Source organism: Tachyglossus aculeatus, chromosome 16 (genome assembly GCF_015852505.1).
Source record: "Tachyglossus aculeatus isolate mTacAcu1 chromosome 16, mTacAcu1.pri, whole genome shotgun sequence".
NCBI classification, from domain to species: Eukaryota; Metazoa; Chordata; class Mammalia; order Monotremata; family Tachyglossidae; genus Tachyglossus; species Tachyglossus aculeatus.
The window spans coordinates 29,807,593-30,384,308 of NC_052081.1; the positions used below are offsets into that span (position 1 = coordinate 29,807,593).

At 41.2% G+C, this 576,716-nt stretch overlaps 6 protein-coding genes and 1 pseudogene across 18 annotated transcripts; 3 read left to right on the forward strand and 4 right to left on the reverse strand.

Moving 5' to 3' along the window:
- Positions 1 to 44,212: 44,212 nt before the first annotated feature.
- Positions 44,213 to 93,503, reverse strand: NHLRC2 (NHL repeat containing 2). Its single transcript, XM_038758616.1, has 11 exons — positions 93,317 to 93,503; positions 87,734 to 87,886; positions 75,963 to 76,418; positions 71,406 to 71,527; positions 69,132 to 69,261; positions 53,240 to 53,333; positions 51,914 to 52,145; positions 50,818 to 50,940; positions 49,238 to 49,447; positions 47,582 to 47,798; positions 44,213 to 46,104 (listed from the first exon to the last, which is right to left on the reverse strand). The coding sequence occupies exons 1-11, from the start codon at positions 93,501 to 93,503 to the stop codon at positions 45,848 to 45,850; spliced, it is 2,181 nt and encodes a 726-aa protein (XP_038614544.1). The 3' UTR covers positions 44,213 to 45,847.
- Positions 93,504 to 93,690: 187 nt separating this feature from the next.
- Positions 93,691 to 125,136, forward strand: DCLRE1A (DNA cross-link repair 1A). 4 transcript variants are annotated; one of them, XM_038758457.1, is made up of 11 exons: positions 93,691 to 93,916; positions 96,584 to 97,745; positions 99,489 to 101,027; positions 104,628 to 104,761; positions 105,200 to 105,318; positions 105,991 to 106,134; positions 108,818 to 108,963; positions 110,048 to 110,202; positions 111,209 to 111,350; positions 111,987 to 112,182; positions 125,077 to 125,136. In XM_038758457.1, the coding sequence occupies exons 2-10, from the start codon at positions 97,241 to 97,243 to the stop codon at positions 112,145 to 112,147; spliced, it is 3,045 nt and encodes a 1,014-aa protein (XP_038614385.1). In that variant the 5' UTR covers positions 93,691 to 93,916; positions 96,584 to 97,240; the 3' UTR covers positions 112,148 to 112,182; positions 125,077 to 125,136. The 4 variants fall into 4 exon arrangements, with proteins under 4 accessions (XP_038614385.1, XP_038614383.1, XP_038614384.1 ...); XM_038758455.1 differs by lacking the exon at positions 125,077 to 125,136 and adding an exon at positions 94,932 to 95,129 and having other exon boundaries at positions 111,987 to 112,794; XM_038758456.1 differs by lacking the exon at positions 125,077 to 125,136 and adding an exon at positions 112,341 to 112,794.
- Positions 125,137 to 142,058: 16,922 nt separating this feature from the next.
- PLEKHS1 (pleckstrin homology domain containing S1) lies at positions 142,059 to 181,037 on the reverse strand. Its single transcript, XM_038758617.1, has 18 exons — positions 181,025 to 181,037; positions 179,854 to 179,943; positions 178,343 to 178,473; positions 177,634 to 177,780; positions 173,659 to 173,704; positions 169,441 to 169,529; positions 168,943 to 169,049; positions 168,236 to 168,370; positions 164,136 to 164,208; positions 163,592 to 163,705; positions 160,460 to 160,567; positions 156,974 to 157,099; positions 154,315 to 154,424; positions 153,486 to 153,692; positions 151,152 to 151,253; positions 149,150 to 149,285; positions 146,081 to 146,165; positions 142,059 to 143,062 (listed from the first exon to the last, which is right to left on the reverse strand). Exons 1-17 carry the CDS (start codon positions 181,035 to 181,037, stop codon positions 146,097 to 146,099), a joined length of 1,803 nt encoding a protein of 600 aa, XP_038614545.1. The 3' UTR covers positions 142,059 to 143,062; positions 146,081 to 146,096.
- A 6,800-nt stretch (positions 181,038 to 187,837) lies between these two features.
- Positions 187,838 to 289,058, reverse strand: CASP7 (caspase 7). Of its 5 annotated transcripts, XM_038758145.1 has the most exons (12): positions 289,039 to 289,057; positions 281,383 to 281,422; positions 279,943 to 280,015; positions 278,364 to 278,455; positions 273,647 to 273,885; positions 226,624 to 226,725; positions 208,633 to 208,733; positions 194,357 to 194,505; positions 193,738 to 193,866; positions 191,843 to 192,018; positions 191,462 to 191,591; positions 187,838 to 188,453 (listed from the first exon to the last, which is right to left on the reverse strand). In XM_038758145.1, exons 7-12 carry the CDS (start codon positions 208,731 to 208,733, stop codon positions 188,230 to 188,232), a joined length of 909 nt encoding a protein of 302 aa, XP_038614073.1. In that variant the 5' UTR covers positions 226,624 to 226,725; positions 273,647 to 273,885; positions 278,364 to 278,455; positions 279,943 to 280,015; positions 281,383 to 281,422; positions 289,039 to 289,057; the 3' UTR covers positions 187,838 to 188,229. The 5 variants fall into 5 exon arrangements, with proteins under 5 accessions (XP_038614073.1, XP_038614071.1, XP_038614074.1 ...); XM_038758143.1 differs by lacking the exon at positions 226,624 to 226,725 and having other exon boundaries at positions 289,039 to 289,058; XM_038758146.1 differs by lacking the exons at positions 273,647 to 273,885; positions 278,364 to 278,455; positions 279,943 to 280,015; positions 281,383 to 281,422; positions 289,039 to 289,057 and adding an exon at positions 232,381 to 232,464.
- Positions 226,103 to 292,435, forward strand: LOC119938341 (nebulin related anchoring protein). Of its 2 annotated transcripts, XM_038758136.1 has the most exons (42): positions 226,103 to 226,305; positions 226,574 to 226,668; positions 227,206 to 227,293; positions 230,611 to 230,715; positions 230,998 to 231,102; positions 232,018 to 232,125; positions 232,464 to 232,568; positions 234,042 to 234,149; positions 234,712 to 234,801; positions 236,312 to 236,416; positions 238,606 to 238,722; positions 241,609 to 241,713; positions 242,809 to 242,916; positions 244,349 to 244,453; positions 246,798 to 246,896; positions 247,347 to 247,451; positions 248,194 to 248,301; positions 248,557 to 248,658; positions 250,028 to 250,225; positions 251,171 to 251,275; positions 253,893 to 253,991; positions 255,607 to 255,711; positions 256,291 to 256,398; positions 257,197 to 257,508; positions 258,664 to 258,768; positions 261,128 to 261,226; positions 262,627 to 262,731; positions 263,299 to 263,406; positions 266,806 to 266,919; positions 268,317 to 268,514; positions 269,635 to 269,739; positions 272,916 to 273,014; positions 275,196 to 275,300; positions 275,642 to 275,749; positions 276,873 to 277,184; positions 280,175 to 280,279; positions 281,123 to 281,221; positions 282,297 to 282,401; positions 288,417 to 288,524; positions 289,321 to 289,632; positions 290,228 to 290,359; positions 292,144 to 292,435. In XM_038758136.1, exons 1-42 carry the CDS (start codon positions 226,234 to 226,236, stop codon positions 292,237 to 292,239), a joined length of 5,172 nt encoding a protein of 1,723 aa, XP_038614064.1. In that variant the 5' UTR covers positions 226,103 to 226,233; the 3' UTR covers positions 292,240 to 292,435. The 2 variants fall into 2 exon arrangements, with proteins under 2 accessions (XP_038614064.1, XP_038614065.1); XM_038758137.1 differs by lacking the exon at positions 256,291 to 256,398.
- HABP2 (hyaluronan binding protein 2) lies at positions 292,428 to 461,553 on the reverse strand. 5 transcript variants are annotated; one of them, XM_038758138.1, is made up of 21 exons: positions 461,373 to 461,553; positions 440,489 to 440,651; positions 436,068 to 436,160; positions 389,261 to 389,413; positions 383,223 to 383,339; positions 344,988 to 345,161; positions 334,629 to 334,723; positions 333,497 to 333,582; positions 322,863 to 322,982; positions 315,375 to 315,399; positions 307,440 to 307,559; positions 305,621 to 305,728; positions 303,389 to 303,505; positions 302,685 to 302,804; positions 300,687 to 300,858; positions 297,913 to 298,010; positions 296,517 to 296,769; positions 295,653 to 295,795; positions 294,694 to 294,828; positions 293,874 to 294,019; positions 292,428 to 293,098 (listed from the first exon to the last, which is right to left on the reverse strand). In XM_038758138.1, the coding sequence occupies exons 9-21, from the start codon at positions 322,959 to 322,961 to the stop codon at positions 292,922 to 292,924; spliced, it is 1,713 nt and encodes a 570-aa protein (XP_038614066.1). In that variant the 5' UTR covers positions 322,962 to 322,982; positions 333,497 to 333,582; positions 334,629 to 334,723; positions 344,988 to 345,161; positions 383,223 to 383,339; positions 389,261 to 389,413; positions 436,068 to 436,160; positions 440,489 to 440,651; positions 461,373 to 461,553; the 3' UTR covers positions 292,428 to 292,921. The 5 variants fall into 5 exon arrangements, with proteins under 5 accessions (XP_038614066.1, XP_038614067.1, XP_038614068.1 ...); XM_038758139.1 differs by lacking the exons at positions 333,497 to 333,582; positions 334,629 to 334,723; positions 344,988 to 345,161; ... (3 more) ...; positions 440,489 to 440,651; positions 461,373 to 461,553 and adding an exon at positions 323,964 to 323,978; XM_038758140.1 differs by lacking the exons at positions 307,440 to 307,559; positions 334,629 to 334,723; positions 344,988 to 345,161; ... (3 more) ...; positions 440,489 to 440,651; positions 461,373 to 461,553 and having other exon boundaries at positions 333,497 to 333,687.
- LOC119938885 lies at positions 337,854 to 338,072 on the forward strand (annotated as a pseudogene).
- Positions 461,554 to 576,716: the final 115,163 nt, after the last annotated feature.

Here is a 576,716-nt window from a genome sequence, read left to right on the forward strand (position 1 = left end):
TTTGCCTTTTGAAACAGTGGCTTTGGGAAGATCCCACCTACCCCTTCCTCACCTATTGTGTGTGTCCCCCTACTTGAAATCCTTAAACTTGTTCCACATTATTTTATTACAAACAAACAAAAATACTTGCCCTGCTCTCCTCACCCCAAAGCTTATTCCTCTCACTCAATCCCCTCCCAGACCTCCCCACCGGGATTTTCCAAACCCACAGTGGTGGGGATGGAACCCTGCAGAGAAAAGGAAGAAGGAAGGTAATGATCACCCCTATGTCTGCTAGTCTTCTTACTGCCCCAGTCTCCTAAAGTGGTGTGAGAGGCCCAAGTATGGCTCCAATCCTCTCCACCTCCCTATTCCCTCTCCCAACTCCAGGTGGCTTTGGGGATCCCAGAAGTTGAGAATTGAGACAGGACCAGTGTGACAGGGACAGGGTGGAGCAAACTTTTTCCCAATGACTGGTTTTGGGATTGTGGAATGAGTTGGTAGGGGTAGGTAGGGACTTTCCAAAACCTGGGGTCCATATTAAAGGGAGGATAAGTGGTGGGCAGGAAAGACCACTGTGAGGGTAAAATGGATTCATTCATTCATTTGTATGTATTGAGCACTTACTGTGTGCAGAGCACTGTACTAAGTGTTTGGGAAGTATAAGTTGGCAACATATAGAGACAGTCCCTACCCACCAATGGGCTCACAATCTAGAAGTCAAGAAAAGAGAAGAAATGGTGGTTTTTAATAGTTTACCTGGGGACACAAGGAGACAGCAAATCCAGTCCTCCGATATGTAAATCAGAGAAGCAGCATGGCTCAGTGGAAAAGAGCTCGGGCTTTGGAGTCAGAAGTCATGGGTTCAAATTCCGGCTCCACCAATTATCAGCTGTGTGACTTTGGGCAAATCACTTCTTCTCTGTGCCTCAGTTACCTCATCTGTAAAATGGGGATTAAGACTGTGAGCCCCCTGTGGGACAACCTGATCACCTTGTAACCTCTCCAGCACTTAGAACAGTGCTCTGCACATAGTAAGGGCTTAATAAATGCCATTATTATTATTATTATTATTATTAAATTTTATGTAAAATTCCAGGCTAGAGGGAGGATGTGGGCAAAGGGTCACCACTGACTCCTTGCCCACAACCTCTCCCTAGCCTGGAATTCCTTCCCTGTCCAAATCAATCAATCATATTTGAGTACTTACTGTGCAGAGCTTTGTACTAAGCATTTGGAATAGTTCAACATAAAAACTTGTATACAAGTTCCAAGCCCACAATGAGCTTACAATCCAGAGGGAGATACATATTAATATACATGAATGAATTACAGATATATACATAAATGTGGTGGGGTTCAAAGAGGGCTGAATAAAGGATGCAAATCCAAAGGCAACTCAGAAGGAAGTGGGAGAAGAGGAAATGAGGGTTTGGTTGGGAAAGGCCTCTTGGAGGAGATGAGATTTTAATAAGGCTTTGAAGTGATTGTCGGATATGGCGTGGCATTCCAGGCCAGAGGCAGGATGTGGACGAGGTATAGTGGCAACAAAGGAGTGAAATCTGCTGGTTGGGTTGTAATAGTAAATCATGGAGATAAAGTGGTGGGGCAACGTGACTGAGTACTTTAAAACCTATGGTAAGGAGTTTCTGTTTGGTGCAGAGGTGGATGGGCAACCACTGGAGGTTCTTGAGGGATGGGGAAACATGGGCTGAACGGTTTTGTAGAAAAATGATCTGGGCAGTAGAGTGAAACATGGACTGGAGTAGGGTGATCAAGGAGGCAGGGAGGTCAGCTAGGAGGGTGAACAAGGAGAGATAGGATAAGTGCTTGGATTAATGTGGTAGCAGTTTAGATGAAGAAGAAAGGGTATATTTTAGTGATGTTGTGAAGGTTGAACTAACAGGATTTGGTGACAGATTGAATATGTGGGTTGATGCCAGACCATCATTCTTCCTGCCTTCAAATCCTTATTAAGGTCACATCTCCTCCAGAAGGCCTTCCCTGATTAAGCCCTCTCCTCCCCAGGTCTCTCTCCCTCTGCATTGTCCCTGCATTTGGATTTGTGACCATTGGGCATTTGATAGTTGCTCTACCTTCAGACCCACAGCACTCATGTACATATCTGTAAATTATATAATCATAAACTATATATATATTAATGTCTGTCTCCTCTAAACTGTAAGTTCATGGTGGGCAGAGAATGTGTCTACCAACTCTATTGTATTCTCCTAAGCGCTTATTGCAGTGCACTGCACATAGTAAACTCTCAATAAATACCATTGGTGATGATGATTTAAGTGTTTTCGTTAGGCATTAACTCCAGAAATTGTGGTTTGCATTAGTGCCTTTGATAGAATGTATATACTGTCCCTAAGCAATACTAATACTAGGTTTGACTAATAATCCAATCAAACAAAAACACCAACTCAGATGATGGCACTAAAAATGTTTGGAGCCACCAGGTGTTGGTTCCCCTCCTTGACATCTATCCTAATCACTAGAAATATTTAAAAGTTCATCCCTAACTCTCCTCGTAGGAACCAGCTGTGAACATCTTGATCATGAATTTGTCCAAACCTCTCTTGACCATCCTGATAATGTTAACCTGTATTGCTTTCTGGGCTATAGATTCCATATTCCTATCATCTACTTATTATAACTAATAAACAGTTAAATTAATGATATTGGATGCCTACTATGTGCAGAGCACTGAACTAAGTGCTTGGGAGAGTACAGTGCAACAGAGTTGGCAGACAGGTTCCCTGCCCACAACAAACACCACAGCTATGTGCTATGTGGAAGGAGAGCCAAATGAAATTCCAGGCAGCTGGAGCTCGTAGTACTGGAGAGGAGGGCCAGTAGGAGACAGGCTAAGTAAACCTGTTAGAATCAGAAGACTTTCAAATGCTATGGTGACGGGGAAGATTACAATTTCAGTAAGGTTTTATTTTAAGTTTTTCCAGCCTAATCCTGATGCTGTTAGATTGACGAAGGTCACACTTGTTAAAAAAAGTATCTGCCTCATTTTCCATTTATATAATTTTCAAACTACTTGTAGTTTTTAGTAAAATATGCATGTCATTAAAGCAAAACTAAATATGTGTGTAATGTGTGGCAAATCCACATCCCTGTTTCTAACCACATTGCCCAGAGAGGGAAGAGTAAAGTACTGAAGCCACAGGCCTCAGCCAGACAACTGGACTACATGTGATTTCAGGGCCAACTCAATCAGTTTTTCAAGTCCCCACTTTCAGTTTCTGTATCATGTTCGATTAAAGGTGAGGTCATCTCAAGTCACACAGTTCAAAATACAATCTGCATTGGGAAAGACCTAAATTATTAACCAGGTGCTGTTAAGAACTGGATAGGAATCAATCAATCATATCTGAGTGCTTACTGTGTGCAGAGAACAATATGACGGAGTTGGTAGACAGTGTAGGGGGGGAGATGGATATTAGCATAAATTATGGACCTGCACGTAGGTGTTGTGGGGCTTAGGGAGGGGTGAATAAAGGGTGCAAATCCAAGTGCAAGGGTGATACAGAAGGGATGGATAAGAGTAAATGAGGGCTTAATCAACCAAATAGGAAATAATAATGATGGTATTTGTTAAGCACTTACTATGTGCCAAGCACTGTTCTAAGCATTAGAGTAGGTACAAGGTTATCAGGTTGTACACAGTCTTAATCCCCACTACAGATGAGGTAACTGTGGCACAGAGAAGTGAAGTGACTTGCCCAGGATCATACAGCAGACAAGTGGCAGAGCCAGGTTTAGAACTGAGGTTCTTCTGACTCCCAGACCCATGCTCTATCATCCATGTCACGCTGCTTCTCAAGAAGCAAGATTACCCATTTCTCAGTTGGGCCAGATAATCACTGAGATGTTGGAGCAGCTGTTCCTGACTCTCCATCCCCAATAACTCTTCTAGAAAAGAACCATGCCTTTCTTGATTGCAGATCTACCTTGTGGCCAAGTGACCTCCAGTTTTCAGCTGAAATGCAACCTTATCCAAGGCTATAGTTTACTGTATCTTGAAAATGTTTCCTCTGTCTTTTTGTTTTTTAGCCTGCCATTTTCAACTCACCATACAACAGTTGTTTGGCTGTCCTACCATCACCCATTCTCCTTCACATCCTACCCCGTGCAGCTGTGTTGAGGTAAGTGAAGCTCCAGTTCTAAGGAGCCTGACTTTGTCATTTGTAACCCTTTCTTACTATTTGGAACTGCTCAAGGGGTCTACGTTAGCAAATTATCCAAATAATACAAGTAATTTGTCTGTTTTCTGGATATTTCAGGTGAAGGTTGACTTATTTTTCCTAAGGCTAAAACATCTTCTGGATAGTGTTAACGTGTAGATTTAGCCCAAGGAAGTTTTAATAGCACTGTTGTAATACCATGTGTTGGTATCAATAGCCTGCCAAATTTCCAGATAATGGATAACTGATATGCAGCCCAAGATGCATATTTAGGGTTCTAGTGCCTAGTCATTTTCTATATTTTGGCCTGCCGTGTTAGGATTGGAGGGAACCTTGTCAGATCCTTTCCATTACCAATAAAAGGAATGAAACAAAGCTGTATTCCAGATCCAGAACTGACCAACCTAATCTCACACAGCCAGGCTTGAATGCAAAATGGTATGCAGAAGATCCAGAAGTTGCTGTGAGAATATGATTTTGATCTTCTGGGAGACTGTTTCAAACCAGTAAGCTTAGGAGTATAATCAGGTATCCTTGAATCACTCATGCCAAAGCTCCAGTGTGCTGATTCTTTTGGAAGCATATGATTATGAACAGCTAGAATCCTCAAAATACTATAGATCAGCAATTGGTCTAAAGAAGATGGAGATCATGTATCAGTTTGACCCTGGCAAAGAGTACATACAATCAAGGATCTGCATCAGAGTTGGATTCTTTTATCTGAGTAACTAATAATACAAGGAAGTAGAAAAACAAATCAAGAAAGCTGGTGTGTTCTTAGTGAATCGCAGGGACAGTGTGTGTGACATTAATAGTCAGTCGAAACTGAAGGTATATAGGGTAACTGTAATGCCTTATGTTCTTTATAACTTTAACATTTGGACTTATCCCAAGAATTAGTGGAATTAGTGGAAAGCACAATGGCCTGGGAATCCAAAGATGTGTGTTCTAATCTTGGCTCTACCAGTTGACAACTCTGTGACTTGGAGCAAATCACCTAACTTCTCTGTGCCTCACTTTCCTCATATGTGAAAGTGGAGATGATACCTGTTCTGTCTTCCCAATGTGGCTCAGTGGAAAGAGCACCAGCTTGGGAGTCAGAGGTCATGGGTTCGATTCCCAGCTCTGCCACTTGTCAGCTGTGTGACCTTGGGCAAGCCACTTAACTTCTCTGTGCCTCAGTTACCTCTCTGTAAAATGGGGATTTAGACTGTGAGCCCCACATGGGACAACCGGATCACCTTGTATTCCCCACCCCCAGCGCTTAGAACAGTGCTTTGCACATAGTAAGCGCTTAACAAATACCATTATTATTATTATTATTATTCCCCATAGACTGTGAGCTCCATGTGGTCAGGGACCACGTCTGATATGCTTATGGTGTCTTTACCCCAGAGCTTAGTACAATGTTTTACACATAGAAAGTACTCAGTAAATGCTATTATTATTATTATGACAAAACAATCACAAACTATTAAATCCTAGGAAAAGGTCAAACCACCAGAGTCAAAGTTATACTCCTCAGCATCACATCCTCCTGGACAGGGTACATGAGGAGAATGGACAGCTGCTCCATGGTGAGATGAAATGTGATAATCATCAGCAGCAAACAGAAATGGGGTGACAGGCTTTAGAAAATTGATGAAGTATCACCAGGCTAGTCCAAGGACATGTCATGTATCACTGGGACTACTGCCTCCAGCCTCTTCCCTCTCCAGTCCATACTGGAGAGGCCCATATCATTTTACTAAGACATTTTGAGGGCATGTCTCCCCAGCCCTCAAAAGCCTCCAGTAGTTGCCCATCCATCTCTGTATTAATCAGGTACTCAATCATTTCTCTATCCCCTTACTTTTCCTCACTCCTCTCTCTCTACATTCCAGCCTGCACACTTGGCTTTTCTAATGCCAACCTACTCACTGCATCTCACTCTCCTCTCTCTCACCATCAACTTGGAGCCACTTCCCACCTCCCTTGATCACTTCCCTCCCTTCTTTCTGGAAATTTCTCCCCTTAACATCAATCAATCAAAGGTATTTATTGGGCACTTACTATATACTGAGTACTGCACTGAGCACTTAGTAGAGTACAATACAACAAAATTCCCACGCTGCTACTACTCTTCCCGTCTTCAAAACCTTAACAGAATCACATTTCTTCCAGAAAGTCTTCCTTTATGAATCTCATTTCCTTGCCCTATTTCCTTCACCTAAGCACTTGAATCATTGCCTCTTAAACACTTAAGTACGAGCCCACACTCTCCCCACCAAAGCACATAAGTACTTATTTTTAAATTTTGCTGCCTCCCCTACCTGTAATTTATTTCCGTGTCTGTCCCATTAGGTTTTTAAGCTCTTTGAAGGTATGGATCATGCCTACCAACTCTTTTATAGTCTCCCAAGTGTTTAGAACAGTGCTCTGCACAGAGTAAGTGCTCAATAAATACTACTGATTGATCATGACTCCTTTAGATTGCAGGGACCTTTTGGATAGGGCTCATGTTTTTTAACCTATATTGAACTCTCCCAAACTCTTAGAACAGTTCAGGCATTGGAGGTAAAAACTACAACAGGGCAGCAAAGAGCTTTCTTTACATGCACAGGATGTGGAAGGGAGTGTCATGTGAACTGATAACATCTCACTGCTCTGTCATTGTTGAGTATGAAGGACAGATGTGTGTGTGTGTGTGTGTGTGTGTTTTGAGGGGGCAGACAGTGCAAGTTTCCAATATGTTTTTGGTATTTTGCTCAAGGAAAAAAAATTGTGCAATTTACTGGCTGACTGATTTTTATTAAACTGGATAGTGCAGCTGTAAAACATCCATACATTTAGAAGGATTGCCTATGGCTAAGTTTTATGGAAACTGAAGCATTAGCAATAGTTGAGAATGCCAACCCAGAAGCTGCTAGACCACACAGATCTGTACAGACCTGTAAATAGCTGTGTTCCTTGTGAAGTTCTACCAAATTTCACATGTACAATATTCTTTGGCATAGCTTTCAGGGGCATAATACAGAAGTTTCCACTTTTTTTTTTTTTGGAAAGACATTGCTGAGTGAAGAAATTAGAATCCAGTAAACTGCTGCTAACTCATTAAAGATTTGATTTGAAAGCAGCTCTTAAGAATACACTGTTGTTTCCCAGTTGATTCTTCTCCAGCCGAGTTGGGACACGAGATGACTCAAGATGTCCTCAACCCAACCTTTGTGCAGCTACTGAAAGTTCCCGCTCAAGTCTACAATCTTCTGCCCTACATAGGAAAGCAGAAAAGAAATCTACAGCTGAGCCCTTTTTCTATTCTCATTTCAATCCCTGGTTTCCAATTTAGATATGCAGAAGAAAGTATGAGCAGCCACATCAATTAGTAGAATTGAGCACTTTGTGCAAAGCACTGTACAATGCACTTGGAAGAGTACAGTAGAGCAAATAGAAATAATCCTTGCCCTCAAAGAGCTTATAGTCTAGTTGGGGAAACAGACATTAAAATGAGTTATAGGTAGGGGAACCATCACGAAAAAAGGTGTAATAATAATGGCATTTATTAAGCGCTTACTATGTGCAAAGCATTGTTCTAAGCACTGGGGAGGTTACAAGGTGATCAGGTTGTCCCACAGGGGGTTCACAGTCTTCATCTCCATTTTACAGATGAGGTAGCTGAGGCACAGAGAAGTTAAGTGACTTGCCCAGAGTCACACAGCTGACAATTGGCAGAGCTGGAATTTGAACCCATGACCTCCGTCTCCAAAGCCTGTGCTCTTTCCACTGAGCCACGCTGCTTCTCTAAATCTATAGGTATTCACCAGAGCACTCAAATATGTGGGGGTATTTATAAATCTATTTTTATTAGACTCCCATGAGGCTTCTTTTTCCCCCAGGAAATCAAAGTTGGGGCCGCAATAGGACCAAAATTAGTCATTCGGTATCTAAGGCTACTCAAGAAAATTATGGAATTAGGAACTCCATCCAAAATCCAGTTGTCAGTAACCATGCACTCTCTCAAGTACTTAGTACAGTGCTCTGTCCACTATAAACACTCAATAAATGCCATTGATTCATTCCCAAACAAGACAAGATCAAATTTGGGATTTAATTAGTACCACAAATTGGAGATCATAACAGAAAATCTAAAATCAATATTTCTCAGATAGTATTTAAAGCCTCTGATGTTCAGGACTGGCAGGGCCAAGCAGATGATCTGGCTGCTAGGAGTCAGCATGTCATTTGGCCATTCGGCTGGAGGGTTTGTTTGGGAGAGGAAACAGGGAAATGGGGTTGAATTTGAAATAACCCCCAGATTTGGATAACGACTGAATTAACTTCTTTTTATGCCAGATACATTTTAGGCAGAGAGAAATATTTTACTGCATGAAGATCTCTTCTGGCTGGTTCTAGGGGACAGGCAGGTAGACAGACACCACATCACAGCAGAGCCAGAATGAAACCCTCTGTCTCTTCTTAGCTCCTCCCCCTGGAGAACTCAGCCCAACCCCCAAGAGGTGGGTAGTGCATCAGTGAGACTTTCCCACTATTGACAGCGGTCAGCCTCTTTCCAGAATGTTCCAAACAATTCGGCGGGAGGTGAGGGGTGTGGGGGGTGGCGGTTGATGATGGAGTGGAATTTGTCTATCTTCCAGGTTTGGGCCTGTGCTGTCTCTCAGTTTTTAGGATCTTGAATTTGGATAAAGCCTTTGTTTTTATATTAAACACTTACTATGTGCCAGGCACTACTAAGCACTGGAATACAATATAATCAGGTTGGTCACAATCCATGGTCTGCATGGAGCTCACAGTCTTAATCCCCATTTTATAGAGAGGAGACTGAGGCACAGAGAAGTTAAGTGACTTGCCCAAGGTCACACAGCAGTTGGGTGACAAAGCAGGGATTAGGACCCAGGTCCTCTGACACCCAGGCCTATGTTCTTTCCACCTGGGCATGCTGCCTTAACCTTGACATTTAAAGATCCATACAGATCTTCTAGACTGTGAGCCCGTTGTTGGGTAGGGATCGTCTCTGTTGACGAATTGTACTTTCCAATTGCTTAGTACTGTGCTCTGCACACAGTAAGCACTCAGTAAATGAGATTGAGTAGTCGTACTCCTTGTGGAAGTTCTACTGAATCCTATAAACTCAGTCAACAGTACACCCTAAAGGAAGCTGACTTTATTCTTGTAATGCTTTCTTTTGGATTTTTTTTTTCTTTTTTTAGTGGGATACTTGGCAAGACCAAAGATACACATGGCAGAGACACCTATGACTCCCCCCAAAATTAATACATTTTATATAGACAAAACCTTTAGTGCTAGCAACCATTTCCTTCCAGATGATTGGATGACTTTTTTTTTTCTATTAGGAGAACAAAGACTAGACTTAATAACCAAAGTCAATTGCTGTTTTAATGTCACCACAAATCTGTAATTCATTTCATTGAGGTGAAAGCAGATGGAGTCTGAAGAGGGCAACTGTGATGTCTAGTTGAAACATTTTTTTTCAGAATGTGTTTCTTAATGGTCCCATCGGGTAATAAAGTTGTCAGCCAGTCATTGTTATGAGGATTTAGCAGGACCACGTAATCTTATGTAGGATCTTTTCCCCATCAGTTATGATGAATTTTTAGTTGGAAAGCCATTTTCAGTGTTTGTATTGAGTATTAACAAGGTTATTGAAATGGAGGATTCAAATTTTGTGAGACAACTGGCGAAAGATGAACCCTTTTCCAATGTCAGGACTGGAATTTTGGGATCCTAATATTTCTTTATTAGGGACCAAGTGGTGATTTGGAATAAAAATTCAGGATGAACAAGATTAAAAAAAATAACTGGATGAGCTGGATTTAGAGAAAACAATTAAAACATCAAGCAGTGAAACTGAGTGAAACCAGTGGTAGATAAGGTTATTTGGGAAAGGATAACTAAACTTTGAGGTTGTTCAAATGGAAAAAAAAATATAGCAATGCAGCTAAATATTTCCTGGGGTCTAGTCTGTTGCAGGGAGGCCCATCTGTTGACCCTCTTTTCTTTTTCTTTTTCATTTTTTTTGTATTTGAGTGCTTGCTATGCATCAAACACAGCTCTAAGCGCTGAGGTATACACAGGTTAATTAGGTTGGACACAGTCCCTGTCCTGCATGGGGCTCACAGTCCAAGTAGGAGGGAGAAAAGGAGAACTGCTTCCCAGAGAAGTTGAGCGACTTGGCCAAGGTTACACACCAAGTATTTGGCAGAACTGGGATTAGAACCCAGGTCCTCCGACACCCAGGTCCCTGATCTTTTTATTAGGGCTTGCTGCTTCTCATGTGAACTACACGCCAACCTAGGTTTGTTGGGTTTGTATCATATGTTTTTGACTCTGTATGCTTTCTGATTTCTTGGCTTGGAATGTTGGCAGTGAGACTTGACATATGTACTTTAATTGGGCTTACTGTAGTGCTTTGCAAAGCAAATTGTAAGCGCTTAACAAATGTTAACAATAATAATGTATCACTCCATTGCTCTTTAGGTTCATTCATTCATTCAATCGTATTTATTGGGCGCTTACTGTGTGCAGAGCACTGTACTAAGCGCTTGGGAAGTACAAGTTGGCAACATATAGAGACGATCCCTACCCAACAACGGGCTCACAGTCTAGACAATGTCTGTCTTCTCCCCAGGGCATGTTGTCGGCCAACAATTTGACCCATGTATTGCTGATAATGAAATAAGGCTGAAAGAATTATTTTCTTCATTGACAGTGCATTGGCCATGGTTACATTTTGATTTAATTGAAGCACATCTGTGTTACCTTCTTTTCTTTGGCAATTATCATTGAATACATTGACCTAATTTATTTCCTGGCCAAAGATATTTGTGTGGATATGCTTTTTCAGTTGAATCAAAATATATATGCATAGATCATTACTCTGGTTCTTGTCCACTTGGACTTTGAAAGATTTATCCCTAGTCCAACTTTGTGGATACACCTTTCATTTTCCTTTCCAATTCTCCTTCATCCATTGCAAATGTAGTCCTCAGCAGAGACTCTAGAATGGCTCTAAAAAATGATGGTGTCTCCCATCAGAAATGACAAAGGAGCCCCAGTCTTGAGGACCCAGGACAGAGAACTGCTGTAGGTGCTAGTGGCAATCACCCCTCTCTGCTCATGTTCACACTAGACCTTGGGCTACAACAACTAGATGGGGAGGAATCTCTCAAATCAATGGTATTTATTGAGCACTTACTGTGTGCAGAGCACCGTACTAAGCACTTGGGAGAGTACAGTACACTAGAATTGGTAGACTCATTCCTTGCCCACAGCAGGGAATACAGGACATTGAACATGCAGTCTTTTAGGCAGAACAGGAACTAGAATGCAGATCTCCTGATTCATTCATTCAGTTGTATTTATTGAGCACTTACTGTGTGCAGAGCACTGAACTAAGTGCTTGATTGCTCAGGGCAGTGCTCATTCCACTGAACCAACAGCAGGGCATGGTTCTAAATACTGTTGGTGAGATTATCTCTTACTGGATGACTTTTTTTTTTTGTATCTCTTCAGTATGCCTGGCTAAATATCATGTTTCCTTCATGAAACTACAATCATTTCCCTCAAAGTCTATACACAGAATACTAATTGTAGCTTTTTTAAAATGTAGTGAATGCATGAAATCAAACATTGTCTTAGTGCTGATGAATAGGTAACTTGGAATTTCATATCTGGGTTACAGAACAGCAAAAGGGTGGATCACATAGATTGTGTTTGAATCCCCCCCCCCCCCAAATTGAGTGGCTATATTAAAGGGAACATTTTCATCCCTAGAAAGGATGAAATTTTTGGTCAAGGCAGGACCAAAATATTTTTGCCTTCAGTTTCAGGCATCTAGCAAGTTCCATTGGAAGAATCTACTGTGGCATTCAATCCATCTTTTGGAAGATATGTCTTCCAAGGTTCACATTTTCCTTTAAAAAATGGTGACAGAATGTAACAGATATTGGTTAAAATAAGGAAAGCAAGCATGAAACTAGAAGTAAATGTAAATTTAGATTGAAGGAAATGTAACATTTAGAGGGAAAATTGCTGAAATGATCTCCAACAGCATTTTTGAACATCTACTGTAAACAGAACACTCTGTCATTGCATATGTACAATAGAAATAAAAGATAATGTCTCCCTCAAGGAGTTTATAATCTATTGGGCAGGCAAATTGCAAGCATACAATTTATACAAGAATAAGAATTTAGAGATAAATGTTAAGCAAAGGAGTAAATAGATATATGCATAAGTTCTAAGGTGGCTGAGATATGACTAAGAAGGTGGTGGATGTCAGGAAAGGCCTCTTGATGAAGACATGCATTTAGGAGGGCTTTTTTTTTTCAGGAAGACAGTTCCATATGAGGCGTTATGAAGGCAGAAGCAATGGGTTTGAAGTATCAAAGGTGGAGTACTGTTAGAAGATCATCATCATCAATCGTATTTATTGAGCGCTTACTATGTTCAGAGCACTGTACTAAGTGCTTGGGAAGTAGAAGATCAATTTGAAGGGTAAAAGAATGTGAATCAGAATGTAGTAAGGGAAGGCAGAGAGCAGTAAATAAGAAGGAGAAAGTAGGGGCAAGTGTACAATACAGCGATTGGTAGTTTTTATTTGGGTAGCTATTGAAGATGGGAATGATCAATCAATCAATGATATTTATTGAACATTTACTGTGTGAAGAGCACTTCTAAATGCTTGGAAGTGTACTATACCACTGAGATTGTAGACACGTTCCTTACCCATAATGAGCTTACGGTCTTTAAGCTCTTGATATTCACCCACCCTCCCAGCATTTATGTACATATCTGTAATTTGTTGTAATGTCTGTTTCCCCCTCTAGACTGTAAGCTCCTTGTGAACGGGGAATTTGTCTACCAACTCTGTTGTATTGTTCTCTCCCAAGTGCTTAGTACAGTGCTCTGCACATAGTGCTAAATAAATGCCACTGATTGATTAAAGCCAATGGTAAGATGTTTCTGTTGCAGAGGTGGTGATGTAGGAGCTACTGGAATCTTGTAAATGATGAAAAATATCAATAATTGTGGATTAATAAGTACTGAGACCTTGTACAAAAATAGGCATTTTATTTCAAATGTGAGAATTTGCTGTGTTTCTATCATTCTTACCCAAACTTGCCAGAAATTGCAATACCAATAGCATAATAGACTACTATTTAGTAGCACTGACCGTAAGAAGCTTGCACTTGAATACCACTTCTTGCATGTCACTTTCAGTTCCTCAGAACTGAAACTAAATGTTTAAATCTAGTTAAATGGAGTTAAAATAATTAAAAACAAAAGCAGAACTTTCAGGAGCAGATCACCACTTGGTGATATTAAATTTATTAGTTACACCTTTGGCATTCAGAAGATCGCTGGTGGAGTTATTTCTAACAAATTTGATTCCTGACAAACCTGAAAGTGAAACTGATGTTGGAGGACCCTTACTAGAGAGGTCAGATTGCAAGAAAATGAAAAATGACTATTGCATGACAGGCATTCTCACAGAGTGGTGGAACTGAAGGAAGAGGTAGGGTTAAAAAATGGAGATTATTGAAAGGATATTGGGCAGTAAGTGTTGCCCAGGTTATATGAGGTTAGATCAGAAATAGGTTAGGTCTCCAGAAGGAATGGAAAACACTTACAGTCTCTACCAGCTGAAGAGAGTAAAGCGACAGGTAGTAATGATAGCATTGTGCAAAATCCTAAACTAAACACCTGGAAAAATACAAAGCACAAGACATGTCCCTAGCCTATGCCCATAAAGAGCATACCTTTTAATGGTGTGGATAACGAAGTTTTGCTGGAGGATAACTCTAGATAGCGTATATGGATGTTGAAGCAACAGTGAAATTGTGAGGAATAACAATGTCAAGGATGGGGGAAAAAAACAGGGACAGATTAGATATTTTAAGGTAAACTCAAATGAGATTACCTACTTAATAGGTAATTGAGGCTCTAAATGATTTTAAGGTATAGGCTAATAGAATACCATATGTCCTAACATTTTGCATATTACATCAAATAATGGGTAGGAAATGCTTTGGGAGACAGCTAAAATCACAAAACAATTCACTGTGCGAGTGGCTTGCTTGTGCAGTTTTAAACCCATGAACAGACAAGTTGTTTGTTGTTTAATATAATACAACATGCAGTGACCACATGGGTTATAAATAAAGAAGTATGACAGTTTCCTTGTAGGGGCAGTGCTGGAAAGCAATTTGTCAATTCAGCAAATGTGCCACTGTCAGAAATGGCCTCTGAGTGTCCAGAATTATTAGTCCTGTCTGCATGGGGAGCGCTTAATGTGAGCTCGTCCCTGGACTGATTTCAAAGAGGAATTTTCCATAGAAAATTGACTTCAAAAAATATGCCTGACCCTGTGCAGATGCACACACAGCTTAAAGTGTGTTGATTCGGTCTGGAGGTGTTTTCTCTTCAAGAAATAGAAATTGGCTTTCCTTTTAATCTCTGACTTGTGTTCAGTGAACACTCGCACTTGGAAGTCCTAGGTTTTCAGTCCAACAAATCCTCATTTCAGAGATAGGAAAATGTTAAATTTTTGAAAACTGTGCTGGAAGTTTGATGAAAGGCAGAGAAAAGGAAGTTTCAGAAACGGTGCTTAAATTACACTGGAAAGTGGGTTCATATCTTAAGACTTAAATATGTCAGGATAGAGACTTGGTATTAACATTAAGCCTGATCCTAAGGTGTGTCAGAAGGTGACGTAAATAGCTCATCCAAATGAGGGAAGTAGGGTTGGAAGAGAGTAATTTCCTTGAGAAGTTCTTTTTTGGGTGGGAAGGGGAAGGAAGTGGGAGGAGCACACTCTTTATAACCTGAAGGCCCTTTCCTGTGGGATCCATCCGGACCTTTCTTTGAACACTGACCCAGGAGAATCAACTCTCTTAGGTATATAATCAACTGTCCCAGGAGGGTTATTTCACTTCATGTAGTTGTTCTTAATCAAGAGCTGGAGAAGTTAGAGGATTGGCAGTAAACTATAAAGACATCCACTTTCTGCTCTGCTACTACTATACAATATTGATTTTTTTGTTTTTTGGTATCACACCAGTGCAAATGGTGTCTTGAGCCAATACCCTTCCGTAAATCTTTAAATTCACCAAATAAGATATCCTTCCTCGGTAAAGCTTCTATTACTGCTTTTCAGTGCTGCTTTATTGTGTGCATTAGAGAAAAATATATAGTGAAATTAGAAACATGTAGCTTTTAAATTAGCTGGTTCCTGACCAATCTAACCATACTTCAAGATTGAAGTCTTTGTAAAATCCAGTGTTCTGCACCCAGTTCTCAAAGTGTCTGACAGCTGGTTCCTTGCCATAGTTTCTTGACCTGTTGGAAGTTTAGCAACTGTTTTAAAGTTGGAATTGAATTTCTTTTTCAGCTTCAGTCACATACATTCTGTTCTTTGGGATATCCAAGAAGCTCACACCTTCCTTCACAGCACATGTTGGAGATTAGAATTGGCTAAATCAGGAAATCTTTGAGCCAATGCTGAACATCTTTGGTTTGGCCTCTTCATTGTCACAAGATTTGGGGAAGCTGTGAAAATGTCAGGGAGTAATTATGGGAAGACTTCAGTTATTATCAGAGTGGCTCTTTAACTCATCAGGACCAAATAATAATAATAATAATAATGATGGTATTTAAGTGCTTACTATGTGCCAAGCACTGTTCTAAGCACTGGGGTAGATTCAAGGTAATTAGGTTGTCCCACGTGGGACTCACAGTCTTGCTTCCCATTTTATAATAATAATAGTTATGGAATCTTTCCACTTTTCACTTCTCTGGGGAATAAGACTGTGAACCCCATGTGGGCTATGGACTGTGCCCAAGCTGATGAGCTTGTATCTACCCCAGTGTTTATTGTACAGTCTGGCACATAGTAAGTGTTTAACAAATACCGTCAAAAAGATTCAGTTGAAATTGATGACTTGTAGAACAATTGTAGCATCTCTCTTTGTGACTTTGAGTAATGATGATGATGATGGCATTTAAGTGCATGCTATGTGCCAAGCACTGTTCTAAGTGCTGGGGTAGAAGGCAATCAGGTTGTCCCACGTGGGGCTCACAGTCTTAATCCCCATTTTACAAATGAGAGAACTGAGGCACAGAGAACTCTGTTAAGTGACTTGCCCAAGGTCACACAGCAGAGTATTGGACCCACCACTGCTATCACCTCCTACATTTTGACCTCTGGGCCTTAAATAGTATTGAATGGTGGTTCAGAATTGTAAGGCATAAAATTATGGAGTGTGATCAGTAAGTACTTCTTTATTATAGCAGTGCTGCCCCATCACACCATAGCTGGGTAGGATAGGAGGAAAGAATGGGTGACAGCAAGACATCCATACAAATGCTCTACGGTGAGCTGTAGTGGCAAGACTAAAATATTTCTTCTGTAAATCCTCTTTTCAAAGACCAATCAATAGTGTTTATAAAGGGCCAGGTAGGTGCAAGACACTGTAGTAAGTCCTGGGGAGAGTACAGGAAAGGGTCTCCCCCTCTAGACTGTAAGCTTGTTGTGGGGAGGGAATATGTCTGCTTATTGTTGTAATGTGCTCTCCCATGCTCTTACTACAGTGCTCCGCACACAGTAGACACTCTATAAATACGACTGACTGAATGAATGAATACAATAGAACTAAAGGCCCCTAGTAGCTTACAGTTTTAAGGAGGTAGATGCAATTTTGTATTTTTGGGAGAGGAGGAATGAAAAGGTGAATAATTGAAACATAAATGTACAAAAGTGCTATTGGTGACCAAGTATGCACAAGGACTGAAAACCTCCACATACAGCTGTGGAAAGCTTGGGACTAAGCAGAAGACAGCTCAGCCTTGTGTACAGCAATTTGATGGTCTTAGAGTCCAAGATGGAGAAGATTGCAACACAAAAACGAGGAAATGAAATTTATGGCAGGATTTGAGGGTAGCAAATTCAGTAGTGATCTTTATATTCACATAATGTGGTAGGGATTATTAATCATAATAATACTAATGATGATTGTGGCATTTGGGAGCACTTAGTATGTGCCAAGTGCTGCGTTAGAAGCAAGATGATCAGACACAGTCTCTGTCCCATGTGGGGCACACAGTCTATAGGGAATGGAGAGCAGGTATTTAATCCCCATCTCACAGATGAAGAAACAGAGGCACAGAGAAGTTCAGGGACTTGCACAAGGCCACAAGGCAAGTGAGGGAAGCAGAATTAAAACCCAGGTCTCCTGACTTCCAGTCCTTTGGTTTTTTTTCATTGTCACGTGTTTTATCTGCTATATTTCTGCACACTGAAGAAATTCACTGCCATCTCTGACCCTGAAGGCTATATTTTTTTTCCCTCCAAATTGCTTTCAAATCAGTTATTTCATTTTATTCTCTTCACAACCCTGTGAGGTATGTAGAAACAGGTATTGTTATCTCCATTTTACAGATAGGTTAACTGAGGCCCAAAATTATCCAGCAGGCTAATGGCAGAGCTGGGAATCTGAGTTCTCCTGCCTCTTCGTATGGAGCACTGGCCTCTTACTCTTTCCACTAGGATGTGCAGAAGTATGACATTCATTAACTCAAAGTTGTGCAGGAAGAAATATGAGTAGGTCCAAAAGTGGTTTGGGAAAATGCATGAGCAAAAGATCCATAATACGTAAGTTAGGGATGGCAGGGAAAGTTAGGAATGTTGAAGGCTACATGGCCCTATACATTATAGCAAAGTGCAGGGGCATCTTGTTTCTTTTCTGCCTGCATATAGAATCCTGGGCTGGATGGATCATTGATCTAATCCAATACTGGAATTTATTAGGTTCTTATTTCACAATGAAGTATAGGTCTGGTCAAACATCCTAACGTTGCCCCTCGAAAAAAAAAAGTTCCCAAATCCTTCCCATCCCCAACTCTAAAGCGAATGAACTGTTTTCAAGTAAACTAGCCAATTAATTATTTCATGGGTTTAGAATATTACATAGCTAGGTAAATAAGGGTAGCCTAGTATAAGAGAACAAAAACAATTTTATATGAGAGCTGAAGAAAAAGACAAGCAGTTGAATTTCAGTAATATAAATGAGATTTGACACTAGCTATACCATCTTTTCCCTAGATGTGAGAGAAGTGATGACTTCTGTATTTAGAACGGGCTTCTAGATGTTTGTCCCAGTAACACTTGATATCAGAGCAGAAGTAAAGAATGTTTATTTTATTTCAATTGCTTCATGGCTAATGCAGTTGTATAGACCGTTTTCACAATGGGCCGGAAATGGGATGATTGAGAATAAGCGGACAAAAGAGCTTGTTTGTTCCAAGTATAGCTTGGGAAAACCCAATAGGAATACAGCCACAGTGGCTATTCTCTTCTGATTTGTTCTAGGGCAAGAGACCCAGCCCTAAGAATGTTCTCTGTGGAAGATTGTTTCCACATACTTTGTTGGGTTTTTTTTTCCTTATTAAGCATACCTCGCATTTCAAAGCCAGTTCCCAATTGTTATTGTCACGTCTGTCATTCAATTCTGTTTATATTTTTCCCTCATTTTCTCCATGCCCAGATTGCCTTGTTCCAGGAAAGTGATCTGTAGAAAGAGAGATACTGAAACAAATATGGCCAAACTAAGATTCTTCTTCTTTTTTGAGGACTAATTCAGCAGCCCACTTATTATCTGAATTAAATTGATTATTTCCTGACTATTTTTTTTACCGGAAAATGTCTAATTCAATTTCGAGATTTTCGTTTTCTTGCACCTAAAGAAATTTAAATAGTCTAGCCCAGTTCTTCTGGATGAAATATCTCCAAAATAATATTTTTTTCTCCAACGTGAAATCTCTAGCATAATTTCAAATAAGCTGTTTGTGCTTCAACTGCCAACTCTGCATTTTAACCGGGCATGTCAGTGTTTCTCCAAGAAGATAACAGATGGTAGAAGAGCTGAAATTGACCACTAGCAAGTGACTTGGGAGTCAGAGGACTTGGCTTCTAATTCTGGCTCCACTACTTGCCTGCTGTGTGACCTTGGGCAAGTTGCTTCAAGTCTCTGTGCCTCAGTTCCCTCATCTGTAAAATGGGGTTTGAGTGTGAGCCCCATTTGGGACATGGACTGTGTCCAACCTGATTACCTTGTATATCTCTCTACTCTAGTGCTTAGAACAGTGTTTGGCACATAAAAAGTGCTTAATATGTATCCTAATTATTATTATTAACAGTGACTGGCACATAGTAAGCGCCTAACAAATACCATAAAATAAAATAAAAAGTGGCAGAACCAGAATTAGAACCCAGGTGCCTCTAACTCCTAGGCTCATATTCTATCCATTAAACAGCACTGCTTCTCTGATTAAACTGTAGAATAGCAGAAATTGTGAAGACCAGGCACACGAATTAAGGGATTATCAATTAAACAATGGTATTTATTGAGCATTTACAGTGTGCAGAACACTGTACTAAACACTTGGGAGAGTTCAGTGGAGTTGGTATATACATTCCCTTTCCTTGAGGAGCTTACAGTCTAGTGGATTATCCATGCATTAATCAGAAAATACTACAAATAGGAAAATTCATATCAAAGAATAGGGTTGAATTTCTGGCATAAGAACAATTGCAAGGGGGAGAGGATTTAGACAGATGGGCAGCCGCTGTAACATACTTGTGTAGTTTCAAGTGAGATTTCTTTGTTTTCTTTAAGCCACACACAGTTGTGGCAAGAAATCCCACTTTTCAAAGACCCAACTTCCTCAAATTCTGACCTGGATAGAGTGGTTTGTGGTGATCGCCCAGAGCCAGCTACAGCGCGGCCCTGGAGCCAAAAGAGACTCTCATGCTGCTGACTCCCCTGCTGCTTCCCTCTTGGGGACTCGGGGCAGCTGTACTCTTCCACTTGTCTGCTGTGTGACCTTGGACAAGTCACTTAACTTCTCTGTGCCTCAGTTTCCTCATCTGTAAAATGGAGATTAAGATTTTGAGCCCTGTGTGGGACAGGAACTGTGTCTAACCTGATTAACTTGTAGCTACCCCAACACTTAGAACAGTGACTGGCACATAGTAAGCACTTAACAAATACCAAAATAATGATTATTCCTGCATCCCTGCTCAAGCCAGAGTAGTTGGCGAGGCTGGCAGTGTAGAGCTGGTGGGAGTGCCACTATGGGACCAGAGTCACCCCAGACACTTCATGCCCCAAAGGATTGTGGGGACTACTCTCTCCTTCACTTATCACGACTCAGGTCTTTCATTCCTCTCAAAATGACCTTCTAAACCTTCAAGATGACCCTCTCATCTCTCCTGCGCTAACATTGCGCCTGATCTGGGAAGTCCCTCCCTCTCAATCAATCAATCAGTCAGTGGTATTTGAGTGGTTACTGTGTGCAGAGCACTGCACTTTCATTCGTTCAGTTATATTTGTTGAGCACTTCCTGTGTGCAAAGTACTGTATGAAGTGCTTGGTAGAGTACAATACAACAACAGACACTATCCCTGCCCACCATGAACTTATGGTCTAGAGTGGGGAAGACAGATATCAATACAAATAAATAAATTACAGATATGTACTTCAGTGCTGTGGGGCTGGTAGGGGGGAAGAACATGCTTTATCCACCAAGCCATGTGCTTCTCTAAAGCTTGTCCACACTGCCAAAAATTTGGAATTCCAAACAAACAAGTCCAAAGTCATAGCCAGTCAGATGGATCCCCAAAGACAAGAAGGTTTTTGCTGGTTAGGCCCTTTGGTAGCAGGTTGGTTTTTGTGTGTGGGAGAGAAGAGTTTTCAGTGGTATGTTAACACTTCAATATGAACAATGTTCTCGTTGATGTGTTACTGAACACTGTAACTGCCTTAAACCATGAAATAGCACAAATAAAAATAACTCCAAGACTATTTTCTTCAGTTTAATACCTAAGTATGGTGCAACACCCCATGCGGATCCAACTAAATGTTGCTAATGATGAGGTCATTCAAAATACAATTGATGAAAGCTATTTCAGGTAGAAGGCCTTCATAAAAATGGTTTTAATAATAATGATGGCATTTATTAAGTGCTTACTATGTGCAAAGCATTGTTCTAAGCGCGGCTTTAGGCCCTGAAATTTTTCTGTTGCTGTTAGATAATCCAGAAAAAAAATAACTCAAAATTCCTCCTTAAGAAGAAAGGCTCATGACCTCAGCGGTCCATTTGGAATCTTGGAAGGAGGCAACCTCTTCACTTTTCTTGCCATTGACAACAGAGAGCTGATCCACATTTGTACAGGGAGGGTAATAAAGAATGATTGTTGGACACTTATTCTCCCTCAGCTGTGTGGCTCATTGCCTACTTGCAGGTAGAAACCCAAGTGGAAATGCAAATATTTTAATAGATAGTCCATCATGAATACAAAAACTCCAAGAAGGAATTAATGCCAAATTCAATACTCCACTGGCAAAAGCTGCAGGAAAGCAGAAAACTTTGACTACATCTGCTTTATTTGGGGCCTCTGGGTAGAAGTTCTGAAGGAATATTGGACATCGTATTAAGTTTTCCAAAGTATGTTAGGGTCCAAACAGAAAAAGGGCCCCTTGGAGCAATTGACTCCATCACATTGAGTGAGGTATTTTTATTTTCCTTTTTAGAAGAAGTTGAAATTGAAGTCACTGCAAGAAAAATGTTGTCTAAGCAAGCATTCGAGAGCCAATGAAGACTTTCTGTCTTAAACATAGAAGTGCTGTCCAGTGGAAAGAGAGAGGGGAGGAATGCAGATTTGGGCCCTAGTATTGGTTTAGACACTGACCTATTTTGTCACTTAACCTCTCTGGGTCTGTTTCTCCATCAGCAAGCTAGGGACGATGAGAGAATACAAATGATAAATGAATGAGGAAAACATTTAGAAAACAAAAGTGAAATATAAAATTAAGGTATCAAGTACAAAGTTGGGTCCTTGACATTTCTAAGAGTTCAGTGGTGCTATGGTCTGGCACAACCCTCACCGAGGACTCTAGGAAACACCTTGCTCACCCAGACATCCCCATTCCTTCTAGTGCCCCCTCCCCACAAACCCACAAGCCCCCAAGGTGGGCATGGGCAGGAGAGAGATACCTGAAGGCTGCCCTGGTTGGCGGCACCTTTCCGTTGATACTTCTGAAGTGGTGTTTAGGAACACCAGAGAAGCAGCCTGGCCTAGTGGATAGAGCCCAGACCTGGGAGTCAGAAGGACCTGAGTTCTAATCCTGGCTCTGCCACATATCTGCTATGTGACTTTGGGCAAGTGGCTTAACTTCTCTGCCTGTTACCTCATCTGTTGAAAATGGGAATTAAGATTGTGAACCCTATGTGGGACAGGGACTGTGTCCAACCTGATTAGCTTGTACCTCCCCCAGTGTTTAGAACAGTGCTTCACACATAATAAGCACTTAACAAATACCATCATTATTAACATGAATGCTGGGACAGACCAAGGGTCTGTCAGCCTGGTATTCTGTCACCTGCAGGAGGCCTTGAGGAGCCCAAACAGTCAATCATATTTATTGAGCACTTACTGTGTAAGCATTGTACCAAGCACTAGGGTGAGCACAGTATAACAGAGTTGGTAGATAGCTTTCCTGCCGACAATGAACTTACAGTCTAGCCCAGAAATGGGTGCTCCTCTAAGCATCCAAGTTTATGGGTTGACTTCCAGGCCCAAAGCATTATGAGATCCCTAGGACCAGCATCCCTTTTGATAGCTTGTCACTCCTTCAGGGGGACAAGTATTATTGACATAGGCAAACCCAGTGCTATCTCCATTACTGCTCCTAGCTATTTAAGGAGGTCATATGGGCAGAGGAGAGAGTTGCAGGTTGTCTGCGTCGGTAGCTCCACTTCTTGGTCCTTTTTCTGTTTAGCTGAACTGACATAATAATAATTGTGATATTTAAGTGCTTACTATGTTCCAGGAACTGTATTAGGCACTGGGGTGGCTATAAACAACTCAGTTTAGACACAGTCCCTTTCCCAGATGGGGCTCACACTCGTAATCCCCATATTACAGATGAGGTAACTGAGGCAAAAAGAAGTGAAGCAACTTGTCCAAGGTCGCAGAGCAGACAAGTGACAAGTAACCACAATGTGTCTGGGCATAGAGGAGGAAAGCATTTTGTCTTCCCACACATCAATGAAGATACACAGTATTTTATCATTAATAATCATAAGTGGCTCCAATGCTCCCAGAGCCACAGTTTCTTCCCTGTTAAGAAGGCACGCTTGGAGAAACAGAGATTCTCCTCCCCCCGGGGATCTCCTAGCACAGTGCAGCAGGAGAGACACGGGTAAGCTGAGATGCATTAAGATAGAGGTTCCAAAAGTGCAGCCTGAAAACCAGTGGGGTCTACAATAGCCCTTCGGGCCCACAAACGAAGAAGAATCATCCTAGTTGATTTTCTTGGAACTTTGTTTCTTCTTCAGAGTAGGTGCCTGGAAATATGACACTTACTGGGTGTTACATTGTCTCTAGATACACTGCCTTGCTACTATGTAAACACTCCAACCAGGAAATTTTTTTTGATCTGGAATATTTGCAGACAGGAACTCTTCAATTAATCTACTTTACTAGTCTGGGCTCCTGTTCCAAGCGATGGTGAGTTCTACACCCAGGGCCATCTGTGCAGCCTAAAGAGTCCACTGTTTCTCAAAATGAAAACTTCCCAAATCAAAGAGCCCAAAAAAGAAAAAGGAACAACACGGTGTCAATTCTTTATTTCCTTTTTTAAATCTCTTCCTGTCTCGCTTCTTTCCCCTCCATGACCTCCTTGCAACCACTTCTGCTTCTGAGGAGACCATTTCCTTTCCTCTTGGGATTTTGTATTTGTAGCAGTTTTCTCCCATTAGAATCCATATACTTGTAATCCTTCTCTTGTAGAAGAGAGGAACCCATGGATCTGAGACACGAAAAATCATGAGTTGAATTTTCAGCAGGTGACTCTTTAAATGACCATCCGAGATATTGTGCTAGGGATTTTTGACACCGGGCTGTTGTTTGCAGAGAAAGAAAAAAATCTGAAGCTTCAAACTGATTAGCCCGAAACATCCCTCATTTCCCTAGTACCTTGATTCCTTTCACTCAATAATTATGTTCCTTAAAATATTTACAGATATTGTAGCTATCAGCAGAAAAGTTTTGTTGTGAGTATATAGGGACATGGATTATATTTATTGCTGATCTATGATCGGGAAATTTCAATGTGTTCTGTCAAATAGCCCCAGCTATTAAATAGCCCTCCTTGATGGTGATGCTAGGAACTCTTACACTGACTGTTTTCTACTGACATGAAAGTGGTCCTGTTCCTCCCAAAATGTCTAATTTATAGCAGGAAGTAAATTTAGGTACTAGAAAATTTTATTATTAGTATTCATTCATTCATTCAATCAATCGTATTTATTGAGCACTTACTGTGTGCAGAGCACTGTACTAAGCGCTTGGGAAGTACAAGTTGGCAACATAGTATTCATTACTGTTACCAAACCTCCTCTCTTGGATTTCAAGCTCTGCTAAAGCGAACTCCATGAAAGTACAGTACTGTCCAGGCAGATGATGATAATAATAATAATAATAATAATAATAATAATGGTATTTATTAAGCGCTTACTATGTGCAAAGCACTGTTCCAAGCACTGGGGAGGTTACAAGGTGATTAGGTTGTCCCACGGGAGGCTCACAGTCTTAATCCTCATTTTACAGATGAGGTAACTGAGGCACAGAGAAGTTAAGTGATTTGTCTAAAGTCACACAGCTGACAATTGGCAGAGCTGGGATTTGAACCCCTGATCTCTGACTCCAAAGCCCGTGCTCTTTCCACTGAGCCACGGTGCTGAGCCAGATATGTTTGCCTTGCCTTAGGTTATGCAGTTAGACACCTTTCCTTTTGCTGGTGCTGCTTCTCGCACAAATGTTGCTCCAAGTGTGCCTTGGGCATTCCTTATCCATTTAGGTCAGATACAGTGTAGCTTCTGTGGGGGGTTCACAGGGTGGAGAATCAATCAATCAATGCTATTTATTGTGCACTTACTATGTGCAGAGCACTCTACTAAGCAATTGGGAGAATACAGTACAACAGAATTAGTGGATGTGTTCCCTGCCCATAATAAGCTTACAGCTTAGAGGACGAGTTTACAGTCTTGTAGGAGACTGGAGGGAGTGAAGAACCACCATTCTCTCAAGGATACCACGAATGACCATGTAATAGGACTGTACCTAATCAGAGGTAGCAGGCTAAAGGTTAAAAACCCCTAAATCCAGAAGTTTAACAGTCTTCACTTTTTCTGAGCCCAAAGCGGTTTGGTCAGCAGTAATTGACTAAAGCAGGGTAGTGCAGGGTATTTTGTTTTGTCCATTGACTCTTCTTAGGAGCTGGATTTGGAATGAGGTCAAGTTTCAGCTGGAAAGAGGAGGTGGAGTCTGCAGGACACACTGTTCTGCTGGCAGATTCACAGAGGAAATGTCGAAACAGCATTAAAGGGTCAGTGAGGGCCAACAGGATGTTCTTCGGAGTCAATGGTTGAGGGAGCGGGCTACCTGTTCTCAGAGTTTTTGTGCTGTATTCATTATGCTCTCTTCAGTAATAAGCAGATATAGTCATAATAATCACACGGAAATGGGGCCTTCCAAGGGGCTGATAACTTGAAACGGTTCCACAGGTCCTGCGTTTTAGGGGGCTTAGCCCCATTCCCAGAACCAACTGGCACGCAATCAACTTGGCCTCCTGAAGTCATGGCTTGTGGACTTGGTCCAGGTGGGAGGTTTAAAGAGTGAGAATCCTTCACTGGTAGACATTTCCACTGTTTAGAAAAGAAGCATCATTTAGGGGAAAGAGCTTGAGCCTGGGAGTGAGGGGACCGAAGTTCTAATTCCAGCTTTGCCACTTGTCTGCTGGGTGACCTCGGGCAAGTCACTTACCTTCTCTGTGCCTCATTTACCTCATCTGTAAAATGGGGATTCCTGTTCTCCCTCCTGCTCAAGTGTGACAGGGAAGTTTCCTACTTAATTATATTGTCCTTACCCCAGCTCCTAGTACAGTGCTTGTCATATAGTGGACACTTAATAAATACCACTATCATAATAATAATTACTATTATTATTATTATTAAAACTCTGTTATCATGAATTGAGCATGGAGGCAACAGCCTGTAGCAGACACTTCGTTCTGCTCCCTGCACTACTCAAGGAAGATCTCAGGCAGCAGAATCTTAAAAAGTTTGTTCTGATGCCTGCAACCATTCAACTGGGTTCTCGATGCATAAAGTTAGTGCTTCTTTTCCTAGTCTAAATGAAGATTATTCTGGGCTTTCTTTTCTTTGAGGGATATTTAATGTGCTTGCTTCTAACTTCCCCCATTAATGGGCATCAAGAAAGGAACCATAAATTGTTTTTTTAAAAAATCTAGACAAATTCAATTGCTGAATTGAGTGGAGGGTCTCACTAATAGCCTCTTTTGATATTTTATATAAAAAACGTGAAGACCCGTGGTGGAGCTGTGTGGCCTTGTAGCTGGTTTCTTCGTTTATACAACAGGGATACCGCTTGTTTATCTACCACACCCTTCATAAATTGAATGGCTTCTACAAAATCTTTGTTGTTCAGGTTCCTCCAGTTCTAACATTGGTTTACAAGTCTCCCTTCCTTCCCGCTCCTCTGATAGGTTCCCCTAGCCAGGATCTGACTGGTGGGCAAATCTGCCATTATGGTTTGATTGGTGGGAAAAATCTGCCCAAGGGCTCTATGTCGGTGATGCAGTCTTTTCCATTTTAGGATATGGGAGCGTGGGAACAATGGGCAGTCATCATCCACTGTGTCTGTGCTTTTTCCATAGCAAAAGCAGGAATTGCGGTAGGTGGTTAAGGGGGCAGAGGAGGCGATCTGGATGTGATCTCTGGTATCTAAGCCGAAACACACTCACTTGAGTCCCATCTGAATCTGGGAGGATGGGTAGGGCAGACATTCTGGGACCCTCTGTTTCCCAGGCGTCTTGACTACCTACCAATTGCGATAGCTGAAGTTTGGGGTAGAAGGGAGAGAGGTGTTTTTCCCTCCTTACAAGCCTTGTGGAGTGTCAGTACCTTTTGAAGTCCAATAATGAACTGCAAGCAAGAGGGAAAGAAAGTAGAGCATACTCTTTTCTTCTTCATTTTTACTCCTGTTACTTTGTGGAAAAACCCACAGCTTTTTTCCTCGCTTGGAATAGGTTTAGGAATGGGGAAAGACACTGGGAGGCAAGCAGAGAATAAACAACTAGGAGGGAATACTGAAAATATTTTCTTCTGCTTCTCTCTATATCTCTGTGAAAAACTCAGAACTTTGTTCCACGGCACCTCCCTCTCTCTTCCCCCTCTCATTAGCAATGCCAAAACTGTCTTATTTCCCTTGAGAAAGGGAATGGTTGTTTTGATAAGCCAGCCACCTCCAAAATGGTAAACTTTGAGGAACTTGCCAAATAATATGTATTGTTGATCACAAAGTCAGGCTGGCTTCTTGGTGCCGTTTCTTGGTGTCCTGACTTCAAGGAAATCTTTCTGAGGGGTGTAGACAAAGACAAGGCACCCAAGATTGCTGTGGCCATGACTGCCTGCAAAGCAAAGTGGAGATTTGGCAACATCCGGTTGATTCATACCAAAAAATAAATAAATCAATCCAAATCACTTAAGTGGTAACCAGAATGGCTGGCTACATTGATAATTGATAAATCTCCATTGGACTTTGTGTTGGGTAGCCATAGTCAATTATTCTTTCTCCTTCTGGTTTTTTTTGTTATTGGTTTGTTTGTTATGGTATTTGCTAAGCACTTACCATGTGCCAAGCACTGTTAAGCGCTAGGGTAGATAATCAGGTTGGACACCGGTCTATGTCCCAGGTAAGACTGTGAGCCCATTTTGTAGATGAGATAACTGAAGCAAGGGAATTGAAGTCTGTTACTCTATTATTGCCCAAGGTCACACAACAGACAAGTGGCAGAGCTGGGGTTAGAACCCAGGTCCTCTAATTCCCAGGCCCCTGGTCTTTCCACTAGGCCTCGCTGCATCTTTTAAAGAAGTATAATAATATTAGAGTTTTCTCCTTTGTTGGACATTGAGAATATAAACTGGATAATAGGTTAAAAACGCTTGTTTAAACTGCTGAGGGAAAAGCATGGCATTAATACTGCCACAGCATAATTGGATGGATTTCCAATTTGGGGAGAAAAAGAAAACATGAGAGGCAAGAGCAATCCCTCTTTCAATCTTTTGGGTAAAGGCAAAACATTGCAGCTACTTTCCACTTAGGAAAGTAGCACCACTCTATAGCAGTGACTTGGTGCAGACTCACACCATCTTGGATTCTGGTCCACTCTGGACTCCCAGTGGGATTGGGAGGGTTCAGAGTCCCAGCATCCTGGTAAGATGGATTGTTTTCCTTTATTTTGTTGCAAGCTGCCCACTCACTCACCGTGAGGGCCCAGGAACAGCCTGGCCTTTCCTGGGTCTCCCTTAGCTGGGTGGTGTGTGACCCCTCAACCGTAAGTTGGGTGGGCTGTAACTACCCTCCTACAAGGAATGGATTTTTACCCAGCTGGCTCTTGGGAAGCTCCTTTGGTTATAGGCCAAAGGGAGGAGAAACTGTAATTAGCCTTGAATCCATGGGCCCTTTCCAAGTTTCCCAGGAGGAAGCAGCATGTCTAGTATCTTAATTTCTGCCAAATTTTCATGATGAATTATTCTCCTCATTACATATAGAAAAGATTTAATCTTTCTTTAATCTGCCATTTTCCTTCCACAAAGATAGAACAGGAAGGGCAGTAGCCAGGGAAAGTTTCTTTGAAAGAATAATTTAAGGGGACAGAAGGGCAGAATGTTCCTAATCCAGCTGGGTGGATTTCATTTTTAAAAATAAACTCTTAACTTGGACACAGAATGATCTCCACCGTAACAGCCAGCATCATCATTATTATCATCATCTTCAACAGTAGCAGCACTGCCATTATAATGATATTTATTAAGTGTTTATCATGTGCTAAGTACATGGAGATCATCAAGTTGGAATAGTCCCGGTCCCACACAGGTCTCACGGTCTAAAAGGTAAAGGTGAGTGGGTTTCTTATGCCTGTTTGACAGATGAGGAAAACATGGCCCAGAGAGGTTAAGAGATTTGCCCAAGGTAATACAACGGGTCAGTAATAGAGGTGGGATTAGACCCTAATTTTTCTAACTTCGGACGTGTGCTCTTTCCACTTGATCACGCTGCCTATCCAGGTCAACTTTGTAATACTTCTGTGCTTTTAGCTGCCAAGGTCAAAATTCTCAGCAGACATAGATTCTTGATTTCCATGGCCTCTTGAGACATTTTACGAACAGGAAAACTGCAGTCCAAAAAGATTACATGACCTTGATCCCATCCCTCAGCAAGTCAAGAGACTTGGGTTCAAGCCCCAGCTTCACATTAACAAGTCATGTGAGCTCAGCAAATTATTTAACCTCTCTGTGCCTCAGTTTCCTCTAGAGGTTTCTCAGGAACAGAATGATTTCTCTGAGCCTGGAATATTCTTGTTAGTTTATTTGGTTTTTATTTATCAATGATAACAATCATCTTCTATAAGCACAACTGAGGCTTTCTTTTCTGAACTCCAGAAGGCTTTCATTAAGTCTTCACAAAGTTCAGGGCACACTTGGAAATTAGGGCAATAAAAATACTCCTGATAAGGCTGTTTGAAAACAGTAATTTGTCGGTAGGTTCGAAAAGGGGTTGTCAGATCATCTGGAGTGGAGGTGGACTGCAAAAAATCCAATTTTTATTTAGTGAGAACAGAACAACTATAGATAACTGTGGAATTTGAGAAGCAAAACAGAGCTACCATTTGAAGGCCAAACTCATTGCTGTCTGACCACTATTGGGGAATAGTTTCTTAATAGTTAATTGGATGATGTAAAGTTGATATTGCTAAATAACAATAAGCAGGATGTAAAGCCAAATATAGAGCTCTCAGCTTTGTATGTAATTGGACTAGAAATTTACACTCATTGTCCCCCCTGAGTGTGAATTGCTTTTGTTCCCTTATTTTACACTAAATTTAGAGAAAATGTTGTGCAGTTGCAATTATCCAGATTTAAATCCACTTGCTGAAGACCTGACTTTTCCCATGATGGGGCAGAACCTCCAACAGCTGTAAGTCCCAAGAGAAAATGAATAATAAAGGTAGGAAATAGAGGCAGTGATTGTCATTAGAGGGCAATTTATCCTCTTTGCCTATGGCCATTAGTAAACCACCCTGCCATCCTCCATCTGTCAGAAACAACACTTGGGTTAACAGGGATCTGAGAATGGAAAGCAGTGGCTCTGAAGCAAGTGGGGAGAGGTCCAGCGTCTCCTTAGAGCAACCCTCTAGGATCTGGGGTTTGTCTTCCTTTTTGTTGCTGCCTGCCATAAGACAATGATGTCATATGGGTGTTTGTAGAATCGAGGAGGGCATCATGCTCTTGTCTCCTCTGCAGGCTTATGTCTTGCTCCCATTCTCCCTCCAAATCACAGACCACAGTTCTCTCCTCTTCAAAGCCCTTCTGAAATCAGCCTTAATCACTAATCTCCACACCTGCCACTTTAGCTCTTGGGTGCTTTTACATACTTGGCTACTTACAGCCTCCTGTAGTACTTATGTACATAACTTGCATAACCCATTACTCTAGCTTTAACTCTTTCATTCTGAGCCACTTTTCCTTCTACCGCCCTGTAACTTATTTTAGTGTCTGTTCCCCCCCACCCCCCACCCCCACCGATTAGATTGTAGACTCCTTGAAGGCAAGGATCCTGTCTACTAATCCTGGTGTACTCTCCAAAGGTTTAGTACAGTGCTCTGCTCTTATTTGATTGGGAATGATGTGCTCCGTCTAGCATTTTCAAAAGACCATTTGTGCTGCTGTATGTAAAATAGACCAGGAAGAGATTAGAGATTGGGAGACCAGTCAGGAAGTTGTTAAAATTATCCAGAAATGGAATATTGTTCCAGGGCAGTGGTCATAAAAGAAGGGGGTACTCTCTGAAGTATTAAAGAGGAAAAGCCAGGAGATTGTGAGAGATAAATGAGGGATAAGAATTAAAGGGGACTCCAAGGATATAAACTAGTGGGACAGGGAGGATAATGATATTTACAACCATAATGGAGAATTTAGGAAAAAAGGGTTAGGAGGGAAGATGATGAGTTGAGGAGCCTGTATTATGTTAAACTGCTGGATGGGGCACCAGGGTGGAGATGCCTTGAAAGCAGAAGGAATTTTTGAGGTTGAGAGTAGGTGAGAAATCATGGCTGGAAATGTAGATTTCAGAGCTGACAAAACATGAATGGATTATCTCCTGCAGAAGGGAGTGTAAAGTGAGAGGAATATAAATCCCAGAACTGATCCTTGTTGGACACTTGCCCATGTGGGAGGAGAGTAAAAGTTAGGAAAGGAAACTTTAAAGAAGCAGTTAGAGAAATTGTCTGAAAAAAGAAGGATACTGTATCTTCAAAATCAAGGCTGGAGAGAATTTCTAGGTGAGGTTAAGAGCACCAGAAAGGCTAAGAGATTGGAGGGTTTGTAGACACAATTCTCTTCAAAACTTGCTTGATGCCAGTAATTCACATGATGCTGCTGAAAGGAGTGAAGTTAATCATTCATACTAAATAAGCCTTAAACCTGCTTTGCTTTAATCTGATTCATTCTGGACAGGTTTCCTTCCTCATCCTCTCTCAAGTTGGCATGAATTCCATACAAACATAGGTTAAGTCCATAAAGAAGCACCCTTAAGGGCAAGCTGATGTGAATGAGTTATATCACCCCAGATCACTAGGACAGAAGTAATCATCAGACATAGTCTCTAGACTCTGGGCTACTCACTGTCTTAAAATCTCTATTTTGTCATCAGGGCATCCGACTCCAGATGGGATTGTCATAATGAGGCTCTTTCTCTTCAGGTAGCTTATTTTGCTGGTAACATCAGGCTCCACAGAACCATTTCCTCCATCTAAAAGCAAAAGAGGTCAAGTTTTGACCTCCAGTGCTTTTATGGGAGAAGGCTGACTTTCTCTGTTCAACCACCAAATTGGCTTCCCATATTTAACTGTTAACTACTCTCTATTGAATTTGAGAATTTTTTAAAAGCAACTGTAATCGACTCCCTTATAAGAGAACATTTGCTACAAGTATCTATTTTTCTATCTAAGGATCTTATGTTGGCTGCATTTTGTTTCCTTTCGGCACAAGGTCCATTTAAATGGGAATAAGAGCCTTGTGGCAACCACAGCTTTTGAGAAAACATGACCTTTCCTTCCCAAACTTACAACCTTTTCCAAGCTCATTAATACTCTTGCTGTTCATTTAATTGTTCTGGTATTCAATCCCCTCGCAATCTTTGGCCCCAAAGGAGAAGCTCCTCTTAATCCTCTGCTCTTTAAAGCATATTGAGGTCAAGTGTTGTAACAGAATTAAAGATTAGAAGGGACAAGTGTGTGGTCTGAGGGAAATGCTTCAGTGAGGAAGCCCTAAATATTTAGGAGACCCCTCAGGGAACAGTGAGGCTCCTGCAACCCATACTTTATAAAACTGGTCAAATACCTTGGCCCCTATCCACCCAAACTAAGTCGTCTTAGATGGTGATGTAACACTGGGACATCAGCTCTATGCCACTCTAGCCTTTTCTGCATGAACTGACCTTAGAGCAATGCTTTGCACATAGAAGCGCTTAACAAATACCGTTATTATTATTATGATTAAATGGCAGATATCTTGTGGATTCTGTTCTGAGACTGGTGGGTGAAGGCATCCAGCTGTTTAGTTGATACTAAAGGGATTTGCTAAGATTATATTTTTTTTCTCACAATTCAGTACAGAAAGCTCAAAGGAATTGGTTGAATTTATGCTAATGACATTTTTAGCCTGAGGTTGTATCCTTGTCTATGATTCCAGGTGGATCTGTTTTCCCAAACTGACAGTTGTTGTTCAGAAGGGTCTGAGGATTATGCACACTTCACTCACTAAAACCCAAAGCAAAAAAGCACTGTACTAAGTGGATGGGTAGAGTTGGTTGGCACAATTCCTGCCATTGAGTGGCTAACAATCAAGTGGAGACTTTACTGGACCACAGGTGAACATAACTCAGGAACTAAGTGTTGCTGGCCTAAAGGGTAAAGGAGATACTAAGATGCATAAAGAAGAATCTTTTATGTAGTAACAAGATTATCTGCCATTTTATACTGTGTGGTCACATTGCTTGCTTCATTTCTTGGCTTCCCAAGCTAAAGGTATGTGGGATTTGTAGAAGATTCAGCAGAACACAAAAGCTAGCAATTGGCATTTGGGGAAAGGGTTAAAGGGATTGAGGCAGGCTGAAGGATTACATCAATCTTTCAGTATTAAGAATTACTGGACAGAGAAAAATGACCAGATGTTTTCTATCTCTGTAAAAATAGAAAAATGGAAATGGGTTTAACTTGCAAGACAGTATAAGTAGTTTTTTGACAGGTTTGTTAAAGCATTGGCTTGTGTTATTGGGGAATTTCCCCCCTCTGGAGATATTTAGAAATAAGCTAGAATCTTCTTTAGGCTGTTCGGTCTTATAAATACAACAAATGAAAAAGCCAGGTCACACAGTAGCTCTCTGCCAGCCTCCTCCTCTCCTTTCAGGCAGAGGCAGTAAAATGAGTACTTGACTGGAACCAACTGTTTCTGCCTTTTGACCTCCTTGCCTCTTGTCTCTCCCCACTCTAATCCAAACTTCACTCTACTGCCTATATCATTTTTCTTAAAAAAAAAAAAACAAAACCAAAAGTCTTTCAGTCTGTTTTTTCCCCACTCCTTAAGAACTATCCACCTCTGTATCAAACCTCTTACCACTGGCTTTAAAGCACCTTCCCCCCATCCTACCTTACTTTATTAATTTTCTATCCCAACCCTGCCCACACACTTTAAAAAAATTGTATTAAGCGCTATGTGCCAGGTACTGTTCTAAGTGCTGAACTTCACTCCTCTAACACCAACCTACTCACTGTACCCCAATTTTGTCTCACTGCCCACTCTTTGCCCATGTCTGCCCTTTGTCCAGAATCTGCCCCATTTCATCTCTGAGATTTGATCACGGTCTCCACCTTCAAAGTCTTAGTAATATCACATCTTTTCCAAGGAACCTTCTTCAATTAAGCCTTAATTTCTCCTACTTCCTCTCCCTCCTGGGTCACCCTTGCACATGGATTTGTGCAGCATGGCTCAGTAGAAAGAGCTCGGGCTTTGGAGTCAGAGGTCATGGGTTCAAATCCCAACTCCACCACTTAGCTGTGTGACTTTGGGCAAGTTGCTTAACCTCTCTGGGCCTCAGCTACCTCATCTGTAAAATGGGGATGAAGACTGTGAGCCCCTCGTGGGACAACCTGATCATCTTGTATCCCCTCCAGCACTTAGAACAGTGCTTTGCACATAGTAAGCGTTTAATAAATGCCATTATTATTTGTGCCCTTCATTCACCAAGTCCTCAGCCCCACAGCACTTATACACTGATCCATAGCTTATTTTAATGTCTGTCAATCAATCAACCTTACTGAGTGCTTATTGTGTGCAGAGCACTGAACTAAAGACTTGGGAGAGTACAGTATAATAGAGTTGGTAGAAAGGATTCCTGCCCACAAGGAGCTAGCCGTCTAAAGACTTGTTTCTGTCTCCCTCTCTCAGCTGTAAATTCCTGGTGGGCGGGGAACATTTTTATCAACTCTGGCACTTAGTAGTTCTGCCCACAGTAAGTGCTCAAATATGATTGATTGATAGTGACCCTTTGCCATGGTATTACATACATTTTTAGACTGTGAGCCCATTTTTGGGTAGGGACCGTCTCTATATGTTTCCGACTTGTACTTCCCAAGTGCTTAGTACAGTTCTCTGCACACAGTAAGCGCTTAATAAATACGATTGAATGAATGAATGCATTTCTGCCTGAAGTCAGAGGTATGAACTAAGTGATCTTTTAAGATTCCTCCCAGCCTAATTATTCTTGCTTGGACACAAATTGGAGAACTGCTTTTTTGTTTTAAGGGTGGTCAAATATTGATAATCTACTGACTGTGGAACTACTGAATGTAATTTCAAAAGCATAAAAAACTATATTACCGGACTGGCATAATGTTGCGTCCATCTCAGTACTGTGTATGTGATCACAGCAACAGGATATTTGGAGGAACTGGGTGGCGGTTCACCTTTCGTAATGATCTTCCATGCCAAAGTTTTTTCCAGTAACCTAGTGTGACCCTTTGTCCATGAATTTATGCAAACGTCTCTTTAAACTTCTGGTAATTTCAGGTTACTCAACTTCCTGTGGTATCATATATTATATCCTCATCAGCTGCTATGTTCAGTTCAAAACAGAAAACACTATCTTCAAGCAGTTGTAGAATTTGGTGAACAATTTTCCCTAACCTTTGAATATTTAAAGTTTATAATCAGTAACAATTTGCATGTATTGTCAATACAAAGTGACAAAGTTGCTATCATACTACCATCAGAAAGTGATAGGATCAGAGTGCAAGGTGTTGGTAGTCCTGAAAAGCACACAGAAGAGGGTTTTTTAAGACTAATTACTAGAATGCCTAACAAATCTCAAAATGTGATAGACAAGGCAAATCTCAGAGGCCAAACATCACGTCTTACAAGACACTCCCTTTAAAATATCACCTTAAGATTTAAAAGTCTTATTTACAGGACATTCCAAGCATTTCAAAGTAAAGGTTTTACTAGGTATGCTAGGACTGCAAATGAGTAAAACATCTCTGCCTTCTTTAAATCAGGTTTAGCTAATCAAAAGCCTCTCTCCTGAGACACTGATTAACCTAACCGGTCAGAAAAATAAATGCACACACTCCACAACTAGTTAAAGGAAGTCAGGCAAAACAATATCAGCCAATGGACTGTCATTGGCAGTTCACTGAATTTCAATAAAGGCGTTTTCTTGGATCTGTTTAATAACGGATAGAATTTCTACTCTGCTGATATTCTGTTCTGTAGATAGCAAAACTGGGTGATATTGGCCAGGTTGTTTGCTATGAATAGCATCTGGCCTTGTTCCGGAAGACTAAACTTGGGGCGGTTAGCTGTGTAACCCTAAAGTAGCACCAAATTTAGCCACCTAGTATTCAGTGAGCCAAAGAAAATATGGGATTAGAAACTCTAGCCAGGATTCAGTTGTTTTGTGAAGGCCCCAGTTACCATGGTTGAAAGGGGTTTCCAAACGAGAGAATGACCAAAGTAAGGACTTAATCATATTGAATAGGATAAACTACCAAAGTCAAGGCTTACAGGGTAATATTTAAAACCATTGAGGATCAGAACTCCAAGGACGATCTTGCTAGGAATTAGGCACAATGTGGCTGCCTGTGAGTTTGGGGAAATAGCTGGGAAACATGTTTAGTGTAAGGGCTTCCAAATAAACATAGTAAAAACTGTGGCACATTAAGCACTTACTATGTGCCAAACACTGGAGTAAGCTCTGGGGTAGATACAAGATATCAGGCCCCACATGGGGCTCAAAATCTAAGATATCCATGCTTCCTTTTTACCCTCAATACAGCTTCTCTCTAGATTACATACTCATGGGCAGGTAACATGTCTACCCACTCTGCTGCACTGTGCTCACTCAAGGGGTTAGTACAGTGCTCTGTGCACAATAATTGCTCAAATATCATTGATTTCAGCTGAGAGACTTCACCTTGTGGAAATCTCCTTATTGTGGTCTTAATTTGGGACCGATCTCAAGTACCATGTACAGCAGAGCAGGGCAACTCCACCTGACTGTCTTCTTCCCTACTCAGGAAAATCTGGCCCTTGGACTTTCTCACCCTTAGCAGTAGAGCGAATCTCTCCCCAACTGTCTAAATTTGTTCTGGGAAGTGTTGGTGAAATCAGCCTTCCTGCACTATGGAGTTAGTAGCCCATGCTCTCTTTCCTACGATCTTCCTGCTAGCCATTGTGAAAGGACCCTAAAGCACTCTCACTGCAGTCATGGTACCAAACACCTGCTTTCTCATTCACTGCACCCTAGGCCCCAGCAGGAACAAGGCTGCCAGGATTGAGAGAGTGAGAGTCCTGTACAAACCACCATCACTGCAACCACTCAATCTCTTGTGTGCCGGTTCCTGCGGCTAAGGTCTTTGTGATGGGACGAAAGCTCATCAGTTTTTTTTGATGAGATTCCATCATTTTCCTTGGAGTTGTTTTATTCACTCTACATTAAAATAGGCCCTTTTATTGCAAAAGAGTCAGTTTATACCCATGACTTCCAACGAGGGTTGGGAAAAAGGCTTCAGTGTCTGGAATTCAAGGAGGACAATAAGGGGGAGACAAGGGAGTGAGTTTCATGGTGTGTAATGATTAACCTTTTAGGAAATCCCCAAAGAAAACAATCATAATACTGAAAGTTTGAGAGAATATATTTAATCTGTTATGAAAAAAGTGTACAAAACTTTGGAAAAAGGCATTACAGGGTCACACTTCTACAAGCCCAAATATTTACTCCCTTCTTATGGCAGTGTTCGATTTTATTAATGTTACTATGGTAAAAGCTTTATGAACCAGCATTTTAAGGCAATGGGAAGGGCTGTTTAATAAAAAAAAATCCAGGTACCAGGGTAAGGTTTAAATATCATAATGAAGGTTTCCTAGGGAACCACTCCAAAGGAGAGCTATTGCATAATTGATCTAGAATGACTATTTGTTTTTCAAATTGTTGCCTACCCTATGTTATTAATAATAATAACTACTGTACTTGCTAAACACTTATTATGTACCAAACACTGTTCTAACTGCTGGGGTAGATATCAGTTAAGCAAGTTGGACACAGTCCCTGACTCACACTGAGGTCACACTCTTAATCCCCATTTTACAGATGAAGTAACTGAAGCACAGAGAAGTGATTTGCCAAGGTCACCCAGCAGACAAGTGGCAGAGTGGGATTAGAACCCAGGTCCTACTGACTCCCAGGCCTGTGCTCTGTCCACTAAACCATGCTATGCTACTCAACACTGCCTTATGTGGAAGCTTCTATAGGAGCTTGACTTTCAGTTCCTTCCCTTCCTCTAAGAAAGGACTCAAACATTTTCTGACTTCCTTAAATTCCTCATGCTGTGTGGAAATAGTTCTCACAAGGGATTAATCGAATACTGCTAATAGTGTGGGAGATAATACAAATGCTGCTTCCTAAAGGCTGGATAGCAAAGCTTTTTACTGTACGCTGCTTTAACTGTATATTGTATATTAGGGAGTACAATCCTGGAAATGTTAGAATTCCAATTTAAGTATGATATAAAAATATATTAATCTGGCTCCTTGCATCAATTCTACAAAAACAGTGATTTTTTTTTAGCACTACAGCATGCTGAGATAACAATATATACAACTATAATTGTCATGTCTTATTCGAAAGGGAGTTGCTTGCATTTAATCTTTGCAGAGCCAAGTATAATCAAACATTTTAATCACACCTTTGGAATGAAAAATATGAAAAGACAGTACAGTAATTAAATGTCCAAACCTAACAAACTGAACTTCTCCAGAACAAGTAAATAGGAATGAACTAAGGCCCTCAAATGTGACCAATTTTAGCAATGATAGGTATCCATATGGAGTTATTTAAAATGCATCAAGCTGAACTCATCTTTGGTGTTTGTGAAATCCTAGTTACTGTACCCAAATACTTAAAACAATCTAGAAAGCAATGTGTAGTTCACTACTAAAATGTGAATAAATATACCAGTAACACACATTAAAAGCTGATTCTGAACCAAGTACATTTCAACAGCAGTTAAAACAAAATATTCCTATTTCCCAGTAAAACATAACTAAAATCAGTAGGACACTAAAAACAAGTTTTACATTAAAGTTATGTGTGAGGATCATTTTAAATATTTTAAGAAAGTCCTGTTTACTTTGTCAGTCCATATCACCAGTTACATTTTTCAAGTCGAGCACAATTGAAATAGTATATTTGCTGATAAATACCCCAGTCAAAAATATTTTTATTACAACTGGACAGCCTTAAGCAAAAATCAAAATAATCTCAAGAAAGAGAACCCTCTGCCCTCTTCTTGGCATTATCAATTTGTTATGTGTTAAATATTCTTTGAATAATATTCCAAGGTCAGTATTTGTCCAATACAGTAGTTTGTTTTATGTTACTACAATGGCATATAGTTTCAAGCTCTGTTAAGATTCAACACAATTTTGTGTAACACTAAATTTCTCGATCTAGAGAAATGTGTTGAAGGTGAGAATCTATATTGTATTCCATCACAACTGCGAAACGAGATAGAATTTAAGAGGGGGTACATTTACTTTAAGGGTGTTAGTTTACAGGTAATGCAGAAATATTTGTAATTCTTTCCCCTATTGCTGGGAATGGTAGTAGAACAAAATGTCCTTCAGTATGCTTGAGAGCAGCATGCCAATGAAGAAGAGGTCCACGGCAAACAACGAATAACTATAGCTAGGTAAACATTCCACAACTAGCATCTAGGGCTGGACCTTTTTAACTCTGACCTGACAGTGTCGACCTTAGAAAATAATTAAACAAATCAACACATTTTAGAGCTGAAGGAGATGAATTTTGTAAATCTCAATCAGAGCTACCATCCATTTCACTTTGCTAAGGTTCTCTGGGTTATCCAGAACTGACAACCTGCTTGTCTTAATAGAGCACATTAAAAGCCCAAAGTCAGCTTCCCTGCCAACGAATGCTGTGTTCCAAATCAAGTTAATTATACAATTGGACAGAACATTTGCCTAAGATCTTTGACTCTAAGAGCACTCTTTTTCGAAACTCTCGCAGCCAAGAAACACTAGAACAGCTTTAGATCAGCTCTCCGTAACTCAGCATTTTATGGTTTCCCTGTGTTCTGCTCAAATCACAGAATACAAGTTTCTCAGGGGAAGGGAATCCCACAAAATGGCTCCAAGATGATATTTGAATAACACAGGATGAAAAACCTAGTTAGCAGTGGGTTTTAATTTAGAAATCCATTGCTTTTCATAGATCGATTCAGGCTTAATTCTAAAATTATTTCTAGAAAGGAGTTTTTTCACTTGGAAAAAGCATACGTTCAATCACTATGTACAGCTGCCAGCCACAAACTAGACAGAGAACAAAGGTATTAGGTTTCCCATTCCAGTTTATCTCAACTTCCAAGTTCCTTCCTTCCTGTTTGGGAGTGTTGTGCTTTTCCACTATACTGCCTAATGTAAATGTCCAAACAAGCTGTCATTTTTGAAAGGAAACATTTTTGCAGGGAGGTCTATGGCAAAGGCAGGAGATCGTGAGCCCCAGGAGGGACAGGGACTGTGTTTACTTCCTACTTGTCTATTCTCTCCCCATGCTCAGTATAGTGCTGTGCCCACAGTGCTTTTTTTTTATAATGGTATTTACGTGACTTCTCTGTACCAAGCACTGTACTAAGCACTTGGGTAGGTACAAGCCAACCCGGTTAGTCAGAGTCCGTGTCTCACATGGGCCTCACAATGTTAATCCCCTTTTTACAAATGAGGTAACTGAGGCACAGAGAAGTTGTGACTTGCCCAAAGTCACACAGCTGACAAGTGGCAGAGCTGGGATTCGAACCTAGGTCCTCTAACTCCCAGACCCGTGCTTTAACCACTAGCCCACTCTGCTTAAGAAATACTTATTATTGCTACTACTTCTTGGGTTCTAGAATTTACCTTATATGTCTGCTGTGTTGCATTTGGGCAAGTCACTACTTTTCTGGGGTGGTTTCCTCAGCTATGCAATGGGGATAATTATCCCTTCTAATTCAGAGATGTTGATACTGTAAGGGAAAGCCCTTAAATTCTTGGTATTACTTTTGAATCTGATTTTCATAATACAGTTACTCCCTGGAATTACATTTTAGCATTTCAGAAGCAGCATAATTATCTTGGAGCATTGGGGGCTTTTTAGTCTATGGCCCTCTTGTGCATATCCATTTATGTACTCCACTATTTAAGCACTTTTCTCTTCACCTATCTACCCATTCTTTTTCTTCCTATTTTGCCGGTAACCACATTAGGTTAAAAAATCTTCTGAGGACACAATCCCAAACATTTAGAACAATACTCTGCACACAGTAAGCACTTAAGTACTGGTGAGTGCTTTCCCGTGATACAATAAATTGTCCCCTAGATGTCTGAAAGAGTTCCCTACCAACTTGCCTAAATTCAGTCAGTTATACTTGAGTGTCTACTGTGTGCAGAGCACTGACCTACACATTTGGGAGAGTGCAAGAGTTAGAAAAAAAAATCCCTGTCCTTAAGGAACTTTCCGTTTAGCAGGGTGCACAAACACAAAGATAATTAGTGACTGCAAAGTACAATGGATTTGCGGGTGAGTAGGTGCTTAAATACAAGGGTTTATAAGTAGATATGTACAAAAATGATAGGTATAAGTACATAAATGCATAGCTGGAGTGGAATTTGGATGGACAGAAGTTAGAAGAAAAATGAATTGGAAAAGGTCTCCTGGAGAAGATATCATGTGATGAAAATGTGAAGAGCTGTTGTCTGGCAAATTTGAAAGGGGAAGGAGTTTTAAGTGTTAGAAAATTGTGACAGATTAGTGGCAGGAGAGATGAGATGGAGGCACAGCGAAATTACTTCTGAGGAGGATTGAATTTACTAGTATAATTGTAAACAGTGGGGGAAGGAGAGGAAGGGTGAGAATAAAACACAGGGAAAAATGGGTTGACATCAAAACTGCCACAGTAGGAGCGGGAGGGTGGGAACTCAATAAAGCAGGGGTGCGGAAGGATGGAGGTTGAGTGCCTAGTGCACGCAGCATTTGGGAGAGCAAGAAAAGGCACAGCTTCAAGTACCCTCTTACTTTCCTCTTTCTTCTCTCCTGCTCTTCTTTTTACTCAGTTATTGCTAATCTTAATTCTTATATGACCCACATAAGCGCCTACCTCTTTTAATGTTACAAAAATTATGCAAAAAGGGGTAATTGTTAGCAAATATGGTAATTTATACATTGGAATAAATGTATTCATCTTCCCCCCAGAAATTTTAGTTACAGTGTGTGCCCACTCTTTTTTCAAGTAGTTCACACAAGACTGAACCTACAATGAATATATAAATAATGTACTTGGCCAACTATTTTATTGATTTCTAGATCTTTATAAAAATGTATTTTAATATTTGTGATCTCAAATGCCTTAAGTTTGATATAGTCCTTTATATCTGAAGTCCAGTTGTAATGGTGTCTTTCTAGGGCAAGCTGCTGATTGTGTTATGGAAGTATAATTACAGTAACAGTACTAAAAGTGTTACTATTTGTAAGCTATACAATGCCATTATGAATAATTTAGAATATTAGAATGCATTCATAGGAAAACTTCATATTTTGTTCTACCCATTTTATTCAGATATAAACACATCAAGGGACCCAACATAACCTATAAATGAAAGGGATATCAACTTTTTAGTTTCTAGGAAACAGGAACTTTTTAGATATCTTAATTTGAATATATTGATTACAATGAACACTTGAACCAAATCAAATTTTCTAACTTGCTACAGGTTTGCTACTTCAAACACCCAAATATTATTTTATAGTAAGTTTGGAGAACTTTTGCCAGTAAGGTTAACTAAAACTCACCCTTTTTTTTTCCAAGTTTTCCTCTTTTGAAGACATTTAAACATTTTAGGCAGTAGTATAATATATCTTAATCCTCAAATGATCTACTTTAGCATTAGCCACCTTCATACTTAGAGAAGGCAAACTGAAACAAAGATATTTTTACAAATGGTCAGTACTGAGCTGGAAAGAGTAGAAATGTGTACATTTGTACATAAAATTTGGAGAATTTAGATCTGCCTCAAACTGGAGGAAGAGGCTGAGGGGAGCTTGTATGTACTCAAAATACACTGGTGATGGATTATCAGTATTCAAGTAAATTTCATTTCCTTGAAACTTGGATTGATGAAAAGAGGTGGGTAAGCCCTGAATTCTGGCTGACGTGAAGACTACGTTGAGGATAAGACTTTAAAAACTGGAAGAAATTAGCGTAGATACTTTTCTTTTAAAACTAAGGGAAAGATGTGTGGTTCAGGCTCATACAATTTTAAAATAGTTCTGCTCTTCCTCAAGGTCTCTATTTACATGGTGCTTTGTGACAACCTACTAATCATTTAAAAAGCACTGAAAAAATAGATCCTAATCCTAGTTGCATGGGTAAGAAGGAAAAGTAGAGCACCAAAGATCAAGAAATGACAATTAAATATTTACCTCAGCAAGCAGACAAAAAAAAAATTCCAGGGAATCTAAAAATAGCCTGACTTAATAGGTGGAAACATACGCATCTACTTTACAAAGAAAAATGACTATTGGAAAATAATTCTGAAGGAATAAAAAGTGTCTACATGATTTTATAGAGATTGAAGGTGTCCATATTATTTTGGAGTAAGAAATGCTCTGTTCACATTTCTCATTCAGTTAAAAAAAAAAGACAAAATCAGGCAAAAATTCAAAGTCCTTTAATCTAGCCAAATGGTATACTAAAGGCAAATAGTTAAATTTTTGTCCCTAAAGTTATTCCTGGGAATTTACTAAAACTGATGAACTACTGTAATTAGAAATGGAATTTACAGTTCCTTACAAAGCCACTTTTACTTTTTTTAAAAGCACACAAATCCAAAAGGTTAAAATAGATCATGAGATCAATTTCTTTTCTCAGCAATGAATAAAACTTTAGGAAAAAGATAACAGCTGATAATTTTGCCTCTTTCAAATGACCTGCCTACCTATATTTATCTCTAATTTTTAAAAAAGGGCAGAAAGACTGCTTAAGTCCATTTCAAGTTTCAAAACTGTTAAGTGGTGCAAATATGCTTGTTTTCAACCCAAAGAAAGGAAAAGCCTTATTCCCAGGTGAGCAGCATTTTAGGCAGTAGATTGTTGTGAAGATTTGTAGCATGCCTTGACTATTTCAAAATCTTAACAGGTGACTAGAACTGCTAGAAACATTTTAGGGAATATATGAAGAAAGAAAAACACACCTCATCCCAAATTCACTGAAACATATTTAACAGTTCCCTCAACAGCATACAGAAGTTCATTTTTCAAAATTTCAAAATTTACAGAAAAGACCTCCAGATTTCTCTGTTCTTACTGATGACCACAGAGGACTGCCATCACATCTTGAATGTTGGAAGGTGGTCATTTTAAAGAACAATTTGCTTAAAGACAATGTTACATCAATGTAGTGTTTTTACACTAAATTCTTGTCACAATATTTAGGCTTTTAAAAATTCCCCTCAAAAGGCTAATAAATAATAACAAACAGTTAGAACTTGAAAAGACCAAATTATTAGAGATTTACTCTGAATGGCTTTTAATAATGGACAAATATAAATATAAGGATTTATCAATATAAACTCTTCACTGATTATTAAAACCTGTCTGGCCTATCATAGTAAATATTCTAGTAGTTGAATATTATTATGCATAATAGCAGCTGACCAGATCCTTCAACAATAATGTACACATTTTTCTATCACTGTGCAAATATTTCAGCAAAAGTTTAGGAGGATATGCATCTGTGTTCAAGGATTAACTTTGCCTTTTCAGAATAAGGCAGTACTCATATAAGGAATATTGTATTAAAGCAATAGAACCATTTTTGATTAGAAAACAATACCTATTTTGAATTGATTTTAAAATACACATTTCTTTTAAGTGCTATCATGGAAACATGAAACAGCTGATAACTGTAATATAAGTTCTCTGAGAGCATCTATGCACATCAAAATGTGGAATGATCCTTGAATCAAACTAAGCTTTGGTGTGAAAGGGTATTCAGGTGCCATCACCTTTGTAGGTATTTGGAAATATGGTATAAAATAACACAGTTAAAAATGTAGATAGCTAGCATGGTGCCAATGGGAAAGCTCTACTAACCAGCACTTTGTTACAGCAATCTCCAAGTAAAGACAAGCTGAACTGGCTACTCCTCCTTAGGAAAAGAGGTTCCAGTGTGTACATGCTCCCCATGGGCATAAAGTCCCAGTTACCCTAATTAACAGATAGTTTCAAGTCAACCAGTCGGTGCTTTCTTTACCCTGATGACTTTTACCTGGAAGTTTAAGGTGTTTTATATAAATGTTTCCCACATTCCTAAGGAGCAAGAGAGGGTGAAGGAGGATGATAAGCACAGTTCTCTGACTATAAACACCAACCTTGCCAATCAGGGCTTACAGGGCTATATGCTGGTTTCTGGAGCTTCAGCAGAATTTACTTTGTCATCTGAAAGTTTATGCAAATTATTCAGCAGACCCTTAGCTCTGAATTTTGGACTAACCAGTACCTTCCATTTTCATGTTGAAAAACATCTTTTTTCAGTAGCTACAATAAAAGATTACCCTTAGACTTCAAAACCATTCTACTCAAACTATAGCTTCTATTGTGAAACCATCAATGTTCAAATGATAGCAGATTACTTAATTGGTCCTAATAAGGCAATGAAATTTGTATTTCTAATGATAAAGATGTAGACACTGTGGTGATTTCATTTTAACAACAGATGCAGCATCAAAGTAATGAGTTGGGTATTAAACACTAAGAACAAGAGACTGAAGGAAAGCTTTTGTTTGAAAATATTCATCAATAAATTATAGCATATGGATGTATTTGAAAGGTTAGTTGGTTAAAATACATATGTCAGCTCCACTGGCGCTAGGCTACCTTGGTGTGTATTAGCTATTTGTAAAGGCTGACTGAATAAGATTCCTTTCATCATACAGGCACTGTTGTCTACGCTACAGTAATAGAGAAATACATTGATAGATAGTATAACTTGAAATGACCCACAGCTGCAAGGAATCAGCAGTGATATTTCAGATGGATTAGAAATATCCTTTATTTCCCCCAATGGAGTCTGTCCTTGAAGCAGCCATTCATTGCCTAGAAAATAAAAAGTGACATTAATTGATATTAAATGATTATTTTGAGAAGGAGAATCAATTTTTAGACTGAGCCCCCTCCACCCACACCAAGGGTCAGGGAACCGTGTCAAACTGTCACCTGGGTATTTGTTTCCCAGCACTTGGTTTAGTGCTCTACAAACAGTAAGCACTTTATTTTTAAATTTTAAATTTATTTTAAAACTAAAATTTTAGTTACCTAATATCTGTATTTTCAGGAGTGACATATGAAATGAAGATTTTTGCACTGTTCATTAACTGTGTAACCCTAAAAAAGTGGAATTTATTAACATATGCTTAATCTACATTTTGACTCAAAATCATGGTATATATTTAATAGTCCTCTATTCTTGTGTGCAAATTCAGTTAGAAACAAATGTTCCACTCCCCAATGCAGCAGAAATTCATTCATTCAATCATTTATTGAGCGTTTACTGTGTGCAGAGCACTGTACTAAGCACTTGATGAGAACTATCTTTAATCACAGGTATATAAATATAACTTTAGTGAAGTTTACCAAATCAGATTCTTCTGCCCTTAATACATCTTTATAATTAAAACACTTGTTAAAAGCTAGTTTGGGTATCTTAATAGAAATGTTTGGTATGCTTGTCCATGTGTTTTGTGCAAAATAAGAGAAATATTTCCTTGGTATGAGTCCTGACAATGGTCTTTTCAATCATGCACGCAAGTGAATTTCACAGTCATATCTCTTTCTTTCTTGAGTACAGTGTTTCCCAGGTTACTTGAAATAAATTTATCTATCTGGAAGTTGGACCTTACACAATGCCAGTACATAACTAAGAATGCACTTTGTCCTTGAGTTTTTATACATACAGAAAAAAATACACATATGATCTATATTAACCTGTGGCATTTAATAATTTCTGTGTAGTGCTTAACTTTAGTTCCTATAGCTAAGTTTAAGGTACTAATCTTACAGAAATTAAATGATTACATGCCATAGGTTGTATAGCACATTTTATGGGTATGTGTGTATGTATGTACATATACATGTGTATGTATGTGTGTGTGTGTGTACACACACACACACACACATGCCCCCACACATATATGAAATTCAGAGACTAAGTATAATCTGAGTCTTGTACTGACACTGAATAGCCCAGCTTCCTTGAAGATATTTCTTTCAGACAACCTGGGAAACCCTATACCAAAGCAAGCAAGATCCTCTTCAATCAGTAGGAGGCAGAAAGCTAACTACATTCTACACTTAGTACACTAATGAAATCTGTTATCAGCTCATAATTAAAAACAATTTTGGATACTTTACAGAAAAGTAACATCCATGATCGAATAGTGCATGTCTTGTGTGGGTTGAGCCCCACATGGGACAACCTGATCACCTTGTATCCCCCCCAATGCTTAGAACAGTGCTTTGCACATAGTAAGCACTTAGCAAATACCATCATCATTATTATATACTGCACTCATACCTTCAGCAGTGAGATACCAGAAACTGGCTGCTTCTTCCGTCAGCTTTGCTTTTGCAGGAAGAACCAATCTTAATCCAAATTGAAGAGTCTGGCCAGGGCAGACAGTCAATGGGGAAAGTTCAATTTTTGGAGCAGATCTAGGGAGTTTTGGTAGTTTTGCCACCTTCCTTTCTAGGGTTGGACCATCAACTGCAGAGTAAGAATTCAGGATAGGGAACTACAAAATAAGAAGCACAGAATTATTTGATGGCCAGGTGTAAAGAGCCACAACTTGGACATAGGAAAACTTCACAGAATTTCTATGGAAAAAGCTTAGTTTCACTTCAAAGCCTCCACATCTGGGAAGTTTTAGGCAACAGTGTGACTTCTGCCTGTGCCCAGAGAGCAAAGATATAATCACCAATAAATAGACTATAACAAGAGAAATGACCTGGTCTGTACTTATAAAGGATGTATCGAAGAATGATAAAATCAATGTTAAAAATTTGAAAATTGATAAACTATGATTGGCTTGGATTACTGAGCATTTAATGCAACTTTTTACAATTAATTTAAAAACAGCTCATGGGCAATCAGGGAACGGACAGAGGAGAGATTGGATACTCGAAGTTCAATAATGGATTACATAAAATAGGTGACAATCAAAAAGACTTTCACAGTGGCTGTCAATTGAACAACATTTTTCCATGCATTTTAGTTGTAATGCCCAATATTTTCAATTTGTATTTTAGAGTCCGTGAGGCAAAACTGTAGGTGAATGTATATACAATTTAAAAATTTAACAGTTTAGATTTCACACTTCTGCAAGCTAAAAATAACTGCTTGAGCACAGCTGAGGCCCATAAGCTTCATATTGTAGTTTTCTTTTTTTTATAGCAATGAGATCAGAAACACAGCAATTTTAAAAAGATGGCACTGAAATCGGGACACACTTATCCCAATCTGCCCTGCTTTAATGAATGGAAGTCTTTCAAATACCATCTTTGAAGAGCATATTCAAAAGGACTATGACACCTGCTTTGTTTCAAAAAATTAAGATTATAAGAATGAAAACACAAATTTAGACACTAAAATTTAGACAATAACCAGAGGAAATATTTTTTCTTTGCCTGGATCAGCTGTTCTGATTCCATCTTAGTCTTGTTCCCTTTTCATCTGATTTTTCAGTTGTTCCCATCATACCAGTTTATCTAATTTTCAAAATCTTAAGCAGAGAGAATCCTTACTTTAGAAGACTAATTAGCAATAAATATATCTTAGAAATAAGAATATGAATTTCTTTAAGAGCAATTTAATTTAGTATAATCATGCGTACATACTTTTAATCCTTGTTTTTGCAAACTTTCTTTTTGAGTTCAAAAATCCTTTGAAAATGCAATACAAATACTTATTTAAAAATTTTTTCCCCTAAGGTACTTCTGCTGGTCAAATATTCCGGTGTACCCCCTGTAGACAATAAGTGTTATGTTGAAATTCCCTGTATGTAAACACAAATACGTTTCTAATTTACTTTTTACAACATTAGTTGAGTATTATTATTAAGTATTTTATGTTAAGAGTAGAGCTGCTAAGGTCACTGGGGTCACCTTACATATCAAGTCACATATGTAATTTTCAACGTTACAACTTTGATGTTAAAAATGAGTTTTTACTTACAACAGAAACAGTTTTTGCTTCTAAATCCAGCACTTTAATTTGATGATTATTTGTATCAGCAATATATAGCAAACGCCCATCCTCTCCAATACACAAACCGCCTGGTTCATTAAAAGTGCTTAGAGTAAGACTGGAACCGATAACATTACTTGCTTCTCCCGTTCCTGCTAAAGTAGCACAGTTTTTGGTTTTGGGATCCACAACTTTAATCTGAAAAGATGACAATTTTTACAAATTTATGCAGATGTAGCAGGACAGTAAGAGGTCAATTTATCTTCACCCCAGCCCTAAGGATGACTCTGTATTAAATTAAATCGGTCTGAAGTCTACTTAGGATGCACTCTAAATGGAAAGTCTATTAGCCATTAGGAAGTTTTCCTTCCCAAGGCAACTCAATCGATGCCCTTTTAAAATGTATTCACTACTTTAAAAAGTAAAAACATTTAGGTTCACATTTCTATATTTACTAGGTATTTTTAAAAAATGATGCATACCTTTAATAAGAAACCTACATCAGTACAGCAATTAAGGGAGTAACCTATATGATTTTTTTCATTTCTGAATATTTGATTAGTGAATGCTTAAGAAAATGACTATGATGTATATTTTTGGAAAAAACTGGAGAAGTTTACTCTCAGCAGCGATCTTTATCTTTGGAGGGCACTAGTAAATGTATTCTACCATATTTAATAACAATGATTTTGTTTTATGTCTTGATTAAAGGCAAGATATAACTATGCAGAATATTTTTAAAGATTCTTTTCTTTTAGACTTGAGTTGGATGCTACAGCTCTTCTCATATTGAAGAGTTTTCTACAGCAAACGCTGCTCCACGGCCACACTCTAGTTTCATCAGTTTGAAATCTTCCTTCATTAAAACATTAAAACAAATGCTATAAAATGACATATATTCCAAACAAAAATGGAACGAAGGCAGGAGACCAACTGCCTGTCTTCCCCCATTAGATTGTAAGATCCTTCTGGGCAAGGATTATATGATCCTGTCCCTCACAGGGCTCAAAGTCTACAAGGGAGTATGAGGAAACAAAGGCACAAAGTTAAGTGACTTGACAAAGGTCACACATCATGCAAAGTGGTAGAGCTGGGATTAGAACTCAGGTATCCCAACTCCCAAGCCTTTTGCTCTTTCAGCTAGATCATACTGCTTTCATTCTATTCTTCCAAGTCATAATATAGTGTTCTGCATCTAATAAATACCATTAATTGATTGATGGCACAGGGGTACTTGGCTGAGGAGATAGATTGAAAAAGAGGAGAGGTGAGCAATCAGTGGCATTATATTAAGCACTTACTGTGCACACAGCACTGTACAAAGTACAATACAATAGAGTAGATAGATGTAATCCCTGCCCATAAGCAGCATACAGTCCAGATGGCTAAGGGACAGGAAAAGGGTAAGAGGAAAAAGAGTTAGATAAGATTAGGTAAGGGATAAGGCAAGGAGGAATGCAGGATAGAGTATGGAAATAGCAAGGCAGCAATGACAATGGACAGAGAAGTGAAAACTATCCATGAATATTCTGCAGTATCAGAGTTGTTTAAATACTAGTGGAACTCACCTTGTGGTTATAAGAATCTGCCACATAAAGCAAATTCCCTTTCTCATCCCAAGTTACTCCAAGTGGGTGCTGCAGCTTTGCATTTATCCCTGCTCCATCAATATCACCAAAGGCAAATAAATTCTATATCAAAAACATAACAAAAATCATTCATTCATTCAGTTGTATTTATTGAGCGCTTACTGTGTGCACAGCACTGTACTACACACTTGGGAAGTACAAATCAGCAACAAACATTAAGGTCCCATGGAGAGTTGGACTCGGATTGCTGGATTCAGAGTCCAGAGTGCTAACCATTACACCATGGGGCCTCCACTGTTCTGTAGGCATATGTGTCACTTGCTTTATATTACATATGTAAGCTTATTCCATCATTAGATTATAAACTTCAAAATGGTAAGAACTGTGCCTTGTACATTTTTAGAAATCCAGACATCAGGCTGACCTCATCCATCTAAAACTCATCCTCACCTGATATAACTGCAACAAATTTCACCACTTATACTGACTTCCATCCTCACTGTCTGCATGAGTTGTTTCAGACTTAACTGCCTCCTTTCACCCGCTGTCCCCGTCTCCCTCATTCATTCATTCGTATTTATTTATTATTCGTATTTACTGTGTGTACAGCACTATCATCTCTTGCTCCTAATGACCAATGCTTAATACAGTGTTTGTACCTATTAAGCACGTAACCTATTACTATTGCAAATATATATTTAGCATAATATTTTGTATTGTATTTTCAAAGCAGTTCCCAATCATTAATTCATCTGCTCTGAACTATGATCATGATTACCATTATATAACAGAAAAGTAATGCCCAAATAATTGAAGCAATTTCCCCAAGGATAAATGAAATGTCAATGGTTTGTATTTTTGTATTATGAATAGTAATACTACTAATAATGAGCCCAAACCTCATTGGCTGTGGGCTGGATTAAGTAAACTGGCTAGGCTAGAACCGAAATCTTTCATAGTCAGAGGGTCTCTGCTACATAGGACCCTGTATAAAGAAGATTCTCAATAAACACTGTGGGCTGATTATTTATCTAAAGGCTATATTTAATTACAGCTGCAAAAGGATTTTCATTACCATGGGATCTCTCTCTCCTCCAACAAGATGTTTCACCGCTCCATCTTTCAGCGAGATGGTTCTCACAGTACTGCTTTCACTGTCTGCTACGAACAGGCAATTCCACGGTTCTCCGGAGGCCAAAGAAAGACCTGAAGGCTGGGCAAATCCTGCTTTGTGGGGATACGCATTATTACGGTTCTCTTCATTTCCACTCCCCGCAAACCGAAGACAGGTTCCTTTTTTTAACTCACTAAGGGAAAACAAGTTTGAAGATTTGAAGTCAAGGTGGCAAAAATTAAACAACTCAGGTACTAAATAAAATACATAGATTATGAAGTCGGTAACAACTCAAAACCATTTGAACTTTCTGGGTCAAAATGTATACAAAACTCTTTGGGAGACTTCACACTGATTTCAGCAATGTATTTCCAATGCATTGCCCAATCACTAGTTAATCTGTTCTAAACTACGAACACCCTTACCATTATATAATAAAAAACTATTGTCCAAAGAATTGCAGGAATTTCCCAAAGGATATACAGCATGTCAACAGCTTGCATTTTCAGTTTTCATTTTTAATGACAATTTGCTTGTTATTCACATTGACAATTATGCAGCACACAGAGTCAGCACTTCACAATACGCATGATAATACATGGTCATATGAAGCAGGGTAGCCTAATGGAAAGAGCAGTGTGGGGAGTCAGGGGACCTGGGTTTAATCTGGACTATCCCACTTGTCTGCTGTATGGTCTTTGGGCAAGGTACTAAACTTCTGTGTGTCAGTTATGTCTAAAATGGGAATAAAATATCTGTTCTTCCTTCTTATACTGTGTGGGGCAGGAACTATCTCTAATCTGTGTATACTGTATTTCTTCCAGGGCTTAGCATATGTTAAGCACTGAAAAAATGCCATTAAAAATACCTGTTTTACTGGGGATAAAAGAAGCTTTTTGGAAGATGTGCAAAATTATGATAGTATTTACCTTTTGCATACATTTTTGTTTTAAAAAACAAAGTAAATACAGAAAAACAATGGGAAAAAAAGTTGGAGGTGAAAATACTTTTTCTGTTGTTATCTGAACTAAGGATGAATGCTTCTGGTCTTGGACTTTGTGAGTGGATGCATTCTCCCCCTTTTGCAAATTTTAAGGGTGCAAAATGGGTACAATTTTCAAATATGCATGAAAATTTAATAATGACCATAAAATTCATTTTGTGACTTTATATTCCACACATTTGAGAGCCTTATCTAATGGAACTCTACTGCTTCTGACTAGAAAAACCCCAGAAAAAGCACTTCTGGAGCTGAGTTATTAATTGCCAAACTATCCTAATGCTTACCTTCTTTTTGGCAGTGCTCCGCTATCCAAGAGCAGTGCCCAGATTTGATGTGTCCCCGCCATTGCTATCCACAGAATATAATCTCTGTTGTCCTCTGAAATTTTATGGAAACAAAATTAATCAATGAGGATTATTTCCAGTTTAAACTAAATGAAAGGATTTATCAGTTAATAGTTCTTCACTTGGTACAAAAAAACAAAACCAAATTTGACAAGTTGTCAGAAGTCCAATTTTTTTTTCTGCTTTCATTATAAGTCCCTTTTGGAATCTTTTATTACACAGTGTCATACATATGGTACAGATCTACCACATCCACAGCCTTAAACTTCCATAGCACGTATGTAAAAATCCTCAGATTTGGCTGCTTTCCCTATTGGTAATTATTTTAATGTCAGTCTCCTCCCACCCACCACCCCATACACTGTAAATTATTTGAGAGCAGAGATCATGTCTACCAACTATAGTGAATTCTCCCAAGTGCTTAGTATAATACTCTGCACACAGTAAGCACTCAATGAATATCATTCACTGATCAACTTAAGTAGATTATCATGAAAGTCTGTTTCTGTGTTTTGTGTGGAAGAGGAAATGGTTTCTTTACCACCTCTTTTTGTGAAATTATCTGTGCTTTCAATCAACATCTAAGTCATAAGCTTCAAGGTCACTAAATTACTTTGAATGCAAATTTTTTGTCATTTAATTCAACTGTGATTAGGCACACACAGTTCTATATTTAACTGCTCAAGTAATTTGTACTTCCACCGAGGTACTGCATTTTAGACCTGAATACAATGTCAAACCTTTTTATCTGAAATGCAGTTTCTAAGAACAGGAAAATACAAGTTAAACTATTTTTGAAATAAATCAGTTACTACCAGATCTGATAAAATATAACCAAGACAATGACATCGCTTATCTGATCTAAGTTACCACAAGTCAAATTTCCTGGTATCTTTTTTCATTTAGCAGTAATATTGTCTCATTGCTCAAGACAAAAAAAATCTGATGGCAGTCATGGATTAAACATAGAAAAAAGTTACTTGTCTCAGCATTCGACTGAATTCACTCATTCATTCAATCGTATTTATTGAGCGCTTACTGTGTGCAGAGCACTGTACTAAGTGCTTGAGAAGTACAAGTTGGCAACATATAGAGACGGTCCCTACCCAACAACGGGCTCACAGTCTAGAAGCGGGGGGACAGATAACAAAACAAAACATGTGGACAGAATTTCATACTCACACACTATCATTTTTTTTTGGTCATTTTTCTCATACAAGTCCGTTCATATCTATATCTCGTTGATTTCAATGGGAGCAGTTTTTATAGAACAGAAATCAAGCCTCATTTACACTTGTGGGGAAGTATTTCTGTGGAATCTAATTTTTCAGTTCCTAGTCAGCATTTGTGCATCTACGACTTCTATGTTTATAGTTATTGTGTCCCTTTTGATAGTAGTGTGCTCCATTTTGTCTTGTCTGTCTCTGATCCATTTTACATAAGAGGAATCAGAGAAATGGAGGATATTAAACCTTAAATCTCTGCCTTGAACAGGAATAATGTCTGCACCAAATGTCAGGAGTTCTAAACTCTAACCTATTGCTGAACCTACTTGATTAGTACCTTTGGACTGTAGTCTTCCCACGTTCCTACTATTAAAATTTGGGGCTCAAATGAAAGCTGGGCATGTTTGGGAATGGAGGGGCTACCATATTCCCATACCCCTCAAGGTGATGAAAATAGTAGTGACAGCATTAAGGGCTTATGTGCAAAGCACTGTCCTAAATGCTGGGAGAGAATACACAGGTGGGAATAATTAGATATGGTCCTTGCCCCTCATGGAGCTCACTGGGAACGAACACATTCAGAATAATGAAACATTAAAACACAGTACAAACAGACAATAGAGGCTTCAAATCTCCGAGGTGATGGAGGAGTGCGAGAGAGTGTGGGAAGGAAAGAAGCTTTTGCTGCTAGAAAAGTGGAACACAAACTGAAAAGGTTGTACAGTGGGGATCTAGTAGTAGCATGGAGCTAGTTTTTGTGACTACAGTAAGCGCTCAATAAATACGACAATGAATGAACAATGACAGAAACAATATCTGAGGCTAAGGACACACAATGAAATGTATAAACTTGATTATTTTAATTATCTGTACTAGCTCTCATGAATCAATCATGAGACCAATTAATCTACTAGTAACCTGAAAACAAATAAGATGGAACAGATTACACTCTACAAGGTCACCAATGACTTCCTCCTGGCCAAATCTAATGAACTTTACTCTGTCCTAATCCTCCTTGGTTTTACTGACACAGTTCTCTCATGATTCTCCCCCTAGCTCTCTGGCTGTTCCATCTCAGTCTCTTTCCTTGGCTCTTGTTCCTTCTCTTGCCCCCTAATCTCATGATTCTTCTGGGTTCCCTTCTCTTCTCCCTTTACACTCACTCCCCTGGATAGCAACTGCCTGCAGGGGTTCAGCTACTACCTCTATGTGGAAGACCCCCAAATTTATCTTGGTCAGCCATAATTCTACCTCCCTCTCCTCTGCAGTCTCACATTTCCTTTTGCATCTAGGACATCTTCACAAGGACGTCCCACAAGTAATTCAAGCTCAGTATCTGTAAAACTGAATTTTTTATCCACCCTCTGTACTTCTCTCTTCCACCAACTATCCATCACAGCTGACCACACCATCATCCCTTCTGTTTCTGACACCCACAGACCTTGGTATTATCCTTGACTCCTCGCTCTCAACTTTCACATTCAGTCTGTTGCTAAATCCTGCTTCTCCTCCACAACATTTCCCGGTTCAGGTCCTACCTCTCTTTCTGAAAGGTCAACACCCTCGTCCAATTGCTTGACATATCCTGTCTAGACTGCTGTGTCAGCCTCCTTACTAGTTGCTCTGTCCACAATCTCTCCTCTCTTCAGCCGCTGCTGTTCTCTGCTGCCTGGAACATTTTTCTGAAATGTCATTCTGCCCACGTCTTTCCACAACTCAAAAACCTACAATGGGTACCCATTCCTTTCTGCCTCAAACACCTGATCAGAGACTATGAGCCCCATGTGGGCCAGGGACTGTGTGTCTGGCCTAACTTATATCTACCCCAGTTCTTAGAATAATACTTGACACATAGTAAGGACTTAACAAATGCAATAATAATAATAGGCATTGATGTTCTCCATAAGCTCTCCCTCCTTCATGCTCTTCTCCCACTACACCTCAGCACATACTCTGTTCCTCTCGAGCCAACCTACTCACTGTGCTTCATTCTTGTGTCTTTCACCTCTGACCCTTTGCTCATAGCCCCCTTCTTCCCTAGAACTGCCTCCCCCTTCATATCTTCCAGAACTGATCTCTCCCCAATATTCAAAACCCTTCTGAACGATTATTTGTAGAAAAAAACTTTACAGACTCCGTATTGTGTTTAAAAAGGGTATGTCAGAGACAAGTTTAGTACAGCGTGGCTCAGTGAAAAGAGCACGGGCTTGGGAGTCAGAGGTCATGGGTTCTAATCCCGGCTCTGCCACTTGTGAGCTGTGTGACTTTGGGCAAGTCACTTAGCTTCTCATGCCTCTGTTATCTCATCTGTAAACTGGGGATTAAGACTGTGAGCCCCACGTGGGACAACCTGATCACCTTGTATCCCCCCCAGTGCTTAGAACACTGCTTCTCACATAGTAAGCGCTTAACAGATCTAATTATTATTATTACTAGCACTTCATCCAGCACTAGTAGGGAAAGGCATTGAGCAGCAGAGATTCCTCCTGCTAGTCAAGGCCAGCTCAACTTCAAGCAATACAGAGTTTCTTTATATACCATTAGTACAGCATTCATAACGATCAGAAGAATACAATAAGAGAAATACTTTAGGATAGAAAGCAGTGAGCCCTGGGGCGTTTTTTGTTTAGCCCTGGACCTGCTTTGATAAGGTGATTAACAGGCCCAGGGGCTTGATTAGTTCAAGGGAGTGGTTTTTACCATGTGGTAATGTGCTTGACTCAGCTTGAACTTGGCTACTCGATTTGAGTCAATCATGAAACCAAGTTGAATCAATCAAATGACTGGCCTTGACTTTGAGTAAATCAAGTAACCAGTTTGAATTCATCAAACTACTGGGCTTGACTCAACTGAGTCAAGTAACCATGCCTGGAGTCAATCAACCCATCAGGCACACAAAGTGGTCAAAGGGGCTTAGGCAGAAGGAAAGGTCAGAGAGAGAAAGGTGGACAAATGCAGGACCTTGACCATTGTTCTTCCAGTCTTGACTGATTAATTCTTCCAAGGGCAGAGCCCACCATCACCTCAGTACTTGGAAAAGTAGGTAACTTTTTCCCTACTTCTACACACAAAGACTTATGTACCAATTTACAAACCTTCCTATGTAAGCATAGACAGGTACCCATCTTTCCATTCTCTTTTCCGTCTATCTGTAAATTATTTTGTGACTGTCTCAAATTGTATCTCTTCGAGGGCAGGGATTGTGTCTTCAAATGCTTTTGTGCACTCCTTTCTCTATGCAGAGAACTGTACTAAGCTCATGGGACAGTATAGTTGAGTTAGTAGACACCATCCCTGCCCACAAAGCTCATTCAATCCAGTAGTGGGGACTGATATTACATCAATCACAGAGAGGGAAGCAGCAGAGTTTAAGGATGTGGAGATAAATGCTGAGGGGGTGGCAGAGGATGTTACCAAGGGACTCTAATGGGATGTGGGGCAAAATCTTATCACCTATGGCCTCATCCCAGCTGCTTAGGATCCCTTGGCCTCCCCTGCAGCACTCTATGGGGCCTTCCTGAGGGACCCCAGCCCAACTGCTGGGCAGGAAACTTGGGGCCAGACTCACTAATGACGGACAACTCAAATGGGATATGTCCAACAGTAGGTTAAAAAACAAAAGGCAACTCGATATTTTTCTCTGTCACCACAGAACCAATAAAATAATTAAATTCTGCATATTACTACCAAGGACCTACACACATGTTGTTAGAAATGCCACTAAATAACCTCGATCATATTGTGAATGGTTATTTTCCCACTTCCGGTAAATTACGTCTATTTCATAACTGAAAACAATGGCAGGATCTGAAGTTGTACCTTTGTCAACAGAAAATTATGTCTTCAACTATACCAGTATTCCCAAACACTGAGGAAAAAGGCAAAATGTATAATATTAAAGCAATATACCTTATCAGTCCATGAAAGGCTATGACAAAAATACATTCTTTCATTTTTAAGTGTTGAGAAATGTTTAAGTGAAAACAGAAAGCAAGGTGATAATGGAGTATTGTAAAAAATCATGATTTGTAAAATGGCTAAGAAAGAAGTTTATTTTCCTATGGCTAGATATTTTGGAAAATCCAAACTGTATTAAGCGGACTTAGTCACAAGGAGTTTAAAAATTCATTAAAGAACTGTTACCATATTTACTTGTATAACTGTCCCATATTTGGGGAGAATCTTTGCAATTCCAAAATAGGGAAAGGGCTATGAGGTGTAAATTAGGTCTAGCAATAAAGGCAGCATGCGAAAAAGAAGGAAAAACGGTAGCGAGAAGGAGGGGAGAAGAAAGAGAAAAAGAGGGTACTTACCTCTATTGCATCCTCCAAATTTTGTATACAACAGGCACTCAAAGAATTATGAAAACTCCCCCTTCTCCTCTTTCTACTCTGGTAAGCCCAGGCACAAAAACAGAAACTTTTGCCAGCGAGCCTGTATCCTAGGCATTCTGACCCTATGCCCCTTCCTATCCTGGGTTGCCTGTCACTGCTTATAAATGTAATCATTTATTCCCTGAAAAATCAGGAGGGGGTTGGACGTTCTGCAGTGGAAGCAATTATGCAAGCAATTATGGTATTTTAAAATTTCCCCAGAATAAATACTACATTCCAATCTAAATAAGGAATTCCTTTAGTCTATTACAATTTATCCTCATTTGGATAAGTTTACACTTAGCTGTGCGATGCTGCCTGGAGTATTAACAAAATATGTTTGGTCTTAAAAATGTGATACACACATGAATATAAACATGGGCTCAAAACAAACTATAGCTTTTGATGTGCTGCCCAATTTTTACACTATATCAAAGGAAATTCTTCTTTGGGGTTCCCCTACCATCTTAGAACTTAAAGTATTACCATTTATCGATCAATCCATTGTTCTTAATGAACGCTTACTGTGTGCAAGGCACTGTACTAATCGCTTGGAGGAGTGCAATATAACAAAGTTGGAAGGCACAATCCCTGCCCACAATGAGCTTACAGTCTAGTCCTTAAAAGACTCATGACACAACTCAAATATAAGGGATTCACTTTGGAATTTACCAATACTTCCCAGAGAGTTAGAAGGATTTTTTCTGGATAACATGAATAACATGAATTTTCACATTTAATTCACCATACTTTCATTATCCACTCCAGAGTTGCCATACTGCTAATCAAGTCATGAATAACATAACTATGTCTATTACATGGCAGATTTGAATAATTTCAAACTAGTGTCAAAAAACCCCCAACAAACTAGTCTAAGGCCTCCATCATCTGGGAAAGGCCAGGAAGGCCAGACAAGATTGGAGGACACTCCCTTAAAAAAAAGGGGTGAGAAGAAAGTGAAAATGACAGAGGAACCAGCTAGGGAACTTTGGAGAGGAAGGGTAAGAAAACTCAGTTACGGCTAGCTGAAGCTAGCTTCATTAAAATATGAAGTTAGTAAAAGACCTTCCCTGACTAAATCCTTCTTTCCTCTTCTCCCTCTCCCTTCTGTGTCATCCTTACTTTCTCCCTTTGTTCATCCCCCACTCCAGCCCTACAGCACTTATGTACATAACGGCTTAGTGGATAGAGCATGGCCCTGGGAGTCAGAAGGACTGGGTAATAATCCTGGCTCTGCCACATGTCTGCTGCATGACCTTGGGCAAGAAACTTAACTTCTCGGGGCCTCAGAGAAATAGGGATTAAGACACTGAGCCCCATGTGGGAAAAGCACTGTGTCCAACCTGATTACCTTGTATGTACCCCAGTGCTTAGAATAGTGCTTGGCACATAGTAAGCACTTAGCAAGTACCACTTATTTCTAGTAATGTCTGTCTCCCCCTCTGGACTGTCAGCTCATTGTGAGCAGGGAACATGTCTGTTATATTGTTCTTTTCAAAGTGCTCAGTACAGTGCTCTGCACGCAGCAAGCACTCAAAATGATTGGCTGACCTAAGGATACTGGGTTCTTGAGCCCCTTGCCTATGGAGAGATAAGGTTTGGTTGAATGAGGATTTAAATTAGGCTTCAGAAATCTGGTCATGAATACTGGCAGGACCTTATTCCTGAAAGGTTGGTTGTAAGCAGATAAGCAGCATGGTTTAGTGGTTACAGCCCATGCCTGGGAGTCAGAAGGGAGTAGGTTCTAATCCCGGCTCCGCCACTTGTCTGTTGTGGCACTCTGGCTAAGTCACTTCACTTCTCTGTGCCTCAGTTACCTCATCTGTAAAATGGGGATTAGGATTGTGAGCCCTATGTAGGACACAGGTTGTGTCCAACCTGAGTATCTTGGATGTACCCTAGTGCTTAGAACAGTGCCTGGCACGTAGTAAGCACTTAACTAATGCCGTAAAAAAGTAAGGCCTTAGTTTTATGATTTCAACTAAAATAATTCCCATTCCCAACCCACAGTAATCTATACAAAACCAAATGTGTTTATATTGAAAGGATAAAGGGCTTGACGATGCACCCTGGTTTTAAATCTATGGTTCCAGGAAGTCTAGTATCACAAAAGAAAAGCTTAAATCACTAAGCCAGTCCCGTGGTAGGTTGAAGTTTGAAACAATTTCAACCAAATACTGTCTTTCGAACTTTTCAAACTTAGATTCTTTTCCCTGGAAATGCTAAACTTAATACAACTGCTTTTCACTTTGCATGGTTTCAAAGTATAGAATGCCTTAGAAAAATGACTCAGAATTGCTGGGACTAGGATCAGCCCTGCTTTAAACCATAGTAGTAAAAAGGCTTAAAAGCATTTATTTATGTAGTTCCCTCTACAAGTAGCCACTTAACTTTGTAATCATTTGTAACGAAACATATGCGGTTAAGAAGCACAAAAAAGAATCAATAACCTGGAGTTCTGGCCAAGTGTTCCTATTCAATTTGGAAAAATAACATCAGATATGTCAGCGAAAGAAATATGGAATTTTAAATAACACTTAGATTTGATCATTTTTATGATCAAATTAAACACAGCTTCCTACCTGGAAATTTCGACACAGGGACAAATAAAACTAAAGAGCAATAATCCACACTTCAGCAACACATGTGATGCTAATGCTTGCAACCTGTTTGTGCCTTTCTCCCTAGCCTGCCACCCCTGGGGTGAAAACCCCTGCTGCTGGAGTGGGCTGGCAAGAGCTGCGGTTGCGGCCACTTCTGTCCGGGCCCAGGGATCTGTCAATCAGTGGGGTGGCTGACTTCTACCCCCAAGCACCACTGATGGGTGAAGCCTTGTGCTGCTGGAATGGACAGAAATCTGCCTGCCCAACTATATTTGGAGCCATCTGAAGATTATTCCCTCCCAACAGTTATATGCTGCTGATTTTGTTACTGTTGCTGAATTGTTTTTGTTAAGTGTTTTATTATTTCTTTCCCTCTGGGTCTGTTGTCAATTTTCCCCTCCCCCTTTTAGATTAGGAGCCCTCATGGACCACAAACAGTATCTGAATCATAACCGGGTGCCTTCCTCTAGTGCTCTGTACAAAGTGAACACTTAACAAATGTCTTACTCCACGGTGGGTGGGAACTGTAAGTTTGCAAAGCACCTTTGGGACGGACTCACACATAGTTAAACTGCACCATTAGTGACATCACCTTGGAATAGGGAGATAATTTCTTGAGAAAAACACAAAAGGATAACTTCTTCTAAGAAGATAACATGTCCACCAACTCTGTTATTTTGTACACCCCCAAGCACTTAGCACAATGCTCTACCCACAGTAAGTGCTCAATAAATACTACTGATAATTTTGTAAGCCAAAGCATACTAGATGTTCCTGCATGAGGCAAGGGTGGTGCTTTAAAATTCCACTTTTGAGAAATTTCTTGTTGGTCCCAGATTAGGAGGAAGCAAGTCTTATATTAAGTGTGACTAGGGACGGAACCATGTGGACAAAACTGTTGGTTTGGGAGCCGAAATTACCTTAGATGCTGGAATTCTGTCAGCACATCACCTGAGATACAAATAGCATTTCCACCTTTTTCACATCCCAGATTGGGATTACTCGACCTCTTCTATCCTTCCCGTTCCTACCATCGGAGGACCAGAGTTCAGACAGGATGGTGAGAGTACATTACATTTTAACAGGCTGATCAGAAGGCACACCTGAAAATACGGTCTCAGGACAAATCTGTCCTGCTCGCGTGAACAGAGCATGTTTTTGGATCGAGTTGTGCTAAATTGTCACAAACAATACTAGCAGCCAATCCACATCTTGTTAGGTGGGCAAGTAGCCAGGCCATGTTTAGATCATTAAGAAACACTTCCATAAACTCTTTTTAATCTGGAATTGGGCTCCCTCACAGACACAAATGTTATAAATTTACCTTCTGTTTCCTTGGGTGCCTGTTCAATTCAAAAAAAGTTGTATAATTAGAATTTTGGTGAGTCAAAACTATTAGCTTCTCTGTCAAGTGAAGGGAGTATAGTCAGTTCTCATAACACAGAAGTTACATTCTTGAAGAATCATGTATTAAAGACAGCTTGTTCTGTGGTATATGTGTCTTGCTGACATGCATATGCAGAACCACTGAATTCCATCCAGGCAGACACATGTTGTTGGGAATATGTTCCCTACTTTCCCAAGACTTAATAATAATAATAATAATAATGATGATGGTATTTGTTAAGCGCTTACTATGTGCAAAGCACTGTTCTAAGCACTAAGGGGATACAAGGAGATCAGGTTGTCCCATGTGGGGTTCACAATCTTAATCCCCATTTTACAGATGAGGTAACTGAGGCACAGAGAAGTTAAGTGACTTGCCCAAAGTCATACAGCTGACAATTGGCAGAGCCGGAATTTGAGCCCCTGACCTCTGACTCCAAAGCCCGTGCTTTTTCCACTGAGCCAAGCTGCTTCTCTATCCAAGACTTCTATCCAAGCCTACTGAAAACATCCATTACAAAAGAACTGACTGTACTTTATCACTTCAAATTTCTTATTTACCATTATTACTGAAGATGTTAACCAAAAAACCAGGATCTCCAATTAATGTCAGGGATTAAAAATGCTGGTCCAGAATATGGATAAATTACTGCTTCCTGAGTTAAACTGGTGCTTGGGAATGTTCCATGAAGGCAGTTCTTAAATACTATTTGAATATCATACACTGTCATTTTGATCACTGGAGTTTAAGGGCTGCCATTTCATTGGTTGGGAAGAGCTAATAATATACAAAGTGCCTGCTTACACCTTCCCAGAGATAGTCCTTGAGATCGAAGGAATCCTAGGCTGTATGTTTTCAACTTGCCCTGAAATTATTTAGTGCTGTCTTGAAATTATTCTAATAACTGTAAATATCTGAATTTTCTTTAGCATCATGTCAAGAAAATAAAGGAAATTAAATGAAAATGCTTACACAAAACATGGTAATTAGTGCCAACTATTTCTTTTCAGCATGGGAACAAACTTAGGGAGGGAATGTCAGGAGTGGTAAGGGCTGGAAAAAAGGAGAGGAAGGAGAGTCCTCAGTGGACTCTAAGGCCAAACCCATTGGACCCCAACACCTAAAGAGGATGAGTCATCACTTGCTTCACCCATACCTGGTCTGTCCAGGCAGCCTGGGGATTGAGGCGGTGACCACATTCTGCAACCCAAAGGTCTGGACAGTCTCCGTAGCTGCAGCCCATGAACAACAACGAAGAATACTTTTATAAAAGCAAACTATGCTATTCAAAACTGGATTTTGGAACCTAGAGCACAAAGTTGTATCACTTTGCAAGAGTTAGGGTTCTTGTTCCTTCCAGCAAGAATGCTGTTATCAAGAACATTTCACACTTAGATCAGCAATGCACTTGAGTGCTTGCTTTCAACAGCTTTCAATTAAAAATAGAAAAGGACAATTTAGAAGGCTGAAAAATAGTGGCAGGGGACATTTTAAAGCTACAAGACCCTTTAATTAGAACAAAGAATTATTCATTCATTCAATCGTATTTATTGAGCGCTTACTGTGTGCAGAGCACTGTACTAAGTGCTTGGGAAGTACAAGTAGACTATGTACTTAGAAACCCTGACTATGTAAAATTAACTAATAAAAATTATGAAGATTCAGCCAAATTTTGTAACATATACGCAAAAGAGCTCTCAATTCAGACACTAAATGCTCTAGATTAAAATGAGTCCTTTTACTACAATGCTCAAATATAAATGAAGGTTAAGACTGCCTTCTCTGATCTGGCAATAAAATGGATACCTTATACCATACCACTATATGGACTTTGTTTCTCCAAACAAAAAAACTACATGTAACACAAAAATAAGATACACATCTCAGTTAGCTCATACAGATACATGTTATTAAATAATCTGGATCAAAGGATATAACTTTTCTTGAAGAATTACAAAACGAACTGGAAATAGAAGGCAAATTTAAGATGCAACCTTTGACGTCAAGACTTCTGAAAGGTCATTAAAAAGCTAATATTCTAAGGCTCAACTATGAGCCAAACTGACTTCAACTATGAGCAGAGGTATGAATTCCACTACCTGGGTTTGTCTCCAAGGCTTCCCACTCCTCCTCCTCCTCCCTTGTTAACTCCATCTGCCCGTATCTAATAATAATAATAATGATGGCATTTGTTAAGCACTTACTATGTGCAAAGCACTGTTCTAAGTGCTGGGGGGGATACAAGGTGATCAGGTTGTCCCTCGTGGGGCTCACAGTCTTAATCCCCATTATACAGATGAGGTAACAGGCTCAGAGAAGTTGTGACTTGTCCAAGGTCACACAGCAGATGTGGTGGAGTCGGCATTCGAACCCATGACCTCTGACTCCAAAGCCCGTGCTCTTTCCACTCAGCCATGCTGCTCTATTGTCTCTAAAATTTGAACACATTTAAGTGGAACTCAGTAATGATGACTGTGGCATTTGTTAAGCACTTACTATGTGCCAAGCACTCTACTAATCACTGGAGTAGATATCAATCAAATTTGACACAATCCTTGTCCCATATGAGACTCACAACCTAAGGAAAAGGTATTAAATTTCCATTTTTATAGATGAAGGTGTTGAGGAAATCAGAAGTGAAATGACTGGCCCAAGGTCACAAAACTGGCAACGGTGGAGGTGGGATTAGGACCCAGGTTCTTTCCCATGCCACCGTAGTATTTTATGGTATTTTCATGGAAATGAAATTGCAACATGTATTTCCGAAGCAGACAACCAGTCTACTCTATTATGAATTATTAGAATAATATATGAAATTTAAATACTCAGATCTTATACTTTTAGATTTGAGGTCATATAAATATTGTCAACCTTTCATCTAGGTAGAATATGGATTAAAAGGCCAAAGAAGGTTAATGGGCTATGAGACTGTTATCCACTCAATCCACAGTTCAAATTCAATCCAAACTGGCAATGACTCCAATGACATTGTAGATTGGCACTCATTACTGACCTATAGGACATGAATCTCCCAAATTAGAGAATTGTAGATAAGAGGCAGACAAGTGGAGTCAGCACGGTCTTGAAGAAGTACATTAGACTAAAATATAATAAGCACTAAAAAAAATGCATTTTTAAAATGGCAAAAAAGCAAAGAAGGTACTATGCTTGAGGTAAAAAAACAAACAGTATTACACTAAATGAATGGGCAACTGGTAACTAATGCACATTTTAGTTTGCTGTGAAGTTTTGATCATATTTACAAAGGTACATTAAAACCAGAATGGGGCACCTGCATCATGGCAACCTTAAATCACCAATGTTGAGTTCCCACTGTTCAACTGTCACCTAGTTTTTTCACGTTTGATAGTTCAAGTATAAAGTCATTAAAAATGAATATACACAGGCAAAATATAAAATTAGACAACTTGGAAGTGTAAAATTGATGTTTCAATTAAAAAACCCCACAGCATAATAGAAGTTTTCCTTCAATATCACTGATTGACAAAAAGAAACATTTCACTAGAAGTTTTCCCCCATATTAACTGTGCCAGTGACAGAAATGCCAAATTACTCAAAATTATTTGGGAAAAAGAATGCCACAATTGGAATGCTCAAAAAATACTTACTTGAAATATCTAATGAGCTAAACACAATCACTATGAGAAATGCCAGACGTTCTACAGTAAACTGTAAACTTATGAGCAGGAACTGTGTCTGCTAATTCTGAAGTATTGTACTTTCCCAAGCTCTGCACATAGAAAGTGCTCGATAAGTACCATTAATTGATTGAGTGATAATTAACACAGTATTCAAAATAAAATAAAATCAAGTTTTGGTATCGCACCCATTTCAGCACCATTCATTTGCAAGCAAAATGACTGAAAATAATCTCAAGCATTAAGTAAGTACACTGCCTTGTTGTTTACGGATTCATTCCTCTATCAAGTTGTGCCTAGATAAAGAATCTTAACATTTCAATCTGTTTGCCTTCTAAGAATACAATGTGTGCTGCACATAAACTATACTAAAATATACTATATACTAAAAAAATGCATTTTTAAAACAGCAAAAAAAGCAGCATGGCTCATTGAGAAGCAGTGTGGCTCAGAGGAAAGAGCACGGGCTTTGGAGTCAGAGGTCACGGGTTCAAACCCCGGCTCTGCCAATTGTCAGCTGTGTGACTTTGGGCAAGGCACTTAACTTTTCTGTGCCTCAGTTACCACATCTGTAAAATGTGGATTAAGACTGTGGGACAACCTGATCACCTTGTAACCTCCCCAGTGCTTAAAACAGTGCTTTGCACATAGTAAGCGCTTAATAAATGCCATTACTATTATTATTATCATCATCATTATAAACTGAATTTTAGCAACCTGGCTGGATCAAGGAATTATGTGGGACAAATTGAGTAGAACAGTATAATTTTGTTATAGAGAGAGGGACACCTTTAGAAAAAAACTTCTCATTTATACAAATTGGATCTAGATCCCGCAAATAGTCTCTTTAGTATAAAAAAAATTTATTACAAAATTAGGTCTATTTTTATTAAAAGGCAATGTTTTCACACATGGAGAACAGAGTCACCTGTCGGTGAAAACAGTACAAAATGACCTCAAAGTTTTATCGACTCCGGCCCTGTGGCTTCTTGTGTATCTTGTTCATGCTGCTGCCACTTGAAGACTGAGTGCAGACCACCTGGCTCAATGAGGGCTGTCATGTAGAGACATGTCTCACTGTGGGCTGGCCAGCCAGGGTTCCTTAATGGCCCCCACTACAACGCCTGAGCTCATTCATTCACTCTATCGGATTTATTTGAGCGCTCACTGTGTGCAGAGCACTGTATTAAGCGCTAGGGAAAGGACAATCCAACAATAAACAGACATATTTCCTGCCCATAACAAGCACAAAATCTAGAGGGGGAGACAGAGGCGCATGGGCTGGTTGGCTAAACCGGGGTGGGAGAAGGGAGCTTGCTTATCTGCGTGGCTGTAGATTATATACAGAACCCAAATGAGAGAGTTGAGGGGGCAGCAAGGGCAGAGAGACTAGTCAAGGCAAACAACTCCTCTTTGCAGTCCGCCATCCGGAAGGATGCTGCCCATCCCAAGGCCTACAGCTGAATTGCTACTGATCCCCCTTGGGAGCAGAACTGGGTGAAGGTTGGAGGGCTGCACTATTTTTGCTGGCGTTTAGAAACGAGTGGCGACTCCATTTCCTCTGCTGGGAAACCTGCCCCTGACTGCCCAGCACCAAGACCCAGAAGGAAATTAAGAACACCACTTCCACTAGGTGCAAGACCCCGAGACATAAGGAAGTCAACTTATAGCTACACCCCCTTTTTGCATGTAATCAACAGGGTTGGTAAAACTGTATTTCCAAGTATACAGTTTTACTTCTCGGCTTCATATTTCCAAAATTACAGTTTCTGTCCAGTTTTTTTTTCTTTAAGCATTGTAGTTGTTAAATGCTTACTATGCTCCAAGCCCTGTACTAAGCATTGGTGTAAGTACATGTTAATTAGGATGAACACTGTCCCTGTCCCTCCTGGGGCTCACCTTCTAAGCAGGAGGGAGAACGGATATTCAACCCCCATATTACAGTTAAGGGAACTAACTGAGGCATGGAGAAGTTAAATGACTTGCTCAAGATCACCCAGCAGGCAATTGGCAGAGCTATAATTAGAACCCAGGACCTCTGACCTCCAGGCCCATGCCCTTGCCACTAGACCATGCTGCTTTTCATAAGTTTCCGACTTATTCAGGGTAGAGTGTCCAGAGAAGAAAGGCAGCCAGCTTTGAACTCCAAGGGGTTGGGGCGGCCGTGGCCACTGCTGTTTAGAGGGATGCTCAGCAGGCAACTTCCTTGGGCCGGAAACTCTGGAGAGCAACAGCAGCAGCCCATCAGTCCATCAGCCCAGAGCAGGGTACCTTGACTGACTTTCACCTATCACAATGCTTGGGTGCACACCTGTCCCTCAAACTTCAAGTGAACTCTAAAGGGGGATGGTACAGACTCCAGAGAGGGCTGTGCAGAAGCCAGAGTAAATGCAGACTGTAAATTCGTTGTGGGCAGGGATTGTGTCTGTTATATTGTACTCTCCCAAACCTTAATACAGTGCTCTGCACACAGTAAGTGCTCAATAAATGCCACTGACTGACAAAAAATAACTTCTGTACTCAAAGAACAATGCCAAGTACAGTGATGTATTTTCCAATTAAAATGAACAAAAGTTGACTATACCTGAAGTTCCAAAAACAACATCCCAAGGTGAACTGATCGGCTGGGCCTCTCCCTTGGCTCCACCTTCTTTGTCTGTACCTTGGACTCCGATGCCGGCCACCGTGCTTACCTGCTCAACTTCCAAGTCAATCTACAGAAAATTCAGTACAAAACAGTCGCATCAGAGAAGGCCCAATGGAACACAGACCCAATACTGATTTTGGCATCACATAATACTAAAGAAAAAACTGATACACCCAGGGATACTGTGTGAACGAGTAAGATCAAGACCTGAATTCCTAACTAGTTTTCCCCCTAATTAACTGGAAACCAACAGTACCTTAGAAATATTATTATCACTACATTTACTTTTATTTTCACCTTCCGATATAACTTCTAAACTAATTATCACTGTAGGCCTGCCAATACTTTGGAAGAAAGTGAGATGCAAAGTTATTTTTAAAATGTTATAGAAGACCGATTACAATTAAATGTATGGAATTCATCTTAGGAAGCAGCAAATACTTTCTTTACACTTTAAGTGGAAACAAAAACAAAAAAATCTATTACAGAAAAAAGTGAGATGAACGACACTACTTTTCTCTTTTTATTTTCACCCTTTAAAATCATGATAATTGTAACTAAGACATTTTCTAAGTGCTAACTATGTGCTAAATGCTGCGGTGAATGCAAGGTTTTGAGATGGGACCCAGTCCCTGCCCCTTTTGGGGGCTCACAATTTAGCTCACCCCTATTTTCAAGACGAGGAAATTGAGGCCCAGAGCAGTTAGAGGCCTTCTCAGGGTCACACAGCAGCCTAGAGACGGAGCCGGGACTTGAACTAGGCCTTCTAGCTCCCAGTTCTGGGCTCTTGATATTTTGGGTAATGTTTCCTGTAACCATTCATTGGTAATGTAATGTAATGGTTCTTCATGTCCTACATCACTTCTATTCAACACCCTCCCCTTGTTTCTCTTTCAAAGAGAAAAGTAGCAGGGATTCCAGGCTGTTAAGGATGGAATGACAGTGACGATTCCTTTCTTTCACATTCCCACGACTGGTTCTGGTATTTGAGTGCCAATTGTGCCCACAGTATTTTACTTGCTGCATGTAAAAAAGACAGTTGCTGCCCTGGAGAAGTTTATAATCTATGGAAGGGAACTTATTAGAGAGAATGGGGACTGAGATAACAATGATTCATTTTTTTTTAATGATATTTGTTAAGCACTTACTATGTGTTAAGCTCTGCTCTAAGTGCTGGGGTAGATAGAAGTTAATCAGGTTGGACAGAGTCCCTATCCCACAAGGGGCTCACAATCTAAGTAGAAGGGAAAACAGGTACTAAACCCACATTTTGCAGTTGAGGAAACTGAGGCACAGAGAAGTTAAGTGACTTGCCCAAGGTCACACAGCAAGCAGGTGACAGAGCTGGGATTAGAACCCAGGTCCTCTGACTCCCAGGCCCACTAGGCCATGCTTCTTCAGCATGATAATAATCAAACATACCACATTATGGCAATAGGAGGTCTGAGATCATCTATTCACAGAACCCTGCACCAAAGGGTTCTTCAACAGAGATGTTGATAAAGTAGAAAGGGTGGACAAGGAACAGGCATGATCCATTAAGACCAGTGATTTTGCCACAGAGTCAGATTCTACACTTAGGCTTCCCAACACCCTTTCAGGATTTGCCTGCAATGTTCCACAAAGTGGTCATCTCCATTTTTGGGAAATGCTGCTTTAAGAACCAACTACTCTTAGGCTCTATCATGATAACTGAAATTAACAGTATTCCTGCTGGTGGTACCTGTATTTCTCCTCCAGGAGTCAGCGTCTTAAGGAAAATTTTTGTATACTGAATTCCCTGACTAGCATGTTTTGGTAACACCACAGTGATCTTCAAAGCATGATAGAAAGCACCTTTAAAGTGACTTTCCAGAATAAGTGACATTTTAGGCTGTGAACTGTAGTCTCCAAAATGTTGGGTTATACTGCAATATTAACTGCTATTTGGCCATTTAAAAATGACCTTACTGGTCTACTAGTTATACCCTCAGGCACTTCCAAACAGAACACAACTGAAAAAAATCCAATGAATTCCTGAATGTTATATTTTTGTACCCCATTCTACAGTTGAGAAATAGAATTTTCTGAAGAAGTCTTAAATTAAACTTCCACAATGATGTAATTTACAAGGACATTAAAAATTCAACATCCCCTCATAAAACTGCAAATAACCACAACTACAATAAAAAAATAAAATTGGTTAAAATTGATTTAAGCATGGCATATTACCTTTCTAATTAGATGATTCTCTGTATCTGCTACATAAATTATATTATTTTTAATAGCAACACCTTGTGGTGAGTTGAAAGCTGACTCTGAAAATGTTCCATCTTTTTTTCCACTGTTGGGTCCTAAACAGAAAGCAAATCGTCAGGGAAATATATTTTTCCTTTTCTAAAATTAACAGAGCTAAAAGGGGAAAAATTATATTTCACTTATTTTCCAAGTACATGACATTTTGGGGCCCATGGTGTGCATCCTATTTAACTAGCCAAAAAATTATTAAGTGAAACATCTTTTATGAAAAGCAGTTTAAAAATCTGTTCTTTTCTCCAATCAGACCCATAAAAGCCAAGCTTCTAGACTGTCTACTTATACTCATTACTCATTTAAAACATTGGCGCTTCATTATCCTGTCCATTTAATCATTGCCCTGATTCTTCACACTTCCAACGTTTCTCCAAAGAGAGATCAGGTGTCCGCAGAATGTTTCAATTCAAAAGTATAAGGCCATTTCTCCAGAGTTACCCAGTATTCCTAAAGGCCAGTGCAAAATACATCAATGGGCAGGGCTGGGAGTGGAAATGAGATGCTGAGCTCCTAATTATTCTGTTGGAGTGAAATGGCTGCTGAACTGCTCTTCTGGCATCCTTTCTGAGCATCTAAGACACCAGGAACATTTCTGCTGCCAGAGGCTGTTCAAGCTGATGGCCTGAGGGAAGCCTTTCTTTTTGAGTTAGAATACACTTGGTTTGAGAGGAAAAATCAAGAGGAGGAAGGAGGGAGGTTTTTTTTGGTCTTCAGGGTTCTGAAAGGAATCATCTGGAGCCACAAGGAAAGAATTAATGTTATTAACATATAAACCAGAGAGAAATATGAAGACACCATTCAATTCAAGCAGCACAGCCTAGTGGCAAGAGCCTGGGCTTGGGAGTCAGAGGACTTGGGTTCTAATTCCGGCTCTGACACTTATCTGTTGTGTGACTTTGGGCACGTCACTAAATTTCACTGTGCCTCAATTCCCTTATCTGCAAAACGAGGATTAAGACTGTGAGCCCCATGGGGGAGAGGGACTGTGCCCAACCTGATTACCTTGTACCTACCCTAGTGCTTAGAACAGTGCTTGGCCCATAGTAAGCACCTAACAAATACCATAATTAAGTCAATTGGTTTTATCTGTATTTCTCACTACCCTTTCCTTCTCATCCAGTTAAAAAAACAGCAAAAAAACAATTAAATCCACTGCTTTTTTTTTTAGAAAAACATGGTAAATTTTCTTTCAAAGGAATCTCTAAAACAAAAATCTTGACGGATATTCGTGTTCTTATCACTGTCTTGTATTTAAGCACGTATGTTTTAAAAGGAGTGATCTATCTTAGTTCTGACTTTGAAAATCAGTCAGTCCAAGATGACCATTTTCCATTGCTAAATATGAAGAAAGATATTTTTCTTTTCTAAATGCATAAAGCTAATTTAGAAAAAAAAGAGGTATTATTTGGAAGAGATTGGAGTACATGTGTAGGCATCAGAAGTTCTATCCTTTGTCTTTTCTGCCTGCTGAGCACTAAAAAAAAATTAAAACAAACTTTTTTTACTTATGGGTATTAATGGGTAAATACTCAGAGTGCTTTGAAATCACTGGAAGAAAGTTGCTACAGCAGGCACTGTTTTGAAAAGCAGTTTCCACAAAGCAGCACATGGGGAGCATCATGAATCATGAAAATAATTAGAAAAGAAATGTCTAAAAAGGAATCACACTGGAAAAGCTGGGAGGGAGAGGGCTACGCTTCAAAATACTCAAAGCAGCACAAGGAGCAAGCATAAAGAATGATGATTAACTACAGTTAATGTAATGTGCAACTGAAAAACAGGCTGTTATTTTAAGACTACATATTTCTGAAATTCATTTGCACATATGTTGCTGAATTGGATTCTCAAATTAATTTGTTTGCTTGTAGAACAAATTTCTCGGTGACAGTACGGTATTTACATGGAAGGATCAGCCAACAAGATCATCATGTAACAGAATTAAGTAGGATTCACAAAACACAAAGTTTAAGAAATATTTAATGTGATGGCAAAGAGCTTTTAATGATACCTGTTTGGCTTAACCAGTAATGAAAAAGGGTTTGCCATTTTGTTGTTGTAATTCTTTTGGTGGAATTTCAGAGTAAGACTGTAGAAGTTTCTCCCTTTCAAAGAATGACTACTATTTTTTCATATTTTACATCCAACACTGGAGATTGCTAGTGCCTGGGTTACCAAGGACATGGAAGCATTATGATAGTGAATAAAATAATCCTTACATAAAATATTGTTATGATACTAAGGCCTATAATATTTTTGAGAACCACATTATTACGGCTTTTTATCTAGAACCAATGAGGGGATGCCTAACTTATAAAGTTTGTTTTTTTTAATGGAATTTGTTGAGTGCTTTCTATGTGCCTGGCACTGTACTAAGCACTGGGGTAGACACAAGCTAATTAGGTTGTGCACAGTTCATGCTCCACATGGGGCTCACATTCTTAATCCCCAATTTACAGATGAGGTCATGGAGGAACAGAAAAGTTAAGTGACTTGTTCAAGGTCACAAAACAGACAAGTGGTGGAGCCAGGATTAGAATCTAGGTACTTCTGACTCCCAGGCCTGTGCTCTATCCACTAGGCCATGTTGCTTCTCAAGTTTTCTTTGTTGTTGTTTTTTTTAAATAATGATATTTGTTAAATGCTTACTATGTGCCAGACACTGTACTAAGTGGTGGGATAGATACAAGCTAATCATATTGGACATCTTCCATATCCCACAGAGGGCTCACAGAGCAACAAAGGAGAAGTTCAACATCAATTTACTCTGTCTTTATTTCATTTACGAGAAGCAGTGTGGCTCAGTGGAAAGAGCCCGGGCTTGGGAGTCAGAGGTTGTGGGTTCTAATCCCGGCTCTGCCATTTGTCAGCTGGGTGACTTTGGGCAAGTCACTTAATTTCTCTGGGCCTCAGTTACCTCACCTGTAAAATGGGGATTAAGACTGTGAGCCCCATGTGGGACAACCTGATTACCTTGGTATCTATCCCAGTGCTTAGAACAGTGCTTGGCACATAGTAAGCGCTTAACAAATACCATCATCATTATTATTATTGTGTACTATATAAACCGTCTCAGTATAATCCACATTTTAGTATATCATGAGCACTTACACTTGCAGTTACACTAACCTTTGTATACACAGATCAATTTGTGCTTTTATCTAGGAATGCAAAGTTATAATATACCTTCAAGTGAGAGTGCTCAAAATTTAAGATATTCTTCTTGTTAAACCTAGGATGGGCAAAATGAAAATCATGGATTGAACACAGCTCCCATTTTTTGCCTTTGCAGGCTCCTACTTGGCCACCATCTGTTATACTCTGCAACTTGGCATGCTGCAATTCCAAGAACCATGCTGGGAGTTTGAAAATGTAATCATGACCAGGTCCAAGGTCCAGAAGTTGACATGGGTAATAATGCTTAGGCCCATACCACCTCCAGGGGTCTTCCCTGTTAGCCTATAGGCACTTCCAAAAAGGGACTCATTCAACAAAATCATCACCCACCCGTGGTGGACTGACAGTGAATTACAGGGGTGGACCCAATTCTTAACAGCCACAATATATAAAATCCGGAGATATACCATGTGCTTATTGCAGCCAACGACCCCAAAACCCCATCTGACATTATATCCAATCACTGCGGGAAATTCAATTCCTTTTCTCACCTTGCCCTGTTCAGTTCTCTCTCTCTCAGCCCTGTCCTTCTCCTCCAGACTCCTAACTTGGCCTCTCCCTTGCCTGTCCCCCCCCGAAATCCAGATTCATTAAAGACAAAAACAAACGAACAGTGAGGCACTGCCTTTATGGGCAGGGAATGTGTCCGCTTATTGTTATAGCGTACTCTCCGAAGCGCTTAGTACAGTGCTCTGCACACAGTAAGCACTCAAAGAAATACACCAATGAATTATTCAAGATTTGCTAATAAACTCATCTTGCTTTCAGCTCCTGCTGGTTGGTAGCAGCAGTGTGAGCATATTCAGAGGCAGGGAGAGGCATGGGAAGGTCGGCAGCTGCAGAGTTCATCAAGTCCTGGCCCTAGGAAATAGAGATCGGAGCCAGACAGAAAGAAGTAAGAAAGCTGGGCCAAATGGAACTAAGGGCTGGGATCCAGGTTTCCAACCACCGAGAGCAAAGTGAGAGGAGCTGAGGTGTTGGGAATGAAGGAGATGAAATTGGGGTGCTGAGGGTAAGAGAAGCCCCTATGAATTGTGGAGGGAAGGGGAAGAGGGGTAGGGACCTGCAGTCCAATTTTCTGTTACGTGCTCAGCTCAGTCAAATCAGAAATGGGAAAGTAACACATTACATCTAAGTCTTTGCAACCCACAATATGATGGTTCCCAACACATCCACATTTTTGAGGAGCATATATTAATTATGAATCCTGGAAAACATCCATACAAGTTAACACTTTTTTCAGCAGTCTCATTATTTTTAAGCTACAAAAACGAACACAAAATTGGAGTGAACACACCTTACCTCCAATGCTGTACTGGATTTGTCCATTCTTCTTGACCACCAAAATTCTGTGATGTCCAGTGTCGGCTATCACTAGCCTACCAGTTGCCCTGTCTATTGCCACTTTGCCAGGAAATAGCAAGGGAGAGGGTGGCAAAAAGTCTCTATAGAGTTTTATTCCAATTTTATTATCTTTGATCTGTCCTTTATCTTTGTAGTACCTTAGAGCAATTGAAGTAAACAAAAATAATTTCTCTTTGTGTCCCTCTCCAGCCAGAGAAAAAAGCATGTTCCCACGGGGACCAAGAATGACCAAGGTTGGCCAGCAGGACACTTCGAGTGCTTGCCAAAGGCTTGCATCAGCATCGTTGACCACAGGATGGGTGATATTATAGCGAAGAACTGCACTTTTAATATTATCCAGAACTTTTTCATTTGGAAACTTAGCCGAATGGATTCCAACAACAAGAAGGCCATCTGAAAAGGTAAAAATTAACAGTCAAAACACAAGTATGAACCTAATCTCTAAACCCAATCTCTATCATCTTCTTAACAATATAAATTAATAATACTGATTTACAAGTGGTAAATTTTGCTCATTTCTTTTCCTTTTTTTGCTCATATGAAAGCCCTCAATAGTGGCTTTCCTTTTGACAGCAGGGTTGCTGATAAAACTAAGGAATACAAATTGCTATTACCTAATCAGTTCAACATGCCAGCAAGTCAATAGCAGAAACAACTGGATTATTTAAAAGAAAGATACTTGGGCCATTGTGCATGGTTATCTTTTGATTCTCAGCTAGAATTATTAAATAGATAATAATAAATGTATACCATACAATTGGGGGATGTATTTATTTTAGGTTATAATACTTGAGAATATCTATCACCATTAAAGATTTAACTCCAGAAACTTATTTTTTTAAGGATTTCCCCTCTGTAGAAACACATGATGAAGCTCCACTTAAAATGTGTTTTTATAACAACAAAGTGTACCATCAATCTTGGTTATTGTTAATATTTCCATTCCACATTCTGCCCTACTGACTTTATTTGGAACTTCATCTATCCATAGATCAATAGTAGGATTGGGCTGTTTCTCTAAATATGAAAAACCACTTTTTAAAAATAATTAAAATCATAAGACAAACCACTTGTGACATTCGTCAACTAGAAATCTTCAGCTTTTACAAATAGTGATTACATTTATTTTTCCTATCTCCTAACCCAGGGGATTTGCTACCTTTTTCATTTCTGGGGAGACCAAACTCTAACATCAACTAGTTCAATCCATCACTAAATCCTGTCGATTCAACCTTCACAACGGTGCTAAAGTTCACCCTTTTCTCTCCATCCAAACTGTTACCACATTAATCCAAGCATTTATCTTATCCTGCCCTGAGTACTACATTAGCCTCCTTGCTGACCTCCCAGCCTGCTGTCTCTCCCCACTCCAGTCCATACTTCGCTCTGCTGCCTGCGTCATGTTTCCCACTTCTCAAGAACTGCCAGTGGTTGCCCATCCACCTCTACATCAAATAAAAACTCCTCACCATTGGCTTTAAAGCATTCAAATGCTTTGTCCCCTCCTACCCTACTTCACTACTCTCCTACAACAACCCAGGCCACACACTGCACCCCTCTAATGTTCACCTTCTCACTGTACCTTGCTCTTGTTTACCTCACCACCAACCTCTCACCCACATCCTGCCTCTGGCCTGGAAAGCCCTCCCTTCTCATATCCGACAATTACTCTCCCCTTTTTTTCAAAGCCTTAATGAAGGCACATCTCCTCCAAGAGGCCTTCCCTGACTCAGCCTTCTTTCCCTTTTCTTCTGCTTCCTTCTGAGTCACCCTGACTTGCTCTCTTTATTCATCACCTGGGGTAGATAACTTCTCTGAGCCTCAGTTATTTCAGCACTTGGTACAGTGTTTGGCACAGAGTAAGCACTTATAACTACTGCAACAGCCTCCTCACTGACCTTTCTGCCTTCTTTCTCTCCCATCTTCAGTCCATGCTTCATTCTGCTGTCCACATCATTTTTCTAAAAAAAAGAGTACTTAGTCCACACCTCCCCTCGCCTCAAAAACCTGCAGCAGTTGCCCACCCAAACTCAGCATAAAACAGAAATTTCACCATTGGCTTTAAAGCACTCAATCAGTTCTGCCTCTACTTTGTTTCCCTCATCTTTTACTACAACCCAACTCGCACACTTCGCTCCTCTAACACCGACCTATGTACCTCCACCTCATCTTTCTTGTCGCTGAAACCTTGGCTCACATCCTCCCTTTGGCATGGAATCCCCCAATCATATCGGACAGAACACCACTTTCACTTACCTTCAGAGCCCTACTAAAATCACATCTTCTCCAAGAGGTCTTCCCTGACTAAGTCTTCCCTTCTGCATCACCTCTGAACTTCAGTTTAAACTCTTTAAGTACTTTGATATTTACCCCTCCCTCAATCCAACAGTACGTATATATAGCCATCTATAATTTATTTGAATGTCAGTCCATAGTCCGTAAGCTCCTTGTGAGCAGAGATTGCGTCTACCTACTTCACTGTATTGTACACTCCCTGGTGCTTAGAACAATATGCTGCACACAGTTAAGACACAATAAATACTTTTGACTGTTTAAAATCCTTCAAAGTACCCCAGCAGCAGGTTGATAGGAAAGATTTTTCTGTTACAGAAACCAGACTATGTTTTGTGCTTGTCTAGTTCTCAATGATCCTCACCTTAAGTTTCATAAATTTCCAGGTAGACGTGAGACTTGCCAGTCTATTATTTTCAGGGAGTTTGTTGGTGACCTGCCAATCTTCTAGTACTGTCTACCTGTAAGAACAGTTCTTCTCATCTACCTTGCCACTAAACTAACCTGCTGAGTCCTTTCAATTCCTCAGACTGATGGTGGATATAGAGCACTGGGAGTCAGAAAGTCATGGGTTCTCATCCTGGCTCCACCACCTGTCTGCTGTGTGACCTTAGGTAAGTCACTTCACTTCTCTGGGCCTCAGTTACTTCATCTGTAAAACGGAGATTGAGACTGTGAGCCCCACGTGGGACAGGGACTATGCCTAACTCAATTTGCTTGTATCCACCTCAGTGGTTAGTACAGTGCCTGGCACATAGTAAGCACTTTACAAATACCACAATTATTACCATTAGTCATTTTGTTTACCAGTTTGGTCTAAAGCATCCTGAGTGGTTACTATAATTTGATCTAGTGCCTTGAAACTGTCTACTATAGAAAACAAATTCAGTGTTGGAATTTACTTGTTCCCTTTTAAAGACCTCATTAAAGAACATATTGCATTTCTCAGCCAACTCCTCTTTATGCCTGACTGCACTATGGTCCTAAGCGGCCCAACTAATTCCACTATCTTCTTCCTACTTTGGTATACATGGAATTATTTCTTTTCATTATGCATTTGGGAAAGAACACTGTTTGGGAATTAGCAGGTAGTAGTTTTCCACTAATACATGTTAATCTGGCAGGACTGCAACACTTGGAAGAATCGGTTGTACCCAGACCTGCAATGTTGAATTGGGTGACTACTACAAGTTTTTCTTAACACACAATTCATCATTAAGGCAATCATGTTGCAGGAGAACAAAGCTTATTTGAAGAGTCACTGTTAGTTCTACGATCCTTTGCAGAGTGCTCTTCAAACCCCCTTGTTCTACCAAACACAACTTACCCCTGACTTTCCTCTTTTTAGTAGGTTTTTCTGGCCTCCTCTTTTTAGTAAAACAAAGTAGCATGCAGAGAAGAAGCTACACTGTTCATCTGCTTTTTCTTTTATAATGCCATGGTGGGTGAAAAATCTCAGGGGTCCTGATCTGTAAGCCCTTGCTCCTGGTATGCATTTATCTATCTGGCCTTTTCATTAAAGGACCCTGAAGCACAACTGTAATCTTTATCCTTTGAAGGGTCACAGATAAAGAAAGTTCCTTTCATTTGTGTTCGGTATTTATCTGTTGGAAAATCAACTACACCATAACAGGATTTACTGAAGTTACCATGGAATAAACCAAACTTTTAAAAAATAAGGTGCAAATAAGACTACATATGTTTGAGCACCAGTTTCCACTACCCAACAGAACACGGTCCAAAAAAAATGGCCAAGCCCAGAGAACTGGACTTTTCAACACATGAGTTCAAGTCCAGTGAAGCCATTGAGCATTAAATCAATATTTTGGGGGAAAAACACATTTGATTTATGCTTTATAATAGCAATTTAAACATTTTATTTTCAACAGTTACATCAGTCTCTCACCATCACTGATGGAAACTTTGTCATTAGAAATGTTTGGTTTTCCTTCTGCTCCAGCATCCTAACACCATGGATACCTAGAAAGTGGAATCCAAACAGCACTTAAACACCTAACATTTCTTGGAATTGAAAGTAAATGCCTGGTTCTTTTTCCTTTCAATACACTTTCTTCAGAAATACCCTTAATGGTTTTTTAGTTCTCAGACAATAATTTACATGACTAAAAATCACATTTTAAAAAATTCGAACAATTAAAGGACTTCCAGTAAACTCAAATACTCTCTAAAAAGACTTACATTTTAAAACATAACAACAGGCAGGAGTAATGAAATGGAGAGTGAATTGCAAATAGCAAACCAACCCCATTATCACTTTAACGAGAGGACACATTTAAATAGCTTTCATTAATTACAGTCTTCCATTTTGAATGGTTACTATAATGCTATTTTATAGGGAAATAATTACAAATGTATTTCACAGTATGTAGCAGTAACTTCCTAGAAAATAAGGCCACACAGATTATCCAACTACATCCTCCCAACACTCTCATAACAGTGTAAAAACATACATTTGCCTAGCTGTTAGCTGCCTTCTATGCCTCATCAACCAAGAAAACAGGTGTCGGTATAAAAGAGAACGGAGAAGTGACGATTTTAAGATTCTTAAGGGTGGGGCCTATGCCTTTTACTTCTTTTATACCAATCAATAGTATTTATTGAGTGTTTACTTTGTGCAGAGTACTAAGCATTTAGGAGATTACAATACAACTGAGTTGGCTGACATGTTCCCAGAGCACAGGTTTACAGTCCAAAGGGATGTAACTGAGTATCTAGTACATAGCTTACAGTAGGCACTAAATAACCGCTGTTGATAATGATGGTGTTAAACAGTTTAGTATAATAATAGTAATGTTGGTATTTTTTAAGCACTTACTATGTGCCAAGCACTGTGCTACGCACTGGGGTAGATACAAGGTAATCAGGTTGTCCCACGAGGGGCTCACAGTCTTAACCCCCATTTGACAGATGAGGTAACTGAGTCCCAGAGAAGTTGTGTGACTTGCCCAAGATTACACAGCTGACAAGGGGCAGAGCTGGGATTAGAACCCATGATGTCTGACTCCCAAGCCCATGCTCTTTCCACCAAGCCATGCTGCTTCTCTACTATATACTAATATATACTCTTCTCTACTAATATATATATATATCTGAGCACCTAGAACAGTTATAGATATGCATTCTGTGGGCACTGATAAATTCTTCAGTGTTTTACACCATTTATTCTACTGCAGGGATTAGGCAGTTAAAAAACTGAGCATTTTAAGGATTTAGGTAGCCAACGTACGTATTGACAGATAAAGAAAAAAATCAACCATTACATCTGTTTGTTTTAGCACATTCTGCATTGGCTATGTTTTTGGCAACCTCACTCTTCCCTTTTCTACAACTCCTATAAATCTGCAAAAGTTCAAATGGCATATTTTCAAATAGTGGTTGACTAAGGGCCTAAATGGTGGGTATCATTGAGCCAGATACTTGAAATCATTATTTTAAATGAAAGGATTCCTAGTTTTGAACATAAATTCTATTTAGGTATGTAGTGTGAAATCTTGAAAAAAAATCATTTAGCAAATGCCACCAAAACGTTCAATGAATTCTTTGCAGTTCTGTTGGAAAACGCAAGATGAGATCTGGATACTACTACCACCCAGTCCACACGTTTCTTTCCTCCAATGCCAACCTACTCACTGTACCTTCATCAGTCTGGCTGCTGACCCCCTACCTATATCTTCCCTCTGGCCTGGAACTCTCTCCCTCTTCAAATATAACAGACTCTTCCCATCTTCAAAGCCTTATTAAAAATTACTTCTCTTCCAAGAGGCCTTCCCTGACTAACTCCTCATTTTCCCTACTCCCTCCTCCTTCTCACTGCCTATGCATTTGGATCTGTACCCTTTACACACTTGATATTCAATTACTCAACCGAAGTTATTGAGCGCTTACTGTGTGCAGAGCATTGTACTAAGTGCTTGGGAGAGTAAAACAGAGTTGCATACTTTTTGCAACCCAAAACTGTAGAGGGGCTGTAGAGGGGGAATTAAATTTAGCAATAAGGGAGCAGGAGAACACAAGAGAAGACAAGGGAGGTGAGGAGACTAAGTGGTCACTTAAGACTGGCTCTCTCACTTCTATTGCACTCTCCCAAATAGGGTACAACAGACTGATGAATTAACAATCCCAATTCCTTCTGTACTGCCCTGACCTGCGGGGTCATCATGAATTAAATTTTTCACACATACTTTGTCCCACTCATACCCTTTGGTTTCTCCTCCTACTCTGGCTTGGCGTTATCACTGCTTACAATTATGTGGTATAAAAAATAATCTTTTATTTGTTCCTCAAGATTGGGGTGATGTGATTATTAGTATTACTACCAATAAGAGTATTTGTTAAGTGTTTACTTAGCATTAAGCGCTGGAGTAGATTCGAGATAACCTGACTGGACACAGGCCTTATCCCCCAAGGCTCATGGTTAAAGGGGGAAGGAGAACAAGTATTTAATCCCCATTTTCTAGGTGAAGAAAATGAAGACCACAGAGGTTAACTGACTTATCTGGGGTCACACAGCAAGTACACAATTAGAGCACAGGTCCCCTGACTTCCAGGCCTGTGCTCTCTCCACTAGCTCACACCTTTCCTACTAGGCCACACTGTAATTTCATAAAATGTTTCTATTTAGACCTTATATTGCTTTATTTCATACTAACTTCAAAAAAGTTTCCATTTTTATGCTATTTCACGAGTGAATAGAATTCATAAATTACATCAAAAGCAATCCTTAAATATATTTTATTCTTTTAAAAATCTGCCAAATTATTTCATTGACAGTTCATTTGTAGTTATAATACCCTTAAAACCATTTGGTAATTACAATTTTTAAAATCTTATTTTTAAACTAATATTGCATATGTAAGCATTGTCTTACGGGAGTCAAGAGTATAGAGTTGGGCCTCCTTAGGACTATTTTTAAATATTAATAAGTACTTCCTCACCACAGGACAACAGCAGAACATTTTTGGCCTACTGATAACATGAACTGAATATCCACTGGAATTTAAAATAGCCTGTTGGATGCCACTCTAAGAACCAAAATAGCTCTATCACAGATTAAGAACACAAACATATCAGATAGAGATATGAGAAAGCATCTAAATCCAGGCAAAGAAAATTTCACTTGCAGCTTTTAAGTTGCACATGGTAAACTTCGGGTGGATCTGTTTCTAGGAATATGAATGACAGCTCTTTTCATTACTTATAAAATATTTCTTAAATTCAAAACTTTGAGAATCACTAGATTCAGTATATAAATATTACCTACATACCCTCACTTTGATACTTTGTACTTACACTATACAAATATGAACCAAATGTTCTAATTTCAAAGCATTTTCACTGCTTGTGACAGTAAACTATGTAAAGCAAGCTTAAAAAATAAATAAAACTACAGGTGAATTTGAAGATAACATTTTTATAAGCCTTGATCATATTGTTCAATCATCACTATATTCCATTTAAATTAATTCAATTCTGCCATTACAAACGTTTCCATTATGCGTTTTGGCCAGAATGTTGCTAGGGAATTTTCTTTAAACAACACAAGGCTTCTCTGGCTACAGCATGATAATGTCAGAAGAAGTGGCTGTGGGTGGGCAGACAAAGCCTTAAAGAGGAAATACTACAAAGCAAATTTTCCTCAACATGGGGTTTGGAGAGAATGTAACTCACATTGTAGAATTGGGTCTAGTTGTTCACTATTACCATTTCCCTACTTAATTATGGCAGGAGCCCTAGACCTTCATTTTTGTGGATTCCTCTTCATTTTTGCCAATCCCTAAAGCATGAATCAAAGCACTACAAAAACTTGAGCATTTCATTGCTACTACTTGAAATATTTTCATCTTATGAACAATTCATAATGAGTACCAGAAGTTCAAAAGAAAGAAAACCAACTGTACCCTTTCTGGAACTCTCGATTAAAAATCAGAGTGTAAGCCTAAAATTAGACTGAAAGCCCCCCTCTAAACTGTAAGCTCGCTGTGGGCAGGGAATGTGCTTCAAATTGTGTGCCCTGCACACAGTAAGCATTCAATAAATACGACTGAATGAATATTGTGTTGTACTCTCCTAAGCGTTTAGTACAGTGCCCTACACAAAGTGCTCAATAAATATGATTGATTGAAAATAGAATTTTAAATTTCATTTTTTATTGTTCTTCAAATTATTTTGCATTCTTGCTTCTGATCCATTTTCATGAAAGATGAGTGACTGCAATCAGCTGATTGGTTAAATTACTCTAACCTCCCTGTCTAAAAATTGAGGGCTGCCTTCTTGTAAAACAACTCGATAAGGAAAACACAATTTAGCCCTCAACCGTTCTGATGCCACATGCAAAAGCACAATCAGTTTTACTGCAAACTGTGGCATGCTGAGCCCAAATGGACTTCAGCTGTCAGACAAACTTTCTCTAATTTCTTGATAAAGGGGGAATGAAAACACACATTATACCAGAATTGTATATTCAGTTTTTCTATAACGTTTTAAACACATTTCACTTTGAATCAAAAATAGCTTTGACTATCAGAGTTCTTTTAAATATGGAAAAATATGGTTGGGAAAGTTATTAAAATGAAAAAATAGAATGCATATTTCCTTGATTTACACTGTATTTAACCTGCATCTCATGACCCTTGAATTTCTAGATTCTTGACAAGCTGAGATTTGGAACATTAATCAAATGCTGAATTAACTAGATAGTGCAATATTAATTAAAAATGGACTGAACCCCTCTTCAGTCATATTTATTGGCTGCTTACTCTGTGCAGAGGACTATACTATGCACTTGGCAGAGTAAGCAGACATGTTCCCTGACCATAATGAGCTTACAGTCCTGAGAGGGAGACAGGACATTAATATGAATAAGTCATTTATGACTCCAGGTTATCCATGGAAAAGCATCTAAAGAATGAAAGGTTAGACTTGGTGAATGAATGTTTATGAAGCTTTGAATTGCCTAAGAAAAAATATATTCTCAAAGTTTTTGTTCCTTTTATTTCCTTCCCATAAAATTATGTATGAACATCTTAAATTAAAATTAATAACATGTAGATGATATTTTGACAGAATACAGAATGAATTTCCAGTGGGCAAGGAACATGTCAACCAGCTCTGTTGTACTGTATTCTCCCAAGTGCTTAGTACAGTGCTCTGTGCACAGTAAGTGTTCAATAAATACCAATGATTTATTCATTTTTACACAGCCAAAAGAGCACCTAGCATGTACTGAGCAATTAAACACACTAATGGTTACAGTTTCCCTGTATTTAGCTAGCACTGCAAATAACTAGTTAAGAACAGGACAAATGATCTGTCCAGTTTTACAGAATACTACTACACCTCCCTCAAAAATGAACAGTGTTTCAAGTTGCAAATGACTTCAAAAACATTTCTTGGCATTTCCACTGCACTGAACATAAACAAAGTATACTGTATAAACGGTTTAGGATGGAGTGCTTCTGTTTTGGGAAAAAAAACTGCTTCAAAAATGGAAGCACTTACATAGTCAAATGAAGCTTTGACTTTTATATTAACTGAAGAACTATGAGGTTATAAAGTTTACATGCTTCATCCACCCTGATCTACATAAGAACCATCATCTTTTGGGACCTCATTTTGGCAGTGAATCCAGGGCATATACAAAGACATACACAAAGTAATTTCTGATAGAATTTGCAACTGCTTATCAGAATTATTTTATTTACCAAAGTTCCTTGAGACTTCACAGCTGTTAATTTCTTATCTCAACATCACCAGGTGTTTCCTCTTCCCCCCTTTACTCTTATACAAATATATACCAACTTCTGTGCCTTGTCTCCTGGACTGTTTTTCCATCTTCTGAGCTACTAGTTTACTCCACTTTTTTCAAACAGCATGTCTTAGGCTTTTGTCTCCATGGAGCCATGGCAGGCTTCCTTTGTTGGAAACAATATAACATATAGTCATTGATTTATGGCTATACGCCCCCACCCCCCACAACTGTCATATTTTAAGTTTTTGCATTTTGAGCTCTTCCCTATTTTGTATGCTTTCTGAGTGGCAGAAGTTGTTTGTAACCAGACCACCTGCAGCCTACAGGAGTGCAAAGACCCTCCTTTCCAGAACTGTTTTAGACACTTGGATTGTTGATTCTGTATTTGTTTTGTTTCTGATTGTAATTGTGAAAGCTGTCTGTTTAATAATAATGATGATGGTATTTGTTAAGTGCTTACTATATGCCAAGCACTGTTCTAAGCCCTGGGAAAATTATAAGGTAAACAGGTTGTCCCATGTGAGGCTCACAGTCTTAATCCCCATTTTACAGATGAGGTAACTGAGGCACAGAGAAGTTCAGTGACTTGCCCAGAGTCACACAGCTGACAAGTGGCGGAGCTGGAATTAGAACCCAGGACCTCTGACTCCCAAGCCCATGCTGTTTCCACTAAACCATGCTGCTTCAAAGATTGAGTCCCCACCTGGCGTAATGGGCCTAAGCTGTTACCTTCCAGGGTTCTTCACATATAGGTGTTTAATAAATACCATTCCTACAACTACTACTCTGTCAAACTGTTGCATAAAATGAGCAGATAGTACATAATGAAACAGGGCTCAATAAATATTCCAAAAGCTAAAACCTATGTCCTCCTACCCTCTCCAGCTTAATATGACCATACTGAACTCATCTCCCCTTTAAACCAGAGGTGTCCAACATGTAGCCTACTTGACTACCAAGGGTAGTATGCCTGAGATTTTTTGCTCACAAGTACATATGCACACATCCATAATTAATTTATATCTATCTCCCCCTCTGAACAGTAAACTCCTTGCGGGCAAGGAACATATCTACTAATTCTGTTGTACTGTACTCTCTAAAGTAAAGGAGCAGCCTAGTTGTTAGAGTATGGGCCTAGGAGTCAGGAGGACCTAGGTCCTAGACTGGGCTTGGGTAAGTCACAACATCTCTGTGCTTCAGTTACCTCATCTGTAAAATGGGAATTAAGACTGTGAGCCCTATGTGGGACATGGACTATATCCAACCTGATTACCTTGAATCTACCCTAGTGCTCAGAACAGTGCCTGGCATATAGCAAGCGCTTAACGAATACCATAAAGTAAGCACCCAATAAATACCTCTGATTGATATAATATCCTTTGTATTCCCCTTCAGTGCGTAAGTACTTAATACTGCTGCCAATGGCATTTGTATCACAGAGAGCTAAGCATACAATTAAGTTGGACATTTTTTCATAACCTTTACTGAAATGAGCCTGGAAATATATTTTAGAAGGAAGTAATACCAAAAATTCATCAGCTAGGCAGAGAAAATAACTAGTCAAATGTTTATTCGCTCATTAACAAGTGACTCAACCCTTCTTCTGTGATAACAGGAAATTCTGCTAAAGCCATTGAAGAGTGATTACCTTTATCAGTAAACTTTTGTTCTAGTGCATGGAGATCAGGCAGCAGGTGAATGCAGTTAATGCAGCAGTAGGTGAAGAAATCCAGTACCACCACTTTCCCAGAGAGGTCTTTGTACATATAAATTGGGCTTTCTGTGTTCAGCCATTCTAATCCTGCAATACATACATAAGAAATTGCAATTACTAGAAGAGAGGACAAACAGACATTGAATTAACTCAGCAAAAATTCTTATAAAAAATGTGCAGTTTAAGTGTGTGTGTGGGGAGGAAGAGACAGATGTCTCCAGCTTCCCAGTTTGTTTGGGTTGGGAATGGGGGGCCAGCATTGGACATAGGCTAGCAAGGGGCCCAATGGCAAGTCTGGTGGAGCAATGGTACCTGGTAAAAAAAAACAGAACAAAAACTTCTGTCACCCTCTTCTATCTGAAAGGCAAAGCCGAGAAGGAATACAAAGGGGATTAGGGAGGTTAAAGTGGAACCAGGATAAAGAGGAACCTATCAAAAAAACCCATAACCTAAAGAGTTCATACCACAGGAAACTGTGCAAATTGAAAACATCAGAACATTCAAGAGGGATTAGATAAATGTACAAACAAAAGATACATAAAATTTGATAGTAGAGGGATAGATTGAATTCTGCAGTGAAAAGGTTAAGGATTATGAATCCTTAACTTTTAGGAGACGTGTCATATTGTATCTGTCGGTATACCAGGCTGAATGGACTATGGGTCTGACCTCTTCATGGTATTTCATATGTTCTGCTAATTTCAACAGCTTATAATATCCACTTTGGACTGAAATATAGCTTATTGTGGTGTGGGCTGGTGGGTAAAATGATTTGTAGCCTAATTTGCCCATTAAACAATAATTAAGGACAGGTATTTTTAAATCTCTCCCAAATATAAACCTATGTATATCAATCGCAAACATCTCTTGTACATATGCATGTATTTATCTATTAGCTCCACTGTTTGTCCGGTGGGAGTATGGCCCTAGAATTTGGGTGACCTGAGTCCTAGTCCTGGCTCCATGGAGAAGTGAAGTGACTTGCCCAAGGTCACACAGCAGACATGTAGTGGAGCTGGGATTAAAACTCAGGTCCTTCTGACTCCCAGGCCCATGCTCTATCCACTAGGCCATGCTGCTTCCCAAACAGACCAATCAATCAATCAATCAATCAATCGTATTTATTGAGCGCTTACTGTGTGCAGAGCACTGTACTAAGCGCTTGGGAAGTACAAGTTGGCAACATAGAGAGACAGTCCCTACCCAACAGTGGGCTCACAGTCTAAAAGAACTGTGAACAAGGAGACCAAAATGAACAAGGAGCCACTGAAGATGTCTTGGGGAGTGGACAGACTCAGCAGAAATCCTGAAAACGGACAGCTATTGTAAGTGGGAAATACTCCAGTTCCGAGGTGGCTACTCCAGAAACTGGCTGCTGGTCCTCCTTTGGCCAGCACTCCTCACAGCACTGGCTTTGAGCTGGGATCACTCTGGCCATAAATGGGTTTTGCCCATAAAATTCTTACATGCACTCTGCAACGTGCTCTCCCTGCCTGCCTTGCTGCTCCTTGCACCTTGCCTCAGCAGGGACGAGCCTTGCCAGGGGTGGGTCAGTGCCAGTGGAGCCCGGTAAAGCACTTGCTCTACAATCAAGTTTCTTCTTGAGGGTGATTGGCCTTGATGTCTCTGCACCAGAATCGAGGTTTGTCTTTCACTTACAATCAGAAATGCCAGAGTCATCATCACTATCCCCATTATAAGTATCGACAGAGTGAACTTATTTCCATTAAATCCCATCTAGTAAGGTTCCCAATCTCGACTCTATAGTAATAGCCAACTCTCAATTATTCATACTAAAAGCGATAATAAATGATAACTAGCCTGGATAAATAAAATCCACATATCATTTTAGTTCGAGTCTGCCTTTCCTCCAAATCAACCTTCAAGGAATATACCCTATTAGAAAGACATAAATTATTAGTCTGACTTGTGGCTCCTTAAAATTTCCTCTTCTTAGGGTGGACAATTAGGGTAAGAGGACCAAAAGGAAATCAGAAGGATAAGGAGAATACACTGAATAATTCATTCTTTGAACAATTATGGTGTGAGGACATATTTGACTAAATCTTGACCATTTCTTAGAAGTGATCCTTCCACACTCCCCGACAACCCATCACCACACTTAGTCTGGCTTAATAAGCTTTTCTTTCCCCTGCCAGCATACAAAAGTTATTGAAAAAATGCTAGTTCATGGGAAAGGTCAATGGAAGCTGCAGGCAGGCAGCCCAACAAGAGAAAAGATTCACTCTATGGGTAAATGGAGAGAGAGGAGCCACCTGCCATGGCAACATTTAGAACCTTCCTGGATATTCCCCACCTTCCATCTTAGCACTCACGGGTACATCTATTTATTACCTAATCTTTACTTTTAACTTCTTTGTATTTATTATTTTGCTTCCTTAACCTATTTTATGTTAGCAATTACAACATTGTATGTCTTGTGAGCACTAGGCTGTACTTACGCACTTTGTTCAGTTTCTGCACACAGTAAGTGCTCAACAAATACCACTGATTGATTGAGGGCAGTCATAATGCTTTTTGCTTCTGTTTGACACCCTCAAACAACCATGACAGTGCTCTGCATACAATAGGTGGTGAATAACTACTATAGAATTTGATGATGATGATTGGGAAAGTTGGAGTCCTTTTGAACCAAGAAAGGCCTGCCTGGGAACAGTTCATTTCCCAGCAGTAAAGTTCTGTGGTTATTGTTCAATTGTTTTGTTTTATCCTGCCATTCTTTTAGTGTGCTGGCCCTCTCCCTTGAAGTGTGAGCCTCCAGTGGTCCAAGGCCACCCACTGAACCTACATCCTTGTACCTCTCTTTGGACCATCAATCAATAGGTGGTAGTAGGATGGAAAGCAGCATGGCCTAGTGGATAGAGCACAAGCCTGGGAGTCAGAAGGTCATGGGTTCTAATATCATGGGTTCTAATACTGGCCCTGCCACTTGTCTTCTGTGTGACCTTAGGCAAGTCACTTCAATTCTCTGAAGGAGATGGGATTTCAATAAGACTTTGAAGCGGGGGGAGAGTTGCAATATGTCATACATTAAGAGGAAGCTCCAGGCCAGAGGGAGAATGTGGGCAAGGGGTTGGTGCTGTGAGAGATGAGATTGAGGAACAGTGAGTGGTTCAGCATTAAAGGAACTGTAAGTAGAGTGCAGGCATTAAAAGTGCTTATTTTTTTATCACTGTCATCACCACTGCTGTCGTCATTACCAGTACTACAACTTCTGGTGATTGTGGGAAGATGGGCAAAAATTTGAAAACCAGTAAGAGGGCCCAACACAGCTGATGCCCATAGGGCAGGGCCCTCTAGTTACTCTTTCAGTTGCTCAACAAATACTGTCAAAAGGCAGCTGGAACAGTTTCTTGCTAAAACCAGCTATACCAGGAGAGGCTGGGTTGCAGTCTGAAATCCACATCTCACCTGTTAAATTATTTGAAGCCTACTTAGGTGCAGCTGAGAAGCAGTATGGCCTAGTGGAAAGAACATGGGCCTAGGAGCCAGGGGACCTGGGTCCTACTCCCGGTTCTGCCAACTGCTTGCTGTGGACTTGGGCAAGTCACTTAACTTCTTTGTGCCTCAGTTTTCTCAACTGTATAATGAGGATTCATTATCTGTTCTCCCTCTTAGTTTCATTCATTCATTATATTTATTTAGTCCTTACTGTGTGCAGAGCACTATACTAAGCACTTGCAAAGTACAATTCGGCAACATATGGAGACAGTCCCTACCCAACAACAGGCTCACAATCTAGAAGAGGAGGACAGACAGCAAAACAGAACAAGTAGACACGTGACATACTGTGGACCCAATGTGGGATGGGGACTGTATCCCCCCTGATTGATCTGAATCGACCCCAGTGCTTAGACCAGTGCTAGACACACAGGAAGCACATACCAATAATAATAATAATAATAATGGTATTTAAGTGCTTCCTGCATGCCAAGCACTGTCTAAGCTCTGGGATAGATACAACGTAATCAGATTGCCCCACGGGGGGCTCACAGTCTTAATTCCCATTTTATAGATGAGGTAACTAAGGCACAGAGAATATAATAGCATTTAAAGTGCTTACTATGTGCAAAGCACTGTTCTAAGCGCTGGGGAGATTACAAGGTGATCAGGTTGCCCCATGGGGGGTTCACAGTCTTAATCCCCATTTTACAGATTTGGTAATTGAGGCCTAGTGAAGTGACTTGCCCCAAGTCACACAGCTAACAGTTGGCAGCGCTGGGATTCGAACCCATGACCTCTGACTCCAAGGCCTGGGCTCTTTCCACTGAGCCACGTTGCTTCTCAACCAATACCATGACCACCAGAAGGTCATGGGTTCCAATCCCTGTCCCACCACTTGTCTGGTGTGTGACCTTGGTTGAGTCATTTCACTTCTCTGTGCCTCAGTTCCTTCCTCTGGAAGATGGGAACTGCGAGCCCCACGTGGGTCAGGGACTGTGTCCAACTCGATTTGCTCGTCTCCACCCCAGCGCTTAGTACCATGCCAGGCACGTAGTAAGCACCCTAAGAAATACTGTCATCATCATAATAAGAATGATGGCATTTGTTAAGCACTTATTATGTGCAAAGCACTGTTCTAATCATCATCAGCATTCCTCAGGGGCGTTTGCTGGACGCCGCAAAAAGCGTGAGATAGAACGACAAGCACAAAGTCCGATTCATTTCAGGATGAAAGCATTGCATCCTCTGGCGTGGGGGAACCATAGGTGAAAAGCAGCGGGGCTCACTGGAAAGAGCCCGGGCTTGGGAGCCAGAAGTCATGAGTTCTAATCCCGGCTCCCCCACAAGTCTGCTGTGTGACTTTGGGCAAGTCACCTAACTTCTCTGTGCTTGTTACCTCATCTGTAAAATGGGGATTAAGACTGAGCGCCATGTGGGACAACCTGATAATAATAATAAAAATAATGGCATTTATTAAGTACTTACTATGTGCAAAGCACTGTTCTAAGCGCTGGGGAGGTTACAAGGTGATCAGGTTGTCCCTGGTGGGGCTCACACCTGATCACCTTGTAACCTCCGCACATAGTAAGCGCTTAATAAATACCATTATTATTATGTCTGCTGCCGTGTGACTTTGGGCAACTCATTTAACTTCTCTGGACCTCAGTTCCCTCATCTGGAAAATGGGGATGAACTCTGTGAGCCCCACGTGGGACATCCTGATCCCCTTGTATACCCCCCAGCGCTTAGTAATAGTAAGGGAATTAACAAATTACTATTCTAGTAATAGAATAGTAAGGGATTAACAAATGCCATCATTACTATTATTATTACGCCCCGTCTGCCGGCCAACTGTTTCACCTGTCTTACATGTCTTGATACCTGTCTACGTGTTTTGTTGTGTCTCCCCCTTCTAGACTACGAGCCCGTTGTTGGGTAGGGACCGTGTCTGTTGCCGACTTGTACTTGGTCCAAAGGTTAGCACAGTGTCCTGCACACTGTAAGCACTCAATAAATGCGATTGAATGAATGACCCCGCGCCAAACCTCTCACCTTCCGCAAACTCGGGGACTTTTAAGTCCCTCTCCCGACTGTCCACCTTCTGGAGATACTGGTAGACCAAATGGTCTTTCTCCTGGAGGGTGACGGCGTCGAGCAGGGCGTATTCCAGCGAGGTTTGGGCGGGATACAGGCTCGACAGGCTGCAGGCCTCAGGCCCAACCGCCACCACCGCCGCCATCTTGGCTCCCTCCCTCCCCTCGCCGCCTCTGCGCCCCATCCTTTCGTTTCAACGCAGCACATTCAACAACAGACCCCCGAATTAAAAAAAAAAAAAACCAAATCCCCGTGTCAAAACAATTCAATTTCCATTTTATTATCATTTTCACCCACGCTTCGTCTCTCCTCATTATCATCGAACTTCCCCCGCGGAGGAGCTGTGCGTTCAAATCACCGGATTCGCTACATTTCGTCCCGGTGGAAAAACCGGACGGTTTGGCTTTCGGAAAAACGGCGTGCTATGGCGATTTTTTTTTCCAAATTCTTATGAATGGGAAATGATGATTTTTAAAAATCATTTTAAAAACGGATAGCAGCCGGTTCGGCAAGAGGGGGGGCTGGTCTCGGTGACGCTTTCCCGCCAGGAAGCGAAAGGTGAGGGCGGAGGAGAGGGAAATTTGGGATGGGGATGCATTATTTGGGCTATTGGAGAGAGAATAATAATAATAACAATAATAGCATTTATTAATCGCTTACTATATGCAAAGCACTGTTCTAAGCGCTGGGGAGGTTAACAAGGTGATCAGGTTGTCCCACGGGGGGCTCACAGTCTTCATCCCCATTTTACAGATGAGGTAACTGAGGCCCAGAGAAGTTAAGTGACTTGCCCAAAGTCACACAGCTGATAAGTGGCGGAGCTGGGATTTGAACCCATGACCTCTGACTCCAAAGCCCGGGCTTTTCCCACCGAGCCACGCTGCTTCTCAACGTGGCTGAGAAGGGCCTAAATTTCTCCCCGACGTTAGGGGGATTTTGAAAGAGCCGGTAGGAATGAACTGTCAGTCAAGCGAGAGGGGAGTTTGCAGCTGGAGGGCTCAGGGCCCAGGTGCACTTTCCTGGTTGTGTGCCAGGATCTGGGGTCCCCAAAGGCTTTGATCTCGGGCCATCAGACACAACACTTCCTCAAGCTGTCCCTGTGGTGGCACAGAGAGGAATGGATTTAGACATGCGGTCCAGTTACCCTCTTGCCCACCCACAATACTGGGGGGAAAGGGCAAACGTTTAGGACAGTGCTTCGCACGCAGCAAGCACCCAATAAGTACGACTGAATGGACAACGTGGTTGGGAAAGGACGTAGCCCGTGTAACATGAAGCAGCGTGGCTCCATGGAAAGAGCACGGGCTTGGGAGTCAGAGGTCATGGGTTCAAATCCCAATTGTGCCAACTGTCAGCTGTGTGACTTTGGGCAAATCACTTCACTTTCCTGTGCCTGTTACTTCATCAGTAAAATGGGGAGTGAAGACTGTGAGCCCCACGTGGGACAATCTGATCACCCGTATCTGCCCCGATGCTTAGAACAGTGCTTTGCACATAGTAAGCGCTTAACAAATGCCATTATTATTATTATTTGGGAAAGGACGTAGCCCATGTAACATGTCCTTTGCCATAGTTCAGTCTCTCTAGGTGTCCATTCTGCAGAGATATTGAAGGTGAAGGATGGACGAGCACCCCCATTGGCAGTGCAACTGAAAAAAATCACCTTGCCACATCAGAATTGGTGGGGTTCCCTTGAATTCTAACTGGAAGCCAATAATGCTGGCCCTGAGGAATCCAGTGTGGGTGACCGACAGCAGCTACAGATAAATGTGTAATTAATAATCATTATGGTATTTATTAAGCACTTACTTTGTGCCAAGCACTGTTTTAAGCTCTGGGGTAAATACAAGGTAATCAGGTTGTCCCACATGGGGCTCACAGTCTCAATCCCTATTTTACAGATGAGGTAACTGAGGCAAAGTGAAGTGACTTGCCGAGGTCACACAGCAGACAAGTGGCAGAGCTGGGATTAGAACCCATGACCTTCTGACTCCCAAGCCCATGCTCTTGCCACTAGGCCATGCTGCTCCTGCAGAAAGGGAGCTGAGGTTGTCTGTCTACACGTGGCTCAGAGGAAAGAGCACACGCTTGGGAGTCAAAGGTCATGGGTTCTAATCCCAGCTCTGCCACTTGTCAGCTGTGTGACTTTAGGCAAGTAACTTAACTTCTCTGTGCCTCAGTTCCCTCATCTGGAAAATGGGGATTAAGACTGTGAGCCCCATGTGGGACAACCTGATTACCTTGTATCCCCCAGTGCTTAGAATAGTGCCTGGCACATAGTAAGCACTTATCAAATGACATTATTATTATTATTATTATTACCACCTTCACGATCATCCGATCCATGCCAAAGTGTCCACTTCTGCCAGTGCCCTCTTTTGCTCCTCGAAGGCTTTCACTATGCCAAGACCAGCACCCAAGTTTGTCAGGATGGAATTAGGGATGCCATCAGTGTGGTTTTCACTGCAGTCTGGCACTGTGTGTCTGAAGGGGTAAAGGGGGTTAGCAAGGGGTGCCTGATATTCTTAATTTAGTCGGAATCCTCCATAGCTGCCTGTAACAACACAATAGCAGCAGAAATGGAACTTGCCTTGGTGGTATGGGAAGAGCAGCATTAGCCTCCTTTTAGTTGAACCACTTCTGTGTGCAGAGCACTTAGGCACTTGGGAGCATGCAGGAAAAGTAAAAGGGATGGTACCCATTAGCTCCTTTTTCTCTACCTGCTGTTTCTGCTAGTCCCTTGTCAACATCATGATCCTGACAATGCCTTTCTTTGTCAGCCTGTCTCCCTTCTCTGCCTTTGTCTCATTTTTTGCCAATACCCCCATAAAACCCTGAAGCAACATGGCATAATGAATAGAGCAAGGGCTTGGAAGTCAGAAGTGGTGGGTTATAATTCTGGCTCCGCCACTTGTCAGCTGTATGACTTTAAGCAAGTCACTTCACTTCTCTGTGCCTCAGTTACCTCATCTGTCAAATGGGGATTAAGACTGTGAGCCCCACGTGGGACAACCTTGTATCTAGCCTAGTGCTTAGAACAGTGCTTGGCACATAGCAAACAAATACCACATTAGTATTATTTTTATTCTCTTACGTTCCAGTAAACATAAGCACTTTTTCTTATTCCACTACAGGAAGGGGCACATGATCTGTGGCTAGAGAGGGTTGATGTCCCCTTTCAAGTGATTGCTTTCATAAATTTTGATTCTTATCCATTTGTTTCAGGGACGTTGATGTTCATGGAACATGTTGGATTGCTCACCTGGGAAATGGCAGTCGATAAATGCCTGCGTACTCAAATATGGGAAGAGCCGGACAATTCCTGCTAACATTCTTCACCTTGGTTATAAAAAGAATAGTATTACCAGTCAACAAGTCAGGATCAGTTAGATCTCTGAAATGTGTTGTCAGTGAACTTGGAGGAGTTTCGTGTTTCCATTTACTTTGGTTCTATCAACTGAAAGGCAGTATTTAAAATAGCTCACAGAGTGAATTTCTTTTCCTGCACTTCCATTTACAACTTTGAAGCTTCTAATTTGTATTCTCAGTTTTGGTAAATTAATTTTGTCCAATAAAAAACAGAAATTTAGTATAGCATTAAAGGAAATAGCTAATGCAGCTAAAAGCCTCCCTCAGCTAATGCACTCAAGCCAAGCCTCTTTTTAAGTTTTCAGTAGGATGAAATAAACACAGAGATGTCCACTCAAAATCTTGCTGTTACCTTCATTTCTATCAATGGAGTTAAAGTATTTTTACTACTTGACTATTTCTCAAGTACATTGTAAGTAAGCACCTATTACAGTGCACTGCACTCACTAAGTGCTCAGTAAATACCATTGATTGGTATAAGAATGGTTGACATCAAAGAATTCTAGTTTGCTTATGATTGGTGGAATTTCTTTAGAATTACTATTTGCCATGTCAGAAGATTCCATGTTGGAAGAGGCTATTTGGGAATATAAGTCAAAAAGGAAACTAAAAAGTTACTCTGAAAATCATTCAGATAATACTTCTAAGTCTGTTCAAAAGGCAACAGATGGGAAATACAAAACAAGACAGAATCGAAGGAAAAATAAAAAAGAGACTGTTGAAAATAAGGAAAGCTCTAAGGACAAGGAGCAGGAACAGGGAGAATATGGTTCTCAGACAAGCGTAGTCTCAGATGGGGATTTAAATTATCAGGACGATATTCAGCTGTCCCAGGATAAGGCAAGCACGCCAGTAAAGCAAAGCAAAAGTTGTAACAAAAAACAAGTCACGCCAAAGAAACGGCCCATTTATGATGGCTACTGCCCAAACTGTCAGATGCCCTTTTCTTTATTGCTAAATCAGACACCTCGGTGGCACATTTCTGAATGCCTGGACATTCCAGTATCTTCTGGAAAAGGTAAGATTACAAGAAGGAGCAAAGTAATTTTTTATCTGTTTTGTGATTGTTGAGTTAAGCATAGAAACAGAAAGTGTTCAGGATGGGGTATAACTAAATGCTGGAGATTGCTGGTGGGTTTATATGAATTAGGGTGTGGAGAACTAGGCCTAAATTTAAAGAAAGCTACCCAGAGGAAGTATGTAAAGTATATGACTGTTTTTAATAATCTCTTAATTAGTAACTTTATGTTTCTGATTCCTCTCTGAGGTCAAAAGAAAGATGCCAGTATTCTAGGCCTCCAAACCAGTGCTATAGTCAAGGAGTAACTAGAGTCGATGATAATAAATCTATAGCTTAATGTCCTCATGCAAAGTGACATTAAATTTACAATGTGCTATCAATAATGCTAAGTTAAAATGTTGATGAGATTGATCTTTTTAAATGACCACCATTCTTTTTTTAATCACTTCCATGTTTTGGAAAGTGGGGAAGCAAAATCTAACTTATCCCTGTCTCTATAGTTCCTTAAAAGTTTAATAATGTTCCAAGCAAATGTTCATTTCCACCTTCAGTATTGGTCTTCCTTGCAGTCCAGAAATATACCATACACAGGCGAATTATAAGTGGAACTAATTCATGAACTTCCTCTGTTGTTTCAAGTGCTTAGTATAATGCTCTGCACATAGTAAGCACTCAGTAAACACCATTTGACTGATTACAGGATTCTAGAGTAGGGTTCTGTGTGGGCTGAGCCGCCTGGAGGTTCCCAGGAGACCATAATCAGTTGAGGCAGAGCAGAAATAAAGCAGTTGGATCAGGCTGACCCCTTCCTCGTAGCATTTTCAGGTAGCGGGAGCCCATTAGTTACAGCAGAAAATAATAATGGGATTTATTAGGCACTTACAATTTGCTAAATACTGCTAGTAAAATGGGACAGAACATTTAAGGGTGCACTGTCCTTCCCAGTGAAGGCCACCCAAACCTAAGCTGAATTAGGAGCACACAGGGAAATGTGTTCACGTACTGTGTGTGTTAGTCCCTGTGGTCAGTGGCCAGGTAAGTGGAGAAAAAGAGTTTAGGTTTGGGTAGGTTGGGTCTCTAATTGTTCACTGTTCATTGGGTCTGGGAAAACTGGGTGAGGGTTGATCCCCTTGTATAGTCTAGTAGCGATACCTCCCGTAGTACTTATTTCTGTGGTTTTCTTTTATCCAGTTTGTTGAAAATTGGCAAATCTGACCTGAATTTCGAACTGCCTTGAAAGATACCAGTTGCCTTTACTTTTCAGGCAGCTGGAGCGTGGGTGCCGTGTACAGTGCTTTGCACACAGAAAGCACTCAGTACATGGGACTGAATGAATGAATGAATTGGGTTGGATGGTGAAATTGATGAATTGGGTGTTACTTTCTTGGTCCTATTAAAGGAGCCCTAGGTACAGAGGTAACATAGATATTACAAATCTTCAAAATTGTTGGAGTTGCTTGCAAAAGTGGAAAACTGTTGTGTTATTTTTATCGTGATTTTTCCAGCAAAACGTTTTGGTCACTAATTGTGGATCATTTTACTGAAGGCATTGTTCCATAAAAGCCACACATTTAGTGGTTAAAGTGTGAAATTTTAAGTTCAGTGAGATTTACACTAATATTTTAAATTGTGAAAAAGAAGATACATTTTTCAGACCCTTATTTTATGGTGCTATGCTAAAAACCACATCGTCTATTGGGGTACATTTAGTTTTCAAATATTGTTTTTTGTCTTTTTTAGAGTGTCCTGATGGTCTGCTGTGTACTTCTACCATTCCTTCTCACTATAAGCGATATTCACACTTCCTGCTTGCTCAGAGTAGAGCAGAGGATGGTCATTCCGGCTCTCCGGCAAACAGCTCGGAGACTACATTCGTTTGTAGAGCATCAAGTCACCTCTGTAACCTTGAGAAAGAACGGTCACCAAATCAGAAACAAATTGAGGAGGAAAGAAAGGTTCCAAACAATTCCTCGTTGATAAAGTCAGGTCCAAGAAAAGCACACTTTCCACCCGAAACCAATAAAAAGACTTCCTTTTCCACAAACACTCCAGGGTCTCAAAAGACTCTGCAATTCCCTGAGCCAATTGGTAATGACAGATTTGAGTGTTCTGGTTTGCCTCGGGCTAGTGGAGACTCAGACAGTCAGAACAACCCCAAACCGTTCAATCTGCTGCTGCCAGAAACAGACCTTAGTGACTATGAAATCTCTTATTCACCACTTAAAAGTGATGAAGACACTTATGATATAGATGGAGATCTGGAAAATTCACAAAATAAACTGTCCCTAACTGGAAACTCAGAATACAACAGCACAAATTATAATGATGAGAATGAGCACAGTGTAGGATTTATGGAACCCTATACTTTGAGTGCTTTGTCTGTATCTACTTCCCAAAGTAGTGAGAGTACCAAGTTTAGTGATTTATCATGTGCTACTAATTTTTTACAATTCCATTCAGGTGCGTCATTTGGGGAGCTGACTTTTCCTAGTAATTATACTAAAGCGCCTGAAGAAGACCTTGATGGGCCTAAATTGTTTGTCTCTCAGTCAAATATGGGTGATGAGCCCACTAAAGATTCAGCTGTGGGCAATTGTCCTTCTCCAAACAAAGCTCACAGAGCAAGGTCAAAATCCTTGAAGTGCAGGAAAGAAAGCTCTCTGCTTCTCAAGTCACCCAAAAGGGAAGTTTTAGAGCTGTCAAGTAGTCACCTAAGTGACAAAAGCAGTAGTGCAATTGAGATTAAGGGAACAATGGACAATAGCCAGACATCTCAGTCAGCTATAGAATGCTTTTCTAGTTCACAAAAATGTGATGTAAAATCCACTCCCTCCAAAACTCTGAAGCAAATGGACATAGGTGTATTTTTTGGGTTACCAGCCAAAGTGAAAGAAGAGAAAGTAGGAAAAGGTATTTCAAAAGGTATGAAGAGCATAAGTCCAATCATAAGTCCTAAAAAGCAGCATTCCAGGAAGAGGAAGAGGAAAGCAGATTCTATAAGTGACACAGAACCACTGACTGTCAAAACTGAAGAGAGATCACAAAGGCAGAGAAAGAGACTTAGAGAATCAGATGCTTTGGAGGAAGAAGTTCAAAAGACAAAAGCTGTTATGTCCATGAATGATTTAAAACCTTTCACTGGCAATTTATGTGAAACTAAAGTGTCTACAGAACCAGCCAGAGGTGGGTTACGAAGGTGGAGAAAGAGATTCAAAGAGTCGGCCCATACAGAGGAAGGCTCAAGAAAAAAGATATGTCCCTTTTACAAGAAAATACCAGGTAAGTCAAAATGATAGTGGTTGAAAAAGAGCATTCAAATTCCAACAGATTCACTGAATATGAACATATCTTTTAAGTTTTTGAATCTATTTTATGGCTTTGTTTTTATAGTGGGTTTTAGTCAACATATCAGTAATGTTTATTGGACACTTACTGTGTGCAGAGCACTGGACAAAGCCCTGGGAGAGTACAGGAGAGTGAATAGACTGGGGGAGACAGAAATCAGTATAAATTATAGGTATGAGAAGGAAGGGATGAGAAGTGTGTATGGATGTATATGTGTGTATATATATCCTTATACTTCAGGGTTGTGGGAGTTGAATAAGTACCTATGTGCTTAGTGGGGAGTGGACTCAAGTGCATGTGTGTGTGTAGTAATATAGAAAACAAGATGGAGAGATGAGAGATTAGTCAGGGAAGGCTTCCTGAAGAGGATGGGATTTTAGTAGGGCTTGGAAGATAGGGAAAGTAATGGTCTGTCGATGTAATGAGCAGGGAGTTCTAGGTAGGAGGAAGGGTGTAAGAGGTTGGCAGTGAGGCATAGTGAGTAGGTTGGAACAGAGGAGTGAAGTATGCAGCATGGGTTGTGGTGGCAGAGGAGTGAGGATGGGGGAGGAGATAGAGAGTGGATTTAGTGCTCTAAACCTGATGGTGAGAAGTTTATGGTTGATGTGGACATGGATGGACAACAAGCGAAGGCTTTTGTGAAGTAGAGAGATGGGTGCAGAATGATGTTTTTGAAAAATGATCTGGACAGCAGAGTGAAGTATGGATTGGAAAAGGAAGAGGTAAGAGGCAGGGAGGTCAGCGAAGAGGCTGATGCATTTGATAAGTTCTTAGACATGTGTGATGGCAGCTAGAATGGAGAGGAATGTGTGGATTCTGGAGATGTGGTGAAGAAAGAACTGACAGGTTTTGGTGACTGACTAAATATGCAGTTTGGAGGATAAAGAGGAGTCCAAGGAAAATATCAATGTTTTGAGCTTTTGAGCCAGGAAGGATAATGGTGGTGTCAGCAGTGATGCAAACTGCTATCCTGCTGGTTCAATCTCTCATCCTATCCCGACTGGATTACTGCATCAGCCTCCTCTCTGATCTCCCATCCTCCTGTCTCTCCCCACTTCAATCTATACTTCACGCTGCTGCCCAGATCATCTTTGTGCAGAAACGCTATGGGCATGTTACTCCCCTCCTCAAAAATCTCCAGTGGCTACCAGTCAACCTATGCATCAGGCAAAAACTCCTCACTCTCAGCTTCAAGGCTCTCCATCACCTCGCCCCCTCCTACCTCACCTCCCTTCTTTCCTTCTCCAGCCCAGCCTGCACCCTCTGCTCCTCTGCCGCTAACCTCCTCACTGTGCCTCGTTCTCGCCCGTCCCACTGTTGACCCCCGGCCCACGTCCTCCCCCTGGCCTGGAATGCCCTCCCTCCGCACATCCGCCAGGCTAGCTCTCTTCCTCCCTTCAGATCCCTATTGAGAGCTCACCTCCTCCAGGAGGCCTTCCCAGACTAAGCCCCCTTTTTCCTCTCCTCCTCCCCATCCCTCCCACTATACCTCCTTCCCCTCCCCACAGCACCTGTAGATATGCTTGTACAGATTTATTACTCTATTTATTTTACTTGTACATATTTCCTATTCTATTTTATTTTGTTAATATGTGTTGTTTTGTTGTCTGTCTCCCCCTTCTAGACTGTGAGCCCGCTATTGGGTAGGGACCGTCTCTATATTTTACCAACTTGTACTTCCCAAGCGCTTAGTACAGTGCTCTGCACACAGTAAGCGCTCAATAAATACAATTGAATGAATGAATGGGAAAATTGCAGGGAGGAAAGGATTTGGGAGGTAAGCTAAGGAGTTCAGTTTTAGACCTGCTGAGTTTGAGGTGTCATCAGGGTGCCCTTGAAGGCAAGAAGAAATGCACCATTGTAGAGAAGTAGAGAGGTTGGGGCTGGAGATGTAGATCTGGGAGTCATCTACATAGAGATGGTAGTGGAAGGTCATGGGAGTAGATGAAGAATGGAAAGGGACTCAGTCAGAGCTTTGGGGTACACCACATTTAGGGGCTGGGAGGCAGAGGAGGAGCAGACAGACAGGAGCAGAACCCGGAGAGGACAGTATCAGAGAAACCAAGGTTTGATATGATTCCTGGAGATTGGGGTGGCCCATGATGTCAAGGCTGCTGAGAGATCAAGGAGGGAATGAGTTTGTTAGACAATCTCTTATTCTGTGTTTCTTACCCCTTACTATGTCAATCTGTGTGCAGCAAAGGGTATGAAGCTAGTAGAGATTTGGTAAATGTATCACTACCCCAGAAGCAGCTTGGCCTAGTGGATAAAGTACAGGCCTGGGAATCAGAAAGACCTGGGTTCTCATCCCCGCTCTAGCACTTGTCTGCTGGATGCCCTTGGGCTAGTCACTTAACTTCTCTGTGCCTCAGTTCTGGCATCTGTAAAATGGGGATTAAGACCGTAAACCCTATGGGGGACAGGGACTGTGTCCAACCTGCTTACCTTGTATCTACCCCAGTGCGTAGAACAGCGCTTGACACATAGTAAGCACTTAACAAATGTTATCATTATTATTATTATTGACAGTTCTTTGGAAAGGATGGATTTTGGGTCAGAAAAGAGAATAATGGGTTTCAAAATATTTTAAGCCTAATTTTAATTAGCTGCTTGAGACTGCTCATTAGAAACTAAAATTGACCCAGTTTTTCATAGAACTAATTTGTCTCCAAAACATTGGTTATGTTGCAAAATATAATTTAATTTAGATGGAAACTGTGAGTTTCTTATAAATAGGATATGTGTAAAAAATAAAAAGTACAAGTGATTTAGTGGAAAAATGTTCAGTCTAATTTTGTAGCTTTGAAGAAAACTGAGTAATTTCCTGTGTCAGCATATAAAGTCATGAAAAATAAATGGTTTCAGCTAAGTTAAAATATGCTTTATTGATAGTCTGTGGCCAAAATTTAACTTTGAAATGTATTTCTTCATGAAACCCTATTTATGTATGTCATAGAAACTTGGTTTGGAACTATGATATGATTGATTCCTAGTTCAGGGTGAGCCCAGAGTTGGAATATTCATTGTTGATATTGAGAAATATTGGTAAAATTATGAAGGGATTCTTGCATAGCATCTGCCCAAAGTGTGTTTACTTCCAAGTAGCCTTACTTAAGCCCCATTTTGTTCATGAATACCACATGTTTTTGGAAAAAATAGCACTTTGAATTGAGAGATAACATTCTTCTTTAGCTATTGATTTCAAACATAGAGACTTGCAAGTGTCCAATAAGTATTATACCTTCCTTAAATATTACATGTAAATATGTCTCAAGATTTGGCTTTATTTAAGTGCAGTTATTCTCAGAGAAGGCTCTGCATGGGAATTCTCAGTAGATGCTTACTAAGCTTATTGTCCTAAAACCTCCTTTCATAGAATTTCATCGAGTTTTTAGAAGCTGTGATGTAAACACTGAACTTGGTTAGAAATTAAGGGGAAAAAAAACAGAGGGTTTTGAAAGCAATTAAGTTTAATTCCTTTTTTTGAACTCATTAGTTCCCTTATAATCTATCCTGCGTGGGTTTTCTTTATAGGAACTGGCTTTACGGTTGATGCCTTTCAGTATGGAGCAATAGATGATTGCACAGCGTATTTCCTCACACATTTTCATTCTGATCATTATGGTGGCCTGTCAAAAAAATTCACATATCCAATCTATTGCAATAAGGTATGTTTTTTAAATATATAATCTATAAAGATGCATGTGCCCCTAGATCAACAACATTTTGATGACTTTTTACAATGCCTCATTTAACATGGTAGGGATTAAAATAGGGGCTTGTCCCCCAAAGAGAAGCTGGACTCACTGGCTGGGCAGATTTCAGGAATTGTAGGATAGAGTTCAGTTACCGTATCACTTCAGAATTCTGTTTAGGAGATTAGAGAAAAATCACAATTTGGGATTACCATCGATTCCCAGTGGGTACGTCACTGACTTATTTCTGAAGGGTCTTAGGACATCTAAACTATTCAGAAATACACGTCTTCTCATGCTGCCTCTAAATATATATTACTATCAAAGTTAAAATGAGAACTTAATAAAGCATCTGTTTATTGACATCTCATTTGACTTGCTGTTGTTTGAGTAATAATTTTCTCTTTCCAGATAACTGGGAATTTGGTAAAGAGCAAACTTAATGTGCAAGAACAGTACATCCATGTATTGCCAATGGATACTGTGTGCATAGTGAATGGGATCAAAGTTGTGTTGCTTGATGCCAATCAGTAAGTAGCAGAGTTGTTTTAAAAATACCATATTGTAGAAGTCTTAAAAAACTGATTCTTTTTGTTGATCCAGAGGTTAATTTCCTGCAGCCACTTGCTTTATGATTGTTTATTATAAGTTTTATTACTAATGGAAAGTTTCCTCTTGAAAGCTAAGAGTTGGACCAAATGACTATAGAATCATGCACCAGTAGGACTGGAAGATCTCTATTGCTCATCTCCTGGCAGAGTTTACATATACAGTTATTTCTCAGTGAAAATTTTATAGTGGTTCCATATGTTGACATTACACTGGTAATCTTTTAAAAATTAGACAGTGATGAAAAACTAACATTGACTTTTGTGATGTTATTTTCTTGCTATCTGTTTAGAGTTCAGATCGTTCACTCTTTCACCTGACCAGTTTCTCAGCAAAAGAGATAAAGAAATGAAGAAAGGGGACTTCCTCCCCTTTAGTCCTCCTCCCCTTTCATGATGGTCCCTCTGAAACTTTTATCATAAACTGCTAAGAATTGAAATTTTACTTGTACCCTATTTAAAGTACAGTACTTTGTCATCATAAAGTTTGAGTATTCTATTTTTAATTAGAATATTTGAAAGCCCTAAAGCACATTCTGCTTATGAGATTCAATACGTATGTGGTCACATTGTAATCTGTGCGTATGTATTCAGTTGCCCAGGTGCTGTCATGTTGCTTTTTTATCTTCCTAACGGGAATGTTATACTACATACTGGAGATTTCAGAGCAGACCCTTCCATGAAGCGTTATCCTAAACTGATTGGTCAGAAAATTCACACGCTGTACTTGGATACTACGTAAGAAGCATTTGTGTGTTCTTACCTTTCCCAATGCTACTGGTGAAATCAACGGGCTTTCCTTCTTGACTTCTTTACTTTTGGGGGTCTTTGCTTAAAAATATTAAATTCCAGTAATCATTTCATTTTTGAAAATACAAAATGTTTCAATCTTTTAGTGACCCCTGAGATTAATATTTAATCAGTCAATCTTATTTATTGAGCACTTAATTTGAGCAGAGCACTGTGCTTAGCTCTTGGGAGATCACAATACAAACATCACAAACAGGCTTAATTAATCTTCTACTATGTCAAGGGCTTCAAAAACTATCTGAAGAGTTTCCATTCTATGTAGAATATCGCAATACTTTTCTAACCCAAGCGAAATGGACCCAAGCAATTATCCAGTTGATTTTGCCCAATTTAGGATGCCCAAACTGATAATTGAGAATTATTTTGGCAAGCTGAATTATCCATTACAGCAATATATATGGATCAGTCACAGATATTAGGCAGGAGATACCATTTCATAAATAGAACATATTGGATAAAAGGTTGTCATTTATTTTTGAATTGCGATCATGAGGGGTTTTTTTAGATAATTTGAAAACAAGTTGTATATTTTCTGAGTTGAGTGAAGGAAAAATGTCATTACTAAAAGAAAAATATGTTTTTGTTAAGATGTTGGAGAACATTTTCTGACAGGCTTTCCAGGAAAACGCTTTCTAGCTAAATCCCCAAAGTGGTTTGGAATCAGTGTAATTTTGAAAATATGGAGAAGGGAGATTAGGAAGAAAATCTTTTCAGTCCCTCTGGAACAGGAATCAGGAAGTGAAGAGGGGCAGGCTAAAAACTTTGTAGGAAACGGAGAAAATATAATTCAGTTTTAAAACAGTAGGACTAAAGATATGCCATTCATTGAATGAAAACATGAAAAATGAATTGATACTCAGAAGAATAGAGTGCACATTAAAGATTTATCAGAGATAGAAAATTCAAATATAATATGCTTTTTAACTCTAGTTGACCACAGGCCCTGTCGGTGGTCCAGGGCCATAGTGCTGTGTCTTCTTCTTGGGGCTATGCACCCGTGGTGAGTGTTTCTGACTGAAGGGCCACCTAAGATATTCTAGGAGGTGTATGGGTCCAGCAGGAATTCTAAACTGTAACTGAACAATGAATTCAGCAAAGACTGGCAGTGTCTACCAAAGCAGTAGCTTCCAGGTCATGGCACCATGATGCTGGGAAGACCTGGGCCATAAATCATGACTTGGACTGTAAATGGGTTCTGCTCTTAACTTAGAACTTAATGTAGAATCTCACTTAAAATGAGCATTTTATTCTTTATAGTTATGGAAAAGCTAGAATATTCAGCTTTGGTTCAGAACCAATTTCCCATTTGTAATGTTTTGCTTTAAGTTGTGGCTTTCAGGAAACAATTATATTGTAAGCCTGAAGACTGCCTTTATTCCAAATGAAATGGAAAAGATCCAAGGAAGAGAAATGGAAGAATGCTACAAATCAAATGTGAAACAGAAAATGAAGCAAGCTTGCTCTGTAATTGATGGATGATGTGGTATATTATGGTATCTATTCAGTGTGTAAAGAAGAAAGGCAGGCCACCAGATTATAGGTGGCATATGGAAGGAAAAGTGAAAAATTATACTGGTGAAACTGTAGTTTTCTCAATCCATCAATCAGTGGTTTTTATTGAGTGTTTACTGTGTGCTGAGCACTCTACTAAGCACTTGGGAGAGTTGGTAGACATAGTTCCTGCCCAAAAGAAGCTTACAGTCAATTGGGGGAGACAGACATTAGGTTAGGGATAGGGGAGATATAATTTAAGACTATTTACATAAGCACTGTGGGGTTGGGATGAGTATCAAAGTGCTTAAGGGATACGTAGCCAAGTTTGTAGTCAACACAGAGCAGAGGGCGAATAAGGGAAATAAAAGACTTAGCCTGGGAAGCATTTTGGAGGAGAGTGATTCTGACAGGGTTTTGAAGTTGGAGATTGTGATGGACTGTTGGTTGTGAAGGTGGAGGGAGTTCTCCACCGGAGGCAGAATGTTGGTAAGGGGTTCGTGGTGGGATAGATGAGCTCGAGATACAGAGAGTAAGTGGAGAAACCCTAGGTGGAAATAAGATCCATCAAACCATAATTTTTTAAAATTTTTCCTTCAATGATTTTAAATTTCTATCAACTACAGTATATAATAGGTCATTATGTTTACACTCAGTGATCAGAGAAGAGTCTGCAGTATTCGAGCCAGGCTATGTAGTCCTTACTGTTTCATTTTCATTGGTTCACTGTCACAAGTAGCATTTTGATTGTTTGAGACTAATACTTCAATAAAATAACATTTTACATGGATATGAACAGGAGCAATTTTGAATTATTTCATAATAGAAATGTTTCTTAAAGTACTTGAATAGTCACTTTTTCTGCCAGTGGAATGCAAACTGACAAGATATGTATACTGAAAGTGTGGGAAAGCTTAGAATTGTATTTTAAATTATTTCATAACTTATAACAAATGGATTCACAAGTAAAAGGAATTGCAGTAACATTAGTATACAGTATGAGGTGTGCCCCTGTGTCATTTCATGTTTAACTGACAAATCTTGTTTGTGAAAATAGAATCCCACTTATGCCTGGCTTTCTTATTGTTCTGTTAACACATACCTTATTTCTATATCACAGATATTGCAGTCCTGAGTACACTTTTCCATCTCAGCAGGAGGTTATCCAATTTGCTGCCAACATTGCATTTGAATCTGTAAATGTAAATCCACGTACTCTTGTTATCTGTGGCACTTATTCTATTGGAAAAGAAAAAGTCTTCATAGGTATGGGATGGCATATTTATATTTTATGCTCACGTGTGAAGGTCTGATTCATTTTGTATGGTACCTGTCTTTCATAAATCCCTACTTTTGTTATTAGCATTTGTTCCTTTAATAGTTTCATACTTCATGCTCCAAATGGAGATTGGAATTGCAAATTTTAAAAATATTAAGACCTTTGTAAACAACTTTTCTCCCCCCTCTTTTGAAACTTTAAAAATTTTGGCATAATTGAAACATTTGATATATATATATGTACACACACATTTTCTAGTAGTCTTGCTATTTTGACTATCACTGGCTTCATGACAGCTTTTCTAGAGTAGACAGCAATATCCCATTAATCTTCTTTAAGGTCCATCAATCAAAGGTGTTTCCACATTTTGATAATAGGCTGTAGTTTTGTTGCAACTAACCCTATTAAAGTGATAGTTACAACTTGCTTCTTGCTTGCCCCTGCGTTTATTTCATATTTCAGCCTGTGTCTCTTGAAGTTGTTCACAACTTTCTCTTCATCTCATGCTCCTACACTCTATCCCACCCCTTTTCCTCACCCTGTAATTCATTTGCTCTCTCTCGCTCTCTATTTCTCTTCCTCCCACTCTGATTTTAGCTTGCTTGCTGTCACCTAATTCCGCTTTAACCACTTGTCTTCTGTGTGACCTTGGGCAAGCCACTTCACTGCATCAGTCGCCTCATCTGTAAAATGGGATATAAGACTTTGAGCCCCAGATAGGTCAGGGACTGTGTCCAATCTTATTTGCTTGTATCCACCGCAGTGCTTAGTACAGTGCCTGGCACATAGTAAGCACTTAACAAATGCCACAATTATTATTATTATTGTTATTATTATTGTCTTGATTTCACCTTCTTAAACTGTTCTTCAACCTCCTCACTTGAGTACTCTTGTTTTCATATGTGCTTTTTTATCTGGAGGATTTTTATCTTTCACAACATGCTTCCCCCAGCAAACCCTCATGCTGAAGATATTTTATGCTTGAGATGATCTCTCTGAAACAGTATAAGATATCCTTTGCATCTAGCAAGTTAGACACCACTTTTTTTTCTCATTTCTTTTTGCCAATAGCAATTGCTGAAGTTTTGGGTTCTAAAGTGAGTATGTCACAAGAAAAATACAAGACATTGCAGTGCTTAGAACTGGAAGAAGTTAATTCCCTCATCACCACAGACTGGAGCAGTACAAAAGTTCATCTTCTCCCTATGATGCAAATTACTTTTAAGGTAAGTCTTCTAAGTAGTTGCTACTATAACTTTTTTGGTCACATTGGATAGGATGATCCAGGAGTTATCTTAGATTTAGTCACTTGTCACTTTGCATTTTTTAGTGATGTTTTGACAAGTAGCAACACAGTGAAAATTAAATTCAATTAAATAGCAATAACTGGCTCAAATATGATGCACAGAAAGTATAATTTAAATTTAATATAGTCATCATGAAACAAGATAGTTGTTCAAAAATATGTGCTGTTTATGAAGCTTTTTGAAGTGGTTTAAATGTTCTATTGACTATATCTAGTCTGTTAACAATTTAATATATTGTGACACACTACCTGTTTATATTTCCATCATTTATGAAGTGTATAAAAGGTTCAAAAAGACTTTCTTTCATTCCTGAAAGGTAATTATCTTTGACAGGAATATTTAATTTCCTGTGATTTTATAATAGCCTTTTCATCTGTTCTTCATTAGTTTATGCTGCATAAAATTTATAATGAATTCTGTTCTAAGTCTTTGCTAGCAGGAATTGAAACAGCCATGCAGATAAGTACTAATGATTTTTTTGAATCTGCCAAAAATTTTGATGGCTTCCAAACTTGCATCTCTCTTCCAATACCAGTGTTAACAGAGAAATGTCTGTTAGTATTAAGTATCATTTACCTCAAATGGTATGCTATCAATGTCATGGATCACTTTCAAACTCTGTTAAGATCCACACTTGTCCATAACCTTGATTCTTCTATGTGTGTATGTGTGTGTTATCATTCTTCCTACCTTTGCAAACTTTTTCCAGTTTGATATTTGTAATCAATTAAGAAGAGATTTTTAAGGTTTTAAGGTTCAGGTTTTGAAGTCTATTTACTAAATTGCTGGGAGCCTGAGTTTTACCAGTGAAACATTTCAAATTTTTCCATCTATATATGTGCTGTGGAAATATGGTATAACTTTTGATCTGTGTTTTTAGTTCCAAATATTTCTTTGACCACTGGAATATGTTTTTCTTCAACAGGGATTACAAGGCCACTTGAGCAAATTTGGTGGAAAATATAATCAAGTCTTGGCATTCAAACCTACGGGGTGGACGCATTCAGAGAAATTTAGTTCTATAGCAGATATTAAGCCTGAAACGAGAGGAAACATTACAATATATGGTATGTTGGAAAACTCCTTCCTTGATTATTTTAACATGGAAGTCTTTTGCATTTCAAAATTTATTGATTCTTTGTTCTTCAAAAACCCACTAAATGGAATTTAGAAAACAATTAATGCATTTCTTTTTGCTGCTCATTGACAAAGAAATCGTTTTGCTAGACTTTCCTAATAACTGCGTGCCTTGTTTAGGTCTATGTGGATACTTTTCAGCCAGAAATTAAACTCAGAATTTGGGAACTGAGTATCTTTTCCCTTTCTAAATACTATAGTCTGTTCTTTTATTATTCCTATTCCCCAATATTTACTTTATACTTCTGCTAAGTCTCTGAAAATGCTTTAAGCATTTGCAAATTGACTCAAGCGAAAGGACTGATTGAGTGCCTGCTACATGCAGAACACTGAACTAAATGCTTGGGAGACTACACTCAAATTAGTAGATGTGATCAATCCCTGTCTTCAAGGATTTACAAGGTAGTGGAAGAGGCAGGCACTATAGGGAACTACACAAAGTGGTATACGTTAAAATTAGAATGAGAATGAAGGATTAAGTCGATTGATTGATATCATTTTTTGATATATTACACTTCTTGAAACTCTACAATTTAGCTGACCAAACGTATCTTCTTGTGTTGCAGGAATTCCTTACAGTGAACACAGCAGTTACCTAGAAATGAAACACTTTGTCCAGTGGCTAAAACCACAGAAAATTATACCCACAGTAAATATTGGTTGCTGGAAAACCAGGAATGCCATGGAGAAACATTTTATTGCCTGGAAGATGGAGGTTAAATATTGATAGAATTGAAGATGATGTTCTTAAAAATCATAGAGGTAATTGAGCAGTCCCTGAGGGTCTCTTCCCCCCCACCACCCCTTCAGTGTCTTTCTTTTCTATAGCATTTGTCTGGACACTTTTATATGACAAATCAAGAATATATGATATATCTTTTACCGTATTCTACTTTTCTTTTGTGACTACACAATTCTAGGTGTCCTCAGTGCCCACTACCAACCTCATCTTCAGAGAACAAAAAGGATGCACCCTTTATCCCTTGCATCGTTCCGGCTGAGGTTCACCATGCTCAGGATCCTCTCAGAGTTAATTGCCTGTCATTCTACCTCTCTTTGCAACTTTTTTTTTAGGATCTGTCCCTCATCTGAATTTTGGTTTCCAGCCTAGAGAGATGTAGTATAAGGAATTCCAGTATTCCTTTTTTCCAGAAAGCCCCACATCATGAGCCAATGGCAGAGTGGACCCATTAAGGCTGCAGGACTGTACTCCCCTATGCAACATGTCACTTGTGTATATTTTTTTAAAACTTAAATTCCACTGTTATGCCAGGCCTTTAAAAATAGTATAATAAATGAAAAGAGCTGTAAGAATATGTCTGAGTGAGAGTTTGATTTAGTGATGAATACTTGGTGCAGACAACTAGTTCTAGTACACCAGCAGAGGCTTGACTATCCAATGAATAGGTATTTGACTAATTAGAGCCCTTTCATGTATTTTATGGAATGACTTTTCAAAGACAGCATAATATTTTGCCACATCCTAGAAGCACTTGAAGTATAAAGTGATTTACAGAAGGGGTGTTTGTTTACACGAACTCTGATATGGAAGTGCTTGAGGTATTAAGAGGAAGACCTATGCTCTTTGTTTTAAAACTGAGAATAAAATGTTTGTGGACTCAAGCATCTTAAGTTTCGAGGCATCTAAAGTGCATTGGTCAGAAAAAATTACTCTTATAAATTTTCTTTTCTCATCCTAAAAATCAGCAAAAAACACACTCATTGCATTTGACTGAATTTGACTTCTAGACTGTGAGCCCACTGTTGGGTAGGGACCGTCTCTATATGTTGCCAACTTGTACTTCCCAAGCGCTTAGTACAGTGCTCTGCACACAGTAAGCGCTCAATAAATACGATTGATTGATTTGTGCATTATCCTCAATTTGTATTTTCAATTATCTAGCCTTTTAGATTTGTCCTCTTCATAAAAAAATTCATGTAGTTGGACTGTTTTAGCAATTCTCAGTAATATAGGAGCCAGGCAGATAATTGAGAACTAGTATTTTTACTGTAAAGTATTGAATTAATTTCTCATGGGAGTTTGCAACTAAGTTATCCTAACAGTTCTGTATGTTTCTGGTAAAAATCATTGAAAATATAGAAAAAAAGTTGGCAAATACATTTAAGTTTTTGCAAGAACAATTTCACCCTAGGCAAAAATTTCTTTCTAAAGCAGTATCCCCATTTATGATGCCTTAGAATAGCAATTTTTTTGCTGCTCTTGCTTCAGTGTACAAAAAAAAAACTGGGAGTTATATAAAATGGTTTTTAAAATGTCACATTTTATAAGTTCCATCAAAAGCTAATATTCTAAATCTTCTTGGTACCATTTACCCATTTGTAGATATGCACAGTAAATTTGTGGTTTAATCTTTTCTTCACTTCTCCCCTAAACCCAGTAACAGACGACCATGGGGCACTGGAACTAAATTTTTTTTAAGATGGAAGATTGTAACTTTGCACTTTCTAGAAGGCATTTATATTGTTCGGTTCTTCAGAACTGGGCTAAAAAAGGCATAATTCACAGGTACAGTGTTACCAGGTCACCTTTATTTAGTTTGTGTGGTTCAGGATTACTGGAACTTTATTCCTGCTTGATGTCAGAACCTTTTAAATTGTACCTGCTAGTTTTTTACTCCATCATTAATGTTCTTAACTAAACAAGAAAACAGCTTTTGGTGCAGCTAACTTAATTTTAACGGTGATGCTTGATGTAGTCATTCAGGCACACTGTTTAATGTATTGGGGACTGTCAGAATTTCCTCTTTGGTACTGATGAGCTAGTACTGGCCAGAACAAGGGAATTCAGAAAGGAATTTTCTTTTGAAACCAACCACAAAAATGATCTATCTTGGAAAAGTTAAGGACATTGGCTTTAATTGGCCCAGCTCACTAGCAGCTTTTCAGCAAGTTCATTTTGTACTGATCTACAACAGATGCTGATGTAGAAGTCACTTTAGCATTAGAAAAGTTGAGTGGTTTATGGAGAATAGAAGAATAGTTTAGGTACAAGAGCCATCTCTTGACTTATACTGTCATATTGTTTGAACTTCTTGCTAATCATTATAATTTGCCAACTCCTTTATGTTGCTAGTTGAACATTCTTAACTAGTTTATTATTTTCTTCATGTTTTTCGCCTTCTTAAGTCCCTTGACTCTTTGGGACTCATTTTTCTCTGATTGTGATTCCACTTTTATAAACAATGAGTAGTTGATTAGTAGTGCTATTATGGAAAGTGGCAGCTTTGACCCCAGATTACGGGTCTACAGTGATTGTGGGAAACCCAAACCATTTGTTGGTTTAATCTCAAATTTTTTGAATGCATAAACAGCCTAATTCTGTTGTTTTGTATGTTCATCTTCTTTCTGAAATGGCTTTCCACTAATCTGTAGTTGCAACTTTATTTTTAGCCAATGACTGAAATAATTAGCTTTCATACATTCCAGGTTTCTTAAAAGGGCAGTTCATTTTAATCTGTCCTTAGAGTCCAGCAGATTTATAAAGAAATAGAAGAAATAGTAGTGCCAACTGCCATATATAGCTAATAACCAAATCTCTTAGGGATCTCATTTGAAGTTGAAAGTATGTCCATGTTTTAAGAACCGGTTCCCATAATTATCAGACATTTTACTGTGTTATGTGAAATTCTTGTAAGTATTGTTCATATGTATATTTTTTCTGTTGGGAGTTGGACTACCTCTAAACTGAACACTTTTATTACATGACTAGGAATTTTCTCCTTATCTGAACAGTAAACATTTATCTGTTCTTTAGAACATGTCCAAGTTATTTCTTAACATCCGGTTTTTACAAGGCCCATATTTTGAATTTGAAATACCCCTTACTAGTGCTGATGTCACAAAAGAGGTCATTTTGTTTTAAAATATGTATTTCCAACATTATTTTAATTACTTGACTGGAGGAAAAATTCTATTTGCTTTAGACTAAATAGGAAATTCATAAAATGTGGGAATTTTAGTAAAATTATGTGATCTGTAGAAACTCAGTATTATAAAGAGGGAAGTATGAATTTAAATAGACAAAGATGGTACCAAAGCAGTGGTTTAGAATGCTTTGATCATGCTGTTAGACTGTTATTTAGTTCATTTGAAAGAATTCCTATGAATTTCCTGTTGGGTCCTGAGCTCTGATTTCTTATCACTTGACTAAGATAAAATTGTAAATGAACTAAGAGCAACTGTCTGGAAAGGGAAAAGAGGCAGAATAATCTCTTAAAAAATTAGCCAAGTCTTTCTAGTATAGATGTCTTTGATCCATGGAATATCTCAGTCCTCTGTTTCCTGAGCCCTGTTCTGTTAACTCTTGAACAGCAGCCTTACGTAAGACCAGTTGTAGAGAAAACTTATTGAAGAGTTCATCTTAAATGTATTAAAATCCAAGCAAAGCAGTAAGTCTTATAATGAAAGGGCATTGACTTCATCAATAAGCCTAAGCATTTTTTTTATTAGTTTAAATTGGTCTCTGGCAACATTAGTGAGTCGGTCCAGCAAAATGAAATTGAATTAATCCTTAGTGCATGCCTGCTGGTATGTGAGAACTGAAGGAACTGTCAGGTAGAGAACTATGCAGTGTGACGATGACATGTCTGTCCCAGGTCCCCATGGAGTAACAAAATAGGAGATTTCAAAAGCAGTGAGGCCTAGAGGTGAGAGTACAGGCCTGGGAGTCAGAGGACCTGGGTACTGCCACTTGTTTGCTGTGTGACCTCGGCCAAGTTACTTAATTTCTCTGTGCCTGTTTTCTCATCTATAAAATAGGGATTAAATCTTACTCCCTCTACTTTGACTCTGAGCCCCTTGCGGGACAGGGACTGTTTCCAACTAAATTGTGGGTGGGAAACTTGTACAGTGGTCGGCACAGAGTAAGCACTTAATAAATACGATTGATCTACCCTAGTGCTTAGTACAAGGCTTGGCACATAGTGTTTATCAAGTACTATTATCATTAATAGTAGCAGTGTGGCTTAGAGGCAAGAGCACGGGCTTGGGAGTCAGAAGTCATGGGTTCTAATCCTGGTTCCACCATTTGTCAGCTGTGTGACATTGGGCAAGTCACTTAATTTCTCTGTTCTTCAGTTACCTCATCTATAAAATGAGGATGAAGACTGAGCCCCATGTGGGACAACCTGATTACCTTGTATCTACCCCAGTGCTTAGAACAGTGCTTGGAACATAGTAAGCACTTAATAATAATAATAATAATGGTATTTGTTAAGTGCTTACTATGTGCAAAGCACTGTTCTAAGCGCTGGGGGGGGATACAAGGTGATCAAGTTGTCCCACTTGGGGCTCACAGTCTTAATCTCCATTTTACAGATGAGGGAACTGAGGCACAGAGAAGTTAAGTGACTTGCCCAAAGTCACACAACTGACAATTGGCAGAGCCAGGATTTGAACCCATGACCTCTCACTCCAAAGCCCATGCTCTTTCCATTGAGCCAAGCTGCTTCTCTGCGCCACGCTGCTTCTCTGCATTTCATGATTTCTGAAACATTATTATTATTAACAGTATTATTATTAGGAAGAAAAACCATTGCATAAATATGATAGGAAGGTCTGCCAGTCATTTTAGAGCTGACAAAGCATTCTTCAGCCATTTGAAGCTGTTCTCTATTTCCACTGAGGATGGAAGAGGAACAGGAGGGATTTAGATTAGTATTATGGATTTTCTTGAAAAAGTTGCTGAACATAGAAAAATGTTACCAAAAAAGGTTGCATAGCTTACTTCTCCCAAGTTCCTTTAGAAATAGGACAGATGAGAATCTATCCTACCTGAACGCAGAAGAATAAACTAGATGTCCTCTGAAAGGTCCCTTCCAACATTATAATTCTGTGTTCCCTGGTTAATATCAATCTTATGAAAGCTCATCTATAAAAACATAGTGTTTTAAACAACTCAACTATTCAGCTGTCACTGGGGAAGACCTTGGGCCAAAAAGCTCTCTTGTGTTTCTTCAAGGCTATTTACTTTTATATGAATCCTGAACTTTGCCAAGTAGAGAAGCAGCATGGCTCTGGAGTCAGAGGTCATGCATTCAAATCCCAGCTCTGCCAACTGTCAGCTGTGTGACTTTGGGCAAGTCACTTAACTTCTCTGTGCCTCAGTTACCTCATCTGTAAAATGGGGATTAAGACTGTGAGCCCCCCGTGGGACAACCTGATCACCTTGTAACCTCCCCAGTACTTAGAACAGTGCTTTGCACATAGTAAGTGTTCAATAAATGCCATAATTATTATTATTATTGCCTTGGCATATTTATTTGCATGTATTGATTAATTTTTAGCAACACACTTTGACAAATAACAGGTGAGAGATAAGACAGAAGTTCAGCACAAAGCTTTCTTGTCACCATTTGAAATTCCGGGACAAGAGGAAACAGATGGCTTCTATTACACACACTTGCTATATCAAAATAAATAGACTGTTGTGGAAAAAATCCCTTCAATGCATTACTTGACATAGGGATGTGGTGCTTGCTGGTGACAGTGCTAGTTTATACCTTGTTCAATTGACCAGCAATTTAAAAAAAGTTCATCATTAAATAACAAAACAAAACAGTGTGGCCTATTGAATAGAGCATGGACCTGGGAATCAGAAGACCTGGGTTCTACTTCTGGTTCCACCACTTGTCTGCTGTATGACTTTGGGCCAGTGCCTCACTTTCCTCATCTTCAAAATGGGGATTCAATACCTGCTCTCCCTCCTGCTTAGACTGTGAGCCCCAGGTGGGACCTGATTATTTTATATCTACCCCAGTGCTTAGTACAGTGCTTGACACATAGTGAGCACTTAACAAATACCACAACACCATCAGAAACAATACACACATATAATATGGAAATGTAAGGGGATTGAAGCTAATCAAGCCTACTTTTTAGAAAAGAAAAATTGTTCTGAAATTTCTTCCACTGAACCTTAGATTGTGAGCCTCAAGTGGAATAGAAACTGTGTTTGACCTGATGAACTTGTATCTACCCCAGAGCTTCAGGGCATGACACACAGCAAGAGTTTAACAAATGCCATTAGAAAAAAACGATTTAGTCTTACAGTACAAGATTCTGGTAAATTCTCATTTGAAATGTACAAGTGAATTAGGACTTCAGAGGAAAAAAGGTTTCTAAAGATGGATGACAAGAACTAAAGATGACTAAGTTGTATCTAAGTATAGAAATACAACCTTTTGGCAACGTTTGGAGGGAGAGTGATTACCGAAATAACCCCAAGCAAACAAAGAAGGTACAATGGCTGAATTGGAGGGATAATGGTGAAGATTTTCTTCATATGTGCTTTCTTTCCAAAAAAAAGTGACCATAACTTGGGGTATTCTGAAATAATTAAAAAAGGGTTATGTGGGGAGGGAATTTGTGGTGGGGAAACAGCCTGGATTTTATAACATCTTTTCCATCTCTAATTTCAGGGGTTCTCTGAACTTTTACCTACTGGTAAATGGTGGCACCGTCTTATCGTGGTTCTGACAAATATTTGGCAGCCAAGAGGCTTTTCCCTTGGCCTCATTTGCAATTATTGTACTATCTACAAGCTGACAGTCTTGTTTACACCAGTTCCGAATAAATGCTCCCATAAGGAAAATCTTCAGATACTGACCTTAATCTGCATTACATTTATAATGCAGTGGTCCATATCTTGACTTAATAAAGTGGGGCTGTTAAAGAAGGATCCCCTATCTGTAATGTATTTTAATGTCTGCCTCTCCCTGTTGGCTGTAAACTCCTATAGGCAGGGATTGTTTCTACCAACTCTGTTGTATTGTACTTTTTTCCCAAGTGCTGAGGTCAGTGCTTTGCACACAATAAGCGCTCAATAAATACTATTGATTGATTGAAATGAGTGAAGCAGTGTAAGTGCATGATTTGAAATATAAAAATCTTCTAGCCTTGATGTGCCTGGCTCCTAATGAATAATGAGTAAATCAAAGGATTTGTGGCTTTCCAACCATTTTTTAGCTATCAATTTCTTCTTTTGCCATTTCCTGAGCCTACCATCATTTATTTAAATAAGGTTAAGCTATTTTTCTACATTGTTATTTTTCTACATTATTTTTGCATTATTTTTCTACATTTAACACAGAGAAGCAGCATGGCTTACTGGCAAGAGCACGGACTTGGGAGTCAGAGGAAGTGGGTTCTAATCCCAGCTCTGCCACTTGTCTGCTGTGTGACCATGGGCAAGCCACTTAACTTCTCTGTTCCTCAGTTACCACATCCGTAAAATGGGGATAAAGACTGTGAGCCACCCTCTGTGGGACAGACAACCTGATTACCTTGTATCTATCCCAGTGCTTAGAACGGTGCTTGGCACATAGTAAACGTTTAACAATTATTGTAATTATTATTAATTATCGTTATTTCCATACTCTCTCATACCTTCTCTCAATCCAGTAGCTATTGCTCTCCTTTGCTTTCAAAATATTACTCTGTTTTGACTTCTTTTAGTATATTCTTTCCCACTTAGCATCTTAGCACTGTGGCCATCCCTGCCACTGTGATATGTGTGTTTTATATATACATCAACAATTAATATAAAGACATGTATATCATTCATTCACAGATTTGTTTCTTGTCCATTGTTCTTTACTCTTGCTCTTCCAGTCATAACTTCATTCTTCCTCCAGCTCCACTCACTGGAGGTACTTATTGGACACTTACTGTTTGCAGCACTCTGTACTAAGCTCCTGAGATTGAATACTCCTGGAAGGCAGAGACTATATCTTCCCACAGGATTACTATATGTTCAGCACAGGGATACTCAGTTGCTATTGACTGATTGAATCCCTCTCAGTATGTTAGAAGAGCAAAAGATAGTACAAGTACTGGTGATCTGGAGAGATGCTTTCACAGAGTCTGCTAACGGGTGCTCTTCTACAGGATGGTGGAACTTGAGTAGCTGCTCCTTTTCTTAATCCACTGTCCTAGTGTTTGATGTAGACATCTTGCTAAAATGCAAAGAGAGAGAAATAGGCCTTCTTCAAACCAGGCATTCAAAATGAATAAAAGAGGGGTACAGTTTGGCCAAAATCCAGAAGGAACTTCTGCCTATGTACTTTGAAGGAATATAATGTTCTGATGAATTATGTCTAATAGCCAATATTTAATTGAAGATAATTGAAAAGCCTGTAGGAAAATAAATTGAAACAGATTTAAAACCACAAACTAAGATTTACTCCAGAAAAACTCCAAGGGAGCTGATCATCCCCATCTCCCATGGTCTGCCTTCCATTAATTTAATTCAGGGGATAAGGCTTATCCATGAGACTGGAACTTCCCTCCCCACCTACAATCCCTCTTCCCTAGCTAAACCTTCATTTCCCCTTCTACTGTCTACTTCTTCCTACACTACATTCAAAATAAATTTCATGCATATTACAGCAGACACGTTGTCACATTAGATTATTCCCTCAACCAAATTCCCCAAGATTACAGTGTTTAGCTTTTCCTATCGAGTAGCATTTCCCATCAGAAAACCCACTCTCCCTTCATGCCCCTTTCTGCTTTTCCTAAGACACTGGCCCTCGCTCCTTGAAACAGGATCCAGTCAGGAGATGCATTCCTTTCATCCCACGGGAGGAAGTGTTATTTGTTTTTTAGGGCATCATTTTTTGGTATATATCTGTGAAGGCTTCTTAGTTGAGAATGAGGAACGATCAAACCTGGAATGTTGGGGAGCTCTGGAAAATAAGTTGTGATGGGATTCCACAAGGAAGCTGTTAATAACTGTACTGCAGTAACTTTGACACAAGCAGATAAAATGACAGATGACAGCTCTGGAGTATCTTTTCAGATAAGCCCTCCAACATGGCCCAAGATGGCAAAAGCACAGTTTAATGATACCCAAACCCCTAAGGAAAACGAGCATAGATATTTTCAAATACAATTCCTTTTCAGGTGATGGTCTTCATAATGAGTTAATGCAGAGCAGTTCAGTAGGTGAATCTAACATCAGGTCTGCTGATGTCATCACCACCCTCCTCACCCTAAAAATTCTTTATTGTGGGGCAGGGGTTGCAAATGTATTATAATAATAATGGAATTTGTTAAGTGTTTACTATGTTCCAGGCACTGTACTAACTGCCAGGCTGGATTCAAGCAAATTGGGTTGGACGCAATCCTTGTTCCACATGGGATTTACGATCTTAATCCCCATTTTGCAGATGCGGTAACTGAGGCACAAAGAAATGACTTGCCCAAGGTCACACAGCAAGCATGTGGAGGAGTTAGAATTAGAACCCAGGTTATCATTATTATTATTATTATTATGGTATTTATTAAGCACTTACTATGTGCCAGGCACTGTATTAAGCACTGGGGTGGATACAAACACATTGGGTTGGACACAGTCCCTGTCCCTGTGGGACTCACAGTCTCAATCCCTATTTTACAGATGAGGTAACCGAGGCATAGAGAAGTGAAGTGACAGGCCCAAGGTCACACAGCAGACAAATGGCAGGGCTGGAATTCTGACTCTCAGGCCTGGGCTCTATCCACTAGGCAATGCTGCTTCTCTGATAGCAAGGAGTGCTATGCACACATGAGTGGAGGACAGCTTCATTATGTTATTTTTAGTAAGCTAGATTAAAAAAACCCATGATGGGATGTTTTGAGTGACTTTACTTTCTCCTTTTAATTTCAGACCAAAATGAGAGTTTTAAGTAAGCACTTAACAAATACCATCATTATTACTATTATTTAGAGCATTCAGTGGTTCTGGAGAACATTATGAAAACCAGAAGCTTCTCCACCTTTGCAAAGGCAATTGATGATATTCAAAACTCTCTTCAACAATAAAACTAGAAAATATTTGTAAGAAAATCTCGGGGATCAGCATACCTTTATCAATTTCCCTCTTTGTTTTCAGTGTAAAGAATCCAACATGAAATTAGTTCACTAAGAAAATAAAATGTCAGTAACATTTTGAAGGTTAGTGAAACTGAAGAGTAGGTTTTACTTGGAAGAGCAGCATTTTTCATAGTGAAGATTTTTATCATAGAGTATTTATTCCAAAATATGCCCTTCTGAGGGTCTTTCGAATGGGAAAGGGAGACTAAATCAACCTGTGTCCTAAGACAGTAATGATCATATTACACCCTTGGCTCTATGAAGAACTTTTCTCCCTAAGATCACAAAGTTAGCAGGGACAAGGGCAGGTATCATCATGCCTATTTTTTAGCTGGGGAAACTGAGTCACAAAGGCAAAAAATGGCTTGCTTTTTATAGTGCCTCAGCAAAAGAAGTAGGCCATGAACCTTTGCCTCCAGATTAATCAGTCAACAGTATTTATTGATGGCAATGAAGTAAATACAGTAGAATAACAACAGAGGAAAAAGACCTCTGTGGATGTTCTTGCAACACTTGGCATTAAGGAAAACTTGAGTTTTAATACTGACCTGTTCCAAACACACCTTTGACGTAGTTGGCATGCTGCATTGGACAGGATTGCTTCATAGGAAGAGCATTCCCTAACTCCCTAATGGTTGACTAGCCAAAGCGTGTATTGAAAACAAGCATGACAATGAATTTAGACCATGATTTATCATTTAATTGGACAAAATGTTATCATTCAGTTCCACCACTCAGGTTACAGCATCAAGCCAAACAAACCAGCTGGTTTGTTTTCACAGGTAGAAGAACAGAGGACTTTGTTGCAGTGAGGCCTACTGGAAAGACCTTGGGCCAGAGCGTCAGAGGACCTAGGTTTCCACCTCTGCCACTTGCCTGCTAAGTCAATTAACTTAGTGCCTCTGTTTCCTCAGCTGTAAATTGGGAATTAAATACCTGTTCTCCCTCTTCCTTAGGCTGTGATCCCTTTTTGGGGCAGAGACTGTGTCCAATGTGATTATCAAGTATTACCCTGGCACGTAGTGGAGTATGTGGCACACAGTAAGCGCTTAACAAATACCACGATGATTAATATTGTCTGCGTAAGCAGGATCATAAATTATTCTTTGTTACTCTCACATTTTCAAGTTATTTCAAGCTAAAACTCCTTCTCCACCAGTACGTACCCTACTCTGCAACCTCAATATTATTGATAGCATTTATTAAGTGCTCACTTACGTGGGGGTCACAGTCTATCTTATCCCCATTTTATAGATAACTGAGGCCCAGATCACTGAAATGCCTTGCCTAAGATCACAGAGCTGTGACTTGAATCCCTGTTTTCTGACTGCCAATCCGTGTATTTTTCATTAGGCCACACTGCCTTCCCCAGGCAACTCTGATTTCTAAATTTCTAATAGACCCGGGTTTATATACTTACATGCAGGAGTTACATTCTTGCAAAAACCTCATGTTAATAAAAAATTCACACCGTAGTACTAACCTGTTTTGGTGCTGTCCGAAAGTGCCCAACTATTGCCATGGCGTGCTGTATCCAAACAGGCTCAGGGTGTGTATGAACGATCCTTAATTCCCCAACAGTGCTCTAGCAAAGACATATGGTGAAAACCTGCCTGGTAGGAGAACTGAGTGTACCCATGCCTTGAAGTAGTAGCAGCTAGGGATATGTCCTGTTGTTGGGTAGGGACCGTCTTTAGATGTTGCTGACTTGTACTTCCCAAGTGCTTAGTACAGTGGTATGCACACAGTAAGCGCTCAATAAATACGATTGAATAAATATGTCTAACCAGTAAAATGAACACATAAAAAGGAGGGAGTACTTCATCTCTGAAGGAACTATATTTAAATATAGAACACAGAATTCTAATGTTGGAAGGGACCTTTCAGAGGACATCTAGTTTATTCTTCTGCCTTCAGTTAGGATAGATTCTCATCTGTCCTATTTCTAAAGAAACTTGGGAGAAGTAAGCTTGCAACCTTTTTTGGTAACATTTTTCTGTGTTCAGCAACTTTTTCAAGAAAATCCATAATACTAATCTAAATAAACTACCTTTATTACAGTATTTAGCACAGTGCTTAGCACAGAGTAGGCACTTAATAAAATATCTTTACTGAGGAGAAAATAAGACCTGCTCCTACAAACCTTCCAAGGATTGTGTAAAGATAAACATAACATTGTTCATGAAAGTGTTTGGAACACTTGAGCAGAAGGAACTTTATAAGGCCAAGATATGAATATTAATAGGATTTACATTTAAAAACATTAAGACCTTGCCTTGAGTCCCTAGTGATAGTAATTGGTGACCTCATACCTATGTGTAATTGAAATTTCAGTAATTTGCTCAAAGGTGTCAGATCTCTTCTTCTTGACAGTTGAGAATACAACAACTTTGGTTGTATCCTTGAGGAAAATCCCATCTAAAATTTTTTAAAAAGATCTCTCTCTGAAATCTGTCTGTTTTAGGCCCACTGTGGATTGCTTCTGAGAGTTCTGTTTCGGCCTAGGTAAATCTTGAACAATCAATCACTGGGTGCTACTATGTGCAAAACACTGTACTATGTACTCAGGAGGGTACGATGCAACAGAGTTAGCAGAAACGTTCCCTGCCCATACTGAGCTTCCAGTCTAGTTTAAACACAAACTTCTTTCTTGCAGTAGGGCTTAAAACAGTCATTAATGAACTGGAAGGTATGTTGTCATTACTAATGGTGTGTGGGTTTGAATGTTGTGGGTCTGTGAACTATAGCTGCCTGTTTTTCACAGGAGTGTGATCTCAACAGGGAGAACATTTGGATCCAGTATCCAGCCAGTTGGAGAGGTCCATCCCTTTTACCGAAGATCCACACTGTTGAATTCAACTGAGCAGAACGTATTTCACTTCTGTTAGAAGACCAACATGTGGCACTGTAAGATATGAATAGCTGAACCACAAAGAGGGGTGAAATCAGGTCACTGGTCAGAGAACCATTCTACTGACAGCATAATGAATGATAAAGCAATCTAGTGCATCGGAAAACTTGACATCTCAATTACCAAGTGAGACAAAAACACAGTCCAGTTCCTTGTATTCAATGTACTACCCATCTTTTCTTTCTAATTTTTTTTATGGGCATGAAAGGAGCTAAGAAATCATTACATTTGTGAAACACTGTACAAAACTGTCTATCCGGGGAGTTAAGTAGCAATTGGGAAATGGGGATAAACATTCAAAGAACAAAACAAACTTCACATTTATCAAGTTGTCACTTTTCAATGCTGAAGGAAATAATGAAAATAGGCATAGACATAGTCTGAATTTTAAAACAAGAATTAAATATTTCCATTTTCCCAGTTCTGGAATTCTAGCATACTGGCCAGTTCTGATTACTTATCTTTTTTAAGTGTTATTTGCACCTGAGAAAAGACCAAAGATAAGGACATTTTAACCATACTTTTTCAAGGCTACTTACCTTATTTTTTCTCACTAGGAAAAAACATTCAGAGAAATTAGCTTTTCATTTACCCTTTCTAGATTCATCAGAACTGATCCAAAAATATGAAAACCTGGACAAATCTACTGTTATACTGGAACCCTAAAATTCTGTGTGGGATCAATTCTAGGGATGTCTTAGTCCTGATCCCCTCACCCTAACCCAACCTAATCTTAACTCTAGCTCTATATATCAGTGCTTAACTTGGATGTCGTTCCAAGGTCAATCTCTGTTGCTACTGACTTTAGGGGGGCTGCCAAATGTGACAAGCTAGCTTTCTGAAAGGTGGTGCTTTGTTGGGCTTTGCCTGTGGGCAGAATGAGATGGAAGACACGAAACAGCTACCAATCTACCTTTTGTTCCTACCCCATCAACTCCAGAAAAAATTGTTTCCTCACTTCCATTCTTCACACACCATTCCTCTGTCCAAAGTGTAACCCAATGACCCTATTACTGCCACTACACCTCCCCCCGCCCATACTTCATTACCTTTTACCCATTATATAGATTTTGGCAGTTCAACATTCAAGTCCTTCCAAAAGGCTGAGGCCCAAAGTTGTGATTGCACCATTCACATAGTGCTTGATGTCCACCCCACCCACATGATCCTAACCTGTTCTGTTTTTTTCCTAATTCTGCTTCTTCTTCTTCAAGGTCCTGGGAGGAACAAGTTGTTAATGGGATTTTTTTTACATTATTTTGTAACGCATGGAACTTTCCTAATGGTCACTGAGGTACAAATTGCCAATTTTAGGAGGCTTCCAGTTTGATTGCAAAAGCTCAAAAATAACACTGAATGCAGTTTGTAAACAAATCTCTGAGCTTTTTGGAAGTCAAATATCATGAATATGTCTCTGTTTATTAGATTAGCATCAGGGGACGCATGCCACAGAGGAAATGCCACATTATACGGAAAAGAACCGAGTCACATTGGAAAATGGAATGTCCCAGCACCATGTTATGAATTTTCTGACATTTCTAATATTTTAAAACTGGGATTCTCTCCAAAAGTCAACAGTGTAGAAGGCAGACAGCTCTCCGTTTAGCTGATGACAAAAGTAAAATGGCTCACAACAAAGCTCCAATTTTGCAAGCTCTAAAGGTAGGAAAGGGAAAATCATTCTCGGATGCTTTAAGCTATTTATATTTCCTTCTGGGATTCCAGTTTATGAAGCCCCATTGAGCTGATGTCCAAGCGGGTCGAGAGTGATGAGCAAATTCGTTATTAACTTGTGGTTGTTTTCTTTTTTTTTAATGGAATTTGTTAAGCTCTTTGTGCCAAGCACTGTACTAAGTACTGGGGTAGATATGCAATAATCAGGTTGGACACAGCACTTGTTCCCCCCTCAGACTCACAATTTAGGTATGAGGGAGTAGGACTTAATCCCCATTTTACAGGTGACAAAACTGAGGCACAGAGAAGTAAAGTGACTTGCCCAGCAGATCTGGGATTAGAAATCAGGTCCTCTGACCCCCAGATCTGTGCTCTTTCACTAGGCCATGCTGTTTCACCCTCTGTACAAATCTTAATGTCCTGGGCAATTCCAAACCTGAGGAAGCATGACCTTTCCCCTCAAAATGGCCCAGAACTGCCAGAATCCTCAGGTTCCGGAGGGCTAGGACTAGCTTAGACTCAATGTCCTTCCTGCCCATGACTACAGATCTGTAAAGAAGTATTAGAATAACTGAATTCAATGTTTTGTTTTACTCCTGCCCCCAACAGAACAGAAAATAGCAGTAAGTTATTTCTGGTACCCACCTTAGAGTAAACTTAGTAAGACTAAATACTACTTAGTAAGACTAAGCAGTAACAGTGGGGAAACCAAATTCTGTAATCCATGGACAAGTAATGGAAGCAGCCAAGTAACAGAGCTTTGTAGTTTTCAAAGGCATTAGGCTTGCAAAAATTATATTTGGTTTCCTATATTTGCATTGTCCCTGCCCTTATCCATCAGTGCCATTTATCTTGGTTTATTTTTATTCACTCAGTCGTATTTATTGAGTTCTTACTGTGTAGTCTTTCTAGACTCTTTACCCTCTAGATTGCTTTAATTAAGGATATTGCATCGACAAGTACAATATTAAATGCATCTGCAGGAAATACTCTCTAAATTTCCCCACAGATTCTTGCAATACAGGGAATAGGAAGGACAGCAAAAGTTAATACATTTCTGCCTTATTTTCTTTGGGCTGTCCCTGATTAATTTCAGTTCCTGGGCAAGTGGACTCATGTTTATTGTCATGACTAAAGAAGTGAGTTAGGAAATCCAGAAGATCTGCTCTTGAAGCAGTTTGAAAAGACAGCATATTGAATTATGATATTTAACCTCTACTATTTGGCTCTTAAATCCAACATTTCATTCTTTATTTCTCTTCTGTTGCTGCTTAAGTCCTACAATAATATCAGGATGTAGATATAACTTTCACAGTATTCCAGCTCTGGAATTAGCCAAGGTTGTGATTCAGATAGTTCAAAACAAGAAAGGAAGGTTGATATGCTTTTTACTTTTGTTTTGATTGATTAAAAAATAAATATTTGAGCAATGGAAGTCATTTCTGCCTTCTCTCCTGAAAAGTTAATTGCACACAATAAGCGCTCAATAAATACGATTGAATGAATGAATTGTCAATATCAATAAAACCATCATAATTAAAATGGATTGCTCCATCTGTCTACCTTGCTAGTTAAACTTGAAAGGAAATAGTTACTGACCTTAACATTGAAATTCAGTTGTGTTTGACCAAAACATCACTTGATTGCTGAGATGACCAGAGTTTTTCAGAGTCTAATGTAGTTTCAACCTTAGAAGTTTAGCTGTTACAGCTGTTAAAGCATAATAGGGCAGTGAATAGGAATTCATTACAAATCAGCCAATGTCCTTTTTATTTCTTTTGACATCTACTTTGTCAGCATCATATATTTGCTAAGTGCATAGTACAGAAGGAGAACATTAAAATTTCAGCTTCTTTGTAGGCCAGAGCTGTTGCTAGGATTTGTCTTAGTAGCTCCAATTTCCATGCAAGATTACAGCCAAAGTAATGTAGTTAAGGAGAACTTGGGTCTTTTACAAGGATGCACATGTGGGATTTCTATTTTCCAAGACAATAACAAGTCTTTAAGAAGCCTACATTTTTCAAATTAGGAGAGTCAAAAAAATATTCTGACTTCAGATGCCATAACCCAACGTGACTGATGACTGTAGAAAAAAAGGAGGCAGGAAAAGTTGAAGAATTTGGAAAAAGAAATTTACTTCTAAGGATGTTTTTAGCTACTGGGAATTTATTACTCAAAATGCATATATGGTAAATTATTAATAATTTACTTAAAAATTGGGATTGCAAGAAGGTAATAATCAATAAAATTAGATCTTAAAAGAAACTGGAAGGCAGAATAGTGCCTCCTCTAGGGAGAAAAGATGGACTATTTTTTTTCCTGCAACCAATGCTGTAGCTTTCTGCTGATAAGATACTGGTAGGGAGGAAACAGAATGTAGGCAAGGATGGAATTTAATGAAGGTAAGAAGGGAAGCAGTGTGGCCTAGTGGATAAAGCAGAGTCTGGGGATCCAGAGAACCTGGGTTCCAATCCTGACTCTGCCACTTGCCTGCTGTGCCTTAGTCTTCTCCACTGCAAAATGGAGTTTCAATACCTGTTCTAATTAATCCTATTTATCAAGTGCTTACTGGATGCAGACCACTGTGCTAAGTGCTTGGGAAAGTACAACAGAGCTGATAAACACATTTCCTGCCCACAGAGAGTTCATAGTCTACAGAACTCTTCTCCTGCCTACTTAGTCTGCATGTCCCACATAGGGCAGAGACTGTATCCGGCCCAATTAGCTTATATCTACTCTCGTGCTTAGAACAGTACTTGACACATAGCAAGCACTTAAAAAATATTATTAAAAATAAAAGGCACGTGGTGCTTCTTGCGGTTTATATTTATACTCTCAAAATGACCATCAGCAAAGCTAGAATACAGTTCTTGTCTTCCGTTATGGGGATTTTATTTCCCATATTTCCACGACATCACGAAGAACTGCTTCACCCTCCATAAAGATCTGAACTTCCTAGACAATTCAGAACCTCAGGAAGCATGACCCTTCCCCAGAATCTTCAGGTCTTGAATGGGAAAAGCCTACATATAAACAAATTCCTGAAACAATAGTACATAAAGGCAAAGAATTAGGGGAAAAGCATTCTTTGGGCTTCAATTCTTTCTAGTTTTTTTATTAGCAAATACTTATTCGGGAAAGAATTTGAAGTATGAGGGATTGAGTCATTAGAGTGTTTAGCTATTTGCCCAGACTGCATGAAGTGTATCCTACAATTTGCTCTTATTGTACAGCCTTTAAAGTGGACAAGTAGAATCAGTCACCGTTTAGTCACCAAATATATACCAGTATCTTATCAGCAAAAAGCTACAGCACTGGTTGAAGGAAATGAATGTCAATCTTTTCTCCCTAGAGGAGGCATATTTTCTGCCTTCTGGTTTTTTTTAAGATCTAGTTTTACTGATTAGTCACCTTTTTGCCACCCCAATTTTTATATCAAATATTAATCATTTAATAATAATAATTATGGTATTTGTTAAGTGCTTACTATGTGCCAAGCACTATTCTAAGCGCTGGAGTAAATACAAAGTAATCAGGTTGTCCCATGTAGGGCTCACAGTCTTAATCCCCATTTTAAAGGCAAGGGAACTGAGGCACAGAAAAGTTAAGTGACTTGCCCAAGGTCACACAGCTGATAAATGGCAGAGCAGGGATTAGAACACATGACCTCTGACTCCGAAGCCTGTGCTCTTTCCACTAAGCCACGCTGCAATCTTTTATCCTAAATTTCACTGTTTCAAGAACAGTGAAAAAGTAAATCTGGGCTACAAATTTGTCAAAGGCTGATTGTATAGTTCCAGGCTATTAATTCTGTGCACCCAGCAGAATTTGTGCTATTTCAGAGAAGTAACAAACAACAATCACATTAAAGTTTGGAAAAATGTTGCTTAAATACCCAGGCCATTTCAGTTCTTATAATATCATCTGTATATTTTCAATTGTGAGACTATTTGAAAAGATGCGTCCTTACTAGCAAATCATTCTGAAAATTCAGCTCATAGTGGCCAATTGATTTCTTAGCCTGAAATACCTTGGTAATTAGGTGAGTGCATGTTTTAGGCCTAAATCATTTGGATAATTTGCTGGTGTGAACCTGATTTAAAGGTTAGGTAGGATTCAAGCTGTCTCCAAAATATACTAGCTTCTTCCAGATTCCAAGCTATACACAGAAGAAAGCCACTGGGGATGCAGGGGATAAAGTCCATGATTGTAATTTGTACTCCAGGGCACAAGAGGGAATTGGAAGAGAGGAGGATGGCAGTCACTCCGCCACTTGTCTGCTGTGTGACCTTGGGTAAGTAACTTAATCAATCGTATTTATTGAGCGCTTACTGTGTGCAGAGCACTGTACTAAGCGCTTGGGAAGTACAAGTTGGCAACATATAGAGACAGTCCCTACCCAACAGTGGGCTCACAGTCTAGAAGGGAGACACAGACAACAAAACCAAACATCTTAACAAAATAAAACAAATAGAATAGATATGTACAAGTAAAACAAATAAATAAATAAATAGAGGAATAAATATGTACAAACATATATACATATATACAGGTGCTGTGGGGAAGGAAGGAGGTAAGATGGGGGATGGAGAGGGGGACGAGGGGGAGAGGAAGGAGGGGGCTCTGTGCCTCAGTTACTTCATCTGTAAAATGGGGATTAAAAGGGTGAGCCCCATGTGGGACAACCTGATTACCCTGTATCTACCCCAGTACTTAGAACAGTGTTTGACACAGAGTTAAGCACTTAACAAATACTATAATAAATATTATTATTATCATTATTATGTCTGTTTAGAGAAACAGAGCATGGTTTTGGAGTTTTCCTAGGGCTTACAAGCTTACTTAAGGTAAAGGACAACCTGCACTCCAATCCTTACCTAACAGTCTCCTTGCTAATTAACTTTTCACTCCTTTTCCCCCACCCACCTTTCCAAATAATTGGCAAATTTTGTGGAAATTATTATGTTAATATTGTTTATATTTAAAGTTAGGTTTCTGGTTGTGTACACGTTCTGCCCTACATTTGAGAGTGGTGAGAGATAATGTTGACCCTATATATAAACACTGTAGCTCTGCCACTTACCTGCTGTGGGATTTTAGGAAAGACACCTAAATGCCAAGCACCTGTTTCCTCATCTGTAAAATGAGGATTCAGTACCTATTCTCCCTCCTACTTAGAGCCCCATGTGGGACAGGGATACGTCCGACCTGGTGATGACCTGATTTCTTGTCTTTCTCTCAACGCTCAGTACGGTGCTTAGCACATAGTAAGAATTTGTCAGATGCCACAGAGATTATTATTATCATTATTACTGTCCTTCTTTGTGGGCCTCGTACACTGAGATAGCAAAGTTCATCGATGTTCAAAAACAAAGGACACATTTCTACTTGGATCTAAATTCTTAGGAATTTTCATTTGTGAATTCTGTATCCCTTATTTTCCTGAAAGCTATTTGAAGGCAAGTTCCTTCCTCAGTATAGTAAATACCATTGCCTGGTTGCTTGCAAGTTTTTCTTGGTCTGTCACCCAATTTACTACGCCATTATGTGGAGCCAAATGAGAACTTGATTGAGAAAAGAGACTGACCCAACTAAAATAATTCATTTTTTAAACCTCTTTTCCCATAGCCTCCTTCAGGCCTGGAACTCCCTCCCCCTTCCTATATGACAGATTCCACCTTCAAAGCCCCATTAAAATCACATCTCCTTCAAGAAACCTTCCCTTAGCCCTCATATCCCCTACTCCCTCTCCCTTCTGTGTCACCTATGCACTTGGATTTCTCTAAACACTTTATATTCACCCCCAACCTCAGTCCTACAGAACATATGTACACACCTACAACTTATTTTGATGTATGTCTTCCCTCACCCCGCCTAGACTGGAAGCTCCTTGTGGGCAGGGAACGTTTCTATCACCTCTGCTGTATTGTACTCTCCCAAGTGCTTGGAAGCACTCAATAAATACTGCTAATTGATTGAAATTGACATCAGTAGTGCTTTAATTGTGCCAAAAAATGTAGGATAAAATGCCAGCGGTGGGAACCTCTTGTGGCTAGTGCAATGCTGCTGTTTTTGCTCTTCATTCCATGTGTGTTTCACTAGAGGGAGCCAGTTTGGAGAGCTCAGGAATCCCAGGGAGAATCAGGATCTAGCGAGCTTGGTACACCACACACTTCTGCCCTCATGCCTCCACAGAGAGGAAAAGAGGGAAGTAGGAAGTTGTCTTGGGCTTGCATCAAAGATGGCTGAAGAGGAACACAGAGGCTGGTGCAGCCCTGATCCCAGGTCCCGAACCAAGCCTCCTGGCTTCTACTACCATGTTGAAGTGACTCTGAAGTGCCCTATGGTGATAATGGTACATCAGTTGAGAGAAGAAGTGAGTGCTGAGAACTGGGGCTGTGCAGGCTAAAAGCCCCTAGAACACTGCCAGGCTGAGGGGCTTTCCTTGTGCTTTTTTTGTGGCGGGGGGAGACGGGAAGAGGTGTGGGAAGAGTACCTTCCTATTCTCAGTGGCCTTTCATTTTTGCTACAGACCTGGGGAGGGTGAGGGAGTGATAAATATATGTGTGTGTATATGTATACGTGTGTGTGTGTGTGTGTGTGTGTGAGAGAGAGAGAGAGAGAGAGAGAGAGAGATAAAGAGAGAGACTGACAAAAAGCACTGTGGGATGTAGGGGAAAGAAAGAAGGAGAAAAGGCATGTGTTTAAGCAAGTAGGGCCAAGAATAAATGGGGATGGTCAAGAAATCAAAGAGAATCCTAAAGTGATACTAAACTGATTCTTGCCAAGCCAAATGAGATGGGGGATTTAGAAGATTAAGAGAGAATGAGGGCTTCACAGAAATTGCCTGTTAAATCATAAGCACAAGAATCCTTGGAAATTGTGACTATATGAAGTGTTAGTGTGGGTGACCTTTTTCAGATGGAATTAGGGAAATAGCCTTCCCTACAAGCCTCCCACCTAGATCTTTTAACAAACACAATGATAATCTTCTAAATAATACCGAATAATAGAGAAGTAGTGTGACCTAGTGGATAGAGCCTGGGCCTGGGAGTCAGAAGGACATGGGTCCTAATCCTGGCCCCTCTGCTTGTCTGCTGTGTGAACTTGGGCAAATCACTTAACTCCCCTGTTTCTCAGTTATCTCATCTGTAAATTGAGGATTAATACTGTGAGCCCCATCTGGAACAGGACTGTGTCAGGGATTAGTTTGTATCTACTCCAGTGCTTAGTACAGTGCGTGGTACATAGTAAGCTCTTAACAAATAATATAAAAAAAAAAACCTGGGGACTTACCAGGAGAAAAGCAAAAAGTATGTAAGACTCCAACCTGTGGGAAAAGGAAGCACGATTACAATGGAAAGGGAAGAGTAGCACATGCTGGAAATTACCTTTAGATCATTTTTGACTGCAGGTGAGGCTAAAGAGAATAGACACGATTGATTCAAATTTATATAGATTAAGGGGCAAAGGGGAAGCAATTTAGCAAGAACAAATTAAACCAGGCTTATCTGATCCCAAATCCACCAAAACAGGCTTAGCTAGTGGGTGAAAGAGCATAGAGACTGCACTTCTCAGTGGTTTTAGGGAAGGGTATTGTGTTTCTGGGCTCCACAAAATCAAATGTAAATTGTTCACTTGAATATTCCAGTTTTCATCTTATGCTTTTTTCTTCTTGTACCTTCTTTTCCATGCCATTTCTCAACTGCTTACTTCTGTCTCCAATGTCCTCTCTGATCTGTCCCTCTCTCCCTCTAGTTGGACTCTTTCTATAACCCTTATTCAATGACACTGTTTCTTTTTCTCTCCCATTTGCTCACCCTTTCTCTCTTGCCCTATCTTTTTTATCTATCTTATCTTACTTCTTCTCTGCTATCCAGTTCCCCTGCTTGTCAGACCAGCTCCTCTTCCTTTGGCTCCTGAACTAGATACTTACACGGACCTCAAATGTCCGACTCAGCCCCACACTGGCTCATCCCCTGATTCCAGCCTATATCCATCCTTATGTGGTCCAGAACCAGATGAAACTGGATCATAGGATGCCGGGAGTCTAGCTGAGCTGGGCCTGAATCTGATTGGGTTCAGCTTTGTGCTTTATCAATTGGCCCTTGGCAAGAGCCCTGTTGGGTCCAGGGACTTTCCTCAGCCGAAGTAGGATAATACCCCTAGCCTGCTCCTCAGTCCTGTTTCCTCCTCCCCATTTCTCAGGCTTGGCCTCTTGAACAGAGAGGTGGTGTGTGGTACACATTCCCTCTGTAGTTACAAGGCATAACTCCAGCGCACATACTTTCTAACTGAGGGAGCCTGAAAGCAAGAATCCTAATATGATCTTACGTATTTAGATTTATAACTTCCCTACTGCCTAGTCCAGGGCTCTGTAATAGGCACTTAATAAATAATCAAAGATGAACGTGATGATGGATGCCAAAATACTGTTGGCATCCTGGAGTAACAAATGGCTACCAATTCCATGAATTAGAGAAGTGATTCACGGGGTCGGAGAGGAGGATGTTTCGGGGGTTTCAGATATAGTTTCTCTTCTTTTATTAATGATCTAGAAGACACAGTGAAGTCCACTTTAATAAATTCTATAGCTGTCTCCAAAGTCTCGTCTCCAGAGCCAAAAGGAGTGTTGAGCAATTGCTTCCTGAACTGGAACAATGCAGACAGGTAACCTGGGTAAATCAGACAACTATTTCAGACTTAAAAGTGTAGAAGTAGTCGGTCAGTCAATTGTATTTAAAGAGCACTTACTTTATGCAGAGCATTGTACTAAATGCTTGGGAGAGTACAACATAACAATAAACAGTCACATTCCCTGCCCACAATGAGCTTGCAGTATAGAGGGAGAGACAGACATTAAATAAAGAAATAGTAAAATAAATAATAAATAGTAGTTGTTGGCACTGTGGTTTCTTTCAACTTGTGCTTTCCTTAGCTGTCCCACGGCAGATGTCCAAGGTAGCTCATTTGGGCTAGAAAAAGTTCCCTGAATTTACTCAGCTAGGATTTCAGCCCTGCCTGTGTTCCCATGCTAATGGCTTCAACTTGCACTTCATTTAGCCGAGTTGGCTGCTGAATGTAGGCACCAAGTAGCCTCATCCTGTTCTATTTTGAAAGAGGGGCACGGCAAGCAGCCAGCCTAAAAAGCTTTGAGTGTGAAGGTATAGCCTCATCCCCACAACCTGCGCTTGTTGTGAGGGTGGTTGCCATAGCCTCCACAGAGTTAGTGTTTCGGTTTTTAGGAGATAAAAGATAATAAATGCTGTGCAAATGCTTAATGGCCGACATAAGAATACTTGGAAAGAGGCATCTTCTCCGAGAAGACTGGGACATTCGTCTTATAGTCTATTTATAAAACACAGTAAATAAATTTGGGAATAAAGATGTATACAACACTACCCAATTAATCAAAATACCCAGCTACAGTTTAAAACTTACATCAGCAGGGAAGAATCTTGGCAGAGTTCCCTCCGATCACACGCACTTTGTTTGGAAGTATCAGAAATTGTTTTTTAAAAGAAGGGAGCCCGGGCTATTGTCCTGTCTGGGGTCTGTCGCCAGTTAAAATCAAACCCTTTTCACCATTTCTCCGCTCTGGAGGCTTTAAAAGCTAGGCTCTGAGACCCGAGGTCACCCTGCTTCTGACTTTCTGTGGCTGGAGACATATGGAGCCGATGTTGGGCTGTGGGATCCATAAATGAGCCCCAGGTGAGAGTCGCTTCATTTCTCTGTGCCTCAGTTACCTCATCTGTAAAAGGGAATGTCATGGATTCTAATCCCAGCTCTGCCACTTGTCTGCTGTATGACCCTGGGCAAGTCACTTCACTTCTCTGTGCCTCAGTTACCTCATCTGTAAAATGGGGATTGATACTGTGAGCCCCACAGGGGACAGGGACTGTGTCCAACTGGATTTGCTTTTATCCACTATGTGCCTGGCACATAGTAAGCACTTAACAAATAATAACCATCATTATTATTAATTGAAAGTGGGGAATCTGAGGGATATGGGTAAGGTCCCAAGCTGAGTGGCTCTAGCCTCACTTACAGCTTTTAAATCTGTACCACCAAAACAGCCACCACAGTACTCCTGATATCTGAGTGGAGCCATGAAGATAGGAACAGGGAGAGTGGGTGTTTCTAGGTCCTCAGAAACACCATTCTGAATAGGAAGTGGCCCTAGTGTCCCGGAATTGAGCGTTCTGTGTCAGAGGTCAGAGGACCAGCAGGAAAGGCTTTGCCAAGGTATCTGCTGGAGGTTGCTGACCCCTAGAGGAGATGAAGACTTTGTTGGAGAGCTCTCTGCATTAGACCAGCAAAACAGACCCCACCATAGGCAGAGCTGGATGGGGACAAAGCACAAGACCCGATTCACCCATGAGGATACTCACTGAGAGGAACAGAAAGCAGGGATACAGGCTCCTCCATGCAGAGGAGCTGTTCTGGTTATTGCCTGAAAGTAGGTACAAAGAGCCATACTTTGGAACAGGGCCCTTGGCTCTCTACATATGGATGGGCTCCCACACTAGAGTGAAGCTTCAGGCCTCTGTGGCCATGGTTTCTCTTCAGTGACATAGCTGATGTTTTCAAGGGAAAATTTATGGCAATAAGATGCCCCACTTCACTGTGCGTCCGCATTGCAAAATGGGCCATGGCAGCAAAGACCCAAAGCTCAGTTTTCACACTGTGGTAACCTCTGAGGTAGTTCTCTTCTCAATGATATTCACTTGATAATAATAATAATAGTATTTGTTAAGCACTTACTACGTGCCAAGCACTGTTCTAAGCACTGGGGGAGATACAAGGTAATCAAGTTGTCCCACCTGGGCTCACAGTCTTAATCCCTATTTTACAGATGAGGTAACTGAGGCACAGAGAAATTAAGTGTCTTGTCCAAAGTCACACAGCTGACGACAGAGCCAGGATTAGAACCCATAACCTCTGACTCCCAAGCCCGTGCTCTTTCCACTGAGCCATACTGCATATTCACCCATCTTCAGCACCAAAGCACTTATCAATCCTCAGCCCTGATCTCTCTCCCTCTTTGCAGTCTTGCATTTCCTGCTGCCTTCAAGACATCTCTTTTTGGATGTCCTCCTATCGCCTCACACTTAACACGTTTAAAACATAATTTCTTATCTTCCCACCCCAATCCTGTCCTTCTTCTGACTTTCCCATCACCATAGACAGCATCCTTCATGTCTCACAAGCCCATAAGCTTGGTGTTATCCTTGATTCCTCTCTCATTCAACCTGTGTATTCAATCTATTACTAAACTCTGTCAGTTCAAACTTCACAACTTCACTAAAATCTGCCCTTTCCTCTCCATAATAATAATAGTAATGATAATAATGGCATTTATTAAGCACTTACTATGTGCAAAGCACTGTTCTAAGCGCTGGGGAGGTTACAAGGTGGTCAGGTTGTCCCACGGGGGCTCACAGTCTTAATCCTCATTTTACAGATGAGGGAACTGAGTCCCAGAGAAGTTAAGTAACTTGCCCAAAGTCACACAGCTGACAAGTGGCAGAGCCGGGATTTGAACCTATGACCACTGACTCCAAAGCCCGGGCTCTTCCGACTGAGCCATGCTGCTTCAAACTGCTTCAAACTCCATCCAAACTGCTACCATGTTAATCCAAGTACTTATCCTATCCCACTTTGATTACTCTACCAGCTTCCTGGCGGATCTTCTTGCCTCCTTTCTCTCATTCATTCATTCAGTCATATTTATTGACTACTTACAATGTGCAGAGCACTGTACTAAGCACTTGGAAAGTATACTTCACTCCACTACCTGGATCATTTTTCTACAAAAACGTTCAGTCCATGTTTTTCCACTCCTCAAGGACCTCCAGTGGTTGCCCATCCACCTCCGCATCAAAGAGAAACTCCTTACCATTGGCTTTAAAGCACTCAACTTGCCCCCTCCTATTTCATCTTGCTATTCTCCTACTACAAACCAGCCTGCACATTTTACTCCTCTAATGCCAACTGACTCCTGTACCTCCATCTCGTCTATCTCACCACTGACCTCTTGCCCATATCCAGCCTCTGGCTTGGAACGCCATTCCTTTTCATACCCGTCAATCACTCTTCCCACCTTTGAAGGCTTGCTGAAGGCTGATCTCCTCCAAGAGTCCTTCCCTAAGCCCTCATCTCCTCTTTTCCCACTCCCTTCTGCATCACCCTGACTTGCTCCCTTTACTCATACCTCCCCACAGCCCTACAGCATTTATGTATACATTCAAAATTTGTTTATTTGTATTATTATCTGTCTCCCCCTCTTGACTGTAAGCTCATGGGCAGGGAATGTGTCTGTTATTCTGTGTTGTACTCTCCCAAGCACTTAATACAGTGCTCTACATAAAGTGTTCTCAAAAAATACGATTGATTGATTGATTAGAATACTCCTAGAGATATCTCCTTTCAGAAGACATTATTAAGACTACAAGCACATAGACAAGCAGTGTGGCTTAGAGGATAGAGGACAGACCAGGGAGTCAGAATGTCGTGGGTTCTAATCATGGCTCTGCCACATGTCTGCTGTATAACCTTGGGCAAGTCACTTAACTTCTCTGTGCCTCACTTACCTCATCTGTAAACAATAGGGTTAAGATCCCCATGTGTATATATGTTTGTATGTATTTATTACTCTATTTTATTTGTACATATTTATTCTATTTATTTTATTTTGTTAATATGTTTTGTTTTGTTGTCTGTCTCCCCCTTCTAGACTGTGAGCCCGCTGTTGGGTAGGGACCGTCCCTATATGTTGCCAACTTGTGCCTCCCAAGCGCTTAGTACAGTGCTCTGCACACAGTAAGCTCTCAATAAATATGATTGAATGAATGAATGAATGTGGGACAGGGACTGTGTCCAACCTGATTAACTTATATCTACCCCAGCGCTTAGAACAGTGATTAGCACATAGTAAGCACTTAACAAGTACCGTAATTACCACTATTGTTATTATAGAAGTCCTCTCCTCACATCCCTGGTTCACATGCTGGACCAGACTCCATACCCTTGGAAAGGGATTGACATTGTTGGAAGGGGCTGGTAACTGGGGTCAGGATGGTACAGACTGGGGCAATCAGGAGGTTTTTTTTTAATAGTATTTGTTAAGTGCTTACTATGTGCCAGGCACTGTACTAAGCACTGGTCTAGCTACAAATTAATCAGGTTGGACACAGTCCCTGTTCCATGTGGAGCTCACAGTCTCAATCCCCATTTTACAGATGAGGTAACTGAGGCACAGAGAAGTTAAGTGATTTGCCCAAGGTCACACAGCAGACAGGTGGCGGAGCTAGGATAAGAACCCAGTTCTTTTTTTTTTCATATTTATTGAGCACTTACTGTGTGCAGAGCACTGTACTAAGTGCTTGGGAAGTACAAGTTGGCAACATATAGAGACAGTCCCTACCCAACAGTGGGCTCACAGTCTAAAGTTCCTTCTGACTCCCAGGCAGGCTTTATCCACTAGGCCAAGCTCGAGTCAATTTATCAATCAGTGAGGCCAGTGTGTAGTAAACTCACTCTTATCATTATAGATTTGCTTATCTTAGCCTGCTTGATTTTTTCTCTAGCTGGGTTTCTATGTGTCTGCCCGTCCTCACTTTCAATTTGGGGCCAGAAACTGTCTGAATTTAAATCCACGCATTTTCCCCAGAGCTTGGTATAGTGCTTTGCTCGTTGTCAGCATTTAAAAATTGGTGTTATAACTGATTGATTATTGACTGCCATGCTCCTGGACTTTTGCCAGCAGAAGAGGATACCCTCTTGCTTAATTGCTTGGTTACTCTCATAGCTCAAAGCCATTTTAAACTGCCATTAGCCTTGAAATCTGGGACCAGGGCCACCCCTGGGCAGCAAGCCCCAGAACTAGGGCCTGGATGAGACCTATGAGGGATGAGTTGGAAAGGCAGAGAGCCTCAAAAGAGGCGGGTGCATAAGGAAATTGAGGGAGTAGGAGAGAGGGGAGAGAAAAGGAAAGAGAGAAGCAGGAGAAGGAGGTAAGCAGAAGGGGAGAGAGAAAACTGGAAGACTAATAATAATGGTATTTTTAAGTGCTTACTATATGCCAAGCACTGTGTTAGGAGATAATCAGATTGGACACAGTCCCTATCCCACGTAGAGATTACAGTCTTAGGAGAGAGAACGGTTATTCTATCCCCATTTTACAGATGAGGAAACTAAAGTATGGAAAAGTTATGTGACTTGCCCAAGGTCCCATAGCAGATAGCAGGGCCAGAATTAGAACCCAGGTCTACTGACTCCCAAGACTGCAAGCTTTCCATTAGACCACACTGCTTCTCAGGGGAGTCAGTGGATGGAAGAAAGCAAAAGAACAGAGTGGGAAAGGGCAGGGAAAAAAGAAGTGAGAGAGATAAGAAAAAAAGAAGGAGAAAATTAGTGGTGGGCAAGACTTACCACAGTTCACTGCCACAACCCTCCACCCACCATCTTCCCTTGTTTGTGGCCACTCGGACTTGACACTTTGGCTGGGCCTGGAAAACTGCTACTGCCACTGCCTTTGCCAGCAGTTCAGTTTGAGCGGGAAGACAGCGGTGAGAGGGGCTGGGGGACGAGTGGTGGGCAGCAGGAGGCCGGGAGCAATTGTAGTTAGTCAGTCGGTCAAAGGTATCTATTGAACACTTACTGTGAGCAGAGCACTGTACTAAGCGCTTGGGAGAGTACAGTATGATACCATTGTAGCCTTCTGTACTGTGAATAGGCATTTTAAGCTTGGTTGGAAATATATCACCACCCCACCAGAAGTTCCATATTGGCCAGTTCCTCACTGTGGACATGGTGATGGTGTGTGACTAACTGCTGGCCCCAATGGGGCAGCAGCTTAGTCCTCTGTCCCTGACCTCTGACTGAAGAAACTTATAATGGGAGGCTCGGGGACTATCAAAAAGAAAACTAGCAGGTCCTCACAGGCCCTAGGGCTGTATTTAATAATAAAAATTGTAGCATGTGGAAAATAACAAGCACTGGGGTAGATACAAAATAATCAGGTCAGAGACATTTCCTGCCCTATATAGGATTTATACAATCTAAAAGCAGTGTGTTTGGGGGAGAACAGATAGTTAATCCTCATTTGGCAGATGAGGAGACTGAGGTGCAGAGAAGTTAAGTGCCTTGCCCAAGATCACACAGCAGACAAGTGGTGGAGCCGGGATTAGAACCCAGGTAACCTCTGACTCCCAGGCCCATCCTCTTTCCACTAGGCCAGGCTGCTTCTTGAACCATGTTGCTGTACAGAACTCATTTAAAAACCAGAAAGGGAACTAAAGCCACAGAGCAAACATTAGAGGAATGAGAGAAAGCACACAGTCCAACAGGTATGCTCAAATGAGTCATCATCATCATAATTAATTCTGTGGGGAATTTTGCACTTTAAAAAACATTCTTATATTCTGATTTTGTTTATGGATATTGGCTCACTCTATATTTCCATACCATAGAATACAAATCCTGGAATCTACTCCTTGTGGCATCAGTCTAAATTACAATAGAATTATATGGAATTGAGCATTTTCCCCTACATACTACTGAAGCCTGTGGTGATGAGCTGGTTGTGGGCAGGGAATGCATCTACCAGCTCTGTTATATTGTACGCTCCCAAATGCTTAGGACAGTGCTCTCTGCACACAATTAGTGTTCAATAACTACGATTGATATACTTCTCTTCACAGGGAAGCCCAGGATCAGAGCAAAATGAGAGCTTTCTGCCCCGCAATAAGAATTTTGACTTAAGCCAGCAACACTTCGATGCATTAACTCTAATGGGGACAAAGCCTTTTCTGACAGCTGCAGCAATCTTAACGTCAACTCTCTGGTCCCCTTTCCAGATATTTGGAATGAAATTTGGCTAATAACCTTTAGGTTTATTTTTTTTCTTTGTCTTCTGGCCAGTAAAATTTATCGGCCACATGTTCGTTTGGATATCAGGCCTGTCCTGAATGTGACATACACTCTTGGTCCTAGGAAAGTCTTATCTTAGTAGTAAAGATCTCAGAGAAGATAAAGTGCACAGAGATTAAGTCAGGGCTACCAGGAACGGTAGGAAAAACCCTTCCTTGCTGGGAAATTGATACTGCTTTATCCATTTTATTCCCAGTGCTCACGACTCTTATTCAGCACACAATGTTTCTTCTGTTTCCTCATCAGGCACTGCAAATAGAAGGGAAAGTGCTACAATGTTATCACAATCAATCAATTGCATTTATAGAATGCTTACTGTGTACAGAGCACTGTACAAAGCATTTAGGAGAGTACAGTATGGTAGAGTTGGTAGACATGATCCCTGCCCACCAGGAGCTTACAGTTTAGAGGGGGAGATAGACTTTAAAATACATTAAAGATAGGGAAATAGTAGTGTGTAAGGGCATGTACATAAGTGCTATGGGGCTGGGGGAGGGGTATCAAAGTGCTTAAGAAGTTCAATCCAAGCACACAGGTGATGGAGAAGGAAGAGTGAATGAAGTATGGCAAATGAGATTTAGGAATCCGGACTTCATTCAACTTCCACCATCAATTTCTATCAGTGGTATTTATTGAGCACTTGTTGTGTGCATAGCACTATACTAAGCACTTGGGAAAGTACAACAGAGATGGTAGATACGTTCCCCTCTCACATGGTGGTTACAAGGTCCTTGTCGAATTGTTACTCCTGTTGAATTACTGTTTAACTGTTGCTCATCAAATTGACCCTGTTATTTTTTCCCTATGTGTCTGTCCTTCCCTCATCCATCTAGGTTGAGAATCCTTGGGGACCATGTCTGATTTATTCCTAGCTTTTGGTATGCCGTGCTGTTCCTTGCATATGTGTAAGCACGCTGTCTTTTGAAGGCTAGGTCGTTAATTTGTCACCCCATCTCCACATAGGCATCCCCCTTTGAGAAAAACGGTGTAAGAATGGATATTTTGATGAGAAAGCTATTGCTAGACAGCTAAAAGTTGGGTGGCTATGCAAGTGCGTGTCACTTGTATCCTTCCAGGATGAAAAATTATTTCTACTTCCTACTGGCATAGCTACATATTTACCCATATCAACAAATCAAAAGAGTCTGAAATAGGACTCAGGACAGCAGATATTGGAGTTTTAATAGTCACAGTGCTGGTTTGAAACTCATCACTTAATTAGCCTTAATTCCTCTAAGAAATGGAAATTTTCCCTTAAATACTTCTATGAAGACTGTTAGAATTAATTAGTTAACGCACATATAGGGAATTACAGATTAGAAGTACTAAGTATTTCTTTCATTACTTATATAGCTAACTAATCCTTACTGGCTCGGGCCTAAACTACTCTGATGTCCACAGGGTTTTTGAGATAGTAATCTCATCTAAAATTCTGCCCTTGAATGAAGAGTATCAATGGCAGTTGGGCAGGGTGACACAGTATAGGATATAAACCATGGATATCTCTGGGATTTTCTTCTTCTTAGGTCAATCTTTTAAGTCAGGCCACCTGTGGATTACTCTTTATCATAACAGGGAGGGTCACAGGAAGAGCTATCTGTTTCTTTGGTGTTTGTTGTTCTGGCTAGAACACATGTGAGAAGCAAGGATAAAGTGAGTCACAATGCTTTTTCAGTCTTTCAGAAGGAGGCTGTCCCTCGAATTGTGTGCCTGGCAGCAACCCGTTGACACCTTGATATTGGGCATCCATCAAACAAAGGTATTTATTGAGCACTTACTGTGTACAGAGCACAGTACAAGAGTTGGTAGACCCACTTTTGGTAGCTTTTGCCTACTTCCTGCCCACAAGGAGTTTGCAGTATAGTTGAGGAGACAGACACTAGAATAAATTAGGGATCATTAAAAGGGTACAGAAAACACAGTTGATCAGGACAATGACAATTTTGCCATTCTGATACCACGGTACATCTACATCTGAAATACTGCACTGACAACGGTTTGGATTGACACATTTTAGGGAAGACATAAAAGAGCTAAAAAAAATGACAACTGAGATTATCACAGGGATAAGAGAAGATATTAAAGAGACTAGAATTTTTCAGGCCAGAAATATGAAGGGTGAGGGGGGCCAGACTGAAGGAAGCAACATGACCTAGTGGATAAAACCATTGGTCTGGGAGTCAGAAGGACCTGGGTTCTAATCCTGACTCTGATACTTCTCTGCTGTGTGACCATGGGAAAGTCAATTTACTTCTCTGTGCCTCAGTTTCCTCATCTGTAAAATGGGGATTAAGTCTGTGAGCCCCATGAGGGACACGGACTGTGTCCAACCTGGTTTATCTTATATCTTACCCCAGCACTTAGTACGGCACGTGGCACAGAGTAAGCACTTAACAAATGCCATTAAAAAAAAAAGAATGTGGACAGCATAAACAAAGGATTATTGTTCAATAAATAGGACCTTGAAGAAGGTGAGTCCAACAAAAACAAAAGGAAAAACTTTCTCATCCAGTGGGTGCCAAGGTTAAGGAGTGCAGTGCCACAGAAAGTTATGTGAGGCAAAAATCAGCAGGTCTAGTAGTTCAGGCGCCTCTCAGGATCAAACCTGGAGAGTTTCCAGTACTCTTCCAGTCTCAGATACGAGAGAGAGTCAAGCAGAGGCATACCCATTCCACTCCTAGCTTAAGCAATGGCTTTGGAGTGGAAGGCAATCTGCTCCAAGTCAGAACTCACCTGTGCTGGGTAGCAGCAGAGTGAGAGAGAGTCCAGGGCAGAGATTCAAGTTTACTACACAGAAGAAGGCAATGGTAAACCACTTCTGTATTTTTACCAAGCAAACTCTATGGATGCACTATCAGAACGTTTGCAGATGGAGGTGGGACATTCTGGGAGAGATGTGTCCACGGAGTCGCTATGGATTGGAGATGACTCAACAGCCTAAGACGAGACAACTAGTTCAAGAGAGGTTTAGATAAATTCCTGGATGAAGACAGAAGGTTAGGGATGTAGAGAGAAAAGATTGGAATGCTATCTGGGTCATCCATAACCATTAGGGTCACTCCTTGTGGGCAAGGATCACATCTACTACTCTTTTACTGTACTTTCCCAAGTGTTTAGTATAGTGCTGTGCACACTGTAAGCACTCAATACATACCACTGATTGACTAATGCTACAGAAGGAAACAATCATACTTTTTCTCCAGCTTACTGGTTGAATGGATATTGTTAAGATCCAGTAATCACATTCCTATTATCATAAGTACTTACCCAAAAGTAGTGCATTTCATGAACAGGTGCAGGCTTTAATATGGAATTTATCTGAATTTGGGATCCGATGGATAGACAATTTCACCTTTTAAAACACACAAAAAATACATTTTAAATCAAAAGAGAGCATTTGGAGGAGGAACAGGAAAACCCCTATTATTTAAATCATCTGTTTACCTTGCTGTACAATAGAAGTTTATTTCAAGACCTTCAAAAATACAACCAAACTCTTGAAATGAGATAAAAGAGAGAATTCATATCAGTCATAAATTAATCTAAGGAGAGAATCTGGATTGTATGTTCCAGATTCTGCTGCAAAACTGAGGAACAAATCACCACATACACACAGAACCATACAGCCTCTGGAAGAGGACCAAGAGCTCATCTGATATCCCCTCAATTGAGATAATAAATGTTGGTTGAATTTGTCACATAATAAAATCCTTATGCTAAATTGCTGAATTGTAAGCTCCTTGAGGGCAGGCACTTTTGAACATATTTTTATACCCTATTGCTTCTTCCTATCTATTAATTCTATCCATTGTGCTCTCCCAAGCAGTTAGTATAGTACTCAACACAGAGTAAGCACTCAATAAATACTATTGATTGACTTCTAATCGCTATGACTTTGGCCTCTGCTTCTCTTCATATCTGTTAGAATGGGTTTTGTGTAAGGAACAGGAGACTGGATTTTCCACTTTTCAGATTTTACTGGCATCCAGTAGTCTGAATATCTGGCCTCATCACCTATTTTGGGCTTATGAGTGATAGAAAAGGTGCTTATTAGCCTGGGTTGAACAAAGGGAGAGGATTTCAAGTGATTGCTATCAGATGCTGAGGGGATATCGGATGAGCTCTTGGTCCTCTTCCAGAAGCTGTATGGTTTTGTATGTGGTGATTTTTTTTTCCTCAAGGTTTGCAGCAGAATCTGGAATATACAATCCAGATTCTCTCCTTAGACTAATTCATGACTGATATGAATTCTCTCTCATCTCATTTCAAATTTTACTCCTCCAGAAAGTGGGAGAGTTTGGTCATATTTTTGAAGTTCTTGAAATAAAGTTCCATTGTACACCAAGATAACAGATGATTAAAATAAAAGGCAGAAGAGGTCAATAGGGGTTTTCCTGTTCCTAAATACAGTAAGGTGTCTCCTTGCCATACCCACAGTGCTAATTCTTCCCGGATAGGCAATAATATAATAGTAATCTTAAAATTATGTTATTTGCATGTATTTCACAATTAGCATGGCTCAATGTAAAGAGCACAGGTTTGGGAGTCAGCAGTCGTGGGTTGAAGTCCCAGCTGTATGACTTTGGGCAAGTCACTTAACTTCTCTGTGCCTTATTCACCCGGGTTCCTTCCTACAATCTACCAGCTGTGATGTGGTCTCAAAATCATTTCCAGGAATTTGACAGTGAACCATCTTAATGGCTTGAACTTTGCTTTTCAGTGCTTTGGTCGTACTGCTAACAAGAGTTTGAAGTCTGTCAGAGGATGTTGAGTCCCACACTTGGCATCCTGTGTGACTGCATGGTCTGTACATTGCTGGTTCAATCTCTCATCCTATCCTGACTGGATTACTGCATCAGCCTCCTCTCTGATCTCCCATCCTCCTGTCTCTCCCCACTTCAATCTATACTTCACGCTGCTGCCCGGATCATCTTTGTGCAGAAACGCTATGGGCATGTTACTCCCCTCCTCAAAAATCTCCAGTGACTACCAGTCAACCTACACATCAAGCAAAAACTCCTCACTCTCGGCTTCAAGGCTCTCCATCACCTCGCCCCCTCCTACCTCACCTCCCTTCTCTCCTTCTACAGCCCAGCCCGCACCCTCCGCTCCTCTGCAGCTAACCTCCTCACTAAATCTCATTCTTGCCTGTCCCACTGTCAACCCCTGGCCCACGTCCTTCCCCTGGCCTGGAATGCCCTCCCTCCGCACATCCGCCAAGCTAGCTCTCTTCCTCCCTTCAAAGCCCTACTGAGAGCTCACCTTCTCCAGGAGGCCTTCCCAGACTGAGCCCCCCTTTTCCTCTCCTCCTCCCCATCCCCCCAACCCAACCTCCTTCCCCTCACCACAGCACCTGTATTAATGTTTGTACAGATTTATTGCTCTATTTATTTTACTTGTACATATTTACTATTCTATTTATTTTGTTAATGATGTGCATCTAGCTTTATTTCTATTTATTCTGATGACTTGACACCTGTCCACATGTTTTGTTTTGTTGTCTGTCTCTTCCTTCTAGACTGTGAGCCCGTTGTTGGGTAGGGACCGTCTCTATATGTTGCCAACTTGTACTTCCCAAGCGCTTAGTACAGTGTTTTGCACACAGTAAGTGCTCAATAAATACGATTGAATGAATGAATCAATGAATCTCTCAAATCCTGTTTATCAAAACAATGAATTACAGTAATAGGTTTGTTATAGGCTGCATACCAAACTACATCTTGCCTTTCCTTCTTATCTCCAGGGGAATGAACTGGGCTGACTTGCGGCATGAGATTTGAGAAAATAAGAAAACTTCAAAGCATATCACTCCTGCTTTGGAAAGTGGAGAATGTGGAATAGGAGATGTAATATTTTCTCCGAAAATTGGTACAGAAATGGCTAAATATTTATACAGAGAGAATTTAAGGGTATCTTGCACTTTTAGTCCTTCAGTGAATATTTGCTATTGAATGATGGTTTGGGGTTTTAGAATAGCTAATACATTTTGATGTGTTTTATCTTCCTAACTTATAATGTGAGCTAATAACTTAAGCCAATCACTTAACCTCTTCTGAACCTCAATTTCCTAAATTATAAAATGGAATTAGCAATTCTAGTGCAAACACAGAATTCAGACAGAGACTTGCATTCTGGATAGACTTGTCTCTGTGAGAGGAATAAAGTCTCTTGATTGTATAGACAGGCAGTTTTTCTAATGTGATTTCATAAACTGACTTGATTTCTAGGCCTTGAAGTACAATCTACTCGCTTTCATTTTCAGCTCAACCAGCGGATTTTCTATTAAATTCTTTCCCTGACCTACCGTACCTCTCAAGTTAGGACAATAGGGTTTACCTCCTTTCTTATGGAGCGACTGAGAAATAAGGAAATCTCCTCAATGGTCTGGGGCTTTAGGTCATTCACAGCTGATACATGATCCCCGTGGTGAAATATGCATCCCAAATGCTGTGGTCCTTCCCACCTGGCCACACTGTGGAAAAGAGACAGCACACAGGCAATCCAATGAGACAAAAATTCACCTTCTACAACTACAACAGCAAGACTCCCTCTCCCTTTCCCATGCCCCCCAGGATCACTGGAGATCTTAGATGTTTGGCCTAGTGGATAGAGCATGGGCCTGGGAGTCAGAAGGACCTGGGTTTTAATCCTGGTTCTGCCACTTGTCTGCTGTGTGACCTCAGGAAAGTCACTTGACTTCTCTGTGCCTCAGTTACCTCATCTGTAAAATCTGAGAAGCAGTGTGGCTTAGCATGGGAAGAGCATGGGCTTGGGAGTCAGAGGTTGTGGGTTCTAATCCTGGTTCCACCACTTGTCAGCTACGTGACTTTGGGCAAGTCACTTAACTTCTCTGTACCTCAGTTACCTCATCTGTAAAATGGGGATCAAGACTGTGAGCCCCAAGTGGGACAACCTAATAACCTTGATCTATCCCAGCACTTAGAACAGGCCTTGGCACATAGTAAGCACTTAACAATTACCAACATTATTATTATTAAAATGGGAATTAAGAATGTGAGTCCCACGTGGGACAAAGACTGTGACCAACCCAATTTCTTTGTATCTACCCCAGTACTTACTACACAGTGCCTGGCACATAGTAGGTGCTTAGCAAATACCACAATTATTATTATTATTTATGGAGAGAAGAGGGGTGCACCTTGGTGGCCACTATACTCATCTTGTGGCTAGCTAGTCCTCCCACTGGACACAGTAAAAGAATTAGCACCAAAGTTACTCTTCCTTAAAAGATTATATGTTGGCAATCCACAGGCCGGGCCTTGCAGATAGTTTGATCTTACTTCCCTTTTCTGTATTTTATTTTATTCTGCTTACCCCTATAATAATAATAATAATAATAATAATAATGATGGCATTTGTTAAGTGCTTACTATGTGCAAAGCACGGTTCTAAGCACTGGGGAGGATACAAGGTGATCAGATTGTCCCACGTGGAGCTCACAGTCTTAATCCCCATTTTACAGATGAGGTAACTGAGGCACAGAGAAGATAAGTGACTTGCCCAAGGTCACACAGCTGACAATCGGTGGAGCTGGGAGTTGAACCCATGACCTCTGACTCCAAAGCCCATGCTCTTTCCATTGAGCCATGCTGCTTTTCTTATAGAACATAAGCTCCCTGGGGGCAGAAATCAAATCTACCAACTCTATTATATTATACCTTCCCAAGAACTTAGTACAGTGCTCTGCACACTGCTAACACTCAGTAAATAAAATTGGTCGATTGATTGATTGATTAGCTTTCCCTGGTGAATGTAAGCGCTGCTGCCTGGTACAGAGTTCATATTTCATATAATCTTCATGTTAAGACATAAATGATATTTTATTCATTCATTCAATCGTATTTATTGAGCACTTACTGTGTGCAGAGCACTGTACTAAGTGCTTGGGAAGTACAAGTTGGTAATATATAGAGATGGTCCCTACGTGGAAAGAGCCCAGGCTTTGGAGTCAGAGGTCATGGGTTCAAATCCTGGCTCTGCCAATTGTCAGCTGTGTGACTTTGGGCAAGTCACGCCACTTCTCCGTGCCCCAGTGACCTCATCTGGAAAATGGGGATTAAAGACTGTGAGCCCCATGTGGGACAATCTGATTGCCTTGTATCCTCCCTAGCACTTAGAACAGGGCTTGATATCTTGTGTATATCAAAAGAACCAAATTCTAGTTTTGCTACTTTCAGACATCAGTGTCTATTTGTATTCAGCTACTTCCCATAAAAATGCCCAAATGAACAATCAGTGTGTGAGGATATTACTGTATTATTGCACCATCCAATCTCCTCCTCCACATCACCCGATACCATCAAGATTTCAGACACACCATAACCGTCCTCCAGCTTCGGAAAAAGTTAAGTAACTTCTGATATCTGCATGAGGAATGCATATGTCCACCTCTTCTAGTTGACTTTCATCAATGATATTGCTGTAAGAAAATAAAAATGAATAAAAGTGAAGAATAGTCCACGGTAGCGGCCTAGTGGAAGGGCATCAGATTGGGAATAAGGAGACCTGGGTTCTAATTCTGACTCTACCACTTACCCACTGTTTTTCTTCAGGTAAGTCACTTAACTTCTCTGTGTCCCAGTTACCTCATCTACCAAATGGAGATTAAATATCTGTTTTCATCACCTCCTTAGGTTGTGAGCCCCATTGAGGATCATCCGATTGTATTTACCCCAAGGTTTAGCATAGTACGTGGCACTTAGTAAGTGCTTAGGAAATTATAAGCAAATTATTTTTCTATGAAGAGATGTCTGACTACTGTGGTTTCTCTAAAAGTGATGCCAAGAACAACTTTGTTGTATTGTACTGTCCCATACATTTAGTAGTGTTTTGTACATAGTCAGTACTCAATAAATACCATTCATGAAAAATTAATACAAAAAACTGACAGGGACATATTGGGGGAAAAAAACTGACCTTTTCATTATGCAAAAATTTACCTTATATTGCCAAGAAATGGAAAATATTAGGTGATTATATTTTTCTGACAGTGGGAAAGAGGGGTATGTATATCTTGCAAATTCTATTGGGCCTGTCAGTCTAAAAGAATTGAAACTGGGTCCAGCACAAAACCATGGAATTGCACTTCTGTTGTTTACTGTCATTAATTTAATCTCAGTTTTAATATTAGGGTGTGAGAATTCTTTTCTGGAACACTAGACCATTTAAATAAATCAACCAATCGAAAGTATTTATTGAGTGCTTACTGTATGAGGAGCACCGTACTAAGTACTTGGGAATGTAAGTACAATAATTAGTACACATGATACCTGCCCTCAAGGAGTTTACAATCTGGTAGGGAAGACAGACAGTGAAATAATTTAAAGCCATAAGGGAGCAGAAGTGAGTGATGTTGATGATCCCTATTAAGTGTTTAATGCATGCCTAGCTAATAAGATGATCAGATCAGACACAGGACCTGTCCCATAAGGGGATCACAGACTGAGAAAGAGGGAAAACAGGAATTTTATCCCCATTTAGCATTCTACAGATGAGGCCCAGAGAGGCTAAGTGGTTTATCCAGGAGTATGCAAGTCAATATGCATAGGAGTGCTACAGGTGGTTGTGAGTACAAAAGGGTGAAGTTGAGGCAAAAGTACTGAAGCAAGAGTCAGGGAATTTTAGCCAGTGGGGGAAAGAAATGATCAGGGAATACTTCCCAAAGGAAATGTGAAGGTTTTAAGATGAGAAGGTGTCAAATTTGAAGGGACAGAGAGTTCCAAGAGGAGGGTGCAAACAAGAGGTTGGTGTCAGGAAAGAAGAGAATGAGGTGCAGTGAGAAAGTTAGCATGAAAGCATCACAGAGTGTGAGCTGGGGTGTAGTGGGAGAAGCGAGTAGAGAAGTACGAGGGAGAAAATTGATTGACTGCATCAAAATCAATGGTCATGAGTTTTTGCATGATGTAGATGGATTTTTGAGGAAGAGGAAGGTGTATGCAGAAAAATGTATTCAAAAAATGATCCAGGCAGCAGAGTGAAGTATGAACTGGAAAGGGGAGAAACTAGAGGCAGGGAGATCAGCAGAGAGGGTCATGCAGTAGTTAAGCTGGGATGTGACGAGTGCCCAGACTAGCATGTGGTGGCCATTTGGAGGGAAGAAGGGGCAAACCCTGGAAATGTGAAGGATAATACTAAAGGATTTATCAACAGACTGAATATGAGGGTTGAGAGAAGGGGAGGAGTTAAGAAAAATGTCAAGATTTTGGTAAAATTGCAGAGGAAGTGATAGGGTGGAAGTTTTTTAATGGTATTTGCTAAGGGCTTAGTATGTGCCAGGCACTGTGCTAAGCAGTGGTGTAGTTACAAGCGAATCAGATTGGACACAGTTCCCGTACTGCATAGGAGAGACTTGGTCTAGTTGCAAGGCCAATTTAGAAGATTTTTTTTTTTTTAATTGGTATTTGTTAAGCACTTACTATGTGCCAGGCACTGTACAAAACACAGGGGTAGATAAAAGCTAATCAGGTCAGACACAGTTCATGTCTCCTGTGGGGCTCAAAAACTTAATCCCCATTTTATAGATGAGGTAACAGGCACAGAGAAGTTAAGTGACTTGCTCAAGGTCACACAGCAGGCAAGTGGCAGAAGTTAAGGCAGTCTCTCACTATATGCAAAAATCTTAAAAAAAACCAACTGTAAAGCTGATCCTTACTTGATTATTATAGACAATTGTACAGCAGATAATGATCCTGAGTCCTTTCTTTTGTTCCTGGTCTTCAGTTCCTTGGTGCTTTGTGAAATGTGTGTGTCACTGCTTGGATCCCGGTTCTCCAGGGGTTTCTTTTTGTCCTCATTCTCTGGAAGGGTTGGGAAATCAGTTTTATTGCCTGAGGGCTGGTGGTGTTTCTCTTCACCTGAACTAAGGAAAAATCATAAAGAAAACCGCTGCACTGGCATGTCTGGACACAACTATTTTGACCACGTTTGAAGCTGAATCAAGTAACCATCATTACAGTGAAGAATGACACGCTTTTGAAGTGTGTCCAGCCAAAGTTACAGTTACGATTTTAGTCAAAGAAAATAAACCAACCTCCAAAAATGGAAATGAACCATTTGGCGTGTGTGTGTGTGTGTGTGTGTGTGTGTGTGTGTGTGTGTCTGTGTGTGTGTACGCGTGCCCGCGCATGTATGAGAAGGAGGCAGGAAAAAGGATGAGAGGGTAGGGTGAATGGGGAGGGAACGTAATCTAAAAAAAGAAGTTGTTCAACTGAATAGAAATAACCAAGACAAGAATGTTTGCCCTAAATAGGGGACTACTGCTTGCTTGTGGTTGTAGGAACAAATAAAACATCATGGAATGTATTGATAAAAACATCCAAGTATCTCAGGAGATGGCTTAGCCTTTGGGATACATTTGGTCCACATTAAAAACAATGGCTTTGTCCATAGACATTATTAAAATTGGCAATATGACTCTGTAAATACTTGACAGCCCAAGACTCCCCCCTCACCACACCAGTCAAGAGGTCAGTCATACTCACCAAGATTTCATTGGCTCATAAAGATCATAACTTGTCTGGGTAGCCTGGTCTAGGCCACTGGATTCAATAGGCTTAAAAGAATCATCGGAAGCCACAGTGTCATTCTCCAGCTACCAACAAAATAGGAGATGGCTTTAAGGGATGTTGACTGGATCTACTAAACTACATCAGGCTAGGCTAGTTTTTCCAACTTCCTAAGAGGAGTCTACCATGGAACTGGGAGTTAGAGGGAGAGGTCAGAAGATACAACTGAGCCACAAGATGGACTCCCACTTTCTCTTAGGGCTGCTCCTCCACAACACGCAAGACACAGAGAAAGATCAGTAAATATGTGGCTCCCACGGCCCTTTGAGTCATAGATTTTATGTGTCTTGATTGCTGTATCAGCCTCCTTGCTGACCTCCCAGCCTCCTGACTCTCCTCACTTCAGTCTCTATTTCACTCTCCTCCCCACATCATTTTTCTACAAAAACATTTAGACCAGGTCTCCCCACTCCTCAGGAAATTCCAGTGGTTGACCATCCACCTCCGCATCAACAAGAAACTCCTCACCATTAGCTTTACAGCACTCACTTTGCCAGCTCCTATCTCACCTCGCTACTCTCCTACTACAGCTCAGCCTAAACACTTTGCTCCTCCAATGCTACCTTCTCACTGTAACTAAATCTGGTCTATCTCAACACCAACTTCTCGCCCAAGTCCTGCCTCTGCCTTTCTTCCTCATATCTGAAAGACAATTACTTCCCCCCACTTTCAAAGCCTTATTGAAGGCATTCGTTCATTCATTCAATCGTATTTATTAAGTGCTTACTGTGTGCAGAGCACTGTACTAAGCACTTGGAAAGTACAATACAGCAATAGACAATCCCTGCCCACAATGGTCTGACAGTCTAGAGTTGGGGAGACAGACATCAAAACAAGTAAACAGGCATCAGTATAAATAGACTTACTGGTATATACATATATACATAAGTGCTTTCTCCTCCAAGACGCCTTCCCTAAGCCCCCCTTTCCTCTTCTCCCTCTCCCTCTGTCACCCTGACTTGCTCCTCTTATTCATCCCCCTCTCAGCCCCACAGCACTTATGCATGTATCTGTAATTTATTTGTTTATACTAATGTCTGTCTCCTCCTCTAGACTGTAAGTTTGTTGTGGGCAGGGGATGTGTCCGTTTACTGTTGTATTGTACTCTCTCAAGCGCTTAGTACAGTGCACTGCACATAGTAAGCACTCAAATACAATTGATTGACTCTCCACCTTAGACTGCAAGTCCGATATGGGACATGGACTCTGTCCCACCTGACTGAATTGTATCTACCCCAGAGCTTAGCACATAAGTGCTTAAAAATACTGTAATTATTATTATAATTGTTACATGGTCACTCTCAAACATCTGTATAGAGCTGACCACAGCTACTTGTTAAACATTTATTTTTCCCTCCTCTCTTCTGAGATTTAGGACCAAGATAAAAAAAAAGGGTTCGGAGAAGGAATTAGCTGGGTATAGCCCATGACCATATGTCAGTTAACTTTATGGTGATTTTTGAGTGCTCACTATCTGACAAATACCAGAGTAAATACAAGAAAAGCAGGTAGGATAAAGTCCTTGTTTTCCAAGGGGCTCAGAGTCTAAGAAGGAGGAAGAGAAGTTGAAGCCAATCAATCAATCAGTGGTACTTAGTCACTTAACTTCTCTGAGCCTCAGTTATCTGAGATCTCTGTTCTCAGTTCTCTGAGACTCAGTTTCCTCATTTGTAAAATGGGGATTAAGACTGTGAGCCCCATGTGGGACAACCTGATTACCTTGTATCGCCCCCAGCACTTAGATCAGTGCTTGGCACATAGTAAGTGCTTAACAAATACCATCATTGTTATTATTATTATTATTATGTGCAAAGAACAGTTCTAAGTGCTTGAGAGAGTACAATACAACAGAGTTAGAGGACATGTTCCCTGCCCACCAACAAGCTTATAGTCTAAACACACGGTCACAGAGCAAGCCAGGAAGAGCTAGAGACTAGAACCTAAGTCTTCTGGCTTCCAGTGTTGTTACCACTGTATCTTGCAGACTCCCTTCGGGACCAGTTCTGGGGACTTCAAAATAACTTGTGTGCAGGGAATGTGTTTACCAACTCTACTGTATCCCAATCATCTACTACACTACTGGGCACACAGTAAGTGCTCAATAAATACCACTGACAGTCTAACGCTGTAATACAATGTACTCTCCCAAGTGCTTAGTACAGTGCTCTGCATATAGTACACTCTCAATAAATATGATTGATTATAATCAGTGTAATCTTAATTTCAAAATCTCCTGTGTAACTGAAAGCCACTCATAACTTGTCTGGGTCGCCTGGTCTAGCACCCACAGATATCTGCTGCTTTTGGGGAAAAATAAAAAGAAATCTTAGGGTTTTGAACTCTTGCTCTATAGTGACCTGTTCTGTGCTTTTGCTTTTGGATTGCTTAGTGGAGTTTAATGGAGATGCATCGTTGGAATGACATCCTGACCCTAACTACTCCAGAACATTGCCTTTAGGTCATTTGTTTTAGCCAGTTTGAATATTTACCCTAGAAGTCACCACCTGTATCTTAGTCTCCACTATGTCCTGAAGGGAGCTGTGCCTTGGAAAATTATAGTTTTCTGGAGCAGTACCTGAGCAAGAATACTTCGTGGACAAAGATAGACATTCTCTTCTTCCTTGTCTTGGTTACACTCAGCAGCCAAATCAGATAGAAGTTGACACTGCCTGGGGTCATGAGGATGCTTGTCTTTTAATTCCTGTAAAAGAAAAAAACTGTATATCTGATGCAGTTTAGGCTATGAAAGGGATATATTATAATTTGTTTCTTTCCATCTGAAACTAATAGAATGTGATCTTTTACAGAAGAGTCAAGAAGACTAAACCTGCTTTCATCTTGTGTCAACAAAAAACAAAGAACTTTAACAGTCACATTTTTAAGATTCCCATTAGGCAGGGACATTTCTCCAAGCCACTGTAACATCCATGCATTAAGATGAACATGCATCACACATACACTGGAGCTCCCATTTTCTACCTAATCGCCATTTTGTAAGTCACTAACTTGCTTTTTCCAGTTTTACCACTTAGCATTCTTTGTGATTATTGTGTAGCTTTGATGAGGAAAGTGGCTATTAGACTATTTTCAATGCACCTTGCTATGTTCAGCTCAGCATCCCTTCTCTTTACCCTCTTTGCTGGTATTTATTGTTTCCATAGCGATGTAATTGAACAATGTTAATCACATCATTGTGTGCATTCAGTGCTTCAAGGTAAAGTAGGCACTATAAATTACTTTTTTTGTCCAAAGGTATAAGAAAATGAGCAGAAGCAGCTGCCCTGTAGGAGGGTTGGAAAGGTAAATGATCGTACTGCATTTTACTCCTCACAAGAACAGTTAAAATAATGATAATAATGATTATAGTAGTACATGTTAAGTGATTACTATATACCAAGCACTGCAATAAATGCTGGGGTAGATACAGGATAAGTAGATTAGACACAGTCTTTGACGGGGCTCACAGTCTGTGGACTTCAGCATAGTTTGTTTGGGTTCTCCAGCACTTCTTGAGGTAGACTGGAAATTTTTATGGAAAAAGTGTGGTAAAATGAGAGGCATTAAATTTTTATCATTCTCTGGCTTCCAGTCCGCACCCAAAGTAGTCACCCACTTCCCTCTGCATCAAGCAGAAACTCCTGGCAGTCGGCTTAAAAAGCTCAATCAGCTCCCCTTCCACTACTTATCCTCACTGCTCTTCCACTAAAATCCAGCTCACATACTTCACCCTTCTAACATGAACTTTCCACTAGGCCACAAGGGTTTGCCCAAACTATCCCTTAGCTGATCAACAGTATTGAAAATCTTTAATTACAGCATTTAGGTATATATGTGTCTATAATGCTATTTATTTATGTTGATGTCTGTTTACTTGTTTTTATGTGTATATATCTATAATTCTATTTGTTTATATTGATGTCTGTTTACTTGTTTTGATGTCTGTCTTCCCCTTCTAGACTGTAAGCCTGGTGTGGGCAGGGACTGTCTCTCTTTATTATTGAATTATACTTTCCAAGTGCTTAGTACAGTGCTCTGCACACAGTAAGTGCTCAAAAAATATGATTGAATGAATGAATAAATGAATACCAACTAAATACACCTGGGCACTATAAATTATAATGGACTTAAAACAGGAAAAAAACATATTGGTCAGACCTCAAATTTAGATGATTATTGCATCCATTTGGGATGATGTCAGGGTCCCTATTAAACATGATCTAAAAGTCATATGCTCACCAAATTGTCTAATAATACCTGAGATGGTAATAACCACATAACAACAACAACAACAAAAAGAACCCAAATGCAGTGTATTTTAGACAGACAGGAAGTCTGAGCCTCTAACACTAAAACTGGATTTGTAAGGGATGAAGATAAAGCCCTGTCCCCTGAGAAAAAGTACTCAGAAAGATTAGAGATGTCATTATAATCAACAACAAACCAAATAAGTGGTTATGATAACACCTTGAACTTATACAGTGCATTTATTTTCGAAAGATCTTTCACATTATGTAGTTCATTTTTGCCCACCCACAACATCCCTGTGAGAGAGGGCAAAGCAGGTCTTAATAATAATAATAATGATGATAATAATGGCATTTATTAAGTGCTTACTATGTGCAAAGCACTGTTCTAAGTGCTGGGGAGGTTACAAGGTGATCCGGTTGTCCCATGGGGGGTGCACAGTCTTAATCCCCATTTTACAGATGAGGTAACTGAGGCACAGGCACTTGACCAAAGGCACACAGCTGACAATTGGTGGAGCCGGGATTTGAACCCATGACCTCTGACTCCAAAGCCCGTGCTCTTTCCACTGAGCCATGCTGCTTCTCTGCTCCTACTAATAATAGTAATAATTGTGGGTTTTTTTCAAATGCTTACTTTGGGCCAAGCACTGTACCAAGAGCTGGACTAGATATAGGTAGTCAAATTAGATATAGTCTTGTTATCTTCATTTTTCAGATGAAGAAACTGAGCTATAGAAAGATTAAGGGACATACCCGAGGTTACAAAGTGGGCAAGTGGCAGAGCTAGGAAAAGAACCTAAACTCCCTCATGTAGCTCAGGAGGAGCAGAACGTAAAAGAAAAGTAACATGCAAAAGAAACTGTATGGAAATTTTGGAACTCATTCTGCATGCGGGCTATATGGAAAAACCAAGAAAAGGATGCACACATGTTTGGCCCCATTCATTCATTCAATCATATTTATTGAGTGCTTAATTGTGTGCAAAGCACTCTATTAAGTGCTTGGGAGAGTACAATATAACAATAAATGACACATTCCCTGCCCACAACGGATTTATATTCTAGTGGACCAGTTTACTGAATTCCCTCTAGAAATGCACCCCAAATAATTGCTGCATGATTCACCTAAAATTGTGAATCAAAAACTAAGCAAATAATATTAATATATCCCTCCAGAGCATAGTGTAGTGCTGTATACACAGCATCCAGCAATCAATCAATCATATTTATTGAGTGCTTACTGTGTGCAGGGAACTGTACTAAGTGCTTGGGAGAGTACAACAAAATAATGTAACATACACATTTCCTGCCCATAATTAGTTTACAGTCTATAGGAGTATACAGTCAGCACCATGGCATAGTGGCATGGCAAATACCATTGAAAGAAAAAAAGGAAGTGTTCTAAACCCTCAAAGAAGGCTAAGATACCTTATGCAACAATTGATAGATCAATAAACCAATGCTATTTACTGATCACCTACTGTATTGGGGATAGGCACTGTACTAAATGCTTGGGAGAGTACAATAGTAGCAAGGTATGCATCCCCTACTCTCAAGGAGTTTACAATTTAAGGTATAGATAAGTAATGAGAGCAGGAAGTAAATACAGAGTTATTAGGAGGAAGAGCAGAATCAGTAACTGAATATACAGTTAAATAAATAAATAAAAAATAGAGGTGAGTGTTGGGCTGATGTGATTGGGGTGTTGAGAATTAATTGGGGAAGGCTTCCTGGATGATGAAGTTCAATTACCCTTGGTAAAAATTTGGAAAGAAGAGGCTTTCAAAATGGATTCAAATCACTGTTTTCACTTACCATATCAGGGAGACTCCATCTTGGTGGGTTGGAGTGAACCTTAGAGTCTAAAGTATTAGAAGGACCTGGGTCTGAAGTTGGTCTTTGGTCTCCTGAAGTATGTTTCTCCTAAACAAGAAAAAGAAACATTGTATCATGGCACCATCTTTTCACGATAAACCCTGGAGCAGTTTTATTGACTTGGCCCATTGAAGGCAGGACCTGGATTTTATTTTGCTCTCTGAAGACTGGAGTGCAAAAGGCATTGGGAAAAGTCATCTTGCTTATATTGGATCCAGATTTTGGACAGGAGAAGCAAACCAAATCCAGATAAAACACATAAAAGGGATGCAAAGACACTCACTGGAATTAATTTGGTGTTAATGTTAGGCACCAAAACGTCCTTATTCAGCCAAGAAAAGCAGCATGGCCTAGTGGATAAAGCACGGGTCTGGATGTCACAAGGACCTGGGTTCTAATCCCAGATCTGCCATTTGTCTGCTGTATGTCCTTGGGCAAGTCACTTCAATTCTCTGTGCCTCAGTTAACCTATCTGTAAAATGGGGATTAATACTGTGAGCTCCATGTGGGACAGGAACTACGTCAAACCTGACTGCCTTGCATTTACCCAGAATTAGTACAGTGCCTGGCATGTAGTAAGCGCTTAACACATACCATTAAAAAAATGTAGCATTAAGATTCTCTTGAAGTCTGTGTTGATGTATGGAGGAACAGAAATTCCAATGTTTAAATAAATCGAAGGTGGCAGCATGAACTCTGGGGCTATAATTGCAGTAGTGATTGTGGGTGGAAGAAAGTATTAAATAATCAATCAACAATATTTATTAATCACTTGTTTGCAGGGCACTGTACTATAAGCCTCTGTGAGAAGCCGCATGGTAATTAAACAATAAAGGTAGCACTACTCTGAAATCCAAAGAAGCAGCAAAACCAGAGAATCAGCATGGTCTACTAGATAGAGTATGGGCCTGGGAATCAGAAGGACCTGGGTTCTAATCCCAGCTCTGCCACTTGTCTGCTGTGTGACCTTGGGCAAGTTACTTCACTTCTCTGTGCCTCAGTTACTTCATTTGTAAAATGTGGATTAAGACTATGAACTCCATGTGGGAAAAGAACTGTGTCCAACCGGATTAATGTGTATCTACCCCAGTGTTTAATAATAATAATAATAATAATGGCATTTATTAAGCGCTTACTATGTGCAAAGCACTGTTCTAAGTGCTGGGGGATACAAGGTGATCAGGTTGTCCCACATGGGGCTCACAGTCTTAATCCCCATTTTACAAATGAGGGAACTGAGGCCCAGAGAAGTGAAATGACTTGCCCAAAGTCACACAGCTGACAAGTGGTGGGGCCGGGATTTGAACCCATTACCTCTGACTCCAAAGCCCAGGCTCTTTCCACTGAGCCACGCTGTCTGGCACAAAGTAAGCACTTAACAAATATCATTTAAAAATACAATGGATTTGTATTCCTACTCTGTAGAATTGTGTGTCCCTAACTTTGTCATCGAAGTTGACAACACCACCAGTCTTTCCACCTCAGAAGCTCGTGAGCTTGTCATTAGTCTTAACTCCTACTTCGCTTTCAACATTTTAAGTTCTTTACAAATACCATAAAAAAGATGTCCAGATTCAGTCAGTTGCTAAATCCTGCCAGGTCTTCTGCCACAACATTTCCAGGATCCAGCCCTTCCTTTCAGTCTGTAAGACTCACCTCTAGACCGTAAACGCACTGTGGGCCTGGAACGTGCCTACCAACTCCGTTTTATTGCATTCTCCCAAGAGCTAAGTTCATTGCTCCGCATACAGTAAGCACTCAGTAAAGATGATCGATTGACTGATTCAAACAACCACCACGTTGCCGGTCCAGATACTTGTCATTCCCAGCTTGACTATAAACAGTGCTCTGCACACAGTAAGTGCTCGATAAATATGATTAAATGAATTATCAGCTTTATTGGTCACCCAGCCTCTCCTGACCATAATTCATTCTGCTGCCCAGATTATTTTTCTAAACATTATTCCACATACATCTCCTTACTCCTCAAAAACTTCAAATGGTAATCCACATCAAGCAAAAACTCTTACACACGGGCTTTAAGGCATTCAATCAGCTTTCCCTCCTTATCCTCTGCCTTCTCTCACTACACCTGAACAATCAATCAATCGTAACTTCTCCAAGGAGCCTTCTCTGACTAAACTCTAAACTCTCATTTTCCCATCCTAGTTCCCCTCCCATCTGCATCATTTATGCCCTTGGGTCTGTAGCCCTTAAGTCCTTTGGTACTCACCCTACCCCAAGCTCCACACCACTTAAGTACCTATCTTTATATTCTGCCTCTTCCCCTTAGGAGAAGCAATGTGGTTTAGTGGAAATAGCCCAGGCTTGGGAGTCAGAGGTCTTGGGTTCTAATACCACCTCCGCCACTTGTCAGCTGTGGGACTTTGGGCAAATCACTTAATTTCTCTGTGCCTCAGTTACCTCATCTGTAAAATGGGGATTGAGACTGAGCCCCATGTGGGACAACCTGATTACCTTGTATCTGCCCCAGTGCTTAGAACAGTGCTCAACACAGAGTAAGCACTTAACAAATACCATTATTATTATTATTATTATTATTCATTTAATACCTACCCTACTAGATTTTAAGATCCTTGAGGGCAGTAGTCATGTCTTCCAACTCTATTGCACTGTACGCTCTCAAGTGCTTATTACAATGCTCTGTACATAATAAGTGCTTCATAAATACCATTGATTGATTAGCCAGCATGAACCTAATATTAAATTTCCCCCACATCATTGTTTTGCCAGAAATTTACCTCTAAATCTCTGGTTACGCCATAGAGATGGCCATCTCTAAATAAAAATAAGTAGGTTATTTGGTAAGTGCTTACTATGCACCATAACCTATGTTAAGTGCCAGGGTAGACACAAAATATCAATCTATCAATTGTATTTACTGAGTGCTCACTTTGTGCAGAGCACCGTACTAAGCGCTTGGGAGAGTACAGCATGACAATATAACAGACATATTCCCTGCCCATACAAGTTTATAGTATAATCAGATCAAACGCAATCCCTGGCTATGCCATAGGGGTGCCTATTTCTAACTGATAGTTTAAAATTAACCTGTACATCTTGGACATCTTCTAGGCTTTGGTAGATGTTCACATTTCCTCTGGGTTCTAGAGACAGTGAAAAGTTGGTCCATTTTCTTTGTTCTTCCCTCTTCAGACTATGACTCTAGAAATCCAAAAACAGCACACAGGGTAGTTGAAGAATGGATGTTCTGCTTATCTTATTCCCTTATGGATTTCTATTCTGCTAAGATTTAACAAACTTAACTTACAGTGTTAGAAATGATACTATTGTGTACTCTGAGCAATGATTATATTGAAAATGCTATAGTTACAGCTATGACAAATGCCATAGTTTAAAACCTCATGTAACACTTCCTGAGACTAATGAAATTCCAAAGCTTTTGTACTGCTTAAAGTGGCACTCAATTCTGTTGCCAAACACAAAAGAAACATTTCTTCTCATTGTTAAAGGTAAAAAATCATAGGGCCATACATTGCCCTACTAATTCATCCTTCTATTCATGCAAGTTACTGAAGAACAACTACTGCCTCTTTTATTCAGATGTTGAATTATTAGTAATTGTGCTTCTTACTTGTTCATTCTGATGTGCAGCCTCTTGCTTCAGGCAGGCTGATATGAAGGAAACCCACTCTTCAATCTTCTCCCTGGGAAGCCGAATCACTTAGTAATAACAATGTGATATTTGTTAAGAGTTTACTAAGTGTCAAGCACTGTACTAAGTTCTGGGGCAGATACAAGATAATCAGGCTGGACACAGTCCTGGGAGACATGAGGCTCACAGTCTATACAGTCTATAACAAGTATTTCATGCCTATTTTACAGATGAGGAAACTAAGGCCCAGGGAAGTTATGTAACTCACCCAATGTCACACAGCAGACAAGTAGCAGAGCAAGGATTAGAACCCAGATTCTCTGATTCTTGGGTGTGGGCTCTCTCCACTAGGACACACTTAAGGATGGTGCAAAAACTGTCAACTGCTCCACAACAACAGTGCTGTTTGCATTTCTCATCATTGTCATCATTATCAATAGTATTTATTGAGCACTGTGTGCAGAACACTGTACTAAGTGCTATGAAGAGTACCGTATAACAGAGTTGTTGTCGGACACATTCTTCTGCTTACAATGCGCTTACAGTCTAGAGACAAACTTTCAACCTGGAAACGATCTTACAGGCTAGAAATGAGCTTTCAATCTTGAGACGAGCTTTCCAAGTCTAGAGAAAAGCTTTCCAAATTAAGGAAGGACTCGCCATTGTTGAAAGTTGTGGGCAAGTAATGTATTTGTTTATTATTGAATTGTACTCTTCCAAGTGGTTAGTACAGTGCTCTGCACATGGGAAGTGTTAAATAAATATGATCGAATGAAAGACTACTGATATGCAAACACTGAAGTTACAGCATTTACAATATCTACCGTGAACACTTTTCTGGGTCCTTAGGGAAGTAACCTTTCCTGTCCAGTGCCATAGATTACGACAGAGTCATATATTAATTAGTCAGTCAGTCAATCTTATTTATTGAGCACTTACTGTGTTACTGTGTGCAGAGCCCTGTACTAAGTTCTTGGGAGAATACAATATAACAACATAGACACATTCCTGTCCACAATGAGCTGACAGTCTTGAAAGCAAGACAGACATTCATATGAATAAATAAATTACAAATATTTATATAAGTGCTGTGGGTCTGAGAGTGGGGATGAATGAAGGGAGCAATTCAGGGAGACACAGAAGGAGAGGGAGAAGAGGAAAGAAGGGCTTAGTCTAGGAAGGCCTCTTGGAGGAGATGTGCCTTCAATAAAAATCTGAAAAGGGGGAGAGTAATTGTCTGTAGGATATAATAAGAATGATGGTATTTGTTAAGGGCTTACTATATGCCAAGCACTGTTCTAAGAGCTGGGGTAGATACGAGATAATGACGTTGTGCCACATGGGGCTCACAATCTTAATCCCCATTTTACAGACGAGGTAATTGAGACACAGAGAAGTTAAGTGATTTCCCCAAAGTCACACAGCTGATAAGTGGCAGAGCTGGGATTAGAACCCATGACCTCTGACTCCCAAGCCCATGCTCTTTCCACTAAGCCATGCTGCTTCTATGTGAGGATATGAAGGAGGGTGGGCATTTCAAGTCAGAGGCAGGACATGGGGAGAGGTCAGTGGCAAGATTGATGAGATCAAGGGACAGTGAGAAGGTTAGTATTAGAGGAGCAAAGTATGTGGGATGGATTGTAATAGAAGAATAGTGAGATGAGGTAGAAGGAGGCAAGGTGATTGTTTTAAAGACAATGGTGAGGAGTTTCTGTTTGAAACTATTAATGTCTTTGATAGATACATATCTTATACACAAAAGAGAATTTGATAGATGTTGATGGAGTTTCTAGGCTGTCAACTCATGGAGGGCAGATATCTTTTTTACTAATTGTATTGTACTTTCCCAAGTAAATACTACTTTATTGTAGTCTCCTGTCAAGAATGCTGGATGAGCTTCGGCTGGTGACTTCAGAACCTGTCTGAAGGAATTGACTGTGGTGCTAGTGGTTTCTCCTCTCTTGCCAGCCGTGTTTTTGCTGGATGACAGGACTAGGAAGGCAGGCGTCCATGACACTGGGAAGTGCTCACAAAGTTGTTTTTCACTTACAGCTGAAGAGCTTGCAGCACAGTGCTGAGGCTGTACCATCCATTCATTCAATCAGATTTATTGAGTGCTTATTGTGTGCACAGCACTGTACTAAGCGCTTGGAAAGTACAATTCGTCAACAGATAGAGACAATCCCTACCCAACAAAGGGCTCACAGTCTATTTAACCATGACCCCAAAGCAGTGGTCTTAATAACCACTGTAGTCTTCGTTACCCAAAACTAGCCAACTTTTTCCCATAATAATAATAATAATAATAATTGTCATGTTTGTCAGATGCTTACTGTGTGCCAAGCACTGTACTAAGCATTGGGGGAGATACAAGATGATCAGGTCAGACACAGTCCCTGTCCCCAGAGAGCTCACAGTCTAAGGGACTGAATCTCTATTTTACAGATGAAGAAACTGAGGCTTAAAGAAGATAGGGGACTTGCCCAAGGTCACTCAGTGGCAGAGCAAGGATTAGAACCCAAGTCCTCTGACTCCTAGGCTCTAGAGAAGCAGCATGGCTCAGTGGAAAGAGCACAGGCTTGGGAGTCAGAGGTCATGGGTTCAAATCCCAGCTCTGACAATTGTCAGCTGTGTGACTTTGGGCAAATCACTCAACTTCTCTGTACCTCAGTAACCTCACCTGTAAAATCGGGATTAAGACTGTGAGCTCCACGTGGGACAACCTGATCACCTTATATCCTCCCCAGCGCTCAGAACAGTGCTTTGCACATAGTAAGTGCTTAACAAATGCCATTATTATTATTATTTCCACTAGGCCACACTGCTTCTCAGCATTTCTGCTGGACCAGTCCATCTCATGGAACCTCTGAATCAATCAATCAATCAATCAATCGTATTTATTGAGCGCTTACTATGTGCAGAGCACTGTACTAAGCGCTTGGGAAGTACAAATTGGCATCACATAGAGACAGTCCCTACCCAACAGTGGGCTCACAGTCTAAAAGGGGGAGACAGAGAACAGAACCAAACATACCAACAAAATAAAATAAGTAGGATAGAAATGTACAAGTAAAATAAATAAATAAATAAATAAATAGAGTAAATTGATACTGAACTGATACTTCCACCAAAAACCTCTGCCACCAATGGCATGGCTGCAGCAGGTATGCTGTTACTTGAACAGCCAGGACCAGAACCCAGGAATCCCGATTTCCAGAGCCATGTTCTTTCCCTGGACTAAAAGCAGGGCTATGATCCATAAGTATGTGTAAGAGAGATTGTGACCTGAGTAGATATAGTTCATACATGTTTTCAATGATACATATTAAACGTTTACTGTAAGCACTACTATGTGAGAAGCAGCATGGCTTAGTGGCAAGAGCCTGGGCTCGGGAGTCAGAGGTCGTGGGTTCTAATACCAGCTCCACCGCTTGTCAGCTGTGTGACTTTGGGCAAGTCACTTAACTTCTCTGTGCCTCAATTGTCTCACCTGTAAAATGGGGATGAAGACTGTGAGCCCCACGTGGGACAATCTCATTACCTTGTGTCTACCCCAGAGCTTAGAACAGTGCTTGGCATATAGTAAGGGCTTAATAAGAATAATAATAATAATGGCATTTATTAAGCACTTACTAAGTGCTTAATAGCTAGTCACACAGCTGACAATTGGCAGAGCCAGGATTTGAACCCATGACCTCTGACTCCAAAGCCTGTGCTCTTTCCACTGAGCCATGCTGCTTCTCTGCTTAACAAATACCATAATTATTAATTATTATTATTATTATTATTACTCCAGATAAAAGCTAATCAAGTTAGACATAGTCCATGTCCCACATGGGGCTCAGAGTCTTAATCCCCATTTTACAAACCAGGTAACTGAGGCACAGAGAAACTAAGTGACTTGCCCAAGGTCACACAAAAGACAAGTGATGGAATCGGGGTAAGAACTTCCAGGAGTCAGAGATTTGTATGAGATTTGTTGTGTCTACCAACTCTGTTGGATTGTACCTTCCCAGGTGCTTAGTACAGTGCTCTGCACACAGTAGGTGCTCAGTAAATATCATTGATTGGTGACTCACCTGTTGTTTCCAACAAGAAAGTAATCTCTGTTCAAGGTTTTGATGGACATCACTTCATCAGGCTGGCATTTAAACATCCTCTGGACAGAGACCATTTTCTCAAAGTTGCTTATGCCAACTTCGATTCTGGAAATTCTGTCAGATACAGAAACCGAGGCCAAGTTATGCAAGTTGTAAACAGGAAAAATCAGGAAGATGTCACCCTATTGTACATACATGCATTTGTTGTACATCAAAAACCGTAGATTTCCTCCATCTTGACTAACTTGGTAACAGAATAAAGTGGCAGTAGTGCAAATGTACCCATTAAAGAAATCTTTATCAATTACATTTTTTAGACTCAAATTACAGTTCCAAAATTGCCGTGATTAGATGAACATTATACTCCTTTAAAACTACCAAATTATATTTCATCTTCTCTTTATGGCTATACAAATACTACATAATTAACTGGGAAAATTAAAATCATTTCTTAGCTTAAATACAGGTTTTTAGCTTGATATTTAAGAATTATAATGAAGGAAATATAATCACACATTATCTTTATTTACAAAGTTTCCAAGTTTTAGCTGCTTTTCGATGTCAAAAGTCCCATTCAATATAAAGATACAAACTTAACTCGCTCCATCAGTATTTCAAATAGCTTATAACCATTTTGATTACTCATATCTAATATCAGCAAAATGTTGTGTAATTTGGATACCCACTGATCAATTTCAATGGAACCCCTAAAGTGATGGTCTTTAAAGTACAGAAGGCTGTAGCAATTTCCCCCATTTTTCGACAGGATAAAATATCGCCTTTTCCAGGAGCCCTGCAAACGAAAAGGTTGATATTTCAGTTAAATCTCAGCAGAACCGACGCAAGAGAAGGGTGGCTATAATAATAATAATGATAGTATTTGTTAAGTGCTTACTATGTGCCAAGCACTGTTCTAAGCGCTTGGGGAGATACAAAATAATCGGGTTGTCCCACGTGGGGCTCACATCTAAATCCCCATTTTACAGATGAGGTAACTGAGGCACAAAGAAGCTAAGTGACTTGCCCAAAGTCACGCAGCTGATGAGTGATGGAGGCAGGATTAGAACCCACGATCTCTAGTACCCAAGCCCGTTCTCTTTCCACTCAGCCACGCTGCTTCCCCAGGCAAGAGAAGTTTATAAGGGTGGTGGGTAGATTGCTATAAATTGCACTGAATCTCATACCTGCGAGGAGAAAAGCTGAGGAGGTGGTGATTTAATGAAGTAATCTTGTTTGCAGACTTCATCTTCAGAATAACTTGTAAGTTGTCTGCCTAATAATAAGAAAAGATCAGAACCATCACTCAATCTGCTTTAAATTACTCTCTGTAAAGAACTACTACAATTGGAAAACATTACCGACTACTTAATCTCCTAAGAGATTGTGCACAGTATTCAATTAGGGAGAATGCCTAAATAAAAGCTCTAAAATTATAACAGCATTTAGGAGACAAAGGGACATGCGTGTGATTCATCCTGATGTACAACTGAGTCTGAAGCTCGTCTGCATCAAAAGGAGACTTGAATTCTTTTAATTTCATAGTTCTGAATCACACGAGGACGGAAAATAAGGGAGGTTTGCAAAGGGCCCTTTGCTGCCACCTAATGGGCTAAATGAAGCCCTCACCTGGTTGTAGCACGTTAAATCTTACAGGAAAATCAGAGAATCCCCATTTTTCAGCTGCGGGAATTTAGGTTCAGAGAAGCTGAGTGACTTGTTGAAAGTCATGTACAGCAGGCAAGTGGCAGAGTCGGGATTAGAACCCAGGTCCTCCAACACCCAGGCCCGTGCTCTTTCCACTAGGCTTCCCTGCTTCTCCTGTGTCCAGATCTGTTCTGAGCATTGGGTTAGATACAAGACAATCAGTACACACACATTTCCCATTCCACTGAAACAATCTGCAGTCATCTGTGTGTCTCTGTTTTTTTTTTTGTTTTTTTTTTTTACTTCCAGGGCACAGATGCAGCAATTCTTGAATATGACTTTCACCAGGATTTGGAATAATGTGCAGTCTGTTGAATTGCAAGGGAGCGGATGTAAATTCTATCACAAACATCCAATCCATTCGTTGCATTCTCAAGAATAGCTGGTTAAAAGACTCTAAGCAACTGGTTGGCAGGGAACATGTCCACCAACTCTGCTGTATTGCACAGTCCCAATCCCTTAGTACTGCGCTCTGAACACAGTGAGTGCTCAATAAATAACACTGATTGATTTATTAAGACCAGGACAACTACCTATCCTGTTGTGTTGGGGAGTGTACTGGATGGGTTGCCTCCAGTTCTGACATGACCAGCCATGCTATCAGGAAACCGTTTAAATCATAATGAAGTTTACTAAGCAATTTCCAGAGTCTAGATCTACTGATGGGGTCAAAAGCTTTCCTAAAGTATGAAAAACAGGTAGCGATCTTAGAGTTCCATGCACTTTTCCCATATCTGATGTGCTAAAAAGATCTTGTCTGCTTTTCCATGCCATGACCTGAAGATGCATTTTGATTCTGGGAGTATTCATTTAGTGAGATTCTTCAAAAGATGACCCAAAAGTACTCTGTTCAGGCTCTTTCAGCAAATGTGATTTAAGGGATCATCTCAATAATTTCCAGAATCTGATCTTTTGCCTTTCTTTGTAAATGGTGATGACAGAGGGCATCTCTGAGGTCTTGTGGCATCTCCTCTGGGTTTCATAAATTGGGGAAGGGATCATGCAAGTGTTTGAATGGGATGCCTCCTCTATTCTTGCAGATTCATTCAATCGTATTTATTGAGTGCTTACTATGTGCAGAGCACTGTACTAAGCACTAGGGAAGTACAAGTTGGCAACATATAGAGACGGTCCCTACCCAACAATGGGCTCGCAGTCTAGAAGGGGGAGACAGACAACAAAACAAAACATGTAGACAGGTGTCAAAATCGTCAGAACAAATAGAATTAAAGCTAGATCTGGGTACTTGTTCATTTTTCATGACTGACTGCTGAGGGGACTTCCTCAACAGGTGAGAGGCATTGTGGCTTAGTGGATAGAGCACGGGCCTGGAAGAAGGATCTGGTTTCTAATCCTGGCTCTGCCCCTTGACTGCTGTGTGAACTTGGGCAAGTCACTTAACTTCTCTGGGCCTCAGTTACCTCATCTGTAAAATGGAGATAAAAACTGTGAACCCCCTGTAGGACAGGGACCGTATCCAACCTGATTGGCTTGTATCTACCCCAGCAGTGGCTAGCAGATAGTAAGCACATAAGAAATACCATTTTAAAAAAGAAAACAAAACAGGTGTGAAAGGTGTGTGTTTTTGCAAGTTGGAAGGTTTCCCTGTATTTTGTAGGGTCTCACCTACAATACTAGGAAACGTGTTGAGAAGAATATTGACATTAGTAGAAGGTGTGTTGATCTCCCCCAGAACCCAGTCATTTGTGGACAGTGACAAAGATGGGTGTGTACGTGGGGAAGCAGGAGAGGAAAGACCCAAGAGAGGAATGGGGAAGCAGGGAGAGGAAAGACTGAAGAGAGAAGCTTAAGAGCACGAATATTGGAAGTCCTGTAACAACCATTGTTCATGTTCCATACACCTGCAGAGGACTGGTCCAATAATGGGCAAGGATTGTCAAATGCCAGATGGTTAGCTCCCAAGGAAGACTGGAGGGTAACTGGGATTGTACTGTTTTATCTGAGGTAATTTTTTGAAGGGTGCTACTAAACATTGATAACCACCCTAATGTCATGTTTGCAAGTGGGTGTGACCACCCACTGGTGTCATGGTTTTCTGGGCAGAGTTTCAAGTTAGATGTTGTAAGGGTCTCCTAGGTAGCAGACCCGATGTTTTGGTTAAAGTCAGGGAGGACACAAAGGTTTACTTTTTGTTCTCTGATATTAGCTGAGTTAATCTTATTATTCTTCCAGAGCTGGTTCTGGGACTTCAATTTACACTGCTTTGTTTCCTAGAGAAAGCTTCCCACTGATGGTAGAGAAAGGGGTTCCACACTCATCTTAAAGAAAAATCTGTGTAGGTCTTTCCCACACCCAGACATCAGTGAATATTGGCGGGGGGGGGTGGGGGTGGGGTGTGTGTGTGTGTGTGTGTGTGTGTGTGTGTGTGTGTGTGTGTGTGTATTCTATATATGCATATAGTATATAATATATATGTGTATATATATATATATATATAGAGAGAGAGAGAGAGAGAGAGAGAGAGAGGGAGGGAGAGGAAAGACAGGAGATGTCTGTGTATGTGTGCACAGAGAGAGTGAGGGGAGAAAGACTGGAGATTGTGTGGGTGTAGAGAGAGAGAAAGGTGGGAGGAGAGGGAGGGGAGAGACTGGAGATGGGAGTTTAGCATGCATAATGAAAGTTCCTAAGTTATCACTGCTCTAAACCCTGCATCTAGAAGAATGAGCATCTCGGTGTACCTTCCTCATGGTAGGTGTGGTTTCTTTCTTTGGAGTCAACTCTAGTTGGTTCATCTGGTGCTTAATTTGTGACTTCACAACGTTGCTAAAATCCACCCTCTCCTTTCCATCCAAACTGCTACCACGCTGATCCGAGCACTTAACCTATGCCTCCATGACTACTGCATCTGCCTCCTCACTGACTTCCATGCCTCCTGTCTCTCCCCATTCCAGTCCATATTTCATTCTGCACAACAGAACATTTTTATAAAAATAATGTTCAGGCTATGTCTCCCCATTCCTCAAGAACCTCCAATGGCTGCCCACCCACCTCCACATCAAGCAGAAACTCCTTACCATTGGCTTTAAAACACTCGATTAGCTCAGCCCAACCTAACTCAGCTCACTAATCTCCTACTACAGCCCGACCCACTTTGTTCCCCTAGCACCAGTTTAAGCACTATGCCTAAAACCTCATCTATCTCTCCAACCCCTTTCCCATGTCCTCCCACAAGGGTGGAACTCCCCCCCTTCCATATATGCCAGACCACTATTATCCCCACCTTCAGAGCCTTTTTAAGGTCACATCTCTCCAAGAGGTCACCCAGATTAAGCTCACTTTTTCCCAGAACCTTCTCCCTTCTGCCCCAACCACACAGCACTTATGTACATACTTTTAAATTATGTTTTGTAAATTATTTACTTTTATTAATATATATCTTCCCCTCTAGGCTGTAAGCTCATTGTGGGCAGGGAGCATGTCTGCCAACTCTGTTGTCTTGTACTCTCCCAAGAGCCTAGTACAGTGTTCTGCATACAGTAAGCTCTCATTAAATACCATTGGTTGATTGATTGAATTAAATCTAGACGGAATAAGAACCCTAGACCATAAGGGTATTTACTTAATCCTAAACGGTTCTACTTCATTATGCAAGCAAAAATTTATGAGAACTGTTTTTTTTCCTAGTTATGCTGAGATTTTACTTTCTAGAACACACCTTTGTCAGGGCTGATTCATACCTGAGGATCTCTGGAGTTTGGATGCCATTGGAGAGAATCTTTCCACCTATGAAAAAAGCACTTGAGATTTAGTTCATAAATTCCTTTCACTTCAATAGTCAGCCATCACCTGAATGTGATTCAAGCAGGATGCAGTTAGGGAATCGGGAGAGCCTTAAAAGATAATAATTTTTTTTCCTAATTCTACCCAAATCATAAATATAAACTCCAATTGAGGATATGCACTCTTATGAAGATTGTTATTAAGAGGGCTTCTTATAATTAGCAAAATAGCCAATTTCAATAGAACATTTACTATGCTGTTGATTTGTTGAATAATCTGTCCTTCTGAGAACCAAACAGAAACGGGAAAAACAGGATAAATAACCTTTCTCCCATGTCAATACTGCCCAATTCAGAGCAATGTTCCTTTGGCATGCTTATAAAGTATTAAATTTCTTAAATGTTAAACTTTTGGAAATCATATCTCAAGAAGACCTTCTTGTATAATTTCTCATACATTCCTCCAATTATCTTTTCAAAACCCCCATAATAATAATAAGAAGAATGATGGTATTTTAAAGTGCTTACTACCTGCCAGGCACTGTGCTAAGCACTGGGGTGGCTACAAATTCAGTTGGAGACAGTCCCGGTCCCATGTGGGGCTCACAGTCTCAGTACCCATTTTACAGATGAGGTAACCAAGGCACTGAGAAGTGAAGTGACTTGCCCAAGGTCACACAGGAGACAAGTGGAGGATCTGGGATTAGAACCCATGACCTTCTGACTCCCAGGCCGATACTCTATCCACTTCACCATGCTGCTTCCCCTATAATTGCAGTATTTGTTAAGCACCTTACCACCTAGGTATTTGCATTTTCCCTCCCATAGTATTTTTGCATATATATTTATGCTTTATTATCTCCCCATATCTGTAATGTATTTAATATAAACTTCTTGTGGGCAGGGAACATGTCTACCAATTCTGGTGTAATTTAGTTTCCCAAACAGTACAGAGCTCTGCATAATAAATACCATTGATTGATTGTTTGCCAAGATCCCTTGCTAGATCTGACTGTGCCTTCTCACTGTGCCTCGATCTCACCTGTCTCTTTCTCCCAACCCCTAGCCCACATCCTGCCTCTGGCCTGGAATGCCCTTCCTCCTCTAATCGACAGACAATTACTCTCCCCCGCCCTCAAAGCCTTACTGAAGACACATCTCCTCCAACAGGCTTTCCCAGACTAAGCCCCACTTTTCCTCATCTGCCATTCCCTTCTGCATTGCCCTGACTTGCTTTCTTTGCTCTTCCCCACTCCCAGCCCCACAGCCTTATGTACAAATCTGTAATTTTATTTATTCATATTGATATCTGTTTCCCCACCTCGACTGTAAACTCGTTGTGGGCAGGGAACGTGACTGCTTATTGTTGTATTGTACTCTCCTAAGCACTTAGTACAGTACTCTGCACACAGTAAGTGCTCAGTAAATATGAATGAATGAATGAATGATGGTTAACTCCTTGAGGCCAGGGATCATATCTACTGATTCTCTTGTTTTCTCCCAAGTGCTTCATACAGTGCTCTGCACACAGAACAATATAAATGCTCAGTGAATAGTTTTGATTGATCAAACTCAATCAGACTCCAGGGAGCCTACACAATATATCTGCCCCAGAAATGGATTGCAGAAACCACACATTAGCTCTGATTGAAACAAATCAACTTGGGAAGTGACATTTTTAAACCAGCAATTCCTAGCACATTCCAGTTTATTTTAACTAAGCTCTTAGGTTGGTAAGGAAGTCAGTGTAATATTTCTTAGGCCAGAAATGACAGCATATGAACTTGCTATTAGATATAGCAACTTTTCACATGATTATAAAATGGGGTGACTTTCTCTACCTGTACTTTATTTCACTATCTGTCTCCCCAATTAGCGTGGGACCTCCTTGAGGGCAGGGATCAAGTCTACTAACTTTATTGAACTCTCCCAAGTATTTAGTACAGTGCTTAGCACAGAGTGAGCATTCAATAAATACTATTGAATAATTGATATTTATATTGTACTTTAAGCACAGTGCTCTGCCCAAGGTAAGTGCTTAATAAATATGGTTGATTGATACAACATGAATCAGCTGCAGGCATTTTTCAACTTCATTATCTGAAATAGGCCCCCAAATAACTAAAAGTTTTACTAATTGACCAACCATATGCCACACAGCAAATAGCTTTGCATTATATCTTTAAGATAGTGCAGGGAAAAACAGTTCTCTCAAATTTTTTTTTTCTTTAAAAAATGATTTTTTGCAAAGCTACCATTTCAAAAAATGCTAACAATAATGTTTACCAGGTGCTTCTGCAAGAGCAGTGTCAGCAGCATTCACTACTTTTTAATGATATTTTTAAAGCACTTATTATGTGCCAAGCATTGGGGTAGATACAAGTTAATTGGTTGGACACAGTCTGTGTCCCATATGGAGCTCACAGTCTTAATTGACAGTCTTGAGAGGCAGCGTGGCTCAGTGGAAAGAGAGCGGGCTTTGAAGTCAGTGGTCATGGGTTTGAATCCCAGCTCTGCCACATGTCTGCTATGTGACCTTGGGTAAGTCACTTCACTTCTCTGTGCCTCAGTTCCCTCATCTATAAAATGGGGATTAAGACTGTGAACCCCGGCGTGGGACAACCTGATCATCTTGTATCCCCCCAGTGCTTAGAACAGTGCTTTGCACATAGTAAGTGCTTAACAAATGCCATCATTATTATTACTAATTCTCATTTTACAGATGAGGCACAGAGAAGTGACTTGCCCAAGCAAGCAATCCATGGAGGCAGGATTAGAACACAGATCCTTCTGTCTCCCAGGCCTGTGTTCTTTCCCCTAGGCTACATTTCTTCTCAAAAACTGTTTTACATGGAGTAATTTTGAGACCTTGCTGTTGTTGCCAAGACCTACCCAAGCACTCTTGTGCCCTTACAATAACCAGAAAGCCATCTGCAGGTACTGTTTTTTTCAGCACTTTGCATGTGGAGAAAATGAGACAGGTGAACCAGGTGTAAATAATGAGGAAGAGCTAAATTGGAATTAAAACAACTTGTCTCCATCCTCTCTGTCTTCATCTTATTAACAAATCTGAAGGGATTTTTTTTTCAGGTGAAACTGTGACATCCATACCAATCCCAAAACATGTTAACCTTTACTGAAATAGTGTGGAGTAGTGTGTATCTTGTAACTATTCCACTGCTTAGCAGATAATAATAATAGTAGTAATAATAATAGTGGTATTGTTTAGTGCTTACTATGTGATAAGCATTATATTAAGCAGTGGGGAAGATACAAGATAATCAGGTCCCACAGAGGGCTCACAGTCTAAGTAGGAGAGAGAACAGATATTAAATCCTCATTTTGCAGATGAGGGAATTGAGGCACAGGGAAGTTAAGTGGCATGCCCAAGGTCACACAGCAGCAAGCAGCAGCGGTGGGATTAGGACCCAAATTCTTCAACTCCTAGGCGTAGATACAATATAAACAGATTGGACACAGTTCCTACCCCTTGTAGGGTTCAGAGTACAAGGGATAATAATGTACTGTATAAATATTAAATAATTATGATAATTATAAATTGACACATCTGAAAAACCTTAAAATCTGCTACAAAGAGACCAATTACTAATTTGAGATTGAGTAGATTAGGAAAAGGATTTTAATCTTCTCAAGTGTTTTCTCTTCATTTCTTTTCTTTTATAGAAAAGAAACTGTTACACTAAATACTTTTATCCAATTCTCTTATAATTTATTCATTATTATCATCATGATTTAATATTCAGTTTCTTAGGGGTAGGTGAGTAGAGTATGATATTAAAATCCAGTTTGCCTAAATGCTTATAAGAAAATAACACAGTAGTAATTTTACCCAAAGGTGAATATTAATAACAAGGATTAATAGTATATTAAGTCATCAAATACTCTCCTCAACCCAAAATAGCACTTACTTACGTGCCGGACCTTTTTTTGCTCTAAATTGAAGGAGCAGATACTTTCTTCTCTGAATCCTGAGCTAACTCTTGCTCTGCAGCTCAGCTGACCAGGTCTTGTATTAAATAAAGGTACTATCTGAAATTGCGTCAGCAGGAAATTCCCAAATGATCACCTTCTGCAGGTTTTACCATTGCACCAAGACTGAATGAAAAACAATGCGAAGAGGAAAATCAGAAATTTTATATCTTGGCATTCAGCTCGCTTTCATGTGTGTTTTATTAACTTCAGTTTGCCAGTGTAAATAGAGAGCAAAACATAACAACCTCTACTTGTGGTCAAGCAAATGTTGATATTTAACTTTTTCAAGGTACATGTTAAGGTCACTGATTAAAACAGCCTGGAAATGTCAATATCCAGGATTTCCATTTCATAGACTGGAGGAATGGATCATCATCATCAATCGTATTTATTGAGCGCTTACTATGTGCAGAGCACTGTACTAAGCGCTTGGGAAGTACAAATTGGCAACATATAGAGACAGTCCCTTCCCAACAGTGGGCTCACAGTCTAAAAGGGGGAGAATCTAATGTTCCCAGGGATTAAGGGCAGATTAAAATAGATCGCTTGTAGATAATGCTTCCAAGAGGATTTTTGGGAAGAAAAAGTGAATGAAAGAGTTGGAAAAAGCATAGGTGTTTAGAGTGGAAGCAAACACTTCCGTCATTGCCCAATGTCCAGAAAACTCTGGAAAATCCAAGGATGTCAATAAGAAACAAGTTTTCTTAGCACAGCAACAAGGACTCAGGTCTAAAATTTCACTCAAGGAAGGATTCCGTAGCAGGAACTGTGTTAAGAAACCTACAAGAAAGGAACAAAACATAGAAAAAACATATTACCTTTTTTATTTAAAAAAGCTGTATTTGTTAAGCACTTATTATTTGCCAGGTACTGTTCTAAGCATTGGTCTAGATACAAGTTAATCAGGTTTGGATACAGTTCATAACTGATGTGGGGCTCACTGTCTTAATCCTCATTTTACAGATGAGATAGGGCTTGCCCAAGGTCACACAGCAGATTAGTGGAGGAGCTGGGATTAGAACCCAGGCCAGGGCTCTGTCTACTAGGACATGCTGCTTCTCAATAAGAGAGTCTCAGCAGAAGGGTAGGAATAAATATCTCCTGCCTGAAGGTAGGATATTAGCGTAAGTCATTTATGCATTTAGCTCACTCCCCAGAAGAAAGTTTGGTGAAGAAACATTTGAGTATGAAACATCAATTGGCTGTTCTCTCCCTCAGCACACATTAGATCACATAGGCCTCTCGAGAGCAAGAATCATATCTTTTACTTTCATTACATATTCCTGAGCATCTGAATCAGTGCTCTGCACAGAGAAGGCACTTGATAAAATACAGATGATGACTATTCCCCATCAGTAAGTTCCTCTAGACTGTAAACCTGTTGTGGGCAGGGAATGTGTCAGTTTATCATTGTATTGCACTCTCCTGAGCACTTAGTTCAGTGCTCTAAACACAGTAAATTCTCAATAAATACAATTGAATGAATCAATAGTCAGGTAGAAAGGGACACAAATTTTTTCCTTTAATGTACCAGTAGCATGAAACCCTCCTTTCTGTGGTGGTCATTTATCCTGTTTTCAGCTGATCTGACTCCTGCCTGGAACAGATATGGCACCAGATGCCTTTAAAGTCTTGGATTTCTCTTTAAAAGACTAGTCTCCCTCTGCTATGACATTTGCTACCCAGTTCCAAGGCTTAGAAGCCAGTGTTTCTGTTAACAGGGAACAGGGAATGGAATGCAAATGTTCCGAGCAAACCCGGAGAAATGCTGAGGGTTTGGGAAGACTAGGATTGGGTTCCAGTGCTCTATAAGCATTCAATAAATACTATTGATTGATTGGTTCCACAAAATGATGCATATGATATCATTACATTATGCTGCCTGCCTAGATAATGCATGCAGGATCACGTGTGTCTGTGTTTGTGGGGTTCACAAGCCTCTCTATTCCTTCCTACAGATCATTTACTTTTGGGGAGTAAACTGGGCAGTAGGGACATTGAGAATGCCTAGGTGATTAAGGATTTGTTTTTCCATAGAACTCAGAGTAATCTATTGGCCTACCCAGATGCTCTCATTGCCTACTTTCATTTAACAAATCCAGTGCAGCCACATTCAAGGAGTGATGATTATTTTAACTTTATCTTCCTTCAGGGACACACTGCCAATTTTTTCTTGTTGAGAAACTGTTCTGGGAATGGTATATTCAGCATGCTTAATCTGATCAAAGGCATAACTCTTGTGAGACGTGACTAATAATTAAACCAGGAAAAAAAGAGACCAAGAAGGAAAGCAGAACACGTATTGCCTCCAAAACCGTGACAAGATCCTCTGTTTGACTCCCACATTAGGCTGTAAGCTTTCTTGTGGGCAGGGATTATGTCTACCAGTTCTACTGTATCGTACTCTTTCAAGCATTTAGTTCAGAACTCTGCACACAGTAAGTACTCAGTTTATATCACAGACTGATCAATTGATGGAGTCCTTGATCCTTCCCAAGGAGACCCTAGTATGCCACTTAGTATCCAGAAATAAAAACTGCCAACTGACTTCCAGAGTAAATTGGTTGACACAGACTTGGTAAAATCACCCAGTCTTCCTCAGTACGAGCTTTTTATTTTGTTTTATTTTGAGTGTTTACTGAGTATTATACTTGGTTCTTAGTTAAGTGTAATACAGTCAAGTTGGTAGATATGATTCCTACCCACAAGGAGCTAGAGGAGGATAAAGATATTAAATTCAATTGTGGATAGGGGAAACAGTAGAATTTAAGGACATGAACATAGGTGCTGTGGGGCTGGGGTGAGTATTAAAATGTTTAAGAGGTACACAGCCAAATGCATAGGCTATGCGGAGGGGAGGATGAATACGGTAGGGAAATGCCAAAATGAGGGAAGGCTACATGGAGGAGATGTGATTTTAGGACAGTTTTGAAGGTGGGGAGAATGGCAGAAGAACTCTTTAGCATGTAAGAGTTTATTGAATTGAAACGAAAGTCTTGAATTAGGGATTATTGCTTTTAGGGCCATTTGCTGCAGGATTTGCTTTAAAGATATGCCAGTAGGGAATGTGCACCCCAGAGAATCTACATGAACTGGGTCCTGATCATTGTGTCTTTGAATGCAGTTGGTATATTTTTGCTGCCTGCTTCTCTGGAAACTCAACTTTTGCCAGCAAGGGTTTTAAAGTTCAAGTCATCTATTGTGCACCTTCACTAAGAGAAATAGTTTTCCTGATTCAGTTGCCAAATTGGCAGGGATGCCAAGCACCTCCATTTCCATAAGTTCTTTCTTTTTATTTACATGCCCCTGCTCAGTTTACTCCTGTCATTACCCTGCTGAGCCATGTGTAAATTCAGAACAATGAGGCAATTCTTTTTCCCCTCCTCTAAGTTGCCAAATATGTTGCTCTATTATCTTAATTCTCAGTTTGACTGTAATGTTCTAACTATGTATTGACCTTTGCTTGGATTATGGGAATTCACCAAAGGAGGAAACAATTGGACCTTTTGGGAAAGACCCTTCTCAGGTTGTGTTATCAGGACTTCCAAGTTCTGACTGCCTTGAAATTGGCTTCATAAAAATGTCTGGGTCAGCTTTGTCTGAATCTCTTTTGGCTACCTGGAAAATAAACTTTATCATCTTTGCTTCCATCTTGAAAGGAATAGGTGGGTGCCATTACTGGCATTATCAGGAAGGCCACAGAAAGTAAAACAAAGTGGTCAATTTAGCTACCATATACTCATTCAGTAGTGATTATAGAATGCCTACTAAGGACAACATATTGAACCAGGTGCTTGACAGAGTAAAATGGAATTAATAGACACATCCCCTGTCTACAGTAGGTATTTTGGAGCAAGTAAAAGAACAGACAAAATTCCTACCTCCAAGAAGCATATGATCTAATAGGGAGATTAGATAAACAAATGAAAAGAACGGAAATGAATATCCATTAAATAGAATAATTACATGGGCTAGCTAGGAAAAACCTGTATGAATATATACTTTCCAAGAGCTTAGTACAGTGCTCTGCACATAGTAAGCACTCAATATGATTGAATGAATGAATGTATTAACTGAATGGATTTACTGGGGCAGGTGGAGAAGAATAATTAAAATACTTGCACAAAAACTCTTATGTAACCATACAATCACATACTTGGACACAAAACACACACATTTATATCATATATGCAGTTACATACGGTACATGAATACAATCAAGCTTATACACATAATGCATACTCTCAAGTACCCTGATAAATTCATAGATTCTCTCATTCATACAAACTCACATGCACTTGCCTTCCCTCCTATAACCACACTCATAAAAACAATACTTATCCTTTTCTCTCATATACAACTTGTACTTCCCAAGCTCTTAGTACAGTGCTCTGCACACAGTAAGCGCTCAATAAATACGATTGAATGAATAAAATGAATAGACATACGTAATGAAAAAAGAACATACATAAACACATACCCATTTATTCCTTTAGCAAAGAGTCCTTGGATAGATGGGATTTAGGAGGGCTAAGAAAGTGGGCCCTGGTTACTTCCAGGAAACTATTCTCAGACTGAGGAAGGCAATCCCCAAGATTCAGGGCAAGCAGGTGGGGCTGGGTAGTGTGGGGCAGGTATGAGATAAAGCAGAGCAGTTGTCTGGAGTGTGTTATTGGTGAATATCCAACCTCTGAGTCTACAGGCACACTTCTGGCAATTGCAATATGAAGATGAGTGGAGACAATGGAATACAACATGGAGAGTGCTGGCAGGATGGGGGAATGAAGGGCTAATCTGGATGATGGACCTTGAAAGCTGATACACTTTGAAAGGAAGGAGGACACCAGGATGCAAAGAAGCAGAGATGTTGCCCAAGTTCAAGGAATGATTTGGGCAGAGGTTTGGAGGTGAGAGGAGGAGGACTGAATGGAAGTACATTACTCCCAAGTGAGTTGGGATCCACCAAAGGCAGAATGCTGAAGTATAGCGGGCTATGTGAGCAAAATCACTGTGAGGTAGAGGGCAGGAGTTGGACTCTTTCCATGTCTTATATGAAGAATCAGAAGCCAAGCCAAGTGTTGACGATAAACCAGCAAAGGAAACCCTGGAGGGAATGACAAATAATAATAATATCATTATAGTGAAAGTGCTTACTTTGTGCTAAACACCAAACTAAATTCTGGGGTAGACCATGAGATAAATAGGTGAGTCATGGTCCCTGTCCCACATGAGGCTCACCATCTAAGGAAGAGGTAGAACAGATTTGAACCTCCAATTTACAGATGACTAAACTGAAGCCCAGAGAAGTTAAGTTACTTACCCAAGGTCATAAAGCAGGAAAGTGGTAAAGTTGGGATGAATAATGATAATAATAGTGATAGTATTTGATGAGTGCTTACTATGTGCTAAGCACTAAGCACTGGGGTAGATATAAGATGATCAGGTCCCTCCCACATGGGATTCACAGTCTAAGTAGGAGGAAGAACAGGTATCAAAATCCCATTTTGCACACAAGGGAACAGAGGCATAGAAAAGTGAAACTTACCCAAGGCCACCCAGCAGGCAAATGGCAGAGCTAGACTGTGAGCTCACTGTGGACAGGGAATATGTTGTTGTTGTACTGTACTCTCCCAAGCACTTAGTGCAGTGCTCTGCACACAGTAAGCAATCAAAAAATGCAATTGAATTGAATGATTGATTAAAATCTAGGCCCACTTACTCCCAGGCCCATGTTTTTTCCAGTAGGCCACACTGCTTCTCTAGAAGAAACCTGCCTTAAGTCCTGAGGAAAACCCACCCTACATCCCAGGCCTAGTCAGTTATAGATATATTGTAACATCTTGAGAAGCAGCATGGCTCAGTGGAAAGAGCACGAGCTTTGGAGTCAGAGGTCATGGGTTCAAATCCCGGCTCCACCAACTGTCAGCTGTGTGACTTTGGGCAAGTCACTTCACTTCTCTGGGCCTCAGTTATCTCATCTGTAAAATGAGGATTAAAACTGTGAGTCCCCCAAGGGACAATCTGATCATCTTGTAACCTCCCCAGCACTTAGAACAGTGCTTTGCGCATAGTAAGCACTTAATACCATCATTATTATTATTATTGTTTGATGCCACTTTACAAGATGGATCTTCAAGATTCTGGCCACTTGATTGTTAAGTGCCCCACTTATCTTCTCTGAATCTTCTGAGGTTTGGGATGCTGATGAAAACCCTCTTCAGGTCTTTTTGAGTGGTTTCTGAGATACAAACATTGGTGATTAGGAAATTCTAAGATGCAGACGAATTCTTGGAATCTTGATAATTCAGCACCCAAAAAATGGATCACTTCTAAAAGTCCATTAAGTAAGGATGATAACTAAAAAAGATACTTAAGCACTTAAAATCCGGTCAGGGCAGGAGTACATGAAATCAGACAACAGTCCCTGTCCTACACAGGGCATGGAGCGTGGCATAATGGATAGAGCATGGGAGTCGGAAGGTCATGGGTTCTAATCCCAGCTTTGTCACTTGTCTCCTGTGTGACGTTGGGTAAGTCACTTCACTTCTCTGTGCCTCAGTTACCTCATTTGAAAAATGGGGATTGACTCTGTGAGCTCCATGTAGGATGGACTGTGCCCAACTCAATTTGCTTGTACCCTCCCCAGTGCTTAGTACAATGCCTGGCACATAGTAAATGCTTAACAAATACCATCATTATTATTGTTATCATCCATAGACCAGATACAACCAAGGCCTTCCCAATGTTCTAAAATGTGGAGGGGCTTCAGGCTGCTGCAGATTTAAGCTCTCACGGCCCTATAGCATAGGCCGCGTTGGGAGCGAGGGCCCTAGATAGTGTGGTGGGATGTTGGGAGGGTAGCAGGGGTTCTCGGTGCCTTCTCTTGGCAGCCCAGTGGGGCGTGCACCAGAGCCGATGTGAAGGGGTAAACCAGTCAGTCAATCACATTTATTGAGCTCCTACTGTGTGTAGAGCACTGTACTAAGTGTTTGGGAGAGTACAAAACAATGATATAACAAACACATTCCCTACCCTCAAGGAACTTACAGTCTAGAGAGGAAGCTGTCTGCCTGGCATTGCCTAGTGGCAAGAGCACGGGCTTGGGAATCAGAGGGTGCAGGTTCTAATCCCAGCTCTGCCACTTGTCTGCTGTGTGACCTTGGGCAAGTCACTTAACTTCTATGTGCCTCAGATACCTCATCTGCAAAATGGAGGTTAAGACTGAGTCCCACATGGGATAGAACAGTGCTTTGCACATAGTAAGCGCTTAATAAATGCCACTATTATTATTATTATTATTATTATTATTATTATTATAGAGACTGTGCCCAACCTGATTACCTTGTGTCTACCCCAGTGCTTAGAACAGTACCTGTCACAGTGCTTAACAAATACCATTATTTATTACTAGTATTATTACCTGGCTCCTTCACACCCTGCCCCAGGAGCAGCTGGACTGCCTCCCATTTCTCCGGACTGGCAATCCAATTCTTGACAGTCCTTTAATCCAGAGGCCTTCATTTTGTTTCTGAAGACATGATGCGACATTTGGTCTACAGCGGTCTGAACCTGAACAGGCCCAAGAATAATGGTTGCCAAAACTTTGTCAAGTAAGGGAAACTTTGGTCAGCATATTATAGCACTTACCTTTGCCTCTTAGGTGTGCTCCCATTTCTTTCCTGCCTGAGTCACTTCCTAGAAGCTAGGTTAAGAGTCATTAGGGCTTTAGTCCTGTGTCAACCTGAGAACCCAAGTCTTTTTGGCCTACAGTACAACTTGGGTTGGACTGGTTCAAAACTCTTCTCACCTGACACACATACTGGTCCTACTTGGAGATAGAACTATACTGCTCCTGAATCTGTAGTTAAAATGGTAGTTGCTGCACTGCATTTGGGCACACTTAATATAAGCATGAGGAGTGCTTGGGAGCAAAAAGTGCACCCCATGGAGCTCATAGGCTTAATCCCCATTTTACAGATGAGGAAACTATGGCCCAGAGAAGTTAAGTGACTTGCCCAAGGTCACACAGCAGTGGCAGAGTCAGGTTTAGAACCCAGGTCTGCCTGATTTTCAGGCCCATGCCACACTGCTTCTCAATTAGCCTGTATCAACTCCAGCGAGTAGAACAGTGCTTGACACATAGTAAGCACTTAACGAATACCATTAAAAAAAATATGTCACCTCACGGCATATGACATGCTAAATAGTGAAATCCTCTGAGAGGGGCATGGATTTATGTCTTGTTTTTCTCAAAAGTTTACTACTATGTCTAGCTTCCAAGGTGGGACTCAAATTTTTTTATGGTATTTGTTAAGTGATTTCTATGTGCCAGGCATTGTACTAAGCTCTGGGGTAGATAGAGGCTAATCAGATTGGACATAGTTATGTCCCCCATAGACACAGAGCAGGCAGTGGCCCTGGATTAGGACCCTAGTCCTTCTGACTTCCAGGCCAAAGCTCTAACCACTGTGTCATGCTGCTTCACTAAATGTCCCTAACTGATGTGTTTCTCTCATAGGAATTGGGGAGTGTGCAGGAAACCTCCATTTTCATACAACACTATGGCATCGATTTGTACTTCCCAAGCACTTAGTACAGAGGTCTGCACACAGTAAGCACTCAATAAATACGGTTGAATGAATGTGTTTTTGCAGCCCCTTGGCCAGAGAATAGAGCTCAATATTTAAAATTACAACCAATTTACAGTAAAAGACTCTTTGCCAATGAGTAATATACTGTGATTGCTGGGAATGATAAGCTCAATATTTGTTGATTCATAGTTCTCTACCCTGTTGTAAATTCTGAATGATATGTATGTTTTGGATGGCAGAAAACCAAGATTAGTTCAAACAAACTGGCCCTAAAATTATTCCAGGTAGAAACAAAGACATAAGGAAAATACTTCTTTAAGACTGCTGGATCCTTTGGCCAAATTGGTGTTTTAAGGAAGAGGAATATTTCTCCATAGTTGATGGGAAAAAGGCAAGTGTAATTAGCAGCTCAGACCCAGTGATCCATACACAGCTTGCCATCTGAGAGTCGCTCTGCCAGCACCCTCAGACTCTGCTTGCCCTGTTGGTGCCTTTAAAAAAAAAATCACCCATTGGGATTTTCCCTTTGGTTAAGTACCCTTTGGCAGTCAGCAATTGCAGTGGGCTGCTCTCCTTGAGAAAGACTTTGTAAGAAAGAATATCTGACAGACGATCACTCTCCCCACTTTCAAAGCCTTACTGAAGGCATATCTCCTCCAAGAGGCCTTTCCTAAGTAAAGCCTTATTTCCTTTTCTCCCACTCCCTCTGTGCCACCCTTGACTTTGGATTTGCATTCTTTTTTCGCCCCCTCCCTCAGCTCCACAGCACTTATGTACATATCTGTAATTTATTTATTTGTACTAATGCCCATCTCCCCTCTAGACTGTAAACTTGCTGTGGGCAGGGACCATATCTACCAACTCTGTTATATCATACTCTCCCAAGTGCTTAGTACAGTGCCCTGCACATAGTAGATACTATGGTATGATACCATTATGATAAATACATAATAAATATATAATAAGATACATAAATGCGATTGATATGAAAAGGCTGGGATGCCAGAAATAAGCTAGGAAACAGAGGCAGACCTGGTGTTGGGAAAGTCCTTTAGAAAAGCAAAGATCTTAGCCTTAGTTGCAAATAGTTTTGAAAGTTCTGCATGATTTTTTTCCACCAAGACTCTCACATACAGACAGGACTTTCCTATTTAATCTCTCAACTGCCCACCCATTTTCCTCTCTGCTGCCACTTCCGCATCACCTATGTGCTTGGGGACTCAGGCCCCCATCCCTTATCCAAACACTGCTCTTTCCTACACACCTTTAAACTCAGTTGTTTCCCTGCAATTGTAATTTATTTTAGAGTCTCTTCCTTCCCCCCTCCCCACCCCCGTTACAAGATCCGTGAGGCTGGGGTCATGTGTACTAACTATTGTACTCTTCCAAGTGCTTAGTACAATGCTTTGCATAGAGAAGACACTCAGTAAATACTATAGACTGACTGACTGCATGGTCAGAAGCATCATCTTCCCCAAAGACAAATACATGTACATATTCATCACCAGTTTACAAAATCTCAGAAAAATGCAAATAAATGATTCTCTCAAGCAGTATTCTTGACATTTTATTTAGCCAGTGAAGATCATCTCTAGGTTGTTTGTTTGAATTGCAAGGATCATACTAAAGAGCAAACATTAGAGATCATTTTTTTGTTGATGATTTATCCTGAGAAAAAGGATTGACAAAAAGATCCAAAAGAAAAGACGAAGGGAGCCTTCATCTCATTTTCCAGTTCTAAGAAAATAATTTAAAAAAATATGATTAAAGAGGGATTTTTTGCTCCCCCAAACCCCTTTTAACAAACTTGATTTTTTCCATATGCTCAAATACAAAAATCAAGAGTTCCAAATCTGGATCTTCAATAGATAGGGAGATAGTCACAGTTTTTGAAAAATCAAGATACTATGATTTCAACCTGAATGGAGTGATTTCAGAGATGTTTTCAGAAGTAAAGTTCCTTGGTGAGCATAGAGACCAGGCATGGAATCTGCTTCTTCTGGCAGTAATATGGGTCACTGCACCAGGATTCAAAGTTGATGGCAACTTGGTGGTTCACTCTGGTGAGGAGCTGCATGATCTCTAACTCTTTCCCATGATCATTCAGTACTGAGCAGAGAGCTTGCACAAACCATGATCCTCTTTCTACATTTCTCCAAGAATAATAGCCTTCAATTAGAAGAGAAAAGAGAAGTCTGAAGAGGTTACTTTCGCAGTTTGTCTGAATAAATAGCATATGTGAGCTTACAACTGTGAGAAGGGTACCTTTTCTCTTGTTGAAAATTTATGAGGGTCTATAAAGTTTCTCTAGGAGGCATGGCCCCCTACTGGAATGGGACTGTCAGCCAAAACCATACCACCAGCATGGAATTTCCATGGTACAAGTGGGCATCAGGAAAAAGACCAGGCAGACTGGCCAACCATTATTGATACAACCACAACTTTGATGTCACCCTCAACTCTTCTCTTCTTTCAGCAGTCACATCCAATGAACTGCAAAATCCTGATCCTTATTCCACAGTTCACAGATCCACTGCTTTCTCACCAAGCAAACAGTTACCATTTTGCTCCATGTTCCTTTTACAATAGGCTATGGTACCAGCCTCCTGCCTCTCCTCACTTCACATTATGCGCTGCTCCATGAATCTTCTTCCTGAGGCTTCGCGTGGCACATCTCACTTCACTCTTTAAACACCTCCAAAGGCTATCTTATCCTCTCCAATGGACAGAAACTCCTGAACATTGGCATCAAGTTTCTCTAGCAGCTTTCTCTCCATCATCAGGTCTCTTCACCTATTCTTCCCAATTTATACTCTTCCAAGCTCAACTGCACTTGCTCCTCTTTCTTGCCTCTGACCTATTGTTCTTACTACTTCCCACCTTGGAACTACCCCTCACCTGCAAATCATCAATCATCATCATCAGTGGTATTTATTACACAGCACTGGACTTAGTGCTTCGGAGAGAGTTAACAGAAACGTTCCCTGCCCATGGTGAGCTTACAGCTTAGAGGGAGGAATAGACATTAATATAATTTTTAATATATACTTTTAAGATTTGTACCTAAATGCAGTGGGATTAAATGTCCCAAGGTCACAGATTAACGTGTATAGATGATGCTTAAGGGAGATGGAGCTGGGGAAAAGAGGGCTTAATCAGGAAAGCCTCTCTGGGGAGATGTGACCTTAAAAATGCTTTGCAAGTGGGGAGAGTGGTGGTCTGGAATATATGGATGGGAGGGTGTTCTAGGCTAGGGGGTGGATGTAGAAAAGGGTCGGCAGCAAGATAGATGAGATAGGGCCACAGTAGCATTACAGGAATGAAGTATACAGGCTGGGTTGTAGTAGATCAGTGAGGTGAGGTAGGAGGGTGTGAGCTGATTGAATGAAGTCATGGTAGGGAATTTCTCTTTGATGTGAAGTTGGATGAGCAAACACCTGAGGTTGTGGAGGAGTGGGGAAACATGGACTGAACTTTTTTTAGAAATAGGATCTGTGCAGCCGAGTGAAGTATGGACTGGTGTGTGGAGAGACAGGAGGGAGGCAGGTCAGTGAGGAGGCACAAGCAGCAGTCAAGGCAGGATCTGAGAAGTGCTTGGATTAGAATGGGAGCAGTTCGGATGGACAGGAAAGGGCAGAGTTTAGCAATGTTGAGAAGACAGAACTGACAGGATTTGATAAGACAAATCAGCCAGAATATAGCATTTTCCATCTTCCAAGCCTCCTCCATCCCATCTCCTCTGGGAAGGCTTTCCTAATTAATTAATTCTCAATACACACCTCCCCCTTACCCAAAACCACCCTTAACACATTTCATTCCTCTCCGCATATATGCACCTGAATGTATTTTTTGTATATTAAACTATTTATTCATTCATCTATTTTAATCCTGAGTTACTTGCACTCCTTCTTGTTATTTAGCCTTTTTTCCCCTCCTGTTTCCACTAGTTGTAAATCATTTTTGCTCCAACTCTTGGAGGTCAGTGGCTTTGTCTTGCCTCTCTTGAATTCTTTTAAGTGCTTAGTACAGTGCTCCACACTCAGTAGTGCTTAATAAACACCGTCAAATATCAAGAAAAAAAATCATTTCTGTATGTTAAGAGGATAAATATCTCACACCTTGAAGAATGACATACTCTGGAAGTCCAAAATACTATACTCCAGTAGCGAGTATTGGGCTATTAAAGATGGATTGCATCTTGGATATAACTGATGGTGAAAAGAAAACTAGACAAATATGGCAGATGAAAGGAACAAAAAAATAATAGACCACCTCCCGATATCAATTTTTTTTTTCTGTGAGCTGTTCTTCAATATTCTAAGTTTCGTTATGGTACAATGAACAGGAATAACCAGCTCAAGAGCCACGGGGAACTCTAAGAAACTTTTTCTGGACCCTGGAAAAAGAAATAATCCAGCCCAAAAGAATGTCTACTTGCCAAACCTGACGTGGCACTCACTTTGGCATAAACATGTGTGGGTGAACCGACCAAGTGATGAAATACTATGCAATATGCCACTAAAGTTAAAGTTTCTGAGCCTCAAAAGCCAATCAAGAAAATCTACCTAAGCCAATGTTCAGAACACACCTCTCCTTGGTTCTATCACATCAGTCTCCAGGATCTTTGACAAGATTGCTAGAAGACCACAGAGAACTGCAGATAAATTTGTTAGCTGATAAATAAATGTAAGTGATAGAAATTAAATTGGGACCAGCACTTCTAACTGGTATACATCACTAGTCCACAGATGATTACTGGTATTTTGGACTGTGGGCAGGGAATGTATCTACCAACTCCATTACACTGTACTTTCCCAAGCTCTCAGTACTGTACTCCACACAGTAAGTGCTCAATAAACACCATCGATCGATTGATTTGGATAACTGCACCGTACTGGGGTCACTCAAACGTAACTGGGTGATGTTAACATCAGGAAGATCAAACACTGGAGTTCTTGCCTACCATCATTCTTGAAACATCTGAGTAAGGGCATACTATTCATGCCTGCATTTTTAGCCTCATGTAAAACTGAATTCCTTAGGGCAGTTTTTATGATAAAATACTATTCTCTCAAATGAGCATATTCACAGTTGCCTGGGAGAATGGACAACAATCCTAGCCCTAGATTTCAATGTGGACCTGAGTAGTATAGAGTGTTTTACATGTGATTTCATACCTGGGACAGTAGAATATGCAAACAGAAAGTCTGCTTCAACGGGAATCCTGCATCCGGGATTAGCATCTGGGTCAGTTACAGGGGTAGAGTCTGTCTGTATCCCATCATCAAACTCAGTACCTCGGCAAGACTGAAAAACAAGCAATTGCCTACATTAGTTAAATGGCAGAATATTGGGTTTTACAGTTCAGAGTAAGACAAAGAAGAGAAAAGGGTCTTTAAAAATAAAATCACAGTAAAATTTATGGTAAGTGAGCTGTTGCAAATGAAAATTCTGAAAAAGGGACAAAGGACGTTCAGCCACTGAAATCCAAACTGGGAGTGTTAGAACCCGAACCTGGTACCCACTGTCATTTCACTCTGTAACTATGAGATCAATACCTGAATGAAGAACAGTTTGGGTTTCCCTAAGAGGCTCTTGCATTTATCTCCTCTAAAGAGGATTGTCAGTTCCTTTATTGGTATACAATCATCAGTTCCATAGATGCAGTCGCCTTCGCCGTGGCTCAGGAGAATGCAAGCAAAGCATGCAGAATTCTCATGATTTTCCTCAGAAGCTGAAACCAACAATAAGTTAAGATTGAAATTGAGAACAATCTCATCCGTTCTTAAGCATTTGGAAGCAATATTTCTCTCTATCCTTTTGGTTTTTTGAGATTTCACTTCTGATCTAAAGAATTGGGTCAGGCACTGCCCTCCCCTTCCTATATAACCTTGCTAATCTCCCATTACAACCCAGGCCACACACTTCACCCCTAAAGCCAACATGCTCACTGTACCTCAATCTTGTCTGTCTCATTGACAACCCCCTCCCTCTAGCTTGTCCTTCCTCTAGCTTGGCATTCCCTCCCCCGTCTTATCCCTAGACCACTACACTCCCCATCTTCAAGAACTTACGAAGGCCTCACTCTAAATTGTAAGCTCGTAGGGGAAAGAGAATGTGTCTACCAACTCCATTATATCGTACTCTCCCAAGAGCTTTAGTACAGTACCCTGCACAGCGTAAGCACTCAATAAATATGATTGATAAAATCACATCTCCCTTATGAGGTCTCACCTGATCAACTCCTCATTTTCCCTATTCACCCTTCCTTCTGCATCATCTCTGCACTTGATTCTGTACCCCTTATGCGCTTTTATTCTCTCTGCAAATCAACTTTTGATAGTCATGGCATTTATGTACATATCTCTATACTCTGCTGTTTCCCTTATCTGTAATATATTTAAATGTCTGTCTCTCCCACTAGACTGTGAGCTACTCAAGGGCAGGAATCATATTTACAAAATCTTTTGCATTGTACTCTCCTAAGTGCTCTGCATATCGTAAGTGCTCAATATATACATCACTGATTGATCAGCAGTATTTAATCAGCCCTCATCAAGAACCAAACACCATGCTAAACTTGGGTTTAGAGAAGCAGCGTGGCTTAGTGGAAAGAGCACAGGCTTGGGAGTTAGAGGATGTGGGATCCCTGGATCCCATGTCCATACTCTAGGTCGGCATTAAAGGAGCAAAGTGTAAGTTGGGTTATAGTGGGAGATGAGCAAGGTTAGGTACAAGGCAGAGAACTGATTGAGAGCCTTAAAGCCAATGGTAACTGACAGATAATCACTCTCCCCACCTTCAAAGCCTTATTGAAAGCACACTTCCTCCAAGAGACCTTCCCTAAACCCTCATTTCCTCTTCTCCCTCTTCTTTCTGCATCACCCTTGAATTTGGATTTGCACCCTTTATTCACCACTCCCTCAGCCCCACAGCACTAGAGAAGCAGTGTGGCTTATTGAAAAGAGCACGGGCTTGTGAGTCGGAGGACGTGAGTTCTAATCCCAGCTCCATTTGTCTGCTGTGTGATTTAGGGCAAGCCACTTAACTTCTCTGTGCCTCAGTTACCTCATCTGTAATATGGGGATTAAGACTGTGAGCCCTGCATGGGACAACATGATTACCTTCTATCTACCCCAGAGTAAAGAACGTGCTTGGCATGTAGTAAGTGCTTAATGAATACCATAATTATTATTATTATGCACATATGCATAATTTATTTATTTATATTAATATCTGTCTCCCCCTATAGACTGTAAGCCCACTGGGAGGGAACAGTTTACCAACTCTGTTATATTGTACTCTCTCAAGCACTTACTACAGTGCTCTGCACACAGGAGGTGCTCAATAAATATGATCGATTCATTGATTGGATGGGCAACCAGTGCCTTGGCACATTTCACCCCTCCAATATTCAGAGGAAAGCTGCCTGCAAGAGAATATGTTCTATCACCTTTTTGGAGGATTTCCTTCATTTGATTACAAGAGAAATCATTGAATACTGAAACGTCAAATCCCAAGTTTCTGAAACACTTCTGAAGGCTTCCAGCATCTTTATCTGTGCCATTCCTTGTATTCATACCTGTGAAAATATAAAGGGGAGACAACATTTGGTTGCATTTCATTTTTCAGACCCAACAGTGAAATGAGAGAACAATCGTCCATTCGCAGAGAGGAATTGAGAGAAGTCTGAAACCTCAATACAATTTGTGTACAAGTGGAGCTCTATCTGTTAAATCACTGTTTGGCCTTGGTCAACCAATTGTGATACAGTCAGCCATCACATTAGCAGAACTGCATGAGCTAATAATGCCCACTCTATGACCTTAGGTAGGAATTTGTTCATTATGGCCAATCTTAATCAGTTCCACCTGAATTTAATTCCAGTGGAAGAATTAACTTAGAGGAGGAATCTGTACTGCATACAGGAACTGGGGTGTGTGTGTGTGTGTGTGTTTTGAAATTCCCCAAAGAATGTAAGCCTCTAAAACAACTATTGCAAAGGGATGTCAACTGGATGCGAATTTAAGGAGAAATAAAATCGGAAGGATAACGACACATATAAACCATACCTGTCTTGCTATCAAAGTTCTTATTGTTAATTATGATGCACTTGCCAAGATTTTCATAATTCATTTTATATGTGAACGATGATGAGACAACTCGGTTACGTTCAGGCAGCAGACCGCCAGATTGTGATTCTGCTTCATCTTTTTTCCTACTGTGAAAACAAAAAGCCAGTTGGGTATTGTGAACAAGGGAAGATGGAATTTCACCACCCAACTGATCTTTAGTATCCACCCTCGGGCACCAAGAAAAGCAATAGTTTATCTTTAAGAAATTTTGCTTGAGTCAAAAGGTACTGTTTTTAAATCAGTACATTAAAAATTAACAGATACAATGTAGCTAAGTAAAAAGGAAAGGACCATCAGGCATTGAGTTACTGTCTCTTTACTAAAGGGCTGAACTAAGCACTGTATCTGGAATGCTCCATACATTTTTATAATACAGATTAAAGGAAGGATTTAGACCTCGAGAGGAAAGGAGACAGAAAGACGGCAGTAATTATTTCTACTTAATGCATGGCTTCACCTCCATAGGTCTTCTAAGTTTTGTTTGCAGGTAGTCAAAACGCTGTGACAAGCATAAATGACTAGGTTCCATTTTATTTCATAAAATGGATATAAAAGAGATATTTTTAATGAATAAAAAATTCATTTTGTGTATTGTCTGCAGTTTTCATATGGAATTTTATCTGTTATTTCCTCACGGTCTCCCAAACTACATTTTGCACTTTACTGTTTACCTAAATCTTCACTGGCTTTATATTCCTAATCCTTGATCCATTTAAATTAATCCAATTTCATTCTCCCCCTATAGATTGTAAACTCTTTATGGGCAGGGAATTTGTCTACCAACTCTGTTATATTGTTCTCTCCCAAGTGCTGTACAGTGGTCTGCACACAGTAAGCACTCAATAAATATAATTGATAGACTGTTAATAAATTTTACCACTTTTACTCTTGGGTTAACAAATCTCTTTAATTCCCTCTTCCTTTAACTGGCTTTTTTTTTTAGCACAAACATTCTGCACAAATAAAACACACATACCACGCTAATGATTACTATCTCCTAGGTACTCTCCCTTTTTATTTCCTGTTCAACCTGTTGAGCCATTGGTTTCTTCCATGATGTCGCTACCTGATGGCTTGTTTTTTTTAAATCGGCCACGGACTTGACAAAAGGGGGTTTTAGTGGCATGTGAAATGTTCTCTCTCCCTTACAAGCATCATTATCTTCCTTTGGTTGCCAGTAGAGGTTAACAGTAAGAAATCAAATCCAGGTGAATGTTTTGAGGCAAAATTTGACAAGCCTGAGTGTAACGGTTTCAGTTAAAGTTTCTGAGGACAAGGCCCCAAGAATGAATGCACGTATTTTCCTCTTTCCTGCAATGTCAGTGAACCTCTATCACCTAGGTTCTTCTCTTAGAAGGGAACAGTGTTCCTTTTGCATGTGCTCCTCTGTCCTGCCTCTGGCTTGTTAAAAGTGGGATTGAAATGGTCAGCACTTCTGAAAACTAAGGGATTAACTGTTACTCAGACACAGACTCATATCACAGTGGCTGTGATCAACTCTACCCAACCCACCATTCTTTCTCTCCTGAAAAATCTCATATTTGTGGCTCAAAAGCCTGGCCTTGCTCTGCCTCACCAAATCATGTTTCACTGGGGAAGAGCACCCCTGGTGAAGTACTCCATTTTGCCATAATTTAAATTTAAGGATGGAACTGAGATTTCTTTGTCTTGCAGTGGGAACCCAATGTCCAGTTATGAGCTGTATCTTTTGTGTTCAAGAGCCTGGGAGTCAGAGGTCATGGGTTCTAATCTTGGCTCTGCCACTTGTCTCTGTATAACCTTGGGCAAGTCACTTCAGTACTCTGGGACTCAGTTACCTCATCTGTAAAATGGGGATTGAAACTGTGAGCCCCATGTGCGACAGGGACGGTGTCCCACTCAATTTTCTTGTATCAACCCCAGCGCTCAGTATAGTGCCTGGCACATAGCAAGTGCTTAACAAATTCTATTATTATTATTATATTGACATTTGGAATGGTGTATTCCAGCCAGACAGTCAAATTGGAGGCTGAAATTATTTGCAATCATCAGTCTAATCACAGTTCATAGTATGGAGCAGCACCAGAATCTGCAATGATGAAAATAATAATAATAATAATCATCATCATCATCATTGTGGTATTTGTAAACCACACCCATTAGAATTAAATCCAGTATTTGAGACGGGCCAAAGGGCCCGTGGTTATGCATAGTGGACCTTCATACTCAGACACGATGCTCCAGAAGATGAAATTCACCCATGTCTGCCCTTGTGACTGACCGTATCAGTGGGTGATCTTTAGTCCTGGATGCATTACCCAAACAGAGACTGACCCTTGCTTGTCGTGTTGCCATGCCTGTTGCTTGCGGCCATTTGTGCTGTTTTCCCCTTTGCCTCCCTGTTTCCTGATCCTTATGGAATTCTGCTCAAGCAGAGCCACTCTGACTGGAGTGGGCCAAGATGGTTCAGGTACAGAAATTGACTCCCAGCTTTCAACATGTTGCATTGTCCCATTAATTTACTTTGGCCTCCCTGCTTCCTGTTTCCCAGTATCCTGGTTATATGCAGTGGCAAAACTTTTGTTGCTTTCTACTCCTTTCCTGACTCTCAGCATTACTTTGCCATATAATGCACCAATAATTTGAAGGATATGAAGAAGAATTGCCTTGCTACCCATTTTCCAATTCTCAGCGACCAGGCTTTCTAGGGTGCAGTTGCAAGCTAATTTGTTTCAATTTAAAGTACGGATTTAAATATGAGATTAGACACGTGGTAGTGCATAGTGTGCTAATCTAATAGGTCATACAAAAAATAAATTCCCCAATCCATAGGGATTATTTAAATCCCTGTCAATACAGAATTGGTAATGGAGATTCTGTCTTGTGGCAATGAACTTCACGGGGAAGCAGCGTGGCTCAGTGGAAAGAGCCCGGGCTTTGGAGTCAGAGGTCAGAGGTTCAAATCCCGGCTCTGCCAATTGTCAGCTGTGTGACTTTGGGCAAGTCACTTCGCTTCTCTGTGCCTCAGTTACCTCATCTGTAAAATGGGGATTAAGACTGTGAGCCCCCCGTGGGACAACCTGATCACCTTGTGAACTCCCCAGTGCTTAGAACAGTGCTTTGCACATAGTAAGTGCTTAATAAATGCCATTATTATTATTATTATTACCGTGTGGATAGAGTACAGCAGTGTGTGATAATTTGGGTAGGAGGATCACTTGCATTAGTAAACTTTGCTGAAGGTCACACAGAAAATAAATGGTGTTCACAATGCCTATCAAGAATATTGTTATGGTATTTATTCTATTTAAAAAACTTGTAAATCAAATAAACTGTATATAAGAAAAACAGTTATATGCTCATATGCACTACTGATATTACATAGATTTTCACTTTTGCTAGACATAGTGTTGGGTCAGGTATGGTCTCGGGCTATATTTTACCTTATACTAAATTAGAGTATCTTGTCCAAATCCTCCAAAAGAGAAATGACTCAGAATGCAGGGTCCTGTTCCAATGTGCCCAGCACAAGGCCCTTCTATTCACTGTTTTCATTAAGTGAGTGCACTTTTCCACTCCAAAGGAGAGGCAAATATAGTTTTATCCTTTTACAATCAATGATCCTACAAGGAGATTATGTTCCCAAACAAGTTCCCAAACATTCATGAAATCTTGTTTTTATACTACTCATGTCTTGACTGATACTGCATGTTGAAAAAACAGTCTCTTCTGACACACTGCGCTGTTGTAGGAAGTTAGTTTCCAAATTCCCCATAGCACTCGATCTAAAACGCGTAATGAAAACACATGATATAGAAGAACACTGTACAAGACTCCTCTGGGCTATTTTATATTCTGTACTTTCTAATCTAGTAAAACCGTCTTAGCATAAAAGGTGCCAAGTTGAATAAAATATGCCAGTTTTCAAACATTCAGCACAAAAACAAAGTACAAAGAACACATCCCCTAAGTATTATTTCTAACACAGTTGCAACAGAACCGTACCTCTGTACTTTCAGCAGAGAGCATTTAAACCAACCCAACAATTAGGCAGAAAAAAAAAGGGGGTAGGGAGAGGGGGAAAGCAGCTTCAATACCTAGGCTCTTCTTCAAAAAGTACTCCACTCTGCATTGGAAACTAAGTTTCCGTAGGGCTTGAGAGCAAGCTTTTCCCCTTGGATGTCAGAGCCTTAGCATATTGGGGACTATTCATGAAAGGGCACATTGGTGCTTCCCATTCAGACCCGAATCTGTGCTTGAGTCAGCAGGATAGACTGTGCTGGACTTTTCCAGGATGCTATTCAAACCTCTGCCTTTAAAAGTCTAGCAACCTAATGAGGGAGAGGGACTTGTCTCTCTTTGCTGAAAGGTAAAACAAATTCTACCTTGCATCACTGTAGACTCAACCCTACTTTGGAGAAAGGTAGCGTTGAAGGGTGATAAAGAGGAAGGTCTTTTTGTCCTTGGTGTGGGACAGGGACTAATTATAGTACCTATTAAAATACTCACTATGTGCTAGGTACCGTACTGGAGTAGGTACAAGACAAACAGGTCATACATAATCCCTGTCCCACAAGGGGCTCACAGTCCAAGTGGGACTTAACTCCCATTTTGCAGATGAGGAAACTGAGGCACTGAGAGCTAAATGACTCACCCATGGTCACTCGGCAGACAAGTGGCAGAGCTGGAATTATAATTCCGGTCCTCTGACTCCCAGGCCCAAGCTCTTTCCACTAGGCCGCACTGTGCCTTATCTGAACATATCTAGCCCAGTACTTAGCACGACGTTCAGCATGGGAAGCTTAATAGCTCAAGTAATATTGGGCTGCCAGATGTGTTCTTAAGAGAGTTTATCAGCAGAATCGGCATTTGAGAACTATTCCCAAAATCTCTACCAAACTCCTTATTGCCCCCTATACACATACAGTCTTATATTCATGGAGTAAATGCAGTCAGTTCTGTGGTTCTGTTTTTTCAGTACAGGTTTTGGATGGTGTTCTTTTGGGAGATGAGTGAATGCCCTTAGGATAAAGCATGTGACTCTGGAGACAGCAGAGTGTGCTTGTGTGACTATACAGAGCTTCTGCCAAAGTTATTTAATCAATCAGTGGTACTTATTGAGTGCTTACTATGTGCACAGCACTTGAGAAATACAACTCTTGTGTTATGGGTGACATGACTGAAGTATGCAAAAACAAAACAAAAAAAACAACCCCCCCACCACCCAAATCGTCCTGGAGACAACTCCACAAACATCACACATTTAAAGGGTAGTGGATAGAGCTTGGGCCTGGGAGTCAGAAGGTCATGCATTAGAAGATTCAATCGTATTTACTGAGTGCTTACTGTGTGCAGAGCACTGTACTAAGCGCTTGGGAAGTACAAGTTGGCAACATATAGAGATGGTCCCTACCCAACAGCGGGCTCACGGTCTAGAAGGGGGAGACAGACAACAAAACAAAACACATTAACAAACTAAAATAAATAGAATAGTAAATATGTACAAGTAAAATAGAATAATAAATACGTACAAACATATATACAGGTGCTGTGGGGAGGGGAAGGAGGTAGGGCGGGGGGGGGGGGAGGAGGAGGAGGGGGAAAGGAAGGAGGGGGCTCAGTCTCAGTCTTTTAGAAGAAAAACTCAGGCTTCTCCCTGTTCCCCATCCCATCCCAGCTCCGCAGGGGGAAAGTGCTCTATCCACTACTAAGAAAATTTCTTATGGCCTGTCACAGGCAACAACTCACATAGCCAGTCATCCAATGAACAAGAATTTTCGACAGTATTTTCCTCTCTTAAAACCTCTTTGCAATAATTAGTGCCTCTGGGATACTCACTCTGGTTAAAGGGCACAACAGGGAGAGGAAATTCATCTAACCTGATTTAGACCTTGGCAATTTACCACCTACCACTTGTGCTATACTTGGAGTATAAAAAAAAAAAAAGGAAAGTCAAAAATAGAACGTGTTGGCAAAGAATGTACTGGGCACACGACAGAAGTACAGTACATTTCGAACTTCTAAAGACCTGGTGAAAATAATCTAAGGACAAAAACTGATCTTCCTTGGTACATATGATTGTGCTGAAGGTTTTACTGTTGAGCGTGAGCTACATCCTGCTGAACCAATTAAATAATTTGGAAGACAGTCTAAAGTTGCTTTTGCTCAGCTGGGGTCCCTCATTATTTTTCTAATTTTTTTAATGGCATTTTTTAAGCTCTTACTACGTGCCAGGCACTTTGCTAAGTGCTGGAGTAGATACAAGCTAATCAGGTGGATACAGTCCATGTCCCACGTGGGGCTCACAGTCTTAATCCCCATTTTACAGATGAGGGGACTGAGGTACAGAGAAATTAAGTGACTTGCCCAAGGTCACTGATCAGACAAGTGGAGGAGTCAGTGTTAGAACCCAGGTCCTTCTGACTCCCAGGCCTGTGCTCTTAACCACTAGGTCATGCTGCTTCTCCATGTAACATTGCTTACTTTCCATTTCAGGTTTGGGAACAATTTTTTAACTTCCAATAGCCCTTATGGTTGGAACTGAGTTTTACAAGATAAACTCAAGCATTTCCCCTTTCCCCATCCCCCAGCACTACAGCCTGATCTTATCACTCACTTACTGAGTGCTTCCAGACTAGTGAAAAGAACATGGGACTGGGAAGTGGAAAGAGCACAGGTTTTGGAGTCACAGACCATGGGTTCAAATCCCAACTCCACCACTTGTCAGCTGTGTGACTTTGGACAAGTCACTTAAGTTCTCTGTGCCTCAGTTACCTCATCTGTAAAATGGTGATGAAGACTGTGAGCCCCATGTGGGACAACCTGATTACCTTGTAACCTCCCCAGCACTTAGAACAGTGCTTTGTACATAGTAAGCTTAAATGCCATTATTATTATTATTACTCCAGATTCTGCTAATTGTCTGCAGTGTGACTTTGGATAAATCATTTAAATTTTCTGTGCCTGAGTTTCCTCATCTGTAAAATGGGGATTCAATACCTGTTCTCCCTCCTATTTAGACTTTAAGCCCCATGTGGGAACAGGGGTGTGGCCAACCTGATTAATTCATTTTCCCAGCACTAAGAATGGTGCTTGACACATAGAAATCACATAACTACCATAATAATAATAATAATGAAATTATACAGTACTGTATTAAGCATTTGGGAGACATGCTCATTGCCCTCAGGGATCTTAGTTTAGCAGGACTTTATACTGGGAGTCCCACTCCCCAAATCTTTCATGTCTGTGGGAACAATAAGGATGAAAATGAAAGCATTTAAGAGCTTATTATATTCTAATGCTAATCCTAGGTGTAGACACAAGATACCAGACAGACACAGTCCCTTGCTGCATATAGAGCTCACAATCTAAGAGGAAGGGAAATCAGGGATTTTATTCCCATTTTATAAATGAAGGAAGCATGCCAGTTTCTTCCATGGCCTATGCTGCTAAATCTATCAATCATGTTTTCTGAGCATTTACAGTGTGCAGACCACTTTGGAGAGTATGATATAACAGAGTTGGTAGCCGCTTTCTCTGCCCATGAAGAGCTTACATACTAGAGGGGGAAAAGAAGAAGACAGCAAAGAATAGAGGCAAAAATCTGATGAATGTGGAACTGTCAATATTGAAAATTCAGCAAAAAAATTTGTCACTGCCTATATGATTTGACTTATAGCAGATTAAAATTCAATTTGTGTCCAGAGTCTGAAGGAGCATTATAGGGCCATGTGGCAACCATATATTTTTTCCCTTATAAAAAGGGAAAATCAAACTAGAATTCAAGTTAATTGAAATAATTCAAACTAAAGGAAACTTTATGTTACTGTACAATGTGGTGGTTGCCAAAATTTTGTTGTCTTAACACACCAACATGATTTAGGAACTCCTGAGGTGAACTAGAAGAATATGAGGATGCTACCCCTTTAATTGTGCAAGCACACCCATGTTCTCAAGATGAAAGCAAAGGTGATGACCTCCCAAAGTAGGGGCTTCACCACTGTCAGGGAGAAATGGTCTGGGGAACACTCTCTCCATTCCATATAACTGCCAACTTTGCCCTTTACGGCATGCTATGTGTTTCAGAGTGTGCTCTTCTTTCTTCCTGTCTCTCTCTCCATTTCTAAACCTCCTTCACAAAGGTTATTTTGCTTTTAAATGGAAAAAATAGGCCACTTTGATTTTTCTTATTATAGAAATAACACATTTATTACAGGTATCTGTTTACACAGAACACATCTTAAGACAAGGAATCAATATCCTAGTCCACAGGGGAGGGGAAAAACCCCCAGTAACCACCATCCTCAGAGACAATCATTCAATTTCCTAGTATGTGTAATGTGAGAAAAATAATGCAGTGAACTGGCAGATCCTGATTTGTGAGATTGCCTGTAAAATATCTCATTTACGAGTTGTGAAAATAAATCTACTTCTACTCTTCCTCTCTTGCCCTTCATTCCCGAGTACAAGATCCATAAACAAAACCTTCAGCAGGCGCATGAAATACTGAAGATATGCCAATGTGCACTACTATTTTTTATTCAATGCTGAATTTCAACTTCAGTTTAAAAAGAAGATTCCTGACTTTCCAGTTTAACCTGCTCAGTTTTGCTCCATGTTCATTATGGGGTATGGTGAACAAACTCAGAAGATATACTCTGAGTTTATTAAAACTGTGAGCCCCCCTTGAGACAACCTGATCACCTTGTAACCTCCCCAGCACTTAGAACAGTGCTTTGCACGTAGTAAGTGCTTAACAAATACCATCATTATATACTCTGCTACTCGCTACCTCCACAGGTGTAGGCTCACTTACAAGAACTAGGTTTACTGTATAGCACAAAGTAAACCACAAAAAGAAACAAGGCAACAAAGAAGTACAATACTGAGATAAATGAAGGAAGCAGTCTCAGGAGCTTCCAGAGTTCAAAAAACGCAGACCACCTTGCTACTTCAGATAGTAATCTATGGTTGGAATGGTAATATCAGTGAGTTCTGTCTTGGACTTAAGGTCAAATCAAACTGCTTTGATATTAAATTGACTGGAATAGTGACATGACCTCCAAGGGGATGGTAGTGAAGATTGAGCACAAAAACTAAACAAAGGAAAAAGTTTAGTAACGATATAAAGACAGGAAGCTTAGGGGAAAAAAAACAAGTATCTTGATATATTCCAATTAACAGCAGGACAATATTACAGAGATACCAAAAGTCACCCACCCTGGACCCTTTCTAAACTGATTAACCAGGTTGCAAAACAGACACTTATTTTAAAATTGTACTTGTAATGTGCTTACTAAGTGCCTGGAACTACACTAAGTGCTGGGATTCATTCATTCATTCAATTATATTTACTGAGCACTTACTGTGTGCAGAGCACTGTACTAAGCATTTGGGAAGTACAAGTTGGCAACATATAGAGACAGTCCCTACCCAACAACAGGCTCACAGTCTAGAAGGGGGATAGATACAAGATAATCAGGATGGACACAGGACTGGTCCTACATGGGGCTGTTTTAGTCCCCATTTTACAGATGAGGTAACTGAGGCACAGATAAGTTAAGTGACTTGCCCAAGGTCACACAGCAGAATTGTTTTCTTAGTTAACAAAATGGTTCAAATCAATCAATCAATGGCATTTATCGAGAGCTTACTGCATGCAGAGTGCTGTGCTAAGATGTGCTTGGAAGAGTCCTTGCAGTCCAAGGACTGCATGATCTCAACTACATATGTGGTGAATACAGCCAGATGTACTACTGGATGGTTGCATAACCCTGAGAAGTCCCTCACCTGTTTGGTACTTCAGTTTCCCCATCTATAAAGCCATCATGGCCTAGTGACTAGAGCACGGCCCTGGGAGTCAGAGGAACCTGAGCTCTAATCCCGGCTCAGCCACTTGTCTGCTGTGTGACCTTGGGCATCTTACTTAACTTCTCTGTGCCTGTTACCTCGTCTGTAAAATGGAGATTAAGACTGTGTGCCCCAGGTGGGACATGGACTGTATCCCACCTATATAGTTTGTGTTTACTCCAGTGCTTAGAACAGTGCCTGACACCTAGTCAGTGCTTAATACATACAAAAAAAAAAAAACTATCTTGATTTTGGACCAACAATTCATTTTGATTTGACATATATAGGCCTACTACTTGCTATACTTTCTAATAATTTAAACACACAAACAGTTCTATGCAGATACTGTGTAGATTCTAAGGAAGTTAATGAAGTTCACCTGCCATCTAGTGGCAGTGAAACATAAAACATCTTTTGAGAGCCAACTATGCATACCTAAAATATTGACAGCCTGACAGTCTTCGTGCGGCAATTGTCTGGGTTTCAAAGTGAAAAATAAGAATCCTTTCCACAAAACCTATGATTACTTCTATGATTATTTTCTATGATCATTCTACGATCATTTTAAAAACTGGATACATTTTAAAGCAGAAGCTCCAGATGAACACCAGAACTTTAAAAAACAAAGCAGTAAAATGAGTAATTTCATTAAGCATGCCATAAACAATGTTAAAAGGAACTAAGTCACTCATTGGGAAGGGGTTCACTGCTTCATTAGAAGCAAGAGGAGCTTCTTAAATAGCTTCCTGAGTGGACACCATTCATTCATTCAATAGTATTTATTGAGCGCTTACTGTGTGGAGAGCACTGTACTACTACTACTACTACTAATGATGTTATTTGTTGAGCGCCTGCTATGTGCCAAGCACTGTTCTAAACAGAACAGTAGATAGATAGAAGGTTGTCAGGTGGGGTTGTCCCACATGGGGCTCACAGTCTTAATCCCCATTTTACAGATGAAGTAACTGAGGCCCAGAGAAGTTTAGTGACTTGCCCAAAGTCACACAGCTGACAATTGGCAGAACCGGCATTAGAACCCATGACCTCTGACTCCCAAGCCTGGGCTCCTTCCACTAAGCCATGCAACTTCTCCTAAACGCTTAGGAAGTATGATATAGCAACAGAGACAATCCCTGCCCACAATGGGCTCACAGCTGTGGTAGTGCTTTGCATAGTAGCCAGAAAACACTTTACTGCCTGCTTGTTAGCATTTTAGCATATCTTTGGGCCACCAAATAGCCCAGGAGTATCCACACTGGTTCACAAGTGTTACGTGGCCCTTCACTTATGTCGAGAACCCACTTATGTACATATCTTTAAATTATTTACTATAAATTACTTTTTTATTCATATTAATGACCACCTCCCCCTCTAGACTGTAAACTCATTATGGGCAGGGAAAGTGTCTGTTAATTCTCTTGGATTGTACTCTCCCAAGCACTTAGAACAGTAAACTCATTGTGGGCAGGAATGTGTCTGTTGGTTGTTGTACTGAACTCTCCCAAAGGCTAAGTGCAGTACTTTGCACACAGTAAGCACTCCATAAACACAACTGAATCGATGAACGGATGAATGCTCATAGTAACTGCTTAATAAATACAATTGATTGATTGATTTGCTACGGGGCTCAAGGTTCATTATTTCACTGCCACTGTAGCGGGCTGTGGGATGCCACTGATCCAGGCTTTTTGGTAGGGGAGGTAGTCCCGGCCCAGGTGCCACACTCTTTCTGCCCCTCCCTTGTACCTTGGTTGAGCCTTGCTCACCATCGCTCATTCCTCTTCCTTCTCCCAACAAGGAACCATTCCAGTTAAAGGAATTTTTTTTAAAAATCTGCAGCTCCGGACCACATTATGTTTTTGGTTTGTGGTTCATGACAGTGGAATAACCCTAAATTGTTAAAACCCAGCTGGGACAATTAGACCACAGGCTATCTCAGAGGAATTTTGGACAAAAGCATATAGGCTCCAACTCTATGTGAACAGCAAAACGATGCTTTTAGATAGGTCATTACGGGCAGGAATGTGACTGCTAATTCTGTTGTATTGTACTCTCCCAAGTGCTTAGTACAGTGCTCTGCACACGGTAGGTACTCAATAAATACCACTGTTTGATCGACTGATATCACTTTAGTGAGTCAATAAGATAGTAAAGGCTAGGGAATAAGCAGTTCCTGCACACAGAGTACTGTTTTGGGCATTCTGAAAAACTAAAAAATAATAAAACTCCTGATTAAAATCAAAATATAGAATGAAATGTAAAATTGGAATTTTGCATGTGACAGGTGAAATTGAGGACTACAAAATGAACATGAAATGAATAAGTTTCTATAAAATACACCTGTAATATTCATTGAGCACGTGCTATATGTGGAGCATTATTCCAACCCAGTGCTCTGAAGCGTTCAATAGAAGCAAGACACTGTACCTATCCTCCAGGAGCTTATCATTTAATGGGTGAGTTTGGCAAATCCTGGAAATACTTCCTGAATTATGTAGTTCTTCAAAAAATACCTTAGGAGACTAAAAAAAGGCACCTGTCATATTTAGCCCATTGTTAACAGGTAACAGGGCACAGAGAAGTTAAGTGATTTACCCAAAGTCACACAGCTGATAAGTGGCAGAGTCAGGATTTGAACCCATGACCTCTGACTCTCAAGCCCGGGCTCTTTCCACTAAGTGATGCTGCAATGCCACAAAGCCTAATTACAAAACCCCATACAAGCTTTAATTTGTCCTCCTGCCTCTTAGAAATGTTGGTTTTAAAAAGTTGTCTTCTGCATCATGGCTCAAAAATGAGAAGTTACGTTTCTAATGTTCTTGCAGTTATAAAGCAAAGGAAGTTGGTGAGTATAAAGGTAAAAAGATCACACTAATTTCTAGGTTGTTAAAATTAAAGTTTAACATCAATGCTTATTTAGATTCCTCATCGTGAAATACGAGAAATAACCCCATTTACCAATCACCGCCAATGGGGAAATTGACCTCTTAATTTTTTGGCTAACACTGGTTTTCCAAGAACACATCTACACAATTCAGGGTGTGCCACATATACAACAAACTAATGGCTTCGATATGACCCTTAAGAACAATTTAACAATGCCACTTTGGTTCCCCAATAGCACTGAAGTTTGCCATATTGCTTTTACACATCTAAAATAATATTTTATGAAAGAGTACTCACCTTGAACAATTTTAAAAGCATTTTTCTTTTTACTTAAATACAGAATATACAATTTTCTAGTTTCAATTATGAGTACAAAACCAGCCAACTGAAGCTGAAATAAGACAAAGAATGATCCTATAAAGTTTGAAAAATCTTAAGGCTGGAGAGAAATGTGACCAGGAAGCAAGAATGTAAGCTCCATGGGACAGGGATTAAATCTTTGACTTCCATTACGTGTATGTAAAACAACTGTTCAATATATACAGGGGACATTGATTCTGACTCAGTATTATCTCCTTCTGCCTCACTGAGTGGTCTTTGGATCTGGCTTCTGTGATCTTGCCCATAGTTAAAGAACAGTGCTTTAAGAAGACACAATCTTCCTTTTTACCCTCTAAATCCTGGCTTTTTACAAGTTTGCTATTCACCCAACACTCCCCTGCATGGACAGGGAGTCACTTCATATGGATTCCAACACTGAGGATGGGAGCGGTGGCAGGGTATGCCACATGTAGCCTTATTAAAAGCACATCTCCTCCAAGAGGCCTTCCCTGACTAAACCCTCATTTCCTCTTCTCCCCTTCCCTTCTGGGTCACCTTCGCAATTGGATCTGTACCGTTTACTCACTCCGTCCTCAGCCCCACAGCAATTATGTACATATCCGTAATTTATATTAGTGTTTGTACCCCCCTCTAGACTGTGAGATCAGTGTGGGCAGTAAATGCGGCTATCATCTCCGTTATGTTACATTCTCTCAAGGGCTTCATACAGTGCTCTGCACACAGTAAGTGCTCAAATACAATTGATTGATTGTTGATTTAACAACAATTCTTGACCCTCTCTTGCACAGGGAGATGAGCAAAGGTTTAACCTGGCCTGGAGGGGAAAATCCAGTGCTTAATCAGGCGGCAAAGGTTGTTCTGGTAACTACATGATGCTTCCTGATTGCTGGGAAGGGATTGAGCAGAACTCAAACTCTCTGCCCCACCCCTTCTCCAAATCAGCAGAGCTGAATTAGAACTGATCCAAGTAGCTGTACCTCTTTTCCTAGACTTATCAAGGGTGTGGTTCTCAACATTCTACAGAACATAACACTGAATTTCCCCTTCCACTCACCAATTTCAAGAGTCTGATAGTTCCACAGAGTAGCATAATATAGCTGTTGCTGATTTAAACATGCTTGAACTTATCATGGAATTAAACAAGCCCCATTTACCTAAATAGCTTAGCAACTTTTAGCCTCTCTGGTTTTGCATCCACTTCATCTTCAGAATCATTTTCTTCTTGGTGCATTGTGGGTGTCTGATCGTCTGCCATCTACATGGATAAAAAACAAACCAACATTGCATCATTATGTTATCTTTCACCGGATTCTAAAGAAAAACTTGCAAGAACACATACTCGTTTTGACAGGTTAGGAGTAGATAGCTGTATTCAGGATCTAGGGTTTGCTGTTACTAAAGGCGGGTCACCAGACAAACCTAAGCACAACAGTCTCAAAGATGAAAAAAATATATGGCGTCCTATCGCCCGCTATAGCACTGCAGGTCAGCAATCTGAAACAACTGTGATCTCCTTGCTCTCCAGTACTGCTACTGCCTTTTCCTACCTCCTCTTCTAAAGCCCAGGTCAACTACTGCCCCCCCCCGCCCCACCTCCTGCCCTCCTGAGAAGCCGTGTGGCCTAGTGGAAAGACCATGTGCCTGGAAGTTGGAGAACCTGGGTTCTAATCCTGGTTCTAACACTTGCCTGCTGTGTGACCCTGGGCAAGTGGCTTAACTTCTCTGGGTCCCAGTTTTCTTATCTGTAAAATGGGGTTCAATTCCTGTTCTCCTTCCTACTTAGACTGAGAGTCCTGTTTTGGACAAGGGCTGTGCCCAATCTAGTTACCTTGAATCTATTCCAACATTTATTTCTCTGCCGAGAAGCAGAGTGGATCAATGGAAAGAGCCCGGGCTTTGGAGTCAGACGTCATGGGTTCAAACCCCGGCTCCGCCAATTGTCAGCTGTGTGACTTTGGGCAAGTGACAACTTCTCTGTGCCTCAGTTACCTCATCTGTAAAATGGGGATTAAGATTGTGAGCCCCCCGTGGGACAGCCTCATCACCTTGTAACCTCACCAGCGCTTTGCACATAGTAAGCGCTTAACAAATGCCATCATTATTATTTGATTATTATTTTACTACTCTGTTTGGCACATAGTAAAAGCTTAACAAATACCACTATTTCCACCACAGTTTTGCTTTTCTCTGTGACTCTGACACTTTTCTTTCCTTCCTTCCTTCTCTCATTCTCCTCACAGACTTCAGTGTTTTCAAAGATATCCCAGCGACCTGTCAATTGCCTTTTTTCCCTTCTCAGCTCTGCAGATCTTCCACTGCACTCTTCTTATCCCTTCTCATCAACGCAACTGACTGTGCAATTTCTACCCTCAACAACTCCAGAATGCTGCTTCAGCCACAACCTCATTTGCCCCACTCACATTCATTCATTCATTCAATCGTATTTATTGAGCGCTTACTGTGTGCACAGCACTGTACTAAGCGCTTGGGAAGTACAAGTTGGCAACATATAGAGACGGTCCCTACCCAACAGTGGTCTCACAGTCTAGAAGGGGGAGACAGAGAACAAAACAAAACATATTAACAAAATAAAATAAATAGAATATGTACAAGTAAAATAGAGTAATAAATATGTAAAAACATATATACATATATACAGGTGCTGTGGGGAAGGGAAGGAGGTAAGGCGGAAGGATGGAAAGGGGAGGAGGGGGAGAGGAAGGAGGGGGCTCAGTCTGGGAAGGCCTCCTGGAGGAGGTGAGCTCTCGGTAGGGCCTTGAAGGGAGGAAGAGAGCTAGCTTGGTGGATGTGTGGAGGGAGGGCATTCCAGGCCACGGGGATGACGAGGGCTGGGGGTCGACGGCGGGACAGGCGAGAACGAGGCACGGTGAGGAGATTAGAAGCAGAGGAGTGGAGGGTGCATGCTGGGCTGTAGGAGGAGAGAAGGGGGGTGAGGTAGGAGGGGGCGAGGTAATGGAGTGCCTTGAAGCTGAGGGTGAGGAGTTTTTGCCTCATGCGTAGGTTGATTGGTAGCCACTGGAGATTTTTGAGGAGGGGAGTAACATGCCCAGAGCGTTTCTGGACAAAGACAATCTGGGCAGCGGCATGAAGTATGGATTGAAGTGGGGAGAGACAGGAGGATGGGAGATCGGAGAGGAGGATGATACAGTAGTCCAGACAGGATAGGATGAGAGCTTGAACGAGCAGGGTAGCAGTTTGGATGGAGAGGAAAGGGCGGATCTTGGCAATGTTACAGAGGTGAGACCAGCTGGTTTTGGTGACGGCTTGGATGTGAGGGGTGAACGAGAGAGCGGAGTCGAGGATGACACCAAGGTTGCGGGTCCCCCCCGCCATAAAACTTCTTTCATTCTTTAGAGATACTACCGTTCTTCAGACACCCCCTTCCACTTATTCCACACCCCAGTTAGACTTCCTACCTAGCAACCCTCCATTAATGCAAAAATCCACACCCACACCACTCTCTTCACTGAACTCGACTTCCTATACCTTTGATGATCTCAAACCGGAAACACCATCACCTTCCTTTGCTTCGTTTCCTCCTACCACAGAATGCTGTTTGGTGGCAATCCACACAGCAGATCAACTTCTGCCACTTTAAATTCACCTTGACTTGCTATAACTGTCTTTTATGCATTTCAATCCCGCCCTCTCATGCCCACCACCAGTCATTTCAGACGTTTTTATGGTATCTGTTAAGTGCTATGTGCCAGGCACTGTACTAAGCCCTAGAGTAGAGACAAGCTGATCAGGTTGAACATAGTCCCACATGGAACTCAGAGTCTTAATCCCCATTTTCCAGATGAGGTATCTGAGGTAGAGAGAAGTGACTTGCCCAAAGTCACACTGCAGACAAGTGGAGGAGCTGGGATTTGAACCCAGACCCATGTTCTATCTATCCACTAGGCCATGCGTCTTCCCAGCCATGAGCCCCAGAGAAATTGCTGCATATCAACGTCTCTTCCACAGCTGAGTGTTGTATGGGCGGTTATGAAGCAGTAAGACAGGAACTTTCATGGCAAAGGGAGAGAGCTGTAAATAATGACATTCTTGGCTTCCTCTCACCAAGACCAGCAAACTGGGAAGCATTCTAAATAATGCTTTTAAAAGTCTCTACCCCTCTCCCCACTCAATGCTACAGGTTATTCTGCTGAATGCTAACCAGCATGGTCCCAAAATTTAATGGGCTCACAGAGACTATTTTAGTGGCATAAGAAGGCAGTTGATGGACTTGAGCAGATAGAATACTGGACTAGAACATGTTTTCTGATCTTGTTTCTGCAGCTAACTTGCTGGGAGACCTTTGGATCTTTCAATGACTTAGGTCAATGCCTCAGTCCACCCCTCTCTGCCCTTTTTTTAAATGGTATTTTTTAAGTGCCTACAATGTGTCAAACACTGTTCTATGTGGTTGGGTAGGTACAAGTAAATTAGCTCGGACACAGCCCCTGTCCCACATGAGGCTCAGAGTCTAAACAGGAAGGAGAACAAATGGCTGTAAAATGGCTGAACACTTTTCCCCTAGCTTATTTTATGACAATATTGAGTAGATTTGATCAGAAAGAATACTACTGACGACAAGAACTGAGTTCTTTAGATAGAAGTTTTAGATAAGTACAGCTTCTCTAAAAATGCAAAGGTATTGTTTCATAATATTGCCAGGAAATGACAAAACATATATGAGTGTTCTGTGATACTGTTTTATCATGCCAAAATTGAGTGGTTTCATGGGAAATGGAAACATATTTGCATTCTAGAATTCCTTATGTATTGGTCTTTCAGAAAAAGGAAGATTTTTTTCCAATGCCTTTCTTCCAAACGATCACCGCATTCTACGGAACAGAAATTACTGCTCAAATTCTGCATTAAATGCAGGAGTCACCTTGCCTATATTACATATGTTCCAGTATTAGTAAGCCCTCTACTCAAATTGCAAACTAAATCAACCCCAGGTATCCCTGAAAACTGAACTGACTAGCATTTACTTTGCCTTTCCAAAAGTCCTTTTCTCAGAGGAATCAATCCTTGGACGTTGATAAACAAGAAATGGAAGCTCTTTGGTTCAAGTAAAAATATGTTCAATGTGACTCCAACTCAGGCTTCCCAAACCTTCCATAATTGTGATATTTTTTAAGTCCTTACTATGTGCCAGGCACTGTACTAAGTCCTGAGGTGGATATAAGCAAATCTGGTTGGCCACAGTCCCTGTCCCCCATGGGGCTGACACTATCAATATCTGTTTTATTAACGGAGGCCCAGAAAAGTGAAGTGACTTGCAAAAGGTCACACATCAGACATGTGGCGGATCTGGGATCAGAACCCAGGTCTTTCGGACTCCCAGGCCCGGGGTCCATCCATTAAGCCCCGCTGCTTCTCCTCTACTCCTTTCCTCTGGCTGCTGCCAGGGCAATTTTTAATAATTTAACTGGGTTTTGAACATAAGTGTAACTGTCTCACATCTTCAGTATTTACTAAGCACTTACCATATGCAAAACATTGTACTAAACAAGAAGAGAATACAGGTGCAAGTCGTCACTTCTGGAAGGACTAAAAGAAAACAATCTCTTCACTTGCACAGTAAGTGCAAGTTTTTCGACCCTCAATTATAAAATAAACTATGTTGCACATCTTTTTGGATGACACTAAAACCCATGTCAGATCTGGGATAGATCTTTAGGGAACTTAACTGGATGCCAGTATAACATTAAACAGCCTTCGAATACCACCCAATTATATTCAGAAAATCTGATTTTTAAAACAAAAACTTTTAAAAGGTGTGGATATAGTATATTAGAAAAAGATTAATAATTTCCTTGAAAGACTGTTGGACAACTTCCTGTTCAAGTCATTATCTTTGAACCAGATTACATCACCACAAACACCCACAAAAAAAGCACTTGGTGAGATAATACATCACTCCCAGGGTCCATTTTCCAACATAGCAGAGAAGCACTGACCCAAGTGGCCATATTTTTTTATGGTATTTGTTAAGTGCTTACTTGGTGCCAGGTACTGTACTAAACACTGGGGTAGATACAAGATAATCAGGTTGGATACAGTCCCTGTTCCACATGGGGCTCACAGTCTTACTATCCACTTTATGGACAAGGCAACTGAAGTTAAGTGACGTACCCAAGGTCACACAGCAGACAAGTGGTGGTGTCAGAATTAGAATGAAAGTCTTTCTGACTTCCAGGCCTGTGTTCTATCCACTAGGCCACGTTGTTTCTAATTTGCTGATAAAATGATTGAAAGCAAGGTGAAAAAGGGCAGTGACACTTGCTGGGTAGTAATAAATTAGTCCAACCTTCATTCATTCATTCAAACGCATTTACTGAGCACTTACTATATGCAGAGCACTGTACTAAGCGCCTTCCTTTACAGTGTATCCTCAAAGCATATATTACATTGTGGGCCGGGAATGTGTCTACCACCTGTTACCCTGTACTCTCCCAAGAGCTTACTACAGTGCTTTGCACACAATAAGCATTCAATAAGTACAATTGATTGATTGATATTCAAGTGTGGGGTGAAATCCCTCGGCTCTGAAGTCAAGTTTTTCAATTCTCTATCTTACTGATCTTCAGATGATTAGGTGGAGACCAAAGTCCTTTCTCGGTGGCAATCAAATCTAGCTGCCTTTCTTAAAAATGGCGGTGAGGGCCCTGGAGAAGTAGAAAATCTAGTGCCAAAACATCAATGCATCAATGGCATTTACTGAGCGCTTAATGTGCACAGAGGACTGCACAGAGAAGCAGCATGGCTCAGTGGAAAGAGCCCGGGCTTGGGAGCCAGAGGTCATGGGTTCTAATCCCAACTCTGCCACGTCTGCTGTGCGACCTTGGGCAAATCACTTGACTTCTCTGAGCCTCAGTTCCCTCATCTGTAAAATGGGGATTAAGACTTTGAGCCCCAAGTGGAACAACCTGATCACCTTGTATCCGCCCCCCCCACCCCCAGCGCTTAGAACAGTATTTTGTACATAGTAAGAGCTTAACAAATGCCATTATTATTAATACCTAACGTATTAGAGAAGCAGCGTGGCTCAGTGGAAAAAAGCATGGGCTTTGGAGTCAGAGGTCACGGGTTCAAATCCCAGCTCTGCCAATTGTCAGCTGTGTGACTTTGGGCAAATCACTTAACTTCTCTGGGCCTCAGTTCCCTCATCAGTAACAATGGGGATGAAGACTGTGAGCCCCCCGTGGGACAACCTGATCACCTTGTAATCTCCCCAGCGCTTAGAACAGTGCTTTGCACATAGTAAGCGCTTAATAAATGCCATTATAAAAAAAATAACGTCCGCAGAAGCAAAGCACAAACCGGAGTCTCTCTGGGGCGCGATTCTTTCAGAAAAGAGAAAAGATACAATTTTTCTTGGAGGAAGGGAAAGAGTTGGGACATGAACGGAACCGTAACCCGGGGGGTCGCGGGGCGGAAATGGGTCTGTTAGATTGCGGGTAGGGTCCTCTCCCGAGCGTTCAGCCCAGTGCTGTGCACCATGTAAGTGCTCGGTAACTGGAAGGAGAGGGAATGGGAGAGGGCGGCCAAAACGTGATGGCAGAAGTTACCGTCCGCAGACCAGGAGTCCGGGAGCTGCTACCGTCCGTGGTCAGGGCTGCAGGAGGGATTGGGAGGACGCTCCGCAAGAATCGAAAGCGGACACTCCCCGGGAGGCGTGGTCTGGAGAGAAGGAAGCGTGGTTTGGAAAGAAGGGGTGTTGCTTCGACAGAAGGGCGTGTCCTGGGAAGAAAAGGGCGTGGCCAGGGGCATGGCAAGTGGCATGGCCACGGCCGGAGTGGGCACGGCCTATCCAGGGGACGAGGCCAGAGGCGGTGCCGGAGGCGGTCCCCACCATAAGCCCCTCCTCCGGCCCGGGAATGGCCCACGTTCAACCTGGAAGGCCGAAGTAGTCTGGCTCAGTGGAAAGAGCACGGGCTTTGGAGCCACGTGTCTGCTGTGTGACCTTGGGCAAGTCACTTAACTTCTCTGAGCCTCAGTTACCTCATCTGTAAAATGGGGATTAAGACTGTGAGCCCCACGTGGGACAACATGATCACCTTGTACCCTCCCAGCACTTAGAACAGTGCTCTGCACATAGTAAGTGCTTAACAAATGCCATCATCATTATTATTATTATTATTCTCGGAGCCTCAGTTACCTCATCTGTAAAAGGGGGATGAAGACTGTGAGCCCCCCGTGGGACAACATGATCACCTTGTACCCTCCCAGCACTTAGAACAGTGCTCTGCACATAGTAAGCGCTTAACAAATGCCATCATCATCATTATTATTATTATTCTCGGAGCCTCAGTTACCTCATCTGTAAAAGGGGGATGAAGACTGTGAGCCCCACGTGGGACAACATGATCACCTTGTACCCTCCCAGCACTTAGAACAGTGCTCTGCACATAGTAAGCGCTTAACAAATGCCATCATTATTATGATTATTATTATTCTCGGAGCCTCAGTTACCTCATCTGTAAAATGGGGATGAAGACTGTGAGCCCTCCCGTGGGACAACCTGATCACCTTGTAACCTCCCCAGCGCTTAGAACAGTGCTTTGCACAGAGTAAGCGCTTAACAAATGCCATTATTATTATTAAGTAGTCATGGACCCAATCAATCATTCATTCATTCATTCAATCATATTTATTGACCGCTTACTGTGTGCAGAGCACTGTACTAAGCACTTGGAAAGTACAAATCGGCAACAAGCAGAGACAGTCCCTACCCAACAACGGGCTCACAGTCTACAAGGGGGAGACAGACAACAAAACAAAACATGTAGACGGGTGTCAAAATCGTCAGAATAAGTAGAATTATATGTACATCATTAACAAAATAAATAGAATAATAAATAGAATAATAATGACATTTATTAAGTGCTTACTGTGTGCAAAGCACTGTTTTAAGCGCTGGGAAGGTTACAAGGTGATCAGGTTGTCCCACAGGGGGCTCACAGTCTTAATCCCCAGTTTACGGATGAGGTAACTGAGACACAGAGAAGTTAAGTGACTTGCCCAAAGTCACACAGCTGACAATTGGCAGAGGCAGGATTTGAACCCATGACCTCTGACTCCAGAGCCCATGCTCCTTCCACTGGGCCATGCTGCGTCTTACTGAGCCACGCTGCTTCTTGTAAATATGTACAAGTAAAATGGACTAATAACTCTGTACAAATATATACAAGTGCTGTAGGAAGGGGAAGGAGGTAGGGCCGGGGGGAGAGGAAAAAGAGGGCTCAGTCTGGGAAGGTCTCCTGGAGGAGGTGAGCTCTCACTAGGGCTCTGAAGGGAGGAAGAGAGCTAGCTTGGCGGATGTGTGGAGGGAGGGCATTCCAGGCCAGGGGAAGGACCTGTGCCGGGGTAGAAGGCGGGACAGGCGAGAACGAGGTACAGTGAGGAGCTTAGGGCAATGGAGCAGAGTGTGCGGGCTGGGCTGTAGAAGGAGAGAATGGGGGTGAGGTAGGAGGGGGCGAGGGGATGTACAGCCTTGAAGCCGAGAGTGAGGAGTTTTTGCTTGATTTTTAGGTTGACAGGCAGATTTGTAGGTTGACAGGCAGGCAATCAATCAATCAATCATATTCACTCACCTAATTATTGTTATTATTATACATCACATATATGGGGAAGCAGCATGGCTCAATGGAAAAGAGCCCGGCTTTGGGAGTCAGAGGTCGTGGGTTCTAATCCCGACTCCGCCACTTGTCAGCTGTGTGACTTTGGGCAAATCACTTCATTCATTCAATCGTGTTTATTGAGTGCTTACTGTGTGCAGAGCACTGTACTAAGTGCTTTGCTTCTCTGTACCTGTTACCTCATCTGGAAAATGGGGATTAAGACCTTGAGCCCCATGTGGGACAACCTGATTACCTTGTACCCCACCCCACCAGGGTTTAGAACAGTGCTTGGCACATAGTAAGCACTTAACAAATGCTATTATTATTATTCATTCATTTAATCGTATTTATTAAATGCTTACTGTGTGCAGAGCACTGTACTAAGTGCTTGGGAAGTACAAATCAGCAACATGGTCCCAGGGTCCCAGGTTTTGGACAAAAGTGTAACTGTCTCACATCATCATAATAATAATGATGGTATTTGTTAAGCACTTACTATGTGCCAAGCTCTGTTCTAAGCTGCTTCTATTCATTTATTCATTCATTCAATCATATTTATTGAGCACTTATTGTGTGCAGAGCACTGTACTAAGCGCTTGGAAAGTAGAATTTGGCAACAAGTAGAGACAACCCCTACTCAACAATGGGCTCACAGTCTAGAAGGTGGAATTCTATTATTATCGGGTCTTTTCCAGTGAGGTTTGTTAAGCACTTACTACTCGCCGGACACTGTACTAAGGGAAAGCCAGTCAGGTTGGACAAAGTCCAACAGAGAAGCAACATGGAATAGATTAATAATAATAATAATAATAATAATAATAAATAATAATAATAATAATGCTAGTACTTGTTAAGCACTTACGAGGTGCCAAGAACTGTTCTAAGCCCGGGGGTAGATACAAATTTAGCAGGTTGGACACAATCCCTGTGCCACCTGGGGCTCACACTCATAATCCCCATTTTACAGATGAGGTAATTGAGGCACAGAGAAGTGATGTGATTTGCCCAAGATCACAGAGCAGACATGTGGCAGAGTCAGGAGGAGAACCCATGTCCTCCTGACTCACAGGTCTGTGCTCTATTCACTAAGCCATGCTACTTAGGAGTCAGAAGGACCAGGGTTCCAAACCTGACTCTGCCATTTGCTACTCTGCCACTTTTGTGTGACTTCAGGCAAGTCAGTTCATTTCTAAAACTGGCCCCACCAATTATCTGCTGTGTGATCCTGGGGAAGTCACTTTACTTCTCAGTGCCTCAGACTGTGAACTGATTGTGGGCAGGGAATATGTCTGATGTTATATTGTACTCTCCCGAGCGCTTATTACAGTGCTTTGCACATCGTAAGCATTCAATAAATACGACTGAAGGATTACCCCACCTGTTAAAGTGGGGATTGAGACTGTAAACCCCATGGGAAACAGGAACTGTGTCCAACTTGATTATCTTGTATCCACCCCAGCACTTAGTGCCTGGCACATAGTAAGTGCTTAACAAATACCATCATCATCGTTCTCTGTGCCTCAGTTACCTCATCTGTAAAATGGGGATTAAGACTGTGAGCCCTATGTGGGACATGGACTGTGTCCAAGCTGATTAGCTAGTATCTTCCCCAGCACTTAGTACAGTACCTGGCACACAGTAAGTGCTTAACAAATACCATTAAAAATGTAGTGTCAATCAGTCAATGTATTGAGTGCCTACGGTGTGAAGGGCATTATACTAGGTGCTTGGGAGAAGACTATGTAGAGTTCTTAGACCTGGGTCCTGTTGCAAGAAGTTTTCTAATCTAGCAGGGGAAGAAGAAGGAAAAAGAGCTACCTAAAGTAGATAAGTAAACTCGTTATGGGTGGGGATTGTGTCCACTAATTCTGTTGTATTCTCCCAAGGACTTAGTACAGTGTTCTGCACATAGTAAGCAGTCAGTATCATCAACTGATTGATTTATAGGGTAAGATATGAACATAAGTGCTATGGAGGGTTGAGAGTACTTTAATGCTTAGCTGGTACAGAAGCCCTGAAGTGGCAGTTGGTGAGATAGAAACTGAAAAGATTAGGAATTAATCAAGGAAGGCTCAGTTGGAGGAGATGAAGCTTCAGAGTGGCTTTAAAGATGGGCTCTGCCAGATACGAAAAGTGGTCTAGGTGAGGGGAGAGGGGAGAAAAAGACAAAGTGAGTAACCTGAGAAGACCAAGGATTGGGATCTGGGCTTTATTAGGAGAAGAGAGTGAATAAGTAGGGAGAGATTTCTTTGAGTGCCTTAAAGCCAAAGGTTAGGAGCTTCTGTTTGACATGGAGAGGAATGGGCAACTATTTTAAAGATTTTCATTAGCTGGGAGATATGTGCAAAAAGGCATCTTAAAAAATGATTGTCAGTAATGTGAGGTGTATGTATGGAGAGACTGAGACTGGAGGCAAGAAGGTGAATCAAATCCAGAAATAACGATACTTTTTAAGAACCTAATTATATACCAAGCCCTGCAGTAGACACAAGATAATCAAATCAGACACAGTCCTGCCGTAAATGGAGGTCACAGTCCAAAGGTAAGAGTAACAGACATTTTATGACTGTTTTACAGTTGAGGAAACTGATATACAGAGAAGAAATGAGAAGCAGCATGGCCAAGTAGATAATGGGCCTGGGAGTTAAAAGGACCTGGGTTCTAATTCTGACTCTGCCACTTGTCTGCTTTGTGACCTTGGGTAAATCACTTAACTTCTCTGGGCCTCTGTTACCTCATCACTTAGTACAGTGCCTAGTACATAGTAAGAGCTTAACAAATCCCATAAAAAGTGATTGTTTTTCCCCCAAGGTCACACAGAAGGCACGTGGCAGGGACCAGAACCTAGGTCTTCTGACTCCTGGGCCTGTACTCTTTCCACTGGGCCATCGTAGTGGCCAAGATGAAGGCAGTTTGGATGAAGAGAAAGTGATGATCCCACAAATGTTGTGAAAGAAGAACAAGCAGGATTTGGAGACAGACTGAAATATGGGAGTTGAAAGAGAGAGGATTCGAGAATAATGTGAAGATTGGGGGGCTCTAGAAGCAGGGTGGATGGTGGTGTCGTCTCTGACCTTGCGTTAATTACGTAACCTATCTGGCCTCACTTTCCTCATCTGTAAATGGGGATTCAATATCTGTTCTCCCTCCCTCCCTCTTATACTGTGGGACAGGGACTGAATCCAACTTGATTACCTTGTATCTAGCCCCAGTGTTTAGTAAAGTGTTTATCACATAATAAACATCTAACATACGCCATATTATTATTATTACTATTATGTGAGTAGAAGTTTAGGCTGAAGAGAGGATTTGCTTGGAAAGGTGAGTTCAGCTTTGGACATACTGAAGTCCTGCAGGAAAATTATGGTGAGATGTCCTGAAAACAGAGAAAATGAGAGAATACAGAGAAGAGGAGAGATGCAGTGTGGCCTGGTGGAAAGATCACAGTCCTGAGAGTCAGAGAACCTGGGTTCTAATCCCAGCTCTACCACATACCTGATTTTGGGCAAGTCACTTAACTTCTCTGTACCTCAGTTTCCTCATCTGCAAAATGGGATTCAATGCCTGTTCCCCTTTCTTGGGGGGTATGATTCTCTTATATCTACTCCAGTGCTTGGCCCATAGTAAGCTCTTCACAAAAACTATTATCATTATTGTAATAGTATAATAATGATATTACATCATGGCTAGTGATTTGGGAATCGTACACATAGAGGTGGGATTTGAAGCCATGAGAGCACATGAGCTCCCCAAGGGAGTGAGTGTAAAGCCAGAAGAGAAGGGGATTAAGAACAGAGCCTTGAGCAACAACCCACAGTTAGGAAGCATGAGGCAGAAGAAGGGAAAGTGAAAGAGAAAGGAGAGAACTTCCTCAATAAAACCACACCTGAGTGTTTCTCGGAAAAGGGTATGGCCTTCGGTGTCAAAGGCAGTTGAGAAGTCCAGGAGGATTAGAACAGAGTAGAGCCTGTTAGGTTTGGAAAGAAGAAGGACATTAGGTGTATTTTGAGAGAGCAGAGTGAGTTAAATCTTCATGATCACTGAACTAGGAGCTTGGGAGAGTATAAATGAAGCAAATAGTTTTCCCCCCGCCCCACCCCCAAGAGTGTGAGCTCATTGCGGGCAGGGATTGTCACTCTTTATTGCTGCATTGAACTTTCCCAAGTGTTTACTACAGTGCTCTACACACAGTAAGTGCTCAATAAATATGATTGAATGAATGATAGGATGTAGAGTTGTAGTAAAGAGTTGGAGGGAAGGATGTGGAAGCAATCAGTGTCTGCAACCAGGCTGAAGAGTTTGGAGAGAAGTGGGAGGATTGGGATGGAGTATAGCTGGATGGTACACTATTAATAGTAGTAACTGTGGAATTTTTTAAATGGTACTTGTTAAGGACTTGTTGTCCACCCTAGCAGCACACTCCAGCAGAAGCGGCATTGACTGCACTTATCCAAAGGCTTAGCATAACCGATTCCATTGTGTGCCAGGCTCAAATACAGGGTATGTGAGGAATAGGCGCTGGCCTCGCGAAAGATCCCGTAATTGAGGAGGGCTGACCGTGATCAAAGCGCCTATGCCCTGTCTAAGACGACCACATCCTGTGTGGGCGATGTCTCCTGATAACATCTCCTGACAACAGGGTGCCAAAGTTTCAAGCACGCAGAAGTCCTTTTGTGTAGCTCCGATGGGGAACCAAATAAAAGGGAAGAAGCCGCTGGAATCAGGGCTGTTTGTCACTCATACCTCTCAGGAGGTGAATGGGCAAGCAGTGAGCTTTCCTACCTCTACTGTTGTATCTGAACTCATGTCTCCAAGTCATTATTCCTATCTGTGGCACCACCTTGGGTTCTCATTAATTCTTATTTATTGAGCATTTACTGTATGAAGAGTACTGTACTAAGCGCTTGATTCTCGAACCCTGCGGCCGATTTACACTGGTTAACTTATTTTGCCCTCTACTTGTCGCTAACAGGCTTACTATATACCAGACACTGTACTTAGTGCTGGGGCAGATACAAGATAATCAGGTTGGACACAGTCCCTGTACAATATAGGTCTCACTGTCTTATACCCATTTTGTAGATGAGGTAACTGAGGCACAGAGAAGTGACATGGCTTGCCCAAGATCACACAGTAGACAAGTGCTGGAGCAGGATTAGAACCCAGATCCCCTGACTCCCAGACCTAGGCTCTTCCCATTAGGCCAGGCTGTTTTGTTAAGTGCTTTCTAGGTGTCAAACACTGTACTAAGTCCTGGAGTAGATAGAAGAAAATCAGGTCCCACATGGGGCTCCTAGCCTAAGTAAAAGGGAGAACTTCTCTGTGCAGATGAGAGAACTGAGGCACAGAGAAGTTAAATGACTTGACCAAGGTTATACAGCAGGTACACGCAGAGCCAAGATTAGAACCCAGTTCCTCTGATTCCCCAGCCTGTGCTGACCATCACCTTCACCAGTAATCCCTCCATTTTAGGCACATATGGGGAAATTCCCCAACATTTACACGTTGCATCAAGAGGTGAAGGATTTTAACTTCATCTCTTCACTTTTATCCATAATGTGACTAACAAGGGAATAGGCAGGGGCAGGGAGACTGAGTCTGGTTGCAGAAATCTAGCTTAAACCCCGAGCAAGCAGTGTTACTTATAAATCAGGGTTTGTGCCATGGCACGCTTGTTCAGATGGGCTCATGTTTCAGGAAATCGTTCCTTAATTATGCATTTGTATTTCAGTCATAATACTTCTGCATTCTGGTGGAACGGAATTTCTACTTCATCCCTGTGCATATCTCAGTCAGTCAGTCCATTGATTGTGCACTGTGGGCAGAGTGATGGACTAAGTACCCAGGAGAGTATAATAGAAGTTAGTCTAAATGATCCTTCAGGGATTTTACAATCTAGTGAGGGAGACAGAAACTTAAACAAAAGATAGAAATACCAGAGAATAAAAAATGTATTTTTGAGTACTGTGGAAATTATGAGTAATAATAATAATGATGGTATTTGTTAAGCGCTTACTATGTGCAAAGCACTGTTCTAAGCACTGGGGGAATACAAGGTGATCAGGTTGTCCCACATGAGGCTCACAGTTTTAATCCCCATTTTACAGATGAGGTAACTGAGGCACAGTGAAGTTCAGTGACTTGCCCAAAGTCACACAGCTGACAAGCAGTGGAGCTGGGATTAGGACTCATGACTTCTGACTCCCAAGCCTGTGCTCTTTCCACTGAGCCACGCTGCTTCTGTATAGTACCTGTATAGTACCTATATGCTTATCCGATGCAGAAGGGCTGTAGTAATTCTTGTTACCAATTGTATCCTCCTCCTTCTACTTGCTCTCATTATTTGTAAGTATCTATTAGTGTGACTTCAGCATTAGATTTTCAGCTCTAGAGGGCAGGGATAGTACCTTCTGTTGCCTGTATGCCCTCCCAAGTGCTTGTACAGTGCTCTAAACCAAGTGAGGAATTCAACAATAACATTTATTAAGTGCTTACTAGTGTCAAATGCCATACTAAGCACAGAGGTAGATACAAGATAATCAGGTAGGACATAGTCCCTGCCACATGTGGAGGGAGTAGGATTGAATCCCCATTTTACAGATGAGGGAACTGCAGCACAGAGATGTTAAGTGTCTTGCCCAAGGCCACACAGCAGGGAAGCAACATGATGTAGTGGATACAACATGGGCCTAGGAGTCAGAAGGTCATAAATTCTAATCCTGGCTCTGCCGCTTGTCTGCTGTATGACCTTGGGCAAGTCACTTCACTTCTCTGTGCTACAGTTTCATCCTCTGTAAAATGGGGTTTGAGACTGTGAGCACCACGTGGGACGGACACTGTGTCCTACCCGATTTGCTTATATCCACCCCAGTGCTTAGTACAGTGACTGGCACATAGTAAGCACTTAACAAATGTCATAATTATTATTGTTATTAAGTGGCAGAACCCATGCTCTTTCCACTAGGCAATGGCCCATCCCATAACTTGTTATTGGCTGAGAACTTTTATTATTACTATTGTTGTTATAAAGCATACAGTTGGTTTTTTCTCTTTGCACATCACTGTACTAAACATTAGGGAAAGTTAAGGGTATCTCACTTTCTAACAAGGGGAGAGAGTAATTTTAAATCTGCAAGAAGGACTTCAGTTTGAATTTTTAATAGAGTCTACGAGATTAAGATAAACTCATTATCTTAATTGAAGATTTAGTATCAGGTTTTCGACATTAATTTCCAGCCTCCTAATTGTCAGAGAACCAAACAGATGTCCTCTGGGACCCATGAGTAATGTACTCTAGGGTTCTTTACATATCTGGTGCATGAAGATTCAGATGATGACATGAGCAGATGATCTATATTTGGTCCTGACACCCATCTCCCACTGGGGTGTCATAGGAAACTCATGATGGCCTTTGATTACCAAATAACTCTTCTCCAGTGAATGGTGATTGCTAAAGAGAATGTATGTACACCACTTGAACAAATAGTGGTCCTGAAAAATTGTCCACCTGGTCAGTATTCAGTGCCAGCGTCAGTGGGTTTTTAATTATTATTCTTGCTGAGTTGACTTCTCTCAAAAACAAGCTAGTACTTTTTTTAATGGTATTTGTTAAGTGCTTATTATGTGCCAAGTACTGTACTAAGTGCTGGGGGTAGCTACAAGCTAAGTAGGTTGGAAACAGTCCATGTCTCGCATGGGGCTCACAGTCTTAATCCCTGTTTACAGATGAGGTAATTGAGGCCCAGAGAAGTGAAATGACTTGCCCAAGGTCACATAGCAGACAAGTGGCAGAGCTAGGATTAGAACTCAGGTCCTTTTGACTACCAGGCCCATGCTCTATTCACTAGGCCATACTGCTTGGGTTCTATTTCACTCTTCTCAGGACATAACCCAGTCTCCCCTTTTTTGTTGTTGTTGTAAAATTGGGGGGTTTTATTTATGCAAACCTGGGATAGAAAAAGAGGAAAGGGAGAGTAGAAAGAAGGAAAGAAAAGGGAGATAATTAACAAAGGAAAGAGAAAGCTGTTCCTTCTAACAGATAACATTAAAAAAATGCAAGAGAAACACACTATATCAAAACTACTCCAATTTTTCCTCTAGAACAAAAGCCAAGAATGTGTGTTGTAACTCCAAGACAGAGAACCTGCCAATCTCTGTGAGAATCAATCAATCACTGGTATTTATTGAGCACTTCCATGTGCAGATCACTGTATGAAGTACATGGAAGAGTACAACAGAATTAGCAGATATGCTTCCTGCCCACAGTGAGCTTATAGTCTATGCTATATCCTAGATTTAAAAGAGGGTTCTGTATATAACAGCTGAAAATGGACATAAGTGGTATGGGTGGCATTTGGGTAGATGCAGTGTGGGGTGTTGGGAATTAATTGGGGAACGCTTCCCGGATGAGGGAGGATTTTTAGAAAAGTTCAGAAGATGGCAGACTGAAGAACTGTGAGCTGGAATGCTATAGTAATAATTCACATTTCAAATATAGTGAAACAAAGTGAATCAAGTTTTTAAAAATGGAAAACACATGAATAAATAAGAAAATGTCAACTTAGAATTTGATTTTTTTTTCTTAGCTTGTATTTTTATCAATTGACTATTTGGATATATTGGGAGTGTCCATTTCTAAACAGATTCTGGAATTATTCATAAGAATCATGAAGTCATTGCATCTCTTTTAGCCTTTTTTTGGATTATGATCACACCTAGAATTAAGCAACCAAGTTTAAATATTGGATGATTATGCCCAACGATATTATCATCCACTTGAAAATTGATGCCACTCTGTGAACTCATTCGTCTATTTAGAGAAATGTCAGCTCAAAATGCGCCTAGCTACCCCGTCCCGCATGCGTACAAACGATGGTGCCAAAATAGCTCCTCTTAGTAAGTGGAAGCTTTAAAACATCTCTATCAGAGGGCTTCGAACCAGAAGGTCAGTAGAGGGAGTTGGATTCAGAAAGTTAGTGCAATCTGGAAGCCCCAGAAAAGTCCTGAGTTTAAGTTAGTTGTGTGGATTCTGAGGTGTTTGATAAACAGGCTGAAGGGTTGTCGTTGGATTCTTTGCCTTTTCTGCCTATATTTTTAATTCTTTTGCCTGATTCCAACATGAATATACAGTCCTGTTCCAGGTGTGGATATGGGGTGTATCCAGCTGAGAAGATCAACTGCATAGATCAGGTCAGTGGAAATTTTCTTACAGTCTTTGTCAAGATACTAGAAATGTGAAGAAACTTGCTCTCATTTATATAGACCAGTTGAGGTCTTCCAGTTTATAACCATTCTATGGCAGTGATTTTAATTCAAAAGACAAGATACCAGTAAAAAGTTGGGCATTTTGAATATCTTGGAAAAGAGTTCAGGATCATCTGAAAGTTTCTATCTCTAAAGTTCAAACCTGAAATATGAGGCACATCATTTACTTCTGTATTTTCTGTATGTTTTGTAGACATGGCATAAAACTTGTTTTCACTGTGAGGTCTGCAAGATGATACTCACCGTCAATAACTTTGTCAGTCACCAGAAAAAACCGTATTGTCATGCGTAAGTATTTGTGGTTTCTTTCCTTGCTCTTTCAGGTTTTCTTGCTTTTCTATTCAGCTGTAACAGCAGTAGGCAACATTTTATACTTACGCAGTTTTAAAGATAAACATTCTACTTTCCCAAATATATATCTAAATAAAACACTTGAAAAATCCCAGAGTATTCCATTTTCTACAGAAATAAAATGTACATTTTTGTTTTAAAAAATCCATAATAGCTCAGGAAACCAGGTGTTAAATCATTTAGTAGCCAGAAAATATATTTAGTAGTTTTCCTCATTTTTAGGGAAATTTTATTGTGTAATCATTTCCTGTTGAATTAAGATATTTACTAGACCAGAGTGGTTTTTTTTTTATTTACTTTTGTTCGCTAACAAAAGGCATATGCTTATTTATTTACTTAGAGGTAATTAGAGCACCAAACAACAACTGTGTTGGAGATAACATTCAGGGAACTTGAACTAAGAAAAAATAAGGTTAAAAATAAACATAATAGAGATAACGCAGTACATTTGTAATCTCATGTCTTTTTTTGTAGGCATAACCCTAAGAACAACACCTTCACTAGTGTGTATGAGACCCCATTAAATATAAAACTTAAAAAACAGTCAGGTGCACTCAGTGAGGTAAGTCATTTTTTATTCTGCATTTCAAAGCCTGAAATAAAAATTCGACTTGAAATTCACGTTTTTTCTAACATTTTAAACATTTCTTAGCTCATGTTTCCCTTACCCATTGGTATTTGTTTCAAAAAATAATGACAGAAATTATGTGATTTTATAAACTCCTTGTGGGCAGCGAATGTGCCTATCAACTCTGTTGCACTGTACCCTACCAAGTGCTTAGGACAGTTCTCTGCACATAGTAAGTGTTGAATAAATACTCCTGATTGATTGATATGTATGGTTATCTACTCAGTAAGACTAGCCATTGTCTTTTTAAGTGTCTTCTTAAGCTCAGGATGTCCTAGAATCCTAGAAAGGGTCAAAATCTATCACTTTCAAAGAACATCCTTTCCACACTCTTTGAGCCTTTATTAAAAAAAAAAAGAAATTGTGTATGACGGCCAAGTTGGTGTTAAATTATCAGCCTTAAGTTTTCATCATTTCTAAATCACAAACTGGGTGACTCCTGAATGAAGTCTCCAATAGTGAATCTGTTATGCCTGCACATACAAACAACCTGATAATTAAAGGCCCCCTAAATAGTTGATTGACTATGGTATTTATCAATCAATCAATCGCATTTATTGAGCACTTACTGTGTGCAGAGCACTCTATTAAGTGCTTGGGAGAGTACAATATAACAATATTACAGACACACTTACTAAGCACTGACTATGGGCCAGACACCATGATAATAACCACATGAGACAAGATGCAAAAAAATAATCAGATCAAGCACAGTCCCCATACCATTTGGGATTTACGTCCTACTAATTACGTAACCTGTGTGACCTTGGGCAAGTCACTTAACCTCTTTGAACTTGTTTCCACAATTAGGAAATGTCCTCTGTATTCAGAGACTTTACATGCACACTTTGGTATCAATCAATCAATCAATCAATCGTATTTATTGAGCGCTTACTATGTGCAGAGCACTGTACTAAGCGCTTGGGAAGTACAAATTGGCATGACATAGAGACAGTCCCTACCCAACAGTGGGCTCACAGTCTAAAAGGGGGAGACAGAGAACAGAACCAAACATACCAACAAAATAAAATAAGTAGGATAGAAATGTACAAGTAAAATAAATAAATAAATAAATAAATAGAGTAATAAATATGTACAACCATATATACATATATACAGGTGCTGTGGGGAAGGGAAGGAGATTATCCAGATAGATAATTATCCAGATAGATAATTATCCAGATAGATAATCCAGATAGATAGATAATTATCCAGATAGATCTAAATTGCCCTTTACATTTAGATATGACACTGCTGATAGAGTGGCTTATCTCTGGGTGTTAGTATGATTGTAAAAGCTAAAGTAGGATTGACAGTCCAAATCACATGACATAGTTACAAGTCTTTCTATCACTTGTGATTTCTAGCAAATAGCTATTTTTTAAAAAAATTAGTTTCACTATTCCCTCAAAGAGTTGTCATAAAGAACCATTCCTGTCTTGATGATAGAGTCCAGGCTGAACTTTTGAAATGTTTGAAATGTTGTCTCAACATTTAGCTGTTCTTCATTGCATGAGGCTACACCTTAAGGCATTTCTTTAGCCTCCCTTTATTTTGATCACCCCTTTTCAGCTCAAATTTCAGCAGCTGTTTGGGTATATTTCTGTCATCCATTCTCCTCGAATGTCCCATTTACTATGTTGAGGTGAACATATTTTCAATTCCATGTACAATGATTTTGTTACAAGACTTTGACTGTGTGTGGTTGAGTATGCCATGTTGCTGACTGTTGGAACTGCTAAAAGAAAGAGATGTGGCATTTGTGGTAGTTGTCAGAAAAGAGAAGTCTACTCTGTGAACTTTCATTTTAGATTGAAGCCTGAGTCTGCAAGTTAGTCTTGTTTTGTGTTTAGTCCTAAAGAGAAGCACAGTGATTTAGTGGAAAGATCATGGGCTTGAGAGTCAGAGGTGGTGGGTTCTAATCCTGCCTCAGCCCCTTGTCAGCTGTGTGACTTTGGACAAGTCACTAAATTTCTCTGTGGCTCAGTGACCTCATCTGTAAAATGGAGATAAAGATTGTGAGCCCCACATGGGACAACCTGATAACCTTGTATCTTCCCCAGTGCATAGAACAGTGCTTGGCACATAGTAAGCGCTTAACAAATACCATTAAAACAAAAGCATTGCTATCTTAAGTTCTGCTGCATCTCCCCCCAAATAGCCTGATTTTTTGGTTTTTGCCTTCTATTTCCTTATCAATCATTGCATTACCGGACAGTGTGCTGCCTGAAAATATTTGTGAATTTAGTCAAATTTTTAAGACTTCAGTTGTCTAGATAATTTGCACATAGGAAAACAAAAGCCTTGCATCTTTTCAAAATACCTTACTTTACGAATGCCCAACAGTCATTTTTAAGCTATTGCATATTACTTACTTTCCAGTTGAATTTTTTATTGCTGGAAAAATCAACATATTGTATTAGTGAGGTTAACAAGGTGGGAAAATGCAGTTATGCCAGCATCATTTATATTTGGTGTGTTGATTTTTGATGCTACTAAAGAGTAAAATGCATATAGAATTTACACAGTAAGAAAAAGATGTTTCTAAAAATTATGGTACCTTTTAAACCTTCTAAATCCCTTAAACATGGCAAATCCATTTTAAATCCTTACTATATAAATTGTGCAAATAATACACGAAATATTAGAAGGAACCAGACGTTCTTTCTGATTTAATTTTTATAGCCTGATGACTGAGGTTTCTTTTAACTGTCTATGACAGACATAGTATGGAATGAGTCTGGGATTCCTATAAGTTCTATTTCTGTTCAAAGCCTGTGATGTGAGACCACAAGCTGAGAGAGTGTATGTATGTGTAAACAAGACAAGTAGCCATGCCTGCCATTATAGGAAGCATGTAATAAGTACCATTTAAAAAAAGAAAACCCAAATTAAAATAGTCAGCATTCCTGGCTTAGTTCTTAGAAATGAAAGGCAATCTTTTAAATAGGACCAAATTCTTATTTCGATTTGGGCAACTTTCACATCCAGTTAGCAGTTAGAAATTTTTCTCCTTATGAAGTTTTGGAATTTGTGAGGTATTACACTAAAAACATTTCAACATTTTAAAAAATTAGCCCCAATTCCCAAAGGATTTGATAGAGGGATATGAATAAATAATTCACAGATTGCTCATAGATGGCGTGGCAGATAAGGTGAAGCCAGATACATAGCTTCAGATTGATTAAGGACTCTAGAACTAAGCTTACTGTGCTTCTTTTTTTAATACTTGTAATGATTCACTTTTGTAGGCTAATTGTCAAGAAGATGATGAACAATTTAAATCAGTTTTTCACTGGGATATGAAATCTAAAGATATGAAAGCTCCACAGACAATGCAGCAGCTGGCCAGTCAGGTAAAAGTTACAATTTTATGTTGTATAGGCAGTTTTGAGGTAGAGGGCAAATTTGCCATTTAATCACTAACCATGAACTAACACTTCCTCTTTCCCACATGAGGAAAAGTTGATGACATATTGGAAAAAAAATTGAGACAGTGAATTCTTTCTGCATGTTGTTTACTGGTTGCAATGTTTCAACATAACAAAAGGGTGTCATATATAGTATCTTAAGTTAGAACTGGATCACGGAAGCTTTGTAATGCAGGTTATGGAGCCATATTTTCTTTTTCTTTTTAGAAAGGCTACTGGACGTCATATGGTGAAGGAAATTCCTGGTCCCCAGGAACAGCTTCGGACCCTGAAATGGTCAGAATGGCTCAGGCTCAGAAAGCTCTTACTGAGGTAAGTATGTTACCACATTTTCTGTGTTTCTTATTCTGTTTTGGAAACCAGAAGCTTCAGCATAGATCAGCTCCTTTTTCAGTTTCAGGGACCTTATTCTCAAGGCTTTGGGGAAATTGAGGAAGGAAATAGAAGCAGCAAGGTCTAGTGGAAAGAGCACGGGCCTAGGAGTCAGAGGACCTGGGTTCAAATCCTGCCTCTACTGATTACTTGCTGGGTGTCTTTGGGCAAATCAGTTAACTTCTCTGTGTCTCCGGTTCCTTAACTGTAAAATGGGGATTCAATACATGTTCTTCCTCCTAGACTGTGAGCCTCATGTGGGACAGGGACTGTATTCAACCTGATTAAGTTGTATCTGCCCCAGTGCTTAGAACAGTGTTTGACACATAGTAAGTGCTTGACAAATACCATAAAAAATGAAGCAGGTTTGTCCCAGTAGTAATAACAATAGTATTTTTTGAGCTCTCACTGGATGCACTGCACTGTACTAAGTTTGGGGGAAGTACAAAGCAAAGAATTGATTCATTCCCTGCCTATAAGGAGTGTACTCTGTACACATACATAAAAATGTTCCTAATAGGTTTTCATCAAAAATATTTTGTCTTACTAACCCATATTAACATTTGGGTTGGACTGAATTTTACTTGCATTGATTTCCATTTTAAAAATGCAATTTTTTACCTTCATTTGGAGAGAAATTGAAAGTTTTATTTATAATTTTAATAACACTTGTTTAAAGTATTTTACAAAGTATCATGTTCATTGTACTCTTCCAAGCACTTAATATAGTGCTCTGCACATAGTAAGTGCTCAATAAATAACATTAATTGATCGATTATCTTTAGGCTTATTAGTTATCAGTTTTTCAGTGGGATTAGTTCTATTTAACTCTAACAACAAGCCTGTCCTTATTAGTCTGATTATGCAGAAAATTTTGAGCACCAGAGGGGGAAAGGCAGCTTTCCTGCTATGATCACTCCAGCTTACCAGAGAGCCAAGAAAGCCAATCAACTGGCTAGCCAGGTAAGCCCCAGCCCCAGCATTTATTCTTGGAAACTTTTTCTCCGCTGCAGTGAAGCAATCTGTTCCGAAGGATTCCCATCAAAATAGCGTACTTTAGACCACCAGAATTTTCAAATGAATAACGAATTCAAGCAGAACCTTGTCCACTGGATTTAACCAACTTCACTAAATTCGCTTTTTCAGATTACTGACCACTGGAAGGCTTGTTAGAAATGTGGATTGTAACTCTGGGGAAGATCTAGTTATTTAACTCACCTATTCCAAACCACATGGAAAGAATTTATCAGGATGCTCCGATGTGGGTGGAATTGTACTCTGTATCTGTTTCCTCTGACCAGGTGGAGTATAAGCGTGGACATGATGAGCGAGTCTCCAGGTTTACCACAGTGACGGACACTCCTGAATTGCTCCATGCTAGAGCAGGTGGACAGCTCCTGAGTGATGTAAGAAGTGGATGGAGAGTTGCATGTGTTCTCATGTTGGAATTTTAACCGGGTCTGGTTGAGTAGAGAGAGAAATCAAGTGGGACTGTTCTGAAAAATTTTACTAAAAAGATCATTTGTTCGAACTAAATAAAATTTAATTCTGGCACTGTTCTAATCACAAAAGTGTTGCTTTGAAAAGAAAATGTGTATCTCAATGGCTGAAGGAAACATATAGTTCTATTACTGAGGTTAAAATAAATATTTTCTTGTAACTTTTGAGGATAGCATAGTGTTTTCCACCAGTAGGTTAATGACAAAGCATCCTCTGGGGGAAAAACATGCAGACTTTTGCATAAAATATTTTCCACTGCTAAGTATATCAAATGCTTTAAAAATGTTTTATTGGCACAAATTTTGGGGGCAGTGAAGATACAACTAAACAAGGATGTTCAATAATTTTGTAAGATTGAACCATTTCACAACAGTGATGGGTATAATCTAAAAAGTCATTAGTTGGGGAGAAATGGAGAATGCATCAGTTGTAGAAACATTCCCATTATCTTAGATATCTAGAACAGACAAAACTGAATTAGAGTTTATTGGCCTATTTTACAGTTTCTCAGAGGGGGCAATTAGTTCCAGATCCCAAGCCTTCTTATAACCCAACAGCACCATTTCTTTAGAACCCAATCCAGAAAGCACAGACTGAATGGAAGAAATTTTAGGGAATTTAGATAGTGTAATAGGTAATCTTGATATTCAAGAAAAACAAATTCTTCTTTTTTGGGTCCAAATTATCCATAAAGTCTACCTACACCATACAGAGATCATCCTCCTTGTAACACAAACCAATTAAATATCTATGATTTATAACCTCCCCTGCAAAATAAAAACCTTCTTCACCGTTGGGGTTAACAGGACAGGTTTTAGAAAAAAAAAAATTTTCTTCTCAGACAATTTGTTTCCCTTGTACTGATTACTTTATTACCACTGATTTGCACTGGTCATAGTAATGATAATAATGCTAGTATTTAAGTAAGGGCTTATGGTAGCCAAAGCACTGTGCTAAAACCTAAGGTAACACAATAATCAGATTGGACACATTCCTTATTCCACATGGGACTCACTGTCTAAGAGGGGAAAACAAGAATTTTATGCACATTTTACAAATGAAGAAATGAGGAACAGAGAAATTAAGTGACTTATCCAAAGTCACATAGCAAACCAGTGGCAGAACGAAGACTATAACTGGGTCTTCTGACTTCCACTCTTGGGCTTTTTCCACATGTTTGTGCTGCCTCCACTAATTGGTTGAGGAAGCTTGACAACTGTGACAGAGTTTGCATGGTGTTTCAAAATGATCTTAATGAGTGAACTTCTGAGAGTCAAAAGCTCAGTTAGAGGTTAAGCGGCATGACTGAAGGATCCCAAGACCAATGCAAAGTGAATTTAAAGTGCATCAAAATGGCAAAATTGTCTTGCATTTTTCAGGTGAGATACTCTGAAGAATACGAACAACAAAGAGGAAAAGGCAGCTTTCCCGCTATGATTACACCTGCTTATCAAATAGCCAAGAGGGCCAATGAATTAGCCAGTGAGGTAAGAGTCAAAGCCATGTTATTATTTGGGCAGTGGAGTCACTGGGGTAGGAAGGAGTCTATGAAAATATAGAATAAAGAGCTTCTGAGTTCATTTTTGCATGGGTTCAAGAGCTGGCTACCCTTCAAAGTTATTGGACAATTTGACTAGGTTGAAACATCTCGTTCTTGCTTATCAAACCTAATTTAAGAAATGTGTTCTCAGTAAACCAATTCCATTTATGGAAACCTATGAGTGCTAGTGCTAGGAAGTGACTGGCCTGTTTTGTTAGTATTTTGTTAGTTGTTTTATTTTGTTAGTATGTTTGGTTTTGTTTTCTGTCTCCCCTTTTAGACTGTGAGCCCACTGTTGGGTAGGGACTGTCTCTATATGTTGCCAACTTGTACTTCCCAAGCACTTACTACAGTGCTCTGCACACAGTAAGCGCTCAATAAATATGATTGATTGATTGATTGATTGATTGAGTAGACAATTAGCCATTTTTACTTGTAAGCAGCTTAATTTTCATTAGGATAGTCTGCATTAGGTTAAATTCACCAGATTCACTCTTTCTTTCAAATAGGTGAAATATCATCAACAGTACCATAACGATATGAAGGGAAAAGGTAGCCATGCAGTTGGATATGATACAACTTCAGAGCATTTTGGCCAGGTATGGTTCCGTGATGGAATCGGAGTGGGATCAACTTACTGTGTAACGGCTAATGGAATTCTAGCCTCATTTTTAAGTAACTGGTATTTTTGTTATGAATCAGCCTAGGGTGCCTTGAGAATGCTAGGGTGAATTTATGGAGAAAAGAGATCACGGTCATGCCTTGAGCTCATTCACTTATTCATCCAGTAGTGTTGATGAGTACATAGCATATGCAGAGCACTATATTATTTGTTTGAAAGGCTTAAATAAGAGTAAAACACACAGTACCTGCCTTGAAGTTATTTACACTCTACTGTGGAGAAGGCTCCATTGTATGCATCTTCCTCTTAGCCTAGGAGACTGCCCAAGAGACTGCCGATGTCTGGGGATAATGGCAGCACTGTCATATTCCAACACTGGCTTGCCTATCCCTGAGAATTCCTTTAAGCCTGCCCAAAATGGAAAGGGAACTGGGTTGGAAAGTTTGGCAGTCACAGTGATGACAGGCTTGTGGCAGGTACCAGTGATGGAGACCTCCTGAATTCTGTGTCCTACATTCAACCACTGAAGTAGTGTGAGTGCCAGTGAGGCATCAGGCTTGTTCTACTGGAATTGTGAAAATGGAATGTTTTAATGCTGAACAGGTTTAAACTACCATAGTGAAATGGAGAACTGGGACACACGTTGATAATATATGTCAAAAGGTTTGGACTTTTAATGCAAAAGGGACAATGGTGTCTCAAATATATGGCTATTTTCAAGCTATATGTTGTTTTGCAAGCCAGTGCTGGTTTACAATACTCTGTGGATAATTATGACTGTCGTATGCTGTGAGCCAGCATACTAGGATTCATGCCACCACTTAAAGAGCAATTCTCCCAACAGGAAATAGGAAAAGAAAATCAAGCGAGGGTGACTGTTAAATCTAAGACATATTTGCTAAACTAGTCATACCATTTCTAGTGGGGCAAACTCCTTGTTCCTTCCCACAAGTGACTCATATGTAGTGAGTACTGTCAATGCAAGTTTACATTAGTGGTGGGATGACAATAATTTTGAAAAAAGAAGAGGAAAATAATAGGGTATAATCACAGCACTCAACTGAAAATTATTTATAGTACATTTGTAAATAATCATGTTAAATGGTTACAAAATGAGCACATAGATAATATATCCTTTTATTTTAAATGACAAAAATTAAGAATGGGCTAGACATCTATCTGGAGATGAGAACCCAAGATAATTAGAGGGCTGTATGAGAAAAGAACAAACAGACTAATGTAGAACATAAGATAAATAAAAAGAGAGGCATTCCTTGTAGTAAGTCATTCTACAGTATGGAAGTGTTTTTGGAGAGTGTTAAAAGCATTTCTGTAGATAAGATATTGGATGATGACTTACACAGAATGTATCTCTTCAAAGTCATTTTTGAGCAGATTTTGCAATATGCTGCACTAAGAGAAGTGTTGGATACTGATGAGTTCCTTAGATATTATAGTAACCATTAAACTTTCCAAATCTCTGGCAGGAATACCTGGAGGAGTTTGAAGAGCACAGGGGAAAGGGTAGCTTTCCTGCTATGATCACCCCAGCTTATCAAAATGCCAAGAAAGCAAATGAACTGGCTAGTGATGTAAGTATGATGCATAACAAAAGAAACAGTGGAAAAAAATAAAATCATCCTCATGGCATCTAATGAAAATAGGTAAATTTCACTGGTGCATCTAACATGGATAGGTCACTTGTACTTTGGCCACCAACTGCTGTTTTTACATGGATACCTCATTTGTTTACACCAATTTATCATTATTTATATATATAAATGATATTTGTCAGGCATTTATTCTGTGTCTAACATTCTTCTAAGCACTGGGGTAGACACAAAGTGATCAGAATGGTAACAGTCCCTGTCCCACCTGGGGCTTACAATCTGAGTAGGAGGAAAAACAGGTATTACATTTTCCTCATTTTACAAATGAGGAAACTGAGGCACAGAGAAGTTAAGTGACTTGCACGAGTTCACACAGCAGGCAATTGGCAGAGCTGGGATTAGAACCCAGCTCCTCTGATGCCCAGGCCCATTAGGGCCTTTCCATTAGGCCATACTGCTCCTCACATTAATCACAACTGTGAGTAATTTTCCTTAAAACCCACTAGTTAAAACCCACCAGATCATACAAAATTAGATTGGCGTCTGTTCAGATAGGTGACCTCTGCTGAACAGAAATTTCATTGAAAAATTCGTCACTTTAGCAGTGAATAAATTGCTGACTCTGTTTATGGAGAATTTAGGCAGTGGATATTCCTAGATAGAGTGGCTATAATTAATAATAATAATAATAATAATAATAATAATGATGATGGCATTTGTTAAGTGCTTACTATGTGCAAAGCACTGTTCTACAAGGAGGATACAAGGTGATCAGGTTGTCCCACGTGGGGCTTACAGTCTTAATCCCCATTTTACAGATGAGGTAACCGAGGCACAGAGAAGTTAAGTGACTTGCCCAAGGTCACACAGCTGACAACTGGCAGAGCTGGGATTTGAACCTATGACCTCTGACTCCCAAGCCCGTGCTCTTTCCATTGAGCCACGCTGCTTCTCAATTAGACTGCTGAGCACCTCACAGCACTCCATTCAAGACCCAACAAAATGTTTTCTGTACATCTGTGAACGAATATTGATAGAAAAAAATTTAGATAAAACCAGTTTGTTATTATCCAGAACCTTTTCCTCCTCAGTTTTGGCCATTTTGCCTTTTAATATTTTTATTGGTGCTATGTGTTGGGTGAGAAGGGAAATGCAATTTAAATTGCTCCATTCTGCTGCTCGTTAACGACCCTTGTGAAAAAACAATATGTCTAGCTGTCCTTCACTTTGACGATGATATTCTGACAATTAGATTCATTCATTCAATCATTATTGAATTGAGCACTTAAAGGGTGCAGAGCACTGAGATCCTACCCATGCGTGAAAGTGTGACTCTGCATTGTGTGTGAGTGAGGATAGCACCTCATTGCACTTAATGGTTTGTCCCACAGAAGGCCTGTCTGTTTATGAGCTACCACTTGGTAACCTGTGGTCCACTAAGGCTTCGTTTCAGGAATACAACCCCTCCTCCAGATTCCTGCATGCCAACCAGTCTGCCCTGCCTGTCTCGGTGACCTTTCACCTCGAAGGGCTATGTATATACGTACTGAAACCCGTGGATAAACTGAAGTTTGTACTAATTCACAATCTTACTTCATTGATACTCTACCTTCCCTCTATTGTTACAGTCAACCAAGAGCTAACAAATTATTGGTTCCTTTGAGGGAGTACTAAATAATTTAGAGGAACAGAATAGTAACATTGTCCGTAATATAAAAGGATCATCAGACTTGCAGTTTTATTTTAGGTTTAGTAAAGCAAGTCCTCAGGCAAATTTGGCTAGAAAAATTGCTTATCTTTAATGGGTAATAATAATAATTATGGTGTTTGTTAAGCACTGCTCTAAGAGCTGGGGTACATACAAGATAATCAGAATGGATGCAGTCCCTGTCCCTCATGGGGCTCACAGTCTTAATCCCCATTTTACAGTTGAGGTAACTGAGGCACAGAGAAGTTAAGTGACTGCCCAAGGTCACACAGCAGTCAAAGAGCAGAACCAGGTTTAGAACCCAGATCCTTCTGACTCACAAGCCTGTGCTCTTGCCACTAGGCTTGTAGAGTGAACTTGTAGAGGCTTGTAGAGTCTACTAGGCTTGTAGAGTGGCTTGTAGAGTGAACTCAGAACATAAAATAGCCTACTAAAAGCAACCACTGTTGATTCTCTCTTTCAGATAAAGTACAGGCAAGACTTGGCAAAGATGAAAGGAGCTGCTCACTATCACTCACTGTCAGCTCAAGACAACTTGGTTCTTAAGCGAGCCCAGAGTGTTAACAAACTTGTCAGTGAGGTAAGGAAGAACCGAAACCCAGAACCAGTTCATTGTGTTTTCAGGGTATCTTTCGAGTAGGAAGAAGGGAGTTACAGTCAAGGTTTCCACTGTGCAGGGGGCTTGTGGGAGCTCAGCCCAGAGACCAATGCTAGGACCACACCTGTGGACAGAGCCCCGGGCCCTTTGAGGTGTAAACTGACACAAACAAGGAAACAATGCAAACCCGGTTTGCCCTCTCACAGGTTGAAAAACTGAATTGTAAAGGGTGGAGAGGGAACAATTCAGGACTTGAAACTTCTGTTCTTGGGCAGCCACCCTTCTCCTCCTTCCCCCCATCCAACGGAGGGACAATTCATCAGGGTGATGAGCGGGTGGGAGAGGGCATAGAGTCTGAGAGAGGTCCAGGTTTTCAGTGCTCTGGCACTCTTCCCAGTAGGAATTAAGCTGTGGTTATTAAACACTCATTTTTGCTCTCCGTAGTCACCATCATCATAAAATATTTATGGAAAGCCTTTTGGAATCCCTACTGAGATTCTGTAAGAAGTATTCTAAGCATGATTTACATAGCATGTCAGGGTTTAATTCTGACTGCCCTAAATCTCCTGCTCTTTGCTATAACCTCCAGAGTCCATTCTAATACATGAGTATTTCAAAAGGCTGTAGCTGTATCTTTAATCTGCACGTGAGTTTGTGTTTTGGCAGTTTTGGGGGGGAAGTTTCTCCAACACACATTCTCAGAGTTTTTCTCAGTTTAAAAAGAGATAAGGACATATCACCAAAACCTCTTTTCTAGTTGACGATAAAATAAAAAAAGAGCCAAAACATTTCCACGTGTAAAAACAGGGAACTTGGGGAATATTCCAATTATTTTGGGCCATATGTTTATTGGAGAGCTATATTGACGGTAAATCTATTAGTGATAATAGGGCTTTGATTTGGTCTCTACTACTACCCATAATGATTTGTTGTCTTTTCCTATAGCTAGAACATAACATCTTACATTCAGCACACAAGGGATATCAAATATCAAATAGTTAACCTCTTGTAAATCAGAAGAAACTCTATTTGTGGCCTTATCAAGTAAATGCCTTTGCCATTCAAACAACCTACTTTTCAGATATGATTGAATCTTTGGCACTGTTCCCACAGAATTTGAAGAGGGCGCTTTTAGTTTATGCTGAATCCAGCACAGCCCCAACTTGGGCAACCCCCAATCTGCCCTTTATCTCTTTCTTGCCCAACTCCAAAACCATCATAAATCTCCGATTGGTCCAGAACTAATGGATTTCACCGGCCTCCACATGATGCGGGTTGTCATGAAGTAACACTGTCTAGGACTTTGAATCTGTTTCTCTAGTTAAACTGAGTTAGAACCTGTTGTGGAGCCTCTCCGTCCCCTTCCCTGCCTCCCCCTGTGCCAGTAGGAATTTGTGACTCCAGCTTAGATACCGTTAATAATCACTGATCCATCCATCAATCAGCCTGATATTGAGATTATTACAGAGGTTATCCTTCAGAGAGGTTGGGGAGAGGAAAGAGTGGGACCTCTCCCTGGGTTGGCAAAGGGTGCTTTCAAGTAGTTTCCTAGTCCTTGTGCCCAGCCTTGTGGTCATTGCAGGTGCTTTTGTTGCCACGGGCGGTCAGGAAGGTATGCCCTAGTGGCAGTGTTTATAGCCGGAGGGGCGAGAAGCTGCAGCAGTGGCTGTGGTTCACCTGAACCAGCCCTGATTGGTGCTATCTATTCATTCAATCATATTTATTGAGTGCTTACTATGTGTAGAGCACTGTACTAAATGCTTGGGAAGTACAAATCTGCAAAATAGAGAGATGGTCCCTACCCCTATCCCCCAGAACCTTTCCAGGAGAAGTGCTTTGGCCCCAATTGTCACCCACACCTCCCTTTCAGACTCCAAGGCAACTTCTGGGTGTAGAGAGAGGGATACGTTGTGGGTGGGGGTGGCTGTGAGGAATCGCTCTATTTGTGGCCCACTTTCAATTTTACTTTCCCCCCTGATCTTTGTTAGTCATTTTTTGGGTCAGCCAATCAACAGCCCATTGTTGGGTAGGGATCATCTCTATATGTTGCCAATTTGTACTTCCCAAGTGCTTAGTACAGTGCTCTGCATATAGTAAGCACTCAATAAATATGATTGAATTAATTTGTTTGGCATGTACTTTGTGCCAAGCACTGGGGTAGATTTAAGGTGATGAGATCGGATGCAATTCCTGTCCCACATGAACTCACAGTGTAAGTAGGAAGGAGAACAGGTATTTAACCCCCATTTTACAGATGTGGACACTGATGCCCAGAGAATTTGAGTGACTTTCCCAAGATCACACTGTGGGCAAGAAGCAGAGCTGGTATTACAGTCCAGATCCTTGGACTCCCAGGCCCAAGCTCTTTCCACTAGGCCACACTGCTTAGGGAGAGAACTAATCAAGTAGCTTCTTTACTATTCTCCCTGTTTCAAGCTTCTGCCCTCTTCAATCTATCTTTCATGGATCGCCAGTTGGAATACGTTGGCATATTAATGTCTGTCTCCCTTCTATACTGTAAGCTTGTTATGGACATGGAACATGCCCATAATTCTGCTAGTTCTGTTGTGTTGTACTGTCTCAAGCACTTAGTACAGTGCTCTGCACATAGTAAGCGCTCAATAAATACGTGTGATTGATTGATTGATTGACAGTGCTTACTGTGTACTGATCACTGCTTGGGTGAGAACAATGCAGTAAAACTGATAGACATGTTCCCTGATCACAAGAAGCTCACAGTCTAGAGAGGGAAATGGACATAAAATCAGATCAAAAGTTTTCTCAATCTGCAGTGGCTGAGACCATCAGAGATTTTCAAGAGTCAGTTGGAAGCAGTTATATTGAATATTTTATGTTTTCATTGTCAAGGTGGAGTACAAGAAGGACCTGGAAAATAGTAAAGGCCACAGTATTAACTACTGTGAAACTCCTCAGTTTAGGAACGTGAGCAAGATCTCCAAATACACCAGTGATGTAAGTTGTCAGTGCCTTTGGTTCAGAGTCCAGTAAAATTTAGTTTAGTAACTGCTAGGGTTTTCCAACATGCCTGGGTATTTTTAGATAAGCAGAGAAATTTGAGCATTTCTTGGCACATTGTTATTCCCTAAAGTATGTTTAATTGTGTGTTGAGGATAGATGACTGCTAGGAAATTAGGGAACATCCTTCTGACAACGCACATCTATCTGGATAGAACACAATATTGCGTTGGAAGAAATGTCATGTACATGTATGTGGCACCAATCAAGCAACGCCTACTATACCATGACTTTTCCTCAAGGAATGCTTACTGTAATATGAGTTTTTCTTAACTGGGCTTTGTCAGGAACCTAATCCATATGTTATAGGAGAACTGTAATTTATCATTACTTGATAAATAGATTGGGTTGGATATATCTCAAATTCAGCCAAAAGTTTTTATAGCATTATTTATCTCACCCTTTCACTGCATTTTATTTCATATTTTCATGTTTACATTATTGCAAATAATTTTTGGAGCCAACTTTTAAGAAATGTTACAAAAGACATCTTTCAACAAAATAAGTAAAATTAAATACCAGCAAAACAAAACTGATTTGTATTAGTTACAACTGTAATTGATTAATTGAATTTTGGTCATAAAATTATTATTTTGGGGATTTATTCAGTTGACAACAAATCACAGGCCTCCATAGTTCTTTCCATTATATGCTATTTTCTCAAATCATTTTAAAAATTTAAGTGGGGTGATGATGGAAAAGAAAATAGTGACAGAATTTATATATTTCTATGCTGATTTTCATGGAGCTAACATGAAGTTTTTACAGATTAAATTTGAGAAAATGAAGTTTAATCTACTCCGAGCACTACAGCTCTCTTCCCTAATCTTTCACAAACTTCTCTGGGGATCCTTGGTAGATTTCCATTATTTGGCTGAAGATATAATAGATTTAAAAGACAGCTTAATTTTGGACATCAGCTTGTTTTTCACCCCTCTTTCAGAGCTAAAATTTCCTGGTTTGTATTTTGATAAACTAAAATAAAATGGTCTCTGTTGGACCCCACCATAACGTTCTTCTGTTTCTACACAGAATAAATACAAGGAAAACTACCAGAACCAAATGAAAGGTCACTATGAAGGGGTTGGCATGGACCGACGTACGCTTCATGCCATGAAGGTCGGGAGTCTGGCAAGCAATGTAAGTCCTCTAAGTCAAGTCTTCATTGAGTCTACATCCTATTAAATAGGTTTAACTGGAAGTTGGAAGTGAAGCAAGTTCTACGAGACAGTCTGTTCTAGTGATACTATGGTTGGTCTTCACAGGGCAAAGTTAAAAATCTATTTTACAGAACCCTAAGGTATGACTTGTTAGCTGGCTTACAATTGAAGATTTGTAAGCAGACTTTTTTATGCAGCGTACAACTGAGGAACATTAGTTTTAGGCCAGGAAAACAGACTTTTTTTCCTTTCTTTTTTTTTTTTTTTTGCCTGGAATGCCTTAGATTAGCATGGAAGCTATTTGATGATGATGATGATTGTGGTATTTGTTAAGCGCTTATTGTGTGCCAGAAACTGTATTAAACACTGGGGTGGATACAAACAAATCGGGTTGGACACAGTCCTTGTTCCTCAGGGGCCTAACAGTTTCAATCCCCATTTTACAGATGAGGTAACTGAGGCACAGAGAAATGAAGTGACTTGCCCAAGGTCACGCAGCAAACAAGTAGTGGAGCTGGGATTAGAACTCATGAGCTCTGACTCCCTGGCCCACACTCTATTTATTATGCTATGCTGCTTTTCTGCATTCATTCATTCATTCATTCAATTGTATTTATTGAGCACTTACTGTGTGCAAAGCACTGTACTAAACACTGGGGAAGTACAAATTGGCAACATATAGAGACTGTCCCTACCCAGCAACAGGCTCTGCATATCACCTACTGCCTGGAGTAGTGGTGTCTATGTACCCTTCACCTCTTACCTGTTGTCCGCTGCTCAGCTTTGCCCTCACAAAAGATGAACGAGGGCTGAGGAGTCAGACTGAGCACTGGAAAATCCTGACATGTTCTATGTCAATCAGATGGATGTGCAGATATCTGGATTTGGGAGGAAGACCTGACATAAGCCTAGTGGTTAGATGTTTCAAGAGAAGCTAGTCTTGCTTCATAGGGCAATCTTCGCTGCTGTTTTCTTAGAATTTACATATGTGTTAGCCCCAACTACCAATAAAAAATATGTAAACAACTAGAGAACTAACTGAAAATAGATGTCATGAGTAGAAGTTAAATTAATGTTCACACAACTGGGGCTGATTAATGGAACAAAAGAAATAGAATCAATTTTTAAATCAATTAGTGGTTATTAATCAATGATATTTATTGATCACCTACTGTGTGCAGAGCACAGTACTAAGAACTTAGTAATGTACCATACAACAGAGTTGGTAGATATGATTCCTGTCCACATAGATCTTACAGTCTACTAATTCAACAAATACTTTTCTTCTAGGGGTAATATGATTAAACCTACTTTGTTTCCCATGATTAATGACAATATTTTTCTGTAATGACTGTTTTTTGAACAACAGAAAGCAATATAAGACTAATTATTGACTTTTTTGGGTGTTCCAGATAGCCTATAAGGCCAATTATAACCATGACGGTGTTGACTACAATTACCCAGCTACCATCACTCCAACATATCAGACCACAATGAAGCTGGTTCCCCTGAAAGATGTAAGTAGTACTCAAGTTTTCCATCATTTCCTTTATACAGATGGGAAAAGAGCTGATTTTTGAGGTGGCAACATAAAAGAAAAGTAAGTCTATTGCAAAGTAGTTGAAGAGGAGGAACAGCTCTAACTGATATCTACTTTTCAGGATTCAGCATACACTTTCATATTTTCAGTAAAATTTGGAACAAGTGTGGCTTTATCCTCAGAGAACACTATTTTCCTCCTAGAATCTAATGTTTAGTCTCTTTAGTTACTAGATTAGAGGTGTATACAGAAGGGAGGGAAGTTGTAGGGAATTAAGGATCTAGAAAGAAGCTAGAAGGACATGGTCAAAATGCTCTAATCTTTGATACACTTGGGAGTCTCCAATTATGAGCCTCCAATAACTCCCAATTGCATGGATTGGGTTACAGTTAGGTACGGGTTATCCCTGTGGGTCAACTGGGAGAGTTTATGTTTCACTCTTTTTAAATAGTGTGTTGAAGCATACAGAGAAAAGCATAGAACTGAACTCGAAGGTTAACATGGCACAATATACTAGACCAGAAATAATCAAAGGATGTTTATCAGATCTACGTAGATCAATGGAAGCGTCAAATATAGACATCCATTTATAGTGTATTTCATTCTGAACATTTTTTAAACCTGACCGTCATGATGATTTTGTCTCTTTGAGACACAAGGCTAGGTTAGGCAACCCCTCTTTTTAGCATGTGTTTTCAGGGGAAAATGTTTACTGCCTTAAAGTTTAGCTCCCATAGGGTTGATGCATAAGTAGATAAAATGTGCTTCATGCAATGCTATCTATCTTGTAGTCCCTCAGCTACTGGCTGAAAAAGGAAAATAAATTTAATGTTCAAAAATCTAGTACAGAGTTTGTCAACTGTCTATAAGAAATACAATGGGACCATTTTAAAGCACATTTGCCCTCTATTTTGCCTTAGGTCTGAATGTAGGCTACAAGTGAGTGTCACAAGGGCAAGTCAAAGGAGATTCTATCTATGTAATTCTTTAAAGATGAAGTGTAGTTAGAATAGCCTTTGTTTTATAGCAGAGAGGACTTCCAATACCTAAACTGGAGCAATATACAAGAATTTGCAATGTTGCAAAGGGATGATTAACTGTCATGAATGTTAATTATGTCCTGCAGAGAAAACTAATTGTATTCTGAAATGTATTTAACATTGAGGCCTCTGGTAGAAAGTCGTATTTAAAAATATTTTCATGATTTTTTATCTTGCATAACTTCGAATTTTAATTTCTTCTTATAGAAGATAACTACTGCTATTGCATTAATCCATTAAGAAGCTTTCATCACACAAATTGTTGACATTGAAGTGACCTTATTATTTACACCATTTTCCCCACAAGATCATATATCTCAAAATCATGTTTCAGTTTCCCAAACCTTAAACTTTTAGTCATCACCTAGAGTGCACCACTAGGAATTTGATTTGATGGGGAGTGTCCCCTTGCTGAGGGAGCCCTGCAAAACTTTTCATAGACCAAAGAGATACCAGGAAACAATTTAAGTCTGAATTCAATTAGTCCATTGAGCAACAGTATGTACTGAATGCAGAGTGCAGAACACTGTACTAAGCACTTAGGAGAGTACAGTAGAGTCAGCAGATACAACCCCCACCCTCAAGGAATTTAAAATCTAGCAGGTGAGGCAAATCCTAAAACAAATTACAGATAGGGAGAAGCAACAGCGCAAGAGAGTTTATTATTAAGAGAATAATAATAATTATTATGCTATTTGTTAAGTCCTTTTTTATGGTATTTGTGTCTGATACTGTACTAACTGCTAGGGTAGAAACAAACTAATCAAGTTGGACAAAGTGCATGTCCCACCTGGGGCTCACAGTCTTAATCCCCATTTTACAGATGAAGTAACTGAGGCACAGAGAAGTGACTTGCCAAAGATCACACAGCAGACAAGTGGTGGAGCTGGGATTAGAAACCAGGTCCTCTGACTCCCAGGACTAAGATCTTTCCACTAGGGCACACTGGTTCTCCCAAAGATATGTACTTCCTGTCAACTGCTGTGCAGGGCAGCTATTCATTACAAGATGTCCCTGGAGACACCAATTGATGTTACCTAGAGGGGGGAAAAACGGCCATGCAACTATAGTTTGCTGATAGGGCTTTTCTGTCTTCACGGTATAATCATCTCAGTGCCAGACATTTCCAGGCTGAAGGCTCAGTTGACTTTAATCTGGATTTTGACTTCCATTTCCAAAAATACCTTTGGGCCTTATTTAGAGCAGTAAGTAAACCTGGCATTTCTTATACGGGCCAATTTACATCCTCTTTTCTGTCCTCCCCATTTTATTTTGACTCAGTCAAACTACAGGCAAAGCATAGATAAGTTGAAGTACAGTTCTGTGACCAGTACTCCACAGATCGTTCAAGCCAAAATCAATGCGGAGCAGCTCAGTCACGTGAGTTTCGGACTGCTTCCCCTTTGGGCTTCCTTCCTTATGCGCTGCAGGTTAAGGTAGCATTTCGTTCAATGCATTTTCTGCACTTTAGTCAATATGCTTTTTTGCTAACCGGGGACTTTCCCTCTATTCACATCTTTATTGAGAAAAAATGGAAATAGTTTTGTTCTCTGATGCAGTAAGGTTTTTTTGCAGTAACCTTTAGGGTTATTTTAATTTGCTTGTGACCCTCCTCCTACATCTCTCTGCCACTTTCCCAGTGAAAAATATCTATCTTAACTCAGATATGTTGACTAATGATAAAAACCCTCTCCATCGATGATGGTTTCTTAAGGACGGGCTTGAGGTAAAACCCAAAAATTAATTTCCTACACACGTTCAATTAACTGCCCCTAGTTACTGTCTTCTTTAAACTACCCCTTCACCACTCCTTGTCTGGATACCGAGCAGGTGAATTACCGGGCCGAATATGAGAAAAATAAGCTGAATTACACTCTGCCCCAGGATGTACCGCAGTTAGTCAAAGCCAAAGCCAATGCTGCACTCTTTAGTGAGGTAAGTTTGATGACACAAAAAACAATTATTTACAAAAACAATCCTGAATAAATGATTCCATATTAAACCTGAATAAACATTACTCGAGAGGATGGATTAACCAATGGGCAAATAAAAGTTGATTCTATTATTTGTGCAACCTTCTGAGGAGTTCCTAAACTACAGAGAATAAAATAGTCAGTTACCTTGTACTCCTTGACTACCATCTTACAAAGTCATTAAACAATGGTTTAAGATGTAAAGGACTACAGGATGTGGAGCTCCAAAATCACCAGTTTTAGTCAGATATGACTAGTTATTTTGGATATATTATGCCATCAGTCAAGGGGACAGTTAGTAGAGATTTGGTGATATTGATATAGGCATTGTATTCATTCATTCAATCGTATTTATTGAGAACTTACTATGCGAAAAGCACTATACTAAGTGCTTGAATGATAAGGAATCACATTATAAAAAATACAATTCATTTGGATTCCAGTTCTGATGGTGATCTTTGATGTTTAAAATAAAGCCAAGTATGAAAAAGGACCAATTTCAGCCAAGTAGAGGTAGAGTCTTGAAGTAGGTAAATTTCTCGGCTACATCTTATTGCAGATACAGTTCTGTGGTATACTCTTTCGGGAAATTTATTTAATCACCAATTAAGTGTATGTCTGAAAGACAAAGACTGATCTGTATGCTTAATTTAGAATTTTAATTGGTTAAATATACTAAGATACTCTCCTGTTTCATTTCTCAGGTTAAGTACAAAGAAGGTTGGGAGAAGACGAAGGGAAGAGGGTTTGAGATGAACCTAGATGCCATGTCTTTGCTTGCTGCCAAAGCCTCAGGAGCTCTAGCCAGCAATGTATGCCTCTTCTCAGTAACTCAGAAATGTCTAAAATTTGTTCCAATAAAATGTCAGGATTTCATGTGGAAAAATAATGATTGTTACATGTAATAGCTGAAAACCTAACAATGCTTTCATTTTCCCATGGATTTGATAAATATTAGTGATGTTTTTCAGAATCTTTTCACTCTGCGCTTATTAAAATTAGGTCCCCTGGGCTTCCAAGTGTTTTTCCCCTACTCAGAGTGAAGATTTTCTTTTCCTTCTCTATAGATTAAATACAAAGAAGAATATGAAAAAACAAAAGGGAAAGCTCTGAGTAACAAAGATTCAAAACTTCTGCATTCCCTCCAAGTGGCCAAGATGAGCAGTGAGGTAAACTATTTCTTCCTGTGGCTTGCAAGTTACCTAAAGTTTTCCCAGATCTGAACCCCATCATCACTAGGCACCATAAATCTGATGGAAGCTTCCATCTGAAATCTGCATTCAATTAAATGTCTTTTGTTAAAGTATGGATTGGGGGAGGGTCCTAATATATAAACTGATATATCGTTTTCAAAGATCAGTCAATCTATGGTATTTACTGAGCCCTTTCAGTGTGTGCAGAATATTGTACTAAGTAATTGAGAAAGTACAATAAACTAGAGTTGGTAGACGTGATCCCTTCCCACAAGAAGCTTATACTCTACAGGGGAAAGCAGACATTAAAGTAAGTTACAGATAGGTGAAGGGACAAAGTGTAAGGATAGATACATATGTTCTCTGGGGCTGATGTTGGGGTGAGTATAAAAGTGCTTAATGGGTACAGACCCAAGTGCCTAGGTGAAGCAGAAGGGTGGATGAATAAGTTGAGGAAATGAGGGATTAGTCAAGGAGAGCAAATTGTCTGCCAATTGCTGCCAGCTGCAGTAGTTTCTTCTTGGGCAAGTCACTTAACTTCTCTGTGCCTCAGTTAACTCACCTGTAAAACGGGGATTAAGACTGTGAGACCCGTGGACTTTGTCCAGTCTGATTAGCTTGTTTCTACTCCATCGCTGAAATAACACCATAAAAACAAAACAACCTATCCACTAATAATAAAAAAACTTAAAACTTAGAAAAACATCTGTAGGTGTGAGTCAATTGAGATAGACCTGGTCTGTCTTGTTAGTTAGCTCTGCTCTGTAGACTGTAAATTCCTTGTGGGCAGGGATCATACCTACCAACTGTGTTGTACTTTCCCAAGCACTTAGTACAGCTCTCTGTATACACTAAGCACTCAATAAGTGTGCTTGATTGATTTGCCAGAGGGTGTGGAGATTTTTTTTTAATGGTATCTGTTATATGCTTCCTATGTACTGGGCATCGTACTAAGTGCTGGGGTAGATACAAGGTGATCAGGGTAGACACAGTCCATGTCCCATATAGGGCTCACAATCTTAATCATCACTTTACAAATAAGGTAACTGAGGCACAGAGAAATGAAGTGACTTGTCCAAGGTCACACAGCAGACATGTGGTGGAATCAGGATTAGAACCCAAGTTCTCTGACTCCCAGGACTATGCTCTTTGCACTAGGCCAGGCAACTTCTCACCACAGAGAGTCTCAGAGATTAATAAAATCCAGTGACACAAGAAATGCATCTGGGAAAAAATTATTAAGTGGTCCATGACACGGGTAGTTTTGAATATTGAGCAGGGTGAAAGTTGAGCTGCATTTTTGGTTTACTCTCTGAGCAAAAGCCACTCTTTCTGTGTCTTCTAGGTTGAATATAAGAAAGGTTTTGAGGAGAGTAAGACCCATTTCCATCTTCCTATGGACATGGTGAATATAAAGCATGCCAAAAAGGCCCAGGCTCTGGCCAGTGACTTTGACTACAGAAAGAAGCTGCACAAATACACGGTGCTTCCTGAAGACATGAAAACCAAGTGGGCCAAGAAGGTCTATGGGCTCCAGAGTGAGGTGAGAGCCAGTTGACATTTTTAAACATTTTTTATGGTATTTTCTCAGTGCTTACTATGGTCCAGGCACTGTTCTAAGCGCTGGAGTAAATGCAAGGTAACCAGATTGGACAGGGTCCATGTCCCACATGGGACTCACAGTCTTGATCCCCATTTTACAAATGAGGTAACTGAAGCACAGAGAAGTTGAGTGACTTGCCCAACGTCACAGGGCAGACAAGTGGCAGAGCTGGTACTAGGACCCTGGTCCTTCTGATTCCCAGGCCCGTGCTCTATCCACTAGGTTACTTCTCATCTGTTTGCCTATGTTGCAATAGGATGGCATCTGGGTATTCAATTTTTGCTCCTAGAAGGGATCTGTGTTGACCTAGTACAGAGTTTCTGCAGGTCGGCTCTGATGTAACCCCCCAATTCCAGGACTGCCTGAAAAGAGTGGCCCCTATGTGTGGCAGGCAGGTACCTCCAGGATCAGTCAACAGTATGCTTTGAGCCCTCACTATGCAAAAAGCACTGTACTAAGCTCTTGGGAGATTACAGTACAATAGAGTTAATGGACTGTAGACTGTAGTGTGGGCAGAAAACGTGCCTGCCAACTCTGTTGTATTATAACTCTACCAAGTGCTCTGCACATAGTTAGTCCTCAGTGAGTACCATTGAGTAAATAGACACATTCCCTGCCCATATGGAGTTTATAGTGGACAGAATGGGAACAAGGATTAGAAGAAGGTGTCTGAAGGTAAAGAAATACTAATTTCTATAGGGAACAGAAATGTAAATATGAAAAATGAGAAGAGGAAGTTGAAAATTAAGTAGAATGTTACCTGTCTTCAGGCATCTAGGTGCCTTTTAAATAGCAAATTTGGGTTATGACCATCTTCTCAGCCTCACTGGTGTTGTTACTAACACTTACCCCCATCTATGTCTGTGATTTTCTTTTCTTCTGCAGTTGCAGTACAAGACAGACTTGACATGGATGAAAGGCGTTGGTTGGATGGCAGAGGGGAGTCTCAATATAGAACAGGCCAAGAAGGCAGGAGAGCTTGTTAGTGAGGTAAACTGAATGTTCTCCCTTCTGCTTCTCAGTGAAATCTCAGTGTAATCACAATGCTAACTCCTGCATAGCCTTTAAACAGAGAGTCAATGGGAGGAAATGAATGGAGTTCTGCCTTTTTTTTCTATTTTTTAAAATCTGAAGTCCCTTGCTGGTTTTCACAGAAATCCATGAAAAGATTCAGGGTATCACAGTGTAGTACTGGGAACATGCATATGATATTTTTTTTTATGGTATCTGTTAAGCACATACTATGTGACAGACACTGTTCTAAGTGCTGGGATCTTCTTCTTCCTAAATCATCAAGTTGCTTCTGACCCATAGTGACTCCCTGGACACACTCTCTTCAGAATGTCCCATCTTCTATCATAAAGTCATTCTGGTATGTGTATCCAGAGAGTTTTCTTGGTAAAGATACAGAAGTGGTTTACCATTGCCTGCTTCCGCAAGCATGGTGGTAGATACAAAGTGATCAGGTTGGACGCAGTCCCTGTTCTACATGGGGCTCACAGTCTAAATCCCCATTTTACAGATGAGGTAATTGAGGCACTTGCCCAAGGTCACACAGTAGAGGAATGGTGGAGCTGGGACTAGAACCCAGGTTCTTCTGACTCCCAGGCCTGTGCTCTATCCGCTAGGCTTCTCCAACATCCTTATTCTGAGGCCTGTGGGATTCCTAGTGAATGAATTTAATGAAGCTTTGTTTTTCTTAAGAAGAATTCACATCTAAATTTAAGGTCAATTAAAGGGCTAATCTTTGTAGCCTATATGGCAGTGAATCTTATGTGGTGGGTGGGTATTATAGGTGCAGAATTTACAGTACCTCAGCAAATAAACACATTAATTTCCTTATGAGGGAGGACACAAATAGGTAGACTATTTTAATTCTTGGGAAGTTAGCTGCTGTAGAAGACACTTGGGATTTGTGTTTGGGGAAAAACTTCTTAAGACAGGGCTGTAGAAGCAAGTAGAGTTTGAGAATGCATACTTCTCTTTGCTTTGTACCAATGCAAAATGTAGGCTGAAATGCTCAAATGTAGGCTGGGGGAGATGGGTGATGTTGGGTTTATAGACTGGATAATTCATTCATTCATTCAATCATATTTATTGAGCACTTATTGTGTGCAGAGCACTGTACTAAGTGCTTGGAAGTAATTGTGGTATTTATTAAACTCTTTACTATGTGTTAATTAGTGACCTAGACATTGGGGTAGATACAAACAAGTTAATTGGGTTGGACACAATCCTTGCCCCACAAGGGGCTGACTGTCATAAGTAGGAGGAAGAACAGGTATTGAATTTCCATTTTACAGATGAGGAAACTGAGTCACATAATGGTTAAATGCCTTGCCCCTGGTCCCAAAACAGGCAGAAGGCAGAGCCAGGGTTAAAACTCAGGTCCTCTGACTCTCAGGCCAAAATTCTTTCAACTAGATCACTCTGATCTTCGGATTCCTTCCAGCCATATCTCAAAGCATTTTTGGGTGACCAGAGATTATATTTTCTCACTAGTTACCAGAATTAATAATTATCAACATCAATTAAAGATAAACTCATTTAGTCAATCACTGTGCAAAATCTTGAACAATGAACATAGACCATTCTCTTTGTCTGGGTATTTATACCCAGTGGGGTGTAAGCATATAAAATGGTTTCCATGGTACAGGCTGAATCTTTATAAAGAATTGAATATTCATAAATAATTTGGATACATTCTTGGGCCAAGCTTTTAATCATGGTTTACTTATTATTGGGGAAATGAAGAATAATGAAAGAAAAATTAGGATGTTAGAAAATTTGAAAATAATCAAATAATAAATTCAAGGGTAACAAAGTCCATGATGAGTTTTTCATCATCATCATCAATGGTATTTATTGAGTGCTTACTGTGTGCAGAGCACTGTACTAAGTACTGTACTGTTCTGTACTAAGCACTTGGAAGAGTACATGGAAAAGTTGATAATACAGATGGTGCAACTATGAAAATGAATGACAAGGTTGTTGCGTTGTTCCTTCTTGAATCCGTTGGAGGCAGAATCCTGCTGGTGGCTGTTTAGTCTTTGTGAAGTAGATTTGGGTCTTCCATTCAACCCCTCAGAAGCTCGTTGTGGGCAGGGAATGTGTCTGTTTTTTCTTATACTGTACTCTCCCAAGCACTTAGTACAGTGCCTTGCACACAATAAATACTATTGAATGAATGAATGAAATCACCTTCCACGGTGGCCATTAAAAGACCTTAGAAGAAATTAGGCTCCCAGTCCTTTAGAAGCTTCTGCAATTTAATGATGTAGAAAAGTTGTCATGTAATTAGATGCTTTGTGGCTGAGCAGTGACTAGAGAAAGAACCTCCATCTCTGAGCTCATCAGGCTTGGTTTATTTTAGAAACTATGGCTATTGCAGTCCATAGAGAAACCAAGGAGCTGTGAAGTCTAGTCTCTTGTGTGACAGAGCACCTTGTTGGATCATGCTTCATTGTTGTCTAATGAATGCAACCACACTGGCATTCCTGAAAGACCCGATTAGTGGGGTAATCCATGGAAAGAAGATTTGGCCAACACACTGTAAAAATGCACAGTGATAATGGGACACAATCTTTTTTTGTTGTCTTTGAATTAGAAAAAATACAGGCAGAGGGCTGATGCTCTGAAGTTCACTAGTGTGACGGACAGTGCTCTGATGGAACATGCCAAGAAAAGCCAGGAGCTGCAGAGTGATGTGAGTTCTGTTGTGCCTCTTTCCCCAGGGAGCTTTATTTTGACTATAGGAGCAGGTGCAGTCTCTGCCAACGAATGTGATCCAGGGCTGATGAGTCCTGCCTCTTTAAATAGCTTGAAATGTGGTTATGCCTTAAGGAGACATTAAAGTGCTATCCTAGCACACAGGCAAAACTTGGATCAAGATGGAAAGACAAAATTGGGTTGGTTTCAATTTTCCCAGGTTATTTCTCTAGATAGCCTGGCTACACTTCCTGTTCTTTGAGGATAACTGCATCCCATCCATGTAAAGGATTGCACTTACTGGCACCCATAAAGATATAAGCACTATTTATGGAGGAGGGCAGGGTTTATTCAAGAAAAAAATCTGTTGGCACAGATCTACTCAGTGGGAACTAACTAGAATTGTTAAGGGGTATGCCAAGATGTAACTTGGGCTTGCCAACTTTCCTTCCTCCAGAACAAGGAGCAGCTACTGCAAATAAAAATATTGTTCGCTTAATTTAGAGTTAACAGAGAGGGGCGAATGATGCTGTAAATCAGATGCCTACTGAACGAGAAAGGCATAAAAATCAGTGCTAGGCCAGCCTTTGAATTGAGTTCAGGGGCAGCTGTCCAGGTTTTCCATTGGCATCCATTCTTTTACCCATTTAACAGTCTGTTTCTACAGTCTAAATCTGTAGATAAAATGGTGATTATGTTGAAGGATCACAGAGCAGAGAACTATTGCTAATCCTGAGCTGCTACTGAGAAATGCAGTCTTTGCCCATGTTAGGAAGGGGAGGAGTTAGCTAGCAGAAGTAATATTTCTCACCTTTCAGAGGTCCCCTTGGGAATTACTGGGCAGATAGAGTGGAACACAGAGGTGCCAATGTTTTGTTTTAATCATCGTTGCCAAAAGCAGGCAGGGATTCAAGGAGGTATGAGACTGAGAGAGGATAGCTGCCAAAGAACTAACAGGCCCTACCATTATGGGGTGTTTTCAGCCCTGACTGGAAACTTGCAGATTCTGTCAGAGATGTAGTAGCCCAGCTCAAAAAGCAGTGGGGTCAGTCGCTTATATTGTCCTGAGAGAGTGGGAGCGTATGCAAAGGAACCTCTCAGTGAGGTTGGGATATATAGGCAGGCTCAAGCTTGAAATCAAGTGTGGGAGTTAGTGTCCTGTCTAAATTCTCATCCTGTGCCAACAAAGGTCTCTTTCCTCCCAAACCAAAGCACATATATACCCTACATTACTATAGTATTTATTAAGCACTTATTATGTGTCAAGCACTGTTCTAAGCTCTGGGGTTGATACAAGTTAACCACGTCGGACACAGTCCCTATCCCACATGGAACTCACCATCTAATTAGGGGGTCACAGTCAAAGTAAATCTAACTACACTAAATAAGTCTAAGTATAGATAGTTTGTCTCTCAATCTTAGTTGGTAGAGATCCGGGTTCTTTTAAGGTTTGTCAAAATGATCAGTCTTCATTAGGACTTGGGAAAAGTTGATCCAAGATTCCATTAAACATCCATGCCTTTTTGCCTATATTTTTCCGTAAACTGAATGCGTGATGGAATAAAACAAAGTCCAGTGATGACTATGTTCTAACCTTTGCTGTATATGGTTAGGTATCTTACAGAGCAGGAAATGAGCAGACTCTTCATCAGTATACCATCAGCAAAGATGAACCTCTCTTCCTCCAAGCCAGAGCCAATGCAGCTAACCTCAGTGAGGTATTTCAAGGGGGATGGAAGTCATGTCTCTCTCTTAATTATGAGGGTTCTATGGGCAGGGAAGCCTGTAAGTAACATACTGAATGCATCTGTGCTTTGGTCTCATGGTGTGACTCTCCCAGCTTCTAGACTCATACACTTATTCTGTTTTTCTACAGTTAATGGTTGACAAGGAAAGGTTTTTAAAACTCCATCTGAGAAAAGTTTTTTGCCAAAAAAATCTGTTATGGATGGTTAAGGGTATTCACTTTCTTTGAGTCAGGGAGTAGGGATCTCACCAAAATGAGTCTTTATGAATCCTAGAATTGATGTGGAGTGGAAGAATATTTTCTAGTCCATGACTGGAGCTGGGTATGAAGAGTAATAGGAATCACTAATGGCCAGAGACTTTCAAGTTCCTCATTTAGAATAAATACCTTAACTTGACGCTGGCCTCTGAAGGCATGTGCCTCTTAAGGTGACTTTGGGCTGTGATTTTTTGCAAATTAATTTCCTTTCTTCGAAAGACAATTAAAAATAGATTGTGCTACCAAAAACTTACAATAGGAGGAATAATGGTTTTTAATTACTCTGCCTTAGAAACTTTATAAGAGCAACTGGGAGAAGCAGAAGGAAAAAGGATTTGAGCTTCGTCTTGACTCCTTGACTTTCTTAACGGCTAAGGCCAAGAGAGACCTGGCAAGTGATGTGAGTAGATGTTTAGATAAACCTTTCCTATGGGACCATGTGCTTCCCTGTATTTCATTAATATCCTTTGCATGTTCTCTACTACCCTTTATCTTTAATTTGTACCTCTCTCTAACCTAAATCCTTCCATTCGTTGTCTGTTTTTTTTTAAACTGAGCTCCCACATCTCAAATATTATCCTATTTACTTGTAAATCACCATTCTTATCACTTATATCTGTACAGCCATCCTTAGCACATATGCACATATTTCTCGAGTACTCTATTTTTTCATTCTCCTCTATTTTTTTCTCCTGCTCCCACTCATTCATTCATTCAATCATATTTATTGAGCACTCTATGTAAGCAGTCTGTCTTCTCCATTTTCCTGCAAGGTACTTGAGGGCAGGGACCATGTCCTTTTACTGTATGCTCCCAGGTGCCTTGTACTGTGCATTCTAGCACATCATGGCCTAGTGGAAAGGCCTAGGAGTCAGAAGGACCTGGGTTCTAATCTCTGCTCTGCTCCTTGTCTCCTGTGTGACTTTGGGCAAGTCATTTCACATCCCTGCCTCAGTTCCCTCATCTGTAAAATGGGTATGAAGACTTGTGAGCCCCATGTGGGACATGGACTGTGTCCAGCTTGATTACCTTGTATCGATCCCAGCTCTTACAACAGTGCTTGGGACAGAGTAACCACTAAATAAATACCATAATCATTATTATTATTGTGGAATTTACTCCCCGGGGCCTGGGAGATGAGGCCCAGAAACTCCGCTAGAAAGTTTTAACATATCTATGCTTTCTTTCCGTTTCTTAGATAAAGTACAGGGAGGATTATGAGAAGTCCAGGGGCAAGTTGATTGGGGTGAAAGGTGTGGAAGATGATGCTGGGATGGCTCATTCTTTCCAAGTATCCAAACTCCAGAGTGATCTGGAGTACAAGAAGGAATTTGAGGATGCCAAAAGCCAATGCCATGTCTCCATGGATATGATCAACCTCGTCCATGCTCAGAAAGCTCAAAATTTAGCCACTGATATAGGTTACAGGACTACCCTGCATCAGTTCACTGCTTTGCCCACAGACATGAAAGTGGAATGGGCCAAGAAGGCTTATGGCTTACAGAGTGATGTAAGTGTGGGCACTGTTGATCAAATCCTTTTTCCAATGCATCCAAAACAATCAAATTGGTGTTGGGGGGGGGGGCGGGGGGGAGGTGTCCCATATCTCCTCTAATTTGGTACCCCTAGATCTGGACATCTAAGCCAAAAGTTTTAGAAAACCAATTATAGGGTCTTAATTGAGCTGTTATTTATTTTGGCTTTAAATTTGATTTTGGTCACCCAGATGTAGCCATCAGGGCTTCTGTTTCTAATTTGGGTTCTGCTTTGATAAACATTTCTCCAGATTATTTTTTTTGTATCAGCAAAATACTCGCAAAATCTTTTTAATTCTGTTTCTGTCTGTGATCTGAAGAACGTGAGTTCTTAGATATGAGTGGGACTTTAACAGCCTCAATGCTGGGGAAAGTACTTTTAGTCACATAGTCTTATTCCCCTTATCAGTTTGGTTTCTGGGGGAGTAAAAGCAGCCACAGTCCAAAACTTAGTTTTCTCTGAACCTACAGCTGACTCTTGGGTGGAAAATCTTCCTTTTACTGAAGGAAGTGTGATATCAGTGTAGATGATCTAGAATCCTGTCTTTTTCTCTATACAGGTGACACTTTTTTGAGAGTAGTATAGATTCCCTCTTAGTGATTCTGCTATTTCCCAATTAACCAGAAAGGTGCATGATGGTTTTAGGAAGGCATCATTTAAGTAACCTACCCCATTAAAAATCCTCGTCGAAAATATCAAGGGTAAGGATGCTTTCCTCCCACTGAGATATGTGGAAGGAATTTGGAAGAATTAAACCCCTTGTGGCAATTCCTCAAATAGCTTTCCACCTGGGTTTTGTTGTGAAATCTTGAGTCCCCTGCTTATAGTTTTAAATAAGAACACCAGCATGGCAGACTGTGAGGCTAAGCTCCTTGCAGTGATTGGAGTCAGGCTTGGTCAATAATGAGGAAAAAGGTTGAATATGATCTCAGTTTTATTTGGTAAAGCAAAAGATATGGATAGTTTCAATTTTTTTTAATCTTTTGGCTATACCTGTGACTGTGCTAGAAATGGATAAAACAAAGGCAGGAGCTAATTTAACTCAGCTTATGTCACACCGAAATGTGAAAATCCTTTAATGGCACTTTAAATGTATGAGTTCCAACAATGGAGAATTTTTCTTTGTCAGAACCAATACAGAGCAGATTTGAACTGGATGAAAGGAGTTGGATGGATAGCCACTGGGTCATTAAATGTGGAACAGGCTAAGAAGGCGGGAGAACTCATTAGTGAGGTGAGATTTCATGACAGCATGTAACAGAACTTGCTGTATTACGCGTGCAAATTTCTGTATAAAATTAAAATAATTTTCACTCAAAAGGCAAAGCAAAAGGCAATTCCACATGAAAGGCCTCAAAATCCAGGCTAGGACTGGTAATTAGAGGGAAACCAGATACCAAACACAACCCAGTTGGCGGCCATATAGCCTTTACAAAAACAAAGTAGGTAACAAATGATATCATGAATAATAATGGCAATCAAATAGTGTTCACTTGCTACCCACTAACCTACCTTTATCATGAAGCAAAGTAAGAAAAATGATGAAAAGATAAATTTAGTGCACCTGGAATTTCCTTTTGCTAATGTTGTATTTTTTTTTCTTTTCTTCTCACTCTTCTAACAAGCACCCACAAGCTTCTAAATTCATATTGCTCAGATAAATTGGTCTAATTCTATCTTGTGGTTATTCAGGTACACTTCATCCTCTAGACTGACCAATTTAGCTCTGTGAGGCATGCCTGAATTCACTATGAAATAGACTATCTATATGTACACAGCGTGGACACAAATGTTAGTCATGCAGTGATTATTTTTTTAACAAAACCCTATGCCTGGTGGTATATAAACTCAACCCACCTACTGGTATTCATGGTCAATCAGCATCATCATCAACAGCCTACTGTGAATTTTATGTATATTCATTTTTCCAAATGCTTGGGAAATAGACTCTTGCTCTCATCTGGGCAAGCTCCAGTTGAACAGTCTTCTTCTGGCAAAGATCAGAGTCAGAAAATCAAAAGCCATCTAATGAGTCTTTGGGGTAATGTTAAAAGTCAGAGTTCATCTGGCTATTTCTAATGAAATTTGCTTTCTGTTATCTAAACTGAAGCAGCAGTGTGTCCGTGGAACATTTTTTAAGCACAGATACCACCCTGTTCACCTGCTATGCTATCCTTGGGTGGAATAGCTCTTAACTTATATGCCACAGTGTTATGCTGCCTTACACATCAAATAGGCCCTCATAAGCCCCATTTGGCTTTAGCAGGTAGGCCAAAGAATCAGCAGGGAGCAGGAGAAGGGCTTCTTGCTGGCATAGAGAGAAAAATCAGGTTGGGGGACATGTGGCAGAAACAATCCTAAATAACAAATGAAAGATGAGGCTTCTGCCATTGTGGTAAACTTTAAAATCTATTTGTGCCCCGAGACCTATATGTAATATGTCTGCAAGAGACATTCTGTAAAAATCATTTTCTTTTTCAGTGCTCTTTTCTGGTAACTTATAAAAGTAAACAGGTCCTTCTTTCACTAGTCTCCCCAAGTTTTTACCATCAGGCATGGGAGGGCAGGGTTACTCCAAAACTGATGAAACCACTCATTGTTAGCATCCTGAATTTAGGTGAACAGGCACAAATATTAAAGTTCCCTGGTTTAAACGTGAGTGAGGAAGTTTGCATCCTTCCTACAACCTTCCAAATCCACCTTAACACCAAGAGTCTGAAGACTTCCAAAGTCCATTGGAACCTTTGAGTGTTTAAACTAATTCAGGGTCACATGGAAAACATCTTTAATATTTAAGACTGTAAAGTTGGACTCTGAGTTTTAAAAGATCCTTTAATTTACACACATGTATTGCCTTAAGCTCCTTCCTTGTGTAGGAAAAAGCACATACTACTCTCTCTGGGCAAAATGAAAATGTTTATCTGTGATTAAAGTGGCACCACTAACTTGATCACAGTGACGAATATCTGTCTTTTAAATGTCCTGGGAAAATGGGAAAGTGTGGTTTAGCCAAGTCTTGGGATACATTTAGACTGCATGACTTTTAGAGGAAATGATATTATCCCTGTTGTTATTGATAGAACTTATTATAATATGCTTATTGAGAGCCTACTTTCACCCTGAAAACACACTGAATCTGAGGCTAAAATTATTGCCTTGTTTACCTACACTGATATGTGAAATACTTTGAGATTGGCCCCAGCAAATTCTTCTCCTATGCTGGGAGAAAATGGAAAGCATAGATATGAAATTCAGTCATTCCTACTAGCAGTAACTGGGTATTCTACCTTGCTTAAAGTGGGTAAACAATATATCATCTGTAAAGCCTCTTAAAAATATTTTTTAATAGTGGATCGTAGGGCATTTTTCTCTTTCCTTATAATGTGAGATGTTTAATATTTATTGACACAAGGTCTTTCTTAAACTGAAACAAATATTAATCTGAAGGCACCTAGGACATAAAGATGGAGAAAGTGGAATAATAATTATGTTCACAAATTCACTCTAATCTCAAGCAACCTATGATTTTCTCTTTCAAATGGCATGAAAGAGCAGCACAAATTTCACAGCTTTGATCTTTTTCTGCTCAACAGAAGAAGTACCGTCAGCATCCATATGCTTTGAAGTTTACCAGTATTAAAGACACTCCTGAGATGATCCAGGCTAGAATTAGTTATAACCAGGCTGTGGATGTAAGTTATAATGTATATACATTGTGATTATAAGAGTGGTATCCTCTTTGAACGCACTGACTGTAGCCAAGGAGTTCTCAATCTTTCTCATTCTGTCTTTTTAAGAACCAAAGAACTTTTGTGTCCTAGTGAGGTGTATGTAGTCAATGGGTAGTTTCTAGCTAGAACGAAAATAGGGGGATATTGCATATATGAATCCAGCCGCCACCCTGCAGTCGAAGCCAAACAAGCAGATTTGCATTCTCTAGAATGTCATTTTTTTATTTAAAGAGCTTCCTTTTTAATTGCAAAAAATTGACATTTTTGGTCATGGAATTCCCTGTGAAATTGCTATTAAATACTGATGTTATGCTCTAGCAAAAGATGAACAGCAGAGCTCCCTTGCACTCCGGGTTTAATTCTAAAGCCATAGAAAAAGATTTGCATTTGTGTTGCAAATCCCCTTCACTTTTGAGTTCTGCAACAGAGCAAAAGTGATTTTTTTTTAGCAGTTTTAGGATTAAAATAGTTTAAGGCTATTTCACCGTGCTGCTGGGGTAATATGAAAATGCTTGAGGGAAGCAGGCAAATTGGCTTTCCACCTCCCAGAAATACCCTAAGGTGGAAAAAGAATGAATGCTGAAACATCTGTAAGTTCATTTAAATCCCTTAGGGGTAATATGAGAGGAAAGATTGGGACTGCTTTAGAAGTGATAGAAAATGAAATGAACTCTTATTCTGGGCAATATTAATGACTGAACAGAAATTGAAGCTCTTATAATGTAGTGTATGATGAAAATATACTGTCAGGCCCTTAAGTTTAATAACTCTAGGGGGCACTGCTGTGATATTTAGAAACTTCAATTGCCATGTCCCTTCAATTGGCAGGGACGTTTCAGCTTGGAATGATTATCTGCTTAACAGGAAAATATAGACAGTCTTATTTCTGTGCTAATTATAGCCACTTGGTTATATGAAAATCATTCCTGGGGTTATGTTAATGTCAGCAGACACATGCTCTTCCTAGACTGGGCACAATATTTAAGCAAACAGTGAAAAATTCAAATACCCAGGAAGATCAATTTTAGCTGATGAATCCTGAATTTCATAGGCATTCTAACATTCTGTAGCTAGTAAAATGATTATATGTTAACCAACTCTCAATTTCTTGGGTGATACAGAGTTCAGCAGTCCCCAATAAGGTGACAGTAAACTTGGGGGAAGCAGGAATCTGTCAGATTCTGAATAGTGATATGGATTTGCTGAGAGAGAGAGATAAATGTAATGGTTCCCGTGAAATCTGCTCAGTGTGGAAGTATGGTATTGATATAGGTGATTGTGTCTCTCAAAACCCCACATGGAGTTAATGGCCGCTGTTTGGTAGTTACTGTAATAAATCAGAAATTCCTCCCTCTCTGCAGAGGTTATACAAGGAGCATGGGGAGGATATAAAGCATCATTACACCCAGATTACAGATCTCCCTGAAGTACTGCTGGCCAAACTGAATGCTATGAATATCAGTGAGGTAAGATTGACTTGAGGAAGCACTGTTGCCCAGTGGAAAGAACATGGGCCTGAGAATCAGGGGGCTTGGTTGCAATCCTAGCCCTGTCACTGGCCTGCTGTGTGACTTTGGGCAAATCAGTTTACTTCTCTTTGTCTCAGTTCCCTCATCTGTAAATTGGGGATTAAATACCCTTTTCCCCCACCCCTTTAGGCTGTGAGCCATATTCTAGGCTTTTACTATTCAGAACCATAGTTTTATTGGGACCTTCTTCTTATGGTAGGAAAATGCCTTCTTTTGAATGAAAGCCATTTGCTTCACCAAGTTTGAAATTAGTTGGGGAAGGGAACACTGGACTGAAGCAAATAACTGGGCCAACAAATCCTCTGTATTAATCTCAGAACAAATGAGCACCATTGAGCATGTAGACTCAAGTGCTGAATTTGATTTCTATATTTTTCTTCAGCTGAGGTGATTTATGAGAATAAATTGAAGTCATTAAGATCTTGCTCCTACTCCAGAAACCCATGGGGGAAAAATCTTTGGGGTCCTGTCAAGGGGTTGAATTGTTTTCACCTTTTCTAACAGACCCGGTACAAGGAGTCCTGGACCAAGCTGAAAGATGATGGATATATATTAAAACTGGATGCCATTCCATTCCAGGCAGCAAAAGCTTCAAGTGAAATTATAAGTGATGTGAGTTTCTTTTACAATTAATATTGGAAAATATAAATGCCTAATCTCCTTTTTCTCAACCCTTAAATGTTCTATATTTGTAGGATACTGTTTAACCCCTGGAGTGGTCTGGTTATGTCAACCTACACTTGACAGAAGAGTTGAAGTTTTTATTTAGTTTTTTTGAGAGACCAGCTGGAAAATATCTTATCCTAACAAAGTCCCAGCTGTACCACTGGCTTTCTGTGAGAGCTTAGACAAATCAATTTCTTTGATACTAGTTTACCTATTTGTAAAATAGTGATTACAATTCCACCTGCCTCTCTAGTCCTCCTCACAAGGGGGTGTTAGAACAGAATTAGATAAGGAATGTGAAAGTACTCTGGGAAAATTAGTGTTATTCAAATTTCAGTTATTAGTATCAAAATTAGGGTGAAACCTGCATAAGGTTACCAAGATAAGTGTGAAATTGGAATGCTATGAGAAAAGAATGGCAGAAATAGGATTTTTAAAATCCAAAGACAGAAAAAAGTAAGGATGTTGTCTATTGAGACTCAGTCATCACTTTCTAGATTCATCCATGCTTCTATTAGGGCTTAAGTGGGCCCTTCATTAGATAGGATCTCTTGCAAAATTTTAGATCTAGAACTGTTTTAGGTTTTCTTGAAGGTGCCTGAAAAGGATATGAGAAATGTGCCATTTGGTTGAAGGAAGATTTAATATTGCTTATCATTTTTATCATCATCATCATCACCATCATCATATTAGACCTCAGCATTTTTTGAGTGGTTCCTTTGAGCAGAACCACTATGTAGAGTGGTAATGGAAAGAGGGGTCATGACCTCTGTCCTGATGGTGTTACACTATAATGGGAGTGATGGGAATAAATGAACTTCAATTACTTAAAAACTTAAACCCTGAAGCCCTACTTTTAAGTAAGCATTAGAGAAGGTCCTTCATGTCAAACTTCTTTATCGGCTTTAAACTTATTGCTAAGGTATTCTCCCACTCCTCAAGAACCTCCAGTGGTTACCCCTCCACCTCCACATCAAACAAACACTTTTCCATTGGCTTAAAAACCATTCAATCAGCTCACCTTCTCCAACCTTACCTTGCTGATTTCCTACTATAACTAAGTCTGCACACTTGGCTCCTTTAGCACCAGCCTGCTCATTGCACCGCAGTATCATCTGTTTCTCCATTGGCCCCTTGACTATGTCCTCCCTCTGGCTTGTAACTCCCTTCCCCTTCATATATGACAAATCACCACTTTCCCCACCTTCAAAACCTTATTCCCCCGCAAGAGTCGTTTCTCACTCCACCCTGGACGGAGCGAAAGGGAAAGATCGTTTGGTTCCCGGCATCTCGTCCCTCCGTAACCCGGGTGTGTTTACTAACTCTTAACCCGCTCACCTACAATTTTTATTTCAAGGAGGATTTTTTTCCCCTGTTTTCCCCTACACCCTCCCAGCCCCCCAAAGCTTGCCCGACCGGCTCAGCCCCAAGGGGAGGGCCAAGTCTTCTAGACTGTGAGCCCACTGTTGGGTAGGGACTGTCTCTATATGTTGCCAACTTGTACTTCCCAAGCGCTTAGTACAGTGCTCTGCACACAGAAAGCACTCAGTAAATACAATTGATTGATTATTTAAATCTCATCTCCTCCAAGAGATATTCCCTGACTAATTGCTCATCCCTCCTACTCCCTCTTCCTTCTGCATCACCTACTCATTTGGGACTGTACCCTTTTAAGTACTTGATATTCAGTCCACCCTCTTCCCCTCCAGTACTTCTGTACATATCCATAATTTATTTAAATACCTTTCTCCCCTTGGAGACTGTAAACTCTTTATGGGTAGGGACCGTATTGTACTCTCCCAGGTGCTTAGTACAGTGCTCTTCACACAGTTAGTGCTCAGTAAATACCATTGATTGAATGATTGATTGATTAAGGAATTAACATAGTCCAAAAGGCAGCAGAAATTCCATTTTGAAAAAAAAAAAGTTACTGGTTGAATGACACAAACTGGGAAAATGACCGTAGTACAGTTTGAGATACCGAAGTCATGACTTTAATTATTTTTCTTCACCTGATATCCTCTTAGTTTTCAATGTAGTATTCCATAAGCCATATGGCACATTCTATCTTTAGTGGCACCTCTATATCTGAAGTAATACGGTGGTTCTTGCCCATTAATAATAATTATTATGGTATTTGTTAAGTGCTTACTATATGCCAAGCATTGTTCTAAGCACTGGGGAAGGTAATCAGGTTTTCTCACGTGGGGCTCACAGTCTTAATCTCCATTTTACAGATGAGGTAACTGAGGCATAGAGAAGTTAAGCAGCTTGCCTAAGGTCACACTGCAGACAAGTGGCAGAGCCGGGATTAGAACCCACATTCTCTGACTCCTAAACCTGTGCTGTTTCCAATCACTAAGCATTAGTTTTGTGCCAATCTCAGCTGCCGTAAGAATATGCCATGCATTTGTAAAGTATTTTTTTTTCAAACCAGTTATCTCATTTTATTCCCACATCTCTGCAAGGTAAGGAGAGGGAGGGAGTATTGTCACCATTTGCAGATAGGGAAATTGAGGCCCAGAAATGTCAGTGGCTTGCCAAAGGTTAAACAATAGACTGGTGGCAGAATTAGGTATAGAACCCAGGTTTCTATCCCTTCCAAGTTCCACTACTTCATGCCACGATACGTACAATGCAATTACACAGTCAAGAAATTTCAAAAGTGTGAAACAAATTTCGTTCTCCAGCTCATCAGTTTTGTCCCTGTACTATATTAGCCTCCCAAATTCACATTATTCACAGAGTATATTTTTTAGACCTTAGCCAGTCTATTTGTTTCAAAGTACACAATTCCATTGATGGTACATTGAAGTAATTTTTCATTTTCAGGGCACACTGAAATAAACAAGGATGGCAGGCTCTAACCCTCCTGATAATGCTTTTAGTAGGACATGGTTATGGCCATTTAGGAATATAGTCCTTTATTTGTGCTCTGAACAATAAAACCAACAGTGCTTCTGCAAATAAGGTTTTTTTTTTTTGGACAGGAATGTATACATAGACCCCAGCAGATCTGTCTACCAAGGACTTTCTTGAAAAGCTTTTATGGGGAAATTGCAAACAATGTAATCCATCCTCTCCTGGGCAGGACAAGCCCAAGTCTCAGCAGGGATAACCAAAATGGAATTTTATGTACTAAAGATCTACTGCCATTTCATGGGAGAAACCTTTACACATTCTGTACCTTGCATGTGATAGAAGAATAGACCTCTTGACTGCTTTCAGTGCATTTCCTTTTAGCTCATTCACTGAATAACTGTCAAAAGAACAAAACATTTTCACCCAATACACACCTCTTCCATTCTATGTCCCTTGTCACATTTCTGTTTTTTTTTTCTTCAGTTCAAATACAAGGAGGCATTTGAGAAAATGAAAGGGCAAATGCTTGGCTCCCAGGGCTTGGAAAATGATATTAACCTTAAGCATTCAGTGCAGGCGTCCGCACTGCAGAGTGGCGTAAGTAAAAGGAAGAACAAATGAATCAAACTTGTACTTTCTCTTAAGGTAATGCTTCGTGCTATCAGGCATGAAGTTAGTTTCATATATTACTCTTTTTTATAAAACAATTTTGGTTTTATACACATGCATTCATATATACATATAAATTGAGTAATTAAAAAAATAAAATGAGGCTACCATTATTTTGGGCCACCTAGGGGCCCAATTCAATCTTTCATTGCTCAATAGGTAGATGGTAGTCCAGGCTAAAGAAGCCCCACTCTATTTGTTCATTTCCCAGCATCCAACTACTGCATTTTCCTCCCAACAAGACAAATAACCAAACTAGATGAACTCTGGAACAGTTTCTTTAACTTGTTCTTATGCTGGAGTGTTAATGACAGGCAATTCAAAAATGAATAAAATGAAGCATTTTTATTTGGGCCACCTTGGATACAGATGTATTTTTGTAATTATTATTATAATTAGACTCCAACTTTGTGAATGTTTCTCTTGCTAAATGTTGTTTTACTTGGTATCTCTTTACCTAAAATTCTCCATCTCTAAGAATGAAACCATAGTTCAGTTCTCCTTTCAAGGTCCCTGGGGTCCCAGTTGTATGTTTCTCCCCATTCCTCACCCCTCTACTCAGGGTGAGTCAGGCAGTGTTGGCATTTTTTGTGGTTGCTTCTACGGACATATGCAAGGCCATTGTGGGTCATAAGAATAGTCTAGTCTACTTCAGGCACTATGTCCAACAATGATACCAAAGGATGCTTAAAGAAACAGTGGAATGATTGTCTCCCTGATATTCACTTTAATCAATGGTACTTATTGGACACTTAATGTGTGCAAGGCACAGTACTAAGTGCTTTGGAGAGTACAATGCAACTGAGTTGCTAGACTCAATCCTCAATCTAGTGATATATGAGCCAGATGGAAGAAGGATGAAGGGAGAAGAAATAGGAGGAAATTAGATAGTTTCTGATAAGATGTGTAACCCTGGCTCCTGCGGAGTTTTCAGGTTGCCAAGGATAGGTAGAAAAAGTGGCTATAGGAGGATGATCTCCTAGGCATTTCCTTATTGTTACTGTATAGCCTGGATACTCTTCAGGGCAGGATAAAACAATACATAGGTTAAAGAGATCAAATTTATCTTTGAGGCACAGGTTCACAAAGTATAGCTAGTAGGGAAAATTACGGACAGTCATTGTTGGGTGAGTCTGTAGAAAGAAGCAGAACTAAGATTGAGGCCAACTCACTTGTTTATACTGAAATCTTATAACTACAAACTGATTTGTTGTTTAATAAAATATGCAATAAATAACTGACTAGTTACTAGTGAAGACACACAACAGCACAATGTTTCTCAAAAAAGAAGTATAATCCAGTTATGGATATGCCTGTCTCTTTAGGTGAATTACAAGAAAGACTTTGAATCCTCAAAGACCCATTTCCATCTGCCTCTGGACATGGTAACTTTGGTGCAGGCCAAGAAAGCACAGAATCTGGTCAGTGATCAGGAGTACAAACAACTACTTCATCAATACACACCCTTATCTGAAGACCTGAGATTACATTGTGCCAAAAAGGCTCACAAGTTACAGAGTGAGGTAAAGAGAAAATACCTTAGTGTCATTGCTTGTTTAATATAACTCAGTGTGACTGGCCTATAAAGACCTGGCTTGATCAGTGAGAGATACAGTGTTTTTGAATAGTTTAAAACTTGTAGAAAAATCTGTGATCCTTCTACTTAAACTTGTCTCTATTTCTATAAGTGTGTACCCCACTGTGTCTCAAAAATCATCCAGGAAACAAAATTTCTCTCAATGCATTATCATACTGATTTCTCTGAAATCCATACAGGGAAATTTCTATGTGAAAAGTAACAAGGGAGGAAATGAAAAATCCACCAATAGTAACATCTGAAAACAGAGCCTTTTGCAGATTGGACTATTGATCAGTTATCTCTGTCAACTTACAGCACTTATTGAATAGCACACATTACTAGATTTTACAGTAGTTTTAGGTTTAGTTTTCAAAGAAATCACCACATCCCTCTTCAGGAAACATATTTCCAGCATCTGATTCCAATTTTTCAGTTTCCCTTCTCATCATAAGTCTTACAAGGTAATGATGTAAGACTAGACATGAAATGAAGGCTACTCAGCAGCTAATTCCGTTAAGGCAGATAAAAGTACACTTTGCCTGGTTTGGCTATTTAGGACAGTTTTGCAATCACCGATAAATCTGCTTTACTTTTGGATACTCCTTCCCAATCACAATGGGCATTGTCTTTTGTAGAAGAACTCCTGAGCAGAATAATCATTTCCCCAACAGATCACTCAGCCTTACAAGCATATGCAAAAAGTTTAACCTCCTTTGAAATTATTCAACTTCCCGTCATCTACTCAGAAGAGATGCTACTACAGAGAAATGAACAGAATCTGCAGTTCTTTTAACTGGCCTGACCACATTATTGGACCCGGGCCAATGACTTTTTACCAGGCAGAACTGAAATCATAATGTAATTCAGAGAGGCAGCCTGTATCTAGTAGAGGCCACTGGAACACAGAAAATAGGGATGCTAATTCTGTCAGAATAAGTGAAGCACACTGTATTTTTGGATGTCTCTCTGTTTCATAGAGAGTGTGGAATTTAATAGTCCTTTATTCGGATTTACTAAAGATTCTGTTTCTTGATGTTAACTTCTGTGGCTATTTTTTCCTAAAGAATTTATACAGATCCGACTTGAACTTCATGAGAGGAGTTGGCTGCATTATTCCAGGTGCCCTGGAGATTGAAGGAAGGAAGAAAGCATCTGATCTCATCAGTGAGGTAACAGAGTACTTTCATTGTGTTATTACTGTTGGGATTAACATCATTAATCACACATCAGTGTGACAGGAATATCAATAATTGTATGCATTTACTAGGAAGAAAATTTTGCCAGATGTTTCACTAATGGCGCATAGTTTCTTGTATCAGTGTTATTTAAGACAGTTTGGCAAATAGTTTTGAAACTACCAGTACATATCTATTTTTTTTTAAAAAATCAGTGCATGAAGTATTCATTTGCCTTTCCATAATTACCAGGGGTCTGTAGGATGTAGCTGATTGTGTTGATTACCAGTGGTCTAAAGAAAACTGATGCTATGGGGAGATATTGCCTGTATTTTATCACTGTATTTTCTTTCCTTTCACTGGATTTCTTTTTGGACTGCTTTAATTTATTTCTCTCCCTGATTGGCATGGCTGCTTTGAAGGCTTCAGTTCTTTAATCCTTGGGGTGAACCACTGCTTAATACATTTATAGCCCCTGGTTTCTGTGTTTTCTGCATTTTAATATTCAACTAAGTTGTAATCCATCAGTTTTGCCAGAATTGTGGAATTATAGATATTTGGCAGAAGTATTCTCAACCAAAGATGAATAGTGCCCTCTAAAAGATCTAGAAGGTACTTTACTGAAGCAAAGCAAGACTCATTTCTCAGAGGCCAAAGCATCAGAAATTTTTCTCTGCTTAAAAGTAAATTAGAAGTGCATAGGTAAACAAGAATTTTGGTTTCTGAAGAAATCACCTGTAATGTGTAGTCCTGAATGGAAATTGGTTACTTTTAGATTCTTTCACTGAAAGAAATGATCTTCCACGTAGTCAGAAAATATATTTACTTGGTATATCTGTCCTCTACATCCCCCTTCCAAAATAATAACAGGTACATTTATTTTTGGTGGGGTTCAGTGATTGACATGAAACCCACATTGACGGTTTTATTTTCCCTCTGCTCTAATCTTTTTTTTTCTTTTAATGGTATTTGTTAAGTACTTACTATGTGTCAAGCACTGGTCTAAGCACTGGGGTAGATACAAGTTAATCAGGCCAGGTACAGTTCAGGCCTGTCCCACATGGGACTCACACTCAAGTAGGAGGGAGAATAGGTATTGAATTTCCATTTTACAATTGAGGAAACTGAGGCCCAGTGAAATTAAGTGACTTGCCCAAGGTCACATGGCAGACAAATTACAGAGCTGGGATTAGAACCCAGCTCCTCTGGCTCCCAGGGCTGTGCTTTATAGTAATAATAACAATAAGATTAATAATAATGGCATTTGTTAAACACTTACTATATGCAAAGCACTGGGGTGGATACAAGGTGATCAGGCTGTCCCACATGGGGCTCACAGCCTTAATCCCCATTTTACAGATGAGGTAACTGAGGCACAGATAAGTGACTTGCCCAAAGTCACACAGCTGACAAGCGGAGGAGCCGGGATTAGAGCCCATGACCTCTGACTCCCAACTCGTGCTCTTTCCACTGAGCCATGCTGCTTCTTTATCCATTAGGCCATGCTACTTCTCACTAGGCTACGTTGCTTCACGGCAATCTGTGACATCATTAATTTCTAATACACCCTGAATGTCTAGGAAATGTTTCTGGTAAAATTCTAGGATCTATTTCCTCAGAATTAAATAAGTGAGTAGGTCATCAATCAATCAACCAATGGTATTTATTGAACACTTACTATGTGCAGAGCACTGTACTAAGTACATGGGATATTACAATACATCAGCGGTAGGATCTTGGAAGGAGTCTGTGACAGAGTCAAAGTACCACTTACTCAGTGAACAGCCATGTGCATGTGTTAAATGTCCTTTAAATAATAGCAATAATAATGACAATAGAGAAACAGCATGGCTCCGTGGAAAGAGCACGGGCTTGGGAGTCAGAGGTCACGGGTTCTAATACCAGCTCTGCCACTTGTCAGCTGTGTGACTTTGGGCAAGTCAACTTCTCTGAACCTCAGTTACCTCATCTGTAAAATGGGGATTAAGACTGTGAGCCCTATATGGGACAACCTGATCACCTTGTATCCCCCCCGCCCAGCGCTTAGAATAGTGCTTCACACATAGCAAGCACTTAATGAAAGCCATTATTATCATCATTATTATTATTATTTGCTAGGGACAGTGCAGGGTTAGATTCTGTATAACAGGTTAGACACAGTTTTTGTCCCACATGGGGCTTGCAGTTTAAAGGTGAGGGAGGGATTAAGATTGTGAACCCTACCTGAGACAACCTGATCACCTTGTAACCTCCCCAGCGGTTAGAACAGTGCTTTGCACATAGTAAGTGCTTAATAAATGCCATTATTATTATTATTTATCTGATATATTTGAGAAGAAATAGCAGGGAATTTGAGGGATTCCTAAAATTATAGGATTTGAACCATCGTAGGATGAAGCTATGTGCTTCTCTCATTACACCATTTCACCAACATGATGGCCTCTACGTTTAACTTGGTAGTAAATCTTCACTTGCATGAAGGATAGTAAAAAATATTTGGTAGAGGCAATGTAGCTTAGTGGAAAGAACATGGAACTGATTTCTAGCACCAGCTCTGCCACTGATCTACCACAAGACCTTAGGCAAATCACAACTGAATTGAACCTCAGTTTCCTCATGTGTAAAATGGGGATAAGATAGATTGTGAGCCCCATGTGGGGCAGGAACTGAATCAGATCTGATAACCTGATATCTTTTTCAATAGTTATCACATTAGTAATCAATCATTCCAATCAATTGTATTTACTGAGTGCTTACTGGGTGTAGGACACTGTACTAACACTTGGGAGAGTACAGTAAAGTTGCTAGACACGATTCCTACCCATAGGGAGTGTGTAGAGTCTAGCAGATTTTAAGTTGTTAATAAATGATGTACTTAATTATTTAAATATTATTTACTAGTGAAGAGTGAAAATAAACCTAATTTTGATGCATGGAAGTATTTGAATACATTTTACACTCCTATCATACAGTGATCAAACCTGAAACAGTCAAATTCATGAATACAAGAGAAAAACTAGTATAAAGAAAAACAAATGAATCTCTAAAACTAATACAGTTAGGAGTCAGAACAAAATAAATAGTGAACTCAAGGAACTAGAAGGAAAATCTTCTAATGACCTGATACCTCATTGATTCTTTTTTTTTTCCTTTTTTGGGGGTGAATTAAGAGTAAATATCGTCAGCAGCCTCAGTCATTCAAGTACACAACTGTGACGGATTCTCCTGGCCTGCTTCATGCAAAATTCTGCAATCAGATTACTAATGAGGTAAAATTTCTACATATCAATCAGCAAGTTGATAAATAAAACCTAAGTGCAGGGTGGAAAACAATCTCATCTAAGAAACACAACCTCCTTGTTTTACCAAAAGAAAATGGAATCACCAGTTTCCTGGATTTGTTGCTAGTGCAAACCCAAGTATTGAGCTGAAACATAAAACAGCAAGTGCATAGTTCCTTTTTATGTCCTGGGAAAATGACCCTTTTCCCAGTGGCCGTGACGACTGTGGTGACGATGACAGCAGTTCTATTCTTACCCTGCCCCTGCTACTACTGTTCTGCTTCCTGTTGATCTCCAGCAGAGGCAGGAATCAATCATTTGTTTGTTGATCAACTAGGTATACAAAGCAGTATACTAGTTGCTAGAATGAGTACAATAATAGCAAAAGACACAGTTTCTGGTCTCAGGGAGCTTTCAACCTAATGGAAGACAGGAGAACCCAAATCCTTTACAGATAATGGGAGTAGGAGAGAAAAAGCTATAATTGTAGTAGCAGGAGTATGGAAAGAAAAATAGATTAATAAATGAGTGGTGGTATCTAAGTCATAAGCAAGGAGTCCCTGATTAACACTATTAGTAGGTTCAATATGAAGTGAAAAGCACTAAAAATAACAACCAACCTGGCCCATGTGTAGCCTTCTTCATGCCTTCACTGAGTCGACCCAGGAGTTGCTGTTGTCTGTCTGCTCGGGGTCTTTGGGTATGGTGACTTGGCTCTTCCGACAGCCCAGTCCTAAATTGACAGCTTCCACCACTGTCATGGTTAAAGTCTTTATCTCCTCTGTTACTTCCTGCCAGCCCAGAAGCATTGCCATTAACTGCTCCACTGAACACATTAGGAATGGAGGCTAGAAGCATTCTAGCAAAGTGAGAAAATGTTATAAGACGTAACATTGAAAGAGTATACTTCAGGAAGAGAGAGATGGGGTAGTTTCAACCACAAGGGGAAGGGGGTAGATATGGGGATGCGGAGAACCATCAAAGCCCAATAGACTACCGCCTTGGTGGGACAGAAGCCAACACAGGGGAGCAGTCATGGGTACTTCACCAGCATTAAAATTTAAGAACATTATAGCAAAAGAGATTGCTCGAACAGGGAATTCTTATTTACACAGAACCTCTGACGGTTGCATGAAACTACGAGCTAAGGGAGGATGATGGGTTGACTCAACCTCCAAGGAGCCTAAGAAATGGAGTGGCAGCATTAGGAAGAGTAAAAATTAAAGCTCGAGCGGCTGTCTCTATCCCCACCCTGGCCACCATGACCCCTGGGATAACCGTGACTTCTCCAATAGCTGTGGTTGTCCTGGCTGCTAGGCTGACACTAGTCTCAACTACAAGCAATACCAGCTGCTCCTTGTTCTGGGCTATTGGGCTGTGATTGCTATCTGCCCTTTTCCTCCCTGGGCTTTAAACTATCCCATCTCTCTCCTCCTAAAGTATAGCAGCTGGGGTTAATAGTAATAATGGTAGTGGCAGTAGTAGTAGTATCTGTATTTATTAAGCATTTATAAGTTTCTAGGACTGTGTAGTCCAGAAACATTTGGGACCGTCAGTCATCAGTATTTATTGAACACCACTTGAAGATAGGGCAATGTACTAAGCTCTCAGCTGCATGCAATAAAAGTAGAAGGCACAGTCCCTGCCCTCACTGAACTTACCGTCTAATGGAGAAATGAGGGGCCATGTGACGTCAGCATAAACACGAGACTCTGAGTCTCTGCCAGGGCTTTCATGAGTTGGGCTGTTGCTTGCAAGTGAGTGTTGTCCGGTGGAATGGGGGCTCAGGTTGCCACTGCGATTTTCTCCATGAGAAGGGCAACTGCGGTGCCAAAGCAGGGAAGCTGGTGGAGGCATCAGACCTTCTGCAAGCACAGGGTTTGGCTTGGGCCAACCTGCCTATCTGCCCTTCGGATGACCTCAGTGTTGGAAACTAAGACTTCTTTATTTGACAGTTTGAGGTCAAGTTTATTTACCACTACATTTCCTTCCTATTGAAAGAAAAATGATCCCGTTCCTTGCCTCAAAGGCTGAAATCTTATTTTTTACTATTCCCTGGAGAAATATTAGTAATAAATTTTAACCTTTTTGAACATTGCCCCGAGTATGTGCATTCATTCTTTTAAATGTGAAATTCACAGAGTTTGCTTTCCTGATTCTCTTCCCCAGCGCCTGTATAAAGCAGCGGGGGAGGAGTCGAAGCACCAGTATACGATGCAGCTAGGTTTCCCTGAGTTTGCCAGAGCAAGAATGAATGCGGCCTATCTGAGCGATGTAAGTATTTCTCTTTGGCTGAAGTTTAACTGGGAGTCAAACATTTTAACTTCTGAGTCTTTCACACTACTGTATATTGACCTTCGGGAATATCACAGGGGCCTTTTAAATGAGGTATTTTTAGGTGCCCACATTAGACATATCTACATGAAATGTGTTGAGTATGTGTCAGGCTGAGTTTCAATAGGCACACTAATGAGATTTTCTTCACATACTGAAAAGCTTCTGGATGTCAGAAATTGATTCACTAACACTGTACTACAAATGAAGGGGGCTTCTTTGTTCATCGATTCATGTATTTAAAAGAGAAAAAGAGAAATCTACATGTGCTCCGACTTTAGGCAAAATACAAGGAGTCTTGGCATAATCTGCGTGCTCAAGGCTACAAGCTGACAATGGAAGCGATCCCTTTCCAGACTGCCAAGGCCTCCGGAGATATCTCCAGTGATGTGAGTTGAATGATATGACCTTCCATCTTACCTAATTCCTGTTCACTTCATGTAAAACAATGTCTCAGGCAGATTTTACCGAATTAAAGCAAATCCATAACCATGTGAGACAAGAGTGTCACTTGCAGAATATATTACTTATGAATGAGAGTCTTTGTATGAGGGAAAAGGCACACCACTAATCAGAAGCCAAATGTAGTCAAAGGTCTTCCGGGGGGAATGATCCTGTGATTCATATGGAATCTTGGATGCCCAGGAAATGTTCTCCATCCCTGGGGAAGCTACTTCTCTTCTAGCTCCAAACCAGAATCAGTAAGAAATATCCCAATAGAAGCAGTGATAAAAGTTTAATACATTTCTACTCCTCCTTTCTATATAGTTTTTGTGATTTGCATTTGTCACCTGTATCTCAACGCACTCGGGTTATAAATGTGGTGCTTTGGGAACCCTGTGGGTGCTTTTGAACCATATGAACCATAACCATATGATTATGAACCATAATCCCAGACAAATTATGGGAAGTGCACACTTTCAGGGAACAGCTGATCGATGTGGAAGAATGTTTAGCCAGTATGATAGGATGAAAGCACAATTTTCCCATTTGCTGCTTTGCAGACATTTGTTTTCTACCAGGAGCAGTAGGAGACAAGGAATTGAAATTGTTGTCAATAATAATAATTGTGATTCTTGTTAAGCACTTACCATGTGCCAAGCTCTGTTCTAAGCACTGGGGTAGATACAAAATAATCAGGTTGGGCACTGTCCCTGTCCCACATGGGGCTCACACTCTTAATCCCCATTTTGCAGATGAGGTAACCGAAGCCCAGAGAAGTTAAGTGACTTGCCCAAGCTCATGCAGCAGACATGTGGCAGAGCCGGGATTGGAACCTAGGTCCATCTGACTCCCAGGCCCGTGCTCTATCCACTAAGCCACGTTGCTTCATGTTGTCAGACTCAAGGAAACAAAGTGTCTTAACCATCCAACTTGCTTTGTTTTTTTTTTTAATTTGCCAGTAGCCATTCCCTCTTCAAAAAAGAACATGGTTTTGTAAGATAATGACCAATCTAGGAAAGTGAATGCCAGTAGGCAACTGAAATGCTTCCCTGTCTTATGTATTTAAAGTACCAATACAGGCATGATTTCGTGAAGGAGAGAGGCAAGCTTATTGGCCCCGGAAGCCTCATAGGTGACTGCAGGATGAGACACTGTCTGCTCGTGGGCCAACTGCAGAGCCAGCAGCGCTACGCGGAGCAGTCACAGAGAGGCCGAGCTCAGTTCCACCTCCCCTTGGATATGGTGACCCTGGTCCAGGCCAGGAAGGCCCAGGGTTTAGCGAGTGAGCGGGACTACAGGACAAGGTGCCATGAATTCACAGTGCTGCCAGAGGACTTGAAGATGCACTGGGCCAAGAAAGCGCACGCCCTGCAGAGCGAGGTGAATTTTCTTTTTTGGAAAAAGGGGAAAAAAACTATAAAATCTTTTGAGGAGAGAGAGAGGGAGAGAGAGAGAGAGAGAGAGAGAGAGAGAGAGAGAGAGAGAGAAAGGGAGAGAGCATGCTGCCTAATTTAGATTACAGGGATCGTTGTTTCCGGTTTGATGTGCAGCGCTTAGCACAGCCATCCTTCATTGCCAATAGGCTTGGCACAATGGAAAACTTGCAAATGAATGTGCAGTGGATTAAAATTCAGGTCCAGTTTATCAATTTCCAATAGAGACAGCCCACTGCCCTTCTGTGTGTACAGAGATCTCCACTTTACACTCCCTAAAGCCTAAGGGTAGCAAGTTGCATCTTGACCCACTAGATTATGTGCATAATGTAAGGATATGGGAGTGAGTATTCCAGTGGTGATATTTTGAGGCCCATTCTAATGAATAATAAATCTGGTTCTCAGGGTTAAGGTGATGGAAGGACACGGCTCTTTATTGTTTCTTTAAGGAGGCACAACCGAGGGGTGTCTCCTTTCCAATTCTGCCTATGAATCAGCTTGTGTTTAATTCCTCTGAGCCATACTGCTCTTCCAAGCAGCAGGGCCTCTTTTAGCCAGGTGAAGCCTACAAGAGTCTAAGCTTCTCTAAATCTTATCAACTCCAGCTGCACACTTCAGAGGGGCAGCAGCTCTGGGGCTCCATGAGCCTAAACTTGTGACTGAGTGCAGGTTTACTAATTCAGTAGAATTTTTCTCCCATTCCCTCTGCCCCTAAGAATTCTCCCCTACCCCGCTACCTCACCCACTAAAGGGGCAGTAGGAACATTGCACACATCCCTGTTGATGTCAAGAGAAGGGGAATGGAAATCATTCTCTCCCAGCAGGACTGGTCCTGCCTATCTAGTGGTAGGTCACTTGGTGTGGGGCCTGCCTCCAGGCTTAGATCTGAGGGGAAGTGAAGAAGGGATTTTGAAGAGGAACTGAGTCCTCCTTAAACAGACTACTTTGGGGCCTATTGACCAATCGTGTGAGACACTGGAACTGGGGGTCTCTCAACTAAGTGGTGTGTGCAGCAAAGGGTAGACCATCCTTAAAAGTGGGGGTCTTAGAGGACTCCTGCCATCACTTACCATTATAAGTGTGAATGCTTTTGGGTCACCATCCCAGAAGAATAGGGCTCATTTACCTTAGGAAAAATGCTGTAGAGTTCTCATGGGTGGCTTTCAGATGCACTGCAAAGCTGATTTTAGCCAAAAAGCAGGAAAGTGGCTTCCGTTCCTGGAATAGAACATCAGGACCATATTTAGGAAGTTAATTCTTTATACGTCCTCTCCCCCTTCCAGTTTTTATTGTGAAGTCTGAAGCCAGTATGTTGTGGTTAGGTTCTGACTGAATAGTGGAAGCTGGTCAGGGAGATGAAATATCAATAGACAATTCATTTTTGAGAGGGTCTGAGCCACAATCAAAGCATTAGGGAGCACGCATCTTGCTTTCTTACTTACCTGAATTCGTACTGTTCAGAGCAACAAAAGACAAGTTAAAAGAGCTCTCTCCACACTTCATCTCTTTTATGAAAGGAGCAAGGCCTGACTGTGAAGAATCCCTGTTGGATTATTCTCTCTAACTTAGAAATTTATCCAATTTTCTCTGTTCTTTATCAGAGTGGAAGGCGAAAGCAATGCTAGTGTAGACCGAAAGATCCCAATATAAAAAGCAAGCTACTAGCATGGGGCTTGGAAACACGCTTGCGAACCTGAGTTAAGGGAGACCTTAGATGTCTCTTTAACCAGTTTAATAGCAAAGCAGAATTTGCGCAGAGACATTAGCCACTAGACAGTAGATCAGAAAAAAAGCCCTCTTTATGGCTAACTGTGAACAATGCTGTGAACCCTGAAATGAAAGAAAACTAGAAATACAGCGAGGCAGATTTCAGGAGTGACATTTGTGTTACAGCAGCACTTATATCTAAATTAAAGAGATGCCATCAATTTTGTTTAGATCCAATATTGTGATTGCCTTAAAGCGTCCTTTTTTTTAACACAAAACTCTAATTTCCATAAGGAGAAAAGAATCATTTGGTATGACTACATACATTGTAAGTCATCCTGGGAAGATCAAGGTCATCTTGACCGCATTGCTCAGAAAGTATTTGGCAGGAATAATAATACTTTGCATTTTAATAGCATTTTCACCAGAACGGCCGAATACGTATTCAAAACACACAAGGGCAAATTAAAACACAGCATTTCTGAAGTGACCATTTCAAAGCTTAAGGAAAAGCATCTTGTCCTTGTCGGGCAGTTATCCATCTTCAACAGAAGGATTAACCGAGTTTCCGAAGAATGAAATGAGCAGCCTAAAATAAATCATAAAATAGATGTTGATTTATGTACAAAGCAAAAGGTAGTCTTAAGCACTAGCTTTTTCAAAACAGTGGCATTATATTTAGATATAAGGCCTTTTTTCTTTCCTTCACAGCTGTTGACAGTGTTTTTGTGAATAGGACTCCATCTCGGTTAGGTAGATGTGTGGACAGAGGGTGAAAACTGTATCAGGGAAAAGTTAAGCAACTGTAAGTTGGACTCATAGTTTTCAGTCTAGAGTCTAAAACTAGGTTATCAATTCTCTAGAGTGCAGAAATGTTGAATGTGAAAGACAGGCTCTCGAACTTGAACAAAATGATTTGCACTGAAATATTGGTCTGAGCACATCTCAGCTATGTTTTCTTAAGGGATGATTCACTGTGCATACAAACAGGTTATTACCTTCTGCTTTGAATCATGCTAATTCACTGGTGGGCTTCTTGTCGTATCTTGTGCATGATACATTATTTAATTCCTGATGGAACAACAAACACAAATAGTTTAACTTGACAATATGATATATGCAAGGAGAATAAAACTGTTGAAATGTTAATACAAATCAAGGAGTCTTTTTTAAAAGCTTGCGTAGTTAGAGATGTAAAATGGATAAAAGTGAACAATTTTCATTTTACAGTTACGCTACAAATCAGATCTGAACTTCATGAAGGGGTTGGGTTGGCTGGCGCTGAGATCCCCGCAGATAGAAAATGTAAAGAAGGCTGGAGAACTCATCAGCGAGGTACTGATAAATCTTTCATGGCCTGGCACATCTGTAGGAATTGTTTGCCATCAAGATGCCTCGTTATATGACACTGACGAAAGCAACTTAGCATTTCTTTTTGATGCGGGAGACTGTTTATACAGGTTGGAACTGAAGAACGGTTCAGTAGTTGCAAATCCACTTGTTTCCAGCATATTTCTTCATCTAAATAAAACAAACACCCCTGCCACAGTAAGGCTCCTACAATAAAGGTCTCCCATATTGGAATATCACACAATCATTCATCTCTTCATTTTTAAAACTGGGTTCAAAATTAGGTCTAAAGCTACTGAGAGTCAGTGGGATGAATCAATAATGGACCCCTATTTTGCCATCTGAGATAAAGTGTCCTAGGGTTAGAATAATGATATATAATATGTAATACTACTATTACAATTGTAATATTAATCCAATGCTTAGTCTGTGCCAAACATTGTACTAAGTTCTGGAGTAGATGCATGCTAGTTAAGACACATCCCTGCCTTTGTGAGGCTCACAGTCTTAGGACTTGCACATTTTAGAGTACTAAATCGCTCTGCTCTAGCTTCAGCAAAAAACCTCCTCGGAAAAGCCACTATTAATGGTGACTCAACCTGAGTATTTTGGAGAGGGGGCAATGGGAAAGAGGCTAAGAGATTAAGATGTTGGGTATTGTTAACTCCACTTCTCTTTGTCAGTTGGGTATGATTCAGGAAAACCTGGGCTTGCTATGTATATTGCTAACATATTTTTCTCATTTTTTCACTTCTATAGTACCACATTTAGGTAAATGATCGACATTTGCTGTCACCTATTTAATATCAATTTTTTTTTAATTTACAGACAAAATATCGCCAAAAGCCGGACAGTATCAAGTTCACCACAGTGGTTGATTCACCTGATATGGTCCATGCCAAAAATAGCTACATCCAGTGCAATGATGTAGGTTTTATGTTATAAATGACCTTCACTGTTCACTAGGCAGTTCTAGCTAGCAGTAACATGGTAGAATCAGTTCGTTTATTAATGACTTAGTTTTCAAAAGATAGCAGTGGAGTTAGACACCTAACAACTCAATTGGAAACATAATGAAAAAAGCTTACATTCCTTTTGCTATCATCATCTTCTTTTCTTTTGTTTGACCTGAGTAGAAAGAGATAATGAGAAAATTATTCCTGAAATTAAGAGATTTTAAATATGTGTGCAAAGAATAGATGTAATCAATCTTTCCACCTACATACAGGTCTTGCTAAGCATAACTACTACAACAAAATTTGAAACGTTGAGCCCACAAAAGGAAAAGAATAGGAATTTGAGGCTTCAAGTATTTTCCTTAATAATGATGGTACTTGTTAAGCGCTTAGTACTTGGCAGGCACTGTATTAAGTGCTGGGATAGATACAAGATAATCAGATGGACACAGTCCCTATCCCACATGGGCTTTCCATCTAAGTAGGACGGAATAGGATTTAATTCCCATTTTATAAATGAGGAAATGGAGGCATAGAAAAAGTAAGTGACTTGCCCAAGATCACACAGCAGACAAGCAGCAGAGCTGGAATTAAAACACTGTTCCTCTGACCCCCAAACCCATGCTCTTTCCTCTAGGCCATGCTTATGAAACAATTCAAATTAGTAAATCATATCTATTTCATAAAGTAGATTAAAATTTTAGCACACATCTGTGTTTTTATTTATGTACCTTACTTGTACCATCTACATCTAGAATCTTCATTTTTCACAGCTTTCATGAAGTATCTACAGGGGGTCAAGCACTATGCTAAAAACTTGGAGAACCAACAAGAAAAGTAAAAGATGTAATCAATGCCTTTGAGAAACTTATTGTCTTAATGAAATGTACAACCAATTCCATTTAATGGGATTCTTTTTCAATTAGCTCCATCTATATATGCCTCTATGCTCAATGTGACTTCTTGTATCTGTGTAGCCATTTTAGCACTATGACAATTGGCCACTTGGCAATTAATTTATTGCATGCATATTTGTGACTTTATAGCGTTTATACAGATCCGGGGATGCAGAATCGAGGCACAGGTACACTTTACTGCCTGACCACCCTGATTTCCTTCGAGCTCGACTGAATGCTCTTCATCTCAGTGATGTAAGTGGAAGCTACTTTATGTTGTGTGGTGTGCATTTTTTTTTCCATTGGGGAAAAGTTGGGGTTTGCTTGTTAAAAGGAAAATGATGGCTGAGACAGAGCCAAAGAAAATCAGGACCCAAGATCATTTCTGAATTGAAACAGAAAACCACAGAATTACTGATTTTATTTATTCTCCATCTGGAGAGGATGACCTCTCCAGATATTTTAAGAGCTAACTTTGAATCACGGTGTTTAAAAGCTACAGGCAGATAATAGTCATTGAAAATTGGGAGAGCAGACAAGTTTAAAGGCAGCCATTTACGTTTGGAAAGAATGTTGCCACTAAGTCTGGTTGCTGTAATTCCTCTCCTTGTGGGAGCAACTCCTTTTGTTTTCCCTAAGAGTCCATCAAAGAGGACTGACATTTTTAGTGTCCGTCAAAAGGTTATCTTGTTATTAGTAGGTGGGATTTGAAGCTACTGACTCCAAGAAAATAGGTGTGAGTTTGGCCTGAGAGGCTGTGATGGTATGGAAAAAGGAAAACTGGGTGAGCAGAATAACAGTGCCCAAATGTGAGCAAATTTGGCTGCAGTGGGCCACCCAGGGTTCAGCTATTGTTCTGTCCCTGTCCTGCCCACTGTCATCCTGCAGCTACACGTGGTGGAACAGATGCCACTTTTTGCCTCCGAGGTGGTCGTCTTTCAGAGGCTGGTGAAACGTTTAGCTTGTGTATCAGTTTGTACCATTTGTAAGGCACTGTGGGATCCTTGGTGGTGAATTGTGCTTTATAAATATGAGTTATTATTACCACTTGAAGCTTTGATGGAAGCCAAAGGGATAATTTTAGAAAAGCGCCTGGGGAGGCCAGGTGATCTCTTTGGGTAGAAGAATCACCTGAAATGTCTAGAGAAAGTATGTGCCTCATTAGTCACCCCAAGATGAGGAGAGAAGTCTCAGCTACTTAAATACTCACTTTCCATGAAAGGTTTGAAAAACAAAGTAAAATAGCCAGTCCTTTGTGGGAGAAACTTAAGCAATTTCAGCCTGCCGGGATCATAAAAGTAACATTTCTTCCCAAGAGACCGGTAGCAATCAGCAGAGTCACTGAACTGAAATTACTCACCTCAGTATGCGGATATGGAGAACTCGGGAACCTCTTATGAAAGAGTGGGTTTTTTTGGGGGCGTGTGGAATCTATACAATTGGATCAAGTGCGGAACATGGCAGACTGTTGAAGGAGGGTGACCTTGCTGGGCAAAGAAAGCCATTGATATTTGTAAGGCAGCAGAAATAACTAAAAATCAAATGACTCTAATGTGTGAGGATGAGGACAAAACTGTGCACACTGTGATAAAGAAGAAGGTCGCCCAGGGTTCCGAATCAAAGGACCTATGAAATATAAAGACTCCCAGTGGCAAAGCATAAGCCTCAACAGATTAAAAAAAAAACAGGCAGGAAATGATGAGGATTTAGCAAATAGCATACACAGAAAGTTATCTGGTGAGTGATAGGACCCTGAGCTTGCCCATTCAGATTTGGGACCAGCCGTTATCACCTCATCAGCATCATCACCTTGTCATCAGCATCATCATTATCAGTGCTCAGTAAATTTCATCGGTCGATCAACCGATCATTATCAGCAGCAGTATTAACGGAGCGCCTAATGGTGTGGATACCTGTACTGAGTTCTCGGGAGCTTGGACCAACAATGCCCCAGATTTTCTGAGTTTCATCATACTGCTTACATCGTTTAGTGAGCCAGAGGCTAGGTTGGATCAGAGATTGAGAGGTAAAACTAGAGCTCTGGCCTTTTGGGATGACCCCAACCCCTTTACCTGGTGTGGGTTAGAACCACTAGTGAGACCTAGTCAGTCCACTTTTACCAACAGACAATGATTTGCTCAAATGAATATAATAATAATAATAATGAATATGGTATTTGTTAAGTGCTTACTATGTGCAAAGCACTGTTCTAAGCACTGGGGCAATACAAGGTGATCAGGTTGTCCCACATGGGGTTCGTAGTCTTAATCCCCATTTTACAGATGAGGTAACTGAGGCCCAGAGAAGTTAAGTGGCTTACCCAAGGTCACACAGCTGACAAGTGGAGGAGCTGGGATTCGAATGCATGACCTCTGACTCCCAATTCCGCGCTCTTTTCACTGAGCCATGCTGCTTCTCTACATCACTTTACATAGGTTCTCTTTTAGTGATAAAGTGGACTACAGTTTCCTGTGTGTTACCTCACTCTCTCTCCCAAGCCCCCACCACTTATAGGTTTAGTGTGCTTGCTTGAATGGTGTAATTGTAGCAAAATACACTCCCTGTTGCAGTACGACTCGGGGGAGCCAGGATAGGAGAGTGAATGACTTGAGTTCTTTTGTACACAGTGCTCTGCACATAAGTGTTCAGTAAATACCATTGCTTGAACTGTTGGGACACACTTAGCTTCAGAATGTGGCATTCCCTTTCATGCATTCACCTTACTGGGCAGCTGGCTGGGCTCCTGTACAAATCTGTTCAGGAAAGCCCGGGGCAGAAGTATGTAGGAAATCTCAGACCTGATTCCAAGGGTGGGGTGTTCCCATTACAGAGAACCTCATCTCAATCAGCAGCCATCAACAGCCCTGGACCAAGTGAGCCCTCTTGCCCTTTTGATTCGGAGTAACTAAACAATATTTAGGGATAAGAATGCTTTATATCTTCTGCAATGCACCGTGACTCATTAATTCTCATGGCTCCTCTATAAGAAACAACATTCAACACAAAAGACAGATGGCAAAATTGACATCATTATTATTATTATCTAAGGAGAGGATAAGTGATCTGTTCCAGTTCACAGCATAACTGAGCAACAGGCTAGGCTCCAATTTTTTTCATGGTATTTGTGCAGCACTTACTTATGTGTCAGGCACTATCCTAAGAGCTGGGGTAGATACAAGCTAATCAGGTTGGTCACAGCCTTAAATCTCCATTTTACAGATGGGGAAGTAACAGAAGCACAGAGAGGTTAGGTGATTTGCCCAAGGTCACACAACAGACAAGTGGTGAAGCTGGGATTAGAACCCAGGTCCCTCTGACTCCCAGGGCTGCACTCAATCCACTAAACCACGGTGCTTCTCTAGATCAATCAATCAATCAATCATATTTATTGAGCACTTACTGTGTGCAGAGCACTGTACTAAGCGCTTGGGAAGTACAAGTTGGCAACATATAGTGACGGTCCCTACCCAACAGTGGTCTCACAGTCTAGAAGGGGGAGATAGAGAACAAAGCCAAACATATTAACAAAATAAAATAGAATAGATATGTACAAGATAAATAAATAGAGTAATAAATATGTACGAACATATATACATATAGACAGGTAGATGCTGATGTATCTCAACCCATTCTCCTTTGTTCTTGCTATCAATAGAAGCAGCATGGCTCAGTGGAAAGAGCACAGGCTTTGGAGTCAGAGGTCATGGGTTCAAATCCCTGCACCACCAATTGTCAGCTGTGTGACTTTGGACAAGCCACTTCTATTCTCTGTGCCTCAGTTACCTCATCTGTAAAATGGGGATGAAGACTGTGAGCCCCCCGTGGGACAACCTGATAACCTTGTAACCTCCCCAGCGCTTAGAACAGTGCTTTGCACATAATAAGCACTTATTAAATGCCATAAAAAACCCTACAGAGCTTTATATTCCAGAATCTTAATTGACACCTTTCAATTCCCCTATTTTGAAAAAGAAGCAATTAGATAAGTGAACTTTAAGTTTTTTATACTGGTATTGGTTGTGTGGTGGTCCACCTGCATAGAACACACTGGGTGATTTTACTATTTTTAATGGGAGTAATTGAAGGGGAACCTGTTTCAGGAAGTTATTTTATACAAGGGACCTATTTTCATCCCTTGTATAAAAGGGATTTGATATTGACAGTAAATTCATATTTGACAGTAAATGAAATTCAAATGAAGCTCATAATCAGATATCTGCACTTGCCCCAGTTTTAGGGCACCTCAGAATGATGATACTCTCTGTATGCCATCAAAGCTGGGCTGAATATATTAAAGGAAGCCAGATAAGTTAATGAAAACACACATTAAGACAAAAATCTTTGAAATGCTTGAAGAAACAGGCCTTGAAACTCCTGGTTCTGAAATTCTGATGCCACAAAACCCTAGGCACTGCAAGTGGATGCATCAAAAGGCAGAAGGGGGCTATTATTGATGCAATATTGATGTTGCTTGCTCAACTACTTTAACATAAACCCAAAGCATCCCGGGCAAATATTAAAGAACTACTGTTCTTAATGCTGCTTGTAGATGTGAGAAATTTTCATTGTTTTGTTTCAAGGAAAGCTTGTTGAACCCCGAAACTGACTGTAAAGCTTTGGAAAAAAGCAATTATAAATGATTTTCTCAGAGTGAAATACTGATTGCAAAAGGGCTACCTCTAATATATATATATTAGACTAATATATATATATGACTTATTTATATCTACATGCATGCATAGGTCTACCCACACAGAGTTGCCATCTGGATTATAACCTCTAAGCTTTCTGATTGGCTCAGACTTAGCCCCAGATGACTATTGGTTGAGAGGATGGGAGCCTCGTTGCTGCCGTTGCTGTGATAGTGGGACTGTAGCCAAAATGACCCTGAAGGACCCTCATTATTTTTCTCCTCCTTTCCTCTTGGTATCCCTGAGACTGAAGCCCAAATTCTTTCTGGAGCTGGATGGACTATGTTGTGGGGGAAAGTGGAGGCGGGTTAATGATTTTCTCCTGCCTAGCTAGAATGGAGCATCATAGCCGCACACAAACACACACACTCATAGAGGCTGATATACTTTCCTACAAAGACCTCCTCAGCCTGGAAGAAACTGAGGTAACAACTGCAAAACATAAACCAGCTAGGGTGTTGCTGCCATTATCAAGAGAGATTTTCCACTCAGTCACTAGGCAATCTGAAGTGAGAGGGAACCCACTGTGGGTTGGAATAGAAAGAGCAAAGGAAGGAAATAGATGAAACCCCATGTCACTGCTCTGGTGTCTGCTCCTCTGAGATCTAGGCTGGGATTTCAGGTCACCAGAGCAACGGAAGTGACAGCAGTGACTGCAGCTTCTGTTTCATTTCTCCTCTCCTGTCACTGCTGCTGTTCAGGTCCACCTGAACAGAGAACATCTTTTTCAGTAAGGTGTGCAAGCACCCTTGATTTCAAGCAGGGCTCTGGGAATCTGGAAACCTGAATTCAAGACCAGTTCTACAAGTAGGGGCATACCCTTTTGGGGTCTTGCCATCAATGAGAAGCAGTGTGACTAAGCAGATAGAGCATGGGCCTGGGAGTCAGAAGGACTTAGGGTCTAATCCCTGCTCTGCCACTTGTCTGCTGGGTGACCTTGGGCAAGTGGTTTACCGTCTCTGGGCCTCAGTCACCTCATCTGTAAAATGGGGATTATGACTATGAACCCTATATGGGACAGGGACTGTGCCCAACCTAATTAGCTTGTATCTACTGATTAGTAGTGTTTAGTACAATGCTGGGCCCGTAGTAAGTGCTTAACAAACACCATAAAAAATAAAATGGTGAAAGTTCTGACTGACAGTTCAGTTAGGATATTACATGAGTTGAACAGGCCTATTGGAATCCTACAAAATAGCTGGCTAATGGGGCCAAAGAAGGCTTCAGTAACTTCCATTGGCTCTATGGTGAGGTCACTTCAGCTATAAATGGGTCCTATGTAAAAAAAAAAAAACCTAAAACCTCCATGTGTATCTCACATTATGCTCTAACCCCGCCTATATTTGATAATAGTGCACCTAAAAGTGTACAGTTTATGGATAGGATCTGCCATTCCTAATGGGAGTGTCCATTAACAACATCATCATAACTATCATGATGTGCCTCTGAATGAGATTGTGGCTGGTTCAAGTATTCCTGGATGTCACTCTGTCTTCCTCTGTCTCCTTGCCTCTCCTGTGTCTCTGTCTTCTCCTGTCCTTCCTCTAACCTACCTTGATTTTTTTGTCTTTTAATCTAGAAAATGTATAAAACCTCCTGGGAACAGATGAGAGCAGCTGGCTATGATTTTAGATTGGATGCCATCCCTTTCCAGACTGCCAAGGCCTCCAGAGAGATTGCCAGTGATGTAAGAAATGTTCCTTATTACTCTATTTATTTATTTATTTATTTTACTTGTACATATTCTATTTATTTTATTTTGTTAATATGTTTTGTTTTGTTCTCTGTCTCCCCCTTCTAGACTGTGAGCCCACTGTTGGGTAGGGACCATCTCTATATGTTGCCAACTTGTACTTCCCAAGTGCTTAGTACAGTGCTCTGCCCACAGTAAGCGCTCAATAAATACGATTAAGTGAATGAATGAATGAATGCCAATAAACTAGAAGCCTTCAGTTCCATTAGAGACTGTCATTAGATTGTAAGCTCCTTGAGGGTAGGGACTGAGTTTTAGTACAATGCTCTACGTTCCGTAGGTACTCAATAAATGCCACTGATTGATCTGTATCCAAGTTGCAGATTTAAACTGAAATATAAGTGTGTTTTTGAGGTCTGGGCTGGGGAAAGTTTGAGGAAGATCTGTTTGAAAAATCACACTCTCAAGAATTGATCTATATAGATCTCAAAGCCATTTAAGTACTTACCAGATTTACATTTGTCAAAGTAGCTGGCCAGTTCATCTGTTACAAAAGGACACCTTTTCGGTCTGTGGGTTTAGTTGTCCAAACCCTGATGGGAAAATCGCTAGATGATGTATTACTGCGAGCAGGTCTGAAACCACATAGGAAGGGTAGCTATTGTGCCAGATGGAAGTTTCTCTTACAATTTGAAGTTAAAAAGAAATTAATACTCGTATTTTTGTTTATGAGGGTGTTCTCAGAGAAGGAGTAAGCCTACTTAAAGTGAATTCTTTCTGTAAACTGTAGTTCAGGTACAAAGAGGCCTTCCTAAGGGCCCGCGGACTGCAGAGCAGATTCCTCAATGTAAACGAAGATCCCAAGATGAGACACTTTATCAACGTGGGGAAACTCCAGAGTGACAATGTGTATAAGAGGGAATTGGCCAAGAACAATTCACAGTTCAAGAGTCGGGCCGACCAGCCTGGGTTTGTCCAAGCAAAGAAGAGTCAGCAACTGATCAGTGATGTTAATTACAGGCAGCACCTACATCACTACACCTGTGATCCTGAGCATCTTAACATGAGGCATGCAAGAAAGGCCCACAATCTGCAGAGTGATGTAAGTTCATGGTAACCATTTGGACCTTGTCATGGGCATCTGTACGACAGGCACCATGGCCTCCTCATCCCTCTCAGGCTAATTCCTTTATTTTTATAAAGAATTACCAGAGGTGCCATCTTAGAAACTGAGGGTTGGCCAAAATTGGGTGCCTGAGCTAATATGGAAAACGGGGATACTTTTGACCAGACAAGCTTCTGCTAGCAGTCCAGTAGGAAACAGAATATTCCTTTACTGATAAAAGTTTTTCCTAGACCTTCCAGCAGCCTGTTTGGAGACTGTCTGTCAGAATATGCCCAAGCAAAAAGAAGAGAGCCTGCCAGGATCCCTTCTCCTAAGTTTAAAAGGTTCCTCTACAGATTTCAGATTGGCCCTCATTCTCAGAGGATTCTGGGAAATATAGGCCTCTGGCTTCTGGAAAATTTAGTTCCCAAGCAACAGGCGCAACAAAACTAAATTTACTACTTTTCCTTCAACTTTTTGACCTCAGTTCCATCTCCAACAGGAGCCAAAAGATTTTTACACACTCACAGAGACCAAGACCAGTCCCCAAAAATTTACACCACCCCTCTCTTGATATGTCTCCATTTTCCAGGTTAAGTACAAATCTGACTTGAACTTGATTAGAGGCACTGGCTGGACACCACCAGGTTCTTACAAAGTGGAAATGGCTCGAAGGGCTGCTGAACTAGCCAACACACAGGGACTGAGGCTTCACAGACCTTCTGTAAGTAGAAAAAAAAGAGTTTTTTAAGGTTTATCTTTACATTTTTTCTATCTGGGAACCCTAAAGTAACTTTCTTTTTAATGAAGTTTCTTTCACAGCTGTTTCTGTTTTAGGAGAGGTGATGATTGGCAGCTATGGAAGGTGTTATAGCAGAGGACTCAGAAAAGAGCCCTGGATTGCTTTTCCTTATTCTTTTACCAATATTCTTTTCCTTATTCTTTTATCACTGTGAGGAAGTGTTGTGCTTCCTCACAGCACTGAGATCATGCCTGCAAAGTATATTTAAGTGTTGGGGTAATAGGCTTCATATAAGGGTTAAAAGAACATTGCTGTTTATTTAGTCCCACTATAGGACATGCTGATTTCCTCTAACAACTCCAGAAATGTATGTCAGACTTGTTTTGGTTAGACTGGGATTTGAAACTATTTTGCGTTCAGCCCCTTTCGGTGCCGGCATATCATTTTCATCTGGGATCAGATTTTAGGGTAGAGAATAGGAAATGGGATAAGAAAGGCTTCAAAGAGTTAAAAGGTCAGAAAGCCATAGGTCTTTTTCATCCTGGATTAGAAATTCCCAGTTGTCAGAAGCCTGGAATAAAAGAAGCTATGGAGGCCATGGGCTTGATAACACCCATGGGGTTTGTAACTATGTTTTAGTGTTATTTTTTTCTTTCTGATTTTGCTAAGCAGTTACTATGTGCCACGCCCTGTACTAAGCTCTGGGGTAGATAAAAGATAATCGGGCTAGACACAGTTCCTGTCTCTCATGGGACTCACAGTCCAAGAAAGAAGGAGAACAGGTATTGAATTCCCATTTACAGATGAGAAAACTGAGGCACAGAAAAGTTATGTGACTTTCCCATGGTCACATAGAAGGCAAAGTAGCAGAGCAGGGATTACAACCCAAGTCTTCTGACTTCCACATCCCTGCTCTTTTCACTAGATTATCCAGCTTCCCAAGAGTGCTCCGGGTTGGAAAGAGTAGTTATGTTGGCTTTCATTACTCAGACTGTTGATCTCTCAGCTGCTGTTAGAGAGTGATTTTGATGAAGTGACACCCAGAGCCTCAGGATGTGGATAAAATGAGCCATTCGGAGAAGACTTCCCAACAGACCACTTTGGGTTCCTCATTTTTTAGCCTTTGAAAAAAACAAAGATCTAAACAAACTACAGAAAACTGGTATGGTGTAGCAAACCACAAACTGAGAAGGCTGTCAACAAACAGGGGATTTGGTGGGTCTGCTACCAAGTCCCTAAGGGCATCCATGCCATGAACCCAAAAGCTTTAGTTAAAAGGGAAGAAGGAAGGATTCAGGACACACTTTTCTTCCAACTTCAATCAAAACCTGAACAACTGTAAAACAAGTTGGTTTTTTTTCCCCAGTTAACTTTTCACAATCGGCAACCATTTATTAAACAAATATAAAATACAGAATTGTTTAATTTCCTGGGTATAAGGAAAGCTTTTCTAGTGAACTACAAGTTAAACTTTCTGCATTATCTCTCTTTGGTGTTGCATTGAGAGCCGAGCTCTAGGTGAGAATGACTAGCTGTTTGTCAGCAGTCATTATCAAGACAGGACACCACAGATTGGGACAATTCTCCATGTGAGTTGGCTTCTCTAGAAGGGGCCATATCCAAGTGAAGAATTGAATTATCTGTCTCTCTCTTGCCTGGAATTCTTTGGAAAGGAAAACATTCTCAGTGCTTCTAAGACATTTCAGCCTTTACTCCCTCAGACGGCTTCCTGTTTTACCAAAAGATGTTATATTTGATTTCTGCAGGGAATGCCAGAGTGCAGTAGAGATCAGCAGGAAAATGTGAATCCAGATGCAACTGAGATTCTTCAAGTAAGAAGGAAGAAGACACAGATGCTGTAATGCAGCAGCTCCTTGTGTATGGAAAATGAGCTGGAGAGGAGATTAGTGCATCAGAAAAGAAGTTCCCATTTGGTTTCTTAGGTTTTCAAGCATTTTCTTACAGAGCTGTTTGTTTCTCTGGCTCTCTGAGTAGCATGGCAGAAAAAAAAATCAATTTTGATTTCTTTTTTAAAATAATAAATGCCATATAAATGACTACAGATGTTTTTATTTTTGATTCAGTATTTTAATATCTAGGTTTCTTATCTGTGAACTGTATAGTGCCCAGCACATACCTGGTGTGTAATTAAACCTTTCAAAGACAATCCAAATAATTGTTGTTCTATTGAGTCCCATGGCGAAATTTGGGTATAACTTCTTGATGAAGAATATAACATCATTTGTGTCAGCTGGCAAACTTGCCAAATGTATTCCTGGTCTTCCACTTGATTCCTATATAAAATGGAGGCTCTAGGGAAGATCACTGAAGGAAGTTTTGAAGCTGCTGAATGAGGAAGAAGGGAGTTCATGGTGCAGTGGGACACATTTAACAGGGAGCAGCTATCTCTGTTCTAGCCCTCCATCAGTCTTGCTGGTGGGGGCCATTTCTTGGGAGATCTGAATCCCTACCAATAAAGTTGATGAGGAACAGGGGATTAAAGGAGCTCATTTGTCAGGGTACTTTTCACAACTTGAAACCATCTCACAACCATGGGCCAGAATTTCCTTGAATGGTGGCTTTGATCCAGTTGAGGTATTTGGTCACTTCAGTATAGACTCCGGGCTTGTATTTCTTTCCACATTCATCCCCCCAGCTCACAATTCCAGAAACGAAGAAGGTCCCATTTTTTTCACAGGTTAAAGGACCTCCAGAATCTCCCTAGAGGAAACAAGACAGGCCAGTTCTGTCAGTGACAACTAAAATGATGTAGCCGCTCTGCACCTGTTACTAGCCTTCCTACCCTGATGTGGAGAGTCACTGGTTAAGATATGAACGGAATCAGCAAACTTTCCCGGATACACATATGGGAAGAGGAAAGTGGCTTTCCTATGGGCCACACAATGTATCATTCAGCAAAGGAGGCAATATAAGTTTTTCCCTTCAGCAAGAGGATGAATGTTAGTCTGAGGAGGTTGCTATGTTAAGTATTGCAAATCTAAAGAGATATATAGAGGGAACATGTTATCTCTCAATTATTATTCAATTGGAAGTGTGGAAAAAACTAGCTTGTGTTTTGCACTCTAGCTGCAGGTCTTTTGACCATTTTTCTACTTAGACCACTTACAGCAATAGATCTGCTAGTTGTATACTGGTCTTTTCAACTACTATTTGCATATATAATGCATATGTAATTCACCATTAGGGATGCCTCCTCAACTCCCTAGGGCAACAATCACTGTCTGGGGATAGGCAAGAGGGTGAGACAGAAATCATTCAGTTTTCCTATATGGAGCCAATCAATTCAGATATAAGATTTGGTAAGGGACTGTGTTGCAGCTGATGACTTAATTGAGATTATTTGAAGGCTACAATTATCCATGTTCCAATTCAAGGAGGATGGACATACCACAGTTTCACAGATTGAGTGCTTCATTTTCCATTTCCTAACTCTAAATTAAACTAGTGGTTGGAGGTTCCGAAAATACAGACAAACCTGGCATGTGTCAGCTTTTGGCTTCTTTACATTGCCTGCACAGAGCATGCTGTCATCAACCAAACTATCATAGGACCGCTGAGAGTTACACTGGGAATGGGAGACCAATTTGACTTTAGCATCCAGTAGCTGGCGAGAGCCTTCTCCTAGAATGTAGTAAACAGCCAAGATTATTTTTCAGTTAGAAGCAATTCCCTTTCTCTTCCAAGAAGAAAGAATCAATTTTTCCTCTGAAAATTGCTATTCCTGTTTTTGTATAATGTCTTAGTGTTAATAATACCTTTTGTGGGTTTCTAACTTGTTACGAACACTAGGAGAGAAATTCTTACCAAGTTTTAACAGTAAAATCAGGTTACAGGGGGTAGCAAAACAGGCCTGCTGGGTAGCCACAATTTCAAACTAGGACCCAAACATATTAGCTGATTTGCATTTTTAGAGCAGGAATTATTCTGTTTCCAGTGTATGCAAATCGATCTATACAGTCACTAAATTTACCTACTTTAGAACAGTAGTTCTGTCCATAGTAATAAGCAGTAGTACCATCCTTTCTTTCACTTTCTTTACTTCTATCTTTTCATCCACAGATGCTATGAATCACAGCATTCTAAGTTTTAAATTGATATCATGCCACATTATATTCCTGTAATAATTTACCTATCATTGCTTACCTACTAGATGAAAATCATCTAATGCTTTAACTTATTAAGCCAAAGGTTTTTAAAAAGAATCAGTTTAAATGGCCATCCATGGTCAAATAGCTGCAATGTAAATGAGAGAACTTTTCAGTGATTAAAATATCCTAGGTCACTCAATACCTCACCTGTTTCTGTTTCTCCCCAACCAGAGATGTGACATTCAGTTCCAACAGGAAATGGAGAGTCAGGCAAACATGCAATCTTCACATAATTAGTTTCCTGAGCACAGTGACCATCTACTGGCTTTAGTTTCACCAGAGCTGAACGTCAATCAAGAGAAGAGTAATCAGTGGATAATCAGAGGCATCACCTCATGTCAAAGATTGTGTCAACCTCAAACTGCTGGATAACATGAATGACTACATGGTTTCAAAAAAATGTCATTATTTATACTCTGCTCCTGTTTCTGGACAAATCTGTCCTGAATACTAGGGTTATGAATAAATTTCACTCACCCAGACATCATGTTGAAAGCCTCCCAGGCTACATAGAGTAGTGGGGAACATATATAGATTTTATATCTTTCCTCCCTTAATAATAATGGTGGTATTTAGTAAAGCTTACTATATATCAAGCTCATTTGTCAGGGCACTGCTACATTGATAACAGACCTCTAAGAGCTAAAACAACTTGGAATAAATGAAGATCAGGAAGAGTGATCTAACATCATATTGAAGTTTCCTGTGGTTGGTAAAATAATAATAGAGGTATTTATTAAGCATTCATATGTGCTAAGCACCGGGGTAAGTATAAAACAATTGGATTGGTTACAGTTCCTGTCCTCACAGTCTAACAGGGGTTCAGAGTCTAACAGGAAGGAAAAAAAATATTTTAGTCCCATTTTACTCATGAATAAACTGAGTCATACAGAGGCTAAGTGACTTGCCCAAGGTCACACATGAGGCAAGTGGCAGAGTTTGGGCTAGAACACAGGTCTCCTGACTCCTGGCCCTGTGCTCTTTCCACTAGACCACACTACATCTTTCCAACATTTTCAAATATTAGGCTTTCTTTGGAGGAAAATCCATATAATACCCCTTAAATGAGGATCCCCAACACACAGCCATAAATGGGCAATACTTGCCTATATCATTATAGGGTATGCCATTTTTTTCATGATAATTTTGGTATTTAATTATCTTCTCCACATCAAACCTTTGTTCATGGAATTCTTTCTTGAGCAGGTCCTGGTCCCCTAGCACAACCTGTAGGTTTTTGGGTCTGATCCTAGAATGGAGGAATAGAGAACACTGGGTGAAATTTTATCTGGTGACACCCCATCCCTGGGCATTTGGAAATCAGCCAATTTATGAACTCAGTAAGCCTCCAAAGCACTCATTAGCCCCTTCAATATTTTGCCAAAGGTATTTTTGAGCTCCGACAAGAGATGCAAACTGTTGAAAGAATCTGATATCCTTGATCATGACCAACTAGCCATTGAAACCCAACAATGCAATGTGCTATGATGCAGGCAACCTGCCATTCCTGAATTCCTCTCCTCAATACTGCTGCAGATAACACGGAACTACATATTGATCACCCCTAAAATTGTGGCAGGTGATTGATATTTAAGAGAATGCAGGATGTATTTAACTTTTTTCCCATTGGGATAAGACTCTTATTTTCATTCTGCCCCAGTATTTACCTAGAAGAAGGGCACCATTGCAGATTGTGGGTGTCAACATGGGAACAGGACAGAAGGACAATTGATCTTTAGCTAGTGAGAGATTAGGCTCCATCAGGGAGGACCCTCTATTAGTGCTGACAAATCTTCCCCTTTTGCTATTCACCACTGGGCTTCTGGAACATTCCCAACCTCGGCATTCAAATACAACTGAAGACGTTACATGGAAACCACTTGCTTCCATTTTGAAGAACCACCACATTTCTGCTCCTCCCAACCTCACCCTTGTCAATTATCATTCTGCTTCTAGAACAGAGAACTTACTCAGTACAGTGTCCAGCGGTCAGAACCCAGCAGGACTGGATCAAGGTGCCACCACAGAAATGCCCTTTAGGCATGGAGACAGTCAGAGGAAGTGTGCTCTGGAGAGATGCTTGCCAAGGGTGCTTGCCAGGCGTAGTCTTGAATCCTCCATATATTCTTTTGACTATTTGGCTGGTCTCTGGCTTGCCACATGTGCTGAACACATCCACTAGGGGTTGAGACAAGATGAGGGTCTCTTTGGGCACTAGGGCTTCTGTGGTGACAGAGAAAAACAGGACTAATAAGGAAATGCCAGGTAACACCCCCACACTCCTTGTAGCCCTTAAAACCCACCTTCCACATCCAAATTCTCCACTTGCCAATGGGTTCAAGAAGCAAACTAGATGCATAATAACCTTAGGATAACTAAGAAGCTGTGGCACAGGAGATCAAGAATTGAGCTGAGTCAGGGAAATGATGCTTTCATGCTAAATTTTGCCTCAGATCCAAACTTCCCAACCAATGGCTCTTAGGACATCAATCAATCAATCAATCAATCAGTCATATTTATTGAGTGCTTACTGTGTTCAAAGCACAGTGCTAAGTGCTTGGGAGAGTACACTATAACAATATAACAGAGTTGGTAGACATGTTCCCTACCCACAACAAGCACACAGTTTAGAGGAGGAGAAAGACATTGATGTAAATAATGAATTACGGATATGTACAGTAGTGCTGTCGGCCTGAGGGAGAAGTGAATTAAGGGGGACAAATTGAAAGGCAAGAGCGGTGCAGAAGGGAGTAGGGGAGAGGAAATGAGTATGAAAGAATGGGAGAATAAGACAAAAAGGTAGACAGGTCACCATGTGGGCAAAGTTGAGGATTGTGCCATTGGAGGAAAAGCAATATGTAGTCCATGGGGTAAAGAGGAAGTTTCCATGTAGTCCAGGAGTGAGAAGGGAAATTCCATGTAGACCATGGGGTGAGGAGGAATTCTCAGGTACATTTGAGAGGGAAGGCCACCTAAGCAGGCAAAGATACAAATTCCTCATCAGTCTCTCTCTTTAGCCACCCTCAAACTCATTAGTAACAACACCGTAAGAAAAGCAATAACAGTAATAGTAATGATAAACACAGTAGTACTAATTACTACCTCTTGGATTACTGAAGTGTCTTTCTACCTAAAAACACTAAATGCTTTCACAGATAGTATCACAATTCAGTGGCTTGTCCAAGGTCACACTGGGGCTCTTTGGTATAGCAGGGACTGGAACCCAGATTCTCCAATTTCCAAGCCAGTTCTCCATCCACTAGACAGAGCTGCTTTCTTTGACTGAGAAGGGCAAGGATACATATTTGCATGTTTATGCAACTCTGTACGTGGATGTGCACATACCACATATCTACATCTCTTTACCTGAGGATGAGCATTGGGTGACTTCACAGTACTCCCATTTCACTCTGTTACTGTTTGCCTTAATGAAGCACCAGGGTTGTGAGTCACCATCTGGATTCCTGAAAAGAGCAGATTTCAATACCTTAACAGTAGTGATAAGCCCTAGTGTGACACTTTTGCATTTCTCCATCAATTTTTTTTTTACTGTACTTGCTAAGCTCTTACTGTGTACCAGGTACTGTACTAAGCACAGGGGTAGATACAAGTTAATCAGGTTAGACACAGTCCCTGTCTCACGTGGACGCAGTCTTAATCCCCATAATACAGAGGAGGTAACTGAGGAACACAGATGTTAAGTGACTTGCCCAGGGTCATACAGCAGACAAATGGCAAAGCTGAGATTAGAACCCAGAACCTTCTGACTCCAAGGCTCATGCTCTATCCACTAGGCAGCTGTTTCTCCTCTGTGGCCTGCAAGCACTGTAATAATATTCTGTATCATATGGGACTTCCTTTTTTCCAAAGTGCTTGCATGTCAGTTAAGTATCTTTGTCACCTTTGTGGGCTGGGAAGAGGGGTGTATCTTTATCCCTGTTGAACAGATCAGGAAATGTAATCTGTCCCAGATTACACAGCAGCCCAATAGCACAGCTGTGACTGGAACCTCAGTCTCAATTCACAGTCATAACTCTTTCCACTAGGCCCCTTCAGTCTCTCGCAGATTGCTCGCAAACTCCATAGCATCAGGAGATTTTCTGGTCTCTGTCATCGTCTGAGTGACTGCAGTATTTCAAGGGAACAACATACCTGCAGTTAGAATGAAAGAGGCCTCTGTGCTGTGAGGCCTACTGAAAAAAGTACAGGCCTGGGAATCAGAAGACCTAGGTTCTAATCTCAGCTCTGATACTTGCCTGCTGCGGTGTGACCTTGGGCCGGTCACTTATCTTCTCCGTGCTTCAGTTTCCTCATCTGTGAAATGGAGACTCAGTACCTGTTCTTCCTCTCCCGTTAGACTGTGAACCTCTTGGGAGACAGGGACTGTGTTCAATCTGATTATTTTATGTCTATCCCCGTGTTTGGTATGGTGCTTGGTACATAGTAAGTGCTTAACAAATATTATTATTATTATTATCATCATTATTGTTACTGAGAACAGAGATGATAGAGTAGTGTCTCCAGACAGTGGTGTCTTAGGTAAGATACGAGTGGGTCAGTGGGGCCATCTCCTCCTTCTGCTAACTGTCCTTCATGGAGAAAATCATCTGGATGAATGAATGCACGAGTGAGAAGGCGTAACATGTGTGGGTGTGAGAGAGTGTGTGGCCATTTGTGTGAGTGAATGTATGTGTGAAGGGTGGAAGATGAAGGTGTTAGTTATATTTATTGAGCACTTACAGTGTGCAGAGCACTGCACTAAGCGCTTGGGAGAGTACAACGATATAAATGACTCATCCCTGCCTACAGTGAGATTAGAGTCTAGAGGTCTCACTGTCTTTTTGTGTCTGTGTCTTTGTCTCTTTTCGTCTCTGTATCTGTTTCTCTTTCTATATCCATTTTGGCTGCATGTCACTCTATGCCACTGATAATTGGGGTCAAAATGTAATTTTACTTCCTGAACCATTCAGATAATTGGCTCATCTAGCTCTAACCTCTGGATTTAACATTATGATACATACTCAAGATACCTAATGTTTAGGGGAGAGTTCTGCCAGAGAAAATCCAGGAGGTCAACGTGCTCCAAATATATAGAGAAGGCATCAAGTAAATGCCTTTCAGTCAACCTATGATACTTGCCTAGTGTATGTATGTATTGATGGATCGTGGTTCATTGGAAAGAGCCCGGGCCCGAGTCAGAGGTCGTGGGTTTGAATCCCAACTCCACCACTTGTCAGCTGTGTGACTTTGGGCAAGTCACTTCACTTCTCTGTGCCTCAGTTCCCTCATCTGTAAAATGGGCATTAAGACTGTGAGCCCCACATGGGACAACCTGATCACCTCGTATCCCCCCAGCACTTAGAACAGTGCTTTGCACAGAGTAAGCACTTAACAAATACCATCATTAGTATTATTATTATGACCTGTGAAACAAGACCTGAAGCAGAAAGTAGGTTCATTTGCCCCAATCATAACATGGAAGTAGAAAAGTCTCCAAGTTGGGGGCAAAATTGCCTAAATGGTTGGGGAAATGCTTCAGTGGTATTAATTTCAGTGTTTGTTAAGTGCTTCCTATATGCCTAGTACTGTACTAAATGCTGGGGTAGATGCAAGACAATCAGGTCCCACGTGGGGCTCACAGTCTAAGTAGGAAGGAGAAAAGGTATTGAATCCTCCTTTTGCATAAGAGAGAACTGAGGCCAGAGAAGTTAAGTCACACAGCAGACAAATGGCAGAGCTGGGCACAGATCCTCCAACACTCAGACCCCTGTTCTTCCACACTGCTCTTGGGAACTCTGTCATGCCCATGGGGGGCCCATTTCCTTTTGAGGGGCTACTCTGTGCCTAGCCAACTGCATCTACCCTAGTTTAACCTTATTGTGCCAGGAGAGAAAGTTTATATGAAAGCAGGGCCATCCATGTGCTTCAAGAAGTAAGAGTGATGGTGACCCTTTGGATGCCACAGAGCCTTAGCATGGCCTTGGAAGAGTCCTACTGAGGAGGAGGATGGATAATTTGCTGTGAGATTTCACTCAGGACAGTGGAGATCAATAGAGAATGAAACCAGGGGAATACCCAGAAAAACAGGCTTTGGCACAGAGAGAGAGCAATGGAAAGAAATAGTGGGAAGGGTGATTTACCTGCAGAAATTATGTTCCCCAATGCCATATTCTTCTGCGTCTTCCATAAACATATTGTAATTCTCCTGCAAGAGGAGGTGAGAGTTCCAGTGAAGACAGACGTGCTGGTTGACAGTCTTACTCACATTCCCTCTGTATTTGTGGCCATCTCCTACATAACAGTCTTGGGGACCTCCAGGGAAGAAGACAGTGATGTTAAAATGAAGAGTCTTTTCCAACGTCCCTGACAGTATGGAACCATTAGGGTGGTGACCTGAAAATTGCCTCTGGGAGATAACAAACTTAGAGGTATGGTAGGAGAGAGGAAAGAAGGAGATGGGATGATAACGTGGTTTTCTGTAATTTTCTTTTGGCAAAGTGAAGATTGCTTTTCAGGAACTCTTCCTAGGGAACCCTGGAAGAAAGGTTAAATTCCCTTTTGGGGTATCCTCTCTTGATTCTCCACTCTCTTTCTCCAGGACTCAAGCACCAACTCCACAGGAGAATTTAGGAAGACAGCCATCTAATCTCCTGTTATTCCATGGGAGTTCAACATACATTTACCATTCTTTCAATGCTATCTGTTTTGTCTAAATGTTGTCAAGATAACATTGTAGAAATACAACTCAAGCCATGCTATGTTAAAATAGTTAATTGCTTGGGTAGAAGTTGTAGGTGGGTTGGAAATAATAATAATAATGATAATAACAACAATAATAATAATAATGGCATTTATTAAGCGCTTACTATGTGCAAAACGCTGTTCAAAGCACTGGGGAGGTAACAAGGTGATCAGGTTGTCCCACTGGGTGCTCACAGTCTTAATACCCATTTTACAGATGTGTTAACTGAGGCACAGAAGAAGTTAAGTGACTTGCCCAAAGTCACACAACTGACAATTGGCGGAGCCGGGATTTGAACCCGTGACCTCTGACTCGAAAGTCCGTGTTCTTTCCACTGAGTCATGCAATGGCAGAGATAATTTCTACAGCCTTAATGAGCAGGTATCTGGTGGGTATGACAGGGAAGAGTAGTAAGTAATGAACAACAGCTATCATTTTTGTAAAGATTCAGGCTAAGGGGTATGTGTTATTTTGAGGTGCATAATGTAGCCTGTTCTGAAAGTGTGACTTTAAAATTCACCATGCACCACAGCCAAGCTAGACCTCGGAGTGGCCCAACTACTCACCACCCAACTGTAGTTTCCTCCAAGCAGCAGTTCTGGCAACCCAACAGCAGTGAATGAACCAAGATTCCTGCCACCACCACCCACCCTTAGCAAACTTACCTCCAAACTCACAAAAAAAGGTGGCTAACCAGCCCCCAGCAAAGGCCTGAATTATGCTCACATTCAGACCCAGGTAAGCTTTTCTACTTTTCTGCTCCTCCTGTCTCAACCCTCCCCATCTCTGGCATTGGCCCTTTTATTGTTTTGCTCCAGTTTCTCCACTTTCACCTTCAGTTTCTCTCCAGTCCTGGTGTCCACTTCCTGCCATCTTGATGGCCAGTTTTCTCCTCTCTCTACTCCCCTCTAGCTTCAGTCTATGGCTCTGTCTCATCTCTAACTCTGTTTCTGGCTTTCTGGGCCTCTGCATATTTGTTTCCAGATTTTTCTTGAGCAGGCGACCACTTAAAAACTCTTCTAGATCCATGATTTCATGGATCACAGCCAGAATTTCATATATTTTAAGTTTAAATTGTAATCACTCAGACAGAAAAAGTCTTCGATTCCTAACTCTCCACCTCACCTCGCAATAAGTGGGCACTTCTTTATCTTTCTGTTGCCTTGATGAGAAAACAACAGAGAAATAAATTGCAAGATTATTCTCCCAGAGCCTTGAGGAGAAACACATTTTGGCAACAAAACACATATTGATTAAGTGAGGGCAGGGATCACATCAACTAACTTTATTGTACTCTCCCAAGTGCTTAGTAAGTGCTCAACAAATGCTACTGATTGACAAAATGTCACCTGTCAGATGAAAAGAAAGGAGCTCTACCTCTTTCAAGTTAACGTACCTATTTCACAGATTTTCCCTGAAAATCCAAGTGGGCAATCACAGGTAAACTTGGACCTCCTTCTGTGCCGGGAGCAGACACCTCCATTTTGGCAAGGATTTGGTCTACAGGCTGGAATTGCTGCCAACATGGAAAATAAGCTCATGAAGTTCCAAGACTCCCATTGGGAACCGCAATTCACGCGTTCAGTGGTAACAGTTGACTTCCACTGTATGCTTAGCACTCTCCTGGTTGCTCTAAAGAGTTAAAGAAACCAAACAAGCCATGGTACCTGCCTTCAAGAAGCCAACAGTCAGTTTCTGGTTAAGAAATTAGCAGTAAAATGAACATTAAGGCTTTCATTCTTACCTAAAAAGAATCCATTTCAAACCTAATGCATGGGTCCTGTAGGACTTCCAAGCACACCTATCAGTTTGCCAAATCTCAGTCCTCGTACATGCAGAAAACTTCCCCACTTCTAACTAAGATGGCCAAAATTAAAATTACAAGACATAGAATGTTTTTAAAGGACAATTATATTCTTTTCAAAAACTTACTGCATTGTAAACTCAAGTATGTACTGAATTATCTCTGACTGACCATACATAGCATGTGGAAAACTGGCCAAATCATCCCTGGATATACCCCTGTTACACCACAGTTAGAGTCCAGTTAGAGTCTAATTCAATTAAAACCTCAGGATAAAATGAGCCCAACTTCCTTACCTTTGATGCAGGCCGGACCAGTGTAGGGGTGCTTACAAGCACACTGATAAAAGGGCTCAGTTCTCGTGATAAGGCATTCCCCTCTACCGCACACATTCTTTATGCACTTGTTTTTCACTGTTGTTGATTCAAATAAAATAGGGAAATCAGTAGAATAGTCTGTTAGGTGTATTTATCACTCTTACATTGAAACAATGCCAGTGATTAATTTGTGCCAGGATTTACTGAGGCCACTTTGGACTGAGCCGTGGTACCTTCTATTAATAATAGCTGTACTGATAAGCACTTACTATGTGTCAAGCACTGTTCAAAGCACTGGAGTGGATATAAGATAATCAGGATGAACGCAGTACCTGTCCCACATGGGGGTCGCAGTCTTAGGAGGGAGAATGGGTATTTAACACTGAAAGTACACAATAAATACAAGTGATTGATTGATTTTGAAGTTGAAGAAATTGAGGCACAGAGAAATTCAATGACTTGCTCAAGGTCACAGAGTAGGCAAGTGGCAGGGGCAGAATTAGAACCCAGGTCCTCTGCCTCCCAGACCTGTGCTCTTTCCACTAGGCAACACTGCTTCTTTTTAGTTACTGAACTGAGACCAAAACATTCTCAACAGCTCTTACCATTCCTCAAGTTTTTAACCTGAATATAGTATAAAAAAATGAAAGCAGCTGCCTAACATTCCACCTGCACTTCCACGTCATTCAACTGCCAGAGACTTTGGTGTCAAATGTGTATAAGAATGCCGGCAGGCTGCCATCAGGAGGAGAATAGATCTGCTTGAGTAGTGCCTTCAGGAAGACGAGGAGGACGCTAAGTAGATTTTGAGGCAGAAGCAGCTGCTGCAAGTGGTAAGTGAACCAGTGCAGTAAGGGTGATCTTTCATACACATAGCCATTTAGGTCTTTTCAGCTGCCCCTAACCTCCCTGAATAGGATGATAATATCTCATTCACAGTAGCATCATCTCAGAAAATGAATGTGTATACTGTACACACATATGAACACCCCCACACTTACAAATATTATAATATTATCTATCACATTTTCATTTTCTTCAGTGACTTTCGTGGCAGTCTGTTAAGAAGAGTCAGGGTTTGTGGAAAGATGATGTGGAGAGGCATATTTAAACCGTGAATAAAATGAGGAGTGGGTAGGGGACTGGTGGAAGAGTGGCCACATGGGAAACAGGAAGAGAAACCTAAGCCCAGATCTGTAGCTAGAGATGAGGGGTGTAATTCTGAAATTGAGAAGCAGTATGGCTTAGTGGATAGAGCATGACCCTGGGAGTCAGAAGGGTTTGAGTTCTAATCCTGGCCCTTTCACAGGTCTGCTGTGTGACCTAGGCAAGTCACTTAACTTCTCTGGGCCTCAGTTGCCTCATCAGTAAAATGGGGATTAAGAGTGTGAGCCCCATGTGTCCAGCTGTATATTGGAGCCAGGAGTTGCTAGGGAAGCTGGGAAGTGACTGGTAGATGACCAAAGGGGTCAAAAAAGGGGAGGCCTAGCTGGCTGGGAGGGGAGAATGGAGTCCTGGTTTCTTCTCCCCTCATCCTCCTTTGGAAATAGGAGGAGCTACCTCTTTTCTTGGTAGAGGAAAATTTTTGTTTATGGAGTTTGTTAAGAGCTTACTCACTGGCTCATTCCCCCCTGCCTTCGAACATGCTTATATCTCTCATGTATTTAAAATAAAATTTTCAGCTTCTCATTGTACCCTGCGGCTACTGTTCCATCTCCATACTACCAATTCCTAGAATGTGTTGTGTACATCTGCTTTGGTTTGTTTGCTTTAATGGTATTTAATAATGATGATTAACAATGATTGTGGTATTTGTTAAATGTGTACTATGTGCCAGGCACTGTACTAAATCCTGGGGTAGATACAAGCTAATCAGTTTGTACACAGTCCATATCCCATAGTCTTAATTCCCATTTTACAGATGAGGTAACTGAGGCCCAGAGAAGTTAAGCAACTTGCCCAAGGTCACCCAGCAGACAAGTGGTGGAGCTGTGATTAGAACCCAGGTCCTTCTGTTGTCCAGGCCTGTGCTCTTTGTATTAGGTCATGGTGCTTCACAAGAATTGGCTGTGGCCTCAGTAACTCAAACACAAGTGGCAAATCTGGAAGTTTCCCAACCCCAGCCTCAAAACCGGGCCTAGCTGAGATAGGCCATTGCCATTGCAGCTATGCAATTCCCCTGCTAAAGCCATGTTAGGAAACCAGACTCACCTCTCTGACACCTGGTTCCAGTGAAAGGTGCTGGACAGCTACACTTAAAGGAAAGACCGCTCACAACACAATCCCCTCCGTTCTGACAGGGATTGGATGAACATGGATCTATGGGTTTGCAAAGAGGTGCAGGTTAGAAATACTGAACGTAGTTAATGAGTAGTATTTATTGAGTGTGATCTAGTAAAGTGAGCATGGGGTGAGAGGTCATGAAATCCAGTGAATACTCTTTACTCCCCTGTTTGCCAACTGTGTGACTTTGGGCAACTCAAGTTTTCTGTGCCTCAGTTTCCTCATCTGCAAAATGGGCATTAAATACCTGTTCTCCCTCCTTCTTCCGTCATGACCCTTGTGTGGTACAGAGATGGTGTCTGATCTGATTATCTTCTATCTACCCCAGTGCTTAGCACATAGTAAGCATTTCATAAGCACCATCATTATGGTCGACTCTCTGTTTTGTGCAGAGTACTATATTGTGTGTTATGGAGAGTAAAATAGAGTTAGAAGATACGATAACTACTCTCATTGAGTTTACTATCCAGTGGCAAGGATTACCAGGAATAAATAGAGGATTCTTTTAATTCCCACTCATGTGTTTATTCCAAATGATCACTTCATCTTCACTGAAATTTTGGGAAGGTCAAGTTATAGGCTTCCTCCTGTGAAGGGGAGTTTGATAATAACATTGGTTTATTTCAAGTTGCCGCGGTGGTACTTAATAAAGAGAGTGAGCCACAAAGCTCGTAGGAATTTAGGGTATTTTTCCTATCTTCATTTATTCTGTAGTATTTATTATTCCAGGGTATTTATTATTCTGGGTGCTTGAGAGCATAATATAAAAGAAACTAATTTGTCATGTAACTATATTTATTGTGCTTTCAATCACTGTTTTTAATATTTCGTATTGTTTTGGCCAATTTTCTGGATCTTAGATAATCTACTTTATATTATTTTCTTTGAGGAGCTCTACTTTGACTCTCCCTCTTTGTTTAGCACTCTATTTTTATGGGCCAGTTAAAAGTGCTAATTAGAGTTTATTTGGTTTCATCCTGGCAGTAAGTATTATTATTCTTATTTTACAAGACTGGTGAAGAACCCTGCCCAAAGTCACACAGAAATTCAGTGGCAGAGGTGGAAGTCAAGATCTTCTGACTGGCTTATTTTCATTCTGCCAGACCATGAGGTCTTTCCATGCCTGACTGACCCATTTTCAAGTTTAACTTCCCTTCTCTGCACTTAAGAAGGGATTGTAAAGTGTGTTCCCTTTCAGTTGGACAGCGAAGTTTTCTAAGATCAACCGCTTTCTTATTTGAGTATCTTATGCTTCATTATTTTTTAAATTACAATGCCTTTCTACCCTGACACACATATACTTACAACTGTCAGCAAGGCTCATTGGATGAGGAAACAATGTGAAAGAACAGAAAAAAGCCAGGTGTATTTCTATTTGTGTTCCACTCATTCTCTTCATACCAGTACAGTTCACAAGCTTGAGAACTTCACAAGCCTGGGAACATGACAGTTTCAGCAAATGCTTCCTAGGCAAATAAGCTGGTGTTTTTTGTGTAGCAATCAGAACTGCTTTACCTTATCAGAAACAGTCCTGTACCAAGAAGAGATAAAACAGAGACTTCTTACAAGACTAATACAAAGGATATCACTGAAACCAATTCCTTTTAAATAATTCCTTTGATGCAGACATTTTGAGACAACACTGAAAAGTTAAGACAGAGAGAAGTAGCAGGAGTACAGTGGCATAAAAGAAGCTGAAATTTTTTTTTCCCTTCAAGAAAAATATACTTAGGGCCTAATTTTATACCCTCTTCCATGGAGTACTCAAATGCCCAGTTGAAATAATCTGAGTCTTCAGTGACAACTGCAGTAGTTGCTTCCAGATCATAATATTCATCACTGTACTGGTAGTCGTCAATAATCCAATCTGGGAAGGTAAAGCATGTTTAAGCAAAATAGCAGCAATAGCTTGTGTTTCATAGCACTTTTCCACAAATTGTTCCTGCATATATCTCAAACAGAAACTTCCAATTATTCTCTTCATTAAAAAGCACAGACATTATTCTCCCATTTTCCAGATGGGAAAAATGAGGCCTAGAGAGCTGATGAAGCCTATCAATGATTCAGTAGGAAGTTGCCCTAGAATTTAGGTGCCCTGAGTTCAGTACAGTATCCTGTCCATTAGACTACACAATCTACAAATTCAAACCTATCTGCAACATAAAACATTGTCTCATTCACCAATTAACATCCAACTCCACACTTTGTGGGAGAGTGTCTTACATTCCAGAAGTGGCAATCTCTTCTACGCTATTAGCTCTATTGAAGTTTACATTTCTGTCAGGGGTGAATGTCAGGTGGCTGAACACTTGTGTCAGGCAGGATACCACACAAAATACTGCAAGTTTGTAACCTACTGAGGTGAACATGTAGAGTGAGTTCAGTTGGGAAATTTTAGGGAGAGAGTGAGTTCATACTCTCAGTTGCACCGAATCTCTTAGATCAGTGCTGACTGGACTGTGGAATGACTCAAGTGCCATCTGGGGCACATTCCCGGATTGATATCAGCTTCCTCCTGCCATCCAATGACACGGCCTTCAGGTATATTTCTGCTATGTATTCCTGCTGGGTTGTTTTTGGGTTCCACGTCAGCCTGGCACCATTTACTTCCTGATGAAGCATGCTAGACTTTTTTTAATGTTTCATCCCACCTGTCATCCACATCTGTCTACCATGTAATTTATTTGTTTTCCTTCAGTCACCTCTCCCTCTCTAAGCCCCTTTTAAACCTCTATCTCCAACACTCCCCATTGACCTACTTTCCTAGTCTATAACCTCTAAGCTGCCCCCTCGTTTTCAGGGTCCCTTTGTGACCCCCACAGTTTTCCCTACATGCTTCACAGGGTTGAGTCTGAGGCTCCCCTGAGATGTACCTTTTTTGGGTGGGTATTTTCTTTAAATTTGTGTTTGAGAATCTTTATATGAATTTGTGCCCTTGCACTTGGGTTTGCACCCTTTATTCACCCCACCCTCACCACCACAGCACTGATTAACATAACCATAATTTATTGATTTATATTAATATCTGTCTCCCCTCTAGACTGTAAACTCCTTGTGGACAGCAAATATTCTCAATGCCATAAAGGATCTTTGCCAGTTTCCTAAATGTATAAGATTTCCTTGCTTTGGTCTTGATTTGAAGACTGACTCTGAAAGAGTGCATATATTTTTCTGATATGGGAGCATTTCTTCATAACCCCTTTGATGTGTCATGATGCAAATTAGGTAGTTGGAAAGAAGTACCCCGCTTAAGCATGTTGGTATTCATTGCCGCCACATTGAACAATTGAAAAATTGATGCAAGTTCCATGCTCCTTAGGCTCAGCTTTCGATGTCTGCAATATGCAAATAGTCATTTTGAGAACCAAGTGGCTCTGAAGACATTAATGGCATCAACTGTAGCTTCTGCATAATATGATTAAGTTGTTGTGGATGTGGAGTTGCCTTTGCTTTCTCATGCTGGAGTCTCTGCAGCCTTTAGGAATGTCTTTGAAGAGTTCCAGAGGCATGAATGATAATGAAGTCAAGAAAATGCAGATAGTTAATGTGAAATAGTTTTTCTATAGGCCTAGTCTGATGGCCTGGTGGATAACACTCTACCACGAACTGATAATCAACTGTTTTATTTTATTTTTTTTCCTTCCCAGGATATCATTTTTATCTTGTGCTTTACTTTAGAAAAATCCACTTTTGTTCAATGAATGTATTTTTCATATTAATATAAACTATCTTTTAATTTCTTCTTGAGCACACCCACTCTGGTTTCTTGCCAAAGTTTCACTGCATTTATTGTGATGTCAAGTCAAGATTCTGTTTCTTTGCTCATTGTTTTGCAGGAACAGAATTTCCACAAAATGCAAGTGTCAGAGGAGTTGCTTAGCCAGAGATGAGGCTCTCAATTGAAGATAAGACCATTGTTTTCCCTGAACACGTAAAGTTTCAGTCCATTTAATATGATGAAATAAAGAGACAACAGCAAAAACCCCCACTTTTCTGAAGTTCACCCTCAAGATTTCAAACTGACATTTTAAGGAAAGAAAAGAATTTGGTAATAAGAGGATTTTATCATTCACTTATTTCTTTGCAGTTAAAGAATTTAGTTTGGTTTTCTCAGCAGGTGCTTTAAGATAATCACTTTCCCAATGGCTCCAGTTATTTCGAAGAACTTGGACAAAATGATAGGAGAAGAACTGGAAACTTTCAGTGAAAAATTGCTAGGTCCTGGACTGGAAGGCAAGGAATAGCTCTTAAAATACATATTTATCAAGACAATCATCTGCCTGGGTTAGGTCAGGAGGGCCTGCTTGATGACCAGGGCTAGGATCAATTAACCCTCTGAGATTGAGAAGCAATGTGGCATAGTGGATAGAGCCCGAGCCTGGGAGTCAGAAGGACTGAGTTTTAATCCCAGCTGTGTGACCTTGGGCAATTCACTTTACTTCTCTGTGCCTCAGTTCCCTCATTCATAAAATGGGGATTAAGACTGTGAGCCCCATGTGGCACTGGGACTTTGTCCAACCCCATTACCAGCACTTCGTAAAGTCCTCTCACAAGTACTTAGGACAGTGTCCTAAACACAATAGGCATTCAATATATATTATTGATGTTGATGGCTTAAATGATAGATTGCGGAAGCTCTTTTCAAGGAGCCTATTTGTTGTAAAGTTCATCAACTCCATCTGTCATATTTATTAAACACCTACTATTTTTAAAGCACTGTACTAAGCACTTAGGGAAGTAAAATAGAACCTAATCCTTGCTTTTAAGAAGCAGGTTACAAGCTAATGATAGAAGCAAACATTAAAATAACTTGCAGATAGTGGCAGGAAGGGAAATGATATATGTGAGACAAGAGAGTGGATAAATAATAAGAAGAAAGCAGATGAAATGCCTTGTAGCCAATGGTCAGAAGTTTCTGTTTGATGTGGAAAAGAATGGGTAAACATTGAAAGCTTTTGTGGCATGAGATGTGAATAGGGTAATATTTTAAAGTATGGACTGGTGTTGAGGGAAAGTGGAGAATGGTGAGAAGGCTGATTCAGTAGTAGAGCTGGGACATAATAAATGTCTGAACCGAGATGATAATCACCTGGAAGAAAAGGAAGGGGCAAATTGGAGAAATGAAATGGAGGAAAAATGTATAGGATTTAGCAACAGACTAAATATGAACATTGAAAGAGAGGAAGAAGTCAAGGATAATGACAAAAAAAGGTGTGCTTCAAAAATAGCAAGGATGACAGTGATGGCAAATGGGATGGGAAAGTTTGGTGGAAGAAAGGATTTAGGAGGGAGGATGAGGAGCTCAGTTATAGACACATTGATCTTAAGTACTGGTGGAACATCCATTTAGAGCTGCCTTGGAGGTAAGAGGAAATATGAGATCCCAGAGGAGGTGAGGGATTGGGGCTAGTAGGATAGGTTTGGGAATCAACCAGGTAGAAGAGATGAAGTTGAAGCCATGGGAGTAGATGAGCTGCTCAAGGGAGTGAGTGTAGAAAGAAAATAAAATGGTCATAGAACAGAAACTTGAGGAACAGTCACACTTGGGTTGGCGGGGGGCGGGGGCGGGCGGGCTAGTGAGAAGCATTAGAAGTGCCAGCCAAAGAGACTGGGTGGTCAGAGAACCGTTTTGGTAAAACCAAAGTTAGCATTTCCAGGAGAAGAGAGTGATCCACAGTGTCAAAGACAGATGAAAGGCCAAGGTAGAGTAGGTTAGAGTTCATTAGATTTGGTGAGGAGGAAAGTAGGGCAGGGAAGTAGGGGAAGATGCAGAGGATGAGGAGCAGGAGGACAAGGAGGAGTTCATTAGTATAGTGCCCGGCACAAAGTAAGCTCTCACAAATACCATTATTATTATTGATGACATTGAGGAATGTGGTCTCACTGGAATGAAAAGGAAGGTAAACTAAGTTGTCAAGAGTCAAGATGGGAAATGGAAGAGAGGAGGTAGAAGAAACAGCATGTTCTACTGGTTAGAGCCTGGACCTGAGAGATAGGACCTGGGTTTTAATCCTGGCTCTTCCAATTGTCTGGTGTGTGACCTTGGGCAAGTCACTTAGCTTCTCTGTGCCTCAGTTGCCTCATCTGTAAAATGGGGATTAAGACTGGGAGCCCCTCATGGGACATGGACTGTTTCCAATCTGAATAGCTTGTATCTACCCCATTGCTTAGGACAGTGCCAGGAATGCAGTAAGTGCTTAATAAATACTGGACTGTGGACTATGTCCAACCTGATGATCTTGTATCTACCCCAGTGCTTAGTGCAATGCCTGGCACATAGTAAATGCTTAACAATTACCAGAATAAAACCACTGTTAGAACAAACAACAAAAAGCAGATGTACACAACCCAATCTAGGAATTTGGATGGAATGGGAGTAGGGAGATGGGACAATAGCTGGAGTGTACAGTGAGAGCCAAAAAAGTTTATTTTAAGTACAGGGAAGAAATAAACTTGTTTGAAGGTAGAGGGGAATAAGCCATCAGAGAATTAGACTAAGAGAAGCAGCATGGCTTAGTGGTAAGAGCCCGGGCTTGGGAGTCAGAGGTCATGGGTTCTAATCCCAGCTCCCTCACTTGTCAGCTTTGTGACTTTGGGCAAGTCACTTAACTTCTCTATGCCTCAGTTCCCTCATCTGTAAATGGGGATTAAGACTGTGAGGCCCACGTGGGACAACCTTATGACCTTGTATCTACCACAGTGCTTAGAACAGTGCTTGGCACATAGTAAGCACTTAACAAATACCAACATTGCACCATTATTATTATTATTATTATTATTATTATTATTATCATTACGTTGAAGATCGTGGCTGAGGAGGGAAGAGGAATGATACTTTTAGGGGATGAGAGAGAATGGGGTCAGATGCAGAGTGGTTAGATTACAAAACAGGAAGGGGTTCCCCTCTTGAGGGATATCTGAGAAGGATGAGAAACAAGATTTAGATGAAAGGAGGCAATGGAGAGGTGAGGGGGAAATTTGTTGAGCTCACCCGTGATTGCTTTGATTTTTGTCAACACAGTACTTGTCCAGGTCATCAGGGGCTAGAGATGAGGAGGAAGAGGGGCACTAGAGACTTAAAAGAGGGAGTTAAAAATCTGAGTAGCTGGAAGAGGAAGTGGGAATAGGTTCCTAATCCTTTCACAAAATCTGTCCTGGACAAAAATCCCCACTCTCTAATAAGCCACCCCAAAGCCACTACACTAGCCAGATCAGCTGCCCTGGAACATAGCAACACTCATATTGGAGCAGACTTGGGCTGGAAACTTCTGGGAGTTTGTGGTCTGTTTTCAGATTCAGGGCTTAAATCCACAAAAGACAGAACTTCCTTTTGAAAGGCAGTTTCTTGATCAACCATAAAGGGGAATTCATTTTTTTTAATGGTATTTGTTAAGTACTATATGTCAGGCACTGTCCTAAACTCTGGGGTAGATACAAGCTATACAGATTGGACACATTCCTGTCCCACATGATGCTTACAGTCTTAATCCCCATTTTACAGATGAGGGAACCGAGGCCCAGAGAAATGAAATGACTTCCCCAAGGTCACACAGCAGACAAGTAGCAGAGTCGGGATTAGAACCCAGGTCCATCTTACTCTAAGGCCTGAGATCCGTCCCCTAGGCAATACTGCTTATCTTGAAAGTTGAGTTTAACAGAGTTCAAATCCAGAAAGAGGGAAAAACTGGATAATTCTTGTCTTCAAATTATTGAGATGGAAGAAGGAAGAGCTGGAAGTTTTTCATTCATCGGAGGTTGTAGGACTGAGGCCCAGAACTCCACTTGCTTATATGCAAGATCTCAGCAACTCTGCTGGGGACTTTGCATGTGCTCCAGTTAACACAATTACCAGATGTGTGAAACTGAATAAAAATCCCCAGGATCAGATCCCCATTGGCATCATCAATCATCATTGCCCAGGAAGGTCCTCAGAGGTTTTGAACCTAAATACGGTCATGTCAGACTCCATTTGACATTTCAAATCCAACTGACACTGGATTCTCCACAGAGACATAGATGGATGATTTAAGCACATTTCTTGGTATAACTGAGATTGGAAAAGGTATTTCTATAGCCCTGGTGGTTGACAGCATTGCATGCTTTGGTAAAATCAACAAAATTGCATACTTTATGGCTTACATATTCCCTTTCATGGCTTGTCTCCCTGTTGCTGTTTTCTCTTCAGTGCCACACTATGCTTGACTGGTCCATGTTTCCTACCAAGAGCCACCTGAGGAGAATGGTTCCTTTGAATAAAAGAACACAGATATGCCACAGTGGCCACTGATACAATTTTTTAAGGCTCTGTGGCTTCAAGTCTATTGTCCCTCATAGATAGACGACATAGAAATACATTCTCAGAACATCCACTAGAATGTCTAACTTTCTCACTTTTCATCGTTGTGATAGCCAGTGCTATAAAACATTTCAAAAGTAGACAGTTCCTTTACACTATCTTGATGCTTAGGGGTGGATTTTGTCAATCAAGCAGTGCTACTTGAGTCAAGTTCTTGGGAGAGTGCAGTACAACAGATTTGGTAGACACATTCCCTGTCCACAAGGAGTTTACAGTTTAGAGTCTATAGTCAATTCATCTATAACATGTGTTTTCATAACACAATTTGGATCTGATACTACTGTTGTATTAGGGAACATTTATTTCTCAGCTTAAGTCTGTTCACGGTATTGCCTGATCCATGCTGGAGCAAGGAGATTTGTTGAAGAAAGAAATGGTTGAAATGGTTGTGTGCATGTGGCATTGATCTAGCCTCTACTCAACCTTACTGTGCCACAAATTCCTTTGGAGCTCCTTGTAATAATAGTAATAATAATGATAATTATCGTACCTGTTAAGTGCTTACTATGTGCCAGGCAATATTCTAAGCCCCGGGGTAGATAGGAATTAATCGAGTTGAACACAGTTGCTGTCCCACAGAGGGCTCACAGTCTAAATCCCCATTTTACAGATGAGGGAACTGAGGCACAGAGAAGTGAAGTGACTTGTCCTAGGTCACACAGCAGACAAGTGGCAGAGCCAGGATTAGAACTCAGGTCCTTCTGACTCCAAGGCCCATGCTCCATCCACTACAGCTGCTTCCTTAGTGCAGTGCTTGTCACATAATGAGTGCTTAGCAAATACCACAGTTATTATCATAGGTGGTAAAAAGGGACACTATTTTTGAATGCTGCTTCCACAATTATTGCTCTGCTTGATTTCTTCATAGTTTTGAATCAGAGTGCTGTACACTGTAAGCTCCTTGTGGGCAAGGCTCAGGTCTAACAAGTCTATTTGTATTTTAGTTTCTTCTCCTACTTAGACTGTGAACCCAGTGTGTGACAAAGACTATGTCTGTCCTGATTATCTTGTATCTACCCCAGCACTTAGAACAATGCTTGACACATAGTAAATGCTTAACAAATACCATAATCATCATGTAGTGCAGTGCTCTGCACACAGTAAGCACTCAGTATCATTAATTGATTAATAACTATCACTACTTTCTCAACAAAAAATCAGTCACAAGCATCCTATAGATTTTAAGTAACTAGTTGCTGACTGACAGTCTTCTTTATGAGAAATTTATTTCATTTTCACCATTAATTGAATGATTAAGTACCACTGATGGATTTAAAGGGCATATATTCAAAGGAGAGACTGAACAGAAAAGTTAAGCACACTTACCACGATCTGGATCAGTTAGTGAAACCTGAAGGAAACAAAAACGATAACAAAGGATTTGTTAGTTCTTCTCAAAAACAGAATGGTAAGAATGAAGTATGTAGGAAATGGGCTGGGGATAGTGACATCCACACCTACCCTTGCGATGAGACAAAGTTGGGTAACTCACAAGATTTCAAGTCTGATTGGATACTTGGTTTCCAGGCTTGGAAAAGCCTACCTGGAGAAGTGGTGTGGCTTAGTGGCAAGAGCACGGGCTTGGGAGTTAGAGGTCGTGGGTTCTAATCCCAGCTCCTCCACTTGTCTGCTGTGTGACCTTGGGCAAGTCACTTCATCATCATCATCATCATCAATCGTATTTATTGAGCGCTTACTGTGTGCAGAGCACTGTACTAAGCACTTGGGAAGTACAAGTTGGCAAAATATAGAGACAGTCCCTACCCAACAGTGGGCTCACAGTCTAAAAGACTTCACTTCTCTGTGCCTCAGTTATTTCATCTGTAAAGTGGGAATTTAAAGTGTGAACCCCACATGGGACAGCCTGATTACCCTGTATCTACCCCAGTGCTTGGCACATAGTAAGCACTTAACAAATACCATAACTATTATTATTAGGCACAGACAGGATACAGATCTAGGTTGCTTCTTTGAGTAAAGAATGAAAATGCTGACACTGCCACCACCGTCCAGATGCCCAGGGTAGGTAACCCATCCTTTTTTTGTGTTCTTTTTTGCCCTTCTCCCTCTCTCTCTTGGCCCCATCCACATTTGCCCCATCCAGTCTTGGAGCTGACCAATATTACTTTAAGGGGAGGATAGTAGGTCTAGTAGAAAGGGCAGGATGAGAAGGTGCCCGTATCCTATATACTATCTGGAAGCCCTTCTAGATAGTCTAGACACCTTTGCATGAGAAGCAGAATGACCTAATAGAGCACAGGCATGGGAGTCAGAAGGACTAAGTTCCAACCCTGGCTCAGCCACTTATCTTTAGAGTGACCCTGAGCAAGTCACTTAACTGCTCTGTGCCCCAGTTACCTCATATGTAAAATGGGGATTAATACTGTGAGCCCCAAGTGGCACATGGACTGTGTCCAACCTGATAAGATTGTATCTACCCCAGAGCTTAGTACAGTGCTTGGCACATAGTAAGCACTTAACATTAGCAGAAATAAACCTATGTAGCCTCCATACTGGCCCTGCACTCTCAGGTGTCCCATCTGGAAAACTTGTCCCATCCACGGTCTTTCAAAAGAAGTCTGCTTATCCCACACAACCTGCAGACTTTTCCAGCTCAACCTGCAGGTGCCCATGAATATTGACAGCAAAGTTACAGGTTGAGCTGGGTAAGGAAATATTTTTGTGGGTTTGGGTCAAGTAATAATAATAATAATGACAATGACAATAATGACAATGACAATTAATAACAATAATAATGATGACATTTGTTAAGTGCTTACTATGTGCGAAGCACTGTTCTAAGTGCTGGGGGGATACAAGGTGATCAGGTTGTCCCACAGTCGATCCCCATTTTACAGATGAAGTAACTGAGGCCCAGAGAAATTAAGTGACTTACCCAAGGTCACACAGCAGACATGGGGCAGAGCTGGGATTAGAACCCATGACCTCTGACTCTCAAGCCTGTGCTCTTTCCACTGAGCCACGTTGCTTCTAGCAGTGTAGTCTGTGAGTGGGGATCAATGTGTCCAAAGAATCAAACATATCTTGTATCTACCCCAGAGGTTAATATAGTGCCTGTCACATACTAAGCACTTAAACACCATAAAAGTATCCAAAAACACATTTTTTTTTGTAGTAAGGCTGCATGATTGAGGAGGGAATGGCTTTGATTTTCCAAGTACAACTTGTGGAGAATTTCTTTGTGGTGAATGAGCTGGGGTTGGGGTCTGAGCTCCACCTGGCTTCCCACAACGATGAGACTCTTACTCAGCTCTGAGCAAGGGGAGAATAAAAAAATCAGACTGGAAATGCTGGAGTTAAATAAGCCTCTCCAGAGATTGAAATTCCCATCTCAGACAGTGCTTTCCTACTTTCTTTGATCTGTTGCAAACCTATTTTGTTGTCCCCACCTCCACCACAAATCCAGGGTGGTTGGAGAGAGGAAGGGGGCAGGGGTGCAGATGCAAACGGGGAAGGAACAGAAGGATCCGCACTGGCAGAAATACCACACATATACACATATTTCATGGACTTGTGTGCAGATCATGCATGTGTTGCTCATGCGTGAGCATACTTGGGAGCTTGCCTGACTGTGCAAAAGAGCCCAGTATGGGCAGGGATTGTCTCTCTACATTGCTCTATTTCACTTTCCAAGCTCATAGCACAGTGCTCTGCACACAGTAAGCACTCAATAAATACGATTGAATGAATGAATAAAAATCTAAAATGGCAGCATCAGTGCTCTCCAGGTACACTGTGACTGTGTACTCTCTTGAACTGTGAGCCTCATGTGGGACAGGGACTCTCTCCAACCTGTTTATCATGTATCTATCCCAGTGCTTAGACCAGTGCTTGACATATAGAAAGAGCTTAATAAATACCATAATAAATAATAAAAATACACCAGATACTAGAGAGCCCTTTGTACTGTGTACTGTGTACTGGTTGAGATTTTTAATTTAGTTAATAATAATAATGATGGCATTCACTACGTGCTAACTATGTGCAAAGTACTGTTCTAAGCGCTGGGGAGGTTACAAGGTGATCAGGTTGTCCCACGGGGGGGCCTCACAGTCTTAATCCTCATTTTATAGATAAGGTAACTGAGGCGCAGAGATATTAAGTGACTTGCCCAAAGTCACACAGCTGACAGTTGGCGGAGCCGGGGTTTGAACCCATGTTCAAATCAAGCACACCAGAAATCTAATTTCTTTTTTGAATTCCAGTTCTCTAAGTCTCAGAAAGAGCCTTGGACATGGCAGACCAATGAGGAAGTCATAACCATTTCATGAGTACTGGTTTTTTCGCTGTCCCCTGGATAGGGCCAGTGGAATCATTTCCCACATTAGCTGAACACCCAAATGTAGTAGGAACTGCACCATGAAGAGTATCACACTTCTTGATTAATTTTTACACTGAAATGCCCAGGGGCTCGGAGGTATTTTCATAGAAACTTCATGGGTTTGGGGCCCTAGTGTTGCCAGTGTGCTGGGTGACTGACAGACCTCAGTATCCAGGCCTTCATTGAAAGGTCCATGGCTATATAGTCAATGACCAGCAGATGGCGAACTTACCTTTGGAAGGGAATGGGAAACCAAGTCAGAGAGAGAAATCGAACGAAGTGAAGCAAACGCATTCCAAAATTTGTTTCCATTCCCATTTTTTTCTCTCTACAGGCAATCAGTATTAGTTACTCTTTTCAAGGAGGTAGAATAGTTCAAACCCATTGCGTTCAGAGTTATATTTCTAGAGTTTTCAGGAAAAAACTGGCCTGCCGGTGTGGCCTAGAAGAGAGACTGGAGGACTGAGAGCCAGGAGACTTGGGTCCTAAACCTGGCTCAGCCCTTTGCATGCTGATTGACCTAGAGAAAGGCACTTAACTTCTCTGGGCCTCACTTTCCTTTCCTATAAAATAGGAATTGACTATCTGATCATCCTATTCCTAAGGCTGTGAGCCCTGTGTGAAACATGGACAGTGTCTGATTTTACTGGATTGGATCTCATCTAACACCTAGCACAGTGCTTGGAACATATTAAGTGCTTAACAAATATGACAATTATTACCATCTTCGAGGGAAACCACAGTTTTATGAAGCACACTTAAAAAAGACAAATTTCCTGAATAACTTGCTTGGTATATGCCATAAAATACAACAATTTATGGCAAAATTTTAAATTTGATAACAGACTGATTCTATTTTACAGTAACTTGCTTGTAAAATATATATGCATATATATTATATATATCATATACATATATACATATACACATAGTAAGTGCACACACACACATATATATATTTATACCTATTAATATACATATGCGCTAAGCACTGAACTGTGCTCTAGGGAAGATCATCAGGTCAGGCACAGTCCCTGTCTCACATAGAGTTTCACCATGTAGGCGGGGAACAGATATCCAATCCTTATTTTACAGATGTGGAAACTGAGTCACAGAGAAGTAAAATGACTTCCCCAAGGTTATACAGCAGGCAAATATCAGAGTTAGGTTTAGAACCCAGGTGCTCTAATGCCCAAGCCCACACACTTTCCACTACACCACACTGCTTCTCAGGGAAGTTAACTGAAAATCCAATTTATTTTGATTATACGGCTTTGAAATATTTTTATATCTTACTCATAAGATAGACAAAAACACTTGGAAAATTTTCATTGTCCACCACCCTTCAGAGCTATTCTGTGGAGGGAATTTATTTTTTGATTTTCTTTGCCACCAGCCTGCCCAGTACTGTCTTGACAGTCAATACTCTACAAGAGCAAGTGATAAGTTATTAGTTTAATGTTGTCTGGTGCCTCTTGGGCCTCTCTCAGGGGCACTAGAAAAAATCAAGAGCAGTATATAGAAAAAAATCAACTCTGTGTTCTTCTGGTAGGGATTTTGGAAGCTTTCTTTCTTAAACAAAATGACCTCTACATGTCTTTCATCTCACATTGTTTATCTGTTGGGACACTTACAATGTAGGCTTCTTGAAAGAGGAGCTAGAACTAACTATATACAATTCATGAGTGGAACTTCTTACCCAGTAACCACTTATTACTCTATTACTGTTAACAGCAACCTTGCATTAAAGAATACTGAAGCATCTGTCTCTCTAAATTCAAATTGCAAGGTCTGGAATTTGAGTGTAATCTGGGGAGCATTCTTTCCTCTCTGATTCCTCTCTCTTCTTATCAACCAAGGAGACAGAAGCAACTTGGTAATTAGTGATCAGCTCACAAAGTCTGCCCCTGGAAGTTTGAAGCTGGATAGGGACATCCAAATCCCTCTGGTTGGGATCAATCAATCAGTAGTATTTATTGAGAACTTACTGTGTGCAGAGCACTATCCTAAGTGCTTAATCTGATCCATTTTATCCAGAGATTCCTCTGGAGAGACCCAGGCAAACCAGTGGTTTCTGAACCTTCATTCAGAGATCCAGTTGTTATGCTATGGCAAATCCACTTGCCTCAGCTGTCAAGCAGTGAAAACAGCCTGAAAGCTCAGCCACTGGTAGAGGAGATCAAGCAAAGAAGGGGTTTAGGTTTAAGAGTCCAGTTAATACAGGACTCCCCTCACTGCCACAAATACCGCATGTTGGAGTCTCAAAAATCCTGAAATCCATGTCGGGAATATGGTTAGGTCATTAGATTTAAAGTTTATGCAATACCATGAAGTCCTTTTTCGTTCTAAAGGTATCACCTTTCATATGGCAGGACATATGGTGATCACTTGCTGGAATCAGAAAGGATTTTTTCCCCTTCTTGATATTTACTGTCTTGCACAATTGGCAAGGGACTTTATAGATTTGCTTTCCTTTGAAATTTCAAGGAGGCACAATGTGCTAATAGGAGGGCAAACAGGATAAGAGAGGTTTGATGAAACACCATGATTCATTTGAACGATTTGATTATAAGCTCCTTGAAGGTAGATACTATGTATTTTGCTTCTGTTGTACTCTCTCAGGCACTTAATACAAGGTTCTGCACACAGTAGAGAAGTGGAAAGAGTCCAGGCCTAGGGTTCTAATCCCAGCTCCACCACTTGCCTGCTGTGTGACCTTGGGCAAGTCACTTAACTTCTCAATGCCTCAGTTATCTCATCTGCAAAATGAGGATTAAGACTGTGAGGCTATCTACCTCAAGCCTCTTCTCTTACATTTGTTTTTTAACTGTTTCACTTAAAATTCATTGCTGGACTCAAAACGTAACCACCTAGTAGTTGAATAAGGAGTAGAATCCTGCATCCATTAACAAACTTAACCCTCAAAAATTCTTCAACATTTTCTCCTTTGCAAACTCAAAGACTCAATTCTTTCTATCTCTGTTTGTGTGACTTTTCCTGTCCCTGCTCATGAGTCCTTAATAATTTTCATCACCTTTCTCTGTACCTTAGGTATTTCTGCAATGTCTCCAACATAAGGCCATATACAATCAGCAAACATTTAAACTATTTAGAAAGAGGGATAGAGATTTATAATTTCAAAGACAACATTGTGAAAAATATAATTAAAAAAACCTTTTAGAACGAGTCATTTTACATCTGAGTGAGATGTTGAGATACAGGGGAGAACAGTGCATAAGGAAAAATTCCCCATCTTAATACTAGAAGAAGGGATAATCATTGTGAAGCAGCGTGGCTCAGTAGAAAGAGCACGGGCTTGGGAGTCAGAGGTCTTGGGTTCTAATCCCAGCTCTTCCACTTATCACCTATGTGACTTTGGGCAAGTAACTTAACTTTTCTGTGCTTCAGTTACCTCATCTGTAAAATGGGGATTAAGACTGTGAGCCCTATATGGGACAAACTGATTACCTTGAGTCCCCCCCAGCGCATAGAACAGTACATGGCACATAGTAAGCGCTTAACAAATGCCATCCATTATTATTATTATTATTTGTTTAACAGCCTGGACTATGTTAACAAAATCCGGGTTTTTCCATCTGCCTCCTGAGGCCATATCTATATCCATTGAGACTTTTCCTACTTAGAACAGAGGTGGGAAGTATCTAGAAGATACGGTTTAGAGTATAGTAAGGCTAGTTATTTCATATTTATGAATTCCCAGTCTTTGGGGGAATGTTTACTAGAGCACATCATTTAGCACTGTCTCCAATTCCCACAAAGATTTGCAAATATTATCACTCCAGGAATTGCTTTATCAAGTGATTGGCCACTTTATCACAAAGAATCCCAGTGGGACACAAATATAGCCATGACTGGCAACTTATTGACATCCCCAACACAGATGGCTGGAGTGATCATCGGTTAAAGACTGTGGGGGTACTAGTGGGGTGGAGAAAGGGTTCCACCCCAATACTTAACCCTCAGGTGACAGTCATTGGTATACCAAGTCACCTCTTGGAACTCTACTGCCTGAAAAACTCAAATGTGGAATCAAATAAGAGGAAAATCATCACATGCATTTTTTCAGATCAGAAAACATTTTTGGAGCATTCCTACCAAGATTTTAGCATCCTGTTGGAGTCACACAGGAGTGTCACTCCCAAGGAATTGGAAAGTTAACTCACAACTCAAATTTCACCTGAAACACTTGTTTTCAAATTGCTCAAATTAAATATTTTTAAATCACTTTGTTTCCTGTGGAATTAGTCTTTCAGCCAGTTAACTCCAAAGGTGTCCTGGCTTATAAAACAATGAGATTGAAAAACTCATTCATCTTGGAACACAAAAACTCTACACAACACCATTTAAAGCTAAGACTTCTTAATTATAAATTAATTACTAGTCTCTCTGGGTTGGTTTCAATAAAATCTATGCCAACTTACAGAGCATAATTATTTTGAAAGAATACTCACAACAAAGGATATGTCCCCCACCAAAACCATTAGAGGAAGGACAAGCAGTGAAGAAATCTTGCTAATCATCTTTGCCAATGAACGTTTTTGGCTATACATGAATTTCTTTTGTTGCCTGTCCTTATAGAAAAAAAAGTCAAACTTGAAGAGTTCAGGAACAAATGAATAGGATGCAAATTATTAACTAGGCATCAAATATTGTTTAATGTTTAATGTTTTGTAAAGAAACACTCTTGATTAAACAGTTTTGACTATTGGCTATGTCTTGGTCACATGGTTAAGTTTCTGTGCCCATAGGGCATATTTCTAAATAGAAAGTTAGAAAGTTTAACTGCTTCTTCATTTCTGTGTCTAAGTCAGTTTAGTAGATTCCAGAAGTTATAAGATAAGAATTCACAACAGCTTAACCAGTAGCAAAGACGGCAAGATGAAAAGCATTAGATAATACATGGATTTATGTAATGTGTCCTCGGTTTAGTTGATACGCGCTGAATATTAATAGAGTCCTGATTCATCAAGTCTCACACAGCATTAAGGTATGGACTGGATTCTAACAACATCACACTTTATATTCATGAAGGATAAATTAAAGGATGCAAAACTGCTATTGACAAACATTGATTATATGAACTTTGAAGTCCCGCCAAGAGTTACTTGTCAGCCTCAAAAGTTTTCTTTTAAATCTCATTGCATAAGGCTTTTACTTTAATTATATTTTAGCCAATCTTTGATCAACAAAAATATAGCTCATATAGGAAAACTATTTCCTGTGCATTTCATTTAGCAATGTCCTTTTTATAGGTGGAACTACAAAGAGCAGCATCAATTTAGCCCATGTACTGTTTACTTGGGCAAAATTGATCTCTTAAATGAAGCATCTTGAGCTACTGTAAACATTGTTCCCTAGCCAATCTGTATCAAACTGTCATTATACCCCCATGGCAACTGAAGTGAAGTAAACCAGTGGGCGGCATACAAGGTCAAAGAAAGGCCTGAGTTCTAATCCCCTTAGTGATTACTCTTTCTGTTGACTCAGGTAAACTACTTTTTAAATCACGCCTGAATTGCCCTTCAGTGGCACACTTGCCCCTTCTTACTCACCTTTCTGACTCAAATGTACATGGCTATGTACATGGCTATGGAAGCAGGTTGGTTTAGTGGAAAGAGCATGGGCTTGGGAGTCAGAGGACATAGGTCCTAATCCTGGATCTGCCACTTGTCTTCTGTGTGACCTTGGGCAAGACACTTAACTTCTCTGTGCCTCAGTTACCTCATCTGTAAAATGGGGATTAAAAGTGTGAGCCCTACATGAGACAACCTAATTACCTTGTATCTACCCCAGTGCTTAGAACAGTGCTCGGCACATAGCAAGCGTTTAACAAATACCATAATAATAATTATTATTATTGAATGTAAATGAGAAGCAGCTTGGCGTAATAGAAAGAGTATGGACCAGGAATCAGGAGACCTGTGTTCTAATCCTGACTCTTCCAGTCAGTCAATCAGTCGAATTAACTGAGGGCTTACTATGTGCAGAGCACATTCTGTGTGACCTTAGGCAAATCGCCTAACTTCTCCGTACCTCCATTTGCTCATTTGTAAAATGGGAATCATAGACTGTTCCTCCGCATGGGACAAATATTGAGTCTGAGTTGATTATCCCCAGAGCTAGGCACATAGTAAATGCTTAATGAATACTATGATTATTATGCTATCCATATATGGGATTGCACATACAGAACATATTCATAGAGTAGGGGCAAAAATGGTAAGGGGGACAGTGGGAAGGGGCAAGTGTGAGAATGACACATGTCCCCTCTTAGAACTTAGTAATTGAAGTGGCTTGGCCTAGTGGAAAGAGCACGGGTCTGGGAGCCAGAGGACCTGGGTTCTAATTCCAGCTCCATCATAATAATGTCTGCTGTGTGACTTTAGGGAAGTCACTTCACCTCTCTGTGCCTCAGTTATCACATCTGTAAAATGGGGATTCAATACCTGTTCCCCTTCCTTCTTAGACTGTCAGCCCCCTTTGAGGCAAGGACTGTGTCCAACCTGATTAACTTGTAATTACCCCAGTGCTTAAAACAGCGCTTGACGTATTGTAAGAGCTTAGCAAATGCCATTATTAATTGTAGTTCCCGTTACAAGGTCTAAGTACCCATAGTGCAAAAGAGTCAAAGGATCCTACGTATCATTCAGAGGGCTAAAGGAGCTGAAGTAATGAGGATTGGCCCTATCTGGAAGCAGCTAAAGGCACATGGATTAAGGGAGGTGTTGATGCTACCTATTAAGAAAACCTTTTTAATCTGGGTGGATCTGCTGAGAACTTTCATTTTCCTCAAATCTATCTAGTAATTCCTCTGCAAGTCTTTCAGATGAACCACCACAAAATTATCCAGAAAGAAAAAAAATAAATAAAAACTCACTCTCTTCACTGAACTATAGGCATATTTTTTCACAAGAAAAAATAGTCTTATAATTATCCTGGGTGTTACGGTCAATACTAGTATTCCTCTGAGAATGGAAATTCTAGAGGACTGGAGGAGAATTGTTCTAGCAGAAAGCAGTGTCTCCGGCCTGAGTGGCCTCCAATATTGGAACTGAAAATTATAAAATAAAAAAGGCAACAAGACCCACCCAAAAGATCCTTTCCCCTTCCCAAATAGCTCATGTTGGCATATTTGTCCTTTAGTTTGTAAAACAAACTTCCATAGCACATCCACGTCAAATAGTTCATTTTATCCTCAGTTATTTCTGAGGCAGTCCCATTTGACTAATGAGAAAACTGAAGGACACAGAGAATTAACAGGGCACACAGCAGGACCGTGGTAGTTCTGGGGCTAGTACCCAGCTCTCTGATTCCTTTTTGCCCATTGCCAAATCAGAGAAATCTATGGTAAGCAGATTAAAACATCTTTTTCCTTTTCCTTTTAGATGGTTTGGTGGTAGGTGGTTTCTGTTTCTAGATTGAATTTCTCTAGGATACATCTTTCAATTTCATATAATAAACAAATTATGCTGCCTTAACACTAATGATTACCTTCTCTTTTCCCCCTCCCTGGAATAGATCTGTAGTCTTCTTCCCCTGAATATAGTTTGAAATTAAAGTAATACAAAATCATACCAACAACACCCTTTATTCCTTTTAAAGCTAAAGAGTAAGACATTATTCAAGATGTTTAGTCCTTTTAATTTGGAAGGATAATTGAATGGGTTATTTGCTGTTTGTTTATTGGTGGATTTGGAACAAATAGAGCTTGCTATCCTTATGCTTGAGGAAATGAGTTATAAGGCCTTAATTCAACTAGTCCCGGGGGAATTTCAGGGGTTATTCCTTAAATCCATTTTCCCTTGCCTTCTGTATAATATTTCTTCACATGTGGTGATGCTGGTTACTGTGGCAGTTGGAGACAAGGGCCTCTTCAAAACCCTTCTGTGTTATGCTTTTCATCTAGCACTGATATTCTTTGATAAAACTGTTTCTTAGCTATCTCCAACAGACAAGTAAGGTTCCTAATGCCTCATTGAAGAGATATTGTTCACAGGACCAGAAAGAAGGTAAACAGCTCATCCAGATGTCCCTAACTACTGCTGTAGGGCCTCCACACTAAGCTCCAGAAGATGATAATAATAATGATAATAATGGCATTTCTTAAGCATTTACTATGTACCAAGCACTGTACCAAGTGCTGGACTAGATATAAGATTATCAGGTCAGACAGTCCCCTGATCCACGTGGGGCTCACAGTCAAAGGGAGAGGGAGAAAAAGTATTTAATCCCAATTTGACAAACGAGGAACCTGAGCCATTGATGATGATGGTGCTGAAAGATTTTCCCCAGACCTAGCTCTTCATTTCAGTATTTACTGCACACACCAGTTCTGAATCACTTTTCCCCAAGTGATCATTAATTGTTGACTTATACAGGCAGAATTCTGAAAGTGAGCTATAAGGAATATCAATAAATTGAAACCGTAGAAACCAAATATAGAACAGCCCAATATGAATTAAACAACATCCTAGAATCTTCACACGGTAATTGATTTGCTCATTTGTATTCTTTCCTTTCTTTAATCTTTCAGCAGGGCTTCAATCTTTTCCTTTTGCCCCTTAATTTTTTTCGGTTCATTGGATACCTACAACCATCTTTTCGATCTCTTCCTCCCATCAATCACCCATTCAAAGACACCAATCCACACACTCTGGTCTATAATCTCAGCAATTGCCAAGAGCTGCCACCTAGACTGAGTGAAGCTCATTGTTTTAAGTGCTTCTTTGATTTATTAAATATCTCTGGATAAAAATCCACATATGTTTTACTGATGGTTGTTTTTTCCTCCTCAATATCAACTTCTAAAAGAGGAGGAAGTTAGAGATTTTGAAGCTTCATCTGTCTTAGAATAGTTGGTTCATTAAATAAACAGGGTTGTAATTAAAATTGTATAATTATCCTTTCTCATTCTAAAGAACACATCCTCTTTTCTCCTTTAAAATTAGCCGAACACTTGCTTCTTGTGGTCAATATTAACTGTACTCCAGTTTCATGTCTAAATATTATTATCTACAATTCAGCTCAACATGCACTGAGCCCAATTTTACCCTCCCTGCTTTGCCATCTCTCCCTTTTTGTCCACTGTCAACTTTCCCTGGGACATTAGCAACTTCCCCTAGGAAGTACAATTTATCCTAGCCTCTCACTACTTCTCAACTTGCCTGCCTTTGTATCTACTCCATGGTTACTTCATATGTGCCAGGAGTCTATTTTTAAATTTATTTTATTTCTCTCAGCCTTGGAGACTCTTCAACTGCTATAGAAAGTGTCTCTTTTAGGGGTTTACAGTTTCACAACCATCGATTCCTTTTCTCGCTAGGCTGTTTACCTTTGCTTTTCATTAACAATACATTAATGATTTACTTTCCTAAACGTCTATCAGATGTTGAGCCCATGAACATAAATCCATCTCTTTTCTTTTTCTCCCAGTGAGAAGAATCTTTTCCTCCCACCTTTCTATTAAAATCCAAGGGAATAATTTGTAAACTTAGATGTAAATGCTTGAGTCATTTCACTGAACACACAGGACAAATCCCTGGATCTGATCATGCTCATTTTTAACAGATTTTTGGGGTCTTCTGAGCTCCTATAGAGAAAACAGGAAATTCTTTTTAAAAACATTAGTAATTCTGTAGTGGTAGACTTTTTTCAAACCTCTTTCCACTTTTAATTTATCAACAGCTAACTTGGTGGAAGGATGCACAGACAAAGCCTTGGAAAGGTTCAAAGCTGAATTTAGAAAGCTAAGTTTTGGTTTGGGGCTCTAGAAGGCTGACATGAAAACCAGAAAAGTGGCAGTGCTGCTCAGAGTTAGGAAGAGATTCCCACAAGATCTTCTCTCTGTAAGGTCTGACAACCACCAGAAGGGATGAATGTGAGAGTGGTGTCAAGGTTTCAGAAGCAAGAATGGTGATATTAATAACAGTAACAATGTTCTCTTCACAGTACACAACACCCTCCTGGGAATGACAAAGGGTGGGAGAGTTCCATCATGTTTAAAATGGTATGGTGAATTAAATGTGCCCCTAGGGAAATAATTAAACAATGGAGCATTCTCCTTGGTCAGATAATGGGTTGAGAAAATTGTATGCACGCTATCACTGAATTAGGATCTCTTGGACACAGACCAGAAGGCCAGAGAGGAGTTTTCTACTCCCAGTTCTACTCAAACAAGTCAATCTAAACTTCAGATTCACTCCAGAGTAGACAAAAGTGGAATGCAGAGAAACTAGAGGAGCCAGATATAGAGCTGGGTCAAAATTTCAGGCAAAAATTAATACTTTCTCCCCCCAAGCAAAATGAATCCCACTGCCTGGAAGTGCCAGGGCAGGCCCTCAGGGACCAGTACTGGGATTATTACATAAGAAAATGAAGTAATAGAAGAAAGGCAATACCTCCCTTCTAAAATGGTCTCTCTGTTGATCTGTTATCCAAACTTGACCTGAGGTTAAGTAAATAAAAACTGCAGGTTTTTAAAGGGAAGATGTCAATAAACTCATGGAAAATATTTTCCTTGAATTTTTCTAAGAAATTCTCCCCCTATACATAGGACAGACCACCACCCTTCCCACCTTCAAAGCCTTTTTAAAAGTCACACCTCCTCCAAGAGGCCTTCCCCAATTAAGCCTTCTTTTCTCCCACTCTCTTTTCCTTCTGTATTGTCTATGCACCTGGATTTTTACCCTCGTAGCGCTTGATACTCACCCTCCCTCAACCCTACAGAATGCATGTACATATCCATAATTTATCTATGTCTCCCCTTCTATATTGTGAAATCACTGTGGGCAGGGAACTTATCTATCAACTTTGTTGTACTGTACTCTTCCAAGCCCTTAATGCAGTGCCCTGATACAGTAAACTCTCAGTAAATACCACTGATTGATTAGAATGCCCCCCCAAAATACTAAGATAAGGATCCTTCCTAAATGAAATGTCCAATTATCGGTAGTCTCAATACTAGCAACACCTAGACCCTCCAAAATATTTTTCTTTTCACCCAGATCTATATTTTACCAGACTTTGGATTCCCAACTTGTTTTGTTTTCAGTGAGGGAAGGTAATCCAAGTACAGGAAATAATTTTGTAAATCACTACACAAGGATCTTTGGGGGGAGGGTGGCAAGAATGAAATTAGATTGAAAGAGTTTGCTAGATCCCCACTAAACACTTGACAAGTTGAAGGAACACTGGAACAATCTACCAAGATGGTTATGGAGTCCTAATCTTGGCAGGCTTAACAAAAGATCTTATAAAAAAACCCCACCTGCCTCAAATTAGCCAATCTGTGTAGATGTAAAAAAACACCACCTGAGAGCCTTTTGAAGTTCCTTTTAGTTCTGAGAACACTTCTACTTCATGTTACAGTCTAGTGATGGGTATAAGAGACTGAGTTTTACCATTTGAATGAGAGTCTCTGTTTCTGACAGCCATAGGAAATTTTTGGATAGTTATTTATTTACAAAGTAAATTTCATTTTTTTCTCAGGTTCCTGGGCTTTCCATATGTTTTCTCCCTGCATTTTTATGGTATCTCCCTTGGAAGATAAATAAATTATTAAGAGACAAACTTCACAGCCATCCACCTTACCTTCCAGGGAGACTACACCTAGCCTGCTCTCATCCACTGGATTATCATACAAAACCAGTTCTATGGACTATTTCTCTGAAATTATTTTGCAGGAAGTTTCCTGGGGAATGCCGGTCCGCAGACAAGTAAAAAACCTATCATTGGACAGGGACATTCAAAATAACCACAAAATTCACACTCACTTCAAATAACTTCCTCTCAACCTCTGAACTGTCCCTGTGACTAAGAACAAATGCCTGGCCAATTGAAACGATGGACTTTCTATTATAGGAAATGAGGTGCATGTGTGGGTAACTGGTCATTAGCAGAACATTGACAACTTAATGGAAGTAGAAAATGATTCTGTTGGTGGGAGTCAAAAGCGGGATCTTTACAACCTCAAGAATCAGTTTTGTTCCAGCAGAGGGACATTAGCCTTCTTGTGGCCAATGCAGCATTGGGAAGTTACAACTTAGTGTTTTGGTTTAAGGGTTTGAATGAAAACATTTGAGGAGAACTTGGTTTGTTTCCACTCCTTCTAAGGCACTTTCTCTAAACACGTGAATGATGCTTCCTCCTTATGGGCAGGGAACTGTCTGCTAATTCTGTTGTATTGTAGTCTCCCAAGCACTTAGTACAATGCTCTGCACATAGTAAGCACTCAATAAATAACATTGGTTGACTGACTGTTAGGAGGTCTTATGCCTTTTTCATCCTGGGAGGGATTTTGTATCCCAATTTTATTACCCAATTAATTCAATCATACGTATTGAGCACTTACTGAGTGCAGAGCACTGTACTAAGCACTTGGGAAGTACAAGTCGGCAACATATAGAGACGTTTCTTATCCAGCAGAGGGCTCACAGTCTAGAAGAGGCAGACAGACAACAACAAAAAAAATAGACACGTGTCAAACCCGTCAGAATAAATAGAATTATAGCTATATGCACATCATTAACAAAATAGAGAGTAAATATGTACAAGTAAAATAAATAGAGTAATAAATCTGTACAAATATATGCAAGTGCTATGGGGAGGGATAGGAAGTAGGGCGGGGGGATGAGGAGGAGGAGAGGAAAAAGGGGGCTCAGTCTGGGAAGGCCTCCTGGAGGAAGTGAGCTCTCAGTAGGGCTTTGAAGGGAGGAAGAGAGCTAGTTTTCCGGATGTGTGGAGGGAGGGCATTCCAGACCAGGGGAGGGACGTGGGCCAGGGGTAGATGGCGGAACAGGCTAGAATGAGGCACAGTGAGGAGGTTAGTGACAGAGCAATGGAGGGTGCGGGCTGGGCTGTAGAATGAAAGAAGGGAGGTGTAGTAGGAGGGGGTGAGGTGATGGAGATCCTTGAAGCCGAGAGTGAGGAGTTTTTGCTGGATTCGTCGGAAAACTGAAGACAAGGGAGGCCAATTGCTATAGTACACAGATGGCTAGAAAACCAGGCTAATTAATTCAGCACCTTTCTTTATCAGGCAGTGGACTTATAATATGGAGTGAGGAATGAAATACCACATCTTTAGGAGGCCCTTTAAATGTCCAACTTTTGCCAGATCACTTGATTTTTAAAAATGGATGTACATGTCTTTCAGGAAGGTAAATTCAGATTTCTTGTCACATTAATTTTATGGCTATCTAGTGAAACACAATTAGGTATAATTCTTCCCCAACAGACAGTTATTAGATTTTCTACGATTCCCTACTTTCCTATTACACTATCTTCCCTTCCTGAAAAGACAAAATGCAAATAATTGAGTGCACATTAAATAAAAAAAGGGGAGAGAATACAGAGTAATACGTTTCACCAGTCTTACTTTTGCTCACTTAATTGGGTGGATAGCTGTATTCATATCGGGAGCTATGCGCTAATAGTTTATTTTCAAGTATGAGAAGGCATTTATTACTGCAAACGTTTTGATCACGTTTTACACCAGTTTCACAATTACATTATAGCTATATGTATGTAATATTCACTCTATATACACCTACCATGTAGGCATATCATCCATGTGTTTACACACACATGCCCCCCCGCCACACACACACACACACACACGAGACTGAGTATAGGTGAGTGTGGATATACTGAGAAAATTTTCATGAGCACTCATGGTAAAGATTTCAGGATACTTCACTCAGCCTTATGCATTCACCTTCTAGAAGGGTGGGATTGTTGAACATTTATACCCACATATATTACAAAGATTTGGCTTAGCTAAGAAAGGGTCTGAGTGTTTAACTGCAGACAAGATCTCCATCCTATCAGTTCTAGTGAAGATTACTTGTCTCCGAATAGATAACTCGATACAAAGAGGGAGAAAAAGTGAGAGGGGTGGGTAAGGCGAGAAAAGTAGCAGCAGATGATTTCAGAGAGCCTAGACCAGACAAGGCACTCTCTGCTGACCAAGGAAAAGGCTTTGATAAATGGTAGGGCAGCTCCTCAAATCCCAGACTCTGAAAGCAGGGGTGGAACGTGGTAGGAAATAATATGCGAGCCCCTGCTGTGGGAGTCAAGGAAGACTGGGGAAATAGTTCAGGCAATAAAAAAAATGTTAATATTACAGGACTGAAATGCATCTGAGTGTAATTCCAGACTTTTAAGTTCCATTTTCAAATCTTGGGAGAAAGAAAGACAGCTTCTGCCTGGGTATTTTGTCATTCTAGGTTTAAGGTGTGAATATTTCAAAACCGTATTTTTTTTCTGGAGCATTGTTCAAAGAGGTGTATTAATAAAACCTGAAAACGTCTTTCCACTGCTGTGCATTAGAAGGAATACCATTTTCAAGGGGTTGGGAGCCAAACTCAGCCAAGAGGCATCCCCCTGCTCAAACAAAGCTCACGTCATCTCCCTAACTTCCCAGATCACTGTTTCTGAGCCCGATGATCAAACATCTGGGGAACGGGATCTGAGGAAGAGATGTCCAGCACCATTTGAATGGTTTGCTGGGCCTGGAGGAAGAGGAGGAAAAGGACCCATGATAGGAGCAAGGAGGAGGAGCAAAGCAGATTGACATCAGAACACAATCATATTTCTCCAGCTCCCACCTAAGGGACTGGAACAGAAGATGAAAGAAGAAGAAAGGAAACCCAGTCAAGACATAAGCAAAGCTTCTTTGCCTTGAGCCTGAATTTTCCCCAAACCAATCCTTTCCACAAAATCACTTAGCAGTACAGGATACTGCTGGTAATAATCTGGTTTCTATGGTGATCCAGCTACCTACAACAGCAAGTGAACTCAATATTATCATCAGTGGCATCAATGTTGAAAAAGGAAGAAAGCTATCTATATGGTGGCTATATATCTGGTTTTAAATTGGATATTCTGATTTTCAGCTGGTCTGTCCCCTGTCTGGAGAGGGAACTAGATGGCTCTATGTCCAATATTTTTATTTGAAACAGTGTGGTGATGTTCTTTCCTCCTGTCAGTGCTCGATTGCATATCACTAAAATGTCTTTGTCTTCCTGCTGTGCTACCTTCTCACTCTGGTTCCATCTGACTTTACTTGCTTTGATGTTTAAGCACTTACCTTGTGTAGGGCACTGGGCTATGTCCTGGGGAAAGGTACAAGGATATAGTCACATCCAGTTTCTGATGCTCAGAGGGGCTGATCATCTGGAGTAGAAAGAGAGCAATAATGATGGAAAACAACAACAGAACAAATTCCATAAAAATCAACTCTTCAACAAAAACAACAGTTCAACTAGAACAGTGACAAAGCCCTATTGGGAGGACTGGATTTCAGGTTCCTCATTGCTCCAAGCAGAGTTGTCTTTGGGCCAAATCAATGCAATCTTCCTAGTGTATTAAAAGTTGGGCAGTTCTATTTCTTCAGCTGCCCTACATAAGAGAGAGAGAGAGAGAGAGAGAGAGAGAGAGAGAGAGAGAGAGAGAGAGATGGCTTAAAGCCACAATGGTGGGCATCATTTCATGGATGATGAGCAACCCCCTCCAACCCAGCACCTCCCAAACCCTACACTCCCACCAGACTGATCCTGGTAGAAGCAGTAGCAATAGTATTAATAGTATTTATTAAACACTTACTGTGTGCAGATGAGTGTATTAAGTGCTGGGAGAGAATACCCAGGTGATCATCAGATATGATCCCTATCCCTTGGGGGACTCACAGTCTAAACAAGAATTGTTCATTCTCACCCACCTTCTGTCCCAGCGGTTGGAAGAAATGCTGTCAGGGCTTTGCCCCACAATGATCTTTCAGCTAGCAAATGTCCACCTCTTCAGAAAAACATCTACTTCCTTCCAACTATTTGTCCCTGTCCTTTCACCCTGAGAAAAACACCATCCATTCGTTTTTTAAACACCCCAATATTTTCACTTCAGAATGCAGATTTCTCTCATCTCTGAGATCTCCTTTCACAGGAATAGTGTCCTGGATTGATTTCACTCTAGGTATTAGTCTATCCAGAGCACTAAATCTACTCTTGAGCACAACTAATGAGCCCCATTATACTATTTATCTTTTCTCCTTCCTCATTCTCTCGGCTTTACCATAATCTTCAAAGCTTTAAAGGCTTAACAGAGACTTAAAATTCTTCTTAGGCATGGAATAATTCTAATAAAACAACATATTGATGAGTTAAACGTAAATAAATCAGAATCATCCTGTGTGAACATTTCTCTGAAAGTGCATCTATACTTACCTCTGGGACTGAAGCTTTTTCTTTGCCTTTTGGCACGATCTTGTTGTTAACAGATTTTAATATTTCAAGGATGAACCTTGAGCAAGATCACCAACCTGGTGAGTTTAGACAAATGAAAATTTTGAGAAAAATGTTTAATTTTTGGTCAAGGATCACAACATGTACCAGCAGTTAAAATTCACGGAAGTAAAAACATAAAGTTCAAAGCCTTTGGCTTTTAAAAATTAATGGCAGCTTTAAAATACAATTTGGGGTGCTTAATTATTGCAAATATGGACACATATAAGTATGAATATAGCCCTCAGGATTTATATGACATGGCTCTGAAGCTAAACAAACATACTATATTTATCCAGTACAAACGTTTTGGAAAACATTTGTCTAAAAGTGTATTAACTACACATCTATTTGGAATCAAAATAAACATTTTCATAGAGTTTTCACCTACTCTGTCAACAGTTTTTGCAAATATTTTGATCTACCATGGAGTGTTCTCTTTCTATATATAAACAAGATAAAATATTTAAAAATATTGATTGTCTTTAATGCTGTAAATATTTGGATGCAAAAACAATTGAAACTAAAGTTCCATCCTGTGAACATTGGTGGGCAAAGATTTTTTGAAAGAAGACTCTTTCTGCTCTTGAATCACTACTCCGTAAATAACATGCATGTCTCTACAACAACTGATCCAAAAATATATTTTGGTTAAGATACCAAAAATATATTTTGCTCCAGATATCTAGATAAATGTTCTTTTTGTGGACATGAGTTAACCAGATAATTTGCTAGCATAGATCCAACCATTTAATAAATCTGGTAAAAAAATAAAGCTATTTTAAAAAAATCCAAATTTTATTTTCAAAAGAAATCATAGCAACTCAAGTACAAGTGAAATAGAGACAGTGTAGGAATATTAATAAAGCATATTTATCACAAGAAAATATTCTCTATGTGTCCTTAAACACATTCCATGCACGAGGCTGCCCATGGCTATTGGCTGCCATTCTTAAATCATTTGTGGGACAAATAACAATAATAATGATAATTATGGCATTTGTTAAGTGCTTACTCTGTGCCAGGCACTGTTCTAAGAGCGGGGTAGATATGAAGTAATCAGGTTGGACACAGTCCATGTCCCACACAGGGATCACAGTCTTAATCCCCATTTTACAGATGAAGGAACTGTGGCATAGAGAAGTTAATAATAATGATGGTATTTGTTAAGCTCTTACTATGTACCAAGCACTGTTATAAGTTAAGTGACTTGCCCAGAGTCACAGAAGAAAAGTGGCAGACCTAGAATTAGAACCCGTGGACTTCTGACTCCCTGTTCCGTGCTCTATCCACTAGGCAAAATTTCCTGCTATATTCTATTGCAACAGGCTAGGTTTTCACTGCTGGACACTGCTGAGAACACTTCCCCAGTGTCACTTGGAGCTACGGTACATGTGTACCATGTAAATGGTCTATAAATAAAAATGCAATAAAACCAAAATAAATCAAAATAATTAAACCAAACACATTCCTGGGGCTCCTGGCAAAGGGGCAGGGAAAGGGAGGGGCTCAGAATGAAAAGTGGATTTACTTTTACCCTTAGTGAAGAATAAAGACATAAGGAAATGGACACTCACATCTGTAATTTGGGGCAGTACTTTGAAAAACATTCCCTGGCTACATTTGGTCCCCATGTACATAGAATTTGGACTGGCCAAAGGCAAAAAAGAGGAGCTTTCATCCCAATCCAAATCCTGAACGTTGATTTTCTCGGAAAAGAGTCATCTCAGCACAGACATCTGGCATGTAGAAATTACACCGAAGTTCCTCGTGAAAAGATCGAATATTCTGGAGCAATATGGGACATGGTTGAGGATATTATAACTGACCATGGCCTCAAATGTTCTGGTTAATAGATGGGAGAGGCCCCAACATCCAGCTGGATTTATATCTATTTATGTTACCGTGCTGAAAAGGTAGAAAAGGACCAGACCAAGCAAATGGCCCTGCTTCACTCCAAAAGTGATGAGGAAAAGGTCAGGTGGGGTTCTTTCAGCTCTCAATTGACCAATCATTCCAACGTGGAGTAGCTTAAGAATCTTGTTGAATTTCTCAAGTCAGTCACAATAAATGTCAAGCAAAACCATTGCCAGTATTTGTTGAATGGCCATCAATCAATGTCCCACCGTCAACCCCCGGCCCACGTCCTTCACCTGGCCTGGAATGCACTCCCTCCACACATCTGCCAAACTAGCTCTCTTCCTCCCTTCAAAGCCCTACTGAGACCTCACTTCCTCCAGGAGGCCTTCCCAGACTGAGCCCCCCTTTTCCTCTCCTCCTCCCCATCCCCCCGCCCTACCTCCTTCCCCTCCCCACAGCACTGTATATATTTGTACAGATTCATTACTACATTTATTTTACTTGTACATATTTACTATTCTATTTATTTTGTTAATGGCGTGCATATAGCTAAAATTCTATTTGTTCTGACGATTTTGACACCTGTCTACATGGTTTGTTTTGTTGTCTGTCTCCCCCTTCTAGACTGTGAGCCTGTTGTTGGGTAGAGACCATCTTTATATGTTTCCAACTTGTACTTCCCAAGTACTTAGTACAGTGCTCTGCACATAGTAAGCACTCAATAAATACAATTGAATGAATGAATTAATTAATTAATCATGCATCCCCCTCTAGACTGTAAGCTTGTTTTGGGCAGGAAACATGCTTACCAGCTCAGTTATATTGTACTTTTCCAAGTATTCAGTACAATGTTCTACACACAGTAAGCACTCAATAAATATGATTGATTTGATTGATTGATTATATTTATGAATGCTTACTTGTGCAGAGCACTGTCCTAAGCACCTGGGAGAATGCAGTATAACAGAGTTAGTAGAAACGTTTCCTGCTTGCAGTGAGTTTACAGTCTATAGGGGGAGACAGACAATAATATAAAGATGTAAATTATGGCTATGCACATAAATGCTGTGCAGAATATTGTGTACAAAGCACAAGATGCAATCCCTGACCTTGAGGGGCCATGAGAGCGAAAACTGGACACATATTGAGAAATAATTCATAGTTTAGAGTGAGAGAATGAAAATAATTAACAGGCACAGGTCAATCAGTCAATCAATAAAAGAACATACAGATGAATAATGAGTTGATTAGTGGACAGCTTTGCTGAGAAGGTGGTGGATATTAATCAGAAAATATCTCTAGGAAGAAGCAGCACATATACTAAAATTGGAACGATACAGGGAAGATCAGCCCGTTGTTGGGTAGGAACTGTCTCTATATGTTGCCAACTTGTACTTCCCAAGTGCTTAGTACAGTTCTCTACACACAGTAAGCGCTCAATAAATATGATTGAATGAATGAATGAATGAATCAGCATGCCCCCTGAGCAAGGATGCCATGCAAATTTGGGAAGCTTTCCGTATTTTTGAGAAGCACCGTGGCCAAGTGGATAGAGCATGGGGCTCAGAGTCAGAGGATCTAGGTTCTAGTCCCAGCTCTGCCACTTGCCTGCTGTGTGACCTTGGGCAGATCACTTCACTTCTCTGTGCTTCAGTTATCTCATCTGTAAAATGGAGATTAAAAATGTGAGTCCCAAGTGGGATGAGGACTGTGTTTAACTTAATCACCTTATATCTACTCCAGCAACTTAAAATATACCATAAAAAGAGCCAAACCAGTAATAAAGGCAATGGAATTTTCTGAGCAAAGGGTTGAGAGCAAGGGATGCGGAGATTGTAAACTGCTCACCAGACTGTAAATTTTCTGAGGGCAGGGATCTTATCTATCAATGCCCGAGTGCTTAGTACATTGCCCACAGTAAGTGCCATTGATTGACTGATAGGAGAGTCATTGCAAGGAGTGTAGAGAAGCAGCATAGCATAGTGGATAGAGAACGGGCCTGGGAATCAAAAGGTCATGGGTTCTAACCCTGGCTCTGCCACTTGTCTGCTGTGTGACCTTGGGCAAATCACTTAACTTCTCTGGGCCTCAGTTCTGTTACCTGCAAAATGGAGACTGAGACTGTGATCCCCACGTGGTACAAGGGACTGTGTCCAACCCGATTTGCTTGTATCCACCCCAGCACTTAGTACTGTGCCTTGCATGCACAGAGTAGGCACTTAACAAATACCATAGTTATTATTATTATTATTATGAGCTGGCATTTGGCAGAAAAGTAAATAGGTAAGAAGGAACCTGCTGATTAGAAGGACTATAAGCTGATAGTCAGACTCTTTTGTTTTATATGAGAAACAATGAGAGCCATTAAAAAATCACTCAGGGAGACAAGGGGATTGCAGCATTTAGAGTGTAAGCTTTTGGCTTTATCATTTACCCTCCTTGATTCCTCCATGGTTTCTAGCTTGAGCTAGAAAAAAAAAGGACTTTTAAAGCATGGCATGATGTTTGCACAGGCATTTTCCTAAAATGTGTGTACTGAAGCTTTGTTCTCTGCTTTCTCAGAGATGGTGCTGAGGCAAAGTCAAAAGATACCAGGGGTTTTAGAATTTCGGTTCCAGGAGATGGTAGGTGCAGATTTTTCACGGCTCTGTACCACACTCCATCATTATTCTTTTGAGGATAAAGATTCAAGTGTAAGGACTGCACCCCAGTGTGATTTTTGTGAACAAGGATACCAACCTTATCAGGCAGCTCAAAAAAAACCAAAAAACCCAAAAAAAACCAACCCTGAGAAAGTCTGGAAATGATTGAGTTTCAGATTTTATCTTCCCACATTGCCAAATTTAATCTGTGGAAAACTTTGATCAAGACTTTGTCAAGTTTAGATCTTCCAAACATACAATATCGAGTTCATAGGGATTTGATGAGACCTAAAACACCCCCAAATTCACAAGATCTCTCCTAGTAACCATGCTGCTCTATTACATAGAAACAAAGCCAAAATCAGAATTCAGATAGGGTGAAGATTTCTAGACATTTTCTACATAGAATTAGAGAACCATAAAGCTGGAAGGGACTTCATTCATTCATTTATTCAATCATGTTTATTGAAAACTTAACTGTGTGCAAAGCACTGTACTAAGTACTTGGGAGAGTACAGTAGAATAATAAACAGACACCTTCCCTGCCCACAACAAGCTTAGAAAGACCATTTGGCCCCATTTTTTTCCCCATATAAGTGAATAAGTAAAACATCCAGGAGACAAGATGATTCTTTAAGATCTCAAGGATGGAGATTCATCAAACACATCATAGCCTAATTACTTGGTTTGATGACCCTGTTAATTAACTTGTGCTCCTTTAGGGTGGCCAAACTCCTTCGTTAGGTCCTCATTGGATATGCAGTCAGAATGTTCTGGTGCTCATATTGTGTTCTGCATTGCCTTTGTCTTACATTGGTTTTTATGGTATGAAATCTGGAAACAGCATGACCTAGTGGAAAGAGCACGGGCCTGGGAGTCACAGGTCCTGGGTTCTAATGCTGGCTCTGCCACTTGTCTGCTGTGTGACCTTGGGAAAGTCACTTAATGTGTCTGTAATCTCAGTTCCTTTTTCTGTAACTAATATTTGCAATTTGTTTATTTATTTATATTGCCATATGTCTCCTCCTCTAGATTGTAAACTTGTCGTGGGTAGGGAATATGTCAGTTTTTTGTTATATTGCACTGTTCCAAATGCTTAGTACAGTGCTTTGCACACAGTAAGTGCTCAATAAATATGATCGAGTCCTTACAATAGGTGTTAATTTTGTGAGCGCCATGTGGGACACAGGCTGTGTCCAACCACAGTACCTTGTATCTACCCCAGGGCTTAGTAGAATGCCCAGCACATAAGAGCTTAAAAAATACCACTAAAAAAATTCAGTTTGTGATCTCATCTTTCTATCTGATGGCTATCATAATTTCCTGTATCACTTTCATACATATCTTACATACACTGTTACTTAAGTACCAACTCAAGCGCAAAATCCCCTATTTATCTGATCTGTAAATTCTTTAAGTGATTGTCTCCCCTGCTATGATATATGCTATTTAAGGGCAGGGATCACATCTGCTAAGTCTTTTGTACTCCTAGTACAAGCACTTAGTACAGGGCTCTGCACATAGTAGATCCTCAATAAATACTACTGATTGGTTTATTGCCTATGGGCATAAGTGTGGGTGTCAGAATGTTTCTGCTTCCATATGCAGTGTGCCTGAACCTGTCTGTATGTGTATATGTGTGACTGTTTATATATACTTGAATGGGTCTCATCCATGCGAAGCTTGGGATATTTTAGCTTGTTCTGTGTTAAATGTCATCTCCTTAATGTACTTCATGGGGGAGTTTTGCCTCCCACACTTGTTGAACACCCATATCTGATTGTCCTCCAAAGTAACAGCTCCACTACTGCCAAAGTGCTGTTCAGTACTTTGGTATCACAAATACGGCTTTTTGCCTTAATCTTTTACTTTTCAAAATAGTTCTTGTAACTATTGATAGCGATTTTTCTATTAACTTTTTTTTAGGGCATACTGAACCAAAAGTGACATATATTAAAACAGATTCTAATGCAAATTTCTTAAATTCACTAGTAAACCTGTGACCTGTTACCTATCATAACTTTAGTATATTGAGAAGCAGCATGGACTAGTGGATAGAGCATGGACCTGGGAGTCAGAAAAACCTGGGTTCTAATCCCAGCTCTGCCACTTGTTTGCTGTGGGACCCTGGGCAAGTCACTTCACTTCTCTGTGCCTCAGTTACCTCATCTGTAAAATGGGGATTTAAACTGTGAGCCCTATATGAGACAGGGACTTTGTCCAATCCAATCACCTTGTATCTACTCCAACGCTTAGTACAGTGCCTGGCACGTAGTAAATGCTTATCAAATACCACAATCATTATTATTATTGTTATAATTAGCTACCCTTTGGATTTGAAGAGGACACTAGTAGTAGTAGTAATATTAGTAGTAGTAGCAGCAGCGTTTAACACCCACTTTTATTATTATTAGCATTATTTTATGGTATTTGTTAAGCACTTACTATGTGTCAACCACTGCACTAAGCTCTGAGGTAGATAAAAGTTAATCAGGTGGAACACAGTCCCTGTTCCGTATGGGAGTCAAAGTAGGAGGGAAAACAGAACTTCTTGCACCTGGGCACTAGGGAAGTACGGAATAACAAAGTGACACATTCCCTGCCCACAAAAACCTAATGCTCTAATACAGACAACCAGCACACATTTATTTACAAAATAAATATACTGAAATTATGGGCAGGGAACATGCCTGCTAAATCTGTTGTATTATATTCTCCCCAGCACTTAGTACAGTGTTCTGCATATAGTAAGTGCTCAATAACTGATTGATTAATATGAGGATGAAATTTTCTTATGACCAATGAGTAATGGTAACCCCTTCTGCATTGTGTAAAGAGTGCCTCATCCTGTGCTCCTACAGTTTTTTTACAAACAGTATGTGGTGCATTTTCTGTTCTTCCTCTTGGTTTCATGAGCTTCCCCAAGGCTCTGCTCTAGGACAACGTCCCCAGGTTTTAATGCTACCTGCCAAGCTGACCTGTCTCCTGCAGCTGTTTAATCTGTCTCACAAAAAATAGACCTAATTCAAATCATTACATCTGATGTTGTAGTGCTGTTCAAAGATACCACCGTTATCACCACCTTCAAGAAGAAAGGGGAGAGAGTTAGCTGGTGAAACATTGTAGAATTTCATTGCTCTCCACCAAAGGAGAAATCTTAGTCAAAGTGCTTCTGAGACAGCTCCTGAAGAGATCTTTAACCACGTGTTTCCAGGATGTCAGGGTGCCTTCAGGAAGGCATATTAGACATCATTCCTGCTGCATGTCAGATTCCAGAGAAATACAGAGAACAATATTAAGATCTCTACAAAGGACTTTGAGATCTTACCAACACATCTAACACCAGCAGCAGGACTGAGTCTTGGCAACTACTAAAAAAAAAGTTTGGTGGTTCTGAAAAGTTTATCAAGATCTAAAACTACTAGCATAGCCCAGGATGTGCAATGTAACATGATCCTTGAAAATATGCGTATGTTGTGAACCATTGGACTGTGGGATGCTTTCTCTCCTAGGCTTAAATGTAATTTCTAAATTTCCTGTTCCAGAGACAATCCTGACATGATGAACAAGCCCTTTCATGGAAAAGTCCTGTCGGTCACTTCCCCACTGCCCGCCTCCTCTATTCCTCTAATCCTTTCTTCTCCACTATTCCTAAAGACTACCGGAGTCTCTGAGAACCCCAATCAGGGACCCCTCCACTTGTCTCCCCTGGCCCCTTCCACCTATTATTAATAATGTTAATAATAATAGTAATTATTATTATTATGGTATTTGTTAAGTGCTTATTATGTGCTAGGCACTGTACTAAGTGCTGGGGTAGATACAAGCAAATCAGGTTGGACACTGTTCCTGTCCCGTGTGGGGCTCACTGTCTCAATCCCCATTTTACAAATGAGGTAACTGAAGTACAGAGAAGTGAAGTGACTTGCCCAAGGTCACACAGCAGACAAATGGCCTACCTACTAAGTATTTTTTCTTAAGCAGGAACTCGGGTAGCTCCCAATAAAGCTGTGTGCCTAAAGCTGCAACTTGTACACGGGGGATGCAAATTGGGACCCCAAAGACGTCATCCAGGCCTACTTCCTTGCCCAATATGGCAGTGAATAGGTTGGGTTTGACCTGGCCACGTTCCCTTTTGCTGTTAATAATGATGGCATTTGTTAAGTGCTTACTATGTCTAAGCACTGTTCTAAACACTGGGGGGGATACAAGGTGATCAGGTGGTCCCCATGTGGGGCTCACAGTCTTAATCCCTATTTTACAGATGAGATAACCAAGGCTCAGAGAAGTTAAGTGACTTGCTCAAGGTCACATAGCTGACAATTGGCAGAGTCAGGATTAGAACCCATGACCTCTGACTCCCAAGCCCGTGCTCTTTACACTGAGCCATGCAGCTTCCCGCTGCTGTTAGGCTCTTTGTTTCTCCCTGCAAGCATCCCTTTCACCAACTGTCAGTCAATCAATGATATTTAGTGAGCACTTACCATGTGAAGAGCATTGTACTAAGCACTTAACTGCTAGTTGTATATGAGATTTTTTGGAACCACTTTATTATCCACTAGACTATAAACTCCTTACAGGCAGAGACTGTGTCTGATAATTCTGTTGCATTGTACCCCCTGAGGGTTTTGTACAGTGCCCTCCCTCTGCCCATCCGCCAAGCTAGCTCTCTTCCTCCCTTCAAGGCCCTGCTGAGAGCTCACCTCCTCCAGGAGGCCTTCCCAGACTGAGCCCCTTCCTTCCTCTCCCCCTCGTCCCCCTCTCCATCCCCCCCATCTTACCTCCTTCCCTTCCCCACAGCACCTGTATATATGTATATATGTTTGTACATATTTTTTACTCTATTTATTTATTTATTTATTTTATTTGTACATATCTATTCTATTTATTTTATTTTGTTAGTATGTTTGGTTTTGTTCTCTGTCTCCCCCTTTTAGACTGTGAGCCCACTGTTGGGTAGGGACTGTCTCTATATGTTGCCAATTTGTACTTCCCAAGCGCTTAGTACAGTGCTCTGCACATAGTAAGCACTCAATAAATACGATTGACAATGACGACGAATAAATACCATTGTTTCATTGATTGATTGACTGATTGATTAATTAGCCCAGGGGCATTTCCAGGTGTGACGACCATCAACCACTAGATTGTAAACTCCTTGAGGGAAAGGATCACATCTTCTCCTAAGTGTTTAGTTCAGTACTTTGCACAGAAATTCTGAACTGGCTGCAGGTAATGAATGCGAAGTGGGTGAAGGCAGTAGGGAGCAACTAGATGAGTTTTCGTCTCTCATTGTGGGCAGGGAATGTGTCTCTTTATTGTTATATTGCACTTGCCCAAGTGCTTAGTACAGTGCTTTGTACACAGCAAGTGCTCAATAAATACGATTGAATGAATGAATAATTACAATTGAATAAATGAATGAAAGTAAAACAGAATCAGGGTGGCAGAGAGGAGATCTCTGTCCCTTCCATTCCCACTCCATCTGCTCTTCCTAAGCCTCTGCTGAAGCAGAGAATTTGGCCTGCGAGTCACTAAAGGGGGAGCTGTGTGACAGAGGTAGGGAAGAAGGAGTGGGGGTGGGACGGAACATTGTCTTCCCTTTAGAGACTGGGCATAACATCAGGCAGAATTTACTGATCTTAGTTTGCATCTGCAATTCGTGCATGATGTTTCTCTAGGTTTTATGTATTGGAGCTATGCCTCTACTCAATAGGATGATAATTTACTCATGGATGAGGATTGTTTTACTTCTGTTTTCAAATCCTAGTCCAGTTCTCTGTACATAATAGACACTCACTTAATTCTGCTGCTTATGACAGTGGTGATGACGGTGGTCCGTGATGTGGTGATGGTGATGGTGATCTGGTGAGTTGGACAAGTATTCAGGAGGGCTTGTCTGGTCCTTTCCATTGGAGTAAACCACGACTGTGTAGTAAGTCCAGTCTTCTTCAACATAGTCATTGTCGTCATGCTTAAGGATAAAGCAAGGAATTTGGAAACTGTTAGAATTTCTGATGTTCAGATAAACTCCTCCAACTCAATAGGCTGAGAACATTACCAAATTTTCTTGAATTATTCATGTAGGAGCTCCTCCATACGTAAGAGGATAGATAGATGATTAAGAACTACTTTTTAAAATCAGGAAAGCAATAGGACTGACAATTAGCCCAAAGAAGATTGAGTTTATGTACCAATCTGAACTTCCCAAGTCCTTTACACAACTATCTCCACTGGGGACACAGAATTGAATGCTGAGACTGAAGTGTGCTAAATAAGGGCTGCCTAATGTCTGATCATGCAAGCATAGACAAAGAAGTACAAAACTCAATCAAGAAAATCTGTATTTTAGGAGACTAGAAATGGATGACTCCCTTAGAGCAGAACCTTTGAGTGAATTCCTGTCCAAACAGAAATGAAAGGAACACTGGGCTCTGTGAAGAGTAAATATTTGAGCACAGCATGCACCCAGTGCCTAAGGGATTAACAATTACATTTTGTTGACATAGTGATAGAATACCACCAACAGGAGTGACTTCTTCGAATTCCCAGGGTAACTATATTCAATATTTCAATTTCTGGGAAGTTTGAATAATCATCAATAACTAGAACATTACCTCTACTTTCATGTATAAATAAATCATTTCCTACTTTTGCCCAATGTCTCACTACTTCCTAATCCAGAGTCTTTGGCAGTTTGTTATACAATCAACCTTTTATATAGTTTTGGCTTGAATTCAACCTGTGACAAATCTGTAATGGAATAATATTTTCTTGGACATTCATGGCTGGCAAAAAATCAGCTTCAGATTAATTTAACATTAGTTTTAGTCTCCAAACTGGACTCTTCTAATTCATTTTTATTTTTCCTGTCATCATGCTTAGCCTTACAAATCTTCAATGGTCTTATTATTATCATTAACACTAATGATGATGATCATGGTAATAATTGTGATGTTTGTTAAACCCTGGGGTAGATAATTATAAATTAATTATCTTTAATTAGGTCCCACATGGGGCTCACAGTTTAAGGAGGAGAGAGAACAGGTATTGAATCCCCATGCTGCAGATGAGGGAACTGAGGCACAGAGAGGTTAAATGAGTTGCCCAAGGTCAGACAGCAGACAATAAGCTGAGCTGGAATTTAAACCAGGTCCTCTGACCACCAGGCCCATTCTCTTTCCACAAGGCCATGCTGCTTTTCATTCTTGCCAAATGAAAATTGTTCAAGTGTTCAATTAATTGGATATGCTTTTTTATGGTTTTGTTAAGTGCTTACTATGTACCAGACACTGTATTAAGTTCTAGGGTAGATGCGAGGTAATCAGGTTGGAGACAGCCCATGCTCCATATGGGGTTTACAGTCTTAATCCCCATTTTACAAATGAGATAATGGAGGCACAGAGAAGTAAAGTGATTGTCCAAGGTCACACAGCAGAAAAGTGGCAGAGCTGGGATTAGAGTCCAGGATCTTCTGCCTCCCAGGCCCATGCTCTCTTCACTAGACCACAATGTTTCTCAAAATAACAATAATAATAATAATAATAATAATACATTTATTAAGTGCTTATTATGTGCCAAGCACTGAGATAGCTATGAGATTATCAGGATGGTCACAGTCCTTATCTCACCCGGGGCTTACAGTCTAAGTAAGAGGGAAAAGAGGTATTCTAATCCTCACTTTACAAATTCATTCATTCAGTCAATCGTACTTATTGAGCACTTCCTGTGTGCAGAGCACTGTATTAAGTGCTTGGGAAGCGCAAGTTGGCAACATATAGAGATGGTCCTTACCCAACAGCTGGCTCACAGTCTAGAAGACAGGCTCACAGTCAACAAATAAGGTAACTGAGGCACAGAGAAGATGTGACTTGCCCAAGGTCACAGAGCAGGGAAGTAGCAGAGCCAGAATTAGAACCCAGGTCCTCTGACTCCCAGTCCTGGGCTCTTTCCACTAGGTCACTGAGGTTTTTCAACTTCGGTTTTTTCTTTAGGTTTTTTCTTTAGTACCTAAAATGGCTCTCAAATGTAGGAGGTGTCCCGCTTAATGCAAGACGTCTGGTCACCTTAGTTCAACTTAATTAATGTCCTTTTCAGCACAGCATCTGAATAATGTCAGGGCTAAGAAGCTGCCCAATGCAAGCAATCATGTAACCAGAACACAGTTAACACGAAGGTCTGGCTGATTTGCACTGACGTTTACATAGATGGTGAGCAGGTGGAATTTGTTCCAGCACGAAGTTGTCCAGGGTGAATGCTAGTGGGCAGAAAGTTGTCCAGGGTGAATGCTAGTGGGTTCAAGAAGGATTTGGATGAATTCATGGACAAGATGTCGAAGATGGATTATTCAAGTGAACGTTCATGGGAAAAGCTACGTATGTTAGGTGATAGATTCTGACTACCAGAACTGATGTCAGGGAGGACAGTTGCCATTCTGTTCTTCCCAGCAATCTGTTGCCACAGAAAGAATGCATGGCAGATTAAAACATTCAAATCCCAGCTCCGCCAATTGTCAGCTGTGTGACTTTGGGCTAGTCACTTAACTTCTCTGTGCCTCAGTTACCTCATATGTAAAATGGGGATTAAGACTGTGAACCCCACGTGGGACAACCTCATCACCTTGTATCCTTCCCAGTGCTTAGAACAGTGCTTTGCACATAGCAAGCGCTTAACAAATGCCATTATTATTATTATTATTATTAAAGCAGACTGTTGTCTTCATAAATTTTAAAATATTCCAGTGATTTTTATATTTTTAATGGACTCTGGAGAGGGGAGATGAGACAAACATAGAGACTATGTTGCTGTCCTGAGTTGAGTAGCCTTGTTGAACAAGACTTGTTAAATGTTGGCATGCGTTCTTTGATGTATAACAGTTTCTATGTGTGTCTTATCCTATCTAGATTGTGTGGAGTTTGTAGGCACTTGTATTATGTATATCCCTAATAATAATACTAATAATAATTGTGGTATTTGTTAGGCGCCTACTATGTGCCAGGCACTTTACTAAGCCCTGGGGTAGATGCAAGGTAATCAGGTTAGACACAGTCCCTGTCCCACATAGAACTCACAGTCTTAATCCCCAATTTACAGATGAGGGAACTGAGGCACGGAGAAGTGAAGTGACTTTCCCAAGGTCACACAGCAGACAGGAGGTGGAGCTGGCATTAGAACCAAGGTTCTTCTGACTCCCAGGCCCATGCTCTATCCACTAGGCCATGCTATATCCCTAGACAGGTAACACAGGGCTACACATAGTGTTCTCTGTGTGCTCTGCACACCGTAAGTGCTCAATAAATATGATTGAATGAATGACATATTGTAGCGCTCAGTAAGTATTAAGGCACAAGGAGACAGTGTGATATAGTGGAAAGAACATGGGACAGGGTAGGACAGGGAGTCAGAGAATCTGGGTTCTGTTCCCAATTCTCCCACTGACCTGTTAGATGAATGTGAGAAAGTCACAATTAATCAGTCAATCAATCAATGGCATTTATGGAGCACTTACTGACTGTGGAGTGCTGTCCTAAGTGACCTTTCTAAAACTCTGTTTCTCCAACTATAAGATGGGGATGAAATACTTGCTCTCTCTTCTTAAATTGTCAGCCCCATGTGGGATAAAGACTGTGCACAATCTCATTATCTTTACAATTACTCCAGGGGTTGGTCCATTAATAAATAACATAGCTACCTTAATAATGATAAGAATAATTATTAGACAGTCATTAATATTAGCCATGATGATTGATGATTAATAACGATGAGGGTGATAACGATGATCGTAATCATGATGATCAATCATATTAATTCAGTGCTTACTTTGTGCAGAGCACTGTACTAAGAGCTTGGGCTAGTACAACACAATGTAACAGACACTTTCCCTGTCCACAGTGAATTTACAGTCAAGAAAATAAGGATGATAAGGATGCTAATCTGGGAGACAAGGATGATGATGATGATGTTGATGATGACATTGCAGGCTGTAGCTGAATTAGCCAATTAGCCTGCCTCTGTCTTAGAACTGAAGTATCGTTCCTCATTTTTGTCTGTCTTGCTCAACTCACTTCTTTAATCACCCCTTTTTCCCAGAGCTGCTACACTATGCTACACTCACCCTCTTATTGCTGCAACACTGCTTTCAGCTACTTTGCTGCCATCAGAGTAGGATCTGTCCATCTCAAGATTAGTGTGGCCTAGAGTATAAAGCACGGACCTGGGAGCCAGAGGGCCTGGGTTTTAATTCTGGCTCTGCCACTTGCCTTCTGGGTGACCTTGGGCAAGTCACTTAACGTCTCTGTGACTCAATTTCCTCCAATGCAAAATCAATCAATTGCATTTATTGAGTGCCTACTGTTTGCAGAGCACTGTACTAAGCACACTAAGCACTGTACTAAGCATACTAAGGGAAGAAGGGAGGGTGTAAGTGCTTTCGGAAGCACAGGTAGAGGGCGTGGATTTTGAGTGAAGGCAGGAGATCTCCCCTTGAGAGACTGCTGGGAAATGAATCCCCACCTTCTACATAGATTGTGAGCTCCGTTTGGGACAGGGAATGTGTTTGACCTGATTAACTTTTATCTATCCCAACGCTTAGAACAGTGGTTGACATAGTACATGCTTAACATTAAAAAAAAAGCACAACAAAACTACTTGCCTCCCAGCAGAGCTGTTTAAAGGGCCTGCTTCTTCCTTGGGTGTGAGCCCCTGGCTGCAGTACCCACCTGAGGGTCTTCTCAGAGGCTTCTTCTTTCTCTTCCCCCTACCCCCACTCATTGTCCCAATAAGACCCATGCTGCCTCCTCTGTTTTGCATTTTATCTAACCTTTGATTTGTTTGGGCCATTACTTCTCTCATTCCCCATTCATGTCAAAGATAGAGTTAAATAATTGCTTGCATCTACCTCTTATTTGGCCAAGGAGCCCAGCGTGAGAGCTCTGAGTCTGTGCTTGGAATGCAAAATGTGTCTGACCACAAAAATGTTCAGATACGTGGGGAAAAACTGTTGAGCTTCCAGTTCTTTTTCCCGCAACTTCATTTGCTCATAGGATAATAACGTAATTCACCACTAGAGGGCAGTAAAGCACAAGTTGTACGTTCAGCCCTTCCAGGACTCAGGGACAGTGCCTTCTGCAAGCTTCGTGGTTTTCTTTTATTATAATAATATTGCCAGTTAACATTTTAGACTAAACAGATGATGCAGAGCTCTATTTTCTTGTAGCAGCCTCAATTTCCCATTGTCGGAATGAAATAAAATGGTGTTTAAGGTCTGTACTTTCAAAACCTGCCCAGCATGCTACTTTGCATTCTAAAATATGACTTCGAGTTGCAGCTGTTGGGCAGAGAAAATCAATAATTGAACTGAACGCTTGTTTTGATTTAACTGCTTTCTACAGTCAGTATCTTCACAGTGAGCTGAACTTTAGATCTTCCTTTCTTCTGTTCTGGATCTCCTCTTTTCAATCCACTCATCCCTCCTACAGCTTCAATTATCCCCTCTATGCATCATCATCATCAATCGTATTTATTGAGCGCTTACTATGTGCAGAGCACTGTACTAAGCGCTTGGGAAGTACAAATTGGGAACATATAGAGACAGTCCCTACCCAACAGTGGGCTCACAGTCTAAAAGCATATGACTCGCAAATCTGTCTTGCTTGCCCCGACCTCTCTCTTTGCAATCTCACATTTCTTGATGCTTTCCCTTTTTTCTACAAATATGTCCCCTCCGGCACCTCGAGCTCAACATGTCCAAAATGAGCTCATCTTTCCTACCCAAACCCTCTCCTTCACCTAACTCTCCTAACACTGTAAAAAGCACCACCATCCTCCTTGCCTCTCAAGCCCATAACTTTGGCATTATCCTTGACTCCTTCTTCTCTTTTCATCCCCCAATTTAGTCTGTCACCAAAGACTGTCGGTTAGATTTCCACAGCATTTCCAAGATCGGTCCCTTTCCTCTCCATTCAAACGGTCACCGCAAGTTGGCATATCCTGGCTTAAATACCACATCAGCATCCTCACTGATTTCACTGTCACGAGTCTTTCCTCTCATTAGTTCAAACTTCACCCTGCTGACTGGATCATTTTTCTAAAATAATTGTCATGTGCACCTCTTCCCATTCCTCAAAACCCTCCAGTGGTTACCCATTCCGCTCCACAGCAAGCAAGAACTCTTGACAGTTGGCTTTAAATCCCTTAATCGACCCTCTCCCTCTTACTTACCCACTTTCTTGTCCCACTACTCCTTAGTTAGTTTGCATTCTTTATTCTATTCTAGCTAACCTACTTACTGGGCATTAGTTTTGTCTCTCCAGCCACCAACTTCTTATTCAAGCCCTCCACCCCCACTTTCCTGAAAACCCCCTCTCCCTTCATGTCTGACAGATCACAACTTTCCCCATCTTCAAAGTTCTTCTGAAATCACATCTCTTCCAGGGGGCCTTCCCTGATTGATCTCTAATCTCCAAACTTTATCTCATCAATTGGCACCTCAGCCCTTCCAATTACAACTCCAATAGCTTTTACATACACACATATGTGTTGCTGCCTCCTCCATTATTTAGTTAAATCGTCTTTCTCACACTAAATTGTAAGCTCCTTGAGGGCAAGTCCACAAATTCTACTGTACATTCCTAATCAGTTAATACAGTGCTCTGATTACAGTAGGAGCTCAATAATAGAGATTGACTAACTGATTAATTGACAGTGCTGGTGGTTTGTTGATTTTGTTGTGTCAAATAAGCCCTCATTTCCTCTTCTCCCACTCCCTTCTGCATTGCCCTTGCACTTGGTTTTGTATCCTTTATTTATCCCTCCATCAGCCCCACAGTACTTATGTACATATCCATAATTTACTTATATTAATGTCTGTTTCCCCATCTAGACTGTAAGCTCATTGTGGGTAGAAAACATTTCTACCAACTCTGTTATATTGAACTCTCCCACATACTTTGTGCAGTACTCTACACACAGTAAATGTTCAATAAATACAATGGATTGATTAATCTGAATCGTATTTGTAAGCAGTCCTGGAACCCCAGGACCTGTCTTTGAAGACGAGAGCAGATCAATGGATGACCGGAGATCATTTGCTGAATTTAGAGTAGAGAAGCAGAGAATGTCTGGGTTCATGGATTCCGGTGACTTGGCTGAGGGCTCAGTCAATGCCAGATCAGGAATTAAGTTAGAAGTCAGAGCCAAACCACGTCTTTAATAATCTAGGAGACAGATTGTCAGGGCATTCTCTGATAGAAATGTCAATGAGATAACCTCGAAAGATCATGGGAGAAGGCCATGCCAACTTTGGTAGTAGCAGTAGTAGTTAATACTAGTAGTAAGTTATTTGTTGAGCACACTTTGGGTGTGATGTACTTTACTAAGTGCCTGGGATATACAAAACCAAGAAGTGACATTCTCTGCCCACAAGAAGCTTACACTGTAATGGGTTCTGGCTCCACCACATGCTTGCTGTGTGACCTTAGGCAATCCACATGACTTCTCTGTGCTTTTGTTACCTCATCTATTAAATGGGGATTAAATACCTGTTCCTCCTCCCTTTAGACTGTGAGCCCCATATGGTATTGTATCTACCCCAGCATTTAAACCTAAGTACCTAACACATTCCATTAATATTATTGTTGTTCTTATTAATAACCATCTAACTCTCACCCAGCCTCTATCCCCCTCACTCATGCTATTCTCCCACCCTGGAATTCCCTCAGAGCTCAAATCTGGCAGATCTCAACCCTCTCCACATTCAAAGCCTTCCTAAAACCCTAGTACCTCCAGAAAGCCTTCCCCAATAAATTCCAAGCAACTCAAATCATATCGATTCATCTGCCTGCTCTTGTGCTTATGTATAACCCCCATAGCACTTTTTGTATACATAGTCATTCAATTATATAGTCAGTCATTTATTTTGATTACTCTGTTTGTAAATATTTTTGTATCTCTTTTTCCCTTCCCCATAGTGGCTTATAGTAGCCAAGAACTATCCTGCATGTAGTGGCCAGTTGTCTTCCCTGGGAATATGGCTATGGATATCCATTCGATGATGATATCAATCTGAATTTATTGCCCCCCAACTTGGTGAAAGAAAGACTGAAACATTTTGACACTGCTTCAGTTTGACAGCTTGGACTTGTAGAGTGAGGACTCACACTCCTTAATTAGGGAAGGGTGAGTTCCAAAGAAAGGGAGGAGAAGAGGAAAGGAAAGTTGATGCTTTTTCCACTTTTCATCAAAGATTAAAATTCTCATTTTGGGAGATTCTAGGGAATTGTCCTTTGATGAAAATCCTGAGAAACTTGAAATTTCCCAAGCACCTTAGGAAATTGCAGGCTGGTCATCAGAATGCTCCTTCCCAGACACTGATTTATGGTGGTTGTTCAGGACGCATCATAAATCTGTTCTCTTCCTTTAGTCGGCACAAACTTGTAGGCAGGGAATCAGCATGGCTTAGTGGATAGTTCCCTATCTACTAGGCCTGGGAGTCAGAAAGACCTAGGTTCTAACCCCAGCTCTGACACTTATAATAATGATGGCATTTATTAAGCGCGTACTATGTGCAAAGCACTGTTCTAAGTGCTGGGAAGGTTACAAAGTGATCTGGTTGTCCCACAGGGGGCTCACAGTCTTAATCCCCATTTTACAGATGAGGGAACTGAGGCCCAGAGAAGTTAAGTGACTTGCCCAAAGTCACACAGCTGACAATTGGCGGAGCTGGGATTTGAACCCATGACTTCTGACTCCAAAGCCCACACTCTTTCCACTGAGCCACGCTGCTTCTCCACTGAGACGAGCTGCTTCACTGCTTGTCTGCTATGTGCCCTTGGGCAAGTCACTTCACTTCTCTGGGCCTCAGTTACCTCATCTGTAAAATGGAGATTAAGCCTCTGAGGCCCATACGGGACATGGACTGTATCCAACCCGATTATCTTGTATCTACCCCAGTGCTTAATACATTGCCTGGCACATAATAAGTGCTTAACAAATACCATAAAAAATGAGTTTCAGCTCAGGATCCAGTTTTGATTGAAGACTAAATGGATCAGATTTTTGCAAGTCCAGGTTTGGACAGCATGTGAAGTTGCCAGGGGCTGGGGTTCAAGTTGCTGCAGTAGGAGAATGGGAAGCAGTGTGGCCTAGTGGAAAGAGCACAGGACTGGGAGTCAGGTTGAACCCCAGCTGTACAGCTTGACTGCTGTGACACCTTGGTTCAAGTCACTTACTTTTTGGTGCTTCAGTTTCCTCCTCCATAAAATGGGAATTAAATATGTGTTCTCCCACCCCATTAGACTGTGAGCCTCACATGGGACAGGGCCTGTGTCTGATCTGATTATCCTGTACATATTCCAGTGCTTGGCACATAATAAGCGCACAGTAAATATCACGATTTTTAATTATCATTGGGAGAGAGGTCCAGAGGGGGGAGGGAGAGAGAGAGAGAGAGAGAGAGAGAGAGAGAGAGAGAGAGAGAGAGAGAAGTCCACTTGCATCAAACCCAAATGTGCTTCTATCTCATTATCATCAACATGAGCATCATCACCATTATCATCAGTAATTGTTAAATGCTTGCTGTGGTCAAAGTACTTTACTAGGCACTTGGGAGACCTGATAAAAGCAGAACACATGGTTACTGCCCTTAGCTTACAGTTTAATTCGAAATTTGCCGTATAATGTGGGATTGAGATAAAAAGGAAAAAAACCCAGGAGTGAAATCTATTCTGCAACCTCAGCTCTTTAGAGCATCTGGTGAAAGCATCTGATGAGTTTGTTGCTGATTAAAAATCCATGTGACAGAGATGCTGTGCTAGAAACTGACAAAATTAAGCTAAAAACATGGGCTTTACCCTCAAGGAGCTTACAGTAAAATAGACATTGACACTAGGCAGACAATCCAGATCTGCTCTAGTAAATTATACAAAATCCACTTTGACCTCTATTACCTTAACTGTGTCAGAATTAACTCGATATTTGAGACTAGAGTGTATATTTTGCATTCAATTATCCAGATAACTGCAGAGTCTTATCACAGAACTAGACAGAGAAAGCACTAATATTTTTTTTAAAAATTGCTAAAAATCCATTTTTTAAAATTCATTCAATCATATTTATTGAGCTCTTACTGTGTGCAGAGCACAAGTTTTTTCTCTGGGGGGTATTTTTGTTTTCAATCTTGCAGAGCCAACAGAGGAGGCAGTGTGGTCTAGAGGAAGAGCACCTGCCTGAAGCCGGAGGACTGAAGTTTGAGACTGAGCTCTGCCATTGGCCTGCTGAATGATCTCTCTGAGCCACAGTTTCTTCATCTGCAAAATGGGGATAATGATACATGCCTTTCTACCCCCTACACAGGGTTTGTTGTCAGGGCAAAAATTAGATAAGCAATGCAAGAGTGCTTTGGGAATAAAAGAACTATGAAAAAACACAGATTATTATCATTATCATTACTGCCATTGGAGACGTGGGGTAGAAAGTGGGAGGTAGCAGAGAAGTTGGCTGTTGACTAGGAAACTGGCTGGAAGAGAGACATCCCTGAGATAGAAAGAGAAAATCCCACTCTTCATGTTAAGGGAATATGGGGGACTTTGTCATTCTGCTAACTTACCTCTAAGATAGTAGTAGTAGTAGTAGTAGTAGTAGTAGTAGTAGTAGTAGTAGTAGTAATGGTCCTGGAAAATAGCAGTAGTAATAGGACTTAGTTGTATTTATGGAGCACCTCCTGGACCCAGTGCAATGTAGTAGGTACTTGGGAAGTGAAAAATAAAGGGGACACATCCCCTACACACATTTTGCCTATACTCTAATGAGGGAGACAAACAGAAATGTTATTTACAACTATTATGCATCGGGGCAGAATTACACTATGAAACCCTGTTGAGGGTCTCAGATGGGCAGCCAATCAATCTTGAAACTCTCAGGTGTCCTGGGCCTGCTATGGTCTAAAGATGCTTGAGACTCAGAATGCTGACTGCCTCAAAGTTGTGCCTGCTGTGTTTAAAGACTCGTCGGGGAACCTGCTGCTCCAGGCCGCTAAATTATCTCCAGCCGCACGATGACGCAACGTACTGTGCCCATGCACTGTTAATTGGAGGGGCATCTTGCCACCCTGCCACCCTACCTCCACCTGCCTTCCAGTGTCAAAGCACTAAACCCTATGGAGAAGAGCCTTTTTTATGGTATTTGTTAAGCTCTTACTATGTGCAAAGCACTGTTCTAAGCACCGGGAGGATACAAGGTGATCAGGTTGTCCCACATGGGCCTCACAGTCTTAATCCCCATTTTGCAGATGAGGTAACTGAGGCACAGAGAAGTTAAGTGGCTTGCCCAAGGCCACACAGCTGACAAGCGGTGGAGTCAAGATTCAAACCCATGACCTCTGACTCCCATGCCTGTGCTCTTTCCACTGAGCCACACCTTTCCAAGGGTAAGCCTTGTTCTCTGCAGACCTAAACGTTTTTAGACTGTAAGCTCGGACTCTGGACTGGATGTTTGTTTTGTGCAGGGAACGTGTCTGCCAACTCTCCAGGGTGCTTAGTACAGTGCTCTGCCCGTAGTAAGCATTCAGTAAGTACCACTGATTGATTGACTGGATAATGCCAACCAACACATAGAGCTCCCCTGGGCCTCCACTGCCTGGTTCAGTTTCCTCTTCCACTCCAGATGGTGAGATTGCTTTCTCGTTTGAAGTTCAGCAGTCTGCCCCTTACGCCCACCAACCACATCATCAGTCTCTCTGCTCAGCCCAGTCCCTACACCCCAAGTGGTGCCAGTTTGTTTTGGACAGCCGCTCGGGCACTGAAGTCTCAATCGGATAGGATGTTGACTTCTGTCAGCCTCTTCCCATTTAACAGAAAACATCGAAAAATCTCCCCTTTCAGTGCTTTAGAGAGGTTTTCCAAGAAATGCCATACACTGAATTTAACCACCTTAACTACAATGAGATCCTGGTGGCAGCCTCAGAAGCAAGTGAAAGAAAAATCAATCGAGCCCGCAGAGTTTAAAAACAAGTGGGAAAGACCTAAGAAAATACAACAATTAATGCCAGTTGTGCACATAATATATGAAAACAAAGCAGCACGGCAATGCAGATCCATTGGCTAGGAATTGCTTTAATCTCAACTTGAAAATGGAAGCGTTATTAGGCAGCCTCCCATCAGGAGGTTTCTTTACAGGGAAGTGACAACTAAAATAATTCTTTTTCCACTGCAGTCAACTTTGCATGTCGGTGAAATTTAAATGCCAAGACCTCGTCGATCAAGAATGAGTTGAACAGGGATTCCCTGCGTGAAATAATTGTAATAATCATAATGGCATTTGTTGAGCTCTTCCTCTGTGTTGAGCACTCATTAAGCACTGGGGAAGATGTGAGTCAATCAGGTCAGACAGTCCCTGTCCCACATGGTGCTCACGGCCTGAGAAGCAGCGTGGCTCAGTGGAAAGAGCATGGGCTTGAGAATCAGAGGTCATGGGTTCTAATCCTGACTCCACCACTTGTCAGGAGTGTGACTTTGGGAAAGTCACTTAATTTCTCTGTGCCTCGGTTATCTCATCTGTAAAATGGGGATTAAGATTGTGAGCCCCACGTGGGACAACCTGATCACTTTGTATCCACCCCAGCGCTTAGAACAGTACTTCGTATATAGTAAGCGCTTAACAAATGCCATCATTATTATTATTAAGTAGAAGGGAGAGCAGGTTTTTAAGTCCCGTATTACAGATGAGGTATATGAAGCCCAGAGAAGTACCTTGTCCAAGGTCAAGTAGCAGACAACAGGCAGAGGCAGGATGAGAACTCAGGTCCTCTGACTCCCAGGACAGTGGTCTTTCCACTAGGTCTCACAGCTTTTCTAGCTTCTGAAAGAAACCATATGTTTAATGTTGTGCAGAAGACAGTTTAATAGCCAATTGAAATTGTCTTTTGATAGACAGGAGCAGTTGCTGGGCAGTGGGCATTAAGATGGAAAAAGGGGAGGAGAAGGGAAAGCAACTCTGAAATTTTAGCCTGAAATAAGTGTCCTTGTTGTTGCAGGATTATTCCCAATGCCCAAACCCAAGCTAAACCCATTTAACCCTGTTTTGTCTAGTGGTGATTTTTATGATGACATTGAGATATGATAGAAATGAGAGAAAGTTTTAACTTGAAGCTGAAATTTCTGGACTTCACCTCACCCCCAAATGACATTTCTCTAAATGATGTATGAATTTTCAGTTTATGCATCACTCGATTTACCCGTTAAGAATCAAAGTAAAACTCAGGAAATAGCATCATGTTTTGTACATCGTCCATCTCCAGCTGCTTCATGTTTGATACTCTGGCTATGAAATGAAAAAATAAATTCACATCTGTCCTTGATCCTGGGAGTCAAGAACATAAAAACAGCAATAGAAATGTATTTTCTGCATCCCCTTCCAAATATCCAGCCCAGATTTACTGGAGCTGGTTAGTGAGACGTCTGCAAGCTTCTTTACATATGTTTTTGATGCTGAAACTATAACATTTTGACTTTTTTCCTCTAAAGTGCTAGCAAAATAAATAAGAATTAGAAGATGTTTGTTTAAACCTTGACACATGACCTAAGCCTTTTGTGTCTCTTCTGACTCCAGTGAAGGGATTTGCAATATAATCCTTACACTTACATGCACATATTGTATTTTTAAGGATTCCAGTCGTACTGTGAACAACCTGTTCCCTAAGCTTGAAAAACAGAAATGACAAGGTTATTTCTCATTCCTAGCAGCCAGAGTTAGATTTCATCCAAATTGCCCCAGCTCCACTTCTCCCTTGTGGCCCATTTTAATTACATCAATATACACACGAGATCATCTCTGTGACCATTAAGATTACCATATTTTCAGGAGCTCAAAGCGAGGTGGTGGGGAGGGGGGAGCCTCCAGGTGATGGACCTCTGGGAATCCGGTCCACTGGGTGACATCAAAAGGCAGGAAAGAAAGACAGGCAGGGACAGATTCAGATGGGAAAGAAGCAGTCAAAGGCAGAGAGAGAGAGAGAGAGAGAGAGAGAGAGAGAGAGAGAGAGGAAGAGAGAGAGGAAGAGAGAGAAAGGCGCTAGAAAGCAAGAGAGTCAGGAAGAGAGACAGTCAAAGAGGAGAAACAGAAAGAGGGAGACAGAGAGAAAAAGAGAGACAGAGCTAGAGAGAGAAAGATAGGGACAGAAGGAGACTGAGAAACAGTGATAGAGATGGAGAGGTAGAGACAGAGAGAAAGAAAGAGACAGATCTATAGTGGTTGGCAATTTACTGTGAAGCCATGTGATATAGGCTACAATCTGTTGGAGAGGAGGAAAAAGTACTCTGGAATGAACCTGATTAATGTTTGTTGGAGTCCTACCCTTAATTATAAAAACTGTGATATTTATGATTGGTAGACATAGTAGATGCCAATTGGACATGGTCCCTGTCACACACAGAGCTCATAGCCCAAGATGGAGGTATTTAATCCCCATTTTCCCAATGAGAAAATGGAAGCATAGAGAATTTAAGTGACTTGCCCAACACCACACAGCAGACAAGTGGCAGAGCCAGGATTAGAGTCAAGGTCCTTAGACTCCCAGGCCTGTGCTCTTTCCCATGCTACTTCTACCATTATGACAACAGACTGCTGTGGCTCTATGCCAGGGTCATCTACTACATTCATAGGAGTAGGGTCTTTAGCACTAAGGGGCAAATAACCACATCCTTGGAGAGGATCCCATCCAGAGCCAGGGGCTGTTTATGAGCAAAGGCATTAAGACAAGCCTAGGGTTAGAAGCCGAAACACAAACAGCTTTTGTCTATGGAAAGAGCAAACTTGGCTCTGAGCCAGGAGATGTCCTCTTTGGTGGAACCTATACCTGGGGCTAAAGAGCGCCCTCAGTTTAGCTTGGAAGGGAAGAGGGAGGACTCAAATTCTCAGAGATTCCTCTTGAGTGTGGAATGGATTTTTAAATCACAAAAGAACCACAACAACAACGGTGGGAAATCCAAAACCTTTTCGTGCAAACCCTGGGTGGATGTAATGCCACTTAATATCCCTAGGGGAGGGCTCATGAGGGGGTATTTAGTGGATGGTGGGGCCAGACACTCAATGAGCGAGGGGCGGCCACCAACAAAGGAATTGATGTATCAACATGATAAATTTCTCCCTGGAAATGTCATGTTTAGGTAGTTGATTAAGTTCTCATTTGCCCACAACCTTTCCCCTCAGAACCATTTGTCACTATTAGCTCCATTTTAAGAGAAACGTGGATCTCCCAAAATGCTGCAGGGGGTGGCCACTGGGGCCCACAGCAAACTTCGCTCAGAGCTGCCGACAATCTTGTCTGGCCGGGATTTTGCGGGCCCACCAGAGTTCTGACAGGTCCCCCAAGCTGGCTTCCCTCCTCCAGAGTCCCATCAGTGGCCGTTGCTTTGGGAACTCACCTCAAGAGACTTGGCTAAGGAGGCATTGAGAGGCAGAGTTAACAGCTGTAAAAATTAATTTCCCACAGTTTCCAAGCCCTGCAGTGAAAAGCAGCTTGTTGCTCCGATTATCCAGTAAAAGGCAGTTAATAGATTTAGGTTTGCAAGCCTGACATTCTTCCCTAAATTGGAATAAATATCCTTTAGGTATTTTCTTTCCTGTCAGCAGAGTAGGATAATCAAGCAGACAACAAATAGATCATGTCGAGCACTTGGAAACGCTTTTCGCCAACGCCTCTCTGCCCCTTGAGGTTTCCCTCCACATTCTTTTCCAGCTAGAACTGAACAAAATTAGTGAAGTACAATTTATTGTGCATTGTTTCTCCTCATGCGGTGACAGGGTTTAAAAATGCCTCGCCGGGGGATTGCAAGAAAGACAAGATATTGTGGACACTGTGGCATGAAAGTGTATACTGGGGAGCCAAAAATAGCTGCTCACCGCATTGTCCCGTTAAAATGAAACCAGCTCATTGTGGATGCAGATGTTACAGAGCTTAACCAGAGCCAAGAAAACCAGGTCCCAGACTCTGCACACAGCCTTATCCTGAGGCCTTTTCTTTCATGAACTGGGAGGCAAGCCATCAATGGCTTCAGGTGGAGAGCTGGATTTGAGGCCCTGAGAGCTCTAGAGAAAGTCAGCATCAGAAGCTGTCATGGCAAACGGGCTGAAGTCATCCAGTAGTCAGGAAGCAGCCTGGTGCCGTCTCTGGCCCTCAGCCACCAGATAGCCTTGCCTTCTAGGTGCCAGGGACCAAACGACTCTTAGTTTGAAGGGCAGGGGATTATGGATGTTTTCTGCCTGTTCAATGGCTCTTGGTGGGATGTTAGCCACCAAGAGAACATAAGCCATTTGAAGATGAGGGCTCTTCTTCCTGGAAATCATTTATACCCAGCTTCACATTCCCACCCCACTCCTGCCCCAGAGCAGGTACCGCTTACCCTGGTGGCAGCAGTGAATCGAGTCTCAGGGAGTTCACACCCACCAACAAGCCTTCTCTGCTTTGTGCTGTTGGTAACCAAGGAGCTTCGCCCCTTGATAATGAGACAATCCCAGCATTCTGGCTTTGATGGCAAATATAGCTACGATGACGAGGGCAGGGTACAGGGGGGCTTTGATGGACCAAGCGGGCTTGAAAACCATGAAAACATGCCTCTTCTGTGTAGTCGGTGGGGGGGCCTGACCTCGGAAGGCCCTTCAGCAGTTCTCAGAGGGACGAATTGAAGGCATTCGGCAACCTATATTCAGAACTTCCCCCTGGAAACTAGTTTGGGGGAGATTCATCCAGGCCTTTTGTCGATCTGATGCAAGTTTCTGATGCTTTTATTAACCTCTTCTGTCATCTGGGCGTTCAGAATATTTCCCCCTTGGCAGACCTTTTGCGATCGCTAAATGTAATGACTTCTCCAACTCTTAACTCTGTTCCAGGCTGAGACAAAGCCAGAGAGGGACCGGGTCACAGGGAAGAGAGGACGTGAGCATGCCACCCTCTCAGGTGACTGCATTTATCAGGCTTAAGATTCTAAACCCGTGGAGGACAGGGACCCAGGAATTTTCCTCGATCCTATCCAATTCAGTGCTCAGCATGGTGATAGCCAATGAAATGCTGTATCCAACTCTCAATCAGCCCATAGGGGAGCCCACTGTTACCTTTCGTAGATGGGACCATCCTTGGCAACAAGCCATCCTTCTGCCATGACACTCGGCTGCAGGAGCGGTTGGGGAACAGAGATTGTCATCACAAGTTTGCCATCTATTAAGTGGTAGATCCAGACAAATAAGGATCTTCCTCAGCTGACACCCGGACTCTTCTAAAGGCAGAAGGGTGGCTCTGATCCCTGCTTACCTTGCCCAGGGTGGGGTCAACATGGCTGCCACCCCAACTCTCCCCATCCAAAGAGCTCCCTGCTGAACACCAGCAAAGCCTTGTAGTTCAAATGAGCCAAGCATAAAATGCAAAACAGTCAAATTATGAAAGCTTTGATGATTGTGGAGATTTTACTTTATTTCCCCTTACTATAACCTGGAAGTTAATTAATGAATGTTTTAGTTCTCCAAAGCAGTCAATAATTCAAAGGTTTGCTTTTGAAGTATGAGACAAAAGATATCCGCAAAGTCAAAAGTCTCTTCTTAAATTACAATTTGAGTCAAAATACGTCATTCGTTACATCTCGTATCAACACAATTCTCTGCTAAACTCTTTGTTTCTCTCTCTAGTATCTGGCTTCCTAATTATTTTCATTCAATTTTTTAAATGGTATTTATTAAGCACTTACTAGGTGCCAAAGCACTATGCTAAGTGCTGAGGTAGATACAAAATAATAACATTAACCCAATCTTGGTTCCTCTCAGGACTCAAAAGCTAAGAGTAAGGGAGAGCATGTCTTTTTTTTTTTTAACTATATGCCAGGCACTGTTCTAAACACTAGGGTAGGTATGAAGTAATCAGATTGGACATACTCCACAACCCACTTGGGGCTCACAGTCTTAATCCCCATTTTACAGATGAAGTAACTGAGACACAGAGAAGTAAAGTGACTTTCCCAAGGTCACACAGCAGACACACAACACGGCAGAGCCAGGATTAGAATCCAGGTCCTTCTGACTCCCAGGCCCATGCTTAATAATAATAATAATGATAATAATAATAACTATTTTGATATTTGTTAAGCACATACTATGTGCCAAGCACTCTTTTAAGCCATGCTGCTTCTCTTTTCCCCATTTTATAGATGAGGAAAATGAAGCTTAGAGTAAAGTTACTTTCCCCAAGGTCACTTAGCAAATCAGTGACAGCTGGGAATAAAGCACAAGTCTCCTGCCTCTCAGTATTTGCTCTTTCCTCTAGGGCAGGCCCCTCTGGTGCATAGTCTATTGCCTATGTATCTTCTAGTAATAATGATAAGTACTTATTTATGTTCCATTATGTGATGATGATGATCAGGTCACACATGAGGCTAACCATATAAATAGAAGAGATAGTTTTGCAGATGAGGGAACTGAGGCATAGAGAAGTTAAGTGACTTTTCCAAGGTCACATACCAGATATGTGTGGAGCTGGGATTAGAAACCAGGTCCTCTGACTCCCAGGCCTTTGCTTTTTCCACTAGAACACGCTTCTTCTTTTCCCTTCTAGAGATGTCATTAGAGTCAAGTTCCTGTTCTTGTCTGGCAGGGATCTTTAATCGGGTCTTGATCTGTTTGAAAGGCATCTGACTGGAAAGAGATAATTTGCTATATGAACTGCAGTCTTTATAGTCAAGTGACGATACCCAAATCTACATCTCTGCCCCTGCTCTCTCTCCCTCCTTCCAGGCTCGCATCTCCTCCTGCCTTCAGGACATCTCCATCTGGATGTCTGCCTGCCACCTAAAACTCAACATGTCCAAGACTGAACTCCTTGTCTTCCCTCCCAAACCCTGCCTTCTCCCTGACTTTCCCATCACGGTTGACGGCACTACCATCCTTCCCATCTCACAAGCCCGCAACCTTGGTGTCATCCTCGACTCTGCTCTCTCATTCACCCCTCCCATCCAAGCTGTCACCAAAACCTGCCGGTCTCACCTCCGCAACATTGCCAAGATCCGCCCTTTCCTCTCCATCCAAACTGCTACCCTGCTCATTCAAGCTCTCATCCTATCCCGTCTGGATTACTGTATCAGGCTCCTCTCTGATCTCCCATCCTCCTGTCTCTCCCCCCTTCAATCCATACTTCACGCCATTGCCCGGATTGTCTTTGTCCAGAAACGCTCTGGGCATGTACTCCCCTCCTCAAAAATCTCCAGTGGCTACCGATCAACCCACGCATCAGGCAGAAACTCCTCACCCTCGGCTTCAAGGCTCTCCATCACCTCGTCCCCTCCTACCTCACCTCCCTTCTCTCCTTCTACAGCCCAGCCCACACCCTCCACTCCTCTGCCACTAATCTCCTCACCATGTCTCATTCTTGCCTGTCCCACCGTCGACCCCTGGCCTACGTCATCCCCCTGGCCTGGAATGCCCTCCCTCCCCAACATCCGCCAAGCTAGCTCTCTTCCTCCCTTCAAGGCCCTACTGAGAACTCACCTCCTCCAGGAGGCCTTCCCAGACTGAGCCCCCTCCTTCCTCTCCCCCTCATCCCCCTTTCCATCCCCCTGTCTTATCTCCTTCCCTTCCCCACAGCACCTGTATATATGTATATATGTTTGTATGTATTTATTACTCTATTTATTTATTTATTTTACTTGTACATATTCTATTTATTTTGTTAATATGTTTTGTTTTGTTCTCTGTCTCCCTTTCTAGACTGTGAGCCCACTGTTGGGTAGGACCGTCTCTATATGTTGCCAACTTGTACTTCCCAAGTGCTTAGTACAGTGCTCTGCACACAGTAAGTGCTCAATAAATACAATTGAATGAGTGAAAAAGAGTTCAAATCTTGGCTGTCCTCCTCGCCAATGTAACAAGTCAGTGGCCATATGGTTTTAAAAGCACCTAGCACTTTTGTGGATATACCAGGTTTCCTTAAGAATCCAAAGGAAATAACTCATAAATGGGAACCTGGGAGAATACTGTTTTGAAAGTAAACTCCCTGAGGGTAGGACTTCTGTGAAGTTGTCACCTATATCATCACACATTCACGCATGAACTCATTTCTGATCGTATAGTAGTAGCAATAGTAGCATTTTCTGAGGGCCTACTTGGTGTGGCGCATTATAACTAGTCATTTGGGAAGTACAAAATAAAGAAGTGCCCTTGTTCCTTGCCCACATGGAGTTTACACAGTAACCAGGGGGAGATATGTGCTTGATTCTGCTTTCCCAGCAAGAGCCTCAAGAAATCAGTGAAAGTCAACTAGCACCCCAGGATCCTTTGACCATTTTCAGGCTTTTATGTCAAAACTGTACAAATAAAACCACTACAGATCCCAGATATCTAAAATGAAATTCAAAACCCAGAAACGTATTCCCCTCAGCTCTTACTCCTGCCTTCAAGCCCACTCAAGAGACCATGGAAACCAAAGGTTCATGACCCATTTTCATTCAAGCTGTACCTGGTGCCAAATAAATATAGGGTTATTCTTACCTTATTAGATATTATTGGAAGACAAAATGTTCATCTTCTTTCACATTTCTAAGGGGAATAGTTACCCATTCAGCTAGTTGAAGCTGCATTTTATGGTCTAAGGCACAGCTGATGAGAAGAGAGCTGAACCATTTTAAATGCTTTTGCATCTGAAGACTGGATGGGTGATGTCATTTTATTGCAATCTACACATTTTGTTTCTGCAGAGAAAGCTGATTGTGCAGTTCTTTTTATAAAGTCTTCCCACCAGAATTGTGCAAGAGAGTTGACATTTGAAACAAACATCTGCAAGGACCAAGGCAAACTGATATCAGAGGGATTCAGCAGATAAGTAACATAGCAACTCCTGAGGGTTAAATCAAATTCCCCAATTCTCCCCAAATAAGATTTTCAACATCTACATTTTAAAATCTTCTCTTTTACACCCTCTTTTTTTATCCATTTAATGTTATTCATCATTTTTAGAATGAATTAATTTCTCCTTTTGGACTAAAATAAAAATATTTTCTTAGGTCATTGTGGATATCTGAATCTTTACTACAGTGCGTTCTATAAATTACTTTTGATATGCCTTGCAATCCAGGTGGAATTAATAACCATCACAATCATCCAACAAACAAATAACAGTGAATTCTCAAGAGGAATGGTGCAAGAGAGTATGTTTATGTAGTCATAGTTAATAGAATCTTATTTGGCTGCTAGGAAAAAAAAAAGTCTCACACTTCAAATCCCAAATACATGGGATTGGAGGCCTGTACAAATCTTGGATTTATATCCTTTAAGCACTTGATAGTCACCCCACCCTCAGCACAACAGCACATATGTACATAATCGTAATTTATTTCAATGACTGTCTCCTCATTTAAACTGTAAGCTCCTTGTGGGCAGGGAACCAGGGAATGTACCTACCAACTCTGGTGTATTGTCCTCTCCCTAGCATCTAATCCTAATCTTGTGTTCTGCATAAAGTAAGCTTTCAATAAATAAGCACACAGTAAGTGCTCAATAAATGCCACTGATTGATTGATATTTGGTCATAGTGACTTCTAACAGTGGTTTAGTTTAAAAACTAGCACAAAGACCTTTCTTTCTTTCTATGGAAACTTAAAGACCAGTTGAGGATGGTTATGAAAATTTGTGACTGAGTAAAAAGAAAATAATAATAATAATGGTAAGAATAATGATAATTATCATTATTACCATTATTATTATTATTATTATTATTATACTTGAAAATTGCTTACTTTGTGCCATGCACTGTATTATGTGCTGGGGTAGATACTAGGTTGGACTAAGCTCCTGAACTGCGTGGGGCTCACATTAGGGAGGTGGATTTAATGTCATTTTAGAGATGAGGAAACTGAGGGACAGAGAAATTAAGAGACTTGTTCAAGGTCAAACAGCAGACAAGAGGCAGAGGTGGGATTAGAACCTAGATCCTTCTGACTCCCAGACCCGTGTTGTCCTAGGCCACTAAGACGAAAGCAAGTGTTCTGCTTTTCAGACTGTGCCCATTAGGTCCAGAATGAAAGAGATGGAAGTAATATCTGTCTGCTAGGATATTCTAGATACCCTGGAAACAGCGTGGCATAGTGGCTGGAGCACAGGTCGGGGATCAGAAGGACATGCGTTCAAACCCCAGATCTGCCACTTGTTTGCTGTGTGACCTTGGACAAATCACTTAATGTCTCTGTGCCTCAGTCACCTCATCTGCAAAACGTGAATTAAGACTGTGAGCTTCATTTGGGATACGGACTGTGTCCAACCTGATTACTTTGTATCTACCCTAGTGCTTAGAACAGTGCCTGGCACATAGGAAGCGGTTAACAAATATCACAATTATTATTATTATTATTTGGCCACCCAAACATGTTGCCTGAAGAGTCCCCTTCCTCTAGCTTTTCCAAAGAAGAACTAAAAGCACAGTTGTACAATTCAAGAATTCTCCACATTGCACAATAAAGTATTGTTAATAGAACAAGCTGATTTATTAAAATAGACCCAACCAAATATTGTGGGGGGTGGTAATAGTAGCAGTGGTAATAATAATAGTAGTAGCATTCATTGAGCATCCATTTGGTGTGGTGTAGAGTATTAGATCCTTAGGAAGCACAGAGTAGCACAAGGAGTTCATATTCTAATGGGGGAGAGAACTCATAGGCTAGCCTATTCTTGCCGTGAGGCTTATCATGAAATTATGAAGAGCCACTACCACCACAATTCCATTTTGCATTTCCAACACTTAATTTGTAATTACATGATGGGTCTTTTTTTGTGTGCCAATAATTAATTAACTTCTATAGGTCTCCTGTGTGATCCTTTTCAAGGTACTGAAAGCAGGAGAAATCAGTTCCAGGTTGTATTAAACCAGGGCTAAATGAACTTCAGGTCAGTGAATTTTGAAATGCAAAAGAGACAATGTAAAATCGGTATTTGGCACGTGACCACATGGTTTTTCAGTCCCCTGAGATAACCTAACCCATTCTCTTCTTACATTAAATAATGGCATTGTAATGGCAATTCCATGGTGGAGAAAACATGACCCTAATTGACTGGTGTTACAATGAGGGGGTTCTGAACATTATTATCATTATTGTCATCATACTTGTAAATTGCTGACTTTGTGCCAAGCACTGTATTATGTGCTGGGGTAGTTACTAGATAATCAGGTTGGACACTGCTCCTGACCTGCATGGAGCTCAAGTATGGAGTAGGATTTAATGTCCATTTTAGAGATGAGAAAACTGAGACACAGAGAAGTTGAGAGACTTGCTCAAGGACACACAGCAGACAGGTGGCAGAGCTGGGGTTAGAACCTAGGTCCTTCTGACTCCCAGACCCATGCTCTCTCCACTAGGCGATGAAAATATGTTTCTCAAAGATGAAAACATTATAGACTTTTTGCTTGCAATAACCATTTGATTTTTTTTTACTTTAAAGACAGGGTAAATAATTCTATTCTGAAAAGTAATGTTTTTTTTAAACTGGGTGGCTTTGGGAAGCTACATGAACTCAGATGATCATGTGTGTGAAGTGTATTTTTATAATTTATAATGTTCACTGGCGTCATTTGGTGAGAAAAATACAATATTGAGTACACTATATCATACCATTATGAGGGATTTAAGTAATATACTCCCTAAACCTGTTATGGAATCACGGATGATTTTTTGTTAGGGATTGCTAATCTACCACTCACTGGGACAAAGCAGTTCCCATATATCAGAAGTAAAGTCTACAGTATAGCTACTCCCATAACATTCATTTTTGTCTGTCTATGTAGCTTTGAATCTCACTTGTTCACTCCACCACACTACTCAGTACAGACTCTGCTACAGAACATATGGGAATTCTGGAAATTCAGAATTTTTATTTGCAGAATGCACAAACCCAGTAAAATCTAATTTTCCAATGTCTGGGATAGTTTGAGAACCAAATAACTTCCTCTTGAGCAATTAAAGAGGAAGCTTTTAAAGTATTGCTGTTACAATAGAATGCCATTCTGCCTTCAGCTGTCTTTTACCTGAAGAATTCAATAAGAAGGAGACCATTAAAGTTTTCTCTACCCAGTTCAGATTTGGCACAACATATATCCCCAGCCAACTTTTCTGACTCCACATCTTAGTAAATTCTTCCTGACAATAGTTAGTGACAAGCATGTCAAAAACAACAAACTCAGTCATATATAAGGCTTATCAATAATTTACTCTCTTTCCCTCACGAGAGACTGTGTGTTTTGCAATAATGAAATATATGATTTTAAAAATAAATAATAGGCTGTTGTCAGCCCGATTGTAGCTAGAAGTTATGAATTTGATTGATTGATTGAACATTTGACTTCATTCTCTCTAGCAGGATCAAAGAGAGACTCTTCATTTGCCCAAGGCCACTAGCAATTTATTTAGAAACTGTGTTCATATCCCAGCAGGTAGCAATATTGGACTGAGGTACACAGAAAATCAGCTCTTTGAGGGTTTTTTCCAAGTCCAAGGGAAGCAACAAATGAGATTTTTTTTTAGTTCATTAAATCATTAACCACTTAATCACTAAAAAGAGACATTATGCGCTTTTCTCTTAGCCAGTGGAACTGGGAAAACAGAAAGAACATTGCCGAACCAAACCTGACATTGCAGAGGGGCTCCTTTTTAAAATGTGACAGTCTAATTTTTTATTTATATGGTACCTTTTTTTATTAATCAGTGCGGCAACAGCCATTGACACCCCGGTGTGACAGGCGTATGAATTGCAATGAGGAATCCATGCAATGCAACATTACGAAAAAGAAGACAAAGGCACTGAGGAGATATTTGTAAAACAAATATCTAACTCCTAGGCTAATCTAATGCAAGGACTCAAGGAGGTTATGAAGCTTCAGTCCCCATAAAATCTAATAATTATTATGGCTTTTGTTGGGTGCTTACCATGTGTAAAACACTGATCTAAGTGCTGGGGTAGATACAAGGTTATCAGGTTGGTCCCTTGTCCCACATGGAGCTCTCAGCTTGAGGAGGAGGGAGAACAGGTATTGAATTACCATTTTACAGATGAGGAAACTGAGGTACAGAGAAGTTATGTGGTTTGCCCAAGTCCCACAGCAAGCAAATTGGCAGACCCAGGTCCGCTGACTCCCAGGCCCATGCTCTTTCCACTTCACCAATGTCCCTTCCCATACCTACCAAAGTAATATAGATTTTACTTCTCACTCTCTTAACCCCTGCAGAACTCACACAGAACAGACTCTCCTTAGCTCCTTCTGGTCAAACCTGAGCCCTGACCATATAAGTCTAACAGTGCTGAGGGTACATTCAAGGAGCAGAACTGTTGGAGGAAACAGTCAGCAAACACCATTGATTTATCTCTGGCCATCTGGCAGATATGAAAATCAATTAATCAAAGGTATTTCTTGAGTGCTGATTGGGTACAGAGCACTGTACTAAATGTTTGGGAGAGTACAATACAATGGAGTTGGTAGATATGACCCTTGCCCACAAGGAGCTTACAGTCTAGAGGGAGTTTACAGTCTACTAGAGTGGAGATTACAGTTTGCCCCCTATTTGAACATCTTACAACCAGAATATGGATTTTTAGATTTTCACCCAAAGCAACCAGAATTCTATCCCCAAAATTATTTTTTAGAAAATGAGTGTTAAATGCTAAAATCTCCCCTCCAAATAAAATTGAAAAAAATTAATTTTTCTTAACATTGTCATTGCTCAGGTGGATTTATCCATTTGTTGATTAATCCTAATTTGCCAAACTTTTCTGGGAGTTTGAAACTCAGAAGGAGTTAGAAAATATGCTCTCCTGTAATGACTTCTTCTGGTCTGAGAATCAGATGGTGGAAGGCTCTATCCTTCCTCTCCTGGAGGGATGCCTGGGTTACCAGAGCTGTTCCCCCTAAACCCCTTCCATCTACAAGCATCTCCCTCATGGTCTACTCATTTTGATGGATACAGTGACAGGGGATGCTAAATGCTAAACAACTTCTGAACAGTGATGATGCCTCAGGCAGATTCTCCAGTCTTATTTCACCTAACACTGTTGTCCCATCCACAAGTTGAACTCTACTCCCTAAGAATCTACTCTTTAAAAATCTCTCCTCATTTTCAAAGAAATTGCAATACTCAGGCAGTTTGGGAGGTCTTAAAGCAGAAAGATTTCATCCTGATTTGTCAATAGCTCTTCTTATCACTTTCCGTTTACTGTTGTGTTCAATTTACATCCTCTATGAGAAGAAACAAAAGGAAAATGTCATTATAACTAGACTCTGGTCAATAATAATAATAATAATAATAATGGCATTTATTAAGTATTTACTATGTGCAAAGCACTGTTCTAAGTGCTGGGGAGGTTACAAGGTGATCAGATTGTTCCACAGGGGGCTCACAGTCTTAATCCCCATTTGACAGATGAGGGAACTGAGGCACAGAGAAGTTAAGTGACTTGCCCAAAGTTACACAGCTGACAATTGGCGGAGCTGGGATTTGAACCCCTGACCTGTGACTCCAAAACCCGTGCTCTTTCCACTGAGCCACACTGATCAAGAAGAAAATGAATTAAAGTCAACAAAAGAGGAAACGTGAACAATGAAGGAAAATTCTCTAATGAAACTAAATAGCAGCTTTTAATTGACACCTGATGGCTTGCTGCTTGGACTCTGGTTTACGGTTTGCCCTTAAAATCTTAGCCCAAGCCCCGCTTCGTGGGATAGAATAAGGGACAGCAAATCGATGAGGAAGAACAGGAAATAGAAACTGACTGAAACTTCCAATTCCTTCCAGTTCTCAATTCCTTAGAAATCTAAAGATGAAAATCATCCTTTCCTTCTTTTGGTGGCCCATCTGAGGCATTTCTAATCAATCAATCAATCAATCAATCATATTTATTGAGTGCTTACTGAGTGCAGAGCACTGTACTAAGCGCTTGGGAAATACAAGTTGGCAACGTATAGAGACAGTCCCTACCCAACAGTGGGTTCACAGTCTAGAAGGTGGGCTCTTCTAACATTCCCTGCATCCATGGATCTACAACTCCCAAGGATCTTTGGATTCTTCTCTAATTCAGGTAGGCCAGAAAACAGTGAAGGTCTCACTAGTGACCCAGTTGTTTTGAGGTTTTTATATCTCACCCCAGACCAAAGGTTAAAAACAGACTTTAGGAAGTCTGCATCCTCCAAAATCCCTAGGGATCTAAATTTAGATCAATGGCTATTCTAGGAGGGTAAATTCCCCAAACTTATTAGACTTGAATTTTTTTTAAATCTAGTTAGTTTCCAATTTGGAGGACAGTAAAGGACTTCTGCTTTACTCATTTCTTCAGTAATCACACGTGTGCCTTAAGCATTCCGTTAATGCCCATCCCATATTTTCATTTTTACAATTAACTAATGGTCTCTTTTTTCTTTGGAATCCTCTTTCCCTGATGTTTCTTCATCAAGAAAAGGAGTTATCCTGCCTCCAGATGCTAAAAATGCAAACCCAGTGGGGAGAGTTTTAAATAGTTTTAGAGGAGCAGCATGGCCTGGTGGAAAGAGCAGAGTCCTGGGAGTAAGAGGACCACTTACCTGCCACTTGCCTGCCTTTTAACCCTGGGCAAGTAACTCAACTTCTCTGTGCCCCAATTTCCTTATCTATAAAATTCATTCATTCATTCAATTGTATTTATTAAGCGCTTACTGTGTGCAGAGCACTGTACTAAGTGCTTGGGAAGTACAAGTTGGCAACATATAGAGGCAGTCCCTACCCAACAGCAGGCTCACAGTCTATGGGGTTTCAAACCCTGTTCTCCCTCCTATTTAGGGCAGGAACTGAGTCCAATATAATTATCTTGTATCTACCCCAAGGTTTAGAACAGTGCTTGATGCATAATAAGCTCTTCACAAATACCACAATTATTATTGCTACTAGCATTTTTTTTACAGTTTAGGCATAGTACATGCTCAGATTTCATAGATAATAATGGCCTTCAGGAACCACATTTATTTTCTTTTCACCCAGTTTTTTTTATAATCAATCAATCAATCAATCGTATTTATTGAGCGCTTACTATGTGCAGAGCACTGTATTAAGTGCTTGGGAAGTACAAATTGGCAACACATAGAGACAGTCCCTACCCAACAGTGGGCTCACAGTCTAAAAGGGGGAGACAGAGAACAGAACCAAACATACCAACAAAATAAGATAAATAGGATAGAAATGTACAAGTAAAAAAATAAATAAATAAATAGAGTAATAAATATGTACAACCATATATACATATATACAGGTGCTGTGGGGAAGGGAAGGAGGTAAGATGGGGGGATGGAGAGGGGGACGAGGGGGAGAGGAAGGAAGGGGCTCAGTCTGGGAAGGCCTCCTGGAGGAGGTGAGCTCTCAGCAGGGCCTTGAAGGGAGGAAGAGAGCTAGCTTGGCAGAGGGGCAGAGGGAGGGCATTCCAGGCCCGGGGGATGACGTGGGCCGGGGGTCGACGGCGGGACAGGCGAGAACGAGGTACAGTGAGGAGATTAGCGGTGGAGGAGCGGAGGGTGCGGGCTGGGCAGTAGAAGGAGAGAAGGGAGGTGAGGTAGGAGGGGGCGAGGTGATGGACAGCCTTGAAGCCCAGGGTGAGGAGTTTCTGCCTGATGCGCAGATTGATTGGTAGCCACTGGAGATTTTTGAGGAGGGGAGTAATATGCCCAGAGCGTTTCTGGACAAAGATAATCCAGGCAGCAGCATTTATAGTATTTGTTAAGCACTTACTATTCTAAGCACTGGGTTAGATACAAGTTTATTAGGTTGGACAGAATCCCTCTCCTACATAGGACTCACAGTCTAAATTGGAGGGAGAATGACTTAATTCCCATTTTACAGAGGAGATAACAAAGAGAAGTTAAGTGACTTGCCTAAGGTCACACAGCAAACAACTGGCAGAGCCAGGACTAGAACCCAACTCCTCTGACTCCCAGGCTCATTCTCTTTCCACTAGACCATGCTGCTTCTCTTGTTTTTAAGACACCCCTCCTCTAATGGGAAATCTTCCTTCTCTGAGTTCATTATAATTATTTGATAAATGAGATGTTCTGTCTGCCTTGCAGATAATGTGAAAGATGTGGTTTCCAGAAAATTCATGCTAAGGACATATGGATGAATATGCTTTTTAGGTACCTCTCCAGTGATATTCTCCTCAAGTGTCATTAATAAAAATATGAAAGTCAGTAAGCCCCTGCTCAGTCCCATCTTTTGGGATTTGTTTTTAAACTTTGGTGCATATTATGAAGGCATATTACTCTACTGACTTCAGTAAAAGTAATGGACATAAGAAAATATGGCCCCATAACCTGTGGAAGCACCTCTGAAAAGCCTTTTTGAAACCCCGAGGGAGTTAGAAGTTCATGGGTTCTAATCCCAGCCCTGCCATTTGTCTACTGTGTGACCTTGGGCAAGTCAATTAACCTCTCTTTGCCTCAGTTCCCTTATCTGTAAAATGGGGATTGAGACTGTGAACTCCATGTGAGACAGGGACTGTGCCCAACCCGATTTGTTTGTATCCAACCCAGCATTTAGTTACAGTGCCTGGCACACAGTAAGTACTTAAATACCACAATTATTATTATTATTATAATAAACAAGCTATTCTTATATTTTGGGAGGCTATGAAAAAGGTTAAATGGTTTTTTAAAAATGTGACACATTGGAAGGTAGTATTTCTTGTAACATTGTAGCCTGAATTTATTGGAATATTCTTTGTAAGAACTGTCCAAATACATCCAGGAGAGTTAAGGCACTTGAAAATAAACTATGATCAAAATGATTTCTGTCAGAGATTAAAATGCTACATCTCTTCTGCCCTATATTTCTCTAGTCTTTGATTTGTGGCTCCCATAGGCACTGTTAAAAATCCAATATGATATTCTTGAATTTTAGGCTTTACATTCCGATATTTGATTTAGATGAAAGTTATAGTGGTGAGATAATTGAAGAATAGTCACATAAAAGAAATGATGAAGAACTTCCATTATTGCCACTAAGGCCAGTGGTGATTTACAGCCATAAAAAGGAATAAAAGCTACCAAATTTATTCCATAATCTGTTAAAACAGAGTTGAAGAAATTTGTGAATGGTTAAATGCTTAGTACAGTGCTCTGCACACAGTAAGCTCTCAAATACAAATGAATGAATAAACAGATTTTCACCAAATCTCACTCTCCTGTTGGAAAATCCATGAAGAAGGAGGTGAGCTTTAATTCATTTCAATTTAGGTGGAGGGTTTGGATCATGACGGAAAGGATGAATTGTAGACTCTGGAAGATCCTTCTATTAACAAAAGGCAATATTTTGTTTTGCCACCTGCCTCTTGGTAAATTTTCATCTTAGTAATAATATTATATATTATTATATTTGTTAAGTGCTTACTATGTGCCAAGTCCTGGGGAAGTTACAAGATAATCAGATCTGATACAGTCCCTGCCCATATGGGGCTCTCATATTAAAAGGGAGGGAGAATAGATATTTATTTCTCATTTTACAGTTAAAGAACCCGAGGAACAGAGAAACTAAGTGACCTGCTGCAGTTAACCCAGCAGGCAAGGGGAAGAGATGGGATTAGAACCCAGGTCCTCTGACGCCCAGGCCCATTCTCTTTCCACTAGACCACTATTCCTCATTGGTCTACCTTCACTGCCCCCTCCTAACTCACAATTTTGTCTACTGTCAATTGGGAATCCCTCTAAAGCATTTATTAAGGGAGTCTATTTCTGTGGACATAGTCTCACCTCAAATCTATAAAAGCCATCACAGTAATAATAATAATAACAGTATTTAAGTATTTACTATGTGCAAAGTACTGTACTAAGTGCCTGAGAGAACACAACACAACAAAACTGGTAGACACATTTCCCACTCACAATGAGTTTACAGCTTAGAGGGGAAGACAAACACTAACATGAACACAAGATTTATAATACAAAATTTACAGCTATGCATATAAGGGCTATGGAGCTGGGGAGAATATCAATTGTCCAAAAGTCACAGATCCAAGTGCAGAGACAACAGAAGGGAGAGAGAGTCAGGGAAAACAAGGATTAATCAGAGAAGGCCTCTTACTCCCATGTGCATGTGCCCACAATCACTCACCCAAATTCCCCTTCTCCTGGAACCAGTGTTTTACCCTCAACTCACATGAGCTGTTACACACACACACATGTACATAAACACACACAATAAGGCTCCAACTAAGCACATGCCTGAGGAATTATGCAAAGAATAAAAATTGTAGTTTCCAAAACCATTATTCAATAAAAAAGGAAAACAAATCTTGAGTGACACCAGCAATGTTCAGTTAAGAGATTTTGAAGGGTCAAGTTAGATGCTGAAAATAGTGGTAATGTAACATTTAATGTGATCATCTCTTCATTGCCTAGAATCTTCTTTCCCTGCCACTTTCCTGCCTCATGGCCTTGGGGAAGTCACTGAACTTTTCTGTGCTTCAGTTTCCTCATTTGTAAAATGGGGATTAAATACCTGTTCTTCCTCCCCATTTAGACTGTGAGTCCCATGTGGGACAGGGACTGCGCCCAACTCAATTATCTTTCTAGCTCCCTCTTGTCTTTGACTCTCCCTTTTTCTCTTTCCTCCTCTCCTTCTTCTCCCCCTCCTCTTTGGCTTAGGTTGTTCGATTGACTCTTTAAACAGCAAGTGCTCGAAGATTTCTTTTTGTTTGCATCTTCCTAGAAAGGTTGCTTACCTCTGGCTTAGAAGCTGGAGACCTGAACCATCAGCCTTTGCTTGAATGTACCATCCACACCTACAGTTGTCCCAAATTCACTGGATTGGGTTTCACCTTAAGTCACTTGTAAACGTAAATCCACCCCATCATCCAGTACAGTGCCCTGCACAGAGCAAGTACTTAAGAAATACCATTAAAGAGCTTCCACGAGTCACATGGAACCCTCCCACTGCTCTGAAAGCACTCCAATCACGATCCTGCCGAGGCTTCTGCTGAAAAGGAGCTGCTCTATCTGGCCTGCAGTGGGTCCGAACTGCTAGGCTGCTGCAGTTATCTCCCAACAATTGACGGTCAAGTCACTGTGTCTGAGGCTACACTCCTCTGCATTCTTAAAGAGCTTCCTCTGTCCCTCTTGCTTGGGGTCACTCCATTTTGGCTCACAGACTGCTGTTTGTTATCCTGCCCGCCCCCCCCCCCCCCCATTTTCCTCACCTGCTCCACCAGGGGAAGAGGGTTGCAATTGGCTCTGGTCTCAATACTGGTATGACTCAGTGCTGAAATCTGGCCCTGCCATCTTATGTGGAATGTAATCTGCAGGGGATGTGGAGGAATCTGCTCTTGAACTAAGAAAGAAGATCACTTCTTCCCGCTCTACTGCTCCAATATATCACAAGCTCCTAGAGTACAAGAACCTGGTCATATTTTTTATTATACTCTCCCAAGAGCCCCATCAGTACTCTGCACAGACTAGACACTCAGTAAATACAGTATTTGCTGCCATTATTTTAACACTAGAATAGTAATGGGACTATTTTGTGAGTCATATAAGAATAAAGTCTACCACTAAGAGAATGAGGAGAAAAGGGAAAGGAAGATGGAGCATGGCCTCACGAGAAGAGAACAGGCCTGGGAGTCAGAGGCTCTGGGCCCCTGCAGTGATTTTTAATGCCAGAGGAAGAAAGTTAACACAGGAGAATTTAGAACAGGAAACACTGATCCTAAGTAGTTTCCTACAGGTGTTTTAAGGTGAATCCCAGTGAATTTGGGACAACAGTAAATGACATAGTCAAGCAAAAGCTGTTGGTTCAGGCCACCGCTTTCTAACCCAGAGGTAAGCAACCTTTCCAGGAAGACGTAAATAAAATGAAATCTTTGAGCACTTGGTGTTTAGAGCCAATAGTACAATCTAAGCAGGAGAAGAGGGGGAGAAGGAGGAGAGGAGGAAAGAGTGAGGGAGAGAGAGAGTAAAAGAGAAGAGAGAGCAAGAAATAGAGAGAGAGAACAAGCAATGATAATAATAATTGTACTGATTAAGCATTTACTCTGTGGCAAGTACTAAGCACCAGAGTGGGTACAATATAAACAGATTGGATGCAGTACCTGTCCTGTGTGGGAATCATAGTCCAAGGAGGAGGGAGAAGAGTTACTTAATCCCCATTTTATAGATGAGGAAACAGAGAAGTTAAGTGACTTGTCCAAGATCACACAGCAAGCAAATGGCTGAGTTGGGGTTAGAACCCAGATCCTCTACCTCCCAGCACCATTCTCTTTCCACTGGGCCACATTGTTTCTCAAAAGGATTTACAGATAAAAACAAATGAACTCTCTCAGAGAAAAATTCTATCATTCCTAGTATTTCTAGGGCTGAGATCACACAACTAATGTAGGAATTCAAATGCTTATGATTTCTCTACTGAGGCCAAGCCCATGCCAAGAGGGCAGTAAGAAAGTTGCAGGGTTAAAGGACTGGGTTGACTGTTGGGCCTAGAGAAAGGGAGGATCATTTAGCCTTTGGGTTCTTTCTCCAGCAGTCAAACCCCGGGTGAGATTTGGGTACATGGAAGAATGCCATGGTTCCACACTCACTGGGGGTGGGGGTTTGGGGAGGACCAAGAGAATCAGATGGATTCACCAAAGAGAATCAGCACCAGAGCAAGGAGAAGAACTCAGGAATGAACTTGCCATACTACATTGTCCTCATTAAGAGCCTCTTGGTGCTCTGAGTACACAGCTGGAAAAGCACCAAGCAAATTAACCTCCACATACTATGAAAAACTTCCAGATCTGAGAAAACACAGCAATGAAGTTCATCTCTTGGAAACACTGATGCCTTTTATCTGTTGATAACATCTGGGGAAAAGCAGAGAAAGCTGAACAAACACAGGAGTGGCAATTTGGCTTTTCCTACATACAGTAGCTTTTAAATTCCATGTAGGCTGGAAAGAAGGGAAAGAAACTCTAATGCTTTGTTTAACAAAAGTCATTAAAATATCCTGTAACAGCCTGCCGTAGTCAGCAAGAGGCTATTAAACTTACTATTGAGGAATGCCATGATGCAACTTCACTGGGTGTTTTCTAAAGAGCAATCATCTATGTTTCAGATACATCTTCCTACAGTGTTATTGCCAGTCACTAGAGGGCATTTGCATCCATGAAGCTGTCAGACTCTGTTTTTCATCAAGCACCTGATTGGCTAATGGAGACAGAGCATTTCTAGCATTAAGCCAAACAGCTGAAAATAATCAAGGAGAAATACATGTGGAAGCACAATTAGCATAGCCCTCAGTAGAGGCCTTTTAAAGTCAAGAAGGTAAAACTGAGTTGGTAATGAATTTGTGTAACCATTTACCCCCTGAAACTGCCCTTCACTTTCAACCCACTCTTAATCTTGGAACAATCCAACTGTTTCTCCAAGATGCATTTGATTGTGCAGAAAGCACTGTTCAGTCAGCAAGGGTATATTGAAAGTCTTCAATCCATCCATTGATAATATTTATGGAGCACTTACTCTGTGCGGAGTGTTTGGGAGAATACACTTAACAGACCTAATCCCTGCCCTTAAGGAGTTTACAATCCAGCAGGGGAGACAGACACGAAAATTACATGTAGGGAAGAAGCAACTGAGTATAAAGATATATGTAGTAAGTGTTGTTGGACGGGTTGGTGAGGTACCTAAGGACCCGTAACAGTTCTCTAGGCACAGGGATATACGTTGAAGAATTGAAACAGCCCCTGCTCCTGAGGAGTTTACAAACTAATAGGGGAAAGAGAGACAATCAACAAGTACCACAGGGAAATATGAGAGCATGAAGTGTAGATGGAGTGAAAAGATCAGTCAGTCACTGGCATTTACATAGGGCTAACTATATACAGAGCACTGCAGTAAGTGCTTGGGAAGATACAATAAAGTTGGTAGACAGTGTCCCTGACCACACTGATCTTACAGTCGAGGTCTAAACAGTGCATCTCATAAGTCATATCATCAACCACCAATACAATTTAAAAGGTGTTTGAAGCACCTTTGAGAAGCAGCATGGCCTAGTGGAAAGAGTTTGAGCTTGGGAGTCAGAGGATCTGGGTTCTAATCCCAGCTCTGCCACTTGCCTGCTGTGTGACCTTGGACAACTCACTTAACTTCTCTGTGCATCAGTTCGATACATAATAAGTGCTTAACAAATACCATAAAAAATAGCCCTGCAGCCATGCAAGGTGACAAACGCTGGACTGCTCATCAGATCACACATTCCCAACTGGAGCAATCAATATAACTCATGTATTGAAAAGCCTCATTCATCCCTTCAAGAAAGCTAAATGTCCAGCTCTTGAAACCTGTAAAGTGATCTGTGATATCACAGCAATCCAAATGGACCCCTCTAGACTGTCATGTAGACATTTCCTCTGAGTTTCCTCTAAGTTCCTCTAAGAGGTTATGAACTGCAACAATAGCTTGGAGAAAGGATAGAATTTAATTGGAGAACATTTAAGGAAAGAGAGAGTCTTTAAGCTGAGTCACTTGGTTAAGGCTTCAAGGCAAGCATCAAGAGCAGAAGGGACTACAGGAAATTAAATTGATAGTTTGACTATGTGTGGCACTTTTATTTTTCCAGACCACTGTTGCATCAGTGATCTCATATTTGTTCTCCCCAAATCCTCATGAGATAGACAGATGAGGTTTATCCTTATTTTTCAATGAAGAAACTATGGACCAGAGAAGTTAAGTGACTTGTCCAAGTTCACACAGCAGGTCCAGGGCCTAGAATCCTAATCTTCTGACAAAATGGATGAGTGGACCCACTACCACTACTCCCACAGCCCCTTTTAATGGTGGCAATTGTTCACTGCTCATTATGTGTCAAGCAATGTACTAAACACTGGGGAAGATGTAAGTTAATCAGGTCCCTTTCCCACATGAGGCTCCCAGTTTAAATAGGAGGGAGAACGGGTATTTGATTCATATTTTACAAATGAGAAACCTGAGTCACAGAGAATTTAAGTGACTTGTCCAAGGTCACACAGGAAGCAAGTGGCAGAGGCGGAATTAGAACCCAGGTTCTCTGACTCCCAGGCCTGTAATCTGTCCACTAGACCATTATAGTAGCTTCTCTTCTCTTGTGCTCTTTGATCTCCCAAAGCGTAAAACTTGAGGCATCAGCGGGGGAGTTGGTAAACAGTTTTCAAGGCCTCTCTTTATTATCTTACATGTTTATCCCTGCCAGACACTTCCAGACATTTCTCTGGGCCCTGGTGTCACTTTTTCTTTTGCTTTGCATCACAAAATTCAAGCCCAGGTGGTTTAAAAATAGTCACACAAAACCATTTCTATTAATATCTGATTTTGTCCACTTGAGTTTTTCGACAGAAAGTTTAAATTAAGCCTTCAAAAAACCTGGCCATTTCTGTTTGCAGATTCTAGCAATCCCTCCTACCACATAGGACCTGTGAGACAGGTAGAAACATATAGATGCTTGTAGAAAGGATGTGTAAACATATTTATACCATACTTGGGGAAATTGGACTTTAGAAATATAAAAGTACAACAGAAATGACTTAACACACCAAATCATAAGTTAGCTTTTGGTGTTAATAATATTACTCCTAGACCAAATTAGATATAACAAAGTTACAGTCTGGGAAGAAGAAAAGTGTTTGGTTTTTTTCCCCCCCAGGTTGTAGAAAACCAAGCAACAGCTATTAGCAAGAGGAGATAAAGTCAAGTTCCCTGCACAAGAGAAGAGAAAGGTAGAGAAGGCTGTTTGAACAGAGGCAGATAAAAAGTTAAATTTGCCAAAATGAGTCATTATTTTTCCAAAGAAATCTGAGGCAACTCTCATGGACTTCTCAAAAAAAAAAATGGTGAAAAATATTCATACAGACCGACCTTTTAACCTCACAAATCTTTCTGCTGATTTAATCTATAGGTGGTGCATTCAAAGAACGGGGTAAAAGAGGAAACTTCAATGTCAAACTTTTTTTTTTAATGCCAAAGGAGTCAGCAAGGAGTCCTGGAAAGACTCATGGGCCTGGGAGTCAGGAGTTCTGGATCCTAGAATCAGCTCAGTCATTCTGATGTGTGACCTTGACAGACTCTAGGTACCTCAGTTTTCTCATCTGTAAATTGAGAACCATAATACCTGCCTCTTCCTACCTCACAATAATGTTAAGAGGACAAAAATGAGATCACTGACGTGAAAGAGATTTGAAAAGGTAAAAACACTATACAAGGTATTCTTAGCAACTTTAGAAAGTGTAGGAATCACCACAGTAATGCCAGGGCCTAAGCAATTTCTAAGGTCCAAAATCCCTTCCATATCTTTTGTCACTGAATATATGCTTATGACATAGGCAGGGAACAGATATGTTTGCCTCCGATTAGCAGATGGGGAAGTCCAGAGAGGTCGTTGTATTGCCTGAGGTCACATAGTAAAGTAATAATGGATGAAAATTCAAATCTCTTTCCCCTAGCCAAGGACTCTTTCCACAAAACTAGGCTGCTCCTGAAATGAAATGATGGATCAAAATGAGCACCTAAAGATCCACTCATAACACCTTTTTGAAAATATTAGTGATCCAGGATCCCTGCTGTGTTTGAAGGCCAGTGTTTGGCACCTCCCTGGGGGAGGTTCCCAGAGTCACATGCCCATTCAGGCTCTGGCTGCTGGAAGAAACAGTAGCATGGCCTAGGGGAATGAACACAGGGCTGGTAGTCAGGAGATATAGGTTCTAATCCCCACCTAGCCACTTGTCTGCTGTTTGACCTTGGACAGGTCATTTCACTTTTCTGTTTCTCAGTTTCCACCTCTGTAAAAATAGGGATCCAATACCTCTTTCCTCTCCTTTATACCATGAAGCCCTGGTGGCACAGGGACTTACTCTGGCACTCAGTACCATGCCGGCACACAGTAAACACTTAAACAACACCACATTTATTATTGTTGTCATCCGAGGAACTGGAACCGTTAACCAAAACTCAGGCTAAGAAAAGAGCAGCAGAGCCTGCCTTTGAAGGGGTGAGGATGAAGTATCAAAAAACAAATACCTCACAAAAATCCCCAATTCTTATGCAGCATTTCAGCAACAGTGTCAGCCCTGACTTCTGAAGGTTGACTTCTTCCTCCTCTTCCCTGCACAGCACGTATTCAGCGTTGCAGCATATCTGGGGAAAGAAACACATCGACTAAGCCTCTGATTAAGCCCTTAAGGGCTGGTTACTAATCACCCTGGATGACAGAAGTCCCTTCTCAGCCTCTGTCTTGTTTTCTGAAGGTTTGTTAAAGGGCGCCTCTGCCCCACAAGCAACTAGAACCTTTCGCTTTGCTCCCCAGAGCTCAGACACTGGCGCTGCTCTGAAATAGCTGGGAGCTGGAAGAGCATTCTGGGTACTGCCATGCAAATAAGTAACACCACCAAGCATCCCACATTGCTTCAGAGTGCCTGAATTTTTTATGGGTTGTATGTGCTTTTTGATGTTTTCATTGTCTCCCAGAATAACTGATATGCATTCTTACTTTGACAAGTAGAAGTTGTCAATTTTTTTTATTTTTTGTTTTTTGTGGAGCTGGCCTCCTGCCTCAAAAAAAAAATCAACAGAAAACACCATTCGAGCTGAGCTTACTTTTGGAAGAGAAATATTTTAAGCAATTCAACCACAGATCCAACCAAGAAAAGAAAACATGTTGATTCTTTTAAATTCCTTAGAGTAAAACAACTCCAGCTTCCCACCTTGTTTAAAAATACTCAGCTTCTGAAAAGGCAAAGCAGGGGGGAAAAGGGATTTTTCACAAATTATTCTGACAGTGGAGTGTGGGGTGGTTTTTTGAACCCATTTTCAGGAAGCAAGAGAACAACCGTCTAGCCTGCCCTTGTTCCTAATTAGAGATAGAGAAATGAGCTCTGGGGAGCCTTGGGGTCTGCGGAACTTACGTAATACTGTTGAAAGAACTGGGTGTACAGGGGATGGATCTGACCCATTAAGTTAAATCTAGGGAAGTATCTCCCTTTCTTTTTTTTCCAGTTGCTTTGTTTGTCTTTAAAGGGCCCAAGCTGGACACCCAAACCACAGTTGGGCCAAATACCTTGCCTTTGTGGTATTTCTGGTTTGGCTGGAGGACAGAGTCACTGGACAGAGCACAAGAAAACCCATTCTTGGGAGTTTCCTGCCAAATTTCGCAGACTCGGGTGGCTGTGATCGTTTGGATAAGCAGCTGAATTTCTGAGTGCTTGTCTGAACCTGACTCTGAGGCCTTTCAGGAATTTCAGTTTCATTCCAACCCCTAACCACAGGAAGGATGGTGCCAGCAGAGAATGCTGCAAACCATATTCTCCATAGTTACTTTAACAAAAACCTGTAATTAATTTGCATTTGCTCTCATCTAAGACCCTATCACATTCTGCCCCAGCCTTCATTTCTTTTTTTGTTTTTCTTATTTCTTGTGATTTCTTTCACCATAGTCAAAGGAAAGTGATGGGAGGGAGATCAGGGAGAGGAGAGATTGAGGTAAAAAGAAAATGAGTACATAAGAGACACAGATAAAGATAAAGAGAGATAGGGAGATAGTGTTCTGCATCATGGGTCCTGATCCCTGCATAAATGAATTGATCAGAGGTATTTATTGAGTGCTTACTGTGTGCAGAGCATGATACTAAGCACTCGGGTGTGCCATAGACTACCTTCATTGTGAACCTTCAGAGAAACAGCATGGCCTAATAGAAAGAGCCCAGACATTGGAGTCAGATGACCTAGTTTTTAAACCCTGATCTGCCACGTGTCTGCTGTGTGGCCCTGGGCAAGTCTGTGACTGTGAGCCCCACGTGGGACATGGATTGTATCCAACCTGATTAGCTTTTACATACCTCAGCACTGAGTATAGTGCCCGGTACATTGAAAGTACTTAACAAATACCATTATTAAAAAACAAAAAACAAAAAACCTCAGAATTGGGCTGGAGGGATATCCAGAGGTGTTGGACATGAAGAGTCAGCATTGTGCTAGAGAATGAACGTGTTTAGAAAACTGACGACTGGGTGACTTCGGGATATTGTGATTGTTTCACAGCGGTGGTCTTATTTCATGCTCCCCACTTATTAATGAAATATGAAAAGACACAAGTATTATTGTCCCCGTTTAAAAGATGAAACTGACATACAGAGAGGTTAAGTGATTAGTTTAAGGTCATTAGCAGGAGTGGAATTAGAACCCAGGTTAGGTCTCTCTGACTCCCAGGCCCCTACTCTTTCGCCCAGGCCACTCTTCAAGGGAGTCAGAATAGTATCTATTCGACCAGGGAAGCAGCATGGACTAGAGGAAAGAGCACTGGTCTGGGAGGCAGAGGATGTGGGTTCTAATCCCAGCTCTGCCACATGTCTGCTGTGTGACCTTGGACAAGTCACTTCACTTCTCTGTGCTTCAGTTACCTCATCTGTAAAATGGGTGTTCAGACTGTGAGCTCTATGTGGGACAGAGACTATGTCCAACCTGATAACCTTGTACCTAACCCAACACTTTGAACAGTGCTTGGCACATAGTATGCGCTTAACAAATACCACAATTATCATTATTATTATTATTATTGTTAACCAGCTCTGAACCTATCTTTCCACTATGTTCCTATCTTGCAATAACATTTAGTGAGGCTCCTATCCCCTGACAACCTCCATTCGTTTAGCTATGGTCCCTCAGAGACTACCTATTTTTCTGGACCAAGTCATCCCTTATGTTGCCAACTTGCACTTCCCAAGCACTTAGTACAGTGCTCTGCACAAAGTAAGTGATCAATAAATATGATTGAATGAAGGAATGAATCCCTTCTAAACTGTGAGCCCCTTGTTGGGTAGGGACCGTCTCTATATGTTGTCAACTTGCACTTCCCAAGCGCTTAGTACAGTGCTCTGCATATAGTAAGCACTCAATAAATATGAATGAATGAATCCCTTCCTAATAAAGATTCCCAGGGCCAAAATGAAAGCCTCTATGGATTCCTCTGAAACAAAATGGGGATCACCAATGTCAGTCACCCATCCTCCAACTTGTACTTCCCAAATGCTTAGTACAGTGCTCTGCATATAGTAAGCACTCAGTAAATACGAATGAATGAATCCCTTCCTAATAAAGATTCCCAGGACCAAAATGAAAGCCTCTATAGACTCATCTGAAACAAAATGGGGATCACCAATGTCAGCCACCCATCCTCTCCACAGGTTTTCTGTCTCATTTACAGGAACTCTGGCTAGACTGAGCTATAGTCTCCCTTCCAGAGGGTAAGGTTGTACTGAGAAGCTGATATATTTCAAGCAACATCAATCTTTTCCCAGCCAGGGACCACAGGGCGAAAAAAATCACTGCTTCACTGTTTCATTACACTTTGGTGACCTGATAGGATTAATGCCACTTCCCAACACGCCGAAGGTATTTCTCTGGAGAAGCTCATATTTTGGGAGAATCTGGCTCAATCAATGTTCAAATGCAATTAACCTCACTAATAACCAGTTTCCACTCTTCTAATAGCTATAGGCTTGCACGAACCCAGAATAGAAATGAATAAAAATGTTGGCAGGAACCACTAATAATGCTATTTACATTTAACTTATCAAAATATAAATAGAAACCCTGGGTTTATGTCCAAAACCTCAGTTTATTTCCTTTCCACCTCAGTGTCATGGAACATCGCCAGACAGTCCTAATTTTGTAGCACAGTTCAAAAAATATATAAAATAAAGGAGGGAGACAAAATGCGTTCACCTATAATTCAACCTGTCCTTCATGAGTAGAAATAGGCAGCAATCTATTCCTAACACATGCCATCCGCAGCACTTCTTCTGTCAGGTGGGGCCCTTGATGTGTTTAGACTTCTCAATCGAACAGTAATTCCTTCAGAGGTCTTCAGTGAGTGAAAATAAAAGTGGAGGGAGAGAAAGGGAAGGAGGGAGAGGAACGAGCGAGCCTCCCAGAACAGGTTAACTGTCCCAAATTAGCTCCTTAGCAAACAGATTGACTGAAGCAACTTGCCAACACAAAACACACTCTCCTAACAACCTTTTTCATAAGGGCTGTGCAATATCGTCTCTTCTCTCTCCCCTCCCTCCCCTCAATGTTCAGATGTCATGTAGATGTTTGAACCAAACTTGGGTTTTAAAAACAAAGGGTAGACACATTTCTTTTGACATTTAATGATGTCCGATGACATGCCACATCACTGCCGGGTTTCTTTTATGATGTAAGTTCTGTAAGTGATACCAGTTGTCATCAAACATCATGAAAGCCAGGAGGGCCTCAAGTCATCAATATTTATTGTTTCTTGTAGAGCCGAGCCTGTTTCCAGTTTGGGGCAGATGGGTTTCATTTTTTAATGGAATAGTCAAACCACGCTTACCTAGTCTAAAATAACAGACTGGGGAAGGATCTGCTGACGTGATGCGATTGAGATATTCTGGTGACTGGAGGAGCAAATACATTTAAGAAAAAATAAAGGAAAATTACAAAGGAGAATGGAGTCAAGATGGCTCAAAGATCAGTAATGGTAACCTCTAGATCCCCCCATTTGGATCCTTCTGATTGACTGAAGTTGTCATTCTGAGCAAACTGTGAGGTATCTCACAGAAGTCTCTCCCCACTTCAGTCTATGCTTCATTCTGCTGCCCATATCATCTTTGTGCAGAAATGGTCTGGGCATGTTACTCCCCTTCTCAAAAATCTCCAGTGGCTACCAGTCAACCTGCACATCAAGCAAAAATTCCTCACTCTCGGCTTCAAGGCCCTCCATCACCTCGCCCCCTCCTTCCTCACCTCCCTTCTCTCCTTCTACAGCCCAACCTGCACCCTCCACTCCTCTGCCACTAACCTCCTCACTGTGCCTCGTTCTCGCCTGTCCCACCGTCAACCCCCAGCCCTCATCCTCCCCCTGGCCTGGAATGCCCTCCCTCTGCACATCCACCAAGCTAGCTCTCTTCCTCCCTTCAAAGCCCTACTGAGAGCTCACCTCCTCCAGGAGGCCTTCCCAGACTGAGTCCCCTTTTCCCTCTCCTCCTTCCCATCCCCCCGCCCTACCTCCTTCCCCTCCCCACAGCACCTGTATATATGTTTGTACAGATTTATTACTCTACTTATTTTACTTGTACACATTTACTATTCTATTTATTTTGTTAATGTTGTGCATCTAGCTTTACCTCTATTTATTCTGATGACTTGACACCGGTCCACATGTTTTGTTTTGTTGTCTGTCTCCCCCTTCTAGACTCTGAGCCCGTTGTTGGGTAGGGACCTTCTCTGTATGTTGCCAGCTTGTACTTCCCAAGTGCTTAGTACAGTGCTCTGCACACAGTAAGTGCTCAATAAATATGATTGAATGAATGAATGAATGAATGAAGTGAAGAGCAACATGGCCTAATGCAAAGAGCACAAGCTTGGGAGTCATAGGACCAGGGTTCTAATTCCAGCTCTGCCAATTGCTTGCTGTGTGGCCTTAGGAAGTCACTTAACTTCTCCTGTTTTCCCTCCTACTAGGACAATGAGCCTCCTGCAGGACAGAGACTGTGTGCAACCTAATTAACTAATTGTATCTACTCTAGCACATGGACCAGGTTTGAAACATAGTAAGCGCTTAACAAATAGCATAAAAAGAATGATGTGGTACTGGTGTAAGGTGATGTGACCATCTTTGTTGCTCCTGGCCAGAGGAAAGGAGGAACCATGTCCCAGCTAAAAAAAAGTCTGGCCAACTGTGAGAACAAAATGTCACAGAGAGTGAATTCCTTCCTTCACAGAAAATTGTACCCTGCACCCTGAACAATGTTGAAGCTGGTGAAGCAACCTGAGGAAGGCTCTGATTTCTGAAATCAGAGCGTCTATCATCTCTGAACCTTCAATCAATCAGTTGTATTTATTGAGTGCTCACTGTATGCAGAGCTCTTTGCTAGATTTGGTAGACATGTTCATTACCCTCATGAACCTTACCCTTACAGTTCAAGAGGGAGAGGCAGACATTAAAATAAATTACGGAATGTACATAAGTGCAATGGGACAAATGCAGTCCTCTTAGAAGAGATGTGATAACAACAGAGTTTAGTAGACACAACACTGACCTTGGGAGCATGATAGCTATTTGAGGCTGATGATTGATCAGTGTCTTTACTGCAGACTGCCATCATCTCAGAGGTCTCCCATTTCTCCCTTCAGCACTTGAGAAGACCAGGAAGATTCTTGGAAATATGCTGAAGATGGAGGTGCAAATACACCTGAAAAAAAATAATAAACCAGATAAACAATGCAACGTGAAATGAAGTTAAGGTGATTTGGGAGATCAATAACAGAATATAGTGGCTTGCACTTTCAGGTTCCACGTTCAGATTTGGGGAAATCTGATATAGCAAAGGAAACTGGACCTTGTCCTTTTCCTTTGTCAATATGACAGGAACATGGGCTGTGCTTTAGTCACAGAGGACATAAAATAAAAAACACAACCAAAAACTGTATTGCCAAATTGACAAAGAACAGAACCATTTGAGAATTCAGTAAAACTTCATTAGTTCAGACTTCAATGACTCAAAAATCATGATAATTTGACTTCTTGATTCCTCATTTTCCCTTCTATACTGCAGCCTGTGGGAAACAGACCTCAGTCTGAAGAAAGAAGTGTTTGTGCTAAACTACGGCTACAAAGTCTCATTTCAACTGCAAGCAATAGATACGGGGAGACATTTTCCTATATCCCCAACTGCAGAAGGCAGCTTTAAAGAGACAGTCAGAAAAAACAACAGGCCAGTAACTTGTTCAAGCCTAGCACACTCATGAATAAACAGGAAGGTGTACCTACAGTATTGAAATAAAGCATCTTTGCAAATAACGTTTCACAAATGCACTGAATTTTCCTCAGATTGTCTAGATTAATAAGGCTATACAGTATATACCAGCACTCTATTTGCTATAATGGTAATGAGCTCATAAATTACCTTTGTTCTGTTTTACAAATAATTCAAAATGTCATATGTGCATTCATTTCTCTTCCTGACATCCTATGGAAAACAGTAATTAGAGAGTAATATTCTCATTTTACACATGGGAAAACCAAATCACAGAGAGCTAAGTGACTCACCTAAAGTCACACAGCAGCTCCGAAGAACAAGACTGCGGCTCCCTTTTTCTCTCCTCCTGCTCCTCCCCTCCCCATTGCTCCCCTCCTTCCCTCTGTCCTACCCCTTTCCCCTCCCCACAGCACTTGTGCATATTTGTACATATTTATTACTCTATTTATTGTATTAATGATGTACATATGGCTATATTTCTATTTATTCTGATGGTATTGACACCTGTCTACTTGTTTTGTTTTGTTGTCTACCTCCCCCTTCTAGACTGTGAGCCCGTTGTTGGATAGGGACCATCTCTATATGTTGCCAGATTGTACTTCCCAAGTGCTTAGTACAGTGCTGTGCACACAGTAAGCAGTCGATAAATACTATTGAATGAATGAATGAATGTATCAGTCACAGACTGGGTAATCTGAGCCTAGAACCAGTTAGCCTTCTGGAATATGTCAATGCCAGACTCTTGGTAGAAATGCCAAGGTATATGGAAGGCACATTTCTTTTTTCCTTCCATGTTGTATATTGGGAGGATAGTGCTGTCTGCCCTTTGCCCCTGTTTGCCTATATCTAAATTGGATGATTGATAACATCTGAATGCCACCCATATTGACCCCTACTAGGTGAGACACAATGAAAGGATATTAGCATTTCCAGGTGGATTGTTTGGCACCCCATACTTCTTCAATTGAAATGGCTCCGTGCCATTATTCCTGGGGGTCTGGATGTGCAATCCGAAGCTAGTCATGGGCAGGAAGGGAATTTTTGAGGGGGTGGCAGGGTATTCAGTCTTTCTCCCATTGAAAGGAGTAGCATGTGTTCAAAAAAATATTTAGTGGGGAGAGCTATAGACAATTACTTCTCATGAAATCTTGCTATGAGCTGAAGGGAGCAATCTGAGAAGCTGGCTGTTAGCTTCATCTTCAACTTTGTAAGCGAATTGGAACTCCTGGAAATGTTTTGGGCTCAAAGATGGGAGAAGAGTTTAATCAAAGAGAAACTTGATAAGCCCTGGGATCAATGGACTAATTGTGAAATTTCAAAGAGGAAGCAGGGCTTTCCTCTGAATAGGATTCCCATGTTCCTCTGGGTTTTGGAAGGTTGTGAGTTACAGTAGACCTGGAGTACAGTACTGTCCCCAAGTTCTGTCTGGACCTCTTGAGGGTGGTGGAGGGGTGTGGGGGAAGGGGGGAGGTTAAGAGTTTGTTAACATCTCTCCATCTGTGCACCTGACATTGTAGAACATGGGCAGGGACTGTGTTTGATCCGATAGTATTGTATCTACTTTTTGCACTTGACACATAGTAGACCTCAGCAAAAATCACAGTTATTACTTCACTAGGCTTCCATGCCTCCAAATCCCTTTCCTTAGGCCTGGGGGATATTGATTCCAGAACTTTTTCCTATTTACTGAGTCCCAGTAGTTGGAATCAGCCTCTCCCTTTTTTTATGGTATTTGTTAAGCACTTACTATGTGCAAAGCACTGTTCTAAGCGCTCCCTTCTTCCCCATAATTAATTGTGGCATTTATTAAGTGCTTACTATATACTTGGCCCTGAGGCAGATACAGATCAGACAGGAGGACTCACAATCTCATCTCCATTTTACAGAGGAGGAAACTGAGGTCTGACTTGCTCAGGGTCCCACAAGGAGGCCAGGGACAGAGCTGATGCTAGAACCCAGGTCTCTTGACTCCCAGGACTTTGCACCTTGCACTCTGCCTCCCCAGGTAAAACACATCTGGTTCTTGAAAGGCACTGCCAAAAGTCAGGAGGATACCCTGTCATCCCCTATGAATTTTATTTGGACTCTCTTTTGAATAAAGTTGGTGCTTTTGGAGAGCAATGGAATTTTTAACTAAACCAATTTGAAAAATGGAAAAGTAGTCATTCTCTACAATCTTAGACTGAACGCCATGTAAAACAGGGATTGGGTTTAATCTGATTACCTGAATAATCCAGGTTAATTAAACTTAATGAATTAGTATTAATTATCCAGCATGTAACAAATAGCATCATCATCTTAATGATGCTTGTTAATGAGCCGGAGGTCTGGCTAGAGAACAGTGTCTATTTGCACTCTTCCTCCTGCTGATTTTAGCCCAAATTCCCTTGGACGCCTTCCTCTGCCTCCAGGCCCGTTTCCCTTGAATTCCACATTCATTAGCCAGCAAGTGCTTTTTCCCCTCATTTTTCTTTCTTGCATAGCCAGAGGGCTTGAGAGCTTGCACAGCTGAGCTGGGCTGTAAGTGACCCCTGTGCCAGACTGTGGGTGGTCTTCCCAGCTAATGTGGTAGATTTCTACTCTGGGAACCAACCTGTAGAGAGTCTTTGAGAGTCCCATTTCTATTCACTTTCTCTCTCTCTTTCTCACTGCACCCTCTCCTCCTCCCAGGAGACACACACACACACACACACACACACACACACACACACACACACACACACACACACACACACACACACACACACACACACACACACACACACACACACACACACACACCCCACCGCCGCCGGCCACCACCACCACCACCCCGGTAAGTTTCCCTTTTCTCAATTTCCTTGAATACCTCTTCTCTTCTTCCCAGGCCCACTATTCTTTAGTGCTGTAACTCTGCTAACCCTGTAAGGCTTGAGAAGATACTGTTTGGAATGAATGATGATCTACATTTTCCAATGGGATTGTAAGGCCCAGCTGTTCAAATGGGTGGGAAAACTTAGATCAAAGCTGCAGGTGCTTTGTTAATAATAATAATAATGATGGTATTTGTTAAGCACTTACTATATTCTAAGTGTCAGGGTAGAGTCAAGGTAATCAGGTTGTCCCATGTGGGGCTCACAGTCTTAATCCCCATTTTACAGATGAGGTAACTGAGGCACAGAGAAGTTAAGTGAGCAAAGTTGTTCTGACCTTCTATTACTTTCCTAATAAGAACCAAATGCTAACTCCATAAAGACACAAATGCCACTACAGTGTAATCGAAGTGAAAAGATAATTATATTTATAATATATTATATCATAATATAATAATTAATAATACATTATCTATGTATTTCGGAAGGGAGTAAATGAAAAAATGGAAAGTAATCAATGTTTTTAGTGAACTCTTACTATGTACAGAGCACTACTAAGCTCTTGAGAGAATGTAATACAATAGAGATGGTAGACACGATACCTGCCCACAAGGAGCTTACAGTCCAGAGAGGGAGACAGATATTGAAATAAATTACAGATAAGGAAAATGGCAGGGCATAAGGATGTGTGCATATATGCTGGGGTCTGAGGGTACAGTCAATATCAAGTTGCTTAATGGGAAAGTGTTGAGGGGAATGAGAAGGAAGGAGTGGAAAGAGTTATTTATCAAATGTGTCTGATACTATGGTAAATAGAAGATAATCAGATCAAACACAGTCCCTGTCCCATTCAGGGCTCACAAACTAAGGGAGAGCAGGTATTTTCTCCATTGTGACCTCCCAAAATCCAAACACCCCTCACCACAGTTGGGGGGATGAAATAGAAGTGTGTGGCGGGGGGTGGGGAGGGGTTTCACCTTCAGCAGTAAAGGTTTAGGACTGAAGAACCCCTTAGGGCATCTTGTGCTGGAGACAAACTCAGCAGAAATCCTGAAAATAGCTGGCTAACATGGGCAGCAAAGACCATAGAAGGCTACAGCAGTGGCTACTTTGGTAATAGCCTGCTAGTATACACTGTTACTGCACAGCACTGGCACTATGTTTTAGGACTTTTACCCTGAATGGGTTTGTTATGTAAAATTCTTGAATACACATTATGATGTAATGCACTCCGCCTGCCTAACTTGCTAGTTGCAGTTTGTGTCCTAGAGGAAATATGTCTGGCAGTTATGAAAGGGTGCGAATGGTTATAGCATAAACCAGCACTATGATCAATTCCTCTGCACAGATTTTCGGTCCTGATGTCCTCGTGACTGGACCGAGACTAGACTGTTATTTATGACACCATCATCATCATCATCATCCATTTCCTGATTCCTTTTTTGCCCATTCCATAAGCACTAGCTGCCTTCCTAATAGAAGAGAGTAGAAGAAGGAAAAGGAAACACAAAGAAATGAGTAAAAGAGCCAAAAATGGGAAAGGTGTAGAATTGAAGAGAAGTGAGGTATATGCTAGGAAATGCCTACTTCAGAAGCCATTGAGTGGTCCATCAAAAATGAAGGTTTTTGTTTTTGTTTTTAATACCCAAATACCTTCACTATCCTGGAAGTACAGTGTTTGGGATGATTGATTTTTTTTTTTTCCTCATTATTTAACAGCAGATCTGCTCCATAAATACACTGAGGGAAACTATAAAATCTCCAGAAAATCACTCTGTGTTTGGGGATAAAATGTCATATTGTCATATTGTGGCAAAGGTCCTTCAATCCATGTTTACCCAATCCTACTTAAATATCAACCTCCAATTCTCACATTGCCAAGGATTAGATAGGCACTTTTGGAGAACCCTTATCTCTTTCAGGCAGGTAAACAGTTGGCTTGTGGCTTGCTAGACTTCTTCAACAAATGAAAGGCTTCCCAGAAACTTCGTTGATTGGTTTCCTCCAATAAACCATTGGTTTGCTCTCCGCCCTTCCCACCCTGATTGGTTCCCTCGGGGTTCTCATCGAGGGAGGCACTGAATTTCCTAAGTTTCCTGACTACTGATTTTGTTCTCTTTGTTAGCTACTGAGAAAAGTGATATCAGAAACTGCAGGAGGTGGTGTGGGGAAGGAGAAGGGGACAGTCTAGAGTTTGGGATGGAAAGGGAGAGAGGTACTTTTTGCCCCTTACAAGCCTGACAGAGTGACAAAATCTTTTGAAGTCTGGCATAAACTGCAAATGTGTGGGAGGAGAGGCAGAAAAGATCCTTAGACCCTGCCCAAAGATTGGAGCCTTACGTTAGGGTTGGGTGACCAGAGCATGATTCTGAGCTGTCACACTTGTCCAGGACCTAGGCTTTCAACTCCAGGAAAACTGGGGTTAAATGGTGGTCTCTGGGAGGTGGGGGAGGGAGAAATGATATCACTGGGCCCCAGTCCCACCTGGAGCCTAAGAGAGCTTTCCTGGCAGCTTTTTTTCCTGCTTACGGGAGAATCCCAGGCAGGACCTTGATCCACCCTGGCTCTTTCCCACGCCCCACTGCTTCTCCTCTAAGAATGCTAAAATCGAGTCTTAGTAGACTTGAGAAAGCGAACAATCACTTTGTAAAGCCGCCTCTAAAATGATCAATCTTGGGGAATTTGCCAAACATGAGAATATCTTTCCATAAAGTCAGAATAGCATCATGGTACCTACTCCCATTGTGGGAGTCAGAGGTCACGGATTCTACTCTTGGCTCTGTCACTTGTCAGCTGTGTGACCTTGGGCAAGTCACTTCACTTCTCTGAGCCTCAGCTACCTCATCTGTAAAATGGGGATGAAGACTGTGAGCCCCACGTGGGACAACCTGATCATGTTGCATCTTCCCCAGCGCTTAGAACAGTGCTTTGCACAAAGAAAGCGTTTAACAAATGCCATCATTATTATTATTATTACTCATGTCTAGATGGACAAATATAGCAGTTGTAGTTTTCAATTTGGTTCTTGGGTCCCTTGTTGGGAAAATCAGTCAGACAAGGTACATGATCAGGATGGGATTGAACATTTTCTTTCTTTTTAAACTATAGCAAGATGTGTCCAACAAACTCCATAAATGCATTACTGCCCTTTATCATTTAACTCTTCCCCCACCTTCCCCTCCAACAAAATTGTTTCCTGCAACTCTCTAAGGCTGTGAGCCCCATGTGGGACAACCTAATTACCTTGTATCTACCCCAGCACTTAGAACAGTACTCGGCACATAGTAAGCGCTCAACAAATACCATCATTATTATTAATATTATTGAAAGAGACCCTTGTGGGTGCCTAAATGCAGGAAGGATGCCAAACTTCTGTCAGGGTTTGGGCTTTAGAGTGCAAAGTGAGATCTAGCTCACTTTGTTCACTTGCAACTGATCCTCCCAATCACCCAAGGACCTGGGAGCATCTCCCATTTTGGCCCCAAATTATATTGCAGATTTGAATCAGAAATTCTTGACTCTCAGACCGGTGATTTACCCCACTTGCCACCCAGCACCTTTCTTCAACTCCCCATAAACCAACACTCCTGAATAGAAGTGCTCAATGCCATAAAATGACAAGGTCAATTTCCTCTCACCAACCAAGCAATCAATGGTATTTATTGACTGTCAACTGTGTGCAAAGGATTGTGCTAATCATGCACTGTATTTTTAAAACATCTCTCTCTCCCTTACAATAAATGATGCTATTAATGAAGCAGGGTTGCCCATTTGGAAAAGTAGAACACATTCATCTAACTGCTAGGATGAGAGAGAGTAAAAACAATTTTAATAAGATTTATGGAATATCTACACTGTGTGGAGAGCAATGTGCTATGTGATTGGGGCACATAGTAAAGGTAAAATACACGGTCTCTCCCTCTAATGTGGGAGAGAGATAAGTTTTGCCACTATAGGGCAAAATGCTCTGTATAGTTCCTCTATCCTGGAGGCATTCCCCTTTAGACTGTAAATGTCCTCTCTGGACTGTAAGCTTGCCCCTCTAGACTGCCCCTCTAGGCAGGGAACATGTCCACTGACTCTGCTATACTGCACTCTCCTAAGTGCTTAGTACAGTGCTTGCATACAGTAAGCCGTCAATATACCACTGATTGACTGATTGATTGATGGCTGTTTAGTGACCTCCTAAGGAAAGCAGATGAGGCAGAACTTCCCGAAATTTGAATTTCAAAAGTATGAGGCTTAGAGGCTGATTGACACACTTTTCCAAGGTCACAAGAGGCTAAATGAGGGAAGAATTTATACTGGCATCATCTATGCCTTGTCTGATTAAAGGATGAATAGCAGGTGTTTCAGTTTGGCAACTGTCTCAACCACTTGACCACATTCTGTCCCTGGCAAATGGGTGGGGTGTACTAGAGTGGAAGATTTGTGGAAGGCCAGAGAAATTCTTCCATTCTGGTGTTGGCGTCTGTTTCCCTCCCGCCCATCTGCCCTTAGCAAATCCCATCTCCAACAAGAAGATGTTGTGTGTGTGTGTGTATGTGTTTATATAAACTACCGTGTAATTCCATAAGTAGCCTAAAGCAAAAATTAGTCCTCTAGGTAGATTTATACATCAAATGGTGGGGTTGGTTGGGAGTTGTGTAAACCGTTCTAAAACAGATGTAGCCTGAGGTGTACCCACTCCTTTTTGCTCAAAGGTTCAGGAATAGAAATACAGAAACTGAGTCCTTACTGGGGGAAAGGAGCTGAAGGGAGCTCAGGAAAGAAGAATAAGAAAGTGCAAAATCATACTTAAGGATAGGTTTCAGTTTGGGAAAATGCAAATCCCAAACTGGTGATGAATGAGGCATGCATGCAGAGCTGCATGGTCTGAGGGGCTGGAAGTGACTCCATAAATGTCTAGGAGGCATTTGTTCCCTGGACAGACCATGACTCATTGATAGCGAGGGTTGTGAAACGTGGAACTGAGTTATCTGGAGACTGGTGGAATTCATTTTCTTGGAGCTCGCCAAGAATAAGACAGGCATATTTTTTTATCAGGAGTGAGTTGAACTGATTGCTGTTTGGATTTAGAGGATGGACTAGAAGATCAAGCCAGGTTGCTTCCAGCTCCATGCAGCTCCCACCTGTGTGTTTCCAAAAGACAGGAATTTAGAGCCTGAGAGAACCCACCTCCAAATTAGTCTAGTGGAGAAATATCACTTATGTGCTTTATTAAAAACAAAAAATGGAAAGCAAGTCCAAGAAGCATCAACCAAATAAGCTCCAGCAGCGTGAGAAAGCAGAAGTAGTTGTCTTCAAGCCCAAACAACTTGAAATGAAGATGGACTCTTGTGGGTTTTCTACCCAAACAACTTTGTGGGCAGGGGTGGTTTGTCAGTCCCCTGTTCAATAATCAGCCCTTTCAGGTGTCGTTGAATATTTCAGAGAGTATGTAATAGCCCATGCGGGGTGCTACTATCAGACATGTCCCAGGACTCTGACCAGCTTTCAGAATCCAAGTGTAAATACTAGCTTCAGTGGTAACCAGATGTTTCCTGAACCAGCAGTGTTAAGAGTCTAAAAACAGTTTTGTAACACACAGAGGTGTTTTAGTCACACTAGGCATGTACTGCACTCTGTTCTTCACCTCGAAGAGGCTTTTGTTCTTTGCTCCATCAACCTGTAGAGTGCCCTGCGCTGCAATTTGGACGTCTCAGACCCGGGGACACTGTCGGGCAAAGTTGTTCCGGGAAAGCCAAAAGCAAACTCCCCGAACGCACTTTCCCTCCAGATCTAGAGAAACAAGAGTTCACTGTGGCATAGTTACAGGAGCTGGAGGGAGGGGGGAAGGGGAAAGAAGGAAAATAATGTTTGGGGGAAAGCCTGCATTTTTGCCCTTATCTCGGAAAGTAAAGTCCATTGTGCCCAGTGGCTCTTCATGCTCTAACAGGAATCTTCCACGAGATGGCAGCATCCCTGAACATTTCAGTTGTGCTAAGGCCTGCAGCTTTGTATTGCCCTGGCCACGATCTATGATAATGTTGGTATTTGTTAGACGCTTACTATGTGCCAAGCACTGTTCTAAGCGCTGGGGAGATGCAAGGTAATCAGGTTGTCCCACATGGGTCTCACAGTCTTCACCCCCACTTTACAGATGAGGTAACTGAGGCACAGAGAAGCTAAATAACTTGCCCAAGGTCACACAGCTGACAAGAGGCAGAGCCGATCACACAGCTGCCAGGGACACAGCCGCCCTTGTGTTTAAAAGGAATACGGGTCCATAGCCGGGATGCTTTAGCCTTCATTCATTCATTCGTTCATTCAATAGTATTTACCAGTGCTTAGTACAGTGCCTGACACATAGCACTTAACAAGTACCACCATCATTATTATTGGGACCATCTCTATATGTTGCCAATTTGTACTTCCCAAGAACTTAGTACAGTGCTCTACACACAGTAAGTGCTCTATAAATACAACTGAATGAATTATTGAGCACTTACTGTGTGCAAAGCACGGTATTAAGCACTTGGGAGAGTACAATACAATCACAAACAGACATATTTCTGGCCCACAATGTAATCGGAGTAGGAAGCAAATACACTTAAATGAATATTTCAAATAAAAGAAAGAATGTAACCAAAATGCTACGTCTCTCTGTTGAATTAATCAATCAATGGTATTATAATTTTTTTTGTTTTAATGGTATTCGTTAAGCATTTGCTATGTGACAGGCAACTGTACTAAGTGCTGGGGTAAATACAACATAATCAGATTGGACATAGACCATGTCCCACATAATAATAATGATAATATTAATAATGATAGCATTTGCTAAGTGCTTACTATGTGCAAAGCACTGTTCTAAGCACTGGGGAGGGTACAAGGTGATCAGGTTGTCCCACGTGGGGTTCACAGTTTTAACCCCCATTTTACCGATGAGGTAACTGAGGCTCAGAGAAGGGAAGTGACTTGCCCAAAGCTGACAAGTGGCAGAGCCAGGATTTGAACCCATGACCTCTGACTCCTAAGCCCGTGCTCTTTCCACTGAGCCATGCTGCTTCTCATGGAGCTCAAAGCCTTAATCCCCATTTTACAGATGAGGTAACTGAGGCACAGAGAAGCTAAGTGACTTGCCCAAGGTTACACAGCAACAAAGTGGAAAAGCCAGACTTAAAACCCCCTTCTGACTACCAGGCTTGTGCTCTAACCATTAGACCACACTGTATTTGTCAAGTGCTCACTATGTGCCAAACACTGTACTGTCGCTGGGATAGATAAAAGATAATCAGGTCCCACATGAGGATCACAGTCTAAGTAAGAGGGAAAACAGGTATTGCATCTTCATTTTATAGTTGAGGGAACTGAGGCATAGAGAAGTTAAACAACTTGCCCAAGGTCACACATCAGGTACGTGTGGTGGAGGTAGGATTAGAACCCAGGTCCCCTGGCTCCTAGGCCCATGTTCTTTCCACTGAGCATTTACTGTGTGCAGAACATTGTACTAAGCACTTAGGAGAGTACAATGCAACACAATTGGTAGACATGTTCCCTACCCGCAATGAGTTTACTATAGTCTAGAGGGGGCGACACGCAGTAATATTAAGTGGTTTGTACCACTGCACTTCATTGCTAAAAACCTCAGTAGAACCAAGGTTAGGGATGAGTTGGAGTAGGGTAGTGAGATAATGAACTTGATAATGTGTTTTGTTGGAAGATAAAGTTAAGATGATTAGTTTGCTTATGGCTGCTTTTCAACATTTAGTGTTGAAGGGTGGCCATTTGCCAATTTCATACCAAATATTCTAGCTTACAGAGGGTCTGTTTTTTGTCCAATAGAGAAATGGCACTGATGTCTTTAAGTCTGGAATTTTAATTTTAAGCTCCCAGTGTCCCTCAACCTCAGCTCCCACTGCCAAGTTCCTCAGGGTCAGTGATCAAGGGACTTGGGAGGTGAAAGTATGGCTCTGGGGCAAGTGAGGGGATCAGGAGTCCCCAAAGATGAATCCAGGTTCAGGTCATCTTATCCAGACTTCCAAAAACAGTGCATAGATGTCATTTTGTTACTGTCTGTATCTACCATAATGCAGGCCATGCCACGGGCCTCCTTCTCTCCAGATTCCGTAAGAATGAATAGTTCCATCCTCTTCATACAGTAGGTATGCAATAAATACTATTAGTTAATCGATTACTTGATTTTAGGACCATCAGTGGCCACTTTAATCAACTAGGTGTCACTGACTCATGCTCTCCAATTAACTCTTCTTCTGGTATGAAGTATGAGACCAGCATCCAATATTACACTACCTCTTCCCTGACCTAAATGCCCAGTCTCTGGAGCCTAAATTAGCAGGAGTTAAAAATCTGGAAGACATTTTCATTGCTGGGAGTATCCGCATAGCTTGGTTATTGTCTGAGCACAGGAGTAGTGATGCAGGGCCTGTTTTGCTTCCTGGAAACTAACAATAATGATCATTGTGGCACTTGATAAGGTCTTGCCATGTGCCAAGCACTTCAGAAAGCTTTGAGGTAGATACAAAACAATCAGAAAAGCAGCACGGCATAGAAAATAGAGCACAGGCCTGGGAGTCAGGAGGTCATGGGTTCTAATCCCTGCCCCACCAACTGTCTGCTGTATGACTTTGGGCAATTCACTTCACTTCTCTGGGCCTCAGTTAACTCATCTGTGAAATAGAAAGGGAGACTCTGAGCCCCAGGGACTGTGTCCAACCCGATTTGTTTGTACCCACTTTAGCACTTAGTACTGTGCCTGACACATAGTAGGCGCTTAACAAATACCACAATTAATACTATTATTATTAGATTAGACACAATCCTTGTCCTACATGGGACTCACACTTGAGGGAGGGATAGATAGAGTTTGAGATGTGGGGTAGGATGAGGTCAGCTTTATCATTTGCCCTCCCACTAACTGTCACAACAAGGGTGTTGGGTAGTATAGAAAATGTCACCTCAGCAAATCACACAGATTCTGTTATTCGTGCTTTCGGGTTCTGCATTCTTTTCTTGGTTTGATAAAGCTCTAAAATAGGGCATGGAGTCTGTCACGTTCTGGCTGAGAATCAACTGAACAAGAAAGTTTCCCATAGCAGGATGAAGATCCCCTCGAAGTGACCCAGGGTGGGCTGAAATGTAGCCTTCCTGTGGGTCTTTGAGTCCTTCTGAAGATCACCCCAAACTGAAATGAAGTGAGGCCCTGGGCTCCTCAGCTGGTCTGATAGTAAACCTGCTTAGGCTTTTGAGAAGTGGCGTGGCTTAGTGGCAAGAACCTGGGCTTGGAAGTCACAGGTCCTGGGTTCTAATATCGGCTCCGCCACTTGTCTGCTGTGTGACCTTGGGCAAGCCACTTACCTTCTCTGTGCCTCAGTTACCTCATCTGTAAAATGGGGATTAAGACCCTTAGCCCCATGTGGGACAACCTGATTACCTTGTATCTACCCCCGCGCTTAGAACAGTGCTTGGCACATAGTAAGCACTTAACAAATATCATAATTATTATTATTATTACCATTTCTAAAGATGAAGTTGGGGTTCCACATCTGGATACAGAAATGGAGCTGATTAAAGCCTTACTAAACACTGGACAGAGTACAAGACAACTGAGTTGGTAGGTAAGTTCCCTGCCCACAATGAGCTTACAGTCTAGTGGGGAGAGATTGTCTACCACTTTATTGTATGGTACTCTCTTAAGCACTTAGTACAGTGCTCTGCTCACAGTAAGCACTACTGATTGGTTGCTTGATTCAGAGAATCTCCCCAAGCTCAGCCTGGTTTATCAGATTTTATTGTGTGTGGAAAGTGATTTTGTTAGACCAGAGAACAGTTGCTTCCTGGTGCTGTTTTCTGCTATCTATCTTCATCCCAGCCCAGCACAGCCATCTGGCAAATGTACTGGCTCAAAAAAGAAAAGGAGGTGCCAGATTTCAACCCACCGACTCTTAGGTCTCAAATTCAACTTGGACATCAAGCTTGTTCATGTTGAACACTTCCTGTTACGGGAGTGAAAAAGACCCCAATCAGTTAAGAGGCTTATGAAACATTTGAAAATGTTTCCCGGATGGCAACTAACCCTTAGAAACCACGTTTCGATGAGTTAAGTGTAAATGAATCAAAACCATATGGATTAAATTTCCCTTGTAATGCTCCCAGGCTTAGCCGGTAAGACCAACATTTGGGGCAAATGGCATATTCGGGAAGAGAGGGGGTTATTAACATGAAAAAAAATCACTTGAGACATTTGTCCCACTCCACCCGGGTCACATTAACCTGAGGCTCATTTCCAGGGCTCATTACACACAAAAGTCAACCAGTTTCTTTCCAATGGGGCCAGATTTATGGAGCCAGACCCCTAAGGCCTTTCCACTGCTACAGGTACATAGATAATCAACTATTTCATTCTAATGAGACCTCTGTGGATAAACAGGAAATGGGGAACATCTTTATTTTGTTGCTGGGGCTGTTAGCTACTTCTTAGATACATTTAGAACATGGATACCACCCTAGCTTCAGATTATCTCCAAAGGGAGAACCTATATAAAGATTTCTAATCTGATTTAGGGGGATTTTCCCGGGATCAGGGCAGAGCTATGGAACACATGGACTATGTGTTTCAGCCTACACTTGCTAATGGCTGCTGGGGCTTAGACACAAATGATTCAATTTTGTTCCAATTACTTCAGGATAATATTTAATTTCATGCATTTGTTTTCAAATAAAGACTCTAGGCCTCAATATCTTCAAAGCCCTTGGGAAACCCACCTCTCTGAGAGGTATCCAGTACTTTCTGATTTGCTTGTATCCACCACAGCGCTTATCACAGTGCCTGGCACATATTAAATGCTTAATAAATACCACAATTATTTCCACCAACCTGGTCATATCATTCTAATGGTCACCCTTAGCACTTATGTATATATCAATTTAGATACTTCATTTATCCATTTATTTTTTCATTTTCCAAACTTCTGCTGTTGGCATACTTTCTGTTTTTCCCATTCAATTGTTCATCTCCTGGAGGGCAGGGGCCTGTCTTTACTTCTACTGTATTCTCCCATGCACTTAGAATGGTGATCTGAGTAGAGTGACACTCACTTAATACTCATAAAGGAAGGAGTTGAGAGCCATCTTTTCCTTTTTTTAACACAAGTACAAGGAATAAAATGGTACAGGCACAGCTGATTATGGGTGATGGGGTGCTAAGTATTGAATCCAAGTACAGACCCAAGGACATTCTTGACTCTTGTGGCTATCATTAATTGGACTGCGGGTTCCTCCAGGGTACAGCCAGTGTATTATAAACTCTAAGCTTGTATCTTCTCAACAGCAGTGTCTTCCATATGAGCCATCTCTTCAGTCAGTCAAGCAATCATACTTCTTGAACACTTACTATGTGCAGAGCACTGTACGAAATGCTTGGGAGAGTACAACACAACAATATAATGGACACGCTTGTAAAGAAACAAAAATTGCCTTTTCACACTGAATAAATGATAACTGTGGCATTTGTTAGTATATGTCAATACTGTACTAAGCACTGAAGTAGATATAAGATAACCAGGTTAGCCACAGTCCTTGTCCCACAGGGGAATCACAGTCTCAGGGGGAGGAAGAACAGGTTTTGAATCCCCATTTTACAGATGAGAAAACTGAGGCATAGAGAAGTTAAATGACTTGCCTAAGGTTACGCAGCAGGCAAGTGTCAGAGCTGATGAGAACCCAGGTCCCCTGACTCTCAAACCCATGCTATTTCCCCTAGATCATGTTGCTACTCAACTCTTTCACCGACTAAATGCAAACCACCCTCCCCATTCTCTCTCCCCCATAGCTTTCCCATGAATCTTTCAAATCTCCATTGTCTCTAGAAGCCACATAACCACTTAGGATGAGCCCCTCTCCTGGTGCATTAGAAAGCCTGGAGAATAAAATACAGATGTTTAGACAAGCTGGCCAGCACTCATAGTGCTTTTTTTCTGTGGTACGGTGCAGGGCGGTAAGTTTGGGGCAATAGCTCCCTTCATTCACTGGATGCTGTTCCATTTGGATCGTTTGTTCCAAATGGCACCATCAAGTGGCAGCAAAAAAAGACAGGAACCAGCCACACCCTTTGTCAAAATGTGGATCTTACAGGCCTGACTTCCCTAGGGAGGACGTTATTAAAATTGAATAAAGCCAGAGTTCACATATGTTGCCTGAATGCAGCATTGCGCATTGCCCCCTTTCTCTCCTTTTTTTTTTTTCTGAAACCCTCTCTCATTGAGTGGCATACAAAAACAAAACAAAAAGAACCCACGCTCCCACCAAGAGGACGGAGACCTGGGGAGCAGGAGCAGAGGAGAGGTTGTCGCCTCTAAAGTTCAGAAATAAAAATGACTTTCTCCTTTCAGTTTCTGTTCCCTGATGTGACACTGTGATCAGTATCAAATGCTTGGTGGCAAGGATTTCTGTAGAGCCTTCCCAGCTAAAACAGATTTAACCTACCCGTTGCTCTTTGTGAGCTGAACAATGCAAGCAACAATAAAGAGCGCCTGTATTGTTAATACATGAATAGTTTGCCTTCTCTGTATTTACTGTTGTGCTCAGTAGATTACTGGAAAAAAATGTTTGGCTACTCCCTGGGATCAAGGTTATACTTGAGGCAAGTGGTTTAGTCAGTTTCACGGTAATGAATGAATACCAACCCGCAATTAGCTAAGCATCATTTGGAAATATTCGGAGTCTTCCTTTGAAACAGGGTCAAGTTTGCTCTGGGAGTCCAAAAGCAATCCTGGATTGCTTTCTTTTTTGTGTGAGGAGAAGAGACTAGGGCACAGGGGGTTCAAGAGAAACCGTTGGCTGCCACAGCATTTAAGCTCCAGGAATAAACAAGAAAGGAAACCAATGTGGCAGTTTAAGTAGGAGAATCTCTGGCCCCAAGAATGCGACCCATCAGAGGCTGGGGTGTGGAGGGAGAGAGATGCAGAAACACAATGTGCCTCCAGAATAACTCACCCTCAACTTTTCCTGTCCAACAGACTCCCCCTTTTTGGTGAATGGATCTGCAGATGGGAGGCCAAATTCTGCTCTTTCTGGGTGGCCATAACCTGACCTTCAGAGGCCCATTGCAGTTATCAGTCAGTCCTATTTAATCCTATTTAATAACACATTCCCTGCCCACAGTGACCTTACCATCTAGAGAAAGAGACAGATATTAATAAGAATAAATAAATTACGGGTATGTACATAAGGGCTGTGGGGCTGGGAGAGGGGATGAATAAAGGGAACAAGTCAGGGCGATGCAGAGGGAGTGGGAGAAGAGGAAAGGAGGGCTTAGTCAGGGATAGCTTCTGATGGGCACTGAGGCTGGAAATGAGCTTTCTATAACTTTCTGCTCCCCTTCTCCCTCTCTACCTGCCAGCCCATGGGGCTCGGAGCTTCATTTTCATTGGCATCAGAGACTTATTATTAAATCAGGTCTGCTGGGGAAATGAAGTTAAATGTATAGAGATGGGAAGCATCGATAAGGAAGGCCAATATAAATATCTGTCGGGGTTGCATAGCATTCTGTAGATAATCAGTCCCAAGAACAAAGGAGACTCCTTATACTGAGAACCAACCCAAGTCCAAAGCAGAAACCCTGCTGAGATAAGGAAATAACTAGGAGGAACCTTCCCCAGGGAACAGGGTGAAACCCAACTTTTCATCCCTTGAGGCAATAGTAGAATCCCATTGGCTCCTGAGATCAGCATTTCTCTAAAGGTTTCTGAGGACTGGAACTTCTAGATTGTAGAGATCTTCTAGACTGTAAGCCCACTGTGGGCAGAGATTGTCTCTATTGCTGAATTGTACTTTCCAGGCGCTTAGTACAGTGCTCTGCACACAGTAAGTGCTCCGTAAATACGATTGAATAAGTGGACTGGCTGAAAAGTTGGTGAGAAGGCAGGTAGGAAGGGTGAGAAGGTGGGGAGGGAGGGAGAGAGTGTGTGGAGGGGGGGCAGTATGCGTGTGTGCACAGGCACATGTGTGTGAAGGGTGGAGGGGGACATACTGATTAAATAGTAAATGGGAGATCACCATTCCCTTTGAGGGTCACTGCCATGCTGCTGACATTTCCCTTCCTCCACACTTCTTTGCAGAGCTTTTTTGGAATCACCCTGTCCAGGTGGACACCTGGGGTAAAAGTGTAGCCATAAATGAGCTAATCATCATTAATGTGTCCACAGAAACTGCCAGACTGACATCCCTCCTAAAGGCTGACAAATGTCAGGGTGACTTGTATGCTTTTTTTGTTAATTGAATTGGTTAATTGGGTCCCAGAGGCCTAGCTTGCTAATTATGAGCTGCCGAGGAATGAGCTATTTTTTAAGGAAAAAAAGAAGAAAACGGATGCAAAGAAGTTAAAACAAAAGGAAAAAAAACCACCCAAAACTCCTTTGTGTTCTGTACAATCTGTACAGTTACCTTCCCTTAATTTTTGACCTGCCACATGTTCCTCCGTTCTTGATGTGCTCAAAAAAAAAAAAGAGGACGAGAGAAGTCCAAATCTGCCTCTTTCGATAGGGACAGCTGCTCAATCAGTCTTCGTTCATTAATTTTCTGCCAATTAGCAAGGAAAAAATGTAGGAGAGGGAGGAAAAAAATTCCAGATTTGCATCTTAATTTGCTACTTTGTAAAGATGTTGTTTTCCAAAGCTAAATATTCCCTCTGGTCCTCACCAGACCCATTCACGTGTAAAAATTGATGGCAACTTCCCACCAAGAAACACCAATTAACATGAGCTTGGGAAATGGATCAGTCTTAAAGAATCTTTCTCTTTTGGTTTTTGGTTTATTAAAAATTCTGAAGCGTTACTAGGCCAAACACTCACTGGAGATGCTAGAGACACAGGTTGCTTTTCAGTGCTGTTCTGCCTTTGGACAGAGAGATGGATTGATTACAGCTTTATGAATCTAGGTTTCATCTTTGGAACTAATATTGTGGAATTTGGCTCCTGAGATCAATTTATATTCAGTCTTGTCCCTTAGATGGTAAGCACCTCAAGGACAGGGAACTGTTTCTTTTATTTGGTAGGATACCCTCCCATTCATTCATTCAAAGTCCTTAGTATGGTGCTCCGCCTAGAGTAGACACTTAACAAATACTATGGCATGTTTCATATTTCAATGATTATCTTTCAAGCAGAGTCCTGAAGAAGCTTGTTTCATATTCAATTATCCCATCTCTATGGAAGATACAAAAAGACCTCTGTATCCAAAGACTATTCAGAGACTAAATTATCTCTTGTCAAACAACTATATGTCTGAAACCAGGGAACAGTACAAAATCACAGGATGCTTGAGATATGCAAGTTTGATGTGGACAGGGAAAGTATCTACCCACTTTGTTGTATGCTCCCAAATGCTTAGTACATTGCTCTGCAAACAGCAAGTGCTCAAATAAATACCACTGATTGAGATGCAGATCAGAAAACTGTCTATTGTGGGTTCTTTGGGGTTTTTTTGTTTTGCAGGGGCTGGTGGTTTGTTTTTTGCAGCTCTCTAGAACTGGAGATCCTAAATCTCCCTTGGTGGCCTGCTGTTGTGTTTAATCATCCTGCCAGTCAAATTCTCTCATGTCTCACCAAGCTCTCTCGTTGCATAATTACTAATAGCAAACACAATAAAATAATTATGTACTCCTGTTATGGTTCTTTCCTGCCTGACTGCAAGCCACTTTAGGAGTTAAAATGAATTGCTTTTCATTTCTTCCAAAAGCATTCCTGCATTTCCTGGAATCACATATTCATGGAGTCATTATATTTCAGCCTCCTCCTCTTAGCAGAGGACATCAAGGGGAATTCAAAGGTGCAGCAAGCAATTGCCAGGTCATATTCAAAAGAGAGTGCCCAGAAAGCTGGCAAGCATGGTGTATCTGATAAACTGGCACTGTTATTAAACAAAGGGGGAGGGGAAGGGCATTAAGGGGGGACGCAGAGGGGGGAGAGGGAGGAAGAGGAGAAGGTCTCAAAGAGCTTTGGTTTTAGAATCTGATTCTTCCAGACTCCAAAAGTTTTGCAGGGATAGTTCTGTGTGTGCCAGATTTGTTTCTTCCTTTCTATTGCTAGTGCATTCAAATAACTTGCTAAATGCCTGGATTAACTTTCAACTAGCCTCTTGATGGACCCCAGGATAACATTATTAAAAATTGCCAATATATCTCACAGCAAAGAGATGACTTTATATATGTATATATATATATATATATATGTATATATGTTTGTACATATTTATTACTCTATTTATTTATTTATTTATTTTACTTGTACATATCTATTCTATTTATTTTATTTTGTCAGTATGTTTGGTTTTGTTCTCTGTCTCCCCCTTTTATACTGTGAGCCCACTGTTGGGTAGGGACTGTCTCTATATGTTGCCAACTTGTACTTCCCAAGTGCTTAGTACAGTGCTCTGCACACAGTAAGCGCTCAATAAATACGATTGATGATGATGATGATGACTTGCTCTTAGTTCTCCATGGACCTGGCACCCAGGGTTGCCACAAGTTGCTGGAAGAAGAAATGCTCTGGGTATGTTACTCCCCTCCTCAAAAATCTCCAGTGGCTGCCTGTCAACCTACGAACTGAGCAAAAACTCCTAACTCTCGGCTTCAAGGCTCTCCATCACCTCGCCCCCTCCTACCTCACCTTCCTTCTGTCCTTCTACAGCCCATCCGCACCCACCTCTCCTCTGCCACTAACCTCCTCACTGCACCTCGTTCTCACCTGTCCCGCCATCAATCCCTGGCCCACATCCTTCCCCTGGCCTGAATGCCCTCCCTCCACACATCCACCAAGCTAGCTCTCTTCCTCCCTTCAAAGCCCTACTGAAGCTCACCTCCTCCAGGAGGCCTTCCCAGACTGAGCCCCCTTTTTCTTCTCTTCCTCCCCATCCCCTTCCACCCTACCTCCTTCCCCTCCCCACAGCACATGTATGTATATTTATACAGATTTATTACTCTAGTTATTTTACTTGTACATATTTACTATTCTATTTATTTTGTTAATGATGTGCATATAGCTTTAATTCTATTTGTTCTGACGATTTTGACACCTGTCTACATATTTTGTTTTGTTGTCTGTCTTCCCCTGCTAGACTGTGAGCCCGTTATTGGGTAGGGACCGTCTCTATATGTTGCTGACTTGTACTTCCCAAGCACTTAGTACAGTGCTCTGCACACAGTAAGCACTCAATAAATACGATTGAATGAAGTAGGACAAGCAATTTGAATTCTAGGGGCCCCAGTTCAGGGAAGTTTGACCTTTCCATGTCAATTTTTAATTAATTTTTTTAATGATATTTGTTGAGCACTTACTATGCACCTGGCACTGCACTAAGTACTGGAGTAGAGACAAGATAATCAGACTGGATGCAGTCCCTGTCCCACATTTTACAGATGACGTAACTGAGACAGAGAAATTAAGTGACTTGCCCAAGATCACACAGCAGACAAGTGGCGAATCAGAATTAGAACCCAGGTCCTCTGACTCCCAGTCCCAAGCTCTTTACACTACATTATGAAACTCCTCAATTTCCCTCCAATTGTTGGATTCTAGAAAACAGCCTCTGAGAAATACAATGATGTCATGTGATGTCAAAGAGGGACATCAAAAGGTGGGGGAGCTTTTTACCTTTCACAGGCAGTTTTCTCCTGAAGTCATTCATTCATTCATTCATTTATTCATCAGTATTTGCTGAGCTCCTACTGAGTGCATAGCAATGAATTAGGAGGCTGAGAGAGCACTATGAAAATAAAAGACACAGGCCCTGCTTTCAAAAAGTTTACAGGCTAAGAGGAGAGAGAGGCAGACATCAGTCAATCACCCAGTGGTAACTGATGAGTACTTACTGGATTCAGAGCACTATACTGAGTGCTTGGGAGAGTGTAATAGAGTTGGTAGACACTCCCCCTACCAGAGAAACAGTGTGGCTTAAGGAAAGAGCACAGGCTTGGGAGTCAGAGGACTTGGGTACTAATCCCAGTTCCACCACTTCTCTGCTGTGTGACCTAAGGTAAGTCACTTAACATCTCTGTGCCTCAGTTAGTTCATCTGTAAAATGAAAATTAAGACTATGAGCCCCATGTGGGGCAACCTGATTACCTTGTATCTACCCCAGCGCTTAGAGCAGTGCTTGGCACATAGTAAGCTCTTAACAAATACCATCATCATCAAAGAGCTTACAGTGTAGGGGGGAGTAAGACCAAAAGCAAGGTCAATTTTCACCTTTAGTGATGTCTTCTTCAAATATTTCGGTTGACTGTACATGTATATGGGATAAGCAGCATGGCCTAGTGGAAAGACCAGGGGTCTGAGTGAGAGGACCTGGGTTCAAATCCTGACTGTGCCACTGGCCTAATGTGGGAAACTGGGCAAGTCATTTAACTTGCCTGTGCTTCAGTTTCTTCATCTTTAAATGTAGTTTCAATACCCATTCTCCCTCCTACTTAGACCACGAGCCCCATATAAGACAGGGACAATGTCTAACCTGATTATTTTATGTATCTACCCTTGTGCTTAGTATAGTGCTTGGCACCTAGAAAGTGCTGGAGTGTCAAATAGAGCATGGGCCTGGGAGTTAGAATGTCATGGGTTCTAATCCCAGCTACAAGACTTGTCTGCTGTGTGGCCTTGGGCAAGCTATTTCACTTTTCTATGCCTCAGTTACCTCATCTGTAAAATGGGGATAATAATGTTGGTATTTGTTAAGTGCTTACTATGTGCCAAGCACTGTTCTAAGAGCTGGGGGGGGGGGATTCAAGTTAATTAAGGTTGTCCCATGTGGGGTTCACAGTCTTAATCTCCATTTTTATAGATGAGTGAACTGAGGCACAGAGAAGTTAAGTGACTTGTCCAAACTCACACAGCTGACAAGTGGCAGAGCCAGGATTAAAACCCATGACCTCTGACTCCCAAACCCAGGCTCTGAAAAGTGTGAGGCCTGAGTGGGATAGGGGCAGTGTCCAACTCAATTTGCTTATATCCACCCCAGTGCCTAGTACAGTGCCTGGCACATAGTAAGTGCTTAACAAATACCCCAATTATGATCATTACCACTACCATATGTATTTATGTATATAAATTGCTATGTACTAAAGTGCTAAGGGTGGCTAAATAAATATAGACATCATCTAAATCACTGCAGAACTTTAGATCTGGAAGTCATCTCGAGGAACCATAATTGCCTGCCAGGGGACTGAAGTGAACCATTCCAGGCGTGGGTGTCCATCCTTCTGGATGCCTCCCCCAAGAAGGACATTCCATAGACTATCTTTCAGATCTCTAGCTGGAAACTCTACAATTTAACTCTATTTCCTCTTGTTCTGTTGTCAGTGGAAATGGAAACCACCTGCCTGCCATCCTCTGCCTAGGACCTCTTCCTCTACTTCAGTGCAACATTCTTAATATTAAGCCAGCTAGAAGCCATCTAGGATCTTACTTCATTATACAGTAATTTAGCAAAATCAAACAACTCATCTTTCACAACTCATCCTAACCCTCATATGCACCTACCTCCTTGTTTGTCAATTGAAGTTTCAGGAAGAAACAACTTGACCTAGTGGAGAGAGCATGGGCCTGGGAGACAGAAGGTTCTGGGTTCTAATTCTGGTTCTACCACTATTCTGCTGTGTGACCTTGGGCAAGTCACTCAACTTCTCTCTGCCTCAGTTATCTTATATGTAAAATAGAAATTAAGACTGTGAGCCCCATGTGGGACAGGAATTGTGTCCACCTGATTAGCTTGTATGCACCCCAGTGCTTAGCACAGTGCCTGAACAAATGCCATCAAAAAAAAGTTCTAATCATGGGGTGGATTTCTGCAGATTCATCAAGGTGGGTCCTTTTTGAATTGAAGAATTGGAAAATAAAGCTTGTTGATGGGACATCATTTACAAAAGGTTTTTTTTGTTGTTCTTTTTCATTAACATCCAGAAATTGACTGTCAATTCTGAGGACTAAGTCCATCGTTAAGCTACTACTGGTAATAGAGGTCTTTTACAGACATGCATACCATCCTTGATGGACTTTGTCAGAAGTCATCAATTCTTACTGAAGGAGTAGAACAACAGTAAATGACAGACACAAGTGATTAGTAGTGGAATTAACAACAATGAACATCCACCCAATCCAAATCAAAGTCTTCATTTAAACAAGCTCTAGCTAGACATTAGTAAATTCATGGTTTATCTTAGAGCAAAGTCAGGGAGAAAATCCTGCCAAACATGAAATACTATCATCTCCCTACTGATCCTTTAAAAAGCATTTCACACATGGTACCAGGAAAATAAAAACTGGCCTTGAAATTATGAAAATGCCACAAAGTCTGCCTTTTTTACTCCCTGGGATCTTAAATAGAATGAAACACAAGGGAACTCTAGATGATTTATTTGGCTTTAAAAAAACTCTTCTAAAGCCAGTTGGGTTTTTTTTAAACTATGAATGTTTCTGAATAAACTGATTATCTCCATTAGTGTTGATTCAGTTGGAAGAAGGAAGGTTTGTGGGTGAAGGAAAAAGGGAGAGGAGGAGGAGGAGGAACAGGGGAGGAGCAGGAGGCAAGGAAGGAGTATGAAGTAGAAGGAGGAATAGGAATAGGTGGAGAAGTAGGAGGAGGAAGAGAAGGAGGAGGAAGAGAAAGAGGAGAAGGAGGAAAAGGAGGAGAGGAAGAGGAGGATGGGGAAGAGGAGGAGGACTAGGAATAGGAGGAGAAGTAGGAGGAGGAAGAGGAGGAGGAGGAAGAGAAAGAGGGGGAAGAAGAGGAAGAAGAGGAGGAGGAGGAAGAGCAGGAAGAATAGGAGGAGGAGGAAGAGCAGGAAGAAGAGGAGGAGGAAAAAGAAGGAGGAGGAGGAGGAAGAGGAGGAAAACTATAAGAGGAGGAGAAGCAGGAGGAAGAGGCAGAGGAGAATCAATCAATCAATCAATCGTTTTCATTGTGTGCTTACTGTGTGCAGAGCACTGTACTAAGCGCTTGGGAAGTACAAGTTGGCAACATACAGAGACAGTCCCTACCCAACAGTGGGCTCACAGTCTAGAAAGGGGAGAAAGAGAACAAAACCAAACATATTAACAAAATAAAATAAATAGAATAGATATGTACAAGTAAAATAAATAAATAAATAGAGTAGTAAATATGTACAAACATATATACATATATACAGGTGCTGTGGGGAAGGGAAGGAGATAAGACAGGGGAATGGAGAGGGGGGAGAGGAAGGAGGAGGCTGGGAAGGCCTCCTGGAGGAGGTGAGCTCTCAGTAGGGCCTTGAAGGGAGGAAGAGAGCTAGCTTGGCGGATGGGTAGAGGGAGGGCATTCCAGGCCAGGGGGATGACGTGGGCCGGGGGTTGACAGCGGGCCAGGCAAGAATGACGCACGGTGAGGAGATTAGCAGCAGAGGAGTGGAGGGTGCGGGCTGGGCAGTAGAAGGAGAGAAGGGAGGTGAGGTAGGAGGGGGCGAGGTGATGGAGAGCCTTGAAGCCGAGGGTGAGAAGTGTCTGCCTAATGCGCAGATTGATTGGTAGCCACTGGAGATTTTTAAGAAGAGGTGGAGGAAGAGGTGGAAGAGGAATAGGAGGAGGAAGCAGAGGAGGAGGAGCAGGAGGAGGAGGAGAAAGACCTAAATTCTTATTCTGAAACTGCAGTGCTGAGTTCGGGACCACCCCAGAAAGTTTGAATCTTGCTGTGCTGTGGATATTGATTGTCTGGGTATTGACACACCACCTGCTGAGGATTTTTTTGCTATTGATAACCAATGCCATCATTTTGAAAGTTCAAAAACCGACAGTTGGCTTTCATGTTGGTAAACAGTATTGATCTGCATAAATAAGCTTACCATTAGAATGCGGGATTAAACAAGGACGAATATAGAACACTTGTGAGATTAAATCCGGAAGCAGATAATTAAAAACAGAGCTGGAAACCCAAACTGGAAACAGAAACCAATTAATACAAGAATCTCTCAATCTGTGAAGAGTCGCTGCCTTCCTCCCTACTCTCCGTCTCCAGCTTCCTCCAGCTTCCCACTCAGAATGACACATTTTTTTTGTCAATACTGAAACTTGTTTTTCTCTAAGATACAATCATACTGAACTAGATTCAATTGACCCAGGGGTAGTTATTTGTTGCTATGCTCTCTATAATGAGAATTAGTAGGAATTAGCGTGTCAGACTGACTGAGACCTGTAAGAAAACTCAGGATGCGCATAATAAAGTTTGGAAGTATAGGGATGAATAATTCGTATGGAAGGCCATTTTTCTTGGTTAATGTCAACACACAAATGTCAAAACACATAGCTGAACAGGATGGAGTCTTCTTGGTTGCCTAATCTAGTTTGGTGAATGAAGAGAAGATGGGATACAGGATGGGGAGGAAAGCGGAGGAGAATCGTATCTCTTATTTTCAGTATGTCCATTAAGAGCTCACCCCTCTCAGGGTTGTAACTGGAGAGTTTCCAATAGCCTATCTGTCTCAGCTATGGGAGGGAGAGTCAAGCAAAGACCTACCTATGCCATTCCTGGCTTGGGCAGTGGCTAGTGAGTGAAAGGCAATCTGTTACAAGTCAAATCTTACCTGTGCTGGGCAGCAGCAGCACAGGACAGGGTCGAGGGTGGTGACTCAAGTTTACTGTGCAGAAAATGGCACTGGTAAACCAATTCTGTATTTTTACCAAGAAAACTCTGTGGATACACTACCAGAACGATTGCAGATGGAAAGCGGGGCGTTCTGGGAGAGATGTGTTCATGGTGTCGCTATAAGTTGGAAACGACTCGACGGCATAAGACAAGACCTTTAAGAGCTTGAGTTACATCCAGGCTGCTGAACACAACCACAGACTGTGAGAATAATGCACGGGGACAAGGCAGGAGAGAGTTGGACTTAGTATTTTTCTGATCTTGGAACAACCAGTGGTGCCCAAATTCCTTCGACTGAGATCTCAGCCTGGGCCAGTCAGTCAGTCAAACCAGAAGGGTGTCATGCCAGGCGTGCATATAGAAAGACTCCAGGAGGGAGAGGCAACTGGGCCGTGTTCCTGCTATTAGGCAAATTCAGGATTGGAATGTTTAACTCGTGGTTTTCAAGCTTAATCATAAGTTACAACAAGCCACATTCCCTTGGGGTATTTCATTTACCTCATATTCTCTCCCAGGGGATTAAAGCAAGAAAAATATCCACCACACAGTTTGGAAATGAAATGCTTGTCATTCACTAACTTGGAACAGGATTTTGGTATCATGTCCCTTGCCCCAGAGCTCTGGACAAGTTCCCCCTTGAAGTATCAAAGCTACAGCTGTAAAATAGAGTATCCAGCGGAAGAATTTGCAATGATGAAAAACAGTTGCATCCGGTTCTGTGATAATGATGAGAACTTGCATTTTTAGGCCCTAATTAATCCAGAGATCTCCAAGAGCCTTATAATCTCATTTCATTGGTCCTCTCAACACCTCTGTTTTTTCACTGGGCTCTCTCCTTACCTGAGAGCAGAAGATTAATGGTCAAATGGACTCCTGTAAATCCACTAAGCTTCCTACTGGCCTATGCTTTAGCAGCAGCATGGCCTTATAGAGCACAGGACTGGAAATCAAAAGGACCTGAGTTTTAATCCTGCCTCTACCACTTGTCCACTGTGTGACCTTGGGCAAGTCATTTAACTTCCCTAGGCCTCTGTTACCTCCTCTGTGAAATAGGCATTAAGACTGTGAGTCCCAAGAGGGATAGGGACTTGTGGCCAATCTGATTTGCCTGTATCTACCCCAGCTGTTACTACAGTGCTTGGCATATAGTACACGCTTAACAAATTTCACAGTTACTATTATTATTATTATTATTGTAGGGTGAGGCTCTGAATAGTTGTATATGAAAAACAGGTTTTCTGAAATGCGATCTTAAAACTTGTTGTAGAAGCTATTTACAATTTTCCCTACCCCTAAGAAATCATTCAATCATATTTATTGAGAGCTTACTGTGGGCAGAGCACTGTACTAAGTGCTTAGTACAACAGTATAGCAGAACACTGCTGGCTCTGTGGAAGGCGTAATTCCTATTTTCACTTTTCTCACAGAAATGCTAGAAAGTCACAAATGGCTGCCTCAAGAACCAGCCAAGACAATCAGCCACACAGAAGGGAGAGTGGCAAAGCAGGTTTCAGAGAGGAGATAAGCAAGAATTCCCTCTGGATTGGAGGAGTAGGAATGCGGTTGGGGGTGAAGGCAGATTTGAGGAAAGCAGACTGGAACCAGAAGCAGAGGCAGAGAGGCTTGCTGAGATGAAGGCCAGGATCACTAAATTCTATTCCTAATAAACGCATTCCTGACCAAGCCTCGTAGGGAAGTAACTACAATAGGGATTTTTTTTTAGTATTTGTTAAGTGCTTACTATGCGCAAAGCACTGCTCTAAGTGCTGGGGGGTTACAAGGTGATCAGGTTGTTCAATGGTGGGCTCACAGTCTTAATATCCATTTTACAGATGAGGTAACTGAGGCACAGAGAAGTTAAGTGACTTGCCCAAAGTCACACAGCTGACAGTTGGAGGAGTGGGGATTTGAACCACTGACCTCTGACTCCAAAGCCAGGGCTCTTTCCACTGAGCCACGCTGCTTCTCCATTTTTGATGAATTGCTCAACTCCCTGCTGTTACTCTCCAACAACTACCACTTAAACATCTGGGTTCTCACACCCACCGTAGTATTTATGTACCTATCTTTATAATCTATTGCTTCCGCCTATCTGTAATTTATTTTAGTATTTGTCTTCCCTCTAATAATAATAATAATAATCCTGGTATTTGTTAAGCACTTACTATATGCCAGGCACTGTACTAAGCATTGGGGTAGATATAAAATAATCAGACTGGAGAGTCTCAATCCCCACAGCCTTAATCCTCAATCTTAATCCTCATTTTACAGATGAGGTAACTGAGGCCCAGAGAAATTAAGTGATTTGCCCAAGGTCACACAGCAGTCAAGTGGCAGAGCTGGGATTAGAACCCAGGTCCTTCTGACTCCCAGGCCTGTGCTCTATCCACTAGACTACACTACTAGAATATAAACTCCTTAAAGTCAGGAATCATAAATACTAATTCTATTGCACTATCCTATATGCTTAATATAGTGCTCTTCACTTAGTAGACATTCAATAAAGGCTATTGATTGTCTAAGTTACCTCTGTTATATTTTGTCCTTGTTCTAGTATTTCAGAGAGCTAATGATTCTCCATGCCTGAAAATTACTGTCATTGGGCATTATAATTCTCTAATTTCTGTTCCTTTAATGAATTTATCTTTCTAGTGGATTGACCCCTAACAATATTAGATTCCATAAAAAAATGGAAGAATAAGAACAATGTCATACTGCATCTAATCTATAATCCAGATCAGTGTCGTACCTAGAATAATTAGCGGCAACCGTCAAACTTGGAGGACAGCCAGGTTTAAACTTCTTTTGGGCCTGTGCCAGAAAAAAAATACATTTTGGGAAGAAAGTCAAAAACAAACCATAAGCAGTGAATTCTGGCAATTCTTATTTATGAGCTTTGCATGTTTTAAGATGGGTGGCCTGTGGTGTGGTTTTCTTTTAAGTATGAAAAACAAATAGTTCACTAAAAGTTTATGAAGAAAATAAATATTTTATGATAGAAGTTCAATTTAGTACAAAAAATTATGAAATGAGAAAAATTTTGGGGTCTTCCAGAAATTGAGGATCCTTTTCAATTGCCATTCCTGGCACCCGCTTCAGCCCAGGCCTGTTCACAGGAAAGATCTGACAGCTGCATTCCTCTGCACCCCTCCTCCCAAAACAGGGAATCACCATCTGACATTCCAAGTTTTCACTCTAATAATACCACAGACTTATTGTCCATGAGTCCATTTAACCCTTCCCAAACTTTCTAGCATCCTCCAATAAATCATCAATCGTATCAATTGTACTGTACGCAGAGTTCTGGACTAAGCACTAGGGAGAGTACAAAGAGTTGGTAGACATGATCCCTTTTTCCCTTGACAGTCCTAACTTTCCCTTCTAAAATCCTATTTTTGACTTCTTGTCCATGAATCTATCCAAATCATTCTTAATCCTAAGGATATTTTCTGCATACATGACTTCATGGGTAACAAATTCCATATGTTTATGATCTACTATATAAAAAAGTGTTTCCTTTTGTTCATTTTGAACTTCCCACCTTCAAGTTTTAGTGGTTGCCCCTTCATCCTGGTGTTGTGGGATTTGATGAACAGCAATTCCATATTTATGCTGTCCTGTTTGCTCCTTATGAGTATGTAAATTTCAACCGAGCCCTCTCTCAGGCTGTGTCTTTTCAGACTCACAGGCTTCATCTATTCTGTAAGGGAAAGTGCTCCACTCCTCTTGTCATCTTGGTGGCTCTTCTATGTACCTTCTCCAGCTTGAATATGTCCTTCCTAAAATATGGTGACCAGAACTAAGCACAGAATCCTGGTATGGGCTTCATAGAGAAGTCATACCCATGCCTGAGAAACACAGAGTTACTGAGGTTTAGAAGACGAAATTCCACAAAGAAAGCAGGCTGCCCAGCTGATAGGAGCTAATCTGATTTTGACTAACCTCAGTGCCAGGTTGGTTAGTAATAGTAGTAATAATAATAATAATAATGATACTTGTTAAGTGCTTACTATGTGCCAAGCACTGTTCTAAGCACTGGGGTAAATAAAGTTAATCAACTCAGGCACAATCCCTGTCCTGCATGGGGCTCACAGTTTTAATCTGCTTTTTACAAATGAGGGAACTGAGGCCCAGAGCAGATAAGTACCTTGTCTAAAGAGAGCAAAACAGTGTGAAGCAGAAGGGAGTGGGAGAAATGGAAAGGAGGGCTTAGTCAGGAAAGGGCTAGGAAGGACTAAGTAAAGCAATCAGGGAGGCTGTGTCTACGGTCACGCTCAATGCTGTGTTGCATCACTGAAGTTTCTGCCATTCCCAGAGATCCTGGTGGGAAGCAGCCTCTGCCTCTGGATGCAGAGACCAAATCTCAATCACAACTGCTTTGCGATAGCAGATTCAAGCATGGATCAGTGCCATTGTGCACGGTAATAAGCCTGTCTAAGCAACACGGGGCATGGGATTTAGCAAACAAGACACGAATGAGTGTAGGCTTCATCTGGGTAAGCATTACCACATGTGCCGCCAGCTCTCCATCATTTAACGGAGTGCTGACACAAACCCCCGGGAAGAGTTACTATTTCGTTAGGTAACTGTTTTTCCCTATGAGCATTCCCCCCACCCCACCCCCACCCTACCTCTGCTTTCTCCCCCTCCTCCTCATCAATAACTTGCAGATGTTAGAGCAATAAATTGAATGAATAGTTTCCCACACTGGAATGCCTTCGTGCTGAAGAATGTAACAGAGATTTCTGGGCAAATCTTGACGTTGGTCCATAAGCAGCCTGCGTACATTCTGGGACCCTCGTATCAAGTCCTCTGCTGCTCTCTGCCAAGTATTAAGTGCTTGTTCCATAAACCTGGTGTAGATTATCACTTAGCTGTATAGATGTATCTAATAGAATTAAATACTTTGGCTCCTGACCAGTAACAGATGTGCTATACATAATGCAATAATAATGAGATTGAAACCTAGGAAACACTACATTTCTACTTTTGACCAGCTAAAGCTTTGCAGAAAGTAAATAGAAAGGAGAGATGTTTATTTGAACTAAACAGGCTTGATCTTTGCATTTTTAAAATGATACCTTATATACATCTTTGGGTACATTTGCGAGGGCTTGGATGATAAACAAAACTGATTTCTATCTACATGGGACAACAGATTTGTTTGACTATCTCTTTTAGCCCAACAAGGCTCCAACTTTAGATTTTGTAATGAGATTATGATGAAATCAATCTTAACTGCATCTGTAGGCCCAATAATTTCTAGGGAAATGGGGAGAGGAAATTCTCGACTGCAGAAGCAGTGTGGCCTAGTGGAAAGAGCTCAGGCCTGGGAGTCAGAGGGCCTAGTGTATAATCCTGGCTCTGCCATGCTCTTGCTGTGTGACCTTGGACAAATCACTTAACTTCCCTGTGCCTCAGTTCTCTAATCTGTAAAATGGGGATTCAATACCTCTTCCCTTTCCTACACAGACTGTCTGTGTGTGGTAGAGACTAAGTCCAAATAGATCAACTTGTATGCTAATGAACACTTGACAAATACATTAATAATAGAATGGAAAACTGAATAAACAGACATCCACAAGTGCTAAGTATAGGTATAAACAAATAAATACATAAAATGCTAGAGATGGCTGGTGGATTGATATGACTTGGGGTTTTAGGGGTTAAATGGGGAAGGTTTATGATAGGAGATGAGATCTTAGCAGGATTTTGAATGAGAAGAGAGCTGTGGTCTGTTGGATTTGGGGAGGGTTGGACTGGAGTCCTAACAACACCCCTAATAATGGGATGCAGCTTGGGCAAGTGGATAGAGCATAAGCCTGTGTGTCAGAAGGACCTGGGTTCTGACTTTGCCACTTGGCTGCTGTGTGACCTTGGACAGATCACTTTACTTCTCAGTTACCTCATCTGTAAAATGGGGATTGAGACTGTGAGCCCCATGTGGGACAGGTACTGTGTCCAACCTGATAATCTTGTATCTACCCCAGCACTTAGTACAATGCCTGGCACATAGTAAATGCTTAATAAATACCATTAAAAAATAACAACGACTCCCAACCATTATATAGGACCAATGCCCTCAGATCTGCTGGAGCTAAAGGGGATTGCTAAGGTGAGTTGGAAGAACAAAACTCTTTCATTGCAAGGCAGCTGTGCCATCTGGAGAAAGGCCTGTAGGGATAAACCTGCTGTTAGTCCAATATCTGGGATGCTCAAATAACAGTGGTGCTGGAAATGGCAGCTCAGCCATCTCCTGCTTTCAAACAGGAAATTCACCCTCTGATGAGAATTCTGATGTTGCATGAATATTAACTCCACATTTGGCAGGCAGTGGGGAGGGAATTCCCTTTACCTGCTGCTTTGATTCATTACTAGTCTTGAAATTAAATTAGCTTTGTGGGACCATAGCTTTCTACCCCAAGATGCCCAATGGGGTATTGCCTCCATGGTACGTGTCTGGCAGCATATCTACTCTGGGCTTTCAAGGCCAAGAAAAGGTCACCAGGACTGTAATCGAACTGGCCAGCAAATCCTAATATCCAAAATCCCAGGCAGGAGGTTTGAGGATCTTCAAAACAATCCAGTGGCCAAAGAGGGATCTAGAGAGGCTCTAATAGGAAACTCATGGGGTTTCCTTGGGATAATATGGGATTAGAATAGTTATCCAGGAATTTAATATCACAACTACTAATATTAATGATAATAATAGTAATGTGTTATAAATGCTTGAAATGTGCCAAGCACTGTATTAAGCACTGGGTTAGATACAAGATGGTCAGGTCAGACCCAATCTCTGTACCAAATAGGGCTCATAGTTAACGTAGGAAGGAGACTATATATTTAATCCCCATTTTACAGTAGAGGGAATTGAAGCACTGAGAAGTGATTTGCCACTTCTAAGGTCACACATTAGACAAGTGGCTTGTTGGGATTCAAATGCTGGAAATGCTCTTGTTTGAAGGCAACCAATATGCATGCATTCCCAGCTTCCCTTGGTGTAGAAGAATTCTGCAGTGCTTGCAAGTGATTTAAACTCCTGAGGTGAATATCAGTTTTCATTAACATGATAGTTGTTCAGAGCTTTCAAAAGGGCCACAATTTTCAACATTCACTGAGTAAAAGGGAAACTGCAGAATGAGTTACAGAGAGGCCCTTTGCACAGGACACTGACAAGGGGAACTTGATCCCTGAACATGAATGGAGCTGAAACGAGTGACTGTAACTGAAAATCCTTTCACTTGACTCACCTAGGCAACTCGCCTTTCACTGTGCTGTTGTCTTTGCTATTTCCTGTTTCAGGTGCTCTTTTTGATTCTGTCTTAATGTCATTATTTTCCTGAGCCACTGCTTTTAAAGAACCAACTCATTTTTGATGGTTGGCACTTTCCTCTGCTTTGTCTCCCAACATTTCTCTGCTTCCCTACATTATTTGAAGTGGGCTTCAGCATTATGGTAGTTGCGTAGGATTCAGCCAGATACTTGAAAGCCAAGCATTGTATAAACTGGTTTCCCAAAACCCCACTTTGCCCATCTTGGGTAAAGGATTCCTCTCACTCTGTCAGTATGTGCTTTATTCCTTCTCTTGTTGAGTGCTCTCTCTCTCTCTCTCTCCCTCCCCCTCTCTCCCCCCCTCTTTTCCCCATCTATAGAAGATTCTGTTCTCTTTGCAGAGCATGGATTATTCCTTTCTTGGCAGGGAACTCAGGGCTCATAAGAATTAACATTTGGGTTTTATTTACTAGCTAAAAAAAGTGCCAGAAATGCACAAACTATTTTGATGGGGAAATCAATGACAAATTGAGAAATGGAGACCTTAGATCAAACAACCAGCCCTCTGCTATCCTCATTGGAAAGCATCTCAGCGATTTATTGCATTTTGAAAGCAGAGTGGGTGAGGGGATGGAACTTCCTCTGGAGTCCTCTTGCTGACCACCAAACAAAACAACCCGACCCTTTCCCACTACTCCCCTCGATTAGTCACAGGATATTTCATTTTAAACCCACGCTGATGTTTTCCTACAGAAGACAAGTTTGTCTGAATGTTTATTGCTGTTTTGCTGGAATTCTTCTTGCTCAGGGAGGAATTTGAAAACAAAATATATTTCCTGTTGGAGACCAAGACTTGTGAGCTGTAGGGAGAAGGAGCCCTTGGCTTGCTTCTGCAGTTAATAATCACTTATGTTCCAAGAAGTCTTTCTCATTGGCTAGACTTCCCCAACACCTGCAGATAGAAGAGCTTGAGGCTAGTCCAAGCACTTCATTTAGACAGTCCCTTATTATGATCAATCAGACCCCATTCCTCATAGCCACGGGAAATTTGAGACTTAACCGACATACTTTTCAAAATGAAAAGTGGGAAGAACCATTAGCAGAGGAAGCAGAAAGTAGACAGTGAGAATTTTTCCTATCAAAACTTTCTTCCTTTAATTCCCTCAGGTCAAAGGTAAACACAAAAAGGCTTTAGTTTATCTCTGTATTTAATAGGAAAGGGGGTCACAGAACACTTATTCTGATATGTATTGCTTTGGGGTTTTTTCTTTAGTTCACCTATTCTTTTCTGTCTTTCTGCCTCTTTTTTCCCCCACTTAAACCCAAACATATTTTCAGTGACTTAGCTGCCCCTTTCACTATCAGAAACATTTTCTTTGAGTTAAAAGGACAACTCTCTAGAGACATATTACTGATTCTGAAAAGTTAAACTTGGTTGTGATTTTTAATGCTTGTGATCTTAGAATGGATTATGCCAAAAGTAATGATGAAATATGGAAGCAATCAATCAATCAATTATTGAACAACTACTGTGGGCGGAGTCCTGTTCTAAGCACTTGGAAGAGCACAACAGCAGCAAAAGACTCATTCCCTGACTTCAAGTTGTTTATGAGTTGATGTGGGGAGACAGGTAGACACAGATTATTTACAAATAGTGGAAACAAGAGAAAGAACAAGGAAACTACTGTGGTTGCAAGAGCATGGTAGGATGAAACAGATGAATAAATAAATGAACAAATAAGTAGAGACTGTAGGCTGATATATGCCATTGTTCTAGATATCACCATATACCAAAGTGCTGAGGAGGATGATATTTCAGAGCAGGGTAGATCAATCTGACTCTTTCATCCTTCACGTCCTTTTACCTTTTTTTTCTGGGGCATGGAGCACACAGTAAGCATTCAATAAATACTGTTGATAAATTGACTGAGACCAGCAGGCTCAATTGGCTGGGATGCAGTCATCATCAATCGTATTTATTGAGCGCTTACTGTGTGCACAGCACTGTACTAAGCGCTTGGGAAGTACAAGTTGGCAACATATAGAGACAGTCCCTACCCAACAGTGGGCTCACAGTCTAAAATTACACTCCGATGTTCCCTCAATCATTAGGATCCCTACTAGGGACATAAACTGACACGTCCTTCAATTTAAGCATTAACTCATATACTCCTCTACTTCTTCCTATCTATAAATTACTTCAGGGCCTTTCTCCCCCCTCTAGACTGTAAGCTCTTTGAGGGCAGGGACTGAGTTAAATACAAGTGTTTAATACAGGGTGTGACTCATCTGTTCTTCTCATCCTCTATTTAAGATTTCCCATTTAAACTGTCCCCTTGGTTAGGTTCAGGAAAGAGCATGGTAGTAGGATGGCTCAATCACTAGGGCTTCTAAAAGAGCTTTATGAGTCAGAAATATTAGCAGTCCTTCAGGTCACCGATGATCTCCTTCTTGCCAAATCCAGTGGCTCCTACTCCACCCTAATCCTCCTTGACCTCTCAGCTGCTTTTGACACTGTCAACCATCCCCATTTCCTCGATACGTTATGCAACCTTGGCTTCACTGACTCCATCCTCTCCTGGTTCTCCTTTTATCTCTCAGCTGTTCATTCTCAGACTCTTTCGTGGGCTCCTCCTCCTCCTCTCATCCCCAAATTTTCAGGGTCCCTTAAGGTTCAGTTCTTGGTCCCCTTCTGTTCTCTGCCTCTCTCACTCCCTTGGTAAACTCATTCCCTCTCACTGCTTCAACTATCATCTCTGTGTGGATGATACCCAAATCTATATCTCCCCCACTGTTCTCTCTCCCTCCCTCCAGGCTTGCATCTCCTCCTGCCTTCAAGGACATCTCTACTTGGATGTCTCCTGCCACCTAAAACTCAGAACGTCCAAGACAGAGCTCCTTATCTTCCCTCCCAAACCCTGTCTTCTCCCCAACTTTCCCATGACTGTTGACGGCACGACCATCTCCTTCCCGTCTCACAAGCCTGAAAACTTGGTGTCATCCTTGACTCCACTCTCTCATTCACCCCACATATCCAATTCATCACCAAATCCTGCCAGTCTCACCTTCACAACATTGCCAAGATCCTCCCTTTCCTCTCCATCCAAAACGTCACCATGTTAGTACAATCACTCAAACTATCCTGACTAGATTACTGCATCAACTTCCTTTCTGACTTCCCAACCTCCTGTCTCTCCCTACTTCAGTCCATACTTCACTCTGCTGCCTGGGTTATCTTTCTACAGAAATGCTCAGAGCATGTCACCCCCACCCCTCAAAAATTTCCAGTGGTTGCCTATCAACCTCTGTATCAAACAAAAACTCCTCATTATTGCTTCAAAGATCTCCATCACCTTGCCCCTTCTTACCTCACCTCCCTTCTCCTCTTCTACATCCCAGCCTGCACACTCCATTCCTTTGGTGCTTTCTCACTTTGCCTTGATCTCGCCTGTCCCTCCATCAACTCCTGGCCCATGTCCCACCTCTGGCCTGGAACGCCCTTCCTCCTCAAATCCGCCAATCACTCTTCTCCTCTTCAAAACCCTACTGAAGGCTCACCTCCTCCAAGAAACCTTCCCAAACTAATACCCCCTTTTCTTCAGCTTCCCCTCCTATGCACGTCACCTTGACTCACTCCCTTTGCTCTCCCCCTGCCCCACAGCACTGATATATCTAGATATAGATATGCATATCTAGAATTATATGTATATCTTTATATCTAGATGCATAAAGATATATATGTATCTAGATATATGGATTTATATCTGTATATATGTATCTAGATATATAGATATGCATATATATATAATTCTGTTTATTTATATTGAGGCCTGTTTACTTGTTTTCATTCATTCATTCATTCAATCATATTTATTGAGTGCTTACTGTGTGCAGAGCACTGTACTAAGCGCTTGGGAAGTACAAGTTGGCAACATATAGAGACAGCCCCTACCCAACAGCAGGCTCACAGTCTAGAAGGGGGAGATGTCTGTCTCTCTCCTTCTAGACTGTAAGCCCAGTGTGGTCAGGGATTGTCTCTTTTTATTGCTGAATTGTACTTTTGAAGCACTTAGTACAGTGCTCTGCACACACTAAATGCTCAATAAAGATGATTGAATGAATGAATGAAGTAAATAGAGAAGGAAGGAAAAGGACTTGACTTTTCTCAGGACATTTCCTTTGCACACTCTTAGAACTTGATGGATCGTGCTTGAGTGCAACCACTCTGCTTCTTCTGATTAATCTTAACACTTGTTACTTGACTGTTCAGTCAGGATTCTTCAGCTGCATTGTTCTGAATTCAGCCACTAAATCCACATGCCAACACAGAGCAGCTCCCATTCCACTGATATATGTAGGCCAACATGAATAATTTGGGGATGTTTTTGCTTATTTAAAACACTTATTTGGGTGGAAATAAGTGTAAAAATGGAATCTTAGAATGTCCTTTGGTTTAGCGGACACATTTCCAGCCAACCCAGAAAAATTGCTGCTGATCAGGATATCACCAAGCCTCAGAAGTAGCATCCTTAAGAAACTCAGCAGAATTAACTGGGGACATGGACATTTTGCCAGCCTGCAGGGCAAAAGTAATATCCTGATGGCTTGTCAAAGCGAACAAATTCATCTAGTGATTGGGTGGTCCTCTTAGAAGAAAGCTCCTGTGTGTTATCGGTGTTCATTCTTCTCTCACAGGCAGCCAATGTCAAATAAGAATAAGCTCACCATTTTTTGATATATGTTGGGCAGACAAGTTAACAGTGGAGGAAACTATTTAAACTCTATCATAATTAATAACTCTCTAAACTCTCACTTCCCCACCTTATTCTTACTTTAGTCTAGACTCAAACACTTTCCTAGTCATTTCACCCCCAGCCCCACAGTACTTATAAACGTATCAATACACTTTGTTGCTTCCCTTGCTCTTAATATGTTTTAATGTCAGGGAACACATCTAACATCTCTGTTATACTGTACTCCCCCAACTGCCTAATACAGTGCTCTGTACATAGTAAGCACTCAATAAATACAGTTGCTCTCTTGATTGATATGTCTTCCTTGCTAGATTATAAACTCCTTCAGGGTAGGGATCTTGTCTACCAACTTTACTTGACTCTCCCAAAGTGCCTCATACAGTGCTCCTCTGAACATAGTAGGCACTGAATGAATACCATTTATTGATTGAAATAATAATAGCAGTAGTAGTTATAATAATAACACTAGCAATAGTGGCACTAAGAGAAGCAACATGGCCTAGTGGATAGATCCCAGGACTTGGAGTCAGAAGGTCATGGGTTCTAATCCAAGCTGGGCTACTTGTCTGCTATGTGACCTTGGGCAAGTCACTTTACTTCTCTGGGCCTCTGATACCTCATCTGTAAAATGGGGATTGAGATTGTGAGCCTATGTCAAATAATGTGGTGTCATTAATGAAATTTGGTAGGTAACTGTGGCTAGCAGAGTAGTGTGGCTCCCTGAAATCAAGATAAGAAAGATAATTATAATAATAGTAGTAATGGTGAAAATAATAATTATTATTATGGTATTTGCAGAGTACTCACCACGTACCTCATGTTGTACTAGACTGGGAGAGATACAATATAAACAGGTGGAATACAGTTATCGTTATTATGTATCCTCAAAACCAAAACCAAGAACTTTTCAGTGGATCATGAGATGGTGTCCAGAAAAACAGCACCAGGCACGGCACACGAAAAACCTGATGGAACAACAGAGGTCTACCTTTGTATGTGCTTTTTATGGGTGAAGCTGTGAGTCCGGCTTTGGCCTCATCAGCCAAGTTTAGACCCAGAGGTGAACTCGACAGCCCAGGGTGCCATCTCCAAATTCAAAGGATGGCCACAAACTATTTGACCAGGTTTCACCATGATCAAATTAGGGACGGGGTCGCTGGAATCATAGACTGGGGATAAAACCTGTCAGTCCAACTCCCTCCAGCTCAGCCCAATAGGAGTGTTCCTTAAAACTCCAGCTGGCTGGCTGTGCATTGCTGTGTGGAGAAGCACTATAGGACGGGGATACAAAGCTATTCATCTTGTCCTGATGCAGCAAGAAACATTACCTCACTATGCTCCTTCCAACTTAGCCTCAAGCAAAGTAAAACTGTGAACTCCACACTTCCCTTCACTTTTGGCCTCTTCATCTCTCAGTCTCCGGGGTTTAATACTCCCTTCTCCTGGCTGTTGCTATTGCCCTGAGATAGTGGCCGCTCCTCCTGACTTCACCGCTTAGGCCTCTGAGTGTTCTGTTTCTTCGAAAAGTTTCACTGCAGCAGGTCATTGCTGTGAGCATCAAGTCTAGAACAAAGCTCAGTCTTAAATCTGAAATCATAATGAAATAAAAAATGATTACTGGCTACCACTCTGGTGGGCTCTACAGATTCTCCTACCACACCAAATTAAGCAGAAGCTGCTCCCTGCCCCTGCCACTCAGAGGGCTTTCTGGGTTCCGTCCATCAAAGCCAAACCTCAAGAACAGCACTGGGTCAGTGTGCATTTCTAGCCGAAGAGAACCTTTGCTCTATTGAACAATACAAAGTCATTTCTTTCCTTCTCCTTCACTGAAACCCATGACCTTTGCAAAAAATAACAAGAATGGGAGAGTTCACAGAAACTTGCAGGTTGAGGTGCTCAACTATTCAGGAACTCTTGCCCTTAAAATCCTATCGAAGAGCTCTCTCCTGAGCTACATTCTTGAAGTCTGATTCTTCTTCACATAGGCCTACTCAACCAGTCCCCATCTGCCCAGCTCAACTTCTCATGTTGCTCCAGGACTTACATCTTTAATCTGCTCAAACAGAATGTGTTCCCAATATTCTACTCCTTTAGCATCTAAAACACAAAGGCTATGGGAAGGGAAAAAAAGGGAAAAAATATAAATAAAATTTTGTGGCTGATTGATTGATTGTAGCAAAATGAGCACAGAGCATTAGTGTATTCTCAGTCTCTATCCAGAATCCTGAGAAGGTATATTGGTGGCGTAGAACCATTATCATCACTGTCAATGCTAATTATTGAGCACTAACTACATGCACTGAGCTAAACACCTGGGAGAGCTCAATTCAACAGAGCTGGAAGATGTGTTTCCTTGCCCATATCTAGCTTACAGCCTAGAGGAGGGAGTCAGACTTTAATGTAAGTTATTTATAATATATTATTTATAGATAGGTACACAAATGCTGTGGGGCTGTGGGTGGGCCAAATATCAAGTGCCCAAAACTCACAGTTCCAAGTGCATATATGACACAGAAGGAAGAGGGATCTGGGGAAAAGAGGGCTTACTTGGGAAGGCCTCTGGGAGAAGACATGACCTTAACCAGCACTGTCATCATCATCAACATCATCATTTCATAACCATCATCAACATCAGTATTTATTAAGTGCCTAATAAGTGCAGATCACTGCACTCAGCACTTAGTAGCATCCATTAAGGTAAGAGACACAGTCCATGTCCAAGAGGATTTTAGAATCTCAGGAGAGACAGGCAGGCATGTATTTTATTAATTCATTGTAACACGAGTAACACAAGTATAGACACAAACTATAAGAATAGATTGATTAAATAAATAAACAAAGGAGGAGCAGTGTGGCCCACTGGAAAGAACATGGCTTGACAGTCAGAGGCCCAGGGTTTTAATCCTGACTTTTACCACTTACCTGCTGTGTGACTTTAGGCAAGTCACTTAATTTACCTGGTCCTCTGTTTCCTCATCTGTAAAATGAGGATTAAAAATTGTTCCCTTCCCATCTAGACTGTGAACCTCACAGGTACCTTCTATCAACCCCAGAAAACTACAATTATTTAATTGTCATTGTTATTATCATTACTATTTTTATGAACAAGTACTAAGGAAGTTTGTTGGGAGGTGGGGATTATCGGATGAAAGAAAGATAAGCTATTCAGTGGATGTGGACTGAGTAGAGGCCAGAAGAGAAGTTCATTCATTCATTCATTCATTCATTCATTTAATCGTATTTATTGAGCACTTACTGTGTGCAGAACACTGTACCAAGTGCTTGGGAAGTACAAGTTGGCAACATATAGAGACGGTCCCTACCCAACAACGGGCTCACAGTCTAGAAGGGGGAGACAGACAACAAAACAAAACATATTAACAAAATAAAATAAATAGAATAGTAAATATGTACAATCACTGGATCAGATTAGAAGCAATGTCTTAATGGAAAGAGTAAGAAGACCTACTTGCTTACTTGCTGTGTGACCTTGGAAAAGGCTCTTTACTTCTCTGTGCCATATTTCCTTATCTATAAAATGGAGACTCAATATCTGTTCTCCCTCTTAGACTGTGAGCTCCATGTGAGACTGGGACTGTCCAATCCGATTATCTTGTAACTAACCCAGCAGGAAGTGCTCAACAAATACCAAAAATACTACTATTATTATTATCATTATTACTACCACAGACTGGCCCCTAGGGTTCAGGACATCTGAAGGGTGCGTGTGTTGTCTGGGAAAGTTCCCTGAGATGGTAGTGCCATTCCTGAGAGACAAGAAAGTGTGAGGAGTCAAATGACTTTCCAGTGCAGTAATTATGCTCCTGCCCACTCCAAACCTCATTCTGGGCTAACTGACTGCTGCGCAGAACAACTCTCCCACTAACTGGAATTGTCCCAATTCACCAGACCCTAGTGACAGTACTGCCTAGGCTTTGGGTTAGGATGGGGAGGATGGCCTTGGGATGCCTGTCATTACTCCTGATCCTAATGCTCTCTGAGAGGCCTAAACCACCTCTAGCATTTGGGGTCCCTTTCAGCAGGGCCCATAATGACCTGGGGAAAATGTTTCTCAGAATAAACACTTCCCCCAATGCCCCCCCCCCCCCCCCCCCCCCCCCCGCCATTGTGGTATTTCCTAACTGAGGTGCCATAGCCCATTGGTGGGCCTTGGGACCTTTCAAGTAGGCCCTATACTTTGGGCCTTCATGTGTGAGCAAGTACAATCCTATTCTTAGAAGCCTTCAGCTAATTTTCTCCTCAACACAAAGAGACCAGGAAGCACAACGTATTGGACACAATCATTAAAGGCCCTCAGAGCTGGTGTGGGCTTGTAGGAATTTCTCTAGAGCAGGAAGTGACTGAGGCCATTGCCTACTGCATTCATCCAAGATCTGTTCTGGCCTGTATTTGCATCTTGGGGACGACACTAGAATCTTCTTCATCATCATGGGTTGGGCACCTACTATAAGCAAAGCACAGTGCTGATAACTTAATAAAATTCACTGAAGTAAATGATGAGGTCCCTGCATTTGAGAATTTTACCTTCTACCACAGGGGTAGCTTGCTACTGTAGATTGAAAACAACTTTTCCTAGCCCTTTTAGTCTTTAAAATGATATTTAAAGGTAGGGAGTGGGTGCAATAGACCACTGGGCAATTAGAAAGTCATTAGAGAAGCAGTGTGGCTCAGTGGAAAGAGCCCGGGCTTGGGAGTCAGAGGTCATGGGTTCTAATCCCTAATCCCGGCTCTGCCACTTGTCAGCTGTGTTACTTTGGGCAAGTCACTTTACTTCTCTGTGCCTCAGTTACCTCATCTGTAAAATGGGGATTAAGACTGTGAGCCCCATGTGGGACAACCTAATTGCCTGGTAACCCCCCAGCGCTTAGAACAGTGCTTTGCACATAGTAAGTGCTTAACAAATGCCATTATTATTATTATTATTAATATTAGTTTGGTTTCCTTCAAGAACTTCCTCCATTTGAATATGTGGCATAGCCACATATTGGGGGAATCCATAGAAGGCAGGGTTCTGTGAGCCAGTGGAAGCTACAGTATATCCATATCATTGTCCTAGGCACTTTTAGATGTTGACATCATAGCTCGGCATCTCACAACAGCAAGATTTCTAACTGGACAATTCACATCAAACTCAGCACAGAGTGGGATGAAACAAACTATCTCACCAGAGCTATTTTGAAGTTACATTTGCCTAAGACAGTGGAGTTAATACTCAATGTGGTGTCCTCCTCATTATTTCTACATGTATTCTCTCTCGCTTTGCCTCTCTCTAACAACAATCATATTAACTCTGGTTTTCATTAAACACTTACTCTGTGGCAAACACTGTCCTAAGCAGATACAGTGTAATTAGATCAGATACAATCCCTGATCAACATGGGACTCAAAGTCTCATGGGGAGGGAGGGTAGGTACTTGATCTTCATTTTACAAATGAAGAAAATGAGGCACAGAAACATTCCTTTGCCCAAGATCATGTAGCAGGCAAGTGGTAAAACTGGGATTAGGACCCACGTCTCCTTACTCCCAGTCCTGTGAGAGCATGGTCCTGAGAGTCAGAAGGTCATGTATACTAATCCCTGTTCTGCCGTTTGTCTGCTATGTGACCTTGGGCAAGTCATTTCACTTCTCTGTGCTTCATTTACCTCATCTGTAAAATGGGGATTGAGACTGTGAGACCCATGCGGGACGGGGACTGTGTCCAACCCAATTTGCTTGCATCCACCCCAGGGCTTAGTACAGTACCTAGCACATAGTAAGCAGTTAACAATTAACACAATTATTATAATTATTACACTAAGCTATTGTGCTCTCTGTCTCTTTGTGTATATCTCTTTTTCTGCCTTTTCCTTTGACTCTCTTTTTTTCCCCATCCACTGTAGCCACTATCTACCTGACTCCCTGACAATCAAGAGACATCTCCAAACTCATGACTCAGAGAAAAACTGAACTACCTCCCTCCCTGCTAGCAGAGCTTTCCTGCAAGGCTTACAGGTGGGTAACTTGTCCTTCAGCTCCCCAGCTGACTGGACATTGTCTGCTCATCTCTGAGGCCACTGAAAAAGCTCTCACTTGGTCACCTTGCTCCATTGGTCCTAGGGTGGGGCCTGCAGCTCATCCCAGGGAGATGGAGGATATTTAATAATATTACTACTAATAATAATAAGAACGCTATTTGCTAAGTGCTTCCCACGTGTCCAGCACTGCCCTAAGTGCTAGGGTATATACAAGCTAAGCAGGTTATACACAGTCCTTGTCCCACAAGGGGCTAGCAATCTTAATCCCCATTTAACAGTTGAGGTAACTGAGGCACAGAGAAATTAAGTAATTTGCCCAAGGTCACACAGCAGACAAGTGGCAGAGCCAGGATTAGAACCCAGGTCCTTCTGACTCCCAGGCTTGTGCTGTATCCACTAGGCCATGCTGTGTCTGCTGAGGGAGCTAGGATAATTCTGCTGGAGGAGCTAGGTGGACTGCTACAGGAGCCAGGATATCCTAGCATTGGGGATCAGGTATACCTGCCCACCTTGAGTTCCAGTATAATCTCTTGGAAGGGAGGGGAGGAGGCTCTGGATATGTTGAGGTTCTGGGGGAACTTTTTCTCATTTTCTCTCTTCCTACATTGCCCAGTGATGTCGTACACAGCATGGTGTGATGACCTCAGCCACCAAGTGGGGGGCCCCCAAAACTGATGAACATGGGCCTCGATTCGTCCAAGGCCATATGTTAAACATACTGAACACCAGTAAAAAGGAATTACTGAAAGCCAAGGAGACGCTGCCTTAGCTGGATAGCAGATCATGCAATCTGTACTTCCAAGTTATACTCGAGCCATAGTCGGGAAAGTGTTTTCAGATGAAGAAAAAGATGTGCACTGGCAGCATCTCAAGAGCAGAATTTTCACAAGACTGCCTCTTCTCCCTCTGGAGATTGGCCTCATTTCATAAACTGTCAAGAGCATGAAGGGAACACATAAGAAAATTTGACCTCTCTATTTACAAACAGAATTGAAGACATTGAATTAGAAGCAAGTTGAGATTCCCTCCCCTTCTCCACCCCCATAATCCCCTTCCCAACATGGAGAGCTTGAATACTTCCAGAGTGATTGGGTAAAGTTCACAATTGGAATGAGCAATGTAAGGAATAAGGCCACATACAAGCCAGCCAATGGGTTGGTGTAATTTCATAATCTCCCCAGATGGAGTCCAATCCATTTCCCATTACAGCAGGGGCAGGTAGAAGGATTAAGGTCTGTTGCTATGGTACTCTAGAAGAAACAAGATCCAAACTCTTTCCAGACCCCATAGGAAAAATTGTAATTCACAAAGCTCAAAGAATAATGAGTCCAATTCTCTGCTCCATGAGCAGGAGAAATGGCTCTTTTAAATCTGGGGCAAGCACAGATTTAAGGAGGAACAGGGAAACATAAAATCCCACTCCAGCACTTTACTTCTCTGGGAATGATTTGATGGCAAACAGTATTGGAAGAGAAGTCAAATCACATCCTCTGGTGAAGGCTGATTTAAATGGGGATTAAGAAATGGGGTGGGATTGCTCTGATTAGTGACAATAATAATAATAACTGTGGTATTTGTTAAGCCCTTACTATGTGCCAGGCACTGTCCTAAGGGCTGGGGTAGCTACCAGACAATAAGGTTGGACATAGTCGCTGTCCCACAGGACTCACTGTCTTAATCCCCATTTTACCCCATGAGATAACTGAGGCTCAAAGAAGTTAAGTGACTTGCCCAAGGTCACACAGAAGAAAAGTGGCAGAGCTGGGATTAGAACCCATGTCCTTCTAACTCCTAGGACCATGCTCTATCTATGCTCTACCTAGGCAATGCAATGCATTGATAACTATAACAGTCAGTCCACCAGGGTTATCAGCCTGAGGAAGCTATCACCAGGAGATATCACAAGCCATCAGTTTGGAGACCATTTCTTATCGATGTCTTTTTCTGATGACCTTATTATTCCTAGCCAGTAAACTCCTCCCTGTAAACCCTTAAGCTCCTTGTGGAACATTTGTACTCTCTCAAACACTTAGTTCAGTGCTGTGCATACAGAAAGCACTCAATATATGCCATTGCTTGATTGACTGAACAAACAAATCAATAATATACTCATTAGGTTGACTGATGCTGGAAGAAGAAATAAAATTCAAAGTGACCTAAACAAATTGGGAAAATGGGCTCCAACAGTCAACAGGAACAAGTGCAAGGTGGTTCCTTTAGGGGCAAAAAAGGGCCAGGATAGGGGAAGATAGGCTTGACATAGAGCAGAAAAGTCCTGTGTTTTAGTCAAGCACAAGATCTTTAGCTTATGAGGTGATTAAAAAAGTTTAAGGGGAAACTGTTTCTTCCCGGGAAACCATGATTTGCTTAAGGTAATCACATATTCCTTACAATTAAAGACTTGAGACTTATCAGTGAGAAGTTTAGAGTAGGAAATATCAAGTAGAGAAAGAATACAATCCACCTACCAGGAATCTGTTTTGAAAATGGATAAGGGGACAAACCCATCCCTGAATTCTTACATTTCTACAGTTCTTGGTCTTCTCTCTCAATCAGCTTCAGGGCAGTTTCTTCTTATCAAAACCCTTGGAAGGTGAATTACATGTAGACTCAGGCTGTATAGAGGATAAATAAAAACCATTACATATGTTTAACTTTCTCCAGAGAAACTCTGTCTTTGCCACTACACCACGGAGGATCCCTAGGCACCTATTTATTTCTTATTTCTTTTATTTTTTACATGCTCTCCCACCTTCCTTAGAATGTGAGCCCCCTGTGGGACAGGGACTGTGTCCCATCAGAGTTTCCTGTACCTACCCCAGAACTTAGTACAGAGCATGGCCCATACTATATGCTTGCTAATATTATCACTTATTTTTGTTATTATTGAAGTGGGAAGGTGGTCAAGTGGAAAGAGCATGGGTTGAGGAGCCAAGAGACCTAAGTTTTATGTCATCTCTGCCACTGGTCCATTGTATGACCTTGGGCACTTAGCTTCCCTGTGCCTCAGTTTCCTCATCCATGAAATGGTAATAATAATAACTGCCATTTCCTACTTCACAAAGATGTTGGTAGGATAAAGATTGATATAAGTAATATGAAAATGATTTCAAAAATAAAAGCTCTATAAGAATTTAGGATAACACTTATTGCTGTACAGTCCTCTAGACTATAAGCTCACCGTGGGCAGGGAACATGTCTACCAACTCTGTTACATGGTACTCTCCCAAGTGCTTATTACAGTGCTCTGAACATGGTAAGCACTCAACAAATACAACTGACTGATTGTTTGACGTAGAGTTTCCCAGGAATTTGAACGAGAAGGACCACAGTGGAAGGAAGAAATGGAAAAGAAAAAGCAACACAAAATAGAAAAGAAGCAGATGGCGAGATCTTTGCCAAAGTGATCTTGATTCTGCTTATCTTCTCAGAGATTCACTTTTAATTCCAGAGTCAGGCCCAGCATCACCAAGCCAACAGTCCACTGCTGCAAGTGAGTACAAGGCTGACCGCCGCTCAACCTGTATGCACTTAGTGCAGAAGGATCTGTTACAGATCGGTGCCTGTATAAGAGTCTGAACTCCTACAAGTCCCAGATGTTCAAGGACAAGCTTTGCCTCATCATGGGGGCGGGAGAGAAGCGTGTAATGTACTGGCTAGCATATATGTGCTTGCAGGATTGTGGCCAAATCTAAAATAAATCCCATGTGCTGTAAACACATCTGGTGGTCTGCTCTCCCCAGCACATATGGCAGCAGGATTCACCGTAGACCTCCACTGCTAAAGCTGAGACTAATTCTCCAGTAGAGGTAAGGGGGCTGGGAGAATGTAACTTCTGGCCATAAGAGTGATCCAATACTCGTGGAATAGAGCCGCCGTCCGGGAGAAAGTGAAGCACACACCTACCCCAGCCCAGGGATTTTCACAAGGACGTGATCATGGACTTTGATCTAGTAGATGAATCTGTGATAGAGCCACATATGTAAGTCCATATATATGGCTATGAAACCTGGACCTACAGTCAGAGGCAGAACCCACTGCTTCAGCGGTTTATTCAGCGTTATCTAGAAACAGTCATATTTAACTTGGAATGACAAAATCTGTTCAGTCACACTGATATTCTGAAATGCAGGTGGCCCACCAGATGTGAGACAATTATCATCTTTATAGAACTTAATTGGATGAAACAAGTGAGGAGAATGTGGTTTTGTGGGGTAGGGTTGGGAGCGGGGGAAGAATAACTATCTGGGTACCTTTTACCTGCACATTGCCTCATCTCTTCTGATGATAACCTCTGGTGCTTGCTCTCCTGCCTTCATGGAAAACCCCTCTCCTCTCCAATCTGGAACTCATCTAAACCCACCTATCAAGCCCTCAATCAATCAACTGAACAATGGAATTCACTGAATTCCTACAGTGTGCAGAGCACTGTACTAAATGTTTGGGAAAGTATGCCCAGAAGCAAAAGATAAAGTCTTTGCCCTCAGGGTAGTGTTAAATTATTTACAAATAGAGAGGGCAGGAGGAAGAATAAGGTACAACAGGTAATAGCATCCATGGTTTGGGATGAAATCTCTGAAAAAATATTTGAATGGAACTTTGAGCATACACATATACATGAATGAAAAAAGGCAAAAATATATGTCTGCTGGGTTAATGTGGCTTGGGATGTTGGGAAAGGTTTTGGAGGAATTGAGAATTTATGAAAGTTTTGAATAACTGTGGTGTTTGTTGAGCATTTAGTATGTGCCAAACACAGTATTAAGTCCTCGGGTGGTTACAAGCTAATCGTGTTGTACAGTCACAGTCCCATGTGGAACTCAAAGTCCCCATCCCCATTTTACAGATGAGGTAACTGAGGCCCATAGAAGTGAATTGTCCAAGGTCACACAGCAGACAAGTGGCAGAGCAGGGATTAGAACCCATGACCTTCTGATTCCCAGACCCATGCTCTATTCACTACACCATGCTACTTCTATGATTAGAGAAGGAGCGTGGCTTAGTGGAAAGAGCACGGGCTTTGGAGTCAGAGGTCAGGGGTTCAAATCCCGGCTCCGCCAATTGTCAGCTGTGTGACTTTGGGCAAGTCACTTAACTTCTCTGGGCCTCAGTTACCTCATCTGTAAAATGGGGATTAAGACTGTGAGCCCTATGTGGGACAACCTGATCACCTTGTAACCTCCCCAGTGCTTAGAACAGTGCTTTGCACATAGTAAGTGCTTAATAAATGCCATCATCATCATTATCATTGTTCGGTATATACCCCAAAGCTCTGTGCAGTGCTTAGCACACGGCAAGAGCAGAACAGAGTAGAGCCCATTGGATTTGGCTATGAGGAAGTTATTGATGACATCATAGAGTGCAGTCACAGTGGAGTGAAAGGAGAGAACACCTGAATGTAATAGGTCAAGAAGAGAGTTGGTCGAGACAAGTAAAGGCAGCAGGTGCATTTTAGGAGCTTGGACATGAATGTGAGGGAGATGAATAACAGAGTTGGGGAGATATCTGAAGGGAGCTGAGAAATTGAGAGAAAGTTTATCTGGATCCCACAGGCCCACCTCCTTCACAAAACAATCTAATGTTGCATTGTTAACCAAAACATCTCGTAAATTGTCCTTAGAAATTCTGTGACTATCAGTTCACTTATTCTACTTCTTAATTTTTCAGGGTGGGATATGGTTTGCCTTTGTTCTACCAGCTGTATCTCTTTTCTCTCACATTTCCATTTTATATGCACTATCTGTGTTTGCCTGTCTCCCCTATTGGATGTGAGCTCTTCCATTGTATTTTATTGTATTGCATTTACGGGAAGTAGCATGGCTCTGTGGAGAGAGCACGGGCTTGGGAGTCAGAGGTGGTGGGTTCTAATCCCGGCTCCACCACATGTATGTTGTGTTACCCTAGGCAAGTCACTTAACTTCTCTGAGTCTCAGTAACCTCATCTGTAAAATGGGGATGAAGACTGTGAGCCCCACGTGGGACAACCTGATCACCTTGTACCCCCCCCCCAGCACTTAGAACAGTGCTTCGTACATAGTAAGCACTTAACAAATGCCATCATTGTTATTATTGTTATTATTTTCCAAAGTGCTTGATGACGAGGAACTGAAGTTTGTATTAAGATCACTTGTAAATAGTTTTAATACTTTTAAGGAATGAGGTATTTCTTTTATAAAACCTGCAGTGATTGATTTGCTTCTCAGACACCATGAGAAGTCTCAGACCCAGTTAGAATTTTTTATTAATAGGTTCATTCTTGTCCACCCAAACTCCTAGATGGAGAAGTGGACAGCAAAAGCAGGGTAGATCCACTCACTGGTAATGGACACTGAGAGCTGGAAAATTTGGTCTTCTTAATTTGGGAAGGATGGTTTTGCCATCCCATTGGGCTGAATCGAAGCTCAAAACCCTCCTAACCATTCATATATTGTCTTCCCCCAGCATTTCCTGTGAAGGGAATCATATCTCACTCTAACTTATATTGTCTTTCCCCTCAGACATTAGAGCCAGACAGTATGCATGCATCTTGCATCTGTTTTGCAAAGGCTCCCGATGTAGCAATAGACATTTTCTCTGTACAAAAGTTTGGCATATTGAGTTGCAGTGGGGCAGAGTATTTCTTCCAGAAATTGCCACCAGTACAATCCATTGTTTTAGTTTCTTTTTCTGTATGTTTTATCTCAATATATACACACAACTGCCTTGGGGTTTGGTGTGGGGGAAAACACCCTTTGGAATCAATTGAATTTCCGATAAATCAAAACCAGTTTCATTTTTAAAATGGAAATTTCACAGGTCATCAGCCTATAGCACGCCCCAGTGCCCTTGAATATTATGGAAAAATAATTGAAATCATATGAGCTGGTTTGATTAGAAAAGTAGCTGTGGATTTTAGTCTGAATTCTGAATTTCCCATCCTCTACATTGAACAAGCTCCCCCTACCCCGGGCTGATCCCACTGGAAATGTGGTATTGTAGCCGACATAGGATTTCACCCCAGGCTGACAGCAAAGAGTCCTTCTGGCTCCTCAGAACTCTTCATTTCCTTCCAGCATAAAGGGAAAAGCATTGATCACCTGGAGAGGATTGGTTGGTTGAAAAAGACTCTGAAAACAGTGCAAAAGAAGGACCATTAATAATGGTATGGTAGCATAGTGTAGTGGAAAAAAAGCCTGCAATTTAGAATCAGAAGACCTGGGTTCTAGTCCCAGATCTGCCACTTGCCTGCTGTGTGATCTCAGGCAAGTTGCTTAACTTCTCTGTACTTTTATTTTCCCATCTGTAAATTGTAGACAAAATATTTAAACTGTGGCCCCATGTGGGACAGTGACTGCATCTGATCTGATTAAACAATTAATTAACTTATTAATTTCCCTGATTAGGGTAGCAGCATGACCTAGTGGAAAGAGCACAGGACTGGGCGTCAGAAAGACCTGGGTTCTAATCCTAGGTCTGCCACATGTCTGCTGGGTGACCTTGGGCATGTCATAAAGAAGCAGCATGGCTCAGTGGAAAGAGCACAGGCTTTGGAGTCAGAGGTCATGGGTTCAAATCCCAACTCCACCAGTAGTCAGCTGTGTGACTTTGGGCAAGTCACTTAACTCCTCTGTGCCTTAGTTACCTCATCTGTAAAATGAGGATTAAGGCCGTGAGCCCCCGTGGGACAACCTGATCACCTTGTAACTTCCCCAGTGCTTAGAACAGTGCTTTGCACATAGTAAGCACTTAATAAATGCCATTATTATTATTAAGCTTTTCTATGCCTCTGTTCCCTCATCTGTAAAATGGGGATTAAGACTATGAGCCCCATGTGGGACAGGGAATCTGTCCAACCTATCTTGTATCTACCCCAGAATTTAGAACAATGCCTGGCATGTAGTAAGTGCTAACAAATACCATAATAATTGTTATTATTATTCTCTTTGCTTCAGTTAACTCTCCGCAACATTGCCAAGATCCGCCCTTTCCTCTCCATCCAAACTGCTACCCTGCTCATTCAAGCTCTCATCCTATCCCATCTGGACTACTGCATCAGCCTTCTCTCTGATCTCCCATCCTCGTGTCTCTCTCCACTTCAATCCATACTTCATGCTGCTGCCCGGATTATCTTTGTCCAGAAACGCTCTGGGCATATTACTCCCCTCCTCAAAAACCTCCAATGGCTACCAATCAATCTGCGCATCAGGCAGAAACTCCTCACCCTGGACTTCAAGGCTGTCCATCACCTCGCCCCCTCCTACCTCACCTCCCTTCTCTCCTTCTACTGCCCAGCCCGCACCCTCCGCTCCTCCGTCGCTAATCTCCTCACCGTACCTCGTTCTCGCCTGTCCCGCCATCGACCCCCGGCCCACGTCATCCCCCGGGCCTGGAATGCCCTCCCTCTGCCCATCCGCCAAGCTAGCTCTCTTCCTCCCTTCAAGGCCCTGCTGAGAGCTCACCTCCTCCAGGAGGCCTTCCCAGACTGAGCTCCTTCCTTCCTCTCCCCCTCGTCCCCCTCTCCATCCCCCCCATCTTACCTCCTTCCCTTCCCCACAGCACCTGTATATATGTATATATGGTTGTACATATTTATTACTCTATTTATTTTACTTGTACATATCTATCTTATTTATTTTATTTTGTTAGTATGTTTGGTTTTGTTCTCTGTCTCCCCCTTTTAGACTGTGAGCCCACTGTTGGGTAGGGACTGTCTCTATATGTTGCCAATTTGTACTTCCCAAGCGCTTAGTACAGTGCTCTGCACATAGTAAGCGCTCAATAAATACGATTGATGATGATCTGTAAAATGGGGATTAAAACTGTGAGCCCCATGTGGGACAGGGACTGTGTCCAATCTGATTAGGTTGTATCTACCCCAGAGCTTAGAATAGTACTTGCCACATAGTAAGGATTTAACAGATAACACTACTATTATAATTATTATGAATAACTCATATCTGCCTCAGCACTTAGAACTGTGCTTGATTCATAGTAAGTCCTTAACAAGTATCATCATGTATCTACTCTCCCTCTTTCTTGTAGGGTGAGTCCCATGTGAGACAACAACTTTGCCCAATATGATTATTTTGTATCTATTACTGTAGTAGGACCATGGTAAAAAAAATTACCACTGCTATTGTTATTAATGATATAGAAAATATTGCCAATATTTCTTTACCTTCTGTTTTTGATTTGTCACAGATTTCTGGGAATTTAAAAATTGGACCAAACTGTGTCTAGTGAGCCAAGAATAAAGTTATTGTCTTGTTTTACCATGCTGCCACTTAGACAAACAGGCAAAAAAATAAAAGAAAAAATAACCTCAAGGAAATTCCCAGAATTTCCTCATTTTAAACCATGAAATGCTTACTTTTTTCCAGGCTATCTCTATGTTCTGTGGGTCTTCTGTTCAAGACAGGTCTTCTCTCCTTCAAGCAGATTATAGTTCTCTCTATATAATCTACATACACATATCATCGATTAGCTCTGAATGCTCTGGGTCAGTAGCTATATGTGTGTATTTCTATATATAGTTGTACATATGTGTTTGTATATATAACAAATTGGGTTGAAAGATCCATTTACTGAAACTACCGCCTGTCACAAATGCTCTTGTCTTAAGCAGTCTATGCATTAGAAATATGTCATTGATATGTTAAATGATTTTTTTCAAAATGCCTCTTGCTAAACATTTTAGTTTCCAAAACCTGGAGCCATCTATATCACTGGAGCAATTTTTTTTTTTAGTCTTGTGGTGATGAACTATCTCCTCTCATAGACCTGCCTTCCAGATCATCTTTTCAGAAATTCCAGGCTAGCCTGGAGGATAACCCACCCTCACCCTTATTCTGGATGACAGTGGAACTCACAAATACATCACCTGCAATTATAACTCCAGCCTTGATGTGAGTCAAAAAGTAAAAATGCTGGATCTTGCTCTAATTAAGGCAGCTCCAACAGAACTGATAAGCACTGTCCTTACTAATGCTGAAGTGAACTTAAGACAGAGAGAATGAAATAGGAATTCATCGGTTATTTGGGAAATTTAATATCTTGCATGCTGAATTTAGGTTAGGTAGGAGGGGAAGATATGCCTTTAAACTGCCATCCCTTGACTTCTGCTAGCAATGAATATAGTCACCTTTCTCTTTCCTCCCCTTGTGTAGTGAATTACTGCACCTTCTATAAAAAGAAACTTTAAGCTTTTAAAGCAACTGGTTCAATGTTGGGTTGGCAGCAGAACTGGGAAATGGAAAGCCCATGTCACTGGATTTAATTCTGACCAAGCCACTGTCTCTGTCAACACTGAGCAGATCGTAAACTTCTCTTCATCTGTTTAGCCATTGAGTATATTGTAATGGAAGGTGGATTTGGGCAATTTGGTTGGGGGAAAAAAAGGGAGAGTCACGAATCTACCTTGGGGAGAGAGGTAAGAACGAGTTTGGGAATCTGGGATGAAAAGTACTTTGAGATCCCCCAGTGATAGTTAAATTTCTGGTGAGGGGGAAGTATTAGAGTTGGCTCAGAGTATCTTGGATGACAAATCTCTCCTTCGGAAACGTTCATCCAGAAAGAAAATCTGTTACTCTCAGACTTACCCTCCCCCACCAAAAAAGTTTCTAAAATGAAGTCAGAAGACAAAGTATGCATGCCCATAAAGTAGTTGACATACAATTAATATAAAGTGAGAAGACTGGTGCCCTTCCCCATCAGCACAGTGAGAGCTAATGAACTAAATCTGAAAGCATCAGCATAAGATTTTGACAAATGTGGTGTTTGCCTATTGAGAGGGTGGAAAATGATTATAAATAGCAAGCTGGGTTTGTTTTCAGGCATGGGCACTTCAGGAACAGCGGCATTATGGCCTCAGTTGGCTGTTCAATGTGTAAATGATTTCACACTTCTGCTACTGAATCAATTGGGTGTTTCTCTGTTTAAGAATCGCTGGGATAAAATGTTTCCTTCTCTATAGTCCGAGCATGTTCTTGCCACTTCAGGGGGTTTTTGAAAATCGCTGGTTTTCTATTTAAAAGTAAAGCATCTCTATCAAGAATTTTAAATATATTCTCCTACAATTCAAAAATGGCATTAGCCTCAGAACCCTCTGAAAGGGAGCCAGCAGTAGGAATCCAGGGGCTTCTGAAAGAAGAGAAAGGTTAAATATCGGATTTATCTGTTACTCTGAGAAGAGTCAATTCTCTACTAGTTGAAGTAATGGGGATGATGGGAAGGAGTATCTAGAGAAAAGAGGGGTTAGAGGCCCTGCAAATTTCATGTAAATCAGGGTAGAAAGATCCATTCATCTGTTTACCTGTGATCAGCCATAGAGGGAGAAATGAATTTAGCTTATGTGGTTAACCAATTGGCCAGATAAAACAACTTTCTCTTCATTTCATCCACATCCCAAATATTTATATGCATGTACACACTTTTGAATTATATAGCTTTGTGTGTGTGAGGGAGGTGGTGGTATGCATGTGTAGAGAAGCAGCGCGGCTCAGTGGAAAGAGCACGGGCTTGGGAGTCAGAGGTGGTGGGTTCTAATCCCGGCTCCCCCAAATGTCTGCTGTGTGACCTTGGGCAAGTAACTTAACTTCTCTGAGCCTGTTACTTCATCTGTAAAATGGAGATGAAGACTGTGAGCCCCACGTGGGACAACGTGATCACCTTGTATCCTCCCCAGCACTTAGAACAATGCTTCACACATAGTAAGCACTTAACAAATGCCATCATTGTTATTATTATTATGTGTTTGTGTGTTTGTGTGTGTGTGTGTGTGTGTGTGTGTGAGAGAGAGAGAGAGAGAGAGAGAGAGAGAGAGAGAGAGGGAAATCCTTCATTCCTTCACTTTTGTGATGACACTTCCAAGAGTGAGATTCTAACTATACATGCTCAGGTGGCTGAGCAGATCAATTCATGACTAATACTCCTTTCTTGTGATATTATTTGCAGGTAAAAAAAAGTTCCTTGCAATGTGATGCATTTATCTCATACAGCACTTGTCTTTGTAAGTCTGACTCTTTTTATCCTGATCTTCAGGAAACCTTTTTTTTCTAATGACAGCAATCCCTTCTTCTGATAGCTGCTATAATCTCCACTACTCCATAGCATTATTTGAGACTGTCCTTCTGTCTTAGATTATAGCAACCCCAGTACAGTGCTTGACACAGAGTGAGCATGTAACAAATAGCACAATTATTATAATGTCATTAAAACGTTTGTTCTACTTTCTTGGATTAGGTCTGTCCCCTTTCTGTTCACCATACATCAGGTATTTGGGTACCCATTCTCCTGGTATACCCTGCTCAGTGCACCTGAATTCCAGGATCTGGTTGCTGATTATCTTGTTCTGCTGTTAGCTGTTGAGTATCAATCAATCAATTGTATTTATTGAGCGCTTACTATGTGCAGAGCAATGTACTAAGTGCTTGGGAAGTACAAGTTGGCAACATATAGAGACAGTCCCTACCCAACAGTGGGCTCACAGTCTAGAAGGGGGAGACAGAGAACAAAACCAAACATATTAATACAATACAAAAAAATAAATAGAATAGATATGTACAAGTAAAATAAATAGAGTAATAAATATGTACAAACTTATATACCTATATACAGGTGCTGTGGGGAAGGGAAGGAGGTAAGACGAGGGGATGTAGAGGCGGAGAGGAAGGAGGGGGCTCAGTCTGGGAAGGCCTCCTGGAGGAGGTGAGCTCTCAGTAGGGACTTGAAGGGAGGAAGAGAGCTAGCTTGGCGGATGGGCAGAGGGAGGGCATTACAGGCCAGGGGGATGACGTGGGCCGGGGGTCGACAGTGGGACAGGCGAGAACGAGGCAAGGTGAGGAGATTAGCGGCAGAGGAGCAGAGGGTGCGGGCTGGGCTGTAGAAGGAGAGAAGGGAGGTGAGGTAGGAGGGGGCGAGGTGATGGACAGCCTTGAAGCCCAGGGTGAGGAGTTTCTGCCTCATGCACAGATTGATTGGTGGCACTGGAGATTTTTGAAGAGGGGAGTAACATGCCCAGAGCATTTCTGGACAAAGACAATCCGGGCAGCAGTATGAAGTATGGATTGAAGTGGGGAGAGACATGAGGATGGGAGATCAGAGAGAAGGCTGATGCAGTAGTCCAGATGGGATAGGATGAGAGCTTGAACGAGCAGGGTAGCGGTTTGGATGGAGAGGAAAGGGCGGATCTTGGCAATGTTGTGGAGCTGAGACAGGCAGGTTTTGGTGACGGCTTGGATGTGAGGGGTGAATGAGAGATTGGAGTCGAGGATGACACCAAAGTTGCGGGCTTGTGAGACGGGAAGGATGGTAGTGCTGTCAACAGTGATGGGAAAGTCAGGGAGAGGGCAGGGTTTGGGAGGGAAGACAAGGAGTTCAGTACGAGTATGAGTATGAATATGAGTATGAGCCTTAGGTGCTAGGGGTGAAACTCGTTAAGAAGCTGGTTGTATCTTCTATCTCTCAGTCACTTAGGACAAAGACTTTATAGATCTTCAACTCTAAACTCTGTCATGCAGTGTCCCAAAAGTCATGCTTTTTGTGCATCTCTGACTTTTTGCACATCACTTGCTGATGACTGTGCAGGTAGCAGAATTCAGTAAAACTACATTAGGTTCTGTGTTACCTATGAAAGCATTAGGTTTCTGTAGGTTCTCCTGAGTGCAGGAAAAAAGGAGTTCATAACATGTGTCTAAATCTGGGCCAAAGGTAAGTGACTCAGTAGTCTTCTTGGAGAGAACATGGTTCCCACCGAGATTTTGAATCCAGGAACGGTAAATGATCTTTAATTCTCGGCACAGATACAGATTTGAACATAGGAGCAAAGCCTTGGAAAAACAATTGCATTCTTGTGAGTAAGCTACAAATATCTCAATGGAGATGACAAAATGTATAAACAAGGGACTGAAATCTACACTAAATTGGGGCATGTAGCTTTTTCTTCAGTCTACAAGGCTGCATCTACCCAGAAGTGGAGATGTGAAACTTATCCAGACACTTATGTAGGCAGCCAAACGGAATCCACGACATAATCCAACGTAGAATTTGGGGAATTGAGGATTCCCCAATCAGATTCTAGGGACCAGGACCTGGAATTATCTGAATCAAATGAACCAGATAATCACTAAATCTCCACTCCCCTTTGTTTTTGTTTACACAGGCCCTGTCTCCATGAGTACAATTTCATGGTCCATCATGCCCCTCTAGACTGTAATTTGAAGTTGGAAAAGTGAGAACAAGCTGTCTGACTAAGCATACATTTTGAAAATAATTTTCCACTGGAAAATTCCATTTTTGATGAGAATGTTCCTGGGACAAACCCAACCTTACATGCCAAGCTAACATTACCAAGGATTATCTTGGGGAGGCAACATTAGTGCTCTGGAACCTTGCTCTCTTAGTCCTGCCTTGGAAACTGCCCCAGAAATCACAGTACCAGCACCTCAAAAATCTCCAGTGCCTACCAATCAACCTACGCATCAGGCAAAAACACCTCACTCTCGGCTTCAAGGCTCTCCATCACCTCACCCCTTCCTACCTCACCTCCCTTCTTTCCTTCTACAGCCCAGCCCGCACCCTCCGCTCCTCTGCCGCTAACCTCCTCACTGTGCCTCATTCTCGCCTGTCCTGCCGTCGACCCCTGGCCCACATCCTCCCACTGGCCTGGAATGCCCACCCTCCGCACATCCACCAAGCTAGCTCTCTTCCTCCCTTCAAAGCCCTACTGAGAGCTCACCTCCTCCAGGAGGCCTTCCCAGACTGAGCCTCCTCCTTCCTCTCCCCCTCCTCCCCCTCGCCATCCCCCATCCTACCTCCTTCCCCTCCCCACAGCACCAGTATATGTTTGTACATATTTATTACTCTATTTTACTTGTACATATTTACTATTCTATTTATTTTATTTTGTTAATATGTGTTGTTTTGTTGTCTGTCTCCCCCTTCTAGACTGTGAGCCCGCTGTTGGGTAGGGACCGTCTCTATATGTGGCCGACTTGTACTTCCCAAGCGCTTAGTACAGTGCTCTGCACACAGTAAGTGCTCAATAAATACGATTGAATGAATTAATGAATGAATGAATGATGGAGAGCTTTTCAGATTTTTCAACATCCTATCCTAATTGTGACCCTGTACCCAGACTATTTTCCCCTCTAAGCAGGCTGGTAAGGCAGGCAGAGCCAGGGTGAGGAGAACAGCCTAGAGCTGCCTTGGGAGCAGTTATCAATCACTCAAACTATCAGGGAATACACAAGGACTCACTCACTGAAAAAAAAACCCAAAATAAACAAAAAACCCTTTCTGCATATCCCTAATCAATCACTTGGGGCTGAAAAGTACTTGAAGCAAACCTCCTCTTGAAAGCTGGCTAGTGAAGCAGATTGTTGTGTAAGAACGATTCAGAAAAGAAAATCTTACAAAGTGTTTTCAAACCAAAGTTAGATTTGCTCTACATAGAACTATCAACAGTTGCCTGAGTTGACTAGACACCAGGCACTGAGTTTTAAGGGTAGGTGCAGAAGTCATAGGTTATTTTATCATTTTTTTTCCCCACATAAGCCTGTGGCAAGAGCAAAAGCTAAAAATCAGGCCAGGGCTGAGAATTCCCTCAGAAGCCTGAAGGGTGAAAATCTGGCTCCCTTTGCACAGCAAGAAGTGGCTAGAAATAGCACTGAGCAACATAATGCCTTGAAAGAAAGACGGGCGGAGCTGAATTGATCGGAGATATCCACATGTTCTTGTGGTCCAAAGTCAGGCTTAGAGCCTGCCTCTTGTTAATAGATCGTGAGCCCCAAACATTCCAGGCAAGGGATGCTCCCTCACTCCCTGACAAACCTCAAACTGGCCCTGCCACCTCACTTGCCTGAAGTTTAACTGATCTCCCCCACAGCATTTCCTTTGCCTTCAAGTTCAACCCTAACTGGAGAGAACTTCCAGATGGCTTATATCTATATCTATATCTATATATATATAGATAGATAGATAGATAGATAGATAGATATATAGATATATATAGATATATATATATACCCCCAGACTCACCGGAAAAGGAGGAGGTGTCGGTTTCCTTCTCGCCCCCCAATGTCGCTTTCGCACTATCCCTCCTCCCCCTTCCCTTTCCTTCCCTTCCTTTGAAGCCCACATTATTCGCCTCTACCACCCCCTCCAGATTCTTGTAGCCGTCATCTACTGCCCTCCGGGCCCCACTTCCAACTTCTTTAACGACTTTGACCCCTTCCTCACATTCCTTCTCTCCTTCTCCATGCCCACTCTGATCCTCGGAGACTTCAATATCCACATGGATATCCCTAACGACTCCTCTGCCGCCCGCCTTCTATCTCTCCTTGATGCTGCCAACCTCTTCCTCCACCCCATCTCACCCACTCACCAACTTGGTCATACCCTCGACCTCATCATCTCCTACCGCTGCACTGTGTCCACCCTCACCAACTCTGTGATCCCTCTCTCTGATCATAATCTTCTCACCTGCCTCCTCACTCACACTCCTTTCCCCTGTAAATCCGTATTACTCCCTCACAGAGATCTCCGCTCTCTGGACCCCACCCATCTTTCGGAGCGCCTCACACCCCACCTCTCCGCCCTCTCCTCTCTACCCAGTCTTGATGATCAGATTACTGCTCTCAACTCTACCCTTTCTACTCAGCTAGACTCGCTCGCTCCCCTTTCCCTTCGCCGCTCTCGCACCACTAACCCACAGCCCTGGATCACTGCCACTGTCCGCCTCCTTCGCTCTTATGCTCGAGCTGCCGAACGCTGCTGGCGAAAGTCTAAACACCATGCCAACCTCGTTCACTTCAAGTTTATCCTTTCCTGCCTTAACTCAGCCCTCTCTTCTGCCAGACAAAACTATTTCTCCTCCCTTATTGACACCCATGCCCATCACCCCCGCCAGCTCTTCCGTACATTCAACTCCCTTCTCAGGCCCCCGGGTCCTCCCCCTCCTCCTTCCCTCACCCCCAACGATCTGGCCTCCTACTTCATTAACAAAATTAAATCCATCAGGTCCGACCTCCCCAAAGTCTCTTCCCCCCTTTCTCCAACCCCCCTGCTCTCAACACTCTCTGCTACTCTCCCATCCTTCCCAGCGGTATCCTCAGAGGAACTCTCCTCCCTCCTCTCAAGTGCTACTCCGGCCACCTGTGCTTCTGACCCCATTCCCTCTCATCTTATGAAATCTCTCGCTCCATCCCTTCTCCCCTCCTTAACTTCCATCTTCAACCGCTCACTCTCCACTGGTTCCTTCCCCTCTGCCTTCAAACATGCCCATGTCTCTCCCATCCTAAAAAAACCCTCTCTTGACCCCACCTCACCTTCTAGTTATCGTCCCATATCCCTCCTACCATTCCTTTCCAAACTCCTTGAACGAGTTGTCTACACGCGCTGCCTAGAATTCCTCAACAACAACTCTCTCCTCGACCCCCTCCAGTCTGGCTTCCGTCCCCTTCATTCCACGGAAACTGCGCTCTCAAAGGTCACCAATGACCTCCGGCTTGCCAAATCCAACGGCTCATACTCTGTCCTAATCCTCCTCGACCTCTCAGCTGCCTTTGACACTGTGGACCACCCCCTTCTCCTCCACACGTTATCCGACCTTGGCTTCACAGACTCCGTCCTCTCCTGGTTCTCCTCTTATCTCTCCGGTCGTTCTTTCTCAGTCTCTTTTGCAGGCTCCTCCTCCCCCTCCCATCCTCTTACTGTGGGGGTTCCCCAAGGTTCAGTGCTTGGTCCCCTTCTGTTCTCAATCTACACTCACTCCCTTGGTGACCTCATTCGCTCCCACGGCTTCAACTATCATCTCTACGCTGATGACACCCAGATCTACATCTCTGCCCCTGCTCTCTCCCCCTCCCTCCAGGCTCGCATCTCCTCCTGCCTTCAGGACATCTCCATCTGGATGTCCGCCCGCCACCTAAAGCTCAACATGTCGAAGACTGAGCTCCTTGTCTTCCCTCCCAAACCTTGTCCCCTCCCTGACTTTCCCATCTCTGTTGACGGCACTACCATCCTTCCCGTCTCACAAGCCCGCAACCTTGGTGTCATCCTCGACTCCGCTCTCTCATTCACCCCTCACATCCAAGCCGTCACCAAAACCTGCCGGTCTCAGCTCCGCAACATTGCCAAGATCCGCCCTTTCCTCTCCATCCAAACCGCTACCCTGCTAATTCAAGCTCTCATCCTATCCCGTCTGGACTACTGCACTAGCCTTCTCTCTGATCTCCCATCCTCGTGTCTCTCTCCAATTCAATCCATACTTCATGCTGCTGCCCGGATTATCTTTGTCCAGAAACGCTCTGGACATATTACTCCCCTCCTCAAAAACCTCCAATGGCTACCGATCAATCTGCGCATCAGGCAGAAACTCCTCACCCTGGGCTTCAAGGCTGTCCATCACCTCGCCCCCTCCTACCTCACCTCCCTTCTCTCCTTCTACTGCCCAGCCCGCACCCTCCGCTCCTCCACCACTAATCTCCTCACTGTACCTCGCTCTCGCCTGTCCCGCCATCGACCCCCGGCCCACGTCATCCCCCGGGCCTGGAATGCCCTCCCTCTGCCCATCCGCCAAGCTAGCTCTCTTCCTCCCTTCAAGGCCCTGCTGAGAGCTCACCTCCTCCAGGAGGCCTTCCCAGACTGAGCCCCTTCTTTCCTCTCCCCCTCGTCTCCCTCTCCATCCCCCCGTCTTACCTCCTTCCCTTCCCCACAGCACCTGTATATATGGTTGTACATATTTATTACTCTATTTATTTATTTTACTTGTACATTTCTATCCTACTTATTTTATTTTGTTGGTATGTTTGGTTCTGTTCTCTGTCTCCCCCTTTTAGACTGTGAGCCCACTGTTGGGTAGGGACTGTCTCTATGTGATGCCAATTTGTACTTCCCAAGCGCTTAGTACAGTGCTCTGCACATAGTAAGCGCTCAATAAATACGATTGATTGATTGATTGATTGATTATATTGTAGGGCTCTGGGGCACCTTAGCAAAAACAGGGAAAAAAGATGACATTCCCAAACCTGGAGAATGTGGATACTCTCTGTTCTCAAATAGAGACACAGAGAAGTGAAAGATGAGCTTGCTGGATTCAGGCGTAGCCTTTGGGTAACCCCTTCCTTATTACTTCACTTCCTCATACCTCCACATACAACCTTCATCATTAATGGAACTAATTGCCTGAAAATCAATCTGGCAAGGGCAGGAACATCTGGGCCACATACTGTAAATGCCACTGTAAGTTAACCTTTCACACCGTGTCAGATGCTACAGGAAAGTATGCTGGAGGTACAGCTGTGCCACACAGGGCACACTTCCATATTCTTTAGGCTGGAAGTCACCATCACAGTCTGAAGACCACATCTGGAAAGACCCCTTCTCTCTCTACTTAGAGGTTTGGCTAATTGGTCTCGTTTTGTTTGGCTTTGGCCCCACCAGAAGGAGTCCTACTCCAAGTGCCTGGGGCAGGATTCATAGGTCAGGAATTGGTGAGTCATTGCTGGGTTGGGTTTCTGAGGATGGAATTGTCCCCTCGCTCCCATCAGGGGATTTGAGAGTTTGGAAAAGGAGTTCAGCTGCACATCTAAGGAGGAGAAAGGACTGGGGAAGTCTTTGAAATACGGAATCCTGAGACCATCGAGGTGGAAAAAGACACAACTGGATCAGAGCTGTTGGTTTTGCCTTCAGAGTTTGGAGTTTGCAGGGAGAGCAGAGGGCTGAAGAGGAACACGGTTTAAGTTTGTGAAAGGGGAGAGTGAGCAGGAAATGTTAGACCATTGGAAGTCTCAGCACACAGGAAGAAACAAAAGAAGAAGAAGAAGAACAGAAAAGGAATTCCCCAACTCCTACTCTGGACAACTCTCCCAGGGGTCTCATTCAGTTTCTTAAAAAATTATTTTTTGCGATTTGTTAAGCACTTACTATGTGTTAAGCACTGTTCTAAATGCCGAGGCATGCACAAGTCAATCAGATAGGACACAGTCCCTATCCCACATGGACTTATGGTCCAAGTAGGGGGGAGAACTGGCATTCAATTCACATTTTACAGATGAGGAAACTGAGGCAGATGCCTCAGTTAACTGAGAAGACAACTGATTTACTCAAGGTGACTCAGCAGGCAATCGGTAGAGCTGGGATTAGAACCCAGTTCAATTAAGGTAGAATCTCTCCAGAATTTTTGGAGATCAGAGGTACAATCCAAATTTCCAATTTTGGGGTGGAGTTGGGAAGGGAAAAGTAAAAGGAGTTAGTAAATGCTTAGTAAAAGGATACCCAAAGCTTTCTGATTTTTCCAGGCCCTTTTCTCATCAGTTCTGTACAATTCTGTACAGTTCTGTACAGTTATGGGAAAGGACCCAAATCCCCAGAGAATCCCTGAAATGATCTGTTTTATTCAGGGTCTTGTGTAGGGATGACTTGGAACTACTTATAACCCTCCTATACCACCATCAGTGGGACCCTTTCTGCCACAGAGAGTCCCATGAAAGAAAATTTCCCAGTAGGTGCAATTCTCCTTTTTTTTATTGTATTCGTTAAGTACTTACTATGTCCCAGGAATTGTAATAAGCACTGGGGTAGATACAAGCTACATGGAGATACAGTCCATGCCCCACATAGGGCTCATAGTCATAATCCCCATTTCACAGATGAGGAAACCAAGGGACAGAGAAGTTAAGTGACTTGCCCAACATCACACAGCAAACAAGTGGCAGAGTGAGGATTAGAACTCAGGTCCTTCTGACTCCCAAACCTGTGCTCTGTCCAGTAGGCCATGCTACTTCTCCTTGCTCTTGACTCATAATTATAATAGTAATAATAATGATAAGTAATATTTTCTAAGCCCCAGGTAATATGGTAAGCATTTAATGTAATTAGATGAGACTTAGTCCCTCTGCCACATGGGGCTCCCAGCTGAAGGGGTAAGTAAAACAGAATTTTAATCTCCATTTTATAGATGTGGAAACTAATTCAGAGGCACAGAGAAGTCAAGTGACTTACCCAAAGTCACAGAGCAGCCACGTGGCAGAGTCAGGATTAGAAACCAGGTCTTTTGACTCCCTGTCCTGTGCGCTTTCCTCTAGTCCACACTGTTTCTTCATTCAAGGGTAGTAAAATGCATCACTGTGAAATCCCTTTACATTGGCCTGGGAAAGAGTTGGGCTATGAAACTGTTTTCTTCCCAACTCTTTTCAAGTCTTTTCAACTCAATCTTGGATGCTTAAGAACACCCATGCATTTCTAAATTAATTGTCCTGCCTATATTCAAAGTCATTACTTTTTAAGCTCCCTTGGAAATGAAAACTCAAGGCTAACTAGGGGAATATTTTAGTCCTCTTGTACAAAACATAGGGGACAACATACACACACATGCACGCACGCACACACACACACACACACACACACACACACACACACACACACACACAGAGCTGAGATTGTAGAAATTTGTAACTGGGCCAACATTGAGCTGGAGTTGGTGGTTGGGACCCACTTGGGTTAAACGTCCATGGCAATTCTCACAGGATTTCCCAGCTGACTCAGCAGAGTCAGAGGACATAAATACACTTGGATTTCCAAAGGCAAACCAAAAAGTAGTTACTATATGGTTAGAGGTGATCAAGGATGGCTGAGCCTGGAGGCTAGGAGGAAAAGGAAGTGAAGCAGCCTCTTCCTACTCTGAGTCATCACGGTTTTGCATTTGGAGGTCTATGATGCTTCCCTAGCTATGTCATCCCTGGGCCATGGCATAGCACAATATGGTGCTACTAAATCCTGCTGACCTGCAGCATGATGATGAGGTTGGAGATTCAAGTCCTATATGCAGACAGGTGCTGGCACTGAACTTGTTTACTTTATGACCTAACATTGTCCAGGCTATAACCATGTATGTGGTGTTAAACTGTGCTAAAAGCTGATATACTGAATCCTTAAGTGGTAAAACTCATCCGCAAGAGCCGGCCTTAGAAGTGGAAAGTCATCAGTGACATGGAAAACCTACCTAGCACAATTTCCTCAACTTTAGTCCTTCTCTGAGCTAACAGGACAGAGGCGTGTTAACACAACTATGTAGTCATTCCTTCCTGCAAAACTTTGAATGTACACAGCATTTCATGCCTCTACTCTTTGGGTATGTTTACCCAGGCAAAGTCAAGTTGACATGGAGCAAATAATCTGTGTGATTCTAGCCAAAAAAAACAATCACCTGAGGGAAAACAGGAATTTGGGCCCAGATAATATAAGAAAGAGGTCACCTACATTGATCAAATTCACAGTTAATTATTCACTCGACTCTAATCTCTGCAAGTGTGGATATTTATTTGTGAGCATTTGTGTCTGGCTCCCTTGGAACTGAAGATGAAGCAACATGGCTTAATGGCAAGAGCACGAGCATTGATTTGGCACTTACTATGCACCAGGGATTGCATTAAGTGCTGGAGTAGATACAAGATAATCAGGTTGGATGTGGTCCATGTCCCACATGGGGCTCACAGTCTTAATCCCCATTTTACAGATGAGGTAATTGAGGCACAGAGTGAAGTGACTTGTCCAAGGCCACACAGCAGGTGAGTGACAGAGTCCTTCTGACTCCCAGGCCTGTGTTCTAACCACTAGGCAACATTGCTTCTCAAAATGCTATCTGGACATCTTTAGACATTGTACTACCTAGACAGCAGGATTCAGAGATGACCTTCACTGTCAGGAGTAGGGATTCTCCAATAGGAAAATTAAAAAAAAAAAAAGATTAGTATATAACCTCAGGCTCTCAGACTAATTATTAGCCCATAACCCTTGGCAAAGCAGTTGATAATCACTTGCATGTCTTCTCAGATTCCAGATAACTTTGCTCGGATTGTGGATTGTGTAATATACCCTCATAATCAGAGCACAATACTAGCCCTCAAATAATTGATTTTAAGATTCTGTAAGATGCTTATGACCTACTGAAATGAAAGTTTTGAGAAGATGGGAAGCATAATCTAACATAACTTTCAGGCCCCATGTTTAGTCCCCACACAGACATGAGGTTGTTTATGATAAACAGAGTCCTACTTTATTGGTGAAAGGGAGAGAGTCATAAAGGATTCTTTCAAATCTGATCCAACTGGCTAAACCATGAAGTAGCTTTAGGATCTTGAAGACTTCCCAAGGACACCAAAAGTGTTTACAAAAGCCAAGGCCCAGGTGTCGAACTGATTTGGAAGAATTCAGGATAGCAGACTAGCTGTGGCTTTCTGTACTACTATTAGCAAAGCAGAATCTTGTCCTCACTCCCATTTTGCTATCTAAAACTGCCTGGTGATTCTGGCAGCATGGGATTAATGATTCTGTATTCTTCACTCAGGGACACTGGCTACAACCTTGCCAACAATGGAAAGAAGGGCGAGTTCATATAGTTTCTTCAGCTGAGATCCTGTACACTCCTCAGGGTTCCATAAATTGAGGGAAAATCTATGCATATATAAATAGTAAAACCTGCGTTGCTTATAGATTTACCTCAGCAGATCTACTATGAGATCTATGTTTTTTCAAGTGCTCATGGCTCTAATTGACCTCCTACTCCACTGATGTTGCCAGATTGTTAATCTTTGGCAAGACCTCAATTTCTCTGTGAAAGGTGTAAAAAGAAGGCTCTTAAAGTATTGTTACAAACTCTCAATCGTTTCCTCCTTATCTCAGATGAGGGTAGAGGCATGTTTGCTCTTCACAGGTACTAACTACATATAGCCATTTAGGTTCATTTAATTTGTAGGTGATAGTGTATAACAATGGATTTCATCTTTGTATTTCTACCTCATGTTTGCCAACCTCTTAGCAGTCTCTTACCTTTATTTGCATATCACAATGACAGCTCCTACAAAGCTACAGGAGGTTAATAATGCATTGTTTGCTTCAACACTGGCCCCTATAACTCCACACTTCCCCAGACCAGGTTAATTATAGGAAAGTCTAAAGTGGTTCAGCAGTTTGAATCCAATAGTTTCAGCTGCTGAATAGAACCTTTGAAGTCTTGGAAAGGCAAAGGGAAAGCTTAGGAAAATAAGCTCTCTGGTTAGATTTTCAATTTATCTAGAGCTTAGTAATGCTAGCTGTGTTTCCCTCATGCTACTTCAGCATTTCCCTACTGTCAGAATTAAGGCATGCCTAGAGGAGAGAAATTCATCACCAACCTGTAAGATGAGAATGATAATACCATGCTACTGATTCCCTGAAAAGAAAAAAGAAGCTAACTAAAATAATCGTAAAACATATTGCCAAAAGCAAGTGCAGGTCTAATGTCACATTTAGACAAGGTGAAACTTGAGAATAGATATTATAGGAGAGAGTCGGGAAAGATCCTTCACAAGAGTCCAACCCCCAATAGCTCTTCTATTTATTGTACCTGTGGGTGCAAAGCTGAATTGACTAAACTAGATTTGACAGAATCTTTGGGAAAAAATTATACAGAAGCTTAAAGATATTTTCCTAAATGTGACATTATGCTTAATTAATACTATATTTTCTTTATTCAAAGAAGAGAGAATTCCATTTTTACAGCCCTGGAGGAGCAGTTTCCTCTATCCTCCACTATTTTCTATTCTTCCTATTCAATTTGTTAATCTCAAACAACACTGCTTCAAAAGCCTCTTGTTCCTGATTGTTTGCATGCAGAATTTGTGCTTCAAGTTAAAAAAAAAGTATAACAATAATAATGGTGGGGCAGGAGGGTCAGATTCATTGCAAACCTTTCACAGGACTCTCTCCCACCAATGAATTTTGCAGCTGTAGCGGAGGACACAGGTTTAGACCTAATTCACTACCCACATGTGCACAGCAAAATTCCTACTGCTGAAAAGAAAAAAAGTCTGAGGCATCAATCATTACCTCAGCGTGAATGGTTTCATCCGGAAATCCTGTTCTGTCTTTGGAATAATTCATTTCTGTGTAATATTGTGGCCCATCCACTTTTCCGACCTTTTGCAAGGATGGGCCTAAATATTTATTTCAGCACAGCCAGGGTTTGATTAGGATCTGGTTATATTTCTAATTGTACTCCACACTGGACATGAGAAGCAGATACTGTAAATATTCTTAAAGTGTTCAGATTGGCTCAGATTATGTCAACTGAAAAGTATTCCAGCTACTCCTTTGTTAACAACATACACAGCCATTGAGAAATAAAATTCACAGAAGGACCACGTTGGGGCCTTGTCCGCTGCCTTTCTCCTTCTCTGAAATCAGTTGATCAGTCAATAGTACAGCAAAAACTCCTCACTCTCGGCTTCAAGGCACTCCATCACCTCGCCTCCTCCTACCTCACCCCCCTTCTCTCCTTCGACAGCCCAGCCTGCACCCTCTGCTCCTCTGCCGCTAACCTCCTCACTGTACCTCATTCTCGCCTGTCCCACCATCGAACCCTGGCCCACGTCCTTCCCCCGGCCTGGAATGCCCTCCCTCCACACATCCACCAATCTACCTCTCTTTCTCCCTTCGAAGCCCTACTGAGAGCTCACCTTCTCCAGGAGGCCTTCCCTGACTGAGCCCCCTTTTTCCTTTCCTCCTCCCCAACACCCCCTGCCCTACCTCCTTCCCCTCCCCACGGCACTTGCATATATTTGTAGAGATTTATTACTCTATTTTACTTGTACATATTTACTATTCTAATTATTTTGTAAATGATGTGCATATCGCTTTAATTCTATTCTATTTGTCCTGACGAATTTGACAACTGTCTACATGTTTTGTCTTGTTGTCTGTCTCCCTCTTCTAGACTGTGAGCCCGTTGTTGGTAGGGACCATCTCTATATGCTGCTGACTTGTACTTCCCAAGCACTTAGTACAGTGCTTTGCACACAGTAAGTGCTCAAATAAATATGATTGAATGAATGAATAGTATTTATTGAATAAAATACTAAAGCACTATACCTAATAATAATAATAATAATGTTGGTATTTGTTAAGCACTTACTATGTGCCAAGCACTGTTCTAAGCACTGGGGTAGATACAAGGTAATCAGGTTGTCCCATGTGGAGCTCACAATCTTCATCCCCATTTTACAGATGAGGGAACTGAGGCCCAGAGAAGTTAAGTGACTTGCCCAAAGTCACACAGCTGACAAGAGGCGGAGCTGGGATTTGAACCACGACCTCTGACTCCAAAGCCCAGGCTCTTTCCACTGAGCCATGCTGCTTCCCAATGCTTGGGGAAGTACAATGGAGGGAACAGACAAGATCCCTGTTGTCAAGAAGAGGTTCCGCAAGACCCTCCAGGGCTTGCCATCCACTGTCACATCAAAAAGAAACTCCTTACCATGGGCTTTAAAGCACTCAGTCACCTTGCCCAGTCCTATTTTCCCTTCCTGATTTCCTACTGCAACCCAGCCCACACATTTCCATCCCACACATTTCACTGCTCACCAACCTACTCGCTGTACCTCGATCTTGTCTGTTTCACTGCCAACCCCTCACCCACATCCAGACTTCTAGCCTGGAACTTCCTCCCTCTTCACATCCAACAGATGTTCACTCTCCCCACCTTCAAAGCCTTGTAAAAGCACAGCTCCTCCAAGAGGCCTTCCCCGACTAAGCCCTCACTTCCTCTTCTCCACTCCCTTCTGCAACGCCCTTGCACTCTGATTAGCGTCATTCACCCCTCCCTCAGCCTCATAACATTTATGTAATTCACACTCATAATGTAATTTATTTATATATATCATTATCTGTCTCCCCCTCTAGACTATAAGCTAACTGTGGACCGGGAAATTGTCTACCAACTCTGTTGTACTGTACTCTCCCAAGTGCTTAGTACAGTGCTCTGCACTCAGAAAGTGTCCAATAAATACAGTTGTATGATTTATTGAAGCTTAAAATCTACCAGATGAGACTGACTCTAAAATAAAGTACAGTTGGAGAAAGTAATGGAGTGTACAGATACGTACAAAAATGCTACAGAGGGTTGTGAGTACTTATCTAAGCTCGTTGTGGGCAGGGAACAGGTCTACCAACTCAGTTTTATTGTACTCTCCCAAGTACCTGTGCTCTGAACACAGTAAGTGCTCAATAAATACCAATGATGGATTATGTACTAAGGTGGGGTGGAAATATTGAAATGTAAGTTGGGCATATGAGGCGGGGAAATTAGTAAACAAATGGGGAAGGCCTCCTGGAGGAGTTGTGATTGGAAGATGGGGAGAGCATATGCCTGTCTGAAGTGAAGGGAGAAATAGTTCCAGACAGGAGGGCACACCGAAGCAAAAGGTTGACATTGGAAAGGCTAGGAGGAGGCAGTGACTAGGTTAGCTAGAGATGAACAGTGTGAGGTGTGCTCTGCTCTGTGCAGATTACCAACTGTTATCCCTTCCTGGGGCTTTCAAGTTGACTTGAGCCTCTCCCACCTCCAGAGCAGCTTTGCCCCTCAACTCAGCTCCACAAGGTGCATCAGCTCTGTGTCGCATATGAGCTCCATGTTGCTGCTGCTGCCCCTGCTGACCGCTCCTGTCCAGATAAGACCTCTGCCATTTGCAGCCCCTTTGCCTGGCCTCCGGACAGTGCCACCTCTCAGTGCAAACCATGGAGAAACCAGATGCTCTGAAGTGGTCACAGCGTGGGGCTGGCAACAGCTCTGCTCCGGGGGTTTGAGGAAGACTCACTGCTGTTTCACTTCCAGCTCAGCTTCCCAAGGCCTGCAGCATCAGAACAATTACCCTCTTCCCTCTTGCCTTCCCCAGCCCTATGAATCTGTCCATGGTTCACAGACAGTTTAAGGCAATAAAGCAGTGTGAATCCATTTTTCTTCTGCCATGACTTTGGCTCCTTTTCCACATTCACAAACATTGCCCAAACCCATACCCATTTCTCTAGGGACTTACCTGAATCACTGGCTTTGTCAAAATGTTTTTAGTATATAAATATAAAATCATCTGGCAAACTCTTACTTCCAGAGTGGGGTTACTGGAAATTGTCATTAGAAAGGGTTAGGGCTGGAGTTGCCTCCTGGATCTTGGATGGCCTGAAAACCACCTTCCTCCTTACTGGCTCCAGGGTTGCTCTGTGAGGAGAGCAGTGTGGCTGACCAAAGGGCTTCCGCTCATCAGACTGACCTTCATCCTTCCCCTCCCCAGCTCCCACTGGGACTTCCCAGAAAGAATTCTGGAACCAGCCCAGCCTGTCAACAGTGCATTACCAATGAATATCGCAAAACACGACTATGAAAACAAGACTATCCCAGGGATTAGTTGGACCATTTCTTCAAAACGGAGTGGACAACAAATCTATTCTGGGATCACTGTTTGGCGAGTCCAGGGGAAGAATTTTCCATTTACAAAAGATCCCAAATGACACATACCATTCTATAGGAAACACAATATGATTATCGCTAAAATGGAATGGATTAAGTCCTAGCCCAAGAAAAGCTAATAAGGGTACATAACCCACTTCTAGCTGTCCCTGTTAATACCTGATGAAAATGAACAAAATGCAATCTGTACTTAAAAGTCAGCTTTCCCTTACACTCCTAAACACTCAGCTATGGAGAGAGCCCTAAAAGTAAGGTAAAATAACACTCAGGTACTAAACAGATTATGGTTCCCAGCTGGAGGCTGAGACATTGCAACTCTATCCCAATTACCTTAATTTAACTGGGTGTTAAATAATCCTCTAGCCCCAACAGTAGTGCTCTGGGCCAGACAGCAGACCTGTAATGGAGAGAGGAGCCACCTCCAGTTGTTAAAAGCTCATTTATGCCACGCCAAAGACTGCCCAGTCCTGAGCTCTTTATTGAGAAATGATCTCTTAGTATTAATGCTTACCCTATACAATTTCTTTCACAGGGAAATTAAATCAGACTTGGGTACTGAAACTAGTGCTATTGCTATCATTGCAGGTCAGAAAGAGCTCAGGGAAACAAGATCTAAAGAACTTGTCTCCACCCTATGGCATAGAAGCCACCAGTCGCAATGGGGACCCATTTTTAGTCACCTCCTGATTCGAGTGGCCGGTTACCTATGGGAGCACTGTGGCCTAGTGGAAAGAGCATGCACCTGTGATTCAGAGGACCTGGGTTCTAATCCCAGCTTCACCACATAACTGCTGTGTGACTTTGGGCAAGTCATTTAACTTCGCTGTCCCTCGTTATCTCATCTGTAAAATGGAGATTTCCCCCTTTTAGACTGTGAGCCCACTGTTGGGTAGGGACTGTCTCTATATGTTGCCAACTTGTAATTCCCAAGCGCTTAGTACAGTGATCTGCACACAGTAAGCGCTCAATAAATATGATTGATGATAAAAATACGATTGATGATGATGATGGAGGGCCCTATGAGGGAGAAGGACTGGATCCAACCTGATTATCTACTCCATTACTTGGCACAGAGTAAGCACTTACTCACTTGGAGAACTCATTTGCTCACATAACTTTAACTATGTGGATGATTCCCAATTATACCTCTCCAGCACTGACCTCTTTCCTTCTCTACAACCTCGCATTTCCTCCTGCCTTCAAGATATCACTACTTAGATGCCCCAACATCTCAAACAGAATTCCTTATCTTCCCACCAAATCCCTGTCCTTCATCAATCTTCCCTTCATTGTAGACAACTGCCCACTATTCTCCCTGTCTCAAAAGCCCATGACCTTGGCATTAGCTTTGATTCATCTCCCTCATTCAAATCCTGTCTGTTCTACCTTCACAACATCTCTATAATCCACCCTTTCCTCTCCAGCCTAACTGCTACCAAATTGCTAATCCAAGCACTTAGCCTATCTTGTCTTGATTAGTTTTATGGTATTTGCTAAGTGCTTACTATGTACCAGCCACTTTATTAAGCACTAAGGAAGATACAAGCTAATCAGATTAGACATAGCTCATGTTCCACATTCATTCATTCATTCAGTCGTATTTATTGAGCACTTACTGTGTGCAGAGCACTGTACTAAGCGCTTCGGAAGTACAAGTTGGCAACATGTAGAGACGGTCCCTACCCAACAACAGGCTCACAGTCTAGAAGGGGGAGACAGACAACAAAACAAAACATATTAACAAAATAAAATAAATAGAATAGTAAATACGTACAAGTAAAATAAATAGAGTAATAAATCTGTACAAACATACACACAGGTGGCTCACAGTGTTAATCCCCATTTTACAGATGAGGTAATGGGGGCACGGAGAGGTGAAGTGACTTGTCCAAGGACATACAGTAGACAAGTGGCAGAGGCACAATTAGAACCCAGGTCTGCTGAGTCCCTGGCCTGTACTTTATCTACTAGACTGTGTCCAACCCAATTTGCTTGTATCAATCCCAGCACTTAGTGCCTGGCACATAGTTAGTGAGAAATAGCGTGGCTCAATGGAAAGAGCACGGGCTTTGGAGTCAGAGGTCATGGGTTCAAATCCCGGCTCTGCCAATTGTCAGCTGTGTGACCTTGGGCAAGTCACTTAACTTCTCTGTGCCTCCATTACCTCATCTGTAAAATGGGGATTAAGACTGTGAGCCCCACGTGGGACAACCTGATCACCTTGTATCCTCCCCAGTGCTTAGAACAGTGCTTTGCACATAGTAAGCACTTAAATGCCATCATTATTATTATTAACAAATATCACAATTATTAATTATCATTACCAGGCCACGCTGCCTCTTGATTATTGCATCAGCCTCTTGAACTTTTCCACTTCAGTCCAGAGTTTAAACTTCTGCCCAGGTCATTTTTCTAAAAAACAGTTCAGTCCACATCTGCCCACTCCTCAAGAACCTCTAGTGGTTGTCCATCTACCTCCGCATCAAACAAAAACTCCTTAGCATTGGCTTTAAAATACTCAATCGGCTCGGCCTCTCCTGCCTTCCTTGCTGACTTCCTACTTCAATCCAGCCTGCACACTTCACTCCTTTAATGCCAACATATTCACTGTACCTCGATCTCATCTATGTCCCCACTGACCGCTTGCCCATGCCCTCCTTCTGTCTGGAATTCCCTCATACTTTATATGTGATGATGATGATGATGATGATGGCATTTATTAAGCGCTTACTATGTGCAAAGCACTGTTCTAAGTACTGGGGAGGTTACAAGGTGATCAGTTTGTCCCCCGGGGGGCTCACAGTCTTAATCCCCATTTTACAGATGAGGTCACTGAGGCACAGAGAAGTTAAGTGACTTGCCTTAAGTCACACAGCTGACAATTGGCGGAGCTGGGATTTAAACCCATGACCTCTGACTCCAAAGCCTGTGCTCTTTCCACTGAGCCATGCTGACAGCCCACCACTCACTCCACCTTCATGGCCTTCCTAAAAATCATATCTCCAAGAGGTTTTTCTTGACTAAGCCCTTATTTGCCCTACTCCCTCTCCCTTCTATATCAGCTATGCTCTTGGATTTGTATCCCTTAAGCACCCCACCCTCACTTCCACAACTCTTATGTTCATATCCATCATTTATTTTAATGTCTGTCTCCCTCTCTAGACTATAAGACCCTCATGGGCAGGGAACATATCTACCAACTCTGTTGTAGTAGACTCTCTTCAGGAGCTTAAATACAGTGCTCTGCACACAGCAGGCACTTAATAAATACCATTGATTGATTGATTGATTGATTGACTGTTTGATTTTTCAAACAATGACTTTGGTATCTGGTCCATGATGTTGAGTGAGGAAACATCGAGAAATTACAACTTGCAAAGGAGCAATAATTTTTATAGCAAATAGTCATATGGAAATAACATGCATGATCCCCTTACAATTTCAGACAGCTGAATGTAACAATAATAATAATAATGATAATAATATTAATGGTATTTGTTAAGTGCTTACTGTGTGCCAGGCACTGTACTATGTGCTGGGGTGGATACAAGCAAATCAGGTTGGACACAGTCCCTGGCCCACGTGGGGCTCACAGTGTCAATCCCCATTTTACAGATGAGGTAACTGAGGCACAGAGAAGTGAAGTGATTTGCCCAAGGTCACACAGCAGACAAGTGGTGGAGCCGGGATTAGTAAACCTTCAGCAAACCCAGTGAGCCAAAACTACCAGCATGAGGATGAGCTCCTAATCCTGAATTTAGAGTACAATTTTCCTGTTGGAATGAGAAACCGAAATTTGAGCAAATACTGTGCTTTTGTATTGCTCCTTGAAATCTCTGCAGTTTGAAAACTATTTTTCTCTCTGAGTTAAAATCACCTTCTCTGATGCTATCTACAAACAGGTACTTTGAACTGCAGCAACATGAATCAGATTTTTATTTTCCCACTTACTAAAACAATTCTGAAAACCCTCATTCCAAACAGGCTGAGGCTTCCAGTCCCTCCCACTTCGTACCTCCCCACCCAAAGATAATTGATAGCAAAGGGTCATCATCATCTTTCTGCGAAAATCATGACAGCCGTTGAAAAGGAAGATCAGAAAGCTCCAGGGCCTAGCAATTAGTAGCATAGCGATTCTCCGAAAGTGTTTGTTCATAAGGAACGCCGAACAGAACCGAATAGGGTGGCCAGTGACAGCACTCTGAAAAAAAAGAGGTATGCATAATACTGCAGCAGTTACAATGCAATGTGATGTGATGAGACTGTGAGCCCACTGTTGGGTAGGGACCGTCTCTATATGTTACCAACTTGTACTTCCCAAGTGCTTAGTACAGTGCTTTACACACAGTAAGCGCTCAATAAATACGATTGATTGACTGATTGATTGTATAGATGTCATTTTGCTATAATCCACCTAATTATACAGCCTGAATGTACAGTGCCTCTCTGATTGAACCCCTAGCCCCTCCAACTGCTCTAAAGCCATTGTGTTTCCCTCCGCTTGCCTGTGAACATGGCTGCCATTTCTGGATCAAAGGTCTTGGTGGCAATGGTGGGGTAGGACACCAAAATACAGTTTAAAGTATCAGAAATAAAGGTTTCCAGAGTTGAATACATACCACACAAGAGACAGTCCAGCTGAAATCCGGGTGGTGCCATATAAAACTGGACACATGACCAATCTAGAATAGGAGGAAAAAAAACCAGTAAATAACTCCAGTACACAGACTGGGGGGTTTGAAAGTGACAAGAGGGAAAATCAAATGATTGCCAGCATAAGAGCTTAAATGGAACTGTAAACTCCTCGCGGGCAGGGAACAAGTCTCTTTGTTATTCTGTACTTCCCAAGCTCCTCAAAGCCTCCATAGACATAAAGCTGGCTGGCAGATGGAAAGAGCCCGAGCTTGGGAGTCAGAGGTCATGGGTTCAAATTCCGACTCTGCCAATTGTCAGCTGTGTGACTTTTTGGGCAAGTCGCTTAACTTCTCTGGGCCTCAGTTACCTCATCTGTAAAATGAGGATGAAGCCTGTGAGCCCCACATGGGACAATCTGATCACCTTGTATCCTCCTCAGTGCTTAGAATGGTGCTTTGCACATAGTAAGCGCTTAACAAATGCTATTATTATTATTATTATTATTAGATAAGGGATTGCAAGAGCATTTTTATTCCCCAAGTAGTTGTGGACGTCCTTTCTAATGCAAATCTACTCCTCATTTCCTGCTGAACTGATGCTGGGACGTCCAAACTGTGACATTGTAAAGGTCTACTCAAGGGTTTCAATAAAAACTCTATTTACACCATGGTTTGATTTAGTGGCTCGTTTCGTCTTTAACAAGCAAATAATAAGCAAGGGTTGAGCACAAAGAACTATAGTACTGTGCTTTGGAGGGGTTTATGCTCATATGTATTTTTAAAGTGCTTCAATTTTCAATTCCTCTGAAGATTTTCATTCTTTGCCTTGTCTTGCAGTGCTAATTAAGGAATAAATGTTCCTTCTATGACCAAATTATGACAGTCTAAATTTCCATTAAAAAAGGTCCTTATTCACTTAGCTCCCCCCCCACTCTCCGTGTCAAAATCAAATGAGGCCTTTGTGGGATTGAAAGATAAGAAGGGCTGATGAGTGCAAACTATTTTTTGGTGCATTTCTTGGTGGGGTTGATTGCAAAGCAAAATTCCTAGATACTTCTCTGACCAAGTTCCCTGGTTATCTGAAAGAGCACATCCTAGTTTCCCCACCCTGAGCCCTAGCTTTGAGAACACCCTGATAATACAAGTAAACTATGCTGCTTTTTCAGGTCTCAAAAATATAGTACTCTGAATAGAAAGTACTCAGTTGTTTCATATGAAAGAACTTAAGCCAAGAGGATACCTGAATCACCAGGGTAGTTTATTGAACAACTTGCTTTTAACTAGTGAATGCGTTTATATATTACACATATGTTTGTGTTGCCGGTATATGCTAGCAAATGATCTTGAGGGTTGCAAATGCAGTTATACAATTTGGTTTGAATACCTAGATTTTGAGTTTATGATGCACTTTTTGGGCCTGGATTACCCATATAATGTGCTAATATAAATCTTAGCCTTAATGGTTAAGATAAATGTCTGTTTTCCCTTCTGGAAGGCAGGTAAAATGTTCTTTCCTGGACAAGGAAAATGGGTAAAAATGATACCTAAGAAATTTCAGACTAAAGTGATGTCCAGGCATGTCTAGGTATTCAGAGCCTGAGGGAAGAGGTGGTAGCAGAGCTCCGGAGAGGGAAACCTGAGAGACTCAGGGGACTCTTCTCCTTTTCTCTTCCAAAGAGGGGAGCCCCCTCTATTAAACAAAAGCTGCTCTCTTCTTTTTCAGGGGAAGAAGTGGGGAACAATTTTTAGTTGTGTGGTGCAGAATCAATTCTTGCATCTGCAACTTCCCAGTTCTTGCGAGTCTTAACAAACATTGAGAATCAACATCCCCATTTTAAAGAACCTGAGATCCAGAAAGGTTAGGAATCCATCAAAGGTCATATGTGAGAGCTCTAGTAAGGCTGGAAATACAGTCTGTCTGCAGATGGGTTCAGTTCTCTAATTACACTATTTATAATAATTGTGCTGTTCTTTTCCTAAGAATGAATAAAACACTGAGCTAAAATGAAAGTCCCTTAAAAAGACTATTTAAATGGGGAAATTGTAATACCCTGAAAGCTGGGTACCAGAGTGATGTGACACTTTTAACTGAATTGTGACATCAATCATAAAATCCAGAAAATTAGAGATCGAAGAGATCTTGAAAGTTAGAGGTGGAGAGACCAAGTCACTGGAACCTGTTTAAGATTGCTCTCCACACCATACATTCAAAAATGTTCTGTCCACTCAAAGTTTTAAAATATTACAGCTGATAGGTCTTCCTTCCCCTTGGGAAGTCAGCCCATAAGCCAATAGATCTTGCTGTTAGAGAGCTTTTCCTGATATTCAATCTCACTTTTCCTCTCCTTACCTTCATCCCATTCATTTGTTGGAATAATTTATATGATAGTATGCTGACGTTTCAAACCCAAATCCCTTCTCTGTGTTCAACTTGGTTTTCCAGACTCCTCCGGAGTCCCAGGAACAGTGGCAAGATCTTGGTGTGAGAAAAACTATCTCTTTCTAACACAACAATGTCAAAGCCCCAAATATCTAGGCATTAAAAAGACAGGTGGGTGTTACCAGAGAGTATATTTTTAGTGAGAGTTCATAGGTTATTGGAAAGCATCAGGGTCTGACCACTGAAACCACAGACATCCTGATAAAGAATAGTGGGTTTGCAGCTGTGATGTGCAACCACTGGGTGGGGGGGGAGGGGAAAGCTGAAACAGAAGATGGCAGTAGAGTATAACTTAGCAGTGAAAGCTGGCACTTAAACAGCCAAGTATGTCTATCTGGATGAAGTACCACACTTCTCATTTGTTTATAATTCTGGAGACTGAAGCTTGTCTATGCACAGTGTCGACTAAAACTTAAGGTAAAAAGCAGCGACAGATCAAATTAAGACCAAAAAGGCTAAATGTATATCTAAATAAAACCTCTATTCTTCCAGTTTAGTTCATAGCTGGAATTGGATTTACTAAGAGGCACGACCCAAGTGGGAAAACATTGATATTCATCCACCCTGTAATTTTAACAACCTAAGGTGTTACACAATTTACTAGGGACAGTAGAGACTTCCTATTTTTTAAAAATGTACTTTTTTGAAAATCATCTAAAGTCATCTTTCTTTAATTTTCAAAACCATAACCGTCATTCTGTCATTTAGAGTTTTCTCCAGATTTTTTCCTCCAATATTTTGTAGCATTTTAATTTCTTCATTCCAGAGTTAAGGGTAGTGCACATTAAGACATAATTTTTTTAAAAAAATTCTTATTTACTTCCTACTGCAAGCCGATTAAATGCACAGCCCACCAGGAAGAGCGTAATTTTTTATTTGTTTCTAATTTAAGATCGTGAAATGACTCTGGCAGTTGGAACATTCTTATTCTGAAGAACCAAAGAAAAGTCAGTAGAATTGGCATTGGGTTTGGATTTAGCTCACACAATTCAATACTCGCAAAGTTTGCTCCAAAAACCAAAACAAAACAAAACAAAACAAGCCTGAGGTCTAATCAGCTCCCAGAGAAAAAGGAAAAAGAGAGAGCAACAAAAACTTTCACTTTACTACCTTCGATTGTCAAGTTGTCAGGCAGAGCTTTTGACCATGTGGTTAATTTAACAACCAGCACCTCAACATAATTGAGAAGGATATACCATCTAAAACCTAAATGCAGAACTAGAACAAAATAACAATTTCATGCAATGATAAATCTATTGAAAATACAATGGGAAGTGAGACTGGTTCCGTTTTGAATGGCCTTTTGAGAGAGTTTTTCTAAATGCTTGCCCGGGTAGAATGAAGTGGTTTTATACACACAAATTCCAGCGTTGTTTCCCTGTGGCTGTCATTTGTTTTTTCCGGATCGTTAAAGAGCGTGTTTGAAACCAACCAGCTTGGAAAGGTAGGGAAGCGAAATCCAAATAGATTCTATTGAGGAAAACTCTTATGAGTAAAAACTGCAAAGTTTCTCTCTGCTAAACTGTCAGAAGTGGCTTTAAAAACCAAGAATCCATTTTATATGAATATAATTTAACAAAATGTACATGGGAAAAGGAGCTGATACATATTTACAGGGTAAGCTATTTAAATTCTTTTACTCATATACACAGTTCTTAGCCTATTGTTTTTCAATGTTCATTAGAAAATTCTCCTTAATATTCTGGAACTATCATTCTTTCTAGCCTCCGGGGGAAGGGATAAATTGAACTCTAAAAGAGAGAAAGAAAATAAAAACAACTTCATATACAATTTTGAGCTTAATGTCAAAACTTATTTAAATGTTTTAAAAATCCATTTTATAGGACACAGTTAAATGTAGGGGATGTTTACCACAAGAAACTGGCATACCAGCCAGAGTTCAATGATAACTTTTGCAAAATGTGACAGAAAATTAACAGCTATAATAAAAATAGCTGCCCTTTTTAGAATTGCATTTTAAGATATTTTGCCTCTTTTAAATATAAATTGCCATTGTGACAAACATGTTTGTGTTTAATGTTTATAGCATTATATATACGGCAACTCTATCATATGATTTGAAATTAAACAATATAATTATCATTTGGCAACCAAAGACGGAGTAACTATTTCTTCAGACGTCATTATGACTATCTAAAATTGAGCTAAAGCTATATTTTTTGCCTCATGTTCAGTTTTAAATCCAGCAACTGCATAGTACTCTATTTTAAATCTCTCAATAAAATTCAAATTTTATTGCAGGAAAAAATCATTATTTGTAGGGTATTAGAAATGGCAAACTCCTTTGACAGATCTTCTAGGGCAGAATACTGTGAATAGCCTGGTGAAAGATGAAATGTTTTGTGCTTCAGTTTTAAGGCTAAGTAAACATTTGTTTCACAATGTCTCACCTTCTAAGCAGCAGACGGCGGATTCTTACATTCTGGAAAGGAGCACTATTCCAATCAACCAATTTGGTATGTTGTGTTTTACAGTTTCTAAAATTAACACCCAGCCCAAACAAAAACACTACTGGTGTTGAACTATATACAGAATGTGCAGTCATCTGGTCTCTTTGAATATGTTCATTATCAAAATTAGCCGTCAGTATGTTCCATTCCCATTTTTATACTCATACCATTAATTAACCGACCTATCATTATCTACTGGTAATGACCAACTTTTCCAGGATTACAGTTTTAAATACAGGATTTCATAGCAGTTTACCTAAACTGGCCTGGTTGGAGGAGGGAGTTGGGGGAAGAAGAGGGAAGACGTAGGGGAAGAGAGATTAGCAGGTAGGTTAGAAGCTTGCCTCAAACTGCTTTCTAAAGCTAAAACTGAACTAGATAACAATGCCATTTTATTCCAGGATGCTAATCTAGCAAAACTGAATTGTCACAGGCTTCAGAGATATCTCCTAGAAAATATCTGCATGAATTATGAAACTGACTTCCAACAGATGTGGGTCGGGTTCTTTTTTTTCCCCTTCTGTTCACTCGGAATGCATTTAGCTCATCATGGCTCTCTAGAAGAGATCATCTGTCTTGTTTATTGTTAAAGTATTTTCATTTAGAGGACATAAAGTGTTTCTTTCTGAGTCACTTCAATTTTGTACAGTTTCAATGAACAGATCCCGAATACAGCAGAAAGAATGTGACCAGACTTGAAACAGAGCTGGATGCCAGCAGGGGTCAAGGGTTGGGGTGAGAGGATAAACTGTGGGGTGGAGGGAGGCTGGGGGGTTCTAGATGGGATAGATGGGGAGAATGAGAGAGAGAGAAGCTGAGCTGGAGTGGGGGGAGAAGGAGAGAGGGAGGGAAGGGAGAAGGGTGCAAGTTAAAAAGAAAAACAACAGCTTTAACATTTTCTCAACGTGTAACGTCCTAATTCAAATCACCTTCTACTTCATTCTAATGTTGATGACCATACCCCAACAATTTTGGGAACAATTTTAACATAAAAATAAAACTTGGGAGATTCTTACAACTCTACTATTTTGCACCCAAACTTGACGTATATATTTTCTTATTAAAAATTTCCTCCCTCCATTCTTAACATATACATTTTTCCAACCCAAAGAGAGAACTTTGGAGTCTCAATGTGTCCATTAAGTTCTGACTCAGAGGTTTGACTAATAATCATAAAAACATCAGTTTCCATCAGTACCACTCTGGATGGGGTCAGCAATTCTTCTAATAGCACATTAAAATCTCCAAATGCCGATGTTAAAATCGGGCAGTTTTAAAAGATGCCTGTCAGCATATCAAGTTCTTAACTTACCTACTGTAAAATAGATAGAACTTTTCCAAGAGAAGGCAAAATAAACCAATTCTGGAATGCTCCTGCTCTTCACCTGCACTGGAAGCTGCTGGCAATTTGCAGAAACCTTTCCAACTTTATTAATATGTGAAGATCATTCATCTATGTGTAATGATGCTACCTTTGTATTTTTGTTATTTTCTCAGGGCCTGAAAATTCTGAACAGGAGCAACGCTGCAGCCACCCTGAAGGACTGAAAATGAGAATTTTCTTTTCCATCTTAAACCTTGGAAAAACAGTACATACCTGTCACTTGTCAATCAGGATCACAATGTCAACTGAAATAACAAATGGGAGAAATATTACTAGAAATGGGATTTGCAGGGCGGGGTCCAGATTTCAAAATTTGAGGGAACGTTGATGGCAATATCTTGTGAATAATTTTTGATTTCCCAAAGTGCTTTGATTTCAAGTTTCACATTTCACTACAGGCCCTGCAGCCAAATAAAACTTTGAACTGAAAAATTAAAAATCAGAAAGATTTAAACTGTAAGCATTTTTTTAAAGAAATGAAAGGTGAGGGATGACGAGAAGCATTGAACATAAGTGAATATGATCTCGGGGAACAATCTTACTGGAGTTAGCCCAGATGGTTGTATCATCTGTTTTACTATTATAATTACTGTTGAGTCCTACTCTGCCCATCTGTAAGATAACTGATACTACAGAAGCTGCCTTTTTCAGTTTCAAGTGGATATGAGAAGCAACATGGCCTAGTGGCAAAAGCACGGGCTTGGGAGTCAGAGGACATGGGTTCTAATGCCATTTTCACACTTGTCTGCTGTGTGACCTTGGGCGAGTCACTTAACTTTTGTGGGCCTCTGTTACCTCATCTGTAAAATGGGGATTAAGACTGTGAGCCCCACATGGGACAACCTGATTACCTTGTATCTACCCCAGCACTTAGAACAGAATGGCTAAATTATTAACCATAATTTGTTAATTATGGTAATTAACAAATAACATAATTATCATTAGTAAATGTGTCTATCAACACTGCTGAGTTATTCTCTCTCCCAAGTGCCTAGTACAGTGTTCAGCCCATAGTAAGAGCCCCAAAAATCAAGTGATTGATCAATTGATTGATTTATTTCAATCAGGCTTATGCTGGGTAAGGGAAAGAATCACATGCCCCATGCAGACTGTACAGTGTTAGCCTTTATATGGCCTGCTACCCCTTCCTTCCAGATCAATCAACCAATCAATCAATCAATGGTCAGACCACCATGGAGTACTGGGTCCAGTTTGGTCACCACCCATGAGGAAGAAATGAAAAAATTCAAAAGAGCCTGGAAAATAGTGACAAAAAATTTTAAGAGGTGGAGAATGGATTCAGTGTGAAAAGATTTAAAGAAGTTAGTTGGCCTTTGAGAACATTTACTGTGTGCAAAGCTTTGTACTAAACCTTTGAGAGACTGCCATTAATTGGTAGACAGGATCCTTACCCACAGGGAGAATACAGGCCAGTGGAAAAAGCTAACACAAAGAACAAAATATAAGAACCATCTTCAGATGATTTATGAAGGGATTTTGATTTCATTCATTCAATCAATCATATTTATTGAGCACTTACTGTATGCAGAGCACTGTACTAAGCACTTGAGAAGTACAAATCGGCAACATATAGAGACGGTCCTACCCAACAATGGGCTCACAGTCTAAAATGTGATGAGGATCATGCTGAATAATTTTCTTTCATGTCGACCATCACCGGTCTAGAGAATCAATAAAATGAAGCATGAAAAGATATTTTAGGAGGGCATAAGAAAATCACCACTTGACTCACTCACAAGGTGATAAAGCACTTGAAAGACTATCAAAAGGGGTGGTGGCTAACTAAGAATCTATAAGAAAAGCATATGCAGTTATCAGGCCTGAATGGTTTTGTCATATACCTGTCTGGAGGCAAGAATTTGGACCAAATGATCTTTCCACGTTCATCTCATTCTCCTGTCATATCAATCAATAGTATTTATTTTGTGCTTACTGTGCACAGAACACCATACTAAGTGTTTCTCAAGTACTTAAGTTGTACTTCTCAAGAGCTTACTACAGTGCAATGCACTCAGTAGACCCTCAGTAAATACCACTTAAGAACATATTTAGACCTTTCTTAGGACTCATGAATATATGTGCATGTACAGGGAGGCGGCATGGTTTATCAATCGATGGCATTTATTGTGCACCTTACTGTGTGCAGAGCACTGTACTAAGCACTTGGGAGAGTACGATGCAACACAGTTTGTAGACACATTCCCTATCCAAAATTAGCTTACAGTCAAGAGGGGGAGTCAGATATTACTATTTATAAATAATTTGTAATATATAATTTGAATATATGTACGTAAGTGCTGTGGGGTGGGGGTGGGGTGAACATAAAATGTTCGAAGGTCACAGATCCAGGTGCATAGAGGATGCAGAAGGGAGAGTGAGCAGGAGAAAAGAGGACTTAATTGGGCAAGGCCTCCTGGAGAAGATGCTTTGAAGGTAGAGAAAGTAGGGGTTGGGTGTATAGAGAGGAGGAGGGAGTTTCAGGTTTTGGGGAGGATGTGGGAAAGGAGTCAATGGTGAGATAGATAAGACTGGGTCACAGTGAGTAAGCCAGAGCTAGAGGAGCGATTTATGATCAGAGTTCAAGTCTGAGCTCTGTCACTGGCCTGTTGGGTCAATGTGGGCAAATCATTTAAAATCAATCAGTCAATCCATCAATCAAAGGTATTTATTGAGTGCCATGTGCAGAACATTATACTAAGTGCTTGGGACATTACAGCAGAGTTGATAAACACATTCCTTGCCCATAACAAGCATGCAGTCTAGAGGGAAAGTCAGACGTGAATACAAATAGATGAATAAATCATGGATATGTATATACGTGGTATGGGGCTAAGGATGGAGTAAACATCAAGTGCCCAAAGGGTAGAAAGCCAAGTGCATAGATGATGCAGAAGGTATAGGGGGTCAGGGAAAAGAGGGCTTAGTCAGGGAAGGCCTAAGGCCTCTTGGAGATGTGATCTTAATAATGCTTTGAAAGTGGGGAGAGTGGTGGTCTGGTGTATATGGAGGCGGGGGAGTTTCAGGCCAGAGGGAGAATGTGGAAAAGGGGTAAATGGACAGATAGATGAGATCGAGGAACTGTAAGCAAGCTGATGTTAGAGGAGCGATGTGTGCAAGTTGGCCCATAATAAATCAGTGAGGTAAGGTAGGAGGAGAATAGCTGACTCAGTGCTTTAAAGCTGATGGTAAGGAGTTTTTTTGAAGGGCAATCACTGGAGATTCTTGGGGAAAGGGAAGCCATGGACTGAACGTTTTTTTAGAATTTTTTTAGCAGAGTAAAGTATAGACTGAAGTGGGGAGAGACAGAAAGCAGGGAGGTCAGCAAGGGGGCAGATGCAGTAGTCAAGGTAGGATAGGATAAATGCTTGGATTAGCATAGTAACAGTCTAGATAGGGAAGAAAGGGTGGATTAGGTGGTAACACCATGGTTATGAGCTTGTGAGACAGGGAAAATAGTGAGATTGTCTACAGTGATGGGAAAGACAGGGGTAGGAGAGGATTTGGGTGGGAAGATAAGGAATTCTATTTTGGACATGTTTAGATTGAAGTGTTGGTGGGACATTCAGATAGATTTGTCCTGAAGGCATGAGAAAATGTGAGACTGTAGAGAAGAGAGATCAGGGTTGGAGGGGTAAATTGGAGAATCATCCATATACAGTTGATAGCTGAAGCCATGGGAGCAAATGAGTTCTCCTAGGGAGTGGGTATACATGGAGAAGCGAATGGGACCCAGAACTGAGTCTTGAGGGACCCCAACTGTCGGAGGGTGAGAGGCAGAGGAGGAGCCAGTAAAAGAGACTGAGAAGGAGCAGCCAAAGAAATAGGCGAACCTGGAGAGGACAGTATCAGTGAACTCATGGTCGGATAATATTTCAAGGAGAAGGGAGTGGTCAACAGTGTCAAAAACAGCTGAGAGATCTCGAAGGATTAGACTAGAGTAGAGGCAGTTGGATTTGTAAAGAAGGAGGTCATTGGTGACATTAGAGAGGGCAATTTCCATGGAGTTAAGGGGTCAAAAATCAGATTGGAGGGGATCAATCTAGGGAGGGCATGGAGAGAACTGGTATAGACAACTCTCTCAAAGAGTTTGGCAAGGAATGGAAAGAGGGAGATGGAGCAATAACTAGAGGGAGCCAGGGGGTCAAGGCAGGGTTAAAGCCCCTCGGGACCTCATTTTCCTCATCTGCATGATGGGAAAAAACATGCCTACTTTTGATCTAACTCACAGGGTTATCGTGAGGGATAAAAAATGAAAAATAATATGAGAGTGCTTTGAGAATGAAAGTCCTAAAAAAACCAAGGTAGTAATCATTATTGTGGAATTTGATTAATGCTTACTATGTATCCATCACTGTACTCGATCATTCTGATTCAATACTGTGTACTTATCATGACAAAGTTTTTGGGGTCTGTTTTCAGTGTAATGCCCAAGAAAGAATAACATAATATCATTCTGGGCTAGACTAATGAGCCATCAGCCCACTACTGTGTCTTCAACAAGTGACCACTGGTGTTTGGAGGAATACTGCAATGGTTGTTTTCTCTAAGATCCATCCTCATGGTTTAGTATTTGCGATCTAGAATACTTAACTTTCTCTCTGCAAAATTTTAGGGTTGTCTCACTCTTTCATTTATCCAATTCCCCCTGGAACTTCCCTATGTTTTTGGTCTCCCCATCTCCTTGAAATAACAGATTCTACACTTTCAATGAAAATATGATATTTTTCAAATAAATGAAGATTTTCTTTCTATTGCCTTGTACCTACTGCCTCCAAGATCCCCCTTCAATGGGTATTTCCTTCTCTTAGCAGAGTGGGATTTAATGAACAATTCCTTGATTGCCCCATTCACACCCTTCATATTTTAGAAGACTTCTGTCCTGACACTCCAAAGCCTTTATCTTTCCAGGTTAAAGTGCCCAATTTTTTATTTTAACTTTCTCCTCTGGTATATCAATTAGTCTGAATTAAATATGCATTCATTTATCTATACATCTCTCAACACTCTTGCTATCACCAGTTGCATCTTTATTCTGCCTAATAGTCCCTTCATTTGTAAATGATTTGTGTCTGCCTGTCTCCACCATTAAATGGTAAGCTTTATGAGGGCAGGGACCATGTCTTTGATCTCTAATGGACTCTCCCAGCCCCTTATTACAATGCCCTGCCCACAGTAGGACAGTCAATTAAAAACAATTGATTGATTGTTTCTTCCCTTTTCTGACTTGATTGTGAATTCCCTGTGCATAAAGACTGCCTGTTATTCAACAGTTCTATGTACAGTCTGAAGAATCTAATACAGCAATGTGCAGAGTGTAGGCTCTCAATGTAGTGAACCTTACGGGCTTCCTCCCCTGGTGTTCTGATGGACCATAAAGACAAACTTTCTGAACTTCAGAGATAAAAAAAAATGAATGATCATAATAGCACTATAATTTCTTGAAATTATCAAATAATAGACCAAATGAGAGAGAATCAAAAGAGCTGGTAAATATTCAACAAAGAACGTTATTTAAGTTTTCAGAAAGGGAATACCCACAGCTATCTTTACGCTGCCTTAAATCAGGCAAATACTCTTAACGATAAGCATAAAATGAAATAATTGATGCATTATTTCTAGTGGGACTGACATTGCCATTTGGCCTAATTATTCTTGATATTTCACCCATCATATTAGAATCTTCTTCAGAGAAAAGAAATAACAGTTTGTCTCCTTGAGAACAAAGTGTCTCTTTGCTCTCAAGCAGCTCAGCTATCATTATGAAGAGAAAGACTCTGCCCATTATCAAGAAATCCCCCTAGAAATCATGAATATCTTACCTAATAATTCCTCCACATGCTAAAAATATTTACAAATGAAAGGTACAGAAATTATGGAACTACACTGCAGAGGAAGGCTAGAGAACAGGATGGGAAATATTATTCAATCAAACATCCATCATTTTTCTTTAGAATTTTTCTTTTTCCACACTTAGGATCAAATGGCCCTGGGGTATTTATAATAAATCATATAATGGAAAGATAGTTACAGATTCATTACCCTTTATTATATAACAAAGTGCCCTTTTGAGACCACTTGTTTTGTGGGATTCAATCAGTGAGCGCAATATTGTCTTCTGGACGTTCCAAAAGCTGATCCTGGTATCGTTTTACACTGTGGTATGTATGCAAGATTACATTTGATTGCCCCCTGCAGGACCTATGAACATTGGTATGATTGGGTTTCATGGGGAATCGATTCTAAACCTGCTGGATAAACTGAGAATAAATCTAGGCCCCAGTCGGCTTTCACACACATCACATTTGAGGTCTGAGAAAAGGCTCAGTGATCTGGATCTGGCATCTAAAACCACAACACCCAGGAGGAGCTAGTGAACAAGAGGGTGGTACAGGTGTGCTTGTGTCAGTGAGTACACCAGATCTATATTTGACAAACTTTTGTTCTACAAATTACCTCTGTTTTGATATGAAAAACTCATGCCTTTTTTCATTTTAGGAAATCTTGGGCCCAGAGTTTGCCTTTCTTGTGGGACCCATGATGCTAAAGAGGTCAACCACGTGTGGTGTGCCATGACTGCCTCACTGAGCTGCGATGTACCTTTACACCCAGACTGAATCTTCATCTCTCTTTAAATTCCCCAGACCACAGCTCTCCTCAGCTTCAAAACCCTTCCAAAAAAAAATTAAAAAATGAACCCTTCCTCCCCAGCTCTGGTACTTCAAAGGTGACCCTAGCATGAATAGCATGGCGGGGTGGCTCTCTGGGACCCTCTAAATAGTGGTGGGGGGGAAGGGAGTTTTGGAGAGGGCTGTAAGATTCTTGCAGCAGCAGGAGCAGTAACAGCCTGGGGACCTGTGGTGACAGAATTAGCAGCAGCAGCCCTTGCATTTTTGGCAAGAGGAAGCTGGAATGTGCTAGTAGAGGCACAATGGGTGTGAAAGGTGGCAGTGGCAAATAAGATACTGTATCCCCTCCTTGGGCCATGATATATCCCTACAGTCCCACCATTCCCAGGACCATATACATTTGCCCAGGAATTAAATTTCTCTCAGGAGAGATGCTGGGGCGCAAGATGCCGGTGTGTCTCCCATTGCCATGGAAGTGGGACTTGAAGTTAGATGGTGGTAAAAGCATGGACAGTAGTGGCATGATGTGGGACAGTACTGAAGTGGGGCTTGGCTATAGCAGTAATGTAACTGAGTGTGTGTGGGTGGGGTGGTACTTCTGAATCTCATTGAGTTTTTCTTGAACCAAAACTCAAGGCTTAAATCCCATTACTCCCTGCAATAATCTGGCCTGGGCAGTCAGTCAAACAAAACCTTTTCAACAATAGCCAAGTGGTGGCCAGAAACCTCCAAAATAGTAGCCTCTAGAGAAAAAACCCACAATTCATTCCATAAACAGGGTGGTTTACCCCAAAGAGCATTTTGGCATTTGCCTGGTGCCTTATAGGGTAAATTTATACTTTTTATACTTTTTGGGGGGTGGTAGATGGAAGGTGTGGAAGGAGCAATAGCAGGTCTGGACCACTCCAGATCACATACCTTAATGACATCATTCTACTTTCTCCAAATACCCTGAAGACCTGCTTCTACAGGCTCCAATTAGTCAATCAATTAATCACTTTCATTGTGTGCCTACTGGGTGCAGGGCAATTTACCAAGCACTTGGGAGAATTCATAACAGTTGGAAGATGCAATTTTTGTCTTCAAGAAATGTATAACCTAATGGGAGATACAAATCCAAACTAATTTACCGATAGGGGGAAGAAGCACTAAAGTAATGGACTATGGAAATCTATATGTGATAAAGTGTTGGTGACATTGTAAGATCTTAAGTGCTTACTATGTGCAAAGCACTGTTCTAAGTGGTGGGGAGGTTACAAGGTGATCAGGTTGTCCCACGGGGGGCTCACAGTCTTAATCCCCATTTTACAGATGAGGTAACTGAGGCACAGAGAAGTTAAGTGACTTGCCCAAAGTCACACAGCTGACAATTGGCAGAGCAGGGATTCAAACCCATTACCTCTGACTCCAAAGCCCATGCTCTTTTCACTAAGCCATGCTGCTTGATGTGGTGCAAAGATGCTGAGGGCTAAGCATGTGAGGCCATTACCCAGACAGCATTATTCTGACCTTGCTCATAACCAATTTATCAGGTTAAGCAGTGTGACTTGGTGGAAACAGCACAGGCTTGGGAGTCAGAAGTAGTGGGTTCTAATCCCACCTCTGCCACTTGTCAGCTGTATGACTTTGGGCAGGTCACTTAACTTCTTTGTGTCTCAGTCATCTCATCTATAAAATGGAAATTAAGACAGTGAGCCCCATGTGGGACAACCTGATTACCTTATATCTACCCCAGCACTTAGAACAGTGCTTGGCACATAGTAAGTTCTTAACAAATACCATCATCATCGTTATTATTATTATTTGTAGTCCATTGGTCAGGTTTTGGGGTGTGGCAGGTAGGTCCCAACCTCGCCTCCACCACCAACCAAGGGTTGGCCATTTGCTTTAACTTAATCTTTCTGATCTCAACCATGTGTAAACCATTTTGCCTGCTCAGAAGCCACTTGGTTACTTACCAGAATTTGGTAAATTCAAAGCCAACCCATGGGCTTCATTAAGACAGCAGGGGTTCAGGTTCCAATGAGTTAACACCATTTTAAGAACCATAAACAACACCTGCCCCCACAGGATCCATCCCAAATTCGAACTATGTATTTCCCTGTAATGGGAGTCCATAACTCTGACCGTCAGAGTTCATAAACTTCAGATTCATTGTATAAAAACTTCCCTTTTGAGACTATTATGTGAAGAGGGCTGAGGTGAACCTGTGCTAAACTGTGCTCTGAAAACAACCTCGATCATTTTCCAAATACAATGGGCTGGGCAAAAACAAACACAAAGTGCCTCACTATGCACATTTTCCCTTAATTTTTAAACCCAAGTGCATCTCTTATGGAAAATTTAATCCATATGGTTTCCATTATTTTACTCTCAGCCTATCAAAATGGTGCTTAGGAAGAACAAGTTTATGTCCCATAAACATTCTGCATCTGTTTCTAAGTCTTTGGTACTTGTTTTCTCCAAACCTGGCAGTTCCATTATATGCTTGCCAAGAGGAAAAAGAGATTGGACCTCAAAGGGTTTCTGTTGCCTTCCAAAGTTACATATCACCATGATGGAGTGGATCTGGAATTCAGAAAATTCCCTTTCCCATTCCAAGAACAGAGACCCATGGGGAGGATGAAGCAATTGATAAATGGAGTAACTTTTCACCTGCTCCTAGACTACAACCCATCATGGAATGGAGAACTTTGATGTTCATTTCCCTTTGACTCTCAATTGGAAAAGCCACAAACAGCTTTACAATCTGCTTTCCTTGACTGCCCCTGTACACTCAGACACGGAGAGCGCTCTGCTCCACGTGAAGCAGGAATCACCAAGGAAGCTCACAGACCAGGAAACCAAGGCATCTGAGATAGAATTCCGACATGGATGGGGACTTTGGCTCTGTGACTTGGGACAAGGGAGTTAACGGTTCAGGGCCACAGTGTCCCGTTATAATAGAAATTTGGTAATACCAGGGCCCACTACCTCCCTCCCAAGGGCTAAGAGAGGATCTAAGAGATATTATTTATAATGCACTTTGAGTTCTTTTTAAGAAGAGGTATATCCCATTCCAAGACATTATTATTGATGCCGTTGGTTGTCCTTCAGCTCTATGGTGTAGCTTCATAGCTCTCTTTGGTTATGCTACATGCTACTGGCAGCAGACAGATCTGTGCTAGCACAAACCTATCTCAGTAGCAAACTCAACTGATCATAAGGGTGGTCAGGGCTACTTTAAAGGCTAAATGAATCTAGGCCTGTCACGGTGTAGAAGGACCAACTGATTCACACTCAAATGATGGTGCATGGTCTCCAAGGGTGATCAGGAGGTTGGCCTTTAGAATTTTTTTGATATTTTTAAGCACTTACTATGCAATAGGCACTGTTCTAAGTGCTGGGTAAGATACAAGTTAATCCGTTCATACGCAGTCCCTGTCCCAAATGGGGCTCACAGTCTGAGTAGGAGAGAGAAATGGGTATTGAATCCTCATTTTGCAGTTCAGGAAACTGAAGCACAGAGAAGTGAAGTGACTTGCCCAGGGTCACACAGCAGAGAAGTGGTGGAGCTGGGATTACAACCCAGGTCCTTTGGCTCCCAGTCCCATGCTTTAACCCCTAGGTCACGCTGCTTCTCTGGCTCTCTTTAGTGTTTATATAGATGGCCTTGGAGTGAGAAAGGGTGCTGACTTGACCTATGCTGTAAATTATCAGAAGAAAGCCACTTCTCTGATCCCTTTTTTCTCTAAAGCATTGAAAAATTGAACCCAATAGAATAGTTCACTTATTTCTCACATTGACCAATCATTCAATCAATGGTATTTATTGAGCACCTATATGCGGAGGACTGTACTAAGCACTTGGGAGAGTGCAATAAAAAAGAATTAGCAAGCATATTCCCTGCCCACAAAGAGCTTACATTCTAGATGTAATTTTCACATATCACAGCATGGACAGAGGGAAATATACTTACAATTATAGATTTATCGATCTCTTAGTTATGGGACTGGCATCCAGTAGGACCACACCATCTAAACTGAAGTCTAAGCTGAGATAATTGGCCTTACTTTGTTGTAACTGAATCTCTAATTTTGTTTTCAGTTTTTTCAACTCAATCCATGATCTTGGAATATTTCCATTTCAAGAAATAGTAATAACAGTACACTTTGCTTTAAGCTTTTCAAACAGGAGAATACATAGCCTGTGGGGAAGGACTTCTCCCGTAGTCTTCTTAGTTCTGGCCTACTGTAATGTTCAGTAGATTTTTTATCTCATGCATATAACCATGTGTAAACCGCATGGTGTAGTGGATAGAGCACGGGGCTTGGAGTCAGAAGATCATGGGTTCTAATCCTGGCTCCTCCACTTCGCTGTGTGACCTTGGGCAAGTAACTTAACTTCTCTGTGCCTCTGTTACCTCATCTATAAAATGGGGACTGTGAGCCCCATGTGGGACAGGGACTGTGTTCAATCCGATTAGCCTGTATTCACCCCAACACTTAGTACAATGCCTGGCACATAGTAAGCACTTAAATACCATTAAACAATGCTAATCTGTTGCTATTTCTTGCCCTTGAATGATAACTTTTGAAATACAATTTAGTTGCATTTGAGTCCCTGTTAGAATAATTACCATATGACACTGTCCTTCATCCCTGAAAAAACCACTGATGGGAAAGTTATGGGCCCAAAACCCACTGGGTTTGTTGTTGACAAAATTTTGCCTTTTGTCTAATGATTCTTGAAGCTACTGCTCAAAAAAAGGCACTTTTCTCTTGATTGCAGTGCATTCTCCTGGCCTACATGGTGCAGTGAATAGAGCACAGGCCTGGGAGTCAGAAGGTCATGGGTGCTAGTCCCGGCTCTACCGCTTGTCTGCTGGGTGACCTTGGCAAGTTACTTCACTTCTCTGTGCCTCAGTTACCTCATCTATGAAGTGAAGATTGAGATTGTGAGCCCCAAGTGGGACAGGGACTGTGTCCAACCCCATTTGCTTATATCCACTGCAGCACTTAGAACAGTGCCAGACACATAGCAAGTTCTTAACAAATACCATAATTATTATTATTATTATCTCCCAGCTCTTAATTGAGATGTTGTGTTTTCTGAGGTTTAAAACATTTCCCCTTCCTCTTTCATTTATGGTTCCCCTTTTCATATCACTATAGAAGCAGCGTGGCTCAGTGGAAAGAGCCCGGGCTTTGGAGTCAGAGGTCATGGGTTCGAATCCTGGCTCCGCCATATGTCCGCTGTGTGACATTGGGCAAGTCACTTAACTTCTCGGAGCCTTAGTTACCTCATCTGTAAAATGGGGAGGATGACTGTGAGCCCCATGCGGGACAACCTGATCAACTTGTATCCCCCCCAGTGCTTAGAACAGTGCTTTGCACATAGTAAGCACTTAACAAATGCCATTATTATTATTATTATTATTGGGTATTCTGCTGTCATGCAGTCTCACACATGTCTCACACAGAAAAATTCATTCATTCATTCATTCATTCGTATTTATTGAGCGCTTACTGTGTGCAGAGCACTGTAATAAGCACTTGGGAAGTACAAGTTGGCAACATATAGAGACGGTCCCTACCCAACAGTGGGCTCACAGTCTAGAAGGGGGAAAAATTGAGTTGAAGCGAGCATAGCTCATAGTCGAGGTTGTGATTGGCCTGCAAATGATACTGATAGAACTGCTTGAGGAGATGGGTGAGGCAGTTGTGGTGAGGAGAGAAGTTCAGATCTCACCAAAGGATTTTGGATAGCACTATAAAAATGGCGATCTTCAGTTTGGTGTGAACTCTAAAGCCACACTGCTGCTACCACCCTTCATCTGGCTGTCTTCCAAAAAATGTGCTGGTCTTCAATCAATCAATTCTTTCTATTCAGTACTTACTGTGTGCAGAATATTGTACTAAGTGATTGGGAGAGTACAATATAACAGAGTTGGTAGACATTTTCCCTACCCACAAGGAGCTTACATGGAGAGGGGGAGACAGACATAAATGTAAATATGTTACAGATATGTACGTATGTGCTGTGAGGCTGAGGGTGGGATAAATAAAGGGTGCAAATCCAATTGCAAGGGTAATTTGATTTGATTTGATTTTTTATTTTCTGTTCCATCATTGCATCTTTGGCCAATAGCCTACCCAATTAACAGAATTCTGGGTCAGAATTTAGCTCTATGTTGCAAGTGAAGATCTTCAGTTGTTTGTAAGGTTTCCCTGGTTTAGGCTGTTGCAGTACATTTTGTTTTCTAATTTTCTGTCAGTCTATAGTGCCAAACTGTCCGAGGAATGCAGTCTAACCTGATTATCTTGTATCTACCCCAGTAGTGGGCTTGGCAAAGAGTAAATGTTTAACAAACATCACAATAAGGCTACTAGAAGCACTGTGGTTTCTAGTCTGGGAGTCAACAGACTTGTGTTCTAATTCTGGCCCTCCCACTTACCTGCTGTGTGATCTTGGGCAAGTCACTTAACTTCTCTGTGCCTCAGTTTCCTCATCTGCAAAATAAGACTTAAGACTGTGAGCCCTGTGTGGGACATGGATTGTACCCAGCTGGTTAGCTTGTATCTAACCCTGTGCTTAATAGAGTGCCTGGCACATAGTAAGCACTTAACAAATACCATTAAAAACAAAAAGAAAGTCTCACCCATTTCCCCACATAGCATGCTTAGGGACACTTCTGCTCTCTGCCAACAACATACAGTGCTTTACGGGGACAGGACTGGGGTTGGGATCACCACTACACTCCATGGATCATCATCGATCCAAGCATACTGTATACACTTTTTTAAATGGTATTTACTAAGGACTATGTGCCAGGCACTGTGCTAAGCACTAGGGTAGATATAAGTAAACAGGTTGTAGACAGTCCATGTCCCACATTAGATGCACAGTCCTAATCTCCATTTTACAAATGAGGTAACTGAGGCACAGAGAAGTTAAGAGACTTGCCCAGGGTCACCCAAAAGGCAAGTTGTGGAGTTGGGATCCCAGATCCTTCTGACCTCTAGGACCATACTCTTTCCATTAGGCCATGTTGCTTCCCTACACTTCCAAGAGCAAAGCCTGGAATCCCCAGGTCCTTGGGCTTTGGATCATTTAGGCTCCAACAGACTGGGATAGAGACACCATGGAGTAATCAGACCAAAGATAGACCTGTTCCTTCTAGCAATAACACGACTCTCCTGCATGGCTTGTTCACACGGGCCCAGCTATTACAAGGGCTCAGACTTTAAGAGGGAGGGAGAATAGGTTTTTATTCCCACTTTACAGATAACATAACTGAGGCACAGTACTCTTTCCACTAGGCCATGGTCTGAGGGACAAACCTGGAGATAGGAGAGTAGGGCTGGAAAGAAGTGCGTAATTGGTGGTGGGGCCTAGGCCACTTGGAGGGGCGGAAAGAGCAAAACACACAGCAGATAAGCATCGACGATGGGAGTCTGGTAGGAGAAAAAAAGAGTATGGGGGGAAGGACAATGAGGAAAACAAATAGACAAGAGTAGAAAGACTCAGTAAGAGAAAACAAGAGGAAGAGAAATGGAATAAGAAAGGGAGCAGAGGGAAAGACAGGGACCCTATGGAGAATCCTAGGAGCCATGAGGGGAAGAGACAGACAAACCAGGTCGTTTCAGAAATGGGGAAACTGGGGACTATCTCTATATGTTGCCGACTTGTACTTCCCAAGTGCTTAGTACAGTGCTCTGCAAACAGTAAGTGGTCAATAAATACGATTGAATGAATGAATGAAAAGAAGAAGGAGAAGGATGGCAATGGACACTGCAGCAGGGTCAGAGGAAATAGTCTTAAGGAAACTTGAGGAGAAGGAGAAAGGCTGGTGTGAAACCTATGTCTGAGAAGCCCGAGTCTTCCAACCAACCTTCAGCTCCTCATGGCTGAGTCATGCTGCTTCTCCCTGATTCTGACTTCCTCCCAGGCCTCTCTGTCACTCTTCAGGAGCAATGTCAGAAGGAGCGGGACCTCTGCTTTGAAGGGGATGTTAGATCCAGAAGGTGCTCAATAAAGATCCAGACAGCAGAACAAGAATCTGAGCTAAGGCAAGAGAAATAAAGAAAGGGTGGGCTTTTTGTTTAAGAGGAGCTGGGCCAAACATCTGTTCCAACCCTCCCAGCCAGCACCTCTGGAACCAATCTGGAGGAATCTTATTCTAATTCCTCTGTTGAAGGGCCAGGAAGAACACAACATTGAAATCCAATGATTCAGGGACCTTTTCTTGGAGAAACAAGGCCCAGCAGTTAACTGTATCTTGCATTTCTAGAACATTTATTCAAAGCCCTGATGATGCAGTTTAGGGCAGGAAGAAGAAAGATGTTTTACACAGTTAACTAGTTTAGGAGGCAATGCAAGGTACACAACACACAGTTACCCGAAATGGCATTAAAACCCTCACCAAAAAGAGAAAAACCATGCTGGAGGATGTCTAAAGGCCCCAAAGGTCCTGAATCTCAATCTGAAAATAGCTATCTTACAGAATTCCAGGTAATTTTATCCCATTTCCTGTAACAATCTAGATTTCTTGAAGTCTTTCCCAAACCAAGTCCTGACAATGCAACCATGGATCAACTTCAGAGATCTAGTGGAGACATATAAATGCCAGTGTGACAGGATGAAGGGACCAAGCCAAACCAAGGGGTAGACCAACCTTACATCAATCGCTTAACCATACTTACAGAGAACTTACTATTTACAGAGCCCTGTACAAAGCACTTGGGAGAGTACAATACAACAGAGATGGTAGACATGTTCCCTACCTACAACCACATCCAAACTAGTTTGGTGTTTTGGTAAGATGGACTGTACTTGGGGCTTTTCACTGTCCTTTGCCTGAAATTCAAGGTCTCCCAGATAAATTGTTAGAAATTCCAATCAATCAATCGATCAGTGGTATTTATTGAGCACTTACTGTTTGCACAGCACGGCACTAAACACTTAAGACACTAAGATACAACAGAGTTGGTAGGCAAACTCCCTGCCCCCAAAATTGCTCTTCTTGCTTGGAGCTTCTTGGACAACTGAATCCTTACCTGCTAGTCAGTTTTCTGGCCCTTCAATCTGAGAGAGAGAGAGAGAGAGAGAGAGAGAGAGAGAGAGAGAGAGAGAGAGTGTGTATGTGTGTGTGTGTGTGTGTGTGTGTGTGTGTGTGAGTGCTCTCACGCATCCCAACGGTTATGTACATGCTGAGTATGCCTGTCCCAGGAGATGGCTTGGGTAGCAACTCGTTGCTGGACATATTGGTGTCTGTCTCCCTCTCTAAACTGTAAGCTCTTTATTGGCAGGGAACATGTCTGCTAATTCTGTTGTACTGTACTCTCCCAAGCGCTTAGGACAGTGCTCTGCGCAGAGCAAGCACTCAATAAATATGATTGATTGATTGGATCAGTTCTTTGAAAGATTTTATGATAAACACAGAAGGAACTGTGAGTGCTTGAGCCTAGAGGGAGAAGCAAATGAATGTGTTTTGGGAGAGGAGAGTAGGACCCAAGTATCTTGTTTGTATCACCTGGGAACTAATCTTTCCCAGAACTTCAAGATAATAGTAATAATAATAGTAATATTGGTATTTGTTAAGTGCTTAACATGTGCCAAGCACTGTGCTAAGCCCTGGAGAAGATTCAAGACAATAAGGTCAAACACAGTCCCTGTCCCACATGGGATGGACAGGCTAAAAGGGATGGAGAATGGGTATTTTAATCCTCATTTTATAGATGAGGATACTGAGGCCCAGAGAAGTTAAGTGTCTTACCCAAGGTCACACAGCAGGCAAGTTGCAGAGCCAGGATTAAAACCAAGTCCTCTTGATTCCCAGACCTGTGCAGTTAGACTATGTCTGCATGGGGTATTTCCATAACTAATTGCTGTGACAGCGATCCAGAACAAATTCCAGCTCTGTTGAATGATCAGCAAAAAAAAAACCCGCCTTTAAAGAAATGTTTCATTCCAATCTCTTCCCAAAGGAAAGCCGGGTTTCTTGTTCAACACATTTGATACCAGCCTCCTCTCAGGTATTTCCCAAATCACGCGTTACAAGACGGAGCTATTGGGATGTTGAGCTTTAGGTCTGATCGTGTTTCTCAATAATAACTTCCTGGTCAGGCCAACTAGATTTCAGTGAGCCATGAACTTGTCCTATTCCTCCTTGACTACAGTAACTCCCTCCTTTCTGACCTCCCTGTCTCCTGTCTCTCCCAACTCTTGCCCTTACTTGAATCTGCTGCATGCATTATTCTAAAACAATGTTCAGTCCAAGACTACCCACTCCTCAAGAAACTGCAATGGCTGCCCATCCACCTCCATGTCAAACAGGAACTCCTTACCATTGCTTTCTAGCATCAATTACCTTGCCCCATCCTACATCACCTCACTTTAGTACAGCCCAGCCCACACACTTTGCTCCTCCAGCACCAGCTTAATCACTGTGTCCCAATCTCATCTTTCTCACCGCCGAACCCTTTCTCACATCCTCCCCCTGGACTGGAACTCCTTTCCTCTTCCTATATGCCAGACCACCACTCTCCCCGCCTTCAAAGTACTATTAAAGTCACATCTCCTCCAAGAAACCTTCTCTGATTAAGCACTCTTTTCCCTGGCTCCCTCTCCCTCCTGTATCTTTTGTGCTCTTATATCCCTTAGGCATTTGATATTTTTCCCACCCTCAACCCCAGAGCACTTATGTACATATCTTTAAATTATATATTATAAATTACTTACTCCTATTAATGTCTCTCTCTTCCTCTAGACTGTAAGCTCATCATAGCCAAGGAAAGTATCTGCTAATTCTGTTGCATTATACTCTTCCAAGTGCTTAGTACATTGCTCTGCACATAATAAGTGCTCAAAAAATGCAGTGCTCTGCACATACTAAGTGCTCAATAAACACCACTGATTGATTGATTGGGTTTACCAACTTTACCTATTTTTTTTTACTATTTCTTTCCTCTGGAGTCATCTAAGGATAATGGACCATCATGACTGTGGCTTTTTAGCAGAACCATAATTCCTTGAGTCCACAGTATAGTGGATAGAACTCAGGCCTGAGAGTCAGGAAGTCATGGACTCTACTCCTGGATCCACCATTTGTCTGCTACATGACCTCAGTTACCTCATCTGTAAAATGGGGGTTGAGACTGTGAGCCCCACGTGGGACGAGAACTGTGTCCAATTCAATTTGCTTGTATCAACCCCAGTGCTTAGTACAGTGACTGGTACATAATAAGTGCTTAACAAATACTACCATTATTATTATTATGATTGTTAGAAGTGTTTATCATCATGGGGGAGGGTTGAGGGGATCCAGAAACACCCTTATTCAAGGCAACTTCCTTTGGTTACATGAAGGCTCATGGAGATGCAGAGTCATAAAGTCTGTTCCTCAGCAAAGCTGAATGAGATGTTCCTGTATAGGCATGGCCTAGATAGACATGGTGTTTTACTTCCCTCTGTGTTTAACCATCTTAATTCTATACCTGCTGGAACATTCACCATATCACAGAATGAAAGATATGGGAAAACGAAAGATACGGGAACTCCATCTTGATCACAGAAAAGGGAATGAGGCAAAGAGAATTACTGAAAAAGAGTGAGCATTACAGATACATAGCTTGACTTCTGAATTATAACCCCTTAACAATTACTAGAAAACCCTGCCATCCAGGCTATTCATTAACTTCTACAAAGTAGCAACACCTCTTTTAAATATCTGGAAAGAGTATATTTCAAAATTGATTGACTGAATTAACTTTCCATATTGTCCACAAATATCCACTGAGTCATCTGATGTTCATTTCCAATTCTTCTTGGCCAAGTGGTATGAATTAAGTGCTGTGCCAGAATGGGAAAAGCCACTTAACCAAATGGTTCTTGCAGAGAGGAAGCCAAGACAACGCTTTCTCTCATTTCTGGATGGTAGACCCTTCTCCTTTTCCAGGAACTTGATCTCAAACACTCCTTATTTGCCATTGTTTAAGCAAAATCTGAAAAGGATGTGGTGACTTGGACCTTTGGAGATAGCCAGACAACTCCATGACATTGACAGGCTAATGCTCAGCAAAATGATGAAATAAGAGCAAGCAGTGGTGGCTACAAAATGGGGAAATTGTTAGGTGTATCTCTGGAGTAGGTATCATGTGGACATCAATGGAATCGAGTCCAACAAAGATTTTGAAAAGCTAAGGTCACCTACACTTAAAGGAGAATCAATCAATCAATCAATCAGTCGTATTTATTGAGCGCTTACTATGTGCAGAGCACTGTACTAAGCGCTTGGGAAGTACAAATTGGCATCACATAGAAACAGTCCCTACCCGATAGTGGGCTCACAGTCTAAAAGGGGGAGACAGAGAACAGAACCAAACATACCAACAAAATAAAATAAGTAGGATAGAAATGTACAAGTAAAATAAATAAATAAATAAATAAACAGAGTAATAAATATGTACAACCATATATACATATATACAGGTGCTGTGGGGAGGGGAAGGCGGTAAGGCGGGGGGATGGAGAGGGGGACGAGGGGGAGAGGAAAGAAGGGGCTCAATCTGGGAAGGCCTCCTGGAGGAGGTGAGCTCTCAGCAGGGCCTTGAAGGGAGGAAGAGAGCTAGCTTGGCGGATGGGCAGAGGGAGGGCATTCCAGGCCCGGGGGATTACGTGGGCCGGGGGTCGATGGCGGGACAGGCGAGAGCGAGGTACAGTGAGGAGATTAGTGGTGGAGGAGCGGAGGGTGCGGGCTGGGCAGTAGAAGGAGAGAAGGGAGGTGAGGTAGGAGGGGGCGAGGTGATGGAGAGCCTTGAAGCCCAGGGTGAGGAGTTTCTGCCTGATGCGCAGATTGATCGGTAGCCATTGGAGGTTTTTGAGGAGGGGAGTGATATGTCCAGAGCGTTTCTGGACAAAGATAATCCGGGCAGCAGCATGAAGTATGGATTGAAGTGGAGAGAGACACGAGGATGGGAGATCAGAGAGAAGGCTAGTGCAGTAGTCCAGACGGGATAGGATGAGAGCTTGAATTAGCAGGGTAGCGGTTTGGATGGAGAGGAAAGGATGCAAATAACCTCTCACCTGCAAGCTGTACTTTCAGAGATCACTTTTTCTTGAGTCAAGAATTCCACAGACAGAATATGGTCTTCTCTGGGGCAATCCCCAATTGAGACAAAAGTTTTCTAAGTTCCTGATGAGGTGGGCCCTTTGATATGGAGTTAGAATTTCATGTGTCTTATGTCCCCTCCACAAGGCAAATAGCATGGGCAGGTTCCGCTGGAGGGGCGTTGTTTGTAACACAAAAGAAAATTGTTCTTTTAAGTGATTCACTCTTCATAAAAGGCAGTGGGATGAGAATCAATCAATGATATTTATTGAGCACTTGCTCCATGCAGAACACTGTACTAAGCACATGTGGGAGTACAATATAACAGACTGTGAGCTCATTGTAGGCAGGGCATGTGTCTGTTCGTTGTTGATTTGTGCTCTCCCAAGCTCTTAGTATAGTGCTTTGCACACAGTAAGTGCTCAATACATAGAATTGAATGAATGAAATGTGGAGAAATAGGGGAGACTAACTATTCTGATGACTTTATATAGATGACCTTTGAGGCCAAGAGGATTCTTGGTCCCTGCACCACAGGCCATTGTTGGGTAGGGACCATTTGTGTATGTCACCAACTTGTACTTCCCAAGTGCTTAGTACAGTGTTCTGCACACAGTAAGTGCTCAATAAATACGATTGGATGAATGAATGAATGAACCATGGACACTAGAGGCTCGTGCTGTCCACAGTTATAACTATTATCAACATGCCTTTTGGAGCAGGGACAATACCCTAAGCACTCTACAAGCTAGAGATTTGGATCTGATCCCTGCCCAAGAACCTTATAGTCAAAATATGAAAGACAAAGTGCAAACCTGAAGAGAGACTAGACTGACAAGACTATCAGGTTTGGGCTCAAACAACATACTTAAAGTATTTTTCATTCCCTTGCAGTTGGCTGGTAGGAAGCTGGCAAAATCTCCTGCTTTACGGAAAAATTTGTGGAAGTAGACAGGTTCCAAGGCACTCCCTCCTGTATTCTGACGATTTTGACACCTGTCTACATGTTTTGTTTTGTTGTCTGTCTCCCCCTTCTAGACTGTGAGCCCATTGCCGACTTGTACTTCCCAAGCACTTAGTACAGTGCTCTGCACACCGTAAACACTCAATAAATACAATTGAATGAATTAAATGATCTTTCATTTATTGTGTTTCATCCTGTCTACTCTAAAAGGTCTGTATAACTAAAGACTTAAAGAATTACTTACAGTTCAAACTCTATATTTGAGCTGAGGTAAGCCTCAGTGTCTTGTGCATACATTGTACATTATTCTGATAGCATCTGGAAATCGAATCTCAAATCCTCAAATATAACAGAGATCCGGAAGGCCTAAAGTAATTCCTACAGGCATTAATATTTATATTTCCTCTCTCTATCACATCATTCATTCTAAATTATTTTCTATGCACCATGCTTGAGAATGCAACGAGAGTCCTGGAAGCGGTGTTTGAATAGTCTTCCTGTCCTCTGGGAAACCCTTTCCACTCAACTTCTTTGAGCATCACTGACAGCCCTTGAAACCATCCCACAGAAGGTGCTGTTCACTGATGACTGAACTCTGAAAGCACACACCCCCAAAAAACACGTGCATAATTATGAACTGCTTGGCAGACCCAGAAAAATATGAAGGTCTGAAATAGAATGAAGACACCTTCCTCTCTGCTTTCAAAGACACTGAAAAGCAGCATGGCCTAATGGATAGAGCAAGGCCCTGGAAGTCAGAAGGACCTGGATTCTAATTTCTTCTCCACCACTTGTCAGCTGTGTGACCTTGGGCAAGGCACTTCACTTCTCTGTGCCTTAAGTCATCAAGAAGCAGCATGGCCTAGTGGAAAAAGCACAGACCTGGGAATCAGAACACCTGGGTTCTAATGCTGGCTCTACCTCCTGTGTGCTGTGTGACCTTGGGCAAGTCACGTAATTTCTCTGTACCTCACTTATCCCATTTGTAAAATGGGGAATAAGACTGTAAGGCCTATGTAGGACAGGGACTGTGCCTGTCTGATTTCCTTTTATCTACCCCAACGATTAGCACAGTACAGGGCACATAATAAGTGCTTAACGAACACCATAAAAACATCACTCCCACATACCTCCTATCCTAAAAAAAAACTCAGCTAACATCCCATCTCCATACTATTCCTGTCCAAACTCCTTGAATGAGTTGTTTACTCTCTCTACCTCCACTTCCTCTCTGCCAAGTCCCTTCTAAACCCCCTTCAATCTGGCATCATTCCCTCCACTGCACTGAACTTGCCCTTCCCAAAGTTACCATCCTTCCTGTCTCACAAACCCACAACCCTGGCATTATCTTTGACTCATCTTTCTGCTTCAACTCTCATATTCAGTCAGTCATTAAATTTGTCAATTCTACCTCACATCTGCAGAATTTGCTCCTTCCTTCCCATCCAAACTGCTGTCACACTGGTTCAAGAACTAGTCATAACCCATCTCATCTACTGATCATCCTCCTTGCTGACCTCCTTGCCTCCAGTCTCTCCCCTCTCCAGCCCACACATTCACTCTACTGCCCTAATCATTTTTCTGAAAAGAGTGTTTTGCACACATCTCCTCACTCCTTAAGTACCTCCAAGAGTTACACATCTATCTCCTCATCAATCAGAAACTCCTCACCATCAGATTCAAAGCACTCAATCAGCTCTCTCTCCCTTTCTATCCTCACTCTTCTCCCTTTATAACTGAGTCCACACACTTCGCTTTGTAATACTCACCTACTCTTCATCCCTCCCTCTCCCCTCTCCTGCCATCATTCCCTTGCTTAAGCTCTTCCTCTGGCATGGAACTCCCTCCCTTCAACTATCTAACAGAGCAACCCTCTCCCCATCTTCAAAGTCCTACTGAAATCATATTTCCACCTGTAAGCCTTCCTGGACTATGTGTTCTTTCCCTGCCCTATTTCTCTTCCTATTGTCTCTGTCTTGCACTTAGTACCACCCAACAAAGCACTTAGGTGCTGCCTCCCATCTCACAGTGCTTATGTACATATAGTCTCACTACTGAGATAGCAAATTGTCCAGAAATTCACTAACAAAAATGATAACAACAATTATAGCATTTGTTAAGTGTTCGCCAGGCACTGTTTTAAGCTCTGGGGTGGATACAAGCAAATCGGGTAGGCCACTGTCCCTTTCCCACATGGAGCTCACACTCTTAGTAACCAATTTACAGATGAGGTAACTGAGGCACAGAGAAGCTAAGTGAGTTGCCCAAGGTAACACAGCAGAAAAGTGGCAAAGCCGAGATTAAGTCCCAAGTCCTTTGGACAACCTGGCCCATATTCTATGCATTGAGCCACACCATTTCTTGAAATGAACACTAGCATTGCTCTTCTATAAGAATATGGTGGGTTGGGGGGTGGATTTTCCATCTGGTAGTTTTATTGTCACAACCCCCTTCAAAATAGACAGGATGTTAATCATATACTAAAGATTACAGGTTACCACTAAAAGAAAGACTTTACACAGTCACTGTACATCTAGATTGAAAAACTGTCCTGCAAGAAAAATAGACCTAGAATTCAACTGGATAAATGAGAACACAAAACATTACTTTAAGAGTTGAGTAAAGTCATTATAAGATGCCATTTGAATAAGGCTATTTCTTCCTCTTGCTGCTGCCTGAATATAGATATTTATTCCTGTTGTGGTTTTCACTCATACTGTATTTTAACCTCTAGAATTAATTAAGGCAAACAACAATCCATTTCTGAAGAAGAGTTGGGGGGAAATCGTGGAAAAAGCAAATATTTGGCATTTAAACAGGTTTAAACACACGTAGAATTTAGTAATATACATTAAGCACTTTTCTTGAACTTGAGGATAGTGACAAGAGAAAGACGAACATGCTAACTGTCAAAAAGGTTTAAAATTCAGCATCCAAGTGATTCCTAACAAAGCTTCTGAAATCTTCAAGCTCTAAACAGTAGAGAATTTATGCAAATGCATTAAAGAATTTTAGCTTGGCAATACACCCAAGCAGATTATTAAACTATATATACAGAAAGTAAATGATAAATACAGAATTAAAAGAGTCCTTCTGTTTTTCTTTATAGCCATGAAAACTGACAAAACTTTTGAGGACAGTTCTACAATATGCAACATTAGGTAATCCAGAGGAACTGGAAACCTCGCTACACAAACTGATTCAAAATACTCAGGTGACTCTGTAGTGTTCAATACAACTCAGTTTGTAGTCAAGGGCACAAGACAACATTTAACAAAAATAATCACATCAATTGACCTAGAAATCAAATGCAAATAGATATGAATACAATCTCCAAAATCTGTCTTAAGTGAACATTAACCATTTATTCAAAGTTATACAAGAATTTAAAGGGTGAGATCTTCTTCTGGGACAGAAAGCCATTTCACAATAGCTTTATGTCTCAGCTGAGCAGTAGAGGGGAGGGGAAGGGAAGGAGGGGGAAGGAGTGAAAGAACAAGTTAGTAGGCCCCAGCCACGTAGCTAGAAAGTAAAAATAGACTCAACAGCAGCCTCCACCAGCCTGCTGGTCTCCCTCCTTCTACAGCCCAACCCGCACCCTCTGCTCCTCTGCCACTAATCTCCTCACCGTGCCTCATTCTCGCCTGTCCTGCTATCGACCCCTGGCCCACATCATCCCCCTGGGCTGGAATGCCTTCCCTCCCCTCATCTCCCAAGCTAGCTCTCTTCTTCCCTTCAAGGCCCTACTGAGAGCTCACCTCCTCCAGGAGGCCTTCCCAGACTGAGCCCCCTTCTTCCTCTCCCCCTCCTTCCCCTCTCCATCCCCCTGCCTTACCTCCTTCCCTTCCTCACAGCACCTGTATATATGTATATATGTTTGTACGTATTTATTACTCTATTTATTTATTTATTTTACTTGTACATTTTTATTCTACTTATTTTATTTTGTTAGTATGTTTTGTTTTGTTCTCGGTCTCCCCCTTCTAGACTGTGAGCCCACTGTTGGGTAGGCACCGTCTCTATATGTTGCCAACTTTTACTTCCTAAACGCTTAGTACAATGCTCTGCACACAGTAAGTGCTCAATAAATACGATTGAATGAATGAATGAATGAATATTGTGGCAATGGAGCAGCAAGTCTTATGCTTTGCTGAAGGTCTGTAAAGCTGGGATAAGGCCCAACTCTCCATCTGGCTGCAAGACCTGAATATACCACAGAAGACCCATATGGAAATTTTTCTTCAAATTCACCTCTGATCCTTAATCAACATCAAACGTCAAATCAAGTTCACCAGTAGAAGTTCTGCAACCTTGTCCATTCACCTGCACTGAGGCAATGCTCACTGCAACTCAGCTTCACTGGAAGAAGGGGTCAATCAGTCAATCAGTGGCATTTACTGAGCGCTGACTCTGTGCCGAACACTGTACTAAGCACTTGGGAGAGTACTATACAACAGAATTAGTGGACATTTTCCCTGCCCACAACGAGGTGATGGAGTACAGGGACCTGAAAGCAGGATGCCCAAAACACTACTCTAAGTGAATTCTTTCAATCAATCATATTTATTGAGAGTTTACTGTGTGCAGAGCACTGTACTAAGTGCTTGGGAAAGTACAATACAACAATAAACAGTGATGTTCCCTGTCCACAATGACTTCATAGTCTAGAAACAAGAGATCATGAATGGGGCCTGCAGCAAAAGTATTTTGAAGATATTCTGAACCATAACACGAAAGAATGGGGCATTGGCACAGACAGCTTGGAAGCAGCAAATGGCATGCTTCTGTATGACCAGTGCCAAAGGGATTATTGGTCTCATATACATCTGTTCAGTCACACCTTTTACTCTGCATCAGTAGAATCAACTTGGGAACCATAGGACAGTGCTCTCTCTGTGTGGATAATAGGCTAGAGATTGTGTCAAGGGAGGAGAAAGGCAGTGAGGACAAAAAAGAAAGATCTAGGGCATGATGCCTCAGCCTTAGCTTATCTAATATTTTCAGCATATTTCCCAATGCTTATTTTCCTTACCAGTTCAACAAAACTCTGAGCTCAAAACATGGTTTGCCAAATTCAGTATTTCTTAGTTTTCCAGTCCATTCAAAAGAAGTCTTTGACTCTAGAATTGTTGGCTTCAAAGACCTTACCCCCACCAAACCTTTAAGACATGTTTTTCCACCTATAAACAGAAAGTCCCATTTTTGCACATTGCCTTTCAATATCTACCCACTGCCCCACCCTCAGGGAAATGGGAACCCACCAGAGTCTTCCCAGTGTGAATCCTGGCCAGAACTGTTCTCCCAGGGCTCATAAGAACCCATGGCTGTTTCTTGGAAAGTTTACCTGTTTTCACCGGTGATATTTCTCTACTGCACTTATGACTCTCTAAGTTAAATTTGTCTTTCAAACAAAACTAGAAACCATGCTGAAAATAGAAAAAGAACTATAAATATCTAGTGACTCAGTCTTTCCCTCCCTCTCTCCCTGAACACCCCCCCCCCCCCCCCCCCCGCCCACCACCACCACCACTCACTCCCTATTCCTCTAAGGGCCTGACAGGATGGATTTTCTCTATTTTGCTGCTTCTTTTGTTCTTCTTTGTTTTCTTTTCTGCCTCTTCTTCATAATTTTCTCCCAGTTCACTATTTTCTCTTTCTTGGATGCATGTCTATTTCTCTGGGTTTCCCTTCATTCTTTTCCCATCTCTTCCTCAACCCTTCTGTTCCCCTTGGTATATAAATGCAGGCTCAAAATTGAGGGAGAAGGAAGATATTGTCAGCTTATTTTTAAGGGAATGGAGGGTTGATGAGGAGGATTAGGCTTGCTTGATGAACCAGTAATCCTGTTTACTTTAAGGAAATAGTGAAACATTCACTTATATGTTATGTCTACTCCCATTATGCAGTTAAATCCTCCAACAGATACCAATTAATTGTTCTTCATTCATCCATTATGACGCCTGAGTCAGCTTGGTTTTTCCATTTATATCTTTTAAAACCAAGCCAAACAAAAAGAATATTTTTTCCCTCAGTACAGGAGAGTTATATTTTGAAATCCACTCCAGATTTCTCATAGTCCCTAGATTTTTCTAGTGTGGATGTCGGTTCTCTCAAGGTTAGGTTCAGCTTTTGACTGCCCATTATTCAGCAACAGCAAATAATTCTGTTTTGAAAATAAGTGCTTTTTTTAAGATTTATTAAAGTGGCTCTGAGAATATTTTTCTTAAACGAGCCCTTATAGTGGCTGGGAATTGTAATGTGTTTATCTAAGCTATAGCCTTCCAACCAATGGTCAGCCTGATAAATACTTTATTTTATGCTTCTTTAAATATTATTTTGGTTGGTTTAAACCCAAAGTAGTTCATTTTTTAAAGCACTGTCTCCTTTTTATATACAAAGGAGACATTTCAGAACAAACAGCAGAAAGATACTCATTTTACAATTTGGCTACTGTGTATGCATTAGCCAATCCCGTGGCCACAAAATAATTGTTGGGATGCTTTTGGTGTTGAGTTAAAAACTATTACTGAAGTTGACGATGATGCTATTTTGAACATATTCTTCCCTGAAAAGGAAACAAATAGGTGCATATAAACACAGTATTAAGTGGTGTTTGTCACCCCAACTGAGGGGAAAATTCCTACTGCCCACAAAATATACACATACTCAGACACATACTCCATTTACACTGGAAAATTCCCTTGGAGAATTCTGTTATTCATTAGCAAAATGAATTGAGTCCAATCCACCCAGAGAATGAATTTCTAATTTATGATGGGCTCAAGGGAGAGAATTGTACCCTGAAAAGTTCACTGTCATTCTTTCAGTTGGGTAGATTTCATTCATTCATTCAATCGTATTTATTGAGCGCTAACGGTGTGCAGAGCACTGTACTAAGCGCTTGGGAAGTACAAGTTGGCAACATATAGAGATGGTCCCTACCCAACAGTGGGCTCACAGTCTAGAAGATTTAATCTCAAGAGACTCTCAAAAGCTGGAATGAGAATAGGATGGAATAGTAGGAATAGAATGGAACTGTGGATATCCACCTCAGATTTGTGATCAATACCTACCGGATCCAGAACTTTTGGACAACCCAGGAATGCTTAGCTTTCCACATCTAACTGCTGTAACTCTCGGTTAAGTCTCATATATAGAGCTGGAAGTACCCAGAATGAGGGAGGGAAGAGACGAACACCTAAGAAATTTAAACTCATCTCCAGGGATAATCACCTGGTCCAAAGGGAAGCAGGCTAAGCAAACCATTTCTTTAAAATGCTGGCCTTGCCCTGATATTTTGGCAAGGCACGCCTCATTTTGAAAACCGAATCGGCTTTAGCAATCAGTGAAGAATTTGGGGTTAAATTTACAGATTTGAAATCTGGTCAGTTGCACAACCTTCATTGCACCCAGCAAAGGACACAGGATGAACTAATCCAGAGATCAAATAAGATCTTAGCTTAGATGTGTCCATTTAAGGCTAATACCAGAGACAGCATTTCATTTCCTTTCAATTATACCAGGGTAAAAAGTAAGAGTATTGACTGTCAAATACCAAACTTAAAAACCTGACCTTGCTTCATGTTTGTTTATCTGAGATTCATTCATGTGCACCTCTGAAGAGGTTTCCCATGATCACTAAACGAATCCCCTTTGCTCCGATGTTAATATCAGCCCACGTCTCTCGCCTCGTAAAAGACTTCCAACAGTTGCTCATCTTCCTCTGCATCAACCAAAAAACTTTTCCCATTAATTTCAATGCTCCCCATTAGCTCTTCATTTTACAAACCAGTTCTCTTCACCCATTATGTCCCAGTTCACACTCTCTGCTCCTGTCAAATTCACCCCCAAGCTGTACTCTGTTCTTGTCAGTGTTCTCCTCCGACCACTTCCTCACCTCTGATCACCAACACAACACCCACAACACCCACCCTATTGTTTACTTCCACCTCTGATCCTCTATGGTAGAGCAGCTTGTCCTGTGGGGAGCTACGTCTAACCACAAAGAGGGGCAGTTGGTATTTGTTACTCTGGGAGAGGAATTCTGTCATCTGTCATGTATGGCTTTCCTCTCATGTAAAGCCCTCTCTCTTTCACTGCCTTTTTTACAGCTGCTCCTAGTTCAAGCTGCTGCATGCCCCCGCTAATAATGCCCTGTCACGCAGTGACAGAATTATGCTCTCACACTGGTTTCACATGTCACAAATAATTGCTCTCATTGCTCATCATATTGAAGTTGTCAGGACTCTCTTACGCCTGTAATTTGTGTGAGTTGATCATACTTTGGTAAATCAACAGGTCACGACCTGTGCCCTTTAACCCTGGTGGCTGGCTGACATCGACCTACAAATCTTATGACAGAGACAACAGAGAGGGTATGAACCGTTCAATTGCTTATGTCTATCAACTGCCATAGGAAAAGCTGGTTGTTCTTTCCTTTTTCAGTCACTTTAAATGTGTTTTACTGCCACTATGGCACCTTCTGTCGTTTTGTCTTAATTTTTCCCCATATGTGGTTTTTTTTAAGTATATTTGAGACTTTTTTCTTTACCACAGGACACTTTGTGCCAAAACCTAGTGTGTTCCATGTGTTTTAAATCAAAAGCCCCATCATGTGAGATAAAAAGAGCAGAGCTTAATATCCTGATCCAGCCCCAACGAATTGTAGTTGCCTTTTTCGCACTATGCAATGGTTAAACTTCCCTGGCAGCTTTATGGGCTCCTTCTGTAACACTTTATTGAGTAACACATTCTCAAATAGTGTTTCTGAGTCTTTGTTTTCATTAAGGCACAACATGTACAATCAAGTTGCATTTTGTTCACTGTTTCATATTCTATGCACAGCGTTCCTGACTGAGGCCTACGGTACCCATTGTGGGAGAAAGGTAATATAAGTATCTTTTATAGCCCAGGGTCTTCAATAACTCAGCAGCTATATAAGCCAGGGGAGAAGAAGAGAGACCTGTGAACCCAAGCAAGATTGATACTGTGCAGATCAGCTGGAGGGAGGTCAAGAATGAATCAGCTTCACTTAGATCCTTCACCAGCAAAGTTGTTGAAAGAGTACCCTGAAGGAGAGCGTATCCCAGTTCAGAGAAGGACTCTACCTCCACCGTCCCTCAGCCACTCCGACCCCTCCCTTGGTCTAGGAAAAGGAGGACGGTGATTTTTAAGTACTCCTCATGAGACAGTCAGTCCGACAGTATTCCTGAAGATTTCCCAGAGCACCCATACTGAACACTCTGCTCTGGGGACAGGGTGAATTTGAATTTGAAATTCCAAATGCAAAAGGGAGATTTGTCTCCACTCCCTTTGACCCAATTTGCCCTGCGGCCACACAGATAGCTCAAATTCAACCATAAACACACAGAAAAAGTGGAAACGAAAATATTTTCTGCTTTCATGCTGAAGCCTCTCCATGACTTTATTCTACTTGTATAGAGATGCATCAAAATGAAAGGATTCCAGAAGGCATCATCAGAGGGGCATTAACAGAACCAAGAAGACTTTTGTCACAGGCAACAAGCAGGAAGTATTATATTGGTCTCCTCACTTTGTCTCCCACCATAGTTATTTGCTACGTAATCCAGAGACTTGTTATCATTCTTTAGAGGTACTGATGATGAAACTCAGAGCTGGGTGACTCCATCTTCAAAGTGTTTTCCCTAAGGCAGTTAGTGCAAAGAAAAATGGTCAGCCCCAGGTTTGGGCAGCAAAATTAGACTCCAGATAGGACAAAACAGGGATGACTCACCCAGAAGTCTGGTCAAGGCAGCACTCTCCTGGATCTATTATTAACCCTTATGTGTTTTTTTTAATTGATATTTGTTCAGCACTTATCATGAGAAGCAGCATGGCTCAGTGGAAAGAGCACTGTCTTAGGAGTCAGAGGTCATGGGTTCTAATCCCAGCTTCGCCACTTCTCAGCTGTGTGACTTTGGGCAAGTCGCTTGACTTCTCTGTGCCTCAGTTACCTCATCTGTAAAATGGGGATTACGACTGTGATCCTCACGTGGGACAACCTGATGACCTTGTATCTCCCCTTGCACTTAGAACAGTGCTTGGCACTTAGTAAGCGCTTAACAAATACCATCATTATTATTATTATTATCATGTGCCAGGCACTGTACAAAGCACCGGGGTAGATACAAGCTAATCATGTGATTAGCCCCACATGGGGCTCACAGTATTAATCCCCATTTTTCAGGTGAGGTAATTGAGGCACATAGTTTAAGTGACTTGCCCAAGGTCACACAGCAGACAATGTAGGCCGGATTAGAAGCCAGGTCCTGCTGAATCCAGTTCCATGCTCTATCTACTAGGCCACACAGCTCATGCTTAGGACCTATGTCCTGTCCCTTTCTTCCCGTGTGAAAGGAAAAAAAATGTTACCAAAGCAAAGCTCCCTATATCTTTCTGATTCAACTCCTCAATAAGATGGAAATTATCTTGGTTCCCTCTCACCCAGAATTTCCACCACTGAGTTGGCCTATGTAGGATTTTCCTGATTGTGTTGAATCACAGCCAAAGGCTGAGTGGGCTAGTGAAAGGAACATGGGGTTTGGAGACCCAGATTTTATCCTTGGCTCCCTCACTACCCTCCTGTGGGATTTCAGTCAAATGACAGCTTCTTTGTGACTCAGGTTTCTCACCTGTAACTATTTGTCCCTCAAACTCACAGGACACATGAGATATCAATGTGAAAACACTTGGGAAAATGAGAAAAATATTCAGGACCTTCTTTATTTTTAATGTCCGCCAATAGGATCTTTGACAGCAAGCTGCCTTGCTCCCGCTGAGCCCTGGGGTTCATTCCCCATTTTCAGAGAGACCCTTGAAATACCTCTGCAACCTAATGCTCAGCAAAGTAAGAGCAGGTACAGGGAGATTATACTGAATGTAACTAACCCCCTTTCTCTAATCACTCAGATCATACAGAAGGGACATTCTCACCGCTTTCATTAGAGGTCCACTGATGATTTTTGGATTCACAGAAGCTGGAAAAATTCAGTGAAGCTCGCTCAATCAGTCAATGGTATTTATTGAGCGCTCATTATGTGCAGAGCACTGTACTAAGTGATTGGGAGTGGACAATACAACAGAGTTGGAAGACAAGTTTCCTGCCCACTGAGCTTACAGGGAGAGACACATGTGAATATAAAGTATGGATATAATAATAATAATAATAATAATAATGGTATTTGTTAAGCATTTACTATGTGCAAAACACTGTTCTAAGCACTGGGGGAGGTTACAAGGTGATCAGGTTGTAAGCTGGGGGCTCGCAGTTTTAATCCCCATTTTACAGATGAGCTAACTGAGGCACAGAGAAGTTAAGTAACTTGCCCAAAGTCACACAGCTGACAGTTGGTGGAGCCAAGATTTGAACCCATGACCTCTGACTCCAAAGCCCGTGCTCTTTCCACTGAGCCATGCTGCTTCTCCATAAACAAAAGCTCAGTAAAGGCTCAAGAAACCCAAAACTCGATGAAACAGTCCCTTTCCCTCCCCTCCTTTCCTCCTGGGAGACATACCCCCACAAACAAGTTGGCCACAACCATTACCAGACAACACTGCCAGATTCATACTCCCATGCTCCAGACCACCCTGCCTCAAATGTGCCATGTGACTCACTGATTTATTACCACATCCATATTACACAATCCAGCCTTTTGTTAATCTCTGGAAGCAAGTGCAGTTGAAAAATGGTGAGTGTAATTATTTATGTGCATCGCTCCAATGATGAGATGCATCATTATGTGGTCACTGCCCACAGGAATGAGACTACACATACACAACAAAACCCTCACCAAAAAGCTGGAGGTCAACAAGAAGATCGTTCACAATGGATAGCATCATTTTTAATTAAATTCAGCCAAAGTTATATCAGCTAGGAATGGACTCCTCTACAGCCTTAAAACTCAATGGTCATCAGAGACCTAAATTTAATTAAGACTCACAACTCCATTTTGTTAAAAAAAGGAAGAGCCAAAGATCTATGCAAAGACACAAAGTTACACAATTTGAAGGTCTCAGTACTGGGACTAAGTCCATTTTAGCTTGATTGCTTATAAAGTGTGCACAAAACCAATCAACGCAGTGGAAGGTGGAAGTGAGATCAAACCCAGAGGCAACCCCCATTAGCCATTCTTCTCTTTCAATTAAACCTCCATTTGGAAAAGAAAGGGGAAAAAATAATGTCCTCAACATAATTAGAATAAATGTGCATCCGAGAGATATGGGAGTATTTGAGAGAGTGTTAGTATATTTGACAGAGTGCAAGAGAGAAAAAAAGGGACTTTCATATCTAAAACCATTTCAGCCCAAGGACCAAAGAATACATACAATTTGTTCTGTTTTGAAAGGTTATGCTTAACATGGGAGATGTCAATACATTTATCTAGAAGGGACTCTAGCCCTCTTAATCACCTAAAACTGTGTCTTTTCTAAGAAAAAGAAATCCTTTCTATCAGAGACAAACTATTTGTTTTTGGAGCAATGACATTTGTAATATTGGCTTTAAGACTGATTTGAGACAGATAAAACATCAGGTGAATGCCAGATTGGCTCTGTGGACTGCATCATTTTAGCTTTAATTCTATTTGTTCTGATGATTTGACACCTGTCCACATGTTTTGTTTTGTTGTCTGTCTCCCCCTTCTAGACTGTGAGCCCGTTGTTGGGTAGGGACTGTCTCTATATGTTGCCAAATTGTACTTCCCAAGCACTTAATACAGTGCTCTGCACACAATAAGTGCTCAATAAATACAATTGAATGAATGAATGAATGTATGATAGCTGGCAGTCAGAACTATGAACTTCAGACACATTCACTACTTGTTTTAGTCCCAAAACTAACTAAATGGTGTAGATCAATTAATCAACTAATAGGATTTATTTAATGCCTATTGTAAGCAGAGCACTGTGCTAAGCACCTAGGAGAATACAACTGTGAAAGAGACATGGTCTCTGGCCTTAAGGAATTCACAGCCTAAAGGATTGGATCTAAAATGTTTTGTACTGGTGGACATACAGAGTTGATCAATTGCCTCAGTGATGATGATAATAATAATAACAATAATAATAATAATAATACAATTTGATCAATGTCGTCAAAGAATCTGGATGATTTTGGTTCCCTAAGCCAAGCCTCACCACTGGCTTTGGGGCTTGAATGATCCAGATAATTGTTTCAACTCTTCACTTTGTCTGTGTGGATTCAGCCTGTGGTTAGAAATTTCTACCAGGCCTTAAATCAAAGTTTTGAAGGATGTCAGATCTAGTTCTATTGAGGGAGTATGAGGGAAAAAAAGAGGCTAGAAATGTACTCTGCCAGTTAGAGGCAGGAAAGGGTCTGATACCTTTTCATTCAATACAAAAACATACGGTGTCAAGTATTTAAGGATTTAACAGTTGCTGAAACCTGCAGGGGGCAAAGGGATTCTTCTGAAAAACGTAAAACCCTGTTAAGAATTGAGTACAACCGTGCATTACTCTAGCCTCAGCGAATGAGAAAGCCTTGAGAAGATTTTGTTCTGCTTAAAAGGGAAAGCTGAGAACTTTGAAGAAATGTGGTCTTTGTTCTTAAAGTTACATGATTAATTAGGCATTAGACATATTTCAAAATGTTTCTTCATTTATTTGTAATTCCTCTGAGTGCATTACATTAACTTGGCTCCCTGTCTACAGATTTGGTTGCAAATGCAACTCATATTCTGTAGCTTTTTATGTTCCCTCCCTGCTCTTTTTTCCCCATGCTATTTTGGTCAAAGAAGATTATTTAAAACAGAAAACAAATAGTATGTATTCCATTGTCTCATTGAGTTGCAATAGGGAACTTTAGACAGTATCTCCTTAACTCAAGCTTACAACAATTGAACACCATTGGTAGAGGTGGACCATGACCTCTCTTTTCCCCCTGTTCAGATAAGAAATGAGCTGTGTGGATTTCCAAGCCATCTTTCTCTTTTCTTTTCACATCCCCATCTTGTAGCTTTCACAACACACTAAGATAAGTAGAGTCAAACATGAAGCTCCACAAGACTTTTTATTTGGGGGATTTGGAAATAATATCTGCTCTGGAATGATCAATCTACACATTTAAACACATGGCATGCCTATTTATTAAATGTATACTGTGCCAAGCACTTTATTAAATGCTGTGGTAGATAAAGTGCTTAGAACAATGCTTGGCACATAGCAAGCGCTTAACAAATACCATAATTATATTATGCAATTCATAGTCTCCGTCCCACATGAGGCTCACTGTCTAAGAGGGAGGGAGAACAGGTGTTCAGTATCCATTTTATAGATGAAGAAATCAAGACACAGAGAAATCAGAAGAACTTCTCCAAAGTCATGTAGCAGGCAAGTGGCAGAAGCCAGATTAGAACCTAGACCCCCTGACTTCCGAGGTAAATCAAAAGCATAGCCTATTATATAAAATCACACTACATCTACACCATCTCTGTGCCTCAAATTCTTCAGCTATAATGTGGGGATTCAAAACCTGTTTTCCCTTCTACAGTGAACCCCATGTGGGACAAGGAATGTGTCTGACCTGATTAGCTTTTATCTACCCTAAGGCTAAGAATAGGGCTTACCAATAGTAGGCACTTAATAAATACCATAAATAATTCTAATAAATAACAGTGATGGCAACTGTGATTACTACTTGGGATGGAACAGCTTCTGACAAGAATAGCTGGAAAAGAGGAGGGCAGTAAAGCTGATGGGGATATCAATCAATCATTCAGTGGTATTTAGTGAGCACTTCTTGGTTCATAATTCCATATTAAATGCTTGGAACAGGGAAGTTAATAAACACAATCCCTGACACAAGGAGCTTACCATCCAGTGGTGGGATTGAAGCCTATAAAATGCTATAGAATGTGGACAGAATGAACATGGGATTGTTGTTCATCAAATCCTATAATACTAGGAAAAGGGAAGACCCACTGCAGCTTGATGCTGGTAGATATATAACAAAAACTTAAAATGTTCTCGAAGAGGTGGCAAGCATTCATTATCACATAAAATTGTGCAGGCAGAATACAGTAGGTTCAAAAGGGGTTTGGATGAATTCATGGGTGGGAAGGCCATGAAATCTTCATATAAGAAAATATTAAGGATATTAGAAGTCACAAAGTCACAAGTCCATCTGAAAACCCACTGCCTGCACAAGTAGTTTCCTGTCTCATCTACTCCTTCCAGTGGTGTTGAACCACCCTTAGCATTTATGGTCACATACTACCTTTGCCATTTCTGTGTAACTCAACAAGAGTACCATAATTACTCATATAGTGCCTTCACCACATAATTGCCACACCCTGATTTTTTAAGGAGGAAATAAAATTAAAATTTTTGGACCACATAACTGTAAGCAATGATAGCCATGGGGGATGGGTTAGAAGGAGGAGCAGAATGGAGAGATTGTGATGACACAGCATGAGGTGGGGTGGAGACTAAATAATTGAGTGACTATTGTTTACAGCACTTGGGAGAATGCAATAGAAGTAGGAGATATAGTCTGAAGTGCCCTCTTACCTTCCTCTTCCTTCTTCCCTACCATTTTCCTTCTCTTTTTTCTCCTCCACTAGACATAATTCTTGCATGATGAGTAATATTCACACCTCTGCTTGAATGTTAAAAAATTACACAACAAAGTGAGGCGATTATGTGGGTAAATACAGTAATTCATTCATTCATTCAATCATATTTATTGAGCGCTTACTGTGTGCAGAGCTCCGTACTAAGAGCTTGGGAAGTAAAAGTTGGCAACATATAGAGATGGTTCCTACCCAACAGCGGGCTCACAGTCTAGAAGGTGGAGACAGAGAACAAAACAAAACATATTAACAAAATAAAATAAATATGTACAAATAAAATAAATAGAGCAATAAATACGTACAAACATATATACATATATACAGGTGCTGTGGGGAGGGGGAGGAGGTAAGGCGGGGGATGGGGAGGGGGAAGAGGGGGAGAGGAAGGAGGAGGCTCAGTCTGGGAAGGCCTCCTGGAGGAGGTGAGCTCTCAGTAGGGCCTTGAAGGGAGGAAGAGTGCTAGCTTGACGGATGTGGGGAGGGAAGGCATTCCAGGCCGGGGGATGATGTGAGCCAGGGGTCGATGGCAGGACAGGCGAGAATGAGGCACAGTGAGGAGATTAGTGGCAGAGGAGCAGAGGGCACGGGCTGGGCTGTAGAAGGAGAGAAGGGAGGTGAGGTAGGAGGGGACAAGGTGATGGAGAGCCTTGAAGCCGAGGGTGAGGAGTTTTTGTCTGATGCGTAGGTTGATTGGTAGCCTATCAATCAACCACCTGAGATTTTTGAGAAGGGGAGTAACATGCCCAGAACATTTCTGGACAAAGACAATCCAGGCAGTGATGTGAAGTATGGATTGGAGTGGGGAGAGACAGGAGGATGGGAGATTGGAGAGGAGGCTGATGCAGTAATCCAGATGGGATAGGATGAGAGCTTGAACGAGCAGGGTAGCGGTTTGGATGGAGAGGAAAGGGTGGATCTTGGCAATGTTGGGGAGGTGAGACCAGCAGGTTTTGGTGACAGATTGGATGTGAGGAGTGAATGAGAGAGAGGAGTCAAGGATGACACCAAGTTTGCGGGCATATGAGACAGGAAGGATGGTAGTGCCGTCATCAGTGATTTAAAACTATTCACTCATTGCTCATTCATCATTTATCCTGCCACACTCTTGCTAGAAACAGTGTTCTTTCTCTTGCTCCTACTATCTGCAAACAATATGGGCCTTTCTGTCATCCCTATTAGATAGTGAGATCATCAAGGGCAGGAACTGTGTCTTTTACTTTTATTATACTCTTCCTAAGTGCTTAGTACAGTGTCCTACAATGCCCAGAGAACTGAATGAATAAGGCAGGGCAAGCTTCACCCTATTCCTCCCAGTATATTTTGCTATCACAACAGAGATAAACTATTGATGTGGCTGGACCATGAGTCTGACTCAATACTGCTCTAGTATTCGTATTTCTCCTCTCCCTCTGAATCATTTATCTTCTGGAGTATTGTTTTGCTTCCTCCATGTGACTGACACGAGGTATCACGACTGACCAAGCTTATGTACCAGACCAAAGAATGTTAATTTAATACTTGAATCTCACCTCTTCTCCCTCCTTTTGACTCCAGGTCCCAGATGACCTTATTAGAGGGTGAGGACAGTCAAACATCAGTCTGGGTCCGTGCATCTCCCTAAACTCCTATTAGTCCAAGAACGGAGGACTGGCCCAGACCATTAGGCATTTGCTCCACTGCACCATGGGCTAAATTAACCCAACATATTGACATGTCTGCCTGCCAACCATTCGCCCCACAATTACTTGTTGCCAGTTGGCCAGCAGTGAAGGGACTTCCCTGAATCCACCCATAATGGCAGACAGGGTTGGGTGCTGGGAGAGCCAAAAGGCTAGCTACCAATCAGGCAAACACTGACAATCCAATTCCACATTGGAATATCCCAACTGGAGAACATTCTAAGGTAATATCAAGGCCAATATCATGGCTCCAAAATCTGTGGTCCCTTTTACCTCGAATTATTCCCATTAACTATGCCTGATATCCATCAATAGGTTTGTCCATGGAAATTAGGATCCAAGATGACATTTTTCATTGAATTATTCTTTTGCCTGGACACATTTGGCTTCATTTTATCTTGGCTGATTTTGGTCTTTCTGTTCATTAGGGTTAGCATCTCTTATTCTAATGTGCTCGAGTTCATCTATTCATGGTGATACTCCACCAAGAACTTAGTACAGTGGTCTGCAAACAGTAATTAACAGACCATTAATTAATTGATTGATTGATTGGAAATCTGACAAGGCTAGAGGGCATGGCCGACCCAGGCCTCACGAGAGCCTGATGTGACTTTAGCCACATGTCCCATTCTCCTTGATTCAGGAAATTTATGAAATTATCATGATGGGGTAAATACTGTCAGTAACTTTACTGGATAGAGGAAGTAAATAATGTTTATACATTTGGTGATTCTGGAAATGAATAAGCAATTAATGGGAAAAGTATTATCATAAACATTTCTCAGGATTGTTATGAGGTAGGCATAGGAAATATAGAGGGGGTTGGGATCATTTCTCTTCCCCTTGGCAAAGAAATTCAAGGCAGATATGGTGAATTAAGTAGGAATGAAACTGGGTTGTTTCATTGATGGTGTGGGAAGAGTAGAAAGAAAAGTATCTAATTCACAGTCAGGCACTGAAATTGTCATAATCCACTCAGTCACAATTGTGTGTGTTTGAGAAGGTTCTTGAAACACCCCAAAACAGACATATTGAGAGTCTTATGGAGGAAATATGCCACATTCTACTAGGTTCAGGAGACTGAGAAATAGACTTTATATGTAGAGGCTACCAAAACCTCCAGGGCGTAACAAATACTTACTATTCCATTGCTATCAGTAACAGAATCTGTAACAATACCAGCTTTTTTTAAAATTCCAAGTACATTCATAACCTGATACGTACATCAGGGTAAGCATAATTGAAATAGTGTGGAAAATAAATATTAATTAATAACAGTGGTATTTTTTTAAGGGCTTACTATGTGTCAAGCACTGTTCTAAGGGCTGGGAAAGATACAAGATAATCAGATCAGACAGAGTCCCTGCCACACACAGGCTGCACAATATACTTAGAAAGGAGACTAGATATTGAATCTCCAGATTCAGATGAGGTAATTGATGCCAAGAGAAGATAAGTGACTCGTCCAAGGTCATACAGCAGGCAAGTGACGGAACCAGGATTGGAACCAGGATTAGAACCGGCTCCTCTGACTCCCGGGCCAGTAGTCTTTCCAATAGGCCACACTGCTTCCCTGATATTAACCAAATCACTGTATATCAGATGCAAATTATGTGAATAAGGCACATATTGTATGCTAATTATGTGACTGAGGCGTTTGCTCTTGCCCAGATGCTCATAGACAGTATTTATTTGAGTGATAATGAAAGTTGAATCATGGAAAAGGTGGTGCTTTGTGTTCTCCGGGCTGTTCCTGGGAAGCTATGTAACTCAAAAGCTTTACAGACTGAATTAGGTGTAATCCTTATGGGATCACTAGCAGCTCATAAATAACTTTTAATGAGATTTCCAGCATGTAAAATAGCACATGGGGAAAAAGTATTTCTTGAAAAGAAAATAGAAAGTTTTAACTAGGTGATGTTGCTTTTCAAATGTACGAACCAAAGAAAAGGAAACCATTTCAATAGGAAAAGATAAGTACTGAAAATATTTAACTACCTGATAGGGATACAGAAAACCTGAGACGTCATTGAAAATATCTGACATTGACCACTAATCTATGGAAAGTTATATAACTAAATCTAAAGCATGTTCCAGAGTTAAGCAGAGAAATAAATCAAGGTTTGCAAATGTCATTTAAGTTTTCACCTGTCCCACGATTCAAAAATTATTGGCCTCACAATGAAAAGCACATGTTGTGTCCCTTGTCTGGGGAATAGTAATGAAGTGAGGCAGACACTCTCCAGTTCTCCATGACCATCTCTCCCCTCTTTATTTCCCATCGAGTGAAAATAATTACTGTATACTTGAGGGAGCATTCCTCTCAGTCTGCCAATAACTGCTGCCATGTTGCCTCTTCATGCACTGCTCTTCTTCCTTGAGGGACTATGATTTGATTTATGAGAAAATAGTTGGCAAATTGCACTGTCCATCTTGATGGATGACATCATTTGGGCCATTTTGCTGATCATGTATGACTAGCTTTTTTTTTTCATTCTCTTGCAATTGATCAGTGGCGGCAGCAACAGCTGAGTAAAAGTGGTGACAGTGGACTTTTGTGTTAAAGAACTATGTAGGAACTCCCAAAACTAACCCCAAAGGTGCCCTCTGCTCAGAAGGAATACAAGTAAATGATAATGTAAAAGGAACAAATAAAATAGAAATATGTGGAATTGAGTGGACACACTTTATCCTGGGTAATTTAGAGGAGCTGCATGGCTTAGTGGAAAGAACACAGGCCTGGGAGTCAGAGGTCGTGGGTTCTCAATCCCAGCTCTGCCACTTGTCAGCTGTGTGACCTTGGGTAAGCCACTTAACCTCTCTGAGCTTCAGTGACCTCATCTACAAAATGGGGATTAAGATTGCGAGCTCCATGTGGGACAATCTGGTTACCTTGTATCTATCCCAGTGCTTACAACAGGGCTTGGCACATAGCACTTAAACACCATAATTATTATTATTATTATCAAAGCAAAGCATTCCCCATTGAGCGTTTCAAGCCTAAATCCTTGTGGACATTTTCCTTTTTGGAGGGAGTGTAGGGGTGAGGTGGTACCACATTGTGCCTAATAGGAATATTCTAAAAGAGGCAGCAAGTTGTATACATATTTCTTGAGAACATGCTAACATGACTTTTACCTGAAAGAATGCATTCAGGTACATTTCTGGCATCTACTGATTGGGTAAGTTATAAGCATCTACTTATACTCAAAACGTTATATATATTTGCATATATATACACAAATACATACACCCTCATTCAACTGTCCTTCACATTTGAAGATGATTCTACCGATGGTGAAATTTTTATTGGTATGAGGTAGAGAAATACTTTTTACATTGGCTGCATTTTAAATTTGCTCTTGCTGCAATGCTGCGTTTATTATCAATCAATTGTATTTATTGAGTACTTGGGAGAGTACAATAAAACAGAGTTGGTAAGCAGGTTCCCTGTCCACAATGAGCGTATAGTTCAGAGACAAATTTATAGCCTAGAAACACTAAAGTGTCTGGTGCCATCTTGTAATTCCCTCTGTTCTAACAGTCCCTCTATTTCTAATAGCCATTTGCCAGGTTAATCAGTCTTCTGCTACTGTCTCTCAGCTATATTTTAACTATCTGGAGCCTTTGATGTTTTTCTCCTAGAAGATGGTGATGGGAAGAGCATCATTTCATTGATTGTTAAATGACTGCATTCCAAGATCTGCTTTTTTGTAATCCTGCTTTGCCATGTTGTTAAGTGATCTAAATTTTGAATGAGATATTTGTGATAGGTCCATATTTCAAGTCTTAAGAAAGATTAGGTACTCCAATTACTCTATATACTGTGAGACCTATATGGGACAGGGCTGTGTCTAACCTGCTTATCTTGTTTCTACCCCAGAACTTATGACAGCACAAAATAAGTGCTCAACAGATACCATATATGTAATATTTTTAAGTGCTTATTATGTGCCAGGCACTGTACTGTATGTGTGTCGAGGGTGGGGTGGGGGGGCTGGGGGGTTAGGGAATGTGTATATCTTTGTTTTGGTTTGGCTTTAGATTCCATATTGCTACCACGTATAAGTTTTTTCCTAAGAGCAAATAAGACTTCTTGATTCAGTTTTCTATCTTTTTGGTCTATCATTGTGCCATTGGACAGCATACTGCTTGGGTAGTGGAAACCAGTTGTGCCTTCATTTCCTTGTGACTGACAGAGACTCTTATCTTTGTATAAGCGTGGCCAAGGGCAGGTTGGTAGAGACCTTGGCCATCTCAAAGCTAATTTACAATCTAGAATTTTGTTGATTTTAAGAAGTAGTTTGTTTCATATGTCTATCTTCTTCTGTGTGTGTTACCAGAGAACAGTCATTAGCATATTGTAGTGCCTGTATGAGTGATTCATAGACTTTCAAAAATGTATCCAGCCTGTGGAGTGGAAATAATTTCCCAGAGATTTACAATCACAATTTTGACCCAAGTTTCCATTTTCTTGATGCAAACTCAAGCATGGACTAGATTACTCATTCTGTTGTATCGTACTCTCCCAAGCACTTAGTACGGTGCTCTGCATACATAAACACCACTGACTAACTTATTTGGACTGGGCCTGGCATACAGCCTAGCTTTATTCCATTGGTGATTCATTCAGTAGCATTTATTGAGCACTTACTGTGTGCAAAGCATTGTACTAATCAATTAGTGATGATCTGGTGATGAGAAAGGGGCCAGACAAAACCCATCCAATTCTGACACACTTGGCCGTATCATCAAAGGGTAATATAAGAAACCTGATGAAGTTTTCAATGCAGCAACAAACAAGGGAGGGCAAGAAAGCAATCAACTAGTCTAAGGGAAATGTAAATGAAGGGAGGATGTTTCAAAATCCTCCAAGACTGCAGAGGAAACTTATCCCACTCCATAGACTCCGGGAAGCCAGGAATTCCAGTAATTTTTTTGTTTTTTGCAGAAAATATACTCATTACATTGATTTTTACTTTACAATTAAGAGTGAACAAATGTCTTGGACTTCTTGTGGATATTTAGTAGTGCACTCGTTCTGATCACTTGTGGGTTTAAAGAGGCCTCTGGATGGGATATTTAGCCCAAAGGAAAAGCCTATTTCACATAATTTAATGACCAGTCTGCAAATAGCAAACTTTTTGTAAGCTATGAGAGCTGTTTTGAAGCCAAGATGTGAACAAAAATTGAAGCAACAACCTAGAAGAAGAGGTAAATTAGTTTAGGCGATTCTAGTCGATTATTAACTGATCTACTTCAACAGACACTTGATAAAATTGTCTTGGTCGTATTTACATGTCTTTCAGCGGGTACAACGAGACAACCTCATCACTCATTATTTTGAACCGAATGGACTTTACAAGGGGGACTGTGGTCAGCCATTTCTTCTCTAATTGCTACGGAGAAATAGGTTTTCATTTATCCTGGAGATCCAAAAATGCTTTACATGGAGTGGAAATCTGGGGGTTTTGGTGTGTTTGCTTTAATGTACTTTATCTGTGGACATTGTTTTTAAATAGTTCTCTTTTTTGTGCAAGCATTTCTAATTTATTTATAGATGACCATTTCCCATTTTGAATCTGTTTTTCATATTTTGGTGAAAGGGATAATACATAAAACTTTACAAGGTTTTAGTTTTCTTTAGATTTCCTAAATGTGGGTTTCTGTTATTCTCATCAGGTAAGTCCGTCCATTCATAGAATCTCCTATCTTTAATTCATGGCAAAGGGCTTTATATTCATTTTATCATTTCACTGCTTTAGAAGGCAGTCTCTTTCTAGTAGAATTTCTTTTTCTCTGTCACGTTCCAGTTATTTCCTTTGTGTAAAATGTATATTTTCAAATGGCTTTCCTTTCCCACTGGCTCCAAACTGTAAAGAACATCACTTTATTACTTTCTAAACACTGCCAAAAGCATATTTTTATGATACCAATCATTCAGTAGGCCTCATAGAAGTGTAGAATTTACAGATGAAGAGCACTGCACATAAATGAGTTCCTCGTTAACATTAAAATGATGGGTTCAAAATTCTATATTCCAGATGAGAAACCCACACAAGCCAGTCAAATTTTGTTACATTTGAATCAGGATTTATAAAATCTCCTGAAGGTGTTATAAACAAAAAATATTGGCTCAATACCCATGACATCATCATGATATTTAATTAGGTAGGGAAAATATTTGGAAAGAATACATGGAAAAAAATGCAATATTCCAAACACATTCAAGTAGTTAATGCCAATTTCATAGCCTGGCCTAAAGAAGTCCTAAATGTAAACACATTATGATGTTTTTAATAAAAAGGAATACTCTCTTGCCATAACCCCCTCTGGAAACAGTTTAAGAAGAAAAGAATGTATTTCATTACTTGATTCAGGCAGAGGTGGTCTGAATATCTAGCGCTATTGGGAATTTGCATGTTTTCAGTATGCAGTTGCCTCATGTTTACCCAGAAATGTTTCCCAATCATCCGAAAATTGTTTAAATGCATGAATCTATTCAACTGGCATCTTATTGAGCAGCATGCCCATTCAACCCATGCAATTTCTAGAAAAGACATTGGGTAAAATGGATATTTGTGACTTTAAACAACCAGCTATGAGAACACTTATCTGTGGAAAGTCTTTTTTCTTTGGACTTAGTCTTGTGTTTCTAAGTAATTTATGAGCTTAAATTTATGCTTGCCAACCTATATTTCCATTGTTCAATTCTCTTTTCTGCATAGCTAGGTGATGAGTTTATTTTAGTTTAACAGTTTAAAAATCACATAAAGTCTTCTGGAACAATTATCTTTGATAAAAGAAGTATGAATTATTCTCCAGGACCCCATGAAACCTCTGAGGCTGTGATAAAGGCAACAATAGCCTGTCATATAATGATCCATTTTGGACTCCTCTGATTCTCTTCCAGTTAAGTGAGCTCTTGACGAGACAAAGATGGGTATATCCAATGGTAAAAAGAAACAGTGTCAGATCACATGAGGGAGGAAATTTCTCCCTAAGTGAAAAGTCAGATAATTTGAAATGTACATTAACTCCTTCAGACTACCAAGATACCATTTGGTAATGATTATCCTTAACTTCTGCTCTCTGTTATCAGAGGAATCAAGCAAATTCTGGTTGCAGGTTTTCTAGATGAAAAAATAACTCTATTGTATTTTACTATCCCGAGTGCTTAATATGGGGATCTGCACACAGTAGGTACTCAATAAAAACCATTGATTGATTGGTTAAATTATAACAATACTTTCTATTTTCTTGTCTCCTACACCACAGAGGCAAAAAGAGGTGGTAGCAAGGGCTAGCAGAGAGCGCAAAGGCTTGGGGGTCAGGAGACGTTTTCTAATCCCAGATCTGCCACTTGCCTCCTGTGTGATCTCACTGCCAATCCCTCGCCCATATCCTCCCTCTGGCCTGGAATGCCCTCCCTCCTCAAATCCAACAGACAATTACTCTCTCCCATTTCAAAGCCTTACTGAAGGCACATCTCCTCCAAGAGGCCTTCCCTAAGCCCCCCTTTCCTCTTCTCCCGCTCATTCATTCATTCAATCATATTTATTGAGCTCTTACTGTGTGCAGAGCACTATAATAAGCACTTGGAAAGTACAGTTCGGCAACAGATAGAAACAATCCTTATCCAACAATGGGCTCACAGTCTGGAAGTCCCTTCCACATTGCCCTGACTTGCTACTTTATTCACCCCCGATCCCAGCCTCACAGCACTTCTGTACATATCTGTAATTTATTTATTTAAAATGTCTACCCCTCACTGTGGGCGGGGAATGTATCTGTTTATTGCTATATTGTACTCTCCCAAGAGCATAGTACAATGTTCTGCACACAGGAAGTGCTTAATAAATATGATTGAAAGAATGAGTTGAATGAATGAATGACAAGGCATTTAACTTCTCTGCTCAGTTCCTTCAAGGGGGTTAAATACCTGTTCTCCCTTGCCCATAGATTGAGAGCCTCATGTGGGCTAGGGACTGGCCTGATTATCTTGAATCTATCTCAGTGCTTCATACAGTACTTGGCCCATTGATTTTAATGCCATAATTACTATTATTAGATATTATGCAGATTTAAGGTTGTGTATGCACATATGATTAATGTGCCTTTCAAAGTCAAATTTGTAACTGCACCTAGCACTCAGATGATCTATAGATTTTAGGTCTATATGGGCTATTTTGGAAGATCTCAGTTCTAGTCATGGCCCCTCCCTGCCCCTTCCACCACACTTTCTTTTCCTGTGAGCTCTTAGCCAACGTTTCTGTATCTCAGTATCTGTATCAGTAAAATGCAGATGATTCCTTCCACTCCTTTCCTCACAGGATATGTGAGGATAATTGAGATGATAGCTGAGAAAGTGTTTTGAGGTCCTTAAGAGGAAGGTGTTTTATAAACTCATGAACATAAGCTGTATTCTACTTGACTTTGAAAGGTGTGAAAGTTTAGCCCTGGGGATTGGAGGGGCAAAGATGTTGAAAGCACACTCCATTCATCTAGTTTATGTCACCTTTGCTCCACAAAATTCCTTGTACAGGAACTTACAGTTCTTTCAAATTAGGGGAGAACAGAAATAATAATGATTGCTGCATTTGCTAAGCAATTACTAACATGCCAGGCACTGTATTAAGCATTGGGGTGGATAAAAGATTATCAGTATGGGCACAGTCCTTTTCCCTCAGGGGGCTCTCAGTCTAGGATTAAGGGGGAAACAGATACTGAATCCCCATTTTTCAGATGAGGAAACTGAGAAGTTAAGTGATTTGCTCAAGTTCACAAAGCAGGTCAGTGGAGGAATTCAGATTAGAACCCAGGTCCCCTGACTCCCGGGCCCATGCTATTTCCACTAGACCACATTTTATCGACGACAACCCATCAACAAGATATACAACTGAGAAAAGTTGTCTTGAGAAAATGCAAATCATAGCTAAGGTTAGAAAAATAGGTACACATAAGGTTCTATGGACTACAAAATTTTCTAGATAATTTAGACCCAAAACTACACTTTGTTCTGAATTATCCCTATATTCGCCTCAGTTCTTTACTTCGTTTGAGTAGTCAAAGCCTGCCTATATTTGTTCTATGTAAATGAAGAGTTTTTAATTTAGCTTTTTTAAAATAAAAAAAATAGCCATTGTTGTCACAGTGATCTGTTTCTCATTTATCTTCACTGTAATTACCAGGATCAAAGATTCTGACATAGGTTCATTGTACTCATATCTTTTTGAACGACTATTCAAAGGAGCTCTTTACCCCGAATATTATTTCCTGGACTGTATGCTAGGTTCTAAGATTTTCAACTTTGGCCTTAAAAATACATTTTTCTACCCCTAGCTAAGGTACACTTATGCACAGCAAAGAGAAACAAGGTTGGGCCAGGTAGCATAGCCTTTGTCTCATAATTATCACTGAGCCATTAGTAAATGACTATTTGTACATGGCTCAGTCCCAAGCTCTGAGCAATGTGAGTGAAAGAGACACTGTCTCTTCCTTCTAGAAGCTTACAATTCAAGTCTCACTGGCTGCGTCTTCATCATAATTGCCCAGACCACATCAGGGCTCAACATCATAATTTATGGTCCTTATAGAGGTTTCCAGCTGTTTTCCCCGTTAGACTTGGTCATGTGACTGTGAAAACACCCAGAACTCAGCGTTCAGACCATAAATAATGGGCTGGCAGAGCATCCTGGCTTGTGTAGACATCACTGGTGGATGGTACTCTTTTGTCAGCCTTCCCAAAATGAATTATTTCCACAAATAGTGCTCTATTGGCAATCTATAGACGATATTTAGTGAGTACCTACTGAGTGTGAATCTGGGGTCAATCAGCTGTACCACACTTTTCGGTGTACCATATTCCATTTTCTATCACTTTTGTGGATGATAAATTACAACAATGGAACCCTAGGGAAATATCTTCCCTTTTTTCTCTTTCAGAAAACATTTGAGTCGGAAAAAATCCCAGTAATTTTCTAAACGGCTTACGATCTGCTGGAATGGTTACTATGAACTTTGGTTTGCACAATTTTGTGGCCAGAAACAAATAAGGGTCATGTCCTGCAATCAGTCTCTGCCTGATTTCACTGAGATCACCAAGGGAATTTTACATAAAAGTCAGTGGCAGGATACATACTGTGTAGAATGAGTTAGAAAGCCAATGACTGGTGGTATGAATCTTTGATGACAAAGCCACAGAACACCTAAATTAGGAGCACTAGGCCATATCCTTATACTAAGTGAAGGCAAATTCAGCTTTGCCCATTTAAGGATTGGGTAGAATGCTCATTGTGATTTTTCAGTGGCTCTTGTGACTTAAAACTAATGTAGTGACAACCGAATCCATGTATAGCCCAATTCTTCTCCATTTTAAGAAGTATCGAAATTCAACTTTGTTGGGAAGACTGGGAGAAAGAGATTGGATTGTAAGCTAAACAGATTGTGATAAAATTTTGCCTATATAATATCTTCACCACATGTACTTGAACTTTCATGCCCTTCTAGAGAGGGAGAATCACTATTCACTAACTCGCTTTGAAAATGATGAGAAATGACTGGCACCTTACAAAAGCTATGTTTTTTGTGCTGTGCTCCACTAATGCTGCCAAAGTAATTTTGTATCAAGCAAAGATCCTTAAGAAATGAATAAACATCTCCAAACATATATTCTATGAAGGTACCATACTTGGATAAATGTCACTCATACTTAATAACTATTTTCTCTTCTCAATAAAGGAGGTAAGAAAATGGGCTGTGGCATTTAGTTACATTTTCTCTGGTGAGCCACAAAGATTTTAAGCCAGACAGTTCATCCTCAAAGCTTTCATGAAAACAAAAACTGTGGTCTAACTGCTCCATTAACAAAAATGACCTGTTATGCTGGAATTACCAAATTTCTCTGAGTGTATTTATCTAGAGACTGGCCTCCATACATAGCTACATCTCATACTGAAGGAGAAATGTCTTAAATATTGTTCTTTAGCTGTCATGTTAATATTTAGGTCAATTCTTCTTATCTTCTAAGACCCCAGACTATATTCAAAGGAAGCAACATTCAATCACTACAATGGTTTGGTAATCCTTTCTGGAAAATCACCTCCAGCAGGCCAGTAAATGCCACTTTGTGTAGGAAACAAATAGACTATTAATTCCTCCTCTGTTTTGGATGTGGGCCTCTCTGGGAAATCAACCCCATTCCCACACTGACACAGAGTTCTTCTACTGTCGAGCTAAAGGTAAAATTGAAGAGTGGCTTCCCCATTAAATTGTTTTGATTACAAAATGAAGGGTTAGAGATAGAAAGCTGAATGTGGTTTTAGGGCCCTCCAACTAGATGGAAAAAAACTGGAGCCGGCCCTTGTTGATTAGTATGTCTGAAGATAACACAGAGCATAAAGAACTATTCTAGGGCTTCCACAGACTCCCCTATGCAATTACACTTATTTGCACCTCCCTGCTCGTTATTTCAAGTTCAGACTTTATAGACTGTTTGCCTGGGCTGATGTTTGCAATGTATCTCAAGCTCTCACACATTTATAGTATTTTGTGAAATAAAGACCATTCTAGAGGGTGGTGGTTGCTCAGTGCAGGGTATAAATGCAGAGAAAGGAGGCTGACAGGATGTAAGATGTGCTGAATATTGGGTGGAGATTTCCTGAAAGTTTCCCTCTTCTTGCAAGGATGGAGAAGTTGTTCTAAAAATTTTTCTCAGTCCCTGTCAGTGATAAAGAGAGTCAGAAGATAGGAGGGGGTGTAAATAGTAATAATGATAATAAGGATGGTATTTGTTAAGCGCTTACTATGTACAAAGCACTGTTCTAAGCACTGGGGGGATACAAGGTGATCAGGTTGTCCCACATGGGGATCAGAGTCTTAATCCCCCTTTTACAGATGAGGTAACTGAGGCACAGAGAAGTTAAGTGACTTGCCCAAAGTCACAAAGCTGACAATTGGCAGTGCCAGGATTTGAACCCATGACCATAAAATACAGTAGTTCATTAGATGGCATAAGTAGAAGCAGCATGGCATACTGGATAGAGCCCAGGCCTGGGAGTCAGAAGGTCAGGAGTTCTACTCCCAGCTCCACCATTTGCCTGCTGTGTAACCTTGGGTAAGTCACTTCACTGGGCCTCAGTTCCCTCATCTGTAAAATGGGGATTGAGACTGTGAGCCCCATGTGGGTCAGGAATTGTATCTAACCTGTTTTGCTTGTATCCACCCCGGTGCTTAGAACAGTGCCTGGCACATAGTAAATGCTTAAAAAATACCATAATTATTCTTATTCTTATTATAAGTGTAACAATGGAAACAATGAGAAAAGTTTCTTTTGTCTAATAGCATTTCATTGGCCTTCATGCTCCAGACAGACAAAGATCCTTATTTTCTGACATTCAAGAATAAGCAGCATTTAAAAGTTTAAGGGAAATTAGTCCTGTGCACCTTGATTATAAACATATGGGGCATATTTCATTTGCTTATTTGAAAGTGTGGGTTTTAACCAGCTGCCATTAATACTAAGTATACTATTCTTCCTTTTTTTCCTCCCTCTTGCTCTTGCAAAGTACATGGCCGCAGAAACAAATAGTCATTCTGAGTCTCTTTAGAAAGCTATAGGGATTATTGATAGCAAAATCACATTTGCTATCTTGTGAAATAAATGGAACCATCTAAATGAAGTAAAAGGAAAATTAACAGTCAGGATTAGGTAAAAAGCATTACGTTTCCTGGGGAGTCAAGTTACGAAGTTACGTTTTTGTAAAAGAAAGAAAGAAAGAAAGGTCAGTTACCGCTATTAAACTTGTATATTGTTTTATGCTAAGCCCTTTCAATGGCCTCTCTGAGGGACTGTTGAGTTTGTATTACACTCTAATAAACTCCAGGTGTGGAGGACAAACTCAATAATCAGAACCTGATGGTCCAAACTAGTTAAAAATAATGTGGTGCATTCCTAGTTCTCTGCATTTAATTTATTGTTAATCATTGTTATTACTTACATTTATTGGGTAGTTTTTCTAGATTTATTAGGCACTACATTTAACAGTGTTATCGCTTGTAACTGACTATCAGTGGAATAGAAAACATATTTTTGTAAAGACTCTTACCCTAATTAGTAAGTTGTTTCCTTTTTGAAACTAAACAGACTCTAAAAGATCTATTTTCTTTTCTCATGCCAGAACGATGTTCAGAAGGGAAATCCTTTTTGACCAACACAACCAGTTTGACCAGACAAGAGGAGGCATACTCACCTAGCTGCTTATAGAAATGAAGCCAAGACCAAAACAGGAAAGACTCTCTCAAACCGTTAGCCTCACACCCTTAGAAATAAAGTAAAATTGCTAATTCTTACTGAGTATCCCTTTGTGCTCTAGAAAAGGTCAACCGGGCCTGAGGAGAGTCTATTTTCCATAGCGGAGTGCCTAAATACAATGGGAAATCTTATCAATCTAAGTTCATAGTACAGTGCTTGGGAGCTTAGTACAGTGCTCGGGAGCTTGGTACAATGCTCAGGTGCTTAGAACAGTGCTCTGCACATAGTAAGTTCTCAATAAAAACCATCAGTTGATCTGGCTCGCCTTAAAGTCCAGGCTAATTGTGAACCCAATATTCATCATTCCTATTAAGGAACACTAAGATGAATAAAGTACCAAACTGGAAGGTAGAAGGCCTGGGTTGTAGCCCCAGCTCTACCACTGAATCCATAACTAAGAAAGTCACTTTTTCCTCAGTTTCTTCATCTGTAAACTGGGTATAATAATATACAATCTGAGATGCTGTTGTCCCATCTGGTAGCACAGCACTAGAAGAGATGATGTGTCGAGATTTCCCCTTAAACTATCAAAAACTCAATGTAACATCTGCTTCTTCTTTCCTTCTTCTTCCTCCCTGGCCCTTCGCTCCCCCTCTCTTCTTCCTTCCTTTCCTCACTCTAATGTTTGGAGGACAAATGAGATAATAGCTTTTAAAAATCCAAGATACGAGCTAATCAGGTTGGACACAGTCCATGTCCCACATGGGGCTCACAATCTTAATCTCCATTTCACGGATGAGGTAACAGGCACGGAGAAGTGAAGTGACTTGCCCAAAGTCACATAGCAGACAAGTGGTAGAGCTGGTACTGGAATTCAGGTCTTCAGACTCCCAGGTTCGTGCTCTATCCACTAGCCCACACTGCTTCTCATCTTTTAATTTTAATGTCTTCTCATTACATGTGCTTAACCAGAAACCCCAGCTATTTTCTTCCCTCCCTCAACATTCCAGAACATTCCATTCCAAGAGGATAAAGGTGTGAAGTTATTTGAGATAGGGAAATTGATTTTCTCTTTATTTCATTTTTGGGGGTGCCAAAATGACACTATTATGTGTCATGTGGCTTCTACTTTCAATCAATCAGTGGTATTTATTGACCACTTGCTACATGCAGAGCACTATACTAAATGCTTGGGAGAGTACAATATAACAGAGTAAGTAGAAACATTCCCCACCCACAAATAAACAATAATGATTCTAGACTGTGAGCCCGTTGTCGGGTAGGAACCGTCTCTATGTGTTGCCGACTTGTACTTCCCAAGCTCTTAGTACAGTGCTCTGCACACAGTAAGCGCTCAATACATACGATTGAATGAGTAACAAAGTAGACATGCTCCTTGCCCACAGATAATAAACAATAAATAAATGATGGATATGTACATAAGTGCTCCAGGACTGAGGGAGGGGTGAATTAAAGGTGCAAATCCAAGTGTAAGGGAGTGGGAGAAGAGAAAATGAGGGCTTAGTCGGGAAAGGACTCTTAGAGAAGATGCGCTTTTAATATGTTTTGAAAGTGGGGAGAGTGATCGTCTGTCAGATACGAAGAGGGATGGCGTATCAAGTCAGAATCAGGATGTAGGCGAGGGGTCACCAGCAAGGTAGATGAGAGCGAGGTAATGTCAGTAGGTTGGCATTAGAGGAGCGAAGTGTGTGGGCTGGGTTGTAATAGGAAAGCAGTGAGGTAAGGTAGGAAGGAGCAAGGTAATTGAGTGCTTTAAAGGCAATGGTAAGGTGTTTTCGTTTGATGCAGAGGTGGATGGGCAACCACTCGAGGTTCCACTGGGAAATATATTTATTGATTTTTTTCCACATCTTTAAAAATTTCACCCTAGGCTGAGGTGTCTCCGAGAACAAGCAAGATAAATAAAAGATGTAATGGATTTAAAATTTCCACTTGTAACTTCAATAAAACATTACATTTCTTAAAAGAATCAGATCTGAGCTTATCAAATAATCATCAAATAATATTTAGCAAAATCCTGTATGTATGGTGTTTGGTTAGGGCTATTTGAGCTTTAGAAAATGAGATCACTCTGTTGTATTCCCCATTGCTACCAAGTGGGGCTTGGTAACTATCTGCTCTGCCCTTTTCTGTGTTCAGTAGCCTTCTCAATAAATACCATTGATTGATTCCTGATAACACCTTGAGTTTCTCTCTCCCAGCACCCTGGTCCCTGTCCCACTCTACCCTGTAATCATAAAATTAGTTACCTCCCAATTGTGTAATTTAAAATACATTTTATTGTTGACAAAACCTGAGTATTTTTCTGTCTATGCATTGTCTCATCCATTAACTCTGTCAACTCCAATTGGGAAGGGGCCATGTCTAATATTCTATGGTACCTAGAATTATAGTATCCTACAACCTGTTTACTGATAAATATGATCACTAGATGACTAGGGAAGAGACCTCAGGACAATATTTAGGCTATAGAAATTTTTTGTGGTATTTGTTAAGCATTTACTATGTGCCAGGCACTGTACTAAGCATTAGGGTAGATAAAAGCTAATCAGGTGGGACACAGTCCATGTCCCACATGGGCTCACAGTCCTAATCCCCATATTACAGGTGAGGTAACAATCTCAGAAAAGTGAACTGACTTTCCCAAGGTCACAAAGAAGGCAAGTAGCAGAGCCAGGATTAGAACTCAGGCCCTCTAATTCCCAGGCCCGTGCTCTATTCACTAGTCCATTCTGCTTCTCAATTCACCTATGTCTACATAAAAGGTGTCATTTCTTAATTTGGTCTAAGCATCTTTCAAATTTCCTCATCCGTAGTTATTGCCTGGTATCCATTCTCTTGCTGATCATACAATCTCCTACCAGGAGAAGGAATCAGATAGATACTGCAGGCAGAAACTGCAGTGTGGATGTACTTTACATCACTTAAAGTTACCTCTTGCTATCATTTCCTTATGGATGTTTCATAAATACAAATCTGTGGTCCAGGAGAAAGTTTATAAAAGAAGAAGCGATATTTGGGACATATCTATGTGACATCCACATATAAGAAATGAAGTGATGAGTTGCAGTAACTTATGCTTTAATTTAGCACAGACCAGCAGAACACAGTAAAGAAGATACTGACAGTGCATTTGATTTAATGACATCATCAGCCTAAGGGCTAAAGAGAGAAAAGAAGAAAATGTGAACTATTTCCTTTCAGAGTTCTGTTATCAGGTCTTGGGGATTTCCAGCTCATTCCCTATGCTCATTCAGTCAACAAGGCCAGCAATATCATCTCTCCTGAGAGGCTGATAATGGAGTCATAAGCAACTTAGTTTCAACAAAAAGGATGAACTTCTCCTGCCAAAGGACTTCTCTGAAACGGATGGCCTGCGGATCAAAACTTTGAAGACAATAAAGAAAATAAACGATGACCGTTATGCCAATTAACGATTGGTATTCTGTGATGAATTAAATGAAATTGTGAATTCTGGGTAATTTCCAATAATAGCAGGTACCTACTACATATTGGAGATGCTTCATTCGTTTGGTGAGTTTCTTTGTAATGATGGATCATAAAGGGGAAGAGATTGACCTCTTCTCTTGAAATATCAAAGTATATTTCTTACAAATACATGAATTTTGAGCTCAAAATTGTTTCACCTTTTAATCTTGCCCTAAACTCTACTGGCACATATTTAGATGTGCCGGAATATGTTTAAAACAGGGCAAGATTTAATTTCTCTTGCCTAGGATTTCAGTTTTTAAGTAGGACATTAACTCCTTTTGATCTTTGCTTAGTCTTAAAGCACTAGCATCTCTAACAATGTAGCTTAATAATGAAAACATGATACCTTCAAAGGGCTTCAGTAATTTTAACTTATGAATCCAGAAAGTGTATCTGGGAGGTTGGAATTGATGAATACAACTGTTCCTAGATTTCAGGTGATGAAAAATGAAGTACAAAAAGGTTATGTAATTTATCTGGAATCAGGGAGGTAATCATTTGGTGAGGCTGAGATTAGAATAGGGGCCTCTGGACTCTCTTTACAAGACTCATTTTGCTATACTTTCTTTCTACTGCAAGAGGCCTTTCCCAGTTAGGCCCTCTTCTCTCGGAAACCCTCTCCCTTCTGTGTCATCTATGCATTTGGATCTGTACCCTTTGGGCACTTGATATTCACCCCACCCTCAGCCTCTCAGCACTAATGTACCTTTCTGTAATGTATTTTTTTTATATTCATGTTGGTCTCTCTCCCTCTAGACTGTAAGCTTGTTGGGTCATTGTGTCTACCAACTCTGTTGCATTGTACTCTAAGCACTCAGTACAGTGTTCTGCATACAGAAAGTGCTCAATAAATACGACTTATTGATTGATTGGTGTATGTTTTATTGCCTTCCAAAACCCATTTCCATTTTTGGTCAACCTGACCATGATTGGCCACAAATGCAGTAAGTATTGAGAGCTTTCAGGACATATGGCCATACTCTACTTGAGAGCCAGGTTTGGGTCTACCAAATCTATTATACTGCACTCTCCCAAATAGTTATTGCACTGCTCTGTCCATAGTAAATGTTCAATAAATACCACTGATTGACTGAATGCAGGTTTTAGCTGAATTTTTCCAACAAAGAGAATGCATTTCATTTTCTAGAGTGCTCCATTTCCCAAGAACTTTCTAAACCTTCTCATAAATGTTGGAGTGTTGCGGTGGAATCCCAACCACCTTCAAGCATTTTATAGTTGCAACATCGTCACCAGGACCATTAAGGCAGTGCATGGAATTCCCCTTGGTTACATCTCAAGGATCACTGCTATACTGGGCAAAAGAAAGCATGACAAATGGGTAACTTCTGAAGAACAGTCAAGCAGAAAACAGCTTTGCCACAATTTTCCTCAAGAGCAGCCATCTATTGTAGCATCATTTTGCCTTAAGACATGAATGCAGTTTAAAAAAAAAAAAGACTTCTGGACAATTGAGAGATTTTGGCAGAGTGATGTACTAGCCACATTGATAGTAGAAGAAAAATCATCCTTGACATTTCTGTAATGAGCATTCTTTCAGAGCCAGTTTAGCATCCTAAAACGTCCTGAGAAGTTGCTGTCTGAGGGCTTCTAGCTGTCAGTTGGCCCTCTCCATCCTCAGCTGCCCCAGAGCACTAGACTGTCCCAATCTTTAAGAACACATTTGGAACCTCCACAACCACTTCGCTACTGTGGTATTATGTTGGACACAACAATTACCCAGCTGGTTAGCAGAAAGGGAATGGGTAAATCTGTGGTTGAACCAGTTGCAATGATGCTCCCTTATGACACTGGAGATCCTCTGATGATGTGGAGCTTGGGAAAATATACCCCTTTGCCCACAGATTAAGTGGTCCTGATATCTAGATGGTGAGACACCCCTGTTTACATGAGGGAAAGAGAAGTCTGATTGACTAAGTGAATGTCTGAATATCATTATCTATGTCATATTCCTCCTCATGACAACCTAATGAGGCAGGTGTCACCAGGCCCATTTTATTGATGAGGAAACTGAGCCCCAGAGAGGTTAAGTGACTTGTCCAGGGTCATAAAGCAGGCCAGTAGTATAGCTGGGACTAGAGCCCAGATTCTTGACTCTCATCCCTGCACTCTTTCCTCTAGATCATGCCATTAATAGAGGTCATTCATAAGAATCAGAAAGTGAAGTGATTTCATGCAATTTTCCAGTATGAATGCAATAAATGAAGAAAGTCTTGTTAGACTAAATTTAGTCAAGCAAAGTGAATGTGATTCATAGAAATTTATCTTTTCCAGGAAATGAAGGTTTCCTGAAAGATACAAGTCATTAAGGCTCCTGAGGCTCCTCAGTGGGGTTGAACAACAGGGAGGAAAGAGGATGCCAAGCCAGCAATTCTCTTTGGTGAATCACGTTGGCATAGCAACTACAGGATTCTGGGACAGGCCCAAAAAGAAGTGGTGTTTTCCTCTTCCTGGTGTGAGGTGACTGCACAGCCCATGCATTGATCTTCACAAGTTGCTTGCTGCCTGATTTGTCCCCCATGCCATCACAATTCAAAGCAACCAAATGATCAAAAAACGTATTCAGGAGAAACCCTAGTAAACGAGATGCAAATAATAGCATAAGGCATGGCTCAGATCAGTGTAAGCCCAAGCTTCTTTTTAAAAAAAAAAATGCATTTGTTAAATGCTTACTATGTGTCAGTCACTGTAGGAAGTGCTGGGGTAGATAAAAGTCAACTAGATTGGTCAAAGTCCATGTTTCACATGGGGCTCACATTCTTAATTCCCACTTTGCAGATGAGGCAACAGGCACAGAGAAGTTCAGTGAATTGCCCAAGTTCCCACAGCAGACAAGTGGCGGAACCAGGATTAGAACCCAGGTCCCCTGACTTCCAAATACGTGCTCTTCCCACTAGACCATGCTGCCACCCCCTCTTAACAGTACCCTAAATTTTGACTTTCAACATTTTAAACTAAATCCACTGATTTGGTGAAATAAGAAGCTCTTTCTTCAGAGTTGGCAAAGGTTAAACTTCCTTCTGTCTCTGATAAACAAATGCTTTTCAGATTGCCTAGTATTGATTTTTATATGGTTTAAGAACTTCCTCTTCATATATTTCCAAAAGGTTCAATGCCCAGTGAGACACACACACACACACACCTGCCCCCATTCTTCCAGGTTAACAAAATGCATCATCAGAGCCTGTCCATGCATTTTCCAATCACCACTCAGTTCTGATTCCCATATCATCACCTTGTTCTTTCTAATCCATTTGGGCACTTCAATGGCATGAGCTCTTAATAGGATTCCCTACTTTCCTCCCTCTTGTTTCAATTCTAAATCTTTGAGTCAGATGCCATAATTCTATTACCCACATTTTGGCCAGTAAACTTCTACTAACCACATGTACTAACTTTGGGCATACTGATTTCACAACATTGGAAGCTCTCCTGCTCTAGTATTCCATATATCTTTTCAACAATGATTCAATCCAACATCCTTACAATACCAATGCAAAAACAGCCAAAAGTTTTCTGAAACTATGAGGTTAAGATCTCTTAATACTGCAATAGGAGAAATGGATTAGGGTTTGGCAGGTCCTTTAACCAGAATACATTAGAGCAGCTATGAAAATGTTTCTAGGGAATTTTCATTCATTCAATCATATTTGTTGAGTGCTTACTGTGTGCAGAGCACTGTACTAAGTGCTCAGCAGAGTACACTACAACAATAAACAGATACATTCCCTGCCCTTTCAGTGGCATTCTTACTAAATACACATGTGACTTTGCATATGGAAAGATAAAGGCTCATAAAAATTAAATTAAAATTCTAGCAGATAATTGAACAAATTACGAGTTTCTGATTGATGTCTACCTAACCTGTTGTCTTATTGGAGAATATTTTAGAACTACAGGATTTTTCATCCTTTGAGAAACTGGACCATGTTTGGCATAGCTTTTATTATTAATGATAATAATGATCAGACGATACCTTCCCAAGACCCTTTTCATCCAAAGTTCTCAAAATGTTTTAAGCTTGCCTGAAGCCTGGTTTATTTAGATACCTTGACCTGGGATGGATTTAGGAATTGCCCCCAAACAGGGTGCTGTTTTTGGAATTGTTGTGCCTAACCTGGAAGAGGATGTATTGGAGAGATGTGAAGGGGTTGCACCATTGATGCCTTTAACCCATATTGAACAGATTTCAGAAGCCCAATACCAAACAGGGCTTAGAGTCCTCTTCCCAACATTGCACAACCTCCTACTACTCCTTAACTTCTTAATGGACACTGCAAACTCCAGTTTCATGCATATCACTGCACCATGGGCCCACTGGAATGTTCGTGCTTGGTGCCCCGGATTTTCTTTTTGCTTTCATAGTCACCACACTCCCCAGTGTTTATTTGTTTTTGTTTTGTTTTTTCTGATATTTGTTAAGCACTTACCATGTGTCTAAGCAATGGGGTAGCTACGAGGTAATTAGTTTGGACACGGTCTAAGCCCCACATGGGGCTCATTGTCTTAATCCCCATTTTACAGATGAAGTAACTGGGGCACAGAGAAGTGATTTGCCAGCAGACTAAGTGGTGGAGTCAGGATTAGAACCCAAGTCCTTCTAACTCCCAAGCCAGTGCTCTATCCACTACCATGCTGCTTTTCTATGCTACCCTATTGCTTCCCAATGCTCAATTGTGCTGGCCAGTTTTTTGGAGAATGGGACCCCAGAATCTGAGGTTGGGACACCCTGGACAAGAGAATGGTCTAGTGGAAGGTGTACAATGGGCCAAATGCTAAAACTAAAAAATGTTATATTTGCATATAGAGAATAAATGACATGAAAGGAAGCCATTTTAGTAGATTTAGAAATTATACCCCAAGTCTAGTCAAAGTTAGTTTGAGGGGTTTGTAGGCCTTAAGACAGCCATTATTGTGGGACTACCCAAACTCTGGGTCTCCTGCTGCCTCTAGCTTACAAGCAGATATGGGAAAATCCATTCCGGTAGTGGGCTGAACATATATGCTCATGCAGTGAACACAGGCCACAATATAAAGACAGCTAGGAATTAGTGATACATTCTAAGGGAAATTATTATTATTACCATTATTATTTTTAAGAACAAAAGTAAATGAAACTATTGAGTAGAATGCTCTCTATTATTTCATGTAGATAGAAACATTCATCGGCAGGGCATTTGAGGGGGGCAGGAGAGGACATAAAGACAATGACAGAGATGCAGAGTGACCCAGACATACATATGCATACACAGCCACTTGGATTAATTTTGACTTGGTCAGGAACATCAACTGCAGCAGCAGCAACAGACCAGCAGAGAAGCAATGTGGCCTAATGGACAGCACACGGGCCTGGGAGTTAGAAAGACCTGGGCTCTAAACCTGGTTCTGCCACTTGTCTGCTGTGTGACATTGGGCAAGTCACTTTACTTCTCTATGCCTCGGTTACCTCATCTGTAAAATGGGGATTGAGACTGTGAGTCCAATGCAGGACAGGGACTATGTTCAACTTGACAACCTTGTATCTAACCCAGCGCTTAGTACGGTGCCTGTCACATAGTAAGCACTTAACAAATATCACTAAAATAAAACCACAGTGAGAGGACTATAAGGGAAGTATTCCCTGCCCTATATTGGCCAACCAGGGGGACTCTTTGCCCTGGCTTTGAGTAGCTGAGGCCAGAGACTTCAGGCAAAGCTCTGTCAGGACCCTGGAAGCCACCAAGAGCTTCAAAGATGGCAGCAGCATCGGCAGCCCCATGGAACCAGAATCAGGAGGCAACAGACTGATTGAGGAGCGAAGCTGCTTGAAATGGAGGACAGATTCCCCCAGTTGTCTTTCTCTTTCCACTTCCCTGCTGCAGTCATCTGTTCTCTAGGCAGCAGTAGAGTGCTCTGGACAGTGTAAGTAGACACTATTGATGAATTGATGATGGGGATGCACAGAACTTCCCAGCTATGTGGCCCTCAGGCTGAAGGGGTAACCTGCTTGTCTGTCACATCGCAGCTAACCAAGCCCCAGGACCTTGAAGCAGTACCGCTCCCCAACCAAGATGCCAGCTCTGCCAAACCATCCCCTTTCTCCCTTACCTAGCTTCAACAGACAATGGAAAAGTAAGGGAGCAGCTCTCTGTGGACTGAGGAAGAGGAAGAAGATCCAATTGGAGATGAAGGAGGCCAATAATATGGAATTTATCTCTGTCACATGGAATTGGTGGAACAAGGCACTCTCTAGGTGTCTAGATAAATTTGGGCCATCAAGATTGTCTAGACATCTAGAGAGTGTGCTTTTTCCCCCAATTCCAAAATACCCCACTTTCTGAATGGGAACTGCCAGGTGTCAGTAATTTAATTCATTTCCTCAAATTGTTCATTAAACATGTCATCATGTGTAACCTGGAAAAAATAGGCAAAATTAAAATAGGAATCAACATAGCACTCTTTCCGTGTTTAAGGATGAAAGTGAGGATATCCCAAGATAGCATCTTTCTTCAGCACTTAGTCAATGAAAGCAATATTAATCTACCTATTAAGCCTAGTCATATAGAAACAGAGCAGTCTGAATATGAAAAGTGAATAACAATCCTTAAAAAGCAAACCCCTAAGAAACCTAGTCAGGTGCATTTGCCTTTGGGGAAAATTTCACAAGAGCAAAGGTAGAGCTTTATTTAAGTTTCCAAAAGGGCTCCAATAGCATGAAGTTGAGGAACATACACATTCTAAAATGAAAGTAGCTGAGATCCCAAGTTAACAAGGCAGAACATTATATTTGTAATGGATGATTAAATCCAATTTATTTAGCCATATGCCTATTGATTTATGGAAAGTGTTTAGATAATACCATAAGTTAACATTTTCTCCTAACCTCCTTGGGATGTTGAAATTTTTCTCTCCTGCTAATTAAAATCCATAGTCCAACTGAAGGACTTCTAATCTGATGAAATGACAAATATGCATGCTATTGGAAATATCATCTCATGCTTAGATGCAGCAATGCTAAAGTTCTTCTAGGGTCTCAAGTCCATAATGCATAAGAATGCACAAAATCAACTAGGCTTTACTTTAATCCCATCGTACCTCAATACTAATGGGTCTTTACATCTGAAACCATGATTTTAACCCTAGAATTCTCGGAGAGCATTTGGACATATAATTTTGCAACAGAGAGGAATTCCGTGGTCAATTGACTTTATCCAAAAATAATAAGAAAAGAAGCTTGTGAAAAAATGTTTTGGCACAAAACAGTAAACTTAAATATTCCTACTTTAGGAGGTTTAAAGAACTCTTGTGTGAATGCTGACTGAATTACACCCAAACAACAGCCCCTACATGAATGCATCTATTATATCCTTTATTGAAAATCACAGTAGTGGCACTTCATTGGAGAAAGGATAATATCTGAATTACTCACAGAACCCCCTCAGATGGGCAGTTGAGCATAAACTGCAAGATGTACAGTACTCTGCATTTTCAAAAGCCTGCCAAAACACACAGAGTAGTTTCTTAAAAGCTTGGGGCAAAATTACAGACCATGTGAACCGCATTGAAAGTTTTAGAGTCCTGAGAAGGTTTAAAGAGTTCTCTCTGTTTTGAAAGGAGAAACCAGGCAGATGGGCAGAGCTGTAGTCACAGGAAACAAAGAACTGGCTTACAGTCCAGAATGTCCGTTTCAGGTTCACTTTCCCCTGAATGGTCTTGAAAATGGTTCACCATTCCTTTGGGGGAACTTCCTGGATGGAGGGAAAATGCATCGTTGCACCACAACGGGAAGAGAATAGACTCCTTTGTCTTCCAACTGTGGATTGCTAGAGCAATCTCCGATGATCATGACCTGAACCTTCAGTTTCTTCTTAACCAATAGAAGGCTTAGGGCTTAGCCCACAGAACATTAGGAATGCCTATATTAAAAGGTAAGAGGCCATCAGGATTAAGAGTTTAATAGCAGTCCCCATTCCTAGCAGACTGATCAGGATGATCCAGAGAGCGGAAAATGGAGGAGACCCCTAAGGGAGGAGGAGGTAGAGAGGTGAAGAGATTCTTCCTTCTCTCCCTCCACCTCTTATCTTTCTCTACATCATTCATTCATTCAATTCAATCATATTTATTAAGTGCTTACTGTATACAGAGCACCGTACTAAGCACTTGGAAAGTACAATAAAACAATAAAGAGTGACAATCCCTGCCCACAACGAGCTCACAGCCTGCAGTTCCTTGCCTTTACAAGATTCTGAGAATGGTGGTTCAACATCGAAGGAGGAAAGGAAATGGAAAAAATGGAAAAATCTGGAGAAGCAGCATAGCCTAGTGGATAGAGCATAGGTCTGGGAATCAGAAGGACCTGTGTTCTAATTCTGTCCCCAACACTTGTCTAATATGTGATCTTGGGCAGGTCACTTCACTTCTCTGTGCCTCAGTCACCTCAGCTGAAAATGGGGATTAAGACTGTGAGCCCCATGTGGGACAGAGACTGTGTCCAACCTAATTAGCTTGTATCTACCCTATAGCTTAGTACACTGCCCGGCACAGAGCAATATTTTAACAAATACCATTAAAAGAAATCCTCTGGTCCCCCAGCACATGCTCAGTACTACAAAAGGCAGGGGCATCAGCTCTCTTCTCCAGCATGGAGCTGGAAGAATCAACCACTGGTAGTTAAGAAGCAATCAATCAAGTGCTTAGTACAGTGCTTTGCACACGAGTGCTCAATAAATACAATTGATTGAATGAAAGTAGTTATTGAGTGCTTACTGTGTGCAGAACACTGTACTAAGCCCCTGGGAGAGCACAGCAGTAGCAATAGCAAGGGGCAAGAGAGCCGGCCTTGAAATAAACTGCATCCATTGTCTCTCTTTCCCTGCTTACCCAGGACCTCCATTTTAAAGCCTAGTGCCCTCACAAAAAGCTGGAGTTGAGTCAGTGGGAGCAGACCAGTGAAAATTTCACCCTCCAAGGGCTTCACACAGAAGGTATATGGGGCTCAGTTGTGGATGGATGCAACTCTGAAAGAATCCATTCAAAATGCTGGTAGGATTTGCCTGGAACAGTGTTGCTCACACATCGTTGGACCTACTGGGTGCTTGTCAATGAGACACTATGTTATCTCTGCTTTGGGGAAAGGAGGGACCACTCCAGGAAATGGTGGAGAAGAGAAATTCAGTTAGTTCCTTCCTTCTCTAGGGAGACTAAGTAATGCCAGAGACCGACCAGAAAGCCAAAGGAATCAAATTCAAACAAACTTTGCCCTGAAACAACACATGATGAAGTCAACAGAAATTAATTTTTAAAAGTCTTATTTGGGATCCAACAAAGCCTAATGTCAGAGATTCTGTAGTTACCAAAAGTTCTTTGGTTTACAAGTAGTTATATCCTCCTCTGCTTTTGTTATCCATTCTTAGATAGGTCTCGATGACCTTGTGCCTTGAAACAGTAAAATAGAAAAAGCATCCAGCCCCTGAGGCTTATTAGTCTCTTTTGCAAGGAACCACATCAGGTTGGCATCCAGAATGGGCATAGCAGGAGGTATTCCCAAATGGAAATGAAGCCTGTTGAATTTTTTACTGGGTCTGTCCACTGAGAGGATATTGAATGGTCATCCTGGGGGTGGGGCCAACCCAGAGGGATAATCCAAACCTCAGTCGATCTTCTTGGCCTTGCTGGCTCACCTTGGATGAGGTAGCCTGGATAAACACTGGATCTTACATTGATCAGTGGAGCAGGACCTAGGACATGTAAGAGGAGTTGGCACAAAACTGCTCATGTAGTTCCTGGCTCTCGAGATAGGGGCTGGATTTCACAAGATTGTTATTATTAATTGTGAAAATTAATTATAAAGCCATACATTTTAGGGGGCTGTTTTCAAAGCACTTTTACACTGATGATCTTATCCATTCTTTCAACATCTCTGGGATGCATCCCAGTTTACAGATGAGGGATACTGAGGTTAATGGCTTACACAACGAAGACACCAGGCCAGTGACAGAGCTGGTACAAAAATGCAGTTCTTCTCACTCTAAGCCAAATATTCTCTTCATTCCCTGGTTGGCCTCTAGCAGGGGATTTCTGGGTGCTTGTGTCCAGTTTGGGGAGCTTTACAAGGTCATCAACAATCCAACTTCTCTTCTGGTACAACAAAGTGCAAGCCACATACACACATTAGAGAAGCAGTGTAGGTTAGCGGACAGAGTACCACCTTGGGAGTCAGAAGACCTCGGTTCTAATCCCAGCTTCACCATTTGCCTGCTGTGCGACTTTGGGCAAGTCACTTAATTCTCTGGGCCTCGGTTTCCTCATCAGTTTAATGGGGATTAAACGCCTGTTCTCCCTCCTAGACTGAGAGCCCATGTGGGGCTGTGTCCAATCCAATTATTCTGTAACTCCACCCCACACCCCAAGCTTAGAACCCTGTTTGGCATATAGTAAGCACTAAATAAATACCACCATCACCCAACCTCCTTTGGGGCAGCCTCCTGGACTTCTCAATCGATGGCATTACTACTTCTGCTGATACTAATAATAGGAGAGTTGTATGCAGATTGCCTCCCCCCCTCACCAGAACCTTAGAACCTCCAATCAATCAATCAATCGTATTTATTGAGCGCTTACTGTGTGCAGAACACAGTACGAAGCACTTGGGAAGTACAAGTTGGCAACATATAGAGATGGTCCCTACCCAACAGTGGGCTTCACAGTCTAGAAGGGGGGAGACAGAGAACAAAACAAAACATATTAACAAAATAAAATAAATAGAATAGATATGTACAAGTAAAATAAATAGAATAATAAATACGTACAAACATATATACATATATACAGGTGCTGTGGGGAAGGGAAGGAGGTAAGGTGGGGGTATGGAGAAGGGGAGGAGGAGGAGAGGAAGGAGGGGGCTCAGTCTGGGAAGGCCTACTGGAGGAGGTGAGCTCTCAGTAGGGCCTTGAAGGGAAGAAGAGTGCTAGCTTGGCGGATGTGGGGAGGGAGGGCATTCCAGGCCAGGGGGATGATGTGGGCCGGGAGTCGATGGCGGGACAGGCGAGAACGAGGCACGGTGAGGAGATTAACGGCAGAGGAGCGGAGGGTGCGGGCTGGGCTGTAGAAGGAGAGAAGGGAGGTGAGGTAGGATGGGGCGAGGTGATAGAGAGCCTTGAAGCTGAGGGTGAGGAGTTTCTGCCTGATGCCAGAGATTAGCCCCCCAGGATGAGTTTCCCTGTCTTTAGCACAACGTTTGCTGTGCACTGTATTCCACCTGAGTTGACCTATATCAGAGCCTCGAACCTTCAACTACTACATGTAAACCTAAGTTGGAGAAAGGAATTACCAAGGTCCCCGATTAAGTGTCCCCACCAATGACATCCGGGAATGGGAAAGAGGGAAGAAAAAAGGACTGACTGGTTCTCCTCCTTGGAGTTCTGGGGAGAAATGAAATTCAAAATAAATACCAACTAGGCAAGGACTGCACATTCCACCTCCATGTGCCCAGCTACTATGAGAAGGGAATCTGTTTTAAAGGAAGATGAATAAAATCCATCTCAGAAACACCACTGCCTCTACCACTGGATGAAGTCCTGTTTCCCTAGCCCATCCACTGAGAATTTGCCCAACAACATTTTCCCCGATTGATCTCCCCCACCCCCCCCACCTTAAACGTGTCTAATCACTTAGAACTTGATGGACAAATAAATCTAACATGGTGTTCACAGGCTGCCGCATTGTATATATACACATCTATAAACATGAGCACACATATTCCCATAGAGGACAATATAATGAATCCTACGTGGATTGTAAAATCTCACCTTCCACACTTTAAAAAAAAAAAAGAACGTGTCTGAAAACACCACTTTTTGGCAACAACTAAGAAACAAAGTGTAAGAACAGCAATTTGTGAAATCCTGACGGCCCTTTAGTAAACGGTGATTTTTATCTTCTGGCCTCTGCTATTTCCTTCTCAATGTTCTCTGGCCAAAACACAGTGGTTGGTGTCCCTGGACCACCACAGAAAACTGAACCCACTCCAGTGCCTCCAGGGTGAGACTGTTTGGAAGCCCGAGTCGAAGGCTGAGCGGGCCGCAGTGGGCTTGCAAACATCCTCACCCCACTGCAGCCTAAATTGCATGGTGGGAAATTCACAGTAACCAGGGCTGCCTCTCAGATCCCAGAACTAGGGAGAAGTCAAGGGAGTAGACTTCTGTTTGAAAATGACAAGAGCCCTTAATGATAAAAAATCAAATAGGGAAAGCTCGCTTCCCAGATTCAACGCATACACCGATCTGACCTTTTCTGACTCACTGTAGTCAGGAGTTTCTTTTTGCTACAAGACTGTATTCTTACAGCTTCTGAGTAGAGATTAAAGGAGGTTCAAACAACAAAAGTGGTCAGCTCTAGCTGGAGAGCTGAAGAAAAGGGCAGAATAAATAATAAAAATAATGGTAGTATTTGTTAGGGACTTACTATTTGCCAAGCACAGCACTTAGCACTGGGCAGATAATCAGACCAGAGAAGCATGGTGACCTAGTGGAAATAGCAAGGTCCCGGGAGTCAGAGGGCGTGGGTTCTAATCCTGCCTCTGCCACTTCCCTGCTCTATAACCTTGGGCAAATTGCTTAATTTCTCTGTGCCTCAGTTACCTCACCTGCAAAATGGGGATTAAATCCACCTCCTTCTGATTTAGACTGTAAATCCCATGTGGCTCAGGGGCTATATCAAACCTGATTACCTTGTATCTAGCCCAGTGCTTAGAACAGTGCTTGACACACTGTAAACACTTAACAAATACCATTACAAAAAAAAAACAAAAACAGACAGTCCCTGTCCCAAGTGGGGCTCTGGGGCTCACAGTCTAAAAGGAGAGTGACCAAGTATTTAATCCCCATTTTACAGAGATGAGGAAACTGAGCCTCAAAGAAGTTCAGTGGCTTGCCAGTGGAAGAGTTGGGATTAGAAATCAGGTCTCACAATTCTTAGCCCTTTCTCTTTCCTCTGTCAGCACTTGATGATAGTGTGGCAACTTCCAGAGTCAGTAAACCCGGTGGTATTATACTGTCTCTGGGCCCCAGTTATGGGTTCCCCAAGCCTGTAGCCTGAATTAAGTGGTGACCCAGCAGGGAGCTTGTAGTGCATGATTGATCAATCAATCAATTGATGACTACAGGAAGAAATTAGGTGGGGGAAAAAGAAATACTAGCACCACCCCCATCAGCAATCCTTCCTGTTTCCACTGCTTCCTGGTCAGGCAACAGCACCAAGGAAATGCAGAGAGAACAGTGCTGCACCATAGCATCAACACACCCTGGAACCAGCATGGCCTAATGGTTAAAGCACAGGCCTGGGAGTCAGAGGAACTGGGTTCTAATCCCACCTCTGCCACTTGATCTTGGGCAGATCACTTTGCTGCTCTGTGGCTCAGTTATCTCCTCTGTAAAATGGGGATTAACATTGTGAGCCCCATGTGGAACTATGATCAACCTGATTATCTTGTATCAACTGCAGTGCTTAGTACAATGACTGGCATGTAGTAAACACTTAAATGTTATATTTAAAAAATTGCATCGAAGAAGAAGACTTTTGCAGGTTGTTCTTTTCCTCAGTCTACACACTCTGGTCCAGTCAGCTGCCCCAGCTCTGGAATACTACTAGTACTACTAATAATAATTGTGATATTTGTTAAGCACTTATATGCTAGGCACTGTACTATGCATCAGGGAGGATACAAGATAATTAGGTTAGATACAATCTTTGTCCCAGAAGGGGCTCACAGTCTTAATCCCCATTTTACAGATGAGGGAACAGAGACACAGTGAAGTGACTTGCCCAAGGTCACGCAGCAGACAAGTGGCAGGGCCGGGATTAGAACCCAGATCCTTCTGAATCCCAGGCCCACACTCTAATCATTAGGACATGCTGCTTCTCGTGACCCAGTGGAAAGATTCGGGATCAAAGCTGAGGGTTCAGGGAAGAGGTCAGGGTAACGTGATATAACCCCTTGATATCTGTTCTTGGAGCATCCCTAATATATGTCCATCCAGATCCTTTGAGACCTTGAATCTTGAAGGGTCCAGCTTAAAATTGGCACAAAGCCCTAAGATCATCAGAAACTTGTACAGTCAATCAATTAACCTTGTTTACTGAGCACTTGTGTGTGAAGCACTGTTTTGAGCACTTGGGAGAGTAAAATATAACAGAATTGGTAGACATGTTCCCTTCTCACAAGGAGCTAACAGAATAGGAGAGATAGACATTAAAACAAATTACAGAGATGTACCAAAGTGCTGTGGGGCTTAAGGTGGGGTGGATAAAGCATACAAATCCAAGTTTGCAACCAAGGAATAAAGACAAGCACATTCTGCCTCAAACACTTAGGAAAGCTGCATCATGTTCCTGTGATTTGAACATCTAAACTGAACTCTAGGGAGTTGGGGGGTCAATTTGGGATGATCTCCTTTCTGTTCCTCTGGAGGATCCAATGTTCGCAGGGTTTGGTTTGCCCCCTTCTCCTGGGTCAATAATGATGGTATTTGTTAGGTGCTTACTATGTGCCAAGCACTGCTCTCAGTGCTGTTGGGCACCTCTCTTCCCTTAACCTCCCAGCCAGGGCCTGGAGCCCTAGTCACCTGTTCTGCTCTGAGCTCTTTCTGCTTTCAAGAGAGGCAAATGATGTTTCCCCTGCTGGAGATAATTATTCAGAGGAGCACAGGGATAAAGGGGCTGAAGATGGTTATCAGAAAAGATCCAGGGTCTCAGTCCAAAAGGAGGGCTTTAGTTGATGGGCCCCTAAACTCAACTGTCATCCAACTGTGCACCAAGAGCATTAAAAAAAAAATCAAGAAAAATCAAGGCCTGGAAGAAAAAGAAACCTCAGAAAAGAAGTAATAATAATAATAATAATAGTATTTGTTAAGCACTTACTATGTGCCAGGAACTCTTCTAAGCACTGGGGTAGATACAAGGTAATCAGGTTATCCCACGTAGGGCTCATGGTCTTAATCACCGTTTTACAGATGAGGTAACTGGGGCACAGAGAAGTTAAGTGACTTGCCCGAAGTCACACAACAGACAAGTGGCAGATCCGGGACTAGAACCCACGTCCTCTGACTCTCAAGCCCCTGCTCTTTCCATTAGACCCACACTGCTTCTCACAAATGGATGCTTGTGACTTTCTGTCTCCCCTGCCAAAACCCAGAATAGCATCCCATTGTGATTTGGGAACGTCATGTCACTAGTAAAAGCCGTTGATGATTAACAGGAAACAAATCCTTCTAGAACATGATGAAGTCCAGAAAAGACTATTGTTTTTAACCCAATCTCCACCATTCTACTATACTATTTAGAATTTTAGGGCAAGACAATATAATATATATTATACAATATATAATAATATAAATAACTCTATAGAAACACAGTAGCTCCCTTTTAAAAGTCCCAAGTGCCTATTTATGGATGAGGGAGGATGTTCTTCACGCAATTTGACTTCCAATTCCTTTAATTCAATGAGATTCACATGGGGGAAGGTCTGCCCTAGTAGCTAGGAGCAGCTGAGCAGCATGGAAGGAGGTCTGCCTTGACTTAGAATGTTTTTACACAGTTAAACCGTCATCCAGTTAATTGGATCCATGAAACAGCATCAGACTCCCCAGATCTCTCCCCTCACCAAAATAGAAGTGTGGTTTGGGGGCCCATAATATTCATTACCTGTAGACTGCAAGCTCTCCTTGTAGCCTGTAAACTCCTTTTTTAATGGTATTTGTTAAGCGCTTACTATGTGCCAGGCACTATATTAAGCACTGGGATAGATACAAGATAAGCAGGTTAGACCCAATCAGTGGCTTACCTAGAACTCACTGCTTTAATCCCCATTTCACAGATGAGGTAACTGAGGTGCAGGGAAGCTAAGTGACCTTCCCAAGGTCATACAGTAGACAAGTGGTGGAGCTGGGATTAAAACCCCAGACATCTGACTTCCAGGCCTATGATCTTTCCAACAGGCCAAGCTGCTTCTCTAGACCGGGATCCTTGTAGGCAGGAATTACGACTACTAACTCTACGGCAATGTAGTCTCAGTCAATCAATCATATTTAATGAGCACTCATTGTGTGCAGAGCACTGTACTAAGTGCTTGGGAGAGTACAATATAACTGAGTTGGTGGACACGTTTCCTGCCCTCAATCAGCTTACAGTCTAGAGGGAGAGACAGTCATAAATATAAATTATGGATATAATAATAATGATGGCATTTATTAAGCACTTACTATGTGCAAAGCACTGTTCTAAGCACTGGGGAGGTTACAAGGTGTTCAGGTTGTCCCACTGGGAGCTCACATTTAATCCCCCTTTTCCAGATGAGGTAACTGAGGCACAGAGAAGTTAAGTGACTTGCCCAAAGTCACACAGCTGACAAGTGGCATAGCCGGAATTTGAACCCATGACTTCTGACTCCAAAGCCCGGGCTCTTTCCACTAAGCCATGCGGCTTAGGATATATACCTAAGTGCTGTGGGGCTGAGGGAGAGGCAAAGAAAGGGTGCAAAGATGATGCAGAGGGAGTGGGAGTCATGGATTGGATTTTTTTTTAGAAAAACAATCCCCATCTTTTTAGATACCACAGTTATGTGAATGACTCCCAAATCTACCTCACTAGTTCCTAACTACTCAATGCCTCTGCAATATGAGAAGCAGCGTAGCTTGGTGGAAAGAGCCCGGGCTTGGGAGTCAGAGGTTGTGGGTTTTACTCCTGGCTCTGCCACTTGTCAGCTGTGTGACCTTGGATAAGTCACTTAACTTCTCTGTGCCTCAGTTACCTCATCTGAGATTGAGCCCCACAGGGGACAACCTGATTACCTTGTATCTACCCCAGTGCTTAGAACAGAGCTTGGCACATAGTAAGCACTTAAATACCATTATTATTATTATTATTCCAGGCAATTAGTACAGTGCTCTGCACACAGCAAGCACTCAAGATATACCACTGATTGGTTAACTGATTGATTGGTCAAGATGCTATCTCGACCTTCATTTCCCTTTGGCTTCTCCCTGGAGAGGCAGACTCAGAAAGATTAGAAGAACAATATTTCTTAAAGGCTTACTATGTTCTAAGCACTGTACTAAGCACTGGGGTAGATACAACACGGGTAGTTCAGACATGGTCCCTGTTCCACAGGTAGGTCCCAGTAGCTCAGGAAGCAACGTTCCCCAAGTGACCAGCGAGTCTGACTCAAATGGGCTCAGAACCAATGAGGTCACAGCCCGCACATATCAGTGCCGTCCAACCAACACTGTCCCTGGCTGGTTTAACAGCTAGTCTCCAGGAACACCCATCCAGAAAGGATGCTAGGCCAACTGGGCCCAACCTAGCTACTTTTCAATCCCTCCCTCTCTATTTAGCTGCAGTTGATTTGGGGAGTTTGTTTTTCCTCATTTCTCCTCTCTCTCTTCTTTACTGCTTTTATGTTTTAAATTGGCATTCAGCTGTTTTGATTTGAATTAAGCTGCCATATAGTTCCTCCCAGCTCACCTTCTTGTCTCCTCCTCCCTGCACACACCTCTGTGATCGCACACGCACTTTGGCTTCTCTGCTGTTGCTGCCTGGAGCTGTAAATGAAACGAGTGCTTTTATCATGAAGCCCTTTCACCTCCAAATTTTTCATTTTTTATTAAGGCCTAAAACAGTCTTAGCTATTTCTTCAAAAGCAGCAAACATTATTCAAAACAACAATAAAAAATACTAGCAAAACTGCAAAAACCAGCTTACATGGTTAGCCTATCTATTTCCATTCTATTACCCCAACATTTTAGTAGGTCCTACTATATTATTATGCAAGAATTTAACCAGTCAGATTATTGAGCTGCAAACTACTTTATCACCAGAAAGCTATTGTAACTTTTCCAAGAAATCTAGGGTTTTGAACCTTTTTTCAGTTACTCCTATTTGGATTATTAGGAGCAGCAGTTACCCCTACTTGAGAAACAGCATGGCCTAGAGGACAGAGCACAGGCCTGGGAGTCAGAGGACCTGGGTTCTAATCATGACTCTGCCACTTGTCTGCTGTATGACAACTTCTCTCCAGCAAAGTTACCTCATCTGTAAAATGGGGATTAAGACTGTGAGCCCCATGTGGGATAGACTGAGTCCAAATTGATTAGCTTGTATCTACCCCAGTGTTTAGTACAGTTAAGGCTTAACAAATATTAAAATAATAATAGTACAATAATAATACAATACCTGTTCTCCCTGTCTTAGACTGGAACAGGGACTGTGAACTGATTCAATCGTATCTCCTTCACTTTTTAGTACAGTTTTAGGAACATAATAAGCACTAAAATACCACATATGCTCCCCATCATATATCCCTTCCATCCCGAATCCCCATCTGCCTGCCCCTCCCTCAGACGCTGATGCTTCTTCCCCTCCACACACCTCGCTCCCACCCAACAGAAACACTCTCCAGAGCCAAGTCCAGACATTCTGCTAGAACTGAAGATCAGCTGGTGATAGAAGAAAACAACTCTTGTAAGCCTCAAAGCCTGGGGCACTAAACAAGGCATCTCATTACCAGCTGCTTGTTCTCACTGAGGCTCCTGCCTCAGTTCCCATTATCAGTCCCCAGTGTGTATCATAATGGTTGTACCCTTGACAGTGCTGTGACATATCTTTCCATCCTCCCCCAACTTCCTATAACCTCAGATGACTTCTGCAATAGGATATTCGTCATACATTCTTCTAGACTGTGAGCCCATTGTTGGGTAGGTATTGTCTCTGTTTGTGGCCGAATTGTACTTTCCAAGCACTTAGTACAGTGCTCTGCACACAGTAAGTGCTCAATAAATATGATTGAATGAAGATGTCACCTCTAACTGCAGTTCCTCCTCTCTAGCTCAAAAAGGTCCACGTCACTCCTCTCTCCATGGAAGGGTGGCAGCATAATGTTGTAGAAAGACCACAGGCCGGGGGGCAAGAGGCCTGTTTCGAGTTTAGTTCCATCACTGGCCTATCACGTGACTTTGGGCAAGTCAATCTCTGGGCCTCAGATTCCACAGTTGTAAAATGGGGATTAAATACCTGTTCTCCTTCTAAGACTGAGAGCCCTATATGGGACAGGAACTATATCAGATCTGCTCATACTGTATCTACCCCAGTAGTCGGGCTTGAAACAGAGTAAGTGCTTAACAAAAACCACTATTATTTATTATAAGGGTTTTAAAGAAACAGAGAATTGTGACCTGGTAGACTGTCTCCAATCCCCTCTCCCTGTTTTTATTTTTAGATTGTGAGCTGAGGGTCAGGACCCATGTCTAATTCTTACCTGTGTAATTTTTTCCAGTACTTTATATACTAACCCCCATTCCAGAAAGCATGTGATAAATACAAATACTACTACTATAAAGTGAGATGGCATTTCAGGGAATAGGAAAGTCATGGATAGGTTTTCAAAGTGGCAGAGTTTTGAGTGAAGTATAGAAAATGGGTTAGCTTGAAACGAGTGAAAAATATGAGCTGGAGGGAAGTGGGAGAAGAGTGTGGAAAAGGAGTGGGGAGAGAGCTGATTGAGCTCCTTAAAACTTTGGAGTTTCTGCTGCTTAGAACAGTGATGGCACATAGTAAGCACTTGATAAATACCATAAAAAATGTGTGGAGAACTTCAAAAACCAATGTCTGTAGGTCACTATAGCACAACACAGCACAAACAGGGGATTTCCTGGGCAAAGTACTGCCAGTTTCTACCTTGACCACTCTCTGCCTTGCTCCCTAATGGGGTTACAAGACTTGGAAGTTTCAAAAATGCAGAAGGAGGATAGATATTCTCAGTACCCCCACACAGGTTTACTAATGGCTTACCATCTCTCTTCATAGAAAGAATTAGAGTCAGTCTCTCTCTTCATTTAAAACCTTCCACAGTGCACAGGATGCTCTCAGTAGAATGCAGGAAGGCAGCTTCCAGGCTAACAAACATCACCTGGTCTGCATGGTCATATGACCCCAGGAAGCCAATCAGCATCCATCAGTCCAATCAAGCCAATAGAAGTAAAACAATAGTATTGTTAAGTACTAAGCAATACTAAGCGTTGGGGTAGATACAAGATAACCAGGTCTCACATGGGGCTCACAGTCTGAGGAGGAGGGAGAACAGGTACTGAATCCCCAATTTGCAGATTAGGGAACAGAGGCACAGAGAAATTAAGTGACTTTCCAAGGTCACACAGCAGACAACTGGCAGAGCCGGAGTTAGAATCCAGGTCCTCTGACTCCCAAGTCCTCTCTCTTTCCACTAGGCCACACTCCTTCGATATTCTGATTGAAGCTAAAGCATATTTAGTCTGCCCTTCCCCTTAACCTCCAAGAGGGTGTTCACAGAGAATCCATTTGGGGCAAGAAAAGTGAAGAGTCTCTAAACATAACCCTTTTGAATTCTCAAATGAAGCCCCAGATGAGCTAGACACCCCTCTAAGTAGCTCAATTGCAAATGATTGCAACATATGTGCTCCCATAAGAAAACATCATATGAGGAAGGTTGAAGAATACCCTCTGCTCCCAAGCCCCATCCCTGGGACAGCCCCCACCATTAGCCTTTTACAAGGTGGCACTTTCAGGGTCCCTCTTCACTAGGGCCATTGCACAACAGTATAGCACCAAAGTGTGAAGGAGGGAATATAAAGGCTGGAGGACATCCTTTAGAAGAGTTACACTAACTTGAGGGCAGAGAACTGGCTGAATTACTTCTGGATTAGCAAATGATGTGCATTTTTATAGGACTTCCCAACTAAAATGCTCAAATTTCATTCCAATTCCCAGGGAGGTTGGTGAGAGGTTGTACTGGGTCCAGTGTTCCTGGTCTCCATTTTGGAAAATCAAGAACAGGAGGTCAAGTCTGGGCCAAAGGAACAGGCCCTGGAAGTGTGGCCTGTATTCACCTCTCAGAGTGGTTTAGTGGCAAGAGCCTGGGCTTGGGAGTCAGAAGTTGTGTATTCTAATCCCGGCTGCACCACTTATCAGCTGTGGGACTTTGGGCAAGTCGCTTAACTTCTCTGTGCCTCAGATACCTCATCTGTAAAATGGGGATTAAGACTGTGAACCCCACGTGGGACAACCTGACTACCTTGTATACACCTCAGCACTCAGAAAAGTGCTTGGCACATAGTAAGTGCTTAACAAATACCGTCATTATTATTATTATTATTGTTATGTATGATTGGCTAGATTTGACTTGGGACAGACATCTCTTACTGACAGCCAAGAACCAATCAGTCAATCAATCAGTACTATGTATTCAGTACCTCATGTGTACAGAACACTGTACTGTGCATTTGAGAGAATACAATACTGTTAGAACATGTGATACCTGTCCATAAGGAGCTTATCAGTCCTTCTAGACTGTGAGCCCACTGTTGGGTAGGGACTGTCTCTATATGTTGCCAACTTGTACTTCCCAAGCACTTAGTACAGTGCTCTGCACACAGTAAGCGCTCAGTAAATATGATTGATTGATTGATTACAGTCTTCACAGGGAAGCAGACATTAAAATACATAATAGATAAGGCAGCATGAATGAAGTAGTGGATAGAGCATAGGCCTGGGAGTCAGAGGGTCATGGGTTCTAATCCCAGCTCCACCACTTGTTTGCTGGGTGACCTTGGATAAGTCATTTCACTTTTCTGTGCTTCAGTTACCTCATCTGTAAAATGAGAATTAAGACTGTGAGCCCTCTGCAGGACAGGGACTGTGTCCAACCTGATCTGCTTGTGTCCCCCCCCCAGAGCTTAGTGCAGTGCCTGGCATTTAGTAAGTGCTTAACAAATATCTTTTATTGTTATTATTAATAATAATAAGGGAAATAGTACAGTTTGAGGATATACACATAGGTGCTGTGGGGCTGTGGTATCAAAGTGCTTAAGCCCAGTCCTATGTATTCTATATGTGCATTTATTCATCCTCACTTAGAAGAAGATTTAATATCTATGAAGACTCCATCAGTAAAGCCTATTCATATCTCTTAAAAGTGCATTTGTCTCAGGGTCAGCTAATAAACTACTACAGTAAGTTTCCCCTTTTATTTGCGATAATCATATCTTAAAAAGTGAAAAGATCTCTAGACTGTAAGCTAATTGTGGACAGAGACCATGTCTACCAACTCTGTATTCTCCCAAGAACTTAGCACAGTGCTCTGCACAAAGTGAGCAGACAGTGAGCCCACTGTTGGGTAGGGACCATCTCTATATGTTGCCAACTTGTACTTCCCAAGTGCTTAGTACAGTGCTCTGCACACAGTAAGGGCTCAATAAATACAATATAGAATAGAATAGAAAATACCACTGATGATATATCAATCTATGGCATTTATTCACATGCAAGCCATCACCAAAACCTGCCTGTCTCAGATCCGCAACATTGCCAAGATCCGCCCTTTCCTCTCCATCCAAACCGCTACCCTGCTCGTTCAAGCTCTCATCCTATCCCATCTGGACTACAGTCATCAGCCTTCTCTCTGATCTCCCATCCTCGTGTCTCTCCCCACTTCAATCTATACTTCATGCTGCTGCCCGGATTGTCTTTGTCCAGAAATGCTCTGGGCATATTACTCCCCTCCTCAAAAATCTCCAGTGGCTACCAATCAATCTGCGCATGAGGCAGAAACTCCTCATCCTTGGCTTCAAGGCTCTCCATCACCTCGCCCCCTCCTACCTCACCTCCCTTCTCTCCTTCTACAACCCAGCCCGCACCCTCCACTCCTCTGCCGCTAATCTCCTCACCGTGCCTCATTCTCGTCTGTCCCGTCGTCGACTCCCGGCCCACGTCATCCCCCTGGCCTGGAATGCCCTCCCTCTGCCCATCCGCCAAGCTAGCTCTCTTCCTCCCTTCAAGGCCCTACTGAGAGCTCACCTCCTCCAGGAGGCCTTCCCAGACTGAGCCCCCTCCTTCCTCTCCCCCCTCGTCCCCCTCTCCATCCCCCCGTCTTACCTCCTTCCCTTCCCCACAGCACCTGTATATATGTATATATGTTTGTACATATTTTTTACTCTATTTATTTATTTATTTTACTTGTACATATCTATTCTATTTATTTTATTTTGTTAATATGTTTGGTTTTGTTCTCTGTCTCCCCCTTCTAGACTGTGAGCCCACTGCTGGGTAGGGACTGTCTCTATATGTTGCCAACTTGTACTTCCCAAGCACTTAGTACAGTGCTCTGCACACAGTAAGCGCTCAATAAATACGATTGATTGATTGATTGATTGATTGAGAGCACTGTACTAAGCACTTGGAGAGTACAATATAATACAGTTGGTAGACACGTTTCCTCCCTACAATGAGCTTACAGTATAGAGAGGGGCACAGAAATTAACATGAATAAGATAATTATGGATATGTACTAAATGCTGTGGGGCTGAAGGAGGGGTGAATAAAGAAAGCAAATCCAGATGCCAGGGTGTTGCAGAAGGGAGTGGGAGAAGAGGAAATGAGGGCTTAGGGAACAACTCTTGGCGGAGATGTGCCTTCAATAAAGCTTTGAAGGTGGGGAGAGTGATTTTCTGTTGGCTATGAAGAGGAAGTCCCTTTATTTCATTATCAGCATTATCTTTATTCTGTGCCACAACCACATTAAAAATATTTCCTTGAGTAGCTCAATAAATGACATGAATGTGGACTTCTCTGAAATAAGTACTTTGTTGGGTTAAAGAAAACTCCACCATGCTTGCATTTGCTGAAAGGTGGATTTTCCTTTTACTCCTGGAAATCCCTGCAGCACATAGGAGTGTTATCCCAGCTGGCTATGGAACCAGTTAGAGCAATATCCCTTGAAATCCATGTTTGCACAGGCATTTATCGCCAGCCTCCAGAGGAGCTGCTTGGCTGGGCAAAATTTACTGGCCTCAGAAATTCAGACTCTTCACTACCCCCTCTCGACCCGCCCCCCCCCCCCCCTCCAAAAAAAAAAATCCAAGAATGTAAATTTGGGAGCAAGATAAGAGTGGATTTCATGACTGAAATAACCAAGGGTCAGTCAGACAGTAGTAAAACGATGGATTTTACAATGAACAAATAAGAAAAATGAAAATCCCATGACTGCTCCAAACTGTCCACGTCCTCAGTCTAACTATCTTTGTGGTGGATTATGTTATTATTCAATTATGTAATGAGCAATTGTGTAATTCATCCAACTGGATACATTTTTTTAAGAAATCCATTATTCCCTCCACAAAGAAGAGCATAATTTAAGCCAAAGAACCATTTAAACTCTTCCCCCAAAACTACCACTTACATTTTTGATTTGCTTAATGGGATGCTTTCCCATTTTCCAGTAGGGAAAGATAGGGCAGCATTCTCTCCCCCTTTCTTCCTCTTCTCTTTCTTCTCCTTCACTTTTAAGCTTCCCTACAAATCAGGAAAACAGGCTCACTGCCAGGAAGGAATATTTATTGGAAAATGGTCTCTAGCTAAAGGATGTACCCAAATCACATTGGTGTCATCAATGCTCGTCTGAGCCGAAAATTATCCCTAGTGAGCTGGAATGGGGCTTTTGGATGGCCACTGCAAATACACTTTATATGCTTGCTTATTGTCTCCAAGAAGTTTTTCAAGCCTGGGCACTAGAAAAGAAACAAACTGAAAGACTGCTAAACTGTTAGATGGAACTACCTGACAAAGCTTTGGAAGACACACTTCAAATCCATCAAGAACTCTGCTAAGCCTCACTCTATCTGAAGTTGGAAAAATTTCCAAAACAACTTCTCTTCTCCCTGTTTCTCCTTGATGATGATGTCACAGTTTCTTCAAACACCATTTGTTCCGATACTAGACTCATAAGCATTTACCTAGAAAAACTGTTCTCCCCTAAGCCTGGTACTGGGAAATCTTTTTTTGTGTGTGAGTAAAACTTGAAAGGATGGTACAGCTAAGGATCAAAGTGGTGAGGTAGGATTAATTGGATATAATTCCTCTTTCTTGGAAGTATTTCTGGACATTAACCATCTTTAACCACCTGTCAAATGCTTCCAGCATTTCCTTACACAGAATCTCTTGAAATCTGATGGCTCCCTTTGCTTCTAATCTCCCTTTGTTACTGTAACGAGATGAAGGGAAGAAATGTCTACAGAAATAAGTTCCAATTATTTGTGCATCCACATGAATCTTTTGGCCCATGATAAGTAGCCCGAGAGAAAAACACCAGAGTCTTATCCATTTATGGCTCTTAGGCACAAGCTTAAACTGTCCTGCATTTCCAAACTCTCAATCACTGACTTCACAGATATCCAAATACAGTCCTTGGGAGCAGGATGCATTCTGAGGAGGACGTGATGGCTATAGTCCCATAAAAATGGGTTCATCTATTCTGGCCAGCATTCTTCTGCCAAACTGAATTGGACATGTTATTCCCATCTGACTGACCTGCTTTGAGCTATAAAAATGCAACTAGGTCTAAACTATTCTGGTGTTAAGATTTTGTGAGTCGTGGATTAAGACTACATTAATTGTTTCTTATTAAACATGGTGAAAATTATTATTACTGTCTTTCAAAGGAGTAATTTTATTTCAGATTTCTGGATCTTTCCTCCTTTTAGTACACAAACTGTCATTTAGACATTTTCACCATGGCTCTGATCATCCCCATTTCACAAATGGTGAAATTATGGATCGGAAAGGATCAGTGGCTCTGGATGTGGGGAGAGCTGTGTCTGTCTGATGTGGGAAGGGATGGAGAACCAAGTTGAGAAAACTATGTGAGGGAGGGAATGGAGAAGGGAGAGTCAAGAATGAGGTACAGCTAGAAGGTTGGCTCAGGAAGAATGAAGACAGCAAACTGGAGAATGGCAGAAGAGGACAACAGTTAGGAAAGGTGGAGCCAGAAGGTGGAGAGCCACAAAGCAGAGTGTGAGAAGTTTCTGTTTAATGTGGAGGGACCAGGAAACCAGTGAAGGGTTTGGAGGAGATGAGAGATGTGAGCCGAGTGGTGCTTAAGGAAGATGATCTGTAAATCAGTGTGCTATATAACAGATTCGGTAGACGTGTTCCCTGCCCATAAGGAGCTTACAAACCTAGAGAAGGAGCATAGAGTCTACAGTATAAGAAGAAAGGAGGATTGGTAATTCATGCCCATTTTACAGATGAGGAAACTGGGGCCCTGGGAAACTAAGTGACTTGCCTAGTAATATAACAGGAAAATGATGGAGCCAGGAATAGAACCTCTTTCCACCAGGCCAGGCTGTATCCTTATATTACTAAACTTGGGCTAAATGAAATGGGCAGAACTTATCTTGCTTGATCAGAGCCCAGAACTCAAAGCAGAAATCCTGAAATTTGTTGCTGTGGAAAGATAACAGTAAGAGAGTGGTATCTGATTTATTTGTATTCCTTGATTCATTTAGAGCTTGTGTCATGGACAGATTCCAAATCACATCCCTCAGCATCTCCTCAATCACATAAAGCTCTCATCTGGAAAGATGCCTATCCATAGACGTTTTGGCTGATACAGGACAGTTAAATTTACTTGATCTTATCTAATTCTCTAATTGTCTGATTCCATCTGTGTATTCTTTCCTAACCTGTAGTACAGTGCTCTGAAAACAGTAAGGACTTAATACATACTATTCCTCCTACTACTACTACCACTAATCACTGAACCTCTCGTGGTGTCTACCTCCATTATCTTTCTATGTCTTGACTCTCACACCTCTTTTTGGGCCTCTCCACCTTGTGGACCCTTTAGACATTCAAGGGCAAATATAACTGGCAACATTGCCTCCTTCTACACCATCTCTGTTTCCTTTCATGATTTCCAAGACCCAGAGGTCTCGCATTCCCAACAAAGCCCAAGGTATCTTTGACAAGTTACAAACTAACCCCACATTTTAGGAACTCTTACCAAGTGTGCTGCCTGTCTTATCCTTGGACAAATGGTGAGAGAGAATGGGATTCAATCCTGCTTGGCTCCAGGCTGGTTCCCTTTACCTGAAAGTTTCACATTAAAAAAGCATAAGTGTTTTTTCATAAGTTATGGAAAATGACAAATAAAATTAAATTATTCAGCATTTCAAATGTGGGTTCCTCATAATGGATTTTTTTAAATCAGGATTTCCACAAATGAGGTAAATGAAATGAAAGCATCCTATCTGAAACTATTTCTCTAAAAGACTGTGAACCACTGAAAAAAATGCCTGCAAGAGCATTCTGCTTTTATGGGACTATGAAATGAGTCATGGCTGAATTATCCATTTCTTGATTGGACTTGACTGGAAATTAATAAGCCAAGTGCAACTACCATTGTATTCAAATGCATGTTGTCTCAGGACTTATCAGTTGCCTCATTGAGACTAATTTCTCTTAATCTAGCTTCTCAGAAACAGGATCCGCCACAGGAAACTGTGTTCCCAGTTCACTGTGAACTTAACATTGGCTGCACTGGGGGGAAAAACCTGATGATGATGCATAATGCTGAAGGTTTTTTGTACACATATGGAGAAAGCAGACTCAGAAAGTGTATGAACCAAGATTTACTACACTATCTGCCTCCCTTTTCATGCTCCAACCACTTACTGGTCCTGTTTTATCTCCTCATAGACACAACACTGTCCCATATTATAATCATGAGAAAAAAGATGAGAGAGCCCATTGTAAGCAATGATCACCTGGATGGAATGCACTGAGGAAGAAAAAATATTTTTCATGAATATTTAATGTAAACTACCCATATTTCCCTAATAAGCTGATAGGTGCAGCAGGCAAAGCTGATTTTTGTCAGTGGTTGAAATATTTTAACTATGATGCATATCAACAACTCACATAAACTCTGTCAAACCAAAAAAACCAACAAAAAATCTGTCCACAGATATCTAGTGAATGAGACACATGGCTATATCTCACAGTCTAAATGTTTCAGGAACTCTTCTGAACATTATGACATTTCAACGAGTCGAAGCCGTGTCGTGCGCCTTGGAATGAAACCCCAAATTCCTGCAGTGAGGGAATCTGTGAAGGTGACTATGGCTTCTCCTTCAATCATGCCAACTTCTTCTTATTTTTGATTTGACAAGAGATTCCTCACCATTTCCCTCCTAGAATGCTCACTGAAGCCCTGGTAACACCTCCTTTCCCAGAGTAGAGAGTTGATCATCAGCACAATGCTTTTTCCTCAGGAAAGAATTTTGATAACTGTAATGATAGTAATAATAGTAGTAGTAGTAGCAGTAGTAATCATATTAGCATCAGTAGTAGGAGCAGTAGTAGAAGGAGTAGGATCATGTCTACCAACTCTAGTAGCAGTAGAAGCAGTGTGGGCTAGTGGATAGAGCACTAACCTAGGTGTTAGAAGGACTTGGGTTTTAATCCCAGCTCTGCCACTTGTCTGCTGTGTGACCTTGGGAAAGTCACTTAACTTCTCTGTGCCTCAGTTACCTCATCTGTAAAATGGGAATTAAGACTGCGAGCCCGATGTGGAACAGGGACTATGTCCAACCTGATTAGCTTGTATCTACCCCAGCAGTTAGCAATAATAATAATAATAATAATTATTATTATTATTAAGCACTTAATTTGTGCCAAACACTGTTCTAAATGCTGCCTAGCACATAATGGACCTAGCACACAATAGGCTTAGTGCCTAGCACATAGTAAGTGCTTAACAAATATAATATTTAAAAGTAGTCATAATGATAATATTTATTAAGTACTTACTGTGTGCCCAGAACTGTTCTCTGGGAGAGAATATGCAGGTGTGAATTAGACACAGTCCCTGTTCCTTGTGGGGGCTCATAATCTAAGAGTTTAAGTGGGGAAAAGGACAGTCCCTGTCCCCTGGGGGGCTCACAATCTAAGAGTTTAAGTGGGGAAAAGGAATTGGAGACAGACACATCAAGAGTGATAAAACATTAGAACACAATATAAACAATTATACAAAATGGGTTCAAAGTCTTCATGAAGATGGATGAGTCCGGGATCACACAGGAGTAGCATTTATCCATGGTTTGGTGCACAAACAGAGCATGTTGGGAGGAGGGACTCTCAATAACAGGAGGGAAGGTGGCAATTTTTCATGGCACCTCCCCCAAGCACTTAGTGCTCAATAAATGCCATTGATTGATTAGTGATAGTAGTAGTCATAGCAGTAGCAGTAATAGTAATCAAACAATCAATCAATGATATTTATTGAGCATGTACTGTGTGCAGAGCACTGTACTAAACCCTTGAGAAAGTACAATAAAACAGAGTTGGTAATCACGTTTCCTGCCCACAATGAGCTTACAGTTTGGAGGACTGTAGAGCGCTGTTCTAGTAGTAGTAGCAGCAGCATTTATTTAGTGACAACTTGGTGCATTGCACTGCACTAGGTGCTTGGGAAGTACAAAACAAGCGACACAACCCCTACCCACAAGGAACTTACACTTTTAACTGAACCACCTGACAGACTCAGACTCAGTTAGTTTGGGGTATTGGCTTCCTTTGATGGGGATCTAGTTCAATTCTTCCACTATTTGAAAAAATGTAATTTCAAGCACATTAATGGACACATAAATCACTAATGCCTGTTCCACATGATCCCATCTACCTCACCTGACACCTTTCCAGATGCTGTATGATCTGGATTCTACATTTATTGAACTCTCAAAATGGGACCTCATTATTGGGATTTATTCTGTTTTTGAGATGCTGTCTCCTTCCAATTTCACACAGATACTATGGGAATGCTATTAGCTTTCAGAAGGGAAAGTGTCTTGTGCTCTTGGGGAAAAAGGTGCTTAATGCAATGAAAATTCTATCTTCCCCAGTACTTAAATGCTTGATGAATATGGCAATTATTATTACCTTTACTACATTTTCAAATAGTGGATGAGTGAAGCACAGTGACAGCAAAACCATGGAGCTCTGGACTCTTCACATCAACTGAGAAGCAACGTGGCCTAGTGGATAGAGCACTGGTCTGGAAGTCAGAAGGATATGGGTTCTAATCCCTGCTCTGCCACTTGCCTGCTGTGTGACAACGCCTCAGTTATCTCACCTGTAAAATGGGGATTAAGACTATGAGTCCCATGTGGGATGGGGACCATGTCCAACATGATTACCTTATATCTACCCCAGTGCTTAGAACAGTGCATGTCACAGAGTTAGCGCTTAATAAATATACAAAAAAAACCAAACCTTTCTCCAGAGCAGGCCCTAAGGGCTACGTGAGGGGCCTGGGCTAAGGTGGGTGGCTTGGGTGGCAGGGAATGTGTCTGTTTATTGTTACAGTGTATTCTCCCAAGTTCTCAGTACAGTGCTTTGCACAAAGTAAGTGCTCTATAAATACGATTGAATGAATGAATGAATTGTGCTATCTGGGCTCCAGGGCTGTGGATGAGAGAAGCCTCTGGCCACCTCTGTGTTCCAGTGAGAAACATTGGTTTGCTGCTGATGCATAGGCCAGGTCAGGATCCATGAGTGGTCAAGAAATAGAGCCATCATCTCGATTCCACGCTTAGGCCCTTTCTAGCCTCAGACTAGCCTTAGCCCTCCATCTTGCCCACAAATCTTGGTGCCAGTCTCATCATGGCTCAGCGGAAAGAGCACAGGCTTTGGATTCAGAGGTCATGGGTTCAAATCCCGGCTCCGCCAATTGTCAGCTGTGTGACTTTGGGCAAGTCACTTAACTTCTCTATGCCTGTTACCTCATCTGCAAAATGGGGATTAAGACTGTGAGCCCTCCGTGGGACAACCTGATCACCTTGTAACCTCCCCAGCACTCAGAACAGTGTTTTGCACATAGTAAGCACTTAATAAATGCCATTATTATCATTATTATCAGGACATACACTTCTTCCATTCACTTCCATAGAGTTGGAGCCACTGAGGCAGAAGGATGGCTAGGGGAAGGTCTTCTGGGCATTAGGAACTTTCTGCAGGTGAAGCTTGGCAGCTGGCAGCATTGCCATCTATCACCACCCAAAAAACACAGGCTGTTCCTCTGCCCACTTGTCAATGGCCTAAATGCCTTAGGGTTGACCTTTCCTGAGTGATAATCTTAATGATAATGATGGTATTTGTTAAGTTCTTTCTATATGCCAAGCACTGTTCTAAGCGCTGGGGCAAATACAAGGTAATCAGATTGGACACAGTTTGTGTCCCACATGGGGCTCACAGTCTTAATCCCCATTTTACAGATGAGGTAACAGGCATAGAGAAGTGAAATGACTTGTCCAAGGTCACACAGCAGACAAGTGGCAGAACTGGGATTAGAACCTATGTCCTCTGACTCCCAAGTCCATGCTCTTGCCACTAGACCTTGCTGCTTCCCTGAGTGTATCCATCTGTAGCCATAGTGCACTCTCCCAAGATCCATTCCACTAACCCCCATGACCATTCTATATAAAAATCTGAGGAGAGGCAACCCCAGATTAAACAACTGGAATGAAAAAAAAAACCCCATCAACACTCCCTTAATCTGTAACCAATATTTGCCAACACTTGATGATTTTACACATTATAGGCTTGGTTGGCTTTGAAAATCACTCAGCCATGTAATATTAAACCTCAGGTTTGCCTGCCCGGTAAATGTCCTTGCATTTTTGGGAGTATTGCCAGTACTAAACACCAGTTATTTCAGATTGGTTTTTCGCTTGAAGTGAGCATTTATTTCCATTTATTTCCTTCAGCCAGGTTTTAGAACATAGCTGCTGGTCCAGTTAATGTGGAGAGCCACCCATTACTCAAAAGAAAGTTTACAAGCAGAAAAGTGACCTTTGTACAACAAGAAAACATGATTCCTTGTTCTTCCTAAGCATTTGTCTCTGGATAATGAAAATGTGCTCCAGCATCCTGATCTACTTTATTCCCAAATTTCTTCCCTCTTGTACATTTTGTTTCATGCAGCAGATGCTCTTTTTAAAAACATTCTGCAGTCAATAGCTAGTATTTTACTGCCCACTGAAGTCTATTACACATCCCACATACTGGATTAGTTATGTTTTTAGCATGTGTATTGCCTATTTGAGTCATCAAGATGTTGGAGTTCATCCTTCCAAAAGTTCAGTAGATGAGGAAATTCAAATCCAGAGAGGTCCAGAAACCAACACAATGTCACACAGCAAAGTGGTAAATCAAATACTAGAATTCCCAGTCCGTGGCTCAGTTCACTACTGCATCTGGAGCCTATGGAAATATTCTTTCTGAGACAAAAAGGATATTACTGCTCTTCCTATGAGGATATTTTGTAAGACATCTGTGAGAAGGAAACCTATTTCAAAAATATAAGATTCATATTGATCTGCAGTGCTTGCTTTCTACTCTGCTCTTTTCTTTTTTTCAATTTATTGCACTATTTCAACTGAAATCATTTTGCCAGTGTTCTAACAAGCAGTGACTAGACTATTATTACTGGATCCATTTTAAAGTTCACTTTCCTTTTTTTTTTTTTTTTAATTAGGGGCTTCCCATATGCCAAAGTGCTGAAGTAGATACAGGTAGATACAGATGGGTAGATACAGATTACACCCACTCCCTGAATCATATAGGGTTTGTAATCTCCAAGATCAGGAGAGCTGGTACCTTATCTCCATTTTAGAGGTGAGGAAACTGAGGCCGAGAGAGTTGAAATGATTAGGTAAAGGCTGCCTGGCAGGTCAGCAGCAGAATTGGGATTAGAACTGGGATTCCTGATTCCCCATCCCTGTGCTCTTTCTACTAGGCCTCACTGTCTACACAGTACACAGGGAAATGAGATTTGGCTATTAGCCCTTTAATCCATTCAGACCAGATTATGCAGGCCAAAAGAAATACGATAGAATTACCAACCATGGCAATCTCCCCAACCAAGAAAAGCCAAATCTTCACTTCCCAATGAGTGGTGTAGACACAGCTCTAACAACATTTAACAACCTTTAACAACCCTTAACGAGAATGTGAACCTCACAGGGGACAGGGACTGTGTCCAACCTGATTAACTTGTATCTACCCCTGTAGTTAGAACAGTGTTTGGCACATAGTAAGTGTTTAACAACTACCATAATTATTATTAACCCTCTAGACTGAAAGCTTCTTGTGGACTGGGAATGTGTTTACCAACACCATTGTATTGCACCCTGCAAACACTTAGTACAGGGTTCTGAACACAGTAAGCAATTAATAACTACAATTGATTGATTGATTGGGATTGTGCCACCCAGCAGTCTACCTGAGCAAGCAGGGTTTGGTTTTCAAAATAAATATCTGGGCAACTCTGCATGGGTTGTATTTTGTCCATGTGTCATCTTCCAAAGGGAAAGGAATCAATCTTTCAAAAGATAAAAACCCAATAGTGTTTCCTCCAACAGAGACATGAAAACTAACTCCTGAATGGGCTTAGGTAGCCATTCTTGTCCTTACTCTGTGGATAGCTTCATATGTTTGCACAAAAATGAAGGCAGGCACAGGAATAACGATCATAGTGAAAGTTGGCTTGGAAAACATCATTCTTTACTTCACAGTCCATCCACCTTGGTTCATCTAAATCGCAGATAAGGACATGACTGGCCATGAGCTGATCCATCTACTCAGGAAGGGAGCCATCAGGGGAGGTCAGGGAGATATAACAAGCAAGAGTCATTTCTAAGACCTGGTAATCAAAGGCCTGTCAAAAAGCCAAAGGGCAACTTCCTCCCAGTTTAGATTTCTTCCCAAGGTACTTATCATTCATGGCTCACATCTCCTTCCACATTTAGACATTATCATTTCCAGCCCTTTCACCACATAGAACTGTGTTAGTTTTAATGGTCTTAAAGGAATACAGAAAACATGATTTGATAAATAATTTTTATCACCTGGACCCCTGTAAATTATACATTATAAATGGTTTACTTACATTAACGTCTTTCTCCCCGGTAGCCTGTAAACTCGTTATCGGCAGGGAACATGTCTGCCAACTCTCTTATCTTGCAGTCTCCCAAGTGCTTAGTACAGTGCTCTGCACAAAGTAAGCACTCAATAAATGCCACTGATGATGACCATGATGATCTTGGCAGCAATTACACCTGTCCTGTTCCTGTCTCAGGTAAGGTGGCCTCAAGATCAAAGTCTCTGGGTGCATACATGCCCCCATTTTATAAATGACAAAGTTAGTTGCTGAAAAGTCACAGACTCTTACCCAATAACTATAAACCTGAAACATGAAATTGGTTTTATCGACAATCTGGCGAAGGCTAAAATGCTTTCTCAGAAACAAATGAAGCAAAAAGGTCTAGTGCTTCGGTGTGTGTTGGGAAGGAGATGGCACTTGTGTGACTTTTGGTCCTCTTTGCTGCCATGCAGTATGCCAGGACAGCAGTAGAGTAACCTGGCAAAGCACATCGCTAGAGGCTCCCTGCATCATACTAACACTAGGACGTACAGTGGGGCTTCAGCTGCTGAAAATTCTTTCACAGACACTGATGCACACTGTGGTTCCAAAGCAAACATCCCCACGTCCCACATTCTGACCATCTGTTTCACATTTTGAAGAGTGAAAGTCCCACACACCAGTGTATTAAGAGACCCAGAGCCAGCTCCACCAACCAAGTCTTGTTAAAACAAAACACAACCGTCAACCTCATTTCCCAAATGTTTTATAACAAAATGGCCAGGGCTGGCACGGGTGAGTTAGTCCCAGTGAGGGACCAGTGGCTAGCTTGCTCTTTGTGAAGTATAAACTGTTCGCATCTAGCTCAGGCCCAGACAAAAAGCCCCTCACAGAAGCCCATTAGAAACCCTGTGTTTATATTATCAGAGCTGACTGCTGTTGGGTTATTTATATCTAAGGCCTAAAGGAGATCCAATCCAGCCCTGGCTAACCAGATGAAATTGAGGGGGTGGGGGAAATGATCTTAGCTGCCTCCAACTCGGATTCCAGCCATTGTGAGTTGGGGGAATGAAACTGAGTTTCTCTGCTTCTTTTGTTTTCTATAATTGTCCCTCACACAGTGGGCTGTGGGGATTGCTGAATCCATTTGAGACATTTTTGGCAGTAGGGCCGTATGTTGTGTTCAGGGTCATTAATCTGCCTGCCACTAGGCCTCCGTGAAAAGAGGAAATTATTTCACACTTGCAGAAAGACAAGGAAGAGGGTTGAGCGGGGAAAAAGAAAACAGATTACAGGAGAACACAAGAGATGGACCAGCAGATTTGGAGTAATACTGTGTCATTTCTTGGAGTGTGCAAGGCAGACTTGGGAATCAGGACAATCCCTACTAGGGGAAAACTTCAGAGACCGTGCCACCATGTCATTAATTAGCCCCATAATAAGGGTTGGCTGCAGTTTGTCTCTGCTGAGATTCTCCTGTCACCCAGACGAGATGACAAATGAAGGAAGCCGAAGGGGTGCGTGAGAGAACATAGACATGGAAGAGAAAGGAAATATAAAGTGCCAATTGCCATAATGAATTTTAAAAGGGGGCTCTTGAAGGTAAGAAAGGGACCAGAGAGTCAAAGAACCACAGTTGAGGTTTTGTGTATCTTTTCTGTGTGATCTCAAATGTGGTGGAAGCCAAGTAGTGCCTAAACAGAAAAGCAAATTGACCAATTAGCAGGGTCCCAGGGCTAGTGGCTGGAGGGGCTCTACGTGTGTCCTGCCCACAGCTGGGGCAGGGAAATCATTGAAAACCATTGGGGAACTCATTTTCACATTCGAATGTGCCCCAAGCAAAGGTGTCCAGGGCTAATCCTCCTAGGCAAAAGCACCATCTTCTTGTGTACCTGTGCAGGGGGACTGGAGGTTGTCACAGGACTTCCAAGATAAAGCAAGCAGAGAAGCAGCTATTCCCCAACCCTTGGGGACCTTTCTTCCTTCGGCTGAGAGAGGACAGGCCCCCATTCTGGCCTGTGAAAATGGAAGGGTGCTCATTCATTCAATAGTATTTATTGAGCATCTATGGTGTGCAAACTACAAATTGTATACACTCATCGGGAGGAGGAGGAAAACTTAAAGGTACAGCTCACTGTAACATGAATACAGAAAAACAAATAAATGAATCCCAACCAAAATTCAGGATTCTTCTAGGAAAATAGTAAGATTCTTTTTCATCAGAACTGATGTTGTTAGTCTGGGCAGAGAGAAAGTATTTGCTTGGCAGTGATTTCACTCAAAGTTAAGTTTGGTTCGATGCTTCTAGAATTAAAAAAACAGTGTTTAGCTGCCCTGGTCAACCCGTTGTCAATATAGCCACTTAACAGAGAGCATCTCAGATTTTGTCACCCTCCCCATCTCATCACCATTTCCCACAGTTTTTATTGAGGATCCAGGGGGCATCCAGCAGAGGCACCAATTCCATGGAAATGAGAGCCCAACAACTGTTGTAGGGTGGCTCTGAGGAGACAAAGCCATTAGCTTTCTATTGCATGCAGCACTTGAGAGACTGCCTTAGAAGTAAAAAAAGAAACCCCAAGTACCTTCTTACCTTCCTCCTCCTTCTCCCTTCATCCTTTTTGGCTCCTATTTTTTTCTTCTGATTCCCATCTTGCTTGATTTAACTCCCTATGTAGTAGCGCCTCCTCTTTTGGGCTTGCAAAAATTATAAAAAAATGGGGCAATTATGGGAGCAAATACCAGTAGCAAAAAAACAGGTAAATGCATGAGCTAGCTGAGCTGTAGGGACAGGGCAGTGTGGTCTAGTTGCAAGTGTGTGGGAGTGGGAGTCAGAAGACCCAGGTTTAATCCCAATTCTGCCTCTGTCCTGCTGTGTGACTTTGTGCAAGTCACCTAACCTCTCAGTACCAGTGCCCTCGTCTGTAAAATGGACAAAAGCTACTTGCCCTCCTAGAGTGTGTAATGGGGACCGTGTCATCTTGTATTTAACCATAGCGCTTTGCACAATCCTTGCCACTTAATGCTGAATTAAAATGCATAATTAGGTTAGAAGAGCAAGGAAATTAATCAATCACTGCTTCCTAAAGAAGTGGCCTTTTAGAAGGGCTTTCAAGCCAGGGTGGGGACATTCTTGGCGAAGCAGAGGAGAAAGGGCATTCTAGAAAGGAGGAAAAGCATGGACAATGGATCAGAGGCCAAAAAACCCAAAAAGCAAAAGTCAGGAAAGAAGTTTGCTTGGGATAGCTGACTCCACCCTTCAGCTTGGAGAAGCAGCGGACTGGGAGTCAGAAGGTCATGGGTTCTAATCTTGGCTCTGCCACTAGTCTGCTGTGTGACCTTGGGCAAGTCACTTCACTTCTCTGTTCCTCAGTTACCTCATCTGTAAAATGGAGATTGAGACTGTGAGCCCCATGTGGGACAGGGACTGTGTCCAACCTGATTTGCTTGTATCTTCCCCAGGACTTAGTACAGTGCCTGGCACATAGTGAGCATTTAACAGGTACCATAATTAATGAATACCATAATTATTAACCGTCGGTCTCAGTTGTCTCCAGGCCCCAAGAATCCAGGAAGGGCCAGCAGGTGGGAGGGACTGCAGTAAGGTCACTGGATACCTGGGTATCAATCATGGATGCATCCTACCTTTCCTACCTGTCTGAATTATGGCAAAAATGTCCATGAGCCCATCCCCTCCGTTAATGAGCCTGGGAACACAATGGCCAGTAAGCAGCCTGTGGCACCTACTGGAAATCTTTCCGTTCCTTCAGACTGCTGGGTGATCTCCCTGATACTGATTTGAGATTGAGGTGTGGGAGTTTCTTTTGGTTGGTGAAGGGGAGGAGAGCTCGGCCAATATTAATGCTGAGACTCACAGCACAGAAGTGTCTTTGGGCGATTCCACCTGCCATGAATGGCCGGCTGTTGTGAAATGCAGAGGCAACACTATCAAAAGAACAAATAACAAACCAATAAATAAATTTGAAAGCCCCCAGGGCATAATACTCTCTATCTGGTTTCCTTCCCTCCTCTGTCTCTTCATTTATCTCTCTTTTGTCACCTCCCCTCCATCCTGGGTATGGATTAATTTGATGACAGTCTTGATTGACCAAGTTCTCCAAGTTTTATTCCATTCAAGAAAGCAAATCACACATTTCTCTCCCAGCTCCCTTTTCCCTCTGAGTTTTCTGTAAGAGACAATAAATTATCTAAGCATTTTAAGAAGCTCTATTGTCTTCATTCAGTTTGCTCTATAAAATAAGCCTGTCTCTCAACAGGCTGCATGGGTTTTCTTATTCGAGGTTCGTGAACATGAGGTACCCAGATGTGTCTGGGTGCTTACATAGCACAAAACTTTGACTGGGTTGTGTGGGTTACTTTGCCCATCTTTACTGTCTTCTTTCATTTTTCATAGTAAGGTTTGCTGACTGCTGTAGGCTAAATGATCATGGACAAACTTGTCATTATGTCTCTTCCCACTGACTCATTGTAGCCCTGACTGTGATGGAATATTCAGTTGCTTTATCACAAAGGGGCCTATAGTCTCTCAGATACTTGATTGACTGTTAAATGGATGCCAGGCACTTTTGCTTTCTTCCAGTGTGTCATGATTAATTCGTCTCTTACCCATGCCCCATTGCACAAGTTGTAGCGAGTTCCATTCACGGACCAAAAAGAAAAAAAAGGCCAGAGTAATCCTCCTCCTCTCTTCCGAAGGAAATTTTCACTCTCTCCTAAGAAGGCCTCAAAATACCCTGTGGCTGTAGGTGGTCTTATGTAAACAAATCAGTCCAGCTTAAGTTCAGAGCTCAGGGAAATAATATTGGTATTTGTTTGCAATCTTTCGATGCCTGTTAAACATCTGCAAATGTTACCCAGAGAAATAAATACCAAAAATGAAAAAAATAAATGGAACATTGAAACTTCCATTTTAAGATGCATCACTGACAATTTAACCAATCTCTTATGTGGGGTCATTTGAACTTTGCATCCTTCAGTTAAAGATCTGCTCCTTATTAATCAAGGGAAAGCCTCAAACATGAATCCTTCTATTATGAGAGGGAGGTAAGTCATAATCTTCCCATTACACAGGTGAATAAATTGAGCTTGAAATATTGTCATTTAGATATTCAATCAAATCACTGGCAGAGACACATGCAACATTGAAATTCCTAAGCAAACAATGTGCATCTGTTCTATTGCCTCTATAGGGTATAAGATGTTTTCCCATCTCCATGCTTGACTGAAATGCAACTCCTATTAGTAAGAATGAGGAAAGCATGTTCTTTTTCTCTAGCATTAGGTCCTAGGGAAATCTGAGCACATAAATATAGAGGTTATTGTTTACATACTGTACTTCAAAAGTTTCACAAAGTATCTTGTCCCGTTCACATATCTGAGGTTTAATTCTTCTTGAGGCATGTGAGAAATCAACTTGAAAGTAATCTCAGTTTGCATAGGTTTTGCACCATTCACCACAGTCAACTGAGAAATGAGTCAGCATGGACTGAAACAGCTCCAGAGAAAAGTTTGCATGCGAGATTTACTTGCAAAGCTTGATGGGAGAAGACACAACATCATGAGGAAGGGAATATCCACAAGAAATCATCTAACCCATCTACAGCACATCTATTTTCACAGACTATGACTACATGGGTCGGACATATTTTAGAGAAAATTTTTATTAAGAAGATCCTGTTTGGGCTAAATTTTAACCCAGCAAAGCTAACAGTAAAACCCAATCTGCAATTTTAGAGAAGATTCCTCCATAAAGATAAGGATTGACAATTTGGCATCCATGAAAAATTTAGTTCCATTTCCAGTTCACCCTAGACATGCCGACATCAACACAACCTATTGATTTTACCAATTGCAATTTGGTCTTTCCCAACCCCAGATCTGTTACTTTTCAGTTACTGCAATACTGGGGAGCTTCGGCAAGTCCCCACTCTGAGCCTGACTAAGCCTCATTTCCCCTTCCGTTTCCATCCTGTGTCATCCGTTGAACTTGGATTTGTGCTCTTTATTCACCCCAGCCCCTCAGCACTTACGTAAATAGCCACGTTTTTAATGCCATTCAGTCAATCATATTTATTTAGCGCTTTTTGTGTGCAGTAAATATCTATCTGTAAACAATAATAATAATAATAATGGCATTTATTAAGTGCTTACTATGTGCAAAGCACTGTTCTAAGTGCTGGGGAGATTACAAAGTGATCAGGTTGTCCCACCAGGAGGCCTTCCCAGACTGAGCCCCCTCCTTCTTCTCCCCCTCCCCATCCCCCCCCACCTCTTCCCCTCCCCACAGCACCTGTATATATGTTTGTACAGATTTATTACTCTATTTATTTTACTTGTACATATTTACTATTCTATTTATTTTACTTTGTTAATGTGTTTTGTTTTGTTGCCTGTCTCCCCGTTCTAGACTGTGAGCCCGCTGTTGGGAAGGGAAGCAGCATGGCTCAGTGGAAAGGGCACAGGCTTTGGAGTCAGAGGTCATGGGTTCAAATCCCAGCTCTGCCAGTTGTCAGCTGGGTGACTCTGGGCAAGTCACTTCACTTCTTGGTGCCTCAGTTCCCTCATCTGTAAAATGGGGATGAAGACTATGAGCCCCCGTGGGACAACCTGATCACCTTGTAACCTCCCCGGTGCTTAGAATAGTGCTTTGCACATAGTAAGCTCTTAATAAATGCCATCATTATTATTAGGGACCATATGTATATGTTGCCAACTTGTACTTCCCAAGCGCTTAGTACAGTGCTCTGCCCACAGTAAGCGCTCAATAAATACGATTGAATGAATAAATGAATCTCCATTTTCCAGATGAGGGAACTGAGGCCCAGAGAAGTGAAGTGAGTTGACCAAAGTCACACAGCTGACAATTGGTGGAGCCGGGATTTGAACCCATGACCTCTGACTCCAAAGCCAGGGCTCTTTCCATTGAGCCACGCTGCTTCTCAATCCTTGGATCACTGTTGGGTCGCCCCAAATTTAGCCTCATTTTCTCTGACTAAATGATTCCAGTTCCTCCCCCCTTTCTTAGAAGGCCTGTTTCATCACCCTGATGAATGGCCAAAACTAATAATAATAAGGACAGGGAGGTAACGGTCCCGGAAGTCGGGGGGTCTCACTGAGCGGTGTCGTCCCCCTCTCCAACAGTGTACCTGGAGGCAGGTATCCAGTAGGCAACCCTGGGGAGCAGGCCGATTACTGTGCCTGTTGGGAGTGTATGAGGGCCAAAAAGGAAAGAATCCTGGAGAGCGAGCGGAGGAGACAAGCTCGATCTGGGGAGGGGAGCAGGACCTACACTGAGGAGCAGCTTCAAGGGGTGTAAAGGTAAATCGGGAGCCCAGTGGAGACGGGGCTCAGGGAGGGTTGTGGACCAGGATGGAGGGAACTCTGAAAGACTGGAGACTGGAAAGACTGGAGTAGGAGAATGGAATTCATCTGGATGTCTGCCCGCCACCTAAAACTCAACATGTCCAAGACTGAACTCCTTTTCTTCCCTGTGACGGCACTACCATCCTTCCCATCTCACAGGCCCACAACCTTGGTGTCATTCTCGACTCCGCTCTCTCGTTCACCCCTCACATCCAAGCCGTCACCAAAACCTGCCAGTCTCAGCTCCGCAACATTGCCAAGATCTGCCCTTTCCTCTCCATCCAAACCGCTACCCTGCTCGTTCAAGCTCTCATCCTACCCAGTCTGGACTACTGTATCAGCCTCCTCTCTGATCTCCCATCCTCTTGTCTCTCCCCACTTCAATCCATACTTCACGCCGCTGCCCAGATTGTCTTTGTCCAGAAACGTTCTGGACATGTTACTCCCCTCCTCAAAAACCTCCAGTGGCTACCAATCAACCTACGCAACAGGCAGAAACTCCTCACCGTCGGCTTCAAGGCTCTCCATCACCTCACCCCCTCCTACCTTACCTCCCTTCTCTCCTTCTACAGCCCAGCCCGCACCCTCCGCTCCTCTGCTGCCAATCTCCTCACCGTGCCTCGTTCTCGCCTATCCCACCGTCGACCCCCGGCCCACGTCATGCCCCTGGCCTGGAATGCCCTCCCTCCCAATATCCACCAAGTTAGCTCTCTTCCTCCCTTCAAGGCCCTACTGAGAGCTCACCTCCTCCAAGAGGCCTTCCCAGACTGAGCCCCCTCTGCCCCCTCTCCATCTCCCCGTCTTACCTCCTTCCCTTCCCCACAGCACCTGTAAATATGTATATATGTTTGTACATATTTATTACTCTATTTATTTATTTATTTTACTTGTACATATCTATTCTATTTATTTTATTTTGTTAGTATGTTTGGTTTTGTTCTCTGTCTCCCCCTTCTAGACTGTGAGCCCACTGTTGGGTAGGGACCGTCTCTATATGTTGCCAACTTGTACTTCCCAAGCGCTTAGTACAGTGCTCTGCACACAGTAAGTGCTCAATAAATATGATTGATTGATTGATTGATTGCCTTGTCCTGGTTGCCCTCCAAGGAGACTGTCTCTCTTCACCCCTTCCCTGAACAAGTAAACTCTAGGCAGTTTTCCCTGCTTGTTTTTCTTCCCTTGGAGAAACAGCGTAGCTCAGTGGAAAGAGCACGGGCTTTGGAGTCAGAGGTCATGGGTTCAAATCCTGGCTCTGCCAACTGTCAGCTGTGTGACTTTGGGCAAATCACTTAACATCTCTGTGCCTCTGTTACCTCATCTGTAAAAATGGGGATTAAAACTGTGAGCCCCCCCGGGACAACCTGATCACCTTGTAACCTCCCCAGCGCTTAGAACAGTGCTTTGCACATAGTAAGCACTTAACAAATACCATCATCATTATTATCATTATTTCCTTGTAAAAGTATTGGTAATAAATACCTGTAATTTATTTATTTATATTATATATGTAATTTATTTACTTATATTAATGTCAGCCTCCCTATCTAGACTGTAAGTTCACAGTGGTCAGGGAATATGTCTGTTTCTTGTTATATTGTACTCTTTCAAGCATTTAGTACAGTGCTCTGCACACAGTAAGCACCCAATACGATTGACTGCAGAATGTGTTGTAAGTGTACAGTATAACAATAAAGAGACACATTCCCTGCCTCCATCTGTCTTCCCCTCTGGACTTGGAGCTCCTTGTGAGCAGGGAATGTTTCTACCAACTTATGTTGTACTCATCCATTTGCTTAGTACAGTATTCCAATCAATCAATACAATTGATTGAATGAGTCAGTTGGTAATGGGGAAGTGGAAGAGTGGTGCAGAGATAGGGGAGGGAGACTAAGGAAGGAGGGGAAGGGAGAGGGAGGAAAATTGATAGAGAGTGAGAGATTGACAGAGAAAGAGTGAGAGAGATTGATAGAGAGAGCTAGAGACAAATACAGTCCTACCAGCAGGCCAATCCCACAGCAAATACCCAAAGGGCATAGACTGAGCACTTCCAGGCTGAATAGCCCCCAAAGGCACTTGTATTAAATGTCTCTCTCATTAGCGGCCTAATGAGTCTGAGTAGGTTAGCATAGTTAATGTGGATTCCATGAGAATTATTCAACCTGTCAATAGGATTGCCCTGGGCAGACATAGCCCACAACTGCTGTAAGCTCCTCTGTTTCACATCTTTCCAGCTTAGTCTCTGACTTCCCTGAAGAGGGATTTTTTTTTTTCAAATTGAATATCACCAGGGGTTAGGGAATTTGCAGGGTTATTGTCCTTGAGATAGCTGAATACCTGCTCATTTGGATATTAACTTCATCCATATCCAAATCACTTTCCTTGATCCATTAGGTAAAATGTTGTGTTTTTAAAAAGGCTTTTAGCTCCAGTTTTAGTAGTAGGCTCCAAGGGCTGCAACTAAGTAATTCTTTAGACCTCCAACCCCTGCCCCAGCCTACAAACTCCTTCCCCAAATCCAACAAGCCACAGTCCTTCCCATCTTCAAAGTCTGCCTAAAATCCCACCTCCTCCTTCCCTGATTACAAATACAACGAAGTTTGGTAGACATGTTCCCTTCCGCAAATGAGTTCACAGTCTAGAGGGGGAGCTTAATAAGTAACTGTACTGCAAAAAACAATCTTTACAAGTGCACGAGGCACAAAGGTTTAGTGCTCACTCTGCCGTCTTCTGGGCACATTCACAAACATGATTAAATCTTCCCTTCAGTAGCAATATTTTTGAAACCCAAAGGGAACTACATCACTGTGGGAGTGTGTGTGTATGTGTGTGTTTGTTCATGATAGGGTATATGTGGTAAGCATGTGGAACTCATTACCACAGGAAGTTGTGAAATTGGAAAAAAAATAGGACAGAGTCTACAGATTTTAACTTCCATGGTGGCAGGTACTTCATCTGACCCAACCTCTTTAAATCTCATTAATTCCTAATCCAGGGCCTGATATACCCAGCCAACACTCAGTCATGGAGTAGTGGAAAAATCATAGGCCTGACAGTCAGAGAACCTGGGTTTTCTGCCATTTGCCTGCTGTGTGGCTTTGGGCAAGTCTTGTAACGTCTCTGGGCCTCAGTTTCTTCATCTGTAAAACAGGGATTCAATACCTGTTAATCACTCCACTGCCCCCCACCCAACCCTTAGTCTGTGGGCGCCATGGGATTCAGGGTCTTATGTCTGACCTGCTTACCTTGTAGCTACCTCAGTGTTTGTTACAGTGGTTTGGCACCTAGTAAGTGCCTAACAAATATCATCATTATTATTATTACTAATAACCCTAACTCTTCACCTATCTAACATACTATCAGCAACCTGAGTACAAACCAAGTCACCTGCATGCTTGGCCCCCTGGTCTAACAACCATCAGTTATCAAATCCAGTACTACGGATCACTGGGATTATCGCATTGGAAAAGAAAATGAAATGCCGAACTAGGCTATTGTTGCTTACAGGCACCTCTATTTTCAGACTTCATTCAAAATTAAAAAAAAAATGTTGTTGCAGATTCTTAGCTCATACAAATTTTTTTGAAATTCAAATTCAAACAAGTGACAATTTGACTAATCATGTCATATTAATAATGAAGCAAGGAAATCATTAGAGTTTCAAACACAACTATACTGCGAGCCAGATGAATAAGCTATGCCCAATAGGATGACGTTAAGCAAAGAGAAAATGAAACATTTGAAGGAAAGGTACTATATGAACACAAAAAGTACCCTATTTCTCTACATAAAATAAGGAAAGGGCAGGGGGCACAACCCTAGAAACAACAAAAGTGTCTGATTGGGTTTCTAATAGTAAACGTGGTAGTCAACATGAACTGAAAAAAGACCCAAGTTAATTCTTTCTGGTCAGCCCTTCTCCCCACTTTCTCCACTTTCTCCATAACCTGCCAGCCCTACAGGCAAACACTCTCTTCTCTCTCTCAGACACATGAAACCCTTCATTGCCAAGGCGGACAATGGCTGAGAATGTTTCTTTACTAACAGTGTGAAAAGAATTTTAGACTTTCAAACTTTTTTCCAGACATAATTTTACATAATACAAGCAAGATGATAACTATGCATCCTTTGTGGCATCTATCTTGTCCAAACCTAGGTGCCAACCCAGGTGTGGGGAAGTTGACATTTTGGGAGTGACTAGAAATTGTCTAGAAACCCCAGCTCCCTTCTCCCCAGCCTGTCTCCTCTTGCCCAGAACTTTCAATACTCAACCCCCTCACCCCTACTCCCACCCCTTCTCCCCCAGAACAGCTGATCAGGAGACAGGAGTAAAATGCACTAGGGTGAAGAGGGAAGAGGTAGGGAGAGGAGGGAGGAAGAAGAAGAGGAAGAAAAGAGGGAGGTTGAAGGGGTGAGAAGAGAGAGAAAGTTGAAATGGGGAAGGGAGAAGGATGGGAAAGGGTAATGATAGAAGAAAAGAAAGAAAGATGGTAGAAGGTGAGGGAAAGAGACGGTAAGAAGGAAAAAACAGGGAAAGAGAAGGGGAGAGTGTAAAGACCTGCAGCCAGACAGATGCACAGCCTCTCATGTTTCATCTGTAGAACAAGATGGGGAAGAGGGGGAACCCAGGAACCCACAAGGTGAGGAGAAGAGGGGATCACCCAACCTAAGTGGGGATCCTGATGGCCTACAGAAGCTTGTAGCTGGAGCCCTGGGGCCAGGGAGGAATAAATGGGAGCAACAGCAGTTTACCACCTGTCTCCACTATTACTCTTGCTCTAAAAAAAACTGAGTTTCCTTTGCATTTGAATTCAAGGATTGAAAATCTGGTTGTTCTTTTGCCTACATCTCCCTCTCCTCAGTGAACTGGTGGAACTAGTCTCAGCAGGGGCATCTCATTGTGAAAGTGATCATCTCGGGACCCAGCACCTCCCTCACCTAAAATCAGTGGAAAAAAATGCCACTTCCTCCTGAGGTCAAGTCCCATCTCCAGTGCACTTGATATTGCTCGGTTACACCCAACACAAAGGGTAAAGTGGCGATGTCATATGGGAGTTCACTCAAATCCAGCAGATCCCCCAGTCAGTCATATTTATTGAGAGCTTACTGTGTGTAGACCACTGTGCTAATGTCTTGAGACAGTCCAATATAAGAATAAACAGACACATTCCCTGCCCTCATCAAGCTTATTCCCTGAAACCCAGAGCATACTCCGGGGGAATGCTGACCACTTTCTTACTCCAGAGCCATCGTTTCCATGGGTTCCAGTTCTGATTCGGGCAGACAGAGGTTGAGGGCTTTCAAATTTTTCACCACCACCGGCCTGTGACCACCTCCTCTGTCTGTGGGCCCTGAGGTGGCGGCCTCTGTTGCTTACTGGTGGAAATCGACACCCCATTGGATGGTATGGAGAGAGCCAACAAGGCTTTCCTTCAGTAGGAGCCAGAACTGGCTCAGTCCTACCCTCTGCCTTCCTCTGTCCCAGACTCTTCCACAAAAGGCTCAAGCACTGTGAGCCAGGGCAGGAGCAAGAGCTGGAATTCCAGTGAAATCCAAAGTGAGAAGTGGAACCAGATCCCACCCTCCCAGGATGGAGGAAATGGAATATTTTTGTTGGGAACAGATTTTCCCCTGATTTTCCATGCTCTCTCCCCAGGCCCTAGAGCTCCCCCATCCTCTCTTCACCCTGTCTTCCATGGCTTCCAAAGCCCTAGAGCTAATCCAAGCTTCAACTCCATACCTGGGCCTTTAGATTGTCTAATAATAATAGTAATAATGGTACTTATTAAGTGCTTACTATGTTCCAGGCACTGTTCTGAGCATTAGGGTAGATACAAGTTAATCAGGTTGGACACAGTCCCTGTCCCATTTAGGGTTCACAGTCTTAATCCCCATTTTACAGATGATGTAATTGATTTGCCCAAGGTCACACAGCAGACATGTGGAGGAGCTAGGATTAGAACCCAGGTCCTTCTGACTCTCAGCCACATGCTCTATCCACTAAGCCATGCTGCTTCTCAGTGCTCTTAGTGGGCATGGATTGTGTCTATCAACTCTGTTGTATTATACTCTCCGAAGTGCTTAGTACAGTGCTCTGCACACAGTAAGTGCTCAATAAATGCAATTGATTGATTGGGCCCTGGCTTTCAAATTGTCCCCTCACATCAGCTCCATTCAGCTGCCCTGGTTTCAGCTCCATTCTACTCAGTTTACTTTTTCCACTTGATGGTTGGGACTCTTACGTAATCAGCCCCCCAGTCTTCACTTTCCAAAAACAGAGTCCGCTACTGGGGTGACTTTGCCCATAGCCTATAAATAAAACCCTGCACTTGCTGCCCTTGTTCTGTCTCCATAGAAACCATGGGTACTTCAAGGAAAAAAGGGCAGGGAGAGAAGAGGGTTCTTGGGTGCAGCAGAGATTGACAGGGGCATGGGGGAGGAGGGAAGAGAGGGTTATATCCAGGGCACAAAAGGTGGAATTTTGGGTTTCATGATAGAGAGAACTAAGACACAGAACCCACAGGTCTCTGAGGAGAACAGGCAACACCTCTGGGACTGTCACCTCTGTCTATCCCATTCTTAAATTAGAAAAAAGCTGGTTACTTCACCTCCCCTTCCCTACCTCATCCCCCTCCACCTGATGAAGGAGTAGCCAGTTTGGGGTGTCTCCTAGCTGTTTTATGCCTGTTCTATTTTTATTCCCAGTGTTCTCCACAGAGCAGTCAAAACCCCTTCCTTTCGTCCTGTGCTGGGAGTCGTCATTATTAATCTGTTAAATATCTGATTATCCACAGATGTGAGTTCCTATCTAAACCCCAGGGATGCCTGGTGGCCTTTGGCAAAATTGTTTTCTTTTTTTTTTTGGTGGTGGGAGGAGGGGGTTTGAGTTATGCTGTATCTCCAGAGTGAAAAAGTTAAGAACAAACCTCAGGGGTTTTTTTTAGGGTTCCAGCTGAAAGACTATGCAACACAATTTGGGCCCCCTATCCCAGGGGCTCAGAGAAATCAGGCTACAGACCCAAAAGGAAGTTCATTCAATTGTAAGCTCCAGCCTAATGCATTGACCCTGAATTTCTTCAGGCAATTGGTGCTCGTTGTTGCTGGCTGAGATTGTGAAAACTCCAGCCGTGGAAAGCTTTGAGACTAAGATAGAGACACATCTGCCGAATACACCATCCTTCTGAGAGATGAGGGGATGGATAGTCTAAAATGCTGATGCCAAGTGATATTTGTGAGCATCTATATCCAGCTGGGTCCAGAATGATAATAATAATGGTTTTTGTAAATCACTTACTATATGTCAAGCACAGTACTAAGCACTGGGGTAGATATGAGATCATCAGGTCCCACATGAGGCTCACAATCTGAGTAGAGGAAGAACTGGTATTGAATTCCTATTTTGCAGATGAAGCAACTGAGGCACAGAGAAGTGAAATGACTTGTCCAAAGCCACACAGTCGGTACATGGGGGACTCAGGACTAGAACCCATGTTCTTTGACTCCCAAGCCTGTGTTCTTCCCACTAAGCCATGTTACTTGAATGGAAAATGAAAACAATGATTTTCAAAGGGACATAGACTTGAATGGAAAGGGGTGATTTTTTGTTAGAGAGCAAATGGTTACCTGAAGCAAGCAAGCAAACCAATAACTTGCCCTCCTATTCCCTCAATAAAGCAAAGATTACAGTGGTTTAATTTTAGTGGCTTGAGCTGAGTATTACCTAGTAAGCCCCTCTAGTGTCCCTTGTACCACCTGGTTAAATAGTCCTGAATTAATAATAATAATAATAATGGCATTTATTAAGCACTTACTATGTGCAAAGCACTGTTCTAAGTGCTGAGGAGGTTACAAGGTGATCAGGTTGTGCCACGTGGGACGCACAGTCTTAATCCCCATTTTACAGATGAGTAACTGAGGCCCAGAAAAGTTAAGTGACTTGCCCAAAGTCACACAGCTGACAAGTGGCAGAGCTGGGATTTGAACCCATGACCTCTGACTCCAAAGCCCGGGCTCTTTCCACTGAGCAATGCTGCTTCCCCAGCGAATTAGAACAGTTCTTGCCCATCCCTACTCACTGAT

Bases quoted from the DNA above. Each gene is read 5' to 3' on its own strand.
- NHLRC2 (XM_038758616.1), bottom strand. From the start codon at position 93,503: ATGGCGGCGGTGGTGGCGGTTGGGCCTGAGGCCTGCAGCCTGTCGAGC. The intron at 71,528-75,962 runs GTAAGGTGTGTT...CTTTCTGTTTAG, and splicing joins AATCCAGTACAGCATTGGAG to GACCCAACAGTGGAAAAAAA. The intron at 47,799-49,237 runs GTAAGTAAAAAC...CTTATTTTGTAG, and splicing joins AAGCAAAAACTGTTTCTGTT to TTCCCTATCCTGAATTCTTA.
- CASP7 (XM_038758143.1), bottom strand. The intron at 193,867-194,356 runs GTATGGTTTATA...ATATTTTCACAG, and splicing joins GAACTTTGATAGCAAGACAG to GTATGAATACAAGGAATGGC. The intron at 191,592-191,842 runs GTATTGATCTCA...CTTGTTTTTCAG, and splicing joins CCAAACTGTTCTTCATTCAG to TCTTGCCGAGGTACTGAGTT.
- LOC119938341 (XM_038758136.1), top strand. From the start codon at position 226,234: ATGAATATACAGTCCTGTTCCAGGTGTGGATATGGGGTGTATCCAGCT. The intron at 248,659-250,027 runs GTAAACTATTTC...TGTGTCTTCTAG, and splicing joins TGGCCAAGATGAGCAGTGAG to GTTGAATATAAGAAAGGTTT. The intron at 280,280-281,122 runs GTACTGATAAAT...TTTAATTTACAG, and splicing joins CTGGAGAACTCATCAGCGAG to ACAAAATATCGCCAAAAGCC.
- HABP2 (XM_038758138.1), bottom strand. From the start codon at position 322,961: ATGTATAGCCAAAAACGTTCATTGGCAAAGATGATTAGCAAGATTTCT. The intron at 300,859-302,684 runs GTACGTTAACTT...TCTTCCCTGGAG, and splicing joins AGGGAAAATCTGTGAAATAG to GTCCCCAAGACTGTTATGTA. The intron at 295,796-296,516 runs GTAAGTTCTCTG...CCTCCATTCTAG, and splicing joins ACCGCTGGACACTGTACTGA to GATCAGACCCAAAAACCTAC.
- DCLRE1A (XM_038758457.1), top strand. From the start codon at position 97,241: ATGATTGGTGGAATTTCTTTAGAATTACTATTTGCCATGTCAGAAGAT. The intron at 101,028-104,627 runs GTAAGTCAAAAT...TTTTCTTTATAG, and splicing joins CTTTTACAAGAAAATACCAG to GAACTGGCTTTACGGTTGAT. The intron at 110,203-111,208 runs GTAAGTCTTCTA...TTTCTTCAACAG, and splicing joins TGATGCAAATTACTTTTAAG to GGATTACAAGGCCACTTGAG.
- PLEKHS1 (XM_038758617.1), bottom strand. The intron at 168,371-168,942 runs GTGGGTATCCAA...TGTATCTGACAG, and splicing joins GGTTCCATTGAAATTGATCA to AATTTCCAGAATCGAAGTTG. The intron at 149,286-151,151 runs GTGTGTCTGAAA...TCTTTTCCACAG, and splicing joins GAAGCTGGAGGACGGTTATG to TGTGGCCAGGTGGGAAGGAC.